Here is a 451,181-nt window from a genome sequence, read left to right on the forward strand (position 1 = left end):
TTCTGGGGCTTCCCCTCCCCACAGAGCAGTAAAAGTTTCAAAGAATAGAATAAAACAAATATTTTCTTTTTTTAAATATCTCTATGTTGCAAATGCAATGTGAGATTTAAAAAATACTGTTCATGACGAAAAATGTTGATAATGAATCACAAGTGTTAACTTGATCCCAAACTGGGTGAGCTGTGTCACAAATATTTTAGTTCAATAAATACTTTTTCAGGTGAAAAAAACAAGTTCCTACCAAGTGTGCTCTTGTCCACTAGGGTTAAGCACACTTGCCATACATGGTCCCAGCTCAACCAATCTGATTCTAATGTATATTTAAATTATGGTTTGTACAACATTTCTTAAACCCAACTGCCAGAAGGTCTTTAAAAATATTTTGAAAATATTTCAGAGACCATATTTTCACCAAAGCAAAAATGACTTACAATGGACTAAGCACCTTCATGGCAAGATTGATGTAATTCTATACAACCATTTTTGCAGAAAAGTTGAATGAGAATCACAGAAGTTAGTATTGCTGTACCTTGAGCATCTACACAAACTTTCCAAAGTCAATGTAGGTACATGCATACATTTTGGGAAGATTTCATTGAAATCTGCCAGATGGGACAACACGAATTAGCACTCAAAAGGGGCCTTTCCTATAGAATAAATTTGCTATACCCAACTAACTCCTATATTATTATTGCGTTTTATTTATTTAAAGAGTTTTGTATAGCACGAACAAGACCAATGGGTATCAGAGTGCTTTATATAGCATGAGGTAGAAAGGAAACAAATCTTATAAAGTAAGGCTATACAAAGTGATATGACATAATTGAAGTATACAACCCTAAAGATAAAGAAAAACAAAATATATGGTAAACACAATATATACAGTGTATGAGATTAGATTTGCGATATTACTATCTCTATATTGGGATTTCATGATTGCAGGAAGATTTTAGGTGACCTTTCCGATGTGTTCTATATTCTTCAAATTAAAGTTCCTGGACTAGTACAGTACAGGTTGAGGCTATCTCTCAAAATATTAGTAGGTCTATATAAACGGGTTAACATTGTATGAGCAGTGACATGAGGTAGATAAGGGATACATCCCAGTGTAAGGATTTTTAGTTCACTTATCCTGTAAATTCCATCTTCTCCAACCCTGGAGTACTTCCCTCGAGTATGTCCAACTCAGCTGTTGTGTTTCTTTTCACTTCCTTTGAGTAAATGTCTTGGACCTAATTCTGTAACGGTGTTAAAGATGATCCATCTAGACTATGGGAGGAACTTGCTCATTAGAAATATTTTTGTTTCCCTCTTAAATGTTGCTGTGTTTGTTATCTTTCTAATGTTTGGTGGAAGAGAGTTCCAGATTCTGGGGACTGCTCCAGAGAAATCTCGATTATAAGTTCTCTTCTTCCGGAAAATGGGTGGTCTTAGGACCAGCTTCTTGGCACTCCTAGCAGGTCTATTTCCTCCAGATAATACAATTTTCTGGGCAAGGTATCTTGGAGTGGTGTAATGAAGCGCTCTGTGGGTGATACAAGCCATTTTTAGCTGAATTCTGGCTTCGTACGGTAGCCAGTTTAATGCTTTTAGATGTGGAGAGATATAGTCGAACTTCTTCGAACCAGTGATAATTCTTGCAGCTGCGTTGAGGCATGCTTTTAGGAGGTGCTGTGGAGATTTGTGATAGGCCTGCTAACGCAGAGCACCCATATTCAATCCTCGAGATGACCAAAGATTGGACTGCCAGTTTGAGGTCTGCCTTTGAAATGGAAGGTTTCACTTTTCTAATGTAGTTCAGGTGAAAGCGGGCACTTTTTGCCATAGCTTTGATGTGGGTTTTCATATCAAGGTTCTCGTCAAGTGTTATTCCTAGTGATTTAGCTGAGTCGACTAAGGTAGGGGTGCAGTTAAGCGCCGTGATCATTCTAGCCCATTCCTTAACTTCTGTGTGGTTCTTTGAAGGTGAGATTAGAAGGAATTCTGTTATTTAGGCGTTTAGTTTTAGATGATTGATTGTTAACCATTGTAATGTCATTTCTAAGTCCTCATTCATTAACCTGATGTCTTCCAAAGACGAGATCTTGATGTATATCTGCGTGTCGTCCGCGTACATATGAAAGGAAATTTTGGAGTTTCGAAGAATTTCTGTAAGCGACATACAGGTTAAACAGTGATGGAGATATTGTAGATCCTTGAGGAACTCCAATCGTGTTAGGGGTATGCAACGCTTACAACGCGCGCGTTACCACGACCTACCATCACAACGCGGTCGTAACAACGAAAGTTGTTACCACGCAATGCGCTGGGGGGCGCTCAAGGATAGGAAATGATTTAATTTACTATCCCAACACCTTCCCTACTATCCACGGGGACTGGTGTTGGAATAGTAAATTAAATTATTTAATTTTGCGCCCCCCCCCAGCGCAATGCGTGGTAACAACTTTCGTTGTTACGACCGCGTTGTAATAATAGGTCGTGGTAACGCGCGCGTTCTAACGACATACATCCGTGTTAGGACATGATGTTGAAAGAGATTGATTGACTAAGAATCTTTGTGTTCTATCCTGTAGGAGGGATTCAAACCATTTCAGCACCATACCTGATATTCCCATCCTGTCCTGGAGCCTGTTCAGTAATTTTACATGATGTACCGTGTCGAATGCAGATGACAGGTCTAGGAGGATGAGTAGACATGTTCTATTTTGGTCTAGGGCCTGTAAAGCATCATCGACTATATGTAGAATCACTGTTTCCGTGCTGTGTCCTGTTCTGAATCCCGCCTGGCAGTCATCCAATAGAGAGAAATTGCCTATGTGTTGGCTGAGTTGTTTTTGCACACATTTCTCTATTAGTTTGGCAAGTACCGGAATGTTGGTTACCGGGCGAAAGTTATTCGGATCTGCCGGGTCCGCCTTCGTTTTTTTGATAATGGGGACTACTTGACCAGTTTTTAGGCATTCTGGAAGTACCCCTTGTGATAGAGAGGCGTTAATAATTTCTGTCCATAAGGGAATCACGGCCTGGCCGATGTCTTTCATGCATTTTGAAGGAAGTGGATCATTCTAGTGGTTATTAGGTTTGATATCTAGTAGCATTTTGACAATGTTATTCTGGTCTAATAACCTGAAAGTATCCCAATGAGCCTTGTTTTTTTGCCCTACCCTCCTTAATTATAGCGTTGGGAATGCTTGTTGTGGGTTTTTGGATTTCTAGGTTATCCGCTGCACTCCTGAGCTCACTTTCCAACGTGTTGGCTTTGCCTGTGAAGAAGGATTAGAATACTTCACAATTTAGTTGTGTTTTTGTGATTTCTTGGGTCGTTTTGGCCGCCTTGTTGGATTGTTGTTTTAATATTTCGAATATTTTCCCAGGTCTGTTTTTGGCGGAATCCGATTCTGATCTAATAAATTCCTTTTTGGAGTTGAGGATCTATTTGTTGTACTCTTTCCTGGTTTCTCTGAGGGATTTAAGTTCGGGAGATGAAGGGTGTTGTCTCCATTTTCTTTCTGCCAATCTCAGTTTCCGTCTTTCCTCATTCAGTGTCCCATTGAACCAAGGATTTTTAACCTTCTCTGTAATTCTTTTCTGTTTTAGAGGCATTGTGGAGTTAACTATATCCGTTATAGATGTATAGTAGTGGTCCGTTAGATCATTTATGTTCTGTAAGTTCTTAGGTGGATATAGGTCCTTCTCACAGCTTTCTAATAAAAGTTCAATGTTCGAGTCTTAAGTGTCCCACATCCACTTTTTAACTATATTAGGTTGTATATGCTTGTTCTTTTTCCATGTGGGAATCATGAATGTTATGGCATGGTGGTCTGACCAGTCGCAAGGCTCTATAGATAAAACTGAAATGTTCTTGTTTTTTTATATTATCCAGTTCAACATAGCTCCTTTCGAGTGAGTTGGCTGTGTGCATGCTTGAGAGAGATTAAGCTCAGTTAGAAAGTCTTTAAAAGCGTTGATTTGTTTGTCATTGTTGTCGTTCCAGTGTAGATTAAAGTCCCCTAAGAATATATTGTTTGCGTCAGTATTATAGTTTGCTGTGATGATCTCCATTAGTTGTTCTATGAACAGCATATTGTTACCTGGTGGGTGATAAAGTGCATGCAGGTTGCATATTTGGTTGTTGGCCGATCTTATATTGAGACCAAGGTATTCGCACGATTTGAGAGGTTCTGAATGTATTTGGCCTACTTCTATATCCGAACAGTGTATGCAGGCTATGCCACCCCCTTTCTTTTTTCGTCTATCCAGTCTCACAATGTTGTACTGAGGGAGCACTAGTAGGCCCATAACCGGAGATGATGATTCCGATAGCCATATTTCTGTGAGGATTGTCATGTCAATTTCATGGCTAATGATGAGGTCAGCTATGACTGATGCATGTTTAGCTGCGGACCTACAGTTGATCAGAAGGCATTTCAACAATTTTCCAGCGTTGTTTGGGGTCAGAATTTGCGGTTCTGAGATTATCTGGACTTGTTGTAAGTTATTAAGGTTAGGTTTACTATCATTCTGTCTGGCCGTTCTATTGGCATTGATCTGGACTGTTCTGATTTCCTCCCCTCTACTGCGTTCAGACATCTCATACTCCCAGGGAAAGGATATGGTTTCTTCTTCTGTTAAGTCTTTATGGTTCCTGTCTGGTCGATTATGCCTGTTTGTTAATGGCATCGCCGTCTCATTACTTTTTCTTTGGGAGTTATATATTAGTTCTATGATGTGCTCTACTTTTTTGTGAGTGTTTTCTGTAATTTCATGTAGTTTTCCATCTCTTGCAGAGAGCTTAGTATGTAGTGCGACATGTTGTTCATTCTTGTTTGAAGCTCTTTAAATTCTCTCATGGTCTGAGGTGATGTGTTTGTTGTGTTCCCCTGTTTGTTGCGTGATTCACCTTTTGTTTTCCCTTTTTTTAGTTCTGTTCTTTTCATCGAGATTCTCATCTTATTGAGATTAGTTTGGTTGTCTGTTCCACCTAATTTGTCTTGTTGGATGCTCTATCCTGGCTTTTTGTACTTAATACCATGTTTGGGTGAGATACCTTTCTTGCAATTCGAGATGTTCTTTGAGCTGGAGTAGAGTGGGGTATAGCTGGGGTGAGGTTTTCTATATCTGGAATTTCCCAAAGTTCAGAAAGTAGCCTAATCGTCGGGGATGCTCCTTGAATGAGGCAGGATATTCTGACCTTCTATGTCTGTATGTATGTACTCAATATAAAAAGACCAATGGAGAGCTGGATACTCATTTACCGGGATCTGAGGCCTAAAACTTGTTGTCACATATAAAATACTTTTGAATTGCCCAGAGTACCACACTATGTTTGGGGGACAATTCGTAGAAGACAATTACTATTTACAAAGTATGATTATTAATGGACAAGAATATTGTAAAAGGGGAAAACGTGATACATAAAAAAATAAAGCACACCGAATGAATAAGTAAAATAGAAATATATATTTACACATAATTTTTCTTTATAGTTTTAAATGATAAAATAAATTAAATTAAAACGGACACCATTCAAATAAGCAAACAACCGTTTTTCTAAAGTGCAATTAAAATGGTAAATTATGGGTCTTTCTGCATGTCTCTCAAGTGTTTACAAGACATATTTTCTTGAATTGGTGAGGATGATGCCCATCTTCGGATTCCGTCTCTTCCCCACCATCTAAATAAGGACAAATTAATATTAATATGTTAATATTCAATTAAATGCACACTTCCAAATTGCAATCAGTTAATAGTAATTGGGAATGAGGGTTTGTGAATTTGGCACCACGCAAAAGTGATGCAGAGACTAAAGAATACATTTCTTTGGGCAATATTCTCTTTCTAGTGTTAGATTCATGGATAGGTTGAAATAATGTTTGAAACAAGTTTGTTGTATCTCAGGGTCATTAATGCTCAATCGTTTACTCCTTAACAAGATGCTCACAATTTGTTGCAATCTTAGATTCCACTTTTCTGAAGTGTTGGGAAACAGTTTCATACCTCTGAATGGGTGAGGGGCAGTGAGGATTCATTGTCAGTCTTGGAAGATACTAATGCTGGAAAACCACTGGAATCCAATTAATATTCATTTAGCCCATGTTATTTTTAATCAATTACCAAGAATTACAATAACAGATCCTGAAAGAAAGTGTGTTCAAATCTCCAAACGATAGCCTTGGAGACATTTGCTATGGATTCATGTTCTATTTGAAACGTTCCTGTAGTTTTCTTCCTCATGGAACCATCTATCACCCACAAAGAATAGACCTGTTAGCATTCCGTTATCAACATTAGATGCTTGACACATCCCATCTGGTAATAGCTTATTTAGAGAGACCATTGCTTTTTAAATCAGAGGTTAAAACAACCAAACGCTGGCATGTGCATTCATATCCCCAGGTTTGTCAAAAAACTGAACAGCCCTCTTAATATTAGGTGAATGCTGTGTCCGACTACTAAAGAAAACGAATGTAGGAAAACAAAAACTGACAAAGAAAGAGGGTAGGACACATGACAATCCAAAACTACATTGTGGAAAAATAGCAGTATCTATGAAACAATGTAGAGGGAATATCACTAGTAAATGTCTGAATCTTAACAAATCGCCTCTTGGAAAATAGAGCACTAAAAACACAACCTAAAATGTATCAATGACATTTCACCATCCATTATTACACAGGCACCCAGATACTTTTTGGTCCTTAGTGAGCTCTATATAAATGCTGCCACTCACTTACAAGCTATAAATGATCCCAAATATGCTTGCAACAAAATCAAACAATGATGAAGACTTTGATGGGAAAATAAATAACGTGTTACGCTGTTTTAGTGGAAAACCAAAAAGGAACTCCTCGATCATAGGATAAATGAGTGAATTAAACTAGTCGGATAAATATTGACCGGCTACAGCCCCCCCTCCTGCTCAGTTCAGGAGATCATTAGATTTGCTGTTATAAGCACCTTGTTACAAAGTCATGGCATCCAGATGAGTAATAAAGGCAGTCTTTTATTCAACTGCAACTACTGATAAGAATAATCACATCAATACAGTCTCAGTGTTCGCCAACCTCTTGATTCTTCATCTATATGAAATTAGTTAGGAGTTGCCACATTTTACTATTTTTTTTTTATTATACACTGACCAAAGGTTTCAGAAGGTCCATGGCTAGGATGTTTCATTTTCTTTCGGACGATTATACTGGTTTCCATCAAAAACCTATTTTTACACAAGTAGCACGACTTAAAGTCCTTTCCAATTTAGTCATACCTCCAATCATGGACATGTACATGTTCAGTATTACAGTGTCATGGTTATCAAGCACTGAGTAGCTAGGACCAGTGCACCGGCACTTAATCATCAACACCAGCACTTTTCATGAGCACCAGCTAAGGGCACATTCATTTATGGTACGCATGGTGAGATTGAGAGATTACCGCAGAATTGGAGGATGTTGAGCCAATGTCGAGACTCCAACCTGGTTTCTAGCTCTGAAGTCGGCAGCTTAGGCCATTAAATCACATCCTCTCCCCACTTTTATGGCACTGCCTCCTGACGAGAACCTCTGAATTATTACTTTTTTTTTTTGTTTGTTTACAAATTAACCACTGGCTTGGACCTTCTCAATCTGGTTTAACACCTTCTTCTAGAAGGTGTATCAATTTAAGAAAAAAAACATGCAAATCACGGTCATCGATTCTACACTACCTGCAACATTTACCACTTCCCTCACAAAAAGACGTGTACCATTGGTCACATTACATATTCATAAAAACACATTCCAGATAATAGCTAATCCCACAAAGAAAACTACACTCGCCAAAGAAGTGTTAACCTCTGATTTAAAAATTCGAATTCAAACGTCATATCACTGCAAATTTCTCGTGGAGCTGAATAGAACCTACTTGCCTACAAATACAACCCAAATCTAATGGAACAGTCAACACCTTAGTCTTCTACAGCTCCAGTCCTAAGAAACTACCCTCACAGGCCAGATTTCAATGTAACCATGAAATCTAAAAAAGGCCACTATGCTCTACCAAACCATCACTACAAGGCTGACCACATTTGAACACCCTGTATCAAGGATGTCCCCACTGAAGACTTCCAGTAACTTCTAAATACATCAACAAATGTGGCCGGGATACTATAAATTTTTTCCCAAAACAATATGAATATTAAAATTCTGCATACCCTGTTATTGCTATGAATAATTACTTAAGCTAGTCATAGCGATATTATCCTAAACCAAGACCGAAGTTAGACTGTCCAAGATAAATTAAAATCATGGGATAGATCAGACAAGAAATTGTTTCCCCACTATTCAACAACGGCATTGCACAAAACATAGCTTCAATATGCCCGAATATGTGAACTTCATAGGTATCGTCCTTGCCAGTATTACTCCATATGCATCCCAAAAAATAAATTCATTAAAAACTCCATCACAGTACTAAAGTAAAAGGACAGTTGCAGGAACTAATTTTGAATACCCAAGGAAGTAAGGGGTAATGGGGCTTCAATTGTTTCAATTTGAGCTTTTCACCTTTGGTGTCGTACGGTGACCTTTTTAATGGACTCAAAATTGATCACCAAACAAGTCCCTTTAGCATTTGACCCTCATAGTGAAGCAGAGTAATCCGATGCTCAATAAACACCTTTAAAGAAGGTTTTAAGAACCAATAACTCACAGCCTACTGGCTTTATGAAATGGTTCTTCACAACCACTCCCTGTTTATGGGCTTTGACAAGGCTGATGTTTTTCTATATCATTTTTTTATTTTGCTAAACCTGCTTTCAGACTCCAATCGGGGAGAAGCCACTGGGCAAGCCGGAGCTACTGAACCTTAGCCATGGGGCTAGGGTTGTTTGTCTTTGATGTCCTGAGTCCCTCCAACTAGAAGTCTGCAAACTGGACCAAGAACAACTACCTCAGCACTTGACTATCATTGGTAGCAATGGGAAGTATTCTCATGTTTCTCAGGGATGTAGTGTAGGGGTGTATAAACTTAGAACTCAACAGTCGTCCATCGGCACAATAATTGAATGTCTATCCCAGTGCTTTACCTTGGTAAAAGTAACGTACTTTAATCTACACACTTAAAATGTAATACTTCACAACATATAAAACAGTGACAATTCTTGTATAGGCACTTGGGTTATTTGCCTTGTATTCTGGCTCAACGCCACTCTTCCCTGGTGTCTGTCCCTTTGGGCAGGTCATAAGTCTCTCCTTGGGATCCGAGAATCTTTTGGGCATGTATTATGGATTAGTTGCAGCTCCAATAGGACCAGTCCAGCCTGAACTGCCAGGTCATAGTCACTCTGAATTGGAGCACAAGCAACCCATGACCGGTTTCAGCCTATCTGGGCCTCCTCGGTCATGTGTAGCTTGAGTCCTATGGCACCGCAAGCATGTGACCCACATCTGGGCATACCCGTCGTACATTGAGAGTCACACTGAAAAACACAAAAAGTGATTGGTGGAATGCTTAACTTAATCTCAGACAGGTGTGGTTCCTCTTGGAACCACTTTCACATATAGAGTGCTGGCCACATGTTTTAGGGCACACAGATTGCTCTCCCCAATCTTCCTTCGGCCAGCAGATCCATCCAGCATGGAGGCCAAGCTGTTCTGGTACTGCAGGTTGTAGGAGAGTAGGGTCTGCAATCCTATGGCCACCCCCGATTTTTGCTTTTTGCTTCACTGGTTTACGACTTTCCCTGGCTGTGGGCCTGCCAATCAGACCCACAGCCTAGCTGTTCTCTCTCTAAATTGACAAGTATGTACCTTAGGTGCATTTACCAATTGGTACTGGGCCACCTTATCAGTCCCTGTACAGCATACCTTAGGTATCCAGGGCATAGGTGTACCCAGGGCCTACCAGGGGCTGAAGCATGTATTATGCCACCCCTGGCTGGCCATCTAAACAGACACAACTGGCTGCACGACAGCTGGGGCAAGGTGGTGTAATCACCCTTTGCTTTAGATATAGTTCCCTATATCTAAACCTAAAATGGACACATATATTCCTATCAGTCACTCCTATGGCAGGCCTTATCAATCCTGAAGGCAGAGTGCTTGGAATTATGTGAGATGGTGCTCTGGCATGAGCTGAGACCGTTTGCAGCTTGCGGAGCCAAGTCCTAATAGCTGTTCCATGATAACGTTATACCATATACTCTTAAGTGCATTATGAACCTCGCGGTCAAATGCTAACTTTGGTATATCATTATCAAAACATGTCGAGTAAGGTGTCATACGAATCGGAATACTACCCCCTCGCCAATTCTGGCGACGGGGGTAGCATTCCACCCTTCTAGAGGGACACGACATGTATGTAACTGTGAACCCCGGTTAAAGTTAACTCGAGCCTCAGCATCACCAAATGGATGCTGCCACCAAAGACACAAGTCTGACCTCCTGCTGCTGGGAGTCCTTCCAGCGAGGGAGGCTTGGACAAAGGGTTTCCTGCCTTGGGAGGTGCTAGCACCACCCCAGACAGGATTTTGTGTATTAGGTAGGCCAGGGCTGAAAGGAATGAGACATGCCTGGGGCACACAAGGTGTCCCTGTGCATATGCCGGTCTAAACCAGTTCCTGGGGCACTCCAGCCCCAGAGCTGGCGCAAGACCGGACAAAGGAAAGGGGGTGTAACCACCCCCCTTCCTGGTCCCACCCAGAGGAGGGACCTAGTCGTAGTGCAGCCCCCTTTAGGAGAATAAAGGTAGGAGCTGGTCCCATTCCAAGTTAGATTAATCTTGACAATTTCCCCGAAGAAACTCTTGACCTTCGACCTCCTGATTACCAGAAGACTGAAGAATCTCCCATATGGTCAGGGAGTGACCATCCTGCTTCGCAGGCACCATCAAGCTCCTGTGCGGTTTGCTGCAAAGTCCTTCCATCCCGGAATCCGACGACCCAGCTCGACAAGACCCGGACCTCCAGACCTCTCTGACCTCTACCCACATCCACAGCACAGCTGGGACCCGTGGGTGCGACGAGCAACGTGGAGACGGCCATATTGAGAAACCTGCACAGAGCTTCCAACACGACCGCCGAGGGATCCTCGAGTGAGTGCATTGGGGTCAGAGAAGCCCCACACCGACGCAGCTCCTGCACCAAAGACCAGCCCCCCAGCATCCACGAGATCTGCGTGGGGCTCTTTTGCCTGGTTGCTGCTTGTCCTGTTGTCTGGTCACTTGCCGGCTGGCTAGTGACCTCTGAGAGACGATCCGAAGAATCCAACACTGCTGGTCTGGTCCCCCCAGACTGGCCCTTGCTTCCTTGTAAAAGAGGAGCACCCCGGACCCTCCTGGTCCGCACCAGACGCCATCTTTGTTCCACCGCGTGGCTTGCATTAGCCAAGGCCTGTTGCCCAGATCGACGATCCAACACCGCCAACAGCAGCAGACTACGTGGGACAGCTCGTGCCTCTAGCCTGGTCGTGAAGAGCAGCTCCTGGTCCGCGCAGCTACAGAGAGAAGCGACCCTTCCTTCACCTGACTGCGGCGACAGCATCTGGTTCCAGCACCGTCACTGGCTAGTGACCGAGACTTTGTCCCCTTTCAGGACTTCTTCTTCCTAGTTCCATCCTTGGAACCACCGGACTCCTCCATCTGGCTGCCTGCCAGCAACTCCTTGTTTCAGGCATCACCGGGATCAACGCAGCAAACCCGACGCAACTTCAGCCCTATGCACCCGCAGCCCGTGGGTTAGGTAACTAAAGCTTCTAGGTGCTAAAGTCTGTGTTCACTCTCCTAGTGTCCAGGTCCACTGTTGTTTTCCCTCCATCCAGCCGGGTTCGTCCGGAATCCGTAACTTTCTAACACTGTAGTATCCATAGACGTTGGTACGCATCGCGCGTGAGAGTTCCCACTCTGCACGTGAGTCCCGTGGGCCTCCTGCTCCTTACTTACCTAGTTTGTAGCGTAGTCCCAGCGGTCCTCCAGCCTCTGGATCTCCTTACAGTATTTTCTTTCCTCGCGTTCCATTGTTTTGAGTATATGGTTTGTCGTGCCCCTAAGGCGCACTTGTAAAGATTGTGCGAACTCGTATTTCCTTTTTAGTATTGTCATGTGCTTAGCCCTCTGACCTCATAAAGAGTTCAGAGGTGTATGTTAGTTAATAAATATCTGTTTATTTTCATAACAACCTGTGTGGTGTCCTTTCACTTGGTATTCAAGGGTTTATATGTGGTAAAACAGCTGGCTTCACATGCCATTCAGAGTTTAGCCTAAAGACTGCTTTTGTCCACGCTACTAGGATAGCTGGTCTATAAGGTTGACTTACAACCAATCACCATATACAAGGTGATCACTAGAACTAGTGAGCATCATATATCAGGCCAACTTCTCACACAGGTCAATCACATAACAGTTGGTAGGCTGCCTCCTTTAGTTAGCAGCATGTTACCTTCAAGGCAGACCGGAGACTACGATTCTTCCAGCAAGTGCAGGCTCCAGGTGACGACCCCTCATCTCTGAAAAGCAAACTGCCGAGCATACACCAGCTCTGGTTGTGCAGTAGTTCTCAGAGTAATCTATGGAGCACTATCTTCTTTGGTGAAAGACAGCATGAAACTGAAAGAGGGTCTGTGGCTCCCACTTCTAGATTGATTAAGCAGACAGGGGATGTGGAATCTCAGTCTGCACTTTCAGAACCGGTTTGGCTTGATTCTCATTTAATCTGCACTCCCTGGCTGCTGTTCAGACAAAGCAGACATAACAAGATGATGGACAGAGTGATGAAACCTTTCAACCACTCCTCCCCAGTCAAGGGATCTGAGTTTAATCCATTGTTCTTTTGCTCACAATGACACCCCAGTCTGGACCTAGCCATATGCTTGATGTGCCAAGCAAAATAAAGATGGATTACACCTAGATCTGTGACTGGGGCTGAGTGTTTGAAAAGTTTTATCACTCCGTCCATCACTTCATTTTAATTTGTGATGTTTTTCTCCATATATAGCCTTTGCAAACACTGATGCTCCTCACAGCAGGGTAGTCTACAGCCTGGAGTACCCACAACAGAGGCACAAAGAGGTGTGAGCTTTCTGAACCTAGCTCATCAACAGTCACACTGACCGTGATCTGCAAAAAGACAAAAGGCTGGCCCCAACTAAAGAACCCTTCTCATCCTTGTTGGACTTGGCCCTTTTTGCAAAGTTATCCCCAAACCTTTTACCTTCTTGATCCTATTGTTCTGACCTTCTTTTTGTTGGCTTTAGGACTCTGGACACTTTACCACCGCTAACCAGTGCTAAAGTGCATGTGCTCGCCCCCTAAATTATAATGGTATTGGCTTCTCCATGATTGGCATATTTGATTTACCCGTAAGTCCCTAGTGCAGTGCATCATGTGTGCCAATGGCCTGTAAATCAAATTCTGCAGGGATACTCATGTGGGTGTCACAATTAGTGATGGAGGCCTACTAGTAAACATGTTTCAGACCTGCCACTACAGTGTCTGGATGTCCAGTTTTAAACCGCCATTGCGACCTAGAAAGTGCACCCACTAGCCAAGGCCCAGACCTTCCCTTTTATTACATGTAAGGCACCCCTAAGGTAGGCCCAGGGTAGCTCCATGGGCAGCGTGCAGTTTATTTAAAAGGTAGGACATGTACTGTTGTGTTTTACATGTCCTGGTAGTAAAATACTGCTAATTTCGTTTTTCACTACAGCAAGGCCCATCCCTCCGATAGGTTAGCATTGGAGCTGCCGTGTAACATCTTACATGTGTATCTGCCAGCTGGAAGCTGACAGAAAATTGGAATTTGGTGTCTCTGGACTCACATTTTAAAAACACATCTTTTAGTGAAGTTGTTTTTTTTATTGCAGGTCTAAAAATGTCACTTTTAGAAAGCTGGTATTTTCTCACTTTCATTATTCTGTGCCTTTTCCTGTCTCTGAATACACGTTTGGGTCAGGATGACAGTTGGGCTGTTGGAGCATTCACTCTAGACAGTCACACAAAGTGAGCTGAGGTGTGCCCTGCATATCGTGATGGCCCATCGCAAGGCTGATGGGCTATCTTGAGCTAGAGTGGTGGGAGGAGTTGACACTGACACGTGAATATGGTTGTGCCTTTCCTTACACAAACAAGTCTTCACCTCCTGTAGTGTGTCTGGAGCCAGGGCAGAGAAAGGCAGTGTCTTGTGCACTTCAAATACTTTTCTTTGAAGTGCGCCTACTTCAAAGGCAGAAATGTGTACAAATATGGCACCTCTGACACCATATACTCAGAACACTTCTGGGTTGAGGACATTCTGCCAGGAAGAAGAGCTGGATAGCGGTCAGGAGGGATTGCCATGTTGCTGTTTCTTTGATGTGTTAAGCTGCTGCTTCTGTCATGGGAGTGAAAGGACTGGACTTTGCTTTCTATATCCTGCTTCAAAGGTTCTCCAAGGGCTTCAATTAAGATTGCCTCATGTTAAGAAGCCTCAGGGCTATCAAAGTCTTCACCTACCAGTACCTGGGGTCTTCTGCTGAGAGTCCTAACTTGCCAGGTGGTGCCAAATCCAGTTCCTGGGCCCTTGGAAGTGATATCTGGTGCAACAAGAGGAAACCAAGGCATCGACACCGATCGAATTCAGAACCAGCGCCTGTTTGCAACTCTGATGCTGTGCCGCTGCCGGCACCGGAGCAGTGGTCCTGCTCAACGCACTGAACGTGACTTGCACCGCAGGCTCTGATGCCACCGCACCACTGCCTGCACAGAAGCTGTGGTCCCTCTCAACACACTGGCCGCGACTTGCATTGCAGGCCCTGATGACGCAGCAGTGGCTCTAAAGCTCTGCCACTACATGAGTCCTGAGCACCGTGCCACCGAAGTCTGTGGTGCACCTCTTCGACAACTGTGGCCTGGTTCGACATTGACACAGCAGAACGAAGCCTCGCGTCTAGACAGTCGAAATCTCATCGCCACTGCTCCACAATAAGGAACTGAGGTGCCGCACCTGCCATTGCAGCATCCCCTCCTCTGCAGCAGTAAGGAACACGCATTACCTTCCCCTGCCCAACCATAAGTTACAGATTCCTCACCTTACCTGCAAAAGTAAGGAACCGAAGGCCACACTGGCTTCCGCGACATCTTACCTCCCCTATGTTTTGCATTGTCTGTTGTTTTTCATGACACCTCCAAAGTACTGTTCTGAGGCCTGCCCGACTCCGTAACCGAATAACAATTTGTCCCCAGCTAATACCACTGGGCAATCCCAGAGCATTTAAAAAGAATTACAGACAGCCCATCTCGGCACAGTCGCGGGTCTCCCCCAAACACAGCCACTATTTTCCTGGGGTACAAATATGGTTGATGCATAAAATTAAGTAGATAAGGTAACTCCCTTGACACAAAATTTCAAAACCTACGTTTAGATGGTAGCTTTCAATTGCATAGATGCTTCAAACGGTTATGGGCCATGTAACATATGCTTTAATCATAAAACCCACCTATAGTAGTCAGGCGATTAAACTGGGAGTGTGTGGTCAAAGCAGGAGGGCCAGGGCATGGAGATGGCTATAATAGTTTAATTGCATTATAGTTAGATGATATTCTTCTCAATATGGTTTATCCCACAGATTGGATATAGACAATGTTGCGATGAGGATCAAAATTAGTTGATCAAAATATTAGCTTTAACTAACTGTCAGTAACATCAGGATTATGGAAGCTGAGACTTCACTTTTATGAGCAGCAGGTAGTTTCATGTACCTCGGTATAATTATCACAATAAATAAAGCAAATATTCCAATCATGAAATTTGAATATAGGACAAGTGAGAAGTCGCAGATAGGCCTGGATTTGTGAACAAAGCTCCCTCTGAAGTATGTAGGGGATTATAAAAAGGTAATACTGCTGGAGTTCTGAAAGTCTTTACAAATACCTCCATTCTATATCAGTTACAGTGTTTTTGATGATTTGGACAAGATGGTACAGACTTTTGCAAGGGAGGCAAAGCTAGGCCAGGAAATCTTACAGAAGCATTGGAAAAAGGAATACTTAAGGTTCCCAGTATAAAACAGTATTATTACATCAATACTTTCAATACGTCTGGATGTTCAAACCAAGAAACCATATGAGATGGTTGATGTGGGAGAGGTGAGCCTCAGAAAACAGTTATCTGGATAGGGGGGAGGCAAAATAGACATGCAGAAGCTCTCGCACGAAGAGTCAGGTTGACTAGTTTGGGTTCAAAGTCAAATATAAACACACACTACTATACAGAAGTCAGGCATTTGAATGACCTCATGTTTTTCTCCTATGTCTATACTTGGCTCCTGTAATTGATGTAATTATGTAACCTGTAACTCGCTGATCCTCATGTAAAGCGCTCTGATACCTCCGGGTCTGGCCAGCGCTATATAAAACGTTGCAAATAAATAACTAAAATAAATGACTTTGTAATGCGCAGCTCTGAGACATCAGACGATAATCAGCTACAGTGTACCCAATAGGTGGATAATGGCATGAAGAAAGTCACTAATATATGGAGGACAACGTAACACACTACCCTACAAAATGTGCACACAGAAGCAAGGCGCGTTGGTATAAAATGTAGGCTAGGAACAAATCCACTTACCTCAGATGTTCCCACAAATATGTTCGGACTACAGTTTAAGGAATTACAAAGTTATGTGCCACCAATTACACACGGCAAATATGACACTGCACAGAGTTGTGTGCGAGGTGTGACAGCATCCCAGGGTTGTATATAGGCATGGTATGGAAATGTGTGACTTCTGGAAGGAGGTACGTAAATGACTGAATGTATTCACTGCGTAAAGAATATCCAATTCTTTGCGCAGTGAATACATTCATTTACATACCTCCTTCCAGAAATCACACACTTCCATAGCATGCCTATATACAAATCGGGGATGCTGTCACACCTCGCACACAACTCTGTGCAGTGTCATATTTGCCGTGCGTAATTGGTTGCAGTTAGTAAACAAAATATTGCGTATGAAACACAGAAAAAAAATAGGGTCCCAGATTTGGCGGTTTACTGAGCTCGCTCTGCTTTGTGGTGTTTGGCAATGCTGTTGATGCGGAAGGCATGTGTTCCATAAGGAACCCCATCGCATGTGAACGTGTGCAAATTGACAAACAAAAATTGTCAGATGAATGGGGATTTTGGTGGAATGAGTGGACAGAATCTGCAGCATTAACAATGAAAAAGTGCAGGTTAATTTCTGTTTAACAATGATTACTTGCATGAATGTCATTCCTAGCCAATGCATATTAGAACTTCTTATCTTATTCATGGGCACCAAGATATATCTCAGAAGGGGATGTTACCTTATGAATCGTGTAATTTGACTGTTTTGTGACATTTGATATAAATGAAAGAAAATACCACAGCTTCTTCCAAAAGCATTCTACAGTGCAAGAGCTAAGGGTGAATCGTATTAAACTTTGTTTCTTGTTACTTCCATGCAACAATGTGAAAGACACATGTCCATTACATTACATTAGGTACTCACTTTCCATGGTTCTCAACTCATTCTGCTGACCAACACTGGGAAGCGATGGATTTAACCGCCACTGTTTAAAGAGAACATTCACATTAATTTTCAATACCCAACTCGGATACTTTGCTTTTTAAACAGTAAATGTCAAGGTACAAAAAATGAATTAACTTATTTTTTTGATGTCTGGCCTATAGACAACATCACGGTAAAAAAAAATACATAAATTCATACACACATTTTGGTCTCTTCACCACACCCCGCAACATTGGTAAATGGGCCATCTCACTTCAGAAAATGGCTCTCTTCAATGTGGGTGGCCCCTGTGCACTCCCGGTACCTGTGCACCCCGCCTAGAAAGCGGTCCACTTCAGTGCCAGGGATGGGCAGGCCACTCTGTGCTTTAGTTCCAGCTCAAAGTTCGTGTTATGTTTTGTGCTGTATCATTATTTTGCAAATATATGCACCCTACTTTTAGACTGCAGCAGTTTTACTTAGTTTATTGTGCACTTTTAATGTTATTGTAATTGTTTGCAACAAAAAAAAGCCATTCGCCTGCATTTCAGGGCGGTAATGCTATATGTTTTATGTACTGAAATTACACGATGATAGGCAGTACAAATCGGGGAAACTGGAATATGCTTGCCAAGGAAAATACTTTGACAGATTAAATATACTTGTGTAAGTGTATATAACTTGTCATTTAAAACGGAGCTGAAAATCCACGTACATGACCAAACGCAGCGCACCTTGTATTGTACCTCCCAGCTAAACATAACTTGCGAAGAGGGGTATGTTGGTGGTGGTAACTTCTCAAACATGTTAACAGTGAGATGCTCTTTGCAGCTACCCTCACAGGGGTTTTCTGTCAATAGTTCTTTGATCTTTATAGAGCACGGATCATGTAGCCGACTAGCATCACATCACAGTCCAGCATCTGCATGGTAACCTGGCCAGGTTGCTGCAATGGATGAAATATATATATATTACCTTTTAACACCAGTTCCCTACAAAAAGGTATCTTCAGTAGGTTCACAAACACTAAAGAGTCTCGCCCAGCTATTAGAACACTTTAAAATGGGCTAAAGAAAACTTTCCAAATAAACAAAAAAAGAAAATGTATGAAATGGCAGCATTTGCTTGATTCTCGTTTAAAATCAAACGTATAGGGAAAATATTTAAAACACCAATGTTCAGTTAGAAATTTAACAAGCATTGGCAAAGTCAATGGGTTTTCCTTGGAAATCAGGTGTGATTTTTCTTTAGTTGAGTGCAAACAAATGCTGCAAAAAGAAGAAATAGTAAACATGTTGCTGCCTAAATATGGGTGAAGGCTTGCAATGATAACTTGTAATTAAAAAATGTTATGTTATGTTATTGTGAATTTATAAAGCGCTCACCCAGAGGTCTCTAAGCGCTATCAGCGAACGTCCAGTACTGGTTGAGAACGAAGTGGGCTGTTCAGAGTGACCCCCATGCATCTAAGAGCAGTACAGTTTTCAAACTCTTCCTAAAGCGGAGGAGATTTGTTTCCTTACAAAGTTCAATGGGAAGGCGGTCCATACCGGAGGGGCTAAGGTCGAGAAGGCTCGCCCACCCAAGGACAAACGATTGTACCGGGGGCAGGCCAGGTTGCAGGCATCAGCCGACAGGAGGGCCCTACTTGGGCAATAATTAGTCAATCGATCCTTAATGTAGCTAGGGGCTGAGCCATGAACAGCCTTATGCACAATACAGAGACTTTTAAATTTAGCTCTCTGTAGAATCGGGAGCCAATGTAGGTTCTGCAATTAGGGCGTGGCCTGTGTATGTCTGGGTTCTTTAAAGATTAATCTCGCTGTGTCGTTCATTACCACCTGAAGCCTGGCCAGAAGATTTTTTGGTAGACCATGATATAGAGAGTTACCATAATCGAGACGCGACAGGATCAAGGCTGAAACTGCCAGTCTAAGGGAGCCGAAGGACAACAGTGGAGACAGTTTCTGAAGCGGACGCATTAGGACCACAGTAGTTCCAACCACCGCCGACACTTGCTGTGTCATGGATAGCAAGGCGCTTGATACCAAGGCTTTTTACGACCACAGCCGATTCGGGGAAGAGCCCCAGTTCTGCAGGCCAGAACAGGTCATTCTAAGGGTTTGAGGTTGTAGTGACTGCTAAAACCTACGTTTTCTCAGGGTTGATTTTTAGCGAGTTTACCATCGGCATACTTTTAACAGAACGGTATTGTTGTTTTCTAGCAGGCAGGTGTACTAACAATAGGTTATAGAAACCTTTTTCAGGTGTACTTACAATAGGTTATAGGAACCCTTTTCAGGTGTATTTACAATAGGTTATAGCAACCCTTTTTAGTTTGAATGCACATCACAGAAAAATATGATTTTTATTAGCGCAAATAAATGATACTTTTAATTAATGTAATCTAAAAACATTTTTTAAACAAAGAACAACAAACAAATGATAAAGAAAGGAAATAAAAAGCATAAGCACATTAAATTATTATTCCAGCAGCTACAACACGGACGCACACTTTTTAGGTGGCTGTACATGGGAGATGTACAGGTGCAATCAGGAAAAATTGCATCACTTTCAGCTCAAGAGAGCCAATGGCTGAAGTGGGCTGACTTACTGCCTTCTGCTTTATGCTGAGATGGGTGGAACCAAAATCTGAAAGACTGTTGAACAGAACAATAAAAGAAGGTGACTGATCCGAAGCCCCTTTCTTATATGTATGTACTATTTATGATACTTTAAATTTCATCAGGTTTTCAAAAATACTAAAGCTGTCTCTAGGCCAGACCTAAAATGTATAATAGGTGCTCAAAACTGTTTTTCTTCTTTTCCCTTTCAAAAGGGACAAATGCAATGAAAATGCTATCACAGGCGTGCAGCCTATCACAGAGAAAAATGTGCTGTCATTTTAAGACTGACCACAGGCAGGCTTGCGCAATCCCAGCATGCTGCTCAATGAAAGTTAAACCCACAGTTCTTATTTCCAGCTCAAGAGATGGCGAATCTAGAACTTCGGCACCTGCTCTTTTTTATTCTTTTTCATATACATCCTAAATGAAACTCAATTTTTATTAATGTTTTACAACGTTTTACGAACTCCAAATAAATATAAACCTATTAGGTTAAGTGTAGTTCAATTTTTAAATCTCAGGCTTTTTCTGCCTATAACTGCCCTGCCTTTGACAGGAATTTGACAGACTGGTAATCTGCAGCAAATCTTTCTACAGTTGTGCTCTCTGGTCTGACTTGTTGGAATTTGGAATTTTAAGAATGCGATTCCCACATAAATATACAAATTGCGATGTAATTTCTAAGTCAGAGTTTTGAGGGCGCTGTTGTCAAACACCAATTGTTAACAATACACATAGCTTTGAGTTAGCCCCCTTCAACCAGCCTCTTTTAGCCACTGGTTTGAGATTTTGTCAATCACAACTTGGCTCAGCCCAGGGGAGTATTAATTACTCACTTAAAGCTATTGGCTGGTTGGGTATAATCTTCTGCTTTTGTGCTGGTGTTGAACTGCATGAGGGCCTGATTTACAACTATTGCCTTCTCTGTCCACTCAGCATTAAACTCAGACTTGTTGGTTTTGCCAATGCTTGATGTGCATCAATTTGGAGTTTTTATGTGCACAAAGCCTGCCTTAATACGCATTGAAGGGGTTGCATATGTTATGTTATAGAAATGCTTATAAAGCGCTCGAATGCCGAGGCGTCTTGGCGCTGAGATGTGCGAGTGAGGCAAGGCAGAGGGATAGACTAACCACTACCCAGCATTAAACAGCCAGGATTTTAAGATTTTTCTCAACGATGAGAGGTTCGGCTGCAGTTCCAGGGCCACCGGTAGTTTGTCCCACATTTGGGCCGCACAGCAGGAAAATAGACGCCCCCAACCCCCCATCTGGCTCGTCTGTACCTAGGAACACAAATCAGGCAATGATTGGTCGAACGTAATTCTCGCGAGGGTGTGTAGAGCCTGAACCTGTTCTGACAGTCCTTTGAGCCACCCCGTTCCGTGCTTTATGCACCAAGCAGAGTGCTTTAAACTCAATTCCATGCTGGACGGGGAGCCAATGTAGTGCGTTCATACAAGGGGACTGATGTTGCTATCTCAACATTTGAAAGTGCCTTTTCCGTGGTTGTCTACATAGATCATGATGAAGCAAGACACAGGACTCAAAATCACAATTTTAACAAGTCAGTTAGTAAGTACAAGTTTACATACTCACTGTGTATTTTCCAACACCTTTAAGTTCACCATACTTCATATAGGAAATATCTGCCTTCTTTTTGCCAACATCTACATCACCCGAGTAGATCTGCTTGATCCCTGCACCTTTTATTAATGGAATACATTCATCACACGGGCATTTTGTCACAAATATCATACTCCTTTCTTCTGCTTTTATTTCTTGACACCTACATGGATTGAAAATATGTATGTAACAATAAGTAAAAGTGGTATACTTTGTAATAGCATAAGCAAAATGCTAACATTATCCACTCTTCACCAGAGAGCAAGCAAACAGTTTACATAGAAAATTATGTACAATGCGAGACCTTTCCATTTAAAGTAAATGGGGATGCTTCTGATCGAAATATGTTTAACTAAAAAGCCTGAACGTGTTGTGCAATGTAAAATGTTTCAGAGACAAGAAAGACAGGACAGAAGTACAGACCATTTTATGGTCCCAAACACCCTGAGATTCTGACCCACAAACCGCTTTTTGTTTTTAAAGTACTAATCCCATTTTAGAAATCAGTAAACTTTTAACCAAAACCTAAAATGGGGTTGTGACCCCATACTAATTTGGTACTTCAAAGGGGCTTGTCCAGTAAAAATAGCGAATCATTATTATATGCATCACTGTTTAGAAGCTGAAATCTGGTTGCAAAATTGTGGAAAATTATGGACTGCGGAGTAGGGGTGATAAAGCATTTGCAAAAAGCAAGAGGACCCCTGGGACCATCTCTTTGTGAATGTAAACAGAAGTTTGTTTAGGAGTTGCAGTGGTCCAGGTGACCACTGCAAATTCTGAAACAAACTTAATCAACCACTATCAAAGCCAATAGGGCCCGGCAAACAGAGAGCTTTTGGCGCTGTCAATGTCAAAGTCCTTGGGCCTTTTCAAATATGTCAAATTTATATTAAACAGTCCACACCACAAGCCCTAGCACACATTGGGCCAAATTCAAATAATAAAGCATCACAAAGGAGGAAGCCTGTTCTATGAGGTGATGCAGGGAATTCTAAGTGACATTTCATCGGACACAGCACATGGATCTATTGTTCTGAATAACCGCATAATAGGGACAAACAAAAACATCTGTGGTCTGAAAATACAAAAATACAGGAGAGGCTGAGTGGGTTAAGATGCCTCTCTGTAACCTGCAACATGCACCAGGCTATGATTGAATGGCCTCGCCTGTTAGCTTTCGGCACTGTGCTTTCAAGAGCGCTTTTAAGCAGTGTATGTTCGTGGCTGCAAGGAGGCTAGAAGGAAAAATATGTGTATGTGGCATGCTGCGGAGTGGAATTATGTTGCATGATGTGGTTTACGTGGAGTGGCATCGTCTGGCATGGAGTGGCATGCAGTGGAGTTGAATTATGTAGCATGATGTTGAATTATATTTTGCAGATTGCAATTATGTGTTGTAAAATCATGATCGTTGGAGTGGAATAGTTTGTTGTGGAACTGTGTTGCATTGAGTGGTGTTATGTGTGCTGGAATTATGTGGCATGGTGTGCAGGAAAGTGTAGTAGAATGATATGCAGTGGTACTATGTGTTGTGGAGTGGCATGTGTTTAGTGGAATTAGGTGGCATGGTATTGATTTATGTGGCATTATGTGGAATTCTGTGGTGTTGTTTGGATGTACGTGGTGTGTAGTGGAATTATGTGCTGTGGAGTGGAATTATGTGGAGTTGAATTGCGTTGCGTGGAGTGTAATGGAACTATGTAGCATGCAGTGGTATTACGTGAAGTAGAATCATATGCATGTAACGGAGTGGAAATTTGTGGAGTTTAATTTGTTGGATTGTAATTATGTGATCAGCAGCATGCAAAAATCACAGACAAAGGGGATGGGTATGCGACTACTAGCTAACCGTATGTAGAGTGCAGTAGTTATCTAAATTCAATGGTATTTTGGTATTTCTGCCTAAAGGTTTTGTAACGTTATTCAAAGGGGAGAATTTATGGACATTACCAATATTTGTTGTTAAATTGGTCTGAGGAGGCGTATCACACCTAAATTACCAGTGGCAGAAGAAAGCACAAAGGAAAATTAAAGCTTTAAGGGGTTCTTCAATCCACTTCTCTATAAATGGGATAGTGTTTGGGTTTCTTCATTTTGTTTTTCTTTTTAATAAAGCGGTCTGATTTGGCGATTGCAGCTTTATGCAAAGTACCTGGGAAGTCCGTGAACACATGCCGCAATAAAAGCAACGCCCTGCTCCAGTACTAGACACGTCGCCGAGCATGAAAGCCGGATATGAAACACACTCCGAATGCGGCTCTATACAAACAAACACCTGTAAAACCTTCAAACACATGAGCAATAAAAGCAAAGCCCTGCTCCAGTTCCAGCAATTTCACCCGAGTATAAACACTGAAAGTGACACGCACTCTGGGAAATCAGTAGTTGCCGGTGAGAGAGCAATACAACTCTGCACATACCTAAAAATAACAATCCGAAGTACAACAATCAATGCCCTCTATCGAGGTCATATCAGAGGCTTCCATGGTTTGAAATACCTCAGCTCAATCGAGAATCACTTCAGCCCCTTGTGCTGCAAAACTCAGAAGCACCCGATAGAAAGAACAGAAAGCATTCTCACATGCCCCACCTAATGCGACTGAATGGAAGGGTTTGTTAACAAACGTAAGATTTTGGGCTCAACAGCTCCTTCGATTTCTGCCGATATGACAGAAAGCGATGCTATTATGAAGTGATGAGGCTGCAGGGAAGCAAGGCTCCTCCCGGCAAATAGAAAGGCAGAGAGCGCAAGCGAGAGCGCAAGCCATCATGTTTTCCCCGAAAGACTGGTGGCCTGATGATGCTGACCCCCCCCCAAATACCATCTCTTCTGCCCGAAATTTGGGCATCAAATTCGATGACCAGCTGTCTTTTAAACAACAAGCAGTGGCTGTGGCCGGCACTTGCTTCCATATTATTAGATCTCTGAGGAAGTTTTTTATCTTCTTCCTCTGTCAGCAAGGAAAATGGTAGCAGTTGCTTTGATGACATCTAGACTGGACTACTGCAACGGCCTGTATGCGGGAGCAAATAAGTCCGTTCTCCACAGGCTGCAGATGGTCCAGCATGCAACTGCCCGTTTAGTGCTACGATGGCCTCGCAAGTCATCTGCTTCGGCAGCGCTTAAGGCGCTCCATTGGTTACCAATCTGTAAGCGGATCCTGTTTAAGATCCTTCTGATTACCTTCAGAGCCTTCCAACAGCAAGGGCCTAGATACCTGTCCAATGGGTTCAAACGATATCAGCCCATGCTCTGCCTGAGGTCCGCAAATCAGAACTTGTTGGTAATACTCAGATTTAAGCTGTCAACCAAAGGTGGCAAATCTCTTTTCCTTTTAGGCACCAAGGCCTGGAATAAACTCCAGTCACAGCTCCAATCGATGCCCAATGAGAGCCACTTTAGAAAGGCACTTAAAACATGGATTTCTCCCTAACTGATGTTGCTTGCAGAGCACTGGTGTAAAGTACATTGTGACTAAGTTCGCCTCCATTTCCCCCCAACCTATTCCATCTGAGTTGGTGTTGAGCGCCAAGATACTCCTTGGAGTGGTAGCAGCGCTATAAAAATGTACCTTACATTACATTACAAAAATCGTGTGTAAATAGCTTCTTGTAATGTGACTCAAAGTCGCCTCGGGAATAAAGCATGACGAAAGAAGGAGCTTTCCCGTGAAATGAGAAGGGTAACCCACGCAGACACAGCTGAAAGAATGTGATGAGATAAGAACAAGATTGACAGGCATGTTTACGCAGCTCGGAGCCAGTGAAAACACTAGCGCTGGTGGTAAGTGCTATTCAACAAAGAAAAAAATAGTTCCTAAAACCGATGCTAAAAGGAGACCAGTAGATTGGTAAGGTAAACTGTTCCATCCTCTCGAGAAGGGCTATGTAAAAGAAGAGGCATGACGCATACATGCCATGGACAGATGGGGAGAAAGAATAGGAGAGCAACAATGGAGTCAGCAAATGGGAAGCCTATAGGCAGGCTGAAACCCACAAAGTGTATATAACATTGCTCGAAGAGACATCGCATGTGCTGTCTAGCCGAGACCTAAAAACATAGTTACTGAGCTAAAAGAAACAAGGGGAATATTTTTCCTCAAAAGGTATGTGAGTGCCAAATATGCTCTTTACCCTGCTATTAAGTGGGCTGGAAATGGGCCGTGTTTACGTTGAAGGCTGAGTGTCTTTATTCGACCTCCACAGAATTGAGGGAAGAAAGTGTGTGTCATGGGTTGGCTATGCACACCTGGGCTCACTTAACAGGAAGTAGATTGAGATCTGCGGGGAAGGGGATGTGCAGAAAAAACTTGAGCCTCTGAGGGTAACAGGAAGTAGCAGTGCTTTGGTATGCCTGGAAATTCCCTGCTCATTGGATATCACCTGCCCCGATGAGCTGGGCTTATCGTCATATATGGTCACAGGAAGAGGGAGGGAGCCTGCTGTTGCAGGGAGGAGGGTGCGCGGGTCACAAGACATTCCTGCTGCCTGCCATTGTTGAGTGGAAGAGCTGGTTTTAGTCTGCACAGGCCCTTGGGTCTGGATTGTGTAATCCTTATCCCGTACGCAGAAAGGGCCTCCTCCCGTGCTCTCTCGTGTGTGAGCTCAGATGGTGACTCAGAAAATGCAGTCATGCTGCTGTATGGCAGGCTCGTGGTGAAAAACCAGGTGGGTCCTGGCTGTGGAGTGGCACACTGCGGGTTGTGTGCTCTAATTTGCTCTACTGCAGGGAACTGGGGTGCAGGTACGCGGCTGCCGCTAAGTAGGGAGCATACTCAATTTCTAGCGCCCAGCTACAGGAGGACACTTGGAAAACAAGACCCACTCTCATGCTGGAAGAAGGTATGCGTGAGAAGGAAAGTACAACGAGCTGCGCATTTCAACAAGATGCCTGGTTACGCAGCTCAGAGCCAGTAAAACACGAGCGCTTGTGTTAAGTGCTTTTCAACAAAGAAAAAAGTTGTTCCTAAAACCGATGCTAACATAAGACCAGTAGATTGATATGGTAATTGTTCAATGCTCTTGGGCAGGGCTAAACACAGGAAAATGCATGACTCATGCATGCCAGGGACAAAAAGGGAGTAAGAATAGGAGAGCGACAAAAGCTTACTTCATTAAAAGGTAAACAAAGACATCTTGATTAGCTAACCATTACAAGCCACAATCGCTGTGTTGGCCGCCAATCCGAGAGAATCACAATTTGCTAACTGGCTCATTAATATTCAAGTGGCAAGTTGGATTACAACCCACTTCAAATCGGAATTTTACAAACTAACCTATTAGTACGTAGCTCAGTTTGTAAAATTCTTTACAGGTCACAAAAATACTAGTGACAAATTGCAACCAACTGTTTTGACCAACAGTTCGTAAATCTGGCTCTATGTACTCCTTTTTTGTTCATACTTTTAAAATGTTGACTGCTTTGGCATCCTTGACCCCAAGAAGTAGCACAAAGAAGACTTATTAGCTAACATCTCTGTAAATAACCCATAGGTGCCTCTACAGCTCAATAAATAGTTATTGTTCACAGAATTAAAAGGGCCATCCAGTGTTCTGAAATAAAACACGTTCTCTTCAACCAGTCTTGCATTTCTAATAATCAAGAACAACTGGCATTCTAGAATGATGATATGATGGATGATGTCTGGTTGACATTTGAGATGTATTGATTTATCACTCGCTGGATTACCTCTTTAGGTCCCTTTCCTCTTGAGGCTAGACCACACTCTTAGCATTTCTTTTATGTTTGACACACTTTGTGCTTCAGCCTTTATTACATTTTGCCACAAAAAGTATTTAGGCAATATGTTGGGAATTCTAAAGGTATAAATGGAAACCAAGAAAAAAGCCAAAATATCATAAAAGTTTGAGCTATTTTATGAAAAATTGGTAAATGCTTTGCAAAAAGTATTTTTTTCTTCTAAAAATGGCATCAAAAAAATGTTTACTGTGTTGAGAACACTCCATTTCCAGTTTTCTGGAAAAGCCAAAGTTGTAAAAAAATGGTTTTTTAAATTTCAGTTTTTGGATTTTCCTAAGTGGTGGTTATTTTTTCTCCCTATTTTTCGTGGTTTCTACATAGTTGCAGTTTGAGTTGGAAACAGGTGAGAAACTAATCCTTGCATACCCCAGTTTGAGCCAGTTCAGGGAGCCCTTGGTTCCCTCTCTGATGTGAAATTAAACAACTGACATGGGAGAATCCACACCTCTGTCCTCTGGGGCTTCTAGTCCAAGTCCCGTCCTCCGAGGCAGTTCACATTCCACTTTCTTAGTATATGGTTTGGTATCCCCATGGAGATCACTGTATTTTATGCTACTTACAGGATTGCTTTTGAAGTATTCAAATGCATTGTGTTGATATCTCTGTGTGGGAGATATACCAATGTATTAGTGAGGGTTGTGTAATAAATAGAAGTATTTTTGTTCACACCCTGTGTGGTTTCTTTTCATTTAACTTACACTACAGAATAAACTGGTATAAGAAGCTGCCTTACACTCCTTCAAGATAAACCTGAAGGCTGCTCTCCACAGCGAACACTTTGAGAGCTTCTTATGGTTATCTATGGGTACTGAAGACCCCTACAATCACCATAAGGGTTGTCTGGATTAGTGTAAGGTGCCTAACTTAAATAAGGGTGCACCATATACTAAGCCAGCCTCCTACACCCAGCATTTGCAGATTATCCCAAGCTCAGTGTGGTGCAATGCCTCAAAAGCATACAAGAAAATGACTGTGGAGATTTAGCCTCCGGGAGAGGGACAACTCCTCATTGAATTGAGAAAACTGTTTAAAGCAGTATCTTCCCCGACTATAGCCTGTTGGGTTTGATGAGTGATGCAAGAAGCTGGCAATGATACCAAAATATTTGGTGCAAATTCGTCTAGAGGAGCAATGGCTTTTTGTCTGGGTGCATGCTTGAAGGATCTCATGCACGCTGCAGACTGGTCTTCAAACTCCACTTTTAAGATATTTTATTTGAAGCTGGTGGTGGATGTTGTAGCCCAATTGGTGGTAAGTAAGCTTCAATTCTATTAAAGAGACAGAGGTGAGGATTATCCCACCCAGCGCTCAAAGAAACGTGACCCTACCCCATTCTGGAGTAAGTACTTTGTTTTTTCTCTCTATGGGGATTCGCTGTGATATTGTTTCATGAAAGAAATGTTTGCCTACCTGTGCAAGGTTGTCGTTTTCTGCTCAATGAAGATAAGATGTTTGTTTAGACTGGGTTCAGATCAAAAATGTGGTTAGAACAAGAAAATAAATGTTAAAAGCAGATAAAACTTCATTGCACCATATTTTTTTCACACATTTGCTGAATGCGGGTCCTGTATTGTTTTTGCAGTCAACCCTTGACCCCCAAAAATTATCATTAAATACCAATTACAATAAAGCAATTAGAACTAATGTGCTTCTTTCCAAAAACTCCAAAGGGAAAGATTTGTGGCAGCTTTGCGTTTGTGCTGAACTGGTTGGTGTAGCAACAAGTAACTGTTTGTAGGTCGAGTAAAAATATTTACATCTGCTTCCGGCTGGTGGAAAGTGTGCACAGTAGAGCATTGGGGGTTCTTATGTTTTTGTTTTATGTTGTGCGAACTTGACCCAGAGGTATCAGAGCACCTTACATGAGCACCAGTTGTATTACAAACAGACACATTCATTTTTTTTGTTAGGCATGGGGAGATTACGTGATCTGCTCAGATTCACAGGATGTTGAGCGTCATTTCCGAGAATCGAACCCGGTTCCTCAGCTTCGAGATCGACCGCTCTAGCCCTTAGGCCACATTCTCTCCATGCTCCTGTACCAAGAGTTCGACTGAATCGACTGGATCAGAAAATACATAATTAGGGTTGTGGCCGACATCATGCAAACTCGAATCATGTGCTTAAGAAATTCATAAAGTTGCATTTAAAAACGGAAAACAAAATAGCAAAATGTTGCATGAGACCTGTGCACAGCACAGCCAGGCAAGACACACAAACTAACATGCTTAAACAATATTGATGTAGGGAGTCTGTCATGGGCCCTTGTAGTCAGTGCAAGGAAGGATATGGGTCAGCACTGAGAGTGACCTATAAGGGAAATACCTTTTTGTTCTCGCAGTCTGAAGCTGCAACTAAGTACTTATAGAGTATGAAAGCTTGCAAGAGAAGCAATGGTGTTGATCAGACTTAGATGCCCAGGAGTGTGTTGGTGACTGTACGTATGAAAAATAATGTGCTTAACAAGTGCAGCTTTTTGGTGTTCTAAACCCAGTCTGGTAATTGGCAAGCTATCTGTTTTGGTCACCTTCCAATGTTAAAAGTGCTCTCTCAGGTGCAAATAAAAACGTTTATAAAATGCTTTTTAAAGTCTTTCAATGTCTTTAAATTCAAATAGAGTTGGTATTTTGGTAACAGTTGTTTTCCTAAATTCTGTTGTGGAAGAAGACTGCTTACTCTCTTTGCAGCTGTTATATAACACGATTGCAATTAAACCTTATCCTAAGCTATTGTGTTATATCAAACACCTAGAAACAGTTTTATAAATGGAAGACCTCATTTATGAGAGTTATTAACTGCCATAACTGTTGCCCAGGAGGAGTCTATAGTGGAACTGCCTAAAGAGAGTAGAGTTTAGACTGATGAGTGATAAGAGCACCATTTTAAGTATGATTGTAACAAAATGATTTATAAAAACAATTTGCAACAAGAGGACAAAAAGTCACAACAAGTGAAGCCACTGGTTCCTTAGCCTGATTGATAATCATCTTTTTGTATTGTTTCTCTAAAAGTAATCGCTTTAACAGAATACTCTACTAGTTATTAACCCAACAATACCCCTTTGGCCACCTGAAGTGACAGTGACTGACTCATTCAAGTGTATTGCATGATTTTATTCAGTTTCTCTGTTTAGAGTGTTTTCTGAACATTTTTTTTTTTGTCACATACGCTATGTCAAAGTTGTATCTTTGAACTCGTAAACTCTGTTAAAAATGGCATACTCCAGTATTGTCTTTTCTCCAAATGGGCACATAGAGCACTGAATTTGTCCCTTTTCAATGCATTAGTGATTTTAGCTAATTTATTCAAAAATTGTGCTTTAAATGCACTTTTGATTTAATCTTTTTCAAAATTATCACTGGGCAGGGGAATCTCCAATCAAAATCTTACTATAAGGAAGCCTCCCTTGCTGAAATTCAGATCGGTTATTACATCTGACTTTTAGCAGTGTCTAGTTGGGGATGTGGGTGAAGCTAATAGAGTAAGTGGGTAGACCCAGGAGAGGCAGTGGGTGGAGCTGGCAAAAGTAGGTGTGGCCTCCGACAAACATTTGAGCACCTGCACTTCATATTTTACAAATTAAGCACTGGTTTATACAATGCTGGTGTTTTCCCTCTATTGAAGATGTTCGCGTCCATAAGTTGTGAACTGGTCACTGACTCAGTATCTCTTTGTATGAAATGACGAGTCAAATCAGGATGTGTGTAAAAAAAAAAACTTATGGTAAGATTTGGACGAAGAAAGCGTGAGTCTGAGCAGCGACAGGGGACTATGTTGTACATGGCTGCAGAGACTGAAGAGGGACTTATAAACTGTATGTTTTGGTTTTCCTGGTGTTCATGGGAAAAGTTGTTTCTATAATGCGTTAATGGCTGCTGTGTTTGATGATTTGGGTATTTACCATGGGTCATTCCTTTTGTCCCCGGCTCCTCTGGGTCTTCTGGCCCTAGTCCCATCCTCTCCCCAGAAAATAGGGGGGAAAATGGTGCATTCTTGTAGGAAATGGCCCCTTTTTGCCTAGTTACCCCCCACTTTTTGCCTGATTTCTGATGCACTTTGACTTAATGTGCACCGGGTGCCTGTTAATCAGGTTTCCAGTGCCTGTGTTCTTTCCCAAAACTGTACATTTGTTTACACAAATGGCACACATATAAGCCACCTGTAAAAGGCACCACTGGTACCAAGGACCTTGTGACAAGGGAGGATCTTTAAGGGCGGTCACATGTATCGTGCCACCCTCAGAAACCCCTCAACAAACATATACCCACTGCCATTGCAGACTGTGTGTTTAGGTGAAGCTAAAACTGAAGAGTCAACATGGCACACATCCCTAGGTGCCATGCCTCCAAACCGCTGTGGCATAGGTAAGTCACTCCTTTAGCAGGCCTTACACCCCTAAGGCAGGGTGTCCTATACCACAGGTGAGGGCATAGCTTCATGAGCAATATGCTCCTACAGTGTCTAAGTCCATTCTTAGGAGAAACAAGGAAAGGCTTGGGTCCTGTCACTGTCCGGCCTGGACCACTACTATGAGATAAACAAAAACGGTGGCCGGGCAGATTGAGTTATTAAAACAGTACACCACCTAGTGAAATCAATCGCTAGGTTGGACAACCATTTGTATTGAATTAATTCTTATTTTATAAAGTTTTTGAAAAAGTATTTTGGCATCCAAATACAGCACAATATTTACAAAAATACATACATGCATACAATCTACTGAAAAAACATGTCAAACACAGTGATTTAACAAGAAAATTGTAACAAAAAAGAATTAACATCAACAACTATACAATGCCTCAAATAGATCAAATGTTGAGGCACCAGTCCTGGATGAAACTAAACAAGTAGGCTAGCAAATTGTTACATTGGCCTGCTTGTAAACACCAACCCAAGATACACAATGAAGTTAGTCACAGAGTGCTTTAACTAGGAATCACACGTAAACTGCTAAGTACTTTACAAGTGTAACAGTCAATTCCTATCAAGCCCCATCTATTTTGTATCTTGGAGGTAAGAACGTCGACGCGTTTCGAACCCAATATAATTCTGCGGGTTCTCCTCAGGACACGGACTGGGGGGTCGCTGTCACTGTGAAATAATAATTAAAATTGTGGTGTCAGTGAGAAAACTACCTCAAGGGACCTCTTCTCTCAGACTCAAACACTCTTGTAATAAATGTACCTTATTGATGAAGGGTTCAGATCACTCCCTGTGAACAAATAACGTAAAGATGTCTATTAGATACGTTACTACACTGTCCCAGATATACTACACTTGTGAATCTGGAAGACCATGACATACCTCGAGAAAGCGCATATAATGCGGAAGGCGGGTGCCGGTACTCGTCAGTTATTCAATGTTCGAGTCTTTGTAGCTACAGAAAACAAAGTGACCTAACATTATTGCCCGTATTTTGTACAGCTAACATTGCTTAGCCGTTCGGGAAAGTATCAAGTCCTACCTTCGTCTTGGGGCAGGGTTCGTACTCACTGCACGCGTGTGGGGGCGGCAGCCACCGCACGGGCTTGTCAGCTGTTAATATAAAGAACGAGCGGTTAGGAAGCTGTTAGTCTCCCCGCACTCTCTCGGTCTAGAGTTTGTCTTTGATAGATGACTGACTTCTCAGCGGAGTTGGTGGACGCTTCGGTCCGGCACCCATCTACTTCTGAAAGACAGACAAGTGGCCCGGAGGGGCGTGTCTTCTTGTATTTAAACTGGCTACGGTCCCGGTGTCTGTTGGGAGACGTAGTTTTTTGGTCCATATCTTATTACTAGGAGTGTTACTGATTAAAAACATGGGACTCGTGTTTAGATAAACTGACGTCCCAGTGTCTGTGGCGACGTAGTTTGGTGGGGCATCTTTCACTGGAATTATCTGAAAATTAAAGCAATACGGTCACATGGGCAGCAGCAAGCGAAGACAGGTCCCCGCTGCAGATGAACTAGGTTTTTGGCACATCGCTAGAGATTGCTGAATTCATTCAGGTCATTGAGTCCCGACATAGCAGTGTCGAATTTTAAAATGAGGTAAGCCTCTTTTTGTGCCACTCGTGCATCCGGGTCCCCCCCGGCGCCCGCGGTGTTTTTGATACTTGCCAAAATCGTCCATTTCAGGTCAGTGACCGAATGTTCTTTCTTCAGAAAGTGGGACACTAGTGGTGCTGTGAGCACTTTGTTATTGATCTGTGATCTGTGTTGAATTATGCGTTGGCGCACTTCTTGTGTGGTTTTGCCTATATAAACTTTCCCACATGGGCAGGTAATGGCATAGACTGCATACTTGGTTTTACAGTTCGTGAAGTCCTCGTGCCGCCAATGCTTTTTGCCGTCAGTGAAGTGTGTTCCTTCCATCGTCAGGCTGCACACCGAGCATGTGCCGCATTTGTGATGCCCTTTCACTGGGCCCATATTGAACAGAGTACTTTGTGTTTCTCTTTTAGTTGTAGCCCGAGTAGAAGAGATCTGCTGTCCCAGGCTGCGGTTTTTCTTTAACGCGAACAGTGGTTTGCCAATCTCGGGGATGACTTCTTCAACCAAGTGCCAGTTGTTCCGGATGATTTTCTGCACCGGGGTTGTGTGGGGTCCAAAAGTGGATACACACACCATCCGTTCCGTTGATGTTTTTTCTCTTTTCTGCAGAAGATGTTCTCTGGGTGTCCATCTTGCCCTCTTCATAGAGTTTTTTAGGAGCTTGCCAGGATATCCTCTTTCTTTTAACTAGTTGGCAAGTGCTTCACCATGAGTGACAAAGTCTTCTGTTCTAGCACAATTCCTCTTCACCCTAAGGAATTGTCCGTAGGGGAGGTTGTTCTTAAGGCTCTTCGGATGATAGCTTTTATAATGTAGGGAATTGTTCTTGTCCGTTTTCTTCTGGAACAGAGACGACATAAGGCCTTGCGATGTGGATTTAATCTCTACATCCAAAAATGGCATGGTTTTACAGTCATATGCCAGGCTGAATTTGATGTCCGGACTTCTGTTGTTCAACCAGTCGTGAAATTCTTCTAGAGACTGTGGTGTACCATTCCAGATACACCACACATCATCTATATACCTGAGCCATTGCCCAATGTGGGCTCTGTACGGGTTGTTATTATAAATGAATTTCTCTTCGTACTGGGCCATATATAGTATTGCCATCTCCGGTGCGAAGGGACAGCCCATGGCTGATCCCTTAATCTGCAGAAACATTTCATCTTCAAACATGAAAAAGTTCCTTTTTAGAGCAAGTGCTGCGAAGTTTACAATCAGCTCTGTGGGAACCCTGTGAGGACGGGGTCTGGTGTCCAGATACATTTCAATGATGTCTACTCCATCTTGCTGTGGAATTTGAGTATATAAGGACGAAACGTCCATTGTAACCAGAAGTTGCGAGCTGGGATAAAATTCCAGGCCTTCAAACTTGTTTATAAATTCCATCGTGTCGCGAAGATATGACAGCACTTGCGTGACAAATTCCTTCAAGAAAACATCAACAAATTTGGAAATCGGCTCCAGCACTGAGTCACATCCCGACACTATTGGTTGGCCTGGTGGTGTCTTGGGATCTTTGTGTACTTTTGGAAGAAAGTATAAATGGGGAATTCGAGGGAATCGTTTGACCAAATATTCAGCTTCCTTTGGTCCGAGTATTCCAATCTCCTTCGCCTCTTTCACCATCCGTGATATTTCATGAGTGATCTCCGCGGTGGTGTCTTGTGTAATTCGGCGGTACCAATTTGGATTGTAAACGTGGCTCCTGCCTTCCGCTTTGTACAATTCTTTGGACCACAGGACCACTGCCCCGCCTTTGTCCGCCGGTCGGATGACTGCCTCCTGCTGGTTCTTGAGTGCGCATATGGCTTGCCTTTGACCTTTCGAGAGATTAGTTGGTATGAACTGTCTCTTCTTCTCCAACACATTTAGTGAGGATAACACTTTTTGCTCAAAGGTGATGATATTCTTCGCCATGTTATTGCTCGGGGGACAGAATGATGACTTATTTCTGAGACCAGAGACCTCTGCTTGTGGCTGGTTCACTGAATCCTTGAAGAACCATCTAAGTCGGATTTTCCTGAAAAAATCAATCACTTCCAATTTCACTTTGGTGAAGTCTATACGTGTGCCTGGTACAAATGAAAGACCCAATTGCAACAATTCTTCTTCGGCTTTTGTAAGGATCTTGTTAGAGATGTTAATGATAGAGGAATTGTCTACGACTTGTAGTGCTGCTTGCGCGTGGTCATTTCCCATTGTTGGGGTTTGAATTTGCTCCGCTGTTGCGGTTGGCCCTGTCCTAAAAAAGGCCTCTTCTGTTGATTCCTATTGGACGATCCTTCTCCTGGATCTGACTCGGCTGATGACTCTGAAGAGGAGGTTTCTGAGAATGTGACAAATCTTTTTTTAGATCTTCCTTGGTAGGTATTGAGATGTCTAGTGGATTCCGACTGGGTATAAAAGTATTCTTTGAGATAAGGGTACACAGTCTCCAAGTTGAAAGTTTTTTTATCTTTTTCGAATTTTGATGTTTTGAAATTTATGGTGTTATCCTTGAATGTTGTTATTTCTTTCTCAATCTTTTCAAGGAGAAGTTTTGCCTCAGTTTCTGTGTGATTATCCATGATATTTTGTAGTTGTTCCTCGATTTCTTCGATTTCTTTCTGGCAAATTCTGTGGGCTGTTTCCACTGTGTGCACCATAAGATCTCTGCTGCACTTGGTGCTGATACAACTGAACCCTTTCTTGTAGACCGGGTCGTCGGTGAAGATCACAGGAACGTTTTTTATCTGTAAGCCCCACGGGATTGTTCCAGCCCTTAAGTTAGCAAGTAGGAATTGACCATGTAGTTCTGTCCTAATGTGCTTCTTTTGCAATCTTAGGAGTTTATCTGCAACGTTTTGCTGCTTAGCTGTGCCGCTCAATGTGACCGTTGAAAAGAGTGTTGAGTCTGCGAGGAGTTTCTGAATGTGTTCCTCACTGAATGACAGTGTGTCTTTTTCTGCCATTCTAATGCTCCAGAAACCTGGATTCACTTAATGCAGTTTATTTGATACTATATGTTGACTTAAAGCCATGCGGGCAAAGGCCCGTTCTGTAACAAGGAGAAACAAGGAAAGGCTTGGGTCCTGTCACTGTCCGGCCTGGACCACTACTATGAGATAAACAAAAACGGTGGCCGGGCAGATTGAGTTATTAAAACAGTACACCACCTAGTGAAATCAATTGCTAGGTTGGACAACATTTGTATTGAATTAATTCTTATTTTATAAAGTTTTTGAAAAAGTATTTTGGCATCCAAATACAGCACAATATTTACAAAAATACATACATGCATACAATCTACTGAAAAAACATGTCAAACACAGTGATTAAACAAGAAAATTGTAACAAAAAAGAATTAACATCGACAACAGAACAGAGAGGGAGGCTCCTAGCTTACAGGGTCAAGATGGGAGGTCTGGTGTTCACTGTAGGCTCGATATATAGCCCCAACGACCACCAAGAACAATTTCTGCGCACGGCCCTGGAGGAGGTGGCGACCACTCCGGATAGACATATTGTTATTGGAGGGGACTTGAATATGGTCTTCGACTCGTCCTTAGACAGGTCGACGCAGAGACGCCTGCAGTCAGGGGAATTCTCGCAATTGACCAGGTCCCACTTGGAGGATCTTGATCTGCATGATCTGTGGCGACGCCTCCACCCCACGACCCGAGCCTATTCCTACTACTCGCACGCCCACGCGAGATTGGACCATCTCCTGGTGACGGGTCCGTCTACGAGCTAGCCACGGCCTCTGACATAGGGGTTCTTTCACTATCGGATCATGCCCCGGTGGTGGGTATTTTCCAGCTACCTCCAGTATCTCCCTTGAGAGGGGTCTGGCGCCTTAGGGACACCCTACTACACAAGCAGTCGGTAGTGAAACGTATACGTGACTCGATTAGCGAATATCAGCGTCACAATGATAATGGAGACACCACTCGCGCGACACAATGGGCCGCTTTGAAGGCGGTACTCCGCGGCGAGTTTATCGCGCTCTCCTCAGCGGAGAATAAGGAACGGCAGCAAAAGAGGGACGAACTTACGTGCAAGGTGAGGGAGCTGGAACAGGTGCACCAGAGAACCGGGGCCCCCCGAGTCTGGAGGCAACTTAAAGCCGCCCGGAAACTCCTGTCCGCACTAGACATGGATAGAGCGGAATACGCGGTGCTACGCCTGAAACACAAGTACTACACTGGCGGTGACAGGTGTGACCGGCTCCTTGCGAATAAGCTTCGCATACAGCACCAGAAACACCGGGTGAAAGAGCTGTCGGTTCCCGGCGGAGGAACGGCCACAGAGGATGACCAGATTGCGGACGGCTTCCGTCGGTACTACGCCGATCTATACACGGGTGAGCCCCCCTCGGCGCAAGCCAGGGCTGACTATCTGGAGTCGGTCGATCTCCCCTCTCTTACCCCGGAACAGGCAAAGCACTTGGAACGGGAGATCCGGATCGAGGAGGTGGTCACGGCTATTTCCCGACTCAAACATGGGAAGGCCCCGGGACCCGAGGGATACACTCCACTCTTCTACAAAACGTTCTGCCAAGAATTGGCGCTGCTGTTGACGCGCCTCTTCAATTCGTTCTCTGAGCCGGGAGCTATTCCTCCGGACTTACTCCAGGCGACAGTGTCGGTGATCCCTAAGCCGGGCAAGGACCGAACTGAGTGCGGCTCCTACCAGCCGATTTCGCTCTTGAACGTGGACCTCAAGCTGTACACCGGGGTCCTCGCGGCGCGTCTAGCACTCCACCTGCCGGGGTTGGTAGACCCGGACCAGGCAGGGTTTATTCCCGGTAGGCAGACGGTGGACAATACCAAAAGGGTGGTCCATATACTGGAAAAGGCTTCCCGGGTTCCTGGGGAACGTATGCTTCTCTCTATAGACGCAGAGAAAGCGTTTGACCGGGTGCACTGGCCCTACTTGGAGAAGGTGCTGTGTAAACTGGGCATGGGGGAGAAATTTCGAGACCTGATATTCAACTGCTATAGATTCCCGTCCGTGGTGGTGAGGGTGAATGGTTGCAACTCCCAAAAGTTCGCGATAGAGAGGGGCACCAGACAAGGGTGCCCGCTGTCACCGCTGCTCTTCGCCCTCTATATGGAGCCATTTGCTCAGAGGATTCGTCAGAACCCTGATGTGACGGGAGTCCGGATGGGGGAGTGTGTTCACACCGTTAGTCTCTATGCAGATGACGTGATTTTGACACTTGATGATCCTAGAAAGTCGCTCCCTGCTTGCATCGCCGAGTTGGAAACCTTCGCCGCAGTGGCAGGTTTCAAAATGAATTTGGGGAAATCGGCAGCCCTTGATGTAATGTAATGATGATACTTGTAAAGCGCACTGTTACCCCATCTCGGGGTGTCCTGCCGCTGAAGACCGCTGGGGAACCCGCCCTGGCTTTCCCTGTGAGATGGTCCCTTCTGGGTATCTCCAAGGTGAAACCAGGCATCCCCGGCGTCTGTGGGGGGCCGTCGTAGAGATGAGGCAAGCTTAATGCCCAGAGTTGCCGAGTGTGATCCCTGGTTAGAGTAGGCACCGAGGCGACAATTATCGAGTCCGTTGACCCTGGTCCATGACCCTGCCGCGTCGGGAATCGAACCCTGGTCCCCGGCCGTTCTCTGCTTCCGGGTCTGCCGCCTCTAACCAGTGAGCCACACCAATCCATGTCTCGCTAGCTACCACCACGAGAATTGAACTACAGAGACTTTTCCCCATGAGCTGGTCTAAGGATCTGGTGCCCTATCTGGGCATCCTTCTGGCGCCCTCTATACCTGCCATGGTAACAGCCAATTACGCGGCCTTAGGCAAGAAAATTAAGGAAGAATTGACCCGCTGGAACAAAGGAACGCTGTCATTGCTGGGCAGAATAGCCGCGGTGAAAATGACCCTCCTACCGCAAGTCCTAGTATCTCTTTCGGGCCCTGCCGCTTCAACCCCCAAAGGGGTGGATTAGACAGGCCCAGGCGGATATCGCACGCTTTGTATGGCAGGGCCGTAAACCCAGGCTCAAGAGAGCCTTGTCCACGCTGGCACCTGAATCGGGAGGGCTAGGCATACCGGACCTGCACAAATATTTTCAGGCGGTGCAACTACGGTATCTGGTGGAGTGGAGCAGATGGGAATCTGATAAACATTGGTTATTCCAGGACCAAGCAGTGGCGGGCAGAACGTTACAGGAGGTACCCTTCCTGTGCAGAGCACACCGCCCCCCCCAACCTTTATGCGTCCTTTGTTACGCGGGTCCCACTTCAAGTATGGGACGCCGTGAATGATAAGCATGAGCTCACCACCTTTCCATCACCGTTCACGCCACTAGTTGAGAACCCGGACTTCCGTCCTGGAATGGAACCCGGAGCCTTCGCGCTCTGGCGGACGGCTAGATGCTGTGCACTGTTTCACATGTATGGCCCGGAGGGCGCCATATCCTTTCAGGACCTTCGACGGGAGTTCCACCTGCCTGAGACGGAGCGCATGAGATATATGCAGGCGCGTCATTGAGCACTTCAACTGCAGGTGCGCGACTTGGCAGACCGGAAGCTTACGCCTTACGAGAGGTGGCTGGCGACACGCTCCTCAGACTCCAAGCTCATCTCAGATCTCTATAAGCTCCTGCAACCCCCCCCCCGTTTCACATCTACAATCCCGGACGGGAGCGTTGGGAACGGGAGCTGGGAAGGTCTCTGAGCCACACAGATTGGGATCACATTTCCTACCGGGCACAGCACTCCGCTTACCACACTGGGCTCACTGAAACGTTCACTAAGATATCCACCTACTGGTATTACACGCCGGAGAGATTGAACGAAATGAATCGTAACATTACACATACCTGTTGGCGAGATTGTGGACAGATTGGCAAGCTTACTCATATACTATGGGACTGCCCTTTATTGAGTTCCTATTGGAAGGAGGTTTTAGATGAGATAGACCGGTGCTTCGAAATTGAATTGCCCCCCTTCCCTGCCTATGTTCTGCCAGACTTGCCCAACGGCCTGATGCATCCCCTGAGGTCTAAGAAAGGTAGACAGATAACGATCGCATTGGGCTCGGCGATCCAGAACATACTCATTCACTGGCGAACTACCACACCCCCTACTGCTTTCGGTTGGTTACACAGGTTGTGGCACGTCCTGGGAATGGAGAAGCTGTCCCTTATGGTAGCGGGGGAGGTGGACAAGTTTGAGGAGTTGTGGCTGCCATTCCACACCTTACTACAGTCAGAATTCAGGGAAATTAGCTGTCCCAGGTATCTCCGGCTCCTACGGCTAACATCCCTGGCTGCTCCGTCCACCTGAAATGCCCGGGAGGACCATAAAGCGGGAGGAATGGGCTCATTGCAGAGACGGGGGAGAAGGACGTCTTTAGCACAGTAAGCGGGGAGGGGGGAGGGACCGGGACTGGGACGGGAGGGGGGGGGGAAGTTGGGGAGGAGGGGGTTAGTTCTTGGATTTGTCTCAACTGCACGGGCACCTGACTTCAGGATCTAAGGTATGTTGTACCTGCCGCGCCATACTCGCAGGTTGCACCCCTGTAGCGGACTCTCAGCACGATCTTTTTCGAGACAACTGTATTTGTTTGTTTGTATTGTTTTCAATGATGCAATAAAAATACTTTAAACCTAAAATATTCTTATTTCATTTGCAAACAGATTCCTATTGTACCTGAAAAGTATTACTATTTTAAATTGGTACCTGCAACTGAGTTTCTACGGGTTCTAAAATAAAAGTAACAAAGTAATATTTTCAATACAAAACAATTGGTCTTGGATTCAGTCTTTGGGTGTGTGTAATCTTTTCTTGCCTTTGTGTGTACAACAAATGCCTAATGCAGCCCTCTTATAAGCCTAACTGCTCAACCACACTACCACAAAAGAGAGTACGGTATTATCTACTTTGGCCTCTCTGAAGCTTCGGGAATACACTGGACTCTGTGCACAATATACCTTACTTTGGTATAGTATATACACTGCCAGCTTCCTATAATTCTTCAACACATTTGTAACTATATATTCAATTGTGTTCGCTTTTAAAGCATAGGAAAACAAGTTACTTACCAGTAACTTTTGTTCCTCAGTATTGGTAACTTTCATAGATTCCCATGCTTTTGTATCATTCCCCGTAGTCGGAATGGGAGTCTCGGTAACAAAAATAACATAGCAGTAGGCACAAAAGAGAAAGAAAAAAGGCCTAGGCCTCATTCCCTTTTGTAGCCCATCACTCTCTTTGTGTAAAAGAGACCAAACTTAGGCCTCAGCCAATCAGAACTGCCACACCCCTTAGAACCCTCCTGAAGAAACCTCAGAGCCTCAGATTTTCGTAGCCGTTGTGTGTAGCCACCATTTCTGCTGAAAGCTTAGCTTTCCTCGGGGAGGTGGGCGGGCGCATGGGAATCTATGAAAGTTACTAATACTGGGAACCTAAAGTTACAGGTAAGTAACTTGTTTTCTTGCCCCAGTATTAGAACTTTCATAGATTCCCATGCTTTTGTATCAGAGTAGCAAGCAGTTAGCAATAACAAACCCACATTTTGTGTCATAGTATACATTGCAAAGCCAACATGACAAAGATACAAAATGTGCAAAATTACGGAAGGTGGGATAGAAAGGAAAGCTCACCAATTATTGGAAGAGGTTCCTCAGGACTGCCTGGCCCACTGCCGTATCTTCTTGCTGCAAGGAGTCCAAGCAGTAAAGCTTAGTTAAGGTGTTGACACTGCTCCAGGTAGCAGCTCTGCAAATGTCCTTTATCTGCACCCCCGCGAAGAGGGCTGTTGAAGACGCCACTGATCTTGTGGAATGTGCCTGAACCCTGCCAGTCAGTGGTTTACCTGCTGCAGAATGGCAATGTAGGATGGCACTTGTAATCCATCTTGCATCTCTCTGCTTTGACAGAGAGAGACCCTTTCTCGGACCACCAAAAGCTACAAACAATTGTGAGGATTTCCGAAATCCTTGGTGCAATCCAAATAGAATTTCAAACATCGCTGCACATCTAGAGAATGTAGCGATCTCTCCGCTGGTGTAGCCGGGTGAGGAAAGAAAGCCTTAAGAATAACCGGTATGTTCAAGTGGAAGTCCGAGGGTACTTTGGGTATGAACCTTGGGTTGGTTCTCAAGATAACAGGGTTTCTCTTGAATTGTAGAAAAGGCTCTTGGATTGTGAGAGCCTGTAATTCCCCAATACGTCTTGCCGATGTGAGGGCAAGAAGGAGAGCCAATTTCCATGACAGGAACTTCACGTCTGAACGATGAATTGGTTCAAACTGATTCTTCATGAGTTGAGTAAGGACGAGATTCAGGTGCCAAGTAGGAGGCGGAGGTCTCACTGGTGGATAGACCCTAAACAAGCCTTTTAGAAACTGTTTAATAATTCTGGAAGACCACAAAGAAGATCTGGACTCCGACCGTCTGTATCTTGAAATTGCTGCCAAGTGCACCCTTATAGAAGAATGGGCCAGCCCAGACTTAGCCAAGGTCAAGAGATAAGGCAGAAGCTGATGAGTTTTTGAAGAAAAGGGGTCAATCTTCTCGCTCCTGCACCAAATGCAAAATCTCTTCCATTTAAGGCGGTACGTCTTGTTTGTGGAAGGGGCTCTCGCTTGGGAGAGGACTTCTTTAATTTTGGTCGAGATGGGGAGATTCATACATTTTCGCTGCTCAGGAGCCATGCTGTCAGGTGCAATGACTGTGGATCTGGATGCCAAACCTGTCCTTCTGACATTGTGAGTAGGTCTGGAACAAGCTTCAAGGGAAGAGGCGGAGCTAGCGACAACAGATGGAGCTCCGTGTACCAGAACTGTCTCAGCCAAGCAGGGGCTATCAGGATCATCCTGCATGGTTCCACTTTGATCTTCCTGATCAATCTCGGGATCAGTGGAAAGGGGGGAATAGCGAAGACAAATGTTCTTGACCAGGCTATCGAAAGCGCATTCCCAATGATCTGTGGTGGTGAAGCCTGCTTACGTAAGACCGGCATTTTTTGTTGGACGGTGTGGCAAAGAGATCTATCGCTGATGTGCCCCACTGGCGGAATATCTCTTCTAGAACTTGTTGGTTTAGCTCCCACTCGTGACTGACTGATGATAACCTGCTCAGTCTGTCGGCATTCTTGTTCAAAACCCCTGGCAAGTGTTCTGCCTGAAGTGACATTCCGTGAAGGATATCCCATTCCCAGATTTCCTGAGCTTCCTGTGACAACGGGAGAGATCTGGTTCCTCCCTCCTTGTTCACATAATGCATGGTCGTGGTGTTGTCCGTCCTGATGAGAACTTGTGAACCTCCTAGACGTGGGAGAAAAGCTTGAAGAGCCAGTTTTATCGCTCTGAGCTCCAGTAGATTGATGTGGAGCCATCAATCGTGAGGAGACCAATGGCCACTGGCGTGCAGGTCCTGCATCACTGCTCCCCAACCATCCAACGACGCATCCGTTGTCACTACTTGAGGAGACGGATCGTTTACGAAAGATAGACCTTGGGACAAGTTGCCTTGGTCTGTCCACCACAGGGCCGCTCTTCGCATTGTTGGGCTGACAGACACCTTGTCGTCGAATGATCCGTGCACCTGTTTCCATTGGATGTCCAATTGTTCCTGAAGAGGCCGCATTCGCAGCCTGCAGTGAGGAATCAGTGGTATGCATGATGAAATTACCCCTTGCAGAGACTTGTAGCGGCATACTGAAAGACACTTTTCGTAGGTCCAGAGCCATGGTTTGAAGCTTCCTCCGCCTTTCTAGGGTTGGAAAAGCTTTTGAGAGTTTTGAGTCCAGGATGGCTCCCAGGAACCGTGCCTTCCTGGATGGAACCAGAGATGATTTGTCCTTGTTTAACCTGAGTCCCAGATTGCGAAATAGGTTTGTACAAGCCTGAACAGCGTCCTGCGCTGCTTCTCTGGACGGAGCCTTCAGCAACCAGTCGTCCAGGTAGGGAAAGACTTGAAAATGATGTCTCGTAGGAATGCCGCTACTGGCGCCAGCACCTTTGTGAAAATCCTCGGGGCTGAGCGAAGACCAAAGGATAAAACCCCGAATTGAAAGTGGCTCTTGGCTACTGTAAACCGTAGAAACCTTCTGTGTGCTGGGTGAATCGGTACATGAAAGTATGCATCCTCGAGATCGAGATTGGCCATGAAATCCCCCAGATTGATCAACATCAGGATGTCTTGATAGGAAACCATTCGGAAAGATAGGGAGATGAGATAGGTGTTGAGCTCCCTGAGATCTAGAATGGGGCGCCATTTCTCTAACGTCTTCCTGACCAGGAAGAACCTGGAATAGAATCCCTGTCCTCTTTGGTCGGAGGGAACCGGCTCTATATCCCCCTTGAGGAGCATTTGATGAACTTCGAGCCTCAGAAGACATAGGTGTTTCAATGGAATGGCTGCCGGGGACTTTGTTGGTGGGATTTGGGTGAATTCCAAGGTATGGCCCTTTCGAATGATGTTGAGCACCCAACGGTCTGATGTTATCTTGGACCAATTCAGAAGGTATTTTGCTACCCTGCCTCCAACTGATGACTTCTTGGAGGAGGGTCCAGTAGGAAGAGCCAGAAGGCTGCTATTGGCGCTTGGACGCATTGCGTCCCTGGCGAGCCTGCTTTCCTTTGTTGTTAGGCCTTGAGTAATTGGTGGATTGGCCCTGCCTTTGTTGGTAAGGCTGGCGGTACTGCTGTGAAGTTGAACCATAGGAAGAGTATCTTTGCTGTTGGTAAGATCCTCTGTAGTTCGTACTCTTACCCCTGGAGCCTTTAAAAGGTGTTTTACGGTACTGGAGCGTACCCAAGGATCTTGCAGTCTCAGTGTCTTTTTTGATCTCTTGGAGAGTGTCATCAATCAGTTTCCTGAACAGTGCCTCTCCATCAAATGGAAGATCCAGGATTTTATTTTGGATCTCGGGTCGAAACCAGGTTGCCTTCAGCCACCCCTGGCGACGAAGGACCGCAGCTCCCACCAAAGAGCGAAAGGCCGTTGTGGCAATGTCCATGGCACAGTTGATGACCTCCATCGATGTCGCTTCCCCCTCTTGCAAGACCATCCTTGCTTCTGCTTTCGCTTCTGGAGTTAGCTGGTCCAGGAACGGTGCGACATCACACCAAAGCTGACGGTCATATCTGCCCAATATTGCCAGGGCATTAGCTGCTCGCACAAGAAGACTCGCCATGGACGAGAATCTCTTTCCGGCATTGTCCAATCTCCTTCCCTCTTTGTCCGGAGGAGTTGTTAAAGGAACAGAAGGGTTGCGTGACTTCCTCTACGCCGCCTGGGAAATCACTGAGTCCGGTTTCGGGTGACCTGTCAAGGCAGCTGGACCATCATCAGGCGCCTTGTACTTCTTATCTATACGCGGTATCACAGGGACCACCGTCGCTGGATTTTTCATAGCCTTAAGGCCCTCATCCCAGAGATGTTTTACTATTGGAATGGATCTTGTCGTTTTTCTGTAAGGTTCCTTGAAATCGTACAAGAAACACTCAGAGGACACCTTAGGCATTGTCAGTTTGAATCTTCCAGTCACTCTTTCCATCAGCTGATGAAAACCTCCAATATCAGCAGGTGAATAATCCACCGGATCCGGACTTGGAGATGGAGGGTCCGGAATGACGTAATCATACCACTAATCATCCTGATCATCTCTACCCTCCGAATCATGATCCTCATCCGAGGAATCATCATGAGTGACAGCAGGTCTGGAAGGCTCCTGTGGAGTCGATGTCAGTGGTTGAAGAGACTCCTGAGGTGGTGATACAGGAACAGCTGTTGAGGCCGGTGACATGACAGGCATGCCGTGCGCCACAGGAGCTGGAGCAGAATGTGTGGCCTTAGACTTATAATCTTGCAGCATATTATGCAGATCCTGTAGGAAAGATATTACAGTAACCATCTGTGAGAAGGTGGCCTGATATGCAGTGCTCACTATTCTAGTGATCACTATGTATCAGTCCAACAACCCTTATTGATGATTGGTTGTAAGTCAACCTTATAGACCAGCTATCCTAGTAGCGTGGATACGAGCAGTCTAAGGCTAAAGACTCGAGAGGGCGTGTTAAGCCAGCTGTTATACCACACATATACCCCTTGAACACCAAGTGAAAGGACACCACACAAGTGTTATGAAAATAAACAGTGTATTTATTAAAATCACAACAGCCCTGTACTCTTTATGAGGACAGGGGACTAAGCACAAAACAAAACTCTTACGAAAATACTTAAGTTAGCACAGTATATACAAATGCCCGAGGGGCACGGAAAACCATATACTCTGAAAGTGGAATGCGAATTTACTAGCAGGTAAGTACAGTACTAATAGGCTTTGCAATCGCTAGGACTTGACTATAGAATCGTTAGATTACTTCTAGGAGACCCAGGGGACTCGGGTGCAGAGTGTGCACTCTCACGCGTGATGCGGGACAAAGTCTATGGTAGCTAGATTTCACAAAGTTAGTGTTCTTGGGCGAACCCGACCTGGTAGGAGGAAAACGAAAGTGGATTCTGACCCTTGGATAGTGAGGCTATGCTGGGGCACCGAAATGCCGAAGTTACCTAGCCCAGGGGCTGCAGCTGCATAGGTCTCAAAAGACGTCGGGAATCCTCGTAGACGGACCAGGAGCCTGGAAGGAAGATGCTGGCAGGCGACCAGTGAAGAGAGTTCGAAGTGATCCAAGCCTGGATCTTGAAGATAGATGACACCTGAAAGTAGAGGGGACCAAGTTCGTGACTACTAGCCAGTAGTCAGGTGGCACCAGGAGGGCACCGGATGGTAGTCACCTCGACTAGGTGAGTGGGCGACGCTGTGCTCTGCAGATCTCACGGACCAGGAGGTGTTGTCGGCGACCAGGATGGAAGAGCGAGCTGTCCCACGATGGATGAAGCTGTCGGCGTCGCTGGACCCAGGATTGGGCAACAAAGCCTTGGCAAATTCAAGCCCACGCGGTGGACTCAAAATGGCGTCTGGAGTGGACCAGGAGGGTCCGGGGTGCTCCTCTCTTGGAAGGGAGCAAGGGCCAGTCTGGAGCAACCAGACCAGCAGCAGTGATGTCGTCGGGCGTCGTTAAGAAGGCCACAAACCAGCGGGCTAGTAGCCAAACAACGCGGTGAGCAGCAAAAAGCAGAAGGGCCCCACGCAGATCGTGGAGATGCTGGGAGGCTGATCTTCGGTGCTGGAGCTGCTCAGGGTCGGGGCTTCTCAGACCCCAAAACACTCACCAGAGGGATACTCGGCGGGCTTGTTGTGAAGAAGTCGTGCAGTCTTGGCGATCGTCGGTCCCTCGAGGTCTCGTCGCACTCACGGTTCTCAGCTTGGCTGTAGAGGTGAGTAGAGGTCAGAGGTGCCAGGGAAGCCGGGTCTCGTCGAGCTGTGTCGTCGGATTCCTGAGGAAGGACTGGCAGCAGACCGCAGTGTTCTTGATGGTGCCTGCGGATGCAGGGTGACTACTCCTTAGCCACAAGGGAGAATCTTGAAGAAGAAATCTTGATGTCCTTTCGCAGAAAGTCGTGTCTTGATTCCAAAGATGATCTCCCTTGAACAGGGGGCCCGCTCCTATCTTTATACTAAGAAAAGGTGCTGACCCGGTGACTAGGTCCTGCCTATGGGTGGGACTAGGAGGGGGGTGGTTACACCCCTCTCCCATGCCGGACTTTCCCCAGGCCAGGGGCTGGTGTGCCCCTGGAACTGGTTCTGACCGGCCTATGCGTAGTGAGCACCGGGGTGCCACTCAGCAGTCACCTTCCTGTAAAGCCCTGCCTACCCAGGATACACAAAACCCTGTCTGGGACGGTGCTAGCACCGCCCTTGACAGGAAACCCTTTGTCCAGGCTCCCCTCGCTGGAAGGACTCCCAGCTGCAGGGGGTCAGACTCGTGTCTGTGGTGGCAGCATCCATTTTGTGGAGCTGAGGCTTCGTTTAACTTTAACCGGGGTTCACAGTTACATACATGTCGTGTCCCTCTAGAAGGGTGGAATGCTAACCCCGTCGCCAGAAGTGGCGAGGGGTTAGTATTCCAATTCGTATGACACCTTACTAGACATGTTTTGATAAAGCAATACCAAAGATAGCATTTAACCGCAAGGATTATAATGCACTTAAGAGTATATGGTATGCGTTATCATGTCACAGCTATTAGGACTTGGTTCCGCAAGCTGCAGACAGGCTCAGCTCATGCCAGAGCACCATCTCACACGATTTCAAGCACTCTGCCTTCAGGATTGTCAAGGCCTGCCATAGGAGTGACTGATAGGAATCTGTGTGTCCATTTTTAGGGTTAGATATAGGTATACTATATCTACAGCAAAGGGTGCTTACACGACTTTGCCCCAGCTGTCATGCAGCCAGTTGTGTCAAATTTAGGAGGCCAGCCAGGGGTGGCATAATACATGCTTCAGCCCCTGGTAAGCCCTGGGTACACTTATGCCCTGAGTTACAGGGTCTGATAAGGTGGCCCAGTACCAATTGGAAATGTACCTAAGGTACATGGAATCCATTTTACAGAGAGCAGTAGGCCTGGGGTCCTGATTGGCAGGGTCCCAGGTCGACTATGTCAGAAACCAGCTAAAACACAGGGCAAAAAGTTGGGGGCAACCATAGTCAGGAGGTACCTTCCTACACCATCTCTTGCCCAGAGTATTGCTGTGGTTGGGCAGCATGACGTTCATAGCTCCCCTCCTGGTCATATCCTCCATCCGAGTCAGTTTCCTGGCATTTAACCAGCAATTGAGAGGGGCTGTTGGCATAGCCATATAAGTCCTGATCCTCCTCTTCGGACTCATCCTCACCGAACAGTAGACCTGGAGGAAGAGGGGTTACCCTCCTGGGAGATGTCATGTCCGGGGTAATCCTGGTCATGGAAATTGTGATCCTCTTTTCCGATGACAAAATCATCGACGATCCAGTCGACGATGGAATTGGGAATGCAGTCGTCGGCGGCTTCGTCGACTGAGTATGTGTCGTCGACACAAAAACACTCTACGACGAGATGGGCGTTGTCGATGCCGTCGACAATAAGACTGTCGACATCCCAGCCATCGTCGTCGTCAATGTTGCTGTCGTCGACGACACTGTCGTCGTCGCCACCTTCGTCGACGTCGTCACCCTCGTCGACGATGCTGTTGAATATGCCGTCGTCGGTGAGTCCCTCGTTGACGCTGCCGTATCCGTCGTCTAAGAGCTCGTCGACGGAACCAGTTTCAGCTTCTGTTTCAATTTCTTTGTCGGCGGAGCCTCCGTCGACGACGCCTTCTTCGTCGACGACTTGGAACTTCTGTCAGAAGAATGGGAAGAGGGCTTCTTGAAGGCTGGATCAGTCTTCAACCCTTCAGAAGGCGTAGATGGTCCTACCCTCTCCTTTTCACCTCGGTGAGGAGATTTGCCTGGACCCTGGCTCTCAGAATCACTGGGGGTCTTTTTTGGGGCCTTAGAATGACGCTCCACAGAAGGAGAAGGGGAACCCCTACCCCTTTTTACTGACCTTCTTGAGGAAGATGCTGATGCCGAATCCTCACTGTCACTGGAGACAGTATCCTTCCTGGATTTCAACTTCTGGAGCCATGTCAGAAGCCTACTCTCATGGTCCCGGAGGGTCTTGGTTGAAAAGGTGCAACAGATCTTCCAGTCCGCAGCCTTGTGGTCAGGATAGAGGCAATAGATGCAATCTTTATGCTTATCCTCTATGAAAAGCCTTTTCTTGCCACAGGTGGAACATGACTTGAAAAGGGCCTTCTTATTCTCCTTGTCAGACATCCTGGTAGGATCAGCTAACAATCTGAAGTGAATCTGAAAAGAATCTGAAGAAAAAACCTTGAAGAAACTGTCTGAAGAGTAGAAGTTGAGCAGAGCTCAAAGGAGACTCCCTAAGCCCAACGTGCGGTAGAAAATCTGAGGCTCTGAGGTTCCTTCAGGAGGGTTCTAAGGGGTGAGGCTCTTCTGATTGGCTGAGGCCTAAGTTTGGTCTCTTTTACACAAAGAGAGTGATGGGCTACAAAAGGGAATGAGGCCTAGGCCTTTTTTCTTTCTCTTTTGTGCCCACTGCTATGTTACTTTTGTTATCGAGACTCCCATTCCGACGACGGGGAATGATACAAAAGCATGGGAATCTATTAAAGTTCCAATACTGGGGCAATACATGATTACCTTATAGTGCCCCAGTATACAACAATCTTTATTAGGGCTCCTCAATGACTCCCTCATTGTCACCCCCCAACAGGACTTCTCATTTCTCCATAGCCCCTCTCTCACAATTATTTTCTTTGTTTTATAGCACCTCTCATACCAGTGTAGGCACACATCACACACATAGAACCATGGATGTGGAAATCAGTGTATACAAAATGTGACATAAGGCAATGGGGACTACAAGGTGTAGGATTCACTTACCATACGACTGGCAGCCATCTCTTTTTTGTTGAAAATAGTGCAATAACAGGAGAAATCCCCTACTTTCACATAGAATATCAATAGTCTAGCCTTTATTTTTCCGTTGCTTTTTTTCATATTTGCTGTATGTTCCTATGACTGTCTTTTAACTCTGGATGGCAACCAGTCCCTCAATTGAACATTCTTGAGCAGTTTATTACAGGAATTGACTAGGATGACGTAACAATACAACTATGATTCAACTAGACTATGGTATAACACAATGCACCATATTTACACTCCACATAATACCACTCAACAACACAATTCAACTACACTATACTCAATGCCACATAAATACACTCTATGCCACATACCAATCCACATAAACTCCACACCATACCACATAATTACACTCAACATAATTTCACTCAATGCCAGTTCCATGCCACACAATTCAACGCCACAAAATTCCATTCCACGCCACATAAGTTTACACCAAACCCCATAATTCAACTACACACACAATTCCACTACACACCACATATATTCAATTCACAACACATAATTCCACATCGTGGTAAGAAATTTAACACTGTTAACTTCCACTCCACTACATGCCACTCCACAACACACAATTCCATTCCACATAATTCGTATGCACTCAATGCCACATAATTTCTATCTACATAATTTCACCTCACACAGCTCCACTCAACACCCCACAATTCCAAACCACACTATTACACAACAAACATTTCCAATCCAAGCCACATAATTCCAATCCACAACACACCACATACATCCAATCCACACCACACAATTACAGACCATGTCAGAAAATTCAATAGCACACCACATAATTAAACTCCACTAAATACCACTCCACAACACAAAATATAATTCCACACAATTACACTCCATAACACACAATCCCACTCTACACAATTTAAGTGAACCCAATACCACATAATTACGATCCACATAATTCCACAACACACCATTCACATAATTTCACAGCACAAATCCACTCCAAACACACAATTCCATGCCACACAATTACACAACTAACTAATCCCATCCAACCCACATAATTCCACTACACACCACATACAAACACCCCATAACACATAGTTAAAGACATTGCCATTTACAATGCCAATAGTTCTAAATTAAACAAATTCGAGACCGATTGTATTTCCACTGCTTGTTTGTTGTACCTTTCGTGCTCTGAACAGTTGTAAACTGTCTTGTAACTTGATCACATCCATTCATTCAATTGCTCTGAACCACTGTAAAATGCATTTTTTTCATTGCTCCACATTCACGTCCTCTTTGGAAAGCATTTCTGGATTAATTGTATGTGGTCTAGAAATTGAAACATATAAATCAATAAAAGGCAGCGAACAATATTCCTCAATAGACAATTTTGCCATACCTGAATGTTAAGGCATTCTGTTCGGCGTGTATAATGTACCTAAACTTTCTGATTTCTCTCTCTTTTTGCTTGTCATCCATGTGTGGAAAATCAGCATACTCCGAGCCTACAGGAAAAGCGTTATAGCCACAACCTATGAAATACATGGTTCCTGTTCCATCGCAATGGTGTGCGCTCTGCAAAACAAAACACGAAGCAAATACTGTGATTTGAAGATCATGGTTGGTTTAGAATGATTTGCTTTATTTTTCTTAATGTAGTTTCGGATCTAGGATAAGTAGCAAGAAAATCAATCGGTGAACTGTACAGATGCTCTCGTTGCCTTTTGGGTAGGTCTGCACAATACCGCAAACATACATACAAGAATATAGGAAATTCCACCAAAGATCTGTTGGGTTCAAAATATGCAGACCTGTTAGGTACATCAATCCGGCATGTCTTAATTGCTGGACATAGGGCGGAGTAAAGTGATCTCTCCGAAACAAAGGTGGTTGAGTTTAATATAACCATTTCTAAGGCTTTTGACCGAATCTGCAGTAGCTGTCATTGATAGCCCAAACATTAAAACAATTTCGTGGGCTATATGTCCTCACGACCTATAGCGGGTAGGGAAATCTTGTAGGTAGCTAAAAACTAGCTTATTCGTATTAAGATGCATTTTTCAAGGTGACTGCAATCAATAAATCAGCTGATCCAGGAAGAGCAATGTCTCTTTTCATAAGTGTCTCTTTTCATAAGTGCCTCTTCTACCGTGAGGCAGCTGCTCCCAACCCTTCAGTATAAACCAATACATTTCAATCGTCTTCTAACTTACCACTCCATCTGACTCCACCACATTCTGTATTCCATGTAGCTGCTCCAATAATACCATACATTGTCCCCTTTATAATTCCAAAACCATTCGACAATAACAAAGGGAGTTGCATTTTACAATCTTTCTTCCTTCTTAAGCCTCTTTTTATTCCTGACGCATGTATCACTCTACCATTATTTGCATATTTATTTTTCCCACTCTTCACCAAATATTGCAAATTCTGTTGAATTTGGTTCTCACAATATTTCTGAACATGTTAATTATATTTGTGGATCTATGAATGAATGAATGAATTATTTTTATTGTTTGGTTACTCAAAACCATTACATTAAAAATGGAATACAAAGTTACAGAGTTACAAAAATTAAAACCAAGGGAGTTTGTGCCGCCCTGGGGGCTGGGGTTACGATGAGTAAGGTTCGTATTGAGGCATGGGTCTGCAAAGTCACTATAAGGGCAGGCCCTCCAGGGCCATCAGCAAGGATCGTGTCTGGTGAATGAACTTTCCGAAGGAGGCCAGGTGCTTTACTGTTGTCAAGGTGTAAAGATGGATGGTCGCCTCCTTTGGGTGCAGGATCCTGATTGTCTTAGAATTGGCCTGAGATAGAGACTGCGGGCCATGTGCAGGGCTGGGCAGCAGAATAGAAGATGAGCCGGTGACTCACGCTTGTACCTGCAGAGCCTACATTCCCGGACTCCTGAGCCAACCGTGCCGAAGGCGTATAGTTCTTTGAGAGGCAGCGGATGTAGTCTGTAGGCTAGGATCTTATGAAGGGCTGCGCGGCCCACGGCCTGCTTAAGGTGGTGTTTAGGATTGTGCAGGATGTGCGGTAAGCACAAGGACTCATGAAGGTCTTTTTTGCCAGCGACTCCAGGTCCAGTTTCCGTGACCGCGCACGTGTTTTTTGATGGAGTGTTTGATGGCGGTGTAGCTGACATATTCGGGATTCTAGGACTCTATGGCGAGATTAAGATGGTCTTTCGCCGCCTTGAGAGTGGCCGACCAGGGGTTCCCTGGTTCTCTGAAGATAAAATTCAAGGCTGCCTTAAGTGTGTTCTCCTTAGCCGTCGTTGTTAGAAAGTAGTATTTGCTTAGGGCGGCCATCTCTTCCAAATATTGCTGGTTGAGTGAGAACTCCGGGCGGACAAGGGTGTTTCTGGTGCACCTCGGAAGATGAAATAGTCTCTTGTAGGCTCTGCAGTGAATTTTTTCTAGATCTTTATTCAGTTTGCCCGGAAATGCCTGGAGAGCGTAGTTAAGGGCCGGCATTAATTTGGCTTTGAGTACTCGTTGGATGGCCATTGTAGACGGGCTATATAAGGAGCAGCTTGCAAAAAGCGTAGGTTATAGTTTTGCCTTTGCCCTGGATGATTTTTAGGTGCGCGTTTGAGAGCCTCGACTCCTGGAAGCAAATGCCCAAGTAAGTGTACCGCTGAGTACTTTCCAGCAAAAGGTGGCCAAGCCTCCATTTTAATGATTTTTTCTTTGGGTACTCTTCAAATATGATGACTTTGGACTTGGATGGATTTGCTACAAGCTTATTTTTATCGTTATATACGGCAAGTGCCGTCAGCGCCTTTTGTAGCCCAATTCTCGTGTGGTCCAAGAGCACCAGGTCGTCGGCGTATTGCATGAAGTGAATTTTTGTCCCGCCGATCTTAGGGATGAGCAATGCTGCCCCAGTCAAGGCTCTCTAAGTCCGCTGTGTATAAATTAAATAACAGTGGGGCTAGCACGCACCCTTGTTTTAGACCTCGGTCCGTATTGATCGTTGCGGATGCATAGTCCCTCGAGAGTTGGATTCTCACCCACGTTTTGTGGTACAAAGATTGGATCGCCCTCAACAGAGATGGATTGATGTTCCATTGGGCCAGCTTTCTCCACAGGATTGCACGATCTACCCCGTCGAACGCCGCCGAATAGTCAATAAAGCAGGCGAATAAGGGAGGGCTTTTGAGTATCTGCGCATGGTAGACCAGATAAGAAAGTGCAGTGATGTTATCGACTGTGGCGGACCCTGGTCTAAATCCGGTTTGGCAGAATGGGAGGAGACCTTCAGCGTTCGTCCAGTCTGTAAGGTCCCTCAAGATGGCACTGGCGTAAGCTTTTCCCTCGATGTCCAGAAGGGCGATCAGGCGATAGTTTGATGGTTCAGATTTGGGGCCCTTTTTGTGAATTGGCTGTAGGAGCGAACCTCTCCATGAATCTGGGACATCCCCCAGGATCTAGCATTCAGTGTACAGGTGGGTCTGGGTTTTGGACCAGAAGTCGATGTTTGCCTTGAATAAGTGTCCAGGAAGGCCGTTGGGGCCCGGGGCACCATTTTGTCTGATATTTTTTAGAATTTTGGACACCAACAGTTTTCCCGGCGGGGCAGTCATCTCGGTGGTTGGGTCTAAGTCAGCTCCAACGATAGATGTTTCATTTTGCTTGGTAACGGGGCCGTTTTCGATGTAAAGGGCTTTTACGTGGGCGGCGCAGATGGGAGCCTCGAGGGAGTTTTCTCTGTGGTTTGTGCCTCGTCCCAGGGTGCTTAAGTAGTGCCAAAACTCCTGCGATTTTCCTGGGCTTAGCAAATCAAAGATTTTCAGCCATTGTGCTTCGCAGTAGTCTCGTTTTGCCTCCCAAACCTTCTTGGAGTGACTTTTGCTGGCATCTTGAAGTTGTTTCTTCATTGGGCTTGTGCCATTTTTGTGGAAAAGTTTGCGTTTCTTGCTCAGTTGTTTGGCGCTGATTTTGATTTCCGCCTTGTGTCCATATGTAGGTGGGGAGTCCCTGTTAAATGTGCTGTTTGGGGTTCCACGAAGGATCGCAGCCAGGGTCCCTGTGATGGCATTCCAGGTGGCTATTGCACCCTTTTTCTGTTCATTCAGTGGCCATCCTGGCCACTGGTTTGCCCAATTGTTAAAAGTTGTGATTGAGGTCTGTACCCATTTGATTCTTCTGGGCAACTTTGTCAGTTCATTGCCGTTAGATGCTCCAATGTATTCGAGCCTGTGGCGAGTGTCCGCTATGAGATTCAATGTGATGGTTAAGGCAGCGTGGTCGCTATCGCTGCGCGGATGAACTGTAAAGTTTGACATAAGAGGTTGCAGTTTTTCACTTAGGATGATGTAGTCGATCGTTGTTTGGTTGTTATATGTAGGACCGACAAAGGACCCTGGGCTGTTCTTTAGGAGGACCGAGTGCGCTGTCGCCAGCTTATACGTTTTTAATAGATCATTCAGAGCAATGGTGGCCCCAGGCAGATGTCGTCGTGTGGTTAATATCCCTATGTTATGGATATTGAAGTCGCCAAGAATGATGCATTCCAAGGCCGGGAATTGGAGCATTAAGGACTCAAGGTGGGTTGTCAGCGTGGCCAAGTTGGATATGGGCCCATGTGGATTGTGGTAGAGGTTAATTAATCAAAAACGCAAAGTTTCCATTTATCCGGCGGCGGCCTTTCAGGATGCCCGCCTGGAGGTTGTCCGAGAGATTGGGAATTACCGCGAATTCCAGGTTGAGTGAAGTGTAGACACATATCTCCCCCGACGGTCTTCCGAATATGTTAAGCTTTTTTGCAGGTTTTCCATATTCTGCGTATCCTCTTAATGAAAGCGGGTGGAGCTGCCAGGATTCTTGTATGCAGATGATATCTGCCTCCTCCATGAATGTCACAGTGTTTTATTAAGAAGCAGCCTCCCGAGCCCTGCGACATTCCAAGTCATGATTTTCAGGCGATCCGGGGGCGGTCCCTGTCTGGAGGCTTTTGTTGAGTGATGGTTGCAGAGGGGTTGGCCCGAGGCATCGTGGCTGTGTTAGGATCTTGAGTTTAGTACTAGCGGCAGCCAGGACCAGTCTTTACTCGCGCATCCCAGAGTTGCGCATGTGCGTGTGCCCTGATTCGGATTAGCTGTTATTTTAATTGGGGTGCTGATGGTTGGACCAGTGTTTGTGGCACCTTTGGACCCCTGGAGGATGGGCGCCACGTGTGGCGCGTCAGTGGTGTAGGCATGCAGGCATGAGTTCCCTCCAATTCGCTGGTCTGTGTTTCCCATTTGGAAGTGCGCGGTGTGAGTTTTTAAGATGAGGGGGTATTTTTGTGCGCGCTAAGGTTTTATTTTTATGCCCCAGGTTTCCAATAACTTATACTGGCTTTTCAGAGCCTCGGCCATGTGCGGGCTCACGAAGGTTAACTCCGTGGGTTTGTTTTTCTCCTCCGCATCTGGCGGGAGGAAGGAGATGGTTTCAATGTCTGTAGTTTTTGTTCCCTCCAACCCTGGGATGTTTGCAAAAAGTGTTAGAAGATTACTGCGGTTGAGAATGTCCCACGTCCCCTGGGAGACATAGTCGGGGTACAACGTTATTTTCCGATCCTGGGGTTGGGGGTGGTTTATTCGGCAGACTGAGTCCGCCACCTGGCCGCCTGTTTGTGGTAACTGTGCTGTGTCTGGTGGATGGTCGTTTGCATGCCTGTTTAACCCCAATGGCCCCAATGACTGCCGGTGGACCTCCATCTGTGACAAGCTGGGGGCGCTGATGATACGTGGCGGGTGTTCAATTTCCCTGAGGTCTGTGGCAATCAAAGGCGCAATTTGGTCGTTTCCTGGTTCACGATTTGGGCGAGCATCTCATTCTCAGGCCGTAGCCATTCCCGAATGGATCTGGGAGCGAGAGATTTGTTTTTATTCGCCTTGTTGAGTTTTTTTTCTTTCTTATTTTTCCTGGATAGGCTATGGAGGTCTGGGCTGGTTGGTGTGATTGTATGCTGGGGCTCGTGTTTTTTTTGTTTTGATTGTGATGGCGTCTAGCCTGCTCGTGCTGAGCATGGATGGTGGAGCCTCCCAGGCGGTTTTATCTTCTTTATTAGTTTGTGTAGAATAGTTTGTTGAGTTTCTTAAACCTTCTATTTTTGGAGGGTGGGGGGCTGGGGCCTGTGAGATCGGATCCTTGGTCTTGCCGACTTCTTTCTTGAGGTCCTCAATTAGTGTGGTCATGATGTCTGGAAGTTTTCCTAAATTGTTCAAGATTGGACTGCAACTACATGACTCAGGCTTGAAGTGTGTGCTGTCCTGTGCTCTGCGGATCAGGGAATTCAGATGGTCCAGTTTACAGTCGATTCCAGAAATTAAGTTTGCAACTGTTTGTAGTATGTTTATCTGGGCATCGAGCTTGTCGGCATGCATTATTGCCGCACCTGTCATAGAAATGAGTGTTAAATGATCTGTAATCACTGGGGGGGCTCTACCCCCTATCCGAGCTTCTACTCATTGACGATGGTAGCAGGGCCGTTTTATCTTGTTCCCGGGGGCTCTTGTGCGTCAAATTCAAAGGTGGGGGGTGCCGGGCCAGTATTTCTGTGGTTCCTCCTCCTTCATAGATTTCATGTGTGTGACTAGTTGCGTCAAGCATGTGCTCCCCTGTTGCCGGGATTTTGCTGCATGTGCTGATCAATATATCAGCCGTGAGGGCCCCATTTAGGATCGAGTTCGAATGAGGATCTTCCGGTGAGTGGTGAATAGGAGTTGTTGGTCTGGTGGAGTCGGGTCTGGATGCGACCCTGTCCGGAACCTCTGGCTTGAGGGATATTCCACCCTGTAGCGTGGTTCTTATTGGTGATAGGGGTATTCCTGGAGCCCGTGTGACAGTGGGACTGGGGGATAGGCCGACCTCTGTGGCTTTGTTGGGCAGTGTGCAGCTTGAAGGTCTAGTTGGTACAGCTTAACTTGTTGCCAGGGGGTATAAGAAGCTTCTTATGTCTCTGTTTCCTAGGGAGACGTTTGCCCCGGGACGGGGAATTAAGTAAACTGGATTAGAACACCTCCCATCTTGCCCTGCATGCGACGATGTCAGTGCTGGGAACGCAGTTGGTAATCCTGGGGACATTGGCATTGCACCGGTAGCACCAGGTGATCCCGGAGCTCCCCCCTCCGATAGCCCAGGCCCGGGGTAGAGGCCACCCGCACCCAGGGGGGGGTAGAAAAGTTTTGCCTTCCGTTTCCTGGCTGTTCTGTGGGGACGAGGTTTTTCCTGTGCCTGCAGTAAGGACAAATTTCTGGTCCTCATTGTTTTTCCCTGTTTTCGCTGTTGCTTTTTTCCTGTTGCAAAGTGGTCGCTGCGATAGTGCGAAGTTTCGCTGGAGTCACTGCGATGGTGTAGTGTAGAGCGTAGAGCGGGGGGGGGGGGTGGACGGCCGGGGACGGCGTGGTCTCCAATAAGGGAGGGGGCGGGTGAAGTACCCCCTACCGCTGCTTCGCAGCCCACTGGTTCGCTATCCCCGACTCCAACTCGTTAGGGCTAGCCAAGTGTTGGAGGTTTTTCTTTGCTTGTACAGCGTGTGCTCCCCCCCCCCCGGTCTGCAGCTGAGGCTTGTTGCCCTGCTGGCTTACTGCTTTTACTTTTTGCCTTGTGGCCTTGGTGTAGGCGCGCTGGTGCCCAAGCCACTTATCTCTTGCCCTCCGGTTCCTGCACCCGCACCTTCTCCTTGCTCCCCTGTGGGGACTTGTAGCAGCGCTCACACCGCCATGCAGCACCTGGCTCCTTGCTTTTCGCTTAGCTTTGCTTTTTACTCCTTTTTTCCGTATGCAGGGGGCGGTAGCTTCGGAAATGGCAGAGCTAATGTCTAGACCTGCATGCCTAGACCTGCGCGCCTGCTCTCATCCCCGCCCGCCGGGCCCTGCTCCCAGGGCCGGCAACGCTGGTCCAATCGCGAGCGGGCGGACCGGCAGACAGGCAGGTTGGGGCGGGTTCAGACTGACGACCCCTCACGCAGCGGCAAGTCCGCAAAACCGCAAACCTGCGATGCCGAGTTCCGTGGCTCCAAGCTCTTGATGGGCGCCCGGGTGGGGTGCGGATAGGGCGCGTGGGGTATGGCAGGCAGGAATGGCAGCGGCGGCCACGGCGTCCGTCTCGCTCTCGATGGTGCAGACGCTCTGGCGTTTCCCGTCGTGACTCGAGTGCTCCCTCCAGTGGCCGCTAGCAGATTTGTGGACCTAGTGTACTAGAAATTAGAGGAAAACCTGCACACTAATCAATGTATTCCATTTTAACGTTAATCAAAATTCCACTGGTTAGGGTGCTCATGGGTATCACCCTTCGCTCATGGGTGATGCATAGTCAAACACCATAAGCATGTATAGAAAAGGACATGCGTCCCCTTCGGCACAACTTCAGGTGCTGCGAGAAGACTCTACTCTTAATCAATGTTAATCATTATTGTAGTTTCATTCCGTCCACCTTCATAACCAAAAAGTTCCAGTTTTCATGAATCGTTCATTCTATTAGTGTTTCATTTACACATAGTGACACACTCCCTGCTAGGAGACCTTGCTACTTATGAGATCCCTGTTTAGAGATAGTAACAGGACTTGCCTCATGTGGGTGACATTTCAATAAGTTTTAGCCATATTGGAATGGAGTATCGAGGGGTGAAATACGTTTCTCAGTCTTGGATTGTCCTCTATACTCCCCCAACAAATAGGCTTCCCAAGCCTGAAACGCATTGGGGATCGGTCGAGCACAGGATTGTAAAGCCATTTATTAATGATGGCAATTAAGGAATGAAGTGGTACACACCCGGAAGTTGGTCACACTGGGGAAATTAAACACTAATAAATTGAACGATTTATGAAAACAGGAACTTTTTGGTTATTAGAACGGATGGAATGAAACTATGCTAATAATGACTAATATTGATTAAGACTGGAGACTGGAGACTCCTCGTCGCCGTACCTGAACGTCCTGAAGTTGAGCTGAAAGGCACTCGTGTGGTGCCTAGTGTACTTGGACCATTTTTCATGCCCTATCTGTGCCTTCACCCTTACTGTATAATACACCTAAATCTCCTCTTTCACAGTTGCTTTCCTTACATTAAATTGAGGCTTTTCAAAATTTTTTCCTTCTCCCTAGTTCTCAATCTCCCTTTCTTACAGATCTCCTCTAGTCTCTTACTTTTACTGACACATGCTGGAGCTATCATGGTATTAGGCTTTCCCCATCTGAGCCGTTCAAATGGAGTTCTTCTAGAACTTGAATTTGGTGCCAGTGTGTATATCGTAACCTGCATTTTCACATCTTAATTCCAATCTAGTCAGTTGCATTCAGCAAGCTGGATATTTTTTCAATTACCATTCTCAACCGTACTATTTGCTTCCGAGTGAGATAAATCTCCCTTTTGTGCCTATTTCATTTCTTGTGGGAAAGATTCAACCTTCTCCTTTGATGTTCATTCTACCTAATTGCTTTACGACACCCCTTCCTGCTTGATACTCCAAGAATGTAATTACTTGCTTAGAATTTGTGCTACGTATTATATGTACCTCCAACTACCTAGAAAATATGTGTATTAATATAAAGAAGTAATGTTCCACCGTTTTTTCTCGTGTTGGTTTGCACACTTTATCACTTATACTACACTCTATGCATTGTTTTACCATCCTGCCTACTTCTACATTCATTCCTGGCCACCAGTAATCTTTTCCCAAACCCCCTTGTTTTGCTAACGCCACTGTGCCCCTCATGAGCTAATTGCATCACTCTGCTTCTCAGTACTGCTGGAGAAATTAACGTCGCTCCTTGCAAACATTACATTTGTCTTCCAACGTTTCATCTCTGACACTCCAGATTTTTTTTCTCTCCTCTTCCTCATCTTCTTTGCATATCAATTCCTCTTTCAGCTTCCCTAAAAACTTTCAGACAACGACAACCTCATCCTTCTACACCTCTTCTCTACATTCTTCTTCAGTCATAATACCATCTTTTACTACACATTCTTCTAAATCTTCGACCTCACTCTCTTCACCCTCATCATTCTGACTTCCATCTTATTTCATCTATCTCGATAAGACATTGACTCTGCAGTTACCCACTTCTGGTATGTAGTCCAGTACGTACATGTACTTTTGCAGTGCTATTACTCAGTTTCTTATTCTGATTGACAGGGCTGCTATTCCTTGTTCCTAGAAAACTTCCTTCAATGGTTCATATCAGTGCACATTATAAAATTGTTTTCCCACACAAAACTCTTCAATCTTTCTACTACTATCGACACAGATAAGGCAGCTGTTTAAACTACTAAATGTTTAAATTAAGCATTTTTGAGTTCTCTCAAACTGACTATTATTATTTTGTCAAAACCAACTCCCTCTTGTTGTAGAATCTCCCTAAACCTTAGATACAAGCATAGGTTACTAAAATGCATTTGTTTTTTGGATTAAAACTGTCAAGGCTTCACATTCTTGACTGCCATGAGAGTTCCACTCACATTCTGTGTATTTTTTTAATAGTCTAATCTTGTGCATGATACAACTGGGAAACTTTAGTACAAATTTACTGTAAGGCTCCTTCATCCCCATGAATGAAAGCTACTAATCTTTATAAAAGGGCCAGATATATGTTGATGGTTTTAACAAATGTATCTTTAGGCTTGACACAATTTTTAGTTAGCTTGTTGCCTAAGTAGTCAATCTCTTCTTTCCTTAATTATAATGTTCCTATTTTAAGTGTTAAACGACTTTCTCTTATTCTGTCCAATACTTAATACCAATGTACACTTTCCCATTGCTCACATCCCTTCGTACTCTTTAAACTGGTTCTTTGAAACACAAAGACTGCTGAAAGTACCCCAAAGGGAATGCGTAGAAATCAAAATGTTCCAAATGGTGCAACAAATGCAGTAAGATTCTTAAACAAATAATGCCGCTTAACTTCACGGTTTACTGATGCTATGACTATTCTGCTGAACATTTGTCCCCTTTCAATGTTGTTAATCACTCCGTAAAGTTTGTAAGTGAGTATTTATCAACTATTACATTCTTATTTCATTCTCTTTGGTCTATGCGTAATCGGATTTCTCTTCCAAGGTTTCATGCTATCTCCATTTGCGCCAATACTGCGAGGCTTCTACTTCTTCAATTATCCTGGCTTCAATCAGTTTACTTAATTTTAGGTCAAGCCTAGCGGTAGCATACATGCACTGCTCGCTCTGCGAGGCATGCTGTATTAGGGTATGCACTGAAAGCCCTGTCCACTCTCCGCCCATATTTGGCATTGGCTTGTGCCTCCATCGTAAATGCTTATTAAGAAAAACGGTGGTGACCCTGTGTCCCTCAGAACCTGGGTAATTAATGGTTAAATAAAGAATGGTTCTGTCGGGTAACAACACAAAGGATTTGCGAATGCTATTCAATCCAATTTTCAAAAAGAAAAGGAAGAAACCACCCTCTGATGGGAGCAAAATCAAATCAGGTTCTTACAATAAATGAAAAGAGGACCTGTACTTGACTTGTTGTATTTTTTATATAATTATCTGAATTAAATTCATTCAAATTGATACAGTGACCGTCAATAGAATAATTGAAGTGCAAACAAGTGACAATAGTGAATAGTGATCACGTGATAAAAAGCAGTATGTACAATAATGATGTATTCCAATACAATCAATATATACAAATATATACAAGTTTTTATTTCCTGAAGGCCATCCACTAATGCGATTTTCCAGAATCCTATTTATTTCTTTCAGTTCGCTAGAATTCTAGAATTGTTAGGCCTATGAAGAAATGTCGACGTTTCGACCCTTCGGCACCAGTGTTTAAGGTCGCGGCGGGTCTTTCTCAAGACAAATGTACAAACCACGACAGTCCTAAGATCCAAGTGAGTGTGAGTCAGCTGACTGTTTGCAGCCGCCATACGAACAACCGTGCCGAATGACTATAGCGCGATTCTTACACAGCTCCGGATTAAAGGACTCTGTGCCATTCCGGTCCAGGCGAATCACACTCACTTAGGACTGTCGTGCCTTGTACATTTGTCTTGAGAAAGACCCGCCGCGACCTTAAACACTGGCGCCGAAGGGTCGAAACGTCGACATTTCTTCATAGGCCTAACAATTCTAGAATTCTAGCCTTAGTATTCCTTGTTCCTGAACTCCAGCAGTTTCCCTTCTCCTGAATTAGCATAGCAGTGCTACCTTGTTTCCTGAGTTCCTGAGCTATAGCTATTCCTTGTACCTGAATTAGCACTGACTGCAGTGCTCTTGTTTCCTCAGTTCCTGAGCTTTAGTTATTCTTTGTTCCTGTTCCTGGGCTTCAGCCATTTCTTGTTCCTGATTTGCATTGCTTGCAGTGCTCTCTTGACTCCTTAGCTACAGTAATTCCCGGTTTCTTAACCAGCGCTGCCTGCAGTTCTACCTAGACTCCTGAGCTTTAGCTCAATTCTTGTTCCTGCCCCAGCATTGCCTTCTATGCTACTTTGTTTTCTTGATTCCTTAACCTGCACTATTCTAGTATACCCTTGAAGCCTCCCCTTTTGTATATCCCTTTCCAGTCCCTGCCTTTCTTCCCAATTCCTTGGTTCCAGTTCCTAGTTTGCTGTCTTTCTATCTGATGTCTTGCTTCTGTTGACTTGTATGTGTGTTACCTTCTTTCTGCCAAGTATACCCTGTCATTTCCTTCCTTTCCTGTTAAGCACTCCTCCTTGCTAGCTCCTTGTCTATTGTGCTTGTGTTTAGTTCTACCCTCTTGCTGTTACTGCCTTGCGTGTTCCTGTTTCATCGCCAGGATCTGTGGGCACAGCTGACTACCTAGGTGGTGTTTCTTGTTCACTGTGAGTATTGTCTTTGAGTTACATTTATAACATCACCATAGGTATAAGCTCCACAGACCCTGCCTTTGCATGCATATCCTACATGTGGGTATTTGCAGTCAGTATCTGTAACAGCAATTGTGCATGAGAAACTTATTGAGCTTCAGTCTTACCATGTGGAGCTCCTGAGTGCTTTACCCCACACTCCCCTTTATTGGTAATGTTGTATTATATATATCCATTTATATGTCTTGCACGTCCGTCGTGGGTGTAGGTAGTCTGAATGCTAAATTGCCTCATGAGTGCCCTTCTTTTCTGAGTCTTACCCATCTTGTTCACTTCTACAGGCTTCCTCTTTGGATCCCTTTTTCTCCTCTGACTCCCTGTATGATCCTGGGCAGTGCTGTACTATTTTTTCTGTGTACGTTTTCTATCCAGTTCCCAGTCCTTGCCCAAGTCCCTGACTGTGTTCCCCACATAGTCCCTGACAGTGCCTGACAAAACTCATGCAGCGTGAAGCATTTGTAAGGTATTAAAATTGGGTCCAGGTGGTAAAATTGGCAACATAACACTTCCGCTGGATCAGCTTTGGTAGCAGAGGTGATGGTTATTTTGTTTAAATTGGCAATTAGTTAGGACAGAATTAATAATTTTGGTTATTAATATTTTGTATTTGTTTTATGTTGTGGTTCGTCGTTGACCTTAAGAGAGACGGGTCCAAAGTGGCCTAAGATCCCGGGGTGAAATTAGCCTAATGGGCAGGTTTAGTTTGGCATACACAAGTAGTATTGCATTGTCTGCTGATGCTGTAGTAAGCAACAGTTGGGTTGTTAATTTTGCATAGGGAACTTTGAAGTTAGTATAGTGGAGATTTATTTGGGTACCTTTAGAAAGCGCAGCTGAAGAATACCTGAGAAATTTCACTTGATCGAGGGTAGAATAACGCTGGCCGATATTCTACTGGTAACAAAAGAATTCTTGGAGTAATTGAGTCTATTTTTCTCTTAGTGGAGCAGACAAGCGGGTTTGTTTATATGTTGTTCCTAACCTTCGGGGGTTGGGCGAGGATAATGTGGTAGTATGAATATCTACCACTGACTACTACTATACTACTCTATTTTCAATTATTGTATGCAAAGCATTCACCAGAGCTGTATAGGTTTAGTTCTTACTAAGGTCCCACAATGGATAAACATAATGGTCAGACGTGCAGGAGACCAAAGGAGGGATGCAAATGTTAGAGTTTGGCAATGCATCCCTTAGTGCCCAGTTTTTAAATCCAAGCTACGACAATAGTCGGCAATAGGGACAAGTAGGAAATAAAAATTGCTCAAAGGAACTTTAAAAACATGCAAAAATATCACTTTCAGAACAGAAAACACTAAACAGAGTACAGATATTTCCTGCATTTATTTTGATCAGCTGATCTACGTCTAAAATTATGTTTAAACCCAAAGAAAGATCAATGTGCAAACACATGCAGATACTTACGGATTTTCTTTCGGCCCAGATAACTGCCCCAACTCCAGTTTTGTGATCTTCTAAAAACATACAAAAATACAATTGTCTTTAGGGTATAGATGATTAACCTTTGTTAATAATTTTAATAATGAAAATATAGCACAGCCACAACAGTGTGTTCAGAATGGACTAGTGAATGTTTTTTGTCAAAGTACAGGTATTCAAGTTGGAAAACCATCTACATCTTTTGTAAAGTACTCACCGCATTTGAAAGGAAGTGACACAGACCATATAAAGAAATAAAGGAAATATTAAAACGTGCCCCCCAGCTCTGATTTTGAACACAATTATCACCAAAATTAATCATCTCCTAAATTCTAAATGGTATGGTATTAGGACGAAACTGACTTTATCTGCAAACATTAGTAGAGCATGGATATTCCGAAATCTCCAGTTACATAAATCACGATGCAAACCCCATGCAATGGAAAAGCAGCAGAGGTAGGAGGGCACAGGGGCGGCTCCTCCACTAGGGCGGAGGAGCGTCACCCCATTGCTTTCTCGCAGTGCGAGAAGCAGACTACCATTTTATGTTTCTGCGTCTCGCACTGCGAGAAAGCAGAACAGAAGGGTTTGGTTGCGGGCGGTGCTGCTCTGTGAGCACGGGAGGAGTGGTGCTCCAACTCCTGAGCCCGCATGACTGGTTTGGTCGGCCCTCTGGGGCCACCCAAACCAGTCATGAGCACTGTGCCCTTTCTCTATGCAGGCTGCAATGCAGCCTACAAGGCGAAACTGGCCTCCCTGTAAACCCCTGGCTGGGCGGCGTCCGCACCAATCACAACGTTGCCATTGCAGTGTAGTGATTGGCTTAGAGAAGGGAGGCTGCCTGTTTCCTATACCTGCCGGAGGCAGGAGCCGAGAAAACGCTGGACCCGGACAGCGGACAGGTAATCCTCCTCTTAATCTTCCTCCTCCCTCCTCACTCCTACTCCTCCCTCCTCCCTTCTCCTTCCCCATTCCTCCTCCCTCACCACCTGACCCCTGATTAATGCCGGCCGCCACTGGGAGGACGGCAGTATTTTAAAGCAGATTTACATTGAATTATACTTAGTTGTACATTTAAAAAGCATATTGTACAGGTTCATTGTCTCTCTCTGTAAATGAAAGGTAGTCTGGCACCACCAGACTACCCCAGACATGAAAAAATACATTTGTTCTGTAAGGGTTTTTTTTCCCCAGCTTTAGGTTTCGTTTTTTAGCGTAATAAACGGGTAAAGAACATTCAAAAATACAAGCAGTTGGGGCTTCTTGTCCTAGGCCAAGTATGGCCTACAGAGTTTGCATTATACATTAGCACAACTATGCAGTTCAGATATCACAACAGGTGTTACATATATGCTGCTGTCGGTGGGGGGGGGAGGGGGTAGTTTCAAGGCGATTCAGGTCTATACAGAGTGGTATGTCTCGCCAGTATGAAGCCACTTTGTAGCATGTCCAGGTCATTGGGCAAAATCTGTCTTGATTATCTGGTCTTTGACACGGTGTCCTGGGAGATTTGGCTGGTGTGACAATCGCCCGCCAAAATAATTTAAAATGAACTAGATTGTGTTGTGATTTGGGGATATCAGTTTCGTTTGTGAGAAGCAGCTGAACCACGTCTGATCTGTTAAGGTATACCCTAGGTCCAGTTCCCATGCAGTGCGTACGGGGTTACTCGTGTCGGTGATAAGCATTGTCAGTGGTGGGAACGCCTCTGGCTCTAATAGATAAGGGAGCATCTGAGCTTTGATCACACCTTGCAGCCATCGCAGGACCAAGTGGTCTATTAGGGGGTCATTTTGGAAGTGTGTCTCTTTAATACGCGAAAAGATATGCCCATCAGGGAAGAGATCCCCCAAATGTTTTTAATCAATATCTTGCTAGAGTGCATTGGACTAACGCTTCCTGGGTGATGGGTATCCAGGGGTTGGCCGCTGAGGGTTCACCTTTGAGTATAGCAAGTGTCTGCCCAGTTGATGCAACAGTCTTGTACATGCCCAGCTAGTAGTAGATACAGTTTGTATGTCTTGTGGGTCACCAAGGCAGGCCTGCTGGTAGTATAGCAGCCTAGCAGGCCTGCTGGTAGTATAGCAGCCAGCGCCACAGGGGAAGCCAGATCCCCCTCAGGCTTGGCATATGCCTGGATGGTACTAGTGTCTCGCTAAGCTACATTGAGCCACCAGATAGTATATAAGCAAATTAGGGACTCTGAATCCTCCTCACTCGTATGGAAGAGTTAGCCAGGCCCACCCTATACGTGGTTGTTTGCACACCCCCAGGCTAATCTAGTGAGAGTGGAGCGGAAGAATGTGTTTGTTAAAGGTATAAGGATGTACTGAAAGAGGTATAGAAACTGGGGTAAAACCACCATTTTGATGACCGCGATTCGACCCGCCATCGAGGTAGGTAGTCTGATCCAGCGCTCCACCTGTTCCATCAGCTTATCCATTGTCTGGCCGTAGTTAAGTCTCAGTATTTGCTCTTTTTCCATGTATATGTGTATTCCCAAGTATTTCGTGGAGGTGTCACTCCACACTAGGGGTAATTCACTTTCTACAAGTTTCGTTGCAGCTGTCAGGAGGAATAGTTCAGATTTCCCCCAGTTAATATGCAGGCTTGATAAGGCCCCGTAACACGTTCTCTCCCGAAGGATTGGTGCCAGATTATAATTTGGGTGTCTTATGTAAAGTATAATGTCGTCAGCAAATGCCACAACTAACAGCCGCCCGGGTTGGAACTGCAATCCTCTATGTATGTGTTTTGTTTGTAGTTGTCGCATTAGTGGGTCTAGTTCTTACATGAATAACAACGGCGACAATATGTACCCTTGCCTGGTTCATTGTGATAAAGGGAATGTTTATGTGATCATGCCATTTAGCCGGATTCGTGCCTTGGGTTGTGTGTCTAATAATCGGAAAAGGGAGGCGAATCCGAGGGGCTACCGCAGTTTTTGTAATTGGGCATGGAGGAAGTCCCACTCCAGCGAATCAAATGCCTTTTCGGCATCTAACAACGCTGCCACCACAGGCAAAGAGGGCTCGATTCCGTGTATAACTGCAAAGAGGGTCATGGCTGTAGATCTGTGCGGGATAAACCCATACTAAGAAGGGAAGATTATTTACTCCATAAGAAGCGGTAGGCGAGTGGAAATCATTTTCGCAAACATTTCATTAGCGAAATTCAGCAGCGATAAGGGCCGGGAACGATCCACATAGTGCTGGGTCTTTTCCGGGCTTAAGGAGTAAGAATATCACTGCCTCACAAAGAGTAGGTGGAAGTTGACCAACTTCCATTGCTTCCCTATACCCCTCCAGTAGGTGGGGCGCCAGGATGTTTTGTAGAAGGTGCCAGTATAACCATCTAGTCCAGGTGCTTTGGAGCAATCCCTGGAGTAAATGGCCTGTCAATTCTCTTCTACTGTGAAGGGTTCGGCTAAAAATTGTTGCCGAGCCTTGGAAAGCCACACCATTGCAATCTCTTCCAGGTACTGCATGCGGTATTGAGCATCCAGGGATACTTCAGTGGTGTACAAATCAGTATAGTACACAAGTATGGCAGTCTGAATACTGGTGGTGTCCGTGGCGAGTATACTATCTTGCCGTTTGATAGTAGGGCTGTATGATTTCCCCAGAGGGGGCCGCAATAGGTTGGCCAGCGTTCTCCGAGGTCTTTCCCCTTCCCCATATAGTCTAGCTGCGGCATATTTCCTTAGGTTGTGAGTTTCCCTCTCAGCAGTCTCTCGGAATTCATCAAGCAAATGTGCATGCTTTTGGAGATAGTTTGGGGCATGACAATCGTGCTGCTTGCATTCTAGTGCCGCCAATTATTTTTCTGGGCAAGAGTGTTGCAAAGGGATAGCAGTATGCCTGCTTGTTTGGCTATGCATACCCCTCTAGAATATGCCTTGAAGGCTTCCCACACTGTTGACCATGAGTCTACCGATCCCTTGTTCATTTCAAAATATTCCACTATAGCGGCACATAGTTCCGAATGAAACACCTCGTTGTGTAGAGCCGTATTTGGGGATCTCCATGGTCTCTCAAACCCCTCCGCCCTCGAGACTCTTAGTTTAAATATTACAGGGGAGTGGTCCGATAACGTGCGTGGAAGGTGTAGAATAGAGGTTACCCATGGGAGGAGAACAGGGGTTAGTAACCAATAATCAAGCCGAGTCCATGTATTCCCTCCTCCCATCCCCAGATTTCTTTTTCCGAGGACACCTCCCCCAAAAGGTTAACAGTAGAAACATTTTAAAGTGTTATCCCAACAAATTTGGTTAATTGAGCTTCGTGCATGATTGCCTGGGAGGGCCGGCAACACCTCGCCTGGATCCCCAGACTGTGCAGGGTGGTAGTTTATAGAAAGGGGACTTAAGTCACCGCTTCTTGCGTCCATGTATACATTATATAGTGTTACCACGTGGTCGGTGCTTTGGCGTACCGGGTGCTATCTAGAATGCGTGTTCTCGTGGGCAGACCTTCATTTTAGGATGCTAATTCGAGGCTTCAGTCTTTGGTAGCAAACTCCCAGATCGGTCCTGGTCCTGTGGGGGATGTTCCACAGTATATCCCCGACAAAATTCTTGCACCGTGGTGGGATTTATGAAGATAAGTGGCTTTCCATTCACATTAACCTGGAGTCTTGCAGGGTAAATCATTCCATATCGCAGGCCTAGATTCCAAAGTGTAGCCTTAACTCCTGTATACTTTTGTCTTGCCTCCTGCGCCATTGCTGTGAAGTCACGAAATATAGTCAGTGTGGAGCCTTGCCAGTGTAGCGGCCCTTTATAACGTGCCAGGTGCAGGACCGTGTCCCGGTCTCTAAAGTTCAGTAGGCGAACAATGACCGACCTCGGCAGGCAGCAAGGGTTGGGCAGCGCACCTAGAGATCAATAGGCCCTCTCCAACACAAACGTAGAAGTAAAGGGGTCCCTACCAAATAGGTCCACCAGCAGGCTCTCCACGAACTGGTCCAGCTGACCAGTGTTTGTGGTCTCTGCAAGGCCTAAGATACATATATTGTTTCTCCTGCCCCTCTCTTCTAGATCTTCATTCTTTAAGGCCATTGTCTTCATAACTATCTCTAGGAGCTCCATTTTCTTGGCAGCTTGTGCCACCCCGTCCTCCAGGTCCGATATTCTGCCCTCTGCAGCGTCTAGCCTATGTTCATGACGGTCAATTCGCTTGCCAATTGCTTCCAGTCTCCTGTCCTGGACATCAAAGTGACCCTCCATCGTGCGAAATCTGGACCGCAACTCAACCATGAGGGCGTCTAGTCCAGCTTGCCATGACATGGGGTTTCTGGCTCCCCCCTCACTTCACCATTGTGAACTTCAGTGTAGTACCAGAGGCTATGGTTTTATCAAAAGTGAGGCGATGCTGTTTGGGGTCTCCGCGTACCATAGTCCAGACCCCGCGGGCCTGGGAGGAAAGAGGAATGGGTGGAGTGTAGAGGGGGTGCCTTTAATAGATTAGCCATAGTACAGGTCTGTGGTTGTTGAAGTCACTGCTTTTTTAATGTCCTAGCTGCTTCACAGGGGACTGTCCCAGTAAATGTTTACTGCATCAGCCGTTCTCACTTTATCTTTGGCCAGTGTAGTGGGGGGAAGTTGTTGGGGGAGCAAGTCTGCGGTCCTGAACTTGCACCTGCCACGCCTTCAATCAATCTGGGGTTAGCCGGTGGCTTTGCGCTCTGTTGGCCAGTTCACTGATGCACTGATCCCCTATTGGGCCTACCCTAGATGTGAATGAGCAGGAGAGAGTAGATACAGCCCGCGCGTGCACAGGCACGGCACACAGCCGGGGAGCCTGGCACGGCAGATGCACAGGTTCTGTGTCAGGATGGGGTGTCCAAGAGAGTCTCTCACCCCCTAGCATTGCAATCTCAGTTGTGGCTGCGATGTCTGGCAGCCGGCTCGCTGTGGGGTTCCTTGCTGGCTCCCCAAGCTCACCTGTGGCCCCTGTCACCACAGGCCTCCGGGTAGGAGGGCCACGCCTACCTCGTCCTCGTCGGTGTGCCTCTGTCCCACAATCCGTCAGCACTGCCTGCGGGCCCTCACCGCTCCCTCCATATTGGCGTGTCTGCGGCAGGGACTGTCTGGGGCACAGCAATTTAAGGACGCCTTAAACAATTCCTCCTCTCCGATATGGTGTCAGTGCAGGCCGGTCCCGTTTATCTTCTCCTCTGTCAAGTCTGTTCCTCTGTGCGCCTCAGTAGTGTTGGGGCCACAAGTCTCCTTGCCATACTAGGCCACAGGCCAGCTCTCAGTCTCGGTGGGCTCGTCACAGGGTGTAGGCAGCCCGAAGCCACTTCCTCTTCAGCCCACGATTGCAGGGCGTAGCCAACAATAATTACTCAGCACAGTTTTGTGAGGATGTTCATTTAAAACTCAGGAGGGATCAGGATTGCTGGGGATGTCGTCGGAGCTACTAGCCTACGTGGCAATCTTGGTCGGAAGCTTGGCCAAGCTCTCTTTGTTCTGTAATTAACAAAAAAATTGATTTGAAGTGCAAACTGCAGCATTTAATATCGCAGGATAGAGAGCTGTTAAACTGGCAGTGGTTTCGGTGGACACAAAGATGCTGATTAAACTGTGAGATTATTTTATTCACTAGAAATTTATATAACTTTTCATTTCAGTGACAAAGTCCTTTGAAGGTATTGTGCATGAAGTGCTGTGCCACGTTTGTAGTATTGTGGAAACAAAAGCATATGGAATACATTAATTCTTTTGCATCTCAATAGTTGGATATTGTGAGAAATCAGGACCGGTTTGCAGTGTACCCCCAACTTTTGCCCCCCTTATGACCACTAGAAGGAGTAGTTTCTGTCCTGTAACTCCAGTTCTGTAGTAGGGGTATCTCTGTTATAGTCATAATCTAGTGAATAGTCCCGCCCATGTCCGTGGACCCCGGAGAAATCAAAATAATCTCTTAAAGTGTCGAAAAAATGCAGAACTGCACAGACACTTAAGAGAGAATTAAAGACAGATAATGCAGCCTATAACCAGGCTACACTGCCCAGTACTTCAACTAGAAATTCCACCAAAAATCCACAAACAGCAAAGTCTGTCCAGATCTTCCTTGCTACAGCACCAAAAACCCTCTGGAATGATAGAGAGGAAGACCTAGACAGACAAGCCCCATAGGCTGCCATTATGTGGCTCAAAACAGGATACTGTGCCTTTACGAGAACTTTCCAGAACTTCACAGTATCCCAGAATGCACTGCAGGTCCCTTTTACTTTCAGTTCTTTTTGAAGGCGTAACACGCCAGACCTGTAGTATTCCTCACATGAACATCTCTCTCCACCTGAGAGGAGGGCGGGCGCTTATGACTATAACAGAGATACCCCTACTACAGAACTGCAGTTACAGGACAGAAACTACTCCTTCTGTAGTAGGGGATCTCTGTGTATAGTCATAATCTAGTGAATAGAATGGCAAGCCCATCCCCACACCAAAGCGGCTGTAGAGAAACGAGAAATAACACCACTATTGTGAGAACAGATTTCGCAGCGAAGCCTGCCCAACCTGAGCGTCTGCCCTGGCATCAGTGTCCAGGCAGTAATGCTTAGCAAAGGTATGGACCGACTTCCAAGTGGCAGCCTTACAGATTTCTGCAATAGGAACATTACGGAGCAAAGCCGTTGTGGCAGCTTTGCCCCTATTGGAATGAGCCTTAGGTTTACCCCCTAAGGTCTTATTAGCTTTCTGGTAACACAGTTGTATGCAGGACACAATCCACCTAGAGATGGACTGCTTAGAGGTAGCAAGACCCGTCCTGACTGATCCATACTTGATGAACAATTGGTCTGACCTACGAATATCTTTAGTCTTATCCAGATAAAATTTCAACACCCTCCTAACATCCAGGGAATGTAAAGACCTTTCCGCTGGAGATGAAGGATTCTGAAAAAACGTAGGCAAAGTTATAGTCTGGTTGACATGAAAATCAGAAATAACCTTGGGAAGAAATTTAGGGTGAGTACGCATAACAACCTTAGCAGCATGAAATACAGTATAAGGTTCCTGGCAACACAACGCCTGAATTTCACTCACCCTGCGGGCCGATGTAAACGAGGAATGCCGCCTTCCAGGACAGGTGCTGCAGCGAAGCCTTATGAATAGGTTCAAAAGGCTCCTTCATCAATCTGGACAGCACCACATTCAATTCCCATGAAGGCGAAGGAAGCCGGACAGGAGGGAATACTTTCTTCAAGCCTTCCAAGAAATCTTTGATCACAGGGATCTGGAAGAAAGAAGTCTGTGAAGGGCATTTCCTGTAGGCAGTCAATGCAGCGAGAAGAACCTTAATGGAATGAACATTAAGGCCAGACTGCGCCAAATGCAGAAGGTAAGGAAGGATAACGTCTTCCTTGCACGTCGTTGGGTCATGGTTCTTGGACTTGCACCAGATACAGAACCTCTTCCACTTGTAAGCATAGGAAGTCCGAGTGGAAGGTCGCTTAGCCTCCTTCAGTATGTCCATGCAATCATCTGGTAGATTCAAATGGCCATATTGCACTATCTCAGGAGCCATGCTGCCAAACTCAAAGATGAGAGGTTCGGGTGCAACATCTGCCCCCCGAACTTCCTGAGAAGGCCCAGTCTGCACGGCAGCCGTATGTGCGGAAGGAGAGACCGGTGAAGCAGGTCCGTGAACCACCACTGCCTGGGCCATTCCGGGGCAATCAGGATCATCCGTGCCCTGGACTGACAGCTTGATGAGCACCGCTGGAATCAGGGGAATAGGTGGAAAAGCGTACAGAAAGCTGTTCGACCAGTTGATCCATAGCGCATTCCCCAGCGTCCCTTGCTGGTAGTACCTGGAGGCGAAGTCTCGGCATTTGCTGTTTTCGGCGGTGGCGAACAGATCTATGTCTGGAGTCCCCCACCTTTCGAAGACTTCTCCTAGTACTTCGTCGTTTATGACCCATTCGTGGTTTTCCTGAATCAGTCTGCTCAGGTCGTCTGCCTGAACATTCTGCACACCTGGCAGATGGGTGGCCGTTATCGTCAATCCTCTGGCCAGAAGCCAGTGCCAGATCGCTTGCGCCTCCTGCGACAGAGTGTGTGATCTCGAGCCCCCCTGCTTGTTGAGGTAATACATTGTGGTCGTATTGTCCGTCTGTACAAGCAGAGAGTTGGTCTGGAAGGACGGATGAAAGGCCTTCAGTGCCAAGTGAACAGCTCTGAGTGCCAGGAAGTTGATATGGTACGTGGACTCCATCGGGGACCATGTTCCTTGAATCTGTAAGTCTCCCGAATGCGCTCCCCAGCCGTGGAGAGAGGCATCCGTCACGATAGTCTGAATGGGAATGTCCTTGTGGAAGGGAACCCCTCTGAGGAGATTCTCCGCTGAACACCACCACTTCAGAGACTGAAGAGCATGCAGAGACAGTCGTATCTTGTCGTCCCAAGATCCATTCCTCTGGTCCCACTGCTCCTCCAAGCACTCCTGCAGCGCTCTCATGTGCAGCCGTGCATGAGGAGTGAGGAAGATACAAGAGGCCATCGACCCCAGTAGAGAAGACACCATCCTCACTGTTGTAGATGAAGCGGTCATAAGAGCCTGAGCCTTCCGAAGGATCGATTGCCGTCGCTCCTCTGAAGGAGACACGCTTGCTGACAGCGTATTGATGGTGGTTCCTAAGTACTGAATGCACTGGACCGGAGTCGGGACAGACTTGGACATGTTGATGTGCAACCCCAGCTTGTTCAAGAGAACGCACGTCTTCTGAAAGTGTGCTTGAGCTTCCGAGAAGGAGGAGGCCTTGATCAATCAATCGTCCAGGTACGGGTAGACAAACACCTTGTTCTTCCTTAGGTGTGCCGCTACCACTGCCATGCACTTCGAGAATGTTCTGGGTGCGGATTTCAGCCCGAATGGCAGTACTGTGTACTGATAATGATTGGTGCCGACTTGAAATCGCAGAAACTTTCTGTGTTTGCATGTAATGGGCACATGGAAATACGCATCCTGTAGGTCTATTGCACAAAGCCAGTCTCCCTGTTGCAACTGAGGATAAATCTGATGCAACGACAGCATGCAAAACTTTTCTCTGCGAATCCACTTGTTTGCCTGTCGCAAGTCCAGAATGGGCCTGAACTCGTTCTTGTACTTCTTGCGAACCAGGAAGAACCGGGAGTACAGACCTCTTCCTCTTTGAGACAGAGGTACGTCTTCTATCGCCCTTTTCCTTAACAGGATATCGGCCTCCGCCTGGAGCTCGCGCAGTTGATACTGTGAGCTGACCGGAGGGATCGCTGGAGGCGGGCTGATGAACCGAAGACTGTATCCATTGCAAACAATGTTCAGCACCCACTTGTCCTGAGTAATTTTTCTCCACTCTGCCAGAAAAAATTGAACGCTTCACCCCACCGGAGCGGGTAACGGATGAAGGGGAAGTAACAGCTCAGGGTCGCGACCCGGCCGGGCCCTTGTTCGCGGTAGAGGACTGCTGTCCCCCTCTACCCTTCTGGCGTTTCTGGAAGGGTCTCCGGAACTGCTGCTGTTGTTGCTGCTGCTGTCCCGAAGACTGCCCTCGTCCTCTTCCTTGTGCACCAAACCGTCTCTGGAACGGGCGGTAAGACTTCTTTTCTTTGGGCTTCTCCAAGCCTACAGCTGTAAGGGTCTCCGCCTCCGCCTTCATGCGGGCCATCTCATCATCTGCGTGTTTTCCGAACAAGGTCTCCCCGGAAAAGGGCAGATTGGCCACCCGCTGCTGGGCCTCCATCTTGAGTGACGTGAGCCTGAGCCAAGCCTGGCGCCGCTGATTGATCCCATGACAGTAACCATGGGCAGCCAACAGGGAGACATCCGCCGCTGCGCTGATGACCTGATTTGACACCAGCATCACTTCCTTGAGGATCTCTTGGAAGTCCTCCCTCTTGTCTCTTGGTAGCAGTTCCACAAACTGTTGCAGGGAGACCCGCAGGGCCCGGTCATAACGTCCTAGCAGCGCCGTATCGCTGGACGCCTTCATGGCCGTGGACGCAGTCCAACAAGCCTTCCTTCCAGCCGAGTCGATCCATCGACTTTCTTTATCTGGCGGCACGGTGGAGGACGGGGAGGTAGAGTGTAACTTCCTAGCCGCCGCCACTATCACTGAATCCGGTACTGGATCTATCCTCAGAAAGGCAGGGTCCGAATCCGGGGCCCTGTACTTCTTCAGAAGTCGGGAGGGAGCGGCCTTTACTACCGCTGATGTGAGGAACAGCTCCTCTGCAGGTTCTACCAATCCAGGTACTAGTGGTAGTAGAGGGCGAGACAAATGCTTCTTGTGAAGCGTTTCAAATATCACAGACGTCGTAGGTGTTGGGGCCGTCACCGTGATAGCCCCCCTCAGGAGAACCTCCTGGAATGTGCTTATGTCGTCCACCGGAGACACCCTGGTCCCAGGGGAGTCCGATAAAGTCAGTGAGTAGGAGCGGGTCCTGGAGGAGTCCGTGCGGGACCTAGAACCCCACCTCCTATGGCGACGCCTTGAACTGGTGGAGGATCTACGTCGACTCCTCGATCTTCCTCTCCGTCCGGAGCGAGATCGGGACTTCCTCGGTCGATCCGCCGGTTCCACAGGAGCGGGCGACTTAGTCTTGGCCGGAGCCTTCGGCTTAGGTGTCCCCTTGGGAGGGGTTGGAAGTCTAGGCAGTGAGACTAACCTCGGAGGAACCGGAGGAGGCTTTTCTGGCAACCGAGGTCCGGGCTGAGGTGGTGGTAACGGAGGAAGAGTAGGGTTCCTCGGAGGGGGACCCTCTGCAATGGAGGCGGTGGCGTAACCTGCCTCTGTGACGGGGTATATACCTCGGAATACACCGAGCCCGGTGAACCGCCTTCTTTACCAGCCTGGGACGTTGGCGAATCTCCCATGGCGTCAGGCCTCCTTCCACTTTTCTTCGGCGTCGAAGAACGGCGACCGGACGGTGAGCGTCGGTCCCCTGACATCGAGCGTCCTCTCCTCGGCGTCGAATGCCTTCGCCTCAACGGCGACCTCGTCCGCCTCGACTGCGACCTTCTGCGCCTCGATGGCGATCTTCTGCGCCTCGACGGCGATCTTCTGCGCCTCGACGGCGACCTGTGCCTTGACGGCGATCCACTCCTTGACGACGAGGATCTCCTCGACGACGATCGTCTCCTTTTCGCCGACGGTGAACGACGGAGACTTCGATGGTGGCCTGGTAAGGTCCTTCGACGCCGAGCGTCGACGTCGTTTCTCCCCCCGACGACGGGGAACAGACCGTAGTCATCCCTCTCGACGCCGTAGTCGGTGCAGACCCAGACGGAGAATGGGGACGCTTGCTGGTCTTCCTGCCCCTGGGGAGCCCCCCAGAGGCCTCAGCACGGGCAGATGAAGCCCCTCCAGACCCACCTTGTGCCTTCAGCCTTCTTTCTTCAAGGCCCTGAAGCCTGATCTTCTTTCTGTCCTTCAGGGTCCTGCCAGAGAAGCCTTGACAGATCACACACTCCTCTGGGACATGGGAAGATGGAAGGCAGAGGATACACACCTCATGAGGATCTGATTTGGCCTTCTTCCTGGAGCACTCCGGGCATTTGTCGAATAATGCAGGCATATTTGACATAGAACAGAGTGCAAAAACCAAGGAGAAAAGCACCAATGTACTTAGAAAGCACTTAACTTTGAAAAAGCAGTGAAAAATCACCAAAAACCCTTGAAAAGGGAGAGCTCAATGCTCCAGGGTCCTGCTTGCAGGAGCCGGAAAAAAGAACTGGAAGTAAAAGGGACCTGCAGTGCATTCTGGGATACTGTGAAGTTCTGGAAAGTTCTCTTAAAGGCACAGTATCCTGTTTTGAGCCACATAATGGCAGCCTATGTGGCTTGTCTGTCCATGTCTTCCTCTCTATCATTCCAGAGGGTTTTTGCTGCTGAAGCAAGGAAAATCTGGACAGACTTTGCTGTTTGTGGATTTTTGGTGGAATTTCTAGTTGAAGTACTGGACAGTGTAGCCTGGTTATAGGCTGCATTAACTGTCTTTAATTCTCTCTTAAGTGTCTGTGCAGTTCTGCATTTTTTCGAGGAGAACAACATCCTGGACCCTTCCCAGTCCGGGTTCCGCAGCAACCACAGCACCAAGACTGCCCTCATCGCCGCCACCGATGACATAAAGTCCCTGCTGGACAATGGAGAAACGGCGGCCCTCATCCTCCTGGACCTGTCAGCCGCCTTCAACATGGACTGTCACCACACACTACGAACACGCCTCCACAATGCTGGGATCCAAGAGAAGGCCCTGGACTGGACCACCTCCTTCCTCTCCGGCAGAACACCATGCGTCCGCCTTCCCCCCTTCCGCTCCGAAGCCACCGAGATCATCTGCGGCGTACCCAGGGCTCATCCCTCAGCCCAATTCTGTTTAACGTCTACATGGCACCTCTCACCCACGTCGCTCATCGGCACGCCCTCAAAATCCTCTCCTACGCCGATGATACCCAGCTGATACTCTCCCTCACCAAGGACCCCCACACCACCAAAACCAACCTCCACAAAGGAATGAAGGCCGTTGCTGAATGGATGAGGAACAGCCGACTGAAGCTGAACTCGGACAAGACGGAGGTCCTCATCCTCGGATCCAACCCTTCGGCCTGGGATGACTCCTGGTGGCCGACCCACTGGGAACCGCTCCAACACCCACCGACCATGCATGCACCCTAGGGGTCATCCTAGACTCCTCCCTCTCCATGACTTAACAGGTCAACGCCATCTCCTCCTCCTGCTTAAACACCCTCTGCATGCTCTGTAGGATCTACAAGTGGATCCCCACTGAAACGAGAAGAACAGTCACCCAGGCCCTTGTCAGCAGTAGGTTGGACTATGGAAACGCCCTCTACGCAGGAGCCTCGGCCAAACTCATGAGACGGCTCCAACGCATCCAGAACGCCTCTGCACGCCTGATCCTCGACATCCCTCGCCGCAGCCACACCCCACCTGAGAGACCTGCACTGGCTCCCGGTCAACAAGAGGATAACCTTCAAGCTCCTCACCCACGCACACAAGGCACTCCACAACACCAGACCAACGTACCTCAACTGACGACTCAGCTTCTACACCCCCACCCGCCAGATCCGCTCCGCCGACCTCACCCTCGCTACAGTCCTCCGCTTCCGAAGAGCGACCTAAGGTGGCAGATCGTTCTCCCACCTCGCCGCAAAGACCTGGAACACCCTCCCCATCCACCTACGGCAGACCCAAGACCTGCTGACCTTCAGAAAACTCCTCAAGACCTGGCTTTTCGAGCAGTAGCAGCATTCCCCACCCCAGCGCCTTGAGACCCTCACGGGTGAGTAGTGCGCTTTACAAATGATATGATTGATTGATGCACAATATGGACAGCCGTATCGACTCGGTCTCAGCGAGATAAAACAGCTGTGGAAATCGGACTTCGGAGGGGCTGTAGCAGGCCCCCCTTCACCCGGGGCTCTCCTAATCGGTCCTGTGGTGTTACCCATGGGTGCCCCCCTTTTCATGCATGCACAGTGTGGTAAGCACCATACACATGGCTCAAGCCAATACAATTCTATATCCTCACAAAGCATACCTTTCCCCATAGAAGATCAATATGCCTTTTCCAGACTCTACTGGTTCCTGTCCACGCTGTAATTCCCTTGCGGCCGTCTTCAAGCACAGCCTCTCTGCCTGCCCTGCAATAGCATCTTATTGGATAGGTGGCCGAAACTCTTTCCAACATCACTTACGTTCCCGGCTTGGAAGCTGAAGCCCCTGGCCTTTACAGACACCCCAGAAAACACAAGCATCTTCTGTTTTCTAGACTTGACCTTTCTCATAGCCAAACTCATCGTCATAATACAATGGAAGACTGGAACTCCTCCACACAGCACACCATGGCTGTCTGTCTTCATCCTCTGGGGCTTACAAAGAGAGGAGGCCAGGGGACTACAACACCACCCGAAGGCACCAGCATGTGATGGACTGCTGGAAAAACTGATCACTCCAACTGAGGACTTGTACTCCATCTAACACTGTCACCACACCCACATCCCTACAATCTGCAGCTGACAAACTATTCAGATCTACATTAGAAGAAGCAAAAAAACAACTACGTCAAATGGGTCGGACATACGCGAGGGGTGCAGTTCTTCAGCGCGCCACAGGATGTGTGGGACTGGATAGACAAGCATCCCAAATCAGCAGCAGGTATGAGGGCCCTCCACAAAAAACACGAGGAGACAACTGACGAGACGGGGAACCGCCAGTGGGCCCAGAGTAACCCTGACTAGAGAGAAGGTACAGCAGGAGAGCAGAGAGCAGTGCAGGTGGTTGCAACACTGAGCAGCAACAAAGTGATCAGCATATCCTGGAAGGGGGAGATGGAGCTAGGTATTTGTACACTGTCACTAGATCCAGCTTGTCTGGACTCGCAGAAGATGACCTCCTGAAAATAACGCCTGGGAACTCTAACAAAATAATCTGAATACATAGGGGAACCTTTGCTCTTTGACGTTAGATAGTATTGTGAGGCTTGAGTGGTGAGACTGCTTTTGTGAGAGAATGGAGATGTTGATACCCGTGGCATGAAGACGTGTGCATGGGGGATTGGGTGGGGAACGTCTGGTGGGGAGCGCTGGCTCCACAAATCACCTCAGTTTAGTGGTTGCAAGGGTGTTTCTGGTTGATTGAGAGTTTGGATGGAGGGGTCGTTGCATACTTGTACTAGGGCTGGGGAGTTGGGGTGCTTGTTGCTCTTTGTTTGTTGGAGTACTGAGTGGGGATCGTGTCCAAGGGGTGAAGCTTAGCTGGATATTCCGAGAGAGCTGCAGCAATGAGCATAGGTCCACTGGGCACACTACCCACTCACAGAAATGGCTGCCCACATGACAGATCACCTGCTTTCCTGGAACATAGGGGGGATGCATACATTAACCAAATGATACAAGGTGTTCTCTCTCTTTAGCCCCTTCTCTAATCCATACAGTTATAAGGGGGAGATTACAATTGTGTAGTGAACTCGGAGTTGGACCATTCCCATCCGCCACTGCAGGATTCCCCTATAGCTCGGCTCCACAGAAATTTTTGATATTGGTAGGAGCAGCGGGGGCTGACAGATATGTTTGGGAGCATGCATCCCCTTGCAAAAGACTATGTCTCCTTTTTGGGTCTGCACAAACCCCATGTGGAACTCAACACGTTTCTCTGCACTCCAGATTTGTACATGGGCCGGTGGAGGACACCGAGTACCTTGCCAAGGCCATGAGTCGCGCACCATCAACTTTGCTTCTCAAGCCTAACAATCATCACTCACTGATCGAGGAAGAACCATTGACTTTGTACACACTGCTTTTTTCACACTGTCGCCTTGCGTCCTTCGCTGTATCCACCCACTTGTCACTCGCGCCATCACTCTTTGCTTCACTATCACTAGTGCACATTTTGTGCTTGCAGTGCTGTTCCAACTGTCTTGTATGAAATGTTTTTTCCAAATATATGATACTATATGCACTTTCTAAAAACATGAAATTTATAGTTTCTCTCTCTCCCCCTTTTTCCTGTGTTCTCACAATGTCTTGCACATATATTTTTATTTGTCCCTTTTACTGAATCCGGTTGAGATATTGTTGCTAAAGTACATATACACCCAGATCTCAACAAGGTCTATGGGTTATACTCCTGTCGCCTTTCCCTGTATTGCATACTGACGTGGCATCGGAAGCACAAATTCTTAGAGGACCGGCTCTTTGAGGACGCCATTGGTACCACATTAGGTAATACTTTGAGGATAACACTAACACTGCCTCTTCTCTCATGATCAAATGGGACACATTTAAAGCTGAGTTGCAGGGAATCTGAGTTGATCGGAGTGTGACACACCTTGCTCTCGGAAGTCACCAGGGTGGAAGAAGAACTTGAAGCGGCACCGGCCAGGCCACCCACAGCTGCAACAACCCCTAATTGGAGCTAAGGAGGAGGTGGCTAAACAGGTAGAAAAATTGTGCTGCTTAGACTTTAAGACATACATGACCGAGGCCCATGGTGATCGGGACCAAACTGGCACATTATTAGCATGGCTTGCCAATCTGATGAAGTGGAGTTCGGTAATATTGGAGATAACCATGAACAATGGAATCAAGTCTATGGGCAGAATCAAAGATTATGCGACTACTACTCTACCCTATATACACAAGCACTTTTGCACACCCCGAAAATGAAGTAAGGGAGAATCTGGCACTTTTGCCTTTTCCACTGTTAACTAATAAGGAGGCGGGGGGCGCTAGAGGGCGCCGAGCAAGATGGCCGCACACATGTGAGGCTCTGCCGGGACCGTTTAAACTTTGCTTGAATATCCTGCACGTCCCGACTTTCCTGCCCCCTGGCTTGATGGCAAACGACAACTAAAGCGACTGGGCAACGGGTGAGGCGCTTTCCCTGAGCCGAGACGACCGCGAGAGCTGCTTTCTGTGAGGCGGCGCGCTGCGCCGGAACCGCGACCGGAGGAGTGCGGCCCTGCGACCTGTGCCCAGCGGATGCATCAAAGCCTGATGGCTTCTCCCCCTGCCTGAAATAGATGCCCGGGAGACTGGAGGCGGCGACGACACCCCGAGGCGAGCAGAGAGAGTCTGGAGATCGTGCGGCCTGGACCCTGGCCCTGCTGGTTGCGGTGAGTGGGGCGGGGAACTAGGTGAGCCTGAGGCTGCGGAGGCGGCGCTGGGCCGCACTAGGCCGCGCCGCGCGAGCTGTAGCCGACGGGGACGCGGGAGGGAGCGGAGCACAGCGACGTGGAGGAGCTGGGGGAGCACTGCTGCACACGGGCTTGTGGAGGGCTGTTAACTGCAGTGGAGGTTAGCGGGAGAGGTCTGGCGCAGTAACTCTATCCTACAGTGCTGGTGATACTAATCTTTACTGAGAGATAGCTGCGGAGGTGGTGTGGAGTGCAAAAAACGATGGATTTAGGCCCAGATCCTTGTACTGGGGTGAATGTAAGACATTGATCTACATTCTGTCCATCAAATTGTTTTTTGTAATTTTCTCCCTGAGTGTACTGGGGTAGCTCAGACGTGGGTCCCAGAGCCTCCACACCACTGGGGTTAAGCGAGCCGGGCTGATGAGAGGTGTTACCTCGAAACCGGTCCGGTCCTCGGATGCTTGATTCCGGTCTGGGAAAGATATGGCTGTTGTAGTTCGGACTGGACTGTTCCCATGGGGCACAGGGTCAGAGCTGATTTGCATAAAGCCATTATCTAACCCAGGGTGGTGTGGAGTGCAAAAAACGATGGATTTAGGCCCAGATCCTTGTACTGGGGTGAATGTAAGACTGATCTACATTCTGTCCATCAAATTGTTTTTTGTAATTTTCTCCCTGAGTGTACTGGGGTAGCTCAGACGTGGGTCCCAGAGCCTCCACACCACTGGAGTCAAGCTAGCCGGGCTGATGAGAGGTGTTACCTCGAAACCGGTCCGGTCCTCGGATGCTTGATTCAGGTCTGGGAAAGATATGGCTGTTGTAGTTCGGACTGGACTGTTCCCATGGGGCACAGGGTCAGAGCTGATTTGCATAAAGCCATTATCTAACCCAGGGTGGTGTGGAGTGCAAAAAACGATGGATTTAGGCCCAGATCCTTGTACTGGGGTGAATGTAAGACATTGATCTACATTCTGTCCATCAAATTCTTTTTTGTAATTTTCTCCCCGAGTGTACTGGGGTAGCTCAGACGTGGGTCCCAGAGCCTCCACACCACTGGAGTCAAGCTAGCCGGGCTGATGAGAGGTGTTACCTCGAAACCGGTCCGGTCCTCGGATGCTTGATTCCGGTCTGGGAAAGATATGGCTGTTGTAGTTCGGACTGGACTGTTCCCATGGGGCACAGGGTCAGAGCTGATTTGCATAAAGCCATTATCTAACCCAGGGTGGTGTGGAGTGCAAACAACTATGGATTTAGGCCCAGATCCTTGTACTGGGGTGAATGTAAGACATTGATCTACATTCTGTCCATCAAATTGTTTTTTGTAATTTTCTCCCTGAGTGTACTGGGGTAGCTCAGACGTGGGTCCCAGAGCCTCCACACCACTGGAGTCAAGCTAGCCGGGCTGATGAGAGGTGTTACCTCGAAACCGGTCCGGTCCTCGGATGCTTGATTCCGGTCTGGGAAAGATATGGCTGTTGCAGTTCGGACTGGACTGTTCCCATGGGGCACAGGGTCAGAGCTGATTTGCATAAAGCCATTATCTAACCCAGGGTGGTGTGGAGTGCAAAAAACGATGGATTTAGGCCCAGATCCTTGTACTGGGGTGAATGTAAGACATTGATCTACATTCTGTCCATCAAATTGTTTTTTGTAATTTTCTCCATGATGGAAGGATTGACTTGCCCGACAGAAATATTATTGGGCGGCGCAGCTCATTGCCATAAATCACTGGGTCCATCTCCCTGAAGAGAAGTCTGTATATCGGATGGATAGGAAGGTTATGCAACTCAGGGCCATTTATGGAGCAATGCGCACCACATCCTTCCAGAACCCCACTGCAGTCACAGTTAGCCTCAGGCACATAACACTGAATGCTTTAGGCTGGCGAGGCAAGATCACACAAGCCACCCCCCTGTGGGATACTGCAAAGCTAGGTGTTCTGGGCACGAAGATGGGATTTAACAAATGGGACCTTATTGGCATTTCCCGGTTGGGAGACCTGTGGACACAGGGAGGAGTGATCCCGATCACAGTCTTACAAGATGAGCATCAACCTGCACCCACTGAAACCTATCAATACTTGCAGGTAGGGCAACCATTGCAGAAAGCGCTACTGAAGGGGGAGGACCCCCCGAATCATCATTGTTCGAGGATAGATCACATGACCAAAAAAGCAATCTCCCTTACTTATCGCAAACTGATTATTAACTCACCTGACCCCTTAGCTAGGCTGGGGGAACATTTGGAGCAAGACCTTGAAGGCCTGGAGGTTGACAAGTGACCTGATGTATTTCATCCCCCTGGGAGGTAGTAATAAGGTCTAGGTTCTGCCTCGTACAGCTAAAAAACCTACACAGATGCTGCTATAAATGCACTTCCATGATGAAGATGAGCAGGGCAATAACTGCACTATGCCTCTGGAACTGCAGTCAAATAGGCACATTTTTCCACATGATATGGAGCTGCCCGGTTATCCAAAACTATTGAGGGTCAGTGGTTGCCTGTCTCAACTTTTGGGAGTAGCGTCGAGGCCTCTGTGGTTACCTCACTCGTATGGACCAGATCTGGATGACATTGGGGCTGATGGTAGCCAAATGCAATATTTTGTGGGTGTGGAAGGCGGAACTAGCACTGCAACTGAGTGAATGGAGAGATCGATTAATGAAAGCAGAGGTCGTCCAAAAAAATGGGTTGAAATATGGGTGAAATGGAATGATCATCGGAGTAAACTGTGTGTCCCTATTGAAAGTGGTTTTAATGCTTTATTTTTAATTTTGTCCTCATCAAGCAAAGAAAATTTAGAGTATGGAGGAGTCAGAGGCCCCATTTTCTTTGAATCGACCCTTTTTCCTCGAGACCTCTTGTTTACCTTCTCCTTTGGGGCCTCCTTTTGTCCAAATCTTGGCACATGATTAACGGAGGAGGAAGAGCTAGTCATTCTGACTACTCGGTTCAAGACTCAGCTTGAAATCAATTGTACCTTTGCCTTAATCATTGGACCCCCTATCCGTTACTAATTTGTACTTTTCCCAAATGTTCCAGAACCTGTTTTTCTTACTCTGCCTCCCCTGTTTATCCAATTTGTATACCCTTAAGATTGAGTTTAACCAGTCAGAGTGTCTTGGTGGTGATTGTTTTATCCAGTTTATACATATTTCCCTCCTGGCTAAAAGGATTAGTAGAAAGATGATATTTTCTTGCCCCTTAGACAGTATGATGTTATGTGAGTATTTACAAGACCCAAAAATAATTAGATCCATGCTTACCTCAATGTGCTGTTCTATAACATCGGAAAGCGTCTTACCAATCTGGTCCCAGAATTCTTCCAGCCTTGAACACTCTCAGAACATGTGTAAATCGTCCGCTGTCTCTATTCCACATTTGGGACATTTCTTTACCGAACCATTTTTAAATTTAGATAATTGTTTTGGAGTCCAATATGCTCTATGCAATGTAAACAAGTGATTCTTCTTCAAAGGGGCGGATTTTATCACTCTACATGCAATAGTGTTTGAAGTTTCCCAAAGGTTCCCAATGTCTAGGTCTGGCATAGAGTTACCCCAGATGTCTTGAGGAATTTTATATTCTTCTTCTCCTGATCTTATCAAGGCCCAATACCAATATGATATCTCTTTCGGGGAAGGCACCATGTTTTGGAGCTTTTGTTCAATACATTCATCCCCTTGGAAACTTTCCTTTACTCCTTTAAGCCAGCTAGTTAGTTGGTAGTATTTGAAATTACGATAGCGTCCCCGGGTAAGTCTGTCCAGAATCTCCCATTCTGTAATCTTGTTTCCTTTTATCAATTGGCCCCAGTAGTTTATATTGGCTTCTTTTAGTGGGTTGATTAAGCTGTCTTTTAAACATTCTGGTGTGCCTGGGGATTCCCAGATTGGGGAGTATTTACTATAATATGATATTACCAGGGTAGATCTTATGTCATACCAGATTCTTGCTGGTGATCGTATCATCTTTAATTTGATTTTTTAGAAAAATTTGGGATGTCCAAATTTATATAGATAGTGGTCGTTCCCAGGTCCGATTAGTGCTTTCCAATGCAAAGGCCATTCTTCAGTTTTGCCTAGCAGAATCCTTATATTTTTAAACTGGAATGCTTTATAATATTCCAATAGGTCTGGGCTGGCTATGCCTCCTTGTAGCTTGTTTCTTCTCAGCTTTTTCCAGCTAATCCTTACTCCTTTTGACCTCCATATAAAGCATGATAATTCCCCTTGCAGTTTCTTTATTTCATCCTTTCCAAACTCCAATGGGAGTGAATTGAACAGATAGGTACATTTCGGTAGAACTGTCATTTTTAATAAATTTGATTTAACTAGGGCGTGGCTAGCAGCCGAGCATGGCGGCAGCCTAAAGGAAGAGCTCCGTAGATCGGACGGCCTCTCCTAATATCCGACTATCTATCCGTGCAGAAAAAATGCTCTAACGGAGGGACCCGAAGCCTAGGACCGGGCACAACCCAGGGCAGCAACTTTGAACATTGTCCGACACCGGAGGCAAGACTTATGTCTAGGCGGTTCTGAGGCCTACGCAGTAGCGACGAGCCGGGCCTTATCCTATTTGATGGTCCGGGCGGAAGTGAAGGCAACTCGGATCAACACCACCGGAAACGCTCGACCATCACGGTCCAAGCAGGCAAGCACACGTCCGATAACTGCACGGAGTGGTCGAAATGGCCTAATTGGACTTTGGAGAATATAAGGAAGGAAACTATCCTCGGCCGTGGCGGGAAACAGCCGGACTGCGGGCAGGTGAAACCGAAACCACAGTGAAACAAAGGATCGGTCCGCCATCTTAACACATCCCGATCAGACCAACAAGGAACATCGTTAAGTGCCGTTACCATAGGACTGTGATCAGAAGTCCAAAGGTTGAGACTCTGGCCTTGGAATACCTACTCCCAACTTGTTAGGGAACTTGCAGATTAACAAACTGCCAGGACCCGCGCAATACGGATGGTGTGGGCCTAATACTCAATCTGATCATACGTAGGGAACGGCGCAGACCAGATACAGGAGAGGTCCACTGGGTTCTGAAAGGCTAAGAGACGCAGCCTACGAGACTCCTGTGGTGCAAAATAGGCAAAGATGGCTGGCAAGAACTCGAGAGGAGGTACTACACAGACTCGTATCAATAGATTTGCCAGTGGAGGGGCTTCCTCCTCCCCATCGGACGGGAAAACCCCAACCAGCAAAATAGCGGACGGGGCGAACACACAAAAGACAACGCTGGAGGACATCATGCGCGCGTTGACACAAGTGCAGGCCACAGTGGGCTCAATATCTACGGAAATCACTCTGATTAGGGCAGACTTTCACAAAATGTCCGAAAAGGTGAAATCAATGGAGGTGGTCACAAAGTCACTTGTGGAGGATGTATCTGAGCTCCAAACGGCGATGGAACGGATGTCGGTGGAGAACAAAACATTACGCGAGAAGTTGGATGACCAGGAAGGACGCTCAAGAAGGAACAACATCAGAATTCTTGGCGTACCGGAATCTGAGGGCACTAGAGCAGCAGACCTATATGTGGAGGACTTGATCAAAAAAGAGCTCCAACCCAAAGGACTGTCCGCCTTCTTCTAGGTAGAAAGAGCACATCGAGTACCGGGGGGCAGACCCAAACCGGGTGCGACACCACGACCCATTCTAGCCCGTCTGTTCAACTTTCGGGACAGAGATGCCATTTTGCAGGCGGCAAGAGTGTCCCCTCCGGTCAAGATCCTCAACTCCACGCTGGCCTTCTTTCCAGACTACACAGCGGAGGTGGCGCGCCGCCGGAGGACGTTCTTGGAGGTAAAGAAAGAACTGAGAGCAAGAGAGATCCCGTACTCAATGATTTTTCCGGCTAAGCTGAGGGTGGTATCAGTATCAGAAAATAAGACTTGGTTCTTTGACACTCCTGAAATAGCAAGAGACTGGCTGGAGGGATGGAGACCGTCTACCCAGCCCCGCCGCTCGAATAGGACACAAAAGAACAAAAACACAGGAGCTCCTGGGGGCTCGCAGACATCTCAAAGAACGGAAGAGGAACTCTCGCTGGACGGAGATACTGTGGTCGACGATGCCAATAAGGAACATTAACCTCCTGGTGCCCACTAATGACTTGCATTAAACGTTGTGACCTGCCTGAAGGTCTGTTACAGGACACTGGGCTGAGGGCATCCGAGGAGAGTAAGAGGGGCCACCGGCTCCGGAGAATCTTCACCCCCGCGAGCAAGTATATGGTGTGGGGAATGGGTTAAGCACTCTGCTAAGTTGAGGGGGCGGGCGGTTCTATGTCCGTGTAGCAGGGGGGCAGGGAGGGGGGGGGGTGTTCAGGATAAGGGTTTTTTTTCATTGTTTGTTTTGTTTGACTCATAAGGATAACACACATCGTGACGAACTGAACACGCAGATGGGTGCACGCCGGATACAACGGCAACCATACACTGAGAAAACCATGTCAGTCCTTCTAGGTATGAAATGGCACACGACGTACAAACTGCTACCTTAGGTGAGAGCGCTCGCTCGGGCCAGTGACTCCACTACAATTGATGTCCTGAAATGTGAGGGGACTGGGAGACAAGATAAAGAGGGGGTTGGTTCTGCAGGGTATTAAAAGACTAAATAATGATCTGATCCTTCTTCAGTAAACACACCTAGTGGTCACGGCCAGTAAGGCATTAGACAGGCGAGGCTACAGCATGATAGTGCATTCAGACTTCACCTCAGGGTCTCGTGGAACGGGCATTTTAATGACAAAAGCATCCCGATTTATTTTACATTCCACTAGAACTGACGAACACGGCCGCTTTGCGGCAGCTATTGGACAGTGGGAAGGTAAACCACTTAACGTTGTATCAGTATATATTCCTCCAGCACTGCATGCGACTACCCTTCCTGATCTGGGGAAATTACTGTTAGAACTCCCCAAGGGCGACCTTGTGGTGGGGGGAGACTTTAACGCAGTGGCGCACAACACACAGGATAGATTTCCGGTCCGGACACAAACCCTTGGTCCGTCCAGTTTCAGTGAATTCATCGAGGCGCAAGGACTGCTAGATATCTGGAGGCATCTTAACCCTGAGGGCCAACAATACACTTACTACTCTGCAACTCAGAACAGCCTATCCCGCATAGACTACTTCCTTACACTGGGCGATGGCCACCTTACCATTAACGACATGAAGATCAGGCCCAGGGGTATTTCGGACCACTCCCCCCTAACACTGAGCCTTTCGAGCTCTGAAAGAGTCCGCAAGAGAATCTACCCAATCTAGCCAGGCTACATTAAGATACCGCATGTCCGGAAGGAATTGAAGAAGTCGACCCGGCATTATTTTGCAGAAAATACTGCTTCGGTATCATCCCCCACGACCCTATGGGAGGCCTATAAGACGGTTTTGAGAGGGCAAGCAATTACAACAATAGCGGGGCACAAGCGCACGCAACAAAGAGAATCGCTGGACCTAGAGTTAAAACTCGAAGCAGCAAACGTGGCACACATGGCGCATCCAACGGAGGACGCACTTCACACACTTCATCTCTGCCAACAACTACACGATGACCACATAAGACGGCAGACGGTTGAGAATATAGCTGCGACAGCAAATACAGTGTATGATATAGGAGACAAAGCCAGTAAACTCCTGGCTTGGTTAGATAAAAAGAAAGAGGGTTGTAGGAACATATTGCAATTGAAGGACCCGGAGGGAAAGCTACACTCGCGCCCATCAGAAATAATAGAAATCCTAGCGGACCGCTTCCAAGGAGTATATACCCCGGAAGTGGAAGTCACAGCAGAAGCAGCAACATTGGCGCTCCAGAATGTGCGAACCCCGACTCTGCAGCAGGAAACAGTAGACGATTAGAGGCAGACCTATCAGTAAAGGAGATACAGATAGCAATCAATGCACTCCACACGGGTAAAGCGGTGGGCCCCAACGGGATCCCGGTCGAATGGTACCAAATAATGGCAGACACACTGAGTGGACCCTTGTTGGCCATGCTAGAGGTCAGTTTAGTGCAGGGGACCCTGCCCTTGGATCAACGGATGGCAACTATTGTGGCCATTCCGAAACCAGTTAAATCACCCACCGAGTGTACATCATACCGCCCGATCTCGCTTCTCAACGCTGAAGCAAAAATTTTGGCGAAAATACTAGCCACTAGGCTGATGCCCCACCTCTCTCACCTGATTCATCCGGACCAGTCGGGTTTTATGCCCCATAGAAGCACGGCGCTGAATCTTCGACGTGTGCATGGAGCATTGGCACAAGCCCCTTTACTGTCGGGACCAGCATCCATACTATTGTTAGAATGGCTTCGACATGGTGGAATGGCAATACCTATTCGCAGTCTTAGCACACATGGGCTTCAGCCCTAAATTTATCTCATGGATAAGACTTCTGTACACAAATCCTGTTGCGCATGTGACGGCCAATGGCCACATCTCCCAAGAGATACCACTGGCCAGGGGGACGAGACAGGGTTGCCCGCTCTCCCCCCTATTGTTTGCCTTGGTCCTAGAACCGTTAGCGACTGTCATTAGAACCACCCCATTATTGAGAGGAGTATGTTGGGGGGATAATTGGGAAGACAGGGTCTCCCTCTATGCAGATGACATGTTAATTTACCTGTCCGACCCAGAAACTGGCATCCCGGTACTATTAGAAATATGCAATACGCATGGTATCAATTCTGGCTATACTATCAACTGGACAAAATCGGTCATCTATGAGCTGAAGGGTCCCCTACCAGACCTTCCCAGCGACTGCCCGTTGGCGATTGCAGACGCCTCGTTCAAATACTTGGGAGTTCACGTCGCCCGAGACACTGCGGTATATTATGACCTGAACTTGCTACCGCCACTCACTCGTCTGAAGGCAGACGTGAGACACTGGAAAACTCTCCTGCTGATGCTGCTGGGAAGAGCGGCGCTGTTTAAAATGATGACGTTACCACGTCTCCTGTATATCCTAGAGAATACACCAACTCTAGTGCCACCCTCATATTTTCAAAAAGTGACGGCGGTAGTCACAAGTGCCACGTCCCTCACATATCGGAAATTGCTGAATAACTTACCTGATCCACTAATTAAACTGAGAGAGAAATGGGAGGAAGAATTGGGTGAAATGGATGAGATAGACTGGAACGCCGCACTGGCATCCCCACGGGAGGCAGGCCTCTCGGCCCGCTTCCGGCTGGTACAATTTAAGATTCTACACAGGGTATATTATACCAGAACTACCTTATACAGACTACATAGGACGGATCACCCAAATTGTTTGCGGGGTTGTGGAGGAGAAGGGACATTGCTACACACACTTTGGGGTTGCCCGAATATCAACAAATATTGGCGACGCATTATGCAGATCATTTCCCAAACTTTAGAAGTGTCGCTCACACCGGACCCGCGAGTATGCTTGCTGAATGTATGGGGGAAGAATGATTTGACACGTCAGGGACAACAGTGGGTAATAGTGGGAGTAATGGTAGCCAAGTGTGATATAGCGCAGAAATGGGGGGCGGCGGAAATACCGACTTTAGCACAATGGTGCCTGAATATGGATAAACTGATGGTAACCGAGCGAGCGGTATACAAAATAAGAGCCAACCCTCGCAAATGGAGCAGAATATGGCAACCATGGAACAGTTATCGGGGAGACCTGTGTGAACCTCTTCCCGAAGAGGACGTTGATAGCTCTGGAGATGAGGACGAGTTAGATGACTGACTCACCTAGAACGCCGAGGGGAGATGGGAGGGGGTTTAGGTACATATGTGATTGCTCGTTTATAGAACCTAAAAATGGAAGAGACAGAATAGAGGTCCGGGGAAACCCACTGATGTGGAATGTTGAATATACATTGCTATCTTTCTAGAATGTTCATCAATCCTAATGAGTGTATAGTTGTGTTCAGATACAAAATAATAAAAAGTAAGACGTTTAATTTTCTTTACCTATCACCGAACTGTCTTAAGTACATTGTCCATTATTGCTGCCGGACCGGAAGGTTGTCGGCTGAAGAGCTGTGTTACACCGAAGTCGAATTACTAACTGTATGACAAATGACCTCCGGACATACAAAGATTGTACTGTACATTTGACAACTTCTAATAAAGTCTTACAAAAAAAAAAAAATCGATTTAACTAGGAAAGATAGTCGTAGTCCTGACCAAGCCTTTAGGAGTCTGCTTATTTCTTTATGCACAATTTTGAAATTTAAACTCGCTATTCCTTTAATATTTTTTGTATATTCAATTCCCAGGTACTTTATTTTGTTCTTTACTAAAGCCTCGCCTGACACCATATTCCATTCCATTATTTCAGACTTTAGCTTGTTTACTTGATAGCCTGATACAGCCCCAAAATTACTTATGATGCTTTCTATTTTTGGAAGTGAGGTGATTAGATCCCCGGTAAATATCATTAAGTCGTCAGCAAACAATGCGACTTTCTTGTCCCATCCCTGAAAATTAAAGGATATAATCTCTTCATCTCTTCTTAAAAGACAGGCTAAGGGTTCTATGTAAAAATTAAATAATAACAGAGACAGGGGGCAACCCTGCCTGGTTCCTCTCTTTATATAAACACTTTCGGTAAGTGTCTCATTGACCAATATTCTTGCAGTTGGATTTTTATAGATATTTTTTACGGCTTTCTCAAAATTATTTCCCAGATTAAATTTTGCTAATGTGGCGCTCAAGAAGACCCAACTGACCCTATCGAATGCTTTGGCAGCATTGAATGTTATAACTGCCAAAGGTATGTGATTGTGTGTTGCGATGTCTATAGTGGCGATAAGCTCATGAGACAATTCGGTGATCTGTCTGCCCTTAATAAAACCCTTTTGGTTTGAATGTATTAGGGACCCTGCCACTGTCCCTAATCTTTTTGCCAGGATTTGCGTATAGATCTTGTAGTCACTGTTTAGAAGGGATATGGGTCTATATGACTCACACTTAGTAGGGTCCTTTCCTGGTTTTAATAGTATACTTATTATTGCTTCATTCCATGATTTAGGGAGCTCTCCATTGTTTTCATTGAGAAGGTTCGTGAACGGTGTCAGAATGTTCTCTTGCAATGCCTGGTATATTTCGTTAGGTATGGAGTCTGGGCCCGCAGCCTTCCCTTTTTTTACGGACTTTATTGCATCCAAGACCTCTTTCTCACTTATTTCTTGGTTTAGATTTAATGCTTTATGTCTTGAGCGCCCAAGTCTTAATGCTGACCAGTGAATTTTTTGGGGTGGGTAAGGGCGGCAAGAGTTGTAGAGGTTGATGGGGGATCGAGTTTATATGGCTGTGGCTTGGTGCTACTTTGTGTGATGCTTACTGTCACTGTTATCTTGTTTGCTTTACTTGCAATAAAAAGATATTTTCAAAAAAAGATATGGTTTTAATTTGGAAATATTTTTTTTATTACGGCCTACCTACAACATTCTAGTGGGAAGTACTTCTAAGGATTCACTCCACTAACCAGACTTATCTGACCTTGAGAGGCACGGTAGAACAGGCTGCTACATGTCTCTCTTGCAGATGGTCGGGCCCTCCACGCACTTGGGGCTGCAGGTGGACGTGACGGCCAAAAAGGACACAATTTATTGCATTGCTGAAACCTGAGCTCAATGTCCTGGGGAATGACAGCAAGGACGTGTGCCAGGTGCCCTGGGTAGGTTTCATGAGCCATGTCCAGGTAGGTGGAGGAAGGGGCATGGACGATAAATAGAATGGAGGGCTGACAAAAAGATGCAAGGAATTCTGTTATACAGGTGGAGGAGCTAGAGAGAGTACTCAGAAGAGGTCTATCTATCGGAAAAACATAGGTTGAACCATACCAGGATCAGGAGACCAACAATGAACCTGGGGAAAAAGTTCATTGAGACAGAAGAGGCCAACCCCATGGATGGATTAAATAGGCCACACAGTCAAGCAATCAGAGAGAAGCACCTTTTTGATTTCCCCCATTCTCTCTTCTCAGGTCTTGTTGGTGAATCTTGAGGATATACAGGATCTTGGGGAGACCACATTAAACCACAGAGGTTTTCACGTTAAACACTTGGGATTATTTGTTTTCAACTTATTATTGTAGACTTTGAGAATACTATGAAGATATACTCCCGAAATGCATGTGTATATGGCAATTCATATACTCTCAGAACAACCACTCTCATGCTAACACTTGATTACTGACTGGAACGAAAGGATAAAGTTGGCGTTTCAAATTACACCACTTTCCTAATTACAGACCTCTCAAGAGTGATAGGATGCATGAAAAAACACAATATTTTTCAAACAATCCCACTATTTTGGTAACTCACCAGTTCGGTACGCCAGGAGCCTGGCTTGTATCATACAGTGCCTTGTAATTTCTTGGGACAAGCGTGGACTGTGCATGTCTTTATGTTGCTGCGATTCACAAGAGTGAAATCCAAAATCTTGCCTGTTGGGTACGCTGGAAGCCACAGTACTCAAAACAATGACAAGTTCTTTCATATTGTGCCGGAGATTGTTAAAATATGGATCTTCGCACAGGTTTTCCAAACCAATGGTCATCAGTATCTGCTTGTGGTGCTCTTCATTTGAAATCAAAAACAACGTTTCAAACTCCCTCATCCTTTCTTGCCTCCACTTTGAAAAAGTGTCAGCTGTGAATCCAGGCATTGTTTTTTCAATTATTTGAATAAAATCACACTTCATGGAGGTTTCCTCGACAAATTGTACCATGCAGCATGTCAGGGGCTGTAACAGAACACACACATGTGCCCGGCTATTTGACTTTAGTCTTTCCACTGCTTTTGCATCAAGCTTTGCATCCTCTGTGCTGTTGTTACAGGCCAGTTCATTATGCAAGCTTATTTCAGGATCTGCAGGCCAGTAGGAAATTCTGTTCACGCCAGCTGAAATAGAGCACAATGGTCAGTAAAAGGTCAAGCATGAGAAAAATCACCTGGTGAAGAATTACGTTTTCAAATCATCCAAAGTCAGATTCCTGCACTAAGAAAAATGGGGACAGCAGTGTGGGTGAATGTGCCTCTGGAGAGTGTGAAGCACTCACCAGCACATTTACACAAAATCACTAAAACTACATGAAAAGCTAGAGAGATACCGGATAGTTCAAATGAGCAACAATTAAAACAGGCATTAACCACATGGTACATTAGCAGAACAGAGCTGGTATTCGAGGGAGGTAAACCCACTGGAGTTGTCCAGGAAGGAAAGGGTCCCTAACTCTGGTCTGAATATGTACCATGTGGCCTATCGCCACAAGTAATTAGAATGGTTGCAAGCAGGTGTAACGAAGCACACGTGTTGGGGGGGGTGGGGGGGGGGGTTGTACTGCAAGTGAATAAGAGGGGTGTGTAGAGAGAGGGGTGTGTAGAGAGAGGGGTGTGTAGAGAGAGGGGTGTGCAGAGAGAGAGGGGTGTGTAGAGAGAGAGGGGTGTGTAGAGAGAGGGGTGTGCAGAGAGAGAGGGGTGTGTAGAGAGAGAGGGGTGTGTAGAGAGAGAGATAGAGGGGGTGTAGAGAGAGAGTTTTTTTTAAATTTAAATCATGTTTCCTTATTGCTATGATTTATGCTCGTGTTCTTGGGTCTTGCTGGTTCCCTGGTGTGTGTATGATTCTTACAGATACAGTATGGATTCCTTAACCATATGTAGGTGCGCTGCTCTAGGCTGGTAACATTGTGAGCTCTGCAGCACCCAACTAGAAATCAAGCGAGTGCGGATGGGTCCGATAACTTAAGGATGTAGTTAGTCAAAATAAATCAACACACACAACCAACCTTTTTACGTGCAGTGTAGCGTACAATGCTTGTTGCACCTGACGTAAGGCGTTGTTAACAAGGAAGAAGTTGAGCACCCTCCATTGACAGTATCTACAGAATATGTACATATTTCCCGACCCCAAGGAAAACCAGCTTTGGCACATGCAGTAAGGAACTGATGTTAGCACAGTCTTCTGGCAAGGCGGGGAGAAAAGTTGTATGCCACCAAGAGACGGAATGCAAGGGTGGGAACATGTATGATATTTAGGCGACCAACCACCACGGGGGAGGGGGCTTACCTGTTCACCCCGAGTTCCCATTCTTTTTACCGAAACTGTGAGTAGTTCTGGTGTAGGATTTTACCATAGGACTTGTTCCATAATATCCTCTTTCTAGTGATGCAGATTTGTCTTGCCTCCTGCCCATAATTCACTTTAGGGCGGGCCCTTTGTTTTTTTTTTTTATTTCTGTAATTTTTTATTGTAGAAAAATATATATTTACATGGAGCATAGAATAGGGGGAGTGGGGGGGGGGTCGGGGGGGGAAGATCGCTGCCAGCTTCCAGTCTTATTGGCGTTAGTCCGATTGCCAGTCTTCCAAGTTCAGTTTTCCGATGTCGTCTGCCACCCCTTCGCGTTGCTTGGTTGACATCCTTGGTCCCCCTCGCCCCGGAGGATAGGAGATAGAGAAAGGTCGAGGAGGAGAACAGAAAGGAGCGATGCAGGTTGCATTCCTGTTGTGCGCACAGAGACTGGCTAGGTGAGCCGCTTCGCTGATTGTCTAGCTTCGCCGCCTATGGTGGTTTATGCGATGCTAGGTAGTTATCTAGGAAGCCCCACATATTCGACTGCCTGTGTGTTTTCGGTGAGTGTGTCGCTGTAATGTTGTCAGCCCCTCGTAGGTAGGTGATCCAGTTAAACCATGCTTTTGGCGTGGCTTTCGCTGTGTCTTTCCAATTACTTAGGACCATTTTGACTGCCGCAGTCAGCAATAGGTCAATTAAGTTGCGGTCTTCTTTAGTCGTGATTGCTGGGGAAGTGAAACCCAGTACCAGGCTGTGGAAGTCTATGTGTATGGTTACCCCTGTGATCTCGTTAATTAGCGTTCCAATTTTGTCCCAGAACTCTCTAACCTTAGAGCAGCTAAGGAGTAGGTGTTCTAGGTCTCCCTTCCCCTTGCCGCAGTTCCAGCATGAGTCGCTCTCTCGGATCCCCAAGCCTGCTAGGCGGGCTGGTGTCCAGTAGGCCTTATGTACTAGCCAGAATTTGGTCTGGTTTAGCGTTGCCGTTACCTTTTTCCTAGAGGTGGATCTCCATAGCTCTGCTTTCTCGTCCTCACTTAGCACCCTACCCGCTATTGTACCCCAAATGTTCGTGACTTTGTCATTGAGTTTGGTGGATTTGGGGCTTAGGGCTTTGTAGAGGTGTGCTACTTGGTGGCCTAGTGTGTTGAGTTTGGCGGCGTGTTGTATGGGTGATGGTGTTAGACCGTTAAGGTTTGCCTTCCTATTGCTACCTTGATCTTCAGGAAGTTGTATAGTTCTATGCTCTGTAGGTTGTGCTCTTCCCTGAGGGTGTCAAAAGTTAGGTGCGTGCCTTGTTTCTGAAGGTCATTGGCAGTGGAGATTCCATGTCTATACCAAGAGAGCATGTTCAGAGTCTTATCCCTATACTTTATTGTGGGGTTGTGCAGATGGACTTGAATTGACTTTTCTTTATGCTTGTTGCCATCAGTTTGTCCACGCTTAGGAGCGCTGTTTTTGTATTCTTTAGGACGGGGTTGTCCTTGATTGCCGGGTGTCTGGTGGCATTGAGAAGGGTGACTGAGTTCATGCCTTTTAGTAATCCCCGCTCCAGTGAAAGCCATGCAGGGGTGTAGTCCGGTCTCGGTCGAGCCAGTGGAGCCCCTGTCTGGCTATGCACGCTACCTGGAATCTTTTGAAATTGGTTAAGTTAAGGCCTCCCAGGTCTTTTGACAGTCTGAGCTTGTGTAGGCTTATTCTGGGCTTTTTCTCCCTCCACAGAAAGTTGTTCAGCATTTTATCAAGTCTTTTGTGGATGTCTTCCGTGTTTATTAGTGGCAGCATGCACAGCATGTAATTAACCATTGGTGTCAGCATCATTTTAACCGTTTCCACTCTCCCCCACCACGTTGTGAATTTGGGAGACCACCCTTCTACTCTTTCCTTAATTTTCTGGAGAGTGGCTTGCTCGTTATGTTCCAGTGTGGCCTTTAGGTCCCTCTCGAAGAGGAGGCCTAAATATTTTATGGGCTTCTGTTGCCATGTTAGGCCGAACGTGCCTAACACTGTTTTTGTTGTGTGTACGTTCAGCGGTTTGCATTCGGATTTGTCCCTGTTCAGTTTGTACCCCGAGACCTGGGCGTATTGTTCTATTGTGTCCATCAGCGCTTTGATGGATCTCTCTGGGTCTTCTGTGACTATTAGTACGTCATCCGCGTATGCCGCTAGCTTAAAAGTTTCTTCCTCTACCGGTATTCCTGCAATGTCTTTGTTGGTTCTGATCATGGTTAATAGTGGTTCTATCGCTAGCAGGAATAGAGCTGGTGAGAGCGGGCACCCTTGTCTGGTCACCCTGCCTAGGTGAAGTATTTCTGATGTGCCTCCGTTTACAACCACCCGTGCTTTAGGGTCGTTGTAGAGAGCCATTACCATCTTCCTATAGTTGGGTCCAAGCCCAAATTTCCCCATGCATTGGTCAAGGTATGGCCATGACACCCTATCAAAAGCTTTCTCCGCGTCTAAGGCTATCATGACAGCTGCGTTGCTGCTTTTGGAGGAGTGGTTAATTATGTGGCATAGTAGCCTTGTGTTGTCGTGGGACATATGGTTTTTAAGGTAGCCTACTTGGGAGCTGTGTATAAGCTTCGGTAGGTATGCATTGAGTCTGGTTGCTAGTATTTTTGCGTAGATTTTACAGTCTACGTTTTTGAGTGAGATTGGTCTGAAATTCTTTGCCTGGTTGGTGTCCTTACCTTCCTTTGGTATAACTATTATGTTTGCTTCCGCCATTGACTGTGTCATGCGTCCATTCTGGACACACTTCGTGAATACTTCTTGCATAGTTGGTTTGAGAATGTGTAGGTACTACTTGTAAAATCCGGCCGTGAAGCCGACTGGCCCTGGTGCCTTGTTGTCTTTCAGGCTAGCTGTGGCTTTCCCTATTTCGTCCTCCATTATAGTTAGCTCGAGGATGTTTCGTTCTTTTTCTGATAGCATCGGTGTATATATTATACCTAGTTGTTCTTTGACCCCATCATCTTTTTGTGTCTCGTGTATAGTCCCTCGTAGAAGTCTCTGAAGACTTCCAAAATGTCTTTGTTTGTAGTCTGACTTGTTGTGACTGTCTTTAATGGCCCCTATCGAGTGCTGTTTCTGTCTCCCCTTTAGGTAGGATGCTAGGTTTTTCCCTGCTTTGTTTGCAGTACACAGGTTAATAGATTTGTATTTATTGATCCAGGTCCCTGCTCTCTCGCTCAGTATTCTGTTGAGTTCGTACTTCCGTTTAGTTAGGCATGTAAGGGTGTTCTTATCTTCTAGGTTGGCTATGTGGCCGTTCTCTAGATTTTTAATTTCTTTTTCTAGGTCTGCAATTTTTTTTATTTCTTTCCTTGTTCAGCCTGCCCTTTATTGTCATAACGGTCCCCCTGATGGTGGCTTTCAAGGCGTCCCATAGCATTTCTCTGTCTGTTTCTGGGGTGTCGTTTATTGTTATGTACTCTTTTATAGCCGCTTCTATCTCCGCTTTCGCAGAGGTGTTGTTGAGCAGATTGTCATCAAAACGCCATCTTCGGTTTGGTTTTTCGTTGCACTTCCCTGATAAGGTTAGGCCTATACGCGAGTGATCTGAAATTGTCCTAGGGCCAATTTCCGTGTGGTCTATGAGGTGGGTGTGTGTTTCCGACATGAGAATGTAGTCTATTCGGCTGTAGGAGTTGTGTGGGTTGGAGTAAAAGGTATATTCTCTAGCGTCTGGGTTACTTAGACGCCACGGGTCCTTCAGGCTAAGTTTGGAGCACAGGTTCCTGAGGATGTTGCCTCTGTGTGTAGCTGGGCTCGGTCTGTGGGGGTGTTTGTCAATTGCTGGGTCTAGGACCTGGTTCATATCGCCAGCAACTACAAGAAGGTAATCTAGTGGCAGGGTGTGCAGTTGCGCTCCCACTCCATCCCAGAAGGGTTTATCGTCAGTGTTTGGGCCATATATGTTGGCCACGTGTATTGTCTCCCCCGGTCTTCTTAGGCTAGTCACAAGAGTTCTTCCCTGGGTGTCTGCCTGTGAGTCTACCACTGTTAGCTTTGAGTTCTTGCTGGTTATTGTCACCACCCCATTTTTCTTGTTCTGTGCCGGTGACCCTATAACATCGCCTATCCAGCTGGCTCTGAGGCGCTTTTTGTCCTCGGCTTCTAGTCTTGTCTCTTGGAGTACAAATATGTCACCCTTAAGCTTCCTGAGGTGTTCGAGCACTTTCCTCCTTTTCACCGGACTGTTGAGACCTTTGACGTTCAGTGATACTATCTTAACGTCCGATAAGAGGTTTGTCTGGGTGTGCTGCGTCATTTGTGTGGTTTCACGTTTTGCGATCTGTGTGGCCTTACTCTGTATGTTTTGCTGTGGCCCCCTTTTCCTGGTGCTTGTGTTGCTTGTGGGTGCCTGTGCTTACGCCTGCGCTCGCTGCTCCTAGATGTAGATGTGGAAGTTGATGAAGAGAAAGAATAGTGGAGAAGAAAGTGAAGAAAAGTAGCCCCATGCATGTGCTCCCCGCTCCCCCCACCCTCCCCTGCCTCCCCTGCCCTTCCCTCCGGTCCCACCCCCCTCCCCCCTTACTTGCTGAGTGGGTGTGCGACGACAAAGTTCCTTTGCGCTGCAGCGTCCCTGAGGTAAAGTTTGTGTTCTTTATTTGGCAGGGCCTTGAAAGTTGAAAAATGCACAGTCTGTTTCAGTAGTTCTCTTTCATCCCATTGTTCCATTTCGGTATTTTGGTATTAGACTCCCCTGTCGCGATCCTTCACAGTCCAGAGGTAGGTTTGAGCGTGCTCGTAAGCGTGGTAAGCGTTGTTTGCTTCCTAGTTCTGTACTTCGCCAACTTGCTCTATTTGTCTTGGTCGAGGTAGATTTTACCAGGCATAGGATGCTAGTCCTTTCTCCTGGTGGTCGAAGTACCAGTTCATAATGCGCTTGGTTATTTGAGGTAGACATGTTGTCCTGTTGCATGTGGTGTGCCTTACTCCGATTGTCCGGTCACGTCGGGAGAGGCGCTTCTTTTCGCTGCACCGGGGCTTTTTGTTTCTTCCATCTCCTCGGCTGGTGGGCCCTGCAGGTACGGTCTTAGGTCTCCTGGGTTTTCAAACACCATTGTTTTCCACTTGTCCGTGACTTTGAACCGGGCCGGACCAACAAAGCTGAAACTGGCGCCTCTTTTCCGCAGGGTCTCCCTGAGGGCCAGAAACCCCTTCCTGATCTCGACCGTCGGCCTTGAGTAGTCTTGGGTCAGCACGATCTTGGAGCCTGCCCATGTTAGGTTCTGATTTTTCCTAGCGAAAGCAAAAATGGCATCAGTTTGGCACGCTCTCAGAGGGTTACATATGATTGGTCTTGGTCCTTTGCCCGTCGTTGGTTTCCCTGCCTGCACCCTGTAGGCCTTTTGCACCTCAAACTGTCTTCCAAAGTTGATGCCTGTGAATTTGGGGATCATCTCTTCAAGCATGGCTGCACACGAGCCCGCTTTGTCCTCTTCCCCCTCCGGCACGCCCAGGATCCTTACATTGCCTCTTCTGCCCCTACCGTCTTGCTCAGCTAGCTGTCTCTGTATGGCCTTTGTGGCCCTCTGGCATTCTGCTATGGCTTTGGTATTGTCTTTGGTTGCATCTTCCACCGAGCTAATTCGTCCTTCTGCAGCTTCCATTCTTATGTTGGTTCTGTGGAGATCAGCTCTTATCGCAGCCAGCTCAAGTTGCATGTTCTCCACCTTTAGCTTTGTTTCCTTCGACACCTCATTCCCTTCGTTAATTCTCTTTAGGATGGTCTCTAGGGTGACTGTTTCGCCTTTGGTTTTCATTGGCGATCCCTGATTGTCTATTTTGGGCTTCTTTTGGTTCCCAACTGTTTCCCCCTCATTGTTCGCCATAGTTCCAATGCCTCTTCGTGACAGAATGTTGTCTAGTCGCCCACCCCTTTGGGTCACTGCTGGCGTACTTGCTAGAGTTGCTTTTGATTTTGAGGAGTAGAATCCTTGTGATCTGTATCTGCTTGGCTCTCTAATGTGCCTTGTCCTGGTCTTGGCTTTGAGTCCTGCCAGCGTGTGCTTTGTCTCGTTCGCGGCTGCGGCTTAGCGCCGTCCGCCTTGCGAAGCTTGAGTGGGTGTGCGGCTGGTGTTGCGCTGGGTGTTCTCCTTTGACCCCTCTGGTATCTTGTTGTCCTTTAGGCCCCGTAGTTGGCCTTAGCTGTTCTTACTTGCAAGGGCTTTAGGGCTCAGGAGTGGGCTAGATGGTGCATCGCTACTTGCGCGCATGCGATGTGTGGTTATGCACTTTCACCTTGCCACCGCTTTCCCCCTCTTAGCTGGTGGGTGCCGGGTGGTGCCTGTTGGCCGCTTGCATCTGCTCCCCCTGCCTGTGCGCTTGTGTGTTCGAGTGCTTCTCCTTGCTTTTCTGCGCACCTGCTGGGGGGAAGTTACGGTCGCGGCATTAGCGCTCTCTTGCGCTTCTTTTGCTATCCTGCCTCTGCTCCGCACTCTCGCACTTCCTTTGCGCCCGCATCACCCTCGTCATGTGCTTTCGTGCCTCAGCTCCTCTGTGCCCTCGCTTCTATCAGCCGCCGCTCTCAGGTGGTGCCTCTGTTTTCGATTGCGGTGTTTCCGGTACGTGCGGTACCTGCGGTGGTTGCGGTCCATGCGCGTCCTACTAGGCGCGCACCATTTCCGGCATCTGTTGTTTACTTGCCTCTACACTTCCGGTAATGGCGGCCCCCGTGAGTGGCGGTGGTTTCGGTTTAGTCTCAGTTGCCGTTTTTCGTTGTCAAACGGGTGCTTGGTAAGTGATGGAGACCGCTACCAATAGCCACCATTAGCCTCTTGCCCGCTTGCTGCCTACCTCTGCAGACCCCTGCGTTGGTTTGCTGTTGCGCCGTATTCTATTCGCCAAGCCGCTGCTCCGCTTCGCACAGCACCATGCCCCCGCTCACCTCCTGTTACCCTCCTCCATTCCCACTGGTCGCTGTACCTGAGGAGCTCATTGGGGGTGTTCTAGTGCGACTCCCTTCTCTCCTTTCCGCGATTACTCTGTTTGGTGGCCGTGGCTTCTCCTCCGTTTACGCGCTGGGCGCCATTTTGAGGTCTACACCATCGCCGGGGTCTCGGGGGCTTCGGAGAGCGATATCTTCGTGCTGCATTGGCCCAGTCTTGCAGTTGTTCGATTCTCTTGTAGTCTTGCTTTTCCCCTGCCTGAATCTGTTTTGCTGGGTTTGCACAAACTTGTTTGGCGGGTAGTAATGGCCTTAGTTTGCCTCAGGGGTGCGGAGCGAGTGGACTCAGACGACTGTCCACATTGCCGTCCAAGCCACGCCCCCCGGCCCTTTGTTTTTAAAGGATGGCTGGGGTGTGCGCTCTTTGCGACTCTGCCAGTTTCCGGATATATGGGTGCTCACAGTGCAGGATTAAATTGAAGGAGTTTGAGGCACAAAACCTCCTCCTTCCTACTCCTGCCTCTGCTCCCTCTCTCAAATTCCACCTAGAGTTTGGGTGATGCTCAGCGAGCAAAGTTTCAAAGAGGGCATCTGGATAGCCATATAAACAGTATTTTTTAGGTATTGTTGATTTAGGGGAGGGAGGAGTTAGTGGTTTGGCAAGCAATGGCATAGGTCGCATTAGGTAGCTGCTCTCCAGGGAGAACACTGCTCTGTAATTAGCGCTAAAATATAAAGTGGCACTCGGCAAGGCACCAATAATGATGGCTGATACTGTTGTCGAACTCACTATATTCAAGCGATAAATACTGCGATTAGCCTCAACTTCCCTGGGCTGTGCTGTCTCCTGACGCAAACAAGATGACGATCGGAGGAGCCCGAGCGGCCAAGTAGACTGCAGCAGTGAAACAATGAAAACCGAGGAACAGCAAGGATTTGGACTGCTGACAGTTGTTATCCGGGCTGGGAGGAGACCTGGGAGGGCGTGGGCTGCCCACACATGCATGCTATTTGTAACTTTCGTGGTTCGAGCCCCGGCGCCAAAGAGGAAGTGCGGGAGCTGAAGTCCCGGGTCCCAGGAGGGGGCCCCTTTGAAGAGCAGCGGATAGCACTGCGGGGCTCTAAGGAGAGAGCCCCGCGTCGTGCTGGCAGAGGAGCTGGAGTGCTATGGAAAAGCGTCGCAGCCAGCCACTGTTTAGGAGGATTCCCCCTGCAGACCGGTTGAGTGGGGGATTCTCCATTTACCTAGTGGTTGTGCGGATGAAGGCACAGTGTACAGATTTGTTTCCTGAGCGGACCCACCGTTGCGGGCCACTCCAACGATGGGGCAAGAATTTGTTTATTATTATTTTTTTTAAAAACCATTTTTATTGCTGAACCAAGTCATACATCATACCCTTATAAGCTCAATGGGAGCTTCAATTTCTGAGTTGGAAAGTCCATCCTCCTCCCCCAGCGTGCTGTCTCGTAATGCCTGCACCATCGCCTCCCATGCCGCTGCCGCATCTAGTGCTCTGTCGTCAGATTTGCGGCGAGCCAGTTGATACCTGAGTGTGCTTTCGCTCGCCGCCCATTTGAGACACTCATTAAACCACCTTCGGTGCGTGGGACCCTTTTTCGATTTCCAATTTCTAGTTATTTCCCTCATGGCCAATACCAGCCCCATATCAATAAACGTACTCGTGATCCTATTCTTGGGTGTGTGCGGAAGCCAATGCAATACACCTACAGCCTTGTTATATTGCAATTCTCTATTCGTTACGTCATTCAGTGTCTCGCCAATCTCCTGCCAATAGTCCCGTAAATGTGGGCAGTCCCATAGCATATGGCCCAGGTCCGCCTCTGCTGTGTAGCATCTGGGGCAAGCCGCATTCTGCACCCCAAAATACTTTACGATTTTCCCTGGTGTGAGGTAGGCTCTATGGAGGATATAAAAATGTATCAATTGGAAGCGTGCGTTCCTCGTGCTTTTTCTTGCACGCCTCAGTATTTGCGCCCAAGTTGTATCAGGGATCTCCAACTGAAGGTCTAATTCCCATTTGGCTTTCAGTGCTTGGGCAAGAATTTGTTTATAAGTGAAAGTGAAACTGCATGCTGGTTTAAAGGAAGGGGGACAGGAGATGTGCACAGCACATGGCTGTACGTGCACGTACACCTGCTGAAATCGCAGAAACCTCTGCGCGTGCCCATCTCCTGTCCCACTTCCAAGGCAATTCACTAACAATAGAGCTCGCTGCCGACAGCGCTTTCGCGCTGCTTACTCCAGGCTCGACCTAAAAATGGCTGGAGGGAGAGTGATTAATTTTTGTTAAGGTGATCCCTCTGCCATTATTAAAACAAAGTGTATGGTGCTGCTTTAAGGTGTATTATGTCCCTTGGTAGCTGGGTACCTACATGTCTCTAGTGGGCATATGTTCTGGTCAACATGTTTTGCGCTTTAAGGATCTCAGGGGGAGTTCCAGGATGCTTCATCAGGACAGAGTGAGAAAGTTGTATCTACAGTGGCCCTAAAATTTCGGTGCCCCCGGATAAATGAAGGGAGTAGAACTTCTGAAACGACAAGAGTCAAGAAACACAGATACAGATTACCATTAGGGTATCTATACCAATGGAAGTTTTGCTAAGGTCTGGGTTCGCCATTGGAGGGCCAGGTGCTTAGCCATGAGGTAGTAGACTGACCGAGCTTCCTGTCCCATGTTGTCTATGGGACCCAAGCACTCAGCCACAAAAGGGATGGGAAGCCTGCTGGCCGCAGTGGCTGGAATGGTATGTGCGCAGTTAGAGACCACTTTCATGGCCACGAAAGGGGCAGAAGGTGGATTGGGGTTTACAAGGCACCATAGACAAGTAAAAGGAACTGGTGTAACCCTGCAGTTCCTGAAGCAATCCAGCACTGAACCAGCTTTGTCTCCAAAAAGGCGAAAGCCATCAAAGGACATGTCTGGGAGGGAAGCCTGGACATCCCCTGAATAGCCAGATGTGTTCGGTCATGCATGGCGCTGCAAGGCCACCGATGATGAAATCTCTCTGCCCAGCGAGTCTGTCATGTGAAGTACACATTGGATGGTGAACTTAGCAGTATCGCTGCCATTGGCAACAGCTTGAGAGAGTATGGCCCAAGCCTCCTCCAATAGACCATAGGCAGCACTTGCGCAACCGAATCCCATATGGCCCAATAGGCATGCAGTGTTTACCAACCTGTACTGCCAGGCTGGTGGAAGAGAACATTCTCTTACCGAAGATGTCCAGCCTCTTGGATTCCCTATCTGGTGGAGTGGTATGGAACTTGCCAGGAAGGATACAGCATGTGGTGGCATGGACCACCAAGCTCTCCGGGGTGGGGTGCTGACTAAGGAAACTGGAATTCCCCAGAGGTGTTGGTGAGCAATCATCCTATTCACAGGCAACCCTGTCGGGGCTTGGACCAGGCCCCAAGTAGGTTGTTGGTAAGAGCTTCATTAAATGGGAGTAAGGGTCCTGAGGGGGTGACTCCTAGCTGAAGCACCTCTGTCAATACATTGGTCTCGACTGCCACTGAAGGGTCAGGGTCATGGCCACAGCTGCCCAGCACACGACCATTAGAAACGAGGCTTCCCCCTCTGTAGCCACAGCAGAAGAGGAAACCAGCCCAGTGTCAGGTGAGGTGTCCAACCCACTGGTCTTACCCAGTTTCTAATATCAGTTGTGCTGTTCCTCAACTGGTCATCTCCATAAGGGTCCATGGACCCCCCCCCAAATGTCTTCCTCACCAGGCTTATCTATCAAATAAGGCACTTGCTCTGTTCCAGGAAGAATGTCCTTGGCTTGCTTTAGACGTGGCGTCGGACGACACCCATTCGACTCTGTCAGAGTTGGGAATGAAGATGAGGACGGTGACACTTAGGGGCGTCGGTACTGGAGCAGCACTGAGGAAGGTCTTGGTTTCACCAGTGTAATGTAGTTCCTATATTCCCAATAGGCTCTGTGCATTGGAATAATATATACTATAGTTTAGACGTAGGACTGAGGTCGACTAGGTCTCTATCAAATATATTAAACTTAATTGTGAGTGCCAGCTAGCTCAGAGGTCACTAGAAACTTTCTAGAAATCAATCTCTAGAGTCGCAGAAACAATAGATAGCTATTTTACTCAGTCAATCGTGCATGCTTTGTTTCACCAGAGGTGCTGAGAAAATAGAGAGACGGGTGTTTTCAATAAAAAGTATTTATTGAACAGTCTTCTTTCTCAAGCATAAGAAATGTACTGCTACAATCGTAATACTGGTTATAAAGTACAAGGTATATAATACGATGAGTATTATAAAGTAGTACTGTAAAAGCATGATATGGTTTCTAAGCCACAAAATACCTAAAATACATAAAATACATACAGTGATAAAATAATGACTAAAAGTACTCAACTGGTGCTTCTAAAATACACCTACCCCGGTGTACCTAACCTAAGTCTAGTACAAGGGAAGAAGTAAGTGAGGAGTAGCTTAAGTTTTAGTATTCTTTTGCCAAGCATCTATTCTCTAAGGGTCTAATCAGCTCCATACCTTGGTTTTAGAATGAAGTAGGTCTTGTATCTCTCTGTCGGGACTCGATTTCCCAGCAACCCGCAAGGGAAGCCTGGAAACACTGGAGCGGGATTTCTCGGCAAGAGAAAAGGCAGCGTCTCTCAGTGCGTCAGCTGGAGTTCCTTCAGCACTTGCAGCAGCAGGGCGCGTCAGGCAAGTAGATAGTCGAACTGCTCCTAACCATCGTGTGTTTGTCTAGGCAAATGTAGGCATATTTATACCTTGAAGGTTCCGAGTTTGACGTATGATTGGACATAATAATGTCATCAAAGACTCAGTTCTTTGAAAACTCCATGATTTCCTAGATAAATTAGTATTCAGGCAAGGGGAAGTCCATAGCTGCTGATGACGGGTTTTCCCAAGAAATCGTTGTGGATTCTCGGAACTTAGTGGAAGTAGCCATGCCGTATTTGGGCTGCATAGGATCAGTCTAAATAAGGGTATGATTTCTATGCCTATAATAAGGATCGGGTGATTTATACTTATATATGGGCATGAATCGGGAAAATTACACTAGGCTCCTAGATTCGTACATAACACCCACTCCACAATATTAAGTACAATAAAACTAAATGTATAAGCACTGAACATATCTAAGGCTAGTGTTTACAATCCCACCCAAAATACAAATTGCATTTGAAAAGCGGTTGTTCACATGAAATGAGTATAAATTGCAGGAAAAGCAGGTCTCAATAGATATGAAGCATATTATGAGAGCATACATTCTAACCTTTATCAAATATGAAATTACATTCATGAAATGTCTTTTAAGGTACAGAAAAAAAAGGTCGAGACCATCTGTAACGACCGGATTCTCAGACCAAGCAGCCTACCAACCGTAGCTAACCCAGTCGTCACGTAACCACACTCTTCTCAAGCCACTATATACATGATATCTAGAATACTCACCTGAGAAGGTGAAAAAGATCTATTTACAAGCCTGTACAATCAAAGATACCACCAACATCTAAGGAATTCCATATCATATCCTATAGTCACCTCACTGAATAACTGATTCTTTATCTTTAACGTCACCCAACAATTCTTTATCTTATCTTTAACGTCCCCCGACGATTCTTTATAGTCTCACGACTGTCTATGCTATGTTGGGTAGCTCTATCAACAATTTGGGCATTCCTGCTTAGGAGCCGATTTCCCTTCCGTATCTACAATTACTTACCAGAGAGGAAACACCCATCTCTCTGTCAGCATTTGGTAAAAAAGGGTCCCGACCTTCCTCCACGGAAACGAAGGGCAAATCATATGTTCTGTCTTGCAACCATCCCTGATCCTGAGTAGTGTACCTAGTTATCAACAGTTACCCGCAAGTGGGGGAGTCTCCCAGCCCTCTATACATCAGCATCTGGTTAAAAAGGAACCCTTTACTCTCTCTCAGAGACAATAAACAAACAGGATTTGACTGGGGTCTCTTTATTACAATGACAAGGATCTAAATGACTAATGCTCTATGTAGCGCAATGATCGAATGCAATCACCAACACATACATTGATATAAAGAACTAAAAAGTAAAGTGAATAACCATGGCATACAAATAGATAGCTGAAAGAAAAGTGATTAATTGTGAACAGATATAATAGAAACATTTTAAGAACACCTCTCCCTATTAAGAAGGGTCCAACTCTCTGTCCCTCTCTGGTGGAATTAGGACTCTATCCATCACCATGGCACCACCACCAAGGGACCAACTTCTGATGTTCATCATGGTCTCTGCACTCCACTGGCTCCAACTGCACTCTAACTCTTCCAGCCGACTCCCAACGGACTTCTTCATTGACTGACAGCTTCACCTGCTCAAATCCATCTGACTTCTCTCTTAAGTTCCAAAAACCATCTGACTGGTAACTGCTCCACAGCTCAGCTGTCCAACTCACAGCTCCAGCTCTGCAAACCAACTGACTTCTTCATTTCCAAAAAACATCTGACCGCTCTCTTCAGTTCCATCTGACCACTCTCTTCAGTTCCAAAAACCATCTGACAACTCTGCTCTTCTGTTCTCTGATAATATGGGAGGCTCTCTGCTCATGGAAATTTCCAGCAAGCACCCGGCCTCCCACCGAATTCCTGTGCCAAGCCCCGCGCTCCCTGCGCTCCCACAGTGGCCAGCTGTAGTTGCGTCTAAAGCCCGGGGAAAAACACATTCCTTCGATAAGGGCCGGTCCTCATAGGTTTCTAACTAGTGAATAACAACTCAACTCTAAATATCACTTCTGACCTACAAGCGCCTCAGACAACTAAGGCAGAAAGACAAGATGGCTGCTCTCTAGTTTAGGCCTTTAGGCCCGAAAAGAGCCAAAATAGGCATAGAATCGTGCCAAAGCCAATAGACAAACCCTACAAATAGGCTGAAATAAAGGATTCATAGCAATATACTGAGATGGCAGTGGACCATAGTCATCACCAATCCAAATAGGGCAAATTATCCTGTTGCTACACCATCCCATAGCATAATATACAAATTTGTTTTGTTTTTAAGACAGTGAAAAATATTGTCATTTAGGAAGTTTTTCAAAAGAAATCTTGTTCTCTAAGAATAGTTCTACTTTAAGCAGATGACTCTGTGCCAAAAGTTCTATTTTAGAAAAAGTTCAAATTGTTAGATAGTTTGTTTTGAAAAAAACGAAGGCCGAATTTCAGAGTTCAGGGAACGCTGTGTGCATGAATCAAAAGTTATTCTCAGTGTCAGGAGAAAACATCAGATCGTCTAGGCTGGCAAAGAAACCGTCTACCATAGTAGGTGAAAGTGGAGCTACTTTAGTTAGCAGATCAAATGTGCATAGATGAGGATCATCGCCGTCAGCGTTTGATGCATTAGCAATGTCCGCAGTAGGTGGTACCTGTGTGCCTGTTGTTCCACGTATCTCACCCTCAGTTAAACTTGCCAGTGAGACCTCAATGAATGCTGTCATCAGAATCGGCAGCCTTCGGGGGCAACACGATGCATGAGTCGTTACCGGACTTAGAAAAGCATCAACATCCAATGGCAGGACTGATGGTAGTGTAAGACAAATGCCCAACACGCATTCCTCTCCGCAAAGCAGGCATCGTAGAACAGGTAAGATGCAATCTTGCCAGATTGGTCTGAACAAAAGGAACCAAGTGGTGTTCAGATCTTTTAAACGAGCCAAGCCAAGAATCTGTGTAATGCGTTCACGATACCTCATGGCAAGGAGAGCTTGTTCCATGGTAGTCTCGGTATCGCTGGTGACTGGACTTGCCATATCGGAGCAGAAGGAATAAAATTAGAATTCCTGCTACTAGTCCCAAAATGAGAGGCAGGCTGCCGAACACAGAGTGTACGAAATTTGGAAAAATGCAGAGGACTGCTTCAAATGGTGTTAATAGTCCCAAAAAGATCATCTTAAATACATGTGTGATGCCGCTGGTATCAGACATGTTTAAGATTTGACCTAACATTTCCGCCAAATGTACTGGGAAATTTGTTGATAATAATACATGTATCTCTGCAGAAGTCCTTGCAACCTGCAGATCATACGTTTCTCTGGACGAGGTCAGTGGCACAGTTTTTTGCAAAAGAATGGCTTTCATTCTGCTTAAAGTATCAATTTGTATAGAAGAGATATTCAGTGAAGGCCATAATGCTGTCTCACTGTCTGTCTTTCTCTTTGGATACAATACTTGCATACAACAAGTGACCCTGGATGACACACTAACCAGATACGCTTTTCCTGGCAACATGCCACAACAGCTGTGGTCATTGAGCATAACGTAGCTGCCATTGGATAGCTGCCTGAAAATTGGTTCTATCACTGTGGAGGGTGTACCGTGCAGGTGGCAAGAGAGGTTATTTGCAGAACTTTCTCAGGCTCAGTGTAAATTAATACCCTGGCACAAAAGTGTACCACTTAGTGAGTTCTTACAATTTATTCCACTAAGGAATACCTCTTTTCCCCCCACTCCAACATTTGTGTGTGTAAGGTAAAGTCCAGGTTGACTTAATGTATTCTTTACCCAAACTTTCATACAGGCCCGCTGGTATATGCTGTAGACAGTACTGAAATTAGAAAATCGTCACTGGTATCGTGATGGTGCCAAGTATTATCCATTCAACGACAGGCTTCTCAGAAACTGTCAAGTTTTTCAATGCTCAGCACAGTATAGTCTGCTCCTCTTTGTGCCAAAGAGATTTGTTTATCTGTGAGGTTAAATACAGTAAACAATGACGTTGTGTTGATTAGACGCCATGGCAAGTAGCCTGAGGAGATGTATAGTTTACAAACGGCTATATTAATTGCAACAAACCCAACACATATTAGTCAAGAAGCCAGACGTGATTGACTTCACTTTTATATCACAAATTTATTTACATAATCCTAAAATAAGTGATAAAGAAAAACTGCGAGAGGCAGTAAACAGGAAAGGGAAAAATTAAAGGGGTGCTCAAGTGAATTTGAGAGGAAAATTAGTTCAAAGGACAAAGTTAAAAAGATTCAGTACAACTAAAAACCACAGCCGTCGGCTATCCCCTTACCTAAGGCCTACACCCTTTTTCCTTTTCCCTCTCCCCCCATTGTGTTTGTTATAATTGATGTATATTCAATTGTATGGGTAGGCCTTTGTTTGTTCAACTGAAAAACTGTGGTTTTTAGTGAATCTTTTTAACTTTGTCCTTTGAACTAATTTTCCTCTCAAATTCACTTGAGCACCCCTTTAATTTTTCCCTTTCCTGTTTACTGCATCTCACAGTTGTCTCTGGGAGTATCTTGGATCTGGCCTATTCACTGTGAACCCTTGTGTTTTGTTCAGGAATCTATCTTGACAGTTATTCGTGTCTGTGGGCCAGATTAACCATTTTTTCCAATCAGGATTAGTTCTGTTTTGTTTCAAAATATATGGTAAGTCTATCTCCTCTTCTGTAGTATCATTACTGTCAGATGTGGGTTTAGGTTTAGACGGTTTATTTAAATCTTTTATCTTAGCCGGGCCAAGACAAGAGTTTGTTGACCAGTGTCATTTAAAAACATTATTTGTTCTGGTATAATGCAGGCTCTGAACAGGGCTTCTAAACCTTGCACCTGCCAGTCTTTTGTGCCCCAGACTGTTTTTGTCTCAATGTTGTCTTTCCAAAAGTCAAAACCTAATGTCTCTGAACAGGGCTTCTAAACCTTGCACCTGCCAGTCTTTTGTGCCCCAGACTGTTTTTGTCTCAATGTTGTCTTTCCAAAAGTCAAAACCTAATGTAGACAGCTGAGCATAAACGTTTGCAGAATACATTTGTTTTGTATTGGTCAACATTGTTTTCATTCCTGTTTTATTCATACTTTTATAATAAAACGTTTCTGGATTTGTAACATTAAACCGCTTTCAGTCCAGGGAGGATCTGGCTTGGCAGTTCGGTCTGGACTGTTTCCATGAGGCACAGGGTCAAGCCTTATTTGCAAATGGCTGGGTCCAAACTGGGGTGGGGTAGTGGGCAAAGGAACAATGGATTTAACACAGATCTCTTGACTGGCCGAGAATGTTTGAATCATTCAGCATTCTGTCCATCATTTTTTGCAGTCACACTCCAGCAGGTGCGGACGGTTTAAAACATATCAGAGATATCTCTTGCACAGTGTTCAAGATAAATGTTGAAAAACAAACAAAAAAGAGCAAAAACTGCAGCCACTAAGCTACGGATTCAGGTCAAAGGCTGGAGAAAAGAGGGAACTTATGTAAGCGCATAGAAATGATGACCAAATGCATTTCTGTGTTAAAGCATTGGATGGGATTGCGACATAGTCAAGTCAAGTCAAGTCAGAGATTTGTATAGCGCGCTACATACCCAGAGGGTCTCAAGGCGCTTGAGGAGGGGAAGGGAGTTACTTGTCGAATATCCAGGTTTTAAGTTGCTTTCTGAATGCTAGGTGGTTTTGTGTGAGACGTAGGTGGGTGGGGAGTGAGTTCCAGGTTTTAGCTGCGAGGTAGGAGAAGGATCTACCTCCCATGGTGGTTTTATTGATGCGGGGAATGGTAGCAAGGGCTTGGTTGGAAGATCGAAGCTGGCGAGGGGGGGTGTAGAAGGAAAGTCGTGTGTTGAGGCATTCGGGTCCAAGTTCGTAGAGTGCTTTGTGGGCGTGGGTTAGGAGTCGGAAAGTAATCCTCTTATTGAGGGGGAGCCAGTGGAGGTTTTTCAGGTGGCTAGAGATATGGTCTTTGCGTGGGATGTCGAGTATGAGTCTGGCTGATGCGTTCTGGATGCGTTGTAGTTTTTTCTGGAGTTTTGCGGTGATACCGGCGTATAGGGTGTTTCCGTAGTCCAGGCGACTTGTAACCAATGCATGGGTGACTGTCTTTCTGGTTTCGGTGGGGATCCAGCGAAATGTTTTTTGGAGCATGCGGAGGATGTTGAAGCATGAAGATGAGACTGCGTTGACTTGTCTGTTCATCGAGAGAGAGGAGTCCAGGATGACGCCCAGGTTTCGTGCGTGGTCCGTCGGGATGGGTGCTTTTCCAAGGGCCTCTGGCCACCAAGAGTCGTCCCAGGCGGAGGGGGAGGTGCCTAAGATAAGGACTTCTGTTTTGTCTGAGGTCAGTTTCAGACGGCTGTGCTTCATCCACTCTGCTACTTCTTTCATGCCTTCATGTAGGTTGGTTTTGGCGGTGTTGGGGTCTTTGGTGAGTGAAAGGATCAGTTGGGTGTCGTCTGCGTAGGAGAAGATGTTGAGGTTGTGTTGGCGAGCGATGGTTGCGAGGGGGCTCATGTATACGTTGAAGAGGGTGGGGCTGAGTGAGGAACCTTGGGGTACGCCGCAGATGACTTCAGTGGCCTCGGACTTGAATGGTGGGAGGCGGACTCTCTGGGTTCTTCCGGTGAGGAATGAGGTGATCCATTCCAGTGCTTATCCTTGGACCCCGATGTTATTGAGGCGCTGTAGGAGAGTGCTATGGCAGACTGTGTCGAAGGCTGCGGAGAGGTCGAGGAGGATGAGGGCGACTGTGTCTCAATTGTCTAGTAGAGTTCGGATGTCGTCTGTTGCAGCGATGAGAGCGGTCTCCGTGCTGTGTTTGGCTCGGAAGCCGGACTGTGAAGAGTCGAGGGATTTGTTGCTTTCGAGGAAGGCGGCGAGCTGGTTGTTGACGGCTTTCTCGATGACTTTGGCCGGGAATGGTAGGAGCGAGATGGGGCGGTAGTTTTTGAGTTCGGTGGGATCCGCTGTGGGTTTTTTTAGAAGGGCGCTGAGTTCGGCGTGTTCCAGTTTTCCGGGAAGGTGGCGGAGTTGAGGGAGCAGTTGATGACGTCTCGGAGGTGTGGTGCTATGATGGAGTCTGCTTTGTTGAAAATGTGGTGCGGACATGGGTCTGTGGGGGATCCTGAGTGGATGGAGTTCATCAGGCGGATGGTGTCCTCGGTGGAGATTGGGTTCCAGTTGTTAAGGATGTTCGAGGGGGGTGCAGGTAAGGCAGAAGACTGGGTGGGATGGTCTCCGGGTTGGATGTCGAAGCTGTTGTGGATGTCTGCAATTTTGTTGTGGAAGAATGAGGCTAGGGAATCGCAGAGGGCTTGCGAGGGGGTGATGTCGTTGGAGTTGGCTGAGGGGTTGGTGAATTCTTTGACGATGTTGAATAGTTCCTTGCTGTTGTGGGCGTTGTTGTCTAGTCGGTCTTTGAATGCGGTTTTCTTGGCAGTCCGGATCAGTTGGTGGTGTATGCGGGTGGCGTTTTTGAAGGCGTCCCTGGTGCTGGTGTTTGGGTCTTTTTTCCAGGCTTTCTCCAGGGAGCGACAGAGCTTCTTGGATTTCTTAAGATCATCATTGAACCAGGAGGCGTTTTTGCTGCCAAGTTTGATTTGACATTTTTTCGGCGGTGCTAGGGTGTCGGCGCTGTTGGACAGCCATTGGGTGAGGTTAAATGCTGCTTGGTCGGGGTTTGAGGAGTGGGTAGGTGGGTTTTGAAGAAGCGAAGAGGAGATCTGGTCGATGGTGATATTGTTCCAGTTTCTTCGTAGAGTAGTTTGAAGTCGGTTGTGAGTGGTGGTTTTATTGTAGAAGAAGTGTACGCAGCTGTGGTCCGTCCACTGGAGGGTAGTGGTGTGACTGAAGGAGACATGTTTGCTGGAGGTGAAGATGGGGTCGAGTGTGTGACCTGCGATGTGAGTGGGCGTAGAGTCAAGTTGTTTGAGTCCGAGGTTCGCGAGGTTGTCCAAAAGGGAGGTGGTGTTGCTGTCGTTGCTCTTTTCCAGGTGAAAGTTGAGGTCTCCCAGTAGGATGTATTCTTCGGAGGGGAGGGCGTGTGGGGTGACAAAGTCGGTGATAACGTCGCTGAATTTTGCACGGGGTCCTGGAGGTCTGTAGAGGAGAGTGCCTCTGAGTGTGGTCTTGGGGTCGGTGTGGATCTGGAAGTGAAGGTGTTCGGCGCTAGCTAGGTTGACGTCTGAGCTGGTTGAGATGCGGATGGAGTTCTTATGGACGATAGCGATGCCTCCTCCTGTTTGGTCGATGCGATCCTTACGGATGATCTTGTATCCTTCAGGGATGGCAATGGTGATGTCAGGGGCTGATGAGGCGTTCATCCATGTTTCTGTCAGGAAGGCGACGTCGGGAGAGATGGTGTCTAGTAGATTCCAAAGTTCGATGGCGTGTCTGTGGACTGAGCGGGTGTTGAGCAGGATGCATTTAAGGTGGTTGGTGTCGGGTCTCTGCTTGGTGTCGGTGGATGAGGGGTTGGTTTTGGTGCCGTCGAACTTGCAGTAGTTGCATGAGAAGGGTCCATGGGTGTGTCTAGGAGCGGCTTGGACGCAGTTGGGGGAACGTCCGGGGTTAAGGGCTAGGAGAGTGGAGGCGTCGTAAGTAATGCGGGAGGGCCGGGCATTGCGAGGACCAGGGGCTCTGGCGCTGGGCGCGGTCCAGGCGCAGACGGGCGTAGACGGGCTTACCTTTGGCGCACCTTCGGCGCGGGTTGGGCGCGATCGCTGCGCGTGGACGCTGCGCGTTAGGTCATTGGTCATAAATGGATGGTGGAGGGGGCGGAGCGTGGGAGGGGCAGCAGCTGGGAGGCGGTGGCGGGAGGAGGGGCGGACCAGGGGAAAACAACAACAACACAAAATGGAGGGTCAAAGGCAAGCACAGCCAGGGGCAGCAAATGCACAGCGTGTTGTAGGGAGAGAGCCTTACACGCACAAACCAGCATGTGTGAGCTATCGCACAAAGGTTTTCTGGATCTAGCCTGGCGTCTCAAGAGATTAGGAAGGTGAGGAAGCTGCGGTTAGAAATATTAGTTTACTCACCTTACAAGCCAAGATTTGTGGCCAGCTAAAAGAGTGATTTAGAGGACAAAACAGGAGATATACATTCCACCATTAACTTGCTGTATAGAGAAGGAGGTTTAAAGAGGGAGAAAGGTAAAATATAATAGTTTTTTACTTTAAAGTTTGAAACCTCGAATCTAAATCAGGAGTGTGGTCACATATGCTTTGCTGTCAGGATGTTTGTGGCCCTTGGGGCAGAGCTTTTCTCAAAAATTCAGCTCTATATTTTTCAAATCTATATCTTTTTGAGCACCCATTTAAAGTATATGTTTTTTTTCTCGGGTTATGTTTTTAAGCAATCACCCATCAATATCTATTGCACCTTGAAGATATTTTGGAAATATTTGGGCCTTTTTAAAGTTTTCTAACATAGGTGGTCAATGTTTTTCAAACAGATAAAACTGGGACATTCGGGACATTATTATCACAGCTAGTGTTACCAGGATTTATGTTTAATACCAAATTTGATTTTTTCGGCTACATGAGCATGACAGGAAACAGATAACTCAAGGTCTATTAATCAAATGAATAAAATACAGTTTTAAAATTGTAAGCCAAGGGAGTGGCGAGAGTAGCTCTCCGCACTTGCTTTCTATCTACGTACTGCGGGGGCCTGGCCACCTCTGACATTTTATCATACTATCAGGCGGCGCACCTATTGGTGCTTAACGACTGGTGGTATGGGGATCGGAGGGACCCGACTTACGCCCTGGAACGGTACTTGATGGACCCGGACACGGTTCACACCATTCTTTACTCGGCGGCTATCAGGAAAAGGCTCCCCATGGTCACTCAGGTGGTCTTCCGTGTGTGGCGCGCAGCTCTGCGCCGCATGGGGTGGTGGAACAAATTGACGAGGGAGACCCCGCTGTGGCAAAACGGACGACTACCGGCGCTGGCGTCCCTACAGGGATTCAAGGGCTGGGACGCTATTGGCATCTCTACGCTCGGCCACGTCATGAGGGGCACCACCCTTAAGTCTTTCCAGATCTTGCGGGAGGAATATGCCATGCCCAAGACCCAATTCTTTAAATATCTGCAGCTGCGCCATGCACTATCTCCCTCGCTGGTGGGATTAGAGTCCCTGCCCGAGTTTAGCCCCCTGGAGGCCAAGGTGTTTATGGGGGAATTGGAAGAAAAGAAAATTTCCAATATATACCAGACCCTGGTCACACACTGCTCCTCCTCCCTGGATGGACTACGCGCGGCGTGGGAGAGGGATGTTGGAGCTCTCGAAGAGGAGGACTGGAGGGAGGCCCTGGAGGCCCCTAGGGGGGCTGCCATTGCGATGCGTCTCCGCTTTATTCAGTTTAAATACTTACATAGGGCCTATTTTACCAGAGAACGGCTGTGGAAAGCAGGTTTGATTGCCTCCCCTGAGTGCTTGAGGTGCGGACGGGAGGTTGGGACGTTTGTCCACACTGTGTGGTCGTGTGCAAATCTGGCGAGATACTGGATGGGTGTCTGGGACTGCTTGGCTGAGGTTTTGGGCTGGGACCTTCCCCGATCACCGCAACTCGGCTTGCTGCATGTTATGGAACAGGTGGGGGGCAACATATACAAACGCCACCTACTGGTCTTGGCCCTCACTGTGGCTAAGCGAGATATAGCCAGGGCCTGGAAGGACCCCAGGGCCCCTTTACTGGAAGTTTGGAGACAGGGGTTGGACTTTTGCATGGGGCTGGAGCGTCCTGTCTTTGAGGCCAGGGGATGCCCTCGGAAACATTTTAAGATATGGAAAAGATGGGCGGACTACAGAGGACTGTGGCTGGACCCACCGATGGCCCAGGACACTGGAGAAGATCTATAACTGTTGCACCCTGGGCGGCAGGGAGCGCACACGTTTTGTATCATCTAGGGGGTTTGGGGGGGCGGGTAATTAATCCAATATTGTTTGTACTGACTGCATATCCTTTTCATGCCTGAGCTCATTAGTCCTGCGTTGTAATGCGGGACGGTGTCCCCCCCTTGTGTTTTGTCGGTACTTCAATAAAATTTTGTTCTGAAAAAAAAAAATTGTAAGCCACAAATAGGAAAGGAAACTTCTGCTAATGCCAAAAATATATGTTTTTCCTAGGGGATGTGGTTTGTACAATTAACTATGCAATATTATCACATATCATGACATTGAGACAGTATCGCTAATGGTAGAGCATTCTTTATTTGCTGACAAATAATAAACTCAGCACTAAAAGAAAAGTGTAGAAATATTATATATTCTCCAATTCTGTAAAACCTGGGGAATCTACTGTGCAAGTAAAAACTCTCTCACCCTTGCTGGTTTGTCAGGGAAAGCTTGCAAAATATTGGAATTTTGTTTTTATATCACTATAAGTACAAGCACAGAGAAAGCCAAATATCTGGCCTTAGCATGCTGGTACAAAGTTGAATTTTCTTAATCTTCTATTGCAAGCATATGCCACAAAAAAGTAAGAGTAAAAAAGAAATTTTGGAGTCACCTAAACATGGGTGCCCTATGCTTGCAATAAGAATGTCAAATTTAAAAATCTTTCCCCAGTATCTCCAGAATGTCTAGATACCAGACATGCACAGTTGGGTTTAAGGATTCTGATCCCCCCACATTGAAATCAATACTTCTCTGGTATAGTTTGTGGAGCTTTTAAGGAAGAGGCCTAACTCAGGGCTCTAGGAAAAAATACCACAAACATATATTTCAAACATCTACCCACCATGAGGATTCTATCGCTAGACCTCCCTAACCCTTAATGTCTGGCTAGTCATCCACGCTGAGTATGCAGCTCCTGTGTTTTTTCCAGGAATTTACATGATTAGAGTTTTGTTTAGACCTCCCTCCTCCTACAAACATTCCCTGGGTAGGTGATCCCAGATATTGTTCCTTGTGGGTCTCTCCAAGTGTAAGGATAACAGATGCTCATAGAGCACATTAGAGACCTTGCCTGATGTAATAGTTCTAATAATCCTTTAGATACTATGTGCAGGTCAGCTCTTCTTCAGGAACAATTAGAGATTTACCATGTCACTTCTTCTCAGCCATGTTGGGCCTCACTGTCTTTGGCACACCACTTTATCTTCGGTATGGTGCCTCCATCTGCTGCCTATTACTATTAGTTTTTTGGTTCCCTTTCTCTTCCGTCTTGTGCCTTCTGTGCCATGACCCTTCCTCATCCACCCTGAACCTAGGTTGTCTCTCTCATCTATCTTGGGCCTTGTTCTTTTCTTTCCCATCTTTTACCTTGGTCCCCTCTCTCAATTGATTTTGTCTTGGTCCCTTCTTTTATCCATTTTGGGCCTCAATCAACACTAATTCTTTCTGTATCTTGGTCCTCTTATCAATAGGTTTTAGTCCTGTCACTCATCTAATGTCAAGCTTATTTCCCTTATAAATCCATATTTTTCTTTGTTCAATGATAATCCATATTGTGCCGCCTTCTCCTCTGTGCCATGGTGCCGACTCTTTCTTCTTGAGCCTTGCTCCTGTTTCACACCTAGCATGTGATTCGATGCCCTTGCTCATCAGCCTGGTTCCTCATGTCCCACGCTCACTGTCCCAAACATCGATCAACTGTCATTTATAATGTGCCTTGAATTCCATTGAAATCCACAATATGTTTGATCAACTCTCAAATCGATTGTTTGCAGAGGTCCCGATTCTCATCCATTATGAATATGGCTTCACTGTCTCATATCCTTACAGCAACCCTTTGCTCATTCGTGTTGATCCTTTCGTCCTTGAGTAGTGTGTCTTGAGCTTCTATTACTTGTCATCTGGGTTGCACCATACTCCACTCTCACTCAGCATGTGCCTTGGTCTATCTCTTTACTTGTCTTCAGTCGGGAGTCCAGTCTCTCACCTACTTTGTACCTGTGTCCCCTCACTTATTGTTATTTTATGTCATATGTCCTTGGTATAGTCAAGATAATAGTTGACCGCCCACCTAGGATCCAGCCCATGCAACTTCTCCTTCTGCTTAGTGTGGGGGGCCAGGGGATAGAAGGCTGGAAAGGTGATGGACTGAGCAAGGTAGAAGGCTGTCACCATTTCTGGAACGAAATCACAACTGATCCGCAAAAAAGAGATAAATGGAAGACGGAAGCTGAGAGCATGTAACTCACCAACCCTTCTGGGTGAGGTGATAGCCACTAAAAATACAGTTTTGAATGTCAACATGCAGGGGCTCAAACAGAGTCCCAGTAAGAAATGTCAACACTAGATTATTGCATATGCATTGTAAATGTTGTTGACAAAAAGGGGGTGTCGGAAGGCAATGATTGGAAGATTTTTGGTCAAACTAAAATAAGTCTAGCCGTGCTGCGGAGTAGATGGGAAATAGATCTGAACATACACAATTCACTGATCGGGAATGGGAGGAGAGGCTAGAGCACCCAGATTCCATGTTGTGCAATAAAAATGTAAACTGATAGAGTATACAATCCTTCAAAGGGCATACCTGTCTCCGACTAGATTTCATAGGATGTACTCAGCAGTATGTGATTTATGCCCTAGATGTGGTGACCCAAAGTAGTTTACAGGTTCTGAGAGTTTACTATGTTGCGGCCACATTGGAATGAGGACACAGAGCAGCTGTTAGAATTCACTGGCAGAAGAAAAAAAGTTACTTACCTGTAAACTGTGGTTCTCCAGTATTGGTGTCTTTCATAGATTCACATGCTTGAATAATTCCCCATCGTCGAAGTGGGAGTCCCACGGTACATAAAGTAGTAGTAATATATATACATAAAATATATCATATTTATATATATATATATATATATATATATATATACACACACACACATAAATAAATATATATAATAAGAATAATAAAAACATAAAACACTTAAAAGTACCATAGAACAACATTGGCCCATAGAAAGCATAGAGGGAGAGTTCACTTTGGTTACATATCCATGTCATTATAATAGTCCATATTCCAGCCAATCAGGCTGTAGCACCCTCTAAAACCTTCTCCTCAGAAGCTCAAGCCCTCAGATTTTCGTAGCACAAGAGTGACCAAGAGTGCATGAGGAGAAGACAGCCTCTGAGGGGAGGAAGGGTGGGTCGCACGTGAATCTATGAAAGACACCAATACTGGAGAACCACAGTTTACAGGTAAGTAACTTTTGTTCTTCTCCAGTATTAGGGTGTCTTTCATAGATTCACATGCTTGAATAAGAATAGAAAGTAGTAAGCCAAAATAAATAAAGTCATAAAAGGCAATAAAGAAAAAATGCAATTAAATAAATGCACATATTAACATTGCAGATGGCTCAAGAAAAACCTTTTATGACAGGAGGCGGGAAGCAACAGAGACTCACCTTTTTCTGAGGAGATTTCGTAGCACCGCTCGACCCACAGCAGTGTCCGCAGCGTTAGCGGTCTCCAGACAGTAGTGCCTTGTGAACGTGTGCCTGCTGGACCACATTGCCGCCCTACAGATCTGATGTATAGGCACTCCAGCAAACAGGGCGGTAGGGGATGCAACTGCTCTAGTCGAGTGTGCTCGCACCGGAGCAGAAAGAGGCTTGCCAGCTCGTTGATGGCAGAAGAAATCCAGCAAGTGATGGTCTGTTTAGTGACCGGATGTCCCTTGCGCATCCACCCATAGGCAACAAAGCATTGGTCAGACCTTCGAAAGACAGCAGTGCGTTGGATGTAGAATTTCAGGCATCTTTCAGGTCAAGGGAATGAAGAGTACGCTCAGCGGGGGCGTGGTTATGCACGCGATGGCGGAGGTCGTGCCTGAGTAGAGCTCCGTGCTGAGCTCCCCCTTTACAGGCAAATTATCAGTCCTTTTAATCCGGAATCGGCCCAAACCCATAGCGGAGTTGTGTGGGGGCAGCCTGCATAGCCCTACCGCGCTGAGGCCGCGGAACCGTCTGCTGGCCGCTCCGGCTGCGGCGTAAGCGGACTGCCTCACCCACTGGTTTCCCCGGCCGGCGCTCGCATCTGCGCAAGGCAGAGGACGCACCGTGGACGTGCGGCCTAGTCGCTGAGGCCCTCTACCTGGAAGCTCCTGGGGCGAACCTGCGGCGCACTTTGCAGACTCAACACCTGGGCGCTGCTCGCTCTGTTTCGGGGCGAGTGCGCCTCCTGACCCTGGAGGCGGATGACCCCCTCCCCCTGCAGGGAGGGGCCACGATCTGGGCCTTGTGTCCCCGGCTCGGCTGCGGTGCGGGCCTGTAGCTTGCGGCCTGTGGGCAGCGCCCCCCCCGGGAAAGCGGAGCAGTGAATTGAGCCCCACACCTTCCCGCCCTGTCACGGCTGAGACGCGACTCCCGGAGTTGGTGATGGATGTCCTGAGGAGTGGGGGTGGGGGGGCTGCGCTCTGAGCTGCGGTGCCTGGGTGCGGCCGCCATTTGCCGTAATCGACTGCCCGAGGTGGATTGGGAGCCCCCACGACTGTTGGAGCTGGGAGGGAGCCTGGCTGGGACCGGAAACACCTGCCCGCGGCTCCACGCTTCTGCTGCCTACGAGGGACGCATACTTGGGTATACCGAAGGTAGCTGGCCGCGCTGAAAGGGAGTGCGGGCCTCTATACCCTGCCCCAGCCCTATAGCTGCCCCTTGGCTGTGGAGACAGGAAGTGATATTGTCCTGCGCCCCCTGTGTGCCTTGGCACCCCTGAGCACGGGGAAGATTGCACCCCCTGGAACTCGGGGTAGCCTTTGGACATCATCGCATCGCGACGAAAGCTGTCCTGCCCATGTCTGGGGGAACTAGGACGAGGACTGGTGCCGGAAGTACCAAATTCAAGGGGAAGATGGAGAAGGCGGCAAAATCGACCAATCAGGAACAGACTGCCTCCAAATTGGACACGAGCTGGCGGCGATGGAGTGGCTGGAGGAGTCGATGCAGCTGACCCGCACCTCCCTGGAGACAAAGATCGACAGTGTTGCCATAGACCTCACACACCTGCGGGCTGACCACAGGAAGCTGGCGGACCGCGCCTCCACTTTGAAGCCTACCATGAAAGACATTACACCCAAGGTCGCACAAACGGACAGGCATGTGCAGGACCTCCTTAACCGTGTAGAATTCCTAGAAGATCGCGCGGAAGGGAGGGCGCGAAGAAATAATGTCCGCATTGTAGGCCTGCCGGAAAGATGGGAAGGCAGGGAACCCGAACTTCACATGGAGACCTGGCTGCGGAGCCTGCTACCTGATGGCACACTCTCACAACATTTCGTGGTGGAGCGGGCTCACCGTGTGCCGACCCGGCCGCCCCCGGCGGGATCCAACCCCAGGCCCATGCTCATCCGTATCCTTAACTATCGCGACCGCGATGCCATTTTGCAGGAATCCAGGAAATTGCTGGAGATACAGGTTGAGAACGCCAAGATCATGCTCTTCCCAGATTACACGATCCAGGTGCAGCGCCAGAGACATTCTTTCTTGGCGGTGAAGCAACGGCTCCGCCAGCTGGCCCTGAAATACTCCCTTCATTTCCCGGCACGGCTGCGAGTGGTGGCCCTGGATAAGATTCACTTCTTTAATACCCCCAAGGCAGTTGAGGCATGGCTAGAGTCTGGTTTGGGTACAGATCCTGACGCAACGACATCGGCACCGCCCTCGAGGCGCTCTCGGGGGCCCCGCCGCCGCAGACGCAGGTCCTCATCAGTTGGACGGCGGCGCTGGGAGACAGAGGTGAGCCCCCTGGCCGATCTTGTCCACAGCGAACAGCAGGAGGCCCTTCGGATGGTGGCGGAGATCAGCGGCTCCTTGGGTGCGGACGCCGCCTTGGAGGCTAGCTCGCAGGAGATGCCCAGCGATGACGAGCACCTTTATGGATTACCAGACTCGCAGGTGTCGATGGACCTGCCAGATGTCACTCCACAGACTGCTGATCTGATCCACCGATGATGGAACAGACTGTTTGAAATGCCTTGCCTGACTCTGAAAGCCAATACTGCTTTGCTGGTCCTGGCCTCCGCGAGACATCCGCTGGGCGGGGATGGTGGAGCTTTGAGTCCTAGCTGAACTTAGTCTTCTACTGAACTGGCGCAGTGAGTATTATAGGTGCAGAGACGTTGGGAATGCACTGGATCAGTTTGCGCTTGGGCAATTGGGCGATGGGGGTGACCCTGCCCCTTGGAATGGGGGCTGTGCGGCGTCCTGCTCCTAGGCGGTACCTGGCAGTTAAGCACCACCCCTGGTGGGTCTTGGCCCTCTGCCCGAACCAGAAACGGCTGGGCTCGGACCGACTAGCATGGGACTCCTGTGCAGGGGGAGGTACCCTCTATTGGTTTACACAACACGCCTGTGACGGTCACGCTTAGTGATCCCCCCTGGACTTAAGAATATATTTGCACATTAATGTGTTTGGGCGACATGTTCCGCTGTCCTATGCACGCCTTCAGTGTGTGCGCTGACCCTCTGATGATAACTGTGGATGTGCAGCTTAGCGGGTTGATGTGCTGGCTATTGGTGGGGGGTGGGAAGGGGGGGGGCGAGGGTGGAGAGTTCCTGGAGACATCATGTCAGTGATTAAAGTATGCACGTGGAACCTTGCGCGGCATGCACACGCCATCACGCCGTTATCAAATCTATTCATATCTTAAGCAACATCACGTGCATATAGCCCTCTTGCAGGAACCACATTTAACTGGCCCGGAGACACAGACGTTGCATCGTAGATGGCGGGGCAGTTTTATGCTACTGGATACTCGGCCTATGCGCGAGGAGCGCTGATCTGGGTGCGTCCCAGGGTCCCATTTGCACTTTCACACTGTAGGGTGGATTCGGAGGCTAGATATGTGGTTGTACAAGGCAGGCTGGATGGCCGCTTGATCGTCCTTGCATCTCTTTACGCCCCCAACACTGAGCAAGGAGATTTTTTTGCACGGCTGTCGACAGTGCTGGCGCCCTGGCTTGGTGTACCCTTGATGCTAGGTGGAGACTATAACTGTGTCTTGGACGTTGCCCTTGACCGCTCCGTCCCACCCTTAGCCAGTGCACCGGTAACTTGGGCCATGAGGGCACTCACGAACTGGGCGGTACAGTGGGAATTACACGATGCCTGGCAGAGTTGCAATCCACACACTAAGGTTTTCTCTTATTATTCAGGCGCACATACATTGCATGTCAGGCTGGACAAATACATGCTGACTAGTGACCTACTTTTCCATGTCACATACACTTACTACATGGGTCGTACCCACTCAGACCATAACCCACATGTTCTAGAATTAACGTGGGAATGCCCGCACCCTCCGGTACCCACCTGGAGGCTCCAACCTGATTTGCTCCTAGACGCCCCATTCCGTGAAGCACTCTCGACTTGCAGTTTACAGTATTTTGAGGAGAATAACAACACTGCCTCCACCCCACAACTTGAATGGTACGCATTTAAGGTTGTCATGAGGGGTCACTCTCTGGGCACACAAGCTGGTATGGAGAAACAAATAGACGGAGAGTTGAAACGTATTGAGGCTAGCGTATTGCGAGAGGAACAAGAGGCGATGGAGGGTGACGAGGGGACGTTATTGGCGACCAGAGAGGCACACACCCGTCTGCTTGACAGGCTAAAAAATTTGAACTACACAGCCCACTCGGCATGCACCTATTACTCTGGGGACAAACCGGGCAAATTATTGGCGTGGCTAATCAGACAAGACACCCGGACCGCCCCAGTGACGTCAATCTGCACTAAACAAGGCGCCACAGTGTACACAGAGAGCCATCCATGATGCCTTTGTGGGTCATTACACTGACCTTTATCGGTCCCGATTGCAGGCTTCGCCTGCTGACATAGCGGAGTATCTCTCTGCTCTGCCCTTGCTCGAGATAGAGGATATGCAACGAGACGAGCCTGGTGCACCGCTGACATCCGAGGAACTGCGAGCAGCCATTTTCTCCCTCTCTAATGGAAAATCCCCGGGGCCCGATGGGCTGCCCGCTGAATTTTATAAAGCTTATTCCATAATCCTGATTCTGGAACTGTTGCAGATATATGTGGCGGCAATTGCCGACTCTGCACTCTTGCTCACACTGAATGATGCCCACTTGGTCTCTCTACCAAAGCCTGACAGAGACGAGGCCTAGCTGGGATCGTATCGTCCATTAGCTCTCCTTAATACGGATTATGAGATCCTGGCCTCCGCTTTGGCCCAGCGGTTAGCTCCCCTTGTGCCCGCTCTTGTTCACACAGACCAAAATGGTTTTGTACCAGCCCGTAGCGCCTCGTACAATATCCGCCGGTTGTTTAGGGTGCAGAGCGTTGCCACAATTCAATGGCCTCATTCTGGATGTCTAGTGCTCGATCTCGAGAAGGCATTCGACTGTCGAATGGCCCTACCTGATGTCGGTGGGGCAGAAATGCGGTTTGGGAGACGATTACATTCATATGGTGGAGCTTCTGTATCAGCGGCCCACTGTCCGGGTCCGCACGGGCAAGCAGTTTTCTGACCCTGTCCGAGTGCGTAGGGGAACCCGGCAGGGATGCCCCCGTCCCCTTTAATCTTTTCACTGATGATGGAACCTTTAGCGGCACAGCTGCAGGCCTCTGGCGTGGACTGGGGCATCCCCCTAGCTGACGGCACACACGCTGTATCATTGTACGCTGATGACCTATTGCTTTACATTAGAGACCTGACCCGCTTCCTGTCGGTGTTTACTGCCATCTTCCGCACCTTTGGGGAGATGTCGGGGCTCTGGGTCAACTCGGTTAAGTCTGGCGTATATGCTTTTAATGCTGCCACACCGGAATGTGCAATCACAGTTCAGGATGAACGGCTTGTCTGGTATTCAACCACGTTCCGTTATTTAGAGATACGCGTATACCGAGACCCCACGGATGTATTGGAGGGTAATTTAATACGGGCAATTTCCTCCTTGCGGGCGCAGATGTCCTTCTGGAAGACTCTCCCTCTGAATGTGCCCAGTCGGGTTACAATGACGAAAATGATAGCGCTGCCCAAATTGCTGTATTTTTATGCTAACCTCCCGGTCTATGTCCCCAGGCGCTTATTTCGCGAGCTAGAGACCCTAACTGGGAACTTGATCTGGAATGCGGGGCGACCCAGAGTGGCTCTGAGGACGCTTTATGCCTCTACGGAGGCTGGGGGCCTGGCAGTTCCCAATCAGGATCTTTACTACTTAGCTGCGCAGCTGTAATGGGTGACTGGCTGGCTGAGTGGGAAGAACCTGGGTGACACAGCCACAGATACTTCCATAAGGACGCTTGCACAGGTACACGCACTGGTCCACCCTTCAGCCAAGGTCCGCTGTCCAGAACAGCTACCCTTGGCGGTAGCGCGAAGGTGCTACGTGAGGAGTATGAAGCTTACTAGCTCCACAAAGCTGTACGCCCCAAACTTGCCATTGCTGGGGACGCCCAGAGACGGCGGTATACTCACAGAGGCGATGCTAAACAGCTAGGTACAGGCTGGGGTGGATACTGTTGGGGACCTATTTACCGAAGGGACATTGAGCCCGTTCGAGACGCAGGTTGCGGACACGGGCCTCCCTGCAGGAAAATTCTTAACGCATGCAACACTTATACGCACACTGACACGGGCCTGGGGCGACCTTTTGGATGAACCACCAATCCATTTGTTGATACAATATCTGCATGTGATGTGGAACGGGCCCCATGTGGTGCACTGGCTGGCGCAGGCCCTCCAAATCCACACACAATTTTCTACCCAGCGCTTGAGAGATAGATGGGCGGCGGACAGGGGCCGAGAATGGACCGATAAGGAATGGGGGATGGTATTGACTAGTGCTGTTAACATTCCACGTAATTCCGGTTTTAAGATTATCCAATTTTACATCATGCACCGTGCATACTTAACCCCGGATAAGATCAATCGCTACTTCGGACTTATCACTTCGGCGTGCCCGAGATGTGGGCTAGTCGATGCAGGCTTTTTGCATATGCTCTGGTCCTGCCCCTCACTGCACGCTTACTGGCGAGCGGTGTCAGACTTATTGACAACAGGTGTAGGTGGGGAACTGCAATTCACATGGGAAACATGCTTACTGGGCCTATGTAAACGGACGAAGCTGACCAGAGTCCCCAATAGATTTTGTGACCTTGGCTTGATAACGGCGAAAAGGCTTATCACTAAGCGTGGGAAGAACAGTGAACCCCCCCAAGCGACGCATTGGCGTAGCTCCTTTGACAACTGGGCAAGAGCTGAAAGCATTGTCTTACACAGGGAGGAAACGTCGGGACTCCGAGCGTACCCCATAGCCCAGGCCTGGGATGATACCTTGGCCGCTTTTCACCGTGCATGCCTTCAGCATGGAATTACTTAGACACACCTCTCCTGGTTATACTTTTCCCTATGACGCTGGCACCAGACATGGCACAGAGATGTGGCTCTGCATTTGGACCCCAATGTGTGTGGGGGCTTTGCTGGGGCAACCTGAGTGCGCCCATGCACCCAGCCAGACACATATGGCCCCCGCTGTACTGATATGGAAGCCACTGCTATTTATTTGTGCCCCCCGTGTTCCTCCCACTGCCTGCATTCCCCCCCCCCCCCCCTCCCCGACCCCCCGTTTGCCGGGAATACCACATCATGCATTAGATATTCCACGTAAGCGATAACACAGCACACATGGTCAGCCTCTCTTTTAGTTTCTTTACATCGGTTTTCTTTTTCTTTCATGATGTTATGGTTTATTGTGTTCTTGTTTAACAGTTCTGAACCAGCAAGTAAAATGTTTTGAATATTGAATTGCGTGCACACCCCCATTTTGCCCCACTGGTTGGATGATTAGATTCAGTTGTATTGATGCTATGGTCTGGTTAATAGTTGTTTGACTTTTTCAAGGAACATGACGGGAATGTGCCTTTCGTAGAGAAACCACCGGCCTGAGCTATATATGTTTAGGTGAATCGTGATGCTATGTATGCGTTGCACCTCCCCTGTTTCAAATGTACTCTAAAGCCAACTGGCACCGTTGATAATGTGGCATTGATTTGATCTGTATGCTGTTCTCCTTATTATTTTTATGTGACCGCACCTCCTTTTGGGTTAACTGTTTCTTCTTTTTCTCGGCATATGTGCCTTCAGTTATGCACCTGATCAGTGACTGTTGAATGACGAGTAATGACGTCGTAGCGTACTGTTGGTGTCAACACATGTAATATTGTGCAATCATGAGTCTTTTTATCCTGTTGTCTTTTGTGATACGGTCACAATGTAAGTTTAATGCTATGTTATGCAAAATAAATGATATTAAATTTTTTTTTAAAAAGAGTACACTCAGCGGGAGACTGAGGGTCAGGGAAAAAAGTCTTGAGAATGACCGGTTCGTTTAGATGAAAGTCAGACGGAACCTTTGGAATAAATTTAGGGTTTGTACGAAGTACAACAGCGTCCTTAGAGAATTGAAGAAAAGGTGGCTGAATGGTGAAAGCTTGGATGTCGCTCACCCGCCTGGAGGATGTAAGTGCGAGGAGGAGGGAAACTTTCCAAGTAAGAAATTTCAAATCCGCTGAGTGGATTGGTTTGAACGGAGGCTTGAGAAGCTGGGCTAAGACAAGATTCAGACGCCAAGCAGGAGATGGATGTCGGATAGGTGAGAACATCCGGAACAGGCCTTTAAAGAACTGGCGAATGATCCGAGAGGAGTACAGAGATGTGAAACCATCATGGTGAAAGCGGGAAAGCGCGGCCAGGAAAACTTTGAGAGTGGAATGTGAAAGTCCCGATTTTGCTAAAAGGAGGAAGAAAGGCAGAATTTTCTCTGGGGTGGCGAGCAGAGGATCAATGTTTTTTGAGTGGCCCCAAACACAAACCGTTTCCATTTTAGTTTATAGGTTTTAATATTCGAAGGAGCACGTGCATGAGCAAGAACCTCTCTGCAGTCAGGAGCAATATTTAGATGTGCAAACTCATGGTGCTCAGGTTCCAAGCATGAAGCTGGAGAGATGCTGGGTCTGGATGGCAGACCTGTCCGTAGTTCATGGTGAGAAGGTGAAGCAGGGGGCGAAGAGGAATTAGATCGCACTGGGAAAGCAGAAGAAGATCTGTGAACCATGGTCGAAGCGGCCACCTTGGGGCAATCAACAGGATACAACATGGTTGTGCTCCCATTCTGTGTAGGAGACGAGGAACTAGAGGGATCGGTGGAAAAGCGTATGCAAATTCTCTCGACCAGTTGATCGAAAATGCATTCCCGCTCGATCCTTTATGGGGATGCTAACTTGCGTAACGTAGGCATTTGCGATTGAGTGGCGTCGTAAACAGATCGAGATCTGGATAGCCCCACATGCGAAAGACATAGTCCAGAGTCGGCTGATGGAGTTCCCACTCGTGGTTGACTGTGGCAGATCTGCTCAGAGAGTCCGCAAGGGCATTGCAGATGCCCGGCACGTGGACTGCAGTCAAATGGACTCGATGCTGTGTCGCCCATTGCCAGATTTGCTGTGCCTGTCTGTAGAGCAGAAGAGATTTCGCACCCCCTTGTTTGTTGATGTAGTGCATACTTGTGGTGTTGTCCGTACGCACCAAAAGAAACTCTCCTTCCACCAGCAGACGGAAGGACTTCAGGGCGATAAAGATGGCCAACTGCGTTGGTCCACAGTCCATTTGCCGTTGACGGACAAACCTTCGAGGTGTGCACCCCAGCCCTCCAAGGACGCGTCCGTGTGGGGGTGGTTTCCTGAAACATGCACCCTGCTGCGACGTTGGGAGGGTGAGCCCACCATTTCAACACTCCCTGAAGGCGAGGAGTCAGCGAGACTCTGTTATTGAACGTGCCGGAGACTTGCCGCCATTGTTTCTCCAATTCTTCTTGGATTACTCTCATGTGCAACCTGCACTTGGGGATCAATGGTATGCAGGACGACGTCATGCCCAGAAAGGATTTCAATATGCGGACAGAAACAGACTTTTTGGAACGCAGAAGAGCCACTAATTAGGAAATGTGAACTCGACGCTCCTGGGAAACAAACATCTTTGCCAGGTTCGTGTCTATGAAAGCTCCCAGAAAATCTCTCTGTTGAGCTGGAAGGACATGTGACTTCTCATAATTGATGGAAAGACCCAAAGTCTTGAAGACGGAGAGGCAAGTTTGAGTGTGCTGTTGAGCAGCGAGAAATGATGGGGAATTTATCAGGCAATCGTCTAAATAGGGTTACATTTGTATGCCCTGTAGGCGAAGATAAGCCGCTACCGGAGCCATGATATTTGTGAAGACCCTCGGTGCGGAAAGGAGGCCGAAAGGCAGAACCTTGACCTGGAAGTGTTTCTTCCCTACTCTGAAACGCAGATACTTTCTGTGTCTGTGATGGATTGGCACATGAAAGTAGGCATCTTGGAGGTCGATTGTGGAGAGGAACTCCTAGGGGTTTAGGAACTGTAAGATTTCTAGCAAAGTCAGCATTCGAAATGTCTTGGACTTGATGTACTTGTTGAGCTGAGGGCTTGGAGGTCTAATATCGGGCGCCACTCCCCCGATTTCTTTTTTAGTTTTAAATGTATTTTATTGAGCCAAGAAGCATAGTAAAGCATCGCATTACAAAGTACATGTAACAGGTAGACCAATTGAAAATGACAAGCAAGCGTCTGTTCAGCGCGCTGTGAGAGATGGCGAAGGAGATGGCCTCTCGAGAAGAGCGGTGTGATGCTCAGAAGGCAAATGGCAGGCAATGTTAGCAAACAAGTTTGAACAAACCATACCCACAAAACCCCTCCGCCCCCCCAACCTACCCCCGGCCCCCCCCCACCAGTGTGCCGTATGTAGGAGATCCATCGTTCATTGGTCAGAAAAGAGCTGTCCTGATTACCCCTGAGGTTCCTGAGTTCCAGTAGTCGTATCTGTAAGGCGTAGCAGTCGGAGGTATTTCGGGCAGGTGATTTCGTTGAACTCCTTAGATAGGAGAGATATAAATGGCTGCCAAGTCTTTTGAAATGCATCCGTAGTTTGCGTGAGGGTAGCTTGGATTCGTTCCATGCCCAAGGTGAACCAGATTTTGTGTAGCCACCCCGTGTGTGTGGGTTTGGTTGGTGATCCCCAGAGCAATAAAATATGTTGTGTAGCTGTCTGCATGGCAATACCCATCTGGCGACCTCGGACGGATTTCAGGGGAAAAGTAAGTGCATTAGGAAGCCCCAGGATGGCATACGCGGGAAATCGCGGGATTTCGGTGTCAAAGGTGGCATCGATATCATTCAAAACTGTATCCCAATAGCCTCGAACCTCCCTACAGTCCCAGAAGATATATGTCAAAGTGCCCTGCTCCCCGCACCCTCTCCAACATAAGTCGCTCCGTGACGGATTACCCCTATGAAGCCGGGCTGGTGTAAGGTGCCAATAAATCGCTAATTTCACGGCTGTTTCCCTGCCTGCTGTATTGCGTGTGGTATGTGATGCCCTGTAATATATCTGGCTTCATTCTTTAGGTGATAGTGTTCTACCCAGTTCAGCTTCCCACCTTTTCTGACCCGCTGTTTTGCTCAGCGCCACGGGGGGTGTAAGCATTTTATATAAATCAGATATCAAGTGGCGATCAGTGTCTTTAGTCAGGAGCCACTTTTCAAAAGAGGTCAGTGGGCGCCCCACCAAGGTGACAGTCGCAGGGTCAGTAAGCCAATGACGTAATTGAAAATATTGAAAAAGGTGAGGGTCTGTGATGTCATAGCCTTGCTTGATGTCTGAAAGGGTGAGAAAGCCTTGCAAGTCAAAGAGGTCCCCTGCGCACTTGCATGCGGTGCCCCGCCATTGTGTAAAGGCGCGGGGGTCGTTGCCCGGTGGGAATTCTGGGTTGTCTAAGAGTGGGGTGAATGGAGAGGGAAATGTGGTCAGGCCGCGTTTGACTGCCACTGTGTCCCAGACTTTAGTGACTGTGCGAGTGATGGGTGAGTTGGTGAGGTAAGTCGGTCGATGTTTTCTGGGTAAAAAGGGAATTTCCCAGAGGGATCGTTGGGCCATGGCTCTGTCCTGAAAGAGCCACCTTTTCTCTGACTCGGGTCTATACCACTCCACCAGGTATCTGAGCTGTGTGGCCTGGAAGTATTGTAATAGGTTGGGGACCCCCAGACCCCCTTCAACCATACCCCTGTGGACCAGTTGTTTGTGAAGGCGCGCCCGCTTACCCTCCCAGATAAAGTGATGTAGTGCTGCCTGAAGACCCAAAATGGTGCCCTTCGGGGGGGCTATTGGGAGGGTCTGGAAGATATGCAGGATTTTAGGCAGGGTCGACATCTTCACAGCCGCGACTCTACCCAGGAGGAACAGAGGTTGTTTGGACCAGCGTGCTAGGTCCGCTCGGATCTGAGTGGTGAGAGATTTATAGTTGAGAGCAACTGTCGATTCTGTCGAAGAGGTAAGGGTAATCCCCAGGTATGGGAGTTGCGTGGTGATTGGGCGGTCACAGCCATAGGTGGAGGCTGGTGCGCGAGGACGGGCGTTTCCCCCTAACGGTAATATTAGGGATTTCCCCCTGTTGATCTTGAAGCCTGCAACCGTGCCGAATGCTTCCAACTCCGCTAAGAAGGCGGGTACCGAGTGGTTCGGTCGGTCAAGAGCGAATATGATGTCGTCTGCGTACAGACTGATGGTATGTGGTTCACCACCGAAGGTGACACCAGCAATGTCGGGGTTGTCTCGAATTTTCTGCGCCAAAGGTTCAATATAGAGGGCAAACAGAAGGGGAGACAAGGGGCAACCCTGTCTCGTCCCACGTTGAATGTCGAAGGGGTCCGAGCGCACACCGCCCAACCGGACACGGGCCTGGGGCTGGTGGTAACAGCTGGCGATCCAGGAACGGAAGCGGTCACCACGTCCTAAGCGCAGCAACACCTGCTGTAAGTATGCCCAGTCAACGCGGTCAAAAGCTTTCTCCGCGTCTATGGCCACGAGCACCGCATCGGACTCCTGGAAGTGTGCCTTATCTATTAGATGTAACATTCTTTTGGTGTTATCGCTGCATTGGCGATTGGGCACGAAGCCTGATTGGTCAGGTTCCAGGATTCCGGGCAGGAGCGGGCCCAGGCGTGCTGCTAGAACTCCGGTGAAGATCTTTAGATCTAAATTCAGCAAGGAGATCGGGCGGAATGCTGAGCAATGTGTCAACTTCTTGCCCGGTTTGGGCAGGACGATCACTTCAGCCGCCAGCATATCAGGGGGAATGGAGCCAGGTCCCTCAAAAGAGTTAAAAAGCCGGGTAAGGATAGGAGCCACTAGATGGCAAAATGATCTGTAAAACCCCGCCGAGAAGCCGTCCGGTCCGGGAGATTTCAGTGGGCGAAGTCTGGATATAGCCGCCGTGACCTCCTCCAAGCGGAGGGGAGCATCTAGCGCGTTCGCGTTGGACTTGGGACAGCTCCGTAATGGCCGCCGAGGACAGGTATGTGTCGATACCCCTGAGAGATGGCGCGTCAGCACCGTACAGTGAGGCATAGTAGGTCATAGTAGGTCCGACCTGGGCTTCCTCGGTGAGGGCATTCCCAGAACTATCAGTGAGGTCAGTGATTTTTGTGCGATGGGATTTAGCTTTGAGGGCGCTGGCTAACAAGCGTCCCGTTTTGTTGCCTCCAACATAGTACGTATTTTGAAGGCGGAGCGCCGCGAATTCCGCCCTGTCCGTGTCAAGGGAGGCCAATTAGGCCCTAGCGGCCTTCAATTGTCGCCATATTCACGGGGCGCCCGTGCGGCTGTGTACCCTCTCCAGTTCTGCAACCTGGGACGTGAGCTCGGACCTTTTCTCCTTCCGATCTTTAGCCTCTCCAGCAGCAATCGCAATCAGTTCCCCGCGGACCACCGATATTAAGGCTCCCCATAGGGCCGACAACGACACCTCCGGTGTGTCATTATTAGTCAGGTAGTCGACAATGCAATTCTTTAGGCGTTCGCGGACCGCCGGTCTTTGTAACATGGTTTCACGGAGACGCCATGCGCCACGGGGGCAGGGGCATTGATAGTTAGCTCTATTGCGTCGTGGTCCGAAAGCGCTGCGGGCACAATGTCAATTTCAGCTAAGTTAGAAAGCAACTCGGACGAACCTATGAAGTGGTGTAGCCTGGCGTAGGTGCGGTGGACGTGGGAATAGAAGGTGAATTGTGTTGCGGTCGGGTGTGCGGTGCGCCACAGGTCCACCAGGCCCCTCTCTCGCAGCCACTCCGCCCCAGCGTCAGTAATAGCGCCGGTGTCCCGGTAGTGGTGTCCCGACCTGTCCTTATTGGTGTCCATGACTAAATTAAGGTCCCCCCCGATGAGTAGGAGTGTGTTGGATAGTTGAAGGGATTCAGAGAGAGCGCTTCTCAGAAAGGTTTCCTGGCCTTTGTTGGGAGCGTAAACTGACCCTATCGTGAGGCTCATGCTACCAAGCTGGACGGCCCCAAACTTCCCCCGCTTTGATCCCTATCTTTCCTCTAAAATGTCTAGAAACTAAGATGGCCACACCGGCTTTCTTTGTAAGAAGGGAAGAGAAGAATTGTTGGGGAAAGGCACGCGAGCGCATCCTGTGGCAGTCTTTGGGCAAAAGGTGTGTCTCCTGAAGCAAACATAGGTCAGCCCCGGAGTGTTCCAGATAAGAGAGTATTGCCCTTCTCTTAATAGGGTTGTTCAGGCCTTTGACCTTTGGTGTCAATAACTTCAGTTTGGGGCTAGCCATTGTTGTAGGATAGGGGTCGGACAGCGTCCAGCATAGCAGTGGCATTCAACCCAGCAGCGAGAGAAGTGGCCGGGCAGAGCGAGGGGAGCTCCGACCTCCGCGTGTCACAAAAAGAGTGTATGTGTGTTCTCGGCATGATTGTGCGCATCTGTATAAACACCTGTAGGGTGAGGTTTAGCACTGAGGCATGAATGTTCAGCGCTGCTGTACTGTTAGTAGCAAGTTCCTCCCGGCACACTGGTTCCCACCCCATCTCCCACCCCAACCGTACCCACAAAACACCCCACATACTCACGGTCGAACTCCATGAAGTAAAATTACTGTCAACAATCCCCCCATCCCCCTCCCCCTCCCCAAGCCCCAACACCCACATATGAGTAGGTATAGTCCCAGTCCTGTTAATCCACACAGGGCTGTGGTGAAGTTCTCCATCCGGGTCATGTCCCGTGGCAGACACGTCGGCCCCCCGCCCGAATCCCACCCCCCTCATAGGGATGAGGCAAGCTGCGAGTGATTTCCCTGGGAGTGCAACCCTCATCCTGAGGAAGATGTCTCTTTGGCCACCTCCGCCACCGCTGTCGCCCGTTCTTGTGTGATGATAGAGGCGTCCGGTTTCAGGTGGTGTGAGGGCGATCGCCTGCGGTGCACAGTGTGCCAGTCTCCTTCAGAGGGCCTCTGAGACGAACTAGGAGTGGATTCATCAGTGTCATGTTCAAGGCCTAGGAGGGTGCAAGTGTCTTTGAGCGAGCGCATTTGGTGTAACTTCCCGTTCCACTTAAATATTAGTCTAAACGGGTGGCCCCAGGAATACGGAGTTTCATGTTGCCGTAGGAAGTCCGTCGCCTTCCGGAATTCCCTGCGTTTTTGCAGGGTGATGGCCGATAGGTCCTGATATAGGGCTATTGAGTGACCTTGGAACTGGAGAGGTTGGGCCCGCAGTGCTTCTCTAAGGATCCGTTCCTTCAATGGAAAGTCGGGTAGAAAGGCTAATATGTCTGGTGGCGGAGCGGAGGAGCGTCTGGGCAACCCAACTCTATGAGCCCTGTCAATGCGTATCTCAAAGTCTGCTGGTTCTCCCAAAACGGACCTAAATAAAGCTTGCAGGTAGCCAGTGACATCAGACCCCTCCGATTTCTGAGGAACTCCCCGGACCCGTATGTTGTTCCGACAGGAGCGGTTCTCAAGGTCTTCTGCATGGGCCTGGAGGTCCATCTGTTGGTCAGTGAGACGCACTATTTCTTGCTGGAGGTGTGTTATTTCCATGCTCCTGGTCTGATCCGCTTCTTCGACCGCCACCACTCGTTCCCCGAGGCCCACCACGTCTCGCCGGAGCTCCCGGACCTCGCCCGCCACTTCTTGCTTTAAGGACCGGAAGTCATCCCTTAGGGAGTTAAAAAGCGTCTCCAAAAAGGTTCTAGTGATGGGCGACTAGTCCTCTACTGGCGTTGGCGTCAGCTTCGCGGCCGGGGGGGAGGGTGGGTCCTTGCTAGGCTTCGACTGGGTTTTGGCCAAGAGCTCCAGGAGTGTCTGCGAACCCTTCTTCGATCGCTGTCCCGCCGTCTTGTCTCCGGGGCCTTGTTGGTCTAGGGTGTCGGGCGCGGGCACTTGAGAGCAGTAGCGAGGCTGGCGATCCCGGGGGGGCCGTCTCCGTAGCGACACTGGGTGGCGTGGTAGTGTCCTCCCTGCCGTGATAGGGGAGGTGGCCGCTCAGATGTCCGGTCCAGGGAGCAGCCCGGCAGCGGATCAATGTGGAAGGTGGGTGATGGAGGTGTGCATTAGCGGGTCTGGGTGCCCAACCTCGTGGCGACGCTGGGCGGCGGGGACCTGGTGTAGGCGCGGGCGCGACCCACTCGTGGTAAGTGGCAAGGAAGACGCGGACGGTAGGCCCCGGGAACCACAACGCCGGGGGCTCGAGTGGGCTCTCCGCCAGCTTGGGTGCCGTAACTCGGCCGGTGGGGGCCTCACGCTTCCAATCCGGCGACGCCAGTGTGGCCGCCTCTCCGCTGGATTCCCGCTGTGGCCCCGTATGGTCCGCCCGCCAAGCAGCACCGGTAGGCCCAAAGCCGGGAGGTCAATTACTGTGGTGCCCGGCCGGCTCACACTGCACCGCCGGCCAGGCCGCAGGAGCAGAGGTGCACCGCAATCAGGAGCGGGGGTTTTCGCGGGTGCACCGGGACCGCACCAGCGGGCGCTCCGACAAGCTGCAGGATCCCCTCAGGGCCGTAGATAGAGAGCGCGCAGCTCTCACGGTACCATGGACGGCCGCCATTACGCGGCTGCAGTGCACGGTCTTTGGCGTCCCCGGGCTCCCGCTCGGCCCAGGCGACGGCAATCGGGGCTCTGGGGGTCCCAGCGGGTTGCTGGCAACAAGGTCCGCAGTTGTATATGCGGCAGGGAGATCAGGCTGCGCAATGGGGCACTATCGGGCGGGATCGGGCAGGGAGCTTCCGGGACCTGCGACCGATCACACCGCCATCTTGGCCACGCCCCCCGATTTCTTTTTTATGAGAAAAAAATCGGGAGTAAAAGCCCGTCCCTTGCTGTGATCGAGGAACCACTTCGACTGCGCCTTTTTGAATTATGACTGCAACTTGTGCAAACAGTTCCTTTAAGTGTGCTGGAGGGGGACCAGATGGTGGGCGGTTGGGTGGAAATTTTGAGAAATTCTAGGGCGTGGCCTTTTGAAATGACATCCAAAACCCAACGACCGGAAGTTATTTCTGACAAATTCAAAATTTTTCGGGAGATTTGACCTCCAATTTACGGAGTAGGAAAAGACTTGGTGTTGTGAAAGTCATTTCTTGTTGGAGGAGTTACCTCCTCTGTAAGTGGTTGTTCTCCTGTATGGCCTGGATTCGGTCTGTCGAGACTGAGATTGGTTGGAATAACGCTGCCTGTTGTCCCCGTAGGAGCGGTATTGGGAGGAGCCACAAAAATTGGAGGATGTGCCCCTACAGCTGCTCCACAAAATGGCCACTTCCGATACTGAAGAGAACCTAGGGCGCGAGCAGTGTCCGTATCCTTTTTAATGGATTCCAAGGCGTCGTCCACATGCTTGCCGAAGAGGGACTCTCCATCGAAGGGCAAGTCAATTATTTTAGCTTGCACTTCCGTCCGAAAAGAAATAGACTTAAGCCAGCCTTGCCTCCGTAAGACTGCAGCGCCTGCTAATTGCCTGAATCCAGTCGAGGAAATATCAACTGCACAGTCGATAATTTCAGATGAAATTCTTTCACCCTCCTGTACGATCTTTTGTGCTTCAGGTCTTGAGGATTCAGGAATGAGGTCGAATAAAGCAGCAATTTCCGACCACATCTGTCGGTCGTTAAATCTGACGATGGCTAAAGAATTTGCAGCCCGTACAGTTGTTGCAGCCATCGTGGAGAATTTTTTGCCGATGGTGTTTAGACAGCAGCCCTCCTGGTCCGGTGGCGATGTCAAAGATGAAGTCAGATTCCGTGACCTCTTTTGGGCAGCCTGCGTAATGACAGAGTAAGGCTTCGGCTGAGAAACTAAGCAAGCAGGCGAATCCTCAGGCGCCCTATACTTCTTGTCAATGCGTGGGAGTACGGCCGGAACAGAATTAGGCCGTTCCATTAGTTTAAGTCCTTCTTTCCAAATGAAATCAATGATTGGAATGGTGTGCACCTGCTTCAATGGCTGATCCTTAAAATCATATAGAAAACAGTCTTCTTGCCTGACGGCCATAGGCAAGTGGAATCGCTTGGCTGCCCTTGACATCAAAAGATGGAAACCTCCAAAGTCCACTAGAGGTGACGCCAGAGGAGAAGCAGGTGGAGGAGACGGAGTTTGAGCCCGGTAATTGTCCCAGTCTGCCAAGGCAGCGTCATCATCCGGGTCTGTATCTGTATGATTGTCAGTATCCATAGGATCAGGATATTGTGGAACAGGTGAATGGGCTGGTGCAACATGAACAGACGCCTGTGTTGAAGGAGGCGGTGGAGAGGCCTGCGAAGAAGGTGGGAAACGACGATTGTAATCGTCTGGCATGTGTTGCAGATTAGAGATTAAAGACAGTGGTAACTGCGCCATAGGAACATCCTGGTCAACATCATGTTCTGGAACAGAGATGTGCGACTCTCGCTCATCATCGTCGTCATAGTCTTGATACTTAATATGGAGCTCCGACGGGCTACTGGCTGCCCGAAAGTTATCATCTGCATAAGAGCCATCCGAATCACCCTCTTCTTCAGACGCAAACAGTTGAGCCGGCGGACCTGAACGATGTTGCAAAAGGCTCAATACCAAAGGAGCTGGACGTTTAACAGTTGTAGCCGTCACAACTGTAAATCTGGTTGCAGTCGCCAGTGAAAATTGTGTCGTCGACGGTCCTGTCGACGAGGTCATCGACGACGGCGTCATCGAGGGCTTCGCAGAAGATGTTCCTGGCATCGACGAGGAAGGCTTAGTTGTCGACGACTAAGCTTTTGTTTTCGTGATCGAGGACACTGGCGTCAACGTTGGCGGTGCTGCCGTCGACAAAACTTGTAACGTTGACGGATTTGTCGTCGACGAAGCAGCCATCGACGAGGTACAGGCCGTCGACAGTGGTAGTGGCCGTCGACGAAGAGGTATGATGCGTCGACGAAGCCTTCGTCAACAAATGGCGTTTGGAATGAGTCGTCGACGGGACAAGTTTCTTCGCCGTCGACGAGATCTCAATAATGGAAGAAATAGGCCGGACCTCCTGGACCATCGTCGACGAAGTAGCCGTCGTCGACATAGTGCTGGTCGTCGTCGTCATAGTGCTGGTCGTCGTCGTAGTTGGCAGAACGTCGACGGATCTCGCCGACGACGACGGGTGCATCGACGGGCCCGTCGACGAGCTGGCACTCGTTTTAGAGGACGAGGGCACAGAGTGGATCTGCGACGCCAGAGAACTTGGTCCCGCAGGCGTAGAGGCCGGCATATCCCGTGGGGAGACTGACTTAGGAGTATCCACAAGCTTCTTCTTCTTAAGAAAAGGAGAAGGAATGTCAGACTCAGACCCACGCTTTAGAGAGGTCTTAGATTGGCGAGAAGACACACTCTCTATATCAGACACAGGGTTGTCTGAGGTCTTCAACCTCTGTAGTCACGGAAGGAGATGGGCCTCTCTATCTTTTAAAGTATTACCTGAAAAAGTCCTGCTAAATTTGCAACTCCTCACCTCTTGGTCCGGGTACAGGCAGTAGATGCATTTTTTATGAGGGTCCTCAGAGAAAAGACAAAGTTTTCCACAGGCAGAACAGGGCCTGAATAAAGATTTATTTGTAGAAGACATGGTTTTGAAGCTTTGAAAGGTTGAAATTGAAGAAAACTGAGCAGAGCTCAGGGAGACTCCCTTCACACGACGTGCAGTAGAAAATCTGAGGGCTTGAGCTTCTGAGGAGAAGGTTCTAGAGGGTGCTACAGCCTGATTGGCTGGGATATGGACTATTATAATGACATGGATATGTTACCAAAGTGAACTCTCCCTCTATGCTTTCTATGGGCCAATGGTGTTCTATGGTACTTTTTATTATTCTTATTATATATTTATTTATTTGTGTATATATGTGATATATTTTATATATGTATATATATTACCTACTGGCGATAGCCAGTAGGTATATATAGTTAGGATTTTTTCTCTATGGAACTTTTGAAAATTCTATGCCTAATAACTTTGGCGTTTGTGGACGGAATTGGCTGAAATTTTCAGGAAAATGGCACATTTTGTTTCTGAGCAGCTCCTGGAAATTTGGGGGGGGGGGGGGTTCGTCAAGGGGGGCCGAGAAAAAAGGGGGGTCCCAAAACGTGTTTTTCCCATGTTAATTTCCATAGGGCAGTTGGCCTCACTTTTAGCCCGAACGGCTGAATGGATTTCCACAAAACTTGGCAAAATTGTAGGGACTGTTAGCCCGATGTGCCTTTGCTAGGTCTCAATATATGTGCTTCAGTGAATTTTGAGAAATTAACGTTTAAAACAAGATATATATCTGTAACAGCGCTCCGGGCAGCGCTCCGGTTCGCGAACTTTTCGCGTATCGGAACTTTGCGAAGCGAAGCTGATTGGCTCTCCGGTGTCTGTCAACATTCTAAACAGTCCGGAGCGGCCGCCATCTTGTCTCTCGGTAGGATCGAGAGACAAGAGGAGGCCAAAACAAAGGGGGAAATGAAGGAAAGGGGGCAAGGTAGACCCCTTCTGACCCCCTAGGATTGATGAGGGGGATATTATAGAGCCACGCCGGGCCCAAAAAAAAAAATAACAAAATTCCGATTTTTTCGCCGTAGAGACGCGTCTTGGTACGCAAACCGGGCAGCTAACCGGCAGTGTAACGGGAGTCTGAGGAGAAGCTGATTGGCTGTTATCATTGTAAACAGTCTGGAGCGGCCGCCATCTTGTCTCTCTGTGGGATCGAGAGACAAGAGGTGGAAAAAAAAAAGGTGTAAATGAATGAAAGGGGTAAGGCAGACCCCTCCTGAACCCCTAGGATTGATGAGGGGGCTATTAAAGTTCCCTGGGGGGTGAAAAAAAAAATTTCGATTTTTCGCGGTAAAGGTGCTTCCTGGTACGTTAACCGGGCAGCTAACCGGCAGCGTAACGGGAGTCCGACATATTGTGTTTTTTGAACGTTTGTGATATGTGCACGTGTGGATTTTGTCTAATTAAGGTTAAAAAAATATATATATATCTTTAAGCGTGTTCTGGCGCGCTTACGTTTTGGGTTTGGTTTGCGCTGCAGAGACGATACGTCACGGTTATGCGATGCATCATGAGGCGTCTCACGGGCTACGTGATACGTCACTTAATAAAGAATATATTTTACAGCTATAGATATTAGCTTTTAAAAAACCAATGAAATTCACAGAAAAAACCATAGGTTATAGACCATATATAGTTAGGAATTTGCATTTACAAAACCTTGAAAATTTACTGAAAAAACCATAGGTTATAGACCATATATAGTTAGGGATTAGCATTTAAAAAACCTTATTTTATTTGCACAAAACCATTGAAATTCCATACATAGTTAGTTGCACTAACTATATATCGCGGACCCGCAATCCACTGCTAATGATGTCACATATTACATCATTCATGACATGGTCAGTGACATCACTGATGACATCACTGATGACATCTCAAATGACATCACTGATGACATCACTGATGACATCTCAAATGACATCACTGATGACATCACTGACATCTCATTTGACATTACTGATTACATCACTGATGATATCTTTTATGTGATAATACATCTTCAGACTCTAATATAACCTTAGATACACTCAGTGTAAACAGGCACTCACAGACTGTCACACATCCATGGAGTTACTCACACACCTAGTCAGTCATGCAAAGAATCAATCACACCTCCATTTCCTCAACTATACAGTTATACACACCTTACTTATTCAAACATATACTAACACATATTTATTCTCTTATACAATCCTTGATACAAGTTCACAATGATTCATACAGCCACTCTCACATTCACTGGCTCTTATGTTCAGTTATTTATATATGTCAACTCTCACATGGAATGTGTTTTACATATGTACTTACTTTGACATGTAGAACTGAGATATCCATTCACTCACCAATATACTCATGCACACAGTCAACTGTCCATACAGCTGTTTCTACATGCACTTTTGAACCCATACACCTAGGGAATCAACTGCTCACACATCTATGCACAGAGTTATACACCTCCCAGCCACCCACACACATACTCAGTCTCCCATACAAATACTTGGGCAACCATTCAATAACCCATATAGTTACTGATATAGCTACTGATTTAAACATGCAGTTTACAGAAGAACATAAATAATGATTGCCAAATTAAGACACTTTAATCACTAACCCATGCACTCAGTGAGACACATTTAATCATTCTCTCATACAGTCAGTCATGCACCTACTAAATCCTTCATCCAGACACTTATACATCCACTCATTCTTCAATATGTAAGACATATTTTAACTTTACAGAAACATACAGTCACTGGGTGTTGTCATCAGTGATGTCATCAGTGATGTCATTTGAGATGTCATCAGTGATGTCATCAGTGATGTCACTGACCATGTCATGAATGATGTAATATGTGACATCATTAGCAGTGGATTGCGGGTCCGCGATATATAGTTAGTGCAACTAACTATATATGGAATTTCAATGGTTTTGTGCAAATAAAATAAGGTTTTTTAAATGCTAATCCCTAACTATATATGGTCTATAACCTATGGTTTTTTCAGTGAATTTATATGTATATATCTACTATTTCAAGCATGTGAATCTATGAAAGACACCCTAATACTGGAGAATTGGCTTACCAGATCCTGGGGCTTGGGAGCAGATCAAAAAAAACGTTAAAGCAGAGTGTCTATTTCTGCATTTGGGTGTGCTCCTAAAAATCCCCTACCTAAACCACCTCGATTGAAGGAGTGGTTCACTGAAGTTGAAATGGACTGCAGAGGCTGGAGTCTTACTATGGTAGATAAAAAACTGTTCAACGCTGCTCCAGATGTGTATGTCTGGGATATATCTAACATTGGCATTGCAGGGCCAGAATGATGAGCTACTGCTGTAATTGCAAATTACGGGGGCATGGACTGGTATTATTACGTGTCTCGCCTCATAGATTCGGTGTCCCCATTAATCAGTGCTGAAAATCCCTGCAGATTAATGTCTTTGTTGCTAAACTATGATCAGTTGTATTGACTGATCTGTGGTGCATAGCCGACGGGTTATGACAGAGTCATGACAGAAGAGGTCGCAGCAAGTACCAACTAAAGTGGTATTTATTATGCTTAATGTATGTGTCCAACAGAGTTAGTACTGTAGGTCTCAGATATTTGCTTTGTTGGCTGTAAAACACAATAAAGAGATGTTTTTGCTTTCATTTACGTCACTACATATGCATGTTGATGTGGTTATTGGAAAGTTATGACCTTAATTAACAATGAAAAATATGTGGGTGGAAAAATAGTCGATTCCAAAAAAGGAACTACGTGAAGGTGAATAGAAGATATAGACTCTTACAATTGAATGAATCAAACCTAAATCATGGTTAAGTGCTTAACAGCTGACTTGTCCAGTAATTTAGTTTCATATTGATGCTCCTTAGAAAAAGAGGCCCAGGGGAGAAGCTGAAGGCCTCCGCCATACATAGATTTGTTCCTTGAGCCTTAGTTGGCTTTAGTAGTACTTCACTAGTACAAACGTTAGAGTCTGCAGATCTAATGTATAGGAGGTTGATAAGAGCCGTGGTGCTATGGGGTAAAAGTGCATGGCACTGGGCTCTGGTCAGAACGCCTAAGCAAGTGATGTCCTGAACTCTGTCAGCCCTTCACTTTGGCTGCTGTAGAAAGGAGGTTTATGCTTCCAGTTTAAGGAAAATGAGCTCCAGTTTAAGGAGTGATTGTTCCAGAATAAGGAAAGGCAGTTCCAATTTAAGGTAAGGAAATTCCAGATGAAGTGAAAGCAGTTTATGCAAAGACAGGAACACATTCCGCGTTTGTGGTTTGCTTGAGGAAGAACACAAGTTATATGACATGCTTGAAAATCGGGCCAACTGGGGAAGAGACTGCCTCCCGAGGCTGCTGTTAAGCTAAATCAAACAGAAGAGAAACAAGCATTTGCAATGCAATAGGTCTCGCATTAATTAAGTTTGAGCTATTGGCATTGCTAAATATTGCAACACCAATTACAACAAAAGTCTATAAATTGTATGCCAAAGCATTTTTTATTTATTTTTGTAGCAATGGTGGCATGCTGCGCTTTAGATGAATATGTTTAAAAGTAAAGTGCGCCATACTGCGATTGCTACAATAGTTAATTGTGAATGCGTTAACAATTGATGTGTGCACTGATGGCTGGTGGTGTGTGTGCCTGTAAAAATTGTGCACTGATGGCTAGTGGTGTGTGTGCCTCGTGAAAGTGTGCACTGTCGGCTGGTGGTGTGTGTGCCTGGTGGAAGCGTGCACTGACGGCTGGTGGTGTGTGTGCCTGCTGAAAGCATGCACTGACGGCTGGTGGTGTGTGCCTGGCGAAGGCGTGCACTGAAGGCTGGTGGTGTGCGTGTGCCTGGTGAAAGCGTGCACTGACGTCTGGTGGTGTGTGCCTTGTGGAAGCGTGCATTGACTGCTGGTGTTGCTTGTGCCCGGTGAAAGCGTGCACTGACGGCTGGTGGTGCTTGTGCCCGGTGAAAGCGTGCACTGTGCCTGGTGAACTGGTGAAAGCGTGCACTGACGACTGATGGTGTCTGTGCCTGGTGAAAGTGTGCACTGACGGTGTGCTTGTGTGTGTGTGTGTGTGTGAATGCGTGTGTGTGTGGTTGTGTGTGTGGTTGTATGTGTGTGTGTGTGTGGGGTTGTGTGTGGGTGGTTGTGTGTGGTTGTGTGTATGTGGTTGTGTGTGTGTGTGTTTGTGTGTGTGGTTGTGTGTGTGGTTGTGTGTGAGTGTGGTTGTGTGTGAGTGTGATTGTGTGTGTGTGTGTGGTTGTGTGTGTGGTTGTGTGTGTGTGTTGTGTGTGTGGTTGTGTGCGTGTGGTTGTGTGTGGGGTTGTGTGTGCTTGTGTGTGTGTGCTTGTGTGTGTACTTGAGTGTGTGTTTGTGTGTTTGTGTGTGCGTGTGTGGTTGGTGTGTGTGTGTCTGTGTTTGTGTGTGTGGTTGTGGGTGTGTGTGTGTGTGGCTGTGGGTGTGGTTGTGTGGGTGGTTGTGTGGGTGGTTGCATTTGTGGTTGTGTCTGGTTGTGTTTGTGGTTGTGCAGTGTGTGTGTGTGTTTGTGTGTATGGTTGTGTGTGTGGTTGTGTGTGTGTGTATGGTTGTGTGTGTGTGTCTGTGGTTGTGTGTGTGTATGGTTGTGTGGTTGGGTGTGGTTGTGTGTATGTGTGGTTGTGGGTTTGCCGGTGGGGGGTGCCTATGGTTTTTACTACGCAGGACCGCCCTCCGGGTTGTAGGTCCAAACGCTGTGTTTACTCATTGCTTGCTTACGCCCTGCCGGCAAGTCGATGTAGGCAGCTGGGCTGTGTATGATGCTAACTGGCCGCATAATAAAATGTTTGATTCTAAAATGTAACAACCACATTACAAGAGGCGGCATCTTTCCTATGAGGAGCAGGCCCACTTTTGGAGATCTCAACATAAGAGCGGAGGTGGGTAAAGGAAGACTACGTAATGACGTTTGAAGATGTATTGAACCGAAGGGGTTAAGAACGCAAAGAACAGTGGCACAACGAAAGTGATCGATTTGAAAACAGGAAGAGCATTTAAAAAGACCAGACACTGAAACAGAGTAATAGAAGCGAGAAAGCATTAGTAAAGCTGGAGACCTGAGAAAACAGAAATGTGTAGCGTGGAAGGGCATTCCTTGTAGGGTGGGCAGTGGCAAAAACTGAAAAACTGAACAACAGCTGCTTGGCGAGCCGCCCCTTGATGTAGAGAACATGAAATCAACTGCAACCACGACTTTGCAGCTTCTGGGGACTCTGCAATCAGGTGAAATGTCCTGTCCTCCATGACTATGTCTATACCATTCCCTCTGCCAGTGTTGCTAGGATGTCTTTTGCCGACCAGACAATAGCAACCTTCCCTTTCTCTTCCACCATTAGTGCACATAATTCTTTATCTATTGCACAGATGAGGACAGGCACGCTTGAACCATCTGAGGAGCCACTGTGGAAATATTCTAAGAAATTCATGCTCTATATGGTAATTTTCCATCAAGGTTGAACACAACATTAACAGTCCAGAGATGAAAGGAGAATGAAAACTCGGGGAGAGGTAGTGGTGCCATTAACATTGTCAGCCTCCTTCAAGTTAGGCAGCTAAATGGTTGCAAGAGGGACGCTATTTTTGTAGTTATAATAAGAAAATCTGAAGTCATGGAAATACCAAACATGGGGGCACAGATATTGCTTTAGATGATGGAAAGTCTTTGAAAATGCGACACACTGGAAATCATGCACATTGTGAAAACAACTTGCTGCCAATTACCTTGATTACAACGATGAACAAGCATTAAGCGGCCAAAAGGGGAGAAAGGAGGGGTGAGTGCACACCGAGGTGACAAGAAGGACAGGGCGAGAAGGGAGGGGGGAATGCCAGCAGCAGATGAGCCTGATTAAGCTGACGAAAAGGGAGGGGGGAGAAGGGAGGAGGGGGTGCGATGCGAGCAGCAGCTGTAAAGCCATATGGCTGCTTTGCACACGTGCCCGCCTTGTGCACTGTAGCTCTATGCCAGCCATGCCAGAGGTAGCACTCTTAAACCCCCCTTACTAAATGTTTAGCTAGCAACGCATGCTCGCTGGCTCAGCGAGACCTAAAAAGAAACAAATCATACTTTAACGGTTACATCTACAAGATCTGTTATTTATGCAGGTCACAGGCTAACCTTCTCAGCATACCCCGGTCAGACATTAGTGGTAAACTGTGTGTGGTTTTGGAAGCAGTTTTGGTACCATTCGATGGCTCATATGGGTCGCACGTTCCTCACAGAAACAGCATAGATATTATTCAAAAGGTGGCAGGTTAAAAAGCTCGCCGAATATTCTCCTGTAAGGTAAACTGGTAAGCCGTAGACTTCCAGAAGAATTCCAGTGGTTAACATACACGCATGCAGATTTCCACGGGGTGGAAAAGTCTGCAAAAATAAATGCAATGCAAAGGTGCATTACCACAATGTAGTATTTTTCTTAGCGGAAAAAATATATATTTTATTAATTTATTTTATTTTAAAAGTTTTATATAGCGCTGGCTAGACCCGGAGGTATCAGAGCGCTTTACATGAGCATCAGATCATAGTTACAGGTTACATCGTTACAAAGGTTACACAGTTCTTAGAGCATGGTAACATAGTTACTTGTAAGGTCGAGATAAACAATAAGCACAAATACGTATGGGGAAAAGCAGGCAAGGTGAGAGAGTTAGGGAAGGGGGGTTGGAGCAGGGGAAGTAGACAGATAATGAAGGCGGGAAAGAGGAGGGGAGGGTGAGAGACACATCATGGGGAGAGGAGGGGAAGGGTGACGGGGACACAAACCGGTAGACGAGTCAAGGCAACGTCCAAAGTCCAGTAAGCTGTGATCCCAGGGAAGTGGTATCCCTTCCCTATCTCTATTGCGAGAGGCTCCCTTTACGCAGTGGACTCTCTCAGAGGGGTCTCTGAGATTCCACGGCCTACATACTGGATCCTTCCCCCAAAAAGGGGAGAGGGAGTGCTTTGGCAAAGGGTGCCATACCAAACCTCAAGTGTGAGTGGCTCCCTTGGCGCAGTGGACTCATTCAGCGGGTTCGCTGAGACTCCAGAGTATAAATATTGGATCTTTCCCCAACAAGGGGAGAAGGAGTGCTTAGTCAAAGGGCACAAAGGACAGGGGGCTAGGCAGAGTAGCAGGCAAGGGGAGAGATTCAGGGGAGAGAGGATAGGAGCAAGGGAAGAGACAATAAGGAGAGACGAAAAGAAGTCTGCCTAAAGACCGACTGGGAAGGTGACGACCAAGGAGGGAATCCACGGCCCATCTCCCCTATAGCTAAACCAAGTAGCTCCATCGGGCATCAGACAAAATAGTTCGGTCTCAATACATTGAGAGAGGAGGGAAGGAGAGACATAAATAGAGGGAGGATGCGGGAGGAGACAACAGGAATTGCAACAATGTGGTTCAACAATATACCAGAAAAAAGTAAACATTAAATAAAACAGTCAGCAATACATTAGGGGAGGAGAGAAAGGAGAGAGAAAGTAGTGGGGGGTAGGGGAGGAGAGAGAGTGAGGATAAGGCAAGAGACAACCGTAGAGACGAAAGGAAGTCTGTTTAAAGACCGACTGGGTAGGTGACGACCAAGGAGGGAATCCACGGCCCATCTCCCCTATAGCTAAACCAGGTAGCTCCATCGGGTATCAGACAAAATAGATCAGTCTCAAGCCGTGAGGGAAGAGGTTCACAGAAAAACAGGAAGGGGACAAAGGGCAAGGGCATGTGAGGGCAGAGGACTGAAGCTGGAAAGAGTAGAAGCGGAGAGAGGGGAGGGGGGATGTTTGGGGGAAGGGGGAGGGGGAATGTAAGGTCAGGAGAGAAGCGCATGATAAGCAGGAGTTCTTTCAATTCGCAGTGGAGGGGGGCTGGGGTTCCGCGGGTTCCTCCTCCTGGTCCATCTGTGAACAGGTGACCTTTCGCGCCTCAAAGTTCAGCTTTTGTTGGCGACCATCTGGCTTCCCCATCCCGGAAGGTTGGTGCGCGTGAGAACATATCAGATCAAAGGGAGGGGGTCCGTCAACTCTCACTGGGTCAGGCAGCCCCATGTCGCCGTGAATATTGTGCGTGCGAAGTTACTCAGCATGGTGCGCGGGGCAAGAGCTGGCAATCGGACCAAGAACAGCCAGAAGGGACAGTCTCCCAGCCGTTCCTTATCCAGAGAGTGCGCCTCCGTGGCAAAGCTTACTTCCAGTTTTGCAGCAGCAACTATGTGTCCCCCAAGCAGCGTATTTTCGGATCCGTCCGCTTCTCAGCTAAGGCTACAGGCAATCTCCCAGTAGAGGGAGAGGGGGGCGGCTTCAGCAAGCTCCGATCCTCCTTCAGCATTGTGGTGTGTCCTGCCCATTATGATCAAGAAAATATATTTACTCCTGCACTTGCCAGTAGAAAATTGTTTTTTTTCCCCAAAATGGGACATTCCCTGCTGTAAGTATGTGAATACCTAGGTCTGTGGGTGTTCAACTGCTTTTGTAGGGTGTCCCAACAAGAAACACATACAATCTACCCCTGACTTTAACCATACAGAGTTTTTACATCTGGAAGGGTGCCTTATGAACATAAAATGTTACCAAACCTGATTCTTCAACTTAAAATGAGGACTTTCAGTATGTAAAGTCGTGTTTTGGTGCGCATAAATTTGGACAAATAAGTATATTATCTTACTGGTCAGAAATTATTAACCATGTAAACCAATAAGAAAATGTACTTACCGTTTACAATCATTTTTAAACACGTGGAACATGGTTTTCGGGAGAAATACAGATTGCACTCTTTAAGCCTTGATCCATGCTTTATAACAGCAACTTGGCCTGCATGCAGATCTACACTGGAACAGTGCAGGCCAATAATTTTCATATTTTCTACCACAACAAGCCCAGTTTTCTTTATCTACAAGGGAAGACAATACGGTTAAATACAAATAGTACAATTATCCCAGAATCTTTTCACCAAAACTTACAAAATAGCTGGGTTTGGACAACGGATTAGTCTCTTCACTGCTACTGCATATCTATACCTAAGGCCACAAAAACAATCTTTGTGCAAATATTGACATTTGCAGACAGGCAGAATGGAGTTGGAACATTGATACAATCACCAGAGAACCGTTTGCTTTCTTCTCACACATGATCATGGTGAATTTGCGATCCTCTCATCCCACAGAAGTAAGTGCACTTGCCGATAGGAAGAGAAAACCAAAAATGGTAATAAAATAATGTTAGGCATGGCCCTCTCGGCTGGGTCACCCCCAAACATTTTGTCTTTTCCCCTCCCGTTTTCCAAACTCGTTTGTGTTGGCTTTTAGATATCAATGCACTTTGCCACTTCTGTGCTAAAGTGCTGGTGCTTTCTCTCTCCTTTAAACATAGTAAAACTGGCCTACACCCAAATGGCAAATTCAATTTACTTAGAAGTACCTAGTAAAATAGTACCACGTGTACATATGGTCTATAAATTAAATGCAACTTGTGGGCCTGCAGCACTGATTGTGCCACCCACCTAAGTAGACTTTTAAACCAGTTTAAGGCCTGCCATTGCAACCTGTGTGTGCAGTTTTAAACTGCCATTTCGACCTGGCAAAATAAACATTTTGACAGGCCTAAACCTTCCTTTTTAATATATATAAATCACTCAGAGGGTAGACCCTAAATGCAGGTTGCATTGCATTTAAAAAGCTAGACATGCACTTTTTTTAGATGTATGTCCTGGTAGTGAAAAGGTTCCATTCTTATCTCACTACTGCAAGGCCAACCTCTACCATAGGATACCATTGGGTTACCTCATAACATTTAATAAGTGATAACTTTTGTTAGGGAACAGGCAGGAGTCATGTTTGGTGTCTAAGAAACTGTAGTTTGTTTTAAATCCTCTTTAATGGTACAGTCAAATTTTAAGTCACAATTTTGGAAATGGCACTTTAAAAAAGTTAGCATTATCTTGTCCTAACTATTTGGTGCCTGCAGCCTGTGTACTGGGTAGGGTGACAAACCGTCCGTAATTTTCACAGACAGTCCGTAATTTTGGCCTTTTGTTCATGATCATTTATTTAACGGATGCTGTTTGTCCATAATTTTTATGATTTTGGGTGACAGCAAATTATTTAGCATGTTTCAGCCTTCAATTGTCGCCAGGAGGTTATGTGGAGAGCCTATAAAGCTACCTGGGATTGGTCTGAAAGCCATCAGCCAATCTTAGTGCTCCCTGTTCCACTGCAGGACTGCTCTCATTGGCCTGATCTTCAGGGCTAATGAAAACAGCTTTAGGTTACCCAGCCATGGGTTGCTTTAGGACGTGCAGAGCATGCTTTCGATCTTTTCATACCTGATTTACAGTGTCCTGCACTTTTGAAAGAGCGACGTTGTGTGCCAGCAGACTCGCTCAGTCTCAGATGAACTGGATCACAGAGTCAGCCCAGGCTTCATTACCCCTTGCAATCAACTTCTCAAAGGGTAAGTTTAATCAAAGTGGTTTTCATATTTTGTACTTTTACATGCACATTTATTTCAAGTGTAAATAAAGTCTGTCTATGGTGTTCTTTCCCTCTCTTTATTTCATCTTCATTCTCTCTATCTTTCTCCCTCCCTCTCCCTATCTCTCAATCTCTTTCTCTCTCTCCTGGTTCCCACTCCCAGTGCCCTCCTCTCCTTCAAGCTATGCCCTGCTCTCATCACAGGTTTGTTTAATCTTTACAAATGCTGCTATAGTCTATCCATGTCCCCTGAGCAAACAAACGGCTAAGACTATTAAACTGCATGCCAGTGCTATGTTCGATATAATCTAGCACTGTCAAAGATGTGCGACTGCTCTTTATTTTGATGTCCCAGTTTCAGTTTCTTCAAATATGACTGCTAGCTTGATGAGGAATCAGGGATTGGAGTCCTTTTGTCTGTGAGGGTGCAGAAAACTCTGCAAGCTATTTAGTTCTAAGAAATGCCCAACCACTGACTCATGGTTAAGAGTCGTTCCAGGTAGCCTGATTTCTGAAAAACAAAGAACAGTTTTTGAGACTACTGTTTGCATAAATGTAACATAACGTGTATTTTTTGTAAAGCCCACGTTCAACCAAGGTTCCAGGTTCGACTTGGCTTCCGTCCGAAGGCTTACATAGTCTTAGTGCGCTGTCTGATTGGGAAATATGACCAGGCTACTGTATGACAGTAGAAAGTGTGATGTGACTGCTAAAATTATGGAGAGAGATAACTTATTCCACTTTGAAAATGATGCCTTAACCTTAATAATTAGGGGAATATAATTCAGTACAAACAAATCATTAAAATTTTCTGTAAAATGGACCTCTAAATAGCACTTACGCCTAGAATTAACAAAGAGATGACATTCAGGAAGCCTAGTTCACAGATATCTTAAAAACCTTTAATTTCAAATTACTTTGAGTGTATGTGCTAATCTCCCCAGTTAAACCACTCTACTGTCTCATTCAAACATGATTGTATAGTAGGAGGAACTTTACACAATTTGGAAATAAAGTGTCTGAATGTTTAAATTGGACATATAATGCACATCAGAAGTTTAACAGTCACTTTCTTGCCGATGGGGGGTAATGCCATCAGTAAAACTGCATGTTGGCATTTTGTTGCCATTTCAAAGGAAAATATCTATATTTAAAAGACAGTGCCTCCATCTGACCTACAATCATGCCTCTACAACGTATACAATTTCTTGAATGAGAAACGGATCTATGGCTAGCAGGGCATTATACAATGCCAGCTCCTTTCTAAACCTTCTGGCACACAATAATACCACAACACTCAGCAGTCTGCAGCCAATTATAGCTCATGAAGGTAGGTTAATAACTCTTTTCCTGCAAAATGCTATTACCCTCACACAAGACTTATCAGGTACGGGTCTTTTCCACCACACAGTACTGTACCAGCCCCTAAACCAGTCATCACAAACTGAACAGAAATTGAATACCTGAAGTAATTAGACATAAAGCTGGCCAATTGGAGGACTGCGCTCTAGTCAGTGGTGCCTGCCACAAATTAAGGGTGGTTGGGTTGAGGGAGCAAAATAAAACGAAGCAGGAACATTGTTTTAATTCACATGTGCTAGCTCTGAGCCAGGTAGTGGGGCGACGCAGCTCCGCCATTGCAGAAAAACAGTGTCAACAAATAACTGTTTGTGGGCCCACAAACAGTTATTTGTTGGCACTCTTTTTTTGCGCTGTTCTTGTTTTTAATTGGAAAGAGGCTTACAGCTATTAAAGTTTCTCCGCTGTTCGTTCTCTATTCTATTTTTAACCCTTATTTCACACACACTCACTTTTTGCACTGCACTCGGTCCCATTTAGTGATCACACGCATGGTCTACAGGTAATCGTGGGCTTGATCCCAGTCCTACAAGTTGGGTCTGGAAGCAGTCTCAATGATCTAGAGACACACCAGCCCAACTTTTTGGATGACCAGATGATAACAATAGATCACTACCAAGACTTTGATGGGAATCCATCTCTGTACTCTGGGTCACACCTACCTTTGCAAGTGGCTGGATGCGTTGGGTTACCTATTTGACATAAAGACTCCATGGTTTTTTACCTTGCCCTTTTTCTGCTTTTTGTCTTACGAGTTTAGAGTACATATTTGACTCCTTTTTAGACCCTCAGGCTCTTTGTGTTTTACAGTATGACTATCAGGGGATGATAGCCTGAGCAGGTCTTAAAACTCCCTTAGACCCTCCTCTCCTTCTTTTTTGTTAGAACATATGAGGTAAATACCACAAAAAGACTGTACAGCTGCCAGCATACCGAAAAACTGTGAAGTGCCTATTTGTCTCTCAGACCTCTTCACCACATTGCAAGTCACTATGCTTCCTTACATTATATCCACACTTCAGTGGTCATCACACACAACATGGAAACACACCTATCAAATGGGATCAAAATCAAAGAAAACATACTGTTAGCCGCCATCACCTCTCCCCCCACAGGCACCCCAGGCCTATGCCACCCCCTCGCCACCACCAGGATGATGATGTACATACACTAAGTTGAACTATGGTTTCTTTGTCCCTCTACTTTGGTGAAGCAATTAGAAGTGTTCAGAGCTGCCTGTCAGCATGAATGGGAAAGAATCAGTCCGGTGTGAAATGTGGCATATGACAAACTTTTACAAGCAGTGGCAGGTCTTTAAGATGTATGGGCCTGTAAAGAAGTCCTTCTATTACACTCTTGACAAAATGCAAGAGCCTAAGGGACAGTGGTAGGGGGGCCAGGCCAGTGAGAGAGAGGAAAGTAAGTGCCTGATACTGTATTCAATGAAAAAGTCAAATGTATACATCAACATCTCAAGTTTGTTGGGTATTTTACAGAGTACTTTCAGAAAAAAACACAATGTCTGATTATGAGTCAGGGGAAGGTGCTGTAGAGGCAATGTTCACATCAGATTTTGAGGCATATTTAGATGCAACTTGAACTCTTGCAGGCAGAGCCACCCAAGAAAAAAAGCACTTTGTGAGCTATAGACCAGGATGGGAACTTACACGCCCCAACATCTGGAAGTCTTCAGAAGATGCATACAAGGCAAAGTGCAGCATCTGTAATAAAGACGTTTCCATTGCCAAAAGAGAAGAGTGGATCTCAAAAAGCAGGAGGCAGGATCACAAAATAAGAAAAATGCCTCAAGCAGTGCGCAGATGGTGACAATTTCAGCATACCGGCAACAAAGTTTCCAGCAGGAAGTAGCCAAAGTAAGTCATTGCTCGCTTCGTCATATTGTAACATAAGTTGCATGCAATTAATGTATACCCATCTTGCTTTGTCACACTCTTTTTAAGCAGTGGCGGCTGGCAGAGATAGTGGGTGGGTGTGTGGGGGATGTGGAAAAGCAGGTGTTAAAAAAAGAAAGGAACTTACCTTCTCGCAGCTTCCTTGCCCCGTCTTTCCTGGTAGTCCCTCTCTCAGGCTGGAACAGCAAGCACACTTAGGCTCCCAGTCAGCCAATCATAATGCTGCAATGCTGCGTTGTGATTGTCTGAGTGCGGTGGTTCAGTGATCAGATGGTGACCGGGAGCCTGGGCATGTTCTTCACGCAGGCTGTAGTGCAGTCTTGGTGGAGAACATGCAAAATACGCATGAATGTTTGGCCGGCCCGAGACGGATGGCCAAACATTCATGAGCACTTACATTGTGCTCACTGCTCCCCCTGCTCCTGTTGTAAGAGCATCCCGCCCTGTAAAGCTTCCGGACATCAGGACAAAATAAAATGCTAATAGCAAAAGTTATTATAATTTTATTTTTCCTTTCCTTCACTGCAGAAGCAGTGGGCGACTCTCTTTAAATGTGCAGCAGTGTTTACCAAGTCAGGTTGCCTTTAACATGCTTTTTTCACTCTGTTCATACCAAGAGGACACTATAATTGCTTTTGGGTTGGCAGCTGATAGTGGGGACTTTCTCCGCTTGCTGCTCATACCGTTGTATTTTCTGTTTTTTAAACTGTAGGTCACAGCTGCAGAGGCAACCCAAGTGTACCATGCTGTCAAACATCACATCTCCTACCGCTCCCTGGAATGTGGCTTCAAGCTGTCCAAAGAAATATACACCCGACTCATCCATAGCAAAATAGGCATCCTGTGGCTGCACAAAGGATTCACATAGCACAAAAAATGTGCTTGCACCTCTATCGTCGCAGCAAGCATTTGAAGACTTACAAGATGGATATTTTTCAGTTGGAAGCGAGGCTTCAAACAAAGGAAACATTAAACTATATCCACTTTTGTTGTGGTACTTCAATTTCACTTTCGGTGTGAACTACACTCAGCTAGATTTCTATTATGATACAGCTGAGACTGCTACTGCAATTCCACAGCAGATCACAACTAAATTAAAAGAGCATGGGTTGAAATTGGAGCACGTCGCTCCATACTGTGAAACAATGCTAGTGTCAACTATCGATGACTTTGTAATTCAGATTTTGAAGGGAGCAAATGAAGACATTCTGCCTATTTGTCATGCCCACATCCTAAACAACTGTGCTAAACAAGCCATTAATGGCTTTCTATGGATGTAGATTCCTTTATTCTAAAAGTCTACAGCAGTTTCTCTTCTGCAGCTAGGCGAACAGCGGAGTTCAGAGAATTTATTTCTTTTGTGGACCTAGAGTGGCAGCCTTTGTTTTGGCAACTCCCAGCACAGTGGATCACTGGGCAGGAAGAAAATCATATTTCCTTTCTCTCAGGCAAGAAAAAACTCTGAGAGCAATATGGGATGTTCTAGAACTTAAAAGTGGGGAGGCCACCATGTCACAAGGTGAAGCTTACCTTTCATTTCTTCACAACATTTTGAACATTTTCAAAGCTTCTATCCTGCGGCTTGAGAAGGATGCGCTGAGCATCCCTGAGATACTATGCTTCTTCAGGATTTTGTGTAACATCAAAGGACAGAGTGAAAAATCAGTTCTTTGGCTTCCAAGTGCACAGTTATTTAATGTGTCATGATTCAGAGTTGAGCGCAAGCATACAACAAGATTGTTTTACATTTTTTGAATGCTCCTTAAAGTATTTAGAAAAATGGCTTGATATCTCAGAGAGGCATTACTTGTTGGCAATCCTGCAGCTGAACGTGCCTGAGCCCTGCTAGCCTTTGCTGTAATAAGTTCCCAATCCCCAAGAGGTGTCTGCCAGGTCCTGCTCCCTTGGTGTGACATCAGTTGAGCTCCTGCTTGAAGAAAGGGAGAAATCCTAAAGTTTTGGTCTCTTTGTGACCGTGACCAGGCCCATCCGTGCCAAGATATTGCCGTCTGTGCTGACCACCAATGCAAAGTGCAAAGCTCCAGTGAACCATATGCTCACAAACACATGGCATCAAGGGAGAAGAATTTGTAAGCCCAGGTTGATCCAAGTTAGTTGGTTAGTATGGTGGCAAATGAAAGAGCGATGGAGGCCCCGGGGAAGGTAGATCCCTCTGTAAGGAAGGGAAAATTCCCCAATGGCAGTAGTCAATGGCCCAGCTTAAGAAGCGTTAAACGTATGCCAAGTAAATTAAGAGGGTTGGGGAAACACGGACCAAATGGAGTGCCTACTACGGTTCTTAAATCAGATGGATTCCTCTGGGGTCCCATCCTAACTTCTGTTTATGCTAACTTCTTTTGTACAAGCACAGTCCCTGACAGCTCAACCGGGGGGCAAGGAGGGAGAGGGGTTCAATATTGGTTCCAAAATATACAAAGGGCTGCCGTCAAGCATTGAGTAACAACCGAATGATTGCACTCTTAGATGTAGAGGGAAAAGGTTATACATGCCTCCTGAATGAAGAACTAGGAACAGTGGTCTCATGAAAAGCAGCTGATCCCATTGTTCCAACCGGATTCTGCCCCGTCAAATGCCTTGCCACTATATGCTAGATGTATTGATTTCACTAATGCCTTTGACAACGAGCCAAGAGCCCACATATGGGTTACGCCACTTGACTAGGAGATCGCTCCTTGTCTCCTGAAACCACTTGAGTCCTTGTATAGTGAAACCTGGATGAAAATTAAACTGGCAACAAACTGGTTCACTTCAGAGAAAATCTATACAGATAAAGGCCTTAAGCAAGGATGCATCCTTGCTCCTTTAATATTTAACCCCTTTAAGGTAGATCTGGAATGCATTCAATTAATAGTAGATCATGTCCTTCGCGGATATGCTCAACCACACCCAAGTGGGTCTACAAAGCACCCTTAATACGTAATGCCTTGGTCCGATATTGCAATGAATAACTCAATTAAGATCAACCTAGATAAGTATTTAGTAGTAAAATAATTTTAAAAGGCTCATGGCACGTGGAGGCGTGAAACTGGAGAGCGTGAGCGGTTTCAAGTACTTGGGCGTGCACTTGAATGAAAGAGGACTTTAAAAGGCTCAGCTAAGCATCTTTTATGTGCAATGGGACATTAAAAAAAAGGAGCTTGGCTTGACCAAACCTGCAACCACTTCTAACTGTGGTGGCCAGTAAAGTTATGCCTACCCTCTCCGATGGTGCTATAATGTTCACAAACAACCTATTTTATCTGTTGGATAAACAAAAATATGCACAATGTAGACTTTTGCTTGCTCTCCCAGAGTGTACTAGCCAAGCCCAGGTTAGGTTGGATTCAACATCTCTTTGCAAAATCTGGTGCTGCGTGCCAAATGGATAGCTTACTGCTTGAAATTAAAAAACAGCTAAGACTAGTATTCTAAAGCAGCAGCTATGGAGGAGGATACAGGAGCCGAACTGAGAGGAGGCTGTTCCTAAAGAAGTCCTTCCAAGCATTGGAAGTGGAATATATCATTAACTCAGATCTCCCGATAAAGGTCATGAATAAACTTATAATAAAGAATGCAAAAGCCCTATCGGTGTCACAAGTTCTAAAGGACTTGCTGGCACATGCATCAAGGTAGGCTTTTGCGAGTCCTTAATTGCGATTATTAAGGAATCGCAATTAAGGACTTGCAAAGCCTATGCATGTAGGAATCGCTAAAAAAATAGCAATGCCTAAACATTCCTTAATAGCAAATTGAGGTATTCAACACTACGATGAGGGAAAACTGGCTGCACCCCATGCCATATGAAGCCAATTTGGTATCTGTTAGACTTGGCATCCTTTTGATTGTTTTCCCCTGTCTTTTTGCCTCTGCCGCCTGTATTTTTGCTATGTGTTGGATTTAATTTTTGCTAGTCTAGATGCTTTGGGCACTTCGCCACTGCTGATCAGTGTCAAAGTGCAAGTGTTCCCTATGAAAATTGTGAATATTGATTGGAGATTCCATAATTGGATTGTTTGACATACTACTAGGTCCCTAGTACAGTGCACTGCATGTGCCAATGGCCTGTAAGTCAAATGTTGCCAGTTGGCCTGCAGCAAAGATTGTGCGAACCACACAAGCAGCTTTTCCAATGGGACTCAGGCATGCCACTGCAGTGTCTGCACACATATCTACTGCCATGTTGACCTGGCAAGTGTCCCCACTTGCCAGGCCCTAACCTTTTAATTTATTACATGCGAGTCAACCCTAAATTAAGCACAAGGTGCCCCTGCGGGCAGGGTGCAGTGTATGTGAAAGGTAGGACATGTATTGGTGTGTGCGACATGTACTGATAGTGAAATACAGTGTCTTTCGTTTTTCACTATTGAAAGGCTATCTGTCTCATATGATATAATGGGAGTTTATTTATTGCATCTTATAAGTATACCTTCCTATTGGGACAAGGTAGAAAGATAGAGTTTAGTATTCCTGAACTCAAGATATAAAAATGCATTCTTTAGTACAGACCAACTAACCATAAGAGATCCAGTTTCAAAAGCCTTTATATAGGAAACATTAGAAAACTATAATGGGAAAATGCTAGCAATAGAGTATCTTGGGTTATAACCTGCAACATTGCAAAGGCGGTCATCAGAGCTGAGTTACTTTCAAGATCAGCCACCTTGATATGACTCAACCGGAAAAATTATAAATCTGGATCATAAAATAACAAAAGCGGAAATAAAAAATAAGGGCACTTAAAAGAGCTAGGGAAATCTCGAACAAGTACTCACTACAGAAGTGGCCGGCACAATGTAATTTTGGAACCAAAAGTACAACAAATATGGCAACAAAGCAGATACACTAATCTATACTACTATAATAAAGGAAGAACTTTGCATCTTTGAGGCGGGTAAACTCGGGAACCACAGCGCCAATCCACACACCCGATACATCATTGTAATCGTCAGGGTGTGCAGATGGACATAGGCTATATAAAAAAATATATATATACGTTATTTAAAAAATTGACGATAAAAAAAGTAGTCCCTTGCAAGTAGCGACGGCCGCGACCTGCGAGGTGACATCAGGAGCGCGGGGAGGAGCAGCGTGCAGGAGCGGAAGTGGAGCGGCGGACATGGTGCGGGGGAGGAGCAGTGAGGACCTGCAGACAGGCGGGAGGAGCGGTAAGCGGCGAGGAGCGGCTGAGCGTTGAAATGAGGAACGGGGGGAGGAGCGGCGGCTGAGGTAAGGCTCCGGGCAGGCGGGGGTCGGGGCAGGCGGGGGGCGGGGCAGGCAGGGGCCCGAGCTGCTTGACAATGTCAGGGCGGGCAGGCGGGGGGCCGGGCTGCTGCACAATGTCGGGGCAGGCGGGGGTCCAGGAAGCCTGATTGCTCGCGGGGGACGGGGCGGGCAGGGGCCCGAGCTGCTTGACAATGTCCGGGCGGGGGGCCGGGCTGCTGCACAATGTCGGGGCGGGCGGGGGTCTGGGAAGCCTGATTGCTCCCAGACAAGTTCGGGACGGGCACTAGTAGCATATAAAAATCTGAAAACAACAGTATCAAAATCATTGTCACTCTAATGACATTGCACTCGCTGAACCCCACAGAGGAATTGCTACAGGTCTCCCACACCTAATATACAGACCTATATTCTTAACAATAATTCCCTGAAACAGGAATACCAAGCTGTTTAAAGGCCCTTAGGTTCCACCAATAGATAGAGAGGACATCTTACAACTAGAAGGAACCCCCACAGTGGAAGAAGTAAATCAGCCATACCCAATATATGAAGCAACAAAGCCCAAGACCCAGATAGTTTTACACAGTGACTGCTGGTCATTTTAGCAGGAAGTGGGGGAGGGGGGGGGGCCACACATGAACACATACACACTCACACCCATTCACAACACTCACTCAAATACATATATATACATACACTCATACACACGCACAAGCACCAAACTTCAAAAAACAAAACCTACCCTCACTGTAGCTCTCTGGGAGGGACACCTCGGTGGTCCCAGGAGGGTTGGGACTGCGCCTTCCCCCATTGGCTGACCAAAGGTCTGCTAATGAGGGAAGGCAGCAGTATCTCACTCCTCACAGAGTGGGATGGGTCAGTGAGACTGCTGACCCTATCCTACTCTGTGAAGACAGGGTCACTGATTGAAACTCAGCCATGGGCACTTCAAGCCTTAAACCTGAAGCACCCAGGTCGGAGGCAATCAGTGACGCTACCCTGCGTCACAAGGAGGAGGGCCTCAAGGCATTTTTGCCAGGCTGAAGAGGTCACGCCCACAAGGCTGTGAAATCCTCAGCCTGGCAAAGTTCAGCTTGGGCAGCCAGGAGCTTGGCTTTTAGCCCATGTCTATCTCCTGGCTACTTGACCTGAACAAGAAGAGTGTCTGCCAGGCTGACCTTTGTTGAGCCTAACAGATACTCTCCTTGTCGGAGGAAAAGGGTAGAGTTGATGCCCTCAACCCAAAATGACGGGCCACGACTAATTTTACAGCAACATTCAACAAAACATACCAAAATGTATTAGCTGAGCTGCCAACAGCAAACAGGCAGGGTTTTTGAAACCATGAGAGAATCAATATGCTCTATAAGTAGGGTTATTTTGAAGATAAAAGAAACAAACTATAAATGTTTGAATCAGTGGCACTGAAGATAATTAAAATCTCCTGGACAAGTTTACTCACATCAACTTGTTAAGTATTTGAAGTTTCACAAATAAAGCCTACAAAAGGTTCTGTAACTAGGGGGTAAACTATAACTTTCGTTTTTTTTTCATAGCAGAACAATATTTGTAAAATATCACAAAGACATTGCACACATTTTAAAACAATTCTTTAATCTATACAAAATTCCAATAAAAAAACATAATTACTAGTACACTGAAAGCATATTTGATGTATTACTATGAAAACAATCTTCTCTTCAACGACATCAATCTAATCCAATGTTAATTTATATCGGAAAATTGTCAAGTGCTTTGTGGTGTTTCATCAAAATAACAGCTTCTTCAATATATTGTTGGTAGCCAAAAGCTGAAAAACGTGGGTCAGCCTCTCTCAATACGACTGTGCATTAATGTGCATTAATGTTATTATATAAGGCGATCTTTTGGCTGATCGTGGGATACACTATTAAATATATTTTGAGGTAAAGGTTGCCTGCTGTGGTTGGGAACACAATTATATTAAGGCAACTTTGCGCATGAAATGTTAATGATAAAAAATATATACATGTCTACAAGAAGGATGCTGTAGGTACATTTGTCTTTTGGATTTGTGATCTTCAAATGTGGATTTTTAGCTAGAATTTTGTGTAAAGTGTCTTTTAAAATTTTCGTAATGGCTTTGTTATATTTAAATACTTTTGTTCTACTCTGAATGAAGAAAAAAACTAGAGTAATAAATTACTCTCCCCAAATTACAAAATCTTTTATAGGCTCTATTTTTCAACCTTCCAAAGAGAATCAATCCTGATTCTACTGCTGATAGAGATAGCCAGCATTGCTTGTCCTACCGGCCAATAGTATTATCAAATTTAGATGCTATAATTTCGCACAAATACGTCTCACAAGGCTGAGATCTTTATGATCACCAATTTCCCATTATCAAGAGGGCTTATCAAACAAAGAAAAGTATGAGACAACATTAACTTTGCTTTCAATATAACTGATCTAGGAAGGAAATAAATACAAGAAAACCTTACTCACACTTAATGGCAACAAGGTATTTGACAGGGTAGAAAAGAATTTCCTAACTAGAATGTTGGATAAGACAAAGATATGGCCCAACAAGAGAAAATGGATCTTAGCATTCTACAGACACCCTAAGGCAAAGAATCAGGATCAGTGACAAGATGTACTCCTATACAACTCTACTTAGAAGAACCAGACAAAGATGTTCCATGTCTCCACTCATAGTCTCCCTGCCAAGGGATTCAATTATTAAAAAAAATAGAACTGACAATTCCACATTAGGTCTATAAACGACTTCTGTTCACCATAAAACAACCCTATTCGCATATGACATACTTTGCTTCAAAACACAAACTGAACACAAATTATCATTGAATTAAATACATTTTCAGATGCTTTTGGAATAAAAATGAACTCTACCGGAGGAGCTAAGCTAGCGACCAAGATGGTCGTGTGAAAGCTCGGCTCCGCCGATCTCCGGTCCGCCGATCTCCGCTCCCAAAATTAATATCCTGAAATATATCCTGGTTAAAATTGCCACCCTCTGCTCGGTATTAGTGAGCGACGCCTATGCCCGCTCTCCCTATCCGTCCATGAATCCGGATTGCGGAGATAGCTCGCCCGGAAGATCGGGGCCTGGTCCGGACTGGAAGCCGGGACCTCGCGTGACGTTGGAGGCCGGCTTCAAAGTTAACAACAACGGGGATGCGAGAAGTGCCATCCCGACCCAAGGTCCGAGTTTGCTCGTTGGCATAGCTGCTGGAACGGACGCCCCCTGCCTCACAGATGCTGGCATATGGTGCAATAATTTGTTAACTCTGAACTGTTGTGCATCTCGGAGTGTGTAGCAGTGCCTTTCGGGACTCTGTTTTACCGCCTCAACCGAGACTGTGCGGCGCATGGTGGAGGAGCACGGATGAGGAAACCCCTTTGCCTGATATTCCGAGAGGAATGCTGCACCGCAATTGGCCGCCCACTGAGTCTGCTGCCTGGCCAGGTAGGCGGAGGGGCTGGAACGTCATAGATCAAAGGCGGTGAAGGTCCCCCCCCGCCCAGGTGCTGAATTAAAGCTGCTTCAATTACCCCATGGAGATGGGCGAGTCTCTGATGGCGCAATGGGGGCTAAGGTGGCTGTGATCGGGCGACAGTAAGGATTGCAATATGACCCTGGGACCCCGAGGGAGATGATAGCTGGCAGCTGATGTGAGATCTGGAGGCTGTTAAACTGGCAAGAGTGCTGCGGACTCGCTGGATGTGGTCGTCGATCTAAATAAAGGGGGCATCCGCTTGGAGTGGTCTGTGATGACAGCAAGCTGCCTCGGGAATATTGCTCTCCCGCCCACTGTGGATCAGGTAATCGTTGATGCACTGGAACGCGGTGGAATGACTGCAATTAAACTGTGAGCAGGACTTGCGGTGATTGCTCTGCTGGCCTGTGCACCGTTGAAGGACTGTGTGCGGAGGTGTTACTCTGGGGGAACGTGAGGTACTGGAAGGCATGCTTGGTGCAACCTGAGCGGAGAAGGACGGGGGGATTGTAGACTGGAGAGCCCGGTTCCCTGTCTGTGTCCTTCGGTGCAGCACCTCATTTAACTATTCTGTAAGAGATTATACCCCTTTTGCACTCCTGTTGTTGTTTGGGTACATTTTCACTACATGGAAAGAGGTCCGGCCTGTAAGAGCTGAACTGACCTAACGGGTGAAGGGTAAGGACCGCCCTGAGTTTTGTCATCGGCTGATGTGAAGAAAACAAGGCGGTAGAAGAACCTGTGTTGGTTATATTTTCATTCTGACTGGATCCCTTAATAGGTGGCAACATGACTGCACGACTGGATTCCGATAAGCCCTCGTCGCGCTCCTCCAAAGGGTCCAAAACAATCCAAGTTATTAAACTTGATCGCTATACTATCCCTAAGGGGTGCCCCGGGGAGATTTAAAAAACGCCATTGAGAGGAGAGGTATCGCCGGATCCGGCTGAACCTACATTAACGGATCTTATGGCAGCTATCAATGGTGTACAGGCGTCCATGGGCCAGAAGATGGAAGCTCTTGACGCCAAATTAGACACAGTCACCATTGAGATGGGGTTAATCCGCACGGACCTCTCAAAGACTAATGAGAAAGTCAAATCACTTGAACTCAAAATAAATGGCCTAATGGATGATGTAAGCCAGTTGCAACAAGAGGTGCAGGACCTCAAGAAATCGAGAATTCTTATGGATCGTAAGCTGGACGAATATGAAGGGAGAGTCAGACGCAATAACATCCGTATTCTTGGAATTCCTGCGAAATCAGAGGGCCAAACACTGGATCTGTTTGTTGAAACTCTTGTTCTCGAACATCTCAATCCTAAGGGTCTTAGGAACTTGTTCACAGTGGAGCGTATGCACAGAGTCCCAGGAGGGAGACCGAGACCGGGGCGCCCCCTCACCCTATGATTGCACAGGTTCTGAATTTCAGAGACAGAGATCTGATTTTGCAGGCTGCACGGAATGGTTCCCCATTGCAGTATGAGAATGTGACCCTTTCCTTTTTTCCAGACTTCACCCAGCTGGTTCAGAGACAACGGCAGAGCTTCCTCTCCGTGAAGAAAAGACTGAGGGATAAGGGGCTAAAATATGCAATGATGTTCCCGGCCCGGCTCCGAGTTGAACTTAACGGAAAGACCTCGTTTTTTGACAATCATGAGGTGGTGACTGACTGGTTAGACAGTGTGATAGCTTCTGAAAGAGAAGGCCAGGACCGTGGAGAGTTGGGAGATCAAGAATAATGTATAACGAAAGTATTATGCCTTAACAGTGACGAAGTGCGATTCAGAGGGGGGGTGGTAAAAGAGGGAGGTAAATAATTCTTCTTTGGCTCGCGATGTTCAAATAAGTGTTGAATATATTGGTTTGAAAGCGGAGCGGAGGGGCCGGAGTTGGGGGCGGGGTGAGCTGGTGGGCTAGTATACGCCCTCTCTCGGTTTGGTTTTCTACCTCTATTTAGATGTAGACTAGCATTTGATTGCTAGGGGCGACAGGCACACTGCTAGTTGGCAATGCGCGCAAGCGAAATGCAGGGGTGCAGGGTGGGGGGTGGGGAAAGAAGGGTTGAAGAGAATCTTGTAGTATTGTATGACACGAAAAAGAGTGTAAAGAAGGGTCTAAGGGGAATTGATTAAAGACTGAGAACACCTCCGCTCCCCAATCAAAGTGAACACAACTAATGAGGAGATGCCCAGTCTAACTTGAAAGGAACTGAAAACAACTGAATGCTGCAGGAATGTGAAGACCCAGTTCTAATATTTGACCCACCACCTGGCTAGATTCAAGAGTCCATCGGCCCACCATTAGTGGCGGAACATCGTCATCTGGAGCTCAAGGAGAATGTTAATGTTAATGTTAATGTTAACTGGAATTTATTGAGCGCTCGTACGCCCGGAGGCTTCATGGCGCTGTAGGAAGGAACAGGGCGCGTTCAGTCATTTGATAAAAGGAGGCAGCTCAATGATGTGCCTGAGAAAAGAGCCAGGTCTTCAGAAGATGTCAAAAACTGAGGAGATTGTCGCTTAGTTTCAGATGAGGGGGGAGGGAGTTCCAGAAGGCAGCTGCGAGATGGTCAAAGCAGCTGCCTCCGAGACGTTTCCTCTTGTACGGCGGCACAATCAACAGAGATTTATGGGTGGACCGGAGATGTCGGGAAGAACTGTATTTATGGAATAGGTCCCTGATGAATTGGGGGCCAGTATCGTGTAGGGATTTGAATAAAATGCAGCCCGCCTTGAAGGCCACACGCTGTTCCACCGGCAACCAGTGCAATTGTTTCAGGCCAGATCTAACTGATTGCCTTCTAGGGATGTTCAGAAGAAGTCTGGCTGCTTGATTCTGAACCAGCTGGAGGCGTTTAAGCTCTCCTTTTGGGAGCCCAAGATAGAGACTATTGGAAAAATCCAGTCTGGATAAAACCAAAGAGATGACGATCTGAGTGAGGGCGGAAAAAGAAAAAAAGCGTGCAATTTTTAAAAATTTTTTCAGCTGAAAAAAGCTGGAGGAAACGACTGCTCCCACCTGTTTCTTCAAGGAAAGGTCTTCACTGATGTGGATGCCCAAACTTTTAACCGAAGATGACTTAGACGGAGGGGCACCCATACAGGAGGGCCAGAAGCTGGGATTCCAACTATGTATACTCTGTCCAGGCAAGACCAATTCGGTCTTTCCTGGGTTAAGTTTTAGATGATTGCAGCTCATCCAACTCAGAATGTGGGACATGGTGTTTTGAAATTCTACCACTGAGTCCTTGGTGTTAAGGGGGAAGATGAGCTGCAAATCATCGGCATAGTTGAAAATGGTTACCTTGGCGTTTCTGAGGGAAAACAGAAGAGGACGCAGGTATAGATTAAAAAGTAGGGGGGACAGCGAAGAACCTTGAGGCACTCCGCAGTTGGTGGATATGGTGGGGGCCGTAAAGGTGCCCAATCTAACCGATTGGGTTCGGCCAGAAATGAACGAGCGGATCCAACTCAGAGCCGGGCCCCTGAGGCCAGCCTGCTCGACACGGTCGACCAAGATGGTGTAGTCGACCGTGTCGAACGCAGCGGAAAGGTCTAACAACACCAAAGCCTGGTGGATCCCCTCGTCCGCATTCCGCCTCAAAGAGTTCTGCACCGAAAGAATAACTGCTTCGGTTGAGTGGCAAGGGCGGAAGCCGGCCTGGTTAGGTGCAAGGTACTCAGATTTCTCCAAGAAAGTGGAGATACTGTCACAGACATGGGATTCCAAAAGTTTGGCGCAGTAAGGCAACAGAGAAATGGGCCTATAGTTGAGTGGGTCTGACGGATTGGCTCCTATCTTTTTTAAAAGGGGAAGGAGTAGGGCTTTTTTAAAATTGCTTGGGACTTTCCCTTGGGTGAGTGATCCATTCAACAAGGGAAGTAAGCCCTCAGGAATGAGGGTGCCTACTTCTTTCAGGATAAAAGGAGGGCAAATGTCGTCAGGGGATCCAGATTTAACTTTGGTAAGAAGCTTGGATAAGGTAACATTATCAATATGAGGATAAGAAGCCAAAGTGGCAGGATTGTGAGAAATATCGGAGAACAAAAGGGATGGCTGAGTGGTGGGGATACTCTGTTTGATGGTGCAGATTTTGTCAAAAAAGAAGGAATTGAGTGAGTTGCAAAGTTCCTGAGTAGGAGTTATCGGAAGGGAGGTTCTGTCACTGGTACTGAGGTTTTCCACTGTGTTGAACAGTTCTCTGGATTTATTATTAGCTTTGAGTATTTTTTCTGAGAAATATTCAGTTTTGTGTTTCAGGATAAGCTTGTGATAGTCCCTGCGAGCTTTACGGTAATTATCCTTGTCTTGCTCTAAATAGGCAGTACGCCATTTTCGCTCCAGTTGACGGACCTCAAGCTTAAAGTTTTTCAAAACAGGTGTAAACCACTTGTGTGCGTCGTTGGGGCGGGAGCGAGGGAAGTTGGTGCAGGGAGCATGAGCATCGGCTGCCTGAAGTAGCCAACCTGAAAAAGCTTCTTCCATTTCATCAATCAGGTCTAGGATCACAGCCCTGAGCCATCTTGCCCTGCTGGGTACCTGACCTCATGCTCCTAAACGACTCATGCCAAGGTGAATGTTCAAGCCGTATGTCCTCTGGTGTAGTGCAGTGCTAAAGTGTGTGAGGATTTAAAAATAGCTACTTGGACAAAAAATGTATAATTATTAAGGATTATCCAAGTGCCATATTTAAAATAACCTAATAGTATGAGAAATAATAACTATCTCCTGGCTATAAACTAGTGCGGTCGACATGTTTCAGCCGTCTAGACAGTCTAGTTTGGAGCACCGACGGACAGAGCGGGGCTTCCTTCTCCGAGCAGTCAGCCGGGTGAGGTGAGGCCTTCCTCCCACATAAAGCTGGGAAAGAAGAGGTAGCTCTTATCTGCAAATACATATTTTGCATGTCGGGTAGGGTGGCGAGGGCCACAACTTTACCTTAATATTCTTTAAATACACTTTTTTCACTTGCTATAAATTCTTTCCTGCAGTAGCTTATATCACATAAACATCTAGGTCCTTAAGAAAGCCGGGTCAGTTGACCATGACGGAAGCCCTGAAGCCTACACTTCGAGGGATAGACATCGCCCGTAAGGCACATAGGGAAAATATTGTAAGTGCTGCAGACCGGGTTCGTGATCAGGAAGACCGTTGCCGCGTGGGTGGGGGTGAGGAGGACGTGGGTCAACTGCTGCTACTGCAGCAGTCATACGCCTCCCTGCAGATAGATGAAGCCAGGCAGCTGTGGCTGGCGACCCAAAGCAGGATCTACCAATGGGGCGATAAGTCCATCTCGATGTTATACAGACTCTGCCAGAGCACCTTCCATGCGCAGCACTTGCCGTGTCTTCGCGATGAGGAGGGTACACCCATGACAGCCCCGGCAGCCCTGGCGGCTAGTTTTGCACGATATTATGCGGCCCAATATGCCCCCCCGGAGCACCTTCAGGTGGAGGAAGTGGACAAATTTCTCGCTGACCTCCGCCATGAGTAATTTCGGACGAAGGGCGCACTCGACTTGACCTCCCCAGAGGTAGAACTGCGAAACCAATTAGATTAGGAAGTCCAGCAGGACCAAACGGGTGAAATGCCCATCACAAATGAAATGACTGTCCAGGCAGTACTGCTTGGTGAACGTGTGCAGTGAAGCCCATGTCGGCACCAGGCCAAGATGCCACGGGCTAACACACTGGTCGCAGCCTAGGCTCTGGTGGACTGCGCCCACAGGCCCTCAGGAAGCTGTTTCTTGCCCAATACATAGCAGATCTTAATGCACAGGACGATCCATCAGGAGATGGTTCTCTTCTGTACAGCCTTCCATTTTTTTGTTGCTGCGTATCCACCGAGACATCTTGTGTAGTCAAGGTATAACGACAATGCACTTTTTCGATACAGATGGTGGAGTCTCCCCTCCTCTTTAGAGAAATGAAGTGGAGCAGGCAAGGTGATGTTCTCACTTCAAGGAATGGAGTCACAACCTTCGGAAGGAAGGAGGTATGTGTCCAGAGAGCCAGCTTGCCAAGATAGCAAGTGAAGTAAGGAAGGTGCGCTGAGAGTCCTTGTAAATCGATAACTTCCTGGACAATGTTAAGGCCACTGTAGGAAGGTGGATATCTGACTATATGGTTACCCCCACTTTTTGCCTGGTGTTTGCTGGTTTTCAACTTAGTTGGCCTGGGACCCTGCTATTCAGGGCCCCAGTCTATCTGCATTCTCTATAAAATGGACTCCATGTACTTTAGGTACATACCAGATTGGTTACTGGGTCACCCTTGTGAGCCCCTGTATAGTGTACCATAGGTACCCAGGGCATAGGTGCACCCTAGGCCTACCACAGCATGTATTGTGCCACCCCTGGTTTGCCTTCCAAACTGACACCCCAGGTCTGTTCGCACAGCCTGGGTAAGGTGGTGTAATCACCCCTTACTTCGATATAGTATACATATAAATATATATATATATATATATTCAATGAAAAAACCATAGGTTATAGGCCATATATAGTTAGGAATTAGCATTTACAAAACCTTATTTTACTCGCATAAAACCATTGAAATTCCATATATAGTTAGCTAACTATAAGCGCTAACTATATATCGCGCACCCGCAATCCACTGCTGATGATGTCACATATTACATCATTCATGACATGGTCAGTGACATCACTGATGACATCACTGATTACAACATCCAGTGACTGTATGTTTCTGTAAAGTTAAAATATGTTTCACATATTGAAGAATGAGTGGATGTATAAGTGTCTGGATGAAGAATTTAGTAGGTGCATGACTGACTGTATGAGTGAGTGATTAAATGTGTCTCACTGAGTGCATGGGTTAGTGACTAAACTGTCTTAATTCGTGCATCAGTATGTTTGTTGTTGTGTAAACTGCTGCTTGTGTTGATCAGTAGCTATAAGAGTAGCCATATGGGTTATTGATTGGTTGCCCAAATATTTGAATGGGAGGCTGAGTGTGTGTGTGGGTGGCTGGGAGGTGCGTGACTCTGTGCATAGATGTGTAAGCAGTTGATTCACTAGGAGTATGAGTTCAAGAGTGCATGTGGAAACAGCTATATGAGCGGTTGACTGTGCATGGGTGTGTTGGTGAGTGAATGGATTTCTCATTGCTACATGTGCAAGTAAGTACGTATGTAAAACACAATACATGTGAGAGTTGAGATATATAAATAACTGAACATAAGAGCCAGTGAATGTGTGAGTGGCTGTATCGATCACTGTGAGCTTGTATCAGGGATTATATAAGAGAGTAAATATGTGTTATTATATGTTTGAATAAGTAAGATGTGTATAACTGTATAGTTGAGGAAATGGAGGTGTGATTGATTCTTTGCATGACTGACTAGGTGTGTGAGTAAGTCCATGGATGAGTGACAGTCTGTGAGTGTCTGTTTATACTGAGTGTATGTAAGGTTATATTAGAGTCTGAAGAGGTTCATTGTATTATCACATGAGTGATGTGATCAGTGATGACAAATGAGATGTCATCAGTGATGTCATTTGAGTTGTCATCAGTGATGTCATTTGAGATGTCATCATTGATATCATTTGAGTTGTCATCAGTGATGTCATTTGAGATGTCATCAGTGATGTCATCAGTGATGTCACTGACCATGTCATGAATGATGTAATATGTGACATCATCAGCAGTGGATTGCGGGTGCGCGATATATAGTTAGCGCTTATAGTTAGCTAACTATATATGGAATTTCAATGGTTTTATGCGAGTAAAATAAGGTTTTGTAAATGCTAATTCCTAACTATATATGGCCTATAACCTATGGTTTTTTCATTGAATTTTCAAGGTTTTGTAAATGCAAATTCCTAACTATATATCCACTATAACCTATGGTTTTTTCTGTGAATTTCATTGGTTTTTTAATAGCAAATATGAAAAGCTTTAAAATGTCAAGTACGTGATAGATAAAAACATTTTCGTATTTATGCACGCTGATGTGCTTTGAACGCTGCCCCCCCCCTCCCCTCTTTTGCCTTTGTTAGTACTCTCTCTTTGCAGATACAGAAGGGTAGTTAACGCAGGCCTTTACCCCCGTTGTAATCCGTCGTACCTCCTTGTCTCTCCATTTGATTGATTGTTGTCCAAGCATTTACTGTTTTAGAATTGGTTCTCTTTGGATCATTCTCTATTTACAAACAAGCACAAAGTCGCAATACTCTGTTTAGTCTTTGCAGATAGTGAAAAATCGTGTAAAAAAATAAAAGTAATCGAGCAAAATCAGTAGGCCACTAATTGGATCTCTTTTTGACCTCGCTAAAATAGAAATATTAGGAACAACCCTTCTTGAGAAATACGAAAATAGTGAGATGAACTGAGCTCCACACCATGAGGGCTGCAAGACAGCTCGGCTCCATCACCCATCCCGCACAAAATAATGACAAACCCTATGCAAATATTAAAAATATAGACAACACACCAGCAAAGAAATAGGGTAAAACATTTTATTAAAAAACTATTTACATAACGTTGGTTTATAAGATGATGTCAGTAGTGGACCGATGTGTGAATAGATCGAAAACAGCACAAGGCTCCAAGATCCGGATAGCAAGCTCCTGGATGTTGGGTGCCATAGTTTAGAGTTCTGAATTTCAGCCTTTTTCAATGCCTGTGCTTTGTTGAATCAAAATGGCGGCTTGACACAAAGCTGACTCAAGCGTTGTTACTGATGCTATGCAGACCAAAACTGGTTTTCAGTTTGTACATTTTTCTAGATTTTTCAATCCAAGTTTGGTTGACTTTGTAGAACGATGGCTTCAGATTTTCAACATACGGTGTGGTGGCGCTGACTGGGAGGGGGCGCTTCGCTCCTGCCCCCTCCCCAAGTAAGATTTTCATACGTGAAAGTACGTTAATGGTTTTGGTCCCCGAGATGCTTCGATGTCACTACCATTCTCAAATAGCATAAGTTCTGGATGTTGGGTGCCATAGTTAAGAGTTCTGAGCAGCGCTTGTAACACTGTCTGAAGCTTATTTCCTCCTACTGCAGCTTCACTATTCTCAAAGTAAGTGAGTGTCGTTTGTGGACCTGACTGCATTAGAAAACAATATGATATGTTACCTTCCTAAACAGCTTGACGGAGGCCCCTGAGGGGCGCTGTGATGGCCATGGACTCGGAGAAGACGCTTGGCTCCGACACCCTCCCCAAGTCTTATAGCACTGGTGTAGCCTGAGATCGCCCCCGACATAGGCGGCCGGCTCCCGGGGTCCGGCGGTACTTTTTGCCTTTTGATGACTCTTCAATTCTGGACCTTGTCCCACAATCCGTTTGACCTGAAGACAAGCTGTAGTGAGGCGCCCCTTTATCGTTTTAGTTGCCATTCCGCCCGCTTTTGCTACACTGTGCCTCTTCCGCCATTCAGCTGTTTTCCGCCCGCTCTTGCGACTACAGCGTCTCGCTCACCATGTAGTTGAGATGCGCCCGCTCTAGCGGTGCAGCGATAGGCGGCTGCCACAGGACTCTCAAAATGGCGGCCGGCTCTTCGGTTTTGGGCCTGGTCCACTAAAATGGCCCTGGGACACCTTGGAACTCGGACGCTTGTCTGCTAGGGCTTGGATCCCATTCTCGAAAAGCGTCCCCTCAGCCGTGAAGATTCTACAAAAGTCATGGGGGCCTCCGACTCCCGCAGGCTTCTGGTGGGGAGCGGCTGCCATGATTGCTCGTGGAATGGCCACGACGGAGCTACGAGATGGTAGTGGTCTCATGCTGACGCCAGCTTTAGTCTGAAACATCCAGAAACACTGTAGACTACCAATTCGATCAGTTCCGGTAGCGCCCCAACATGACCCGGAAGAGAAGAACTTGCCCTCCCCTCTTTGACTGATGGTTCTTGTTGCCTGTCCCCTCTGTTGTCATTTAACAGAACTTTTTGGACTGCTGAAAGGGGTTGTGTTCTGAACGCTGGTTGGTGGAGACATTTAGACTATATTCTTGACCTACGTTGTCGCGTAATGCGTTTTATGACACGCCGCGTTAGCGCACCCGGAAGTGATCCGAGGCGCGGCGCGCAGCGCGTAACGTAAGCATAACAGGTCATGTGACTTGTTAATAAAACTTTTCATTGGTTCATTTTACTTTTGTTAATTTAATGATGAAAAGCTTGGTCATATGACCTAAAAATTACGCTTTTTATTATTTTCGAACAATATTTTTTTTTCAAACATATGTTATAATATTCCAGGCTAATGTACTTTCCCGGAAAATTTACAACTGTCTGGCAAGTAAAATATATTCCTTTTTCGAGAAAAAGGGCGTTTCTTCCTTCCATGACGGAGCCGTTGAGTAAAAGAGATTCGGCCTGCTGTCTTAGTCGCCGATGCGCCTGATTATCAGATTCTTATCGATCACTTTATGTTGCAGACATGAAAAACACAACTGCCTTTGACCATTTATCTTTACTGCGTTCCTACATATTATACCTTTTATCCGTCATGTAATTGGACTGCTTTATTTCACTTGCCTTTTACTGATTCGAAAACAGTCACTAAAAGAAAAAACTTTACAAATGAAAATACTACTACCGTGTTTTGTTTTAAAAACCTTTATTGTGAAAATGTCAGTATACAAATACGGGCCTATAACCACGTGGGCCGGCCACGGAGCAAACTCAAATCGTATATGATGAGGAGACATTTACACTGTAGAAGAACGTAACGAGCGGGCCATTAGGTGACAAGAACAAAGGTGTCTAACAGTTGCGGTATCGGTGGACGTACATTTTGTAATTAAAATACGACAGGGCCACTTACAATAACATTTTCTAGATATACATTTGCGGGCAAAGAGTTACGAGTCCCATTTATACCGGCGCCATTTTGGGCGAGGCCGGGCAGGTCCAAGATATAGTCAAAATGTCTCCACCAACCATCGGCCAGACCAGAACCCCTTTCGGCCCTTTATGTTACAAGATGATGTCTTCCATTCAGAAAATATTGGTGGCAGCATTTTGAAAGGAAACAGAAACAGCCGTTCTCCTAGTGAGTTTCACATTGTTACATTTAGGAAGAATGTTGAAGAGTAGTATGTGGAAAATCTGAAGCCATTTTTCTACAAACTCTCAATCAGACTTGGATGGAAAAAAAAACCTGAAGAATGTACAAACTGAAAACCAATTTTTGTCTGTATAGCACCAACAGTAACGCTTGAGTCAGCTTTGTGTCAAGCCGCCATTTTCATTCAATCAATAGCGTCCCCCTGCACACATTCAGGGACCTGGTCGTGTCTTCAGATGAAACGCATTGTAGGAAAAGAAGCAGAAAGGAAAAGGAAAAAAGTTCCGCCGGACCTAGTGAAGCTGCAGCAGGTGCAAATAAGCTTCAGACAGTCTTACAAGCACTGCTCAGAACTCTCAACTGAGGCACTCAACATCTAGGACTTGCCATTCGGATCTTGGCGCCTTGTATTTTTGTTTTGTTTTTGATGGAAGGGAAAGAACAAAAAACAGACATTGAAAAAGGCTCAACAGTGCAGGGCGCCTTGTGCTGGTTCCGACCTATTCACACATCGGTCCGCTACTGACATCACCTCATAAACCAACGGGGCACCCCACGCCGACTTTCGGCGCAGCATTGTAGGATGGACACACCAGTGCGGCAATTTGATGGACACCACCTCGGTGCCATCCAGATCTCGGCGCGTTCATTCATTCAATAGCGTCCCCCTGCACACATTCAGGGACCTGGTCGTGTCTTCAGAAGAAACGCATTGTAGGAAAAGAAGCAGAAAGGAAAAGGCAACAAGTTCCGCCGGACCTAGTGAAGCTGCAGCAGGTGCAAATAAGCTTCAGACAGTTCTACAAGCACTGCTCAGAAATCTCAACTGAGGCACTCAACATCCAGGACTTGCCATTCGGATCTTGGCGCCTTGTGCTGGTTCCGACCTATTCACACATCAGTCCACTACTGACATCACCTCATAAGCCAACGGGGCACCCCACGCCGACTTCCGGCGCAGCATTGTAGGATGGCCACACCAGTGCAGCCACTTGCTGGACACCACCTCGGTGCCATCCGGATCTCAGCGCGTTCGAGTCACTGTGCCGGAAGAGTGACCGGAACTCAGCTGAACACGCCGTCTTTCGGCGCAGCATTGTAGGATGGCCACACCAGTACGGCAATTTGCTGGACACCACCTCGGCGCCATCCGGATCTCGGCGCGTTCGAGTCACTGTACCGCAACAGTGACCGCAATTCAGCTGGACACGCCGTCTTTCGGCGCAGCATTGTAGGATGGCCACACCAGTGCGGCAATTTGCTGGACACCACCTCGGTGCCATCCGGATCTCGGCGCGTTGTGCTGCCTTCGGCCTATTCGCACATCGGTCCGCTACTGACGCCGCCTCACGTGCCAACGGATTTTCTACGCTTTTTGTAGCCCTATGTCGCATAACAGGTCATGTGACTTGTTTATAAAACTTTTCATTGGTTCATTTTACTTTTGGTTTCCTAAAGATGGAAGGCTTGGTCATATGACCTAAAAATAACACTTTTCATTGGTTTAGAACATTTTTTTTTCCCAAACGATGAAAGCCCCACCTTGTTTCTGGATCATTCAGACTGAAGCTGGCGTCAGCATGAGAGCACCACCATCTCGTGGCTCCGTCGTGGTCATTCCGCGAGCGATCATGGCAGCCGCTCCCCACCGAAAGCCTGCGGGAGTTGGGAGCCCCCAAGACTTTTATACAATCTTCACGGCTGAGGGGACGCTTTTCGAGAATGGAGCCCAAGCCCTAGCAGGCAAGCATCCGACTTCCAAGGTGTCCCAGGGCCATTTCAGTGGACCAGGCCCAAAACCGAAGAGCCGTCCGCCATTTTAAGAGTCATGTGGCAGCCGCCTATCGCTGCACCGCAAGAGTGGGAACAACTCAACTACATGGTGAGCGAGACGCTGTAGTCGCAAGAGCGGGCGGTAAACAGCTGAATGGCCGCCACCTGGGGAGGCCCGTTCACGCCGCCTCCCCCCCCCCCCCCGGGCCGCCGCACGCCAATTTTTGGAGCAGCATTGTAGGATACCAAAACCAGTGCGGCAGTTTACTGGACATCACCTGGGTGCCTGTCGTACATGTTGTGTCAGCCATGTGACACTGGACACAGACCGCTACTGACGAGGCCTCCCCCCGCACCACCCGGGACGCCCCACGCTGTTTTTCTGTGCTGCATTGTAGGATCCCTAAACCAGTGCGGCACCCAGGCGACATCACCTGGGTGCCGTCCAGAACTCTGCACGTTGTGCTGCCTTGGGACTATTCGCACAACAGACCGCTACTGACGAGGCCTCCCCCCGCCCCACCCGGGACGCCCCACGCCAATTTTCGGAGCAGCATTGTAGGATCCCTAAACCAGTGCGGCACCCAGGCGACATCACCTGGGTGCCGTCCAGAACTCTGCACGTTGTGCTGCCTTGGGACTATTCGCACAAAAGACAGCTTCTAACCATTGTTGCTTTTTGTGTTAATAAATGTTTAAATGTTTTTAGTTTTTGTTCTGTTCATTATCGTTAAAAGTTAATAAAGTTTTATAACCTTACTTTGTTGGAGTGTTATCTATTTTTTGAAAAACGGGTGAATGGGGCCTTGAATCGGGTTATTGTCATGTGTGGGCTTTGGAAGTGTGCTGCTGCAGGATCGGACATTTCAAACTCAAATGCACGTTCTTTTTCTTACCTTTCCGAAGCATGGAGCGCAATAGCAAGCAGAGAAAGGGTGATGCACGTGTTGAACACTACCTGACCTGGCAAGTTGCTGGCAGTGCCCCCCCGCCCGCTCCTGAAAGAGGGCACACACACACCGCCGCCCCGAGTACTTCAGAAATCTTTAAAAGACCATGCGCTTGTTCATGAGGCTTAAATGGTTTATCACCTCTTCTAGAACCCCTACATCGACCCTCTGACGTTTCATGGAAAAATTACCATGTAACACAATACCAAGCCCTATCAGCTGAAACCCCCAAGGAATCGTGGGGCATATTAGCAAGGGGGTTTATCTCCGCTTTTTTGGCTTTAAAAACCATGAAAGCGGAGATAAAATTATTTCCCTATTATCAAGCTGTCGCTAACACCAGTTAGTGACACCTAAAAGGAGATAGCGACCATCTTGGGCCCGGCTTTGCATGTCAGTGATACTTATCACTAATGACATGCAAAGTGGCGTGCCAAGATGTTAGCGACTGGAAACAGTCCCTAACATCGCTACCTTCTATTACCAACTTTTGGAGATATTCGCACTAAGCGCGAATATCTCCAAAAGCTAACACCTGCCCTGAGCAGGTTTTAGCCATGTTATCCAATGGGAGGTGGATAACATGGCTAAGAGCATTAGGTCGATAATACATGAATATCGCTGACTTTTCTGCGATAATAGCAAGGTTTATCTGCGATAAAAATCGCCGATGTGCGGCGATAATTTTTGTCTCTAAACAAGTTATAGACAAAAATTATCGCTAGTTGTTAGTAATATGCCCCCGGGTTTTTGCTTGCAGAAATCGGGAGGCGGGAGACTAGCACTGAAATCAGTACTCACACGCCTGAATCAGGAGGATTGGCATGTCTGAATTCTCTACAGCTGGGGCCATAAACTACATCCGCAGGGGTAGGTGATAGCCTGGGACCAGCCTGGCATCTAAAATGGCTGCCGTGCACGACAAAATTGTGGCATTCGAAAAAAGGCAAGATGGCGCAGCCGCTGGAAGAGATATATCAACATATATCAGCCTCCTCAGCCACCCTCAGGAAACATAGGGGATTAGGATATGTCTCCCGCACCCCCTTATACCTAGTACTTTAATTAACGAAGCACAAAATGGCGAATTCCCGTTTCGCTACCAGTTTGCGGCCCAGTTCGCGGCCCGTGAAGCGCTTCTACCGTGAAAAATCATTTTTTTTTTATTTTCCCCACGGGACCCTTTAATAACCCCAACAACATTCCTAGGGGGTCAAGAGGGGGATACCTTGCCCCCTTTCATTAAATTCCCCCTTAGTTTTTCACCTTTTCTTCTCTCTCGATCCTACCGAGAGACAAGATGGCGGCCGCTCCGGACTGTCACGCAGCAAAAAAAAAAAAAAAGCTCACGCACAGCCGCTGGAAGAGATGTATCAACATATATCAGCCTCCTCACCCACCCTCAGGAAACATAGGGGATTAGGATACGTCTCCCGTACCCACTTATAACTAGTAATTTAATTTACGAAGCACAAAATGGCGAATTCCCGTTTCGCTACCAGTTTGCGGCCCAGTTCGCGGCCCGTGAAGCGCTTCTACCGTGAAAAATCATTTTTTTTTTCTTTTCCCCACGGGTCCCTTTAATAACCCCAACAACATTCCTAGGGGGTCAAGAGGGGGATACCTTGCCCCCTTTCATTAAATTCACCCTTCGTTTTTCACCTCTTCTTCTCTCTCGATCCTACCGAGAGACAAGATGGCGGCCGCTCCGGACTGTTTAGAATGTTGACAGACACCGGAGAGCCAATCAGCTTTCTGCGCGCAAAGTTCCGATAAGCGAAAAGTAAGCGGACCGGATCGCTGCCCAGAGCGCTGTTACAGATATATATCTTGATTTAAACGTTAATTTCTCAAAAACTACTGGAGCACATATATTGAGACCTAGCAAAGGCACATCGGGCTAACAGTCCCTACAATTTTGCCAAGTTTCGTGCAAATCCATTCAGCCGTTCGAGCTAAAAGTGAGTCCAACCGCCCTATGGAAAACTCAATGCAAAAAACGCGTTTTGGGACCCCCCTTTTTTCTCAGCCCCCCCTTGACGAAACCCCACCAAATTTTCAGGAGCTGCTCAGAAACAAAATGTGCCATTTTCCTGAAAATTTCAGCCGATTCCATCCACAAACGCCAAAGTTATTAGACATAGAATTTTCAAAAGTCCCATAGGGAATTTATCCTAACTATATATACCTACTGGCGAACGCCAGTAGGTAATATATATATATATATATATATATATATATATATATATATATATATATACACACACATATACATCTATAAGTCACTCCTATGGCAGGCCTTGACAATCCTGGAGGCAGAGTGCTTGGTTCTATGTGAGAGGGTGCCCTAGCATGAGCTGAGCCCCTCTGCAGCTTTCGGAACCATCTCCTTATAGCTGTTCTATGATATAGCCATACCATATACTCTTAAGTGCATTATAATCCTCACGGTTAATGCTAACTTGTTTGGCTTTATCAAAACATGTCGGGTGAAGTGTCAAACGCGTTGGTATACTACCCCTCCCCCCCTCTCCATTCCACCCTTCTAGAGGGAGAAGACATGTAGTTACGGGTAAACCCGGTTAAAGTTAAACAGAGCCTCAGCATCACAAAATGGATGCTGCTGCCACAGACACGAGTCGGCCCTCCTGCTGCTGGACGAAACTCTGGCAGGGGAGGCCTGGACAATAGGTTTCTGTAGTAATCTGCTTCTTATGTAATGCATCTCCCTGGCCCTGGTTCTCTGCCTGATGCTCTAGCTATATGATGTAATTTGGAATGTTATGGATGTTTGTACTTGAAGGTGGAGCTGTTGGAGAAGATGGGCTGAGCAGCCAGGAGGATGCTCCTGGTGGGGCTTATATTAAGACTTACATTGGAACTTACTAAGCTGTAACTTGAAGAATAAACTACAACTACAAGAGCTGTCTACCAGACTTTATTGATTTCTACATTGGCAATGATTTATTAGTTAAAAGGTAAAGAACTTACGCATGGAGAAAAGAAGGCTATTTGATGGCTACTGGAACTTAAGGTACTAATATTACTAAAGACATTCAACTATTTAAGCTTTCTGGCACCCGCCCCACCAGTGACCCTGACAACGGTCGCCCTGAATAATTTTAGGTGCCAGATCCACCTGTGTATGAAACTGTACTGTGTATCTGCAGTCCTGTTTTAAAACTGTGAAGCCCAATGAAGAGGTATGTGCTAAATCAACCTCAAAGTGTTGAAATGGACTGCAATGTAGTGATGTCGGGGGCACACATCGAGCCCCGGTAGGGGCGAAGGTCATGCCCCGGTGTTGAATGCTGACAAGGCTCCGGTGTGCCCTGATGAGAAGTGGCTGCACATGGTAGAAAATAATCGGGGGCAGAATTTGATCACATGCTTTTAAAGAATCATCAAGCCCCGCTGTTAAAAATGTGACAGAGAACAAATGTGGAGAAAACTGCAGTCAACAACAATTTACAGTTTCAACTGTGAGCAATGATTGCACATTTTTATCACATTCCTTTAAAGAATCATCAAGCCCCGCTGTTAAAAATGTGTCAAAGAACAAATGTGGAGAAAACTTTGGATTGTAGTCTACAGGCCTTTGCACAGTCTATTGTAACTGTGCAGTGTTTGCCAACCACAACTGGTGTCTCCATGATTTCGAAATGGAATTGCAAGAAGGCCCCAGTTTGTTGTTGTGTCTCTCTGCTCTGTAGCTGACCTGGATTGCCATCAGAGTTAATTTCGTGAGTCAAGTACTGGTGATAAAGATGATTTTAATGTGAGGGTTGCCATGAGCATTGCTGCCTGAAGATCATCACAGGTACGGTCATCTACACTAACTGAAAACTACATATTATTGAGAATGTCGCTTTGGAAAACTTAGAACTAATGCAACAGCACCATCTTCTGGCTATGGAGCACAATGGCACCAAGAAAAGGAATTAACTGGTTCACTCTGAGAGAAAGGAGGATTCAAAACTGGAACAGTAATGAAATATTGCTATAAGGAGTTAGAGTGTGGGTCAAAGGAAATAGCAAACCCAGAACTGTACTGTGTGAGATGATTGTTAAGTACTAAGTCACTCACTCGTTTGTTGTGGTGCATGTGATGACGGCTAAGTCACTTAGTGACACTGCATTGAATTTGGTGATATATGCAATGTAATGTACATCTGCTTTTGAGTTGCAACGAGTCATATTCTAAATTGATACTCAATGTGTATTTTCATTTTACAGTATTATTATAGGGAGGTGGAATTCCCCCTTTACAACTATTTGGGAGGTTACTGCCAATTTGTGGTTTATAGGGAGGTGGATTCCCCCTTTACAATTATTTGGGAGGTTACTGCAAGTGTGTGGTTTATAGGGAGGTGGATTCCCCCTTTACAACTATTTGGAAGGGAGGTGGATTCCCCCTTTACAATTATTTGAGAGGTTACTGTGTGTGGTGGTTTATAGGGAGGTGGATTCCTCCTTTATGAAGAGGTATGTGTTCTTTTATTGGGAGGTTACTGTGTATTAATGTGTGTGTGGTCCTGCACTAGTATGCAGACGGAACATTATAGTATGTGCATTAGAGGATATGTAAATTTCCCTGGTCCTGCAATAGTATGCAGTCGAGGGTGTTCTTGGTAACTGGACGGTATATTATAGTGTGTGCAGTATAGGGCGTATGGTATTCCCTGCTCCTGCCATTTGTTTAAGTTTACGACTTCTATATTACTACTTTATTACTTATATTACTACATTTACTATGTCATTATTAATATTATCATTATGATTACATAGAGAAGGCTGTCTTACTGTTTAATACATTATTACTATTGCATCGTTATTATTATTATTACATAGGGAAGGCTATTTTATTACTTACATTACTATTTTCTCATTATTTCATTACTTTTACATTATTATTATTATTATTACATAAGGAGAGTTTGGCTCATGTTTTTATGGTGTTCTTTTACGTTTACTTCTGGAATGTTTATCTTCTCTGCCTATGTTTATATATGTGGATACTGTTAGACCTGTCTGGCCCTTTGCGTAGTCCTTCTAATTTATTATTTATTTTGTCCCCTTTTTGCCCCTCATGCCTTTATTTATTTTTGTGTCCACTAGATTTTCAAGGTGTTGGTCTAGGGGATAGGTGCCCTTTTTCCTTCATAATTCTTCACCTCAGTCCTAGGTGCCTTTCCTGACAGGAATTCACTAGAGTCACAAAATGGTGGATTACAACTGCCACAACTGCCAACCCCTGAGGGAATTCCCATAGGACAGCATTGAGGCCTTCTAGAACCTTCAGGATCCTGCTGGACCCTGTGTGACCAGCCTATAAATAGGGCAGGGGTAGGGCAGCCATTTTGTAGTTGAAAGTGACCAGAGAGAGAGAGGGTGGTAGACAGGGACAGGAGGGAGGCGATCTTGTGAGGAGGACAGCGCAACTGTAGAAGTAGACTGACTTGTGGGCCAGCTAATTTCCCAGGCTGACGCTGCCCCTTGTGAATTTGACCAAACCCTGCCTTGTGAGCGACCACACCAAAGCGCTGGAGGAGTTCCTGCATTGACATCCCTTGAGTCTGGTGAAGACAGAATCAGAATCAAGGCACTGACCAGCGCTGTGGCATTTTCTCCAGGAGGACGCTGTGGGCAGAGCAGCAACCTCCCCTCATAGAACCTCTGAGGAGAGTAACCTCTCTGCAGCGGAGGTCGCGCCGTGTGTGAAGGACCGGGACTTACCGGCGGACGTCGTGAGGCACCAGCTGATCTCACTTTAGTGAGTTAGTGCCCCTTCGCGGCGTGTCAACACTCGTCTGCGGAGAGAAGTGAGCCGTGACTGGGCGGAAGCCGTCTGCGAGGAGGTGGAGCCCGAGGTGAAGTCGAGGGCGAAAGGCGGAGCAACGCTGAGGCAAGCCGAGCGGGGATCAGGACCTCGCCCAGGAAGTCCCCGTCAACATCCGGAGAGGTGGAGCTGACACCGGCGGAATCCCCAATCGTGAAGTAACGTGAGCGGGAGGAGGCGGTCTTCGTGAACCTCCCCAGAGCCGGACCAACTCGGGAAGCGAGGAATCGGAGCACCGGAGAACAGGAAGCCGAACCAGCCCTTCATAGAAAGTAAGCCGGGTGCTGGTGGGAAAGCGGGAGGCGTTACAGCGCCAGACTAGGGCCCTGTGAGCTGCCGGAGCCTGAAGTTCCGTCTTGAGACTTTTCGGCTTGAGACTCGGTCTGATTGAGAGCGGGGCTGCGAGTTAAAACTCGCATTATAGTGACTGGGGGGCATCTGGAGACGCCGGTTTCTATCTTTCCCCTCCTTTCCTCTTCCTTAAAGGGGAAAGTATTGGATCGTAGGACTTCCTTAAAGACTGAGAAACGTTAATTGGGGTATTCCCGAGGCGATATAAGGGCTCTGTGGAGCTAGAGGTTTCTCACTGTAATTGAAGTAAGAAAAGCCTGAAAGACTAAATAAGTAATCTGTATATTTTCCTCTGATTGTGCAGGGGGCTGAATCTTCAGCTGAGAACGCTGTTGAGTCTGGTGAAACAGAGTGCAGCTGAAGGCAAGCTAACGTGGTTCCTAGGCTGATGTGGGTAAAGTAACTGACTGGTTACATGAGGATGTATGACGTTACAACGCATACTTTTACCACGCATACCATTACAACGCGGTATTTACAACGCATACCGTTACAACGCATAGCGCTTAGAGGTGCTGGATAGTGGTAAGTATAATTTTATATTCCAACTCCAGTCCCCGTGGACACTAGGGAAGGTGTTGGATATAAAATTATACTTATTCCCTATCCTAGAGCGCCCCCCAGCGCAATGCGTTGTAATGGTATGCGTGGTAATGCCTGCGTTGTAGTGGTAGTGCGTGGTAAAAACTTTGTTGTAAACGTTGTATACCGTTACATGACAATGAGCCTAAATCTAATGTTGTGAGCTAACCAGATGAAATTGTGTATGTTAACAGGGAAATAGTCAGTGCTGTGAAAATTACTGGTTAGCCTAAACTGAATGTTATTTTAACAACATGAAATAATTGAGGAATACTGTCAACTGTTGTTATAATTCGTCATGAGCTGATTGTATGTACCTATCTTCTGAAAGAAAAAGGAAAAGAAACAAAGAGAAACTTTAATAAAAGGTACTGGTATTTTTCTACTAAGGTGTGGTGTCTTAATTTTTGAGTGGAATTTCATTGAGTTACTGCTGGGTTGTGGGCAACCTTTACACATGTGCCTCTGTTGATTTTGCCTTACCCTAGGCCAGGCGACCCTAGGTGACCTGACATCATTAGGTTCCAACAAGTTGGTGTCTAGCGGTGGGATCTTGACTGTGGTTGCGACTACTCTGCAGTAATTGAGTGTAATCCACTAACCTACACCTGGAGTTCTCTCCTAGCGGCCCTCCTAATTTTTACTTTTGTTTTTTCAAAATTTGTTCCTGGTGGTGGGGTTGAGGTAGCTTCAGGTTGCCCTTGTAGCTCTATTCTTCTTGTGTGTGTAGCCTTGAATTGCCTGTTGCAAAATGGAATTTGCGCTGGAAGAGCTGGATACTTACTCTGTGGCCCAACTAAAAGATTTCTGCCAACAAATGGGGGTGTTTTTTAAGCGTGGTGCCAAGAAGAGGGAACTCCAGAACAGCTTAAGGGCTTGAGTGGAAGCACACAGAGAAGGGAAGGAGAAAGATGAAGGGACAGACCGGGACACGGTTGTAGAGGTAGATGGATTATTCCACTCAGAGGTGGAAAACCTACTCCCAGGACCAGTGTCCTACTCTAGGAGGGGCAGTAGTGTCTCCGGGGGAAGCTTGACCGAAGCAGAGCTCACTGACAGGAGGGAAATGAGGCAATTAAAATGGGAGTTGGCTAAGTTGGAACAGGAGAAGGAAGAGCGGAGGATGGCTCATGAATTCAAGTTGAAAGAGTTAGAACTCCAGGCCCTGCAACGGGGACCCTCTCTATTATGAATGGTGGCAGCGAATCCAGAGAAACAGCCAGGGAGTCCAGACTCTATTTGCCTAAAGACCTCATTGCTAGCTATAGTCAAGGGGATGATATAGCCAAATGGTTGGCTGCCTATGAGGTCTCCTTAAGAGCCCATGGGGTGCAGGAGAAGCACTGGGGGGGTGGTTTGTACAAGTACATGCCTCCTACTGGTCTGGACACCTTGCTAGCCTTGGATCCAGAGGAGCAGACCAACTACCCCACCATGAAGCTAGCATTGATCAGGAAGTTTGGGTTAACCCCAGAGAAATATCGCCAGAAGTTCAGGGGGAGCCACAAGTTAAGCACCCAGAACTGGGTGGACTTCCTATATTATGCAAGGAAGGCATTGGAGGGCTGAGTAAAGGGCAGTGAGGTGAAGGATTATGAGGGGTTGTATGATCTATTTTTGAAAGAGCACCTACTCGAGAAATGCTTTCCCGAGCTGCGCCAACACCTGGTGGACAGCAAGCTGACCAACCCCCGGAAGCTTGCAGAGGAGGCGGACATCTGGGCAAGTACCCGGGTGTCCTCAAAGGGGACTGGAGGGGATTCCCAAAAGGCCGGACAGGGCGCCCCCCAGAAGAAGGAGGGGGGAGATAAAAAGCGGGAGTTCTCTAAAGGTCCCCAAAACAATTTTCAGGGAAAGGGAACAGGTTCCACCCCTAAGGCTAACCCGCCCAGAAACCCTAATCCTGGCCAAAGCCAGCAGCCAAGGGTTCTCCACTGCTTCGAGTGTGGTGTTGTTGGACATTATAAGGGAGATTTCATATGCCCAAAGAGACCACCCCCTCCCACCGAAGGAAAACCCCCGGGAGTAGCTAGTGTAGCGCTCGGGGAGGAGTTGCCCTTAGATAAGGGGGGTAAGTGGGCGGGTGTCACCTTAGTGTCCCTGGGAGAACGGGAGATGGTTCCTAAGATCCAGGTGCCCCCAAATACTACTAAGTATGGGCAATGGATCACCATCAATGGCCAGAGAGGGGAGGCTCTGAGAGATACAGGAGACAGTATGACTATGGTGAGAAGTCAACTGGTGTCTCCAGAGCAGGTGGTTCCCAATGTACTCCACCCCGCCGCGATGGCTGACGGCAGAATGGGCCACTATCCCGTGGCTGAGGTTCCCTTTGAGTGGGAAGGGGTTGCAGGTTCACATCGAGTTGCCGTAAGCCCTGCCGTGCCAGTTGATTGTCTGCTGGGGAATGATATGGAGTACAACGCTTGGAGAGAGGTGGAATACCGGACGCACTCTGCGATGCTGGGTACACCTGACTGGGCCTGTGTGAGCACAAGGTCTGCGACTGCCCGGAGAGGGAGTTCGCCTGGGTTGGAGCCTGGAACAATGGCCCAACCCGCTGCCAAAAAGGGACAGACCCGAAGACAGGAAGAGCCTGCTTCGACTTCCACATCCCATGTGACAGATCGGCCGCCTGCAGTGGTGGGCCAGGAGTCCGTGGAGGGGGAAGTAGTCTCTCTGGAGGACCTACCCATCCCTGCTGAGTGGCATGTGGAGGGAGGGCCTACCAGAGAGGAATTCTGTAAAGGCCAGAAGGAGTGCCCTACCCTTGAGGGACTGAGGCGACAGGCTGAAGCCCAGGCAGCAGGGGACGTTGCGGGACACTACCATATTTACTGGGAGGATGGACTCCTCTACAGTGAACCCAAGGTACCCTTACCTGGTTCATCAAGGGCCTTGGTAGTCCCGCAACGATACCGAGCCTTTCTGCTGGAATTGGCTCATGCAATACCCTTGGCAGGACACTTAGGTCAGGACAAGACCTGTGCTCGGCTTGTCCCCCACTTTTACTGGCCTCAGATGAAAGTGGCGTCCAACACTTACTGTCGGACATGTGTATCCTGCCAGGCCAGTGGGAAAACAGGGGTGAAGCTGAAAGCTCCCCTGGAACCACTTCCAGTCGTTAGCAGCCCCTTTGAAAGGGTGGGCATCGACATTGTAGGGCCCTTGGATCCACCAACAACAGCCGGTCACAGGTTCAGCCTGGTTCTGGTGGATCATGCCACACGGTACCCAGAGGCAATCTCTCTGAGAACAGTCACTGCACCTGTAGTGGCTAAGGCCCTAATGGGGATCTTTACCCGAGTGGGTTTCCCCAAGGAAGTTGTGTCTGACAGGGGGACCAACTTTATGTCAGCGTACATGCGGGCAATGTGGAAGGAGTGTGGAGTGACCTACCGGTTCACCACCCCCTATCACCCCCAGTCGAATGGACTGGTCGAGAGGTTCAACAAAACCTTGAAGGGCATGATCAGAAGTCTGCCTGAAAGCCTGCGGAGGAAATGGGACGTCCTCTTACCCTGTTTGCTATTCTCCTACAGGGAAGTGCCACAGAAGGGAGTGGGTTTCAGCCCCTTCGAACTTCTGTATGGGCACCCTGTACGCGGTCCTCTCAGCCTGGTGAAGGATGGTTGGGAAAAATCTCCCAGGAAACCCCCCCAGGATGTGGTGAGCTACATGCTGGCCTTCAGGAGCCAAATGGCGAAGTTGTGGAAGCAAGCTTCTGACAACTTGGAGGCCGCCAGGCAGTCATGAAAGAGTGGTATGACCAAAATGCTCACCAGGTGGAATTGGAGCCTGGCCAGAAAGTGTGGGTGATGGAGCCTGGAGAGCTTAGTGCCCTCCAGGATCGCTGGACAGGCCCCTTTGAGGTGTTGGAAAAGATGGGTAAGGCCACATACCTGGTGGACCTTAAGACCCCACGACAGCCCCTACGGGTACTTCATGCCAACCGACTCAAACCCCACCATGAGAGGCCCGAGGTCATCTTAATGATGGTGACTGATGGGGGAGAGGAAGCGGAAAGCGAACCTCTCCCAGGCTTGTTCTCGTCTCAAGAAAAGGATGGGTCAGTGGAGGGAGTGATTCTCTCACCCACCCTAACTCATGAACAGCGGGAAGACTGTCGCCAGATACTGGAGCAGTACTCTACGTTGTTCTCCCTTGTCCCGGGAAGGACTCACCTGTGTACCCATGATGTGGACACATGGGACAGCCCACCAGTGAAGTCAAAGACCTACCGGCTGTCCAACAAGGTGAAGGCTAGCATCCATGGAGAGGTTCCAAGATGCTCGAGCTAGGAGTTATAGAACCTTCCAACAGCCCCTGGTCCAGCCCGGTGGTGCTAGTGCCAAAAGCCGCTCCACCAGGCACCACGCCAGAACTGAGGTTCTGTGTGGATTACCGGGGACTGAACTCAGTTACAAAAACTGATGCTCATCCGATCCCTAGGGCGGATTAATTAATTGACCGGCTAGGAGCTGCTCAATATCTCAGTACCTTTGACCTCACTTCAGGGTACTGGCAGATCTCCTTGACAGATGGAGCAAAGGAAAGGTCAGTCTTCTCCACGCCTGAGGGACACTTCCAATTTTGCGTGATGCCCTTTGGGCTCAAGAATGCCCCTGCCACTTTTCAGCGGCTGGTGAATCAGGTCCTCTCCGGAATGGAGGGTTTCTCCGCTGCTTATCTGGATGACATTGCTGTCTTCAGTAGCAGTTGGGAGGACCATTTGCAACATTTGCAAGCAGTTCTCCAGGCCCTGAAACAAGCTGGATTGACAATCAAGGCCAGCAAATGTCAGATTGGGCAGGGGTCGGTTGTGTACCTTGGACACTTGGTGGGTAGGGGGACAGTGCAGCCCCTGCAGGCAAAGATTGAGGCAATCATGGCCTGGGAACCCCCCAAGACACAGACTGAGGTCCGAGCTTTCCTGGGCCTCACAGGCTACTACCGTCGCTTTGTGAAGGAGTATGGCACTATTGTAGCGCCCCTCACAGAGCTCACCTCAAAGAAACAACCTCGACGGGTTGTTTGGACGGAGGCTTGTCAGCAAGCTTTTGAAAAACTGAAGCAGGCAATGTGTGCAGCACCGGTCCTGAGGGCCCCAGACTTCTCCAAGGAGTTCATTGTCCAGACAGATGCATCAGAACATGGCATTGGGGCAGTGTTATCGCAACTGAATGAAGAGGGCCTGGATCAGCCTGTGGTTTTCCTATCCAGGAGACTGCTTCCCCGGGAACAGAAGTGGAGTGCAATTGAGAGGGAAGCTTTCGCGGTGGTGTGGGCTCTGAAGAAGCTGCGGCCATACCTGTTTGGCTCGTACTTCCTGGTTCAGACTGACCACCGACCCCTTCGTTGGCTAATGCAGATGAAGGGGGAGAATCCCAAGCTGTTGAGATGGTCCATCTCCCTACAGGGAATGGACTTCCGGGTGGAACATCGGCCTGGAGTGGACCACGCCAATGCAGACAGTCTCTCTAGGTATTTCCGCCTTAGTGATGAGGACTCCCAAGGGGTTGGGTAGTTCTCCCCACTTTCAGCTGGGGGGGACGCGTGTTACACCTGTCTGGCCCTTTGCGTAGTCCCTCCAATTTATTATTTATTTTGTCCCCTTTTTGCCCCTCATGCCTTTATTTATTTTTGTGTCCACTAGATTTTCAAGGTGTTGGTCTAGGGGATAGGTGCCCTTTTTCCTTCATAATTCTTCACCTCAGTCCTAGGTACCTTTCCTGACAGGAATTCACTAGAGTCACAAAATATTGGATTACAACTGCCACAACTGCCCACCCCTGAGGGAATTCCCATAGGACAGCATTGAGGCCTTCTAGAACCTTCAGGATCCTGCTGGACCCTGTGTGACCAGCCTATAAATAGGGCAGGGGTAGGGCAGCCATTTTGTAGTTGAAAGTGACCAGAGAGAGAGAGGGTGGTAGACAGGGACAGGAGGGAGGCGATCTTGTGAGGAGGACAGCGCAACTGTAGAAGTAGACTGACTTGTGGGCCAGCTAATTTCCCAGGCTGACGCTGCCCCTTGTGAATTTGACCAAACCCTGCCTTGTGAGCGACCACACCAAAGCGCTGGAGGAGTTCCTGCATTGACATCCCTTGAGTCTGGTGAAGACAGAATCAGAATCAAGGCACTGACCAGCGCTGTGGCATTTTCTCCAGGAGGACGCTGTGGGCAGAGCAGCAATCTCCCCTCATAGAACCTCTGAGGAGAGTAACCTCTCTGCAGCGGAGGTCGCGCCGTGTGTGAAGGACCGGGACTTACCGGCAGACGTCGTGAGGCACCAGCTGATCTCACTTTAGTGAGTTAGTGCCCCTTCGCGGCGTGTCAACACTCGTCTGCGGAGAGAAGTGAGCCGTGACTGGGCGGAAGCCGTCTGCGAGGAGGTGGAGCCCGAGGTGAAGTCGAGGGCGAAAGGCGGAGCAACGCTAAGGGAAGCCGAGCGGGGATCAGGACCTCGCCCAGGAAGTCCCCGTCAACATCCGGAGAGGTGGAGCTGACACCGGCGGAATCCCCAATCGTGAAGTAACGTGAGCGGGAGGAGGCGGTCTTCGTGAACCTCCCCAGAGCCGACCCAACTCGGGAAGCGAGGAATCGGAGCACCGGAGAACAGGAAGCCGAACCAGCCCTTCATAGAAAGTAAGCCGGGTGCTGGTGGGAAAGCGGGAGGCGTTACAGCGCCAGACTAGGGCCCTGTGAGCTGCCGGAGCCTGAAGTTCCGTCTTGAGACTTTCCGGCTTGAGACTCGGTCTGATTGAGGACGGGGCTGCGAGTTAAAACTCGCATTATAGTGACTGGGGGGCATCTGGAGACGCCGGTTTCTATCTTTCCCCTCCTTTCCTCTTCCTTAAAGGGGAAAGTATTGGATCGTAGGACTTCCTTAAAGACTGAGAAACGGTAATTGGGGTATTCCCGAGGCGATATAAGGGCTCTGTGGAGCAAGAGGTCTCCCACTGTAATTGAAGTAAGAAAAGCCTGAAAGACTAAATAAGTAATCTGTATATTTTCCTCTGATTGTGCAGGGGGCTGAATCTTCAGCTGAGAACGCTGTTGAGTCTGGTGAAACAGAGTGCAGCTGAAGGCAAGCTAACGTGGTTTCTAGGCTGATGTGAGTAAAGTAACTGACTGGTTACATGACAATGAGCATAAATCTAATGTTGTGAGCTAACCAGATGAAATTGTGTATGTTAACAGGGAAATAGTCAGTGCTGTGAAAATTACTGGTTGGCCTAAACTGAATGTTATTTTAACAACATGAAATAATTGAGGAATACTGTCAACTGTTGTTATAATTCGTCATGAGCTGATTGTATGTACCTATCTTCTGAAAGAAAAAGGAAAAGAAACAAAGAGAAACTTTTATAAAAGGTACTGGTATTTTTCTACTAAGGTGTGGTGTCTTAATTTTTGAGTGGAATTTCATTGAGTTACTGCTGGGTTGGGGAGCAACCTTTACACATGTGCCTCTGTTGATTTTGCCTTACCCTAGGCCAGGCTACCCTAGGTGACCTGACATCATTAGGTTCCAACAGATACTATTTCATTTTGTTAAATATTATAAAGGGGAAGATGTGTAGTAATCTGCTTCTTGTGTAATGCATCTCCCTGGCCCTTGTTCTTTGCCTGATGCTCTAGCTATATGATGCCATTTGGAATGTTATGGATGTTTGTACTTGAAGGTGGAGCTGTTGGAGAAGATGGGCTGAGCAGCCAGGAGGCTGCTCCTGGTGGGGTTTTTATTAAGACTTACATTGGAACTTACTAAGCTGTAACTTGAAGAATAAACTACAACTACAAGAGCTGTCTGCCAGACTTCATTGATTTCTACAGTTTCCTGTCCAAGGAGGTGCTGGCACCTCCCCACACAGGCTTTTGTGTATTGGGGCAGGGAGGGCTGCATTCAGTGAATGCTTTCCAGACACTGACTGGGGCACACTAGGTGCTCCATGCATTTCCAGTCCAAACCGGTTGCTGGGGCACTCTGCCCCAGCTCTGGTGCGAAACTGGACAAAGGGAAAGGGGTATAACCACCCCCTTCCCAGGTCTACCCATAGGTGTGACCTTAAAGGTAGTCCAGCCCCTAAACTTAGTATAAGTATGGGAACCCAGTCCCTAGGACTTTAGATTACCCTGGACGAAACTCTGAAACATATATCCTAGACCTTTGACATTCCATTTTGACTGGAAGACATCTCCCTTGTGGTCAATGAGTGACCACCCTGTTCAAACCGGCACCAACAGCAACTTTGCTGGTCTGCATTTTCGAGGCTCCCGCCGGATCCCGAAGAATCTGCGACACAGGACACGGACTTCCAGACATCTCTGACCCTGACCTTCGCTCACAGCGAAGCTGAGACCCGTGGCGGACACGAGAAACGTGGGACCGGAACTCCTGGACAACCTGCATTTTGCAAGCTGCACTCACTTCACGAGGTAATTCGAAGTCGTGCATTGGGGTGCTTGAAGCCCCAGACCCGAGCACCATTTGCACCGAAGCTCAGAGGCCCTCACTCCACGAGTGTCCCATGGACCCCGCTTTTGCATTTCAGCTCGACTCGTCTTCCCGGTTCCTAGTCAGTTGGCTAGTGAGCCCCCGGAAGACTCCATTTTGAATCTAACTTGCTTTCCTGGGTGCTGCAGGCTTGCTCCAGCTTCCCTACAAAGGAGAAGCGCCACAGACCTTGCTGGTCTGCAACAAAGCCAATCTCGACATCCTGCGTGGATTGCGTTTGCCAAGGCTTGTGGGTCCATTCCAGATACCGACACCGCAGTCAACTAGATCCTTCGTGGGACATCTCGAATCCAACTCCTGGTCGTCGTCGACACCTCCTGGACCTCGTGGCTGAAGAGACAAGCTTCACCTTTTCACCTGAAATCACCCGGATATTGGCTGGCAGCTTTCCATCGCTATCCTGGTCACTGGCAAGTGACCCACACTCTGTCTCTTCTGCTTTCAGGTTCTTCAGATCTTCGATCCACCCTTGTATCCTCCCGGACACTTTTCCTCTGGTCGCCTGCAGCACTTCTTTGCAGCTAACCATTGAAATCGACGACGAAACCCGACATCAAAAGACACCTATGCACCCAGCTTCCGTGGGTGAGGTAACACGAGTACTCTGGTAGTCTCGAGGGTATTGGCCCTTCTAGTGTCTAAGTCTAAGAAGTATCCTTAAAATTGTAAATTTGTAACTTGTTTGATTCCCATAGAAAGTCAATGGTAACCCGCGGCTGTTTTTAAACACTGCACGCGTCTCCCGTGGGTCTCCTGCTTCCTAATCTTTGGTTGTTTAGAGTAGCCCCAGTGATTCCCCAGGCCTGCTTTCTAATTCTCATGTGGTTCTTATACCACTATTTTAGTATATGGTTTGTAAGGCCCCTAGGGCAAAACATATACAGTGCAACTTATCGTATGCTAATGAAGTAACTTGTATTGCACTTTTACTTTTGACCTCATAAAGAGTGCAGAGGGGTTGTTTTTAGAATAAATACATATATATTTGATATATACCTTGTGTGGTGTCCTTTCATTTGGTACTCAAGGGATTATAATTGGTAAAACAACTGGCTTAATGCGCTCTCTGAAGTCTTAGCCTGATGACTGCTGGTCCATGCTACCATTAGGATAGCTTTCTATAAGTTTGAGTTTACAACCACCATTAATAAGGGTCGATTAGACTGGTGCAAGGTGCCCACTAGAACTAGTGGACATCATATGGCAGGCTAACTTCTCACAGCCACTAAGAAGGCAGTGGCAGGTTTTAAAGTCATGACCCTGGGAAGGCAGCTGTAGAGAGGTTCGAATAGTGTACACATGAGAAAAGTGGATACCAAATTGAGGTCCCGCTTAGGCATTGTGAATGGCGTAGGGGGAAACATGTGTAGGCATTTAAGGAACCTAGTATGACTTAAAGAGAGAGGTTTGGTCTAGCAACCACAAAAATGAAGAGATGGCAGAAAGGTAACCCTCAACTGTGCCCAGGCAGAGAGTTCTGCTGGGCCTAGGATAAAACAAACAATAGAACTTGAGATAGGTATGCAGAAAGGGGGTCAATGTTGTGTGAAGAGCACCATGACACAAAATTGTCCCCACAGCAGGCATATACCAACTTTGTGGAGGGACGCCTGGCTGCCAGAATAACGTTGCAGACTTTGCCAGGAAGGTCAAAAGCTGTTAACTGTCGCTGCTCTATCTGAATGCATGCAAGGTGGAAAGTGCAGTGGTTCGGGCCCAGAACCCTCCCATGTTGATCCTCCCGAAGATGCAGACTCACTGAAGGACCACAGATCCACAAGAATGACTTGGGCCTGGTCGTTCCTGATCTTCCTGAGAACTCTGGGCAGGCATGGCATTTCCAAAAAGACATATAGGAGTCTGGATCTCAACTCAAGACGAAAAGCTTCTCCAAGCAAGAGTTGCTTAGAAACTCTACTTCTTAAAATTGCTGACATTGCGCTTTCTCTGCAGTGGCGAACAGATCTAACCAAGGCTCTCCCCACAGCTGAAAGTGACTTTGCACCACTGATGGATGGAGACACCATTTGTCGTCCGCCTGGCATCTTCGATTGATTTTGTCCGCTTTGGCGTTCAGAGAGCCTGTCAGGTGTTAAACCAACTGGGAAATGCCCTGAAGTTCCAGGCATGTGCAGAGACATGGGCCTTGACAAAGGTTCCACAACCCCATGCCGCCTTATTTGTTACATTACCACATGGTGGTGATGTTATCCGTGAACACCTGCACCAGTTTCCCTTTGATCAAAAAATAAAGAGCTGTCAATGCCAAGCAAATTGTCCGGAGCTCTGACAGGTTGGTCTGGAGCTCAGACTCTGCTGGAGACCAAAGGCCTTTGATCTCCACCTCTCGTAAGTGTAAGGGGTCAGTCGTAGACGCCTTCCTTGGCCACGAAAGGTGTGGAACGCGGATTGGGATTGGCTAGGAGCCATAGACAAGCCTGGCTGTAGCTCTGCTGACCTTAAAGCCCTCCAGCGCTGAATTGTGGTAAATAAAATTACCTGGTACTTAATTTCTATGCGGTAAAGTTCAATAAAATAGCTCAATCAAAATAAGAGACACAGAGTCCGTGGCATCTGAGTTTTAAGGGGTTTTATTCCATAAAATGGAATTGGTTCGAACCAGGTAGCATGAAGGGGATCATGGACATGTACAATGATTTATTAACAGTACACAGTATATATAGCATCACTACAGTGGTGATGGGTTCAGAAGGCGTAACAGCTGAAAGAAACAAGATAAGAAACATGTGCGTAACAATATGTAATCAGAAGGCGTGCACAAGGGTGTACACGGAGGTGGGTGCCAGAAACGTCACATAGAAGAAAAAACATTTCAGCATTTCATTCATAGAAGTGACGCAAGGGGTGGATCCCTAGAAGAATCCTGCAGTGTCAGCAGAAATATATGGCAGGGATGCGCGCGCAGCAGCATGACGTGTGACTGACGTGGGACTGGAGGGTGAAGGGGACTTGACATTTAGCGCTAGGATTAGAGACAGAAGTCTGGTGGGTCAGATCGACTTGTTCCTAAATCATATCTGGTATTTTGTGTTTGGAGAACTGTATTATCTAGAAGGAAAGGTCTCTCGGGCAGAGGCTATTCTATACTGACTGCTAATGCGTGCATATGTGTCTACGTGTAATGCGAGGGGCCATGGGCCTACCATGGTAACAGGAGCTATGAATTACTTACATGGAGACAGAAAAGCCGGGCCCTTTACTCTGCAGCTGGGGAAATGTTTACCTAAACTACTGGACAAGAATGTATTTTCGAGGAGCGGAGCAGATAACTTGAAGGCTGAATACAGTTTTGGCAGGCAGTCAGGCAGAGCCGGGCACCACTTGCCGCGCAGGAAGTAAGTCAAAGTTCAGGGATGCAGATGCAGGTCCAGGCTGCAGTTTTCAGAGGCAGAAATCAGGAAAAGGCTCGATGGCAGGCCTTCGCCAGAGCCATGAAAACATGAAAGTGCACCATGTAAAGACGGTGGCACGGCATACTTAGGAACTGAATTATTGATCCATTCATGGCGGATCTGAAAGAGGACATGTTAACGTTGGACGCAAATGTATTTGCGTCTTCATAGCTAGTTGTGGAGGGAACATACATGTACTTGAAGCACATACATGGCCGTTGGGGTACGTAGTAGGGGACACAATTGAGCATAAAAATTCATATCACCTCATTCCCTCCTTGTCCCCTACGGACCCTTCATGATATATCAATCTTCATTAATCCATCTATTTGTTCATATAACATCATTTGCTCTTCCTTTTTCTGACGGGAATTTGAACTTGAACTTGAATGGGGAATACATGATGTGGCGCACAAGCCGCATATCGCCGGCCCACATTGTAGACATAGGCAACAACTGAATACTATGAGAAGGGCTATTCCTAGGAAGGATAGGACTTTCCATCCCCAGGCAGATAACGTGCTCCAGAACCAACCGGACCAAGTCCAGGTGCCTGGATTCTGGTGTATCTGACTTGCAATCTGGTGAAGACGGGTAATGGCTTTATATACTGAAGGTGCGTTTTGTGGAATGAAAATACAGCAACTCGATCCGATGACTCTACAAGCTCCGCCCCTATCGGCCAGGATGACGTCAAGAACAAGACGATTTTGAAGGACAACAAGTCTCATAGCAGACTGTTCCTCTGTTAAGTTGCCTAGGGCGGAAGTAGTTTCATTCACTACTGCTTTAAGGGTTCTGGTCAATCTACGTATCAGTTTACTATTCGATACAGTGCCTAGATAGGGGAAGAAACCTTTATTGAAGTCTGTGTATTGCTCCCATGCCGTTTCAGTATAGTCGACAATCGGGAGTTCTCTCTTGTGTCTAGTATGTACTAGGTGGGAGTTCCTATGATAGTCAGGAGGAGCTAGGAAAACAGGTGGTAGAAGGAATGCAATGTAACAAGTGCCATCCCAATCTAGAGGTAAACGTATGTATGCTGTATGGCCACAAACAAAATAAGAATGACGGGAAGCTTTGAATGTAGACTTGCCTTTATCACTGAATTCGACTACAGTAGTACATTCGCTGTGACCTAGGTGTACTGAACCATTCTTTCTGACACATAGTTCACCCTTAACTGGTAATACTGACATAGAGGGTAAGTCTGGCTTGGTTTCGGACTCGACATTCAGAATCATGAGGTTAAGTGTAAAATTACCTAATCCATATACTTCGTTTTCTAGATCTGTCCCTGTCCTTTTGGGAAAACCCTCCTTGTCAGGGAAACATACTTTGTGCAGAACAGTGTTCAGATTTCCCCATACCCAATTGCCTTGGTAAACTGCGGAATCAGAATCTAAGGAATTAATTAACCTAAACCATGCACCACAGGTGCCATTGTGTGTGAACGGGTACGGAAAGAGGGGCAGAACTCCCTTGTACTTCTGATAGGGAGGGAGTCGGCCACATATCCAACAATTGGTAGCATTGCTGGTCTGATGGGAATGGTGTAACATACTAATGAATGTATTGTTGCGCAGCGCAAGTCGGTAAGACAACTCATGCGGGGGCAATTCACTGAAAGTGTGCTCGACAGTGACATTTGAAGAAGAATGTGTACGCTTGAAAATAGGATAGTACATGTTTAACAGTATACTTGCAGTAATAATCATAAGACTCAGAAAAAACATAATCAATAATGTCACTATACAGTGACTGCGGAGAGTTTTACAATATTCATGTTTCTTGAGCTGTTTCTGTCTATCTCTCTCTCTATTGGGGTCTAACGGGTACATGTCAGAATCAGGTTTAACCGATTCACCTAGGGGAGGACTTAAACAATTAAACTGTCTGACTTGCTAGACCTTAGTTTGGATTTATACTCCTCGGACGGAGTTTTCTCTATCAGGGGAAGTTTAGAGTCACTGAAATCTGGGCAGTCCTTAGAGGGGGAGGGCTGAGAGTCTGTAACTGGAAGCAGTCCATGAAATAACTTGACGTGGCTGGAGTGGAGCCACCCTTTGCGGCCCTCGACCTTGATTGCAGTCCTCGTGGTTAGCAGGACAAGTTTCGGCTCCTGCCAACGGGGCTCCAGCGGACTCCTCCGATCAAAGTTCCTGACGAGAACAAGGTCCCCCGGAATGATCCCATGTGGCTTTACATCGGTGTTGTCGGGAAAGGCTGCAGCAACCTGTGAACGACATGATTGTAGTGCAGACATCAAGGAAGCAAGGTAATCTGTCAGCATATTACTATCAACATCTGTGATTTTTCTAGGCAGAGGCGTCCCCCACATATTCGGTGGCCTGCCAAAGACCACCTCATACGGGGATAGCCCTGTTCTCGAGTGCGCTACCATCCTCATATAGAAGAGGGCAACGGGTAAGGCTACTATCCAGTCTACGCCCTTTTCTTTACAAATCTTGGCGAGGCGAATTTACAGAGTCTGATTATGACGTTCCACGAGACCTGCTGCCTCGGGATGTCGGACACAGTGAAACTTCCATTGATAGCCGAGCAGGAGTGATACCTGTTTCATTAACTCGGACGAGAATGGCTGACCGTTATCTGAGTACACGACACGGGGCAAACCGTACCGTGGGAAAAATTCACGTACCAGCTGCTTGGCAGTGGTCGGAGCAGTGTAATCTGGGACTGGATATGCTTCTGTCCAACGGGAAAGTGCACAGACAACTACGAGGACATATTTGAATCCTCGACAACGTTCCATCTGGATATAATCCATCTGGAGGACTTCAAAAGGGTGATCGGGAACATGAAATCCACCTTGCTCTACAGGAATGCCTTTACCTGGGTTGAACTGACAACAGATCATGCAAGTACGCACTTTCTGTTTTGCTGCTGCTCGTAAATGTTTATTGAACCAAAGGTTTTGAATACTGTCTAACAAGGCTTTTTCTCCTAAATGTGCAGGACTATGTGCTGTGGTAATAATAACTTGAACCATAGAGTCGGGGAGAAACCATGTGGCTTTTCCCTTCGTCCTCCATCCCTGTTCTGTCTGGATCCCTCCTAGTTCAGTCCATTTCTTGATTTCGTCTGGTGTAGCATGTGTCTGTATGTCAATTACATCTAAGGCGGGATCCCTGACTGTCATGCAATGAGTTGGCGTCGGGACTATTGTCTTTGTCAAGTCAGGTGTGTGAGTCTGTGCTGTAAGCTTGGCTGTTCGGTCTGCCAGGTCATTACCCTGGGAAATGGTGTCAGTAACTTTAATATGTGCTTTACACTTCATAATGGCTATTGCTGTAGGCAAATGTATTGCTTCTAACAGAGCTTGAATGAGAGGACCGTGCTGGATCTTGGCACCGTGTGAAGTTAAAAAACCTCGTTCTTGCCAGAGGACTCCGAAGTCGTGTACAACTCCGAATGCATAACGGGAATCTGTGTATATGTTAACTTTCTTGTTCTTGGCTAGAATACAGGCTTGGGTCAGAGCGATGAGCTCTGCTGCTTGGACTGACAGGGTGTCAATACGATGTGTTTCTATGACATCAGTTTCTGTTGTTACTGCATATGCAGCCACTAACTCTCCTGTACTTGTTCTCATACATGAACCATCCACATAAAGTGTCAGGTCTGGATCTGGTAATGCGGTGTCTGTCAAGTCTTGTCTGGGTTTCGTCGTAATGGTAACAACTTCAACACAATCATGTGCCAAAGGGTCTGTCATATGTAATGGCAAAAGTGTAGCTGGATTCAATGTGTTACAGCGTCTGATTTCTATGTGTGGCTGAAACAATGTCAATTCATATCCTGTCAGTCGTGCTATAGTCAAATGTTGAGTTTGTGTTCGGTTTAAAAGAACTTTCACAGAATGTGGAACTTGTACTGTCAATTGGTGTCCTAACACTATAGAATCACTTTGTCTGATTGCTAGAGCTGTTGCTGCTACTGATTTCAAGCACGCAGGCAAAGCCTGGGCTACTGGATCTAATGTACTAGAAAAATAGGCACACGGTTTGTGTGAACCTGCTTGGTCTTGAGTGAGGACCGACAATGCAGTGCCTTCACGTTCTGTGACAAAAAGTGTAAAAGGTTTGCTGTAACATGGTGTCGCTAAAACAGGTGCTTGACATAAGGCTTTCTTCAAGTCGTCAAAAGCTTGTGTATGTTCCTGAGTCCAAGGGAGGACAGTTGATGACGCTGCCTCCTGTGTTGTCAACTGTATAAGTGGCTTGGCTAGAAATGCATACTGAGGGATCCATTGTCTGCAGTAAGAAGTGAGGCCTATAAAGGCCCGTACCTCCTTTTGTGTTCTGGGCTGTGACATATTTACAATTAACTGGATACGGTCGGGTGTTAGCTGTCTCCCCCATTTGGACAGCAAGTGCCCAAGGTATACCACTTGCTGAACACAGAATTGTAACTTCGAAGGGGACACCTTGTGTCCCTTATCAGCCAGGAAATGTAAGACTGTCAGTGATGCATGTTCACATTCGTGTTCACTTCGAGCGGTGATCAATAGATCATCGACGTACTGGAGTAGGGCAGTGTTGTCAGGCATGTGGATACTGTCAAGTTGTCTTTTCAATGCTTGGCTATAGATGCTGGGGCTTTCTGTGAATCCTTGAGGTGCGCGTGCAAATTTGAAGCTTCGACCATTTAAACAGAATCCGAACAGATATTGGCTATCCGGATCAATGGGGACGCTAAAGAAGGCGTTCTTGAGATCAATTACAGTAAAGAACGTGGCTTCTGGATCAATAGCTGTCAATAATGAGGAGATATCTGGAACCACAGGATACTGTGGCACAATACATTTATTCAATTCGCGCAAATCGATCACTAATCGATAAACTGGTGGTGCACTTGGATCAGTGCGTTTAAGAATCGGAATGATAGGGGAATTACAGATATTGGAGTCGGTCTCTACAACCACTCCTTGGGCAATGAGCTCGTCAATGATTTTCAGTAAAGCCACTACAGCATCTGGGGGTAACTTGTATTGTCGGATTCGGGGTAAAACAACTCCTTGCTTGAGTGTAACTCGATATGGTGTAATGTGCATACAACCTACATCTGTGGGGCCTTGTGCCCATAACTGTGCAGGAACATTCTGTAACCTGGGATCAATATCTCTCAACACATAGTGACCTTTAAAGTCACGTAAAAATAGTTGTACTCCCTCCGGAGAACAACATATGACTGCTCCTAGAGCCTTCAGTGTCTTGATACCTAACAAGTTTTCTGGACATGATTTCGTAAGCAATAAGTCTGTAGTTCGTGATAACGGACCAACTGCTAGAGGAACAGGTTTCGATACTTCATTAATAATAGGTTTTCCTGAAAAACCAAGGGAAACATTCTGTGAGCCTGAGAGGGGTGCCCCTGGAACCTCGTCATGACTGATAGTCGTGCGACTTGCCCCTGTGTCAATTAAAAACTTTCTATCTTTCCCTAATACCTGACTATGTACATAAGGACCCTCTTGATCTACAGGAATCTCAATGAGAGGCAAGCCTACTTCCCTCTCTAGGCTGTTTCATGTGTATCGCTGATACTCGGGATAATCAGTTTGTGCATATTGGTACATCTGCTGAGTTGCATGTTGTGTTGCGGCAATTGGCTGTGGCTGGGGTACCGCTACTGTCTGTTTGTGGAGCATGCATAGGCTGTACATTCTGTGGAACTTGTTGCTGGACCTGGTCCTGTCTAGGAGGACGCGGTCTCTCTTTAGTTTTGCCTGTGGCTATATTGTATTTCAAAACAGTGCATTCATTTATGTAGTGACCTGGCTGTTTACAATAGTTGCATGTCCCTTTAACAGGAGCTGCTGAATTATTGGACTGTGTCATGCCCTTTTTCTGACTGTCAGCTGGAACTGACTGAGCAACTAACATTTTCATTTTCGTGTCTTTCATACGTCTTTGTTCGTGATCATGTTCTTCCCTGATTCTGTTCTGGTGGTACTGTAACATTTGTAACATTTGGGAAGGCGTATTTGCTTGCCATGTGCTCTCGACTTTCAATACACGGTTCTTAACTTGAGGCAGGGAATTCTCAACTAGTTTTGTTACAATAAGATGTGGGTATGACTCGCTACTTGGTTTTAGGCCACTATTAATAATAAAACATTTCTCAAATCTGGAATAAAAATCACTAGTGTCTTCATCGGGTTTCTGTTTGCAGGCTGAGATTGCATCCCAGTCTTCCTTTTTAGTTGACAATAATCTTGGCAAAACCTGTACTAATAATCCTGGTAATGCTTTAGTTTTGTCCCCAAGCCCTAGACCTGGGGTTCGAGTCGTTTCTTCATTCTCTAATGCAGCCCAATCAATCTTTTGCTCTCCCACCTCCCAGTCTTTTTCTTTGAGTTTCTCGTAAATACCAGCAGGCAGTAATACTTTCAATATTTTCATAATGTCGGGATAGGTATAGTCTCCCATAAGTAACATGTCTTTTATTTCACGGTGAAACCCTGCTGGATCTTTATCATGACTAGGTACTATTTTCTTTTTTCCAATAATTCCATTTTCGTTAGGGGTGTGTACACAAATACACGTCTAAGGGTATCATCGGCATTCTGGACTGGATGTACTTCTCGTAAGGGATTCTGTCTATCGAAGTAAAACATTTTCCTTTCTGGGGGTGGGGCTGAAACAAACTGTGGATTCAAGAAAGCACTATATCTGTGTCGTTGTTCAAGAATTACTTTAATTAAGTCGGTACCTAGACCTCTCCATTTATTCATGAGTAGTTCTATTAGTACATCAGATAAGGGACCTGGATCAGAACGTTGGCTTTTATACAACAAAAGAAGATGTTGTATCATGTACATACCAGCTAGTCGCTGTTCGTCTGGGGACAGATTCAAAAAGGTTTGCGCTACTGTGTCATCATTATACATACTAGAATTGTCAGCCCACTGTACTGCTGATCTGGCTAATTCTTGTTCATCCATAGAATTGAGAACATGGTACCCCATTCGATGTTGAAGTACTTTATCGGTAGCCTGGAATAGATGTTCAGGCGTTTTCGGATTCGACATAGCAGAATGGAAAATTCGCTTGCCTTCTGGACGTATCCCTTTATTAAAAGGTCTACTCTTACCTACATAGGCTAGCACGTCTCGACTTGCTAGTTGCGATGTTTCTACTGTTTTCTCTCATTCATCCTCTTCCTGGGAGGAGGCTCGATCGTCTGATTCGAGTGGCTCATCGGTTTCTTGACGAGCATGTATATCTATGATTTCTTTACGGATCTTTCTAACCATAGTATGTATACTTTTCTCTCTATCATGTTTACCATCAGCCATATTCTGACTCCATCTGTTCAATCTATCCATCTCACTTTGTGGAAATCCTGCCTGATCTTGTTCTCTTATCAAACAGTTAACGAGGAATCGCATAATTAAACCTTTGTTCTCAACTTTCTGACGTGACATGGCGTCACCAACACTCTCGGGTCCTTCTCCCGTTATAATAAAGTGATACATTTTGTCTAGATGTTCTGGCATTTCTGGTAACAAGATCAGATAATCTGTAACTCGCCTTAAACGTAAGGACGCTAACAACATGGGTCCTGACGTACCAGGCACAGTGTCGTACCTACAATCTGTAAGCTGTTGTCTAAGCTGTTCTGCTGTGGCACCCTTAGGTGTCCGCGCTTTTGCGAGATCTCTCATTGTCACTCGATGTAACTGTGGCGGGGTTCGAAAACCTCCTGATGCGCCTTCTGAGCCGGAGGCTTGACCATAACCTGTCGGTAACTGGGTTGGGACCTGAACTATGCCAGTCCCAAAAGGATTAAGCGGATTAATAGGGGGTACAGGAAGCTGTGTAGTATTCGGGACAGGAGCCGGGGCAGGAGGAATCTGCTGTTGCGGACCCGGGGCTGCTGATTATGGGGTACAGGTACAGGTACATGTGGGACGGGTACATGAGCAAGTGCATTAGTATAAGCTGGAGCTACATCATCCAAATAGGAAGAAAGGAAAATCTCTGCTGCGGTCTTGTGACGTAATTTAGTTGGAACCAATGGAGAGGGCAGATCTTTCGGTACTTCCGGGGTCGCCTTGGGCAGGCCCTCGGCCCGAACTGGATACATGCCATTATTAAGCGTACTTCGTTGCCGGTCTACTTGTTCTGCTCGAACTCGTATACCTTCCTCGACTAGATCGTTTTCTCGAGTCTTTTCTGAGTCTTCTCTATGTTTCTCTGCTTTTCTGAATTCTTTTTCTGTGCGTCTATGTGATTCTTTGCGCCATAATTCTATGGCATCTTTCTGTGACTGTCGGGCTTTCTTTTTCCATAACGCTTCCTCTACTCTCATGATGCACTCGGCATCCCATGTTCCTGAAACAGGCCATCTATATTTCTCGTCTAAGTGCTTGGTGTAATCGACCCACAAGTCTAAGTACAGTATGGCATCTAAGCCATGCTTGTGGTACATAAAGTGCCCTGGAGTGTCCCTAGGTGGAACAGGCACTGCTTCTTCTAGAATCCCCTTTCTAGTTCCTATCTGTCGTAACTTACTGAACAGCGGCATTTTGAACCTTGATACTTGATACTTACTCGAACTTGAACACCATAAATACAATATACACAGTAATGCAGATCAAACAATCACTCATACCACGACATTAAAAAACATTTAAACGTTTCGAACAGAAAACCACATATTTACTAGTAACATTTACTTGATGTACTGCTAAACAGCACAGATACACTGCTAAACAGTGCAGACCGGGTCTGTGTACCCAAACTCGTCTTGACCGGGGCAAACTAATGCACCCGTCTAGATGCGTCCCCAGCAACGGTACTCACCGGGAAGCACGGAATCGGAAGGCCTCGGAAAACTCGACACTGGACTGGACCCTGGACTGGACTCGACTCGCGACGTAGATACTTCGGAACTTCGGAACTGGTGGGCCTCAAGACACCTCGGACCTTGCACTCTCGGCTGGACTCGGGTCGGGATCCTCCGCACTCCTCACCGCCTCGTCTGGGTGTCGATCGCAGTCTCAGTCACCTCCGTTGGCCTGAGGGAGATACAGGAAATCCTGCGGATGCGCATGAGTGTCCGTCCGGCTGTGGCAGGGGACTAGGCCTGCAACGCACCGCCGGCGGGTCCCATCTGGGGTGCCAATTTATGTGGTAATAAAAATTACCTGGTACTTAATTTCTATGCGGTAAAGTTCAATAAAATAGCTCAATCAAAATAAGAGACACAGAGTCCGTGGCATCTGAGTTTTAAGGGGTTTTATTCCATAAAATGGAATTGGTTCGAACCAGGTAGCATGAAGGGGATCATGGACATGTACAATGATTTATTAACAGTACACAGTATATATAGCATCACTACAGTGGTGATGGGTTCAGAAGGCGTAACAGCTGAAAGAAACAAGATAAGAAACATGTGCGTAACAATATGTAATCAGAAGGCGTGCACAAGGGTGTACACGGAGGTGGGTGCCAGAAACGTCACATAGAAGAAAAAACATTTCAGCATTTCATTCATAGAAGTGACGCAAGTGGGTGGATCCCTAGAAGAATCCTGCAGTGTCAGCAGAAATATATGGCAGGGATGCGCGCGCAGCAGCATGACGTGTGACTGACGTGGGACTGGAGGGTGAAGGGGACTTGACATTTAGCGCTAGGATTAGAGACAGAAGTCTGGTGGGTCAGATCGACTTGTTCCTAAATCATATCTGGTATTTTGTGTTTGGAGAACTGTATTATCTAGAAGGAAAGGTCTCTCGGGCAGAGGCTATTCTATACTGACTGCTAATGCGTGCATATGTGTCTACGTGTAATGCGAGGGGCCATGGGCCTACCATGGTAACAGGAGCTATGAATTACTTACATGGAGACAGAAAAGCCGGGCCCTTTACTCTGCAGCTGGGGGGATGTTTACCTAAACTACTGGACAAGAATGTATTTTCGAGGAGCGGAGCAGATAACTTGAAGGCTGAATACAGTTTTGGCAGGCAGTCAGGCAGAGCCGGGCACCACTTGCCGCGCAGGAAGTAAGTCAAAGTTCAGGGATGCAGATGCAGGTCCAGGCTGCAGTTTTCAGAGGCAGAAATCAGGAAAAGGCTCGATGGCAGGCCTTCGCCAGAGCCATGAAAACATGAAAGTGCACCATGTAAAGACGGTGGCACGGCATACTTAGGAACTGAATTATTGATCCATTCATGGCGGATCTGAAAGAGGACATGTTAACGTTGGACGCAAATGTATTTGCGTCTTCATAGCTAGTTGTGGAGGGAACATACATGTACTTGAAGCACATACATGGCCGTTGGGGTACGTAGTAGGGGACACAGTTGAGCATAAAAATTCATATTACCTCAGAATCCTCCTTCTCTCCAAAGATGCGAGAGCCATTGGGGGGCAAGTCCATAAGGGAATACTTGACATCCCCTGAAAAATCAGCTGTTCTCAGCCAGGTGTGACGCCACAAGACTACTGATGAGAAAATCACTCTACCAAAGTCAGTTGTGTCGACTCCACACCTGATGGGGAACTTTGCTGCATTTCACCAGTCAGCAATAGCCTGCGTGAGTATGGCTCAGGCTTTCACCATGACCATAGGCAGCACTTATGCAACCAAGTCCCATATCATATGGGAATAAAAGCTCAAAAGGCAAGCAGAGCACACCAACCACAGTGCTTGGCTGGAGGAAGAGAGCATTCTCTTGCCAAAGGTGTCCAGCCTTTTGGATTCCCTATCCTGTGGCGTGGTATGGAACACACCTGGGTTAATCCTGGGTTTGAAGGCTTGGACTTCCAAGCTCTCTGGTTTGGGGTACTGGGTAAAGAAACCCTGATCCCCAGAGACAGGGTGATCGTGGCGAGCAATCGTCCCATGCACAGAAGCCCCTGAGCAGGGCTTGGATCAGGCCCCCAAGTAGGACATCTACTGCTCTTTGAATAGGAGAATGGTTTCAGAGCGAAGGCTCCCAGCTTAAGCAACTCTGTCAAGACATTCATCTTGACTGCCACTGTGGGAAGTGGAGGGTCCAAAACCTCAGCAGCGCTATGCATCACCATAGCAAAAGAGGTTCGCCCCTCCATAGCCATGGTAGGGGGAGAGACTAGGCCAATGTCAGGTAAGGTGTCTAACCCACAGGACTTCCTCATACCATTTGTAGTGTTCTTCTTCAGGTAACTGGGAAACATAAGGCTATGTAGAGCCCTCCAATTCATCTCCCTCCCCAGGCCTATCAAGTGAACAAGGCACTGCCCCCACTCTGGGAAGCATGGACCCAGTCGGCACCAGAGTTGGCATCATCATCCCCGAAGGCATCAGCACTGGAGCAGGTATTGTGGAAGGTTCTGTCTCGCCAATGGCTCAGCTCCGGATCAAGCAAGGGATTCATGGGGCTTGACTTGTGAGGAGACCGAACCTGCCGGCAAGGATCTAGTAGGAGTCCCTCCAGCACCAATTGGGCCCAAGGCACTCCAGAGGAGCAAGGCTGTTTAAATGAAAAACATGGCCTCATAAAACATTTTAACTGTGTAGTGGTCGCTCCAGCTACTGGAAAATTGAGGGAAGGGCAAAGCGGACCCGGTTTCAGGTTTTGCCGACTCACAGGGCCTGAGTGACAATGCTCCTGTGTCTTTTAAGAAGACTTTGAGAGGCATGGTAAAGTCAAAGTTCTCTCCAACTTCTTTATGTTTGTGGAAAATAAGGACTTTCCTGCCGATTTTAAGTGTGACGAAGATCATCAGGACGAGCTCTGCGAATGATCCTGGGACCTTCTGCGCAAACAGGACCTCATGCGTTGCGGAGTTGACGGGTGACAAGGAACTTGAGGGAGCGCTCCCTCAGCACCTTGTGTACATTGCGCGGCAATCCTTGCAGGCCTCGGAGTCATGGTCCCACCTCAAGCACCACAAATACACCGAGTGGGGGGCTGTCACCAATACCTGCCTCGGACAGATCCCACATGGTTTGAAAGCAGCTGGTTTCTTAGGTGATATACCTTCACACCAGGACATAGCTTTAAAAAGTTCAGCAAAAAGCTAGCCAAAAAGTGACTGTGGGGTAGCCTACACTGTATCAGAGCTATCTGGCATGGAAAGCAATCAGCTGATGTTGGCGCGCCCGAGGTGGCTCCTATATAGGTTCCAGGCATGACACTTCCAGTGCAGATGAAGCCATATGGAGCCGAATGAAGCCACCTACCTGCATGTTAAAAACATTTCCAGTTCCAGTCTGATGCCTGGGGATAATTCTGAGGTAAGGAATCTGTAGCTAGAAATCTCTATCAGATAACACCCACTGATATCAAGTTGTTTTCTGATATTAATAATGTGTAGTATTATGTATTAATGTATAACAAAGTACTTTCTTTTTTTAATAGATAATCACTACACATGACATGCTCTTATGAGGTTGCTGATTGATCAATGAGCTTGAGCACCGCCACTCTACCTCGCCGAGAAGCGTAACTACCAATGAGAGTCAAGTGCGAAAGGAGTTGTACTTGGCCCAGTTTGCAGAGCCATAATAGGACGGATCACGGGATATGAGGGGCAAACAACCTTAAACTTCATGGTTGAGGCCAGTTGCCCCTACTTACCATGTGGCTCCCTCAAATTGTTCTCACAACGGGCATGAGGACATAAGCATTAAACAAAGTACGTCATTAAGATTAATAAAATTGAAAAAAAAGCTATTCCATAAATTAGGGTTTAAAATTACTCACAGCAACTGCAGATGTATTGTTTTTCTTTTCATCAACATTAGATGGGAAGAGTTCCATCCAGAGACTCAGTAAAGTGAAAAGGTTAACTTTCGAAAGTCTTGGTGTTTGCCCTGCAAAGTCAAACAAACAAAAAAGCCTATTAATGTACTGTGTTTGGGGCTGCAGACAGAATGAGGAAACACCATCACCTTATATCTTTATATACGCCACCAGGATGAGCAGAAAGTAAAGTGAGAGAAGACATTGTGAAATGGCAAGAATGAAATAAATGAGAGAGAAATCACCCATGTGAGGTATAAGAGAAAAAAGAACGCAGCAATAAAGGGCAAAATTCTGGTACGATTTGAGAAAAATGAAGGATAGAAATGAGGAGCTAAAGGTATTATGCCAGTACAAAACATAACACATGATGCAGAAGCAGCACAGAGGTATACCCCAGAGAGATTAGAGTGGTAAGGACGAGGTTAAGTGAAGAAGTACAGGAAAAAAGAAGGGAAACCAAATGCAAGATGAGGGCACAGAAGGTGAAGTGGCAAAAGGGCTAAGTAAAGATGGAAAGAACGAGAAAATAATTATAGAAACGAGAAGGAGGGGTTAAAAAACTGAAATAGGTAAACAGAGTACATGACGAGGTAGAGAATGTAAGCGGCTAGCATGGGAGCACAAGTATATTGGAGTTAACAAGAAATTAAGCAAAGTATGCGAATCTAAGTAATGCGCTTTCCTGGTGTGGCCGAGTTCCGGCGGCGGTATTGGAACTACGGCCACACCAGTAAAGCGGGCCTGCCAAAATGATGCTTGAACCAGAGCTTGCCCGCCCTCTGTGAATCCAATTGCAGACAGCGTTTTCACAAAAACAAGGAAGTTTGAATCCCCACGCTGCATTAAAGCTACTAAGCGGGTCTGAACAAACGCTGCACGATCAGAATCTACCCGCCCTCCATGATCCACTCACGGATACCAGCCATCATATAATAAGACAGGCTGCATATATGCAACACAGCCCTCCGTTATCTCAAGTTTGATGTTCCATTGACCAATTTATTGTCCCGTCGGGTTAGTGCACAACTCTCAACTAGCTTTAAAGCTTTTAGAGCTTTGTTGTCCTGATGAGAACTCCCCCACTCGTGTGAGTTCGAAACGCGTAGACAATTTATGCCATCTAAATAAAAGGAGTAAGACTATAAACTTTTTTCAACCAAACTTTATTGATAGGAATGTATTTTGTATGGCGTACTGTGAATATTTCAATTCCAGTGTGTATGTGTAATGAGTGATGAATGGCTATGCGTGTATGAGAGCATGATTGGGTTGTTGAATATATATATATATATATTTTTGTAATTGTATTAAGGTGTTGTTTGTAAATATTGTGTAAAATGATATATTGTGTATAGGAGGTCTTGTAATGTACAATGAATAGGTGAATTAATAACCAAATGTCTTTTTTGTGAACATTCTAAAAATAAAATAAAAAGATTCACTCAGTCATAACCATGTCAAGGTACCATAGTGTATAATCCGTATGGTCCTCAGGATTTATTATTAAAAAAATCGAGACAGTACTGGCATCTTTTTGTTCAACAATTATAAGAGAAGCCACCTGGTTGGTGCACAGATACAGGAGCCCGATTCAATGTCTGAAATATGTATTCATGTCTTTTATATTAGTGTGTGTTCCTAGGTAGATGTTCAATGCCTTTGTTTTCTTTCTCCCATTTGCCAGACTCTTGAAAGTTACAGCTACTGCTACTGCTATTACCTTATTGCCCATGTATTCATTTTGATGAGATTTCTAAATTAATCAAAAACAACCAAAAGAACTTTACTAATCTCTTAACCCCTTCGCTGCTAGGCCTCGAATCACCAACACATGCTAATCCTTTTTGGGCTATTTGGGGTAGTGTGTGCTTAGGCACCTATAACTTTTTGATCACATAAGGTATCACAGGGATTCTAAAAGGTACCCAGGGTTTGTGGATTCCCATGGAGAGGACCCAGAAATTAGCCCAAATACAGCAACATTTCGTTTTTGTTGTTGAAAAAAGGGGGAAAGTGCTGCAAATGAAAGTGGCTGTTTTTTCCCAGCAAATGGTATCAACTAAGGGTTTGTGGGGCCGAAATCACCATTTTACTAGCTTTCAGGGAATGACTGACTTTTGTCAGAAAACCAATATTTTGTACACAGTTTTGGCATTTTACTGGGACATAGCCTACTTGTGCTATTTTTTGTGCTTTCAACCTTCTTCCAGTTAATGGAAGGAAATGGGTATGAAAGCAATAATGGATACTGGAAAGCTATACAGTTTGGAAAAGTAGACACATTTCTGAATTCAGTAAGGGGTTATTTGTGTAAATCCTTCAAGGTTTCTTTATAGAAACTAACAGTTGAAAATAGGGAAAATTGCATACGAGTTGAAAACAACAGCCATTTGGGAAAATATATACAGTGAAAAATCGGGATGAAAGACACCTATGTATTTCTGAAATTGGAACATAATATAGAGTTTAGAAACAGTAGCTGTTTGTACATTTTTGAAATTGTGAGTACCAATAATAGCATGAAAATTGTCTGACATTTTTCAAAGTGACTTCTTTTTTGCACATTGTCTTTCATTTGGAAGGCAAAAATGTATTGAAAGTCAATAGGTAATAACACTTGCTCTACAATTCTGTGTTAGCCTTAGTCTCCCAATAAAAATGGTACCTCACTTGTGTGGGTAGGCCTAGTGCCCGTGTCAGGAAACGGCCCAAAACGCAATGTGGACACACCACATTTTCACAGTGCAAACTGACCTTTTTTTTGCAAAGTGCCTAGCTGTAGATTTTGAACCCAAGCTCTGTCGGCACCTAGGGAAACTTAGCAAACGTATACATATTTAAACCTAGACACCCAGGGGAATCCAGGATGGGGTGACTTGTCTGGCTCTCACTAGGTTCTGTTACCCAGAATCCCTTGCAAACCTCAAACTTTGTCAAACACATATTCCTCACATTTCGGTGGTAGAAAGTTCTAGAATCTGCGTGGATCCACAAAATTCCACCTACCACGCATTCCCCAAAGTCTTCAGATAAAAATGGTAGCTCACTTTTGTGGGCAGGCCTAGTGCCCATGACAGGAAACGGACAGAAACGAGACGTGGACACACCACATTTTTACAGTGAAAACTGGGCCCTTTTTGGCAAAGTGCCTAACTGTAGATTTTGAACCCTCACTGTGCCAGCACCCAGGGAAACCTTGCAAACCTATACATTTTTTTAAACTAGACACCCAGGGCAATCCAGGATGGCGTGCCATATTGGGCAGCCCCGCATTTGACAAAAATCCCCAGTTCCTGGTGGGGTGTGTGCCCCCCCCCTCCTAATTTACTTTAAAAACTAATCCCTGGTTTCAATTGGCCTTTTGGGGCATATTGGGGGTTACTGCCAGGGGGCCAAAAAGACTGAATTTACCCAAAATATTATTGGGGTAGCAAAGGCCCTTGTCCAAGTCACCGCTCCCCCCTCCCTGGTTTCTAGTGGGTGGATCCCTGCTTGAGGATCGCCTTCCTGGGGTGATCCCCAAGCAGGGATCCACTAGGGAGGGGTACCATTGGAAAGGGAAGATTCTCCAGCCGGGACGCCGAGGGACCCAAATTAGGTTTCTCGTAGAGGACACTCGCATACCAAATGGCTAACAGGAGTGCCTTTCCCCCGCGCCCGAATCTCTGGAACTAAATGTTATAGCGAAGATTTTTCTCACAAAGCAGCAAGTGTCTGTAAGTAAATAGACACAGTTTTAACCTTCACTTTTTCCACACACCTTACCGCGTGTGTAGGAGATAATCACCCGTGGCACCACTTTAGCCACTCACTTTACTTTACTCTTGGTCGTGCCGAAAGTCCCGCCTATTTAAGGGACTGAAACATGTAGACCGCAAACAAGAGAAGTGTGGCTCAATGGTTAGAGTGGCAGACCCTGATGCAGAGGTCTGGCCGGGACCAGGGTTCAATTTCCGACGCGGCAGGGTCTTGGGCTCAATGTCCACGGACTCGATAATTCTCGCCTCGGTGCCTACTCTAATCATGGGTCCCCACTCTGCAACTCTGGGCAAAAGCTTACTTAATCTCCACAACGGCCCTAAAGCGCTGGGATGCCTGGTTTCACCTTGGGGGTGCCCAGTAGGGAGCATCTCACAGGGAAAGCCAGGAAGGGTTCCACAGCGGTATACAGCGCCAAGATGCCTGTCAGGTGATAGTGCGCTTTACAAGTAAACATATATTTACATACATTTACAAACACATAGTCAACTCATAGCAATAATCTTTCTATTTGTAATTGCACCACATATTTTAATCAACACCCTGGGCCGCCAAGAATAAAAGAGTAGGTAAGGATTCCCAGAGGTGTTTTTTAATATTCACCTTCATCCACATCACACTGTTGCACGACACCTGCTCCGCTGTAGTCAGGCGTGGAAGCACAACCAGGTGGCACTCGGCTGCCTGGTTGGACCCCGATGATGAAGCATGACACCAACCAGGTTGGTGTGTAAGGGGTTTATTAACAAGAACTATTGGGTCCAGCCACAAGGCCGCAATCACAAGTGACCTAGAATATCAGAACATATTCTAAACACACAGTGGGCTAGTCCACATGGATTCTTCATCGAGATTCTCCCACCTTCAATGATACCACTCCCGTCTTTCTACGTGCTCGGGAGCTGAGATAGCCCCCTGAGCACATAGAAAGTGAAACTGTAATGAGCTCAAGGCTCCTTTAATTTTCACTGAAATAACGTCAGCGCGACATGCGGGCGGATTGTCATTTCAGGGAAACCAGCTATACAGCCACTGGAGCTGGGGAAGCACTTACCCAGCTCCCAAGACTCTTGGGGGGGGGGGGGGGGGGAGAAATCCCTATGGTGCCCGCACCAGAGGGATTTCTAATGGCATGTGATCGGACGGTCCTACGCACATGAGCACTGGTGCGGACGGCCCCATGCCGTCCAACTTACCGAAGGGGTTACTAAAAATAAAGGTTTTTAAAACTTATTTAAACTCTCTTCATTGACTGAACTTAAACTATTAATTACATTTAAGTTTATAATGCCTGATTCGCTCTTTGAATCATAATACAATAATCTAAAGGTCTCTCACCGGCAAAGAGAAAGTTCCAGCCCGGAAACAAGGCCTAACCCTGCAAGTGATGGTAAATAAATCATATGAAACTAGACAATAAATATGATTATTTGTTCTGAGATTGGTTGGCGGGTGTGCTTTCATGCTGCTATTGGTGGGTGACGTCAAGGTACCGCACTATGAAAGGTCAATGTTTATGTGAATTTTGCATTTGGATTGATCACCTGAATTTCAACAGAATAACAACTGTGCCAGGATTGGAGTAGAAAATTTGACGTTTACGGAACAGAATCAAAACATTAAACTGTGACCTGTTTATTCTTACGAAGGTGTGAAAACATGAAACAAATTTGCAAGGATTTATACGTTTTATGAGAATTGATGTTTCAGTTTTGATAGATGAATGTGAAGAGGTACCTTCTGAGGGTACACCTGCATATTATATGACTGATTTGGGTATTACATACATGTTCATGGCTTTTGCAATGGTGCAAGTTTACTGAGAAAGAAGGTTCATTGAGATTTCCAATCTAAGCTACCTTCAAATTGAGAATTATTGACAAGTTAAGGGAAAAGTTATGTCAGATGTGATATATGGAGGACAGCCATAGTTGAACGCACTATATTATATCCAGCAATTTCTACTGAAATGCCGTAGAAAGGAAAGAAGAAGACTATCTGGGGGAAAGATAAAGAGTTAAAAGAAAGTGAGTCAGACAGTGATTTGGGGAATGAGATATTAGAACAAATGTTGTCTGTACGGCCCTTCACCTTATGTGACTCCAGTTGATAGGTCTGGGAGCAGTGCCGCAAGGAATAGTAAAATAGTGACTGCTCCTGTAGAAACTAGAGTGGTACAAGTTGAGAGACTTCAAATATATACAGATTGCCCCACTATAAGTTGCTAAACCACAGATTGTTCCTTCACATGTGAAAAATACACCTGTAAAGCATGAGCCGGTGCAAGTACCACAAATAGCAACAGTGCCTAGACCAGTTACAAATGCGCCAGCAAATGTTGTTAATCTGATTCCAGCGATACAAGGAGCTGTTGGAGGTTTAGCTATGACTGGATTTGTCCAGACTTCACAAAATCCACAGACTGTAGTATGAGACCAACTCAGACGGTTCAAGCACTAGGAGATGGGGGAAGGATTGTCTTTATGACACCAATAACCCAAGAAAAAACTAGTTTGTTGGAAGCAGGAATTTTTACACCATAGTTTGAGGAAGCTGTGGGGATTAACTCCTTTGATGCCGATGACGAGCTCAGCTCGTCATCACCCACGGGTGGCGTGTGCTGATGACGAGCTGAGCTCGTCATGTATCGCGGTAATTTAAAAATTGCCGCACAGCGCAAAAATCGCCGCAGCAGCGATGCGGTTAAAAAAACCAAAGCGCGGTGCAAGTGATCAGCCCAGAACCTGAAAAAGAGATCATTAAATATTCCTAAATTTAAAAAAATCGAGCTGGAAGTAATTATTAAGGGATGTTTGGATTTAGAATACTTAAGTACTTATCAAGAGCAATAATTGGTTTACCTGTGTAAAGAAATTACAAGACGAGCAGCAACAACTTATGAGAAACTAACTGAGTTGGCACAGAAATATGAAGTTGATATTTAGAAAAATTCTCCTTATCAAAATACTTACAGGGTGCAATTAGATGATGTTGTAATTAAAACAATGTGTTCTTCAGGAATGCGGTTACATATTATTGAATTAGTAAAATGTATTAATAAATGAGCGACTTTGAAATATAAGAAAATAAATGGGGAAGAAAACGATAAGAAAAAGAAACAGCCACAATTAGGAAATGAAAAAAGGAGACAAATGAGGAAGGAGCTTTAGCTTATTCACTGACGGAAATAGCAGTAGTGTATGTCCATGTGTCTAAGAGCAGAGGTCATCTTGCAGCTTGTACAAACAACTTCCCAGAATTGAGAGACAAACCTGTGTAGTAATGTACACAGGTTGACCTATTTGTGAAAATCTCAAAAGTGTTGGGGACGGATTTGGATACAAGAAGCAAAAGTGTCTGTTCATGAAAATTATGACCGTTTGTTGCAGGTATTTCAGCAGCACAGTGGAGGAGAATACCCTAAAAAGAAAGGCATGGGGATTTTTCTATCTCAGTTTGTTTTAGGATTAAGACCAGAGATTAGTTCCCATATAACCCAAAGTGTAATTTGTTGGCAGAATAAATTACTTGATGAGATCCTAAAATATTAACTATATTGCAGCAATAAATTAGAAATTTAGGTTGGCTCATCTATTGAAAGTCATCCTCTGAGTTTTTTTTTTTTTTTTTAAAAAAAAAAAGAAATTTAGGTTGGCTCAAACAAAGTTGACTCAGAAAAGATTTTCAGAATTCTTTCTTTACAGGAAATCAAGAAGGAATGCAAGGTGTTTGGAATCAAGGAGACATTTGGGGTACACTAGGTAGAGGTAGCAGCATTAACCCGTTGGCCGCGGGGGTAATTCCCCCGATGCTGGGGGGCGCCAACAGCGCCCCGGTGCTCGTGACGAGCTGAGCTCGTCATGAGCCACGGTGGCCGTGTGCTCATGAAGAGCTGAGCTCGTCACGGCCACACCTGTTTCTGTAGAACATTCAGCACAGCGGGGGAATTAGCCCAGCGTGCGAGCGTTCTGGCCGTTATGACGAGCTCAGCTTGTCATGAGCACAAGGCAACCGTGGCTCATGACGAGCTGAGCTCGTCATGAGTATGGGAGGGGTTAAAGAAAAAAACTCCTTGTCACATATGCCATAAGGACGGGCATTAGAAGAGGGACTATATGTTTAAGCCTGATAATGCAAATGGAAATGTGCCAATGCAGAGGGGAGTACAGATATTGAAAATGTTTGTTTTGGCAGGTGCCCATGCCACAACAAGTCCTGATGATGCAGGTCCCACAGGCTCAAATGATCTCACAGAACATAGGAAACCCAAAATTTAACATAAACCAGATGCCAAAGGCAAATACAAATTATTTCCAAGAAATAAATCAAAATGCATTACAACAATTTTCAAATGCAAATCAGAATGCTTTACAGCAATTTATGGTTTTTAATACTGATGGCTCAGATATCTCTCAATGACAGTGCCTGAGAGGCAAGGAAGATTACGTGCTTGGCGCAGTCTTAGACGTAGACCAGAGTGGCCCATTTGTAGAAAGGTGAATGGCAAGCCTTATCATTTCTTAGATACTGGTATATCACTTCTTGTATATACTGGTGCTACCAGCACCACTGTTAGACCTGTTGCAGCCCTGGACCTACCCCCTCTCAGGGAAAAGGATCCAAGTTGTAGGAGTTTCAAACAAGCAGATTACTAATCCAGTTTCAGAGAAGGTCCCTGTAAAAATAGGCTAATTTGCCGAAAATCACTAATTCAAGGTTTGTGACACATGTACTGAGAAACTGTGTTGGACTGAATAAAGGAATAGAATCATTTCAGATTACCATAAAAGCAAATGTGGGGTCTCCAAGAACACCACCATACCTTCGGACCTCAGAAACAATTGCAGGAATTACGCCTGTAATAGAAGACATGATAAAGTAAAGAACTTTGAGGGAATTGATTGGGAGTCCATGTAACTCTCTGATTGTGGGTTTGCAGAAACTCAATGGAAAATAAAAGATTGTACAAGATCTTAGGAAAATTCCTTGTACTTCAGAATGATTTACGGTCATTGATCTTCGCCTGAGCAGAATGTCCTCAGACAGTTTATTCTTTCAATTGTATCCCTCCAGAGAGTTTTGGCATGGTGCAGAGTCCCACACGAGTATATAGAAAGTCAGGCAACGTTTAATCAGATTCTGAAAATGAATCTAGAGTCATTATAGATGTACTACAGGCCAGTACTCGTGCAGTCCATTGATGACCTACTTGAGGCTTCGGAGACACAAGAAGCCTGTAAACAAGATACTATTGCATTATTGAATCACCTGACTGAGAACGGAAATAAGGGTTCTACAGGTAAACTGCAATACTGTCAGACAGAAGTTAAATATTTGGGACACATAATTGAGAAGGGAACTAGAAATGTGTCACCAGAGAGATAGGAAGCCGTTCTTCAGCTGAATGCACCCCAAACACAGAAATAAGTCAGGTTGTTTTTGAGTATGGTTGGCTACTGTAGACAGTGGATACCAAACTTTTCATTTGTGGCAAAGTCTTTACTGAGACTGAAACACAAGCATGCATCTGATCCTCTTCCATGGGACGCTTGAAAGTCTTCCTTGAGGTGAAAGAAAAACTTTGTTGTGCCCCAGCACAAGGAATGCCAGATTAAAGTAGCAAATTATATCTATTTTGCAGTGAGAGAGAGGGTGCTCGCTCTATCAGTACTAACACAGATGCACTGCGATGCTCAGAACCCTGTGGCTTACTTTTCAACCACCCTTGACCCCGTTGCTGCAGGTTTGCCCGGCTGCCTTAAAGCCATTACAGCAGTGAGCACTTGTCTGGAAAAGAGTGAAAGCATAGTGATGGGATATCTAGTTACAGTAGTGGTCCCTCACGCAGTGAGTACATGACCCATAATAGGCTCACAAAGTATGAGTAGCAAATCTGAAAACGTGGTAATTAAAAGATATGAATTTTTTAATCCTGCTACTTTACTTCCAGCAAATGATGATGTTTGTGATGAAATTAAACCCGATTGGCTAGATGCCATGGATTTATGCACAAAGCCTAGACACAATATTAAGGATGAACCTCTGATTGAGCCCAATCTTGACATTTTTGTTGACAGTTCATGCCTGAGCAACAATAAGGGTACCCTGAGAACAGCTTACACTGTATATACAATAAATTATGTTGTCAAAGCCTCATGGCTCCAAGGGGTTATCCCAGCACAAGTTGCCAAATTGATTGTCCTTTCCAGAGCATGCAGTTTAACTGTTCAAATGAGAGTGACTATATTTACAGATAGTCAGTTCAGCTTTGGTGTTGTCCGAGATTTTGAGCAATTATGGTCATAGAGAGGTTTCATGAGCTCATTAGAAACCCCAATTAGAAATCAGGTGCAATTGAAAGACTTTTTAGAAGTTCTCCAATTACCCGTTGAAATTGTAGTAATTAAACATGCAACTCATCAAAATGGGAACATTGCCATGGGAAATAGGTATGCTGATTCAGTGGCACAGTATTGTACTTTGTTGGTCTGTACCTTTAATGGAGCATTAACGTGTGAGTCACTACATTTTCTATGTTGATGCAAGTAAAAGATACTTGGGATGAGTTAAAAAGGGTACATGAAAACATTTCAGAAGCAGAACGACAAATATGAATTAGAACAGGCTGAGAGAAAAATGGAAATAACATCCGGATGACAGATAAGAGACCAGTATTACCTGATAGTTTGTTATTCCCATTCTCAAGATACTTTCATGGATACACAGACTTAGGGAGGGACGCCATGACTTGCCTTTTCCAGCAGAATGGTTTAAGCCCAGGTTCAGGAGGTTGGCAGAGGAATTGTGACACAGATGTGCGACATGTCAACACATGAATGCAGGGAAAAGAACACAAGAAACACTTTCAATAGAATGCAGATGGACTTCATTGAAATGGATGTTTGCAATGGGCTGAGATATGTTCTTGTTAGATCTGGCACCATTGGTGTGGGTCTCCCTTCCATTTTTTGCTGTTGCCTATGTTTTTGCTGGTGTTAGATGCTTTGGGCACTGTGCCACTGCTATTCAGTACCACAGTGCAAGTGTTCCCTATTGTAAATTGATGTATGGATTAGTGATTCCATGTTTGGCTACTTTGGTTTACTTGTCAGACCCTAGTCTAGTGCACTGAGTGTGCAAGGGCGTGTAATCCAAATACTGCTGGTGGGCCTGCAGCACAGGTTGTGCCACCCACAGAAGCAGCCTTGTAAAATGTGTCTAAGGTCTGCCATTGCAGAGCCAGCGTGCAGTCTGGTACTGTCATGCTGACTGGGCAAGTGCACCCTCTTGCCAGTCCCTAAACCTTCCCTTTTCTTCATATCAGTCACCCCTATGGTAGGCCCAAGGGCAGGGTGCATTGTAAGTATAAGGTAAGACAAGCCCTGATGTGTGTGGCATTTCCTAATAGTGAATTACAGCCATTTTCGTTTTTCACTATTGCAAAGCTACTTGTTCTCCACAGGCCAGAATGGGCTGTTAGAATTGTTACACTTTATAATCCTTACAGGCTCAGAGAACATGGTAGAAATTAGAGTTTAGTATGCATGAACTCAGAATAATAAAATACATATTTTAATAAAGTTTATTTTAATATTCTGTGTTTGCAAATACCACTTTTAGAAAGTAGGTATTTGCTTGTCTAACCATTCAAACCTGCCTCTGCTAGTTTGTGTATTCCTATGTCTGGTTTCTGTGAGTGACAGGGATGGGGAATTCCAGGAGACTGGCAGAGTCACCAAGTGGTGAATAGAGAGATCTGCATCCAGATGGGAGGGAGGAGTGCACCTGAACTCTGAATAGGACTGTGCCTGCCTTCCACAATGCTGGCTCCAACCCCTGGGGAGCGGCTGATGTCTCTGCCCTGCACACTGAAAGAAGAGAAAGAGTCCTGTAAACAGAGTGCTCCAGTACTGTACTTGCCTTCCACACTGCTGGCTCCACCTCCTGTGGGACGTCTGATGTGCATGCCCTGCACTGAGAAAGGAAAGGAGAAGTCTGGTAAACAGAGTGCTTCAGAACTGGTTTCGACTGGGCAAAGGCCCCTTTCCCCTCAGAGAACAAAGGATTTCTGGGTATAAATATTGGGACCCTGATCCCATGAAATTAGATCCCTTTTGGACTACAAGAAGAAACCTTTACTAAGGAGAGGCACCTGAAGAAGCTGAGGAGAGACTATTCCCAAACTGAAGTGCGGCTTGGGGATTGGCCTGCAGTGGTTGCCTTACTGCCAAAGGAAGGAGAAAGGAACTTTGTGTACTTTGCTTTCAACTTGTGAAGGATCTCCAAGGGCTTGGAAAAGAGCTTGCCTCCTGCTGAAGTCTCAGGGACAACAGACTTCACCCCCCAGCTCCCCAGAGTTCTTCTGAAAGTGCCTGCTGCTGTTTTGGGCCTTCTGAGGAACTGCGTGTAGCAAGGAGCTGGAAGCGCGACTCAACGAGAAGAAGCGGGTCGCTGTCATTGTGCCTGCCTTCGCAACTCCGGAGAAAGGAGGTTGTCGCCGCTGGAACTGTCGCACTGCCCGCTCAGAGAGAAGCGTGCCGCAACGAAGAGGAAGCGTGTCGCCGTCGCTGCTGCTGCCGAAACTCCGAAGAAGCAGGGTGTCGCCGCTGGAACTGTTGCACTGCACCGCTTCAGGAGAAGAATCTCGCAACGAGGAGGGAGCGTGTCGCTGTGCCTGCCGTCGCAACTCCGAAGAAGGAGGGTGTCACCGCTGGAACTGTTGCACTGAACCGCATCGATCAAGAGCACCTCGCCTCCCCGAGAAGCGCACCGCCGTCGGAGCTGCTGCCGTCACATCTTGAATGTCGCTGCTGTAGTTGTCGCATCGAGCGGAAGCTTCACGCATCGTGGGAGAAGAGCGTCGCCGCTGGTGCCGTCGCATCCTGGATGTCGCCGCTGTGGTCCACGAATCAGACCGAGAACTTCTCGCATTCCCGAAAAGCCTGCCGCATCTGGAAGATCTTCACGTCTTTATTTCTTCGTATCTGAACTTTGCTGCATTTCCCATCGCTGCGACATTGGTTGTCATGGAAGCGCAACGCAACTTAAGGTACATTGACGCAGAGTGTCGCATCTAAGAACTGAACTGAACTAATCTACCATCTTAAAGTAATCATAGTGTGTATTTTTGTCGTTTATGGTCTTGTGGTAACTCTATATAAAGTCTACTTATTTTTTATATAAAACCTGTGTGGTGTCCATTTGTAGTGTTGTCACTGGGTTACTGTATGTGGTCACAACTGCTTAACTTACAACGCCTCTGAAATAAGCCTTGACTGCTCGCGCCACGCAACCTAAAGGGTGAGCAGGGGTTATTTTAGGTGTGTAATCCCCTTTCCCCGACTAGAGGAGAGGGTCCCTATTTGTCACAAGTACCTACCAGTGCCAACCAGAGACCCCCAAATCTAACATTGGTAGGCAGCGGAAGGGATTCCGAATTTGCATTTGTGACTCATGTACAGTGACTGGTGAACACTACTTAGTGAGTCAGACCATAACGATACAGCATACTTTTTGGTAGATTCCTTTTTGAATTTTTGGATTGCCTATTTTTGAAAGATGCCTGGATCCGTTGTAGTAGAGAGAGCAGAATCTGTAGCCTCCCTTAATTGTGAATGGGAAGAAGATAGGCTGGAATGCTACACAGTAAAGCAGAAGAAGTACTTTTGCAAGAAATTCAATGTTTCCACTTCTGAATTTAAAGTGAAGGAAGAATTCTACAAGGCGCTGAGGGCCTGGGTAGAAGCGAGGAAAACTCCTGTGATTGAGGAGGATGATGATGCAATTGTGCAACATGAAGAGTCACTGGGCTCAGGGGGAAGGAAGGTTCCTTCCCGTGCAGGTAGCATTGGCTCTAACAAAAGTATGTCCCAAGAAGAGTTGGAAGACAGAGAGATCAAGAAGGCATGAAATGGAGATAACCAAGTTCAAGATGAATAGGCAGCTAGAAATAGAAAATAGAAGGTTAGATCTTGGGGAAAAGAAAATACAGTTTGAGCATGAAAAGGTTTTGAGGGAGTTGGAGTTAAAAGCTAAAAGTTTGGAAATTACTGCCTCTGGATGCAGCGTACCGTCAGTACATACAGAAAGTAGAGTGTATATTCCCAAGGATGTGGTGAAGGAGTTTTACCAAAATTATGATATTGGTCAGTGGTTCAGAGCCTATGAGGTAGCCATGTCTTCCCACTGAGTCCCTGAGAGAGACTGGGGAGCGGGGTTGTGGGGAAGGTTCCTTAGTGAGGGGCGGGATACATTGTTAGACCTGCCTTTTGAAGTCCACAATTCATACAGCCACATGAAAGATGCATTGATGTCTAGATATGGTTTGACACCTGCGCTCTATAGGCAGAGGTTCAGGAAATGCAAAAAGTAAGAAAACAGTACTTGGGTTGAATATGTCACTTTCTTTTGCCGAGCATTGGATGTTTGGGTAAAATGCAGCAAGGTTAATGATTTTCAAGGTCTTTTTGATTTGATTGCATGGGAGCACTTGTCTGATAATTGTTTTCCAGAGCTGCGCCAGCATCTGATAGATAGCAAGCTGACTAACCCTAGGAAGCATGCTGCGGAGGCGGACCGCTAGGTCAGTACCAGGGTCCACAAGGGTCACATGGGAGACTCAGCCAAAGGTGGGCAGGGTCCCCAGCAGGAGAGTGGGGGGACAAGGGTAAACAGAAGGAGTTCCGCAAAGGGCCCAAAGTAGTCCCCAAGGTAACCCTGTGAAAGTTTCCCAGCCTCCCCCTGAGACAAAGCAAGGGGCCCGACAGGTAGTCCAGTTCCCCAGGGGCTCCTGAAATGTTACAAGTGTGGTGACCTGGGTCATAAGGCGATGATACCAGGTGCCGCCTGTTTGGTGCTCCGCCCCGGCAGATGGCTAGTGTAGCCTTGGGGGAGAAGATTGGTGTCCAAGGTGGGTGGGGTCCCGCACAGATGACCCTAGTCTTTTTAGGAAACAGTGAGATGGTCTCAGAGGCTCAGCTGCCCAGGAACACTAAGAAATATGGGCAGCGAGTGACCGTCAATGGCCAAAAGGTGGAGCCTCTTAGAGATACAGGAGCCAGTGTGACAGCTGTCAGGTGTCACCTGGTGTCTCAAGAACAGATTGTCCCTCATGCATTTTGCCGAGTTGTTAACGCCGACAACACAGAGAGTCATTGTCCAATGGCTCAGGTTCCCTTTGAGTGGGGGGAGGGGGTAGGTCTCTGGTACTCTTCAGGTAGCTGTGAGGCCCGCCATGCCTGTTGACTGTTTGTTAGGAAATGAGTTGGAGAGCTCCCCTTGGGAAAAGGTGGAGAAAACAACTCACTTGAAGATGGTTGGACTGCCTGACTGGGCGTGCGAGACCACCCGGTCAATGTCAGCCAGTAGGGGTTCTCAAGAGGACCTGGAGCCTGAGAGGGAGGCCCAGGGACCTGCCGAAGAGAGCAGTGGCGAGGGGCGCTGGAAACCAGCCCCTGAAGTTCCCACGGCTCCAGGGCATCCCCTGAGGGGGATGCCCTGGAAACTACTGGGGAGCAGATAGCTGAACTGGGTGACCTTCCTGAGCTGACCCATTGGCAGCAAGAAGGAGGTCCCTCCTGGGAAGACTTTTGCAAGGAGCAGAAAGAATGCCCTTCTCTCATGGGCTTGCGGCAACAAGCTGTAAGCCAGGCAGCAGGTGATCAGTCAGGATCACATTGGATCTACTGGGAGAATGGTCTACTGTATAGTGAGCCTAAGGTTGCTGAACCTGGGTCAGCCAGTGTGCTGGTGGTACCCCAGAAGTTCAGAACCTTTCTACTGGGGCTGGCTCATGATGTGCCATTTGCAGGACATTTGGGGCAGGACAAGACCTTTGAGAGGCTTGTCACCCACTTGCATTGGCCCCAAATGTGCAAGAGCTCTGATACTCATTGCAGGACCTGTCAGACTTGCCAGGCAAGTGGAAAGAGTGGGAGGAAGCACACGGCTCCTCTCCAGCCATTCCCTGTGGTCAGCACCCCCTTTGAGCGGGTGGGGATTGACATTGTGGGGCCACTGGACCCCAAGATAGCCATGGGCAACAGGTTCATACTGGTCTTGGTGGACCATGCCACCCGGTACCCGGAAGCCATACCTCTGAGGACAGTGACAGCCCCCGTGGTGGGACGAGCACTGATGGGACTTTTCTCCCAACTGGGATTCCCTTGCGATGTAGTGTCTGACCGGGGGACCAACTTCATTTCCAAATATATGAATTCCCTGTGGCAGGAGTGTGGTGTAACTTACAAGTTTACCACTCCTTACCAACCCCAAGGAAACGGGTTGGTTGAAAGGTTCAACCGGACCCTGAAAGGCATGATAATGGGCCTTGAGGAACCCATGAGGCTTAAGTGGGACGTACTCTTACCGTGCCTACTGTTTGCATACCGTAAGGTGCCACAGAAATCTCTAGGGTTCAGTCCCTTTGAACTTCTCTATGGACACCCAGTCAGAGGACCTCTGAGTCTGGTTAAAGAAGCCTGGGTGCAATCTCCCAGGAAACCTCCCCAGGATGTATATAGCTACATGCTGGCCTTCAGGAACCAGACCACCCGCTTCAGTGAACTCGCTCAGGCGTATCTGGAGGCCAGCCACGAGGATATTAAGCGCTGGTATGACCAGAATGCCACTCTGGTAGAGCTTCAGCCTGGACAGAAGGTGTGGGTCATGGCCCCAGTGGAGCCCTGTGCGCTCCACGATAAGTGGACCGGACCTTTTGAGGTTGTGGAGCGCAAGAGTCCAGTTACCTATTTGGTGGACTTGCGGTCTCCTAGGAACCCCTTTAGGGTCCTACATGTCAACCGCCTTAAGTCCCACTTAGATAGGCCTGAAGTGGGCATGCTCTTGGCAACATATGCTGGGATGGAGGAGGAGACTGAGCCTCGTCCAGACCTCCTGTCTGCATCAGAGCTCTGAAGAAGCTGAGGCCATACCTGTTTGGGACTCACTTCCGGGTTCAGACAGACCACAGGCCCCTCAGATGGTTGATGCAAATGAGAGGTGAGAATCCAGAGCTCTTGAGGTGGTCCATCTCCCTACAGGGTATGGACTTTACGGTGGAACACCGCCCTGTTACAGAACACGCCAATGCTGATGGTCTGTCCAGATTTTTCCGCTTTAGTGAAGAGAACTCCCAAGAGTTAGGGTAGTTCTCCCCATTTTTCAACTGGAGGGGACACATGTTAGACCTGACACCATTGGTGTGGGTCTCCCTTCCATTTTTGCTGTTGCCTCATATGTATTTGCTGGTGTTAGATTCTTTGGGCACTGTGCCACTGCTATTCAGTGCCACAGTGCAAGTGTTCCCTATTGTAAATTGATGTATGGATTAGTGATTCCATGTTTGGCTACTCTGGTTTACTTATCAGACCCTAGTCTAGTGCACTGAGTGTGCCAGCGTGTGTAATCCAAATACTGCTGGTGGGCCTGCAGCACTGGTTGTGCCACACACAGAAGCAGCCTTGTAAAATGTGTCTAAGGTCTGCCATTGCAGAGCCTGCATGCAGTCTGGTACTGTCATGCTGACTGGGCAAGTGCACCCACTTACCAATCCCTAAATCTTCCCTTTTATTCATATCAGTCACCCCTATGGTAGGCCCAAGGGCAGGGTGCATTGTAAGTATAAGGTAGGACAAGCCCTGATGTGTGTGGCATGTCCTAATAGTGAATTACAGCCATTTTCGTTTTTCACTATTGCAAGGCTACCTGTTCTCCATAGGCCAGAATGGGCTGTTAGAATTGTTACACTTTATAATCCTAATAGTCTCAGAGAACATGGTAGAAATTCGAGTTTAGTATGCCTGAACTCAGAATATGAGAAAATGCGCATGCGCGGCCGCCCGCGCATGCGCATTAGTAAAGAAGACGGAAGACGGAAGATAGCGAGCCCCGGGGACGCGGCGGGCAGCGGCGGGCAAGGTAAGTGCATTTTAATTATTTGCCTCCTTTAATTGAAAGTATTTAGGGAGGGCGGGAGGGAGGCGGGTGGCGGCCAGCTACGCTCCGTCTGCGGAGCGTGCGTAGTGCCGCCTGGCTACGCCCGCTCCGCAAAATGCGGAGTAGGCGGCACTACGCACACTCCGTGCACGGAGCGTAGCTGGCCGCCCACCCCTAGTGTAATCCCCTTTCCCTGACTAGAGGATGGGGTCCCTATTTGTCACAAGTACCTACCTGTGCCAACCAGAGACCCCCAAATCTAACAGTTCTGGTCATAGTATGTGTCTTCTTGAGATGGGTGGAAGCCTACCAACCCCTACCAGAAGAAATTACAGTCTTGCTGTAGCAAAGTTGTTATTACAAGAATTGATAACAAGGTATGGCATTCCAGTTTCTCTGGATTCAGATAGGGTGACCCACTTCAATAATGAGGTCCTGAAGATGATTTGCACAGCTTTACAGATTGAGGAAAGACTACATTGCGGCTATCAACCTGAGGCTTCCGGCATAGTTGAACCAATCAACGGGACTATCAAGTCTCAGCTAGCAAAATTTGTGCCTCAACATCACTGAAATAGCCAGAAGATTTATATTTGGTGCTGATGAGTACTGGAAGTATCCTTTGATAGGAAGACTGGTTTATCGCTTCATTAAATTTGGATGGGATGTGCTACGAGGTTGCCTACTGTAACTGCAAATGCATTGGTGAACATCACAGATGATATTTTACTTGATTACTGCAAAGGATTGGCTGCTGATGTGGTGCATTCTATTTCTTAACAGGTTGCATCTGCCAGAGAGGATCCGCACTATGAACAGTGCCATGACCTCAATCCTGGTGACTGGGTCATGATCAAGAAGCATGTTTGGCAGAATTGCCTGGAAACGAGATGGAAAGGCCCCTTCCAAGTCATTTTAGGGACAAATACTGCTGTAAAGTGTGGCAGATATCCTAATTTGGAGCATGATCAACTCACCAAGAAAGTGAGAAATCCCAAAGGGCATTGGTGACAGCACCGCCATAAGCGGAGAGATTGTGGGGAGAAGTGGTATCAGGGTCACAACAGCAGCAAGAAGGAGAAAGGGGTGAAGAACTGCAACCAGTTGCATGAATTGAAGTACCTGGTGTTGCAGCAAGTAGCATTGAAATTTCTAACGAAGTAGAAGCAGAGCAGGGCTCGAAAAATCTAAAAAATGGTACTAGTCCTGCTGGACTAGTACCTTGAAAAAATGTCCTCGACCTAGCTGCAACCTACTTGACCTTCGTCTGTGAAAGCGGAGCAAATGTGACAAGATAACAAGATTTAAAGGCATCTTTAGTGCTCATTACCTTTGTGAGCAATAAAAATGCCTTTAAATCTTATCTTGTCACATTTGCTCTGTTTTCACAGACAGAGGACAAAAGTTTGTTTGTTTTCCTACTCGCCAGAAAGGGCGAGTAGGACCTAAAAACAGCTCGACCTTGCTAAATTTAGCTCGACTATGCGAGCGGTCGAGTGGAATTTTCGAGCCCTGCAGAGGCTGATCCTCAATTTGGAAATGTGACTGAAACAACATCAGTACAGCAAAGAACTTCAGGTGAAGGAAGAAGTTCTGAATTGAGAAGTCACCCATGAAGTTGAATGGCCACAGAACTGTATTTGAGGAAGACTGAAACAGAACTTGTCAGTTGATCAGATCCTATAGACTATTCCTGAGGAGACAGAAACAAGTGGTGAAAGTAATATAGGAGAGGATCAACAAAAGGAGAGGAGTTCAAAAAGAGCAAGATTACCTTGTCAGAGGTATTTAAAACTGAGTAGTCTTACTATGTTGACAAAATACTAAATGTTACAGAAGATTAACTGTGTGATGTGAAATCCAAACTTTTTGAATCCTCAAGACTTGTCCAGTGCCTTCGACATGGTGTGCAGGAGCAAGTTGTGGGCACTGATGGAAGATATGGGCTTTGAGGAACCACTTGCCACTCTCCTCCGCAGTCTACATGCTTCCACTTCTGTAGTTATCCGGTATGGCCCAGGAGGAGAGAAGACAAAGCCCATTGTGTCGACAGAGGGGGTCCGGCAAGGCTGCATCCTAGCCCCGTTTTTATTTTTGTTTTACAGAAATGGGCTGGAGCAGTTTCTGTTAAACAAACATTTGGACTTCCCGAGAATAGCAGGTGCCCAAGTACCTTTGTTGTCGTATGCTGACGATACGGTCCTGATGGCCTTGACTGCCAACAGCCTCCAGGCATGTTTGAATGCTTTCACCGAATATATGACGTCGCTAGATTTGAAGGTGATTTATATGAAATCCTTTGTCATGGTATGCGGGCCCAAATCAACGAAAACACGAAAATACACAGTGAATGAGATAGCTATTGAGAAGGTATAAAACTTTAGTTATCTTGGGAATGTGTTTAATTCGGACCTAAATTGAGACCAACTTCTAATATTTCGGGTGCAACAAGCTTCAAGAGTTATTGAGGGGCTGTTTCGATTTGCGGACAAACTTGGTCATAAGCCTGTTGCAGAGCAGATAACCCCATACAAATCAAAATGTCTGTCAGGAGCAACTTATGGTGCAGGAGTGTGGGGATATCAAAAGAGTACACAGATCCAAATAATTGAGAACACATTTTTGAAGAGACTCTTATTTATCCCGTCTAGTTCGCCTACCTCATTTTGTCACTCGGAGGTGGGCATGGATTCTATTACAGATAGAATACACATGGCACCCCTGTTTTTATGGGGGAAAATCTGGTCTTCAGAGGAACTTAATTTCTCCCGACTTGTCTTAAAAGATTGCATGAATCTAGACAATGCAATGGCGGTACCCTGGTTAAGCTATGTTAAACAAACCTTTTATAAAATAGGGTTAGAAGATTTTTATGATAAACCTGAGTGTATACCCCTAAACATGAAAATTTCCATAAAAGAAGCTTTTGGGTCGTAGCTGAATAGATCTTCTAGGTCCTCAGATAGATCGGACCTCCCTTGTTTAAAACAGCAACAATTATATTTGTCTTTTAGCTTACAGGGAAATGCATGTTTTTTTAATGACTAGATTTCGTTTAGGCACTCTGCACTTTCTTGTGGCTTTTCCAAAACAGGTGGGGTGGTGTGAGAGGCTACCCCCCTATCCTTGTAACAACACAGCCCAACAAAATACTATGCACCTTATGTTATTTTGCACATTATATAAAGACCCTAGGGTGCGTTTTCTTAAACCAATTTTAAAGGAAATTGTTTCCGATCCCATAGAGAGGATTTAATTATTTACATTCCCCAGCAAACGCTTCCATTTGTAGTTCTGTGCTTAGTTTTATAAAAATTGTTTTTATAATAAGGAAACAATATGCAATGTAAAAGTACGTAATTGGGTGTTTTATTGTCTGCAAAAGATATTATTTATGTTTTTGTTTTCTTTTGTAAATATTGTTTTATTTTATGATTGTATGTTTTCCTTGTGAACTTTTATGATTCATCTGGAATCGAATAAAGGTTTCTGACTGACTGAATCCTCATGACATCACCACAGTAAGCATTATTAGACAAAGGCCAGCTGACTGGAACGAACTGTGCAATTACAAACAGATTTTTGAAAATTCCCCAAAAAAGTTACATGAAAATAAGAGACTGATGTTAATCAAATCCTACTCTTATTTTAGGAAGATCAACCAAGGTCCGACGAGTCTGCAGTAGAAGAGTAGGGATAACATTATTAGAAGAACACAGAGTAGGGTTAAGGATGGTCTAAAAGAAGATTGTTTTGTTGGAAACTAATTACCTAGAAAAGTTATTCTGGATTGAACTTTAACTTGGGTACATCAAATCTGTGTTTAAGGAAAAGTGTTGCTGCTCGTTTATCTTGAGGCTCCAGTCAATCCTGGCAGAACATCTTTGAGGAATTCCTTACCCCTATGTTACGATACTGACCCTGACTCCTGCACTTTTATAGCTATGGATTTCCATCCTTGGGCCCTCCTGGCGGGCCTCATGCCGCACTTCGATTGAACTGGAACCTGGTGCTTATGATAACCTGTATTAACATCAGGTAGAAAAGTTGTTGACTCCCTAGCGCAATTTATCAGGAGCATCTGTGTTTTGGTTTTTTCAATCCTGTGAATAGGCTCCTAGTTATTGTTAAAAGAGATGGACTATTACTAATGTTGTTTGAATTTTTTACAACACTGTTTTTTGCGCCGTTCCTCGCTGGTTCACACGTCACTTTGCGCTGTTCATTCAATTCACTAGCACAAAGTTGCGCAAGTGGTACCGGTTACATGCCATTAAATGTAATACAGTGCTTTTTTCCTTTTTTTCATCTAATTCTGAATATAAAAGCACTCTCAGCAATTCTTGCATAACCACTGATGTCTCCCCGGTTCCTTATCCCCTTTTGTTTCTCTACAACTATTGTGTGCATATTTAACTTGCCTTTAATTGATACCTGTTGAAAGATTGTTACTTGTTGCATATGATTGTCACCCAGGTCTCAACTGGGTTTACGGGTTACCTCCTGTTGTTTGTTTAGATAAACTTGTATATAGACATGAATATATTTAATATTTCTATACTAACTATGACTTAATACTTTCTAAAGTGCTTTTAATAGAAAACTTGAATTTACACTCACAAATGAAAGGAATGGAGACAGCTTGGTATTACTTTAGACCACATAGACCTATAGATAGTTTTATGGCTTATCAGAACAATTTAACCTGTTTGATGCCGCCCCTAGAAAGCGTTTTTATTATGACTAGAGAAGAAAGGAACACTAACCTGACACGCATTAAAGACAAACATAGGGATGGTTTGAAAATCTTTTGGAAGAAAGAGGGCGATGAGCTTAGAAAGAAAATGGTTTTACCGAAATAAAAATTAGACTGTCAACACAAAGGAAAAATATACATTTACATAAGAAGGACACCTAAACTAATCAAACATGTAGGGATCAGTAGTTGTGAACACACATTTTAATTAATGGGAGAGACATAGTAAATTTTGTAAGTAGCAAAATCTGCAGTTCCACGAATTCATTTGGTTTGTGGACAGAATGCTTATTTACTGATGTCTACTGACTGGGGGGTATCTGCTACTTTGCTGTGCTATTTCCTAAAATGTGTCATGTGAATAGTATATATGCATTAACAATGACACTAGCACACAGAGACAAGTGTAGTACAGAAAGTGGAGCTCAATAAGTGGAAGGCATATTTGGTGCAATCATTCCACCTGTAGGAGCCATACTAAATGATGCAATGATTAGAAAACTGTCAACTGTTGTCGACAAAATGGCAACCAGTACATCTTGAGCTTTGCTCATAGTAAAACCTGAGCTTATTGCGTTACGTTCAATGGTTCTGTGAGATTGTTTAGCATTAGACATTTGATTTTCAGAAAAAGGTGGGAGTCTGCAAGATGCTTAAATTAACCCATTTATGCTCATACATACCCGATGAGAGTAAGAGAAAAGAGGAATATGCAAAGAACATTTCAGACTTAAAACCTGAATTAGAAGAATTGGAAACAAGTAGTATTTTAGAATTTTTTTTAAGGGATTCATACCATTGGGAATTGGGTCACAAAAGAAGGAGGCATTCTGAAGGGTATACTTATGCCAGTATTAATCCTAGGGCTTTGTTTGTTTTATCTAAAGGCTGTAAATATTCTTCTTACAATAGAAGGAAAAAAGACAACTTAAAACCACATCATGCATGACGACTACAGGAAGTCACTGAAATAACAAAGTTTAAAAAAAAGAGACAGGATTCAACTAAGGATGAAATGGCCCATTTGAATAGAACTCACATGTGAAATCGTAACAATGTGATGGTTAAGATAACCAGCAGATGAGGGACTAATAGAGTCCCCTAAATAAAACAAAACTTTTGTAGGCTTAGTAGCTGATTATGCAATGATAGATGTAAAAAAATGGAATGCTCAAATAATACGCTTTTGAAATGTGCTGATTTGCAATAGGCAATCATAGGTATCAAATACATCATAGAAAAGCTAAGAAGCAAACGTCTTTAACTAAAAGCAAACCTAATACTTATTAAATGTGCATAACGTGAATTAGAAGCTTGACCTTAAACTGACATGCTTAGAAATTTTGTAATAACTGCAGAATTTTCCACCTGGCTGTATAAAGCCATAAAAGAATTGCCGGCCGGCCCCCCTCCTCACACTTCTCCAAAAATGGGAGGAAGAATACAGGAGGTTACTCCATGATAAAGATCAGGAGCGAGCCCTAGAATTTCCAAAGAAGTTCTCCCAAAACTCACATTTCAAAAACATACAGTTTTTTATACTACACCGGCCTATCTAACGCCAGTGCAGCTCTACTGCCACTTCCCGGAGTCACAATTTGCTTGCCCCGATGTCACACCCCTAACACAACGCTGTTACACATCTTTTGGGCGTGCAGCAATATTGGCACATAATTCATGCAACACTTTGAGAACTTACAGGACTCCCGGACATCTATTCCTGGGAAGCCTGTTTGCTAGTCATTTTCATGCGTAGGAAGCAACACAAGGAGCAGACATGCTTCGCAGCCCTTGCCTCGCATTTAGCCAAGCACGCAATCCCATTCACTGGTCCACTCCTACTGGCCCTCCACTGGAGGCATGGACAAGAGCAGTGCACAAATGGGACGCTGCAGAAGCACTCCGATATGAAGAGGTGCGCTGGGTGGGCTGATGCCCAGTCTCTCCTCAGTTGGCCATGTTGATCAAGCACCTTCTGCAAACAACTAACAAACACACAACATCCCCACAATCATAGGGCCCGTAAGTGGCACCTGGTTAAGCAATCCTCCCCTTGGACATGACTACCCTCCCTTACAAGGGCTACCTTTCCCTAACTCATAAATGCTTCCATCACTGTCAAGTACAACAAGATGTCATAACATGCCCTCCTACGCCAGAGCCTGCATTTCCTCTCACCATCGCAGTACGAAAACACACCTGTCCTTCCCTCCCTTATCGTTCCTCCCAGCGTTTTCTACCAAAGTTAACAGTTTATGAGACAACACTTTTTACATGGGTAGGTTCAAGTTTTTAGGTGCATCATCGATTACTACCTGATGCTTGCTGCATAATTTTGAATACCATGATATGCCTCTGAACTACAATTACCTCCTATGCAATATACTTTGATGTAGTAGCAAAGGCTTGTAATGCTATCACAACATCGAAAAACCGATTAAAAATGTTATTTTTAAAAATAAATGAATAACTGCAGAATGTTCCAGTTTAATAAAATGTATTACTTTATAAGCAACATTGTAATCTTAAATGTCAAGAACTTCCTATTTTCTCATGTTCTCACGTAAATGCTTGATTAAGATATTTGTGCACTATAGACAATAATTCTTGTACATATTAAATGGGATACAGTGCCTAACAGTGATTTTGTTTCTTAGTTAGTGTAGTTCATTGTTCTCGAAGTGAAACAAAAAGTGATGTAGAGGGCCGACCTGCACTCAAATGCCTATGGGAACTAAGACTTATGTTTCCAGAATTTAACTATGCAGAAATGTTTGTAGATAACTTTGTGGTAACTTTACAAGCTGCATGTATTTTATGTGGGACCGGAGGAGCTGAACCTACTCAATGACGAGTGATGCCACCTGATTGGTCCACAGAGAAAGGAGTCTTATACAATGTCTGCAGTATGTATTCATGTCTTTTATATTACTGCGTGTTCCTAGGTAGCTGGCCAGTGCCTTCAATGGAGGACTCCCTTTTCTCCCCGTTGCCAGACTTTTGATGCTTGCAGCTGCTGCTGTTCCCCTATTGCGCGATTATTGGCATTTGAATTTTGCAGATTGCTACTGCACCTGTATGCTGATTACTTTGGATTTACTGAGATGTGGCTGAGTTTCATTAACAACTCTGTATGGGACGTTCTGCTGCTTTAGCTTTGCTTTGAGCTTTATACCCCCTCACGCTTATCCTTTTGAATACAAACTCTTCATGAGTTCAAAGAATCTAACACTTTGATCCGATCTTTGATATAGGGAGCCTAGATGTAGGTAATTCTATTTTACCACTTCTTAAATACCGAATTTTACCGATTCGGTGTAGGTATTACAGATTCTGTAAATACCGACTCGTTAAGATTCGGTATTTACCGATTCTGTAAATACCGATCCGGTAATGCCCATTGATTCCATGGGCATTGAAGCCCATAGGAATCAATGGGCATTACCGAATCGGTATTTACCGAATCGGTAAATACCGATTCCAGCAAGGGTGCAGGGGGTGTCACTTTGACACCCTCTAGCACCCCAAATACAGATTTGTGTGCCATGTGGCACACAGACATGCCCTAAGGGCATGTCTGTCTGTCACATGGCATAGGTGTGCATGCACACCAGGATTCGGTATTTTACCACCCAATTGGATTGGGTGGTAAAATACCGAATCTGAAAGGCCTTTGGGACTCAGAAGAGTCCCACCTACATCTGGGTTTTACTGAATCGGTAAAATTACCGATTCGGTATTTTATAGAATCTGTAAATTTACCGAATCTGTAAAATGATGCCCCTACATCCCAATAACCAAATACCGGTCGGTAACGGCCGAATTCGGCCGTTACCGACCGGTATTTGGGCTCCTACATCTTACCCATAAGGAATCGCTATTACAGACTCACAAAACGGAATTCATGTAGGAATTGCAAAAAAAATGCGATTCCTACATATTCCTTATTTGGGATTAGCAAATTTCTAATCGCAAATAAGGAATAACTCCCCATTCATTCCTATGGGCCTAAAGGCCTAAAGGCCCATAGGAATGAATGGGGAGTATTCCTTATTTGCGATTAGCAATTAGCTAATCGCAAATAAGATAGCGATTTAAAGGGTGCCAGGGGTGTCGAAAGGACAACCTGTTTTTCCGCACTGTCACGTTATATTGTTAGTTATCTGGCCTATGCTAGGACTCTCACGCACGGTAGCCCCATTACTTCTAACAGGCCACCTCACCGTTCATATTTGTACTGTATTCTGCACTTTATTTTGTTGTATACTCTCCAGGTCAATTTCCGGCCTTCGGCACTTAACGCAGAAAGTAACATGTTTAGTTATGCATTGTCACTTTATTAATTGCCGGCTGTATCCCAGTGCTGTCCTTGCATGGCCTCTTTACAGTTTTGCACATTTTGCACTTACATCTCCCGCCGTGGGAGATTGAGGAACTGCGTACTCCCTACATTTATGATTTTGTCTGAAATTATCAATATTGCTCTATGACGAGACGTGGCATCAAGCGTGCAATGAATGTCACTTACAACTCGAGGCAATGGGAGCTGTCTGTGCGGAGATTGTAGCTACAGAGAGGAATGGAAGTGAATCTGAACCTGCCCTCTCCTGCAGCAGAGGAAGCAGGGCCTGCAGCCGCAGCTCCCAAAATTCCCCGCGCAGGAGGGACATACATATCTGAGGGGATAGTGGCAGCAAGGAAGCAATGGAGAAGCAGACAGAGTGGCGGCAGATTGGTAAATAATAAACGGATGAGTAATTCGAAGAAAGAAAGAGAAATTAAAAGCAGTTAGAAAGATGTGAGCCAAGGAAGAAGGGAAGCGCGCAAACATACAGACCGGCAATGGGGACACATTCAGTAGCTATAGACCCGAAGACAGGTCTGGGGCATGGGGAGAAACGAAAATCGACCAGAGCAAAGTATATATGTTTGGAGAGTGACAGTAAAATGAATCCATCAAAACGTTTCAGAGAGCAAGTTTGCAACATATATCCAAAAAATAGTAATGCATGCATGCTCCCTTTTTTAACTTTGGAAACTGTTTTTACGCCCTGCCACTTTTAAATCTCATCAGCCACCACTGAGGCACGCGCTGCCGTCCAGCCAATTACAAAGCTAATGAAAGTTCGCTATCAAAATCTGGGCCTCACCAGCACAATGCAGCAGCCCAGAGCTCAAACCCAACTGAAATGAATTAATAAAAAAAGTATGCCATATCACGGTGGGCAACATAGCATGGTGGTTTGCCGGATACGTTTACCTTCTATGAAAGGTGTAAGTCTCTGGACTTTTTTTTTCTTTGTGCTAGACAGGGCACAAGTCCTAAAAAAAGAAGTGGGGGGACGCTGACGTCACGACGGGAAGTTATGTCAGGAAAGGTGGTTGCACCTTCAGACTCATTGCCTCCCCTCGCTCACCCCTTAGATGCTATTGCATCAGAGAAGCCAGCGCAAGAGCAGTGTTCTGAATGAGTTCCGATCTTGCCCCAGAGAGCCCAAAGAGTGAATGTGTGGCTCCATTTTCTCCAATTATCGATCTCCGGATAAAATAAGTCGTGGGACGCTATCCACCCCCGTGGTACCCCGACTCGAGCCCTGGTGCTAGAGCGTTATTTGGCACTGGCGGACTTGGAGGAGGTCCATCATGGGGTAAGTCGTGAGGGGGTGACACCATGAGTTACCGCACTGGGTGACACCAACCCTAGTGACGCCACTGCCTCGCAAATTTGCGAATTCGCTATTACCGATTTTTGCATTTGGGATGATGAATCCCAAACGCAAAAATTGCGCTCGCAAAGGGCCAGATTCTGAGAATCTGGCCCTTTGCGAGCGCTATTCACCTTCATGAATCTGGCTGCAAGTCCTTTAAGGATCGCAGTTAAATGAATTACTTGATTTTTTAACCCAACCATTCTTTTTTATGAGATTTCTGTACAGTCATTTGATTTATGGACTAATCGAAATAAAAACGAAAAAAAGGACTTTAATTAATCTTTTAATGAAAATAAAACTTTTGACGACTTATCTAAATTCTCCTCATTGACTGAGCTTAAAGTATTAATGACATTTAAGTTTATCATAATTCCATATTCAAAGGTCCATCACCAACAGAAAAAAGTTCCAGTGTGGAAACAGGACCTAGCCCTGCAAGTGATGATAAATTGGTAAATAAACCGTATGACATTAGAGATGAGATAAGATTATTGAGGCCCTGACCCTGCTGTCATGTGCTTAAGGATAATTTACCAAAGACACAGTTGGTTGGGCCAGGGTTCACTTACGCAGATAATACGTAGAAACCTGCTATCTGGCAATCAATAGTCCAATTCACAAGACCTAAGGTGTGGATTTGAGCACACCCCTGCTTCAAGGAAAGCTCCTACACAGACCCTCGCTTATACTAGGGAACAGATCACCACTGGCTGAAACATAATTCTATAGTCCTTATACCCCTGCATCCCGTGGCAGCTTAATGAAACGTTTATATGGTGACATCGGTCAAACGTTATAAGCTCATAGATAAATAATACGCGTTATAGTTTACACACCTCTGCATTTTTATGTTCCAATTTATCCGAATGTTGTGTTAGTAAACGTAAAGCTATGCATTTCAAGAATGGGAAGGAGAACATTATTCACGTTAGTCAGACGTCTCCTTCGCATATCTGGAACGTGTTAAACTAGGATTATTTCAAATCCTTCCAAGAGAGAGGGTCGTTTGGTGACTTGAGCATGGCAAATACAGGGATTCTTGCAATAGCACTGCTTTTGTGAGAGTTATAGTAGACAGCAAGCACAAGTCGGTTGTCCTAAATCCTAACTGGTCAACACCATATGAAGATAGAGCCCTTGAATTTAAAATGCGGGTCCGACCTTTACTTTCCACTGAAATGGACTGTGCTTGCGAATACTTTCGAGAGCCACCGCTACTTAAAGTTAGATATAAATTCATGCAACTCAAGACAGTGGAAGAGTTACACGGTTTGTGCACCCCACTGCCAGTCACTCGCCTGGCATGCTGTCAGTCTGGGTGCTGCTGTGACAGGCTGGTCCGATGGGCGCTGAACCCTCTCGCTGCGGTTTGTGCATTGGGACTCTCTGTTGCTGCCTTGAACGGTCGACACTGTCGCATCCCACTTCCCGCTCCGTCCAGGCAGGGTTACTTGCTGTCACAAGCAGGTGCAGTGATGAGGACTACGGCGCGTCTATTGAACGCGGCGAGGGGCGGGCGCCCGTCGCTGACGACACGAGCGGCGGAGGGTTACCACAGCGTCCAGGGCGCGCATTAAAACACCAAGGACAGGTCAGCGCCAGCAGGCTGTGTACAGACTTGCACAGAGCTACGTGCGCTATACGAAGATTGGACTGCTCCATCGTGACTAAGAGGAAGGGGTGACCAGCTTACTAGTTATATATGTCGTTTGTTTCCTGTATGCCAGAAAGGCTTACGGTACTATAGTGACAAATGGCAGCGGAATGTCGCGTTCCACGCGTGCATGCCTAAGCCTGCGTCTGAAGAATGGCTACCTATCACAAACTACTACTACCGGGTTTTCCCTATTGTTTGTAAACAAGGCTCATGGTAAGTACCTTCCAGCTTGCGAATCACCAGTTCCTTCTCCGTGAATGCCCCAATGGAACCTTGCGTTCTTCCATGGTGACAATGTGAACTACATGTACACAAAAACAATGTACAGTCATATCAAAAACAGTAAATAATATAAATGCAGCAGTGATGACAACTATCGCTATGATAAATGCTGTATGGAGATCAGGAATTTTTTGTTACCCAGTGCTTTAAATGGGCACGTACAGCCCAGTTTATTACCAGTCATTTTCATTACTCCAAGTCCATGTGTTCTTCTTGTTACAGTTCTTAGGTATGAGTTTATCTCTTAACCATGCAGATAATGATTGCCAAACTCGAATTTACTTTCCCAATCCAGTTGCACATCTGGGAGAGATAGGTGGGAACTCAGGACTGCGACGAGGAAGGCATGAACTCGGAATAATGAAAATTACCAGTAAGTAACCAGGCATTACCTCCTCATCCATCTTCCTCCCACAGTCCTAGCGTATGAGTACGTACCCAAGCAAAATAACTGATTTCAACAAAAGAAAACACACCATTAGGACAGTCCATAAGTGTATTTAATACAATGACCCAGATAAATCATATTGAAGGAAGACCAACAGACTCAAAACTAGGAGATAAACTTCACCCAGTTGGAGTGCATTGATTAGGGTAATGGATCATAAAAGTGTGAGGTGGCAGCAAAGCAAATGTCACAAATCAATGCATTCTTAAATGATGCCCAAGAAGCAGATACACCCCTAATAAACTGTCCAGAGATGGATGATGTAAAACTGGCCAGCTAAAGAATAGTAATGAGGAATGGCCAACTTAATCCAATGGGTATGGTGGAAATAGAAGGTTCAAGACTTCTGTTGGATAACCAAGGGTAAGAAATGACGCATCAGACTTGTGAAGCAAAGCAGTGCGCTGCAAATAAATGGTAAGTGCACAATGGACATCAAGAGTATGCATGCGCACTACAGCATCTGATACAGGAGACAAAAAGTAGGTAAGACAATAGCCGAATCTAAATGAAAAGAAGTAACCACCTTTGGGGGAAAATCTGAACTATGCTGCGGCACCACCTTGGCTGGAAGAAAACTGGAGGGTAGGACAATATAGCCCCAATCCACTCCCCCCCCCCCTCCGTCTCCCAGAAGAAATGGCCACAAGAAACCCAATTAAGGCAAAATGAAACTTGAATTCAGCGGTATCCAGGGGCTCAAGTGGATACCCTATAACCCCTACGCAGGGCTCGACAAATCCACTTGCCCGCTCGCATTTGCGAGGGAGAATTGATGAGGACGAGCTATTTTTAGGTCCTACTCACCCTTTAGGAAGACCAACTAACTTTTGTCCTCTGTCTTTGAAAACAGAGCAAAAGTGACAGGATAACAAGATTAAAGGCATTTTTATTGCTCACAAAAGGAATGAGCAATAAAGATGCCTTTAAATCTTGTTATCTCGTCACTTTTGCTCCGTTTTTAAAGACGGAGGTCAAGTAGGTTGCAGTTAGGTCGAGGGGATTTTCCAAGGTACGAGACCTGCAGGACTTGTACTATTTTTCGGATTTTTCTAGCCCTGCTGCAGAACAAGAGGCAAGTCCCAAAGAGGCATAAGAAAAGAACAAGAAACGTATGAGAAAACAACTCTGGAGCAAGAAAGCCACCAGAGGTGCAACAGATAGAACACTAGCCCTACAAAAAGCCTACATAGCAGCCCACTGACTACGGAGTTTAGACACAGCCAAACCCATCTGAAAACCGTCCCAAAGGAACTCCAATCCCGCAGCTGGATCACAAGAGCAAGATAGCAAACCGCTAACCTTACACAAGACAAAAAAATTCCACGAGGGACGACCATAAGCTTTAAAAGTAGATGGCCATCAGGACTGCTGAATGAACTTTGCGACATCAAGCAAACACTCTTGCTCTAAGAGGAGCTGCCTCCCATGTGCCAGACCACAAGATTCAGCCTGCGAAGGGTGTCCAGAGGAGAAGTGTCTGACTCAGAAGGGAAGGATGAAGCGGTAGAAACCAATTGGGCCGGAACTACTGATGCAGAAGACAAGAGAACCAAGGGTGCCTCATCCAGGCTAGGGCAACCCTAGAATTTCCGCCTGGTCCTGCATCACCTTCTGAACCACCCAAGGAAGAAGAGGGATGGGGTGGAAAACAATAAAGGAGACCCCTGGGCCAAGGAACAGCCAAAGCATCCACTGCCCATGCCCTCAAGGAAGGGACCAGACTGCAAAAATGGGGAAGCAGAGCATTCTTCACTGTAGCAAACAAATCCAGCCATGGGTGACTGAACTGGAGAAGAATAGACTGAAAAGACGTCAGATCCAGACACATAGTCACGGAGGACGGGAACCTGCGACTCAGAGCATCCGCAGGCCCATCCTCTGTCCCTGGGAAGACAGACTGAGGAAAGACCCAGAAGATTTGATTCTGCCCGAAGGCAAATTTTCTTGGAAAGGAGAAACCGAGAGGGACCCATGCTGCTCTACGATTCAAATAAGAGCAGACAATCTGATTGTCTGTACACACACTGCTTAGTGCAGCAACAGGGGACAGTAAAACAGAAAGGCCTTCAGAAGCAGCAAGTTCCTTCCAGTTGGAAGAATGAAGAGCCTCAACTCTATTTCATTTCCTTTGCGCAGTGGATTACCCCAGGGTTCCACCCCAGCCAATCCCACTGTCATCGGTCGTGAGAACCAGAACACAGGACGCGAAAAATCTTAAAAAGTTTACCAGACCTGCAGATCTACTGAGTTGAATAATTTACTCAACCTAACTGTAACACACTTGACACATAAACTCATCTCGAATTGTGTGATCCTAGGCAAATATTTTATTTCACAGTCACCTTTTTCTTTATTGCCACACACGACTACCATCAAATATGTGAATCCACATATGTGCTATACAAAAACAAATTTCTTTGTTTTAATAGTCTATTCCATGTATATTAACAATCTAGCTCATATTTATGGTACACATGACCCCGGAATTGCCTCTTAGATCACTAATAGAATTGTCATGATGGGGCACAAAAATATTTCTCAGTCCCTTCTTAAAAAACCCTTCTTTTAATAAATATATCACTAAAGCATAATGCAGTAGCACCCTGTCATTTACAGACCGACATTTTCCAATGAAGTGGCCATAAACCTTCCCACTAACATACAGTTTTACTGAAACAAACACTAATGTGTGAACATCTGGTTTCAGCAAATGTTTATCATTTCACAGCACCAAGTAAAGTATTCTGATTGGTTTTGATCATATTAATATCTGTATCACTTCAGAATGACATAAAAGGGCTTTTCTAACTAATAAAATATATGTACAAGCAATTTAAATGCTGTGTGCACAGCACGACTGCCAGGCAGTTAACTTTACAAAATCTTCTAACTTTTGCAGTAAAAAATATATAAAAAACACTCTCTGAATGAGCATAACACGTGTTCTTTGCCAGATTGCCAAACAGGGCCAGTAGGCCCTAAAAATAACTCAACCTGATAAAAGCTGACTCGTCAAAGCGAGTGGGTGAGTAGATTTCTCATGGCCTGAGAACAGAAAGAGGAACCAAAGAGAAACATGTTCAGATAATCAGGAATTAACCACCACCGAGGATCCCTGCGGATCTGAGGACCAGTGCCTCGTACTCCTGAGACAACGAATTCCAGTGACTCAGAAGATGGTTAATCAAGGAATACAGGTGTAACTTCCCCAAGTGAGAAGAGCCAGAGCAGATGCCGTCTACCCTTGAAAGCAGAGCTGTGTCCCCATAGATGCGGAAGGACGAAGAAGGAAAGAAGACACATGGGAGTAGAGCCAAACACAGTGTTCGTCTGACACAAATACCTCTTCCAAGTCCATCCTAAAGGAAGCCCTGATGAAGAGAAGATCTTGAGAAGGCTGTACCAGGTTCTTCTTCCAGTTCATCTTGAAGCTGTACTCCTGCAACAGGGTGGGTCTAAGTGAATCTCCAACTGGGCCTTTGAAAAAGTAAAAGAGGCAATTAGTCAATCATCCAAATCAGGGTAGAGGTGGATACATACAGAATGTAAAATACCCACCAATGACGCTAACAGTTTTGTGACCGCTCTTGGTGCAGAAATCACCCCAGGGAGGAAAACCCGTTTGTGCCAAATTCCGTGCCCTTGGAGACCGCCCAAACAGAAATAACCAGCTTCTTATTCTCTGCTGATTTTTTTAATCAGCTCTTTCAATTCACTGCTACAAACATTGGTACCAGTAATAGGTAGTTTCATGAGTACCGCCTTCTGAGCCGCATCAGCCTTCCATAAGCACATCCAGATGTTGCGGCGAGCTGCTATGGTACTGCTTGAAGCATCCGCAGCAGCACACAGGTTGACAAACACGATGTTCGAAATAAAACGGACCTGCTGCTCCATCAAGACCAAGAGAGTTGAGAAATCTGCAACCTCCTGTACTTTCTCTGCCAAAATATCGAAGTCCTTAAGAAGAGACTGTATGGCATAGGTGGAGTAGGCATTAGCCGGGAGCGCAAAGTTTGATGCTACACAGACCCGTTTCGCCGCCTCTTCCACCTATTTGTCCACCGCATCAGATGGTATGGCATCCTCTGGCACCACATTATCCTGGGTGAACAACCCAGCCATGATGTCCTCCCCAATCTTGTTAAGAGGATAGCATTTCAAAAGGAAGTGAGGAAAAGACTGTTTCTCAATATCCTTCTATTCATGAGTTAACACATGAGGAATGGAAACATGCAAGGGCAAAGTTTCAGGTTCTGCACACTGATATTGTGAAAACACGTAATCATCAGCAGGAGCCTGAGGTGAGGAAGCAAATCCCAGATTATCATGCACATGCTGTAAGATTTCGGCTAAATCTGAGCCCTGCACAAAACGTCCGTTGATGTCATCATCATCACTATCAACAGAAGGATTCATCCTGGGGACTTAGAAGGAGGAGCCCCTTCCTCGGCCCGGAATGCAGCCTCCACAGCTGTCACAATGATAGCCTGGAGAGACTTCTGGAGATGGCCTAGCCACAGTTGAGATCTCCTCCACATCACTCATCATTGGATTGCAGGAGAAACCATGACTGCAGGAGGTAACACAGTGAGACAGCGTCAGTCTCAACAACCAGCCCGCCAAGGGAAACATTTCCTGAGAAAGCTGGCTGGTTGTCAAGGCATCACTGTCCTGCCATGGCGCGTCCCCGGCCCCGCCCATTGAAGAACAGGCAGAAGCGTAGAGATGCGCTATTCCAAACAAGCATGGGTGCCATATTGAAAACAGGCCGACATGACCCGGCGTTTCAAAGCCAACAATGCTGGTAACATGAAAGGAGTGCCCCACAGCCATCTAGGCCGAGAAACGAGTGGAAATGTCAACAATGAAAATATAAATATCCCAGAGTCCATCACAGGCTGCCTTGCAAGCCTCAGACTGAACCCTGATGTTGTATGCCCAGCTCACGAACATCCATCAAACATACAAAAAAATTGAATAGACTGCTAAAGCAGGTCTTAAATGAAAATGGAAAGAACAAGAGAACACTAAGGAAAATATACTCCACACCTGTATGCCAAGATGGCAATTGATCGGCTTCTGGAAAAGAAAGATAAATATACACACTCCATTTGATGAGGGCCAATTGGATTTGGAAAGTAAATTCAATTTTGTTAATCATTATCTGCATGGTTAAGACATAAACTCATACGTAAGGACTGTTGGAGGAAGATGGATGAGAAGGTAATATCCTGTACTGAAGTAGCTGCACTCCTTTAATAGGAAAGGGGGAATACCTGCACCTCTCTGCACTGCTACAATTTATTTGATAGGAGAGTATCAGCATTTCTGATGCGCAAGCAGGTACTCTAAATAGTGAGTACCCCATGTCCATATTACCATTTAAAGCACTGTTCTTTACCAACAGATTTTTTTATTTATTTAGCCCTATGACATAACCGGTTTCTGAAGTAATGACTGATGTGAGGTACATACCATTTATTACTACTTCAGACTAGCTAATCCTTAGCATAATGCTGGTAACTAAACTGTCTGCCACTGGCTCTTCTCGACATTCCACATCAGATCTCAAGAGGTAGCACACCCACAAACACACTAGTAAAAGAAAGGGTGGGAGGAAGCAGCAATTGCGAATACCATGCATGCGTGTATATATATAATTGTACCCAAACAAGGGTGCACATTTATAAATGCATCAGAAAATTAAAATTGACCAAGTACCACCAACTAAAAAACAAACAAGGAGTGGTAAACAGAAAAGGAAGTGCAAGCGAACACGATAATCTTTCTATTGTAGTCTTGAGGCAGATGCAAGAACTTAAAGAAATGGAAAGTGAAGCAGGCCTTGGTGAGTCCATCTGTGAGCAAGACATCTTTGACTCCATGGATCCTGATGTGTATGGAGAGGCAGGGACACACTTCAAACCTGCCTCAACCTTCAAGCCCTTTTCAACCAGAGATTGAATTGATGAATTCAATGACTGAATCATTGAGGATTTAAAAAAGCTTAACAAGAAGATACAAGCGCAATTTCAGGGTACAAAATTACCACAAACTAATACAGAAATTACAACAGAACAAAGAGGTGGTCATCCGTAATTCGGAGAAATGCAAAAGTATCATACTTTGGCCATTAGAGATATACAAAGCATAAGCATACAGGCAGTTAAGCAACATCAGCTGCTACACCAAAAGCAGTTGGGAGCAGGTGCGACAGGTGAAAAGCAACAAATTCACTTGATTGACGGTATTGAGAAGCTGGGGATTGTTAAGTCAAAAAGAGTACTTATACATCAAGAATGACCCTCACAATGCTGATATTGTATTTTATACCCAGAATCCATATAAATAAGAAGCAACCCCCTGGAAGGCCAATAATATTGGCCAATGAAAGTCTATTCAGAAATACCTCACGATATATAGACTGTGTTTAAAAGGATCTATGATATTCCCTGGCAAGATGACTTTCTCTTGACTAGATGTAACAGCTGTAATATGCGCATTAAGCAATGTGATGGTTTACATGCTATTCAACAATTTCTCAGAAGCAGACCACTTCGATTGTGTAATCACACCAAAATGCTTATTTACAAGGTACAATGGTGCCTGGAAAATAATGTTTTCCTCTTTAACAAAGAGGTGTACTGGCAGGTGTGTGGTCTGGCGATGGGCACCTGCTTTGCCCCAGCTACGCATGCTTGCACATAGGCTGGTGGGAGGAGCAGGTGCTCATCGCTGACCATGGTGATGTGTGGAATAATCGGGTAATAAGCTGGCTGTGTTTCATTGACAATATTTTCATTGTATGGAAGGGTACACATGAGGAAGCAAAAGCATTTGTGGCAGCAATAAACTGTAATGACATCAACTTAATTTTTGCATCAGGGGCGTGGCCTGAAGCTCTGCCGCACATCATTGCCGATCAGCCCTTCCGGGGTATGTAAACGGCACCAAACATCCAGGAGATGATGCGCGAAGGGGCACTGATGAAATCGGTGCGGAACGTGGGGCGTTGGCTGGCTGCAGTGCGGATCGGCACCGGTGTGCATAGCCAGCACGGGTCGAGGCCTGCAGCCATGAGTGTAGCCTGCGACTAAAGTAGCAGGAGCCGCACCGTACCCCGGAGCGCCCGCCAGTAATTGCAGCGGATCTGGCCTGTTCCAGCAGGAGGCGGGGTAAGGAGAAGCTGGGGGTGTCCAGAGTGCATAAACATTATTCCCGCTAGTCCTACAGTCATTTCCCGAAGGCCCCACGGTGATAGGGACCGCAGGTGAGCCTGGGGACCGGCCAGTGGGCTGGGTACTGCGGGACAACGCTACTGGCTCCCCCCTGATGATATGCCCTAGAAGATGTTCGGGCAAGGCCCCCTTTATCTGGTACCGCGCATCAAGGGGCATTAAGGATAGTGCAGGACCCCTGCACGCCGAGGAGACACAGCAGCAGACGCCCAGGCTGGGGTAGGCGCTGGCCGCTGGCATAGTTGGCCTGCATAGCTCGGATAGACCTGAGGGGGGAAGAACCGCACTGCTGGTTGGACATTCACTCTGGCCTGTGTGATTGGCCAAAACAAAGCACCCTCCCTTTTAAGCCACCGGGCACCAGCCCCACATCCCAGCAAGGAAACATGGCGGAGGCAAGTGGTACGCACACAACTGGTGTAGCTGTGTCAGATACCGTACTAACGGAGCTCAGGGCGAGCTTTAGTGCACTGGATACCCGCTTTGACACCTTAAACAGGAGACTGGAAGCCATGGGAACCCTGCTCAACAACCATGAGAGACGCTTAAATACGGCAGAGGGTAGAATTTCCGACCCTGGAAGACGGCACTTCCCAGACCACCAAAAAGATGGAGCGAATGGAGAAACTCTTTAAGTCAGTCGCAATCAAGAATGAGGATTTGGAGGCAAGGGGATGGCGGAATAATGTACAAGTCATGGGAGTGCCTGAATCCACCAACTCTGTGTGGCTGGATCGGTTCTCATTACTTACCGATCGCTTTGGAGTTGTAGAGCATGCGCACCGCTTTCTTGGGCCGCGGCCGAACCCGGGCTGCTCGTCGAGGCCTATCATAACTCACTTGCTTAACTCCAGAGACAGGGATTCCGCCCTAAGGATGGCGCAAGAGAAGGGCCAGTTGGAGTGGCAAGGGTCATCCATTTCTCTCTACCCGGACTTCACTGCAATGGTCCAGGAAGCAAGACGAAAATATGCCGGGGTGAAGGCGAATCTCCGATAGCTGGGGCTGCAGACAGGATGCTTTATCCTGTACGGCTAAAGGTGGGCGTGGATGGACGGTCCAGAATATTTGACTCCCCCCATGAGGCCCAGGAATTCTGCCAGAACTACTCTAAGTTGGGGCCGCAACGAAGAACACCTTCCCCCAATCACAGAACATCCTGGACTCAGGTGCAAGTTCAGATCTTTTCACGGCCAGTTGAAAAAGCTAGCTGTCCCTTAAACAGACAAATAATCTTGTGACTATCTACATGTTGCATTGCCTGGACCAGGTTTCTGCGTAACAGGTTTGGGGTGCATTGTTCACTCCACCCGGGAACGGACTCTCTACATACTTTTAGACACATATGCGCCAAGTGTAGTGGGAAAGCGGTGTGGCGTTGCTACCCCCCAAGTGCGGATGCACGTGTTTGGGTTGATGCAGTATAGCATAATGTTGTTTTTTCATTTAAACTCTGAATTTGTTGTTGGGTGGTTGGGACTCTCCCCGCAGTTTGGCATGGGGGATGGGAGGTGGGTGGGCGGAATTTGGGTTCTCAAGCAAATGCTGGTGATTTGGTTTAATCGGCATGTTCAAGTACCGTGCAGAAATTGTATTTTAGATGCAGACACAATTCGTAATCAAGAGTTAGGTTATGGTTAACAAGGTACAACTGGAAGCTAATGTGGTGTTAATGTCCTGGAATGTAAGGGGCCTTAATAATGCCGGCAAATGTAAGCTAGTAATCAACTATATGCATCGTCACAAGGTACACATTGCTTTCATACAAGAAACTCACCTAGCGCCTTCCGTGAAAGTATCACTGCAAGCAATTGGGGGACGCATCAGTACTTTGCTGGTTACAGCTCGTATAGAAGAGGTGTGGCGATATTGATACACAAACGAGTGCCGCTAAGGTAGGGAGAGGTGTATCGAGACCCAGGGGGAGGGGGATATTTATTGTTAAAGGGATGCTTGCTTGAACACTCAATATTGTTTGTGAACATTTATGCACCAAATATTGATGACCCTGATTTCTTCGATTCCATTCATACACACATTGAGCAAATGGGGACAGTCCAAATCTTCCTGGGTAGGGATGTCAATTTACTCCTGGATCCGGCACGCAACAGCACAGCAACCACTTCAGATACAACGCATAGGGCCAGGAGGGCACTTCTAGGTATTCTTGATAGTTATGGACTGGTTGATGCGTGGAGGCACCACAGCCCCAGCCGGGATGGATACACACACTATTCTGCACCTTATAACACATGGACCCGGTTGGAGAACTGGTGCCCTTCGGCAGGGCTGGCGCTATGGATTAGCGATGTGAAACATCGCCTGCGCACATTGTCGGATCACTCATCAGTTGTACTAGAGCTGAGAGTTCAACGCGCAGGTTTGTAGAGTGACCATGGAGATTCCCTGACATGGCCCTGGGAGACACAGTATTCACGTCTGAATTGAGCGCTGTGATCAGTGAATATTTTACATTGAACGTGGGCACAGTGACATCCAAATTCACGCTATGGGAGGCGTTAAAGGCCCACACTAGGGGAATATGCATATCAAAGAGTGCAGGTGTACTCGTGATCGAAGGCGTACAATTACACGATTAAAAGCACAGCTGGTAGACCTTGATCAACTGGATACGCAACCCCTTAGCCCCCCCATTTTGCAACACCGCGCTGCCCTTCTAGCGGAGTTTTGGGAAGTAGCTGAGTGTGAGGCACATTATCTCACCAAATACATGACTGCTGGGCTAGGGTGAAAGGCCGGGTAGGACTCATGCCAGACTAATGCAGCAGACCCGCAGACAGACATATATATCTGATCTGACAGGACGTGATGAGTCGCGTATAACTGGCAATGTGGGAATCCTCGGAGAGTTGCTCACATACTACACAGAACTGTTCCCCTCAAGAGCTACTGGGCACCCACTAGTTTACAGTGACTACTTAGATAAGATCTCAATGGTCTGGAAAAAGCACACCAGGAGTTTCTGGCGAGCCATTTTCGGAAGACGAAGTGACTGACGCCATAAATGCTCTAAGCCGCTCTAAGGCTTTGGGGCTAGATGCGTTTTCGGGAAGCTTTTATAAGAAATACAAAGATATCCTTGTGCCATATCTTATAGATGTATATCAAGAAGCGGTAGAAGCAGGTGGGCTCCCGCACACCCTGCGAGAAGCGGTCATAATCCTACATCCAAACCCGGTAAGGATCCACAGCGCTGTGGTTCCTACAGACCGCTGTCACTTTCAGATTTTGATAATAAGATCTTAGCTAAAATATTAGCTACAAGACTAGCCCTAATAGTAGAAAAACTGACCTTGCACGCTCAATCAGGGTTTATACCTCACAGGTCAACAGAGCTCAGTCTCTGTATGCTGTTTGCCACAGTACATAGAATATCATTGTCGGTTCCAGCAGCTGCTGTGCTGCTCAACGCTGAAAAAGCTTTCGATTCGCTCAATTGGCCTTTCCTATATGCTACACTGGGTTGCCTGGGTGTGCCAGAACGATTTTTAGCAGTTGTTAAACTATTGTATACACAGCCCATGGTGCGCATATGCCTTAACGGCACATTGTTGACAAAGTTTTAACTTACACGGGGAACACAGCAGTGATGCCCACTCTCCCCTTTATTGTTTGTGTTAGCATTGGACCAGCTGGTACGTCGTCTGCAGGAGCAGCACAATCATCGGGCCTACAGTTTAACACAGGACCCCTGCTACTCTCACTATACGCAGATGATATTAAAAATATATGTACGACACCCGGATGACAACTTGACGCCGCTTTTGTGTGAAGTGACAAGATATGGCACCCTATCTGATTCATGCATTAACTGGGAGAAATCAGCGGTGTACCAGCTAACGGAGGTGCCCTGTGGTAGGCTTGAGGAGTTTCCATTGAAGTGGTGTGAGGACTCCGTCAAGTATCTAGGAATTCATATACACAGAGAGAAAGATCGTATCCTCCAGTTGAACTATGGCCCGGTAATGGAAAAGCTGGGACATAACATGGAGCAGTGATTGACGCTACCCCTGTCCATGGCGGGAAGAATAGCCATCGTTAAAATGGTTGTCCTCCCACAATTTTTATACCTATTCCATAATATTCTGATTCCGCTTTATAATAGCTTCTTCTCAGCCCTTCGAACACTGTTGATACGACTGGTATGAGGTGGTAAACAGCCTCGCGTCAGCTGGGACACACTCATTTTGCCTTACGAGAAAGGAGGGTTTGGGCTACCAAATTTTCATGTCTACTATCTGGTGGCGCAAGCGAGCTTCGCTCGGCACTGGTACCATGCGGATAGGAAGATTCCCTACTTCAGATCGAAGGCTGATTTGGCACTTCCGGCATCCCTCAACACCCTGCTGTCAGTGGGGGTCCAGCGGGATGTGTGTCAGAACTTGTAAAATACCGTTGGGTTCCTCAGGAGCAGTACCCTCAAGAAGCCCACCTTCCAGCAGCCTTGACTCAAGCTTAACTGCACTGAGTATCAAAGTGGCTAGATGGGGGGAGGAAATTAGGATGGGTACTGCGTGGAGGGAGACCTGGAACGAGATGTTGTCCTGGATTAACTTTCCTTTTGTGCTTCGTAAACTCTTTGCCTATATTTAACATGGATTAAGCAATGACAACATACCTGTAAAAGAAAAGCAGGTTATGCATGGAACAGTCATTGTGTACGTCTTCTCAGGCTTCACTAGCAATTTCTGTTCCTATAATTCTCAAGGATATAATGTTATGGCTAAACAACCACGTTTCAAAACGAAGCACACATTCATATAAAGAGCCACGTGGCTTTTAGATACAATGATGTGCTTTAACCACCGTTAAATATCACAGTGGTACATCCAACAGCCTTTTTGCAATACACAACACGTCACTTATGCTAATGAGGCAGATTATTTTCAAACACCCAAGGGAGCGCTTCAGTGCTATGCATCAGAGTTCAAAATATGCAAATGTCTAGGAAGCGCTTCAGCCCGATGTGACACAATGCCAAAGTCATAAGGTATGCAAATGCCCCCACGAGCGCTTAAGCGCAATGTTCCCAAAATTCCAGAGTCATCAATATGTAAATGTCCATAGAGCGCTTCAGCGCGATGTGCCAAGTTGCCAAAATCACCAAATATGTAAATAACCAAAGAGCGCTTCAGTGTGATGTACAAAAATGCCAAAATCACCAAACATGTAAAACAGTGCCAAAATTACCAAACATGTAAATGACTAAAGAGCGCTTCAGAGCGGTGTACAACAGTGCCAAAATTACCAAACATGTAAATGCTCAAAAGGCGCTTCAGCACGATATGCAACTTTCTTTCAAAATGCAAAATACCAAAAACAGCACGTAGTTCCTTTACCGATGCTGTTGGTTAAGAAAGGAATGATCCTACCTGATTGTAGCTGAGAGAGGGTCTACAACCTGGGAAAAGAAAACAGAAGCTTTCTTGCTGCAACCGGAATCTTCTTTCAGCAAGCGGAGAACAGGAGCTGCTCAAGCTCAGGGTTCTCCGTAACCAGCAATGTTCTGCTATGTCGGTGGACGAGTTGGCGGGAAGAGCATGCTTGGGGCCTGAAGTGGCAGCGGGTGACTTCGAGCGAGTGGAGGGGCCGGGAGGCTGAGCTGTCTGCAGCTTCAAAGGGCTTTGGAGGGGAGCTCAGGCCAGTGCATGCTCCTGGCGCTAGCTGTCCTCCTTTGGCAACGCTTAAGAACTCCGGGAGGTTCCAATCAGATGAGAAGTTTAGAGAGGGTAAGCTAATGATTTGCATTAATTATAATCGCCTTCTGTACTTCTCTGTACCAATGGTTTTAGAATCCTCAAACTTTTGTTATTTATCCTGTTGCTACTGCTAAGTATTCTTGCTATGCTGTTGGCCAGCTGTTTTTTTTCAGTGCTGATAAGTATTCTAGCTATGATGTTAGGCATCTGGATTTTTAGTGTCAGTTTCTACAAAGTCAATTTTACACAAAAAAAAAAAAAAGAAATGTTGTTGGGTCAGTGTTAACCTATGTTAAATTATTCACAAACCGAAGTGCAATTATTTTTAAAACAAAGCTTGTCTTTCAAAATTATTTACGTAACTTTATACATATATTCATTTTGTCGCCAGTGGAGCTGGTCAGATACCTCTGACCAGAGGCGCAAGTAGAGCCAAATTTCAGAGGGGGCTAATACAAATTTCGTGGGGGGCTAAGTCTTCCAGCATTAGGCAGAGTAAAGCTGCAGGGGCTCTGAGAAGGGGTGCAAAACCCCAACAAAGCCTCGTTAACAAATAAATGGTCCATTAGAGACCTGTGAAGTACTCAGGTGCGGCGGCAATAAGACAGTCGACAGCCCAGGAAGCTGTCTCAGCCAGGCGGCATACACGACAGGGGGGCTGAAGCCCTTTGAGCCCAATGGGCGTTGCGCGCCTGCCTCTGAATATATTGCTCTAGGTGCTAAAGCTGCTCCTACATTATGGCAACGGTGGTTTCTGCGGCAACCTTAATTAGGTAACAGAGCTTCAGGCGAGGGAGGCGGTAATGGGGCCTTGGCTCACCGTAGAAAAAATTCTACGCATATCGGCTGGTGCGCCAGGTGGGACTGCGGCGTATACACAGGGGCTGCATGTGCATGTGTGGCATGAATTTACAGTAATCCCTGCATCTTACCATCACTATACTGGGCGCAGTATTAAATGCATGCGCGACGATCTGGAGCTTGGTATGAAGCATGTCTTCATGCTGGGACACTTAAGGATTCTCCTTGCCCATTCAAGTTCAACAGAATAACGGCACAGGCACGGTAGGGGAAGGGTGTGCAGCGGAAATAATAAGTGGGGCAGGAGACTTTTACCACAAAAGGCGCAAGGTACTATGGAGTTTACGATTGTGCAGGAATGTCTGTTTTGTCCACCGGTTAACAGTACAGTTTGAATTTTCTCTTGCCGGTATGTGGTCCTTGCTGGGATGGGGGCGGCAAAGTCCCAGGAAGGGAACAGACATTTTCGGAGTGGGTGAGGCGAGCCGGCAGAGGAAGACACACAACGCTCCTGAAATCCCATCAAAGGCAGCACACCTGGTATCGGGTGCACCAAGGGTATCGGTTGGTATCAAGCTCCATAATGCACTGTAATAAGGCCAAGGTGCTAGGTATTAATGTATGTGCCTCCTGATCACATTGTGCAATTTTATGTCAACGCCCCCAGGAGGGGCTGGAACTAGCATTGCAATCGCCCAAGTTACGCAGGTATTATGGTGCTTTAGCGCACTGCTGGTGGGCAGCGCGGAAAACTCTGCATCAGCAGTACAGTATATTGTGTACATTGTTTGGACAGAACATTTCAAGGGCGGTTGGAAGTTTAAATGTAAACCGTGGTTACTTCTCCAAGGGAGAGAATGTGGAACAACAGCCTCGGCTGCTAACTTGAGAGCCAGTTGGAACCGCAATCATTTGGCCCCAGTGAACCCTTGTGTGTGCTTGGTGTATTCAAGAGGAAATATCTCACGGATTCAGGCTCGGGCAGGACGCAGCAGGGTCTTACCGGATCCGGGATGGCAGCCTAGACAGTCCGATCTAGGTTCACTCTGCTTTTCACCTTCCAAGGTCGCTGTAATGCCTGCTAGTGGGTAATTAACCCCAGGAATGACGGTTTTGTTTAAAAGCCCAATAACTTAGGCGTATATATGCTACTTCTGTTCAAAGGGATCTGATATTTGCTACTACGTTCTTAAAGATTCAGTGAAGGGTTATGCAATTATTTTTTTTTAAATATATTTTATTGAATACAAGCATTACAGTACATAATCAGACATTGCACCACACCCTACGGAATTGTGACAAGATAGGGCGCAAATCTGCAAGGAAGCCCAGCCAAGTATTGCACCTTCGTACATCTCTTTTGGGGGCAACACAACCTGCAATAATCAGACATATCTAATAGTACTGCGACTATACATCACTTCTCAATTGAATTTTAAGAAAACAAAAAGGAAGAAGACCCAACAACCACCCCCCCCCCCCCGGGCTCATTCAACACATAAATGCACAACATTACATTTAGTAGATTCAACCTTGTTTCTCTGTACGCACCTGCTTTAGGAACCAAAATAAAGGGAGTACATTCCTAGCCAATATAGTGTCCTGTTTACAGTGCCCATCGTAAGCACTGGAAAATTTAACGGAGTATTTCCCCTGAGGCCACCGCTCCAAGGGCTCAGGGCTCTGCATTCCAGAGACCGCTGCCACAGCAATGTAGGAAGCGCAATCGGGCATAGAGCTTATTATATAAACAGACCACGCCGCCAGAGAACTGAGTCAAACGAGCCAATTAACCAACACCCACCCCACCCGCCACCCCACCCCAGATTGCGCTACCGACCACCGAGTTCAAAGCATAGACTACCAAAGGATCATCCGTTGAAAACTACTCACATACAGATGAGAACCTGCAGCAGAGTCCCCCCCCCCCCCCTGGCCCCGTGCCAAAAAGGACCTAACCCCACAGTCAGCCCCTCAAACATCAATCTCCAGGGGGATCATCAGACTCACCCGGGGGATCCAGCCACAATCCTCTATAATCCGCCCACCTCTTCCATATTTTATAATGCTTCCGCGGACTGCCACAGGCGACAGAAATGGGTTGTTCTAGCCCCATGTTAAAATTAAGACCATTCCTCCAGGCGGAGAGCGGGGGCCCCGATCATTCTTCCAGCCCCTGGCGATGTCCCGTTTTGCCAGGGTGAGCCCCAGGAGCAGCAGATGCCGTTTATAGGCGTTGCCACCGATCCCATCCATCACGTGGAGAAGAGCCAGTCGCGGGGTGCGCGCGAGCCTCCACCCCAACACCTCTGACAAGAGGGTTATGCAATTTAACAACAATTGGCCCTGGGGAAGGAATGATTTTTTTTTTTTAAAAAGCCCTTTCCAATAATAGTTATCAATTTATTTGGGATATAATCCACAGGTTATATGGGGAATAGTCCACAGTTCTTGGCAAGGACTCTTCATCTATCCACAGGCAAAAGGAATTGCTGAGGAATCAATAAACATTAGGGCGGCTTTTCTGTATTGGAAAGCATGGAAATGCACAGTGCTGTTCTTTCTGTTCTGGTAAGTGTCAGCAGTACCATATTTATCTGCAAAGTTTCTCTCCCCCTTTCTGATTGTCAGCAGGACCGGCCTGCTGGTGGTCCTCGACTCTGCTACCCTAACCTGTAATTATGGACTGAAATTATTTTTGGGGGAGGCTGCCTGTGTTCAGGTACCTTGGAGGGCTGGTGCGCTATGCGGTGCCCTGGATTCCAAGCAATGCAACTGCATGCTGTATGTAGTGCGTTGTGGCCCGCCGGCACAATGTGCGCAGCAGAGTGGCCAAGAGTATGGACAACTTAATTCTTTGCGTAACTGTAATGATGATTTACATTTCTTCGTGCCTTTGACATGGGAATGTCGCTAGAGGTTGATGCCATGGTTTAGGTACCTCGGAGGGCCGGTGCGCTGTGCAGTGCCCTGGAGTGCAAGTAATGCCGCACAATGTGCGCAGCTGAGGGTTCAAGAGTATGGACAAGTTAATTCTATGCTTAAATGTGATGACAATTTGGTGTGCAACACAATAAAAATCATGCAGGCCTTGGGGAAGAGATGCACCCCAGCAAGGAGTGGTCAGTTATATTGGCATAATCCACAGGCAAAAAGGGATTTCTAGTACTCATTCAACGTTAGGGTGGCTTTACTAAATGACCAAACATTGTTACGCAGAGTGCTGTTTGCTCTTTTCATTTACGAGTCAACAGTCCCTAATGAAGACTAATGGTGCGCAGCACGAGTAACACTGAGTGGCCTGTGGGAAGGAAATCCTCTTGAAGCCTCATCCCACTTACCAGTGCATACCTATGGGGTTGTACTTCACTGCCAAAAATGTATCTGCAAAGTTTATCTCCTTTTTTAAGTATCAGCAGTTCTTAGTGAGGACTGGTGGTGTGTGTAGCAACTAACATGGAGTGAGCCTTCGTAACCACCCGCATTTTGAAGACAAACAACGATCAGGTGGGGCTGCGGTTTATTTGTGGCATAATGCACAAATAATTGAGGTGCCTACAAAACCATCTATGGTTTGGTGGCTTCATTCAATAGCCACGGTTTTATAAGCAGAGTTACATATTTTTCTTTTTACAGGCTGGCAGTTTTAGTAAGGACCAATAGCGTGCAACGCAACTAATTTTCGGTAGGCCGCGGGATCTACACCTGCCGGTGTTATAATGCACAAATAATTGAGGTGCTTAAAAATCCATCTATGTTATGGTGGCTTCATTAAATGGCCAAGGTTTTATAAGCAGAGTTACATATTTTTCTTTTTACAGGCTGGCAGTTTTAGTAAGGACCAATAGCGTGCTACACAACTAACTTTCGGTAGGCCGCAGGTTCTACACCGGCCGGTGAAGATAGCGTTTTCTGACTTTTCCTTCCTTATTCTTTACTTTTTGGTTTCCTGGCACAGTTAAAAAGAAATACACTAATGGATAACATTCTAGGGCTGTGGTTCCTTTGGGTTCCATTATAGCTGTCTGTTACTGCCAACAGAGAAATAAGCAGGGAAATTTGGTGCCAGGGTCTCACTTTTGGGGCTTCAGAGCTATGAACAGGGGGGAGACGGATAATCTGACTACGTGAATACTGATTGTTCTCCTGGGGATTAAGCTTTTAGCTTAGGGGTTAATAATACCAGCGTTACAGGCTGGTGGGGGTGGCTCCAGTCCAAGCGGAACTATTAACAACTTGGAAGCAAGTCCAACGATAAGAACAATTGGCTCAAGCATTGTTAGTTACGCTGATGACACCCAACTAATACTCAAGCTTTCGCCCGACCACAGTGATGAGGCCACCAACTTCTCCAACTGCTTATCATCAGTAACATCATGGATGAACAATAACTGCTTGCGCCTTAATGGCGATAAAACAGAACTGTTAGTGGTGGGGAAAGCAGTATCCGCCTGGTCTCATAGGTGGTGGCCCACGGAATTGAGTAGCCCGCCCACTCCTGTGGATTCGGTAAGAAATCTTGGCGTTATGCTTGATTCGGATCTTTCTTCAAAGTCACACGTCAGCAAGGTGACAGGAAGGTGTCTCAGCGTACTAAGGGTCCTTCGGAAGATTTTGGATCTCCTTCCCATAAGCGCCAGGAAGACTATTGTCCATGCTCTGGTGACCCCTCACCTTGATTATGGAAATGTCCTGCTAGCAGGCTTGAGTGTGAAAGGCCTTCACCAGCTTCAATGCGTCCAGAACGCTGCCGCACGCCTTGTGCTTGGGCTGCCTCGAAGAGCCTCCGGGAAGACCGCGCTGGCAAAGCTTCATTGGCTCCCAGTTAGGGAACGAATCAAGTTCAAAGTCCTTTGTTTTGTACATCGTATTGCTCAAGGAAATGGTCCAGATTATCTTAAAAATCTCCTTATTATACATCGTCCTACCCGGAATCTAAGATCTTCCGGTACGATGGTGTTCAAACTTCCTCGAGTCAAAAGGGCCAGAATGGGCGGCCGCTCATTCAGTTACTTGGCCCCTAAACAATGAAATGGACTTCCATTACATCTTCGTATGGAACCCTCGGAAACGAGATTTAGAAGTAAACTTAAGACATATCTGTTTCCCATGATGTAATTTCTCCCTTAAATGGCTCTTTCTTGCCATCTGTCTTTGGAAATCTTAGCAGCTTTCAGCGCGGGGACACACTGTTTTCTGTGTAACCAGGCGCTTAACAAATGGCTTATTATTATTTTTTTAACTCTTCTACTCAGGAATTTGGCGTGGTTTTATAAAAATATAATAGGCAGGTGTTATGGAGCACGGTCAGCGTCTGCAGGGGGAGGGGGAGTACGCCGGGGAGCATTTCACCCTGTGGCAGAGCGCTGACAGTTAACAACAAAGAGGGATGCACAACAATGGAGGTGCAGCCATTTGATAGACCCCAGGAGGGGGTAGATTCCACGTGTGCAGTGGGTCGGCGGGGAGGAGGGACTGACCTGCTGGTACTCCTGGACTCTACTGCCCTAACCGACAACATATGGACTGAGTAGAATCCTGGGGAGGAGGCCTTTGTTCAGGTACCCCGGTGGGCCAGTGCGGTATGCGGTGCCCTGGATGTCAAGCAGTGCAACTGTTGGCTGTAGCGCTCTGGGGCCTGCCGGCACAATGTGCGCAGCAGAGTGGAACATTGGTGGCTGAGACGGTCAAGTTCAAATGTACGTCCAAATTCTAGTGTACGGCCGATTTAAAAAGTTAAAGTGTAAAGTGCAATGGCCAAGTTGTTCAAGTGTATGGCCGAGTTAAAATTAAAGTGCAATGTTGTGCCTTATTCACTTACTGCCGTTGACATGTTGATGCAGCTAAAGTGTGATGCTGTGAATAATAGTTATATATCCAAAAAGGATACATTTCTTTGGTAATGGTCTGTGGTAAAGTACTTGGTTTGAAGTAAATAAAAAGCTACGCCGTAGACAACATACCCTGATTCTGAGAGTTCTTGGGTGAAGCGGACAGTAAGGTGCTGGAATTTGGAGAGGAGGGAATGTCACGTTGTGCGCATACTATAAAACCACACTAAACCACCAAAACTTATACATGCTATCCTTGTGACAGTCTTGTATTTCCACAGTGGTACACTGTGCTCAGGGAACTTTGCAAAGACAATACTGGCAAATATGGTGAACCTTGCGGTCCAAACATATGTGTTGACCGGTACTCTGTCCCCTAGACAGTTCTCTCTCTTCTGATTTAAAAGCTCTTTGCAATTGGTCTCTCTGTACAGTAGTTTGAAGATGTCAACATATTTAGTCTCACAAATCTTTTCTTTAGTGCTCAACAAAAGATGACCTCCTGATAGGTCCGATACCTCCGTATAAGGGAGTTTTGTTGCATGCTCTTGATCCCCTTACACTTTGTATTTCCTCAGACCCCCTCACATCTCTTTTCGTAACTGCTAACTTATTTTTGTACTTCCTTGGGAGCGGACTTTAAATTGGTTTTCCTGCACACAATGATACGCCCAGGGAAACATCTGCAAGGAGTAGGATTATTTGCTGTCCTTCCAGGTGGTAGTACTGCCGGCCCCCACTAGATGCGGAGAGCTGGTTGGGGCTCTGGGGGCATTGGGGCTCCCACTGTGGCCCCCAATGACAGTTTGGAGGGTGCCCTGGGTGGGCACCAGGGCACCCACCCTTTGTTGAGCAGGGCCCCAGTGGATGGGGTCCCTGCGAAATCAGCCTGAGAAGGGGGGCTGCATGCCTCCTGCCCCCTTGAATATGTTGCTGGGCCCCAGGGGATGGGTTCCTAGGGGTTCAAATCGGCCTGGATGTTTGCATGCCCCTCTCCCCCTACAATTATCATTGGGCCCCAGGGGATGGGGTCACCCGGGGCTGAAATCAGTCCAGGGGTGGGAGCCATATTTCCCCTTCCCATTAAATGTGCTGCTGGCCCCGTGGGATGGGATCCCTGGGACGGAAATTGCCCAGGTGAGGTGGGCCACGTGCCCCCTCCCCATAAAACGTACGCCGGGGATGGGATCCTTTGACTGAAATTGGCCCGGGGAGGGGGCCACGTGCCCCCCTCCCCAAACAAGCATGACTGGCCCCCTGGGGAAGAGTGGCTGTACGGAATGGGTCCCCGGGGCCAAACAAGACGTGGAGATGGGGACCATGTGACTCCCCTTCCCTTTATTTAAATAAGTGGCCCCAGGGCCCAATAACGGCAACTGGCCAATGCCTGACGGCTGTGTGCAGCCTGGTATTAGCTGTATTTGGGGCTGTTGGCTGCAGGGCCTGGCCGGCAGTGCCCAACAGGTGGTTGCATTTAGATATGATAATTAAATATTACTTTATTGTTTAAAAAAAATCTAGAAATTCACTGAAAAAAATAAAAGTTAAAGTAATGTTATAGTTAGGTGTGATAAAAGGACCTTTTTTTTTTTTTTAAACGCAGAAATCCACTGCATAAAACTAAGGTTAAAGTTACGTTATAGTTAGGTGAATTTGTCAGTGACAACATTAATGTTTTGAACTGAAAAAACACAGAAATACAACAGTTATAGTTAGCAGCACTAACTATAACTTGCGCCCCCACCATGCACTGCTTATGACCTCACATATGACATCACTCATGACATTGCTGATGAAATCTCAAATGACATCACTGATGACATCATCCAAGCTTTGTTTTTCCACATATTGATGTGTAAATTACTGTGGCATTAGATGTCTAAATGTAAGTACAAAATAGCTCAGGAGAAGATTTGGCATCATTACTACCAACACGAAAGCAACTCCCTTAAGTGTTGAAAAAAAACATAATGTGCAGCATTGACCCTATACTCTTTACAGGTAGCATTTCATTTCATAAGTCTTTATTGCGATTCTTCATCATAAAAGACATTATTAAAAGGGGAAGCAATGTTGCAAATATCAACCATTAATCGTAGTCCAAGATAGTAAAGAATTTTCAAAAATACATTATACACCATCACATTAATAAATACATAAATACACAATAATTATAACAATGTTAAGAACGATTAAAAAATGTATTACATTTAAACCAGCAAAAAGACTTACAAGTGCCCTAATAGCATACCTATAAAATCTATTAAAAATTACTTTATATTGTGCAGTATAAATGTAAAATCAGGGGCCCTACATGGCTGTTGTGTTACCCACCCTTTTTGCCCACAAGACCCAAGCCCAGCTCAAAAATGTTGCCACGCATATGACAAAGTAGTGGGTGGTGTCAGTTTTAAGCAATCTCTTTGCCACCATGGCTGATCCGGTGTCAATAAGTTTGCACACAGGTTTCAGCCATATACTTCTTGGCTTGTGGTAAGTTGGGCAAACAAATAGGAGGTGGTCTATATCTTCTGTCTGGTCTTTGCAGAACTGACACATTTTACTAGTAGTAGTATCCCACCTGCTCGTAAGCCATCGCAAGGGCAGGGTGCCAACCCTGAACTGATTTTTTTACATTTTTTGTTTGAATCTTTTTTTATTGGTTGTGACTGTACTTGTACAATACATATCATGATGTTAAACAAAGGAATTCAACTTGACATACTGTATTCGTATTAATTTGTTTAGAAAAAAAACATTAAACCATCACAGGACATTAGTCATGTATCACATTACATAAAGCAAGAACATTCCCAATGGCACTGTCTGTGTAATAAGAAATCTCATACCCCAAAAGCAATGATTGCATTTTGTCTAAGAAGAGCATTACGAGGACTGGGGAAGTACAATAAGGCCCAAGGTGTAATTTGACCCGTTAGAGAGAGTTTGTATGGTAAAAAATGACTTTAGAGAGTGTGCAGCTGCATGGTCATAAGATCTGTACTTCTTGGGTGCCGTGAGTATTTATCAAAAGGGCCTGATTTCCTATCCGTGTGCCTCCTGTTGCTCATAATGGAATAACGGATACACGGTGTGTCGTCCCAGGTAGTGTCGTTGATGGCGCGTCTCCCACAGGCCAATTAGTGCGTGTCGGGGGCGGGATGCACGGCGCGCCACCGTCACCTGAGGCAGGAATCAGGCTTCGTTGGGCCTTCTGCGGCCTAACGCTGAGGTGCGGCGGCCCTCTTCTGTCTCAGGGGGCCGCCGAGGCGACTTCCGACATCAGTGGGGGGCCTCTACAGCCCCTCGCTGGGCCGCGGCGGTAAATCAGGGCTCTGGGCGCACTGGGTTACAGCGCCTCTCACGACCACTCAGCAACACGGCGGCGGCCCTCTCCTGGCACCGAGGGCCGCCGGGGCAATGGATGGCGATGTCGGAGCCTCAGGACAACACCGGTGAGTTTCTCAAGGGGCGTTGCAAAGTTGCAGCAGCACTCCGGGGACACAGCACTTTAGCTAGCGCCACACGGGACGCAGAAGCAGTCCAGGCATTAGCGCTTTGAACATACAGCGCCTCAGGGATCACAGCGCTCAATCGACGCCGGCGCTCCAGGGGTAATAACAGCAGTGCTGGCCCAGATTACAGCGCTTAACCAGGGGTAATGACAGCAGGCTCACAGCGCTTCTCAGGCAGGTCAGTGGCTAGCGCTTCACAGGACCCCACAGCTGAGCATAACAGGTCCTCAATATAGCGCTTAGGCAGTTCCCGCAATAGCGCTCCTGGCAGCCACAGATCCTCACTGACAGTGATGGATAAACAGGGTTAATTACAGCAATAGCGCCTCTCCGGCACAGCGCTCCTCAGGGGGGGGTGTTCCCATAAATAAGGCAGTTCATTTAAGTGGGAATCAGATCAGCATTCTAGACAGGACAGGCCACACGACAGTGGCAAACCAGCAAAAGGGGTCCCAGGTGGCGTCAGGGAACGCAGGGAGGTGTTGCAGCGCCAAAACCTGGTAGTTCCTTAATAGTCCTGTGGTGGTTTGGTTTCTTCTCGGTGCTTTGTTTCTTGCGCCCTTGTAAATACCAGTCTCTTGATTCCTTAAAAGGGGGAGGGGGTTGAGTTGATGGCTGTATCCAATCTCCTCAGCCGGTCTCCTCAAGTGGCCCCTGGGTTCCCCTCCCGCTGGGCCAGATCAGGGGGCAAGTTCAGGATCCCTCATTACTTGGAAGGCAGCGACTAGGCCCTGTCACTCCCAGTGTCATAGGTCCCTGTCTAGGCCCCACTGCCTAGAACTCCTGCGTAGGTTCTCCCCCAGGTCTGTGTTCCCTCAATCTGACAGGAAAGTTTCCCTCCCTTTCCTTATATAGTGCCAGTTGACAGTTGGCAGTGGCAGTTGGTGTCACCTCACCTGTTCCAGAGGGTTCCAGGAGGTTCTAGGAGGTTCCACCATTCTGGCTATGGGCAGGCTGGCAGGCTAGAATTGATACATTGTTTGAAGGGTTCCAGCCAGCTCCTGGCTACTAGAATGCACCCAGAAAGACCGCGCTGCAGTAGCAGGGGTCAGTGGCAGCCATGTTAGGGGAAGAAAGCACCTGCTCCTTAACATTAGTTTGACATTACACAGGGCTTTCTCCACTACACAAGGCCTATACCCTTTTATTACAATGGGGGACATCCTAAATTAGGAATAAAAAGCGAAAGATTTCTGGGGAAAGGGCCAAGTCCTACAGTGACAAAATATCCTCGTCCAACAACCATCCCTGAATCCTACACAGAATCAATCGTGCGACGATCTTTTGCATAGCATCAATTAAACTATTGGGCCTATAATTGCCCGGAGCAGCGCGATCTCCCTTTTTATATATAGGTATAATTTCTGCTCCGGGCCAAGATGAGGGGATCGGGGCACCTTGGGCTATAGCATTGGCTAAAAGCTTGATATATGGGACTCATAGCTCTAAATCCTGTTTGAATAAATCGGCAGGTATACAGTCCGGTCCTGGTGCCTTTCCGCTCTGGATTAATTTCAGGGCAGATTCCACCTCACCGTCTGAGAACTCTAGGGGACTATCTACTTGGAGGGACAGGGTAATTTCATTAATGCAAAGCAGGGCCTTAAACTGTGCTTCAAAGTAGGATACCCAACTCTGGGGCTCAACATGGTTCCCCAGTGTTTTATCCTGCGGATTGTTCCCCCACCTAAGTAATTCCCAGAATTTAACCATGTTCCTCCCCTGACATGCATTTAACAGATCCCTCCACCGGTCCTCATCCCATTCTCTCTTGGCTTGTCTTACCACTGATTTATAGTATGATCTACACTGCTTGATTGAAGCTTGGGACCTTGATTTTATGGCAACAACCAGGCCTTTATGGGCAGTTCTGCACACATTATTATACCATGATCTAGGTTTTGGCGGATTGGGCTTTTTACGAGGATTGTTTTTCATAAAAAACTTTTTCAACCCGCTAAATAAATCAGTGTGAACTCCCTTGATACTGGCATTAAGCACTTCCTGGGTCTCACAGGCCACAAGTGCATCCAAGGTCATTAAAACCATAGCTCTGATCTGTGCAACATCCTTATCGTTGTAAGCTATACGCGGCCAGCGAACCGGTAGCATAGTTCACATTAACAATCAACCACAGGTACATGGGAAACCCAAATTGAGTGTTGTGTTCAATCTGAATTACAACAGTTCAGAGAAAGCCAAGATAGTGGATTGCCAGTCCAAAACAAATGCCCTAATACAAACAGCTTTTATCTGCATCAAACCCCTGACATACACCAAACCTACAATAAGAAATTAAGTTGATATCAGTAGAGAACTAAGAACTGTTAACAGTGTTTACTCTATGGAAAGAGCTCATTCTATACCACAGTGTTTGCAAACACAAAAACGCTCATGAGAGATATACCACAGAGTATTCAAAAGAATCTACTAAGTACAGTGTACATTCTATGCAACAGTTGTCAAAAAAAGATACTATTTCCTGAAAATAACTAAGAACTAAAGGTGCTAAAGATGATACTACCTGCACCTTTTATAGTGTGATGAAAACTTTAGAGATAGCCCATCTTCTGAAGCAAAACAAGCATGAGTACATAGGTTAGTATCTGGTTAAGTATTTTTAGTATAAATTATAATGCTGACACAATTCTCTCTAATAACTCAAAGCTGCCTACAAAAGTTAGTATCTACTACATAGAGTCTTTCTCCTGTTGTAAACTGTTTCTGCAGAACCAAAACATTGTGTGGCACATAATGAGTACAAGTCATCTATTACTTGCACACAGAGTTACTCTTGAATCCAAACATGTATAACGTGTTCAATACCTCTACCCAGTTATGGTGCATTAGGAGCAAATGCATTTTGTAAACACTTACACTCATTAGCTGGATCCCAGCTGTGCAAAATGATGTAGAATAATAGTGTGGTAATTGCCTGCCACTATGTAAGCTGTAAAACAAACTAGCACACTCAATAATGTCATATGAGATGTCATCAAACTATAATGATACTTTAGCCTTTGTTTTTTTCTCAGTGTATTTATATATATATATATATATATATATATTACCTACTGGCGATCGCCAGTAGGTATATATAGTTAGGATTTTTTCTCTATGGAACTTTTGAAAATTCTATGTCTAATAACTTTGGCGTTTGTGGACGGAATCTGCTGAAATTTTCAGGAAAATGGCACATTTGGTTTCTGAGCAGCCCCTGAAAATTTGGGGGGGTTTCGTCAAGGGGGGGGCCGAGAAAAAAGGGGGGTCCCAAAACGCGTTTTTCCCATTCATTTTTCCATAGGGCGTTTGGCCTCACTTTTAGCTCGAACGGCTGAATGGATTTACACGAAACTTGGCAAAATTGTAGGGACTGTTAGCCCGATGTGCCTTTGCTGGGTCTCAATATATGTGCTCCAGTGGATTTCGAGAAATTAACGTTTAAAAAAACAGATATATCTGTGACAGCGCCCCGGATAGCGCTCCAGATCGTGTACTTTTCGCGTAACGGAGCTTTGCGAAGCGAAGCTGATTGGCTCTCTGGTGTCTGTCAACATTCTAAACAGTCCGGTGCGGCCGCCATCTTGTCTCTCGGTAGGATCGAGAGACAAGAGGAGGAGAAAAACGAAGGGGGAATTTAATGAAAGGGGGCAAGGTAGACCCCTCTTGACCCCCTAGGAATGATGTTGGGGTTATTAAAGGGTCCCATGGGGCAAATAAAAAAAATTAAATTTTTCGCGGTAGAAGCGCTTCCCGCCGATCGTGACGTCTGTTAACGTTCGATTCGAAGGAAATCAGGAAGTGTTGACCGCCATTTTGACAGTGCGAGTAAATATATTGTTAAAAATAATTGTTATAAATTAATCCGTATTGATAAACATTGTCTGCGCCATCTTGCTTTTTTCCAATGCCACACTTTTGTCGTGCACGGCAGCCATTTTTAGATGCCTTGACCAGACCCACTCTCTGCACGCCGCCGATCCTCAGCATGGCTCCCCACCTTCGCAAGCATCTCCCCCATGCACTGGTCACCCACGCTCTCTCTCTCATGCATGGGCCATTAACCTCCTCCCATATGCGCTGCTCTTCCCTGAGAATCACACCCAGTGCTGAGGAAAATTCAGCCCAGATTACAACCGATGCCCAGGCTGCTGGCACAAGACGCCACTTAGTTCCCATCTTGAACGGTCACCAAATAAAGAGACAGGCGCTGGAAGCAGGAACACAAGAACAGAGTTTTATTTCTCATGAGGAGAGCCTGTCATTTCAAAACATACATACATACACACAAACTCGGGCGGGGGGAGACAGTACATGTATTATATACAAAAATCCAAGACAAAACATAGAACAGTTGCTGGCCAAAAAGATCTCTTCCTGTATGCTGCGCATCCTTAGCATCCTACTTAATTCATCTGGGGGCTGAGCTCTTTTTACCTTTCTCTTCTCTCTTATCGTCGGCTGCCTTCGCTGGTGGCTTTGGTTGCAACTACTTACACCTTTGCCAATTGGTCGGGAACTAACCTGGTCGGGCTAATACTGAGGGGGGATCTTCGAATCATTTTTAGTGAATGGGTTTCCAGGCTGAGGCAACGGTAGGTGTCAGTCGGGAGAACAATGGGGCAGCTTTGAGTTTCATGTCTATGAGGGTGCGAGAAGGAGGTGATAAATCTTAAACATTGGCAACATTCCTAGTCCTCCAGACGGAGGGTACTTGGGTAAACCTCACCTCGGAATATTCCTTAAACTTTCCCTATTTAGTTAAACGTAGGAATTTATTCATTGGTGCACGTCATTCTTGGTTGTATTATTCGGGGTGCCAAGCGAAGTCATATTTTGTCATCCTGTAATAACCCGTCAAGTTTCTGCTTCAGGCTGCCCTCCCAAGCGCTGGGTTCAGAGAGAGACATAGTCATTGTTTGCTCGTCGTGTATAGGCACCATATTCAAACCCTTTTTCTCATCCCATCGGCCGTTAAGTCACCATTTTTCCGTACTTTAATCGACGTTCCGAAGTGACCTGCAGAAAAGAGGGAAAAAGAAGGGGCGGGGGCAGCGTTTAAAACACATCAGCGCGCATAAACCCGAAAAGGCTTTTACTTACTACATACTCGGCCTATCTCCACGGGATGCAGTCCCTACCATCTCGGCGTTTAAGCCCAGGGGGGACCGGTATTGTGGGAGAGATAATTATCGGAGGCCTGTGGATAGCATAGGTCGCCCAAGTGTGGCATTACGGATCATGTGCAGGGGAGGGTCAAAACAAAGTGCAGTTGTTGTAAAGTGGGGGCGAGCTCGTGCTCTCCTTTGAGGAAGAGAGATAACCTACAGTGGTACGGGGTCGTTTTCGTTCGTACTAGGGGGGCCAGGTGACATTCCTTCGGGGTGGCTTAGGGGCATTTAAAACAACTTCCCTGATACAGGTAGCATATAAAGTAGAGGCTAAATACCAGGATCTTTATCGATTGCTTTATGCTGTACAAAAATGAAAAACACATACAACAAACCTGGACCATTTATATTTGCAAAGTTTCTGCGTACTATACTTTTTAACCCTTAACTAATCGAGCTGCTTCATTTCACCTGCTTTTTTTTTTTTAAATCGGAAACAGTGGCCATTTATTCGAAACTTACCAATCTACGCGTTACAACTACGTTTGCTTTTTCAAAAACCTTTAATAAAAATGTTGGTGCACAAATACGGGCCTACAACCCTGTGGGCCGGCCACGGAGCAGGCTGGAACTGTAAATGGGTGGGGGGGTATTTATTTGTGGAAAACATAACAGAGTCAGTGGTCGTTGATTTCATAGTAAAAAGTGCGACAAGTGTAACAAAATCATATCGATAATTCATTGTGAGCAAGTACCAAAAGTGTCGACAATTCGAACCTTCAATAAATACACTAATCAATGATGCATTAGAACTTAATATCAATTCATTGTCCGAACGTGTAATCAGTACCCGTCCCATGTCAATTCATTGTTCGAACGTATAATCAATACCCATCCCGGATCAATTCATTGTCCGAACATATAATCAGTAAAAAGTGCGACAAGTGCAACAAAATCATATCGATAATTCATTGTGAGCAAGTACCAAAAGTGTCGACAATTCGAACCTTCAATAAATACACTAATCAATGATGCATTAGAACTTAATATCAATTCATTGTCCGAACGTGTAATCAGTACCCGTCCCATGTCAATTCATTGTTCGAACGTATAATCAATACCCATCCTGGATCAATTCATTGTCCGCACATATAATCAGTCTTATCCCATATCAATTCATGTGCTAAAAACTGTATACATATCTCATGATATCAAGGCTGAGCAATCGGGGCACAACAAGGAGTTGAGAGTTTCATTTGTACCGGCGCCATTTTGGGTGAGGTCAGGAAGGTCCAAGTATAGTCAACATGTCTCCACCAACTCGTGGTTGGACCGGGACCTCTTTCGTCAGTCCAAAGGTTTTCGTTGAAGGGTAGCAGAGGGGACTGGCGACATGAACCATCAGTCAAAGTGGGGTGGGAGGCAACAATCTCTCCTACCGGGTCATACTGGTGTCCCACCGGAACTGATCAAGTTGGTAGTCTTGCAGGATTTTGGTGATTTCAAGACTGAGGCCGGCGCCGGCATGAGCGCGCCGACGTCCCGCGGCTACGTCGTGGTCGTTCCGTGGGTGATCATGGCAGTCATTCCCCATCGGGGGTCGGGGGCCCCCGTGGCTCTTATAGAATCTTCAAAGTTGAGGAGAACGTTTCTGGACGCAGGAAACTAGAAGCGTCGTTGCACCGCAACAGTGGACGAGATCCCCGCTGGGTGAGCGGAGCATCATTGCCTCGCAATAGTGGACGAGACCTTTTGTTGGGTGAGTGGAGCGTTAGGGGTGCAGCTGAGGGGCCCCCACCTGGGGGGTGGGAGAGGCTCGTTCGCGCCGCCTCTCCCTCCCAGCGCACCCCACGCCGACACCTGGCGTTGATATCCGTGATGTCCGGACCAGGCGATAAGAGGGGGGGGGTCGGAGGCAGAGGCAAGACATCCCTCCCCGTGGCCTGCAGGGCGCCGCTTCAGGACCGAACGGGGAGGCCAGACCAGGAGATAGGAGGGGGAGGGGGGGTCGGTGGCATGTGCAAGACATCCCCCCCCGTTGTCGCAGCCATTATTAAAGAAAGAAGAGGGATCCCGTCGGCCTCGGCTCCTCTCCTGGCCCAGGGGGGGGGGGGGGGGGGGGGGGTCGGTGGCATGTGCAAGACATCCCCCCCCCCGTTGTCGCAGACATTATTGAAGAAAGAAGAGGGATCCCGTCGGCCTCGGCTCCTCTCCTGGCCCGGGGGGGGAGGTCGGTGGCATGTGCAAGACATCCCCCCCCCAGTGTTGTCGCAGCCAATATTGAAGAGAGAAGATCACGTTGGCCTCGGCTCCTCTCCTGGCCCGGGGGGGGCTCGGTGGCATGTGCAAGACATCCCCCCCCAGTGTTGTCGCAGCCATTATTGAAGAAAGAAGAAGATCCCGTCGGCCTCGGCTCCTCTCCTGGTGCACCTTACGCGACGACCCTTTTGTTGGATGAGTGGAGCGTTGGGGGTGCAGCTGATGGGCCCCACCAATGGGGGTGGGAGAGGCTCGTTCGCGCCGCCTCTCTCTCCCAGCGCACCCCACGCCGACACCTGGCGTTGATATCCGTGATGTCCGGACCAGGCGATAAGAGAGGGGGGGGCCGGAGGCAGAGGCAAGACATCCCCCCCCCGTGGCCTGCAAGGCGGCAGAAGAAGGGAATCGGGAGGCCAGTACATTTCGGGCCATCCACCCCACGGCTGATGGCGGTTAGCCGGGCCCCGCCCTGCACGTGTCGAGGCCTCATCTTCCGGATGGGCGTAACCGTGGCCCTGTTGCACTTCGGGAGTTTCCGGAATGGGGGTAGGTATCTGCTGATTTGTATCTATTTCATGTTACCGTTATTGGGCGTGGCGGGCGGTGGGACAGACATGCTTGGAGCAGTGGGGGGGTGGCGGAGCCTAGCTACCTCGTGGCTGCCGTAACGTCAAGCTTGGCTTCTTTCACCACTTCCATGTTTCTTATTTCTAGCGAAGTCAAAAACTCATCAGTGGCCTACTGATTTTGTTCGATTTCTTTCCCTTCCTTTTCAAGTGTGTTTCATGCTAAAGTTTCTGTTTAACAGGATACAGTGATTACTTCGTATTTTACATATGTCTTCTTTATTAGGGGTACTCTCCGGTTGAGCCAGATGATGTACCTCTAATAAATGGTCCGGGTGGAACTAGTTTCTCAATCAGTGGGGAGTAGATGGGCATGACAGATTACAACGGGGGACAAAGGTCCGCATTACCCACCCTTCACTACTTGCAAAGACTAGACAGAATATTTCTATTCGACATTATTTGCAAACAGAGAATGCCTCGAAAGAACTATTCCTTGAACAATAAATGTCAAGTTAATCAATCAATCAGTGGGGAGAAAAACAGGCATGACGGATTACAACGGGGGACAAAAGTCCGCATTACCTATCCTTCACTATCTGCAAAGGGAGACAGAATATTCCTATTCTTCTCTGTTTGTAGACAGGGAATATCTCAAAGAGCAATAATCGATAAAAAATGAGTAGGATTATAACACTTTAATAACTTATAAATATATACATCGCTACAAAAACAGTAAACACCTTAAAACATTTTTTATTAAAACAGAAGCAACAATGACAACTAACAGTAGTGATATCCTGGGCGGGTGATGGAACTGGGATTGTTAATGGAAAAAGATCTACAGAGAAAGCTATTGGTGAATTATACTTCTCCGGAAATTTAAAACTCACAAATGTTTTATTTGTGTAATCGTTTCAGGTCAAACGGATTGTGGAAAAATTTTCAGAATGGAAGAATCACCAAAAGGCAAAAAGTACACTCATGTATGAAAATCTTACAATTAATGCTTGACTGAGGCCAAGGAGTTCAGAGTGCATGAGTCTCATGCTCGATCGATTGAGCTAGCCGGATCGGGCACCAAAAAGTATAAAATAGTTATGTAAATAGTTATTTAATAAAATGTTTTACCCTGTTACTTTGCTGGTGTGTTGTATATATTTATAATATTTGCATAGGGTTTGTCGTTATTTTGGGTGGGGTGGGTGGCGGAGCCGAGCTGTCTTGCAGCCATCATGGTGTGGAGCTCAGTTCATCTCACTAGTTTCGTATTTCTCATGAGGGGTTGTTCTTAATGTTTCTATTTTAGCGAGGTCAAAAAGAGATCCCATTAGTGGCCTACTGATTTTGCTCGATTCCTTTTGTTTTTTTAAACGATTTTTCACTATCTGCAAAGACTAAACAGAGTATTGCGACTCTGTGCTTGTTTGTAAATAGAGAATGAACCAAAGAGAACCAATTCTAAAACAGTAAATGCTTGGATAACAATCAATCAAATAGAGAGAGAAGCAGGCACGACGGATTACAACGGGGGCAAAGGCCTGCGTTAACTACCCTTCACTATCTGCAAAGAGAGAGTACTCCTAAGAGAAAAGAGGGGGGGGGGCAGCGTTCAAAGCACATCAGCGTGCATAAACACGAAAATGTTTTTACCTATCACGTACTTGACATTTGACAGCTTTTGATATTTGCTATTAAAAAACCATTGAAATTCACTGAAAAAACCATAGGTTATAGACCATATATAGTTAGGAATTAGCATTTACAAAACCTTGAAAATTCACTGAAAAAACCATTGGTTATAGACCATATATAGTTAGGAATTAGCATTTTCAAAACCTTAATTTACTCGCACAAAACCATAGAAATTCGCATATATAGTTACTTGCAATAACTATATATCGCGCACCCGCAATCCACTGCTGATGATGTCACATATTACATCATTCATGACATGGTCAGTGACATCACTGATGACATCACTGATGACATCATCCAGTGACTGTATGTTTCTGTAAAGTTAAAATATGTCTTACATATTGAAGAATGAGTGGATGTATAAGTGTCTGGATGAAGGATTTAGTAGGTGCATGACTGACTGTGTGAGAGAGTGATTAAATGTGTATCACTGAGTGCATTGGTTAGTGATGGAAATAGGGGTGGCGAACCGGCATGCAGATGTCGAGCAACTGCAAAAGATGTGTAAACAGCACGATGAAGCAGAGACGCGCCTGGGGAAGAACGATTATAAGTGGCATCTAAATATGTTACATGCCAAGTGGGATTGCTCAGGAAGGCTACTGGCATGGCTGGTGAAGGAAGACCTGTGGTGTTTCCCGATATGGGCTATTAGGTCAGGCGAGAACACACTTGTCACAACGCAACATTCTGAGCTTACTACCAATCGCTGTACAGGGCTACAGGCTCTCCGCCCCAGGAACAAACACATGGGATCTTCCGAGACCTACCGCTGACTAAACTGTCCCCGCTTCAGCGGCCCAACCTCAATAAATCTGTTTAATTAGAGGAAGAACAGGAATCTATTGTCCAAATTGCCTGGAACAAGACACTGGCCACAGATGGGCTGTCGATTGAATACTATGCCACTTTCTCTGCTGAAATGACTCAACACTTACTGGTGATGCTCAACGAGGCTAGGGCGATGGAACATCTCCTGGACTCGTAATTGGAGGCCCTGATCGTGGTGTTGCCCGAACCAGTAGATGTCCGCTCTTACCGGCCATTATCTCTCCTGAATTTAGATTTTAAAATTCTAGGCTGAGTATTAGTGCACAGACTACTCCCCATAATTGGCACCCTTGTGTGAGAAGTTGGCCTGATATGCAGTGCTCACTATTCTAGTGATCACTATGTATCATTCCAAACGACCCTTATTGATGATTGGTTGTAAGTCAACCGTAGACCAGCTATCCTAGTAGCGTGGACAAGAGCAGTCTTTAGGCTAAACTCTAGAGGGCGTGTTAAGCCAGCTGTTACACCATCACATATACCCCTTGAACACCAAGTGAAAGGACACCACACAAGTTGTTATGAAAATAAAAGTATATTTATTTAGAACACAACAACCCTGGACTCTTTATGAGGACAGGGTGCTAAGCACAATACAAAGCTCTTAGGAAAATACTCAAATCGCACAATTTACACAAATGCCCGAGGGGCACGAAAAACCATATACTACAAAAGTGGAATGCGAAATTACTAGCAGGTAAGTACTACTCTATTAGACTTTAGGATCGCTAGGACTGGACTACTGAACCTTCAGATTACTAGCAGGAGGCCTAGGGGGATCGGGTGCAGAGTGTGCACTCTCACGCGGGATGCGGGACAAAGTCTATGGTTGCTAGAAATTGCAAAGTTAGTGTTATCGGACGAATCCGACTAGGTAGAGCTGAAACGAAAAAGGATCTGGACCCTTGGATAGTGAGGCTATCCTGGAGCACTGAAATGCTGAGGTTACCTAGCCCAGGGGCTGCGGCTGCATAGGTCTGGAAAGACGTTGGGAATCCTCGTTGCAGTCTATGGAGCCTGAAAGAAGAAGTTGCTGGCAGGCGACCAGTGAAGAGATTCGGAGGGATCCAAGCCTGGATCGAAGATGGAAGACACCTGTAAGCAGAGGGGACCAAGTTCTGAATCACTAGCCAGTGATTAGATGGGCACCAGGATGGCACCGGATGGAGTCACCTCGACCAGGTGAGTGGGCGACGCTGGGCTCTGCAGTCTCACGGACCAGGAGGCGTTGTCGGCAACCAGGATGGAGGTGCGAGCTGCCTCACGATGGTATCTGCTGTCGACGTCGCTGGACCCAGGATTGGGGCAACAAGTCTTGGCAAATGCAAGCCCACGCGGTGGACTTAAAATGGCGTCTGGAGTGGACCAGGAGGGTCCGGGGTGCTCCTCTGTTGGAGGGGAGCAAGGGCCAGTCTGGAGCAGCCAGACCAGCGGTGTTGATGTCGTCGTTCGTCGTCGGGAAGGCCACAAGCCAGCTGGCTAGTAGCCAGACAATGCGGTGAGCAGCAAAGAGCAGAAGGGCCCCACGCAGATCTCGTGGAGGCTGATGGCTGAACTTCGGTGCTGGAGCTGCTCAGGGTTGGGGCTTCTCAAACCCCAAAGCACTCACTCGAGGATCCCTCGGCGGTCGTGCTGGGCAAGCGTCGTGCAGTCCTGAAGATGGCCGGTCCCTCGAGGTCTCGTCACACCCATGAATCTCAGCTGGGCTGATGATGCAGGTTGAGGTCAGAGGTGCCAGGGAAGCCGGTTCTCGTCGAGCTGGGCAGTCTTGATCCGGAGGAGAGACTTACAGCAGACCGCGATGCTTGGATGGTGCCTGCGGATGCAGGGTGACTACTCCTTAGTCACAAGGGAGAAATCTTAGGAAGAAGTCTTGAGTTCCTTTCGTAGAAAGTAGCTTCAGGATTCAAAGATGATCTAATTTGGAAGGGGACCCGCTCCTATCTTTATACTAGGAAAAGGGGCTGGCACGCGACTAGGTCCTGCCCATGGGTGGGAACCATGCCGGACTTTCCCCAGCTCAGGGGCTGGTGTGCCCCTGGAACTGGTTCTAGCCGGCAGATGCATAGTGAGCACCGGGGTGCCACTTGCAGTCACCTTCCTCTAAAGCCCTGCCTACCCAGGATACACAAAACCCTGTCTGGGATGGTGCTAGCACCGCCCCTGACAGGAAACCCTTTGTCCAAGCCTCCCTCGCTGGAAGGACTCCCAGCAACAGGAAATCAGACTTGTGTCTGTGGTGGCAGCATCCATTTTGTGATGCTGAGGCTTGAGTTAACTTTAACCGGGGTTCACAGTTACATACATGTCGTGTCCCTCTAGAAGGGTCGAATGCTAACCCCGTCGCCAGAATTGGCGAGGGGTTAGTATTCCAATTCGTATGACACCTTACTCGACATGTTTTGATAAAGCGATACCAGAGTTGGCATATAACCGCGAGGATTATAATGCACTTAAGAGTATATGGTATGCGTTATCATGGAACAGCTATTAGGACTTGGTTCCGCAAGCTGCAAACGGGCTCAGCTCGTGCCAGAGCACCATCTCACACGATTCCAAGCACTCTGCCTTTAGGATTGTCAAGGCCTGCCATAGGAGTGACTGATAGGAATACAGGTGTCCATTTTAGGGTTAGATATAGGTATACTATATCTACAGCAAGGGGTGATTACACCACCTTGCCCCAGCTGTCGTGCAGCCAGTTGTGTCAGATTTAGATGGCCAGCCAGGGGTGGCATAATACATGCTGCAGCCCCTGGTAGGCCCTGGGTACACCTATGCCCTGAGTTACAGGGTCTGATAAGGTGGCCCAGTACCAATTGGTAAATGCACCTAAGGTACACGTGTCAATTTAGTGAGAGAACAGCAAGGCTGTGGGTCTGATTAGCAGGCCCACAGCCAGAGAAGTCATAAACCAGTGAAGCAAAAAGCAAAAATCTGGGGTGATCATAGGATTGCAGACCCTACTCTCCTACACCTTGTGCACGAGAATCAGTTGGGGTTCATACCTGGGCTCCGCACTTTCCTCAGCATCCGATGTCTCTTATGCCTCATAGAGGACACCTATGAGGTGCAGAGCCGGGTGGCTGTGTCACTGGACATCGAAATGGCATTCGATACCCTAAGTGGGACTTTCTTATTGATGACACTTGAATACATGGGGTTTGATCCGGGTTACCTAGGTTAGATCCGCACACTGTACAATAGCCCGACGGTGCAAGTCTGGACAGATCAGTTGATATCAGACAGTTTCATAATTCAGAGGTATCAGGCAGGGGTGACCTCTCTCTACGCTGATCTTAGCTCTGGCAGTAGAGCCGCTGGCCTGCCAATTGCGACAACTTGCACACCAGTGGGGGATACCGGAACAGGGCACACACCACCACATCTTGCTGTATGCAGATGATGCCCTGGTTTTCTTACAGGAAGTGGGTGTTCCCTGCTGGGTCTGATGCTCTTGTTGGACAAGTCTGGGGACATTTCAGGCTCAAGGTAAACTGGCCCAAATCGTGCCTGTTCCCTCTGGCTCCAAGCCCTGAACTGAAAAGGATTTCCCCATGGGAATCCAGCATCATTGGTGCTACACACCTTTAAATACTTAGGTGTCCTGATATACCACTCAGATAGGGGCATCAAGGATGGCAAAAGTGGACACAGCCCTGGGATCCATCTACAAGTCTTTACCCTTATGGCGATTGCTGCCCCTCTCCCCACTAGGCAGAGTGGCAATCTCCAAGATGTTGGTGCTAACCACTACTTTATATCTTTGTAGCAATTCTGATTGTGCTCCCCAAGAGCTTCTTTTGCGAACTCCACGGCCTCCTGTTGGAACTGATATGTGACAAAGGCCTGTGGCGGGTGTCCTTCACCACTCTACAATGATACACACAAAAGGCAACTAAATGGTATCAAAACCTAGCATGTGAAAGTGAATGTCCTAATAAACAGAAAAAAATTGGGCAATTGCTTTTTAAAGACGAGAACCCTCACTCACCCGAAGGTGACATGCTTCATCATTGGGTTCCCTCTTGCACAAAGTGCCCGCAAGGTGCACAGTGTGGGCTACAACTCTCCCTCAGGAGAGGAGCGTGAGGTGTTCTATTCTCTAATGTTTGCAGTGAGTGAGGGGCAGAGTGCAAAAATAAAGTCAGAAAGGTGAGTTAAATCTGCCTCAAAAGGGAAAAATGTGTTTAATGAATATCCCAGTGGACAGTGTTAAAAACAGTGTGAACGACAGGGATAAAGATGTTCCCTATCTAGTCAGGTCAACATGTTTCTGCCTGGATGACCAAAAGGTTTGCGGCATTCATCAGAACCATCTTAGTGTCACTCTGCTACAAAGTGTAAAAAATGTGAAAAAAGAAAAAGAAAACTATACTTGGTTAGAAGGGTCTCTCCAGAACCAACTTCAGTCTGGTCTGTTCCAAAGTCAGTAAATTGGGAAAAGATTTTACACCGGGTTCAGAGCACATATAAGACACGTCACGCACTCATATATTTGGACCACAATGAAGTACGGAAACTGTATAACATATATATATAGAAAAATATTTTATCTTTTTATTTTTTTACTTCATTTGTTATACGATCAAAAATATGTTTTGTCAAAAGTCAGAAAAATACATACATAAATAGACATCATAAAAAAAATTCATTTGATAAGAATAATTCATTAATACATAAGAATCAATGAGAACATATCTCAACCACCAGACAATATATAGTGTATCCCCACCCCGAAAGATGAAAAAGGGTTGGGAGACAAAACCTGGAACAAAATACCCCTAAAGAATATAGTTGACCCGTCACAAATGTCTCTAAACATATGTGTTTAATCTTGAAAGCACTGGTTGCAGATGTAAAAGACCAACGCATTTCGGCAAAGCCTTCCTCAGGGCATATACTTCATACCAGTGGTTTACTATTCCAAATATGATCCTGATTGTCATTAAAGTCAGTTGTCATCACCATGGGAGAGCAGGTAGCACTTCGGTGATTGAGCAGGTTTCAGCTGTTACCTTCTTCCTGTCTGTTATTTTTGCCATGCACTAGCCATGTAGACGTTGAAACAAGATTATGACATAACAGATAATTTCCCGTATGTCTATTCAATACGAGGGCCAGGTACACACTGTCCGTTCGAAAGTAAAATCCCTCTATATATACAAGAAAAGGTTGATAGCCAAGAGGAGCCAGGGAAGCCGCACTTATTAATTTCTTACAAACTTCTCAAGGCCGCAGTCCGATACTGATCTCTATCAATCTGGCTTATAAAAAGACTCGACAGAGATTCTCGAATATAGTAATCTTACAGCTTGTCAGGATCACCAACAATTAGCGATCTATGATCGTCTAACTTCTAATTTGATTCAACAGCACGTCGTTCCGATACGGTACGGTAGCTTCCTCCACAGGAGTTTCAAAGCCAGACCACTTGTCTGCTTCTACCTTTGTTCGGTCCTCTATACGCGCGATTCACGGTGACCGGCTCATACAGCTGCGGTTCTCCAAGTATAGAGGGCAAAAGGGGGCCACTGTTTTTTAATATTTTTCGACTTTAACTTGGTCTTGTGCAACTATATGTCCGCTGTTGGCGCTTTGATCTGGTAGGCGCTATTTTACTAAAAAAAGTTTAACATTTTGGTTCAAATAATTTATTACATTTTATTCTATTTTTTTCTAAATTGGTTTGGGATTGTTCTTGTGTTGTGTTTTCACTTTATTATTGTTTGTGTGTTGCATAGATACTTTACACCTTGCCTCTAAGTTAAGCCTGACTGCTCTTTGTGCCATGCTACCCAGTGTTAAGCATACCTTAAATTGGTGACTTTTCACGGAATTGTGGCTCTTACTTGACCAGGTCTCACACCTCAGTCCACCGACAACCAAATTTTTCACATCTATATATTATCGATCTCCATATTTCTAAATATTCTGCATATTTCTGCCCTGCCCAGTGTAATATTTTATTTGAATGTTCTATTATATATAACCCAGGTATCTATTGATTTGAGTCAGATGTGCTCTATACCTCTGCTTTTGTTCCTTCCACATTTTATTCTCTATTCATCTTTTCCATGCACTTCTTGTTATGTATTTATTGTTTACAGGCACAGAGAAGTTAGGTTAATTTCTGGCATTTGTTGTTGCAGGAAGCTGACTTTTTTTGTAGTGTACCAAAATGAAGTACACTGTGTAGAAAGTCCGCACAACCCTTATTGGCCTCACAGGGCTTAAATTAATAATCCCGTATGCTCTCTTTGTGGTAGTTTGGTCGAGCGGTTTAGCCTTATCAGAGGTTAGTGTTTTGCACTTGTTGCACACAAAGAGTCAATAAATGAGACAAACTCAAGAAGAAACTTGAGACCAATATACAAAAATACCAAAGATTTTTATATAATTTTTTACACCAAGATTATCAGACTCAGGTAAGTACTTGAAACGTTATCAATGTTTACAGTAAAAACTGTAGAAAATAACAGTAAGATTTGAGGCATGAGCCTCGAATGTGGTAATGTTATCCTATGGGAGAAACATTCACTTCATAGATACACTTACTGACGACTTACAAGACTGTTCTTCCGGACTTAAGGTGAGTAGGGGCCAAGGTCAAAGAAAGCACCACCAGTTTAAGTTTACCTGCGCTGGAATGTGTGGGTGCAGAGTTACTTTACCTGGTGATAGCCTTGAACGCGACACTCTAAAGACAATGAGGAAAAGTACATGTAGGAAAAAGGCTGCAAATGGGGGCAGGGGACCAGTCCAGCAGAACCAAGTAGGGAAGCTTTGCTCTTGAGGGTCTCAGGACCACAGAGACACCGTCGGTTGACTTGAGCCCAGGATGGAGACCTCAGGTGCAGAGGTGTTCTATCCAGCGGGTTGTAGGTGCTCACTCTTCTTGGTGCACCTGCAGAAGAGGGAAAAGAAACACAGCAGGGCCACTCTCGGTGAGGAGTTGGCCTCTCTCGGAGTCCTTCAATGTGCAAGTTAGTTTTGGTGGTGGCGGTGTTACAACTAAACACAAACAAGCAGCCTTGGTGCTTGCAACTGGCTCTGGTACCTCAGGTTCTGGTGCTGGGCGACTCCTGGGGTCTTGGCATCTCCACACTTGTTAGGGAAATGGATCTGACCACCTGGAGCAACGAAAACCTCTTTTTGGGGTACTACTCCCTGTGTTTGATGCATGCTGGTGCAGGGAAGTGGCTCATCCACTCCATCCAAAGAAGATGTTGCTGGGTCGAGAAGTGCTGGGCAGACCTCCAAGATTTTGATTAGGCTGTTCCGCTTCTGGACGAGTTGGTGTCAGTGATTGTCGGAACAGCAGCAGCCGGGCAGGGTTTTGCGCCAAGTGAGATGATGGTCCACAGTTCTCACATGGGTAAGTACCCAATGGGCTACTTACCCATGGGGCCATCACACCATCTATATGAACACTTCCCATGTGAAGTGGGCATAACCCTGTCCCAGAGTTCCTAATTCCTTCAAAAACAGATTGGTGGAACCCTTCTTTCAAGGAGCGCATCGAGTAGCTCACCTTACAGGTGTGATTGGCCTGGAGGTGTAACAAGCCTACTGCATAGCTAATTTCCTGTCTGTCCTGGTGCCTTGTGGGCTGAGGGGGAGGGGTAGGGGGAGGGGGAGGCATCTCTCATGTTTGGGGGAAGCTGGGCTGTCTTGTAAAAGGAAGCAGGGGCTTTGAAGCCCCTGGCATGCCAAATCACTAGCCATAATACTGGAGGAGGTGTTAACACCTTATTGCATAGCAGGCACTGTTTTTGACCTCCTTTGAGAGTACGAGCACTCACTTGCACATGGATGAGAAATTAGTCTGTGGTGGCATGCTGGAAGATACCAGTCAGCCATCACACTAGATACTGGTAGGTTTCTCAGGGGCACCTCTAAGGTCATAATAATAAAGGTCATAATAAATCTAGAACTGGCCACAGTACATGTTTATTAAGACAAGGTGTTTGATATCAAACACCATAGGTTTCAGTAAAGCCCTCATGTAGCTGGGGAACTCATAAAGACCAGTGCCCAGTACATATATTTAAGATGGCTTCCCTGGTCACTTGTACTCTCTACTTGTCTACTTGTTCTGTCTAGTGATTGAACTAGACAGCACAGAGGCATATATGTTCATGCAGGTATGACCTCACACATAATATAATGCACCATGTCTTAGGGTACAAGGCCTGTTGTAGGGGTGAGTTACATATATTATGTGCAGTGACTTTGGCATGACACCCAGTGAGTGTGCCATGCGGTGTTCTAACACATGGTTTGCACTGTGTCATGCAGACTGCGATGGCAGTCTGCATGTAATTTGTATGGGGGTCACTTAGGTTTGCATAACACATTCTGCAGCCCTTAGGGACCCTCTTTAGTTCCATTGCCCTAGGCACCGGGGGTAACATTTACTACGGGCTTACAGGGATGCCAGAGTGTGTGGCAATTGTAACCCAATCAGACCGTTTTACCTTGTTTTTAAGGAAAGAGAACTGGCACTGTGGCCTGGTTAAAAGGGACCCAGTGCACATCAGTCGAAAAACATCAATACCAGTGGCAAAAAGAGGGGCTGACCAGGACAAAAGGGGCATATTCCCACAGATGTGTAATATCAAAACTAAAAAAAAGACTAAAGCTAAGGTTAACTAACGTGTCAAAATCGGCCGTACAATACTGCTTTGCTGAATGGGAAAAACCTGTACGCCGATAGATTTATCTAGAGTCACATGGCAAAGAGGTCACTAAGGGTGTTAAACAAAGATTTCTCAGTCCAAGGCGAAGCATTGCACTAGGCCACAAAAAGGAAACAGCGCTGCATTGCTTGAGATTCACACTTGAGGTACAGTCTCCAGTACAGATTTCAAAGTGAGGACAACAAGCGAAGTGTAAACTGAGTAAAATGTGTATTTTCATAGGATGTATACATCTTCCCCATAGAAATATTTTTGCAATGCACCACTTACTCTTGTTTGATCCTGGTTTCCTGGATTACATTTACATGCAAAGCCAGGCCACGCTATTTTAGTAGATCTGACACTGGAAAACCTTGGGTGATTGCGCAGTTCCAATCCTGGTACACTATCATTTCAGAGGATACAGGGGGGCTTGGCACTCCATGCTGGAAAAAGTAGCATGTGAGTCAACTTTGCGCAGAAATGATTTTTACATGGAAAAGTTGCTCACCACTGGCATTTTCACCGCCTTCCTACACCATGCGTCCCAGTAGCACACATACTGAAAATCAGGGCCTAAATGTTTTACATAGTATCCAGGGCAACATTGGAGTAGGACCCATAACTTCACTGACTTAGTCCACAGAATATTCATCAAGCCTGTTAGAATGCTCCTGTAACCAGTGCTTAATTTCAGCCAGTGCTTTCAGTGCTCCGTACTGGTACTTAATTATCAACACTGGTGCTTGACACTATTGAGCTGTGGCGAACTCAGCGGCGAGCAGTTTGAGCAGTTTGAGCTTGAGCAAAGTGGAGCAAGGAGCACGGTTGAGGCGAGGCTCCGAAGGAAGGAAGGTTGTGAGGAGCTGGGACGAATCAAGGAAGCCTCCGTCCCGATCCTGAGCCTGAGCCTGAGCGGAGCCGAGCTCCGACCCGAGTGAAACCCAGCGCCCCGTTTCGAGGGTTCAACATAGCGGGAGCATTAAGAGAAGAGGCGAGTGGTGAACGACGAGCGGTGAGCGCGGGCAGGTGAGTTTGTTGGTGGTTCCCTGCCCGCGGCCCTGACCCCCGCACTCTCCGCGTTGTTAGATTTCATGGCGCACGGCACCGGTTACCGTGCTAAACACCGGTGGAGCATTGGGGGGGGGGGGGGGGGGGGCTGGAGAGGGAGGCGAGCGCGGGCGGTGAAACTGCTCCTGGTCTCCTATTCCACCCGCACCCTCTGACCTCCATCCTTCCCTTCACCTCTTCGCCTCTACGTCCACTTCTCCTTCCTTGGATCGGACTGATCAGCTGAAAAAAAGGCGGTTAAGCAGGAGGGAGTTTGTTTGTTTGTTCTTGCTCGTTCACTCCTTCCCTTTCCGTGCCTGTCCCTCCCTGCTACTTGCCTGATACGGTCTGCTACTAGCCTGCCGCCCAGAAGACATCACCTCCAAGGATAATTAAAAGGACAGCATTATTGTAGTAATAAAGGCGCACTTGAAAAAATAATAAAAGCGGCCGAACAACTTATCAGCAGCAAACCAAACGACCTGGCTAAAAATTCTGTAATTAGATAGGATTAAAGTGTAACGGTAAACAGCCATTAATCGAAATATTTTATTATTCAGCATAATCAGGAAAACAGGAAAAATAATAATTTAAACTAAACAAATAATCAAATTAAACAAATAAAACAAAACAAACTGAGGTAAACTGAGGCAAACTGAGGCATAACCAAGTAATAACCAAGGAAATTCACAACAAAACACACTTGATAAAAAATACCGCAAGCATCTTACGGCAACTCAACGCAATTTGCCATTCAAGAGGAGCGCTTTGGGATCAATGACAATACAAGAGTTCAAGGTTAACAAAGGTTCTGCGATAAGGCATAGCAAAATCATAAACGCAACCAACAACTGTTAAGCAATTACAATTCCGCCGGTTGCAATTTACGACACCCAATACACAAAGACCCACAACAAAAGAGCCAAGCACGTCATGAGGTCAGGGAGTATCAGGAAAGCAACAGACGGAGTTCCAGCCAAACGGCGCAAGGCCAATAAACGCAAACTCACCACCGATACAGGCGCCATGATGATAGAACAAGAAGAGCCCCTATTACTAATTCCGATGCACGAAACTACTGAAAGAAATTGCTTAAACACCAGCAAAACAGAAAGAAAGTGTTCTCAACCAAAAATGTATTCTGTTTTTTCATTTCTGAAAGAACCAGGCTCTTATCTAAGCACCACTAATAGCAAACTCAAGGGATTGCCCTCGCCAATGGCACCGGAAGGGCACTTGCAAAGTAATCACATTGAAGGCACGGAAGACAAGAAAGGTGATAAAATGTGGAATTTCGACACACCAAAGGAATGCAGCGCACAAGAAAGCGCAACTAATTGCGTCAGCAGGGTGGACAAAGACACTATTACAGATAGTAGTAACAAAAGGGGTTTCCCCCTAGAGCCAAATATTGTAATACAGACAATCTCGCATCCTCAAACCAAATCAACAGTGGCCGAGAACAGTAGCGATGAGTTCAACATCGAGGGTAAAATAGACCCACCAGGAACCAGTGAGCCAAAAACTTCAATGCAGGCAGATTTGGTCCCCCAAAATGTGCTGGAACAAACAAACAAAATAATACTCAGCTTAGAAGGTAACACTAGCACGAGGTTGGCTCAGGCCACAGATCGGGATCAGGACATCAATCTGGGGATCCAGGCAGGCCAAGAACATGCCCACATGGGGTGGGAGAGAAAATTAGAAACCACGCCAGAAAGAGAACTAAGCGAAGCAATCAAACTCACAGAAAAAATCGGATTACCTGACCCATTCCACACGGTGTGGGGCAGAGAGTCTGAAAAAACACAGGAAAGGGAGTCAATAGAAGTAACTGAACTCACAGAAAAAAACAGAACAACCGACGCAAGCCAGGCACGTATCCAACCAGCACTCTTGAATACTGAAGATAACTCCCAGTTAACACCAGAAGAGTGGGAGAGGCTGGTAGCATCATACTCACCAGCTATCATACAGCCCGACGGCCTCACATCAGAAAGTAAACAAGACTTCGAGAAGACTCTACCAACTGAAGATCACCCAAAAAGCGCTGAAGTTCTATGGTCATCGTTGCTAAGCACGCTTCAATTATCAACGAAGGCCATGCAGTATCATTCCGACAAAATGGACATTCAACTATCCCTCTTAAACTTCTTGGCCATACATGTAGCAAAAATTGACAATAAGTTGGCTGACATGAACTGTATGATAAAGAGGGTGCAAGCTGAAACAAAAATAGAGCAGCCGAGTTGTGCATGTTATTCAATAGTGGATAAACTTACCACAATCCCTCAACTCCTGGGAGGCATCTTGACGGATCTAAAACAGGCAACGGAAAACACAATCATAAGTAACAGAGCTGTTGGGAAAGAGGGACTAAAATCAGACATCATACTTCCTAGAGAACATTTACTGATTGCAAATTCACAGAACCCATTAATTGTGCCGAATAGACAAAGAGGAGAATCCGAGTCAACCAGCTCAATTGGCCCAGAAGCCAACAAACCGGTTTATGACACCTATGCGGAGGCCACAGGGAAATCCTTAAGGCAGCTTCCTGCTAATCAAAGGAGCGAAGCCCAGGCGCAAACAAACATACAACCTGGACACGCGCAAGGGCTAGAACCAGTCACCGCAATAAGTCACCACAATGAAATCATCGGGAATGCGAGCAAGGAAGAATGCAGGGCAGAAAACAAAAGACCTCGAAAACAAAAAAGGAGAGGAAGAAAAAAGACGGCCAACATAAAAACATTCTTCGAACGGTTAACTTTGGCCCCAGAAGAAGAAGCAGTAGAAGCCCCAGAAGAAAAAGCAATAGAAGAGATAGAAAGCCCGTTTACGACCCCAAAAAAATCTCCGCCCAGGAAGTTGGAAAAGTCATCACAAAGGGAGATCCCCACCCATTCAATATCAAGGGGGCGTCCATCGGCAGAAGGAAGCAAGGACTCCCTCTCGAAACAAGATTCCAGAGCAATGCTCAACATGATAAACCATGAAGGTTAGGGGGAGGTCCCAAAACCAAACAAGAGACACGATAGCCCACAGTCTCAAACAGGCACAGAAGACCGCAAAAATTGGGTGATCGGTCAGGCAGAAACCAACAGTGGAATTATTCTGTTCATTCCTGAATATAAGTCAAGAGGCAGAGGGGATACCCTCAATCGAGGTAATATCTTACACCTACTTTCAACCTTCAGCAGTCTGACTGATATCAGCACTAACGACCTAGCGGCAGTAGAATTTATCCACAGTAAACATCTGTCAGATCTGGAGGTCACAAAAACAACATGGGCAAGGAATGAAACAGCAAGGAGAATAATGGAATTCGAACCACACTTTCTATCCTGGGGGATACGCTTAAAAAGAATGGAAAAAACTGGGTACCCAGAACCACTATGCCAGGTATATAATGAGAGACAAGCCCAAAATGTAATATACAAACAATAGCCAGAAAAAACTGAAAGCGTCCTGAAGGGGGCCAGAAGCCTTTCAGTGTCCAGGATGACCTCTCAGACCAATAGGCAAGTGCAAGGGCTAGCTGGACATGACGACTGGAACTGGATAGCGAGGACAATCAATACAAGGGCCCCAAAGCTCTGACAAAATACCCAACAAAATACGGCAACACAGCATCAACTAAGAATATGTTCCTGGAACATAAATGGCCTAGGAAACAAAAGAGGTGATACTCAGCTATTTTCCTACCTCCAGAAATTCGACATAATAGCTCTTCAGGAGACTTGGCTAGAACAACCACATCAAATCCAGAGCTTCAATTCATACCATCTCCCAGCGTTAAGAAATGCCAAATATGGCCACCTAAAAGGCGGCCTAACAATATATACTGCCATAAAGAGCTTCAACGAATCCAAGCATACAAATATTAAACAGATAGGCAACAATTGCACTCTCACAATAGAACTGGAAGTGAGGGGAAAAGTCCTAAAGCAAAGATTAAGTCTGATGAATGTATACCTACATCCCAGGGAAAAAAAAAACAGGAATGAACCTCTTGATGGAAGAAATTTCAAAAAAATTGGCAGAAACAGCAACTCCCAACCTTTTAGTAACAGGGGATTTTAATATGTTCCTAGGAGGGCCGCAAACAAGGGATACATCGCTGGAAGAGCAGTTCCTGGCTTGGGACATTCCACAACAAGCAACAAGCAAATGGGGCAAACAAAATCAGCTGACAAGGTCAAGCCTAAAGGATCTAGAACACCTCAATTTGGCAGCCTTAAACGGCCGCTTTACAAATGACAGCCCCCCCGGCAGCTACTTTTCACAATTCAACCGCTAGCTCTACCTTAGACTTTACATTCGTATCTCTCCAACTATTTGGGAAAATTACAGACTTCCGAATAGGCACAATGTCAGTCAGCGACCACCAGCCGCAAGAATTTGGCCTCAACTTCCAGGGGACCGTGCTATCTAGGCCGGCGACAAGGTGGCACTGTCTGGCTAATTTAGAGATGGCCACAACAGCAGGTAAATAATAATTCAATCTAGATTAAAAATTACTAATATGTGCTGCCCAATCCAGTCATAGCTTTGGGGGCCTGAAATACTCCGAATTGTGACGCTTGTAGGAGTGTGATGATTAGTACTTGTGTTACTATCAGTGGCAGCGCTGGGAGGGGCAATGTCTGGTGCAAACTGCAGTGGCCTCTTAACGAGAGCCCTGGCACTTACTTTTTGTTGTAAAACAAACTAAGCACTCCCTGTAACACACGTTCATGTCATGCACTTACCTATCCAACACATGAAGCGTTGAATGGGGAGCCAAGAGAATACAAGTTGTCTTGAGGACTGTCCCGTCGATTAAACATGCACATTCATTGGGACATGTTACCTGTTTGTATGACAAGGTCATGCAGAGTTCCAGCGAAGCCATCGCCAGCACCGGGAAGCATTGATGGGACAAACATTGGGCTGCATGGACTTTTCCTTCAGATGTAACAGGCCTACGTACCAAACACCAGGGAGAAGAGCTGTCTCTCACGTCGGCGTAGTAGTATATAGGATCTTCCTAATCAGACCACGCACGTGTTATTGTAACGTGACTGACGTCCAGGGGGGCGTGCAGCACTTTTGTAGGACTTCAAGCACAATATTATGCCGAACGCGGTTTAGAGCCACCAGAAGTCACACTTGCTTGGTTCACTTATGCGTAAGCGAACATCTGTCCAATTAAAGTACAGAACCAATATGCGGTTGTGGCACAAAGGCTCGGCGTGAGGTATTCACTGGCCAAATACTAGCAATCTGCTCCAGTGTGTACTTACAGTCCATTGAATGTGCCAACGGGGGCGCGGGCTCCCAGCCAATCTAGTAGCTTTTCAGAATGAGGGAAACACGGATATTTCTGTGAGAACAAAAGGACAAAATACAACGAGCTGAATGTTTTTTCTAGGCGACCTCTGTCAAATTAAATATTTGGTGTAGCGTGTTTCTGTCAATTATGAACAAAAGTGGGACGTAGGTGCTGCTCCGACTTTACACGCTGTAGCTGGGTGATAGCAGGCAGGGCCATTTCTGCGAGTTTCATTTTCTTTATCAAAACCAGAGGCAAATATTGAATCAAGTTAAAATATTTGGACGTTTAAACAAAATGTTTCAGCTCTAATGGGTTTGCAGCGCTGTTGATAAAAATGGACTAATTAATGTTATGGACAGCACGAAGGCCTTCTTGAAAAACGCCGCAGCCTGTGTTTTTGATGACTGGTCTCAGTGCAGTATTAGTTGTATCCAGCACTTGCTGTTTTCTACAGAAGTCTGTTGTTCCAGAACTATTGAATTGCATGGACTGAGCTAAATAACAGCTACGGCTATTTCTGTGAAAGGAAACTGAATGTATTTATGAATTTACATTATTGTAGATATGGTGCTTATTACTAACTGGAGAATTACATTAATGCAGTATGGGACTTGTGTGGGTGAGTAACGAATGTTTAACCATTACTGAATGATAAGAATCTTATAGATGCTCGTTTTGCGAATGCCCCTTGCTTGCAATTTGAAGCAGGATCACTCTGCGAATAAAAATAAAGCAGACATGCCGAGAGGGGAAATATAGAATCTCCTGACGTCACGCTATGTTGCCAGGCCGTGCTTTCATTTGAGCGGTGACGTCCTGAGAACAGAGGGCGATTCGGAGATGACGTGGTGGCGCGTGACCTGGGAGGGCAGCGGCAGGCACAGCGTGGGTGCAGTCAGGAATGCTGCATGTTCACCACGGGGTTCACGCTCTCTGGAATAGCAGAGAGTAGTAGTACTAAACAGAAGTGGCAACTGTCAGGGCTTGAGTCGGTGGGGGCGGGTACACGCGGACGGACGGGGTACACGCGGGCGGACGGCGTCCACCCACTATATTCACAGGGTGGACGCCTTCCACCCTGCCAAGAAGTTGGGCCTGCTAAAAAAACATGCTGAATTCGCCCGGTGTTATTCGTACAATGACTCACAGACCACAAGTTCTTTAGTTTAGCAATAAAGGCCACTTTATTAAGACAGGTGCCATTTATTTTTTCTCAAAAACATTTCGCAATTTTATTATCAATCCAATCCCCAAGCTTATTCCAAACTATCTACAACCTAACCACCCCAAAATGGTAACCCCCCCAACAACCCAGAAGAACTGACCCCCGCTGATAACTCCCCCTCATTCTCATTTTCTCTACCCCGTGACTGTATAACCCCACCTCCCCCCTTTGAGGATGGACATACCCGCTCAAGGCAGCGCCCCACCCACCCCAGCAAAAATCCACCAACCAGGAAAACCGAATAGAGTTTTCCTGCCCCACCCAGGAAGAAACATTTTTAAAACATTGTGTTAGACCACCATGTATTCTCCTGCAAGAATTCCGCAATCAAATCCCTCAATTCGAGTAAATAGAAGGCCAGCCCCATAGTAGACAAATGTACCCCATCCTCACGGAAAAGATGACCCTCTGTGCTTTGTATATAAGGATGTGATAGCACCTTGACTCCATTGCCCTCACAGTAAAGTGTCATCGCTCTATTGAGCTTTCGCCTAGCCTTTTCCAAAGCTGCATTGTTCCGTGCACCTCTCCAGTGAAGCAGTGTAATGAATGCAGTTTATATCACCGTTGTGTCAACCGAGATAGATTTGGTGGCGGCAAGATCCAGCTTCATCAGTTTTATTAAAGTCAGGCTAGACAAGGCAACAAGGTCATTTTCCCCAAGGTGTATGACAAGCAAATCTGGAGGGCTCCCCCTTTTAAGGCACATCATGGACAGCTTTGTAAACAAACTCTCCCAATGCATTCCCCCGTTCCCCCTCCATACCACCTCATGTCGAGCACTGGCGAGGCCCAATGATCTCCCACAAATCTGTTGTTCTGCATAACAGCAGCCCACTTCACGAAGGAGTGTCCTACAATCAAAGTAGTCTTTTTCAAACTTACAAGCCTTGGATGCTGACCTAGGTGAAAAAACAAGCATTAACAAAAAGAAAACAACTTAGTACTGAACTTCATTTCCTAACGTATTTCTCGCAACACTTGGACCTCCATCTCCCAATCCTACGTATGGCTGACTAAGACCACCCCAATCTAGCAGCCTCTGTTGCCGCCCTAATGCGGAAAGAATGTGTGCCAAAACGCAGAGGGTCTTCACCCAAAGCAAGGAGGACCTTCCTCATCACCGCCAACAACTGAGCTATGGAAATCTGACGTCCCTGCCCATGACAGAAAATGGCACCTGGAGTAAAAAACTTAGAAGCTGTGAAAACCTCCCATTCCGTTACAGGATAGCCCCCCCCCAACTGGCTCCTGTTCAAGAAAACCCATTTTCCCCAGCCCAATTGATCAGTCTTGGAAGCCCTCAACCAAATCCTCAATCTGTGGTTCTCAAGAAAAACTTCTGCACTGCTAATGCCAACCCTATTGCGTAAACCTAACAACTCTGATGCCGTAAAAGCCCGCAAAAATAACCAAACAAAACATAACCTAAACTTGCAACACTCAAACTCATTGTAACAAGACTCAGCTAACTGCACCACCATCCGTTTCAACAAAGAAAATGTTGCAGGCTGCCGTAGCTGCTTCCGACCAGCCTGTTCCCTACTGAGACCCCTAAGAACCCTCTTCACTAGCACCCCTCCCACCGGATCCCTCCCCCACTTCAACTGCCCATAAAAAGAAACCCCGGCCAACTTGCCAGAAATAGTAGTGTGTGAAAATCCTTTATCTATCAGGTGTAACACAAAACCCAATAAAAACCTCTCACCATGCACCGCTTCGCCTTGTGCAGCAACAGTTACCATAACTCACAAACTCATCCCAGGCTTGCTGATAGCTCCATCTTGTTGAGGCCGCTACCGAGTTATCAACCAATGCGACAATTCTCATTCCCCTCACGCACAGACACACTGAGGGATCTGAGTCTTGTGAGCCTCCGCCCCAGGAGCCAGCCTGTGAAATTTCGCCCACTGCAAACGAGAGAGAGCGTCCGCTATACAATTATTGACTCCTGGTATATGCTGTGCTTTAAAGATAATGTTAAGCTGCAAACATTTGAGCATAAAGGCATGTAGTAGCCGCAACACTCTCAAATCCCTGGCCTTCTGGTTATTGATCAAATCAACCACTGCTCTATTGTCTACATTAAACAAGACTGGTCGATTCTGGAATTCTGCGCCCCAGACATGCAAAGCCAAAAGAAGAGTAAAAAACTCCAAAAAGGCGATACTGCGACCCTGCTGTAACCAATGTTCCGGCAGGCGTTCGGCGCACCAACGCCCCTCCCAGAATATACCGAAGCCTTGTGCACCGAAGCATCTGAGTATATCTGAATTTGCCAAATCATATCTTCGTCCGCAAAAAACAAAGATACTCCATTAAAGTCTGCCAAAAAAGTCAAGCAAATGTACAAGTCAGACCTCGTGGCTGCCGAAAGACACACCCTGTGGTGAGGGAGATAAGCCCCTGACATGGACATACGCAACCTCCTACAAAATGTTCTCCCAGCGCGAACCACCCTGCACGCAAAGTTGAGGTAGCCCAACAATTTCTGCACCTTCCTAAGCTCCAGTCTACGCTCTTCAATCACCGAAGACAAAAAGGCTGAAATCTCCTGCACTTTCTCAGCCGGCAACCTCGCTACCATGGCCATAGTGTCAATTTCAATGCCTAAAAATGTCATTCTGGTACTGGGACCCTCAGTTTTGTCAGGCGCCAACGGCACACCTAACTCCTGTGCCATATCCTGAAAAGTGTGTAAAGCGGATCACTAAAAAAATATAGAATACAAAAATATAGATTACTAAAAATATCGAAGTAAAAATACAGAAAGCAAAAATATCGAAGTCCTATCTACAAACAGGTAAGTACAAAAATATTGAATCAAAAATATCGAAAAAAATATATAGTTAGTCAAAATATAATTTTTTTTAAATGTCATAAAAGTAATTTAAAATGAATGAAATAATAACTACAATTAACTAAAACATACTTAAAAATACTTAAATAACTTTAAAAGTATTCAATAATTATTTTAAGTTAAAAAAGAAACATACAATTTATTTTTTAACACACACATATATATATATATATTAACATAATATTAATTAATATTATACAATATTTTTACTGTAGGATAGCGGGAGGGTAAAATTGACTATTATTACTCCAGCAACTGCAACAGTAGGGTAAACGTTTGATAGTGTAGGGGTAAAAATTACAATTCCCACTCCAGTGAGTGCAACAGTAGGGAAAGCGTTGCATAGCATAGGGGTAAAAATTACTATTCCCACTCCAGAGAGTGCAACAGTAGGGAAAGCGTTAGATAGTGTAGGGGTAAAAATTACTATTCCCACTCCAGACAGTGAACAGTAGGGAAAGCGTTGGATAGCGGAGGGGTAAAAATTACTATTCCCACTCCAGAGAGTCTAACAGTAGGGAAAGCGTTGGATAGCGTAGGGGTAAAAATTACTATTCCCACTCCAGAGAGTGCAACAGTAGGGAAAGCGTTGGATAACGGGAGGGTAAAAATGACTATTCCCACTCCAGAGAGTGCAACAGTAGGGAAAGCGTTGGATAGCGTAGGGGTAAAAATTACTATTCCCACACCAGAGAGTGCAATATTAGGGAAAGCGTTGGATAGGTTAGGGGTAAAAATTACTATTCCCCCTCCAGAGGGTGCAAGAGTAGGGAAAGCATTGGATAGCTTAGAGGTAAAACTTACTATTCCCACTCCAGAGAGTGCAACAGTAGGGAAAGCGTTGGATAGCATAGGGGTAAAAATTACTATTCCCACTCCAGTGAGTGCAACAGTAGGGAAAGCGTTGGATAGCATAGGGGTAAAAATTACTATTTCCACTCCAGAGAGTGCAACAGTAGGGAAAGCGTTGGATAGCGTAGGGGTAAAAATTACTATTCCCACTCCAGAGAGTGCAACAGTAGGGAAAGTGTTGGATAGCATAGGGGTAAAAATTACTATTCCCACTCAAGTGAGCGCAACAGTAGGGAAAGTAAATACTTCATATATGAATAAAAATAAATTAAATATTATTACCAATAAAAAAATAATTAAAAGTAATTACCAATTTAATGTAATATAATAATTAATCAATTAAAAATACAAATAAATATTAATTATCAAAATGAATGACCTAATAATACAAATGAATTAACAATTAACAATTAATTAATTAGCAATTAAAAATTAATTAACAATGAATTCAAAATAAATACCAATAAGTAAATTAAAATATTTAATTAATTACAATTAAATTACTTCCCACCCTATTCCCCTATAAACCCACAACCCGCTACGGGAATACATTTATAAAATTAGCATAATTATCAATTAACCAATTAATAAAAATTAATTACCAATTAACATTTAATTAATTACCAATTAAAAACTATTTAACAATTAATTCAAGATATATACCAATAAATAAATAAAAATATTTTATTCATTATAATTAAATTACTTCCCACCCTATTCCCCTATAAACCCACAACCCGCTACGGAAAATAAATTAATAAAATTAACATATTATCAATTAATCAATTAAGTAAAATTAATTGCCATTTTAAATTTAATTATTTACCAATTAAAAATTAATTAACAATTAATTCAAAATAAATCCCAATAAATAAATTTAAATATTTAATTAATTATAATTAAATTACTTCCCACCCTATTCCCCTATAAAGCCACAACCCGCTACAGAATTAAATTACGAAAAAATTAAATAACATAAAATTCATTACTTAAAATAAATTATAAAATAATTTTACACTTTTCACACATATACTAACATAAAAAACACTTTAAAAAATTCGATATCATAAAAAATTCGATATATTTAATACCTATATTATATACTTCGATATTTTGACTTTTTATATTTATGAAAATCGATATTAAATTACTTACCTTAAATTCGATATTTTTGTTGACTATATTCTGTCCATTCCATATTTTGTCCATTCTTTATTTTGACTTCGATATTACTGCAATTCTATATTTTGGAATCAATATTTTGTCTGTATACCGTGTAAAGCCTGTAGACTGTGCCCTGTATCCTGAAGACCAATGAACATAAAATCGTCCAAATAATGGCAAATGAGATCATGACCACTAATGTAAGTAAATCGCCACTGTAGGAAAGTGCTGAAGGTTTAGAATAAGGCACATGATACTGAACACCCCATGGGAAGAACCTTATCCACATAAAAGTGTCCCTGGAAGTGCATGCCTAACAATTCGAAATCAGAAGGATGTATGGGAAGGAGTCGAAAGGCAGACTGGATGTCACTTTTAGCCAACTGCGCCCCCCTCCCAGCTGACCTGACCAATCTCAGCGCATCGTCCACAGAAGCGTAGGACACACTGGAATCCACAGGGGATATAAAATCATTAATGGAAGAGCCCTCCTGCCACGACAGGTGCGGAATGAGCCGGAACTCCCCAGCCTTCTTTTTAGGCACCACGCCCAGAGGAGAGACAATCAAGGGACACATTGGACAATGAGCGAAGGGGCCCGCTACTCTGCCTGCTTCCACCTCAGCCCGTAACTTCAGCTGAACAACCTCCGGAAACTGTTTAGCTGACTTCAAATTATCCGACCACCTGCTCTGTCGGGCCCCTGATAACTGATCCGAAAGTCATTCTTTGAAACCCCAAAAAAACCTGGAAGCTGCATCTGTGTCCGGGTAATCTCCCAGCCAACGTGCCAAGATGTCTAGCTTCACTGGTGTATGAGCCCTTTGGTACAAACTGGAAAGTCTGCCCCCTTTCCGATACATGGGAGCCTAATGGCATACCGATAGGCAGTTTCTTGTGAACATTCTTATCCTCCTCCCCAGTCTCTGAGTCCTTAACCCCCAATGCCTTGTCCTTCGTAACAACAGTTGCATTACCCCCACCCACCACTGCCTTGTCCTGCAGTGCAGCTGTCTGACCAGACCCCACAGAAACTTGACCCTCATCCCTGTCTCCCCAACTCCAATAGATCTGGTAGTTTTCTGTTTTTGACCCCTTTGTTGCCACACCGACCACCAGCCCTGCTTACCATTCGGTAACTGTTAAGCTCTCTGCTGCAAGTCCTGATGAGCGACGAGTGGCAGACTGACATTCGGAGGATCGCGTACAATTGCTCGGTCTGCCCTTAACGTCTTCAAAAGACTAAGAACACTGTTGCACCCCAACACTCCCCTCTTATCCCCCGCCATTCTCAAAAACTTCTCCCCACTGTCCCCACAATCCCCATCTCTCAATTCCCCTTCTTCCAGACCATCACTTTCCCCATCTAAATCCAAACAATCACCAATTCCCCTAGAAATGTCCACACTACCCCCAGGCATTTCCCCGTCCCCCACACCCCCATCATAAAATTCCCACTGAATACTCTGTGGAGCTTGTGGTGGAAGAGAATGAGAGGGAAAATCCGCTTCAGATATCCCTCCCGCTGAGCACCTACGGGGCAGAGCCGCGGCGTGCTCTAACCCAGCCGCTCTTTTGCCAGCCGCCTTTTTTGTTAAAGCTGGCACTGCTTTTACCAAGCCGCTCCGACCTGCATGCTCCTTCACACCAGTAGTACCCTGTTTCCCCCGTTTTCCCACCCCCCTGTGCCCTAATGTCCGCTACTGTCCACCCATACCCAGTGGCCACCCCCACCTTCCTGCGGGACCGGGCGCAAAGGACAACCCACCAGCGCGCCCTGCTAACCCAACAACATAGCCGAAGGGGCCAATTGCCTTACCACCTGTCCTGCGTCTACTTGCTGTGGAAAATGCGTGCTAGCACCCACCACCTGGGGGGAACATCCCGGCCACTGTCCTGCCTCCTTCCCACCATAAAGTCAGGCCGGTGCCAAAGCATCCCACTGTTGAGAACCTGTCCTGCCAAAAAAAACCCTACTGGCGACCGTACCCCGCGATTTTAATTTTTTTTGCACACGCGTACCCCGCGTTTAAAAAAAAAAAAAAAAGGGCTAGGGGGTCAGGGGGTCTCAACCCTGCCCCATTTTCGCGTTTTCCACTCTTGTTTTGTGCTCTCTTGTGCCTCACTTCTCCTGAGAAACAAGATGGCTGCTCAGGTGGTCCCAGAAGGATAATAACATATATAAACGTTATCCGCTAATAGAATTAGCATTTACAAAACCTTTGAAATTTATTGAAAAAAAATATAGGTTTCACGCCTGATATAGTTAGGAATTAGCATTTAAAAAACCTTGCAAATTCACTGAAAAAACCATAGGTTTCAAGCCTTATATAGTTAGGAATTAGCATTTAAAAAACCTTGCAAATTCACTTAAAAAACCATAGGTTTTAAAGACTTATATAGTTAGGAATTAGCATTTAAAAAATCTTGCAAATTTACTTAAAAAACCATAGGTTTCAGGCCTTATATAGTTAGGAATTAGCATTTAAAAAACCATTGAAATTGCTCCTATATAGTTAGTTGTACTAACTATATTTCGCGCACCCGCAATCCACTGCTAACTATATATTCCAATTCCAATTCCTAACTATATAAGGCCTGAAACCTATGGTTTTTTAAGTGAATATATATATATATTTTACCAACTGGCGGTCGCCAGTAGGTAGTTTTTTTTTTTACTTGTTTTTATTGCCATTTTACAATTACAGTGACATATTGTAGCAAACATCGTTCTCATCGAGTACATTTTACTGGTATTGATCTTGGAGAGCATGAATATCTATGCAGTTACTAGTCCATAATACGGTCATTATGAAGAACTTCCTAGAAAGTAAAACTGAATATAACTGGGGGGATCAACAAGAGGGGGTACTCATGGAATATTGGGGACAAAAAGTGGATGGGATCTGAAGTCCGCAGGTGCTCCTGGATTGGTACAGGGCAGGGAATCGCCCAGGGTGATAGGGAGACCCATGGTCGGTCTAAGTAAGTAGGAGCCGCATGTATGTGAGGTACCGTACCTGGCGCTGTTGCCAGTAGGCTCAGAAGGTCCCCTACGGAAGGGAGCTTGCTATTGTGTTATTGGCTCGACCAGGTGACTGGGTGGTGCGTGGTGTGCGAGGGACTTGGTCCGGGTTGTCTTGCGTCAGTGGTTGATTAAACTGATGTAGTTGGAGGGGCCAGTCTATTGATATGGGATGTTTACGTATTCCCTTCACCTCTTCCTCTCTCAACGTTTCTTCCTCAGCTGTTGCCCATTTCTTCACTCCACCCACCCATTCATCGATTGGGGGGCCTGCGGGGGACCGCCAATGCATGGCTATGTTTCGTTTCGCTAATAGGATGGCTAATGAGGCAAACCTAGAGGGTACTTTGTGCTGTTTCTTTCTCTGGAAGATGCCTAGAGCACAGGCGTCCCACGTGTTTAAGAACGAGAGCCCTGTAAGGTCCCCGAATGACTGGTGTATATGTTGCCAGTATGAAAGTAATGCGGGGCAAGTCCAGAACATGTGTTGAAAATCAGCCGCTTGCATTTGACACCTGGTACAGGAGAACTGGGACTCGGGATAAAAACGTTGAAGACGCGCTGGCGTCAGGTAGGCCCTGTGCAGGATATAGAATTGTATGTTTTTGAAGCGCACGTTGCGGGACACCTTCTTGGGATATTCGAGGGCTTTTTCCCATTCTTTGTCGTGTAGGGAATGGCCAAGTTCTTCCTCCCAGGTAGCCCTAAGTGTTGCCATTGGAGTATTTTTGAGTTCCCTAATAGCTTTATAGAACCATGTGATGAGGTGTCGACCCACCCCATATGTAAGATGGTGTGTATGACCGGGTGTGTAGGACGTTCCCCTGTGGAGAGGTCATGGTGTTGATGATAGTTCGCAAGGAGCTGGCGATGGAGTAAGACTTGGCCCGCGGGGAGCTCATGCTCCTCTACCAGTCGCTGAAAGGGTCTGAGCTGGCCGTCCTCAAACAACGACTCCGCCTCAGTGATGGCACAGTCTGTCCATGTACGCAACATATTAGCTGTGTAGTAGCCTTCCTGTATGGGCCACTCGGCCAAAGGACGGAGGGGAGAGTATGGGGCCCGCCCTGGCGACATGCGGTGTATTCTCTGCATGCACTTGCGAGCAACTGTTATATGTAGGGGATATGTGCGTCTAGGTTTAGTGCCTGGTAAGAGTAGTCAACGGATTTCCGGGATAGGTACTGGACCATTCATAGTGTGCGTCTCCCCTATGTGTCTGCCCGCTGTCCAATAGGATAGCCACTGTAATTGGGCGGCTAAAAAATAGGATTCAAAAGAAGGGGCGGCAAGTCCCCCCTGCGTGGTAGGTAGTTGTAACTTTGCTAATGCTATTCTGTGCCTGCCCCTCTCCCAGATCAGTGCGCAACATTCTATTGGGAATAACTTTGGCCCCGATTGACGAATCTTCGTGAATTTCTCAAAGAAGATGGCCCGCTCCGCTCTGCTCCATCCCTGAAAGTTTTGGGGAGTTTCGTCAAGTGTGGGGCGAGAAAAAAGGGGGTCCCAAAGCGTGTTTTCCCCATGTTATTTTCCATAGGACGATTAGACACGGCTACAGCCCGAACTGCTGAACAGATTTACAAGAAATTTGGCAAAATGGTAGAGTCTAATTCGCAGATTACACTTTTGCTTAATTGGTGTAAATCCCTTCAGTAGTTCCTGGGAAAATCAAAAGAAAATAAATATATATCTAGGCGCGCGCATTTGTGCGTGCACGGTGCGCGTATCGGGTGTACGCGAGCGGAATTCTGATTTGCTGTTAGATATTTGTCAACATTCCAATCGGTGGAAACCAGGAAGTGTTGGCCGCCATTTTGTCACTCCGAGGCAGAAGAGAGCCAAAAACAAAAGTGGAGAACGTGAAAAGAGGGCAGAGTAGAGACTCCCTGCCCCCCTAGGCCTTCTCAGGGGGTCCCTGAAGGACCCCGAAGGACAAAAAAACATTTATTTTTTTTTAAATTGCGAGGTGCGCGCACGAGGCACGCACCCCTGAGGCAGAAGAGAGTCAAAAATAAAAGTGGAGAACATGAAAAGGGGGCAGGGTAGAGACTCCCTGACCCCCTAGGCCTTCTCATGGGGTCCCTGAAGGACCCCGAAGGGCAAAAAAAATGTTTGTTTTTTTAAATCGCGAGGTGCACGCAGGTTCGCGCACGTCGGAAAAAAAAGAGAAAAACAAATACAGTTAAATAACAAGTTTGAGTGTTTGTATTTTGGTTGGCACTAAAAAGAACCGTTGTGTTCATTGAGTGTTTTTTTGTACCTACAAGTAAGTACCGATGCAGAGTCTAAAGTTCAAGAGGAAGACTCTGTTTCCCTCATCTGTGAAATGTACACAGTCTCTTCTATAAATGCCTTGCATGTTGTTACACAAGTTGTTGTGGTTTATAGAACCCATACCATAGTCTCTGAGGAAAGCAGAAACAGACTTATTCACATGCTTCCTTGCTTTCTCAATCTGTGGACAATATTGGTTGGACCAGTTCCATTTTTGCCATTGGCATATATTAGAATATACAAAGGCAATTTGTGGAAAAAGTGACATCAATTGACAAAAGGTGTCCTTTAAAAGCATTTCCAGACCTACCCCAGTCAAAGTGCCTAAGTCATTGCCACCACAGTGCAGAATTATGAGGTCAGGGTGTGGGAGATGCAAAAAGGATTTTACCAATGGCATCAATTGGTGACATCTCAATCGTCTCTGGCCAATCCATATAATATCCACATTTGGTAAATCAAGGTTGAGAAAGCATCTATTTGCTGCATACCTTTCAGTCCAGAAAATATAGCTGTGTCCTACAATCCACACTCTAAGCATTTTGAAGGAAGATCTGGTTGTACTCAGATGGGCTCTGGAAATGAAATGGCAGTTTGAAAAGTAGGATTTTAGAAACAAATGTAGATGAGATTCAGTGCACTTGAAAAAAAAAAGAAAAGATTGGTGGTTTCTGAAAATTCAACATTGAAAACTAGGATGCATGGTACTGTTTTTTAAAAGGAGAAATGCTAATGGTTGAGAAAAAGTAATTGAAAGGAACATTGCACAGGATAAGCTGGTGTATTGAGAAGTCAAACACCCTTGCCGGTTTGGTTTGCAGATGAACTTTTCACCTGTGTGTTCGGTTAGGTGTTCTATGGAGTGTTACCATGGTAAAAGGCAGAGAGAGCAGTGGGGGAAGGTTGAATATTATGTGAGTTTGAAAGTGTTGCAATGTAGAACCAATTAAAATGTTAGTTTGGTTTTGAATTCGTGTGGAAAGAAATTTCATTGGTTATCTACACGAATATGGTTGTAAAATGAGAGGGAAGCAATGCCATTCTATGGTTCAAGTGACTAGTTCAATTCAGAGATTCTGCTTAAGAAAATCTGGTGTGTGATTGACACTGTTCTAAATCTACAAAAGCATTATTAAGGTGAGTTGTTCATTTGTAAGGGGATCTATGTTTTGCAGTTTAAGTTAATAAGACAAATGTGCTCTAATGTAGAAGCAGGAGTTTATTTGAATAGAGACTGATTCTGAATTTGTCTGCTTTGGGAAAAACATTGTGATAGGAGCATTTGGTATGTTAATGTGTTTGAGGAGATATTTGTTTGCAGTACAGTGCTGTTGTTAAAAATGTAGAGTGTGTACATGAAGTGGTCTAACCACTTACACACTTGTATATCAGGGTTAGAATTCTCAGATAGTCTCCTTGCAGTCTAGTAAACATTTTGGGTTTGCTGCACAAATGTCATAGAAAATCTTTCAGTAGCATGTGGCAGAATAATTTGCTTACTTGATGTGTTTTAAAATTTGGGAATACATGTGCTCTTGAAGTGAGTCAGGCTTTAGGACATGTAGTGCTAGAAATTCCTATGCAACATGTGTGTCAGGCTTCTTAATTCCTAAATAGTCTCCCTGCTGTGTAATAAAGATCCTGGGTGTGCTGTAGAAATGCCATAGCAACTCTCTCTGTAGCATGTAGTAATCATTTCAGTGAATTTTCATTTCTACATTCTCAGTCCCACCTTGACCCCCTACACTGTTTGAACACTACTGCACTGCTCTAAACCCCGAAACAGCACTCTCAGCATAACTCTCTTTTACTGTAGTAATCATTTTACTGAATTGCAAGGGATACTGTCATATGGCTAAGATCACAGTGTGAGTCAGTATTCATTTCAGAAAAATGTGGCAGAATAATCTGCTTAGTTGATGTGTTTTAAAATTTGGAAATACATGTACTCTTGAAGTGAGTCAGGCTTTAGGACATATAGTGCTAGAAAGTCCTATGCAGCATGTGTGTCAGGCCTCTTAATTCCCAAATAGTCTCCATGCTGTATAATAAAGATTGTGGGTGTGCTGTAGAAAAGCAATAACAACTATCTCTGTAGCATGTAGTAATCATTTCAGCAAATTTTCATTTCTACATTCTCAGTCCCACCTTGACCCCCTACACTGCCTGGACACCACTGCCCTGTCCTAAACTCTGAAACACCATCCCTAGCAAAGCAAAGCCTGCTAAACTCTTTCAACTCTACTGCACTGCTCTAAACCCTGAAACAGCACTCTCAGCATAACTCTCTTTCACTGTAGTAATCATTTTACTGAATTGCAAGGGATACTGTCATGTGTCTAAGATCACAATGTGAGTCAGTATTCATTTCAGAAAATTGTGGCAGAATAATTTGCTTAGTTGATGTGTTTTAAAATTTGGGAATACATGTACTCTTGAAGTGAGTCAGGCTTTAGGACCTGTAGTGCTAGAAAGTACACAGCAGCATGTGTGTCAGGCCTCTTAATTCCCAAATAGTCTCCATGCCATGTAATAAAGATCCAGGGTGTGCTGTAGAAATCAAAATGGAAAACTGTCAAGCTTGACAGGTTGGCCAGTCGCACTCTTTTGAGGAAATTAATCCCTTATAGTTCAAAAGTCATAGGTAATCATAACAATATGCCAAGGTAAACTGTTGATTGCACAGATTTATTCTTCTTTTTCAATGATTAAATCATTCTCTCAAGGTTGAGCTGTTACATAACAGCTATGCATCGTTTAATCATTTTTCCAATAAACAATTGTTTGTCCACAAAATCAACCTTGGACCCAATGCATTTCGTGCCGTTCAGCACTTCATCAGGGGAAATACATTTCGGTCTAACGAACGGGTAAGACGCTTCGCTACTCTGTATTCGAAATGGCGATTGTGCTGTGGAAATGCCATAGCAACTCTCTCTGTAGCATGTAGTAATCATTTCAGTGAATTTTCATTTCTACATTCTCAGTCCCACCTTGACCCCCTACACTGCATGAACACCACTGCACTGTCCTAAACTCTGAAACACCATCCCTAGCAACACCTGCTAAACTCTTTCAACACTACTGCACTGCTCTAAACCCTGAAACAGCACTCGCAGCAAGACCCCTTTTCACTGTAGTAATCATTTGACTGAATTGCAAGGGATACTGTCATGTGTCTAAGATCACAGTGTGAGTTAGTAGTTGATGTGTTTAAAAATATGGGAATACATGATTTTTAGTACTGCATTTTATTATAATAGCCTTAGTTTATTTCTAAAATGATAAACAATGACTGGTTTGTACAAATTCTTATAAACAAATTCTAATTGATATAATCATATAAAGTACTTGAGAAAGGTTTCTGCATAATAGTTTTTAAAGGACAAAATAGTTGATAAAGCTAGTTTTGTATTATCTATTAGTGAAAATGATACAATGAAGTGTTTATATTTTTCTGCAAGGTACAGCAACATAATACAATTTATTATGGATCAAAATCAGAAGAATATTGAAGTCACTTTTGAAATTTCTAACACTCTGATAGAGGACTTAAATGTACCTTTTGTGGACAGCAGCAATGAAGAACAACCTATTGGTGCAGGAGATATAACCTGTGATTTTTTGGATGAAAGTTTGGACAATGACTTCATTGAAGCATTAGATGATATTGAGTTTAATCTCACAAGTTTTGAAGTTGACGAAGAAGCTAATGGCACGCCTGATGAAATCATGCTAGATGTTCTTTTACAATATGAAATGTTACAAGAATAAATTTATGATTAAAAATTAATTGAGAGAGTCTTTTTGTAAAATTGTAATCTTTGAGCTAGTAGCCATGTTATTGTGGTATAAACTGAGTCTTACAGCATAGAGTGCAACATATTTGTGTTTTATAGTTTTTATTTTCAGGTGTATATCCTTTGACTTTTAGCAAAGTCTCTGTGATTGTTGATTTCATATTGTACAGAGCTATTTAACAGAATGTCTTTTTGTATGCACTGTGGTAAAAAATGAAGCTATTTAAATTTCAGTAGGCACTCTCCTTGCAGGACTTTAATCAATCAGTTAGTACCCAAGTACTCATGCAGTGACCCAGGCCTTAACACATAGACTGCTACAAACCCCTCTCCAATTCACATGCAGTCCTTTAACCACCTACACACATGTGTTTCACACTTTTAATTCTCCAGACAGTATCTAAACACTCCAGCAAACATCATGTCACTCCTCTTGCAATCCTCCTTTAGTTCATTCTACTGAATTGCAAGGGATACGGTCATTTGGCATAATAATTTGCTTAGTTGATGTGTTTTAAAATTTGGGAATACATGTACTCATGAAGTGAGTTAGGCTTTAGGACATGCTGTGCTTTATAGTCCTAGCACTTGCATGATACCATACACTGCCCAAACACAACTACATTGCTCTAAACTCAGAAATATCAGTCTCACCTTGACCCCCTACACTGCCTGTACACCACTGCACTGTCCTAAACCCTGAAACACCATCCCTAGGAAAAACTGCTAAACTCTTTCGAAACTACTGCACTGCTCTAAACCTAGAATCACCATCCTCAGCGAATGCTCCTATAATGTTGAAACACCACTGCTCTGCCCTAAACCCTGAAACAGCACTCCCTGCATGATCTCCTACACTGCCCGCACACTGCTCCTGTGCTTTAAACTTACTTATGGAGTGAACCACACTTTACAACATATAGTGCTTCTAATTGCTATGTAGTATGCTAGTAGTGGTCTATAATTGTAAAAAAAAAATTACATTTTTTTTTCTTCACAACAGATTTTAATTATCGACAGAAAGAAAAACCATTATGCCTTCGAAGAGTGAGAAAAGAAAAAGATATAAACAGGCTTACTTTTCCAAGAAATAACAAGTACACGATTTATCTAAACAACAATGTGTGGAAAAAAAGAAGAAAGCTCCTGGTAAGACAACAAAGGATTTTTTAAGAAAAATAACACAAACTAAAAAAAGTGTGGAGAATCAGGGAAAATATATATATATATCTGTAACTACAAAGAAAAATACGAAAAAAAGGAAAAAGAATGGAAAACTATGTGGTAAAGATATTGTGTATAGTAATAGACGAAAAAATCAGTTTGTTGAAATTCGGAAGCAAATGTTTTATAACAGAGTTTTAAATGTATTAAAAAATATAAAGAATTGTAAATGAAAAACAGCTTTTTATAAGAAAAAGAAACATATTGAAACAATTGTAGAGAAGGCTTTTGAATTAAAACATTTTTTTCATTTTAGTAATCAATAGGATTCGAACACTAGATAAGCCAATCAATGTTATGAAGGCTAAAAGTAAGTGGAAAATACTAATTAATAGAACTAATTTTTGTAATGTTTTTTCTGGAGAATGGAAACATAGTTCAAGTTGTGAGCCGTTTTTTAATGAAGAGAGTTACCTTCAGAGTAATGATTTGTTGCATGCAGTTGACACCAGTGGTCGAGCTTATGAGATTAAGAATGGTTGTCCGATTGAAAAAGAGAAAATTGTCCCTAGAAATGCAGAAGAGGTGTTAGCTGATGAAGTTTTACGGGGACGTCGTAAGGCTCCAGTGTACACTTGGAATTGTAGTAGTATTTGTAGTGTACGACAGGATTCAATTGATTTTTTTCGCAATTTCGTAAGTAAGTATAGTAAGAAAAGTGTTAAACAAAAGATTAAGATGTTGCAAGAATTAGACCCTTGCAGAGTGAGAGAAAAAACGGGTTTGCAAGGTCATTCTCTGGCTTGTCTTTCTAAAAAAGTATGTCAGAGTGTTTTTCACCATTTCAGGATGTTAGCAGTGCATCATACTCAAGTGAGGAAATTAGTGAGAAGGTTGTATTATGCAAAAAGTCCAGCACTTAAGCTTAAACCGTTAAAAAGTGCTCTTTTGCATGGATCTGTATTAGATGTAATCAACATTTGTGAAGAAATTGAGGTTAGTTACTTTGGTCCTGAAGAAGACAGTGCAGAAACAGATACATTAATAGAAGGCAATGTGGAAGAAAATGTACAGAATTTTAGTACAGAAAATTTTGAGCAAGAAATTACAAGGTTTAAAGGTCATTTCGGGTGAAAAGCCAAACTTTTCTTGTACTTGTTGTAGACGAATTCATTATAAAAATCAGACCAGGTTAGTTGATCTATATTTAAAAAGTGAAAAGGAGAATAATAATGAGTGGAAGGAATTTGCAATTTAGTTGTTGGTTGAGAATTGTTTTGATTTGGGTTTTGATCAACGTATTTGTAAATATTGTTATAATAAATTAAATGAAAACAAAATGCCTGCTAGAGCTGTACATAATAATCTTGAGTTGGTAAATATTCATTCTGAACTGATGGATTTAAATACTTATGAGTCTATTCTTATTCAATGTGTGCATCTATTTCAGGCTATTGTTCGTATGGAGCCTCAGACAGGGAAATGGCCTCCTTTAGATTTACAGAGAGGATTAAAGGGAAGAGTTGTTTATTTGCCTCTAGATTTAAAGAAAAATATTGAAACAATTGGTGTAGAAATTGTGGAAGAGGAACCTCTAGTTATTCTAGTTAATGGCGTTCCTACGAAGAGTAAGAACATCTGGCAAGAATTAGTGGATGTTAGGAAAGTGAAAAAGGCAACGTTATATTTGGTAAAAAATAATCAATACTATAAAAATGTATATGTCGGAGAAGAGGAAACAACTGTAGAAGAGGACAGTGATTTGTCAACTGGACAAATTGAAAAAGTGGATGTGTCTAGAAGTGAACAGATTTATGAGCACTATAGTGTTCATCCTCTGCATTCCAAAGAAGTAATGGGGAATGCTATTGAGTTGTTCCAAATGGAAGAAGCCAAAGGATGTGCCATAAGTGTATGGGAAGAAAGCTTGGAAGCTCGTTGTTTTCCTCAATTGTTTCCAACAGGTCAAGGTGGAAGATATGATGACCGACATGTTCAAATTCCTGCTTCGGCACATGCGATCAAAAGTGCGGAAAATGGTTGAATCTAGCTGAGAAAATTTGCAACTTCAATCTCTACCCTAATTCCTAAAGGGTAGAGATTGAAGTTGCAAATTTTCTCTATCCCAAATAGGCAATAGTGCAAAGCCAAGCAAAGGTAAATATGACCCATAATACTTGGTTAGCATGCATATGTGGACAGTGGGTTAATCACAAGTGGTCTCAGCTAGATTCAGCCATTTTCCGCACTTTTGATGGCATGAAATGATTTCGACACCATTCAATATGTGGCACAACTATTTGTTGAAAAGTATTTTCTTTTGTCTGATTTCTTGTAATTGTAACATGTAGGAAAAACACGGTGTAGGTGCTGAAATGTGTATAATGAGCGTGTTATATATCACTATGTAGAGGTTTCTATCTAGCACATGGTTGTTATTTTGGGGTCTTGTAAGGCTCTGCAAATAAGTTATCAAATCAATGGAAATAGGGATTGTAAAAAAACGTTCTTTGTATTATTTCCAGCCCTGATGAAGCCGATGGGTTCTGTATGACCTCGGCGAAACGCGTTGGCATGGGATTGGAAAATAAAAGAAGAAATTGTGGAAGAGCCTTGGGACTGATTTGACATTATTGGATCATTGATTCTTTAACTAAGAGAGCAATGTCTCATAGTGAGTAAGGTAGCAGAAAATGGAGGTAAAAGGTAATATTGTGCCTAATATACTAGAATTCGATCTTAATCAACATATGTTTAGTGCAAAAGATGCACAAAGACTCTCGACCACTTAGTCTGTGGGAGAGAGTTCAATGGGTGGCCTCCAGCCATTTTAAGGTGGAGAGAATCCATTATCTATGGTGTGGGAATTTTTGTTGGACAGCAACTGGATGGCAGTTCTATATTTAAAGGATGCCTACAGTATGGTCGCTATTTTCGAACCACACAGCAGATACCCGTAGTTTACCTGGAGGGGGCAGGAGTTAAATGTGTAGCAATGCTGTTTGTACTGACCTTGTACTTGTAGTTTTTCACCAAACATTAGGGAATTTCTGGAGAACAAGAAGCCTCTGACTGTTCTACCAAAACAACTTCCTTTTTATGGCCCAGGACCTCGACTATACACCACAACCCATTGTTATGTGGCCCTATATAAGTCTACTTATTCCCCATGTAATCCAGTACCAATATAACTATGCACTGCTAAACAGTATATATATATATATATATATATATATATATATATATATATATATATATATATATATATATATCACCTCCACAGTGGTTCCTGTGCGGGAGTTGCGCAGCGCTCCTGTATGTGCGGTGTCCTGCGGCAGAACCAAGCCGCTATTATATTTGACAAACTTTTCCAACCAAGGAAAATAACGGGTCGCACAGCCAACCTGGATTCCAACAGTGATCCTTTTTATTCTCAATGTTTTCGAATAAGGGCAACAGGCGCAGAGATCTACGCGTTTCGGTGTCACTTCACCTTGCTCACGATCACTGGGTACACCACACCCACAAACATTTAAACATAATTTTTTCAAACACAAAAGCATTTCCTGTCACATGGTGTGCTAAGGATTATGGTCCTTGTAGTTTTAACCCAAAGTTTGAAAAGAAAATGAAATTAAATCAAAATGCACCCTTTTCTAAGGTTTAGAATACATTAAGCATTTTTTACAATTTGCATTGATTCATGCTTTTACCATTTAGGTGTATGTTTTCAACTGTGTACTGCCTTCCAATAGGCTGACTCATCATTCAATATTCAAAAATCAAATATGCATGCCATAATAGTTCAAAAGTCAAATTATAGGTGCACATAAAGTTCCTCCGATTGGTTCAACCCATTCGGATGCAGGGTCCTCAGATTGATTATAAACTTTGATTCTGCTTGTCAATCACCCTGATGTGAGAACTCCATGTGTTTGGCTATGGCATTGGAGCGGTCCTTATGAATTGTGGCCCTCATGTGTTGTAAGATACGGTTCTTAAGTTCCACAGTCGTGCTGCCCACATATTGCATGGGACAGGGGCACTCCACTACATATACCGTGAATGGTGTTTTACACGTAATGTGTTGTCTTATTTGCCATTTCTTTTTGTTGGCCAAAATTATTTCCTTTGTTGGTTTGGCTATTTGGCACATCTTGCAGCCATGGCATTTCGTGAATCCTTTGGTTTTCAGCCAGTCATCCTGTCTTTTCCTCTGGAAGTGGCTGTGTATTAGGTGGTCTTTCAAGTTTTTGGCACGTCTGTACGTTATCGTTGGGTGTGTTCCCATGAGCTCCTTGACTGTGCTATCCAGCTGTAATAGCTTCCAATTCTTCCGGAGAATCTTGCCTATCTTCTCACTTTCTTGTGAATAGTCTGTGATGAGACGGATTTTTTGTGTCTCTGGGTCATCTTCCTTGTTTTTTCTCTTTAAACATTCATCCCTGGTTTTAGAGTTGCTTTTTATGAGACCGTTTCTCACTGTTTGTACTGGGTATTTCCTTTTGATGAACCTTTCCATTGTCTTTTTGCTGTTTTTCTTCCACTCTTCTTCTTCACTGCATATCCTGCGGATTCTTAAAAATTCACCGTAAGGAATGCTGTTAAGTAAAGTTTTTTGGTGGAAGCTGGTGGCTTCTAGTGTGGCATTTGTTGATGTGGATTTGCGGTGGAGAGTCGTATGTATTTGTTGGTTTTTAACATAGATCTCTGTGTCCAAGAATATTATTTTCTCTTTGCTTATATTGTAGGTGAATTTCAGATTTTTCACGCTATTGTTCAGTATCTTGAAGTATTCTTGGAACTCGGGTTCTGATCCATCCCAAATTATCAATAAATCATCGATGAATCTTTTCCAACTCACCACCTTGTTCACAAATGATTCATTGTTTGAGTTCCACGCAATTTCCTGCTCCCACCATCCCATGGTAAGACACGCATAAGATGGACTAAAGGAAAAGCCCATAGCAGTCCCACTGCGTTGTTTAAAGATTTCTCCCCCGAAGGTGAAGATGTTTTGTTCCAAACAAATTGTCAGCATTTCTTGTAACAACTTGTTGTGATTGTTGAATTCCAAGGTTCTCTCCTTCAGAAAGAAGTTACATGCTTGCACTCCCAAGTCATTTTCAATATTGGTATACAAACCAATGACATCCATCGATATCAGCCAGTAGGATTCCTGCCATGGTGTGTCAACCAGGCTGCGTAATAGATCACTGGTGTCCTGTATGTAGGAGTCCAATTTTGACACAAAAGGTTTAAGGAAGTGATCCACATATTCTGCCATCGGCTCCAGTAAAGATCCCTTGGCGGAGATGATTGGTCTCCCTGGTGGATTTCTTTGATCCTTGTGGATCTTAGGCAAGAAATAAATCGTTGCCAATATCGGGTGAGTCACAGTTAAGAATTTGTGTTCCATGTCATCTATCAATCCTTGCTCTTTCCAACAACTCAACTTCTCGTCCAGTTTCTTTTTGAGTTCCATTGTGGGATTGAATTTCAGTTTTTCATAGTGCATTGGATCCCTCAGTTGGCGATTTGCCTCTTTTTCATATGCACTACGGTCTTGGATTATAACATTACCGCCTTTGTCGGCCACTTTGATTTCTATTTTGTCATCTTCTGCTAGATTCTTTAGTGCCAGGCGTTCGCCTTTGCTTAGATTATCTGGGCCGTAATTCAATTTCAATTTGTATAAGTCCTGTATGACTGCTTCTTGAAACAAGTCCACCTTGTTTCCAGGACTCAGCTGAGGGTAGAATTTTGACTTCGGTTTTTTACCACTCAGTCCAGCACCAACTTGAGTTATGGCCTGTGACATTGTTATTTCTTGCATCGGGTCTTGTGTTAGATTCATTAAAGTTAAGAATCCGTCTGCGTCCGTTAATTGTATATTCTCCTCATTTGATGTTGATGGGATGGTGTCTCTTGATTTCAATGTTTTGTCTCTAAATGCTTTGGCTAGTTTGATCTTTCTTATGTACAGGTATAGATCGATTCGCACCTGTGCCAGGTTCATATGGCTTTTAGGGCAAAAGTTTATCCCCCTCTTCAGTAACGATATTTCAGTAGATGTTAGTACTCTTTCCGATAAGTTGATCACTTGTAATTCATCCATTACTTCCGTCTCTGTCTCATTGTTCGCGTCTCCACTCCTGTCCTCTCTGTTCCGCCACTTGCTCCTTTTTCCTCTTCTGTGGCACTTTTTCCAGGCCATTGTCTTCCTCTTCCCCTTCCACGCCGCGACTGGAATTGCGGAGCAGGGCGGTTCCGTTCCCAGTACCGTTGTTGTAATATGAGGCGCATGTCCCCTAAAAAAGGCATCCTTTTGGCATTCTCATTTTCTTCTCTCGATAATTGTTCATTGGATACAGTGGATGATGCTAAACTGGACATACTTGACCAAGCCATTTGTTCCTTTAGGCCATCAAATTTTCTTGCAAATGAGAAAATGCGACCATCCGCATAGTCATTCGTATCTCTGATGAATTTAGAGTGTTTCCTATCCATCACAGTTTCCTCATGTTTCTCAATTTCAGTTTCAAGGTCTTCCTTGAATTTTGTCATCTCCGATGTTAGTTTGAGAGTGGTCAATTCCTTTTCCACTTCCTGCAATTCTTCCTTTAACTTCTCCAAAGCAATGTTTATATGTTTTATTAAGATTGCAATCGGCCCCAGCGATGATTCAAGAATGTGCTCGCCCCACTCTTCTAATAAAACTGTGATGGATAGGAAACACTCTAAATTCATCAGAGATACGAATGACTATGCGGATGGTCGCATTTTCTCATTTGCAAGAAAATTTGATGGCCTAAAGGAACAAATGGCTTGGTCAAGTATGTCCAGTTTAGCATCATCCACTGTATCCAATGAACAATTATCGAGAGAAGAAAATGAGAATGCCAAAAGGATGCCTTTTTTAGGGGACATGCGCCTCATATTACAACAACGGTACTGGGAACGGAACCGCCCTGCTCCGCAATTCCAGTCGCGGCGTGGAAGGGGAAGAGGAAGACAATGGCCTGGAAAAAGTGCCACAGAAGAGGAAAAAGGAGCAAGTGGCGGAACAGAGAGGACAGGAGTGGAGACGCGAACAATGAGACAGAGACGGAAGTAATGGATGAATTACAAGTGATCAACTTATCGGAAAGAGTACTAACATCTACTGAAATATCGTTACTGAAGAGGGGGATAAACTTTTGCCCTAAAAGCCATATGAACCTGGCACAGGTGCGAATCGATCTATACCTGTACATAAGAAAGATCAAACTAGCCAAAGCATTTAGAGACAAAACATTGAAATCAAGAGACACCATCCCATCAACATCAAATGAGGAGAATATACAATTAACGGACGCAGACGGATTCTTAACTTTAATGAATCTAACACAAGACCCGATGCAAGAAATAACAATGTCACAGGCCATAACTCAAGTTGGTGCTGGACTGAGTGGTAAAAAACCGAAGTCAAAATTCTACCCTCAGCTGAGTCCTGGAAACAAGGTGGACTTGTTTCAAGAAGCAGTCATACAGGACTTATACAAATTGAAATTGAATTACGGCCCAGATAATCTAAGCAAAGGCGAACGCCTGGCACTAAAGAATCTAGCAGAAGATGACAAAATAGAAATCAAAGTGGCCGACAAAGGCGGTAATGTTATAATCCAAGACCGTAGTGCATATGAAAAAGAGGCAAATCGCCAACTGAGGGATCCAATGCACTATGAAAAACTGAAATTCAATCCCACAATGGAACTCAAAAAGAAACTGGACGAGAAGTTGAGTTGTTGGAAAGAGCAAGGATTGATAGATGACATGGAACACAAATTCTTAACTGTGACTCACCCGATATTGGCAACGATTTATTTCTTGCCTAAGATCCACAAGGATCAAAGAAATCCACCAGGGAGACCAATCATCTCCGCCAAGGGATCTTTACTGGAGCCGATGGCAGAATATGTGGATCACTTCCTTAAACCTTTTGTGTCAAAATTGGACTCCTACATACAGGACACCAGTGATCTATTACGCAGCCTGGTTGACACACCATGGCAGGAATCCTACTGGCTGATATCGATGGATGTCATTGGTTTGTATACCAATATTGAAAATGACTTGGGAGTGCAAGCATGTAACTTCTTTCTGAAGGAGAGAACCTTGGAATTCAACAATCACAACAAGTTGTTACAAGAAATGCTGACAATTTGTTTGGAACAAAACATCTTCACCTTCGGGGGAGAAATCTTTAAACAACGCAGTGGGACTGCTATGGGCTTTTCCTTTAGTCCATCTTATGCGTGTCTTACCATGGGATGGTGGGAGCAGGAAATTGCGTGGAACTCAAACAATGAATCATTTGTGAACAAGGTGGTGAGTTGGAAAAGATTCATCGATGATTTATTGATAATTTGGGATGGATCAGAACCCGAGTTCCAAGAATACTTCAAGATACTGAACAATAGCGTGAAAAATCTGAAATTCACCTACAATATAAGCAAAGAGAAAATAATATTCTTGGACACAGAGATCTATGTTAAAAACCAACAAATACATACGACTCTCCACCGCAAATCCACATCAACAAATGCCACACTAGAAGCCACCAGCTTCCACCAAAAAACTTTACTTAACAGCATTCCTTACGGTGAATTTTTAAGAATCCGCAGGATATGCAGTGAAGAAGAAGAGTGGAAGAAAAACAGCAAAAAGACAATGGAAAGGTTCATCAAAAGGAAATACCCAGTACAAACAGTGAGAAACGGTCTCATAAAAAGCAACTCTAAAACCAGGGATGAATGTTTAAAGAGAAAAAACAAGGAAGATGACCCAGAGACACAAAAAATCCGTCTCATCACAGACTATTCACAAGAAAGTGAGAAGATAGGCAAGATTCTCCGGAAGAATTGGAAGCTATTACAGCTGGATAGCACAGTCAAGGAGCTCATGGGAACACACCCAACGATAACGTACAGACGTGCCAAAAACTTGAAAGACCACCTAATACACAGCCACTTCCAGAGGAAAAGACAGGATGACTGGCTGAAAACCAAAGGATTCACGAAATGCCATGGCTGCAAGATGTGCCAAATAGCCAAACCAACAAAGGAAATAATTTTGGCCAACAAAAAGAAATGGCAAATAAGACAACACATTACGTGTAAAACACCATTCACGGTATATGTAGTGGAGTGCCCCTGTCCCATGCAATATGTGGGCAGCACGACTGTGGAACTTAAGAACCGTATCTTACAACACATGAGGGCCACAATTCATAAGGACCGCTCCAATGCCATAGCCAAACACATGGAGTTCTCACATCAGGGTGATTGACAAGCAGAATCAAAGTTTATAATCAATCTGAGGACCCTGCATCCGAATGGGTTGAACCAATCGGAGGAACTTTATGTGCACCTATAATTTGACTTTGAACTATTATGGCATGCATATTTGATTTTTGAATATTGAATGATGAGTCAGCCTATTGGAAGGCAGTACACAGTTGAAAACATACACCTAAATGGTAAAAGCATGAATCAATGCAAATTGTAAAAAATGCTTAATGTATTCTAAACCTTAGAAAAGGGTGCATTTTGATTTAATTTCATTTTCTTTTCAAACTTTGGGTTAAAACTACAAGGACCATAATCCTTAGCACACCATGTGACAGGAAATGCTTTTGTGTTTGAAAAAATTATGTTTAAATGTTTGTGGGTGTGGTATACCCAGTGATCGTGAGCAAGGTGAAGTGACACCGAAACGCGTAGATCTCTGCGCCTGTTGCCCTTATTCGAAAACATTGAGAATAAAAAGGATCACTGTTGGAATCCAGGTTGGCTGTGCGACCCGTTATTTTCCTTGGTTGGAAAAGTTTGTCAAATATATATATATATATATATATATATTCACTGAAAAAACCATAGGTTTCACACCAGTTACAGTTAGGAATTAGCATTTAAAAAACCTATTAAATTCACTGAAAAAACCATAGGTTTAACACCAGTTATAGTTAGCTGGAAATTTTACTGACATAAAACCATTGAAATTCCAACGTTATAGTTAGTTGGACTCACTATAACAAGCGCGCCTGCAATGCACTGCTGATGACGTCACATATTACATCACTCATGATGTGAAACCTATGGTTTTTTCAGTGTATTTAATAGGTTTTTTAAATGCTAATTCCAAACTATAACTGGTGTAAAACCTATGTTTTTTTTCAGTGAATTTCATAGGTTTTTTAAATGCTAATTCCTAACTATATATAGGGCCTCAAACCTATGAAATGTAATATTTTTTATAATGAATCCTATATTGTATATTTATATAATACTATTTTTTTTTCCCGGAGCGCCCCGGGTCGCGCACCGGTGAGCGTCCCGTTAGCGCTATTGCCGCAAACGAAAACATCATCGTGACGTATCGCGTAGCCGCGGTCGCGTGATACGCACGGCGTAAGCGCACCCGGAAGCACTCGAGCGAATACGATCGCTCAACGTAAACATCCGACGCACTTACGCGGTGCGCCCGGCGGCGCGTCGCGTAAGCGCGTCGGGTCATGTGACCTGAAAATAACACTTTTTATTGGTGCAGAACAGTTTTGGTTCCCAAATGATGAAAGCCCAGGTCATGTGACCTGAAAATAACACTTTTCATTGGTTCAGGACAGTTTTTTTTTCCAAATGATGAAAGCCCCCACCTTTTTTACTTATTCTGACTTTGTCCTTTGACTGAGGAAGACCTGTTTGGAGATCTTTGAGTAATATTTTGTACTTTAAAATGGCTACAGTAGCAGCAGCAGCTGGAGCATCTGCACCACCACCACCACCACCAAAAGGACCACCACAACATCACATTGGTGGTCAAGAAGAAGAAGAGGAGGAGGAGGAGGAGGAGGAGGAGGAGGAGGGGAGGAGGTGGCTGCCAGAAGACAATACCCCATACAGGCCAAAGCAGCACATTGTATGGGAGTTTTTTTCCATCCCGGAGGGAAAGAAGAAAGTGAATGCGCCAAAGGTGACTTGCCAAATTTGTGGCATTGAACTTTCAAGGGGGAACCCTAATAAGAAATATTAATTTGGTAATAACACCATGATTCGACACATGCAGCGCAAGCATCCCAACAACTATGCTGCGGCAGAGGTGAGAGAACTGCCCAGCAACCCTCCCCAATCTTCACCCAGCACCTCCAAACGAAAGCAACCCACTCCATCAGGACCAGAAACAAGGGAGATGGTCCCAAACATTCAACAAAAGTTTGGGCAATACAAGATCTCTTGTATTTTTTGTGGTAAGACCATCACCTATGGTGAGCAAAGCATAGCGCTCATCAACCGTGCTGGTGACAACCACAAATGCCCAGTTGAGCCGTTTTCAATTCCCTGTTTTTTGTTTCTCCCCATAAAAATAACAAAAAAAATATAAAATAGTTCATAAAAGCCAAAAAAAAGTACAAAATGTTCAAAAAAATAAAAAAAGGTTAAATTTTTTTAAAACTCTATCATTCTTTTTTCCCCATTGTACGCTCCGCGGTGCGCGTACCGGGCGCTCCCCCCCGCGCAAATCAAAAAAAAAATGTTTTTTTGTCCCGCGGGGCCCTTTTATAGCCCCCACATCAAACCTGCTTCAAATGTGCCCAATTCTGCTCAGAATATGTTGACACGTCCTGATTACTCCTCCCCCAATAAAAGAGTTCATTTTCGCACACCTGTTGTTCGTTGCGCCAATTACATCAACTACAATTCCCAGAGTGCATCATGATTATGCACCTGGGTTGGCGGCATGGGGAGCAGTGAAACACATTGGTGCGGGCGTGTGATAAATCTGCAGGTAGGTGATGCTTGTCCCCACATGAAGTCCAACATCCACGGCACCTCACTGAGTCCCCTCGTGCTGCTGCTCCCAATATGGATATAACCGCAGTAGAGTAGGGGCCGTCACACCGACAATCAAGCACCCCAATGTACAGTGCTATCCACGCAGAGATAGAAATGTCTATCTCGGCGTGGATAGCACTGTGCTAATCCTATGCTTAAAGACTTTGCTGTACAAACGGCAAAAGACTTTGTCCATTTCTATCTCAGCGTGGATAGCACTGTGCTAATCCTATGCTTAAACACTTTGATAGAAAAGCAGACATTTGAGGTGAGCAAATTTAGAGTGTCGCTGGTGTTGAGGGTGCTCTATACAGAAGCTGCCTTCCACCTAAACTTGGGAACTACCCAGAGTTCTCTCCTTTTTTGCATATTTATGAGTCACTCTATGCCTGTAAGTGAGTTGTTTTGACTTATACTGGGTGCTCCCTTGTGTCCGGACAAAGCTAAACCTCTCTGAAGAGCTGTAATGACAGCGAAACACGTGTCAGGTGTTGCTTTTATTCATTTCAGGTTGGCTTGGATGGTATTTTACCAATCCAAAGCTGTAATATTGTGCCTGGAGTGGTAATTGGCTTTTGTCATTTTACAGCTCAGCACGGATAGCACTGTGCTAATCCTATGCTTAAACCCTTTGATAGAAAAGCAGACATTTGAGGTGAGCAAATTTAGAGTGTCGGTGGTGTTGAGGGTGTTCTATACAGGAACTGCCTTCCACCTAAACTTGGGAACTACCCAGAGCTCTCTCCTTTTTTGTGTATGTATATATATATATATATATATATATATATATATATATATATATATATATATATATATATATATATATATATATATATATATATATATATATATATATATATATACGGCGCTAATACCAGATAGCAACTACTGATGGCGGATGCTAGAAGCTAGAGTTTGGGGAAGAGGTGAGTTTTCAGTTTTTTCCGAAACTGGAGATAGTTTGTGGTATGTCTCAGGTCGGTGGGGAGCTCATTCCACCTTTTTGCTGCCATGCTGCCAAGCTGTATCTACATTACAAATGTATCAGCTACTGATCCCAATGTCTCCATCCATTTATTTGCATGTACTGTTTCTACATCAAAAACGGTGCCATTTTATGTTTCACTCACCTACCGCCGATGTTTGGCCTTTATGTCTACCTCAGTTTGTAAACCTATAACTACTGACACACAAATCTTGAGAAGCACTCTGATACCTTCAGGTCAAGTTCACACTATATAAAACTCTACAAATGAATAAATAAAGACAGAATTGCGCTGCAAAATAGGTGGCCTCTTGGTGTAATCCATACAGGTGATCCTCCAAAGGAACCCTTGCATGATAGGATCAGTGCCTGAAGACAGTAAACCTTCGGAAAGGGCTGTTCCATACAGAACTAGTCAGGAGGCCAACCTGAACTTGCTGAGTCATCTTTACGACTTCTTCAGATGCAAGCCAATGGAGCTAAGGAGCTAGATACAGAGATATTACAGCAGGAAACGAGTGGTAAGAAGGTGAGTTGCATCTGCACTGCAGTTATTCAGAGTTCATAACAGACTCCTTTGCAGTGAAGAGTCTGAGCAGTGATATGGTAAAAAGTTAGTTCCTTCTGAGAGTGGACAGCTTGTCTGTCAACTGGTCCATCAGGTGGTACATGGTCCAGGGCCATAGTGATACTGGCCAAGGGCTGTTGTAAGTTTTGCTTGAACAAGTATGTCATTTAGGTGAGAGCATGACCCTTCGGGGTGAGCAGAATCTGTTAGTGGAATGGCTTTCAAGATATCCAGAAGATTTCAGTGACTGGAGGCTGGATCCAGAGGTGTTCAACGTCACAGAGACCAAATTGGGCCGTTTGTCACTAGCTTGAGGTCAACAATATCAACATACAATAATATTGTATCCACTTCATCAAACTACCTCTACATTGTACTGCAAGTATATGTTTACTGTTCTTGATCACAAGAGTGGTGGCCATGGGTGTACCTTATCACACCATTGTGGGGATATCTAGCATGGTTTTGATGTTTTTAATTTTGTTGGAACATCCTTGGGATTCTCAAACCCTCCTTACCCAGCATCCCTTGATTCTCCTATATTTGTATAAGAACTTCCATCCTCTAATTTTTGGTGAAATGCTACAGATGGTAGCTTGGGGGCTTACAAGCACGGTGGAAAGTCCCAGGATCTTTGGAACAGGCTATTCTCCTCATCCAGCACGACTGGGCTTCAGGGACAGTTAAAAAATCAATTCTGCTTCAGGACCATGGTTGAACAGGTCCCTAAAGAGAAATTTTGACCCCCATCAGGGTTGATCTAGGATATGTTCCGAGAGAGGATTGTCATTGTGATGGTGCAACACACTTCCCTCATCACTGTCTAATGGCTATACCAGTTTATAGGACTACAGTGCCCTGTGACAGCAAATGGCAGCTCCTTGGACATCTCCCTCCACAGGCATGGTGGTGTGGTTAGGGTGGGGAGGGAGCCGATGTTCATGTGCATAGTAAGCACGTTTCATGGGGTAGAGGACTAGAAATGGCAGCTGCATTTCTGCACCTGGGCCACAATGAACAACTTACATACCTAGGATAATGCTTTATCTGGTAGAAACTCTATGTAGCCACAGATTCCTTACCTTAGAATATTCACCAAGCTTCAGCCTGAACCCCGAAATTTGTGAGCAATCCCCTTCCATGCTGGTAGATGGTGCTGCCGGACCTGAAGTGACGTGCAGAGTGCCTATAGTGGCCTATATTGGTGCCACCCCAGCGCACTTACCTCAGTTCATTTTTAAAAAAACGTTATTTTAATTTTCAACAACCATACAGAGTGTAATTGACCCTATATTCACTGGCGAAGTACATAGCTCACAAGTGCTGTTGAGACAGGGGCTCTGAGAGCATGACAATAGTCAGGGTCGGTTACGAAATTACATAGCTGGGTATACAGTAATAAGCAGACATGCTCCCAACACAAGCAGCTTATCATCTGCACCATCCATCTAGCTTGACTCTACCAGATAGGGAGTTTCCGAAGGTAACTTGTTCATCTGATAGAGACTTCTAGCCACAGATTCCTTACCGTGGAATAGATACTTGAGCAATCTATTCCTAGGGGTGAGTCTGGGGACTGTTTTAAACCCCAGTAGTTCTGGAGGACCGAATGGGAAAAATGTCCATCTTGCCTGACCTGACGGTCGAGGCAGTAGTGTTTGGCAACCGTGTGAAGTGATGCCCATGTAGCTGCCTGACAGACATCCAAAACTGGGAATCCTTAAGCCAACTCTTCGGTCACAGCTTTGGCTCTGGTGGAATGATCTTTTAAGCCATCAAGGGGCTGTTTCTAGCAGATCTTAATGCAGAAGATCATCCATCGAGAGATAGTTCTGTTCTGCATTCCCTTCCTTTTCTTTGCCCCTGAAAATCCAACAAAGTGTTGATTGTCCACCCGGAATTCTTTGGTACGATCAATGTAGAATGATAACCCTCTTTTTGGATCCAGGTCGTGGAGTTCTTCCTCTTCTTTAGAATGATGGGTGGGGTGGGGGAGTAGGCAGGGTGATGTGCTGATGTGAAAATGTGTTACCACCTTTGGCTGTGGAGAATGAAGCGTGGGTAAACTAAAGTGCCTGCAATTCGCTAACCCTCCTAGTAGATGTTATTGCCACAAAGAAGACAGTTTTGAGAGTTAGGAACCGTAAAAGGCAGCTGTGCATCGGCTCAAAAAGGGAACACATGAGGAAGGAGGGAACTAAATTCAAGTCTCATTAGGGCATAATGAAGGGTGTTGGAGGAAATGATGCTGCAAACATTTAGGGAACTTACAGGTAGATTCATCAAGCATTTTTGCGAGCGCAAACGGGGCGAATCGCAAAAATCGGCCGTTTGCGCCCACAAAAATGGCATTTGGAATTCATCAATGGGTCATGAACTCGCAATTTGAAAAATCGCAAATAATTGCGATTTCTCAAATTGCGATCGCATTTAAGGAATCTCAATTAGAGATTCCTTAAATGCTATTCATGAACCTTTGAAAAATTGCGAATTCGCTAATTTTTACCGCTATTTACCGCAAAGTCTGACTTTGTGGTAAATAGCGAAAACCTAGGAAAATGCACATTAGTGCATTTTTCTAAGTGGTATGTTACACACACACATGTCCTTTTGGACATGTGTGTGCGCAACATCAGTCTACATTGGCATTTCAGGGGTGCTACAGGGTGTCCTTTGGACACCCCTGGCACCCTTGAAATCGCATCCTTATTTGCGATTAGCAATTTGCTAATCGCAAATAAGGAGGCTGTAGGAATCGCTATTTATTTTGCGATTTCTACATGAATCCAGATTTGCAAGTCCTTAATAGCGATTCCTTAATAATCACTATTAAGGACTCGCAAATCGGGACATTGATGAATCTGTGTGTTAGTCACAACATGTCACTTAAACAGGGAAGATTGGACCGGCAACCGTAGAAAGTCAGAAATGACGGACAGATATAATTTCACTGTGCCCAAAGTGAAACCTTGCCGGGCCAGGGATAGAACAAACAAGCTCTTCAGGCAAGAGTGGAGATGGAGGATCAGCTGATTTAGACGTACACCTAGCCACAAATTTACCCCATTGGCAGACATAAATAGTTTAGGTGGAGGAAGGACTGGCTGCCAGAAGAACTTCACACACTTCAGGAAGGAGATCAAACATCCTCACTGTCGCCGCTCAATCTCCACACATATAGGTGGAGAGTAGACAGGTTTAGGTACCGCACCCTGCCCTGTTGTGACAGAAGATCCTCCAGAATGGACAGCCTGACTAGAGGACAGATGCTCATGCTCAGGAGTTCTTGGTACCATACTCTCCTTGCCTGGTCTGGAACCACTAAAATGACTTGGGCCCAGTCATTCTTGATCTTCTTGATAACTATGAACAGGAGTGGTATAGGTGGGATGGCGTATAGGAGTCTAGAATGCGCCTCCAAGTGAGTGCTGCCTTGGAAACTCCTGTGCGCAGAAGTGCTGACATTGCATGTTCGCAGTGGCAGTAAATAGATCTAACCCAGGCTCTCCCCAATCTTGGAAGAAACCTTGCACGACCTCTGGATGGAGACACCATTTGTGATCTGCTAGGTATCAACAGCTGAGTTTGCCTGCTCAGGTGGTCAGAGAGTCTGCCAAACGTTGAACTACTATACTGATGTTCCAGCCATGTACAGAAACGCTGAGCCTGTTGACATAGGGTCCACACACCACTTTGCCCTGCTTATTGAAATACCATGTGGCGATGGTATTGTCTGTGGACAGGAGTCAGGTGTGACTTAGGGACTTTGTTCGTGAACCCCCAGCGAGTGCAAGAGGTCCACCTAGTATGAAGGTGGGAGATGACTACCTGGGGCGAGTCCACCTTCAACGGCCCATCATCATGGTAGGGAAAGAGTGGAACCCATGACCTCCATAAATGTGCTGCAGCCACAGACATTACCCTGGTGAACACCCGAGAGACACTGGTAAGGCAAAAAGGGAGCAGAGGAAACTGATAATGCTTGTAGCCCCAATGACTTAGCAGTGGCCCTACTGCCCTTGAATCTCTCCAAGGCTGAATCTGCCTTATCGCCAAAGACGTGAGTCCCATCAAAGGGCATGTCCATTAGAGATGCCTGGACATCCCCAAAAAGTCAGTAATCCTCAACAAGGCGTGACGTCGGAGAACCTCCAAAGAAGCAATAACTGCCCAGTGAGTTCATCGTATCCAACACGCATCTTATTGTGAACTTTGCTGCCTTTTGTCCATCAGTAATAGCTTGGGAGAGTATGGTCTGGAGCTCATCCAGAACAATAGGCAACACTTACGCAACCATATACCACACAGTAACAGAATAACGGCTCAGTAAGCACATAGAATCTTCACGGAACCCAGTGCCAGACTGGCAAAAGAGAAAATCCCCTTACCAAAGCATCCTGGATTCCCTATCCACTGGACTGGTAAGGAACGCACCGGAATTGATCCGGGAAGTTGAGGCTCAGACCACCTGACTCTCAGGGCTGGGGTGCTGAGAGGTAAAAGTTGGGTCCCCAGGAACAAGGCGATGGCAGCGGGCAATGGTCCTGTGTACAGGAGCGCCTGTACAGGATTTGATCAGGCCCCAAGAAAGACATCAGTGAGGGCTTTGTTAAAGGGTAATTTTTAAAGGAAATATCCCAGGCTGAAGCACCTCTGTCAAGACATTGGTCTTGACCTTAACCATGGGCCGCATAAGGTCAAGGACCTCAGCCACCCTCTGGACCACCATCGTGAAAGAAGCCCCTTCCTCTGTAGCCACTGTGGGAGGAGAGAGGAGTCCAGTGTGTAGTGAGGTGTCAAGATCACTGGCGTCAGCTAGGTCCTTGTACCAGTGGTCATCGGCCATGGACTCTGCTAGGGGGTCAGTGTAGGTATAGGCATCCTCAGATCTCCTCCATTCATGTTTTTCAGTGAGCCATTTAGGAAAATAGAGCTCTATCTCCAATTCAGGCTTTGTGGGCCTGACCCACGACAGAAGCGATGTCGTGCGACACCCATCCAGCTCCGTAGCGGAGTCAGGAATTATGATGGGTTCAGCAGATCCACCAATGGATCATGAGGAGAAGAATAGTGCCGAGGTCAGTTCACCAGCGAAGCCCCAGTCAGAGACCCCCAAAGCCTGTAGGGTCTGAAGGCGCTCCACAGGAGTTCGACTTCCCAAACATGAGGCTCATGCCCTCATAAAACTCTTTTAGGGGAGAGACACTCAGGGAACCACGGAGGAGACCCAGTTTCCGATGCTGGCTGTGCAGGAACAACCTGAGAGTGGACCCGGATTTGTGGTGTCATGCTGGGACCCGAATTTGTGGTCTCATTCTCTTGTATCATCAAAGAATTGGTGCAACGCAGAAAAGTTCAAGAGCGCTTCAATTTCTTGGACTTCTTCCTATGGGACTTACCTGATGAAGTCCAGGAGTGCAACGAGGACCAACACAAGTGACACTGGGAGTGGCCCAGAGAACTCCCAAGTGAATGGGACCTGGAGCGGCATAGAGTCGCAGGGCAAGGGGCCAAGAGCTTCATGGTCCGCTCGCAGATGGCATTTGGGGTTCATCGTCCTGCACTCCACACACAATGCAGAGTTGTGATCTCTCTCCAAGCACCACAGACACACTAAGTGGAGGTCCGTCACCGACATCTGTCAATGACAGGCTCCACATATCTTGAACCCGATGGGTTTCTTTGGGGCACATTGAAAAACAGACAAATGCACACTAGTCATCGACAAAATGGTCAAAAGAATCCAGTCAAGAAGAGACTGAGGAGAGCTTGTCCAGATCCGCGCTAATGGTGTGGGAAAGAAGGAACTAAGGTCAGTGCACTGGGGCAGCACCTATGGAGTCATCGCGCAGGTCACTTGTGGCGCAGACTATGCCAATAATGCCATGCAGAGCCGACAAACACCACCTATTGGTGCGCAATGGAATTGCTCAAACATTTCTGGATCCAATCTGAATCCTGGGGAATATTCTAAGGTGAGGAATCTGCGGCTAGAAGTCTCGATACGGCTGACACTGTGCACCGGCCATTGACCATTTTGCCTGCCAGAAACTACACAGGGGTGGGGTTTCTTCATAGAAGGGTTGGAGCCAGAGGGAAGGTTTGGTTCTCAGCATGCTGAGGGGCACATTCTACTAGAGGTTCTAAAGCTTCAAAAGCATTTCTGGTTGATACTAGTTTAGAGGAATTATGCAGAATAGTTGACAGAGTGTAGTTTTACATTTCAATCCTGTGTTGGGTAGTATAGAGGGAAACTGAGGACCTTTGAAAGGGCATAACTCTTGCCTCCTGTTCCTGACTATTGTTTTTACATTTTCCTACTGTTATGATGAAAAGCGACACACCTCTTAAGGATAAGGAGGCGAGGATTAGCCCACCCTGGGTTGGACTTACTGCAGGACAGGAGAGGATGTGGCATAATGGACATAGCTGCCGCCTATGGAGCTGTGGATATAGGTTTGATTCTCAGTTCAACATCTTGTAATTTTGGGCAAATAACTTAATTTTCCCGTGCCTAGGAACAGTGCCTAGAGACCCTCACATGTGATTAGCCATGCTATATAAATCTGAGTACTACTTCTAATGCTAACTCTGACTTCCTGATTATTATAAATGTGGAAAGGTTCATTAATGGCTATATATTGATTTATGATTGATATTTTTATTGAATTATTTGATACTACAGATAAGCATAATTATACAGGCAAACATAGGCCTCAAGATGTGCTGATATTGTATATATAGTTGGATCAGCATTACATGGATATCAGGTAGTCCCAAATCATTGTTAAGAATGCCTTATGGCACCTATTTATTGTGAAAACAGGTCGAATCAACCCCCAAGTGTATCACTGACAGTGTCTTGTGAGGGGCTAAATATACATTGAGCTCATTCATCCTCAGTTGGGATTTCCCTTTCAGCTGCCCCAGATTTTAGCATGTTATTGTGGATAGCCCCGGGAATCAGAGATTGGCTTTTCAAGTATTCAACAGTGATTCATGCCCATCTCCAACGAGTCACGCTGGGTGCTGTTGCATCCCTTCAATGTTGTGTAATGTCTATCTTCCCAAGTGTTTGACCAATTCCTTTCAGAGTTTGTTCCACCCTCATATTCCAAAATATTCCATAGTGCAATATTTGAGCAGAATTCTATTGGTCTCTTCAGCTCTCTCTAATTTTCTGAATTGTCCTTCTCAGAATGGTTTTAGGGCTAGTCATTGCCAAACCATTTTATAGAAGTCCCCTATCAAGTTTGCGCAACATAGGCACTCTGGGTCTGAGCCTCGGCCAAACCTCCACATTCTCTCAGGGTTAGATATATCCTGTTTACATTTTAAATTGGACAAAGTCCTGTCTGTTTGAGATTGCTGCTTCTCGATGGACCATTAATATGAATCTCCATGCTTTGTCTTCTAACTGCCCCACATCTCCTTCCCAGTTGTCTCTAAGTCAGGCAAAAGTGTCTAGAATATTAATGACAAGAGTCTTGTCTATACGTGTGATCTTCACCCATGTATGAACCAGAGAGACGGTCAATTTTATCTTCTATGGGCCTAAACGTCGAGTGCCTCCTCAAAGCCTCTTAAGTTTGGGGTAACAACATGTCTTTGTTGTAGGTATTTTATAGAATTATGTGTTCATACGTTCAAACTCATCTTTGAGGTCAGAAAAGGTCCGCACAGGTCCATCCTTTACCACATATTCTAGTGTTGATAGACCAAGGCAGTTCCTGCCCCCAAACACCTCCAGTGTGGCATCCTCTGTCAAAATTGTGCACCCCAGGAGGGGTGCCTGGCCAGTCAGTTTTCCAGACTACCTCGTATATTAGATAACTACCTTTGCCACCAGAGGTGTCTACTGTGGTAGCTTTATCCCATATAAAAAATGTGTCAGGGTATCGCCCATAGTTCGACCATGTAAGGGTAGGTTTCTGAGAGGAGTAAATTCAGTTCTTTATAACCTGTTGGTGTATAGCTCTACAATATGACACATGGTCTGTCATCGCTAAGGCTCGCCCAAATATTGACTCACAGCATTTGGCAAGGGAGACCCATGGGTGGCCCGCTCTCAACAAAAACAACACCTCAGACTAGATATCAACATCGGTAGGAAGTTCCGCAGGAGAGTAAATTGGTAGTTTTGTAGATTGTACAGGAGCTTGGTAAGATGATCATTCTTTAACAATGGAATCCTACCTATCATAGATAGCGGCAGAGACAAACAACTGTCTCTATGGCTATGCTCCATCAATAGGAAATCTATTTATACAATCTCTGCTGATGGGAATACCCACATATTTGATGCTGCGTGTGCTGACACAAATGCCTGATGTGAGAATGATAAAGTGTAAATATGTTCGGATAAATGTTGGCACTCTTTTCAATTATGTGTTTTTATTTCCGGTTTGGAGCAAAGGAAGGAGTAGTGAAAGGTCTACCAGTGGACCAAAATGATCTACAGATGGAGGCAACATAAAGAAAGAGGGCAATCGGATGGAACCTACTACATTTGACTGTATGTGGAACTGACTGGACTGCTTGGATCACTTGTTAGTCTCCCGCTGTGATGTCATTCCCATTATTCTATGGGAAGTGTGTCTTTTTTTGATAATGTTTGCTGTTCAAATAAATGTGAAGGAAGACTATGAGCTAAAAAAAGAAAGGAACACAAGTCGGATGTTAGGACTTAAGAGAGCTTACCTAAAATAAATGGATCAGATGTGTGATGTTCGCAGTAGAGTGGCTTTAAAGCAGAATGGATGCCCCCTTATGAACATAAAGGCACATATTTCCTGGCACTTAACATTTCTATGGTCGTATTAACAGTAAGTCCTTTGCGCACTGGTGCCAAAACCAATGCAAACAGTTACAACAGGATGGAGGATGAACAAAGTTATTTACCACTCATTTCTGCTCCTTTAATTGCATAGCAAATAGTTGGTGGTAATGGAACTAGAGAAAGTATTTATTTGAAGCATTTACCACAAACATAAAATGAAAAAAACACATGCCCCTTGAACACGGTGGTCATTGGCGTGTAATAAAAATTGTAAACTAAAAAAGTTAACCATCATTTGTAATTTTAGTAAGAGTAGTATGGGTGTTTTTTGGAAGTCAGAAGTATTTAGAACAGGTTTAGGAACTTCTTTTCCTTTTAGTACATATCACAAGAAGATATGATTGTTATTGGCACAAAGGAAAGGTATTATTGACTATAAATTACTGTAATGTGAAAACTTTGGGGCGCATTTAAAGTTTGTTGAAGAGGGTACTCCATATCAACTGTGACAGAATACCCTCTTCTTAACTTAGGGTCTGTCTGCCTGATTGGGAGTTGGGCGGGCCAAAAATGTGTTGAGGACAGAGCCTCCTGGCTGTATCCCCGATATACTCCTCCGAAGCCCAATGAAGTATAGGCTGTCAGAGGTTTGCCATCTGACAATCCACCCAATTTAGAGTGGGTGATCAGATGTCTTTGCTGTCTGTCACCGGCGAGAAAACACCCATGGTGTGGGGGTCATTAGTTTTAAAGTTTTTCTAAAACAAACTTCGATTTTGGGGGTTTGTTTTTGAAAAATGAAAAACTGTAAAACTTTGACAGGCAGCCATCCTGTTTGATGGATCCGTCCATCAAACAGGCAGACAATTCTTGTTTTGGTGGGTAGAGGCCCCTCAGGACGACGGAGCAATGCCCTCTACCTTACCATGGAAGTACCCTCTGTTCGCCAAAATGTAAATCAGACCCATAGTTTATCACGCAAAAATTGCTAAAAAGTAAAATAGGATACACAATATAAACAAAAAAAATGGCAAAATATAGTATTGGCTTGCCAGTCCAAGCAACAAAGTGCACTTCATTTTAGAGCCATGTGCATCAGGCAAAATGTCATCATTTAATGTGCAAGAAAGCTAATGGCTGAAGTAGGCTGACTCATTGCCCCACACTGTACAGTGTGGAGGGCAGAAGCAAAATGTCAGTGATAATTGATTACACTAATGGATGAATAGGGTCAATCCAAAGTCCCTTTTTGTATTTATAAATGTATGTATTTTTCATGCATTTTTTATTTACTTGAACTCAGACTTAAAAACTGCCTCTAAAGATCATTTCTTTTTGTGTCCTATAATAAAAACTGTCTCTTTTAGAGCCAGCAGCATTAGGCAAAACTAATATTACATGGAATATTCTCCGGAGTGAAAATAAACAGGGAATAATGTGTGGTATCATTACCGCAATGTTTTTCCACATTCTAACAGGAAACCATTTACAGTAATTCAGTTTATTTATTTACTTTAAAGATTTATAAAGCACTATGTGTCCCATTTTGATTACTGCAGACTGTCGAAAGCCTGGTCAGAAACCACATTGTACAGAGACTGAACATTTTGAAATGAGCATCCCTTGTTACTGAAAGCCTTGGCAAACATATCTTGTTGTATTAGCTCAAGCTCCTGTACATTTTGATGTTTATATTTTTTGCATCTTCCTCTCCATGGTTGAGAGATGTATTCAGCTGTAATATTTATAGGTATATCTATGCACACACACATTCATGTTAACAAATAAGACATTGATACCATAGAGGATACACACATTTATTTGCAATGTTTTATGATAAAAAGATAATTTTGTCAGTCTATTTCTTAATGAAGCATGTTTTGAAAACTTACAAGACCAATATCAATGCAGATTTCTTACTGACACTCCACTTTAATATAAACTCAAGAATACAACTGGTAGAAAGGAGCAATCTTCACTAGGCTTGCCCGGCTTGTGTATTACAACTATATTGGCCACTCTCTGGTCTCTCAGCAACGTGCCCATAGCACAGCCAGTGGACTCTTTCCTTACGCCAATCTCCATTACTCTACAGGTTTGGGGGAGGTGCTTGCAGCCCTTGGGTGGAGAGGTAAGCTTACACAGATGACACCTCTGTGGGATTCCGCGCACATGGGACTCTTGGTGAAGCAGAGTGGGTTCAAAAGATGGGACTTAATAGGTCTAGGTATGGGTCAAGGGGGATGTGAATCCATCTGCAGCCCTACAGCAGGAATACCAACTGGCACAATTAGAGACCTTCCAATATCTACAGGTTAGACACTCATTAAGGTCTGTGCTGCCATGGGGGAGGAGCTTTCGGAATCCTCAGCATTGGAAGACAGGTTACTAGACGACCACCTCGAGAGCAAGGCATATCTTTGGTTTACCGTAAACTCATGAATAACTCTCCTGACCCCATGCTAGCCCTTCCTGCCCAATGGGAGCGAGACTTAGATCAACTGGAGGATGACGAATGGTCAGAGGCCCTAGCTTCACCTAGGGAGATGGTGATCCAGTTGCGGTTTAAATTAGTACATGTGAAGGGGCTCCATAGATCATATATTGCCTGCACAACAATGATAAAAATGGGAAGATTTGAATCCGCTGACTGTACTCGAGGTTGCGGCCGGGAGGGCTCTTTCCTCCATATTATTTGGGACTATCCAGGTATTCAGTCTTAATGGGGGAAGGTTATCTCCTGTATGGGACAGGTTCATTCCATGCCAAGCAGATGTCAGTGAAATGGTTCCTTTTGAATATTTGCGTTGACATTAATCTCACAAGTAAAGAACGTCTTTGGGTGACGCTGGGATTTATGGCAGCCAAGCGAAATATCACTAGATTGTGGAGTGCCCTGGTGGCCATCAAGGTGGAAGAATGGAAGGCTGACATTGATTTTTGAATGGTGGCTGAAAAACCATATACGAGAGTAGCGACTGCCCAAACAAATGGTCTAAAATCTGGATGAAATTGAATGAATACTGAGGAATGATATGCACACCAATATCCTCATCAAGACAAAGAAGTCAAGCATTGCTGAACCTTATTTGGAGGGTCTCGGGGTGTTGCTTGCTAGGGATTGCCATTTGTGTCCCAGTTAATTAGGACGTTTCTGTACGAGACTAGCCCCGCAACATGCAGCATGGTATTGATAATGTACTGAGTTTGCTGATTGTCTTTTGTTTTGTTTGTTTCACTGTCTCAATAAAAATATTTGTAAAAAAAAAAGAATACAACTGGTAAATAATATAGTGGGAAAAATGTGATTATATCCATAATATAGTGGGACATAATATTGAAGGAAGAAACATCACTTTTTCTACTTTTTAGAAAATATTGATGCATATCATATACATTTATTTAACATTGTTGTATATAATAGCTGTTTTATTGTATTATTGTAATTATTTTCTTAATTCATTTTATTTGTTTATTTTACTACTTTTTTTTATTTTGTAATATATTTATAGTTTGAATATAAAAATATTGAGTATAATATGTTTGACAGGTTGTTGGGTTTCTAGTGGAGTACAGTGGGAAGTATTTTTAAATAAATATTTTTTGTAACTTGTTAATGTTTTTAATTGGTTAATTAGTGAAATAAATAATTATGTACATATTTAAGTTTTTTATAGAAAATATTATTTTGAATTAAGGAGTATTTTTTAAGTGTTATGTGTTTTATGTTTCATTTATTATAGTTATATTATGAGTCTGTAGAAGAGTACGGTGGAATGTTCTTTTATATGAATAAATATATATATAGATATATATATATATATATATATACACATACACACACACTCTTAATTAAAAAAAGTTATTATGTTATTCATCAAGTTAATTATATATTTAGGAAATTCGTATGTTGTGGCTTATATTGTATAAATGATCATTATCATTGTATTAATTATGAGTATTTTTCAGTGCAGTTCCTATTTTTATGGCGTGCATAATTCATTGGCAATTTAATAATGAATACATTTTTATTGAGTGCACTTTTTAAAATTAATCATTTTAATTGTATTACATTTGTTTTGAAAACGTTCAGTTCAATATATATTGACATTTATTTTATTTGTTACAACATTTTTGTATAATAGTTGTTTATTGTAATGTATTTTAAGTAGTTTTACTTGGCTTAGTTGTAGTTATCTATTACTGGATTCGTTATTTTTTCTTCAATTTTGAGTGTTAGCAGTAAATAATATCAGAAATTGTCATAATATTCCTGAATGTTGTTAAACATTTTTGGAACATACTTAGGGACAGCTTCCGATCTCATTTGGAAAGCATACCGAACGACTCGGGTCCAGAATGCTTTCTGTACAGCTCGGACCGGGAGAGTCCAGACAAATAAGTACGATGCATTTGAATGCATCCGGATACGATTCGGTCGAGCTCCGATTGAGTTCAAGGGGAGCCTGTGTTCCAAACGTGAACACAGGCTTGCATTGGCAAAAGGGGTGGTTGGGGTTAATCGTGCACCCTGTGTCTGGCACCCCTTGGTACCTGCCACACTGTGCATGGTTGGGAAGAGGGGACCCATAGGTAACCCCACAGACCCGATTCGGAGAGCCCCGGGTGAAGGGGGGCCAGCTATGGGCCCCCAAAGATCGATTCCAGTAGCCGTTTTGTTCCGGGCAAACCGAATCAGAAAGGCTATCCAAATCGTTCATTGTACTTGATCGCTCAGAAAACCTAGTCCATAGAGCTGTATGAATCGGCTCCAGATGGCTCTATCTCTCTAAATGCCTTCCGGAACCGATTCAGTCAGTGCTAAGGGTTTCCAGGCATCATAACTGGTCATTCGGAACTGTGAACAATTTGGTCGGAAACAAGGGCTCCGGATCGGTTCAGGCAAAACCGAATCCGATTCGGAGCCCTTGCAACCGAAATCGGAATCAACCCCTTAGTATGATCCCTCTAAAGTTCAACAATTTCTCAAATGTTGCATAGGTTGGAGAGGGATTAGTAAATTTGACCCTCCAAAGTATTTTTAGCTTAGAGTGGGAACTGTAAAGCTGACCCTTTCAAAGCCAAACACTTTACTCAAAGTTGTTTAGGTTGGAGTGGAAATAATAAATTGGGTACCTATTGGGTACCTTTAAAGTCCAACCTTTACAATGTTTCTTAAAATGGAGTGGGAATAGTAAACCTGATACCAGCAGGGTCCAACACCTTCACCCTTTTTGCTTAGGTTGCAGTGATAATAATAAATCTGTCCGCTCTTTCTCCAGTTTTGCCTAGGTTGGATTCGGATAGTTGATCTGACAATTTAAAGTCTAATATTTTCTACAATGTTACTTAAGTTGGAGTAGGAATAGTATTTTGGCCACTCAAAAGTCCAATATTCACCCAAATTTTGCTTAGGTTGGAATTGGAATAATATATTTAAACCCCCACCCAAAGTGTAATATTTGTTATTAAAGGTGTACATATATATATTTTAATGAGGTATTTTAATATAATTGTGTAGATACATTTTTATACTTTATAAACGATAAACAGAGAAAATGGGATTGTAAATTTTGTATTATATCATATTGTATATTTAATGGAAATTTTAAGGAAATATATTTATTTCTTGTACAAATCAATATATCTATACACATTTATATTTTTCTATACATTATAACACAACAAAAGGACATTATTTAACAAAGACTATATTTTTGAATGTAAAATATAGTTTAGTTTAAATTTAAACAGTACTGTTAATAATTTTGTCACTTTACTTGGCAGCACAATATATATATATATATATATAGTATACATAATATATATACGGAGGAGTGTGACAAATACATTTTGCCATTCTACTTTTGGTGTCCATTACTCTCTTTTCGCCGCATGGAAGTTTGGAGAGTTCTTCGGTTCAGTAATATATATATAGACCTGAGACGGGCATTGAGGAAAAGCTGGCATATCCTCAAATCAGATCCGATCATTGGGGAGGTTCTGGCTAGATCCCCTTTATCGTCGTTCAGAAAGGCACGATCTTTGAAGGATCAGTTGGTGCAAAGCCACTACACTAAAGAGAGTAGTGATTCCTGTTTTTGGCCAGATAAAAGGTTTCTATCCTTGCAGCAAATGCAAGGCATGCAAGACCAGTAACAAGGTCTTGTCATATGAGGTACCTGGACTAAAAACTCCAAGAAAAATAGAAAAAATGTATGAACTGGAACACCAGCCACACGGTATACTGCTTAGTATGTCCATGTGGGCTAAGGTACATTGGTAGTACCATGCACCCCACCAAATAAGGATTTTAGAACACATGAGAGCCATCACTACTAAAGATGTCACATATCCGGTGGCTCGACATTTCGAAATCCATCATAGCAGCAACAGGGATATATTTTATTTTAGGCTATTTTTGCTTAGATCATGTGCCTGGTAACATCAGAGGTGGGGACAGACAACTTAAACTCCGGAGACCAGAGTCCAGATTTATTATAGATATTCAAACCAAAATACCTCATGGACTTAACAGTGGGGAGGAATTAGCTATACACCTTTAAGGCAGTAAAGTTAGGTTCTGGATTGTAAATATTTGTAAATATCAGCATCTTGAAATGAGAGGTTTCTTTGTGTTTCTTTGTCTTATTGTTTCTCTTCTTTCCTTCTTTCTTCTAACTTTTTCTTTTCAATTGGTGGGGAAGAATATTTAATTGTTGAATAGTGATGTTTCATTGTACACATTAGGCATAGGATATACCCATTATGGTCCTAATCATGAGAAATATCCAGAATTGCCTATAACGATCACATATTTGAAATGTATTAATGAAACATGTTCAGCAAAGCCCATCCAGGGCAAGATATTCATTAATGTATATTTGACCATATGAATTTAGTAATGAGAACATGATCAAAATAATGTATTTTGCATGGTTTAGATGGCCGAAAGGTTTTGCGTTTACATGAAAATAGTCTTTTGTTTGTTTTGACTTTATTCAAACCACAAATGAATTGTGTTTGTATATTTAAACAATGCTGTCTCGGGCTGCTGATTGATATTAAGAAACACATACCTGAAGTGAAGGGGGGAGGCGAGCAGGCACCCACGGAAGCCGCCACCGCCAGGAGTCAGTTGATTGTTGCCCACAGCGCCGCCGCCCCGGGACTACAGCTCCCGGCAGCCTCAGCGGCGGCGCTGCATCGTGACCACAAGGGAGCGCCAGGAGGCGCCTGAAAGCTGCGCTCTGCTCGGCGGAGCTGGGGACACATACCTGAAGTGAAGGGGGGAGGCGAGCAGGCACCCACAGAAGCCGCCACCGCCAGGAGTCAGTTGATTGTTGCCCACAGCGCCGCCGCCCCGGGACTACAGCTCCCGGCAGCCTCAGCGGCGGCGCTGCATCGTGACCACAAGGGAGCGCCAGGAGGCGCCTGAAAGCTGCGCTCTGCTCCGCGGGACGCGGGCGGGACACCGGGCTAAGCCCGGGCAAAGGGCGGGCTCTCTGTGGCCCTTAGAGGACCTGAGGAGGACGGGACGGGCCACCCCACTTGGCCCCATCAAAGGATGAGGTACAGAGACACTTTACCCTTTTCTTTTGTGTTTTGATTTGCCTAGTGACGTTTTGGGGCCCTTTGTAACTCAATTACTATGTCTGTCTGGGAAGAACTGAATGCCTTGTGTGGCACAAACTATGCCCCTGATATTTCTACTCCCCCCACAGTGGACAGAGATACGGATCTCATAAACTGCACTCCCCAGGCCCCTGAAATAATCCTGCCTCAAGCTGATACACCGTCTCAGGAACCTCAACCACCAAACGCCGCCCGAATGTGCTGTAGCTCCTCTTTTTCCCCCGTCAACCCAAGCGTATCAACGCCATCTAAGGCGGGGACTACATCAAATGACTCTGTTTCCCCCCTCCAATCGACCCTACTGGCCCATATTGAGCGATTGTTGAATGCGGCTTTATCACCCCTGCTCTCAAAAATTAAGGATCTGGGAGATAGGTTGTCGGATGTTGAAAAAATAGTACAAAGGATTTTACCATCAACTGTAAATACTGTTATTCCCTCTCGTCCTACGCTCTCTACTAACCTTGTGAACCCCAAGTCCATCGAACATAGGAAAGAACGAACAATTGATCCCTCTCTCAGCACACCCATCCCAAGCGGCCGTAATGTTACTTCTAAGCCCACTTGTCTCCCTTTCAAAGCCCCTAGGCTCCCTCAAGAAAGAAGACATCGAATGAATTTACCCCCTGAAGCCGCCCCCATGTGACTGTTCTCTCCGGGGTCCCTGAACTTAGTCAGGACAAACATGAAACAAGCCAGGATCTGCTGAATAAAGCCATCTTTTGGCTCAATAACAATAGACCGCTGCCACCTGACCTAGATGGCAGAATCCTGAGCGTCAGGAGGGTGGGATGGCTAGGGATGTTGCCCAAAACATTCCGGGAGACTTGATACTAATTAAATTCAAACACAGGAACATTGTCCCCTTTTTAAGATTTTCCCAGCCCAAAATTGGAGATGGCCCTATTTCTACTTGGGACTTGTTTGATTTTTACCCTGGCCCCAGAGCATCGAACTATAACACTTGGTGAAAGGGGGACTCTGTCTACCATGCGTTTTTATTTTGCACTAGATTGATTTTAGTTTGCTTTAAATATCCGGTTTTTTCTTAAACATTGTAATGAACTGTTGAATTCTATATACATGTATGTATTTCTTTTTGCTGCTTTTATGGTTTTAAACTTAAAGACCGAATAAAGCTTATTTGATTTGATTTGATATTAAGAAAGGCAGTCGCTGAAACGCGTCTTATGTGCTACAAACCCTAATAAAAATCTGGATTAGAAGTTACTCATGAGTGCTGTACTTTGTACTTGGCAGCAGAAAATATAAATATATATATATATCCATCTATATATATCAAAACGAAAGTATGTCTGTTTGTCCTTTATGCATTACTACACCATTCATCCGATCGCCATGAAACTTTTGGGAAGTTGTTGAGTACACTCCTGCCAAGGTTTCTGGCAAAACAAATAATAAAATAAATGAAAATAAAAAATTGTTAAAAGTTGTTGAGTACACTCCCGCGAAGGTAATCTTTCCAATACTGAACGTTTACAGTTTACGGTGTGACTCGCTTTTGCAATGACCATCAACGAAGCATAAGGACAAACGCTGCAAGTGTGTGGACTAGATTTGGAGAATCCGTGCTTCTCACAAACTGTATGTGGCCAGCTCACGCGTCAGAAAACCTTCTGATTTATTTGTGTACGCACCAGATGGAAAAACAAAAAATACAGTGTATCCACGAGCACTCTAATAAATAAACAGAATTAAAACAACACTTTAAAATGTTTTCTATATTAAAATGAATAAGTTTCAATAAAAACGACACAATGTAAATTGACTGTTATCATAACAAGTTTCTTAAATTTCCTTTCTTCTGAGATCGCAGCAACGCGCGACGGGTAAGTTAGTATATATATAGATATATATATATATATATATATATATATATTTCCAAAAAAAGATTGCATTTTATTTCAAGGAAAAATAAGGTATTTTTATGTCCAACATTTTTTAAAATGTTGGATTTTTTACAATTTTCCTTGAGCACTTATTGCCTTTTATATAGCTTTCCGGTTTTCAAAGAAGTTAAGTGATGTGATATAGTTTTTTTGGTTAGAATATTTGTGTCTAAGAATTTTCGTATTTTTTCAGGCTGTTTTTATAGGAGGATCGTTTTTGTGGTTTTATGTTTTCAGTTATAGAAGTAGGATTCTTGTACAAGGACGTCAGCTACTTAATTGTAAGCTATATTTTTTAACTTTACTTTGACATTTTGGTTAGGATACATGTATAGTTTTTATATAAATAATTTATTTACATATTTATATTTTTTATTACATTATCAGTATTCCTGTTTGTTATTCTTTGAAGTGTTGTATTTTTCATAAATAAAAACTTTTTATTGGATGTTTTATTAGTATTTGACATTACTTATGTGTTTCAATTTGTTAGGTGTAATTTTTGCATTTGTTTCTACTGTGTTGCATTTTGTTTTGTTTAATAATTATCAAAATATTAATTTGTTTTATGTCACTCAGTTTTTCTGTTTCAAGTTTGATTTAAGATTCTGAATTGATTCAGAATGATGATAAATATTGTAATAATTCATATATTTTTCTTTTTACAATTTAATTTTAATATTGACATTATATTGTTTAGGCTCCGCAGTCGGTTTCCCTTCATGCAGACTTTAAGGTCTTTGTTTTTTTCACATTTGGATTTTATTTTATACTGGCTTGTATTAGGAATATATCAAATTAAAAGATAATTTCTTTAGGTGTTTAGATTAATTTTCCTATTTACTTTTAACAGTGTTTTTTGTTGATGCTTTTCATGTTTTATAGGATTTTAAGAAAGTTTATATTAGATTAATCAATACTTTGCAACAATATTATTGCATCACAATATTTTTTTACTCAAAACTTCATCATGCAGCTCAACTGCTTTCAGCCGTACATTGGTTTGAGGGGGGAGAATATTCCTCGCAGCAAGGCAGGGTTCAGAGCAGAGATCACTCCTCAACTAATGAGGCTCTCATTAAGAAAGACTAAATTAATGCTGATTCTATTTCAATTCAATCAGATGCCAAAAATATTTACTTACATTTACTTAAAATGTATAGAAAACACCACCTTTGTCAGTTCAGAGAGCTGAAAATTTAAAAAACAACTTAATGTCTCTGTATCACTTTATTCACCATTGGCAAACTATGAGCCTTACTTTTGTATACTTAAATAATTTCATTGGACATCTATGCATGGCATGCATTGAGACATACATAGGAGTATAGGAAGAGAAGAAACAATTTGAGGTTCAGTTGGGCTATTTTTAAAAGGCTGGGGTGAAATTATCAAGTTGCCTCACAGATTAATTTCCTGCCCTTCAAATCAGCGCGCAGCTGTCAGCATACATAGATGAAGAATCACCATGTATAGTTGCCTTGTAGATTTTCAAAACAATGTTTTATTAAGACCCTTCCTGATGAAGGGATCTGTTTATCACAATAGCTTGCAAATAAATGATTTTGTTAGCCTAACTAAGGTATTAATTTGTTCATTTTTGTTCCTCGAAAGAATTATATTTATATTTCACTTGGCTACACAGTATATTGAGCCTGAACTTTATATATACATGCACACAGACAGAAGTATTTTCATGCATATGCTTTAAATGTATGTACATATTTAAATACATATTTATAGAAATTTATATTATCACATATACATAGTTGCTATGTGGAAATGTCTGTATATAAGGGGGTATATGGGTTATTAGGGAACAGAGGCACAGCAGAGTTCATTTTGCCTCCTCTATTAATAAAGCATTCATTCAGATATACAAATAGTTCGAAAGGAGATTTAAAGCAAAACAAGAAACAAATCTAAGGAAAATCTGACACACTATTTCGACCAGTGTGCCCTATTACTATGTCGTTGGAACTTCTATCTATGGTGCCTTTTGGGGTCTGAATATCGTACAACATTTGTAGACTATGCACCATAATGCTTGTAAGATGCATAACGGATAGATAAGTTGTACGGTTCTGTAAGGTAATTGTAGGGTTCTGGTAACCAATAAACCACACGGCTGAAGGGCAGGTAGGGGTAAAGGCTACCTTAGTCTGGAAGTGGCATTACACAACTAAAATACACACTGTCCTATTTTTTATACTGTGTGTTTGAAATTTTGTTTTTTTAGGATTTTCTTTACGATATAAAGCCATATTGTTCAGAAATAACAACTTGTCACTGAATCATGACGTGTAAAACAAAACTATGACCCTATTCCTGTGAATTAGTAAATACTGTTGTTTAACCTTGCTGTCATCCAGAAGTCCTCCTAATCGTGCACCCAAGGCAAGCAAGTGTCAGTCAACTTCATGGAGTTCCTCACATGCCACTTCACATGCTGCAACTCAGTTGCCACCAACAGACCTTCCGAATAGAACAAGAACTTAATTGACAAATACTACGACCTCATTTATACAAGATGCTCACACATCCCTCAGCAGTGACTTGAAACCTCCTAGACCAGGTTTCTCCAATGAGTAGCTTGTGAGCTACTTATAGTTCTATAGCTAGCTATAAATAACTCTTCTGTGTGCAGCTCAACCTACTAAATTAGAAGCTTTTGCTTGGTTGCCTTATTATACCAAATTTGAAAAGCGAGTATTCGAGCCACAATCTGTTTACTTTCAGAACTTATAAGCTGATGTTGTGTAAAATATGGTTGAATTTCAAAAATATACCTAAAGCTGATATTTGAGTAATAAATCACGTGGTGCTGGGAAGACATATTACTAATATTATTAACTTGATGCTAAGCGCATTGAAGCTATGGTTGTTATGTATTACCCATGTGGAAGCAGAAGCATTTCACATTGACAAATCCTTTTTTATAACACTTTTGTCAAATACTGAGGTGATCAATGCTCCTATCTGCAAATTGGTGTCCACTATTTAAACATTGTCTGATGTGCGCACTATTACAACACTACTAATATTAGTAGCTCAGACTGATTTTCATTGAATATAAGTAAAGTTTCATATAGAAAAATATGGATTCCCATGTCCTGGATAATTCAAGCATGAAACAAGAGCCAACCTCCTCAAACGTATCCACATGTCTAAGATGTCACCCAATCAACACACCCCACAGACCAATTCCTTGAAATCATCTTCTCAACATCACCAACCACCTAATGCTACTGGGCTTACCACTTCACCATCCCCATTACCCTGCTCAGAGTTGAACCAACTCATCAAGGTCAACCCAGAAAAGAACAATAAACCTTCAGAACCCTTAAAAATGTCTCTGTTGACAACATAAAATTGATATGATTCTCTTGCATTGCCGCATAACCCTCTTCTTATAAGAACCTCAATACATTTTTGGAAAATCACTCACATTCCATCTAAAGCACACAAGTGGAAGCAGAACCCCTTCAGGTCTCTGGTAATGCAAAATGCTCACTGACAACTAAAGCTCCCTCAGTAGACAGAAAAAAACAGAACACATGGCAACTTTACGCCAGTATAAACCCTCAACACTACAAAAATCTGACATCTCATCTTAACAGCCAAAGCCAAGTTCTATTTCAGCAACATCAATGAAGCTGCTGGCAGAAGCAGAACCCCCTTCAAGACAATCCAGCACTGCATCAATCCTCTGCCCAAACCCTCCAGAGTCACCATCCACAGACAACTGTAATGCCAGCAGCATCTTCTTCAGTGAAAAAGACAAAAGATCTGACAGAACATCCATAACATCAAGTCTACTTTTCTCTGATATCCACACATTTGTGCTGCATCCACCAATGGTCATCCTTGAAATACTTGCCTCGCCATCAGGACCACACGAATCATACACCACCTTACATCAAAATGAAATAACATTAATTTCCTCGCTCAGAACTCAGCGTCTCCTCTAATTACTTATTGGCAATAGGCACTAGAGCATTGTACAGGGGCAAAGTCTGTGCTATACAAATACCTCATATATACATACATAAACAGTGAACCATCTAATATGTACTTAAGTGTGTGTAAAGATATAGATATATATATATATATATATATATATATATATATATATATATATATATATATATATATATATATATATATATATATATATATATATATATATATATATATATATATATATATATATGTACATTTAATTCTCCACCGATCACCAGCGCGTTTGGAAAACACGCACTCAGGTGTCAAAGGTAACGCCAATCCAATTACAGATGAATCATTAGTTTATTCATACAAACATGCCAAATCCAATTGGAGTGCATGTTTGTATGAATAAAGTAATGATTCATCTGTAATTGGATTATAGTTATCTTTGACCCCGGAGCAAGGAGGACTAGGGAAGATATATATATATATATATATATATATATATATATATATATATATATATATATATATATATATATATATATTGGCCGCCTCATGCTGCTGCCACACTTGGTGTAATAGATTGAATGTTGGAATAAGACCTGTTTCAGGAAACTGCTTTGGACGTGCCGCGTTCTGTTCTCAGCGCTCAACGAAGCTGATGTTGGAAGTTTGGGCGTACTTAAAGCAGAATAATTAAATATATATATATATATATATATATATATATATATATATATATATATATATACAACCCAGTGGTGCTATCAGTACATTTTTAATTAAAGAAAGGGAGGCACCATTCTTAGTACTTTTTCATATTGTATCTTAATCAATAATTCCTCTGCACCGACCATTTTACATACTTCAGATTATCAGTCAACACATGTTTTTCAACATCATTCCCTCATTAACAATCATGAAGTTTGGAAGCCAATGCTTGTAATCACATTGAGCAACCATTTAACCCGCGGAAAGTGATGAGGTTGTGCGGCAATTGTTTGGTAGTCATCTAAAATGAAAGGTTACGGAAAATCTTAATAAGCCTTATTGATCAAGATATCACATTAAGAACATTTTTCAACTTAGACTTGAGCCCCTTGCCTAGATGTGCTTAAATATATATTATTTTCCTATAGAACAAGAATTATATTATAAAACAAAAAAGTTATTTAAATATAGAATAGGTACAAACATAGATCAGATTAAGTATTTGAACATTGAATTGCCCTTATATGAAAGCATGATAAACTCAAAAGTGCATTTAGAAATATGCAGGTGTAGTCTTAAATTTGGGTTACAAAATCATGTTGCAGACTGGCAGTGGTCTCTGTGTAAGCGCCAGTGTCCTCTCTGGTGACGGTGAAGGTCCTTTCTCCGGTTGTAGTTGACCGCAGCAGCTTGTAGGCAGCAGTTCTGTATTTTTTTGAGATGAGATTGTAAAGGATTGGATTGATGCAAGCACTTAGGTAGAAGAGGGCGGTTGCGACAATATTAAAGTACTGAGCAATGTACATCATTCTCCAGTCGCTTGTGTTGCTGAACAGGATCCTGCCAATATGGAACGGTAACCAGCAAATGACAAAAGAGAGGACAACAACAGCTGAAAGAGAAAAAGGTGTATGATCAGCTCTCTCATGGTACTTCCACAATTTGCAATAAAAAGGTAGATTGGGAATAGCATGTCAGCCCGCTTCAATTAATGCTCTCTCAGAAACAAAATATACAGCATCTGGAGACATTTTAAAAAAAAAGGTTAATTCCCAACAGAAAGTTTAATGTAATACACATATGATAGTCAGTTTAGGGTTGAGTTGTTTATGATCCAAATTGATAATAAAGGGTCCCTAGATCTGCATGGCCCTACCTTAATGCATGAGCTATCACTGAGCTTCAAGGTCATCTCACAGTATAGAGTGGTCCTACTAAAGTAGACCGTAAAGATTTAAAAATGTGGGTACAGAGGAGATGGTGGCCTAGCCTCACTACTCCAGACCTGCCAGCTTAAAAAAATATTTCACCGTGTGAGGAGGGGGCGAGGCCATATGCTGAGAACTACTTCTCTAAGAGGCACTTCTGTCTCCTCCCCCCTCATAAAAAATAATAAAAATGCTGCAGATGTCCTGAGGTATTTTATGGATGTTGGCTGTTCAGATCCTCCCAAAAAGTCTGGAAACCCACTATTGTGTATTGGTTTCCAGCTGTTTTCCCTCCCACTGAGTCATATCGAGTGACTGTGCAAAGGGAGCCAATATCGTATGACACAGTGGCAGTGGGTGAGTCTGCAGTTCGTATGCTCATACTTCATTTATATTATAAATTCACAGTGAAAATGAGAAAATAACGATCTTAAATAAGAGCTTTCCACTTTACAACAGATGATGTAGATACTGTATGGCATGTCTATATACTGCTTGTCCTTTACAGGGCAGAAGAGGCTCTGGACCATCGACACTGGCTTCTGGAGGTAAGAAGGAAGTCTTTGACTATGCTTTTGCAGTTTATTGTGGGTTTTGCTGAGGATGTATGGCGCCTTAAATGATGCACCCTGTAATGACCATGTATTAGACATAAAGAAGTACTCCAAACAAGTAGAATATGCAATTAACTTTTTTCTTGTATCCATTTAAAGTACGAACCTCCAAAAGTACCAGAATCTTAAGCGGCAGCTTGATTTGTGTCTTTCTAAACTGCATTGTATTGTTGTATATAAACATTCTATACACAAACATTCTATAGTATATTATTTTAAAGGTTTCTAGGATGAGATAGGAACATACTGTATACCGTGTTGAAATTTACAAGATACATAGCAATCATATTTTTTCGGTCTCTACTTTATTAGCCATTCTCATCCATTCTCTTCACCTCTTCTCCTTACATTATGAGACTACTATTACCATTCTCCCCCCTTTCTCTATTTCAGTACTCCCACTGTTCCTCTGCCTACCACAGCTCTTTGAAGATTCAGTACATACCAACCATTGTACTCACCACTTTCAATATCTTGCTTAGCTGGATTGGAACAGAGTATGCATTCTTCACTTTCACCACCATACTGGGGAACTTTCTTTGAACTCGGCCACTGGCATCCACCGTATTGCTTGCAGCCCTTCAAATATCTACTCTATTTTTGTAGTTTTGCTCTAGACAGCTTTCATCTCTGTCGCAGACTGCATTGTAACCAATACTTTAACACAAACATTGTCTGACTATCTGATTACAAAGAGAATAGACGGTTGACTATGGATTTCTGCACCTCATGCCAGTTCTGATATCCAAAAAGATCCAACGTAAACAGCCCTGGCATCAACCGTCTATTGGTGCCACTGTGCTCCAGATCCTCCAAATTACAATTGGGTGGGCGTGTGTGGAAGAATAGAGTCCAAAGATAGCAAGTTAATTTTACTTAAGTTCCTTTATTATGTGTTCAGTATCAAAACAGAGCTTTAAATTCCTACCAACGCGCTTCGTTCTCCATCGGAGAACTTCATCAGGCCTGAAAGAATACAGAGACCAAAATTAATATCACACAAGACATAATAACACATGAAAAGAGGACACATAAAGAAAAAGACCCAATGTACAAAAAACAACATCAATATCTGCATAACCATATACATAAAAAATCTTCAGAAAAGTCTGCGAAGACGAAATTGTCATCAAAGATTTTCTCAAATGACCAATAGATACAATTAAAAGTGCACATAAAAACTCACATTGCACAACATAATTGGAAATTGCATAGGTAAAGGAAAAAAGTAATGTCTTCATTTCAAAGAATATAACTAGGTAAACAAATCCCAATGAATAAAGAATTTAAAGATGTTATAATCTCAACAAACACTTGTCATATGCGGTAGCTGATAAATGGGAGAGCATTGCTACATGATCTTGTCATTGGTCATGTTTAAACCACAGAGGTATGAACATTGGACATCAACTGCTCAGAAACAATATCTTAAACCTCATTGTACCATCTTGAAATACATAGTTCTTTGATTTTCAAAGAAACCGCTCATGAACAGAATAAGAAGAACAAAAGAACAATATTCAGATAGCCACAATTAGACAATAAAAGTCATCACAAGATAAACAGGGGAAAAAGAATACATAAAACATAAAGCATCATATTATAAAAAACAAAACATCCGAGCAATCACGCTCTAGCAATCCCGTTATCTATACTTTGTTCAACTTCAATTAGTGACAAAGTCAAGAACCATAATCAATCATGACACAAAAGCAGGAGACAACAAAAACAAATATATGTATAATTAAAGGGTGAAATTCTGAGCATCATGACCCTCATATCTCGTCTTAAAAAGCTAAAAAGAAAAGAAATACTAAACACCAAGTTACAATAAAAGTTGAACCACTACCCATCAGGGAGAGTAATAAGTAAGCTGTTAATAGGTAAAAAGATCTCACCCAAAAGAATAGTAACACTGTTTGAATCGTGGCCTGTAGTTATGCAAACCTTCTCAGTAATGTAATGTATCTACCGTCCCGGGCGTGTTGTCTATAATAATGGACAGCACAATTACTCGAAAACCCCGTAATCAATGTGACCAAGATGTACAAGTTCAAAAACAATAAAAAACAAAATGACGGTGATAATCCCCGCTCAACACCCGCTCCGTCCACAGACACGCCATCGAACTCTGGAACCTCCTCGACACCACAGCCCCTGACGTTGCCTTCCTCACGGAGACCTGGATGAACGCCTCTTCAGCTCCCGACATCGCCATCGCTATCCCAGAGGGCTACAAGATCGTCCGGAGGGACCGAAACGCCAACCAGATGGGAGGAGGCATCGCCATCGTCCACAGGAGCACCATCCGTCTCACGACCAGCACCGACAACACCCTGACCAGCGCCGAACACCTGCATTTCCAGATCCACACCAACCCGAACACCACCCTCAGAGGCACCCTCATCTACCGACCCCCTGGACCACGCACGCAATTCAGCGAGGACATCGCCGACTTCGTCAGCCCACATGCCCTCCCCTCCGCTGACTACATCCTCCTGGGAGACCTCAACTTCCATCTGGAGAACAACAACGACCGCAACACCAGCACCCTGCTCGACAACCTCGCCAACCTGGGACTCAAGCAACTGGTGTCCACCCCCACCCACCTCGCAGGACACACACTCGACGCAGTCTTCTCTTCCAGCACAGACATCGACTTCAGCCACGCCACTGAGCTTCAATGGACGGACCACAGCTGCGTCCACTTCACCTTCAAGAGAACGACGACCCACCACCACCAGCAACAGGCCGCCCGCAGAAGCTGGAACAAGATCACAGCAGACCAGCTCGCCACCTCCCTGAGCCAGCACCCTCCTGCCAGCTCAGCGAACCCCAGCCAGGCCGCCGACAACCTCACGAAGTGGATCAGCAACTGCGCGGACGAACTCGCCCCACTGAGGACCCCGCCTAGCAGACCCGGCAGCAAGAAGGCCCCATGGTTCACCGACGAACTCAAGAGCTCCAAGAAGAACTGCCGAGCCCTCGAGAAAGTCTGGAGAAGGGAACCGACACCGGACAACAGGACCTCCTTCAAACTTGCCACCCGGAAACACCACCAGCTGATCCGCGCCGCCAAGAAAACAGCATTCAAGGACCGGTTGGACAACAATGCACACAACTGCAAGGAACTCTTCAACATCGTGAAAGAGCTTTCCAACCCCAGCGCAGGAAACAACGACATCACCCCATCGCAAGACCTCTGCAACTCCCTCGCTTCATACTTCCACAACAAGATCGCGGACATACACAACAGCTTCAACAACCAACCAACGCACACCATGACCGAACAACCACCCCCCACCACCACCCTCCACGCCTGGACCCCGATCAGCACCGAAGACACCATCCGCACGATGAACTCCATCCACTCCGGATCACCGACCGACCCCTGCCCTCACCACGTCTTCAACAAGGCCGACGCTGTCATCGCACCCCACCTGCGAGACATCATCAACACATCCTTCGACACCGCCACCTTCCCTGAGAGCTGGAAGCACGCCGAACTCAGCGCTCTACTCAAGAAACCCACAGCGGACCCCACCGAACTCAAGAACTACCGCCCCATCTCGCTCCTCCCGTTTCCAGCCAAAGTCATCGAGAAGACCGTCAACAAGCAGATGGCCGCCTTCCTCCAGACGAACGGATCCCTCGACCCCTCACAGTCCGGCTTCCGAGCCAACCACAGCACCGAGACCGCCCTCATCGCCGCCACCGATGACATCCGAGCCCTGATGGACAATGGAGAAACAGCGGCCCTCATCCTCCTAGACCTCTCCGCGGCATTCGACACGGTCTGCCACCGCACCCTAGTACGGCGCCTCAGCAACATCGGCATCCAGGACAAGGCGCTGGAATGGATCATCTCCTTCCTCGACGGAAGAACACAGAGAGTCCGCCTACCACCGTACAAGTCAGAGGCCTCCGAAGTCATCTGCGGCGTCCCCCAAGGATCATCTCTGAGCCCCACCCTCTTCAACGTCTACATGAGCCCCCTCGCGGCCATCGTACGCAAACACAACCTCAACATAATCTCCTACGCCGACGACACCCAGCTGATCCTCTCCCTGACGAAGGGATGAAAGAGGTAGCCGAGTGGATGACAACCAGCCGCCTGAAACTGAACTCGGACAAGACGGAGGTCCTCATCCTGGGCTCCTCACCCTCCGCCTGGGACGACTCCTGGTGGCCTCCCGCCCTGGGCACCGCACCCAAACCGACAGACCATGCACGAAACCTGGGCTTCATCCTGGACTCCTCCCTCTCCATGACCAGGCAAGTCAACAACGTCTCCTCGGCGTGCTTCAACATCCTACTTATGCTACGGAAGATCTTCTGGTGGATCCCCACCGAGACCAGGAAGACCGTCACCCAGGCCCTCGTCACCAGCCGACTGGACTACGGCAACGCCCTCTACGCCGGTACCACCGCCAAGCTCCAGAAGAGACTCCAGCGGATCCAGAACGCCTCAGCCAGACTCATCCTCGACATCCCACGAACCAGCCACATCCCCGGACATCTGAGAGACCTTCACTGGCTCCCCATCAACAAAAGAATCACCTTCCGCCTCCTCACCCACGCACACAAGGCCCTACACGACCAAGGCCCGAGCTACCTCAACAGCCGAGTCAACTTCTACGCTCCCAAACGCCACCTCCGATCAGCCAACCACGCCCTCGCCGCCGTCCCCCGCATCCGAAGAGCGACTACAGGAGGAAGGTCCTTCTCCTACCTGGCCGCCAAGACCTGGAACTCCCTCCCGACCGACCTGCGCCTGACCCAAGACCACCTCTCCTTCAGGAAGAAGCTGAAGACCTGGCTGTTCGAGCAGTAGCGGCACCCCCCCCCCCAGCGCCTTGAGACCCTACGGGTATGTAGCGCGCTTTATAAGTGTCACTGATTGATTGATAATGGTCATAGAAGAAAATAGCCTGACCATGTAACCTGCATAATTATTCGGGATATAAAAGGATAAATTGCATATGGACAGACGAATAAAAAAACGAACCAACCTTGTATGGTCTAGTTGCACTGGTGTCCCCGGTCTTGACTAATGAGATCTCACTAGAGGAATGGGGGACGCAAGCAGGATATCACAAGAAAGTAGACGTGAGAGAGGTTCCTGTGAGGCCTAGTAAGGAAAAAAAGAAAATCCAGTGTAACTCAAAAACACATGAAGATGTGCATCCTGCAAAATAGTGAAGGATCTGCAGCAGCTTACTGACCTGCATCGGCTTGTAGTCCAGAAGGAGACTGACTAAAGAGTCAGTAAACGCCACCCACAATATGATGAACGATTAAAAAAAGGCTTCGCTAGGCGGCACACTAACGCGGTTGTCAATAAACGTCTATCAGAATAAGAAAAGACACACACACCCAGAGTAGGTTATAACCGGCAATGTGTTGGGTGGGAGCAAAAATATATACATAACACATTGGCACAAAAGATCTTACCTGAAATATTAAAGAAAAGAACCAAAACAGTCAATGGTCCATGTGAAAAGCTATAATGCTAAAAGGTAAAAGTACCCAAGGCTGTGATAGGCCTAAACTGAAGAAAAAGAAGACAAGAGGCAAAAGCAGATTTCATTGTTCGGTAACTTGAATACTACAATATCGAGATTCTAATCCATTACAGCTTAGCTAAAAAGAAGGGCCCAAAATTCAGGCTCCAATATTTTAAAATCTATTAATAATCCCTGATCGAAGTAATGTCCCCATAATTGTACATAACGTAATGTGAAATCAACTCTATGACAATCTAGACAAGATAGAGAGCGATATTTACAAAACTACAAATACCCGCTTACATTCATTAAAAAAGTTTAAACGCTCATTTGTACGGGAACCCGCCGTGAATACTTGAGATTTTTCTAAACTAATACTAATACCACAGTTAAAAAAGACAATCCTACATTTAGCAATCTGACCGCATGTTTTACAAAATCCCCGCCTCAACAGAGAATCGCTAACCATACTACTCCAATCATATTTAGTGGAACCACATATTAAACCGCAGCTCCAATACAGAAAATGCCCCGTCAATATATAATGTTTGAAAAGTCCACGATCCAAGTAAAATTACCTGTTTGTTTCGTCCGCGAGTTCGGAGTGCCGGAATTTCAGGCATCTCCGATTCGCATTCAAATAGTGTTTGGTTTCCGCCTTGGTGGACGCAAACGTCAGTGCGTCGCTCCACAACTAGACCTGCCACCTATTGTGTTGTAACTCACGGGAGAATTGAACCCGGATGTGAAGATAAACATCCGGGTTAATAAGGGAAGATATGAACAATATGACTAAATGTAATGAATCTAAAACGAATGCGTGTAATTCAAATTACAATTAAAATTTGAGCTGGAGTCAGTAGAACCATTATTGGTAAAGCTAAATTAATATAGATCATCACAGTCCAACAAAAAGAATAACAAAACCACGTATAATTAAAGAAGTAGCTCGTAAATGCAACCCATTCGCAATCGTCTTGTGTGAATGGTAAGGGAGTTCAACGATCTTCACTAGGCAATTACCCAAATTATAGTGATCAAATCCAAATAACGTCACTAACAATCATAATAAAATGGATGTAATTTCTGATAAGGACACTATATTGTGATTTTAAATCGATTCCACGGTCCGGTTCCAAAGATCATATCCCATAATAGGATATGGAAATTTGTGATATACGAATCAGTAGAATGCAAAAAAAGAAAACGAATTAAATAACATCATATAAACTGCAATCGATTTGCCCTGTGATAAGGGTTGAAAAAATAAGTGTGTATGACCTAAGTAATTGGCGACTTAATATTCACCAATAATTAATTCTAGAAGATAATTAAAGATATTGAAGATATGAGATATACGCCAGATTTATAACCTCTCATGTTAAAGCAATTTAAACGATATTAGATACTTGAAATGTGAGCAAGAAACAGAGGGAGGTCACGACGATCAGGCCTATGTCCCCTCATATTACTGCAGTTTCTGGAGAATATTGGCACATGGAGATTGAGTGCAGGGATAAAGAAAAGAAAGAGGACACAACGATCAAATAAGACCCAAAGCTACATGCAAGTGTTTTCATAAAATCTCATTGCAGAAACACTTATTCGAAAAATGGTTAAACATGCACACAATCAGTCAATGGGTGCAGGCCGGGGACATAATCCCAAGTTTGAACACTCAGTTAACATTGTCGGCCAGTTAACATCAGTTAGCACCCTACCCTGATGCAGTAATGGTCCAGAGTGATTAACATCAAATGCATCATTTCACTAAATAGTGCATTTCAGTATCTGTGTTGTCGCCCGCAATTTACAAATACATTTAGCTTTATTTTACCTTAGAATAAGTTCCCTCTTCCCACCTCCGGCACAAGCTTCAATGTATTCAATGCCATAGAACCAAAACTGGTTATTACCAGGGTGAGATTTAGAAAAATGTTTAGCCAGGGGATATTTGGTATCATTATGAAGAATGGCCGTCTGTGTTCTTGGATCCTTAATTTTAGACTTCTTATGGTGCTTCCTACGTAAATTAAATCACAGGGACACCCAATAATGTAAACCACATGTGTGGTATTACAGTTGATGAATTGCCTCACAGTGTAAGATGAACTCGCATTATGACTAAAGATTTTCGTTTTGTTTTTCCCAAACTTGCAATATTTGCAAGTTTGGGTAAAACAAAACTAAAACCTTTAGACCTTATTCTAAGGCAAAATGAAGCTAAATGGATTTGTAAATTGCGGGCGACTACACATGGCCACAATACAGATACTGAAATGCACTATTGAAGTGATGCATTTGATGTTAATCATTACTGCATCAGGGTAGGGTGCTAACTGATGTTAACTGGCCGATAATGTTAACTGAGTGTTCAAACTTGGGATTATGTCCCCGGCCTGCACCCATTGACTGATTGTGAGCATGTTTAACCATTTTTCGAATAAGTGTTTCTGCAATGAGATTTTATGAAAACACTTGCATGTAGCTTTGGGTCTTATTTGATCGTCGTGACCTCTTTCTTTTCTTTATCCTTGCACTCAATCTCCATGTGCCAATATTCTCCACAAACTGCAGTAGTGTGAGAGGATATAGGCCTGATCGTCGTGACCTCCCTCTGTTTCTTGCTCATATTTCAAGTATCTAATATCTTTTAAATTGCATTAATATGAGAGGTTATAAATCTGGCGTATATCTCATATCTTCAATATTTTTAATTATCTTCTAGAATTAATTATTGGTGAATATTAAGTCGCCAATTACTCAGGTCATACACACCTATTTTTTCAACCCTTATCACGGGGCGAATTGATTGCAGTTCATATGATGTTATTTATTTGTTTTCTTTTTTTGCATTCTACTGATTCGTATATCACAAATTTCCATATCCTATTATGGGATATGATCTTTGGAACCGGACAGTGGAATTGATTTAAAATCACATTATAGTGTCCTTATCAGAAATTAGATCCATGTTATTATGATGTTAGTGACGTTATTTGGATTTGATTACTATAATTTTGGTAATCGCCTAGTCAAGATCGTTGAACTCCCTTACCTTTCTCACAAGACGATTGCGAATGGGTTGTATTTACGAGCTACTTCTTTATTTATAGGTGGTTTTGTTATTCTTTTTGTTGGACTGTGGTGATCTATATTAATTTAGCTTTACCAATAATGGTTCTACTGACTTCAGTTCAAATTTTAATTTTAATTTGATTTACACTTATTCGTTTTAGATTCATTACATTTAGTCATATTGTTCATTTCTTCCCTTATTAACCTGGATGTTTATCTTCAAATCCGGGTTCACTTCCGGTAAGTTAGAATACAATAGGTGGCAGGTCTAGTTGTGGAGCGACGCACTGACGTTTGCGTCTCTCTTCGGCAACGCCCAAGGCGGAAACCAAAGACTATTTGGATATCAGTATTAGTTTAAAAAAATCTTAGGTATTCTCGGCGGGTTCCCCCATCAAATGAGCGTTTAAACTTTTTTAATAAATGTAAGCGGGTATTTGTCGTTTTGTCAATATCGCTCTCTATCTTGTCTAGATTGTCATAGAGTTGATTTCACATTACGTTATGTACAAATATTAGGACATTAATTTGATCGGTTATTATTAATATATTTTAAAATATTGGAGGCTGAATTTTGGGCCCTTCTTTTTAGCTAAACTGTACTGGATTAGAATCTCAATATTGAAGTATTCAAGTTACCGACCAATGAAATCTGCTTTTGCCTCTTGTCTTCTTTTTCTTCAGTTTAGGCCTATCACAGCCTTGGGTACATTTACCCTTTAGCATTATAACTTTTCACATGGACCATTGACCGTTTTTGGTTCTTTTCTTTGATATTTCAGGTAAGATCTTTTGTGCCAATGTGTTATGTATATTTTTTTGCTCCCGCTCAACACATTGCCGGTTATAACCTACTCCAGGTGTGTGTGTCTTTTCTTATTCTGGTAGATGTTTATTGACAACCGCGTTAGTGTGCCACCCAGCAAAGCCTTCTTTTAATCATTCATCATATCGTGGGTGGCGTTTACTGACTCTTTAGTCAGTCTCAGTCTGGACTGCAAGCCGATGCAGGTCAGTAAGCTGCTGCAGATCCTTCACTATTTTGCAGGACGCACATCTTCATGTGTTTCTGAGTTACAGTGGATTTTCTTTTTTTCCTTACTAGGCCCTCACAGGAACCACTCTCATGTCTACTTTCTTGTGATATCCTGCTTGCGTCCCCCATTCTTCTAGTGAGATCTCATTAGTCAAGACCGGGGACGCCAGTTCAACTAGACCCTACAAGGTTGGTTTGTTTTTTATTCATCTATCCATATGCAATTTATTCTTTTATATCCCAAATAATTATGCAGGTTACATGGTCAGGCTATTTTCTTCTATGACCATTATCACCGTCATTTTGGTTTTTTATTGTTTTTGATCGTGTACATCTTGGTCACATTGATTACGGGGTTTTCGAGTAATTGTGCTGTCCATTATTATAGACAACATGCCCGGGACGCCAGATACATTACATTACTGAGAAGGTTTGGATAACTACAGGCCACGCACCAAACGGTGTTACTATTCTTTTGAGGTGAGATCTTTTTACATATTAACAGCTTACTTATTACTCTCCCTTATGGATAGTGGTCCAACTTTTATTGTAACTTGGTGTTTGGAATTTCTTTTCTTATTAGCTTTTTAAGATGAGATATGTGGGTCACGATGCTCAGAATTTCACCCTTTAATTATACATATATTTGTTTTTGTTGTCTCCTGCTTCCGTGTCATGATTGATTATGGTTCTTGACTTATGTCACTAATTTAAGTTGAACAAAGAATAGATAACGTGATGGCTAGAGCGTGATTGTTCGGATGTTTTGTTTTTTATAATATGATGCTTTATGTTTTATGTATTCTTTTTCCCCTGCTTATCTGGTGATTACTTTTATTGTCTAATTGTGTCTATCTGAATATTGTTCTTTTGTTCTTCTTATTCTGTTAATGAGCGGTTTCTTTGAAAATCAAAGAACTATGTATTTCAAGATGGTACAATGAGGTTTAAGATATTGTTTCTGAGCAGTTGATGCCCAATGTTCATACCTCTGTGGTTTAAACGTGACCGATGACAAGATCATGTAGCAATGCTCTCCCATTTATCAGCTACCGCATATGACAAGTGTTTGTTGAGACTATGACATCTTTAAATTCTTTATTCATTGGGATTCGTTTACTTAGTAATATTCTTTGAAATACAGACATTCCCTTTTTCCTTTACCTATGCAATTTCCAATTATGTTGTGCAATGTGAGTTTTTATGTGCACTTTTAAGTGTATCTATTGGTCGTTTGAGAAAATCTTTGATGACAGTTTGGTCTTCACAGACTTTTCTTAAGATTTTTTATGTATATGGTTATGTAGATATTGATGTTGTTTTTTGTACATTGTGTCTTTTTCTTTAGGTGTCCTCTTTTCATTTGTTATTATGTCTTGTGTGATATCAATTTTGGTCTCTGTATTCTTTCAGCCCTGATGAAGTTCTCCGATGGAGAACGAAAAGCGTTGGCTGGAATTTAAAGCTCTGTTTTGATACTGAACACATAATAAAGGAACTTAAGTAAAATTAACTTGCTATCTTTGGACTCTATTCTTCCGCGCACGCTCACCCAATTGTAATTGTCTGACTATCTGAATACATGGGTTTTATGTAAAAACTATGGATGTTTGCACTGACCCACCCAAATATCACCCATATAAATTATAATGCATCCTTGAAGAAGTGCAAATGCAATTTGCAGCAAGAAAATTGTACCTTTCCAGCGCAACATACCTTTGCACCCGCAGAAGGTATTTGTAAATAGGCCCCTCAGAGTGAACTTTGAGTCTCCCCTTTTCTTATAATTGGATGGGTTGTTGTTCATTTCAAATCCAGTTTGCTTTCGCTCTGTTTTTAATTGGTTGAGTGTATCCTTCGACTACTGACCCATGTTTCTCAGCATTTTACTTTTAGCACACAATGGGAGGGTGTTTGTTGCTCAATCCCACCCCTCCCTATGTGTTTTCTACCTGCTCTTTACCCCTTTTTAGGTTTCGCCTGCACAGTGCTTAGACTGTGCTTGTGAAATCTATTGTATTTAATATGAATACTAAAAGGGGCTTACATCCTGCCCATACTTTTCATTGGTTAGTGTGCTTGCCACTTACATTTCCTTTGTTTCTATTGGTTGTAGCATGCCATTTCCTATTGTTCTTTATGTGTTCTTCTTATCATTATCCCACGGCCCAAAAACTCCTTTTCATCCACGTCAAACTTCTTTCTGAGCACGCGTGTCAGCACCTCTGCTTGTCCCCTTCTCCCCCAAACTTTTTCCAAGGCACAGCAGTTTGTGTTCCCATTCTGACCCGGCTTGTACGCCCCCGCTCATGAGTGACTTGATTCACTGGAGCATCCACTGCCCCACAGAACAATGAACTGGGGTAGTCTGCATGTGTGCTGTGAGTGTGCATCCTGCATGCCCTCTGTTTACGAGTAGGTCTAAGGGAGGAAGCACGTGTTGTAAGCTGCTTGTGCATGTCACCCCTGTGCTCATGCCCTAGCTGGACAAAGGCACTGGCAGAGCAGAGGTTCCATAGCCGGAGCAGCATGCCCATCTCGCGGCGGCGACAACACCGCCCTCCTCGTCAGCACACAGCCCCTGCTGCAGACCATTTCAAGATGGCCACCATGTTTTTTCACCACTGAAATGTTAGGTGTATGAAGTTCTTCATCACTGTCCATGTTAACTGTGGACTTCAGTGTCAGGACAGCACCAGGAGGTCGCAGGACATGGATCGCAAGGCAGATCTCAGCTGGAAGGTATTGGAGCTCAGGGCCAGGTCCAAGTGCTCAGGGTTGAATTCTTTTCATTCCCTTCTGTTCTCACGTGAACAGCCTGCTCATGTTAGCAAGAGTTTTACTGTGCCACTTTCGTCTCACCAAAACACTGGATGTTCTCCCCACTTTCCAGCAGAAGCACCCGTGCAGCTCCTCTGCGCATGGAAACAGACTAAGGACGATGGCAGCCAATGTCTTCAAGTTTGTTATCCAGGTCACTGGTGGGGACGTTGGCCGTTGCCCATGTGCACTGGGAGGGAAGAGTGCAGGGTGAGGTGGAAGGCCACAGAGAGTGTTGAAAACCGAAAAAGGGAAATGATAAAGAAAGATCCCCGGGTGACCAGGCTATTGTGGCTGATTTCATGCTTCCTTCAGCAGAGGGATATCATCTATGTAGTCCTCAGAGGATGTAAGAGATGAAAGGCTATGCAAATCTGCATTTTCTGAGTTCGCAGCATCTGCATGCATGGGCCGGCTGCCAACGCCAGCGACCCATGAGGAGGTGGCGGCTTGGTGCACTAGAACAGTCTCTGAGTGCTGGGAGCCGCTGGCTTCACACAGACCTGAGTGTCCGGGTACCTCCTCCTCCCCGCTGCTGTCAGGGGCGTAACAAAGGCCCGCGGTGCGGGGGGCCCCAAAGCTTCCCTAAATTTGAGGGGGCCCCCTCGGCCCCACACTGGAGTGAGTGCGGAAGTACAGGCCTGAGCAATGAATGCATCAGGTCTGTTTAGCTTCAGCCTTCCTAAACGGCAGGTAGCAGTGCTCTGAAGAGCCCGGGCACAAAAAAGAAACAGTTTCAATTTATTAGCCTTAGTTTCTTGACAGCATGGAGAGGCCTGGAAGAAATGACACCCCAGCTGGAGTGCAGAAAGAAACATTGAAGAGAGTGGCAACTAGGAGAGGTCAAAGGGCAGTTCAATGGAAGAAGCAATGCAGAGGGGAGAGAGAGATGGTAGAACTGTGTGAATAAGTGGGGGGGCACACAGAGGGACGTGGTACAGGAAGCCCTGGGGACCCTTCAGCCTTGCACCTTGCTAGGGGCGTAACCACAGCCAGTGGAGGGGGGAGGGGCACTCTGCAGTAAATGAAGGGCCCCCCAAGCTCTTTTGTGAGAGAGAGGCTTGCTCCTCTCTCTCAAGCAGCCTGCAGGAGCTGGCCCAGAACTGAAGAGAAACAAAGTATCAAGTTACATTGTTTCTCTTCAGTCAGAGCCAGAGCCAGGCCCGGAACAAAGATGGGGTGGGGGCCCCAGAGGAGACAGCATTCCCCACATGGCAGGGCACTGCTCAGGAGTCAGACCCTGAGAATGCTGGGGGTGGGGGCCCCAGAGGAGACAGCATTCCCCACATGGCAGGGCATTGCTCAGGAGTCAGACCCTAAGAAGGATGGGGGGGGGGCCCAGAGGAGACAGCATTCCCCACATGACAGGGCACTGCTCAGAAGTCAGACCCTGAGAAGGATAGGGGTGGGGGCCCCGGAGACAACATTCCCCACAGGGCAGGGCACTGCTTAGGAGTCGGACCCTGAGAAGGGTGGGGACCCCAGAGTCAGCATTCCCTAAAGGGCAGGGAACTTTTCAGGAGTCGGACCCTGAGAAGGGTGGGGGCCCCAGAGGAGACAGCATTCCCCACAGTGCAGGGCACTGCTCAGAAGTCGGACCCTGAGAAGGGTAGGGGTGGGGGCCCCAGAGACAGCATTCCCCACAGGGCAGGGCACTGCTCAGGAGTCAGACCCTGAGAGGGGTGGGGGCCCCAGAGACAGCATTCCCCACAGGGCAGGGCACTGCTCAGGAGTCAGACCCTGAGAGGGGTGGGGTCCCCAGAGACAGCATTCCCCACAGGACAGGGCACTGCTCAGGAGTCGGACCCTGAGAAGGGTGGGGGCCCCAGAGGAGACAGCATTCCCCAGAGGGCATGGCACTGCTCAGGAGTCGGACCCTGAGAAGGGTGGGGGCCCCAGAGACAGCATTCCCCACAGGGCAGGGCAGTGCTCAGGAGTCAGACCCTGAGAGTGGTGGGGGCCCCAGAGACAACATTCCCCACAGGGCCGGGCACTGCTTAGGAGTCGGACCCTGAGAAGGGTGTGGGCCCCAGAGACAGCATTCCCCACAGGACAGGGCACTGCTCAGGAGTCAGACCCTGAGAAGGGTGGGGGCCCCAGAGGAGACAGCATTCCCCACAGGGCAGGGCACTGCTCAGGAGTCAGACCCTGAGAAGAGTGGGGGACCCAGAGGAGACAGCATTCTCCACAGTGCAGGGCACTGCTCAGGAGTCGGACCCTGGGAAGGGTAGAGGTGGGGCCCCAAAGATAGCATTCCCCACAGGGCAGGGTACTGCTCAGGAGTCGGACCCTGAGAAGGCTGGGGGTGGGGGCCCCAGAGGAGACAACATTCCCACATGGCAGGGCACTGCTCAGGAGTCAGACCCTGAGAAGGGTGGGGGTGGGGGCCCCAGAGGAGACAGCATTCCCCACATGACAGGGCACTGCTCAGAAGTCATACCCTGAGAAGGGTAGGGGTGGGGGCCCCAGAGACAACATTCCCCACAGGGCAGGGCACTGCTTAGAAGTCGGACCCTGGGAAAGGTGGGGGCCCCAGAGACAGCATTCCCCACAGGACAGGGCACTGCTCAGGAGTCGGACCCTGAGAAGGGTGGGGGCCCCAGAGGAGACAGCATTCCCCACAGGGCAGGGCACTGCTCAGGAGTCGGACCCTGAGAAGGGTAGGGGTGGAGGCCCCAGAGACAGCATTCCCCACCCGGCAGGGCACTGCTCAGGAGTCGGACCCTGAGAAGGGTGGGGGCCCCAGAGGAGACAGCATTCCCCACAGGGCAGGGCACTGCTCAGGAGTCAGACCCTGAGAGGGGTGGGGACCCCAGAGACAGCATTCCCCACAGGACAGGGCACTGCTCAGGAGTCGGACCCTGAGAGGGGTGGGGGCCCCAGAGACAGCATTCCCCGCAGGGCAGGGCACTGCTCAGGAGTCAGACCCTGAGAGGGGTGGGGGCCCCAGAGACAGCATTCCCCACAGGACAGGGCACTGCTCAGGAGTCGGACCCTGAGAAGGGTGGGGGCCCCAGAGGAGACAGCATTCCCCAGAGGGAATGGCACTGCTCAGAAGTCGTACCCTGAGAAGGGTGGGGGCCCCAGACACAGCATTCCCCACAGGACAGGGCACTGCTCAGGAGTCAGACCCTGAGAAGGGTAGGGGTGGGGGCCCCAGAGACAACATTCCCCACAGGGCCGGGCACTGCTTAGGAGTCAGACCCTGAGAAGGGTGTGGGCCCCAGAGGAGACAGCATTCCCCACAGGGCAGGGCACTGCTCAGGAGTCGGACCCTGAGAAGGGTGGGGGCCCCAGAGGAGACAGAATTACCCACAGGGCAGGGCACTGCTCAGGAGTCAGACCCTGAGAAGGGTGGGGGCCCCAGAGACAGCATTCCCCACAGGGCAAGGCACTGCTCAGGAGTCAGACCCTGAGAAGGGTGGGAGCCCCAGAGACAGCATTCCCCACAGGGCAGGGCACTGCTCAGGAGTCAGACCCTGAGAAGGGTGGGGGTCCCAGAGGAGACAGCATTCCCCACAGGGCAGGGCACTGCTCAGGAGTCAGACCCTGAGAAGGTTGGGGGCCCCAGAGGATACAGCATTCACCACAGGGCAGGACACTGCTCAGGAGTCAGACCCTGAGAAGGGTGGGGGTGGGGGCCCCAGAGACAACATTCCCCACAGGGCAGGGCACTGCTCAGGAGTCAGACCCTGAGAAGGGTGAGGGCCCCAGAGACAGCATTCCCCACAGGGCGGGGCACTGCTCAGAAGTGAGACCCTGAGAAGGGTAGGAGTGGGGGCCCCAGAGACAGCATATCCCACAGGGCAGGGCACTGCTCAGGAGTCAGACCCTGAGATGGGTGAGGGCCCCAGAGACAGCATTCCCCACAGGGCAGGGCACTGCTCAGGAGTGAGACCCTGAGAGGATGGGGCCCCAGAGACAGCATTCACCACAGGGCAGGGCACTGCTCAGGAGTCAGACCCTGAGAAGGGTGGGGGCCACAGAGACAGCATTCCCCACAGGGCAGGGCACTGCTCAGGACCCTGAGAAGGGTGGGGGTGGGGGCCCCAGAGACAGCATTAATCACAGGTCAGGGCACTGTTCAGGACCCTGACAAGGATGGGGGTGGGGGCCCCCAGAGGCAGCATTCTCCACAGGGCACAGCCTCTGAGAAGCTTTGGATGAGGCAGCACAGAGGAGAGCTGACAGGGGCCGGAGAAGGATTGCAGCTCCCTCCAGGAACAGGAACTGCTGGGAGGCATTGGAAGGTAAACAAGCATTTGCAATATATGGTTTTGCAATATATGGTTTTGCAATATATGCATTTGCATATATGCAAGTCATATATGGTTTGGATTGGAATAGTCAGCTGTGGAATTGTGTTGTGTGGACTGGATCTGTGTAGTGAAATAATGTGGCATGGTGTGTAGTGTAATTATGTGGATAGAAATTGTGTGGGATTGAGTAAACTAGAATTATGTGGAGTGGGATTGTGTGTCATGGAGTGGGATTGTGTGTTTTGGAGAGTGTTTTGGAGAGAGATTATCTGCAATGGTATTGTGTGCTGTAGAGTGTAGTGGTGTTTACTTGTGTTGTTTACTTGTGGTGTGCTGTTAAATATTGTAGCATGATGTGGAATTTTGTGGTGTAGATTAGATGTATGTGGTGTGTTGCGTAATTGTGTTGTTGGTTTGAATTATGTAGTTTGTTGAATTATGTGGTGTGGAATGGAAATGTGTAGAGTTCAATTTGTGTGACGTGGAAGTGTGCGCTGTTGAGTGAAAATTATGTTGAGTGGTATTAGGAATGTTGCTATGTGGTGCTGAGTGGTATTATGTGTAGTGTAATTATGTTGTGTGGTGAATTGTGTGGGGTTGAATTGTGTGACGTGTGGAATTATGTGGCATGGTATGGTGTATAATTGTGCGGAGTGGAATTATACAGCATGTTGCAGAGTTGTATTTTGTGGAGGGTAATTATGTGTTTCAGAGTGGAGTGTAAATATGTTGTGTGAAGTATAATTATATAGGTTGAAGTGGAATTATTTGTAGTTGAATTGTGTTGTGTGGAGTATAATTATGTGGTTTGGAGTGGTATTAAGTTGTGTGGAATGTTATTATGTGATGTGGAATTATGTGGTATGGCGTGAAGTGGAAATATGTGTTTTTTAATTTTTAGGATTGCAATTGCGTGGTATGGAATCCTGTAGGGTTAAATCATTTATAGTAGAGTTCTGTGGAATGGAATTTTGAGATGTTCAAATGTGCTGTGTGTGGTAGACTTAGCATAGCTGCCAAGGTTTCAGATTACGATGTGTGACAGTTTCATAATTTCAGTGTAATTACGAGTGACATTTCAACATGACAGGGGCATAACAATAAACCACATTCCAATAAATTAAAGGAAAACTGTATTAAAAAAATGTTTAAGACTTAATTAAGATCATCAGGGTAAGACATAGGAGAGCTGGCTCTAAAAGGAGCCCTCTAAAAAGGCTGGGGCCCTGGGCCAGATCCCACTTTGCCCATGTCTTAAAACGTCTCTGCGTGGCTGGCACTGTACCTTGTGGTGATCTAGCTAGAAGTACTGATACGGTCCATTTAACGCTCTGGTGTCCCTTGAGAAATGCTGCACTGTCCTTTTAGGCGCTATGGGGTACGGTTCAGAAGTGTCGCCACTGTCCATGAAATGCTTTAGGACCTGTATGTACTGCCTATGAAATGTTACGAGGTCTGCACGGATTTATGTATGTACTGTCCGATTTGTGTATGCACTTCGCATTGGAATGCTGTGTGTCTTTTTAGAAATGCGGTTCTGTCCTATGAAATTGTCTGAGATCTGTTTGGGTTTGCCTAAATGTTGTGTCCTGCGACATCTTCCATGGCATGTGCGAGCTATATCAAAAATGTGTGCAGTCACCTCGGTCCTTCACGTTTCCTCAGTGGGTTCCGCTTTTGAATCCAGTCCTGGATTTGCTCTGGTAAGCGCTCGGGCAGCATGGGCCCTTGACCATGAGGGATCATCCACCTTGTCCCACCCCTAAGGACCATCGGAGTTTCAGTGGGTGGTAATTGGATAATTTGGAAACAGGGAGGGCATCATGGTGGTGGGGTGGCTGCCGGGGCCCGGCCGGCAATAAAAGTAAAACATAGTGAAGGGCGGTACATACTTCACCCTTTCTCCATCTCATGCCAGTCTTACACCTGAAGGAAATTCGCTAACATATACTATAAAATCAATAGATAAATCTACAAGCAAAATGAAAGCCTTTCCAAACTATATCTAGATTTTAGTATTTCTACTAGTGGTTGTCTAATCTCACGTCGGGGCTCTAACGGAGTCAGCATATATTGTGATAGGCAATGTTTCCTTAATTCACTTACCACTTTAATTTGTTAATCTACTTTAGTTGATCATTGTCGTACTAAATCCTATTTTACATCATTAGTGACATTCTAAAGTCTTTAATGTGGCTTTAAGTTTGGATGATATAATGTTTGCTGTGCTCTCATTTCTCATGTATGTCTCAGTCATGTATTAGTTATTCCTGGAAGACATTCCGGCAGTTTGGCCATTCACCCTCCAAAACTTAGAGCTTCCTTTATCAAAGGCCAGAGAGCATTCTACAAGCAGCAATGTGTATATATACCTATCTGTGATAAACAGGGCACTTCTACCACTTGTGAGTTTAACCTGAGGAATTGCTGGACTGAGATGTCGAGATGATATACTGTAGGTGGTGGGCCAGGCTGCCGGGGGGGCCCCCTACATGAGCTTTGCAGGGGGGTCCCCTCAAGTTTCGTTACGCCACTGGCTGCTGTAGGAAGCAGGTTCCCGCCGAGCTTCTCGAGGACTAGCCTGCCCAGGCCCTTCTGACATAACAATCTGCACCCGGGAATCTGATGGTGGGATGCAGTTACCAGCACTGCCGTAGACTGCTTCTTCGTAGGACGGGAGGGTCACCTGAACGCCATTCACTACGATGGACACTGGGTCCCCTGGCACGCTTTGGTCACGCCTGCTGCGGTGGAAAGACTTGAGCTTCGGCTGTAGAAGAACGAAGAGTACGACCAGGAGGAGGATCAGGGCCACGATGGACAATGTGGGAACACCCATGCTCGAGTGGTTGTCTTTATCTGGGCTGAGCCGGCAGCTGACCTGCATGGGCTGGTTCCACTCGCCATCCTCCTTGCAGGTCAGGTACTTGTAGTCGCCCTTCAGCATGTAGCCCTCATCACAAAAGTACTCAATGACGTTGCCTGTAGTCAGCGACACCTTGCAGTGGGAAGGATGGCACAGGAAGCCCCCGTTCTCGGAGGGCTGTGGGCACACCTGTGAATTCCAATCAGCCGAAAGCTTGCCACCTAAAGCCCGCCCCTCGGGAAGCACAGTGAAGAAGAGGAGGAAGAGGTGCAGCAGCTTGCCATGGCTGCTGGGCGCTGTCAGGGACCAAAGGCTGCCGCTGTCTGCCATCACCGCACCATGGTACATCTTTGGGGTGCCCTTCCTCCAGCTCCCAGCGCAAAGACCCGAAATCCAAGGCCGGGTGTGTGAGCGAGCAGACCGCCTCCAGGGCTGCTCTGCCCTCGGTTGCCCGGTGGCTCCTCTGCTCTCCGGCCCAGGCTGGCACGCTCAGGCCCAGCTCCGGGGAGCCCTTGTCACCCCCGTCTTCCGGCAACGGAACGCTCAGCTCCGCGGCGTTCGGAAGATGGAACGCTCAGAGCCTCGGCCGTTCCCCCACAGACAGCTCCGTGCTCCTAGAGCGGGTGGGAGGATACAATAAATAAAGCATTTAGCCCTCGGTAAAACAATGTCGCCAGGCTGCCCAACAGCCATTAGCCAACATGCCTGTTCATGCTGGTACTGGTAGGCCCATCTCTGGATTGGAAAATATAATACAAACTTCTGTCATAATATCTTGTAAATGGCCGTTGTTGGAGCTGGAAGGCTTTTATCACAGCTGTGAATTGGGAATATTAATGACGCCTCTCTTCTGGTCCAATGTTGTTGTCATACCTGTGTTCTTGAAAGGTTTGGAGGTTGTGGTGAGGTTATCTAGCGTTAGAAGCTTTTTAGATTTTCTGCTGGTGAACTGCAAGCGTTGATGATGTCATTGAATGTGGGTAACTAAACTGGTGTCACCCTCATGAACAACGATCGTTATCCATGATACTCTAGTAAAATGATGTATTGGTGTTTGATATTCAGCAACACCTGCTTAATTGGAGCTTTGGCTGTGCCACTTATGAAGCAGATCTCGTTATACATGTGAATTTGAAATTTTGCTGATACCGCTCAAGTAAACTGAAAATATTTTTGAAAACACGTGAATTTAAATTGTTTTGTTCCACGCCTATGAATTGAAAGCTTTTCAGATGCAAATAGATTAGAAACGTTTGTGTTGTCACTCAAGTGAACTCGGATCTTTCATAAAGTCACACATGTTCATTCAAAGCTCTCTCTACTACTCACTCTCTACTACTCACTCTCTACTACTCACTCGCCACTACTCTACTACTCAATCTCTACTACTCTCTACTATTCACTCTCTACTACTCACTCTCTACTACTCACTCTCTCTACTACTCTCTACTACTCACTCTACTACTCTCTACTACTACTCACTCTCTACTACTCACTCTACTACTCTCTCTCTCTACTACTCTGTACTCACTCTCTACTACTCTACCCTCTACTCTCTACTACTCTCTACTACTCTACCCTCTACTCTCTACACCTCACTCTCTACTACTCTTTACTACTCACTCTCTACTACCGACTCTCCACTACTCTCTACTACCTACTCTCTACTACTCACTCTCTACTACTCTACTACTCACTCTACTACTCACTCTCTACTACTCACTCTACTACTCTAGACAATTCACTCTCTACTACGCTCTACTACTCACTCTCTACTAATCTCTCTCTACTACTCACTCTCTACTACTCACTCTCTACTACTCTACTCTCTACTCTCTACTACTCTCTACTACTCACTCTCGACTACTCACTCTCGAATACTCACTCTCTACTACTCCCTACTCTCTACTCACTCTCTATTACTCTCTACTACTCACTCTCTACTCCCTACTACTCACTTTACTACTCTACTACTCACTCTCTACTACTCTCTACTACTCAACTCTCTACTACTCTTTACTACTCACTCTCTACTACTTTCTACTAATCACTCTCTACTACTCTACTACTCACTCTCTACTACTCACTCTACTACTCTACTAACTCTCTACTACTCACCCTCTACTACTCTCTAGTACTCACTTCCTACTACTCACTCTCTACTACTTACTCTACTACTTTACTACTCACTCTCTACTACTCTCAACTCTACTACTCTTTACTACACACTCTCTACTCACTCTCTACTACTCACTCTCTATTACTCACTCTCTACTACTCTACTACTCACTCTCTACTACTCACTCTACTACTCACTCGCTACTACTCACTCTCTACTACTCTCTACTACTCACTCTCTACTACTCTCTACTACTCACACTCTACTACTCACTCGCTACTACTCTCTACTCACTACTACTGTGTCTCTACTACTCACTTCTACTACCCTCTACTACTCACTCTCTACTACTCTCTACTACTCACTCTTTACTACTCACTCTCTACTCTCTACTACTCACTCTCTACTACTTACTCTCTACCTCTCTACCTCTCTCTACCTCTCTCTCTACTATTCTCTACCTCTCTCTACCTCTACCTCTACCTCTCTCTACCTCTCTACGCGCACACAACACTAATCCTTATGGGTTCCAGAGTAGTGTGCTACTTCCGCTTCAAGACCCCATCAGGGGTAGCAAGCGCTATGTAAATACAAACCTCTTTCCCTCTTCTATCCTGCCACCTACCTTTCTCTACCCAAATAACTGAATACCATTTCCACTACTCAAATTACTTCATATTTTACTATACTAATTTTCAACACTATTCCTTTATGGGTTCCGGAGTGGTGTGCTACTCGCCAGGAAAAAAACTTCAACACCCATCAGGGGTAACAAGTGCTATATGAATGCAAACCTTTCTTCCCCTTTTATCCCTCCGCTATCCTTCTCACTCCAAATAACTAACTAATATCCACCACTGAAATTACTCTCATATTTCACCCTATTAATTCACCACTAATCCTTTATGGGCTTCCTGAATAGCGTGCTTCAACACCCCATCAGGGGTAACAAGCACTATATAAATACAAACCTTTTTTCCTCCTCTATCCTTCTGCTATCATTCCAAATCCAAATAACTTACTAACCTATCCACCACTTAAAATGTACTTGCATGTTTCACTATACTAATTCAACACTAATCCTCTATGAGTCCCGGAGTAGCGTGCTACTTGCCGAAAAAGCGCTTCGACGCCTCGTCAGGGGTAGTAATAGCTATATAAATGCAATTACAATACAATAGATATGCACGTAGATATATATATATATTTAAAAATATTCATATACGACAAAATATTCATCTCCACAGTGGACAAATATAGATGTGTTTACAACATCCTGGATTTATCCAGCTAATAATTGTTTTAAACTACATTATTTGAATAACAGTATTGATACTGTAAGATGATCTTTTAACAATATGACTGCACGTTTTTAATAAGTTTTTAATAAGTGCCATATTTGTCAATTTATGTTAATCCATTTTAGGCAGAAAGTTTAACTCTTACAACAGGTGTTCACAATAGTCTGTTGTTCCTATTCATGATCACATGACCTGAATGATCACCTGTGAAGGGGCGTGCACTGTGTTAAGCACCAAAATAAAAAGTGTAAAGTACCACCCATATAGCTGAATGTGATCAAGGGCTCTTGAAGCCCGAAACGCGTCTTGCTGGCTATTGAAGAACAAAAATAAAACTTTACCTTGCCTGAATATGCTGTGGTCGGTCTGAGTTCCTGCTTCGCCGTCCATACGGAAGTGGTTGGAATTGCTGCTGCATATATATATATATATGTGTATATATATATGCATATATATGCATATGCATTTATATATATATGTATGTGTATATATATACATACATATATAAACATATATATATATATATATATATATATATATATATATATATAAATATATATATATATATATCTGCATATCTATATAAATACAAATATAAATGCATGCATACATATACATATATGCATACATATGCATGTTATGTATATGAAAGTTTGAAAAACACTAATAAAAGCCAAGCTAAAAAGACACCTAATTACAAACAGAATTGCTTTAACTTAAACAAGGCTGAGACCTATTGCATTTTTTAATGCTTGTTCCTAGAAATTGACATCCTTTCTAAGTCCATGCAGTCGGTTTTATGAATAGCAACAACTCTGCTCATAAAACATGCGGCATTGACTTCCCAAAACAAGCATTGGCAAAGTCAATTGGTCGGGCTTAGGGCTGAAAGTGTCACTTAATTTACTGGTGTATGTGTGGTTTTGTAAATATGGATGTGCATGAATTTTAAAATGACCTCTATGGGTGAATCTATGCATGACACAGAGATGAATGGATGCATGATAAATGAATAAGTGCCTGAGCGCACCATTCATTTAAGAAGGAGTTTAAGTCACGCGCCAGAACTATGGTCATGGTCTGATTTTTTCTGCAGCCGACTCAAAGATGCTTGTGAAAAAATTATGCTAAAAAATATGATGGTAGCAGCTTCGTATGCAAACAACATGTAAATGCCTTTGATTGGTTTGCTAACGTAAAACGAATCCTTGAATGCAGCAAAGAAATCAAGGTGCTAAATTACACACATAGCCTAGAAAGCATTGGCAAAGCCTATCAGTCTGGCGGTTTTGCAACTGAAAGTGACCCATTATTGAATGACAAGTTTCCTTAGTTGTTTGAATGAGTGGGGGAATGTGAATATGGGCAAAGGCTTAGATTGATGATTGAGTACATGGATGGCTAGAAACTAGTTACTAAATGCATTAATAGTTAGTAGTTAATGGATGAGTACGTGCATGGATAGACGGCTGGACCGTAATGTAAACGAGCTGTTCATGAGTCCACAAACTGAAGATTCTACATGGTTCAAAAACATGAGCTGCTTTTAAGTCCTTTCAAACCGTGCAGGTGAGGTTTCAACTCCATCGCAGTCAATTCCATCGCTACCTCCATCTCCGCCATGCGATGACCCCAAACATTGTGGCCCTGACAGAGCTCCGGGAATTTAACCCCCTGGAGGGTAAGCTCATTATGGGTGACCTGGGAGATCAAAGGATAGCTAACATATATCAGACCTGTATCTCCAATCGTCCGGCTACATTTCTTGGTCTCAGGAGGGGGTGGGAGGCTGCTGTTGGGGTACTGGAGAACGAGGATTGGGCTGAGCCTTTGGGCGCCTTGGTAGGCTGGCACTGCAGCTAGACTTCAGCTCATCCAGCTCGAATACCTTCATCAGGTGTACTTCACACGCCATTGTCTATGGTGGATGGGGGTGATTGCATCCCAGACCTGTATCAGTTGTTGGGAAGCGGATGGCACATTTCTACATACAGTGTGGGGTTGTTTGGCCCTGGACTGGTTCTGGCACAGGGTGACTTCCTTGCTACGCTGGGAATTGTCATAGTCCATTCCGATGGACCCCCAAAAATGTCTCCTATATTTCACTGACAATTTGGATGGCAATAGATACAAGCTATCACCAATGTTTCCAGGGGTGACTCTGGCTAAACGGAATATAGCGAGGGAATGGAAGGCCAATTAATGAATGATGAAATTCGACTGTTCATGGGATGAGGGTGGGGTGGGAGAGAATGGAACTAGTGCTCGGAGTATTGACCTGGTATGTATCTTATTATGGTAATGTGAAAGGGGGTTGGAGTTGGGTTACATGAGCAGGTATGTGCTTTTGTTTCTGCTTGTGTTGCCTTTATTTTATTTTTCTGATGTGTGGCCCTCTGGGCCATGTTTCTATGGTTTAAAAAAATAAACATGAGCTGGAAAGATATTTTCTACAGAACACATCAATGTTTTCTAATCTTGTCTTTATTCATGACATTGCACAGGGATCATATTATGCATTTGGCATAAACAGGGTACAGTGTGTCGTTGACAGACCATAATTTATAATTATATCTTTAGCAATCCCTTAATCTGTCCATAAACCAGAACACATCCATTTAAAAAAAATTAGCAACATAAGCAAAGCTGCAACATATCAGTGAATAGCTCAAAAGCACTTTGAAAACCAGGCTGCACATAACCGATTCCAGAAACTATTAGCAGGTTCAAGCTCTTCCTTCATCTTCTAAGAGAGCCTTGGAAGCTGCAGGGTGTGTTGTGGGGGGTCCCTATGGAAATGCTCGCATAGCATCTTTCTGGAGACCTTTAACCTTATACCAGGGCCGGGCCGGCTCTAGGGTGGTGCGGTTGGTGCCACCGCACTGGGCGCTGAATTGGGGTGGGGGCAAGTATATTATAATTTTTAAAGCACCTGCTGCCCGGTTCCTGGCCTTTAGCAATTTTCAGGCATCAGTTAAAATGTCAAGATAACTCCTGTGATTAATCGTTTGTCAAAACAAAGTTTTGACTCATCCTAAGGTAGTGCAGAGGGTTAAAATGCCTGCTGCTAAGAATGTGTACCATGCAGATAACAAAGTGCATATAATGTAAATAGGAGAGTGGGTTACTGCTTCCATAAGAGAGCTCCTTTTGTTATTTGTGGTTTATAAGTCAAAATCCTGATACAGAACATTGAGCTATTAACTGTCATCAAAGAGCTGCATGCAAACTACTATATGTTTTTTTGCCCAGTCTTTCTTTATCTTAATCTTGCCAAAGGAGCTCATTTGGTTAGAAAACAATTCTAATTATTAAAGAGAACCCCCAACAATGGTGTTACATTTTAAATTCTGGATTTGTGCATTTCCAGAATAAGGACTTAAACTATATTGACTACCAGTATCGATGATGTCACTCCTACGCTACACCTTGTAGTCCTGTCTTATGTAACTTTTCCTATACACTGATTTACACACACATGATTGTCTCTGTGCAATGTGTGTGTGATGTAAAGTGCTCTGACACCTTACACTGGTATGAGTGGTGCTATAAAACTAAATGAATCTGTGAGAGCGTGGTTATGGAGACTTGAGGGGCACAGGGCCAGACTGGGAACCAAAACCGGCCCTGACAAAGTGCTCTGCCGGCCACCAGGGAGGGGGGGGAGGTTGGGGGTGCGACCGAGCTCTTTGCTCTTAGAGTTGTGGCAACTTTCATTCAAAAGAACAGTACAGCAAGTTTTAGCCAAATTGTGACCACAACAATTAAGCAGAATGGACATTTGTGGCACTATTTTGAAATGACATTTCAAAATAGTTGCTGTACTGTTCTTTTGAATGCAAGTTGCCACAGCTCTAAGTCTTTGCCTGTAATTATGTCTGTCTAAATTGTTTAACTGTCATTTCGTTCCCCGTACTTCCCTTGGATGTAGAGTGCAGGACTGTACCCCACTGTAAATGTTTGTTTCGTTCATCTTTAAACTATATTTTCAAATATTGTGTGAATAAAACTCCTTGTCGGGCTGGACATTGGATCTATATAGTACGCAACATGGTCTATATTCAATTGTTTCTGAAATTCATTGTCTGCTCTGGACCGTTGTTTTCTTAATTATAATTGATACCCGTGGTCCTTAGCTACTTTTCGGGTTCCCTTGTTTGTAAACTAAAAAGTGAGGGAATCTGTGGCAGAGGTGCTCATTGGGGGGCGCCACCAGTGTTAAATCTGGCCCTGCCTTGTAAAGAAGTAAAAAGAACACGGCATTTTTGATGATTCAGGATCCTGATACTGAAGCAATCCTAGAGCTAAACAACAGACATAATCTGCGTTAAATACTGGGTTCAGCTAAACAGGAAGAATAACTGAAAGGCTGGCAAAGCCAGCCCTGTCGGCTCGGGCAGTGCTTGTTTGTATATTAGCTTGATGATACACTAAAGGCCAATGGCCTAGATGGATACTAATCAATGGATTTGCCGCACTGGCCATGCTAATCCACAATTTGCTCTACATTTTGCAGATTTCAACAAAAACATTTTATTTCATGCTTCAATGGGTTAAAAACTTCCTGAAAAGGTTAACCTTTCAGTTCAAATTGCTTCATAGAGGTCGTAAAAGTGTAGAAGTGAAGTGACGTATTTGCGGAAACAGTATTAGTGTGTTCAAATAATAAAATAACAAAATAATACTGGCACAGATAATTGTACATTATTATCCATAATTTTTCTTTTCTTGACACTTTATTTCCCTAACCCTGCCAGATAATTTGATACTCAATGTAACGTAATTCTCTGGCTCGACTATAATCCACACCGAGCCGTGAACATGCCTACTACGAACATTAAGGTAAGGACCAAAGAGCGTCTTTAGGTCCCCAAAAGAACCTTTAGATAATAAAATACCAAAGGCTATAGAGTAGTGGTGATGCATAGGTTGATACATATGAACTGTACAGGAGTCACAGGGCACACGCATCAACATAAGCAATTGCGATTCCTCAATAGCAATTATTGAGGAATCGCTATTTAGGAATCGCAATTCCTTATGCATGTAGGAATTGTTAAATAAATTGCGATTCCTACACATTCCCTATTAGCGAACCGCAAATTGCGATTCGCTTATAGAGAATGCCTTCCCATTCATTCCTATGGGAAACAATTTGTAATTTGCGAGTACCAAAAAGGTAATCGCAAATTGCGCATGCAATTTCAAAGATGCTTGAGGGCCAAAAGGCCACCCTGATGCACTCCCAAAATTGGCATGTGTGCATATGTGGTGCACACACACGTGCCCCAAGGGCATGTGTGTGCACCACATGGCACTTAGAAAAATGCAATTATGTGCATTTTTCGAAGGAATTGCAAATTGCTGTCAACTTGAAGTTGATGGTAATTTGCGATTCCTTAATGCAAAGCTGCATTTTGAGAATGCTTCTTGCATTACATCTAGGGAATTGCAAATTGGGATTCCCTAACTACATTCGAAAAATATGTAATCGCTAATTTTGCGTTTACCTATTTTGCGAATGGTTTTGGACTTGAATCCCGAAGGCTAATTACCGGTCACAAAGGGACGATTCGTATTAGCTTGATGCATGTGCCCCTAAATGTCAGCTCTTGGTGCTTTTCTCCAAGCAGTGTGATCTGTTTTTGAAAAATTCTGGTTAATTCTAGCTATTCCTGGGTGGTATAATCTGTGTTCTAGCTGTGACGTGGCTGGACCTGCTGTCACAGGAGCTGCAACAGGAAGAGAAGTTATATTCAATTCTTGCACCATTTCACCCTCCTACTGTACTTGTTTTCCCTATTTCTGTCATCTCAAGGCTGGTAGTCAGCCCAGGGCTGCACGTTTAGGGTAAGGATGAGAGGAGGGTTGTGAGGAGAATGGTAAGGCAGAAAAGAGTGGAGAAGTGTGGCTCAAGTGGATGGAGCGGCAGACCCTGATGCAGAGGTCTGGCCCGGACTAGGGTTCACTTCCCCGCCTCGGCGGGTCTTGGGCTCAAATTTCCCCGGACCTGACAATTCTCGCCTCGGTGCCTATTCCAATCATAGAGTCCCACTCTGTAACTCTGGGCAATAGCTTGCTTAATCTCCACAACGGCCCCTCGCAGCGGGATGCCTGGCTTTCACCTTGGGGATGCCCAGTAATGGGTTATCTCGCAGGGGAATACCAGGACGGGTTCCCTAAGCAAGCGCTGGGACGCTTTCGGGCAGCCATGCGCTCTACAAAATCAAATTTCAAGAAGCGGGTACGAAGACAAGTCCAAAGGAAGAGAGGAACATTAATGGAGTAGAATGGTAGATGAATAGACAAGCAGGAATCAACATAGGATAGATGATGAGAGAGATGGGTGGAAAAAGTTGAGAGGAGAAAAGGTGAAAAAGAAATGAGGGGAGAAGGGGCTAAAAACAGTAAGAGAGAGGGCAGAAGGCAGGGTAAATGATGGGAAACAATAGAGAAAAGGATTACTGCAAGATGAGCAGACAGCAGGGCGCTAACAGTTGAGGAAAAAAGGATAAAGAGAAAGGAGAAGAAAATGGGTAAAAGAGAGAGGGCATAAATAAAGAGAAAGAGGGGGTGTAAAGGGTGTGGGCAAAGGTGCAAGTAGGGGGGACAAAGGGAAATAAATGAGAGGCAGATAGTGGACTGCATAGGAAAGCAGGTGCCAAGATGGGGTGAAAGGGAGCAATGAGATGATGGCAGTATAGTGGGGCCCTCTAGATAACGGGTACTCATAGTACCGCCCGCAGCCCGGCAAGCCTTTCTGTGCGGCCAGCGGACCTTACAGACATCGTACCTGTGTTATTTTATATATTTTTTTAAGTGTCTGCAAAAGCTGCCGATTGCTGATTTATGGGGGCCGGGTGATTCCAGGCATAGTCAGAGTGGAGATGCAGGGGCGCTAAGAAGAGGTCAAATACAACAAGGCCTCATTAACAATTAAAGGTATACAACCTTTACAACGCAACTTTTACAACGACCTACCATTACAACGCAACTTTTACCACGCAAACTATTACAACGCATTGCGCTGGGGGGCGCTCTAGGATAGGGAATAGGTTAATTTACTATCCAATAACCTTCCCTACTATCCACGGGGACTGGAGTTGGAATAGTAAATTAAACTATTCACTATCCAGCGCCTAAAAGCATTATGCGTTGTAATGGTATGCGTGGTAAAAACCGCGTTGTAAAGGTAGGCGTTGTAAAAGTATGCATTGTAACGTCATACATCCACAATTAAATGATCTTTTAAAGACCTGTGAAGTACTCGGGTGACTGGCGCCAAATGGGGCTTTGATCTGACTTCTCGGGGTGAGAGTCAGAATTAAAGCCGGTGACAGCTGCAACCCCAGGCCCAGTGGTGAGACACAAACCCCACCAAGCAGCAAATTCTGAGAGAAAACAAGCTGGCTTTTACATTACACAGGGAGGGGGGCCGTCTCTGGGCTGGTGACGGGGACGTGTAGACACAGCTGCCCGAGACACAGAGACAGATAGAGACAGAAACATACAGGGGCAGAGACAGACAGGGGCAGAGACAGATAGGGGCAGAGACAGATAGACAGAGACAGACAGGGACAGACAGATAGAGGCAGAGACGGACAGGGGCAGAGACAGACAGGGGCAGAGACGGACAGGGGCAGAGATGGACAGGGTGCAGAGACAGGCAGGGTCAGATATGGACAGGGGCAGATACGGACAGGGGCAGATACGGACAGGGGCAGATACGGACAGGGGCAGATACAGACAGGGGCAGAAACAGACAGAGGCAGAGACAGACAGAGGCAGAAATAAAGAGACAGAGAGAAAGAAAGGAGGAGACAGAGACAGAGAGGAGGAGACAGAGACGGAGGAGACAGAGACGGTGGGAGACAGAGAGGGAGTCGGACGGAGACAGAGAGGGAGACGGAGGGAGACAGAGAGGGAGACGGAGAGAGACAGAGAGAGGGAGGGAGAGGGAGGGAGACAGAGGGAGGCAGAGGGAGGCAGAGGGAGACAGAGGGAGGGAGTCAGGGGAGAGCGAGGGAGACAGACAGAGGGGATAGACGGAGAGAAACAGACGGAGGGAGACGGAGAGGGAGAGAGAGGGAGATGGAGAGAGAGGGAGACGGAGAGAGAGGGAGATGGAGAGAGAGGGAGACGGAGAGAGAGGGAGACGGAGAGAGAGAGAGGGAGACAGAGAGAGAGACAGAGAGAGAGAGACCGAGACAGAGAGAGAGAGGGAGACGGAGACAGAGAGAGATGGAGATGGAGACAGAGAGAGAGGGAGACGGAGACTGAGAGAGGGAGACAGAGAGAGAGGGAGACAGAGAGAGAGGGAGACAGAGAGACAGAGAGGGAGAGAGAGGCAGACAGAGAGGGAGAGAGAGGGAGACAGAGCGGGAGAGACAGAGGGGGAGACAGAGAGAGACAGAGAGGGGGAGACAGAGAGAGAGGGAGACAAAGGGAGGGAGACAGAGAGGGAGGGAGACAGAGGGAGGGAGACAGAGAGGGAGGGAGATAGGGAGGGAGACAGAGTGAGGGAGACAGAGGGAGGGAGACAGAGGGAGGGAGACAGATAGAGAGGGAGACAGAGAGGGAGGGAGACGGAGATGAAGACAGAGAGGGAGACAGAGAGGGGCAGAGAGAGACAGAGAGGGAGGGAGACAGAGGGAGGGAGACAGAGAGGGAGGGAGACAGAGGGAGGCAGACGGAGGGAGACAGAGAGGGAGGAAGACAGGGAGGGTGACAGAGGGAGGGAGACAGAGAGAGAGGGAGACAGAGAGAAAGGGAGACGGAGAGAGAGGGAGACAGAGAGGGAGGGAGACAGAGAGGGAGGTAAACGGAGAGGGAGGGAGACAGAGAGAGGGAGACAGAGAGAGAGGGAGACAGAGAGAAAGGGAGGCAGAGAGAGAGAAAGAGAGAGAGGGAGAGAGGGAGGGAGACAGAGGGAGGGAGACAGGCAGAGGGAGACAGGCAGAGGGAGACAGGCAGAGGGTGAGGGAGACAGAGGAGGAGGGAGACAGAGGGGGAGGGAGACAGAGGGGGAGGGAGACAGAGAGGGAGGGAGACAGAAGGAGAGAGAGGAAGGGAGACAGAGGGAGGGAGACAGAGGGAGAGAGAGGGAGGGAGACAGACAGGGGGAGACAGACAGAGTGAGTGAGTGAGTGTGTGATTGTGTGAGTGTGAGAGATGTGTAGGCCGGGTCTGGTGTCTCATTAAACGAAGGTGTCCATTGCAGGGGCCTGTGTTCAACCTCATGGTCAGTTTTTTTTGTTGCTCTTGCCCCTCCCCCGCCCCCACTGACCCCGCCCCCACCAGTGTGGCCCTGGGCCTCAAACCACACTGTAAATGTGTCCCTGAGAGAAAGTTTGTGAGTACCCATGCTCTAGATCAACGAGAGGGACCTGCTTAGTGAAGCTGGGGAGGCAGGGATCGGGCACCTCACTGCGTATACCGATCTATATATGCTGAGTTTCAATGTTAGAGCTTTTGCTGGAGCCCACTGGGCCATAAGTGACGAGCAGGGTACAGTTTTCAAGATATTAATATCTCAGCTGTTGAGTAAACATTAAAAAAACACTGCACAAAAATTACAACCCCAGGAAAATGATTGTGTTACGAAATCTACAAAACCGCCTCTATTCCAGAGAAAAGAAATTAATCCATGCTTTGGAGAGCGAAACGAAAAAATTGTTTGCAGTTTTTTATCGTCTTTCCCAGACTACAACTTTTAATGAAGCTTTTTGAAAGAAAAAATGAATAGCCTCCCCACGCATATGTGCCTTCTGAGCATTTTAATTACATTTTGAAATGGTACAGCTCTAGAGACTATGGATTTAAAAATGATTTCACTCCACAAATATTGTAAAGATTTAGAGCAGTCTCTGAAGTAAATTAAAGGCATGATTTATAGTCGAAACAGTAATTTAACTCTCCTGATCACGTATTGTCTTGCAACGCTCAGCAACTAAACACAGGACAGCCTCATCTTTCCAGTGTTCACCAACAAATACCAAGCATTTACAATACAATAGTTGCTACATTTGGGGAGTTAGAGCTACTGGCATTGTAAATGACAATGTATTTTACCTATGTGTTTAGGTTTGGAGTGGAGTGGATGTATAAGGTTTGGAGTGGAATTATGGGGGTTGAATTGGAATAGCTAGTTGTGGAATTGTGTGGTGTGTAGTGTATTTGCGAGGTGGAATTGTGTTGCATGGTGAATAGTCAGGAGTTAGAGGTGCATAGGATACAAGGAAAGATGGAGTGGGATAGGTAGGTAGTTTCTGCACAGATAGTCAACAGCGTGATTTAGTGCATCAGGGGCATAGCTTGGTCAGTGAGATTCGGGGCCCATACATGATGACTGCTGAGGTTTAAAAAGCAAGCAGAAACGTTTTCAACCTTCCTGTGTGTGTTTTATTGACCACATAAAAATGAGAGGCTGAGTCGGCCCAAAGGGGCTACAGCATGTCAACTGCATATCATAGGAAGATTGCCATTTGTGCATTAACTCTCTGTGGTCTGACAGCTAGAGCTGCCGACTTGGGTGCTGGAAACCAAGGTTCGAGCCTGGGGGTTACGTCAACATCCTGTGATTCTGGGCAAATCACTTAATCTCTCTGTGCCTACCAAAACAAGTGATAGGAAACGGGCAAACAACATTTTGTTTATTTGTGACCACATATGTACTTCTTAAAAGTCAGTCACTGAACACGTCTGTGCACAGCACTTTAGATAGACAAAATATAGAACTTAATGAGACACAACTTCGGAATGCAACTTATACAAAAGGGCACTGTTAAGAATATGTGTCAATCTGCGATGTGATGTTGCGCTGTATAATTTTTTTGTGAATCTGGTATTTTCATTTGTGTAGCACACACATGCAACCGGCTGCAGATGCAAACAGGTACTTAGACAAGACACCATATTGGGCTATGTGTAGTAAGGCAGGGAGAAGCAAACCAAGCTTAACTAACCAATAGGCTATCGTAGTTAGCGTTGCCTTTTACTGTTGTGAAACCACAACTTTCAACAAGTCAGGAGAACAGGAAAGAAGCAGACCATGTCTGAGTTCCGATAATGCCCAGCTCAACCACTCTATGTGCCCTCAACTCTAAACTCCATGTTCTGCAAGATGATGAAATCGGAGGTGTTTAGTTCGCTGCAGCGTTCATAAAGTCCTGCAAAGTTTGTGCCCTTATGAAGTCGGAATTTGAAAACGACGCCAGTTTTCGTATGCACAATGAGGGGCATGGAAAGCGCCATACAGATATTTCTTACACATTAGATGGGTTTAAGAAAGGCTAGCCTCTAAGTGATCAACAGGGCCTCAAATAGAATATGGTTCAATGAAAACAAGTGGGGGAACCAGGGAACAAAATCTTAAAGACCGTGAAAATGAAAGTGATCGGACGGAGGCAGAGGAGAAAACAAAGCACTCATATGGAGTGCAGAAACAAGCTGCGAAAGTGAAAGTGATCAGACGGAGGTAGAGGAGAAAACAAAGCACTCATGTGGAGTGCTGAAACAAGCCGCAAAAGTGAAAGTGATCGGACGAAGGCTGAAGAGAAAGCACGGGAAATAAAATAACAAGCATTGGAGAAAGGCCCAAAAAACGAGTCTAACATGGGGCAGAAAGGCACAAAAAGCGAGTCTAACAGAGTGCAGAAGGGCAGAAAAACAAGGGAAAACTAGTCCAACAGAGGGCAGAAGGGCACAAAAAACGAGTCTAACAGGGGGCAGAAAGGCACAAAAACCGAGTCTAACAGAGGGCATAAGGGCAGAAAACAAGGGAAAAACAAATCTAACAGACAAGTGGGGGTTTAAAGAAGTAACAATAGCATCTTACCGCAAGTGTAAAAGTAACGGCCAACATTGTGAAGGAAAACATCTGGGCTGTGTAAACGCCGGAAGCTCGGGCGACGTTAAGTGCATGCTGGTAATAACAATAGAAAGAGGACAGGCGCATAAGCTCTCGACATTGCTGTGGCGGGTCTGATGCATTGCAGGTGGCTCGGGAAGCAAATGGCAAGCGCGTGCACGGGCACATGCACTCGGCGCAATCCGCCTGATTTAGCTTTCCTGGTTTCATCTCTATAATCTCGACATCTGCAATGCTGCAAGCGCATTGGCAGAGGTCGAGACCTAAACTCTATAACCTCGACATCTGCAATGCGCAAGTGCATTGGCAGAGGTCGAGACCTAAAAATGAATGAGTCCTTGTGTAACGTAACGGGTGCTCATGTAAAGCGCTCCAATACCTTCAGGGCGAGTTCGCGCTACATAAATCTGCAAACAAAAAAACGCAAAAGGCTGCCACGCGATACAAACTGTAATTTTGCATTACTGTTAACTCATGTAAGTGATATTTGAAGACGGGTGTTACACGAAAGAAAGATACACCATTTACAGAGTAATCAAACAGGACTCGAACACAGTATTGCAGCTGTATTATTGCACGTTTAAGATTTGTGGGCCAGGCGCACGCCTTAATGGATAGAAGAGAGAACTGAATGCCAAGGTAGATCCGGATAAATTCCCTTTTTTGGTTGATCAAAGAGGGTGGGGGAGTGAAAAAAAAGGTGATAAAAGGAAACGTTGTTATCCCGAGTCTGAGGGGGTGAGAAGGTGGGGTCTGCAGCAAGCTGCCTAGTGGCTAACTGTAGACAATCTAGCAACACATTTGCATCCCATACAGGTGAATGATAAACTATTCTCACACTGTAGCCAAACTACGAAATCTGGTACATGCTGCAGAAAACATAGAAAACTGCAACATTTATCACATCTGTACTATGGCTCCAGTTATTACCACCGGGATCTACTTGTATGCTTCTGCAAAAAAGCATGGACATGAATTTACACAGACAGTGTGGACATGCTTCCTTTCTGCTGCTTCGGAGCACTCTGAAGCATTAAAAAGCTTGCAGAGACCAAACAGAGGATATTTATTAAATTGCAGTCGTAACACATGAAGAGTGCCTTACACGCTTTTGCGTACTAGGTTTTGAGAATTCTGATACTTTGATGCCAAACACTTTTACATGTAGGGAATCAAACAAACTAAAGGCCAGTTTCAAGCAGGTGTTCTAGCTCTATGCCCCCAAAGTGTGACTGGACAGAATCCGGCTTCCATCGCCTGGTTCTGCCCCTCTGGACTGATAAATTGCACTGTGGCACAATAGTCCAAGGACTCGCCATGTGTTTTAACTTTATCTCCCAAATAGCCCCATACAATATGTTCCCAACATAGATAAGGGATGTTTCTATAGTCAATGAAACCTTTGCTACATGCCAGATAATAGGGGAAGACAGGCGCCTCTTTAGAAGTAAAGCTTACACTAATGAAGAGGAGAACATCACAGAATAAAAATCAAACACCAAAAGCGTCTGACAAACAACCATGTAAAAGTATCAACATGTTACTTCAACAAACAAGCTTTCTTTAATTTCAAAATCAATTCAAATGATTGACGTTTCATGTACACTGCACTGTTGCATAATCAACCAGCAAATATAATACCATTACCTCGGCAGGCAGGATGCTTTTTCTAAAACAGACAAGCACAGAGAAGTATATAGACACGCAAAAACAGAATGTAACTCACTTTTTATAACAGTTGTTTTACTCCTTGACTAAGAGAACTGAACTTTCAAACCACTAGCTCCGGTTAAGTGTAAATATTTGCAGCCAGTTGAGCCTAGTACAGTTCAGATAAAGCTAGCCCTCTACAATGCACAGGTACCGAGTGCGACGTGAAACAAGCACAGCTGCTAACACACATCCTACTTCCGGGTCTCTCTCGTAACCACACTTTTGAATTGCTTAAAGGCATACCGCTTGCCTACCAGGCCCTGAGGAGAAACGTAAACATAGCAGGGGCGGCCTTAGGCATGTGCAAGCTGTGCACCTGCACAGGGCCACCAAACCCTAGGGGCCACCATGCCAAAATATATCCTTAATATAATAATCCTCTGAGGATGGATACATATTTGCGTGGTGGCCCCTGGCGGGGATTTGGCGGCTCCGGCTCTGTTCCACTTCCAAAAACCCTGACCCCCCCTCTTCACTGGCCTCCGCGCTCCGCCCAGACCCCCTCTTCCGGGGGCCCCTACCTACGCACCCTGCCCAGGGCCACCATGAGCCTAGAGCCGCCCCTGAACATAGTTATATTTCATAGAGATTTTTAGTTTCTACCTCTCCGGATCAGGCGTGCAATATGCATTTCAAAGATAAGGGGGAAAAATGCACCTCTTACAGGTCGAACACCACTGGTGAAAATTCCATTTAACAAATTAGAAATGGTTTCTACAGCATCTGCTGGTTGGAATAGGCTCATTGCAGCAGAGGGTTTTCGCAGCCTCACACCAAAGCAAGATGGCAGCTGGACGCAGCGACGGGCAGAAAGCAAAGCGGCTGCACCCGAAGTTGTGGCACGCTGGAAACAGGAAAAAGAGTTCTGCAAAACAACACATGAACAATGGAAGCGGAAGGAAACTGTACTTGGACAGTGCTCTTGTGCGAAAAAACGGAAGTGACATTATGCTACATTAACCAGTTAGGAAGCAGCAAAGGAGATCGACTGAACTGAACCAATGAGAAGGCAGCAGGTACGAGCAAAGTCCTTTATCGAATACAGCAGGTCTTGCAGACAGCGGCCTACATCGACGATCATCCACTGACTCGATTCTTCGAAGTACCCAGGTGGCAATTGAACAACAACGGTCAATGAGATCCGACCGCTGCCCCTGTGGTACTTTCGGTTTCGCTTTTGGTCACCATCTACTAGGACTTACTGGCTGTTGACACTGCTGGCCTGTGCCTTGCTGCCGGCTTCAGGCTTATCTCCTGTCTCTCGCCCTCATCCCTGACTTCACAAGTCGGTTCTGCGGAGAGCCATTCTCCCCAGATCTCAGAAGGCCCGACAGGGCTCGCTACCCAACATGGCGGGCAAGTCGGAGAGTGAGAAGCGGGCCACCAGGGGCACATTCCGAGGAGGTGGCGCCCAAACCAATACTATAGATCGCTTCGCCCGCCCGAAGGGATCCCCTGGTGGGGTGGGTAAAGTCTCGGATGAGACCGGAGATGGCTCTCCTGCGACGGAAGACTTGACACTGCGAGACGTCATGGGCGCCATTGCCAGTGTGAAGACCTCGATGGGTCAGCAATATGAGACACTGGCTTCTAAGATAGACACTGTGGCGATTGAAGTCCGCCTCATCAGGACGGATCTCGCAAAGACCAATGAGCGGGTCAAGTCACTGGACATTAAGACTGCAAGTCTCACTACCGATGTCTCGGACCTCCAGGCGGAAGTCCGTAATCTCCGGACATCCAATGACTTGTTTGCCCGTCGGCTGGATGACTTCGAGAGCCGGGCCAGGCGCAACAACGTTCGCATTATTGGAGTTCCGGAAAACTCCACGGATTTATCCACAGATCTTTTGGTGGAGGACCTTGTGCTGCATCATCTAGCACCTAGGGGCCTCAGCAACTTTTTCACCGTGGAGCGCGCCCACAGAGTTCCAGGCGGGAGGTCTAAACTGAGCGCCGCACCAAGGCCTATTATAGCCAGGATTTTTAATTTTCGGGACAGAGACGCTATCCTTCAAGCATCACGCACTAATGGGCCCACAAAATTTGACAACGCGTCGATCAGTTTTTATCCAGACTTTACGCAAGCGGTGCAAAAACAACGCATGGGCTTCACGGGGGTGAAACGGCGCCCGGAACAATCAAAAGGCGCTGAAGGTGGCCTGGAGGAACAGGTGGAGTGAGTCCCTGCCGGCAGTGCTTAATTTGTAAAATTTGAAGTGCAGGTGCTCAAATTTTTGTCGGAGGCCACACCCACTTTCCTCCGGCTCCACCCACTTCCTCAACCGGCTCCACCCACTTACTCTATCCGCTCCACCCACATCCTCAACTGGCATTGCTCAAAGTCAGATGTAATACCCGATCTGAATTTCAGGATAGAAGGTTCCCCTGCCTTGTGAAGAATTTGAAAAAGATCAAAAAGGGCATTTAAAGCACAATTTTGGAATAAATTAGCTAAAATCACTAATGAATTGAAAAGGAACAAATCCAGTGCTCTATGTGCCAATTTGAGGAAATTACAATATTGGGGTATCATAAGGATGACAGGTACCTCTCCAGGCAGGTGCAGTAACAACAGGCCATGTTGCCAATGCATTGTGAAAAGAGGAAGAGCTACTTTAGTCAGCTGGTCCATTTTTTCACTAATGTGCTGCCTCCATAGCAAGTGTGAGGTCACTGCTGCCCGGAGGGGCACTGATTTATATATGCACTGACCAAGTCTGCATCTGGTGCGCCCACTTAAAGAGGCCAGGCTTGTTCACTGGAATATTGGGCTGCAGTTTAAGTCCAATGTGTTTCTAAGTTCATCAGATGCTGATGCTCTTATATCACTCCTTTCTGGTCTGATGCTCTTGCCAGGTAGAAAACCTGCTCAGTCTCACTGGCTATGCTGCAGCCCCCACATTACCTCTTTGAGCCACAATTGTGCATTTTCAGGTTCAACAGATGCTAAATGACTGCTTGCAGAGGTAACTCCTGTCAGTGCAAGTGCTCTTACCCTTTAGTCCAACTATAGTTTGTGTTTGGCTACTGTTTACTCACACAGATGGGAATGTCACGATGCAATCTACATGGAGCATTTTCTTTGCCTGAATGTTAGCACACCTTCCGTTTTTACCAGCTCAAAACAAGCTCCCAACAACTGAGCAACAGTATAATGAGCAGCATGTGTTGTATGAATTATAAAAAGTGCAAGCAGAGGTCATGAACTTGGAATTAAATAGGTGATCAGCAATATAAACACAGTGTGTGAAACGGTCATGTATACATGTGTGCTTTTTCAAAACGGAATTCTGTTCCTATTCAATTTATGAATTTGAAGGCAATTCAAAAACTTTTATCTGGAATAACAGCAATACATGTTTTAAGTTTGCTCAAGTTAGGTAACTTGTCGGTAATGTAGAAAGCCAATCGACCGTTCCTTAATATACTTTGAGAGCCGCAGCGGGAAAAGGTATCCTTGCAGATCACTCATCACAGCAGACCTTTGATGGATCCCCTAGAAATGTGCTCTACACTGTGCAAACACTGCTTGACTGACAAAGTTTTTTTTTTCCAGTTCGTCGGGGATCCCAGCCGGCATTCCTTCCCCGTGATAGCTAAATCATGTGACAAAACCAAATGAAAGGCAGACTGCGCAGCACCTTTTGCACCCCATCTCATAGTTTACGATGCAATGCAATTCACATACTTTTAGGTCATTGTGGTGAGCCCCAAGCACCACAGAGGATGCAGAGGTCTCCATAGCACCCCTGTAACACAGATCACACTTCAATAAAGCAGCACACTGTCGCACAAAAAAAAAAACAGAAGACAGACCTCTTCAGCACAACAAATGTGTGACACATTACACCACGTCCAGAATGTTGTTTCCATAAGAAGGTGGTAATTTGATAAAAGATGTGGTGAGCACCAAAAGCAGCCTCAGGAATAATCCAGTACAACAACTAGTGCCAGCAAATAATCTTTGTGCACTGGACCGGTGCAAGAAAATCTTAATTTAAACAGACTCTGGTGCAGTGCCCCACCAAGAGGCTCGTTCGGGGGCCCAAGCTTCTCCACAGGCTGGGGGCAGATGTATGACTGCCTCACATCCTTTCTGTTAGACAAGAATGTCTCGATGTCCCCCTGCCAGAATACAGGACTGTCTGTTGTATTTTGTATCGAGTAATAAGAGTGCATCACTGTCCTTTCTGCCAGATACCAAGGCTCTCTAGTGTTCCCTTAGACAGCCAGGGCCTCTCTGTGTGTCACATTTCAGCATGTCCCGACTCCCTATCTCTTCTGTCACATAGTAAAAACCCAGTAGCGTGTACAATGCGTAACAAGGAAATATCCCTCTTGGCTGCTGTTTGAATGATAAAACAGGGCAATGATGAGTGTTCAGAGGGCCCCTTGGGCCCGGTGACACTGCACCTGGTGCTCTAATGAAAACTATGCACCTGGGCAGACTTAATTTCCTATCCTGTCAACAATCCTCTGTCAAACTCCAGGGTGCTCACACTATCCGCCCTTCCTGCTGAACAGCGGGACTCGCACACTGTCCTACCAGGCAGAGAGATGAGCTGAACTACCCCACTGCCCTCTATTCATACAGAACAGTTCTGTCTCTTAAAATGGCAATGTCTCATGTCATTTCTCTCAAGCACCAGAGCTGCCTTAGTGTGTTTTCTGTGACAGAGTTGAGTTATCTCGGATTTTTTCATCTCTTTTAGATCTCCGGGACAGCCGTGGTAGCACCGAGGCACCCCTCTCTCTTTTGCCAGGAGTTGTCTGCTGAGTTGTGTGTGTTTGATGAGGAGGAAAGGAGGGCGGGGTGGGTTGCGGGGAGAGGCCAGCCGATACAGGATACATCCCCACAAGAAGGCAGACTAAATGCCGAGGGGGCTTGACAAGTGAAGTGATGCAGGAGTCCCGGCACTACCTCTGCTCTCTATCGCCACAACATTTGTGTGGAGATGGAGGGTCACGAGTGGGGGGGCTATAAATATTACAACTTAAAACCATTTGCGGACCGAGAAACTCTACTACAACTGAATGCAGACACAGGATAGAGAGGCACTGGGAACTCACACCAAAACATAAGGACCCATAAATGGGGCATAAAGGTATATGTAGGTGAATTGGCACTGCCCTTTATAAAAGTGGGGCAGAAAGACGGAAACTGAAACTTTAAGAGATCGAAAATGAGGTGAATAGGTTAAAAATGTATGTATTGTGATCGTGTGTAACGTAACTTGTGATCAGTGACACTTACCCCATCAATGCATTGGTAATGTCACTGCCCTCCTAATCGCACCGCTGCAGTTTCACTCGTGGTGGCAGCTGAGCTCTCCGCAAACGCCAGTACCGGTACTTGCCAGGGCTGGGCTGTGTCAGTCACTCATCGCTGATTGTCAGCGAGCACTGATTGATGGTCATGGAGGCATGAAGGACGGGCCCAGCCACAACGTGCAGCGGTAGCGCGGCCCGCCTGAGAGGAGAGGACTCGAGTGCCTTGCACAGATCAGGCTGCATTCGGATTTTCACTTGGCTGCAGGCCGCTGCACTCTGTAATGGCAGAGAGGCCAGGCTTTTGAGGTACCTGGCACCGCCCTGGAACAGCCGAGGGCCCCATTGACTTCAGATAGGGGTGCGGCGGTTTGCAGTAGAGATGGAGCCTCCTGGTGCGCGGGGACGCAGTGTTCTACCGCCGCACTTGGAATGAGAGATATTGCCTCGGTAAAGTGTCACACCCACTAAGTTGGTAGGGTCATTGGTATGATAGGTGAAAGACGGTCCACCGCAGAGCTTGCCTAGTCACTCGGCATAACGCAGGGCAAATTAAAGAGGCAGACTACTCCCGCCTGTGACAGCTTGAGCAGGCTCATTCATACTTTAAATGTATCGCGCGCGCGCCCGATTATGTCACACTGTCGGCTGTTGCGATTGGATGCAGGCGTGCCACGTTAATACCGCGCATCATCATTGGGCAACCATCATCACGTTGACAGACTCTCGTGAGCAACAGGTGTTAGTAGAAGAAGAGAACACTGTAACCCGGTGAGCCCAGAGGGCGGTCAGCCAGCCCGCAAACTTAGTTTAATGGCCGCAAAGCAGAGCGGACGCACAATCTTATCTAAGACAGGAACTCTGAACACTCTGCACCGAGTCTTGGGGAAATCAATTATATCGATAAATATCATGTGAAGAATGTGACGTCACGAGCAGCAGACGCGTAGACCCGGCCCTGATAAGAAAGTGCCGGTGCTAAGCACCGGAAAGCACCGGCACAAATTAAGCACTGCCTGCCGGTGTGCCAGCTATACGGACTTACAGCAGTGGTTTGATTATTCCTATGTACATGAATCGTTGATTACCCAGGGGTGGGAGGGCTCGGGATTCTTCCTCCTCTAGGGGGTTCTTTCTCTCTTTTCGTAGATTAGTTTAATGGGGCGACAGGCACACTGCAAGTTGGGGTGGCTCTCGGGTCTAACGCAGGGGTGCAGGGTGGGGGGGGGGTTTTAGGGACTTTCCTGGGGGGGGGGTCTTCGTTTTCTTGTTTACTCCGAGGCTTCATTTCGCTGCATATTTCGTCTATTGTGCCTGTTTCTTTGTGGGGGGAGCACAGTTCAAGTTTCTGGAATGGGGGTTAGGGGGCTGATGGTGCTGAGTTGGAATGTTAATGGTCTGGGGGATAGGATCAAGCGGGAGATAGTTTTACAGTACTTGAAGCGTCTTCCGCCGGATATAGTGTTGCTGTTGCTGCAGGAGACACATCTGATAGGGAACACTTGCCATGCGTTGAATAGAAGGGGACATCGTCTTGCGGCACATTCAGGATTTACTACTGGGTTGAGGGCGGCGGGGGTCCTCGTTAGGAGTTCCCTCCCCTTGGAGATAGATGACACTGTGCTAGATGATAGAGGCCGATATGCGGCCATTACGGGCCGCTGGGAGGGGAAGATGATCTCCATACTTTCTGTATATGTCCCACCGGGTTTACAGTCCACCACGTTTTCTGATTTGGGAAGGGTGGTTTTGAGCTTCCCTGAGGGTATGTTGGTTGTGGGTGGGGACTTTAACTCGGTTGTCTGTGGCAGCGAGGATCGTAGCAACCCCAGGACTCTTTCGAGATCACAGTCATGGTTGGGCACCTTCCTGGATACGCTGGGTTTAGTAGACTGCTGGAGACAACTGCACCCTGGACAGGCACAATATACTTTTTATTCGGGAGCGCATAGGAGTCTCTCGAGGCTTGATTATATCCTAGTGCTAGCGGTGCAGATGGTCTCTGTGAGGGAAATTCGACATCTAGCTAGGGGGATCTCGGATCACTCCCCACTTTGGCTTACAATTGATGTGCAGTTGGGAACTGAGGGCCGGGTTGCTCCGATTAACCCCTGGCATCTACGTAATCCGAAAACTAGGGCTGAGGTAGTTAAATGTATGGATTATTACTTTGCTGAGAACGTGGGATCTGTGTCCTCCTCCATCTCCTTGTGGGAGGCCTATAAGACAGTGATCCGGGGTCAAACCCTGTCCTTGATTGCTAGCACGAAGAAAAGCAAGAATGAGGAGGTGGTATGTTTGGAGAATGAAATCACAGCTTTGGAAGAAGAGTTGGAATCTGGGGTTACGTCTGAAGGGTTACATGTGTTGGCCCTTAAACAGGCCGACTACAGAGCTCTGGTGACGGATGCGGCCAGGATGATGAGTCGTGAGCAACAGGGGCATTTGTATGATGTTGGTGACAAGGCGGGAAAGTTGATTGCGTGGCTGGATAAGAGAGAAAGGTTGAATCGGGTAGTGCCTGTTGTGGAAAAAGAAGACGGTACGCGGGTTGTGGACCCGGTTGAGATAGTCGCGGTCTTTGCCCAGCACTTTCAGAAGGTCTACGCGCCGGTCTCAGACAGACCGGAGGAGGACTCACATTTGCTACTTAGGGATATCGCGTTGCCTAGCCTGTCGGAGTCAGACGGGGAGCTTATGGAGGCGGATTTTTCCACTGATGAAATAGCGCTCGCTATCCGCTCCCTTCGCTCAGGGAAGGCCTCCGGCCTGAACGGTATCCCTATAGAGCTGTACAAATTGTGTCCAGACAAGATGGCGCCGCGCCTTCGCCAAATGTTTCTGGAATCGCGAGATCTTGGAACCCTTCCCCGGGATCAGAGCCCGGCGTCCATTGCAGTCATCCACAAAGACGGGAAGCCCCGTGACCGATGTTCGTCATACAGGCCGATCTCGCTTTTGAACGTTGAGCCCAAGATTTTGGCAAAACTTTTGGCAAATCGTCTGATTACAGTGATCAGTGATTTGATACACCCAGATCAGTCTGGGTTCATTCCTCATCGCAATACTGCGCTAAACCTTCGCCGCCTTCATGGCTTACTGGCAAGGGCGGGGTCACTTCGTGAGCCGGCCATCTTGGTTTCTTTGGATGCCTCGATGGCCTTCGACACGATAGAATGGCCGTACTTGTGGGTGGCCCTCGCAAAATTTGGTTTTGGCCCGAGATTTATCGGGTGGGTCAGACTCCTTTATGAACAACCACTGGCCCAAGTGGTGGTCAATGGTAGGGCCTCGGAGCCTTTCGTTCTCGGAAGAGGCACGCGACAGGGCTGCCCTTGTCACCGCTGCTCTTCGCGCTCGCCCTTGAACCCCTTGCCGCATGGCTTCGTGGGAGCCATCGCTTAAAGGCATCAGTTGGTCCTCTGATTTTGAGGATCGTATATCGTTGTACGCAGATGATATTTTGTTATACCTCACTTCCCCTCGTTAAGTCATTAGGAGTGTTGTTCGACGTGTTAAGCTCCTTCGGGAGGAACTCTGGCTTGGCTATCAATTGGGCCAAGTCCTGCATCTATCCGCTTACTGGAGAACTGCTCCTGTTGCCCTGCGTCTGTCCAATACCGGTATTGCGCGACGGCTTTAAGTATTTGGCGATTTACATTTCCTTGGACTCAGCCGTACGGTATGAGAGGAATTTGCTTCCGCCGCTCCACCGGCTTCGGTCGGACGTCACGGCGTGGTGTGGTTTGCCGCTGTCCCCGGTAGGGAGAGCGGCCCTGTTTAAGATGATGTCTCTCCCCCGGTTCCTGTACGCCCTCCAAAACACGCTTGACTTGGTGCCTGCCAGTTATTTCCGCGAGATCGAGGGCCTCCAGAGGAAGCTAGTGTGGGGCAGGCGGCCTCGCATTGCACTGGCGAAATTGACTCTGCCCTGGTATGACGGCGGCATAGCGCTGCCCGATATAAAACGTTACTACTGGGCGTCCCAACTGAGTGCAGTCAACCATGCAATGTATGGTCCGGTCCCGAATCCCGCATTCAGGATGGATAAATGGCAGCTACCGGGAGGCGATTATAATAGGGCGCTCTACTCTAGATCGGCTAGGAAAAATCTTACTGGACCCACCGGGGTGGCGGTACGAGTGTGGAGTAGTGCGACTGCTGCCACGGGATGGACGGACAAGCTGACTAGAGCAACCCCGCTTTACGCGGCGGAGAGACTGGGCAGTCTTTGGACGACGAAGGGATTTGACAAATGGGATCTTATTGGCATCAGTCAGGTTGGGGACCTCTGGGTCAAGGATAGGATCAAAACCTTTGCTGAACTCCAACGAGAATATAAACTGAGCGATAGGGAGCACTTCCGTTATATTCAGATCTGCCACGCACTTGAATCGGTCTTCCCGGCCGGAACCGCTATCCCAGAGTCCTCCCCCCTGGAGGATAGAGTGCTTGACGGGTATGTCCCTGATAGTACCAGTTCTCTCATTTATAAAAAGCTTATCAATGACCGCTCGGATCTTCTTGTACAGCTTCGTGGGGCCTGGACCGGTGATGGGCTGGAGTTGGATGATGAAGATTGGCAGGCTGCGATATCATCCCCTAAGGAAGTCGCGATTCCCGGGCGTCTCCGGCTGGTGCAACTGAAGATTTTACATCGCGTATATGTCACGGGTCCACGCCTGATGCGTATGGGTTACTCTTTGGATGGGTTGTGCAGACGCGGCTGCGGTATGCTTGCTACTTTTCTCCCTATTTTATGGGAATGTCCGGATGTTGTTGTATACTGGAGACGTGTGCATGCTGTTATGAAAGAGGTGACGGGTGTTTCATTATTGCCTGAGGCCAGAAGGTGCCTGTTGAACGTTTGGGAGCCAAATGATTATAGCGTTGCACAGACTCAATGGATCATCCTCGGCCACATGATAGCGAAAAGGGACATAGCCCAGCTGTGGGGGTCTCAAAGGGCACCTCTGGTTTCAACTTGGAAGGAAAACATGGACTAGTGCATGTTTAGAGAAAAAACTGTATACATCGCCCGTGGCAGGCCCAAGAAATGGGGGAGGATATGGGGTCAATGGAATTCGTATCGTGGAGCGATCTGCACCCCCCCTTTCGTAGAAACCACTGCTATTCCTCAGTCCCCGTGACCATGCATTCCACACATCCAAATCCTATTGTACACGGTTTGCTTCCCTACTCTCGGCCCCCTTCCCTCCCCGAGATTCTTTATCCTTTTTCAAATTAGCTTCTTTAACTGGATCGCTCCCCCTGCTATCTGAGACAGCCACTTCTACTATAGTTGTTACCTCGGATTTTTGTTGGTATGTTTGTTATTAAAAATGTAAAATGTGAAACCTTTCATTTATCCTCTCACCATCACAAGATCGTCGCATTGACATATAATATCGCTGCCGGACCCACGGGTTGTCGGCTGATGAGCTGTGTACTATTTTTGATTTTGATGTTTATTGTTACTGACCGGCCCCTGTGGTTGTAGGTCTGTATTTGTATTACTTTTCTTGTAATAAAGGTTTTCAAAAAAAGAAAGTGACTGTAGCTCCTTTAGACTAGAGAGAGAACTTGCAAGAATATAGTCACCATCATGTGCTGGACAGTCTTTTTATTCTACTGAGCATTTCCAAGGTAGGTTGTGGCTCTTCCAGACTGATTTTGAAAGCTTAGAACTGCCCCTGGTGCCTCTATCACTTTCCTCAGCTCCCTGGGGTTAATGCAGCAGGCATGAGGAGGCTTCCAGAGGGAGAGAAACATAGAGGGGAGCATAGATAGAAGGAGAAGAGAGGGGAGAGGAGAGGAGAGGATGGATGGAAAGAGAGAGATTGTATGTGGACACAAAAGGAGCGGGCTGGTTTGAGCATTTTTGCAAGGGCTGCTTTTCCCATTTTGGATTGATAGCTTTGACATTAGTCAAACCAGGGCCCGGTAGCATTGCCTCGTGAGCTGCTGGGCCCTCATTAAATAAAAGAGAAAAAGAGTAAAATTGTTAAGAAAACGTTATGCTTTTTTATTAAAAAAGGCATTTCGCCCCCAAGAGTTTCTGGCAGTAAAGGGGGCTTCTTTTTTTTTTTTTAATAACATTTTTATTTAGTTTTGCAGGAAAGAAAGAAGGAGAGGAAAGCAAAAAAGAAATTACAGGCGACAATCCGCAAACAACCCCACACAGGGGGTGCTGGAGAACGCTTCCTCAAAGGAGGCAAAAGGAGGCAGCATAGAGTAACGTTGAGGTGCAGGTTCAAGAGTCAATGCTCGCCAGAAGCAGAAGGAGAATTAGGCTCAAACCCCTTCGCAGTCAGCCGACCGGCAATAGTCTTGCTATGAGAGGCGGCAACCCCAACTAGGGGACAGTGCTGCATAAGACTCAAGCAACAGTCCATCTCCGTAGGCTAAGCGGTGTCGCAACAGGTAATAACCAACAACCCCAACTATAGCCCCCCCCACTCCCTCCCTCCCCCCCCCTCCCCCCCCCTCCCCCCCCCTCCCCCCCCCCCCCCTGGTGGTGGCGACCATCCACACATGCACTCCAAGCCCTCATTCAAACTATCCGTTTAAATCTGGAAAAGGTGAAGAGCACGAAATGCGGAGGGACAGACTTCAGAAGGCAGGCCTCGAGACAGAAAGCGGACCAGAGGGCCCCATCGGAACAAGAAATTTTTAAAATTGCCCAAAAATATGTCTGACATTCTCTCCATGCTCCGTAATCGCCATAGTCTCGCGTGCCATAATGATATAGCCGGGGCATTCGGTTTCTTCCAGGCTGCCCCTAGTGTTAACTTGGCAGTTCCAAGGCAAAGCCATAGGATACGTTTGTCCACCGTAGTTTGATGTTCCAACATCGGGTCGCGGAGCCCCAACAGGACATATTCCATCGATTCTGGAATCGGATAACTCAGGACGTCCTTGATGTGGGACAAAATCTCAGTCCAGAATGGGCGGATAGCTGGGCAATCCCACCAAATATGGCGGAAGTCCCCCAACAGACCACAACCTCTCCAGCACCTGTCTGAGGAGGCTGGAAATATCCGTTGTAGCTTGGACGGGTAGAGGTACCAATCGAACATGAGTTTCAGGTGAGCCTCTCTAAGGTCCACCGAGTGATTATGCGCCACTACATCCCTCCAGAGGCTCTTCCATTCATTGTCAGAAATATCTCTGCCTAGAAGGACTTCCCAGTGTTCCATATAGCGGGGACGTGGGGATACCGCAGTGTCCAGCAACAACCCATATAAGAAGGAAATCGTCGCTTTCATAGTAGACGTGCTGAGAATAAAGGCCTCAAATGGTGTCAATGGCCTCGTGGCGGCGTCCACCACTCCCGCTGAGGTTGCCCAATGCAGGAGCTGGTTGTGGCGGAAGCGTTCAGTGGCCGGGACCCCATAATCTCGCATACAATTATGAAATGTGAGAGGCGCCGTTCCGTGGAACAAATGCGTGAGGGCTCTACATCCTCCCTCTCTCCATGGTCCGAAGGGTCCCTCTCTCAGAGCCGGAGGAAATGCTGGATTAAAGTGAATGGGCGTAAATGGGGACAGAAACGTGGTCCAACGGTCATCACCACTGACCGTGTCCCACACTTTCAGTACCGTACTGGTAGGGGTGCTGATGTAAGCATTCCTGGGTCGGTCTACCTTAGGTTTCCAGGCCAAATCACATATGAACCTCCCAGCCACACTCCGATCCATATGCAGCCAGTGTTTCTCTGAGAGCTGCTGGGACCATTCCACCAGTACCCGCAGCTGCGCGGCCTTATAGTACAGGTGCATGTCCGGAAGCCCCACTCCTCCCTCCTTCCGCGGGCGCCTCAGCGTCGCGAACGAGAAGCGCGCCCGGCCTCCCTGCCACACAAACTTCAGCATCAAAGTCTTAAGGCGCCGAAAAAAATCCGACTCCACCGGTATGGGCAGAGCCTGGAAAAGATATAATAATTTAGGGAGTAGGACCATCTTGAGGGCATGGATCCTACCAAGCCATGAGATGTATTTTGGCTTCCATCGCTCTAGATCAGCGCGTACTGCCGTTAGCATTGGGGGGAAGTTAGCCGAGAACAGTGAACCTAGGGTAGGTGTTAGCCGGACGCCTAGATACAACAGAGAGGCAGACGCCCACGATAAGGGCGTAAGCGAGCGCACCCGATCCGCCTCCGCGGGGGGAAGAGTCAGGTTCAGTATGTATGATTTGTCAAAGTTGACCTTAAACCCCGCCACCGCTTCAAAGTCAGAGAGCACCGTTTGAATATGAGGCAGCGATTGGGCCGGGTCCCCTACCGACAGCAGCACATCGTCTGCAAAAAGGGAAATTTTATGCTGCCCACCTGTAAAGGGAAGACCCTTAATTTGCTCCTTCTCCCGAATTGCATGGGCCAAAGGCTCGATACTCAAAGTAAAGAGGAGAGGGGAGAGAGGGCAACCCTGTCTCGTCCCGCGTGAGTGAGGGAAACAAGCAGACCGATGCCCGTTGATCATCACCCTAGAGGTGGGGCTGCTGTAGTTGGCACCGATCATTTTTATGAATTGTCGTGAAAAGCCAAAGGCGCCCAGGGTACGGAACAAGAATCCCCAATTGACGTGGTCAAAGGCTTTTTCCGTGTCGAGCCTCACCAGTATCGCCGGGATACAGAACCTGTTGGCCTTCTCTATCAGATGGAGTAACCGCCTCAGGTTGTCATGTGTCTGTCGCCCCTTTATGAATCCGGACTGGTCCGGATGAATGAGGGCCGGCATCAAGTCCTGGATCCTGCTCGTGACGATAGAGGAGTACAATTTAGCATCTGCATTGAGGAGAGCTATCGGGCGATACGACGAGCACATGGTGAGATCTTTCCCTGGTTTGGGGAGCACGGTAATCATGGCCTCAGCCATGGTCTCAGAGGTCATCCCGGTGACTGCCATCTCGTTAAAGAGGGAGACTAGACAATCAAACAGTTCTGTCGCAAACGTTTTATAAAACAGGGCAGTGTAGCCATCCGGGCCCGGAGCTTTGTGGAGCTTCAGGGCCTTGATCGCATCCAGCACCTCCGTACTGGTGATAGGGGCAGACAGCAACTCATTCCACTCCTTGGAGACCTGCGGTATAGGGAGGCCAGCCAGGAACCCATCTTGAGCATCCTGATCTAGAGCGTCGCTCTTATAAAGTGCGGCATAGAAACGGCCAAAAATATTCGCCTTGTCCGCATCTCGGTGCTGCAGGGACCCCGCCGAATCCTGAATCCCTCCAATGTATTCCCTCTCTCTTTTATCCCGGAGCTGTCGGGCCAAGTGCCGCCCCACCTTGTCGCAAGAGAGTGAATTCTGCACGATTGTTGTAGTGGGCTTTCAGTTTCCCCCGCACCACTGTTAGAGGTCGGAGGGTCACCCTAGACGGATTCGATTTCCGCCTCCAAGTCCTCACGCTCCTTCCTCCTTAGTTTGTTGAGGTTCGCATTGAGGCCTAGGCAAGTGCCCCTCAACGAAGCCATACAAGCATCCCACGTGTTGAACACTGAAGTGTCCGATGGCGGGTTAAGAGTCAGGAACTCCCTAATGGCCTTCCGCAGCTCCCTGCAAGAGACATCGTCCCGGACCAGCGCTGCCGGAAAATACCACTTCCGCCATCCATCCCCTCCCACCGACCAATGCAGCCCGAGAACCAACAGGCTATGATCAGACATGGAGAGTGGAAAGACGCTGGAGTCACGGACATCTCCCCTAAGGGCCTGGCTCACAAAGATATGATCTAAGCGAGAGTAGGAATGGTGGACGTGGGAGAAGAAGGTGTAATCCCTGGTCTGGGGGTGCAAGGAGCGCCAGCTATCAATCAACCCCAATTCACCCACCTGTCGCTGTGTTTCAGCGGAGAAGACCCCAGCCTGCGCTCTCTGTGCTCGGGAGCTATCCAGGTCCTTGTCCCACACCATGTTAAAGTCCCCCAATAAGAACAAGTGCCCTTCCAGAAAGTCCCCCACCTTGTCCAACAAGTCCTGAAGAAAGCTATTCTGTCTGGCATTGGGAAAATATACCACGACAAAGGTACACAATCGGCCATACAACGACCCTTTCACCATCAACCAACGGCCATCCTTATCACTACCTCACCCCTATAGGCTGGAAATGCAGGGACGCCCGAAAGAGAAGAGCCACCCCCCTGTGTTTAGTGGGTGCCGAAGACCTGTAGATGAGAGGAAAGTGTTTGTGTCGGAGCCTGAGCTCATCTCTTCCAGCCAGATAGGTCTCCTGGAGACCCACCACATCAAGGTGATGGTCAGACAGGTATTTCTAGAGTTTCTGGCGTTTCTGTGGGGAGTTGAGACCTTTCACATTCCATGTGCCAATACTAATAGGCATGAGGAGTCAACAGGCCCCAACGCTGTGTACTTGGTACGGTAACATGACTCTGTCCCCTTCCCCTCACGGGCATCCAGGCATCCTCCCAGGGTCCAATCCCTCCCCCGAGCTCCCCTGTCGGTCCCCCATCCCCACTCTCCCACCTCCGGCCCCAAGCTCCAAAGATCCCCAAAGTCCAATCGCACAGCAATAGGAAGAGGTCCCCAACCACAGCAAAGATCATTGATAGCATCTGCATATAAACCCCGTAACCCAAGTCCCACGAAACGCTCTTCCAGAAAGGACAACACTCACAACAAGCATCCATTGGTCGCCACCACCCCCCTACCCACCCCGAACCCCAACCTCCCCCCGCGCATTCCACCCCCAAACACCCCCACCCCCCCCAACAAGCAAATAAACAAGAAAAAAGTACTGAACAGTCCCAGATTGGAGCAGATCATAGAACAGTTCCTGGGAAGGGGGCGGGAAACCACCGATGGATCTCCCAAGGCCACGGCGAGCCACGGTGTCTTCTCAGAAAGTACAACCATACCCACAGGCCTGAGTCCCCGTGCCCCTCCGGCGCCATCTGGCCATCAGCCCGAAAATCAGGCTGCCCCGGAGCTCTGCTGGGAAGACATCAATGTTGCTGAAGCAACTGACGCCACCGCCTCCCCCCTCTCCAGCAGACTAGTTGTGCGGTCAGGCTGCCCGCGATCTGTCTCCGACCCCACTCTGTGCCAAGAGGAGGATCGACGCCGTCTCCGCGATGAAGGGCTGCCAGCTGCAGATGCAGGAGTAGCGTCCTCGATTGCCCAGAAGCTCTTTCGCCACCTGAAGAGAACGGATCTGCGCCAGCTTATTTTGCCACCGGAAGACAATGCGGAAAGGATGCCCCCATGAGTAGGGAATGTTATGATCACGCAAGAAGGCAGTCACTGGTCGGAATTTGCGCTGCTTCTGAAGCGTTGTTGCCGCCAGATCCTGATAAAGCTGAGGCCGGTGCTCAAGGAACTGCAGGGACGGAATGTCCCGCGCTTTTCGGAGGATCCGCTCCTTCAACTGGAAGTCATGCACGCAGACTAGTATGTCAGGGGGCGGCCCTCCACCTCGCCGAGGAAGGCCTACTCTGTGGACTCTGTCCATCCTGATCTCATGCAAATGCTACTCGCCCAGGACCTGCAAGAAGAGCGCCTGCACATAGCCACGTAGGTCTCCTGCTTCGCCATCCCACGGTACCGCCCGTATGCAGATGTTGTTCCTACGGGAACGGTTCTCCAGATCTTCCGCGTGTTATTGCAGGTCCAAGTTCTGCTCCGTGAGCCGAAGCACATCTTGCTGCAATTGGTGGACATCATTCGCCATGCTCAGGTCATGATCCTCCAAGGTAGCCACACGCTCCCCGATTCCGTCCACGTCCCTACGCACCTCGCGGAGATCGGACGCCAGTTGAGCACGGAGTTCAGAAATATCCTCCTTTATAGACGCAAAGAGTTCCGTCATGAAGGCCTTGGTTGCAGGGGATTCATCGTCTGACTTCCTGGGCGAAGAGCTAGCGCCAGGGGACGCCGGTTGTTGGGAGCCCTTGGGCTGGCCATCCTTGCCGGGCTTCCCTTTGCGCGGTACGGAGGACATTGCGGCCCCCCTATTCCGTCTGGAAGTCAATGCGGAAGATCTCTCGGTCGTCTGGATAGAGCTCCGCCGAGGCGACCACACTCCTATCCAGACCCGGGTGTTGCCCACCGGCTATCTCATGGATTCTTCAATGGACGTGGAGTCGGTCCGGCCCCCGGCGAAGGCAGTCCCCCGTCACCGGTTAACCACATCGCTGCTGTGGTTATTTTTCCCCTGTGCTGGAAATTGCCATTTTGCTGGTGTCATGACGAGCTCAGCTCGTCATCAGCACAGCTCAACTGTGCCTCATGACGAGCTGAGCTCGTCATGAGCATGGAAGGGGTTAATATTCCAGGTCTCCGTGGTGCAATCGCTCAAATGTCTACAAAGTGTAGGAGCAAGGAGGAGGCACAGCTTTCAGAGATCCTCCACTCCACCCGGGGCCACCAGCTCGGGTCCCTACCACTGCATGGCCAGGGGCTCCCACCCTGAGGTCGCACAGCCGAACACCACAGTCCCACTCCGGTCGCCACCTGCACAGAGCAGTGCCCCAGTGCCAAGTCCGACTCTCCTTCTTCAGAGGGGGGGGGGGGGCAAAGCTTACCCCAAGGCCTCGTCCGGACCATCGGCTGCCCCCACGTGGTCCGGGGACTCTCCGGGGTGCATTCGCATCCCCTGCTCCACTGCCACGCACTCAATGTAGCCCGATGCCAATCACCAACTCCAGCACTCCTGGTTGCCGGGGGCCCAGGCGCACGAAAAGCCGTAGCACTCACCTCTCCTTCCTCGTGGCAGCTAGGCCGCAGGCCGTGCCCCGGCGTGGTTCGCAGTGCTGGACGTCGCGGCCGCCACCTCAGTCGGCCGTATCCCCCGCGCTCCTCCAGGGATAGCCGATGTGTCTCAAGCAGGTCTCCGCCGCTCCAGGCAGCAGCAAGCGCCCCTAGTGCGGCCCCCGGCGCAGCCTGGCCCACCTTCCGCGACTAGGCCGTAAGCCCCGGAGTTGCGTAGGCTGTGGGCCGGGAGTCGCCGTCTCCGTTCTGCCGGGGCCCCGCCTCCACTCCAATGCCGGAAGCCGCCGCCGTCGGCCTCCTCTTCGGCCGCTGGGTCTCAGCTGCTCCCCTAGGCCGCCTCAGTCCTCCTCTCTCCGTAACCCATCCGCAAAGCCCTGCGGCCTCGCAGCAATGCCGGCCAACCTTGCGGCACTTCACCTCAGTCCGGCGCCGTTCTCGGGTGCCGCCGCAGCCGGATCGTGGCCGACAGCCAGACACTGTCCCCAGGGGATGCAGGGGCATCCGGAGGCTCGTAAATACACCCAGGGTCAGGTGCTAGTCAAGTCTATGTCCCGGCACCGGAGGGGACTCAAAGCACGTCCTACTCCGCCGCCATCTTGGCAACGCCCCAGGGAGCTTCTTTTTAAGCATATGTGCACAGGAAAATGCCATCACAGTGAAGGGTGCCATTAGCTAAAGTGGGCTAAACTCCTATGACTTGTTGAATGGCGTGGTAGACAGCAGCAGAGTGTGAATGACAGTAGAAGAAACTAGTGGCTGAAGAGAGCTGACTGAAAGCCCCTGTATCTATATGTGAATTTTTATTTAAAAAAAAAAAAAAGAGGTCTTGGCTGACCTAAAATTTTGATTTCCATGCCATGGTTTACCATAAATATGTGCCCCAAAGTTCCCCAGCCCCACAAGGGGTGGAAAATGCCCACTAGACACCAGAGATAGTATTTAAAAAAGAAAGGGTGGAGCCTGGCTTTCATCGGACCATACACCCCACCCGTAAAAGCCCCCAAATTCTTTCTGACCCCTTTCCCCCATGGGAGATGATTGGCATTTATCCCTAATTAGCTCCGGGGGTGGGAGTGGGGGAGACTGGCTAATACATCAGTCTTCAACCACACTCTTTCTGCCTTTACCTGGACCCCGAGTGGGCTGGGTATGCTCAGAAGTGAGTCCCAGGCTCTCCACATCACTGGAGTCAAGCTATCCAGGCTGAAGAAGGCTGATAGTCAGAAACCGGTCCTTGGATTCTTGATTCCGGTCTAGGAAAGACATGGCTTGGTAGTTCGGGCTGGACTGTACCCATGAGGCACAGGGTCAAGGCTGATTTGCATATAGCCATTGTCTGACCTAGGGTGGTGTGGAGTGCAAAAAAACGATGGATTTAGGCCCAGATCTTTGTACTGGGGTGAATGTAAGACATTGTTCTACATTCTGTCCATCAACTGTGATTTTTGCAATTTTCACCCCGAGTGGGCTGGGTATGCTCAGACGTGAGTCCCAGGCTCTCCACATCACTGGAGTCAAGCTATCCAGGCTGAAGAAGGTGATAGCCAGAAACCGGTCCTTGGATGCATGATTCCGGTCTAGGAAAGACATGGCTTGCTAGTTCGGGCTGGACTGTACCCATGAGGCACAGGGTCAAGGCTGATTTGCATATAGCCATTGCCTGACCTAGGGTGGTGTGGAGTGCAAAAAAACGATGGATTTAGGCCCAGATCTTTGTACTGGGGTGAATGTAAGACATTGTTCTACATTCTGTCCATCAACTGTGGTTTTTGCAATTTTCACCCTGAGTGGGCTGGGTATGCTCAGATGTGAGTCCCAGGCTCTCCACATCACTGGAGTCAAGCTATCCAGGCTGAAGAAGGCTGATAGCCAGAAACCGGTCCTTGGATGCTTGATTCCGGTCTAGGAAAGACATGGCTTGGTAGTTCGGGCTGGACTGTACCCATGAGGCACAGGGTCAAGGCTGATTTGCATATAGCCATTGTCTGACCTAGGGTGGTGTGGAGGGCAAAAAAACTATGGATTTAGGCCCAGATCTTTGTACTGGGGTGAATGTAAGACATTTTTCTACATTCTGTTCATCAGCTGTGGTTTTTGCAATTTTCACCCCGAGTGGGCTGGGTATGCTCAGACGTGAGTCCCAGGCTCTCCACATCACTGGAGTCAAGCTATCCAGGCTGAAGAAGGCTGATAGCCAGAAACCAGTCCTTGGATGCTTGATTCCGGTCTAGGAAAGACATGGCTTGGTAGTTCCGGCTGGACTGTACCCATGAGGCATAGGAGCAAGGCTGATTTGAATATAGCCATTGTCTGACCTAGGGTGGTGTGGAGTGCAAAAAAACGATGGATTTAGGCCCAGATCTTTGTACTGGGGTGAATGTAAGACATTGTTCTACATTCTGTCCATCAACTGTGGTTTTTGCAATTTTCACCCCGAGTGGGCTGGGTATGCTCAGACGTGAGTCCCAGGCTCTCCACATCACTGGAGTCAAGCTATCCAGGCTAAAGAAGGCTGATAGCCAGAAACCGGTCCTTGGATGCTTGATTCCGGTCTAGGAAAGACATGGCTTGGTAGTTCGGGCTGGACTGTACCCATGAGGCACAGGAGCAAGGCTGATTTGCATATAGCCATTGTCTGACCTAGGGTGGTGTGGAGTGCAAAAAAAACGATGTATTTAGGCCCAGATCTTTGTACTGGGGTGAATGTAAGACATTGTTCTACATTCTGTCCATCAACTGTGGTTTTTGCAATTTTCACCCCGAGTGGGCTAGGTATGCTCAGACGTGAGTCCCAGGCTCTCCACATCACTGGAGTCAAGCTATCCAGGCTAAAGAAGGCTGATAGCCAGAAACCGGTCCTTGGATGCTTGATTCCGGTCTAGGAAAGACATGGCTCGGTAGTTCGGGCTGGACTGTACCCATGAGGCACAGGGTCAAGGCTGATTTGCATATAGCCATTGTCTGACCTAGGGTGGTGTGGAGTGCAAAAAAACGATGGATTTAGGCCCAGATCTTTGTACTGGGGTGAATGTAAGACATTGTTCTACATTCTGCCCATCAACTGTGGTTTTTGCAGTTTTCACCCAGAGTGGGCTGGGTATACTCAGACGTGAGTCCCAGGCTCTCCACATCACTGGAGTCAAGCTATCCAGGCTGAAGAAGGCTGATAGCCAGAAACCGGTCCTTGGATGCTTGATTCCGGTCTAGGAAAGACATGGCTTGGTAGTTCGGGCTGGACTGTACCCATGAGGCACAGGGTCAAGGCTGATTTGCATATAGCCATTGTCTGACCTAGGGTGGTGTGGAGTGCAAAGAAACAATGGATTTAGGCCCAGATCTTTGTACTGGGGTGAATGTAAGACATTGTTCTACATTCTGCCCATCAACTGTGGTTTTTGCAATTTTCACCCCGAGTGGGCTGGGTATACTCAGACGTGAGTCCCAGGCTCTCCACATCACTGGAGTCAAGCTATCCAGGCTGAAGAAGGCTGATAGCCAGAAACCGGTCCTTGGATGCTTGATTCCGGTCTAGGAAAGACATGGCTTGGTAGTTCGGGCTGGACTGTACCCATGAGGCACAGGGTCAAGGCTGATTTGCATATAGCCATTGTCTGACCTAGGGTGTTGTGGAGTGCAAAAAATCGATGGATTTAGGCCCAGATCTTTGTACTGGGGTGAATGTAAGACATTGTTCTACATTCTGTCCATCAACTGTGGTTTTTGCAATTTTCACCCCGAGTGGGCTGGGTATGCTCAGACGTGAGTCCCAGGCTCTCCACATCACTGGAGTCAAGCTATCCAGGCTGAAGAAGGCTGATAGCCAGAAACCGGTCCTTGGATGCTTGATTCCGGTCTAGGAAAGACATGGCTTGGTAGTTCGGGCTGGACTGTACCCATGAGGCACAGGGTCAAGGCTGATTTGCATATAGCCATTGTCTGACCTAGGGTGGTGTGGAATGCAAAAAAACGATGGATTTAGGCCCAGATCTTTGTACTGGGGTGAATGTAAGACATTGTTCTACATTCTGTCCATCAACTGTGGTTTTTGCAATTTTCACCCCGAGTGGGCTGGGTATGCTCAGACGTGAGTCCCAGGCTCTCCACAACACTGGAGTCAAGCTATCCAGGCTTAAGAAGGCTGATAGCCAGAAACCGGTCCTTGGAGGCTTGATTCCGGTCTAGGAAAGACATGGCTTGGTAGTTCGGGCTGGACTGTACCCATGAGGCACAGGGTCAAGGCTGATTTGCATATAGCCATTGTCTGACCTAGGGTGGTGTGGAGTGCAAACAACCGATGGATTTAGGCCCAGATCTTTGTACTGGGGTGAATGTAAGACATTGTTCTACATTCTGTCCATCAACTGTGGTTTTTGCAATTTTCACCCCGAGTGGGATGGGTATGCTCAGACGTGAGTCCCAGGCTCTCCACATCACTGGAGTCAAGCTATCGAGGCTGAAGAAGGCTGATAGCCAGAAACCGGTCCTTGGAAGCTTGATTCCGGTCTAGGAAAGACATGACTTGGTAGTTCGGGCTGGACTGTACCCATGAGGCACAGGTTCAAGGCTGATTTGCATATAGCCATTATCTGACCTAGGGTGGTGTGGAGTGCACAAAAACGATGGATTTAGGCCCAGGTCTTTGTACTGGGGTGAATGTAAGACATTGTTCTACATTCTGTCCATCAACTGTGGTTTTTGCCATTTTCACCCCGAGGTGGCTGGGTATGCTCAGACGTGAGTCCCAGGCTCTCCACATCACTGGAGTCAAGCCATCCAGGCTGAAGAAGGCTGATAGCCAGAAACCGGTCCTTGGATGCTTGATTCCGGTCTAGGAAAGACATGGCTTGGTAGTTCGGGCTGGACTGTACCCATGAGGCACAGGGTCAAGGCTGATTTGCATATAGCCATTGTCTGACCTAGGGTGGTGTGGAGTGCAAAAAAATGATGGATTTAGGCCCAGAACTTTGTACTGGGGTGAATGTAAGACATTGTTCTACATTCTGTCCATCAACTGTGGTTTTTGCAATTTTCACCCCGAGTGGGCTGGGTATGCTCAGACGTGAGTCCCAGGCTCTCCACATCACTGGAGTCAAGCTATCCAGGCTTAACAAGGCTGATAGCCAGAAACCGGTCCTTGGATGCTCGATTCCGAGCTAGGAAAGACATGGCTTGGTAGTTCGGACTGGACTGTACCCATGAGGCACAGGGTCAAGGCTGATTTGCATATAGCCATTGTCTGACCTAGGCTGGTGTGAAGTGCAAAAAAACGATGGATTTAGGCCCAGATCTTTGTACTGGGGTGAATGTAAGACATTGTTCTACATTCTGTCCATCAACTGTGGTTTTTGCAATCTACCTGGACTTAGAACACCATACTATTGTCAAATGGGCCAGCAGAAAGGAAATAATTTCCAATACCCTCTCACTTGCCATGGTGAATGGCCACACTAGTTAGGCTCTGGGTCATTCGGCAACTAGGAAACCCTACTAGGCAACTAGGAAACCCTACTAGCCATGGAAATGTTTTAAACCTAGAGATAGAGGGAAGTCCAGGTTGATCTTGTTTTACTAGATCTGACTGTTTTCCTAGCCGTATGTCCCTGGAAACTTCAAACCTTCTTTAAAATCACAAATTTTCCTCATGTTTCTGTAAGGGAAAGTTCAAGAATCTGTGGGCATCCATAGGATTCCTTTTACCCTGCGTTCCTACTCTTCCAATCATAAAAAACTATACTTCACTTGAATGTGTGGCTCAGCCTATTGCACACGATAAAAATAACTTCAAATTGCAACATGATGACATAACATTTTCGAGTTGAAAATTCACCCATTCACCCATTATGGCGAGGTGGATAACTGCTATATTTGAGCCTGGGCTCGGCCTCCACATTGGGAGGCGCCAATTAAACCCAGTTATGAAAATTAGACACCCAGGCGAGTCTCCAGTGATGCGACTTACGTGGATCTCACTATGATTTCTTACACAGAATGACCATCAAACCTCGCACTTTGGCTCAAATTATGCATTTTCCTCACATATCCGTGAGGGAAAGTTCCAGAATTTGTGGGGTCTTCAAAGTTCCTACCACCCAGATTGCCTACACTTGGAGCTGGCAGAAAGGCATAATTGCAGGCCAGGAAACAATACTAAAAAAGATGGATGCGTTGGAAAAATTCTCAGTCATGGTGGAATCCCATCTGAAAAAGATGAAACAGAAGGTAGAATTAGCTGGAGTAATTGGTAAAGGAGGTGACTAGTTGGCCTTATAGAGGCGGAAATGGGGACTCAGGAGGACTTCTAGAGCAGGATTTCCGGAGCTTTGCTATTGTTTGTTAGCACAGTGTATTCACATGAAAATGTTTGATGAATGGCTTTCATCAAAATGTTAAGCTTTCTGGTAGTTCCATCCTTCTAGAGGTGATGGAGGAGATTTTCCACATAGCAGATCTTCCATCATCATGGACACAGAGGAGAGACCGGAATTAGAAAAGGCCTACAGGCTTCAACCCAGGCAAACGCCCTTTCAGCTGTTGTAACTGTGCCAAGACCTAACTCAGAAACTCACCAGAGGCTCCAGACAAGCAGAAGAAAGAGGACCGTCTCAAGTTGATGTGCATAGTGTATATGAGAGCCTCACTTGGTTCGGAGATGCCTGCGCGCGGCGGACACGGTCAGCGGGCGCGCTGGAGTCGCGCCGAAGTCGAGCCTAAGTCCAGCCCGTCTGCGCCCGTCCGGGCTGGGGGCTGCCCCTTCTGCTCAAAAAATCAACCCAGGTCAGATTTCCAGAGAAGACTTATTGTCATTGAACCTCAGTTGCATGCAATGTCATCATGCCATAAAAGTAGACAAATGGCTAGGACCCATTAGTTGTATTGCCTGTAAACAAACTTTACAATCCCATTTAAAGCAGTTTTCGAAAACTATACACAAGGTCATTAATGGAGGGCTAATTAATGCCCGCTCCATGTGTAAGAATGCACTACACATGTATGACTTAATCTCAGAGACCAATCTGGACTGCCTCTTGGTCACGGAAACGTGGCTCAGAGACTGGTCCAGCCCAGACATTGTATGCGCACTGCCACCTGGTTATAGGATACAGACACTAGATAGACCCATACAAAGAGGGGGGATCGCCATTATACACCGAGAGACTCTCAAATGTAACATTTCAGAACTACCCGACATCAAAGGAGCCGAATATCTAGCCTTCAACCTACAGGCCCATGACTCCTTTATGTTCTCCGGAGCATTAATATATCGCCCACCAGGACAAGCGAGCCACTTCCTGGAAAGTATGGGTGAAGTTCTCACCAGCCTGACACTAAAGGCTGCCAGTTTCACCTTACTGGGAGACTTACATCTGCACCTTGACAGCACTAGCGACACAAATGTGCTGTGTTTTAAAGACATTGTGCATGTGTTGGGACTGACAATACTTACGACTGATCCTACACACACAGCTGGCCATGTGCTAGATTGTATTTGCTCCAATCTCAATACTATTAAGGTTTCCACTCCCTTGCCCCTAACCTGGACTGACCACAAATTTATCGCATTCAACCTCAAAACTGAAGAAACTAAGGTCGTAAAACCAGACATAATGAGAAATGAGAAACCGATCCCATGCTGGGCGAAAATTATTGAGCACCCAGACCTACCGAATTGGGTAAAAGAGAACAAACCATCGATACATGGAGAAGTTGTCACAGACAATCTTAGCTATGAGAGAGGGATGAGATCTATAGGGGAGAAACTGACTTTTGGGGGAGCCAGAAAATTAAAATCTAAACAAGGGAAAATTTCAGCCCCTTGGTTCACCAGTGAATTAAAAGATACACTGCAAACAGTTCGAAGATTAGAACGAAAATGGCGTAGGCATTATAACAACGACGACCATGAAATTTTTAAAACAGCTAGACGGAAATACCATGCATTAATCAAACGTACCAAAATAAATTATTTTACAAATCGGATAGAAGCCTCACAGAACAATCAAAAGGAACTTTTCCATATTGTTAAAAGTTTTTGAAATCCTAAATTCCTATCCCAGGAAATTCCACCCTCACAGATCTTTTGTAACGAGATTGCAAATAATTTTGAACAAAAAATTGTTAATCTGACTAAAGATTTTCCTCTAATCCCTCTAAACAACGAAAACACTGTACAAGATAATAACCTCGGGTCAATCAGCTGAAACACCTTTGATATGATTGATCTGGCAGACTCCTCACAAATCATCTCAAAAATTAAATCTGGTTCGCCACTTGACCCATGCCCCACTTCATTGATCCACGCAATTAAAGATGAGGTGAACCCCGTGATCAATGCCATTGTTAATACATCCCTCCAATCCGGAGATGTTCCCATTACTTGGAAGACTGCAATAGTAAAACCACTACAAAAAAAGACCTTACATGATCCCTCTGTTCTATCAAATCTGCGGCCCATCTCTCAACTCCCCGCTATATGTAAATGTGCTGAAACCCTTGTTAATAAACAGCTCTCAACATTCCTGGAAGCAAATAATATCTCACATCCAAATCAGGCAGGTTTCAGACCAAACCATTCTACAGAATCAGCACTTCTGTTAACAACAGAAACCATAAGAGCTGCACTAGATCAAGGTAGGAGGGCAGTTTTAATCCTCCTTGATCTATCTGCAGCATTTAACACGGTGTCCCATGCCATTCTATTACATCGCCTTGTTGGGGCTGGCATAGGGGGCACTGTGTTAAAATGGTTCAAAAACTTCTTGTTGCATAGAAAACAGATAACCATGCTCGGACAGTTCCACTCGGAGGAGAAGGAGATTGGTTCAGGGGTGCCACAGGGCTCAAGCCTGAGCCCTACTTTGTTTAATCTTTATATGGCGCCCCTGATCAACCTCATTGCTTCCTATGATGTAAGTACTATAGCATACGCAGACGACACTCAATTGGTCCTGGTTCTGGACGATAATACAGATAAAGCTGATCAGGTTCCTGAAAGAGTGTCTGACTGCGACTTTCAATTGGATGCATGATAACCATCTTAAATGCAACTCTGCTAAAACAGAGATTTTACCATTTGGGAAAAACAACTTCTTCTCCCCACACACCTGCTGGCCATCTGATGCGGAAGCCCCACCAAACACCATTAGTGCAACTCGAAACCTGGGAATAAAATTTGATGAGATGCTCTCTTTTAAGCTACAATCTAGAGAAGTAGCCGCCTTTTGTTTTAATATCATAAAAGGTCTCCGAAAATGTTTTGATTTCCTGCCTTCATCAGCCCGCCGCACAGTAGCAATTGCATTAGTCACATCAAGAATTGACTACTGTAACAGTCTGTATGCAGGGGTGGCAAAATCCAACCTGCACAAATTACAGATGGTACAGAATTCGGTGGCGCTGCTGGTTCTAAGGTGGCCCAGAAAATCATCAGCATCAGCCGCCTTGGACATGTTGCACTGGCTTCCTATTCAGAAGCGCATATTGTTCAAAATCCTTGTGATCACTTTTAGAGCTTTTCACAAGCGTGGTCCAAAATATCTGTCCAACAAGTTTCACAGATATCACCCCACTAGAGAACTCAGGTCAGCTACTGCCAATTTGATGACTGTCCCTAAGTTCAGACTTGCCACCAAGGGAGGAAAATCATTGGCAGTTTTAGGAGCTAAAGCCTGGAACACACTCCCCGTCCATCTTTGCTTAATTACATCAGAACAGATCTTTAAAAAATCCCTAAAAACATGGATCTACGAATTAGCCGAATAAGGGTTCGATTAGGATCGCGGACGGACTTGCGTCCGTCCGCGACCCCAGAGCAGGAGGGAACCTCCGCATGGCATGCGGAGTTCCCTCCTGTGCAATTAGGATGTGACCGCCACCCTGGCGGTCACATCCTCTATTTTTAACATTGCGGCGGGTGCAGCTTCAAGCTGCACCCGCGGCAATGTTAAAAATGCACGCATTGCATTTGCATGCCTGCCGCTTTCTGCATGCAAATGCAGGGGGGTACCATAGGTACCCCCCATGTGCACCCCCCACCCCCCCTTCACCTAGGGGGCCCGCAACGGGCCCCTGCAGTGAAGTTCCGTATGCTTTTCCACGGCGGAAAACCCGCCGCGGAAAAGCATAATTCACTGGCCATCCTAATATGGTGGACGGTGTCTGGAAGACACCGTCACCATATTAGAGCTTTTCCGCCGCGGTTGTAATCCGACCGTGGCGGAAAAGCTGCGGACGGAAACCAGGACCCACCAGCCATCCTAATGTGGCGGTGGGTCTTTGGTCAGTCCACTGCGGTTTTTCCGCATCCTTGGGGCCGGCGGTGGCTTCCGCCGGCCCCGAGGATGCGGAAAACCGCAATCATAATGACCCCCACAGTGTGCAAATCTCTTGTCTGATTATACAAAACATTCACAGTCAGTTAAAACCTGTTAACTCACTAGTAATGAAGTCGCAGCGCCAGGATGCTCCTTGGAGTGACAGTGCGCTATACAAATACCTAAACATCAACATCAACACTGCAGGGCATTCACACTGTCTCAGCAGTTCTGGAATTACCCTTCAAGAAGTCAACTGAAAGCATGTTCCACAAGCTAACTGGAGCATCAGATACACAGAGCAGCAGGGAAGTCATGGAAAGACACTTTGGGCAAAGGATGCCAACCATGGGCTTCATCTTGGACTACCTGGTGAACGCCTTGGACTCTAGAATGAGGCTGTGGTTAAGCCTTATAAACTGGCTCTATCCAAGTAGGTGGATTGCCCAATCATTGTAACAGAGATTTCCAAACCAAGACGTGGCTGAGTTCAGCCTTTAAGGTCAGTTCCTGATAGCATCATATATAAGGGTCCATTTCCAAGTACCAGATTCATCACAACACTTTTTTCTATAATTGTCATTGTGTTTCTCACTTCTCGCTTCCATTTTAGTCCCAGATTTTCCTCCTAGTTTTTTTGCAGAACATCTAAAGTTCTTTGTTTGGAATTTAGCTTGGCTCTTTTCTCCTTCCTGATGGCAGGGGTTTTTTGCTGCCTTGCTCTTATTCTTCAGTTTAATCCTCGTCCTCAATCAAGAGCTACACATTACCAATGAGTTTTTTCATGTTTGTGGGTTTTTTGCCTGTTACCTTCTCAAGGAGACATTTTACATCTTTCACATATTCTTTTTTGTGCAATGTGGCAATGGTATGTGAAGGAGTCACCCTTTCCTCAGGTAATAAAAAAGACAACTAAATAGATTTTTGCAGCTTCCACTTCTTGACAGAATGCCAATAAAAGGAGTGGGACCATCAATGTGGGCTTGCAAACCTTGACCCTCGGGATGTGATTATAAAGAAAGCATGGATTTTAAAACAGGAGTTCCAAATTGATGGGAAGAGATTTTTTTTGTTGCCAGATTTGAGCATGACAACATTGACAATAGTGATGCCAAGGTAAAAGCTTGGGGTGAAGAAGGAATGACTGTTGCACTTAGGCTTCACCACTATGGTGTGGTATCTGGTTCTTTTAGAGTAGAGAAGGAGGGTAAACATATGTCCTTGACCAGCCTGAGACAGCTTGTTCCTTACAGGAGACCATCAAGTTTGTGCTAACTAGAAAAAATGACATGCAGTGTCTGATAACGGTGGGTCTATGCATTGGCGGATGCCCTGGTCCACTCCTCCTATTGGTGACTGGTGCACAGAGGAGAGCAAAGGGTTTTGCACAGTGATATGCCTTTGTTTCAGAGAAGTAGTTGCTCTCTCTTAGGTTGTCTCCTGTGTTTCTCAGTTTACTGTTGCTCCTGCTCCATTCTGTGCCTTCCCTCCCCACCTAGTACCCTGACTTTTACTTTAAACAACAACCTCATGTTTCTTACAAAATGTATGCATACTTTTTATCATTTTGTCTCTCAAGGGTTATTGTTATGGTAAAAGTATCTGCGTATTTTATTAGAACTTGATATCAGTTTGTAATAAAGGGTCATGTTTATATGGCATGATTTAGTATATCTATATCTATATCTATCTATATATATATATATATATATATATATATATATATATATATATATATATATATATATATATATATATATATAAATATATATGTATATATATATATATATTGCACCACAGCTCTCCCCCACTTAGGAAGAATTACCAAAGAGCAGTTCTTTTTGAATACTAATTATGCGAAAAATCCGGTATATGCAATGAATTGTTGTATATAGTTTAAGCTGACACTTGGAGATATACTATGGAATGCATTTGGTATTTCCCGATATTGAACTTACCGACAACATTGACTAAGCTAAAATGGCGGCACCACCGTACATCACTGTTTTACTTTATCACTGTGGTTTAAGTCCTTTGTTTGTGTTTACTCACTGAAATGTATTTGAATTTGCTAATTGTGAAGCTTCGTTAGCGTGATCAAGACGTAAAGTCGAAACGCGTTGCTGTGCAGTCTAACATACAAATAAACTACCTGCAATCCATGCGAGGCGTCCGTGGTAATTCTTCCTAAGTGGGGGAGAGCTGTGGTGCAATACTCTACAGGGCTGCCGGTGCCCTAATCACGGACCGCCCTGTGAGAAGGCTTCTTTCATTACCGGAGCCTTTGTTGCATATATATATATATATATATATATATATATATATATATATATATATCTGCACAAATCTTCAAACCTCCACTGCAACGCGGCGAGAGAAGAGACAGACCCCACGTGTTTCCAGGCAAGATGTTTATTCAGTTCCTGTGCCTTCCAAAAGATGCAACGTTTCGACTAACGATGTAGTCTTGTTCACACACCACATTGCACAAAGTGGAAACTTTTTTTTATATTACTTGCAGTGGAGACACACCCATCCGGGTCCCACCTCCAAACGTGAGTCACATGGTAAAAATTTAAAACAACCTCAATTTGATTAAAGGCACAGTGCATGGTAACCTCCTATGGTTGTAACAATGTTGCAATGTAAAGTAAATAATACAAGCATTGTACCATTTGACATATTTGCGTGAATTACTTTGTAACTTTAAAAGTTAAACATTGTAAATAACCGCATGAATGCGTAAATTTATGTAAAAACAGTTTGTTCGACACATATGCAATATAAATGCTAGTCGTTGGTCGCATAAGTAATGAAATATACTGTGTATACAAATTCATTCAGTGGTCTGTATATTAACTAAAACCAAAATAAACAATGACCGCATGAATGCGTAAAGATCATATATATCATGGAAAAACTGGATCCAAAGATATACACCATTCCGATATACAAGATATGCAACCTCAAAGGAAAATGTGTCATTGCAATTTAAACTGTTAAAACTTACATCCCAATATTGCACTCTACTATGTTGTTAATAACCTATACACATGATGACTTTCAACACCAAAACCAGCACCTACGTGTATAATACAATAATACAACAGAATATGATCGCCATTCACCATATGCTTCACAGTATATGTACATATATACATTATGTGTGAAACTTCAAATCATGATTACATGGGAACTATCTGCGCCTAAGGGTAGTGTAGCCCCGCAAAAGAATTATTTTCAAAGTGCATGAGTCGATACCCAGTGTTAGAAGAAAAAAAAAAAATCACCCAAAAAAAGAGAATCCATGTGTTTGTGTAGAAAGAAAACTAAACTGTCTGAAAGACAAAAACAACCAGAACTGTACAGAAATTGGACTGCAGGATACCTAATGATAGGTGCTGTTTAACAGGATTTCATGTATTTACACACTATCTACAATTGTGCTCACATTGTACCCACTATGTACATTATTGTGCAGAGAAACATTGACAATTGAATGTCCCTAAAGGAAATTATGAAGATCCTCCGTAGCATTCATCCCATTGGGTTGTTTGCTGTCGAGTTTGATAATATATTGGGTTTCCAACCGGCGCAGTAATTTATCGCGGTCCCCTCCTCGTTTGAGGGGGGTCACGGCGTCAATGACAAAATAGGTGAGACATGATAGATCCCTATTATGCCTGATGTTAAAATGACGCGCCACTGGATATGCACCATCGTGGTTTACAATGGCCCTGAGGTGCTGCAGTATTCTCACATGCACCTGTGCGCGGTACTGCCCACATAGCGTAAACCGCATGTGCAAGTTAGGACATATACCGCAAACTCCGTGCGGCAGTTGTAATTGCCGCGGATGGCATAATCAGTATCAGTGAACGGAGTGCGGTAGTGGGTGGTATTTTGTCCAAACTTGCATGCTCGACAGGAGGAACATTTGTAGAAGCCCTTTCTCCCGAACCACTGATCCATCCTAGGTGTTTCTGGACTGGACCGTGAAAGTTTACTGCGCATACTAAATGCGCGCCTGAATGTAATCACAGGTTTTTCGGGAGTTAGATTACGTAATACTGCATCTGTTTTTAGGACTGCCCAGTGTTTATTGACAATGGATTTTATTTTGCGGTGCTGCTGGCTGAAAGTTGTTATGAGTCTGCTCGGGTTGGGGGTTGTATCATTTTCAAGGGGTTTGGCTGATAGTAGGGATTCTCTAGTTCTTTCCCCACTTTTCTTCAATGCAGTGGCAAGACAGGATTTACTGTATCCTCTTGCCTCCAGTCTTGCAAGCATTGCAGATGCCCCTTCCTCAAATTTCGCCTGGGTGTTACATATTCGCTTAAGGCGTAGCAATTCCCCCAACGGGATGCTATTGATGACATGTTTGGGGTGGCCACTGCTGGCGTGAAGGATACTATTGCCAGCAGTGGACTTTCTGTGGAGGGCAGTGATAACTTGATCGTTGACGATACTGATGGATACATCAAGAAATTCAGCAGTGCTTGTACTGATGTTGGAGGTAAAAAATAAGTTAAATCTGTTTTTGTTAAGTGTATTTACAAAACTTTGAGCACTGCTGACATCACCCTCCCATACACAAAAAATATCATCGATGAACCGCATCCAATATTTGACGTGTTCAAAACCAGAAACGCCTGGAAGTTCCTGCTCCTCCCACAGCCCCACGTGCAAGCACGCGTAGCTGGGAGAGAAGCAGGAACCCATAGCTACACCCCGTATCTGTCTCCATATGTCCTTACCAAACATGAAGAAATTATTGTTCAAACACCACATTACTAAATCGCATATCATTTTGTTGTGGCTATAGTATGCACATGACTTACGTCCCAGGAAGTGTCTGATACCCTCAATTCCCGTGTGGTGCTCGATACATGTATATAAAGATTCAATGTCCAGGGTTATTATGCACCAGTCCTTTTGCCAAGGTATAATCTCCAATTTGGACAAAAAGTCTCCAGTGTCCTTGATGTAGCTAGGTAACCCCTGGACATGTTCTTGTAGATAGAAATCTATGTATCTGGAAACATTTTCCCCCATGCTGTTGATTGCGGAGATAATAGGTCTCCCGGGGGTTGGATCCTGTTTTTTGTGCACCTTAGGGATTAAATATAAGTGCGGGATAACTGGATGTTCCTTCAGTAAAAATGTGCATTCGGTTGAGGTGATTAGGCTGTCTCTTTTGTAGCCTAACAGCATTTTTTTGATGTTTTCCTTCGCCTGTTTATATTGAACGCCATTGCTCAGTACATAACAATTTGCATTGTTCAGCTGGCGTTTTGCTTCCGCAATGTATTCCTCCTTCTGCCACAACACAATGTTCCCCCCCTTGTCCGAGGGACTAACAATGATTTCCTGATTTTTTAACAGTTTGTTCATTAAATTGTGGTATTCCATGCTTGGAAAGTTGGGCGTTTCCTTAGTGTGGTGGATTTTCCTATTGAGTTTTTTCAGATCTTCCACAATGCAGTCATGATATATGTCCACCGCGTCCTTTGGCATGACGGGGACAAATTTGCTTTTTGGTTTAAAGGGACTTTCTCCGGCACCCTTTTGGGGGACATCAATTTCACGCAGTTCCCTCTGGGTGTCAGGAACATCTGCATTAGTATCATCACATGCTGGATTGGCCTTGCTCAGATTGCACAAGGTGATGAGAGTTCTTGCATCATTGGCAGGTACCAGAGTTAGACTCTGCTCGGTGGTTGTTTTTTTGCTAGAGTCCACTAAGGTAGTGTCGGATTTTGATTTGACTGCATATAGTTTTTGCAGTTTTAGTTTTCTTATGTAGAGATAGACATCAGCTCTAGTGTTCGTGTAATTAAAAGAGCTCTCCGGGCAAAAGTTCAAACCTAGTTTGAGGATCTGTTCTTCAGCAGTGGTTAACGTCATATCGGATAAATTGACTATTGTACTTGCGTCAATTATTGCTTGTTGGTTTTCTTTTTGAACCATTTCTTTTTTTGCGCTTGCGGCTCTTTTGGCGCGCTTTCTTCTTGCCCTCCGCCTTGCGTTTTTCCCTTTCCGGCGTTGCGTGAGCGTGTCCGAGGGCCCTGTGCTTGCATTTGAGCCTCCACTAAAAAATCAATTTCCTCGCCTACATCAAAAAACTCCAAAGAACCATTTTCCTCTGTGAGACTTAGTATTGATCCGCATGAGCTGGAAGAACCAGCTAGAGAAATGGTATCCGTTGACGCTAACTCCAGATTTTCCATTACTGTTCCTGCGTTGGATTGAGACACGGTTGCCTTTGTCTTTAAGGCTGTTTTCTGTATTTGCCGCTGTTTTTTTGCTTGGTCGTATTTACGGGCAAATGTGTAAATTTGTCCGGTCTCGTAATCATTGAGATCCCTTGCAAATTTGTTGATTTTCCGTGTCTTGATTTTGTCCTCGTGTTTTTTAAGGCGCTCACTAATATCCTTGCGTCCTTTGGTGATTATTGCCTGGGTCTCCACATCAGTTATTGCATCTAAATCCTTGTTAATCTGCACTATTTCCTACAATAGTGCAGCCCGGTCTATGATGGCATATTTAATAAGCAACTTAATTAGATTCATGGATGCCCCTAGATTGAGTTCTCCCCATTCCTTAAGCATATTGGGGTTTGGATCCATGAAGCTGGGAGCCAGCATAATTCGCAGCCCTCTGGGGACGCGTCCAACTTCCTCATATTTAGTGAGCGATTTATGCTCCCACCACTTTGTGATCTCTGAGCGCGACTTCTTTTCCAACAATGTTAGCATTTTTTTCACATCCTGATTTCCTGAAATGTCGGCGTTAGCTTGACTGCGTTTGTTGCCTGTTCCACGTGGTATCTGGGCAAACAAAGCGTCCGCCGCTTCCCGTTCCGTTTCAGAACTGGCTGCCATGACCTCTAGCAGCTCAGTTGACAGGTGTCGTTTTGGAAGTTTGTTATGCGTGCACCGATCTCTAAGGAACTCGGGTTTGAAATGGATTGAAACCCACTGCGCGCTGCTGCACGCCGCCTCGGAAACAAGCGCTGCCTCCTCACCTGACGTGGGTTGATGTAACGGAACCCGTTTCTCTTCACTCGCCGCTGTGACCAGTAATTAAACCGGCCTCCCTCGGGGCGAAGAAATCCAAGTATTCCGACAATAATTTATGTCAGGGGGCTTTCCGCTTTGGTATTCCTCCAGGAATCCGCATCCACGTTCGGTTGTACGTCCGAAAAGCCACTTAAGAGAGGAGGGGGTGCTTCCAGCGGAGACGGCCGGCTTCCGCAATTAAATCTGCACAAATCTTCAAACCTCCACTGCAACGCGGCGAGAGAAGAGACAGACCCCACGTGTTTCCAGGCAAGATGTTTATTCAGTTCCTGTGCCTTCCAAAAGATGCAACGTTTCGACTAACGATGTAGTCTTGTTCACACACCACATTGCACAAAGTGGAAACTTTTTTTTATATTACTTGCAGTGGAGACACACCCATCCGGGTCCCACCTCCAAACGTGAGTCACATGGTAAAAATTTAAAACAACCTCAATTTGATTAAAGGCACAGTGCATGGTAACCTCCTATGGTTGTAACAATGTTGCAATGTAAAGTAAATAATACAAGCATTGTACCATTTGACATATTTACGTGAATTACTTTGTAACTTTAAAAGTTAAACATTGTAAATAACCGCATGAATGCGTAAATTTATGTAAAAACAGTTTGCTTCGACACATATGCAATATAAATGCTAGTCGTTGGTCGCATAAGTAATGAAATATACTGTGTATACAAATTCATTCAGTGGTCTGTATATTAACTAAAACCAATATATATATGCGCACAAACTCGTTTTGGCACTCCAACTTCTCCACCAGGAAGGAACGAGCGTTAACCCAAATATCGTGCTGTGTTTATTTTATGCCAGTCTGCCATCACGTGTTTTGGGTGATCCTGCCCTCGATTACATGAAACAGATTAGACATTCACCCCGCTATTTAAAGTGCTAGTGCAACTGACATCAAAATGGACATAGAAAACAAATTCATTTTCATTTGAAGTGTCCCACATAATACTGCACATAAATGTTACATCATTGTCACCATGTTTTTTTATATATATATAAAAACACTTTGAATGAAAAGTGGTCACAACAAAATATAATCAATATTGGATAATTGTCATAATAAATATATAAAAACATTGATCATGATAATAATGGCTTAAATGCCTTTTAATTATCCTAAAAACATTCCGATTCAATTGCGAAGCTTAAATTATTATATGTCATCCCAAAACCTATTGAATATGTGAAAAACTAAAAAATAGATGCATGATTCCAGCCTTAAGATACTAAACTAACCACTAGTAGTAAATACTACTGCAATCAAATTATCTTGTACCTCTACGCCCAAGATGAGATGTTCCTGTAGAATACTCATGGTCCCATCTAGTGGCACAGTGGATTAATGACCAGTGTGCCACAACCACAAATAGGAGCAAGCACATAACTTGTGATTAAGGGAGCCCAACTTGTACCTCCTACTACAATGTGAGCCTCTTAACAGTCTTTTGGACGTTTGAACAGTGAGTATCATCTCTTCCATCATCTAGAAACTAATTTAAAGTCTCTTAAGACCGATGTTTGTATTGTATACAGTTCTTTTGCCATCTAGAAGTCTTTCTTCTTGCCCAGTACACTGTTCAACTATTACAGAAGTCTAATTCCATTATGTATATATAAAGTATATAGCCTCCTTTTGCAATTCTAAGAGCATTACATTTAACAGCTCTAAACCTAAGGTTATGATTTTTGGCCGGATGTTGAGTAAAAAGGGCGTTTGGTTCCTGGAAATAGCAACACTGGAAAAGCAACTGCCTATAAAATCTAGGAATATGGGTCGACGAAAGAGGATACAAAGAAGCGCATCTGAAAGCTCAGGCATTAAACTCTGCCTTCCAAAAACTTCTTAAAAACATGATTGACTTGGATAGAACATTGTCTAAGGTTATAGGGAGAAAATGAATGCACACTCTGCAGCTGCGTAGTGGGGGTTGCCAGCACCTGGGGCAAGGCAAGTATTGCACCCCATAACCCGTGGACCGTTAGAACGTCCTCAATGATCGGAAAAAGCTACTAGTACGATTTATTTTCTTTTAAAATGTTGCGCCCCTATGTAATTTTGTGCCTGGTGCAACCGCCCCTGTGGCCCCACCCACGCTACGCCACTGCCACTCAGGCTAATGGGACGATTGTATCCAGGAACCGTGTTAGCAGCTGGTTGGAGAGGGCACAATGACGCCTTTTCCACTTGTCAGATTCCATGGCTCTTACGCAAATTCCCCTGGAATGTAATCTAACAAGGCAAGCCCTGGCTCTGCACGTCAAGTGTATCTCCTATTGTGCAAAAGTAACAGAAGCGGGCCCAGCCTCTGAAATCTCTCTTGTGGCAGGTTATCAAAAACGTGTCACCCACATTGAACAGATACCTCAAGCTGTCACTCCAAACTCTAGAAGCACAAGTCCTATGGGAAAGCAAATCTCCCAAGCAAATACGTGGCAAGAATGCTAGTGAAGCATGCGAAATTCCTCTCCATTGCACTGGACCAAAAAGAACTGAGCAAGAAAGAAAATGTAACTCTTTTGTCTGTACAATCCACCAAACTGGCCGACATACCTAATGCAACCCCTCTAACCCTCTAAGGCTAACCAAGAATGAACAGTGCTTCAGGAAAAAACTCAAAACGTGGTTGTTGCCTTAAAGACCTCACCTGGTGTTTGCTCCTCTCTGTAGCGCTGGGATGCCTGTGAGTAGCCATGCGCTTTATAAATCCCTTAATCTTATAAACATATAAACTCTTGCAGGAACCGAAAGGACAGTTAATAAGACTGCGGCTAGGAGTAGTACCTCTCATATGTTGCCCAGTATCTCTGTCCAGCAAAGTAGGCTGTGCCTCGCGGTGAGCAGTCAAAATATCGATTTTTAAATATTGACCTACACTAATATCGAATTTTTAAAAGAATGGGGACAGAATATCGATTTATCAATACATAAGGTAGCTGTGGGTCTCAAACAAGAAGTAGACTGTTGACTAACTAAATGACTGACCTGCAGAAGAATGTTCAGATGTAAACATAAATATAGACAGAACATATATATATGTGAAAATAATGTGACACTGAAGGTCACACAGGTACTTTCTGAATGTGAAAGATACCCATCAGCTGTCGACCGGGAACGCCCTTGTCATCATCTGGGATCCTTCACACCAGGAAGGAGATGTTACCAACCATTGTCAAAGACATTTTTTTATTTAAACAATGTGTGTGTCCCATTGAGTCAGAAAATGTAAGGACATATTGTGACAACCGTTAAGCAGTGCGTGAGTATAAGTGCAAAAAAAGAAGTGTGATTTAAAATTGGAGAGAGAAAGGAAAACGTTTTAATCTGTACATTTCTTCTTTCAAATCAATAAAACCAGTATGACATAGTAGTTTAAATAAATGTCTACTATGTTTTTTTAGGTCAATATGTTTCTGCAGACTTACTGGACCCTAGCAGGTGTCCGCTGCTTTCTTCAGGACCGATTAAATTATTTGTGTTTTTTTATGTGTAGCGGGTTGTGTGTTTATGGGGGAGTAGGGTGGGAAGTAATTTAATGTTATTTAAGTAAATATTATTTTTATTTGTGTTGGTATTTTTTATAAATGTTTAGGTAATTAATTTTTAATGTGTTATTTATTTTACAAATATTATTTAATGAATAAGTATATTAATTCAACCCCTACGCTATCCTGCATTTTCTACACTGTTACATTCACTGGTTGGAATATTAATTTTAACCTCTATGCTATCCAACACTTTCCCTACTGTTTCACTCACTGGAGTGGGAAAAGTAATTTTTACCCCTACGCTATCCAGCACTTTCCCTACTGTTGCACTACCTGGAGTGGGAATAGTAATTTTAAAATTTACGCTATCCAACACTTTCCATACTGTTGCACTCACTGGAGTGGGAATAGTAATTTTTACCCTTACGCTATCCAATACTTTCCTACTGTTGCACTCCCTGGAGTGGGAATAGTAATTTTTACCCCTACGCTATCCAACATTTTCCCTACTGTTGAACTGTTCGGAGTTGGAATAGTAATTTTATTACCTTCGCTATCTAATAAGTTTTATATTATTTTAGTTACTGTAGTACATAATTAATATTTCAAAGATTAACAATATTTTTTATTATTTTAATTTGTGATATATATTTATTTAATTTGTATTTATTTTATTGTTTTATGAGTATAGATGTATGTATAAGTTATATGATTTTTTTTTATAAGTTATTGAAATAATTATTTAAAATTATAAGTAAGTATATATATATATATATTATGTATATGTTTAATTAATTTTTACATTATCTAAATTAATTATATTTTGTAAACATTTACATTTTTTAACTACGTTTATTTTAATTATATATATTATTTACTTTATTTTACATTATTTTTTAAGTTACATAAAAAATAATATTTTTAACAACGATATCTTTGACATCGATACGTTTTTTTCTATATATTTTTGTACTTACCATAATGTAGATAGGATGTCATTATTCTTGAATTCAATATTCTTGCAGCGATATTTTTGTAGGTCGATATTTGTCAGTAATTTGTGCAACGCTGCTCCCGAAACACTACAATACATAATGTGTAAGAAATTACTTCCGCTCAGGAAATACTGGCTACAACTGCCTCCTGAACACAAGATATTGTAAGGAGGCGGTCACCCGCTGTCTCATTGGGTCCTCTTGCCACTTGACAGGACACTTTTTAAAATGCAACAAAAGGCAATTAAAGAACTGAGTCAAGAGTGACTATACTTTTTTTTATATTAGTTCTATATGAGGTATAATTTGAGAACAAGTTTTAAAGTCTTTTTTAACCTATGCCTAAGCACTTTTAGTCTTGTTTTCACTAAAGCTAAATGCAGGTAATGCAATATGGGTAGCAGCTATATTTAGATGCTTTTTTACTTCTTTTGGTGGCTGAAACGCAAACACTTTTTCATCCTCATTTTTGTATGTCTATTAACTGATGTACAAAATTGTAAATATTTTAATTAACGGCACAATAAATATTAATCTGTGTGTGTGTGTGTGTGTGTGTGTGTGTGAGTATATACATATATATATATATAGCGGGAACAAGGTAGCTGTGACTAACGAAATGCGTTGATTGGGACTGTGTAGCCCTGAATAAATGTGGCGATTATATCAGCGTCCTGAGTGCCATGCGCCTCTGTAATGTTGGAAGAGATTCAAGGAATTAATAAATAATATATATATATATATATATATATATATATATATATATATATATATATATCCACAGCCTTGGCTCAATTTTTGCGGTCCAATGGCGCTCTCTCCACCGGTGCTTGGACTACTCAGCAGAGCCCTGCTTTATTATATTCCACAAATCCCTTCTGATAAGAGAATAAGTCCGCACTCACAAAAGAGTTTCTTTCCCAATCCTTTAATTCGTTTTGTCAAAACTCCAGCATATTAAGTTACAAAACCAACGCGTTTCGCAACCAAACAGTCGCTTGTTCACGGTAAAAGCCTAGTTTGTACACTATTGCATTTACCGTGAACAAGCGACTGTTTGGTTGCGAAACGCGTTGGTTTTGTAACTTAATATGCTGAAATTCTGACAAAACGAATTAAAGGATTGGGAAAGAAACTCTTTTGTGAGTGCGGACTTATTCTCTTATCAGAAGGGATTTGTGGAATATATATATATATATACATATATATTCTCCACTACTCGTCTGGTGCACTCATAGACGGGTGCGGTTAGCGGCCGTGGACAACCGCAACATCTCATGCTCAATTTCTTTACATTTAGAAAGAAAACCGCACTCACGGGGGAGCTTTTCACATCAGGCTTCTTTATTTTGAAGCGAACAAACGCGTTTCGGCGTCAAGCCTTCGTTGGTGTTCATGACACCGCTATCGTGACAGACTGATAAAGTTTCTTAGTCTCATGGCAATAGAGAAAGGACCATTACCCTTGTACAAACATTGGGCGCCATCTTGGAGTGTATGCAATGCGCAAAACTATTATCTCCACATATTACGGTAATAAAATCACAACATCATTGTGCCATAAATCAGCATAACACTGGCCCCACAAATTCTCGTGTTATTACAGGGTAAAACAACGTATACATGTTATTACATGAAATAGTGCTGTGGGTCGTCCTGGGTCCCTTCTATATAAACCATTGTTGTATTACACATGAAACTTTACATTCCTTCTGTAAAAAGTACAATTTCCTTAAATTCATTGGATGAAGAACTCAAATTAATAATCATTCAATCATGATCTCATATTTCATCCAACGTTCATGAATAAGTGAATAAACATAAACATAAACTATGGTTACCCAAATATCCTCGTGACCCAATGTGACCGTTCTGGACAGAATCAATATCTTCTCAGTGTATAGTTAGCATGATATAACACGACAGAACAAAACAAACATAAGCCATAGCAGCAAACCAAAGCTTAGATCAGAACTATAAGGCAGATCATATTATTTCCCCAGATGTATTGCAAGTTTTTCCCCACTGTTTAGACCTTTAGGGAATTTAGACGATAGGTCGATAATGTATCTCAACTCTAATCGTCGTAACTTCCGCAAACGGTCTCCTCCTCTGATGTTACAAGGGACACAATCTAATCCAAAATACTGTAGCTTTTTTCTATCCTTATTATGGAATTCTGCAAAATGGCAGGCAACCGGATAGGCGGGATCTGCCTTATCGATGGCCAACAGATGTTCCAATATTCTGATTTTCAGCTCATGAATTGTACTGCCAATGTAGCGTAAGCCACATGGGCAGACAAGACAATAAACTGCAAAAGGAGTGCTACAAGTCAAGAACTTTTTGATTTCCATAGTTCTTCCTGTGTCTAAGAGAGTGTAAGTGAGGACCAGTTTACTCGCTGCACAGGCTTTACACCGACTACAGGGGTAAAATCCCTTCATCTCTTTCAAGGTGTTAGTTTTAGGTATGGGTCTCTCAAGATGGCTTCTAACCAGAATGTCCTTTAAGGACCTGGCCTTTCCAAAAGTTACCTGTGGATACTGGGGTATATCATCCTTGATTGCATTATCAGTCAGGAGAATATGCCAGTTCTTTCTAAGCATTTTTTTCAGATAGTTAGCCTCGGAGGGATAAGGTGTAATCATCTGAAATTTCCCGTTCTTATTGATGTCCTCCTTCTTACTAGGTTTGTCTACCAAAAGGGTCTCCCTCGGGATCTTTCTGACCTTATTTAGTGTCTTATTCAAAGTGAAGCGCTCATAGCCTCGCAGACTGAATCTATTTACACACTCTGAGGCAGCCACCTCAAAGTCTTGCTCCCTTGAGCTATTTCTACGAAGCCACAGCAGCTCACCGTAAGGTATGCTGTTGATTAGCTTCGGTGGGTGATTGCTGCTGGCGGACAGAATAGAGTTACCAGCCGTTGGTTTACGGAAAAGTGCAGTGTGGAGTCGCCCACCCTCAACACACACCCTCAGGTCCAAATAGTCTACTGCCACCGACTAATGGTACCAGAGAAGTGCAAGTTGTAGTTGTTGTTATTCATATCATCAATGTATTTAAGAGCTGTCTCAGTTGACCCCTGCCAAACAATGAATAAATCGTCAATATAACGATGCCACTGGATGACCTTACTACTGTCTTGACCTACTTTACAGCTTCTGGGCACGTGCTCCTCCCACCAGCCAATGAACAAGTTCACATAGCTGGGGGCAAAGCAGGTGCCCATCGCCGTCCCAGATATATATATATATTCGAAACCAATGCCTCTGGGCACAGGAGCCCCAGACCCTACAGGGCGGTCTCACAAACAATAGTCCTGGAAAGACCCATCCTTCGACAACCATCAAGAACAACAGTGAGGCCCAATACCGGAGTAAAGCATTTATTTGCAGGTACTGCAGCCAGCAAGTACTCTTTCTCCTTACGTGTTTCAGCAACCTTTTACCTTGTTCACAGGTGGAGTTTAAAATGCCCAGTGCAAAAGTGCGTGCTTTTAAATTAAAAAGTCATGTGACAGTCATTCAGAACGTATTAACAAAGAATTTGGGACCCCCTCTATGATTACTTTTATGACTAGGGAAAAGAGGAAAACCAATCATTCCAAAAGTTAGAACAGAATGTGCAATAGTTATCGTGACACACTCTTGCTTTGTTGTACCCTTAAATAGTCAACTTGTTACTTGTTTCCATAGAACTTGATGACAGGGCAATAATGTGTTCATGTCTCAATATTTTGAGCTTTAGCTCTAAATCCCAGAATAATTGGGTTATCGATTTGTTTGGTGCCACTTCCTTCATGGTGTAATCAGATGTCTCTAAGTTAATGTCTAAATGATTCCATAAATGAAAAAGTATGGAGTAAGTGAAATGTCCTTCAATTTATATTTAGTCACAGGTACATTACAATGTGTTTGTAATTTCAGGTACCCTGCACACACAAGATGAGGGAAGAGTAAAACTATTTCTGAGCTGGTCCTGAGGAAGGTGGTATGAACCCACCGAAAGGCGCGTAGACCTGGCGTGGAAAAAAACACATTGACTATCTGTGTTACCTCAACCTTAGAAATTGTTTTGGAGCTTGTAAGACTGTAGGCATGTATGAATGAGTGGTGTGTATGTGAGTCAGTGTGTGTTAGACAGGGTATTAGTTGTTTCTTCACTTATTTTGTAAAATATATAGTACATTCTGGATAGATTGCAAAAATTATGTCACTCACTTTTGTATTTTTAAAATTGATTGGATTATTACCTATGTTCATGAATTGATGTACACATAAGAAAAGACCCAAAAAAGAAAAAAATATTTTAAATAATTTTGATAAACTAACGAAAAAAAGAAATAAAATATATTTAACGAAAGAAAAGATATTGTTGTCCCTGTACTAATTTGAAGGCTAATCGTTTCATTTTGTGAGCTACGCCACATGAGAAATTAAGACTAGACCATGGGGGAATCTTGATATATTTGCTCACAGTCTTTCAGAACTACAGTCCCCATGATGCATTTATGCTGGTATTCTACTGAATGGAATCTTCGTACATCCATATGCTTTTTAAATAAAAGTTCTTTTTTGTACCTGCATCAACTTCATAGTGGGTTTCATTTTTTACGTTGTCAAGTGATTATTCTGCATGACCAGTGCTCACATGTCGGCAATGCCTATCCTCCGGCACGATCAGAATGGGGAATCACTCCTCCCTGAATCCTTTCCTGCACCTTCACACTTTTGCTCGTTATACACACACACATTTTCTGAAGAACTGGGTAGTATCAAAAGCAGTTGCACTTCTCGATCTTGTTCAAAATTGAATAATTTAAGCGCGCGACGTGGCGAAACAAAATGGCCGCACCCTGACGAGCTCCGCGATGTCGAGCGGCGCTCGTTGAAGTAGGGCTTACTTCACGTCGGCGTTTCCATGCTAAAACAGTGGATTCTGCAATTGGAGGCACCCCTCCACATATGGGTATGCTTTCAATTTTTTTTATCAAGCAGCGTTTTTTTTTCTCTCCTTGCTGCTGCTTTAATCCATGATACGCTATATTGATGCTACTGATGGAACTTTTATCTTTTTTTCTGATGGGATTACTTCTTATGTGACTTTATCCGCTCCTGTGAATTTCTCTGACTACTTGTTTACTTGGTTCTGTTGCATACTCTCCTGACTAAACAGAGGTATTGTTATATATCTCCAGCTGGGTTTTTTATTTTATCGAGTTATGCTTCATTTTTGAGTCGCTTTTATTGGCTCCTCACCCATTTGCTACTGCCTCACTTGCTAGCCCGTTATTTTTCCGCGTGCTGGCGACCTTCTCATAATTTCTTTTGTCTTAACAATTTGGTCCTGCTGGTGTTCTTGCACAATGGAACCCTCATATACCTCTAAGGCTCATGGTGCCCCCTCTGCTACTCGTAAAGACTCTGTGGTTACTGTTAAACGCCTTAAAAAAGACCCTCCATCTCCATCAAAATCTCCACTTCCTGTTACGTTGGAGGATATTATGGAGGAATTACGTCTTATATGCCCTTTCATGACTGATACCACTACTACTCTTTAGAGACTTGAGGATAAATGGTCCAGTTTGGACATAAGACTATCTGACGTAGAGCAAAAAGACAGTGAGGCTCAAGATGTTGTAGCTAAGGTTGCCAGCCTTACGACGGAAGTTGACCAGCTCAAAAAAAACTCTGAGGATTTGGAAAATCGCAATCGGCATAATAATTTGCACATTTATGGCATTCCGGAGAACTCAGAGGGATCTGATATCATTCAATTTTTAAAAACTTAAGTCCTACCTATTACTGGCCTTCTTAAGCACTTGGATGTCAATATTCAAAGGGCTCACCGTCTTGGACCAAGGAATTCTTCCTCCACTTCAAAACCCAGAGGCATCATTGCTTATTTCCTGCTCTATTCAGACCTCATGTCTATCCTTCACTCTTCTAAGCAGCACAAGCAGTTACTTTGGTCTGGCCATAAAGTTTTTCTCACTCGACGTTTCTAAACCAACTGCTGCGCGGCAAAAGGAATTTTTGGACTTGAGGCCTGCTCTTAGATCAATGAATGCCCGATATGGTCTTATCCATCCTTGTTTTTTCAAAGTGACCTACAAAGAAAGAACTTTTAGTTTCGACGATCCGGCGGACCTTTGGAAGTTCTTCAGCACCCAGAAGAAGGAATCCATGGAATTCAGCAAACCTTAATTTTTCTGTTGTCATGTTTGTTGTCTTATATTCTTCGGAATCTTGTTCCCTGTGGTAATGCTGTTCCTGTTCTTCTCATCTTGTTTTCCAGGTTCCCTCTTCGTTGTTCTCGTTGTTCATTCCATTTTATGTGCTGCCCCGATGTCTGTATTGTGCATCTTCGTTACGCTGCCCTTCCTTCCCAATTGTTTGGTAAGTTCCCTTCATTAGTCTTATTTGGTCATGTTTGGTCTTTAGACCTATTTATTTTTTCTCAGTTTTTTCTGTAACTGTTGTTCTGAAGACCACACATTTGATCTTCTCTTTTGCTCATGCGGTTGTCTTGTTCTTCGCTGCTCCCACTCCTACTTCATTGTCTTTTGTTTCTTTGTCCTCAGTGGCTAAAGCCACCCGGCTTGTTGCCATCTTTTTTTTTCACTTTATCTCCTGGGAGTTTTGGTCTCCCACTCCCTTCTTTCTACCTTCATCTCTCCTGTTCCTTGTCTCTAATCCTTCTTTCCCTACCTCTTTTCCTCCTCTCTTCTGGATTTCCCCTTTCTTATCATGCTCTACTCTTTTTCCAAGGCATTCTTCGTTTGATCCTGCTCCTTTCATATCCTTTTCCATTTGCTACTCATATCATGATTTTCCTTTGTTCTCTCAACTTATCCACAACTTGCTCATTCCTCTTTAAAAAAAATTTTTTTGAGGTGGTTATGGGTTCTAGTGTCTCATTTGCTACTTTCTTTCCAGTAGCCTTTCTTCTTTCTTCTCTATTTTGTATCTCTTGCTCTTTCTCACTTTGCTATACTCCTTCTTTCCTATCTTCTTGCCTATTTTTCTGTGACTTCCAGAAATGAACGGTCTTCGTGTTATTTCCTGGAATGTTAAAGGACTCCGCAACCCGGTCAAGAAACAGCGGGTCCTATCTCATTTAGCAAGACTGAAATGTCAAGTTGCTCTGTTACAAGAAACTCATCTCTCCCTTAGAGATTTGTCTTCTCAACGCAAACAATGGGTGGGAGAAATTTTCTGTTCCCCTTCAGTTAGCAACAAAAATGGTGTTATCATTTTGTTTCATAAATCATTATCTATTCAGTTAAAAAATGAGTTCTCAGAAACTAATGGTAGATGGTTATTTTTGGATGTAATAGTTAACAATACGGATTTATCCTTCTGTAATGTTTATGGTCCTACTGGTGTAGATTTAAGTTTCTGGAATGATTTTTCTATGCTTCTATCTTCATATGCTACTGCTGATTTAATTGTTGGTGGTGATTGCAATCAACTAATGGACCCCTTTCTGGATCGCAAGTCTCAAACTAGATTTATTCCCAACAAGATGCAAAAGTCCTTTTACAAAGCTATATCCTCCATAGGCCTAATTGACTCCTGGAGATTATCCCACCCTGACACTTTGGAATTTTCCTTTTTTTCTCCCGTCCATGCATCACATTCCCGTATTGATTACATTTTTCTCACTCAACACACCCTCCAATATATGACTAATGTTGAAATTGGTTCTATTCTTATTTCAGATCATGCCCCCGTTATTCCTGATATTGACCTACCTTCTCCTACTCCCAGTTCGTGTCGTTGAAGCTTCAACAACTCTCTTCTTCTTGACCCCCAATTCAATGACCAATTTACTCTTTTTATTTAGGAATTTTTCCGAAATAACCTCAATTCGGCCTCTCAATTTCATTTTATCTGTGATGCTTTTAAGGCGGCAGCTAGAGGTTACATTATTGACTGTGTCTCTCGTAAGAAGAAACAAGCCCTTTCTAAATCTTCCCTTTTCCTTAAACAAATAAAGGAATTAGAGCATCTTTTTTATACCTCCAACTCTGCAGATGCTCTGTCCTCCCTGGTCAAAGCTAAAATCCAATTTAATAAACATTCTTGGGATGCGGCCTTTAATAATCTTCTCAAATTCAATTAAAAAATGTACGGTGGACGCAACAAAGCCGGTAAATCACTTGCGAAGGACGCAACAAAGCCGGTAAATCACTTGCGAACTATCTCAAAATTAAGAAACAGAAGTCCAAAATAGCCGTCATTACGGATGTTCATGGTAACCGTCATTCCACTGATGATAAGATCCTTGAATGCTTTGTTCAGTATTACTCCTCTTTATATACACCTGAATCGACACCGTCCTCTGCTCAAATTGATTCATTTTTCTAAACTATTCCCAAATCTTCGAATGATGATGTTGATTTCTCCTCCCTTGATGCACCCATTTCCGAAAAAGAGATTCTTCATGCCATTACGCTCTTACCTAAAAATAAATCACCTGGCCCTGACGGCTTTACTGTCCGTTTCTATTTTCATTTCAAGAATATCTTATTACCATATCTATCCTCTTTGATCACTAATTTTCTTTCCATGGGGGAATCCAAAGGTTCGTTCACACAAGTAATGTTGTGCTTACTCCCCAAAAAAAGATAAAGACCCCTCTCTTTGTAAAAATTACCAGCCTATTTCATTAATTAATATAGATTGCAAAATATATGACAAACTGTTAGCTTCTCGTTTAAACGTTGTTATTCCTGACCTCATCAACATTTACCAATCTGGTTTTGTCAAAGGCAGATCTATCACTGATAATTCTAGAACTCTCCTTAATATTATCCGCCTTGCTTCTAAAATGAATTCTCCACTCGCCGCTATCACCCTTGATGCTGAATAAGCATTTGATAGGGTCAGCTAGGATTTTATGTTTGGCGCTCTCCGTTGGCATGATTTTAGTCCTCACATTTTAAATTTTATTCACTTATTATACTCAGTTCCCTCTACCTCCATTTGGGTTAATGGTGTTCAATCTTCTTATTTTCCTCTGCATAGAGGCACCAGACAAGGTTGTCCCCTATTCCCTCTTCTTTTTATTTTGGCTTTAGAACCTTTTCTTGAAAAAATATGTTGCTCCACATCTTACTCTGGTTTCGTATATAAAAATATTGATATTAAATTCACTGCTTATGCCAACGATACTTTACTTTATATCCTAAACCTAATACCTCTTTACCTACTCTTTTTTCCTTACTACAAGAATACTCCTCAGTCTCTGGATATAAGTTGAATATTGATAAATCTTAAGTGTTACCCCTTAATAAATTCTGTCTCCCCATATGTTTCAAGGTTCTGGTTTTGAATGGAACCCTACGAATATCAAATGTTTAGGCATCCTTTATGCTAACAATATTAAAGAAACTATTAAAATGAATCACAAAGATATTCTCTTTAAGCTTTCCGCACTTATAGATCGTTGGTCTCCATTATTCTTATCTTGGTGGGGGAGATTAGCAACCATTAAAATTATGCTTCTCCCCATTGTTAATTTCTATCTTTCAATGCTTCCAATCTCCCTTTCCGCTTACTTTTTTACGCTCATCAATTGCACTTTTATTCGGTTAATATGGAATAACAATAAGTCTAGGATCTCTCTATCTCGCCTTCAGCAACCAAAGAATTTGGGAAGGGTCAACTTTCCAAACCTCATCCGTTTTCACTCCTCCTTTACTTTAAAACAGATATGGCCCTTTTTAGCAAATTCATCCCCTCTTCCTGTCACAGCCTGGAGTGCAATAGGACTGGCTCAGTTTTCGCTTTTCTCTTTTCTCACTGCTACTCATTTGTCGCAACCCCCTAAACGATTTCTTTCACCCATCTTCAAACATTCAAGGGCGCTCGCACTATCTTAATTTCGTTCCTCATTCTCTCAAGAACGTCTTCATTTTTTCACCCCGTTATGGTACAATCAATTTCTGAAGATCAATAATAATGCTCTCTTTTGGAAGGATTGGATTGACAAAGGCATTATTTGTGCGGATAAGCTTTTGGTTGATGATTCCTTGATGGATTTTTCTGATATTCGTACATGCTTTAACTTATCCAACACATATTCTTCACAATAACCCCCGCGCTTAAATTAGCTCTAACCACCTTCATCTTCCATCACAATTCCCTACCTGATATCGCTCCGTCAGAATCGCCTCCACCAGATTTCACTGTTCCTCTCAAATCTGCTGTTATTTATAAGATTCTTTCCCGTCCTGCCTCAGACCGTCCCAAATCCAAACCTGAGCTTGCATGGGAAAGAGATTTGTCGCAGGACTTTTCCTTTCCTGTCTGGGATTCCATATGGTCTAAAATTCATACTGTCTCTCGCTCAGCTAGTACCACACAGACTTTATATTTTTATTACAATCATCTTTTCCTTACCCCATCGTTTTTATTTAAATTCAAATCTTCAGAATCTAGTCAATGTTGGTCCTGCCCTCATGCTGACAGTGATCTTTTTCACATGTTTTTCAACTGTCCATTGGTCAAATCCCTGTGATATTTTAGGATCTAATTACACTTTTGATATTGTTCATATTTTTCTAGGTGGTTCTTCCCCCATTTGGAATGTTTCATACAATGTTAGTAAATTTATAGATGTGTTTATAACTATTTCTTTGCAGGTTATCACTACGAACTGGAAGGATACCTCAAAAATTTCTTATAATGCTTGGTGGAATCTGATATTTCATCATCATAGACTTGACCGTGCCTGTGCTAGTACTATCCCCCTTTTGATCAAAAGGGATTTGTTATGGTTACCTTTAACTGATTTTCTTTCCAGACATATGCCTTAATTTGTGTTTTATTTACAGTTTTTGAATTGTATGCCTTTTCTTTTCCTTCCCCTCTCCCTCTCTCTCTCCCCCTCTCCTCTTCTCTTTTTCCTTTTCTCATTTTTCACAAAACCTTTAAAAATGCATTTTCTCTTAGCATAAATATTTATTATTCCCTTTTTGGGATTTTTTCTTGATTTCACCTTTATATTGCATATGTCATTTGCTCATTTTTACTGATTGTGATATTGTACTGATGTTTTACATGGTATATTTGATTCAATAAAGCTTTCTAAACTTAAAAATTGAATAATTTACAGAGGATGTGGATGAAGAGGTGGCACTATGCACTTTTGGTAAGCACACCACTGAAACGCCCCGTTCTGAAGGGAAGGGGCAAATGTATTGAAGACAATGTTAGGCTATCTGGTACATTTAAACCCTGGGGTAATGCTATTGGATATGCACGCAGAGATGGATGTTAATACTTGGCTAGCACAATTGGAAACGTATCTGGCATGGCCTTGGGCTGAAAAATTGGCAATAGTGTTTCACTGGAAGAAAAGGGACCCACTCTTGCTATCACACAGTATCATAGCCTATGGAACATACAGGTGATGCAATCCCTGAATAACAATGTTAGTGGGAATCACTTGTTATTTGAGGGGGCATGGAAACCGCTGCCTGAGTACTTATCTGAGGGGGCTTCCAAAAACCACGTGCCCTTGGAGATGGGGGGCAAGGGGACAACATTTGTAGATATTGCCAGATGTGGGGGAACAGGAGATAACAGTGATGTGGATGCAACCATATGATGTACTGTTATGCCTCTATATATTCTATTTACTGGATGATCCCGTGATTTCCTATTGAGATGGGTGGGCCAAAGGGAAAAACGGTGATCACTTGTGATGTTAAATAGTTGAACTTTCCCGCATAGTACTCATCTATGTAGGGAGAATTAGCTGCTATTGGCTTTCTATATGCTATAGGCTGTCATTATGAATATTGCCAAAGGCTTTCTCAAAATCAATAAAACTGATGTATAATTGTCTCTGCCACTCCATTCGCAGCACTATGATGTTTTGTAAAGTAACGATCTTATCTGACCCATGCAACTTACTTGCATATTGGTACATTTGGATCTTAGGGCCAGGTGTACTAATAAAAATGTGTTCCAAAAAGTGGTTGGGAATTGCACACTTACTTTTTCAGAAAGGATTTTGATTTTGCAAAGCGACCTGTGTACTAATAGATCACAGAGCAAAATCACCATTTGCAAAGCGTTGCAGAGTGACCTGTCTAATAAATATTTATTAGGAAGACCATAATTCGCAACCCCGTGACTGACTAAAAACACATGCATGGTGGCATGCTAGGGACTGTGGGCCTCCGTCCCTGTTTTGGATTCCCAAATGGAAAACATTTTTTGAGTTCTGACTTTAGCCAAGACCTTTGATTTTACTAGAATTATACATATAAAATACCCACTAATAGGGGTTTTTAGCCAGCCATCTTTATCCATATGTCTGTTTGATTGTCCTTCTAATGTTTCTTCTGCATACTACAGTTCAGTCATTGGATAATTTCAGTGTGAGTGATGGCATTCTTCTATTTGATAAGATACACATCCACACACAAAGTAGTTCCTTTCGGTGCTTGTGACTGCTATGGTAATTTATGTTTTCTCAAGCCAGAAAAATAATTTTGCTTTCAAGCAATGTTTAGTTGTTATTTAGATTGATGAGGGGCCTGTCAGCTTCCCCTATTTTTAGATTGATGGGTCTGTCTGCTTTCCCAGCATTAAAGTTTTGCAAAAACCATTACAAAACAAGCATTGACAAAGCAAAAAGACTCGCCAGACCAATTGGCTTTGCCAGTACTTATTTTTAAAGTATGCTGTGTTCCTTAAAGGAACTGGAAATGCATCAAAAAACAAAAAAGTTTTCTATTTCGGAAAACATCAGGGGGAGCAGGCAATGGTACTTTTCACTATTGTTCAATCCCCCTAAGGCTACTAACACAATTCCCAAGATGGGAGGGGTTCAAAGACGACTCCGTTCCATTTTCGAGAATCAGTTATTACCTCCTTTGAGGTGTTGGTAACTGTTCAATAGGATGCAACCAGAAATGTTGTTGCAAATCATTGATACATTACATACTGAATCACAGTTTGGAAGGCAAGTCCTTTTTAGGCCCATTCCAAATTGTAACTCAATATCAATCAATCAATCAGGGGAATTGTAAGCGCGCTACCCACCCATGAGAGTCTTAAGGCGCTGGGGGGGGGGGGGGGGGGGGGGGGGGGTCCCAGGTCTGTTTAGCTGAAAAGAAAGTTCTTAAGAGTCTTCCTGAAAGTGTTCAGGGAGGGGACGCGCCTGATGTCTGCAGGTAGCTCATTCCAGGTCTTGGCATCGATGTGAAAGAAGGATCTTCCGCCTGCTCTGGTATATAGGTTGAAAACCCCTATTACGAGTTAGTAAAACATTTCCAACTCATAAAATGGGATATGTACATTACAAAATGGCATTATGCAGTCGCAAACACAGTGAATTTGTGAAACTCCGGGTTTGAGATTCCAAAATCCTTTCATATATCTGGCCCCTAGTTTTTAGGTCTCGGCCTGCAAAAGTCTGCGTACATGCGCAGTCAAGCTGGCGAGATTTAATGACGTAGAGTATTTTCCACTAGTGTGGTTAAGCCTCACCCCTCTTCTCCATTGGCTGGCATCACCGTTCATGCTAAACGGTGGCCAGCCATTGGAGAAGAGGTCTTAGTAACGTTCTTCCTTCTCTGTAAGCCCTGTCCTTTTCAGACTAGCTTACTTGACTTACTGCCGGCGTAAAAGGTTTCTTATCTTCTGTATGGGTTCAGATGGCCCCATAAAGAAGATAAGGAATTTTTTATGACAGCAGGATGTCAAGCACCTATTCAGAGCGCTTGTCTTTGTTGAACTCACTTACGGGGAGAGCTCTTGTGAGACGTGCACATATCGCAGGGGCAGGCACAGCGCTTTATTCTACACACTCTGCAGCAACAAGGCCGAGAGAGCAGACACTTCCGTATTAGCGCTTTATACACGGATTACGGCAACATAGCTCCAAGAGCATACCCGGCTCTGTGTGCACTTCTTCTAACCACTTTGTACTCACAGCTGAAGATGTGTGTGAGTTTGCAGATCCCAGGTCACAGACTTGTGCTAGTGCGAGCATGTTTATGTCTCAGCCTCTGCCCAACAGGGGAACAGTGAGCTCTGTGTTCAGCGGCGCGTGGGGGAGGGGCGCCCTCCCTGGGCCATGTGTTTATGTTATTTTAAAATGTGCAGCTTCAGTAAACAGCCGCACGCATTCACGGAGACGCCAGGTGATGTACACAACTATTTCAGCAGCTGTGTCGTGTTGTGCCTCGCACTGTGTATATGCCTCGACAACACACTGTCTTTGCTAAGGTGCACCGTTGTGTTTTTCTTTTGTACACACGTCAGTCTCTTTTTGAAAAAGTAGGCATTTTATTTTGTAAGAGTTCTTTTTATTGGGGTTGTGCTGAAGTTAAAATATGCCCCTGTTTATTTATATACGAATTACGTGATACGGGCACCACTATAATAGTTCACTAACACCAGTAACACTCGCAAAGCAAACAAAAATACAAATATTGTTTTGTGGAGCCCCGGCGCAGTGAGCGGTGCCGAGTAGAGTTCATTAAACAAAACAGAGCATTCTTAAATGCGCCCCTGTTAGAACCGGCTGTCTCTAGTTGGCAGAGGTATACACTTCTGACAAATAGGGACACACCTTTTCTAGTCAGGGCAAGGGGATCACACCCTTCGATAACCCCTGCTCACCCCCTTGGTAGCTTGGCAGAGCAGACAGGCTTATCTCAGAGGCTGTGTGTTAAGCATTTATGACCACATACAGTAATCAAGTGAATACACTACAAATGGACACGACACAGTAGTATTATAAAAATAAGTATTTTTATATAAGGCTTAGCACAAGACCAAATAACGACAAAAACGTACACAATCTTAATAAATACTCTGGGAAGGGAAAAAGGATAGTTCAAAGGTAGTTTCTTCTTTAGCACAAAAAGTCTTTAGTATCAAAGCAAATCTTCTTCTTGGCAATACAGTTCTTAGCAACAGGGTAACCCACACGGGGGCTACATGACGTCGAGGCAAAGTTAATCCAAAGGTTCGGCGTCGACCGCGAGGAGCGCTACGTCGAGCCCAGAGTCACACGGACCCCCAACAACACAGTACCTTTGGAAAATGAAGCACACGATGATCCGCGGCGTCGAGCAATCCGGCGTCGCGTCTTCGGTGTCGATCAGGCCTCAGCAGGCGTCGTTGTCGATGATGCGGTTGCACAGAGTGAGCAGCGCTCACGGCGTCGAGAGGGCACGAGGGCGATGCGATCAGCAGCGGTGCAGACACGAGGTCCCTTGGAGCTGGAGCCGTACTCCCACTCACTGGCGTTGCTGCTGGCGTCGGTCGGGCCCGGCGGCCGGTCGTCGAGGAAGCGGGACACTGGGGCCGTTACCCACTATGTCGAGCTGGATTCGGCAACGTCCTTCGGCGTCGAGGTTGCCGGCTCTTTCAGAGGTGCTGGATTCACAGGTTCCAGCAAATAGCACTTTAGCAGATGAAGTCCTTTAACCCTGTGACTTCAGCAGGAGACTGGCACTCTTCCAGTCCTTGGAGATTTTCTTAGCAAGCGTGAGAGTACACACACAGTTCCTCTCTCCTGGTTCCTTGGCAAAAATAAAGAAGCACTGCAGGATTCCCCCCCAGCAAACAACACACTGGCAGAAGGGGTAGGCAAGTCCTCAGATCAGCAGGCCTCTTGTCCTTGGTTACAGGGTTCCTTGTCAGAAGTGATCTAAATTCTTGGTTCAGGGGTCCTTCTCTTATACCCCTTTTCGGCTTTGATCCCTTTGTCCATGCAGGGGAATTTCCCAAAATCCTGGGTCTGTTGTGGGTGGAGCCAGGCAGTAGCACCTGGCCTATTCACTGAGCAGGGCTGGGTCCTCAGACGCCCAGCAGGAGGTGGAGCCAGCATTGACACTGGCAGGAGCAGAGCTATCGGCCTCCTGGCAGGAGGTGGGGCTAGGATCGTCCATGGCAGGCACAGAGCCATCAGCCGCTTGGCAGGAGGTGGAGCCAGCATTGTACCAGGCAGGGCAGGCTATCAACAACTACTCTCCCCCTACTCTCAACGCAAATGTCCCACTCATCCCACACTGACTCATCCAGACCTGTGGAGCCACCCAGCTCCTGTCACACACACGCAAGACCAGCAGAAACCAGATATGGTTAGACAAGAAAATAGACACTTTCTAAAAGTGGTATTTTCAAACCCAGGGTCCAAAAACCATCCACACCAACGGATGCGTAATTAAACCCCGAGTTCAGGGATACCAAACTCGACATTGCACCATGCTCCCCGAGCCAGCTAGGATCATAGCATTAATAATCCCGGCGGCCCATTCTAACTAATGGAGAGCAGGCTACCTCGCAATAGTGAAGAACGAAGATGGCTGTAATTCACTATTAGGACATGCCAATTTGGTCAGGCGTGTCCTACCTTATACTTACAATGCACCCTGCCCGTGGGCCTACCGTAGGGGTGACTAACATGAAGTCAAGGGAAGGTTTGAGGGGCTGGCAAGTAGGTATACTTGCGCAGCCTGCGTGACAGCACTAGGCTGCACGTGGGTCTCGCAATGACTGACCCGTAGACATTCTTTTACGAGGCCGCTCCTGTGGGTGGCACAACACGTGCTGCAAGCCCACGAGCGGCATTTTGTATTTACAAGCCCCGGCACTCCGGGTGCGCTAGACTAGGGACTGACAGTAAACCAAATAAGCCAAACATGGATACAATAGATACATCAATTTAACATCGGGAGCACTTGCGTTATGGCACTGATCAGCAGTGGCACGGCGCCCAAAACGTATACCAGCAAAACATCGTAAAACAGTGGAGGCAAACAGAAAAAATGGAGGAGAGACTCAAGCCAATGATGTCAGGTCTAACAGCCCCGAACTGTATCGGGGGTGTCCGGGGGACGTAGGCGCAGGCCGGACATCTGTCTGAGCAATCCAATAAAGTGTCGCCCATTTCAATGGCGACGGTGACGGCGTCAGAAAGAGATTCCAAGCTGCGTTGTTCATGGTGCAAGATGGTGGCCTCCGGAGGAGAGTTTCATGCAACGTGATCAAGTTATTCGCCAATTAGCATTGGTATGCCGACCATCAGGGATTGGTAGAGCCGATCCCATGCCTTGCCTGATATCCCAATGCCTTCGAGAACTTGAATGACAGGTAACATGGTAATGCTTAGCTGAAGGAAGCATCGCGTACCACTGTGGCACAAATTCCCACATTCACACGCTTAGATTGTGGGATTTAGATAATTGAATAAAAACTGTCTGTTTAATACTAAAAGGGAAAGGGTGGTGACGCGCTTGACCATACTGCTTTCCATAATCCTTCCTGTGCATTGGTCTTTCATTCAAGCAGTCAATATGGCACTGCTTCCTACATAGAACATTATGATACTTCTGTGTAACCAGGGACTGGAAGCAGCATTAGGAGTCCTTGGATTTATTTAAAAAAAAAAAAACAATGCTAATAATGTTTATTGTATTAAAGACTCCAACCCACTTACTTTATTTACCCGGGACTATTAATTTAATGTCTTCAGTGACCCTGTGACCTAGAAATTGGTAACTACACAGCTCCTGTAAGTCTCTTTTTGGTGCCCAGCAATTTGACGCTGTCACCCATACTCGCGCCTTCTATTTCCACGATAGTCACTTTGTATTTACTGTATACATGTTACCCAAAAGGCTGTGTATGTGTGTGGCTGTGTGTGTGTATGTGTGTGGCTGTATGTGTGTGTGTGGCTGTGTGTGTGTGTGTGTGTGTGTGGCTGCGTGTGTGTGTGTGGCTGGAGTCTCCAAACTTTTCTGTATTAAGAGCTACTCATGTCCGGTGAACATCATCCGCAGCTACTAATATTTTTTGAGTTTAAATACTGACAACATCAGAAAAGATTACATTAGAACCCACCATATGCAAGATTGACAGCAGTGATCAGCTCAGTGCATTAGGCATGGTTCCCATCATTAATAGTGTTCAATATAGAATGCCTATACATTGGTAATGCATAACAGCCAAAGCTGCAATGTCCCTGGCACCAAGTTAATATTAGTAATAAGTCTCCCCAAACACCAACTCTTGACTTCTGAAAATTCACACATTTTGGTCTCAAATACACACTTTTCAATTTTGGCATACATATATTTATTCAACCAAGCAAATGCTTCGAATTTATTAGGCTGGGCAGTAGACAGGGGTGAAACTTATGGGTAGCTGGAGAGCTACCAGCAGCTCACAAGCTACTTAATTGACAAGTCTGTCATAGATTCTCTTCAAAGGTTCTTCAAGGCGCTGCATGTGTAGAGAAATGCCCTACTTTGGTGCGTTATGCAGGGCTGCAGATAATACCCTGATAGACATTTGCAAATGCACTAGATAGTAACAAAAGCAGCCACAAACCTGGAAGATGTAAAAAATATGCATTTATTTCTGAACCCCTTTCCAAGTCCTCTCTAGCAAATGCACTAATTTTCCAACTAGCGCTCGGATGCGCAAGGTGAATTTGTGAAACATGTACACCTGTGTGCAGAGGGTGGCAGAGCTTGTGTGAAGAACGCACATTTAAACTAATATAAACCTATTTACGGTTTATAGTAATATTAAGATCTATGTTATGGTTTGTGGTGGTCTGTACTTCTAGGTCGTTCGTAAATGAAAGACCAATGTTGAAAGGCCGGTCCCTGCCTATCTTCCTACCTCTCTGAGTCAACACACGTTTCAAAGAAGGCTATAAAATGGTATTAAAAAGTTCCAGAAACCAAATACAGGCAAATGTACTTTTTTGTGAATCAGTTAAAAGGAAGGATTACATCTTTTTCTGAAGTCCCACCTTACAGCGCTGTCTCCTCATTGAACGCATGGAGAGATCTGTGCTCAGTGCAACCCCTGAATAAAGCAGCCAGGAATCCTCCATAGAAAGGAGCCTGCAGACAGGTTACACTCACCTAGGACCTTCACGGTCTGTCTGTGGTACTTCTCTCTGTTGGCAGCATTGGGGCCCTTGATGCGGTCTTTGCTCTTCCACAGGGTTCGACCTATAAATCCATACAAGAAGCCCAGACAGAACATGGGAATGAAGAAGTAGCTGGTGGTGACCCAGAGCATGATGTTGAGCAAGCCGGACTCCTGGGCGTAGGTGCTGGTCTTGCACTCCCAGCCCATGCTCAGGTTGGAAAAGTCAGTCCAGTTGTCCTGCTCACTGCCGGCCATGAAGAAGAACGGTCCAGCCGAGATCAGTGCAAAGGCCCACAAGAAAGCCACCACTGCCTTAACCCGCTTCTTGGTTATAAAAACCTTGGCTTTCAGGGGGAAGCAAATAGCCAGGTAGCGCTCAATGCTCAGGGCAGTGATGTGCAGGATGGTAGAGTAGGTGCAACCCTCACTGATGAAGTAAAAGAAGCGACACAGGAAGTCTCCAAAGATCCAGGAGCGTGACTTCCAGAGGCGGTAGAAGTCGAAGGGCAGGCAGACGAGGATGATGAGATCGGAAGCTGCCATACTAGACAGGTAAAGGTTGGTCGTGGTCTTCATCTCCTTGTACTTGCTGATGATGAGGATGGTCACTGTGTTGCCGATTATGCCTGCCACCAGTAATAGTACACAGATCACAGTCAGAGGAACCAAAGCAGCCAGAGTGAAGAAGGAGCAGTATGCCTCGCCACATCGTTCCATCAGCTCCACCCAGTAGGGGTCTGATGTGTTGGGCATAGTCCAGGGGTGGCAGGGGTCGTTCAAGAAAGCCGAAGATCAGCGAGGTGTGGTAGACCGGGCAAATTGCGTGGAGCTGACCCAGTTTCTCTGGCTCAAAGTCACAACAGTGCACACCTACTGTCTAGCAAGGAGAGAGCAAATAAACCTGCAGTCCATTGTCCAGTCTCCTCTCGGAAACTACTGCATGCTGACAGCGGCTGGCTTTGCATCTGGAAAGCGATGAGGTCTCCTTGTTTGAGTTTCTCTGAAGCAGCTCTCCCTCAGAGCACCTTCACCTTCTTTTACCTTTTAGCTTGGTAAAAAAAACACAAATGGCCGTAGAGGGAAAATCCCAGGTTAGTAGATTTCCTGAAAACGTCCTCGAATCAGTTTAGCAATAAGTATTCTCTAATGACCTGTCAACCTATCCAGTGGGCTGCTCCCTTTCCAGGCGAGTGGACTCCTCAGAAGAGCCCTCTCTCTCGCCTGTCTCCATCTGCCTCTCGAACAGCGCCTTGTGTTCTTTTTATTTCACCCTCTTCCCAGCGCTTATCTCTTCTGCTCCCTCCCTGGCCATGGCTTAGACTTGCAGAGAGTCCGGGGGAGGGGGGTGTGGGGGGAACAGCGGTAGTAAATCTGGACGCGCGCGTTCTGCAAACGTGTGTATCCTCCTAACGCGTTTGCAAATCTAATAATAATAACGCCTTTCAGCTCACTCTCTCAGTCTACACTCGACGGAGGCAAAAGCGGACTGGACAGCTTGTTATTCAGCGCAGTGGTTGTGTCGCTCGACGCTGCAATGTACAAAGCTTCGAGCTCTATACGGATATATGTAAAGTGCTGGGCGCACGTGCCAAAGCAAACAGGCAGAAACCGGCGCCTCGTTTCTACACCTCATGCATCGTTACTGCCGTGGTGACCGTTATTTCCACGCGCACAGGTCAGTTTTAAACTATGTGAGGTAGCATCCACAGGTGGAAAGCAAACTGCATTTTCGAACTGTAATCTCGCAGAATTCTAAACTCGTGTTATCCAGAGCAAGAGCGCTGCGCTGAATTATGGGTAGAAATAACATCTCCGCAAACCGGCATGAACTCTGACAGTTCGCGCCTGCTCTTGGTAGCGTGACCAACTGGCATGGGTGCAAATTCAGGACCGGGAGTGTAATAATTCAGGACAAAGGGTAAAAATTTAGGACAAAACTTAGGGACAGAAGGTAAGTTTTACAGGCGCATTAGAGGAGGTCGGGCAATAGTATATACGTAAGTAAATTACAAGTCAAAATAAGTTTATATTAGGTTAGGACAATTGTGCACTTCATGGCTTTTTCAGTATGCGCGCAGCGTTGACCAACAGTGCAGTGCTTTTTGTGGTATTTCATATGATAATAATGTATTTATATGGTTACCTCACTTGGTTGTCCAGTCTGATATTTTGTATACAATTCATGGTCGCGAGGAGACATGTTTGGTGAGAGAAGTGGTCTGCAAGATCTGATTGGATAGACATTGTGAGATTGTAAAGCGGCATGCATAGGATGCAGCTAATTGGGACCTGCAGTGCTGGACTAGAGCGGATTCCCCAAGTGACCAGCTTTATGTGTCAGATCTCTACAAGCATTCCGATTCTGTTTAGTTGGTGATGACTGGTAAAGGGGCCAGAATAGTACTGAGTGGTGGATAAGACCCATAGCGTAGAGGTCTTGTAAGCAGGAAATGGGAGTTACTAACCAGACTGCATGGACTATAATTGGCTGCACACTGCTTAGTGTAATGGTATTATTGTGGGTCAGAGCGGTGTTGACATTGCTATATCACGCCCAGGCTGGCCATAGATCAGCCCTCCTTATTTTAGCTAGACATTGGAAATAGTATACTGATTAGGCCGTTTCATTTTTGTGAGCTTTAAACTACACATTCTCATTGATGCACAGAAGTGTGCTACAGACTAGAAACTTTATAGGCTGTTGAGGCATTATTGTAGGGCAGAAGGAGGCACTGTCTTGTACATACAGAACATTTTATATGGACATGGAAGCAAAATGCCATCATGCAGTTTTACTGATGAATCTATATAGCACACAAATACTAATAAGTGGAAATATGGTTTCAGCAAATATGTATTATTTAAATATCACCAAGTAAAGTGTTTTGATTGTTTTGATCCTTTAAAACTCTCTCTTTCCAGTACTCTTCTGAATTACAAACAAGTGGTCCATTTGTGGTTCCCTAACTGCTGATATGTTTTGAAACATTTGCACAGTTGATTTATAGATATTTGAAAGTTGTTGTGTGTTACAAACAAACTGACATCTTACACCTTTGTTTTTGCACCCCCGAGACATTTCTGGAAAACATGGTGCATTCTACAACACATTTGTCAATATATATCAATTGTATTAGCTTCTAAAGCATAGTAAATAATTACTTTACTATGCATCAGGATACAACAATCTTTGATGGGGCTCTTCAATGATTCCCTGACTATCACCAACAGTGCCTCTCATCTCTCCACAGCGCCTCTCTCACATGTATTTCATTGGTTTTATAGCCCTTCTCGTACCAGTATAAGATGTCGGAGCACTTAACATCAATAAATCATACGTATGCAAATCAGTGTATAGAAAAAGTTACATAAGGCAAAGGGACTCACTACAAGGTGTAGGATGCATATGTCACATATACTGGTAGGCATTTTTAAGAGTGCTTGGTCTGAAGAAGCACAAACTCAGGATTCAGAACTTAACACCGTGGTTAGAGTGAACTTTAATGATAAGAATTTATTCCTACACTAACAAACCTTTTTTAGCAACATCAGGATAATGAAAGGCTGGGAATAAAACATAACTTTGTAACCTGTACCATGCAGCTTGGATGCAGCTCTTTGATGGCAGTCCATAGCTCACTGCTAGATTACATATGTAACTTATGAACTGCACAGTAACAAAATAATCTTAGTGACAACATTTGTAACCCATTGAGATCCGCATATAAAATACAATTCTTTGATATGTATGGTACACATTCTTTGCAGCAGGCATATTAACCCTCTTGCTTCCTTAGAAGATTCAAAACTCCCATCTCGCTCCTCCAGGTACATTAGTCACAAGACACGGGTGAACCACACCTGAATATAAGTGAGGCCACTTTTATTGTTGCATGAAAACTGCTGGATATACAAGGAACTTTGCAGTGCCAGACCTCAGTAACAAAACCACTCCCCCCAAACCAACTTTCCAGCCTCCCGGGAAAACGCCCGATACCCACACACATAGACCCTGTCTCATGTGTATTTAATTTTCTTTACAATGCTACTCATCCGAATTATGTAGGGCAGGGTGTTGGAGTGCATTACATCACACACATATTATATAGAGACAATTATTCATATAAATGTGAAAGTCAATGTATAGGAAATGTTACTTACCACCTTAAGAGCGGCGAACGTTCAGCGCCCAGTGCTGAACGTTCAACGAACGAATGCTGGCCCGTCGGCCAACGGTCGTGCGCAGCACTGGCAAGGTAGTCCTCGCGAGGACCGTTGGCCGACTGCAGCACTTAAGGTGTTAAGATAATGGGGGTTGCAAGGTGTAATAACACTTTAATCCATCATTCAGTCTTTCACCATTCATTCTGTCCTTCCATCTGTATGCCAAACCATGTCCATATGCAACCATTTACAAACCTATCCATCATGTATCCTTCCATCCATCATTTCACTCATCGATCCCTCCTTCCACCCTTTCACTCATCCTTCCACCCATTCACCCTTTCATTTATCCATCATCCCTTTCTCTCTCTATACCCCTTTCACTTAGACATCCATCCTTCCATTCATCCATCTACTCATCCACTCATTAATCCATCCATTGACCCCATAACTCATCCATCCTTTCACTTATCAATCCATCCTTTTGTCCACCTACCCACCCTTTCACTCACTCAACCAACCTTACATCCACCCTTTCACTCATTCATCCACCCATTCACTTGCCCATCATCCACCCTTTCACTCATCTATCCATTCTTTCACTCATCCGTCCATCCTTTTACCCATCCATGTACCCTTCTAACCATACACCCATCTATTTACCTTTTCTTTCATCCATCCTTCCACTAACTCATCCAGTCATCCTTTCACTCACGATCATCCATCCATTCACCCTTTCATTCATCCATTCACCCTTTCACTAATCCATCCAGCCATTCACCAATCCCTTCACTTACTTACTCACTCACCTTTTCACTCACTCTCGGGATGTCCTTACATGAGGAAATTAGGGCATCACCCAATTTATTTATATAGAGTGTAAACAGTAAAGGTGCAAGGATACACCCTTGCCTAACCCCTCGCTTTACAGGCTAAGAATCCGTCAGGCTCCCATTTTCACTATAGCGGACTGCTGCACTAGTGTCATTATGAATGACGGCTAGAAAGGATATCAGTACCGGGTCCAGACCCATGTCAAACAGGGAAGTCCACAATTTCTGACGATTTACAAGGTCGAAAGCAGTGGACAAATCCATAAAAGCTAAATGGATGTCCCCCTGCTTAGGGACTGTGTACTTCCCTATGACAAGATGTAAATTGAGGCATTGGCCAGCAGTACCTCTTCCCTTCCTAAACCCGAACTGCAGGTCTGAAATAACTGCATTCTTTTCCAGCCAATTTGTCAGCTGCACCAGGACGGCTTTTCCCATTATCTTAGCGGCCGAGTCCAGGAGAGAGATCGGACGATAACACGCCGGATCCTCTCTTGAACCCTTCTTGAATATTGGGACGATGACTGCTTTGCCCCAGGTCACTGGGGGACCCACTATAGTAACTGCATTAAAAACAGAATTTACAATCTTTGCCCAATAATGGAGATCAGCTCTATACAGGTCTGCCGGGACCCCGTCCGGACCTGGGGCTTTCCCATGTGCTGTGGTCTCAATAGCCTCCAAGACTTCTTCTCTGGTAAAATTGATCTTTCCTGCCTGTGCAAAATCACCTTGAGTCACAAGAGATTAATTATTTATTTCCACATAAAGACCACCATAGTGCTCCACCCACTTTTCTGGTGAGATGAGACTGTCCTGATTTGTATTTTCTGTCTCATTAAACAAGGGACTACTAATCACATTCCAAAATTGAGTGCTACTTTTCAGAACACTCACTTTGGTCAGTTCCTCCCAAGCCATGTCCTTGAGCTCAGTTTTCCTCCGCTTAATAGCCTTTTTATAGGCCCTTCTTCCCTCCGCTATCTTCTGCGCATCCTTACCAGACTCTTTTAGCACTTCTAAAAGTGCCGCGTGGGTGTCACTACAGGCTTGATTAAACCAATTTTTCAATTTCTTAGGCCTTATTTTACTTTTCCTAGTCAAATTAGCTGCTACATGTTCTGTAATACAATGAAAAGCATCCAAGATATCCCTTGGGTCTGAGTTTTCACCTAAACATATAGTCAGATCCTCAGTTTTACTCCTGTACAGGTTTTCCAGGAAGTACGTAGGAGTAATCACCTCCCACCTTAGTCTGCTGCCTTGAGATTTAGAGGCTATGTTAGAATTTAAAATGTTAGATGAGACAATTTCACTTTTAAGGGTCCTAATATTAATAAGTCAACATGAGTGGATTGTGGTCACTAAAGCCTCTCAGTTCGACACTAAAAGGACCTATTTTATCAGAAGACATGACACTAAGATATAGTCGATAATAGACTCATTGCCTTGGCCATTGAACGTTGGGACAGAGCGCTGAGCTTCCCCTTGCGGTGGGGCAAACAAATAATATGATGATAAAAAAACTCTCCAGATACAACCCACTCCTAGTGTGCTCAAAATGAGTATTCCGAAGTGGGTCATTTTCAAAGTCCATATTCTGCAAACATTGCATGTGACAAACATGAATATTAAAATCACCAAGCACTAACAAATAATAACAACTATTGTTGTGTTCATCATAGTCATCCAAAAACCCTGATAATGCTCTTAAATGGTCGAATTCGTCACTCCTGGTGAAAGAATTATAAAAATGTACCAATAGGATTGTAGGCAGATTGTCCCCCTCCAATCTTACTGCTAAAATATTTGGGGAACTTGTCACTACTAACACAGCTTTATATAAGAGGTTCAGGCTAAATAACAACAGAAGGCCACCCCTGGGTCTCCCCATCATGGAAGGTATTGCAAGTTTAATAAATGATTGATAATCATCCAGGTAGTAACTATCTCTAGCTTCCCATGTTTCCTGCAGAACAATGATATGGTGGGCTGAAAGAAAAGCCTCCCAGTTTGTGTACCCCCTTTTTAATCTTAACCCAGCAATGTTCCATGACAGGATAGCCAACTTGTTCTCAGACGCAGTAGGTCTTGATTCCTTAAAGTTGTGGTTCCCTATTAACAATGTATCCGTTTCTACTATATTAACGGCCCCATTTTCCACTGTGGGGCTCGTAGTTAGATCTTCCCGACCTGTGGACTCCCTATTTACTATAAAACTTGAAACAGGCTAATTTCTTAAATGGTCCCCTTCACTAATCAAAGAAATTGGAACTCTGTCACTGTTCACTGCATCTGGCGAGTTAATTCTTGGATTGGTACTGACATTAGAATCCAGTGTATTAATTCCATTGGGATAACAGTTCATATTAGTGTAATGATCTTGCTTCAAGAGGACGGAGTGTTGCTCCATAACCCCCCCCCCCCCCCTTTTGGAGACTTGATGCTGATTTTAGGCTTATTCAGTCAGTCAACCATTTCCAAAGGACTAAATCTATTTTGTAATGGTAGGTAATTCTCTAAGTATGGAGGGCCCTGTCTAGTCTATGCCCACCCACCCTACCCTGTCCCTGTCCATGCCCCACATATGACCATACTCCTGCGGTGTCCGAGTAAATGGGTGGTGGAAAAAAGAACGATAGAGATATAACTTCTATCGTTGTCTCTTGGTTAGGGTTGATGTGGTTTTGCTCACAAGAGCAAATGTACTCCACCGTGCGGGGATCTCTAAAATGAACCAAAACGCAATCTCCTGCGACTGTTTTCGGAGTATGTCCCACCCAGGGTACCCTGCGCACCATCATGATGTTACTTCGCATTTGAGGGGGTGGGGGTAGCGGTCTATTTGTATTGAGCCAGTGTACTACTTTGTTTTTTAAACAGATAAATAGCTCAGGGCTAGAGTTTTTCAGTTTGGGCACTCCCGTTAGAACTATAACATACGGGTTCGATTGTGGAGGCAGGAATACCGGTTTCGCCCGCCTGGGGATTTCATCAAAGGTGTCCCTTACACCAGCTTTAGGTTGTAATGCAAGTGCCGTAGATTCTTTGCCCGCAAAACTAGGAGTATGTTGAGAGGTTATGGGACCTTTTACTACCTTTTGGAGACTTAAGCTGGATTGCGCCACTGGTCGCGTGTGTTGCTGTGTAGGCTGTAAACCGAGTGCCACAATTACTTTTTGTGTACCCGTTGAATTGTTTTTGGGCTTCCCACCCGCCTTATTGCTCTTTACCTCTACCTCCAACTTAGTAAGATGTTTTTCTATTCCAAGAAGGGTCTCTTCCAAAGGAGAGAGTAAGGATTTTAATAAGGACGTTAAGTTGTTTAAAAGGGAGTCCTCATCAAATCCCTCAGGGCCTGATCTACCCCGTATGTTATTCATGTTGTTGTCTGCACTAATTCCTGGTGTCTCGTCCTGCCTTAAGCCTACGAGACCAGTGCCTTCAATGCTGGAATGTTGATTGTTAAAAACAGCCACTAGTTTTGCAGCAGATGTTGTTGCATTTTGATCCAAACCCTTAATGGATTTAGATTTTTTACTACTTGCAGCAACAGGCACTGGCGGTTTCCTTTTTGGTATTGCCCCTTCCTTTCTTCCTCGTAGTCGTCTAGTATTTCCTGAATTTTGGGGACTGTCCTCTACTGCCTCTGCTACCACTTTCACAACTTCTAAATCTATTAGCGGATCCACTATTGTGTGTGTATTGGGAGCTGGCAGGGAGCAGAAAGAACCCTGCGAGCTGGGAGGACTATGCATGAGCATCTCGATGTCGATGGTATTTGTTCTATTGGTGGGTTCCGGCGTAAGTGCCCATAGAAGACCTTTTTGCAAATGCCAGATCCTGCGACACCCGCCTTTCCATCCAACTTATGCCCTGATCTATAACAGAGTTCGTTCTAGTAATAAAACTATCTAGGGTACCTAATAACAGTGGCCCGTTAACAGTCTTGTTCCTTTTCTCCCGGGCAGGCATTTCCGTGACCAAAGTACGACCAAAGCACACTTACTACAATATCAGAAGTCCAAAGTTTAACAGGGCACGAATACCAGGAGTTAGAGGGGGGGCCCAGTCCAGTCTCGCTCGGTCTCAAATGGGCTAGAACGGGCCCGCCCTTGGCCCGGGCTTCGCCAGGCTCGTCCCGCGGCGTGCGTCCAGGTGGTGATTTAAAGCACCTGGGGCAGGGCGGTGCAGGAAGGAGTGTCTGTGCCCCTGTGCCTTCTGGGCTTGGTAGTCTGCCCTTCCAGAAGATAGCACCACAGTTAACACAAGCGAGTAGTGGTGGGGGGTGGGTGTATTCACCTCCGTGTCGTGGCCCCCGTTTCTGCTGCTGCAAAGCCTCCCGCTGCCAAAGGATTTTCACCCGCGGTGCGCGTCCAGGTGGTGATTTAAAGCACCTGGGGCAGGGCGGTGCAGGAAGGAGTGTCTGTGCCCCTGTGCCTTCTGGGCTTGGTAGTCCGCCCTTCCATAAGATAGTTAACTTTACATGTAATGGGGTGACCCTGTAACCCTCAGAACCTGGGTGGGTAATAGAACAAATAATAATGGTTCTGTCGGACCGAAATACACAATGATATAGTATTTCCTATGTAATGCTTAAGACATCCGTCCCTGTAAGGGTACAAAGATAGTGGTACCTATACCAATATAGACAAAGCACACTGACCACAATGAAAATTAAAGTAAAGTTATAGTCATATACTTTAAAACCTTAGTTTTGCTGTCCAAACAACCATAAAACATATAGACCACATACATTTTGTGCAGGACTCATATACATTAAAAACAACATACATAAATGTTAATTCACAGATAGCACCACAGTTAACACAAGCGAGCGTTTCCCGCAGAGCGGGAAACGAGAGTAGTGGTGGGGGGTGCGTGGATTCACCTCTGTGTCGTGGCCCCCGTTTCTGCTG

General features: G+C 45.5%; 3 protein-coding genes and 1 pseudogene across 3 annotated transcripts; 1 reads left to right on the top strand and 3 right to left on the bottom strand.

Moving 5' to 3' along the window:
* Positions 1–4,627: 4,627 nt before the first annotated feature.
* Positions 4,628–241,886, bottom strand: CDADC1 (cytidine and dCMP deaminase domain containing 1). Its single transcript, XM_086934977.1, has 9 exons — positions 241,571–241,886; positions 212,070–212,179; positions 153,139–153,316; positions 96,151–96,729; positions 66,169–66,218; positions 52,298–52,473; positions 21,703–21,892; positions 17,478–17,538; positions 4,628–5,674 (listed from the first exon to the last, which is right to left on the bottom strand). The coding sequence occupies exons 1-9, from the start codon at positions 241,647–241,649 to the stop codon at positions 5,598–5,600; spliced, it is 1,500 nt and encodes a 499-aa protein (XP_086791103.1). The 5' UTR covers positions 241,650–241,886; the 3' UTR covers positions 4,628–5,597.
* On the top strand, positions 157,773–159,447 carry LOC147698375 (uncharacterized; annotated as a pseudogene).
* A 102,754-nt stretch (positions 241,887–344,640) lies between the features above and the next one.
* On the bottom strand, positions 344,641–442,018 carry MLNR (motilin receptor). Its single transcript, XM_086933434.1, has 2 exons — positions 441,256–442,018; positions 344,641–344,957 (listed from the first exon to the last, which is right to left on the bottom strand). Exons 1-2 carry the CDS (start codon positions 442,016–442,018, stop codon positions 344,641–344,643), a joined length of 1,080 nt encoding a protein of 359 aa, XP_086789560.1.
* On the bottom strand, positions 358,470–366,048 carry LOC147698377 (sushi domain-containing protein 6-like). Its single transcript, XM_086933435.1, has 2 exons — positions 365,122–366,048; positions 358,470–358,860 (listed from the first exon to the last, which is right to left on the bottom strand). Exons 1-2 carry the CDS (start codon positions 365,799–365,801, stop codon positions 358,629–358,631), a joined length of 912 nt encoding a protein of 303 aa, XP_086789561.1. The 5' UTR covers positions 365,802–366,048; the 3' UTR covers positions 358,470–358,628.
* Positions 442,019–451,181: the final 9,163 nt, after the last annotated feature.

This window comes from Lissotriton vulgaris, chromosome 8 (genome assembly GCF_964263255.1).
Source record: "Lissotriton vulgaris chromosome 8, aLisVul1.2, whole genome shotgun sequence".
NCBI classification, from domain to species: domain Eukaryota; kingdom Metazoa; phylum Chordata; class Amphibia; order Caudata; family Salamandridae; genus Lissotriton; species Lissotriton vulgaris.

What these genes read in the sequence shown, in the direction of transcription:
- CDADC1 (XM_086934977.1), bottom strand. Translation starts at nt 241,649, where the DNA reads ATGCACAAACCGCAGCGAGAGGGTTCAGCGCCCATCGGACCAGCCTGT. An exon ending in TCTGGGCCGAAAGAAAATCC is followed by an intron (nt 52,474 to 66,168) that starts GTAAGTATCTGC and finishes TTTGTTTTGCAG; the next exon opens with AGCGCACACCATTGCGATGG. An exon ending in AAGGTGTTGGAAAATACACA is followed by an intron (nt 17,539 to 21,702) that starts GTGAGTATGTAA and finishes CTCTTTAAACAG; the next exon opens with TGGCGGTTAAATCCATCGCT.
- LOC147698377 (XM_086933435.1), bottom strand. Translation starts at nt 365,801, where the DNA reads ATGTACCATGGTGCGGTGATGGCAGACAGCGGCAGCCTTTGGTCCCTG. An exon ending in CCTGCTTCCTACAGCAGCCA is followed by an intron (nt 358,861 to 365,121) that starts GTGGCGTAACGA and finishes CCCTGACAGCAG; the next exon opens with CGGGGAGGAGGAGGTACCCG.
- MLNR (XM_086933434.1), bottom strand. Translation starts at nt 442,018, where the DNA reads ATGCCCAACACATCAGACCCCTACTGGGTGGAGCTGATGGAACGATGT. An exon ending in ACAGACCGTGAAGGTCCTAG is followed by an intron (nt 344,958 to 441,255) that starts GTGAGTGTAACC and finishes TTTCTCTTTCAG; the next exon opens with CTGTTGTTGTCCTCTCTTTT.